Genomic DNA, 514,038 nt, shown 5'->3' with positions numbered 1-514,038 from the left:
GTGCCTGCCTCTCATCCTTATTAGGCCGCATCACCCATACTCCGCTCTCTATTGGTCTAGAGGCCTGTCCGCCACCGCTCCACCTATGCAGACAAGGGAGAAGAGGCATATGGGCGGTGCTTAATGGACGACGGTCGAGTTCCACGACTAGTTCAGCGCGTCTCCCACGTGGGGGCCAGGGAGGGGGCGGGTATCCTGGGGAGCGTGGGGGAAAAGGAGTTTACACAGGAACGCCTCCCGCCGCTCAAGGTGTAGTCTGATTGGATGAAGCAGCTGTCGCTCAACGTTAGACTTGACCAACCAGAGGCGGAGTTACAGCGATACGGCTCTGCCAGCAGAGCTGAGTTTTATTTCGAGGCTGGTGGTTGGGGGAGAAGGGGCGAATCCGGTCGCGTCAACGGCTTCGGGGGTGTGGAGAGTGGGTGGTTGGGGCGCTGGCGGCCCGTTGTGGGTCCGCCCCCCCGCGTTCAGCCCCTCCCCCAGCGCCACATCTCCGCCCCCGCGCGGGCCCCCACCCCCATGGGCCCCGCTCCCGGCCCCCATAGACCCCCCCATGGGCCCCCGCTCCCGGCCCCCATAGACCCCCCCGGGCCCCATTCCCGGCCCCCATCCCCCCATGAGCCCCCGCTCCCGCCCCCCATAGACCTCCCCGGGCCCCGCTCCCGGCCCCCATAGACCCTCCCGGCCCCCCATAGACCCCCCCGGGCCCTGCTCCCCCCGGCCCCCATAGACCCCCCCCATGGGCCCCCGCTCCCCGGCCCCCATAGACCCCCCCATGGGCCCCCCGCCTCCCGGCCCCCCATAGACCCTCCCCGGCCCCCATAGACCCCCCCGGGCCCTGCTCCCGGCCCCCCATAGACCCCCCCCCCATGGGCCCCCCCCGCTCCCGGCCCCCCCATAGACCCTCCCGGCCCCCATAGACCCCCCCCGGGCCCTGCTCCCGGCCCCCCATAGACCCCCCCCATGGGCCCCCCGCTCCCCCCGGCCCCCCATAGACCCCCCCCCCACCGGGCCCTGCTCCCGGCCCCCATAGACTCTCCATGAGCCCCCCGCTCCCGGCCCCCATAGACCCCCCCGGGCCCCGCTCCCGGCCCCCCATCCCCCCCATGAACCCCCCCGCTCCCGGCCCCCATAGACCCCCCCGCGCCCCGCTCCCGGCCCCCATCCCCCCCATGAGCCCCCGCTCCCGGCCCCCATAGACCCCCCCCATGGGCCCCCGCTCCCGGCCCCCATAGACCCCCCCCCATGGGCCCCCCGCTCCCGGCCCCCATAGACCCCCCCTGGGCCCTGCTCCCGGCCCCCATAGACTCTCCATGAGCCCCCGCTCCCGGCCCCCATAGACCCCCCCGGGCCCCGCTCCCGGCCCCCATCCCCCCCATGAACCCCCGCTCCCGGCCCCCATAGACCCCCCCCGCGCCCCGCTCCCGGCCCCCCATCCCCCCCATGAGCCCCCGCTCCCGGCCCCCGTAGACCCCCCCCATGGGCCCCCGCTCCCGGCCCCCATAGACCCCCCCCATGGGCCCCCCGCTCCCGGCCCCCATAGACCCCCCTGGCCCTGCTCCCGGCCCCCATCCCCCCCATGAGCCCCCCGCTCCCCGGCCCCCATAGACCCCCCCTGGGCCCTGCTCCCGGCCCCCATAGACCCCCCCGGGCCCCCGCTCCCGGCCCCCATCCCCCCCATGAGCCCCTGCTCCGGCCCCCATAGACCCTCCCGGGCCCCGTTCCCGGCCCCCATCAACCCCATGAGCCCCCGTTCCCGGCCCCCATAGACCCCCCATGGGCCCCCGCGCCCGGCCCCCCATCCCCCCCATGAGCCCCCGCTCCCGGCCCCCATAGACCCCCCATGGGCCCCCGCGCCCGGCCCCCATCCCCCCCATGAGCCCCCCGCTCCCGGCCCCCCATCCCCCCCATGGGCCCCCGCTCCAGCCCCCATAGACCCCCCCCTGGGCCTCCAGCGCCACACCTCCGCCTCCGCGTAGGCCCCCACCCCATGGGCCCCCGGCGCCCGGCCCCCATAGACCCCCCATGGACCCCCGCTCCCAGCCCCCATCCCCCCCCCGGGTCCTGCTCCCGGCCCCAGCGCCACACCTCCGCCCCTGCGTGGGCCCCCACCTCATGGGCCCCCGCTCCCGCCACCATCCCCCCCTTGGGCCTGCTCCCGCCCCCATCCCCCCATGGGCCCCCGCTCCCGGCCCCCATCCCCCCCCCCCCCCCCGGGCCCGGCTCCCAACCCCCATCTCCCTGGGCCCGGGGGGGATGGGGGACCGGGAGCGGGGCCCGGGGGGGGGTCTCACAGGACAGGAAAGGACCTCGAGAGGTCTCTAGTCCAGTTCCCTCCACCAAGTATTATCCAGACCATCCATGACAGGGGTTTGTCTGACCTGCTCTTAAAAATCTCCAATGATTAAGATTCGACAACCTCCCTGGGCAATTTATTCCAGTGCTTAACCACCCTGACAAGAAGTTTTTCCTACCGTCCAACCTAAACTGCCTTTGCTGCAATTCAAGCCCATTGCTTCTTGTCCGATCTTCAGAGGTTAAGACGAACAATTATTTTCCTTCCTCCTGGTAAGGATTGTGAGAAAAAAATGCAGAAAGGATCTAATAGGAAGAGAAACACGGGGGGGGAACGACCTTATCTAGAGGAGTACTTGTAGCACTTTAGAGACTAACAAATTTATTTGGGCATAAGCTTTTGTGGGCTAAAACCCACTTCATCGGATGCATGCAGTGGAAATTACAGTAGGAAGATATATATACATAGAGAACATGAGAAAATGGGTGTTGCAATACCAAATCTAACAAGACTAATCAAAAAGAACAGGAGTACTTGTGGCACCTTAGAGACTAACATTTATTAGAGCATAAGCTTTCGTGGACTACAGCCCACTTCTTCGGATGCATATATGTTCCATTCTATATGCATCCGAAGAAGTGGGCTGTAGTTCACGAAAGCTTATGCTCTAATAAATTTGTTAGTCTCTAAGGTGCCACAAGTACTCCTGTTCTTTTTGAGGATACAGACTAACACGGCTTTTACTCTGAAGACTAATCAGTTAAGGTGGGCTGTTCGCAGCAGGAGAGGAAAAAACCTTATATCTAGAGGTGCAGATCAAAGGTTTGCTTAAGTACATTTGGGAGGAGAAAGGGGATACATGAGCTCCTGTCACTGAGCAAGACAAAGGAAAGCACTTTTGCTTTATGAAAAAGGGGTCTGGTTGAAAATGTTGGAGAGAACTTTGGGTGAGAGGAAACTTCTTTAGACATGAGAAAATACAACTCAATACATCTGCCCAAAGTCACCGGACTCCTCGTTGTTTTTGCCGATACAGACTAACAGGACTACCACTCCGAAACTTGTTAGACATGAGAGTAACTTGTTAGTTAGGCGTCAAGTATCAGAATGGTAGCGGGGTTAGTCTGTATCCACAAAAACAAGAGGGGTCTGGTGGCACCTTAAAGACTAACAGATTTCTTTGGGCAGATGTATTGAGTTGTTCGTTAGGTTTAGGCTTTGGAAACTAGGTTATGATTTTATTTACATTTTACCATTTGTTTCCACTATTCTTACTCACTGTCACTGCCAACAAATATGTGTGAACAAAGGACAAAGACACTGTGTGTGTTGCTGTCACTAGAATCTCTGTTCTTTGATAATAAACTTCTCCTTGTTTTCACTCTAGATCTAGTTCAGTGCCATGGTGTTAAGCAAAGTGCTGGTGCTAAGCTAAATTTTACAAGCTGGTGGGCACGGTCCCTTTGGGAACAGCAGCCCTGGTAGTTCTGGGAGTGTCCAGTGGAGAAGGGGGCTGGACGCAGCAGAGAACGCTCCCTGACTGCCTGTCGCTATCTGTAGAGAGAGGGAGGCCTGGAAGGCAGTTCTTGTGGTGCCAGAGGCTGGTGGTTTCAGGGAGCAGCAGACACAAATGAGACTGCTTCACACTAAGGGCAGGTGGTGGTGAGGTACTTGGTACCCCTGGGGAGCATCACAAGCACCCAGACCCCATAAACACCCCCAGGCTCTTCTCCAGCTCTAGGGAACACTGATTGCACATGGGCCTCCCAGCCCCTGGCCTAGGGAGCACCCAACCTCCAGGGGCCCCTAACCCCTGCTCAAGGCTAGTGAATCCCTAGCCTTGATGTGCATTATCCCTCCCCATCCCCATTCCAGGCTTAGGGATTACTCATGGGTCCCAAGCCCCACACCAGGCTGAGGGTAGCACCCAACCCCCATAGACACTAGCCGCAGAGAGCACCAGACCTAGTTGGGCACTGACTTCCTACATTAGCCCCAAGTGTACCCCAGCCACCACACCAGCCTCTGGGATCACCCACTCCCAGCACCAAGGATCCCCCCTCCAACCAACCAACCACCCATGGATACACTGGCCCCAGGGAACACCTAGCCCTCACTTCCCACACCAGCCCCTGCAGACATCCAGCCCACACCTGCAAGGGTGGAATTTTATATCCACTTTCTCCTGTTGTAAATCACAAGCCAAGGTGCAGGAGCTCTGATAAGTTTATGGTCTACGGCTCAGCTCCTGCAACCATGTATGAGCATGCTTAATTTTACATACATGAGTAGGGTAAAGTTAACTGTGTGCACGAGTATTGGCAGGATTGGGGGCTAGTGAGTGACATGCTCTGAAGTCTGAAGCAGAATGATAAAGGTTTCTTACACATAATATTATGCTGCAAGGTGTTAATGATCACCATCAAGCTGATGGGCATTTTAGACACCTCTCCTTCTAGCTAAATGGAAGATGCAAATAAGCTCCTTTATGTAGTGATCACTGTAAACAATAGGAAGTCACCGCCCAAGGCACTGGGGCCCATTGCAAGACCTGAGCAAGGAGCCAGGAGAAGCCAATCAGGAAACACAGAGAAAGCTAGAAGACTGAAAGAAAAGCAGTGATGAGTTGCAATGAGAGGGAACTGAGACAGAGCTCTGGGACACAGGACTGGCTGGGAAAGGCAGGCTTGGAAATTGTGAGCTAGGGAACTGCCTGCGGTTGTTTGTTCCTACTGTATTCAGGAAACCACGACTTTGGGTACATGCTGTGTAACTAAACAGGCTTGCACCAAAGGACTACCTGATTTGTACCAATTTCTCACCCTAACACAAACAACCCGATAAGGCTGCAAATATTTGGCTAACTGCTCAGGTCAAGGGCAACACTATTTTAACCTCCTGTAATGTAACTGGACATCCTTATTCTCCACATATATGCCCCAAATCCTGTTTTGAACCTTACTGAACTCTTGACCTTCATTATATCTTGTGGTAAGGAGTTCCACTGGCTAATTGTGTATTATGTAAAAGAAGTGGTTATCTATTTACCTTATCTGGTCAGAGGAGAGACTGAATTGAATATCCCCCAACACAACAGTGCTGCTTAATTATAATATACCCTTCATCTTTCTTTTAAAAAAATACCCAGGAAATGAAGTGTAAAGGACTAGCATGAACGTAATGTTAAGGTCAGTCTAAGTGCTCAAAACTCAGGCAACACCAGCAATGGAGGTCGCTCCAGAAGCACCCTTTGGCTTCAATGAACCTGGAGAAGGCGGTATTTCCTAGAGTGCTTTTTTCCTTTAACTAGAAATGTTGGTATTTTATTTACCTGCCCTTCCCTAGTTCAGCCCCTGCACGTCCCAGGAGGTGCTCCGCAGCTCCGAGAGTCAGTTCCCAGGGGCTTGTGGGCAGCGTGCAATTGGTGCTTTCAAAACTCAAAGCACCAGGGAAGTGCTAAGTAATCATAGTTAGTTATTAATACTTAACTTTCTGTGTGCCTACAAAAACTTGACAATGATTAGGCTGTTGGTGTGCTGAGAGCCCTGTCCATCTTGCTGACCTGGTTCATTTCATTGTTTCTGCATGCTCCCCAGTCTGTCGGTCTCTTGTTGTCTCTTGTCCTATACTTAGATTGCAAGCTCAACCCTCTTTTAGTTCTGTGTTTGTACAGCACCTAGCACAGCAGAATCCTGCTCCTCAAGCAACAGCCACCGAAAGGACAGTTCCTGGCACTCAGCTTTCTCCAAAGCCTAGTAGTTTAATTAGAGCCAACACAGACTCCACCCCCCAGAGGGCATTGTTTGAACTTGGAGCTGATTACAGTAACTCCCCACTTAACGTCCTCTCACTTAACGTCGTCGTTTCGCTCTTACGCCCCTGCTCAATTACAGAACATGCTCCATTTAAAGTTGTGCAATGCTTCGCTATAACGTCCTTTGCCTGCTTTGTCCACTGCTGGCAGCCCCCCATCAGCTCCCCTATGCCCCCCCACACACACACAGGACCTCCCGCCCGCTGGCAGACCCCGTGGATCAGCGCCTTCCCTTCCTCCTCCTGCCCCTGGCAATCAGCTGGAGGCCGGAGGGAGGGGGAAGGAGCGAGGACTCGGTGCGCAGGATCCCCCTCCCTCCCCTGCCTCCTGAACACCGCAAGCCAGCGGATTGCTGCAGGTGTGGGGAGGAGCGAGGACACGGCGTGCAGAGTAAAGGGGGAGGAGGGGGGAAGAAGAGGCGGGTTAAGGGCGGGGGTTTGGGGGAAGGGGTGGAGAAGGGGTCCAATAGGGGCAGGGAAAGGGTGGAGTTGGGGCGGGGCCAGGGGCATGGGGGTGCGAGCACCCACCGGCGCTGGGGAAAGTTGGCGCCCATGGTAGCCTACAGCACCTTCCGCCTCCTTGTCTCTAGTGCCAGTGGGCTGTGCCTGTGTGGGGTAAGGCAGGGGCACCTCCCAACTAGAGTACTGTTCTGTATGGCAAAAAAAAATTTCCCTGGAACCTAACCCCCCCATTTACATTCATTCTTATGGGGAAATTGGATTCGCTTCACATCGTTTCACTTAAAGTTGCATTTCTCAGGAACAGAACTACAACGTTAAGTGAGGAGTTACTGTATTATTATAAAAAGAAGAACAGGAGTACTTGTGGCACCTTAGAGACTAACAAATTTATTAGAGCATAAGCTTTCGTGGACTACAGCCCACTTCTTCGGATGCATAAGTGGGCTGTAGTCCACGAAAGCTTACGCTCTAATAAATTTGTTAGTCTCTAAGGTGCCACAAGTACTCCTGTTCTTCTTTTTGCGGATACAGACTAACACGGCTGCTACTCTGAAACCTGTATTATTATAAGTATTTTATTCTTATAAGTTTCCTGATTGCTACCAGTATGCTGGGTGATGGCCAATACCAAGAGAAAACCATGTGCTCTGTCCCAAGGGGCTGCTTAGACAGACACTCCACTCCAGACATATGATATACAGGAGACATCTTGCTGCCTCTCTATGGAGCGGTATGGTTTACTGGCTTGATGGGATAGGGTGACCAGACAGCAAGTGTGAAAAATCGGGACGGGGGTGGGGGGTAATAGGAGCCTATAAAAGAAAAAGACCCAAAAATCAGGACTGTCCCTATCAAATCGGGACATCTGGTCACCCTATGATGGGAAGATGTATCCTTTATTCTGATCAGAGGGAAGGAGCTTTCATACCCTCCTCTCTGCCCCTTGGGGAAATCGTTTAATCTTTTATGCCCACAAAAGCAAAAACATTCAGTTAAATTAGGGGTTAAAGAAAGAGATCATGGAAAGTGCCCCCATGGGATGGCAGCTGACACATACTCAGAAAAGGGCCAGTCCTTCAGTAAGGGCACGCAGTGCACCAACCTCATTACTGTCAGGCAGTTGTATGCTAAACAAGAGGGCCTATTTCCTGCCTGGCCATCCTTTACACTGGTACTAACGGGGTAAACGTTTGCCAGGTGAAAATCTCCACTCGCACCCAGGGGAGATGGGGGATATCTGCTTTGCAGAGATACAAACTCCAACAGAAGCTGAAAGGCTGGAGCTGGGAGGCAGACAGACCTACAGCTTTGGTGAGCCGACGTGGGTAACCCTTGTGTCCCTCCTGATGTGTCTAATAGGAGTGAAATGGAGTTATGCCCCTCAGGGCAATTTGGTGCCTTCTGTATTATGCTAACTGATGATGCGTTGCACTGATTGAGTTTTAGATCTCAAAGGCCTTCCCAAAGTCATGATCGATTACAGACAGGGTAAGTGAACTAAAGTATACTGAGACCGCTACCTTTCATGCTGACTGTCACTGACTCGTTTCCTTGTGCTCCTCCATCAGTTGGTCAGTCTGTCTCTAGCCGTTGTCTCTTGTCTTACATTTAGATTGTTAGCTCTTGGAGGCAGGGGCTGTCTTTTTGGTCTGGTTTGTCCAGCACCTGCTGCATCTGGAGCCTGGGCCGTGACTAGGGCTTCTAGGAGCTCTGGTAATATAAATAATAATAAATGTCGCCTAGCAAGTCAGAGGCACAGTTGAGAATAGAAGCCACGAGTCCTGGCTTCCAGCGCTGTGCTCTGTCCACTAGAATTGCTCTCTGTGAGTTAGCAGCAGCCAGAGATAAGGGTGAACATAGAGATGGATATCTCCCCATTGTAGCTTCTTAAAATGTGGACCCCAGAATTGGACGCAGTATTCCAGTCTGTCTCCCCAGTGCCACAAGCCAAGGACATATCACTTCCCTGCTCCTACTACCCTGTTTATACAGGTCAGGATTTTGGCCACAGTATTGCACGGAGATCAGCAGGACTGGGGGAGGTGCCATGATTCCTTCCCCCGGAGTCACTGTCCAGGAAAGGTACTTCACTGAGTTTCCCCCACTTCACTCCCTCTTGCTGGCTCTTCCATGGGGATACTGTGAAACTCCCAACGCTGACGCAAGAGTGTGAGTACCAACCTCAGGACAGACTGTTAAAACCCAGGGCACAACCCGCAAACTGGTTGTGAGTTCTACATTTAGATTTCACCAACCAAGTGCAAACTCCTTAGGCATTAACACAGAGTCACAGACCGTCAACATGCCACCCAAGTCAGCAGACCTCTGTAATAGATGGCCCCTTACACCAAGAATCAAACAATGTTCGGGTTACTCCTAATCCCAACGGACCAGTCACTTACCCCAGGTTACCTGTGCTTTAGATCTCACCAAAGGCAATGCGTGTAGCCAATTGTATAGTAAATGATAAGATTTATTAAATGGGAAAAGGAAATTAGAGAGAGATTTACAAGGTTTAAGCAAGGAAACAGACATATGAATGAGTTATAGTCTTAGGTTTCAAAAGGTAAGAAAGGTTTCTATAATCAGCAAGCTCTAGTTATCCTTTACGGCTAACTCAGGCTAAGCAGCTGGGGATCTCTTGCTTATGCCTAGAAGTAGCTTGCCCCTCCAGAGTCCAAGCAGCGTAGTTCCTAGTTCTTTTGGTTTGGGGCTTTGTCTGCCTCCTGTCATGTGCACTGAGCTGCAAACTCAGCCACTGGGAGGAGTCCACTTGCAGGACTCATCTTCACAAGGAAGAGAGCAGAACACCAATACAAGTCTTTACTCCCTTTTTTTGATGGTTTCTCAATCCAGACGTGGGGAGTTTCCATTTGTAAGATCCAGCCAGAACCCGCCTGGTATCAATGGGTCTCCTCTTTCGGGAGGGGTGTAGACGAGCAGCTCTTCCAGGGCTGGCTCTAGGTTTTTTGCGGCCCCAAGCAAAAAAAATTTTGGCTGCCCGCCCCAGCCCTGGGCTCTCATCCTCTTCCCCCCCCCCCCCCGCCACCCCAGCCCTGGGCTCTTCCCCGCCCCCCAACACCCCCTGCTGCCCCAGCCCTGGGTTCTCTCTTCCCCCTGCTGCCTCAGCGCTGGGCTCTCCACCCCACCCCACCTGCAGCCCCTGCCGCCCCAGCCCTGGGCTCCCCCCCACTAGTGCTGACTCCACCCGCTCCCCCCTCGCCTCCAGCTGGTCCGGCGCTGGCAGGGTCGGGATAAGCAGCTGGGCTCCCGGGCCGCACCTCAGCCCAGGGTCCCTCCAGCCGGGGCTCCCGCCTCCAGGACCGGTTATCAATATTAACCAACTAATGAGCCAGACAGATTCCAGCCGTGTACCCGTCAGTGTCCAGTTAAGCCATGGGGATCTTGGCATGAGCTGGCACCTGGCCTGCCAGCGTCACAGATACTATCTCAAATTTAGCTCCAAATATGGAAAGTATCTGTCTGGTGTCTACATACACACCCCGCTGTGTACGTAGTGCAGTGTTTCTCAACCTTTTTGATACCAGGGACTGGTTTGCTGCCTTCCTAAACTGTGTCGGGGAGATCTCAGGGACCAGTGCCGGTCCACGGACCGGTCGTTGAGAAACACTGATCTAGAGCAGCTACTTTGATGACGATCAGATCAATTATGCATTTTCTTCCCCTAGTTATTCAGGAGGCTGTCAGTCAGTCTTGCTCATAAGCAGGGCCGGTGCAAGGAAGTTTAGCGCCCTAGGCGAAAATTCCACCTTGCGCCCCCCCCACCCCCACCCCGCGGCAGCTGCCCCCCCAGGGAGCCGTGTGGCAGCTCCCCACGCTCCCGGCCCGGGGAGTCGTGCGGCAGCTCCCCACCCCAGCTCACCTCTGCTCCGCCCCCTCCCCGAGCACACCGTCCCCGCTCTAATTCTCCTCCCCTCCCAGGCTTGTGGCGCCAAACAGCTGATTGGCGCTGCAAGCCTGGGAGGCGGGAGAAGTGGAGCAGCGACGGCACACTCGGGGAGGGGGCGTAGGAACGCTGTAAAAAAAAATTGGCACCGCTTTTTGGCACCCCCAAATCTTGGCGCCCTAGACAACCGCCTAGTTTGCCTTAATGGTAGCACCGGCCCTGCTCATAGGTCACAGAGCCAGGAGGCCACCAGGCCATGGTCCAACCACTTTTAATGGGGGCCACTCACTCAGATTTGGCCCAATTGCCCCTTCCCGTCATGATGGAACGGCGGTTGGGCCAAACCTGAGCGGCCGCATGTGTCAGACCTGGGAGCGCGGTGCAGACAGTGCCCAGGTCCTGCTCTGTGTGCCACCTGCCACTCCTCTCAGTGCCAAGGACCAGCCAGGAAGTGGGACAGACCTGTCACTGGAGGGTGAGGGGCTCCCCAGCAGGGAGGGTGAAGTAAGGAGCAGAGTGAGGGCTCCTGGGAGGGGATGTGGGGGGCTCCCTCAAGGCCTGAGGCTCCAGGGAGGGGGTGGGTGTAGGGGCTCATGGGCCACGGTGGTCATTCTCCTGGTGCGGGGAGCGCTTGAGAGGGGACGAGGAGGGTCAGATGGGGGGTGGCAGCACTATGCCCTGGTTCCACTGCTTCCCCAGTCTTGTTCTAACCTCTCTCTTCCAGGGCTCCCGTAGAAAACCAACGCCACGCGGAGGAGTCTAGGAACAGAAACCTCCAACAGGGGTCAGGACGTCCCATCTCCCTGCAGCTGTTGTCCCCTGGGGGAGGAAAGCTGCAGTGGCGTGTTAAGCAAAACTGGCTCCGAGGAGGCAATGCAGTGGAGGGGCAGTAATTTATGGGCATTCCTGCACTTTGCATGGGAGTCTTTCCAGCAACATGCAGCCAAGGAATCTTTGAGGAGTTTGTCGTTCACCCAGCACCCTAACCAGAGCCACGGGCTGCATTGTGGGATGGCAGGGTTGTCACTATGCTGCAAACAGATGCTGTGAATTGCACGGGGGATCCATCCAGTGTATCCGTCATCTCTGTAACTGTTCATATTGCACCCATTGGGCGCTGGAACAAAGACCAAGCGGCAAAAAGCTCTCTTGCTCTAAAGGAGACTCCCCGTTACCTGTTTGCAGTACAGTACATGGGCTCTGACGCTGAAGAAGGTCATGGACCAAGCAGGATGTAAACAGGCTGCACTGAGAGATTAGCTAGGGACAGGTGCATGGACACTGGGGGTAGGAGACAGCCAGCGAGGAGAGGATCAGCTCCCTTGCTTCTCTGGGGAGGGCAAGTTCTTGGCTCAAGGCAGCTTAAAAAAATAAAACCTTATCTGAGCATGATCACCTGTCACACCCTGAATCAGCCTTTCCCAAGGAGCCCAGAGCCCCTCTCTGGGCAGCCAGCCTGACCGGATTGACAGGCAGCTGCTCCTGGGCGGGTTAAGAGGACCCTGAAGCAAGCCTCTCGGAGAACAGAGAGCCCCTTGTCTGGAGGAGCTGCAGGGAAGGGCTGCCGAGCTGAAACGTCCCTTGCCTGCCAAGGCGGGGGACGAAAGGAAGGGTGCTCTACTGGGGAAGCAGCCTCGTGTTTCCAGCTTGTGGGACCCAGAGATTGAGACTGGGCACTGCCAAGGGCAGCCGGGCTGCTTGGACTCCAGGTGCTACAGCCCAGAGAGGGAGAGGAGCCACGTCTGTAAAGTCTCCTGGCCGGTCAGGGCTACAGGGATCCCTCCAGAGTCCTTCCCTTCGCCCGAGGCAGAGGACATTTCCGGAGGGGGGTCCCCATTGGACACGTCCGTCTCCAATCCCCCGAGGGAGTGAGCCAGTGGTGGCTTTCAGATTCTTTGCTGTCATTGATGGATTGATGTTTGGGGGCTGCCGGAGGGCAAAGGGGAATTAACAGGGGGGCTGTCCCCTCAGCTGATCGCCAGGGAGCGTCCTGGGGATGCGCCGGGCGACCCACTAGAGCCACCTCTCGGCTGGGAAAATGCAGCCCGGGGACAGAGCGGTGGCCAGCCAGGGAGTCGTCAGCAAAGACAAGAGGGCAAGGGGCGTGGAGCTCCCCACCCAGCTGCCCTTGGACCATCTCAGACGGTAAGTGCTGCTCCCTCCTGCCCGGGAGAGGAGCTGATTCCCCCCCCCACCCGCAGGGAAAAGGGGCCCACTGAGAGCCCCAAAACCAGTAACGGGCGGGGACCCTGTCTCTGTGGCTACTCCTCTATTTCCTATAGCACCCACTGCTGCAGTATCTACCCACCTGAATCTGTTCCTCCCCAGGGCACCTTCTTCTCTGTGTGCTGGGGCAAAGGGCTGGTTACCTCTGGACATCAGCCCTCAGCCCAGCCCCATGGCCCCAAGCTCAGAGACCATCCTGGGGACCCATCTCTGTCCCCGAAGGGCTGGGGCGGGGGTTACAGACTTTGAGCCGAACCATCCGCACTGGGGTTTGGTCAGGAAGTGCCAGTGGGTGCTACTTACAGGAGACTCCTCCGGTCGTGAGGGGCAGGAGCTCGGCAGCCAAGGGGACAGGCAGTGGCTTTTCCCGCTGAAGCTGCGCACGCCCCGAGATCAGCCCCACAGAGGGCAAGGGTGTTATGTAGAGGAGTGGTGGCTCCGCGCTGTTCCCGGCTCCCTTCCCACTCAGCTGTGATGCACTCCTAGGAAATCCCTGCTGCCAGCCGCTCAGCGATGGCGAATCAGCCCCTTGGGGACTCCCCAGGGGCTTGGAGGAGGAGGATGCTGGGAAGAGCAGCCCACTGCCCACAGCTATACAGCTCCAGACACCTGGAAGTGGCTGCCCTGCAGGGAGCCCAGGTTCAAATCACCCCCCCCACACACACACACACACCCCGTAGCCAATTTCTGCAGAATCACTCCCCTTCCCCACCCTGGGCCAGTTTCCCCAAGCCTCTGCGTCACCCCCACCCCAGCCATGGGGGGGGGCACCAGCTGGGCAGTGCCCGCAGCGCCAGAGGGTTAGCAGAGGACACAAGCAGCCACTTACTGCTCTTGTTTCTGGGTAGGTCACAGTCCCCTGCAATGCTGTCATGGGGCCGAGGGTCTTGGAAGCTAACTAGCTGCCATTCATTCCTCCCCCCACACCCGGGCACTCAGAAACACGCCGGCCTACTCTGGGGACAGAACTGGGGACCTGCCGCACCCCACTGCTGAACTGTACCCCTGAGCTAAAGGAGCACCTCAATTGGCTTCCCTCGAGGGCTGCATGAGAGCCCATGGCCACGCACATCAATCAAGCTGGGGAACCCCTGGCTGTTTGAACAGCTGGGACTTCCCTCCTGAGCGGCTAGTGCTAGGGGGACCCACAGCCTGAGCTGGGCCAGGGGGCCCCCTAGGGGAAGACTAAGGTACAGAGGAGATGTTATATGTGGGGTAAATCGAGCTCTTCCCCTTGGGGAGAGTCACATGAACCCTTCCACCTCTTTGTGGGGCTCGTGGGACAAGATGAACAGCAGTGGAACCTCTTTACCAAACCCCACTTACCTCTGGGAGGGGTTATACCGAGGAAAGTGCTTGTGTCCTGTGATCCCCTTGTCTGCCCAGTGGACTCAGGCTGGCTGGCACCCTAATCAGGGATAGCCACAGGTATCCAGGCCCCCATAAAGATTGGGGTCTTCCCATAATCCTTGGTCACACTGTGCACCTGTCCTAGGGGGAGCTGAGCGAAGGATTTTGAGGAGATTTTTTATGATGATTTAAGATGGCCCTTTTTACCCAAACTGACTCTTTTAACTGTGATTTTTATTTTCACCCCCCCCCCCCAATTTTCTGTTCTTTTTTGACAAAACCCCACATGAAACACTTTCAGGTTTTGGTTTTTCTTTTCTGATATTTTTTCCCTACTTCTCTCTCTCTTTTTCATTGGCAAAATGGGAAAAGGGGAGGGGGGGCAGAGGAATGGAGGGAAAAGGCAGGGGAAGGGGGGAGAAAAACTGAACATTTTCAAAACCAGACCCTCTGTTGCTTCTTTCAAAACCAGACATTTTCTATGACTGGCTTTTGGGACCGGCTCTGTTCAATATTAGATATAGGCATAGAAAGTACGCTGATTAAGTTTGCAGATGATACCAAACTGGGAGGGATTGCAACTGCTTTGGAGGATAGAGTCAGAATTCAAAATGATCTGTACAAATTGGAGAAATGGTCTGAGGTAAACAGGATAAAGTTTAATAAGGACAAATGGAAAGTGCTCCCTTTAGGAAGGAACAATCAGTTTCACACATACAGAATGGGAAGAGACTGTCTAGGAAGGAGTACGGCAGAAAGGGATCTAGGGGTTATAGTGGACCACAAGCTAAATATGAGTCAACAGTGTGATGCTGTTGCAAAAAAAGCAAACAGTATTCTGGGATGCATTAACAGGTGTGTTGTGAGCAAGACACGAGAAGTCATTCTTCTGCTCTACTCTGCGCTGGTTAGGCCTCAACTGGAGTATTGTGTCCAGTTCTGGGTGCCACATTTCAAGAAAGATGTGGAGAAATTGGAGAGGGTCCAGAGAAGAGCAACAAGAATGATTAAAGGTCTTGAGAACATGACCTATGAAGGAGGGCTGAAAGAATTGGGTTTGTTTAGTTTGGAAAAGAGAAGATTGAGAGGGGACATGATAGCAGTTTTCAGGTATCTAAAAGGGTGTCATAAGGAGGAGGGAGAAAACTTGTTCATCTTAGCCTCTAAGGATAGAACAAGAAGCAATGAGCTTAAACTGCAGCAAGGGAGGTCTAGGTTGGACATTAGGAAAAAGTTCCTAACTGTCAGGGTGGTTAAACACTGGAATAAACTGCCTAGGGAGGTTGTGGAATCTCCATCTCTGGAGATATTTAAGAGTAGGTTAGATAACTGTCTATCAGGGATGGTCTAGACAGTATTTGGTCCGGCCATGAGGGCAGGGGACTGGACTCGATGACCTCTCGAGGTCCCTTCCAGTCTTAGGCTTGGTCTACACTACCCCCCCTAATTCGAACTAAGGTACGCAACTTCAGCTACGTGAATAACGTAGCTGAAGTTCGAAGTACCTTATTTCGAATTAGTTCAAACTTACCTTGGTCCACACTCGGCAGGCAGGCTCCCCCGTCGACTCCGCGGTACTCCTCTCGGCGAGCTGGAGTACCGCAGTCGACGGCGAGCACTTCCGGGTTCGACTTATCGCGTCCAGACTAGACGCGATAAGTCGAACCCAGAAGTTCGATTTCCAGCCGTCGAACTTGCCGGTAAGTGTAGCCAAGGCCTTAGGCTTGGTCTACACTACCCCCCCTAATTCGAACTAAGGTACGCAACTTCAGCTACGTGAATAACGTAGCTGAAGTTCGAAGTACCTTATTTCGAATTAGTTCAAACTTACCTTGGTCCACACTCGGCAGGCAGGCTCCCCCGTCGACTCCGCGGTACTCCTCTCGGCGAGCTGGAGTACCGCAGTCGACGGCGAGCACTTCCGGGTTCGACTTATCGCGTCCAGACTAGACGCGATAAGTCGAACCCAGAAGTTCGATTTCCAGCCGTCGAACTTGCCGGTAAGTGTAGCCAAGGCCTCAGAATGTATGAATCTATGAAAAGTTTGGGGAAAATGTTGCATAAACAAAACCTCAGAATGCAAATTATTTCCATGTTTACATAGTCTGAGAACAATCATTGCTCTTTTCTTTTACCCACTCTGGTGTTTGGTGTGTGAAAAACAGCTTTGTTCCTTAGATTGTAAGGTCTGTGGGGCAGGGACTGTCTTTTTGTTCTGTGTCTGTACAGCTCCTCGCACAGAAGGGTCTTGGCCCCTGACCAGGGCTCCTAGACACAATAGGAATGCAACTGAATAATAATAATGAACAGTGCTCAGAATTGTGGCTGGGGAGTGTTCTCAGGTGCACATGCCGATGAGATAGCTCATCGGCTTACGGGGCTCCAGACCCAAACAGCATCCAATTGCTAACCTCTGATTCGCCTGTGCAAGTTTATGCCCATGCAACCCCACTGAACACACAACGCTGGAGTAATACAGCAGCGAGTCAGATTTAACGCCATCATCAAGGTGTGTAGCAGAGGGAGGTCAGCTCCGCTTAAGTGCAAATTATGGAGCCATTCCCCTAAACCTCCTTTCTGCAGCACACACAACCCTGCCCATGCTGCGGAGGGAGGGAGCATTCCCAGAGAGCTGAAGGAATGTTTTATGCCCTTCAGTGCTGCTGGGTAGTTCAGGGTGTTCTGACCTCCAGTCTCCTGGAATCCTGGCCAGCTGTTTCAGGCTTAAAGAGCCTCTATTTATGACCCTTCTTCCCCTGGGTGTTTTCCTTCTAGAGGGGAGGGGCTGATCTTGAGAATTCCCTTCAGTGGGGGAAGAGGCTCTTGGGCTGAGATGGTTCCGGGGGACCAATCCTGAATGCTGCTGCTCCCCTCGGACCTGCCTCCATTGTCATTTACGCTGGTTTTACACCTGGGCATCTCCAGTGATCTCAGTGCAGTTACTCCTGGAATCACACAATCGTAAGATCAGATTCTGGCCCGTTGACTACAGAAGTCGAAACAGGGAAGCAATGTGGTGTAGGGATTAGATCAAGGAGCTGGGAGCCAGGACTCCTGGGTTCTATATAGCCAGCCATGCTGCTGACGCAGGGCCCAGCTGCTCCCCCCCCCCCCCACCTCCCTGAATCTGTTTTAAAGCTGTTCAGGTGTTCAGGGTCACACCATCTAAATGATGTGGGAGCCTAAATCTCATTTGCAAAAGGCATTTAGAAGTCTAAATTCCTGGAGTCTGGGCCAAGATCTGCACCTGTTTTGGTCATTAGCGATCCCATGACACTGTTCACAAGAGCAGGCTTGAACCCCAGAATCTTGATCAGTTCACAGTTAGAGAAACCAGGGCTGGGCGAGCGGGGCAGACTCTGTTTTGCTTCCTTAAAACCCCTTTGAAGTTTCAACCAGAAACGGTGTTCGTCACTGCCTTTGCTAACCCACTGTGCTCTGTTAACAGCTGCTACCTTTTAACCCAGAGGTGACTGCATTTCAGTGATTCCAGGTTGTAAAGTTCTTTCAGCTATTTTGGGGATGAACAGCAAAATAAAAAGATGAGATTTCCTGTGTCATTTTCTCTCTCTATCTCAAGTACCTATCTGTCCCCCCATCAACAGCATCTGAGCACCTCACACTCTTTAATGTATTTCTCCTCCCAGCCCCCTGTGAGGCAGAGACGTGCTATTATCACCATTGTACGGATGAGGAACTGAGGAACAGAGAGGCTAAGTGACTTGCCCAGGGTCACACAGACAGAATCTGTTGCAGAGCAGGGATTTGAACCCAGGTTCCAGGCTAGCACCCTAATCACTGGACCATCTATCTTCCCACCAGCAAATTATCTGTGATAGTTAATTACCCTTTTGCCTCCTGGTGCAAGGCTCTGCAGAGACTCAGTGTGAGAAGCTGACGGTATAAATACTAGAGAATCCCAGCTCCCTTGGGACAGGAGATGCTCTCCATATGGAGCTTGGCCTCATCCCTCTGCTCTCTTTGGAACAGGGCAGTAGTTGGCCAGGGGGAGCGAGGTGGAATGAGGAAGTGGGGGGCAGGGCAGAGAGGGAAAAACATCACAACATGTCCAGTCTCCTAACTGTGAGTCATGTACGCTGGCAAGGAGAGGAGACAGCACATTAGGAAGCCCAGAGCTGCCCGTGCCTGGGTTTGGGGCTGGAGGACTCCGTTAGGAAGAATCTGTAATAGGAGTGTGCTGCTCTGGGCAGGTGACAATCCCCAGCCGTGCCTCTCCCCAAGCTGTCTCTAACTGTCTGAAACTCTGCACCGCAGGGACAAATTAACTCAGAACCTACGAGCTGCCTGACTGCTCCATTTATGGCTGAGACTACCGCCCTGCAATACGCCAGCTAAAAATAGCCTCTGGCAAGGGGAGAAGCTTACAGACCAGTTACATAGCTTAACTAACACACCGCTGCCTACCCTCAACTCAAGACGGAGCATCATAGCCAGGGCTGACATGCCTGGTCTTCGGCCCGGCCCCCTATCAAAAATGCATTGGGAACCGTACTCATAATTCTCTTGTTCCTGTTATAGACCATGGATCTCTGCTGCCTGAGTCTCCAAAGGGTTAAATTAGAAACAGGGCCAATGAATGGGTCAAATGGGTGGGCTGGGTGGGAGATTCTTTCGGGAACGTAAACGGGGGAGGGCGGCCCAGTGAGGTTGGTAAAAGCCAGAGTGCCCTGAATTAGTCCAGACAATCACAGCAATTTCCTCCCTGCCACAGAATCCGCCCAAGTGGTAGACGGATGGAATTTTAAATATGGCCTAAGTGTTTTCCTTGTCCCAGCCCCAGCCTTGCCTCTGTTTCTGGACTCAGGCCCTAACGCCGCCAGTGGCTCTCTTTGTGTCACCCGAGCCTGGAGGCATTTTGCTTGGCTCTAGTAGAAGGAATGAGATGGGACTATCGGGTTCCCCCTGCACACCATTAGAGCGGCTTCATTATTTATTAGAACCCAAGGAGTTTTAGCTAGGGGCTTGTTTCTCTTCTTGGGGTGAGGGTGGTTAAATTCCTGCTCGGAGCAGGGTTATTCTGGGAAGGGGGTGTGGCCTAGTGGATTGTGCATTGGCCTAGCCCTCAGGAGACCTGGGGTCTAGTAGGGTTACCATACGTCCGGATTTTCCCGGACATGTCTGGCTTTTTGGGACTCAAATCCCCGTCCGGGGGGAAATCCCAAAAAGCCGAACATGTCCGGGAAAATCCGGCGCCGCTGGGCCGGGGGAGGGTGGTGCTGGGCGGCAGGGGGGTGTGCCGGGCCGGCGGTGCTGGGCCACTGGGGGGTGCGCCGGGCCGCCGGGGACCGGCAGTGCTGGGCGGGCCAGGGGTGCTCGGCCGGGGGTGCTCGGCCGGGGGCCGGGGACCGGCAGTGCTGGGCGGGCCGGGGGTGGTCGGCCGGTGCCCCGGGGGCCGGGCCGGGGGTGCTTGGCCAGGGGCCAGGGACCGGCAGTGCTGGGCGGGCCGGGGGTGGTTGGCCGGGCCCAGGGCCAGCACCCCAGGGCCCGAGCTGACCCAGGCTGGAAACGCCGGGGGGGCCAGCCTGGGCCGCGCCTCCTCCCCCCACACCTCCCTTACCTGCTTCAGGCTTCCCGCGAATCAAATGTTCGCGGGAAGCAGGGGAGGGGGCGGAGACTTTGGGGAAGGGGCGGAGTTGGGGCGGGGGGGGGCATGGGCGGGGCTGGGGGCGGGGCCGGGGCCGGGGCCCCGTGGAGTGTCCTCCTTTTGGAGGCACAAAATATGGTAATCCTAGGTCTAGTCCCCTCTGCTGTGTGACTTAGGCAGGTTACGGCCCCTCTCTGTGCCTCTGCTTCCCCTTCTAACCTGTGTCTGTCTTCTCGCCTTTCATACGGGCACAGGGACTTGACTTTCCTTTGTGTGTCTATAGTACCACAGGGCCCCGATCTCAGCTGGAGCGTCTAGTAGTTACTGAAATCGAACTCATCTCATTCCCCTGGACACGACCTACTGTCTAGACCGGGGGTCCCCAGTGCGGTGCCTGCGGGCGTCATGGCACCCGCCGGGGCATCAATGTGCGCCTGCCTACTGGCCGCCGGACAAGCAGCCGCCGAAATGCCCCCGTGAAGCGGCAACGTCAAGAAGCGCTACCGGCGGCATTCCGGCGGCCACAGTCCTTGGCGGCTAGTCGTCCGGCGCCCTCCCCACAGGAAAGGTTGGGGACCACTGGTCTATACTCTCCAGCAATGGCCCCAGACACGGCCATCTTGCTGTTGGCACCTGCGGTGGCTTTTGACCGACGGCTTTTTCATGATCTACTTTCTATTTATGATCTAACCTCAATAGAAGCACGGAAGCAGCAGCTTGCTACCATTCTGCTCCCCAAATGAGCAGGTACTGACGTAGCACCGGCCTCCGAGGTGGGGCCGCAGCAGGAGGGCCCCACCTCTGGAACCCCTGGGCCTTAAAGCAGGAGACTAAACAATGCCACTAGCCAAGCCCGGAGCAGGCCCCTCAGCGTATGGCCCAGCTGCCACTAGAGGGGGACAACGCACCACGCAGACCGGGTGGGTGAGACGGAGGCAGCAGCACCTCCAAGCCGCTGGTCCGTATGCCCCTAAACTAGCTGCCGTCCGCTTCTGCGTGCGACAAACCAACGAGTGCAACACGGTCCCTCCAGCACGGTCTAGTGGTCACCTCTCCACCAGCCTGTGGGACACAGCAGGGCCTGCTTGCCTGCCCACTCCCCCGCCCAGACCATGCCCTGGCATAGGCCTCGTCTACGCTACAAAGTGAGGTCGACGCAAGGCAGCTTACCTCAACCTCGCTGTGCGTGGTGTCCTCACTTCCATTTGGCTCCCGCCGACATAAGTGCCCTCTTCTGCCAACTTACCGCCACCACCACCGCTCTGGGCAGCCTAGAGCCAAGGTCGATGCAGTGCAAGGGCTGACGCGGCGTTACTCATGGCGACTGTTACTGTCCTCCAGCAGCTGGCCCACAATGCCCCACATGGACTGCTCCGGTCACCCTTGTGAACGCCACTGCCCAGGGGTCATGGAGACTGGAAGGCCCCCCTCCCCCACATTAAAGCCCTGCAACATTTTGAAATTCCCTTTCCTGGTTGCCGAGCGCACCTAGCAGCTCTCCATTGTTCAGTGCAGCTGCCCGGGCTGACTACCTGCTCCAGACACGCTCCTGCCTGGAGTAGACAGGAGATATCGGCTCTCCTGGGCCTCTGAGGAGAAGAGGCTGTGCAGGCCCAGCTACGGACCAGCCGTAGAAGCGAGGACATCTACGAGCAGATTGCACAGGGGACGCAGGAGAAGGGCTATGACAGGGACCAGCAGCAGTGCCACGTGAAAGCCGAGCTGCGGCAGGCAGACCAGAAGGCCACAAATTGATCCGGTGCCGAGCCACAGACCGGCTGGTTTTTCAAAAAGCTGCATGCCATGATCAGAGGAGACCCCGACCCCACCCCCACCAGCATCATGGATACCTCCGAGGAGCCCGACTCACAGGCCGCTACCATGAATAGCGAGGAGGAGCAGGTAGACCATGAGGAAGAGGAGGAGTATGGGGGACAGGAGACCAAGGGATTCCAGCTGCTCAGCATGCCAGGACCTGTTCTTAACTTCACTGCGGTCCCACCAGTCGAGCAGGGAGGACCCAGATTCAGGGGAAGGAACCTCAGGTAAGTGTGTAGTTTAATTTTAAACAAGAATGCTCCCCCTCCCCCAAAGTAGCAGGGCACATCTTTTGCCTCATGAATGTACTCATGCTCGGAGAGGGAGAGGTACGACTGAGCGAGGTAAAGTTGCTAATTGCTTTTTATTCCCCTCTAGAGCTAGGTAGGGAGAGGCCAGGCAGAGCAGTTTGTTTATGTGCACAGGGAAGTCCCGTGCATCCTCTGGCGAGATCTCGATGAAACTGTCATGGAGGTCCTCTGCAATCCTCTGCCGAAGGTTTCTGGGGAGGGCTGCCTTATTCCTTCTGCCGCAGGAGGACACTTTCCTACGCCGCTCAGGGATAACTTCAGCAGGCACCATTGCAGCACACAGGCTAGCAGCGTACAGACTCGGGGGGCTTCGGGATGCCAGCAGCAGCTGTGCTCTCTGTGCCTTTGTCACCCTCAGGAGTGAGACATCAGCTAAAATCACCACCGGCTGTGGAAAATGGTGCCAGTATTCAGTGCCATTGCCCCGTACTACTAGAATCATGGAACCAAGCAATTCTCTTCTCATTTCCCCAGCCCCCCAAGGGCCACGCTCACCACGGCTGGTGCAGTGACTGGTGCCATGCACAAGCAATCCCAAGCAGAAGTGAGAAGGTCGTGCTTACAAGTTTCGGGGAGCGAGGGGAGTGAGTTGAGGCTAAGTGTCACTTTCCAGCGTGAGAACACTGTCGTTGCAGCCTTCAAGGGCTCCCCCTCCAAACCCACCAAACGCCTGAGCCAGGTAAGGAGCTGAAAGAAGAGGACTTGGGATGACATGTTCCAGGAAATCCTGCAAGCCAGTGCCGCCTCAGACGGTGAGCACAGAGCCTGGAGGATGAACAGTGCAGACAGCCTGGAGAAGGAAAGTGGAGAGGAGAAAGGCCCAGGCGTCCCAGCAGGAAAAGGAGAGGGAGAGGCACCAGGGTGTAACAGAGCTTCTCAGGCAGCAGACAGATGCTGCAGACTCTGGTGGACCTGCAGGTTCAACAATCCCAGGCTCACCTCCCTCTGCAGCCCACTGAGAACTCAATATCAGGACCTCCCTGTATCCCCCAACATTCCACATCACATCAGGGATGACTGCCCTGCCCCTACTACTCCACCTCGGGGGTCATTAAAGGCAACCAGAGTTTCCCATTCACAGGTCAGCATAAGCCACCCTTGGTATATGTGAAGCTGAAATGGACGAGTGTTCTTTCCCCTTCATTAGTTCTGTTCTCTTAATGTATTACATTTTAAATGTAGTTTTCAAATTGCCAGGGAGGGGGGTTGCACAGATTGTTACAGAATAAAATTCTATTATTTGGAATACAATTCATCTTTTTGATTCACAATATATGCTGGTTAGTGCTTAGCAGTTCTGAAGGTGACCAGTTACCTGTTACTGCAGAGTATCACTCAAAACTCGTAAGACCACCACAAACAAAATTAATAGGTGCATTAACAATGATATATTCCTACATATACAGCAGTCACCACACAAGTGGTGCAAGAGAGCATGGCCAGGTAGAGCACACTACTACAACACACACTACTCCGGCTCACTATCCAAATGGTCTTTCAAAGTCTCCCTCAGCCATATAGCTTTCTGTTGACCTGTAATAGCCCTTGTATCTGGCTGTTCAAATTCAGCAGATAGCCACTCCACCTCCGCCATCCGCCGTGGTGGAAACGTTCCCTCCTTTGCATCACAGATATTATGCAGGACACAGCAGACAGCTATAACCATTGGGATATGTTTCTCACTGAGGACCAATCATGTGAGTAAACAACGCCAGCTTCCCTTCGATCAACCAAAGGCACATTCACCTGTCATTTTGCACCTGCTAAGCTGGTAGTTGAAGTGTTCCTTGGTGCTGTTGAGGTGGCCGGTGTACGGCCTCATGAGCCAGAGGGATAGGGTCCCCCAGGATCACTGCTGGCATTTCAACATTGCCAATGGTAACCTGCCAGTCAGGAAAGTAAGCTTTCTGAACAGGTCTGTGTTCTTCAAGATGCGAGCGTTGTGCCCCTTCCCTGATCAGTCCACATGGATGTCAGTGAAGCGTCCCCAGTGATCCACCAGCATTTGCATGACCTTGGACAAGTAGCCCTTTCTGTTGATGTGCTCAACGGCAAAGTGGTCTCATGCCAAAATAAGGATATGCCTACTGTATTGCTCCACTGAAGTTTGGGAACCCCAGAGCAGCAAAGCTATCCACTATGTTCTGCACATTGCTGAGTCACAGTCCTGCATAGCAGGAGGCGATTAATGGCCCTGCACACTTGCATGACGACGGCCCCTGCGGTGGATTTCCTGGCTCCGTATTGATTCCCAGCTGACTGGTAGCAATCTGGTGTTGCAAGTTTCCATAGTGCTATCGCCACTCGCTTCTCCACTCTCAATGCAGCTCTCATTTTGGTATCCCTGCACCAGAGGGCTCAGGCGCGCTCTGCATACAGATCCAGGAATGTGCCTTGCGCATCTGAAAATTCTGCACCCACTGCTCATCATCCCAAACCTGCATGATGATGCGATCCCACCAGTCAGTGCTTGTTTCTCAGACCCAGAACTGGCGTGCCATCAGCTGCAGTTGCTCTATGAATGCCAACAACCACCTTAAACTGGTTCTTACTGTATCCCACAGCCATCTGTCCTGCAAGGAATCATCATGTTCCCCACTTCTCTTCTTACAACTCTGCAAATACTGCAGGACCATGTATCCTGTGCTGCAGCGTTCATGACAATAGTGTAGAGCTGTGCTGGACCCATGTGTGATATTCTATACCTTGGGGGCGCACCTTATAACCCCCATATTCCTCATTTATATATGATTGTGATCTTGCATATGAAGCAGGCCATGTGAGGTATCAGGGAAAGGTTATGATCTGCTGAAAGTCATTTTTCTATCTATCTATCTATCTATCTATCTATCTATCTATCTATCTATCTATCTATCTCAATTATTAATGCATATGAAGTTATGAGAATTGTGTAGTATGGTGGTCACTAAAGCATGCTGTAAGTTGGGGAATCAGCCAGATATTAGCCCCCCAGAGACAACAGCAAGGAAAGTAACCAACGCCCAGGCAGGGTGTCAATCAACCATCAACCGCCATTGTCCAGCAAGAGGGCTACAATTCAGTGACTCACCTGCATGAGGCCTCACCAGGGGAATTGCTCAGTCTTGCCTGGGGACTCAGCAAGGCCCACCAGACCCGCCTGGACTTGTGTTCTCCAAGCACATGGGACTGGGGGTATTAAACAGAACACAGGGGGCCCATGCTTGGCCTTTTTCCTGCCTCCACCTATGCTCCAAACAACAAGGACACTGAAGACTTGAGACTCCAACAGAGGAGACTGGCCCAGATTTCAAGGGTGAAATCTGTGTACAATGAACTGCAATATCCAGTGGGGTGAGAAAAACTGCTTAATCTAGATGTTGCCCAGTCTAATAGGGTTGAGAGTTTAGATTGCGAGCTTATATTTAATTTTATTTTGGTAACTAAGTCTGACTTTTTGCCCATCACTTAAAATCTACCTTTTATAGTCAATAAATTTAACTGTTTATCTTTACCAGTGAGTTTGCCCGAAGTGTGTGGCAAATCTGCTCAGGTTTGAAAAGGCTGGTGTATCATAGAATCATAGAACTGGAAGGGACCTCGAGAGGTCATCTAGTCCAGTCCCCCGCACTCATGGCAGGACTAATTATCTAGATCATTCCTGACAGGTGTTTGTCTAACCTGCTCTTAAAAATCTCCAGTGATGGAGATTCCACAACCTCCCTAGGCAATTTATTCCAGTGCTTAACCACACTGAGAGTTAGGAAGTTTTTCCTAATGTCCAACCTAAACCTCCCTTGCTGCAATTTAAACCCATTGCTTCTTGTCCTATCCTCAGAGGTTAAGAAAAACAATTTTTCTTCCTCCTCCTTGTAACTTGAAAACTGTTATCATGTCCCCTCTCAGTCTTCTCATTTCCAGACTAAACAAACCCAAGTTTTTTCAATCTTCCCGCATAGGTCATGTTTTCTAGACCTTTAATCATTTTTATTGCTCTACTCTGGACTCTCTCCAGTTTGTCCACATCCTTCCTGAAATGCGGTGCCCAGAACTGGATACAATACTCCAGTTGAGGGCTAATCAGCACGGAGTAGAGCGGAAGAATTACTTCTCGTGTCTTGCTTACAACACTCCTGCTAATACATCCCAGAATGTTTTCTTTTTTTGCAACAGTGTTACACCGTTGACTCATATTTAGCTTGTGGTCCACTATGACCCCCAGATCCCTTTCCGCAGGACTTCTTCCTAGGCAGTCATTTCCCATTTTGTATGTGTGCAATTGATTGTTCCTTCCTAAGTGGAGTACTTTGCATTTGTCCTTATTGAATTTCATCCTATTTACTTCAGACCATTTCTCCAGTTTGCCCAGATCATTTTGAATTTTAATCCTATCCTCCAAAGCACTTGAAACCCCTCCAGCTTGGTATCGTCCGCAAACTTTATAAGTGGATGTTGTATGCAATTATCTAAATCATTGATGAAGATATGGAACGGAACCGGACCCAGAACTGATCCCTGCAGCACCCCACTCGTTGTGCCTTTCCAGCATGACTGTGAACCACTGATAACTACTCTCTGAGAATGGTTTTCCAACCAGTTTTGCACTTATAGTAGCTCCATCTAGGTTGCATTTCTGTAGGTTATTTATGAGAAGGTCATGCGGGACAGTATCAAAAGCTTTACTAAAATGAAGATTACCACGTCTACCACTTCTCCCCTATCCACAAGGCTTGTTACCCTGTCAAAGAAAGCTATCAGGTTGGTTTGACACGATTTGTTTTTGACAAATCAATGCTGACGGTTACTTATCACCTTATTATCTTCTAGATGTTTGCAAACTGTTGTTTAATTATTTGCTCCATTATCTTTCCAGGTACAGAAGTTAAGCTGACTGGTCTGTAATTCCCTGGGTTGTCCTTATTTCCCTTTTTATAGATGGGCACTATATTTGCCCCTTTCCAGTCTTCTGGAATCTCTCCCGTCTTCCATGACTTCTGAAAGATAATCGCTAATGGCTCAGATATCTCCTCAGTCAGCTCCTTGAGTACGTCCACTTTCCACTGAGGAAGTGGTGAACCAATTAATAAATTTGCACTGCTTGTCTTAAGCAGTCCAAGGTACAGTGCTGGGAGCTGGGGGGATTTGGCTGGTGCCTTTCCCTGTGTGATTCATGAGTGGCTATGGGAGCATTCATGCAATCTAGTTGGGTGTGGGGCTCCATATGCGGTTATGCTGAGTGATAACAGGGCCTGGAGGTATTTGCTGCTGGTCACTAGCGAGGCATTGTGAGAGACAGCCTAGGCTGGAGAGAGTTCAGGGTGGCACAGCATCCCACAGTCCCAGGCTGAACCCCAGGGATCCCGTCACACCATGCTTCTGTCAGTGATGGTGGACATCAGTTGGAAGTAATAGAGGAGGAGAAGGATCTCGGAGTATTGGTTGATCACAGGATGACTATGAGCCGCCAATGTGATATGGCCATGAAAAAAGCTAATGTGGTCTTGGGATGCATCAGGCGAGGTATTTCCAGTAGAGACGGGAGGTGTTAGTACCATTATACAAGGCACTGGTGAGACCTCATCTGAAATACTGTGTGCAGTTCTGGTCCCCCATGTCTAAGAAGGATGAATTCAAACTGGAACAGGTACAGAGAAGGGCTACTAGGATGATCTGAGGAATGGAAAACCTGTCTTATGAAAGGAGACTCAAAGAGCTTGGCTTGTTTAGCCTAACCAAAAGAAGGCTGAGGGGAGATATGATTGCTCTCTATAAATATATCAGAGGAATGAATACCAGGGAGGGAGAGGAATTATTTAAGCTCAGTACCAATGTGGACACAAGAACAAATGGATATAAACTGGCCATCAGAAAGTTTAGACTTGAAATTAGATGAAGGTTTCTAACCATCAGAGGAGTGAAGTTCTGGAACAGCCTTCCAAGGGGAGCAGAGGGGGCAAAAGACATATCTGGCTTCAAGACTAAGCTTGATAAGCTTATGGAGGGGATGGTATAATGAGATTGGTCTTTGACTATTAATGGTAAATATGCCCAATGACTTGTGATGGGAGGTAGATGTGGTGGGATCTGAGTTACTACAGAGAATTCTTTCCTAGGTGTCTGGCTGGTGAGTCTTGCCCACATGCTCAGGGTTTAGGTGATCGCCATATTTGGAGTCGGGAAGGAATTTTCCTTCAGGGCAGATTGGCAGAGGCCTGTTTTTTTTTTACCTCCTCTGCAGTGTGGGGCACGGGTCACTTGCTGGAAGATTTTCTGTACCTTGAAGTCTTTAAACCATGATTTGAGGACTTCAGTGGCTCAGACACAGGTTTGATACAGGAGTGAATGGGTGGGATTCTGTGGTCTGCATTGTGCAGGAGGTCAGACTAGATGATCATAATGGTTCCTTCTGACCTTAAAGTCTATGATTCTATGACAGCGAGGAGGACCACATGGGTTTGTGGGATTTTGGAAAGAAAAGGCATTAAAATTATGGCACACAGCTGACATTATGGGATGGGAACAGTTGCAAACTGGGAAGTTGATCCCATGCTCCCAGTCACCCTGCGTGACGCGTTTCAGTCCCATCATGCATTGCCTACACTTCCCAAAAGACCCTGCGCTGGACAGTGGCAAGTGGCATAGTTGAATACCTACCCATAGCGCACTGCGCTTCCCATCAGTACAAGCGCTCCTGGGGAGTGTCGGTGGTGCGCGTACAAGGAGCGTGGTGTGCACACACTGAAGTGATGTGCTGACTGTGGCGGCTGTATGCCAACATATCTTGAGTCGACATAAGTTTGTAGCGTAGATGTGGCCATAGTTCCTACACCTTTTTCCGTCTGTGCACTCACTCATTCGCCTGTCTTTTCTCTCCCTGCCCCGCCATTCCTTCTTGTCTTGTGTATTGGGTCTGGTTTTGCCTTCCCATCCTAGTATTAGTTAGTAAGAAGCATTTATATTAGGATGGTGCCTGAAGGGTACAAGCAGAGATCAGAAACCGTCACAAATCAGGTGAAGGGTTGGAGATGGGGATATAACATATAAGCTGCTGTTCTTGTTTTCCATCCCCATTCACCTGCACTCTGCCTGCTCTTCCATCAGCCCAGGTCGTTTCAAAACCCTTCAGGGCTAGGAACGGGGCTGTTATCCCATTAGGAAGGGGGGATTGACAGCTTCCTGATGGGATGAGTGATCATTCCTAGCTCTGGGAGGGCCTGAGATACTCAGCCTGACATTCGTGTGAATTTGAGATCATTTGAGGAGATCTGTATGGCTCAGTCTGAACCTGGACCAGTCAGACTAATTGTAACTCACTCCCCTAGCTCTAGGAGCACAGAGATACAGTCAAAAGTCCTCACTATTGTTTTAAACCCTTTAAAACAATTGTAAGTGACAGGCAGACAACATTTTATTCACACTTATTTGGGATGGGCTGCATGACTCACTCATTTGGGTAGTCTCCTGTGTTCCCCATGCTGTTATTCAATATATTTGTGTCAGATATCACACACACACACACACACACACACACACACACACACACACACACACACACACACACACACACACACGTATTTGTTGATAAGCAAGAGTATAAAAAAAGAAAGAGAAAAAGGCCTCCCCTGTTCCTGTCCAGCTGTGCCATCTCTAATTAGTCCTTGCTCCCTGGCTCCTCCTCCATGTGGTTAATTGGCCCAGCTGGCCCCCTTAGCCCCTTCTTGCCTTGTGTGGGGTGGACACCCCATCACGCTGCCCTTGTGGTATAAGCAGCGCTTCATTGCTCCTGTGGTACCTCTGGGGACTGCCGGTTTTCGAAGGGCCCATCTGCAGCCCACGGAGACTGTGCCGGGGGGGTGGATTATAATGCGATAGTGCCCTGGCCAGTTGATAGCACAGTTTGGTGTTGCTTGCGTGGATGGGCCCCAGTGGTGATAAAGCCCTATAAAGACCAGTGCTCTGGGGAGTGAGGGATAGGTCCACACAGGTCATTGACTCTGGAATGGAGGCGTGCCGTGCTTGTGTGCAGGTGGGAGAGAACTGCACCCGAAACAACGCAGCTTGTGTGGGCTCCCTGCGCCACTGCTGCTTGCATTGGTACAATGTGTTCAGTTCTCTAGTGCAGACCAGACCAGTCCATTAGATCAAGGCTTCCCAAATGGCCTCAGGACCTATGTTCCCTCTAAGCTGCGTGGCCGCACAGCTGCCTATTAAGCCCCACGCAGCGGCTCAGGGGTGGAGAGATGCCTCTCCCCCAGTATGGACCTGCCCTGGACTTGTCACAGCTGGGGGAGAGGTGCCTCTCCTCTGGCCCCAACCCAGCTCTGCCGTGGCCGGGAGAGAGGCACCTTTCTGCCCCCCACCTCCAGTCCAGGTGCTGCTGCGGGGAGAGAGAGCTGCGGGGAGTCCTCTCTCCCCACTGTAGCCCCCAGGCAGCCTGCACCCCAAGCTCCTCATTCCCAGCCCCACCGCAGAGCCTGCACCACCAGCCAGACCCCTCACCCCCCTGCACCCCAACCCTCTGCCCCAGCCCTGAGCCCCTCATCCCCAGCTCCACCCCGGAGCCCCCCTCCCCCTCCGCACTCCAATCCTGGTGTTGCAGAGGAAGGCATCATCCACCACTCCCCCAAGGTGTCTGCCAATCTGACCTGGGAGAAAATTCCTTCGCGTCCCCAAATCTGGCCCTCAGTCAGACCCTGAGCATGTGAATGTGCCTCACCAAAGGCAGCTAGGAAGAGGATTTTAGGCTTGGGCAGCTATTTGTTCAAGCAGAGAGAACACTGGTGGAGATGTAACACTGCTAATCTAGGGAACTAATATCAAGTCCCCCTGTAATGTAGCAAGTTGTGCACATGCTGTTCACAATGCCCTCTAGGGGAAGCCCTTTCAGATAATACCGTCCTTCACACAAGAAATGCCTGCTGGACTACAGTATCCAGAGCCCTTGGCCGGGCTTTGGGAGGTTTGTGTTTGGAGAGTAAACATCTAAAGCGTGGTGGTGGGCAGTGTGATCTGCAAAGCTCAATGTTTCTCGAGCAGTTCTTTGCTGAGCCTTTGGCAGGACTCTCAAATCCCAGTCTTGAACACGTGCCCTGTGGGTTCTTAGGAAACAGCCTGGGTCATTGCACCTCACCAACCCACCCAGTTACCGGGGAATTCACAGACTGGCGCAAGCCAGCTTCCAGGGTTCTGCAACCTGTAGCCCAGATGGCCACATGACCTTGACCCTGACTGGCTGGTGTCCATATATAAACATTCTGCTTCTGTTAGGGTCTTGGCTGAACAACAAACTGTTGCCTGCTAATTACTACTTGGATCTGGCCCCTACTAGCTATGTTGCTGTATGTTTCCTTGGGATTGGATCTCCTGGCTATTGGACCTCTTGTGTGAACTCTGACCACTGATCTGTACTGCCCTTGACCTACCTGAGTCCTGGGCATTGCAGCCTTGCAGGAAGTGCAGTCTGGGTGGGCGCAGGAGGCCAGGGGAGCAGTGCTTTACATTACCTTTGTAGCTCCCAAGTAATGGGCTGCTCTGGGGTGTAAGTTAGAGCAACCCCAGGGGTACTCTAATATATGCTGCCAACAATGGCTCCCTATGGAGCTTTCCGCCAGCCCAGAAGAGCAGAGAGCTCTGGCCACATTTCCTCCTGCCCTGGGGTCTAGCATGCCCCTATGGCTGCAGGGAGTCAGGAGAGGGAAGAGGAGGAGCTGCATAGGGCTATCTGGATCCCCTCTGAGAGACAGAATGGAGACAAGAGGGGCCTACCCTGTCAGAGGGCAAGGTACATCTGCCCTGCTCTTATGTCACAGTAACCATGCCAGAAAGGCTTTGCGGGGCCAGACACGACCGTTCTCTTGCGTTTCAGTTCATGTTGTTCGTAGCCCTTTAGAAGAGAAGGGGGAGAAATCCCAGTATTGTCTCCATGCATATAAATCCCACACTGGCAGATGCTGCCCATGCTCCACAGAGGGAGCCTTCGAGCAAGGGATTCCTGGATTCTCTGCAACCTTGAGTTTGTCACTTTAACCAGCTTGTGCCTCAGTTTACCCCATCTAAAATGGCTATTAAACTACACTTGCCACAGGGTGGTTTTGAAAGTTAATATGATAAAAATGTATGTAAGGCTCTTGGGCAATAGGTTCTTAACAGCAGTGCAATGCCACCGCCAGCACAAGTGGCAATGCCAGAGAGGGATGGTCTGGGAATGTGTACAATCCTCGTCCCATAGCGCATCACACTCAGGGACAGAAATCAGGAGAAACAAATGATCTGGGATTGCTCCTCATTTAGTCATTGCTTAGAGATGCAAAGGCTACGGTTGTTACCACACAATCCTGGTGTAGGGTTAAATACGCCTGTTGCTTGTCTCTGCTGAGCTTCTCCAAGCTCATAGGCACCATCTGCTGGGAGAAAGCTCTCAGGTCCTGCTTGCAGAAGAGGGTTCCTTGGCACAGAGGCCTTCTGTACAAGCCCCCAAGGATACTTCCACACAGCAATTAAACAGCTGACTTCAACTCACAGGGGAGGGGAGCCTGGGGCTGCTGGGCTGTAAAATTGCTGTGTAGAGATACGGGCTGGGACTGAAGCCTGAGCTCTAGGACCCCAGGGTGGAATGTCTACACAGCAAGTTTTAGTCCTGCGTGTCAGAGTCAGCTGACCTGGCCCAGCCATGGTGGTGACGTGGGTTTTTTATTCCAGAGTAGCTGTACCCTAGGATTGCTGCATTGGCAGGAGGCTTTCCCCTCATTACTAAGTAGGGCTGCCAACACTATATTTAAAAAATAAGGAACTGTTTTCTTAGCATCCCTGCCCCGCCCCTCCCTTCCTTCTGATATTCTTCTCATCATCATCATCATTATTATATATTATACTTAATACTAAGCAGGACTAGGGTGACCAGACAGCAAGTGTGAAAATTCGGGACTGAGGTGGGGGGTAATAGGAGCCTATATAAGAAAAAGACCCCAAAATTGGGACATCTGGTCACCCTAAGCAGGACTCACCTACAAAGGTATTTCTTGCTGCTTTTTGCAGTACTCAGCAACTCCCGAGCGTGTTGTACAGAGATGAAGAAATGAGGGACGTCCCTTGTAATATAGGACTCTTGGCAGCCCTATTATTAAGGTTTCAGAGTAGCAGCCGTGTTAGTCTATTATTAAGGTGACTCGTCCATTCAGGTCCTGCTGCTGTTCCTGAAATATCTGGCAATAAGCTGAAATGGGCCATGTTTTCACAGCCAAATGGAAAATGCTCCAAACTGGCGGGGGGAGGGAGGGATGATTTTTCTGGGTGCAAAATCTTGCTGTGTTCTGTAGCTGCAGGGGCCCAATTTGGTTATGCTGCATGGAGGGGGGTGGTCTGGGGACACGAGGAACTTGCACAGGGCATTCTGTCCGCTGTGGAGATCAGTTCTGCAGAGGCCCCATATATGCCACCAAGCAACAAGGCCTGGGGAAGCATATTCTTTTCACGTATATTGGTTGTGATGCAGTTTTTAAAATTTCAATCAAAAACAGCAGAAAAAGATGACATTTTTTCAGTATTTGAAATTTTGGGTTTATGAATTTTTGTTTCAGAACTGTGGGGAAATGCCTGCCTTCTCTCAGATTCGCCCCCTTTTTCCTCTAGAAAACTTTTTTTGGGGGGGAGTGGAGAGAAAAAGACTTTTAAAAGTGAAAGAAAATAACTCACTTTTTAGAAATAATGTTTTCACTTAAACTTTTGCAGTTTAAGTGCGTGACAGTCACCCACTTCAACATTGTTCTCCCTGGGGATGGGAAAATTAGAGAGCATTTCCCGCCATTTTGTCATATTCCCCCCCCCCCACACACACACACAGTCATCTCTTTTCTAAGATGAAAAGTCCCAGTCTTTTAAATCTCCTAATATGGAAGCTGTTCCATCCCCCTAATCACTTTTGTTGCCTTTCTCAGACTTTTTCTAATTTTAATATAGCTTTTTGAGATGGGGTGACCAGAACTGCACGCAGTATTCAAGGTGCAGGCGTGCCATGAATTTATATAGCGGCATTATGATATTTTCTGTCTTAATTATCTATCCCTTTCCTAAAGAAAGAGACAGTTGAATTTTTTCCCCACAAAAATGAAACAAACTTTCAAACTGAAATTTTGTCAAGATTTTGTTATACATTTTTCAATTTACAACAAAACCTTGTTTTCAAAAATACTAATGGGGGTCGGGGAAAGACCAACTTCAGCCAGTTCTAAGGGAAAACACTGTGTTGATCCCGATCACTTAGATGGGGGGGGGGGGGTTGTTGTGTGATGGTGGGCAGGGAGGTGAAGTTACCTATGAGAAATTGCAAAAGATGAACAAATGTTGCACTTGGAGTAGGAAGATCTGAGTTTTTATCCTGCTGCAGTCAGGAAGTTCAGAGTGGCAATCAGGAAAGCTGAAGTGGCTATGAATTTGTTAGAGTATTATATAGAACATAGATACAAATAATTATCATACAAATGATCCTTTATGGACCATAACATCCTCTCATACAAAGTATAATATAATCTACAGTGAACTTGAATTGCAATGGGAAATGAGTGACATTCTCCCAAGCTCTACCTCCTTGAGAAACCAAAACAAAGATGCCTGTGCAGATTTTCATAATACGATCATCCCTCTCCTTTTTTGCTTGTTCTTCAAAATGTAACCAGTAGGTCTCCAAATTAACATGCAACTGAGATGAGTGGGGTTCACACCTTTCAGGCTGTCTGCAGACTCAGGATGACAGTACTGCACCAGTGAAACAGTGCTGTTCATGTACTAGTCAAGTACAAGACAGCGCTGCATTGGTGAAAGCAGAGGGAACAAACAGCAGAAGGCCCAGAGATGGACAATCTAAACAGCACTTTATATAATACATTTTAACTCCATCTAGCTGAAAGTAATGACACTGTAGTAAGTTCTCAATATTGGGGGCTTGTGACAATTACAGTGTAAGGGCTGTAGAAATTTGAGAAGTTGCTAGCCAGGTGATCTTACCGAGGCCAGGTCTGCGCTGCAGAGTTTTGTCAGCACAGCTAAATTGGCCAGGGCTGTGAAAAAACCCACATCGCTCTGCAGCAAAACCCCGAGTGTAGCTGCAGCTGTGCAGCCAGAAGAGTGCTTCTGTCAGCTTAGCTAATTAGAGGGACAAGCTGGGTGAGGTAATCTCTCTTAATATTGGACCAGCTTCTGTTGATGAGAGAGACACGCTTTCATAAGCTTGAAAGCTTGTCTCTCTCACCAACAAAAGTTATTACCTCACCCACCTTGTCTCTCTAATATGCTGGGACCAACATGGCTACAGCATTGCATACAGCTTAGCTAATGTCATGTGGGTAGGGGGTGTCACTCCACTGGCAGAAACACTCAGTTTATTGGCATATACTGTGTCTACACTAGGGGGCCTCAGCTGCTACACTATAGCACTGTAGCAGCAAAGCCTGTGTAGTGTAAACTAGCCAGAAATGAAAGGGTAGCCAGTGGGAAAACATTCCCTGGCATAAGGAAAAGTACACTCAGCCCCAGACTGTATTTCTTAGTTTGATTATATGAAACATACACAGAGTTCTGCATCGCAAGGGCTCTCTACAGTGCACTGGTTGCATGTTAGCTCAAGTGTTGGTGACAATCCATAAGGCCTTCAATGGTCTAGGACTGGGTGATCTGAACAGTTGCCTCCTTTTCATTGTTTGTTATATTGCTCCAACAATATCCTGATGTCCAATTTGATTTGTTGTATTAATCCCAGAGGCCAACTGCTCTAGGACCAGTGGTAGGACATCTTCAGCTGAAATCCCCTGCCCTTGGAAATCAGCTGCTTTCTACCAGGGCCTGAGTTTGAGCCCGTCCAGACTACCCGCCGAATTGGCGGGTAGTAATCGATCTATCGGGGATCGATAGATTGCGTCTCGTCTAGACGCGATATATCGATCCCCAAACGTGCTCATTGTCGATTCCGGAACTCCACCCCGGCGAGCGGCGGTAGCGGAGTCGACGGGGGAGCCCCAGCCATCGAGCCTGCGCTGTGAGGACGGGAGGTAAGTTGAAATAAGATACGTCAACTTCAGCTACGCTATTCCCATAGCTGAAGTTGCATATCTTATATCGACCCCCCCCCCCCCCAGCGTAGACCAGCCCTGAGAGAGCAGTATAGTATTTACCTGTCTGGTTACTCTTTTATTAACCCTCTGAGTTATTTTTGTACCAAGCTCTGTATACAGCATTTTATTTTAAGACCCAATTTGGTATTTGTTTTGAAACAGTGTAGTATGTTCAGGCGCCGAGGTGATAGGAACAGTTTGGAAACCCCTAAAAAAAGTATTGCATTAAAAAAGGATTAGGACACTCCATTAGAAGCACACATAAGGGGCTGGGATTCAGTGTCAGTGATAGTCATTTACTATCTAAACATACACTGTTACCATAATTGACATTGGTCTTGATTAAACTCGATACTATGTGTAGGTTAGTCACCACTTGTAAATGTACAATATAAAAAGCTTTTTTAAAGCAGCATCCTTTTGTGTTTTTAAAGTATGATGTTGAAACCCACTGTCTGTGCTCCCTGGCTCTTCCAACACACACTCCCTATACCCAGATATTTTCCTTTATCGGTGCTATTTCTTAGGTATGTATCACTATGCTCGGCATATAGACACAGCCTAATCAGAATGTCTTCTTATCCAATGTCCCAGTACAAATGGGGCCAATCCTCCTTGTGTCTGTGAATATTTCCACTGACTTCAGTGGAAGTATTCATATTAATAAATGAAGCAGGATTTGGCCTTGAGATTGTAATTTTTTTGACCTAACCCTGCTCTCCTCTGAACTCTGTCCACCTCTCCTTCTCACTAAGGTGTTTTTATAATAGCTATCATTACAATATCAGAGCATTGTCAAGGGGAGCCGGAAAACATTCCCAGGTGCAAGCCCCATGCAGGCAGGGCCCTTGTCTCCTCTTCCTTCTCAAAAACATCGAGTCCAAACTACACTACATAACATAACTCTCTCCCAAGAGGTGTTAAATTTAAGCACCGAAAACCAGGACAGTCCAGAGTTAAGGTTAAATTAGCTCAGCCTCTTTGGGTACATAGATTAGGATACAGGTTTATATTCGCCCTGGTGGGCGTACTGTTTCCCTTTGCCAGTCATGCCAGCTGCTGTCTGGGGTGATGGTCTGCTACCACAGACCCCTGGCCCTGGGAACAGTTACACAGGGAGGAGGACAGCTTTCACTTATGGTTGAAACTCCGTAAGAGTAGGAGTGTCTGGCGAGGTTGCTTGTGAGAGGCACTGGTACCACCTCTCCTTGTGGCTCATTATGAGATGGCACCCTAGATGCACTCTCAATAAAGGCTTTCAGCTTAGAGCCAATTTTTTAAGTGCTCTAAATCAACATGCATTGTCAGACTGGCCTAGGGGGAGGCCCATGGCTAGTTTGTGGTGCAGATTTGGGGTAATTCAATCCAGGATTTGAGAGAGACAGCTCCATATTTAGGATGTTAACATTTTTACCTTTTTTTTTTTTTTTAAATGGACATAGGGAAAAAATAGCCATGATCCAGACAAAACATATTACAGCCCTTCCCCTGCTCTCAACTAGTATCTGACACCAAGAACTAGTTTAGGAACCCAAAATTTCAAGCTTTATTGATGTAAATCTCTGGGTGGGTAGTAATACTCTGGGCGCTCGTTAGCAAGAAGCTATATGGGAGGATTGTACTATTGCACATCTCCTACACAGGGACTGAAAGCGGGATCTTTGGCAGGCTAAAGGACAGCAAGTGACTTCTGTGCCAGTCTAAGTTGCCAGACAGCACTGTCCCAGCTGTGAGGCGGTTGATGCCAGATTAAAAAGCCAAGAGAGGGTCCCATGCCCAAGTGCTTTTAACAGAACTATACCGGGGTAGGGTAGCTGGAGTCTCTGCAGGCAGTACTGTCCTTGGAAAAGCTGTTCTGGAACCAGTTTGCCAGCACAATGCTGACTGCCCCCAATGGGAAGCCTAGACCAACACAAAAGAGCTTCACTGGGCACAGTACTGCATGCCACAATGCCAGCAAGCCATAGTACTGTGATAGCACTTGGATGTGCTCCAGAGGGTGCTCTGGTTTTAGGAAGTCCTATTCTCTGCTGTCTCATGTATATTGTGCATGATTTGGGTACTGTGTTTAGCATAATGAGGGCGTAGGGTTAATAGCCTGGTGTACGGTTAGATGGTGGCAGACATTATGGTCTTTCTAAGGAGACCATGACTATTCTTAAAAGAGCTTTTGTTTACATCTGCACTGTACACAAAGGGATTTTGTGAAGTCACATTGTTATTGGGAATCAAGGAGAGAGTCTGGAGCACATAGGCATGCTCCAAGTCAAGAACTTCCTAGCACTACCAGTGGTGAGAGTCACAGCTCTCTAGATCACACCTATCATCATTTTTATGAGAAAGAGAGTCAAGGGACAGGCTTCCGAGTCACCACCACTGCTGAATGCTGAGATCCTGCAGCAACAGCAGTTGCCCTCTACACATGGGGCATTGTCACCTATTAGCATCCTCCTCTTGCTCTTCACGAGCATTGCCATCCATGCCCGGGAGTAGGAGGGAAAGAAGAGAACACAATCTCACCTCTTAGTGTGAAAGCAAGGGGCCTCTAAAATCATCTCTGGCAGATGGGCACAAAGCAACGGGGAGCAGCTCTGGAATTCCAGGCCAGGAGGATTTCTAGGCTCCAGCATAACAAGGGGGCTTGAGGAAAGCACAAAAGAGGGGTGTGTGTGCGTGTAACAGAGCTGGGTTTGTAAGTACAGGGCAAGGAGCAGGCAGCAAGAGGAAAGAAGGGCCAGGGGCAGAAAGAGAACTATTCCCAACCCAAGGGAGATAGAAAGTGGGCAGCAAAGGCACCCCTACAAGGGATACATAAGGGAGCCCCTGGTTGGGACTGGAGAGATAAGGCACAGGCAAGACAGAGGACCTGTATCAACAGAGACCCCCCCCCCCCCCGCCAACTCGAGGCGACGCCACAAACGCCTCTGCAACCAGAGACGCCACCTGCCGTCCCCTTATATAGTGGGGACCAGTGTTCCATCATGCCCCGCGGTGAGATGGGGCACGCCTGCGCAGTGAGCGCCACGGTTGCACTCGCTCAGGCTCTGCTGATAGCGCGCACGCGCGGGAAGAGGGAGGCGAGGAGGGTCCAGCGGGCGCGAGCGACTGTTGTGTAACGGGGGGGCACCTAGGAAGCTAGTGCGCCTGCGCTGGCAACCGCCTCTTACGAGCGCGAGGTCAGTCCCGTGCATGCGTGCGCGCACAGGACTCGCCGCTGGCGACGGGCGCACCTGTCCGTGCCACTCGACGCAAGCGCATTGGGCAGCCCATGGCGCAGACGCTCGGCGAGGTCCGCTCTGCGGCTGCGTCGCGATCACCCCCTCGCGGGCCGCAGGGCAGTTACTCCTAGAGGCGCGCGCGCGTCCCTCCCGTCGTTCAGTTGGGCGCATGCGCAGCGGTGTCACGCCAGCCATTGCCCGACTGAGGGGCGCCGGAGCTGGGCTGCGCTGATCGGACCCAGCGGCCGAGCGCTAGGCCGCGGCGGAGCAGGGAGCGACCCGCCTCCGCCACTCCCCTGAGAGGTATGGGGCCGGCACGATGCGGCCGGGTACGGGCGGGGGGTTCCACCGAGCTCCTATGTGACGCAGAAGGCGCCGCGGCCGCTGAGGAGACGCTCAAAATGGCGGCCCGGGGGCGATGGGGAAGGGGCGGAGCGAGGAGCTGGGGGGAGGGGCGGAGCGAGGAGTCTCGCGCCCACAATGCTCTGCGGCCGGGGGCAGGCGGCGGAGATCGCGGCTCTGGGTAAGGGTTAATGGGCGAGTCGGGCTTGGTGCCGGGGACTGAAGCGCTGCACGCTCTGAACCGCCCCCCCCCCCGCACATTTCGGGGGCCGGTCAGGCTGGGTATGGTACAGCGCCGAGCGCCCCGGCCGGCCAGGCGGGGTACATAATAGCGTGTGTTGGTGTAGCGCAGCCAGTGCAGGACGGGGGCTCGTTCCTGGCCCAAAGGGGTTAGTAGCTGTGCGGTGAACAGACTTATCTCGGGTTTCTTTCCACGGGTGCTTTCAGCCTGGGGGTGGGTTGCTTTTTTGGCACTTACGGTCTGACTAGAGGTTCCAAATCTTGGGTCATAAATTAGCTATGAACAGAGTGAGGGGGGAAAAAAATCAGCGATTAAAATGGTTTTAAAAAAATTAAGTTAAATATAGTTTTTTTTAAATAAACTTTAAAACTAATTTTGAAATAGATAAGCTATGTTAAGTCCTAAATATATTCAAACTTATTCAGAAAATTAAAATACAAGAAAATCATATTAAGCAGTATGTGTGGTTTGTTGAAGACCTAAATCACTTTTAGCAGCGCCAGCCTCTTCTGTAGATGCAGAGAGAATATTTTCTTCCGGTTAATTCACTCAGTTCAGTTCAATGACTAGGTCAGTCAAAATTAAGAAGCCAGTTGGGAGTTGAAAAAGGAGAAAAACTTATTTTCCTCTTCTAATCTAAGAACAAAAATTAAGAGAGGCACTAGTTCTAAAAATCTTGAAGGACATGGTGACCATAAGCAATCAGTTCAATGCACTAATAATAGTTTGTGTAATGAATCTGTTTTAAATGCAAAAATGTTTTGGTCATTTTTTGTATGTATCCAGCACATTTAAAGTAGTTTAATAAAATTTAATTTGAATTTTCATCCAGTTATAGCTTGACACAATTTGTGAGTAAAATATTAATCTAGTAAAGTTAATCTATATAATTGCTAAATAAATGTGTGGATACAGTGTATCCTGGATAGCAAAAGGAAGCACCAAATTTAGTGTAAAGGCTCTTTTAGTTGTCAATCAACATATTGTAATCGTTACTACCTAATGAGAATCAACCTTACTTTAGGAAAATAACTAAAATGTACAAATGCAAAACATGATTAAAATTGATTATTCAAATCAACCTACCCTGGCTGTGGGGTCTTAAAGGGACATATTTGTTGGGATTAGATTGTTTTTTCCTCTTGAAGAAAGCATTCCCCAAAATCCCCAATCTGTTTGTTCATATTTTCAAAAATGTCTCAGAAAGAGCTAACTAGGAACAATTCTGATTTGTTGGGGGGGGGGGGGGCAGATTTGATCTTATTAGCATTGGTCCTCAAACGGTGGGGGGGTGCAGAGGAACGTTTCGGGGGGGCAAGACAGGGCCCAGTCCAGCCCCCACAGGGGGCAGGGAGGGAGCACCACCCAGTCCCTGCCCTCTGAGGGGGCGTGGAGAGATTCCATAACTGATGGGAGCGGGGTGACAGAAAAAGTTTGGGGACCACTGCATTAGGGGGTTAGTGGATGGATACAACACTACTGGCTTCCTCTTCCCCTGTTCTTCATTTCCAAAGTATCTTGATGGGAGCCTACAGTCTGCTTGACTTATGGTTGTGTCTTTTTCAAAGAACTGTCATCTCTTGAAAGATTTTGTCAAGTTCAGAGCTCTTCTGCAAGTCAAGATCTCGGAGGTTTTTGTGGCCATCTCAAGTTTAAGGGGAACTGAAGTTTGATTAATACTGAATCTTTATCACTCTGTGCCAGCAAATTAAAACCTTCCTCTGCCAAATGCTGGAGTCTTGTTTTTTAAAATAATTAAAAGCATGAGATTTAAGATGGGAAGCATTAGTGTTGCTATTGCTTTTTCTCCAGTTCACTTAGGCCCTGATCCTGCATGTTGTTCCATGTGGGTAGACCTTTGCATGTATGCAGTGACCCATGGAATTCAGTGGGGTGCTGCAAACGTACAGAAGTCTGCCCACATGGAACAATTAGCAGGATTGGGGCCTTTCTTAACATTAGCAAAGGGGAAACAAAGGATTTGAAAAGCGAATAGGTCTATATACTAGTAGTAAAAGTTGTTTTAAGGATACACTAAAGCTTTTTTCCCACTTTCAGTACTGTTTGCTAATTGATTTATGTTGATGTGCAGCTCTGTAACAACTAGCTGTGTTGAACTCAAATAGCAGTTGGGGCACACTTTTTCAAAAGCTTTCAAACGAGTAGCCTATTACTAATTACATATCAAGTTCTAGTCATATTTCAGAAATTTTAGTTGTGCTTTCTTAAAATGCGTTCTCATCTGGGGATGGATACGTTTTGTTAAATGTCACTTTCAGCATCTCATGTCTCATAAGTATCTAATGTTAACTTCACATCTGCTGGCAGTTGGTAGTTTGGAGTGCTGAGTTTATATATTCAGTTTAATAATCAGATATATTGCTTATGTCAATATTTGACTAGATTTAACTTTGAGCAATGTATATGCTACTTGGGTGCAATCACTGAATTCAAGCTTTCTGAAATACATGTCTTGTCATTGTGTTTTGTTGCCTTTCAAACTGGGAATGAATTAGGTTAATTTTGTCACTATTCCTTCCCTGGAATACAGGAAAAATGAGGGCCTCCTGTGATGTAATCACTAATAATTAGCAGGGTGGATTTGATTTAAATCACTAGTCAAAGGCATACACTATACCTGTTGAAATTGCAAAATACTTCCTTAACAACATTAGCCTTTATTTCTGGAACCCTAAAGTCTTTGGCTAGGAGGTGCATCAGATGAGCACTGCAACCCTATGTTATTAGCTTGGGACTCTTCTAAATTTCTTCTCATCTTGGATACATTTGCAGCATTGCCTGTGACCAAGCTGCCTACTAGACATTTGAAATTTTTTTCAGAGTTTGTTGTAGCTTTTACTGCTACTTAGAAGTATTCTGCTGTGTGCGCATTTCCTGATGTATCAATTGTTTCTGTAAGGAAGACAGTACCTTCTTCTGTTGTGACCCAGGCACATACAACAGGGTCATTGTGGACACTGCTCCACCCATCAAGACTCAGGTTAACAATTTCACCCTCTAAACCTTTTGCACACTGCTCAGTTCTCTTTCATAGACTTTATCCAGCAATTTGCCTGCGACATCTGCTCTGTTGGGTGGACTGTATCCTGGTCTTAATGACTGAACCATGTTAATGAAGTGTGTGTTCTCAATCATATGGAAAGGAGAATTTGTTGCATAAACAAACAGGGCAATTACCTCTTTTTGTAATCTGCTGTTCTTACCACAAATTTATCTATGGTTGTTTCTGGATGATGGAGTTTTTTTTTTTCCTTTTTGCTACAGGTGATATACTGTAGCTATGTGACATACATGGTGTGACTGAAACACTATCATTGGCAGATGACTCTGAAACTGTAGAAAATGATGGTGATCTTGAAGGTGGATAGTCTTCAGAATCCTGTATGTTGAGGATGGATTCTCCTAAAAAAAATAAATCAATGCAGTTATTTAATTATTACCATATTGCTCATTTAGTATTACTCATTGCATTCACTGACACTCAGTACTACTTAAAAGGTGAAATTGTAAAAGGAAGATCTGCCTATTTCAGCTATTTATTTTTTATCACAACTGCATATAAAATGATAGTACTATAGAGTAACAACTATAATTTTTGCTCAAACGTGGGAACTCAAGAATAGTCAAGAAGGAAGACAAGCAGTCCTTAAGAAAGAAGTATGAAATAAAAAAGTTTACCAACCTGAAGTTCCTGCATGTTCAGACATGTTCCTTTCATCATCTTCAATGCAGCTTCCTCCTGAGAAGGAACACTCCTCATGATGTTGTTTCATTGAAGCAACCTGGCCTGGCTTTTCTTTGTTGCACTGTTTGCATTTTGCATGCATGCCTGTCTTACCCACAGGTAGAGGAACTTAATTAAAATATTCCCAAGCAGAGTCTCTTTTATGGCCTGCTGCCATTATAGGTTTTCCGTTCTAGTGAGAGAATGGTATGGTAGATCTCAAATCAATGAAGGCTACACTCAGAAAGAGCTCAAGACTTCTGGAATATGCTACTCAAACAGTTTCCCTTTTGTTTCTACTGCCTGTCCCTCCCTTCTCACATTTATCTCCAGACTTCTTCTCCTTGTCCAGATGTATTCCGCCCCCAACAATCTTCTATTCATTGAACTTCTTAAAACTTTGCACTTTTAGAGAGAGGTAAGGGATTGACTCTGTGTACACAAATTTGCAGAGGGACAATAGGGTTGAGGTCTGTTATTTCTCACCTCTCTATATTTATTTATTTATTTATTTAAAATATTTTTGCTGTTAACAAGTATGTTATCTCTGGAGAAACAAATCCACAGTTTGAGAACTGCAAAACTAAGCATCTCTGATGGTATCTTCTAGACCAGAGTGGGGCAACCTACGGCCTGCAGGCCCCTTCCCTCTGGCCCCTGAGTTCCTGCCAGGGAGCGGGGTCAGCAGAGGCTTGCGGAGGAGCCAGCCCAGGCAGTGCGATGAGCGGGGCGGAGGCTAGCCCCTGGCCCCCTGACCTCCTTGCAGTCACAGTTCCCCCAGCACCTGGGCAGCGTGGCTATAGCACTGCCAGACCTGATGCTCCATGGTGGTGTGGGCAGGGAGCAGGGGGAGTTTGGGGGTGAGGAGCATTGGGAGAGACAGGGGCAGAGCAAGCCAGGGGCCCCCTCTACCTCCAGCATGCTTGGCCCCTGTCCCCAGTAGCCCAGCCGAGACAGGGACTGAGCCCTGCTTGACTGCTAGGGAGAGCAGCCAAACGAGCAGGGGAAACATACAGGGAAAGGACTGAGCCCCCCTCTTCCCCATCCCCACAGGTGACGTGGGGCAGGGAGATTGGATAGGGGATGGGCATCCTGCTGGGGGCAGTCAGGGGTGGAGAGCAGGGAGGGTTGGATGGGGGTGGGAGTTCCAGGGGGTTGAATGGGAGTGGGGCCCAGGCCATGCCTTGCTGTTTGGGGAGGCATGGCCTCCCCCAGCCTTCCCTACCTGGCCCTCCATGCAATTTCTGTACCCGATGTGGCCCTAGGGCCAAAAAGTTTGCCCACCCCGTTCTAGACTGAGCACTGAGTCCCACTGGGTAGATAGAAAGATTAACCTAAATAATCTGTACAGAAGCCCCTGAAACCCCATAAAATTGGGTCCCTAATCCATGAACTACTGGAACTCGTTTACAAAACTTTACTTAAACATTACATGAATATATTGTCTCATACTATAGAATTAGAATTTATAATCCCTATTCCATGATGAGATATCTTTGAGCTATAATGTATCTTAATTAAAACTATCTTTAGATAGGTTTTTTCCTCAAAAAAGCATTTTATCAAAAAAATCTTTTTTTTTTTTTTTTTTTAAATCATTGATTTTTATCCACCCTGGTATACATTTAAGTTGAGCCTCTATTATGGTGTCTTTAAGAAGTTTCCATTCAGCTTACAGGGATTTCACTTTTGGCACTGTACCTTTTTAATTTCTGTTTCACTAACTTCCTCTTTTTCGTATAGTCCCCCTTTCTGAAATTAAATGCTACAGTGTTGGGCTGCTGTAGTGTTTTCCCCGCCACAGGGATGTTAAATTTAATTATGGTCACTATTACCAAGCGATCCAGCTATAATCACTTAGGACTAAATCAAGAATTGCCTCTCCTCTTGTGGATTCCAGGACTAGCTGCTCCAAGAAGCAATCATTTAAGGTGTCAAGAAACTTTATTTCTGCATCCCGTCCTGAGGTGACATGTACCCAGTTAGTTGAAATCCCCCATTATTATTGTGTTTTTTTTTTTTTATTTGTATGGCCTCTCTAATCTCCCTGAGCATTTCACAGTCACTATCACCATCCTGGTTAGGTGGTAGGTAATTAGAGCATGGAATTACTATCCATAGAGTTTCTATGGTACAGTTGGTTCATTTAAGATTTTTTCTTAATTTGATTCTATGCTTTCTTTCACGTAAAGCGCCACTCCCACACTAGCATGACCTGTTCTGTCTTTGCGATATATTTTGTATCCTGGTATTACTGTGTGTCACTGATTATCCTCAGTCCACCAAGTTTCTGTGATGTCTGTTATATCAATATTCTCATTTAATACGGGGCACTCTATTTCACCCATCTTATTTAGACTTCTAGCATTTGTATATAAGCACTTTAAACACTTGTCTCTTTTTAGCTGTCTCCCATTACATGATGTAATTAAATGGGCCTCTTTTTCATTTGACTGTTTCTCATCAGATCCTACCCTTATTTTATCATCTTCCACCCTCTCCTCCTTACTAGGACATAGGGGAGGATCTATTAATGGAGATTCTCTAAGGGATGTCTCTGTCCAAACCACATGCTCCTCTGCATCTGTCGGCTTTCCCCCACCCTTAGTTTAAAAACTGCTCTACAGCCTTTTTGATTTTAAGTGCCAACAATCTGGTTCCATTTTGGTTTAGGTGGAGCCAATCCTTCCTGTATAGGCTCCCTCTTTCCCAAAAGTTGCCCCAGTTCCTAATAAATCTAAACCCCTCCTCCCTACACCATTGTCTCACCCATGCATTGAGACCCTGCAGTTCTGCCGGTCTAACTGACCCTGCTCGTGGAACTGGAAGCATTTCAGAGAATGCTACCATGGAGGTCCTGGACTTCAGTCTCTTACCTAGCAGCCTGCATTTGGGCTCCAGGAACTCTCACCTATCCTTCCTTTTGTCACTGGTACCTACATGTACCACGACCACTAGCTCCTCCCCAGCACTACACATAAGTCTATCTAGATATCTCACGAGATCTGCAACCTTTGTACCAGGCAGGCAAGTAACCATATGGTTCTCCCAGTTATCGCAAACCCGACTATCTGTGTTTCTAATGATCGAATCCCCCATAACTATTACCTGTCTCTTCCCAATAATTGGAGTTCCTTCTCCCGGAGAGGTATCCTCAGCAAGAGAAACTGGAGCAATGGTCTGAAGTAAATAGGATGAAATTCAATAAGGACAAATGCAAAGTACTCCACTTAAGAAGGAACAATCAGTTGCACACATACAAAATGGGCAATGACTGCCTAGGAAGGAGTACTGCGAAAAGGGATCTGGGTGGTCATAGTGGATCACAAGCTAAAGATGAGTCAGCGGTGTAACACTGTTGCAAAAAAAGCAAACATCATTCTGGGATATATTAGCAGGAGTGTTGTAAGCAAGACACAAGAAGTAATTCTTCTGCTCTACTCCGCGCTGATTAGGCCTCACCTGGAGTATTGTATCCCATTCTGGGTGCCACATTTCAAGAAATGTGGAGAAATTGGAGAAAATCCAGAGAAGAGCAACAAAAATGATGGGTTTCAGAGTAGCAGCCTTGTTAGTCTGTATCCGCAAAAAGAAGAACAGGAGTACTTGTGGCACCTTAGAGACTAACAAATTTATTAGAGCATAAGCTTTCGTGGACTACAGCCCACTTCTTCGGATGCATATAGAATGGGACATATATTGAGGAGATATATATATACACACATACAGAGAGCATAAACAGGTGGGAGTTGTCTTACCAACTCTGAGAGGCCAATTAATTAAGAGAAAAAAAACTTTTGAAGTGATAATCAAGCTAGCCCAGTACAGACAGTTTGATAAGAAGTGTGAGAATACTTACAAGGGGAGATAGATTCAATGTTTGTAATGGCTCAGCCAAGTATTCTCACACTTCTTATCAAACTGTCTGTACTGGGCTAGCTTGATTATCACTTCAGAAGTTTTTTTTCTCTTAATTAATTGGCCTCTCAGAGTTGGTAAGACAACTCCCACCTGTTTATGCTCTCTGTATGTGTGTATATATATCTCCTCAATATATGTTCCATTCTATATGCATCCGAAGAAGTGGGCTGTAGTCCACGAAAGCTTATGCTCTAATAAATTTGTTAGTCTCTAAGGTGCCACAAGTCCTCCTGTTCTTCTTTTTACAAAAATGATGAAAGGTCTAGAAAACATGACCTATGAGGGAAGATTGAAAAAATTGGGTTTAGTCTGGAAAAGAGAATACTGAGAGGGGACATAATGGTTTTTGAGTACATAAAAGGTTGTTGCAAGGAGGAGGGAGAAAAGTTCTTAATTTCTGAGGATAGGACAAGAAGCAATGGGCTTAAATTGCAGCAAGGGAGGTTTAGGTTGGATGTTAGGAAAAACTTCCTAACTGTCAGGGTGGTTAAGCACTGGAATAAATTGCCCAGAGAGGTTGTGGAATCTCTCTCATTGAAGATGTTTAAGAGCAGGTTGGACAAACACCTGTCAGGGATGGTCTAGATAATACTTAGTCCTGCCCTGAGTGCAGGGGACTGGACTAGATGACCTCTCAAGGTCCCTTCCAGTTCTATGATTCTATACCATGACAACATCTGGAAGGAGGGTCCTAACTATGGGATAATTTCCCTGTGCTCCAGTTCAATGTTCTCCTTCCCTGAGACTTTCATCCCCCTCAACAGCACAGAGGCTGTCAGATTGGTGGTGGGACCGTTCTTCTGTGTTCCAGAAAGTCTCATCTATGTACCTCTCTATCTTGCTTAGCTCCTCCAGTTCAGCCACTCTGGTCTCCAAAGCCTGTACACGGTCTCTGAGGGCCAGGAGCGCCTTGCACCAAATGCACACATACACCTAATCAGACATGCTGCATTGGGTGCAATAAACTGGATAGCCCCCACTCTGTTGCTTGACTTCTGCCTACATTCTCTTTTTACTCCTGAAGCTGGTTCCTTTGTTGTTCTTTTGTTTTAATCTGGGGGTGTTTTTGGCTTTAAGTTTAAAGTTTAAGGAATGTTAAGTGTATCTAGCCCCCCCCCCACACTCCTTCTGGAGAACTCCCTCGCAAAATTACCCTGTTAGCCACTCCTGTTCCCTAGCTCCTCTGGCCCCTTAGGAGGTGGCTTTTTAAAGCCCTGGTCTTCCTGAGTAGCCTCGCCCCCTGGTTAAGGGTTGATGGGTGCTAAAGGGCTTAGGGATCAAAGCCTAGCCAAGAAGTTCTCAGCCTTGCCTAGCAGGTTGTTAGGCTCGGCACAAACACGGTCCCCCAAACAGACCACAGGGTATATTTCAGGCAACATGTACACCACAAACACAGACACTACAGACAACAAACTTACCCCAAGGGTAACCTAATCCTTCCTCCTTCACCTGGAGAACTCCCTCACAAAACTCTCCTGTTAACTGCTCCTGTTCACTAGTTCGTTCTTTTATATCCTAAAGATGAGCTCTTCGTTTCCTTTGCCTGGCTGACATCAAAACTACTGAAAGCACTTGGAAAAAAACCTGGAAAGCACCACTGTATTCTTTACCTCTCTGATATTTCCATTCATAGCTTTGTCAAACATTTGCATTTTGAGCTGAAATTTCCCAGGGAAGTAAATCAGCAGAGCCATTTTTAAATTGCAAGCATGAAGGAGAGGCACTTCCCTTTTAGAGAAATGTTTTTGTTTTGCTCAACTCAAATAGGATGCTTTTAAACTTCAAAACAGCTATGGATTTAGCTGTGGTGAGACAAGTACTTCAACTCTGTTAAAGAAGTTCGGTTTGGAAAGTTGAGAATGACTGGAAAGGAAGTTACAGGCTGTGTTTTAGAAGGATTGTCAATGAGATTTCTTCTATAAAACCTCATGCTGAAGCCCAAACTATTGTAGAAAAAATGAAACTAACAGAACAACTAGTTTCAGGAAGTTGTAGTCTGATCTAGCTTCTTTACAATATAGTAGTTGATGTACTTGTAAGTACAGACAGAACTGTGCAATTCAGGCTCCAAGCTTCAAAAGACCTCCCAAATTTTGTAACTCCTTATTCCCAAGAATGTGAGCCAAGTTGCAGCTGTTCATTTTTTGGTTAGTTTGGGCAACTTTTGACTGTACTCTATCCTTATTCGTAGGTGCCTCTGTCATCTTGAAAGAGTCACTTGTCTGTGCCTTCATCTGGAATTGAAAAAGCTTACTGTTCAGAAAGAAGAGTTCATTGTCGTGCTAATTTTTTGCTCTTGCCTTAAGTAGCTTCACCTTTGAGATGAGTGAGATGGTCTTTATTTGTACAGGTACACAATCAGTACAGCTTCTTACCTGTAATATGTGAAAAAATTGAAATTTTCTGAACACAGAATACAAATATTCACTTGTCACATCCCTTAAATGGGGTTTTGGTATAGTACCTTAATCATGGGAATAGTTACACTGGTATTCACATTGAAAACCTGTGAAACTAGTCCCAGATAAGAGCATTATAACTTCATGGGTGAATTGATCACATTGTTTTAAAAAAAAATGTACCCTACATAAATAAGGTTCTCATTTACAATTATGTTTCTTTCCAGTAGTTTTGTAATTATTTTCTTAATAGAATATATTTGGATGTAACATACATTTTCCTGTGTTTTGTAAAGGATTTTAAAATTTGCTTATACTATTTTGTGAAGTAATTTACAGTGGCTTTGAAGAGGTTTCTTTGAAGATCTAAAACTCATTGTTCAGAAGATGCTGCTGAGGAGAAGACAACAGCTGGATGTCTTTCTGTCTCATCTAAAACATAATAATCATGGGTGTTTGGCAAAATACACTTAACTACAAATTGCCCGGTGGAATAGATGAGAATTCTTACAGCAAGAGATTTGACTTTGTTGTTCACAAAACTCTACCTTCTACTGTGTGTGTGTGTGTGTATATATATATATATATATATATATATTTATTTTAAACTATGACATTAAAATACTGCTTCATGACTTTTAAAAAATGTTTTGCTTGCATTGTGGAATCCATTGCACAAAGTAGTTGAAAAGAAAATAATACAATATTTGTGTTTTAACTTTCAGCTTTGTGTTGTTCTTGGAAAGTTTCGCACCATTTGTGAATTCCCTGAACCTTGGCATTGTAAGTCCACTTCTGTTGGGCCCTCCTCCTTTACAGCTTGCTCAAATTAAGACTCAGTTGGCTCTTCAGCAGTTGACATCAGCTGCTTCAAACAATTCTACACCACCTTATACTTTGTTAAATCAGGCATTCCTGAAAATCGCCATGTTTAATCCCAGAGGAAACTTGCATCAGAGGCCAAGAGCACCTAACCCATCTGGCTCAAAACCTCCAGGAGCTTTTAGGGGAGGTGGCATACCAGGTCTTCAAAGAAAGCCTGCACCTGGAACACCTCAAGGAATTTCACAAAGATTTGGAGGACATGAAAATTTACAGCGGACAGGATCACGAAGAACTAATGTTCAGGTAACTCAACACAGAACCGATCCAAGGCAAGCAAAGGAGATGGCAAACTTACAGGAAGAGCAAAAGGAAAAGGTTCGTACTTCACGTTGGGATAACAATCCATGTCCAACTGGAAACACAAGCCGAAAGCACCCCGTGTCAACCCGGATCACAGAGCAGAATACGAATGTCCAGAGCCGTTATACAACAGAGAGTGCATCAAGTATTTTAGCAAGTTTTGGATTATCTAATGAAGATCTGGAGGAACTCAGTCGCTACCCAGATGATCAGTTAACGCCTGAAAACATGCCACTAATTTTGAGGGATATACGAATGCGCAAAATGGGTCATCAGTTACCCAATTTACATTCTCAGAGCAGAGAAAAAGAAACAGTTGGTGGAACGGGTGGTTCAACTGTTAAGAGCAAAGTGATTGATTATGGGCACACAAGCAGGTATGGATACACTGAAGATCCTCTTGAGGTGCGTGTATACAATCCTGAAGAACCAGCTGAAGAGAACAGGAAAGAATTTCAACCGCAGCAAACTATTTCAGTTCCACCATCCAATGTAACATGTAACCCGATGTTTCGAGTTGAGGAATTAATGAAACAGATGGGTTTCCATAGTGATTCATCCAATACTCAGTCATTTTTTCCAGTTGATGCTGCAGGCAAGGTGCCAGGGCTATGTATGACACCTACAGGACTCCCAATGGTGAAACCTATGAGCCAGCCTGGGATGCCGCCGCCTATGATGCCACCTATGAGCCAGCCTGGGATGCCGCCTATGATGCCACCTATGAGCCAGCCTGGGATGCCGCCTATGATGCCGCCTGTTATGCCGCCTATGCCCCAATCTGTGATGACGCCTATTGTCCAGCAGTCTTTGACCCAGCCACCTATGGCCCAACCTGTGATGCCACCTATCAGCCATCCACCCTTTTCAGCTGAACTTCTTGCAGCTGTAAGACATCATGAAAGGATTCAGCATGAATCTGGGACTAATCAGTCTAATGCACAGATTGGCTCAGGTCAGAAGAACTTCCAGACACAAGTTGAAGCTCCTATTAAGTCTCCTTTTGGAATTGTGAAAGCCTCTTGGCTTCCAGTGTTTTCACAGGCTGCTGCCCAGAAGGTAAAGAGACTTCCTACTCCATCTATGATGAATGACTACTATGCTACATCTCCAAGGATATTTCCACATATGTGTTCTCTGTGTAACATGGAATGCACTCATATGAAGGTGAGTGTTTTTCAAAGATTACTGTATAAACTTGTTGTATCCAACATATGGTTACATGTTATCTTATTCATTAGTTTTTACTATGCATTAGATAACTTGTGGAAGCTTGTGCATATTGTGCTCCAGTATGATTCCTGATCTGTGGGTTTTAAAAGATTAGAAATATTAATACTGGCAGACACCTCTATAACTTTACTGGCTAGCCTGTTGCTCTTACGACTGTATAGGCACACAAATGTTCTTTACATCAATATTAAGGCTCTTAGGTCTTTTTGCACTGGCTTTTTAATTTCTCTGCCAAATATAATATTTAACAGTTCTCTTCATTAACACCTCATAACTAGGCCACTAGAAAAACACACAGCAATTTCCATACAACAGCAGTTTTAGGATAGATTTCCATGTTGTCTCTCCCCCCGCCCCCCAATCATTTAAAAAAAAAAAAAAAAAGCAGTCTGAGTGGTGGCAAAGATATCACTCTGAATGTGAATTGGTGCAAGATGGTCTTACCAGAGACTGAAGAGTAGCTCTGAGAGGTGTTAACTGCTTTCATTTATCTAACTGGGGTCTCAATTCTGAAACCGAAAGACCATTTCAGTGTTTAAAATCTTCAAAGAGTTTGGGAGTATGGGGAAAGGAGAAGATCATTCTAGGAGGAGAAGACCTTGGGGAGTAAATGACAGGATGTTGGAAATAACTTTTTTTTTAAAAAGGGTGATTTTTTTTTATTTAAAACTATTTGCAAAAGAATTCAGCATGGTTTTCATATATTTAAATATGCCTAAACTGTGTTACCAAAAGTTTGCAAAACCTGGGAAAAGCTTCCACAGAATTTCCTGGTGCATTACTACTGCCTTGTTTTAAAGAGGACTAAATGTGGTTGAGGACAATAAAGAGAAGCTTCTGTACTTGTAGAAGTACAACTGTATTTTAAATACCCTTTTTTTAATGGGCTTCAGTGCTTCTAGTTTTAGTATGTATAGGTTTTTATTCTGTTAAATTGTTAAAACTTAAAAAAAAGAAATTGGGGTTCTGATTAAAATAGAATGTTACTTAATGCTGAATGTAGTAACAAATTTGGGTTCGTAATTAGTGATTTTCTTTTCTAAAGTAACTTATGTAGCTGATTCTCTTGGATGTGAACTACTCAGTATCTAGCTCACTTGTCCCTTTTAAATTCAAGAAAATATTTATACTGCAAGTATTGACCGGAGATGCAGTTCTTTTAACCTGAATATTCTGCAACCTTATTTAATGTATGTGTGTTGCTGCTGTGTGGACAGTTGAGAATTTTTCACAGGAATTCATTAATGTGGCTTAGAAGAAAATGTTGCAAAACAACCAGGATATTCTTGAATAGCCTTTTTTGAAAAACAAAGGTACAAAGGGTGGGAAGGAATCAGATTTTAAAAGCAAAGAACGAAGATCTTTCTTTCAACAAAAGTTCGTTAACACTCTGTACATATGTATTCCAAAAAGTTCATGAATCCAAACAGTACTTTTGGTTTCAGCTTTCTAGTTGGTTTTTTCAAGTAAAACATCTGTTTTTTTGTATTTCAGTTACAATTGAAAGATTTCAAGGTAAAGATTTCTATGCATCCATCTTATTGTCCTCTTTGAACTCATGATAAATGTTATGCTGAAAAGACAAGTATATGATTGAAAGTTTTTTTTTTTTTGTACCTGAAGGTAGAACTGGATCTTCAGATGTTTTGCTTTTAGGTTAAATTTTTTTTAATCTTTTTGTTAGCTTGGGTATGCTACAACTTTGCAGAGCAATTGATTCAGACTCTCCAAGGTGCAAACTGTGACTTTATAAAATGGCAAATAGGAAAAGCTTGAGACAGTCTAAAAGAAGAAAGGCAAGCAAGCAGTGATAACAAATAAAGATATATAATGAACTATGAACAGGATGAGAGAAATGGCAAAGTGGGGAAAACCCCCATCACCTCAGCTTCTTCTGAAGTTGGGAAATATATGTCAAAGAGGATGCAGACTAGTTTCATTTTGCTAGGAAGACAGCTGACTCTCAAGTTCAAATTATTAGTGGTGATTGTTTGCAAAGGATGCTACGTAAAGCAGCTGCCAGTATTATACAGAATTATAAACTTAAATATACATAGGAGTCTGTTTTTTCTCCCCACTGAAACTTAGTTACCTTTTGGAGTTTGGTGTGGCAGCCACTGTATCACCAGCAGTAGTAACCTTACGCATGATCTTGGACAGGAACTGAAGAATAACTTATGTAGCTGAGGTAACAGATTATGTTGAGGAAGCACAATTTGGCCAGGATCTAAGAATGTAGGAACGGCCATACTGGATTAGACCAAAGGTCCATCTAGCCCAGTATCCTGTCTTCCAACAGTGGCCAATGCCAGGTGCCCCAGAGGGAATGAACAGAACAGGTAATCATCAAGTGATCCATCCCCTGTTGCCCATTCCCAGCTTCTGGCAAACAGAGGTTAGGGACACCATCCCTGCCCATCCTAGCTAATAGCCATTGATGGCCCTGTCCTCCATGAATTTATCTAGTTTTTTTTAACCCTGTTATAGTCTTGGCCTTCACAACATCCTCTGGCAAAGAGTTCCACAGGTTGACTGTGCATTGTGTGAAAAAATACTTTCTTTTGTTTGTTTTAAACCTGCTGCCTATTAATTTCACTTGGTGATCCCTAGTTCTTGTGTTATGAGGAGGAGTAAATAACATTTCCTTATTTACTTTCTCCACACCAGTCATGATTTTATAAACTTCAGTCATATTCCCCCCCCCCCCCTTAGTCCTCTTTTCCAAGCTGAAAAGTCCCAGTCTTATTAATCTCTCCTCATATGGCAGCCGTTCCATACCCCAGTCATTTTTATTTCCCTTTTCTGAACCTTTCCCAATTCCAATATATTTTTTTTGAGTTGGGGTAACCACATCTGCACGCAGTATTCAAGATGTGAGCGTACCATGGATTTCTATAGAGGCAGTATGATATTTTCTGACTTATTATCTAGGATCCCTTTCTTGATGATGCCCAACATTCTGTTTGCTTTTTTGACGCCGCTGCACATTGAGTGTATGTTTTCAGAGAGCGATCCACTATGACTCCAAGATCTCTTTCTTGAGGGGTAACAGCTAATTTAGATCCCATCATTTTAAATGTAGAGTTGGGATTATGTTTTCCAATGTGCATTACTTTGCATTGATCAACATTGAATTTCATCTGCCATTTTGTTGCCCAGTCACCCAGTTTTGTGAGATCCTTTTGTAGCTCTTTGCAGTCTGCTTGGGACTTAACTATCTTGAGTTGTTTTGTATCATCTGCAAATTTTGCCACCTCACTGTTTACCGCTTTTTCCAGATCATTTATGAATATGTTGAATAGGACCGGTCCCAGGACAGACCCCTGGGGGACACCACAATTTACCTCTCTCCATTCTGAAAACTGACCATTTATTCCTACCCTTTGTTTCCTATCTTTTAACCAGTTACCAATCTATGAGAGGACCTTCCCTCTTATCCCATGACAGCTTACTTTGCTTAAGAGCCTTTGGTGAGGGACCTTGTCAAAGGCTTTCTGAAAATCTAAGTACACGATATCTACTGGATCCCCCTTGTTCACATGCTTGTTGACCCCCTCAAAGAATTCTAGTAGATTGGTGAGGCATGATTTCCCTTTACAAAAACAATGTTGACTCTTCCCCAACAAATTATGTTCATCTAGGTGTCTGACAATTTTGGTCTTTACTATAGTTTCAACCAGTTTGCCTGGTACTGAAGTCAGGCTTACCGGCCTGTAAGTGCCGGTGTAGTAAGATGAGGCCCTGAAACATAAACTCTTGTGTCAGAGACCCAGTCTGAGGCCTGAAGACTGAACCAAAGTACTTCCAGGCATTGCTAAGCAAAAGCTGGGATGTGAGCCAGAGGCAGGCCCCACTCACAGAAGTTGTCGAGAAGAGGGTTGCTAGAAGCAGGTGCATCCACACATGAGTGCTAATAAGAGGAACTTGTGTCAAGATGGCATCAGAACACTCTACAGAGATAACAAGGAACAGACAGGTGCATCTTAAAGACAGGGTCAAAAGGACAACATGATGGATAGATCTGTTTGAAACAACATGATCAAAGGAGGAGCCAGCACCCTAATGAGCCAAGGGTCAGTAGGGATGAGTAATCTGTCCTGTAACTCTATAAAAGTAGGCCTTGGAGTGCGTATCTTTGTCTGGCCTAGGGGGCAGTGGAAAGTCCCGCCACTGACTGAACTGTGTCCATTGCCAGGGGGCACAAATTCGTAGTATGTCTTGTAGAGTCTACAGGAAACTATTACTGTGCTTCATTTGACAATAAACCTGGCTCGGGTTCCTTCTGACCTTACTAGAGTCTGTAGTCTTTGGGGGTTCTCTCAGGGTTTGCTGTGTCACCTATCTGCGCCGAGCTGGGGCAGCACACAGCCGACTGTTATCATCGAACAAGAGCAGAGCACCACACCGGTAGCTACTGACAACAGCCGGGATAACCTCTGGAGCCCTTTTTAAAAATTGGCATCACATGAGCTATCTTCCAGTCATTTGGTACAGAAGCTGATTTAAATGATAGGTTACAAGCTACATTTAGTAGTTCTGCAATTTCACATTTGAGTTCCTTCAGAACTGTTGGGTGAATATCACCTGGTTACTTATTACTGTTTATCAGTTTGTTCCCAAACCACCTCTAATAACACCTCAATCTGGGACAGTTCCTCAGATTTATCACCTAAAAAGAATGGCTCAGGTTTGGGAATCTCCCTCACATCCTGAGCCATGGAGACAGATGCAAAAAATGTTTGTTTCTCTGCAATGGCTTTAGGGTTAACTACTGCTATTGGGGAAAGTGCCATTGGATTTCCAAAGACCAACACCTTCTGTTTGTCTCATCTGAAAGAAGCCATCTCTCAGCCTGGCTCTTCCACCACTATGTGGAGCACTGGTTCAATTATGGTTGAGGGGAAAAGTGCTAATGCTATTACCTGAACCATCCTAGGCTTTTCCCTGTGGGTGTTCCTGCAGTTACATACCCCTGCTTAACTTGTGAGGTCTGATCACAGCTGAAGGTGGTCCTGATGTTCACAGTATTCTGAAGTTTAGCATTCTGTCTCTTTGATACAATACAACATTTTAATCTGAAATTAGTTTTTTAATGCCTCTCTATTGCAATAGCTCTACAAAACTGAAAGATTATAGTATTTTGCATCTGTATGGCACAGTTATTTAAGACCTCATAGCGTTTACCAACATTAAACCTCACAACTTCCTTGTAAGGGATATGTATTATCATTCCTGCCACCATTGAAATGCAGCCATTTCTGGAGTGGAATGCAGCAGTTTAATAGTGCATAACAACCTTACCATAGTTTAGAACAGAAAGTGAAGAATAGCATAGCCATTTCAAATTGTAGAAGGAATTTGAGGAATAATGTAATTACACATAGTGGAGTTTGGCGAGGACCACTGGGGTTAAAATTACTGTTGCTACAAAAACTGGCCATCGGTTCTCTAATTACAAGTGATCAATGCCTTGGTTCTATGAAGATGGCACCAGCAGCATCACAAAGTTACCATGCTGGGGTATTGGGTATTGGTTGTTTTCTGACAACAGAGAAGAGTGCCACCAGCACAACTTGAGGTGGTATCTTTCTGTCCATGTGTGGTCTAAGTATTGACTCAACCAAACCTTGCTTTATCTTATGGGATTGGTCAGTTTCACAGCACATGATGAACCTGATAGGCTCCTTGAGGTTAGAGAAGGAATAAAGATTTGAACTTCTGAGTGGCCCAAATAAGTTGATTGCATGCCTATTGTTTTTCACCTCCAAGCCTTTGTTCCTTTTTGTGGTTCTGACCGAGGTTGCTGCGCTGAATGCTGTTTGGTGTAAAAGTCTTGCAGTCAAGTTGGAGTTCTGAATTATTTTTTTGCCAGCCAAAAATTAAAGCCAGTTTCATCATTGATGACTTGTTTTATTGTGAATCCTGTCTGTTCACTCAATACTTCCATTTTTTTTTTGTTTTACAGCCTTTTGTTTCAGGTGGAAACTATTTTTCTGTTAGAGAAAAAAATGGAATGGCAATTCTTCTGATTATCTGTCAGTGTTTTTTGGGGGTGGGGTGGGGTGGTTATTTTCTTCTTTCAAAATAAGCAAGCTTTTTTAAGAAAGGGAAAAGCCTCCTGTTGTGCAACAAATAAAATAACCAGGATTGTTCTAACTCATTTAGTGAATATATCCAGGAAATGTAACTTCCTTCATGACTTAACATCACAGTTCTAGGTAAATTGTACAGTAAAATACATTATAGCTTTAAAAGTGTCCGTATCCTCACTATTTTTAGAATGAGATTAGTTTGTAATTTGTGTTGAATGAATTTGTTACGTGTTCATTGGATATTATAATTGGGCAACAATGTTTTAGTTATTTTATTTTAGGTGTTTTAACCTTTGTTTTAAATCTATTTGGGTTGAAACTTCTTGGATTTTAAATTCAATCTGAAACATGTGAAAATAGAGAACTATGTGTATGCTTCTGCATACATTACTTAGTTCACAGGACAAAATATGATTCTATTCATCTTTATTCCTAGCTCTTCTACGTAACATTCTGCAGCAGAACTGGCATGCACAAGAGCACAGGTGTGATGCTAATGTAGATGAGGCTTGACTGACTGAAAGAGGAACACTTACCATGCTATAGAGGGATCTTGGGCCATACCTTTTTCAGAAAGAAAATCCTTGTATAGCAGGGTGGGAGAGGGATAGTCTTGGGGATTAGGCAATCAGATTGGAAATTGGAAGGAATACACTGGAAATGATGATGATATGAAATACAAGAGGGAATTGGGGAAATTAAGATTCAGAGCAAATGATTAGCATATTTGTAAGGGAGGAGAATGTCTGGAATCACTTTGTCTGCCATTCTGGTTAATGCTAGGTGGATTGCTAGCTAAAAAGAGACTTGGAAACAAAATGGCCTCTTTACACCCCTCCCTAAAAATGAGTGGTGATTTTTCTAATTTGGGGCCAGAAAGAAGATGGGTGGGTTAATTGTTTTCCCTTTCTTTCCACAGATTAATCAATTTAATCTCCAGTTTTTTTAGCTACAAGTGTTAAACCTAGGTACAGTTTATTCTAAGAATAGGAAAAATGGATGCTGATATTTGGGAGAAATAGTTTTTCTGAAAATTTATTTGTATTTTATTGCAAGTTGCAATCTTTAAGTGTTCTTTGCTATGCATACAGCTCTGCAGTCAGCTATGGCAGTGGTAGTGTCTCAGAGTCTGCAATATTTTTGTTCCTGAAGCAAAACAATCTCAAGAGGAGTCCTCTTTTAAAAGAATAAAAATAAAAGTTCTTAATATATTTTGTCAAAACAAGTGTTAATATTAATTAAGGACATTTTAATAGTAAAGTATTAGTAATACTGTGCACTTTGAATCTTCAGAATGTTTTACAAACACTAGTAATGAATCCTCACAACCCCTCTGAGACTGGTTTTAAAAAAACCTATAGGAAGTTTTATTTGGTTAACTTTGTTTTACAGACTTAAATAAAAATAAACTTTCAACACCTGAATTTTCTGTTTTTTTTTTAGTTTGTAACTCATGCTTTTGTTTTGGTATGTGGGTAGTGCTGAGCAGTGAGGTGCTGTTTTGTACCGAACTTGCTGTGGTACTTAAATGGAGAGATCTAGTTGAGGACAGGGTTAGTTGAATTTCCCTTTTTGTGGCTTTAAAAGAAAAAAGCCATTACAAATGTTTCTCTGCACTATCATGATAACTTCTGCTGGTATGTGGCAGGAGACAGGACAGTATTCTAAAATTTCACACATGATTTTTTTTTAAATATACTGTATAAACTCTGAAATGTGTTTGGAAAAATAATATACTTTTACCAGTAACTGTGTTCTTGCAACAAGGAACACTTGTGGCTTTGGTAGCATGGGACTTCAATTTAATTTATTTTAAAACTGGTTTTCATCCTGTTGCAAAACTGGTTTTACGTTAGAATTTTGCTATTTTATAAAAGTTTACATATTTAGTTGCAATATATAATATCTGTTTTTAAACCATTATTAAAATGGAATGGAAATTGGCTTTAGGGAAACTTTCATTGGGATTTGAGAACACTCAGTACTTTACAAGTTTGGGCCCGTCTGTACTGGCAAACTGACCATTGGTACCAATAATTTTCAGCAAAAGGTAGGTCAGTTTGCTAGTGTAGATTAGGCAATAATGTTTTTTGCCCCAGTCTTGCACATCTTAATTAGTCTCATTTGGTCTACTCATGTATGGTCTTAACTTTAAGCACATGCAGGTGTGAGGCCTTACATTGGTCCTTTAGGCTATAGTGTCGCAGCTATTAATTTCCAGCCAAATGTTCCCAAATATAAATAAAAAATATTTCAGTGTTTATACGTGGTAAAAAATGCTTCATCTCCACGTGAATTAACTGACATAAAATAAAAGTTTAAAATAAACTTTTTGTTTACCATATATTTTAATGCATAAGTAAGGATGAACATTTTAAAATTCTGATCTTGAGTTTTTGAAGCATTTATAATGGCATAAGTCTTAATGACTTAGCTTTTGATATCTAACATCTTAAAATTGCACATCTGTGTTTGCTGAAATTATACAGTTTCTTAGTTTGTCAGATTTTCTCAACGTAACACATTAAATTCTAAATTTTTTTAGATGATAGCTAATAGTCTTGTATATAACTGGCTGTTAAAGGTTTTTTTGAGTTATCATAGAAGATTAGGGTTGGAAGAGACCTTAGGAGGTCATCTAGTCCAACCCCCTGCTCAAAGCAGGACCAACCCCAACTAAATCATCCCAGCCAGGGCTTTGTCAAGCTTGACCTTAAAAACCTCTAAGGATGGAGTTGAAGTAATGATGACTGAAACAACTCACTCTTTTGAAGCAAATAAATTGCTGATTCGTTTAATGTAATGAATTGTTTCTATGTAACTCCTGCTAAAGACTTCATTTGTATGTGTGTGCGTTAACAAATTTAATGTGATATTAGTGGTTTTTTATTTAGTATAAAATGTAGCCATTTTAAGATGAGAGAGTTGAACTAAACATCAGATTTTTTGATGACTAAAATTTTGCCAATGATGGAAGACACAATAGAAAAATTTGCTTTATATTAATTTTGTACAAATTTTGGCATTTATACATTAATCAAACTTCTGTGAATATCTTTTTCTCCAACAGGATTGGATTCAGCATCAGAATAATCCTGCCCACATTGAGAGCTGCCGTCAGTTACGTCAACAGTAAGGGATTTCTGTTTGTGTGTACGTTTGTACAGTAGTCATATGTATCAGAGGGGTAGCCGTGTTAGTCTGGATCTGTTGCTTTTTATAGTAGTCATATGGTATAGCATATCACTGTCATATTTCTTTAACTAGCCCTGTATGTATCGATCATCCTTATTTGTTTTGGGTAATTATGATAGAGTTTAAGTTAACATTATATACTTACAGTTGTTGCTGCCCCAGGACTTGAGCTGCATAACCTATTGCAGTGTAAATAAGTTAGGAACGTATTTGGAAATCTCAGAGTAGTTCAGGTTGCAAGTTCAACTTGTTGCATTAACTATTTTATTTTTAAAACAGGTATCCTGATTGGAATCCTGAGGTCCATTCTTCGAAGAGGTAACTGCCTTTGAGAAATAAGGCAATTTTCAATTACTCCAACAATAAGAAATGAATTCAATAATGATTTACTTTTCCTTTACCTAGTTTGCTGCTTGTAAGTAATAGCTATGGTGCTCTTATGTTTTTATTGTACAATTATGTTAAATGAAGGTTTCCTATACTTGATCATAGGTTCTCTACACAACAGCAGTACTAAACTGTTGGGGTTCCTCTTTCAGAGAAAAGTACAAGGCTGAGTGAACAGTCTCTGGAAAAGCATGGAGAGCAGTACTGTCTTGCTCAAGATTAGATGCCTTTCTGGCAGATATCCTTTAGTCAAGCACAAATTACTGGGCTCAGTAGATAGTATGTCACCATTATCTATGGCCTGTGTTATATGGAAAGTCAGACTAGATGATCTAATGGTCTCTTCTGACCTTTAAGATCTATGCATACGTGAATTTTGAAACAACTTTATTTGAAAACAGACTGCAGTCTCTACTTTTCTTGTTCGCTTAATTCTATTTATATTTCAGCACAATCAGAATATTCTGTTATTCAGAATTGTGTGTGTATTTTTAGCTTCTCTTGTGTATAAATCAGGAAAGAGATGGATAATTTTCTGTTTCCTGAAGTCAGCCTGTTGCAATTTGCATGAAAGTGATCATGAAATCTTAGATATCTGTCTTTGACAGGGTTACTGGTCTAGGGGATAGGGAAGAAACAATAGATGTGATATGTTAATTTTAGTAAGGCTTTTGGCATAGTTCCACATGACATTCTTATAAGCAAATTAGGGAAATGTGGTCTAGATGAAATTACTATGTGACGGGTACCCATCTGGTTGAAAGACCATAATCAAAGAGTAATTATCAATGGTTCGCTGTCAAGCTAGGAGGATGTATCTAGTGGGGTACCACAGAGGTCAGTCCTGGGTCTGGTACTATTCAGTATTTTCATTAATGACTTGGATAGTGGAATGGAGAGTATGCTTATAAAATTTGTGGATAACACCAAGCTGGAAAGGTTCCAAGCACTTTGGAGGACAGGATTAGAATTCAAAATGACTTTGACACTTGGGAGAATTTATCTGAATTCAGCAAGGTGAAACTCAAAGACAGGTGCAAAGTACTTGACTTAAGATGGAAAAATCAAATGCACAAATACAAAATAGAAATAAGGAGCTGGGGGTTATAGTTAATCACAAATTGAATATGAGGCAACAATGTGGTGCATTTGTGAAAAAGGTAAATATTGTTCTGGGATATATTAGCAGGAGTGTTTGTATGCAACACATGGGAGATAATTGTCCAGCTCTGCTTGGCACGGGTGAGGCCTCAGCTGGAGCACTGTATCCCGTTCTGGGGTAACACTTTAGGAAAGATGTGGATAAATTGCAGAGAGGTTAGAGGAGAGCAACAAATGATAAAAGGTCCTCACCTGTGAGGGAAGGTTAAAAAAATTGGGCATTCTTGAGAAAAGAAGGCTGAGGGGGAATCTGAAAACTGTCTTCAAATATGTTGAGCTGTTATAAAGAGGACTGATCATTTGCTCTCATGTCCACTGAAGGTAGGACAGTGGTAATAAGCTTAATCTGTGGCAAGTGAGATTTAGGTTAGATATTAGGAAAACCTTTCTAATGGTAAGAGTAGTTAAACTCTAGATTAGGCTTCCAAAGGAGGTTGTAGAATCCCTATGATTGGAGGTTTTTAAGAACAGATTGGATAAACCCCCTATCAGGGATGGTCTAGGTTTACTAGGTGCAGTATCAGCCCAGAGAGCTGGACTTGAGGACCTCTTGAAGTCCCTTCCAGCCCTATATTTCTATGATTCTATCTCTCTTGGGAAGCTCCTTGTTAAAAGGCTGAAAATATGAACACACAAATTACTGGGAACAGATCTAGTGCACAGGCACCTTTTAAAATGTATTAATGATTTTGTCTGAGAATACATATGGCTGACTAAGTTTTGAAACATTGAATGAAGGGAGAATTTTATGTTAAAACTTCAAGTGCATGTTTTTGTTGTTGCTAATGATTGTTTTGGAGTGCTGACATGCTCAGTGCAGTACAGAACGAAGCGAAAGAAAAGGTTCCTACCTCTAGGAACGCGTCAAACATTAGATAGCAATCTTTGGGGTGAGGGAGCTAATAGGCTTAAAGGTGTGCAAGGTTTTATTTTTGTTGAGAGGCGTCAGTCAGACCCAGAGCTGCTGGCTGTTTTCTGATGTATTACTTGTGCATTGTTCCCAGTTCAGCAGTAGTTACTGGATCTTCCATCCACAGGGCGGTGTTATGATTCTACTTAACTACTGTGATTAGTCTATGTAATATAAAAACGTTTTTTAATGGAGATATGAGTAATAAGATTTTACAGGTTGCCTTTCTCTAATTTCAGATTCCACTAAGATGAAATTTAATATACAGCCTCATACTGCAGACAGCTCTTTTACCTTTCTCTCCCACTGCACTGTCTTCCCACTATTCCTGTCCTCACATTTTGCATTTGCTGCTTTCTCATCTGTTTCTGATAGGCTTGATATAGGAGTTACTGATAAAATTCTATTGCTTGTGTTATGCAGGAAGTCAGACTAGATTTTTATGGTCCCTTCTGGTCTTAGAACCTCTATGAATCTTCAGTCACCTTGCAGTTTTTAGTCACTCAGTCTCTCCTGGACATCCTGTTCTTCCTTGGCTTTTGTGGCCTGGCCTATCAAAATTCTCCTACCTCTGACTGCTTTCATTGTCTCCTAAGGTGATCCCTCTTCTCCCCCTGGCCCTCAGGGCTCTGTTTTTCTGTAATGTCATCCCTGTATACTTTGTACTTTGCCGTCTGCATCAGTTCACCCAAATTTAGGTAACATCTATTTGCAGCTGTCTAATATTTACTTCAATCCTGGCATGTTGTCTTTGTTTATTCCCATGTATCTGACTGTTTTGCAGGGTTATTGTCCTATATTGCCCATCACGAAACTCAATTTCAACTTAGTCAAAACATAATTAATTCTTTTTTCTGATGAACCCTCTTCTCCTCCTATTTCTGTTGTTGACAGCACCACCATCCTCCCTGTCTCTTATGCTCAAAACCTTGGGGTTATCTTTTTAGTTTCCTCTCCTTCTCCCTTCAAATGTTGTCACCTCTATCCTAGTCACCTCTCTTCAACTCAATTCCCGGTACTTAAATTCCATTAAGGAACTTGTGTTACTGGAGTTTGAAGCACACTTACTTTTATCTCCAGTTTTAGTTTTATTTTCACAAGTTGTTTCAACAGACTGTTTAAATTGAATTGATCCTTTTCAAATTAGATAAGGAACTACTTTGGGTAAGCTGGTCATCTACCTTTGTTTCACAGAAATGAAGGCGAGAGAAAAGAAAATCAGACCCCAAAGAGACGTTCCAACTCTGCTAGTCCTGGTCCTAGGCATTCAAGAGGATCAGGCTCTGGCCACATTCTTCGCCGGTCCCGATCTCGATCCCGATCCAGGAGCCCTGGCCGTTTCAGGCTAGCAAGACCAAGAAGTCGAAGTCCACGGCAGATGCGTCGTCCTAGCCCTAGACACAGGTCTAGGTCACCACAACGATCTAGAAATCCTCTGAGGTGTAGTCCACGACCCCAAAGATCTGCTAGCAATGAATGGGCATCAAGGAGGACAACTAGATCTCCAGGTAAGGAGATGGATATTACAGAAATTAAAGGGCAAGCTATCAGACTGAAACTTTGGTAGTTTTCAGAAACTTTGGAGATAGGATAGGATATCTCCTAGAACTGGAAGGGACCTTGAAAGGTCATCGAGTCCAGCCCCCTGCCTTCACTAGCAGTACCAAGTACTGATTTTGCCCCAGATCCCTAAGTGGCACCCTCAAGGATTGAGCTCACAACCCTGGATTTAGCAGGCCAATGCTCAAACCACTGAGCTATCCCTCCCCACAACTTTACTTGTCCTCGAGCCCACCTGCCAATTTGATTATATAATGGAAATAGTGAAACTCACCATTCACTAACTGCTGTCAAGTGCCTGGAACAATGCTGGAGAAAGGTGTTTTTTTTTTTCTTTCCCTTTTTCTTGATAGGTGTTAATAATAGAAGTGGTAAATTTTCAGACAATTATGTTTTGTAAGCTGATGGTGTCTCCTGAGCCATGAGAACTGAACCATGTTTTAACAATTCCATACTTCAGCTTTCTTTTTCTCCTGCAAAAGTTTGTGGTGTGTGGGTTTTTCCCCCCCCCCTCAAATCTCAGCAACACCTAAAACAGTGTGGAATGTCATCCCTGTATCATTGTAGCTTTTGGTGACATTATCAACCATTGCAGATTCTATGAAGGGTATCGGGTTCCTCACTCCTCATTTCATCTGCAAGATCTGAGGCCTGCCTTCTAGCCGTGTCAGTAGTGGGGAGAAGGGATTACATTGCTTGCTGAGAGAATGTTAATTGTACCCCTGCTTAGCTCTTGGATCAATGAGGCGAGATTGGAGCAGAGAGCAGTTTAAGAACCCTCCCTCCCCCAGCGTAATAATTGCAAAGCTGCTCTGGCAACTGCAGTATAGAAGAGAGGAAAGAGGAACAGGAGGATGCATGGCAAGGGCAATAAATAGAGCAGAGGGCTGGAGGTAGTGTAGTGCAGGGGGAGGAGGAGCAGAGAAAGCTATATTAAAATCTCTACTAATTCTTTCACACTTGAAAGTGTCTCTTAAAAGGTGGCTTGAGGAATGATGAGCAGGATGGGATTAAAAAAAAATTCTAGGATGCTAGCTGGGAAGATTTTAGAAATACAAAGTACCCATGGACACTTTTGATTCTCTTCCTCTTCTCTGCCCCTCACTCCGTTTCACCCAGTTTGAAAGTGTGTGCAGCTCTTAAAAGTTCATATTCTTTTGGGCAACTGTGCGTGTGACTTAGTTATGAAAATGGAGTTATGCTTGCCAAGGGGATATACCCTGCGGTTGGGGTGATTGAGGCCCAAAACTTCAGCCTTGTTTACACAAAAATGTTGTTGTTGTGTTAATTTTTTTTAAGTTCCAATTAAAACAGTGTTTGGGTATTGAAAAATTCCTCTGCGGTGTTTGTAATCCAAACGTTGCAGCTTTGTACTACTGCACACATTTAGGAATGGAAACTGACTGTTGTCTGCTTCCTTTGTCCGGGCTATGAATGTATTGCTGAAAGAAAACAGGCAATGTTCATGGTAACAAGTAAAGTTTTGTTTTTGCTACAGTTTTAATTATATACAATGATAAAAGGAAAACAAACTTGGTTAAAAATACTAGGTTCCTTTCTGTCTTTTCACCTTTTTTCATAATTTTCCTTTGCACTTTTGCAAATTATCAGATTTGTTTAGATAAATCTGCAGTTTCTTACAGCACCAATCCTGCTTGGGAAACTGATAAACAATGTATTATAGAAAAACTGTTTTTCTTTTCCTCAGACAAAAAGGCAGCCTTGGAGGCTGTAGTAAAAAGTTTGGGAGCCAGTTTCGTTGCAGAGTTCAATAAACAGAAATCACTTCAAGCAGCTGGACAAGGGTCCTCCGGGATAGGAAAAGCATCACCTGCACAAGGGATTTCAGGGGTAGGGAAGATGCATGGATCTATGAAAAAGCCACTAAGTGCTACAGGTCATCACAAGACTTTGAAGAAAGATTTATCATCTGTGCCTGGCTCGGCTGCTTCTAAAATGAAATCTGAAATTGCTGGTGTGCAAGAAAAGAAAGAGATGAATTTTGATGGGAAAGCTGCAAAGGAAACCAATGTTCCTCGGCCCGCTCCTTATAACAGAGTCAGTGTTTTTGTATTTTCCATTGTGGTTTTGAGAATTTGGTTAATACATCTCATCTTGAGGGAGATCATTTGGAAAAAGTTGTAACTATTCCCTTTAAACAGCTGGTTAGCTGGCTTTGTATAGTAGAAATTGTAGTCTAAATGTAGCAGTTTACTACTTGCTAGTAAGTCTGATAAGCAGTATTGCAACACGATATGTTCAAAGTTGAAAATTATTCAGGAGATGCGTATAGGTCATTCTGACCTCTGACTTTGACAGCATTCTAAGCATGAATTCACTTTTCTGGTCTTAGAAATAAGAGCAATGCAGTATTGACCAATTAATGTGCATTTCTGTGGTACTTGTTTTAATACTGTCTATTCCGTAGTCCTTATTCATTTATGTATTTATTAATAATGTGTATTACATTAGTTTTTAGAGGCCCCAACTGAGGGACCCCATTGTGCTAAGCACTTGTATATACACAATCTAAGAGCGAGACCTTGTCCAGAGCAACTTACAACCTAAATAGACAAGACAGACAAAGTAGTACTATCTCAGTTTTACAGATAAGGAGCTGAGGCACTGAGAGATTAGATTATTTGCCCTTACACATGGGAATCCTATGGTAAAGATAGGAATTGAGCCCAGATCTCCTGGGTCCCAGCTGAATAATTTAATGACATGACCTCTGTTCTCATAAATTTGTTGATAGGCACCTTAAGCCATCCATAAACAAGTGGGTGGTGTCTGCAGAATATTTTTTTATTCTTATTTACCACTGTTTAGTTTTGATGGATGCAACCAATCATGCTGCTAGAAGCAGGTGATTTTCCATCATCAAAGTGTACAGCAAAGAGAACATTATATCTTTCTAAATAGGATAAATGTAAATTAAATAGACGATATCCAAATGAAACTAAATGACATTGGTAATATTTGTGAACCTGTGAAGCACCTTATGCATCACAAGACTAAACAACTTAAAAGGATTTTAAAACTTTATAACACTTTTTAAAAACTAATAGCCCTAATATTCAAAGTAGATAATAATATTACAGTTACATTATACTGTGGTCCCACATCATATTTTACAAATAAGTTAAAAACTTTTAGACATACTTATGAAATAAGGGAGGACAGGTTTGCAGTCTATCCTAGTATTAATCAAAACTGCCAAAAGTTAACTTACCAGTCTGTTTTTAAACTTGCAATGATTTTCATTCAAAGCTTTTTTTCTTTTAATGTGTGTGGCTTAGAAAATTGTTGGTTGTTATTTACAGCTGTTGAGAGAGAAGCTTTTGAGTTGTGGCACAGTTCTCCATATATCGGATTTGCCGGATGATGGCTTTTCAGATCAAGATATTAAAAAAATTGTTCAGCCATTTGGTAAAGTTAGTGACCTCCTGGTGCTTCGCTCTAGAAATGAGGTAAGCTATATTCTAAGGTGCCCATTGATATGTGGCATCTATATGCCATACTTATAGTGTCTTAAATGCACATGGCTATGAACTTTGTGGGGAGGAAAGCCAAACAATTGAAACCTGTCAATTCTCAGTGCCAAAGTGCTTATAATCTAAGGCCACCGAGCTTGTTTCAGCCATTAAAGATGCCATAGGTCGTCTTGCAAGAACAGGCACCATTAGCTCTGTCAATGTCAAAATAAGCCTTAGTTGTTTTCTGAGCTGAGAATTGTTGAATCATCTAGATATTTGATATGTTTTAAAAGTTGCTTCCTGTAAAACTGTATTCCAGTTTTTTTCAATAAATTTCCGACTTGTGTGTATATATTCCTTCACGGTCACATGGTGTGAACAGATCTCCTGAAACAAAATATAATTTGGTTTTAGTGTTCAACTGTATGGCATATAATTCAAAACAAACTTGCAATTTATTTTAGGCCTTCCTAGAAATGAACTACAAAGAGGCAGTGATAGCAGCTGTGAAGTATGGTGAGACAGTGCCAGTGCTGGTAAATGGGAAGCGTGTGAAAATAAGCGTAGCAGAAAAACCAAAAGCACCTCCTGGCCAGGTAAGCAGGATATTGGAGAATAGGGTAATGTTTTGTTGTTGGCTTCTTAAGTTAGCTTTAGAAAATGAATGATTAAAGCTACAGGTTTCTTTGGGGAATTAAGATTGGTATGGATCTCCACCTATGGAGGAACAGTAGTCTAAAACAAATATAAATGTATCTGATTCCAGCTCTTGCATTTCTTTGCTTGCTTATGGACAGAAGATGTATATATTTGGATAAATGTAATTATTTTTTTGGAGAGCCATAGAAGATGTAGTCTATAGAAACAAGATGTAGAGAACACAGTAAAGTTTTACTTCATATTCTTTCTATAAATTACAGGTCAAAGTAAGCCTAAAGAAGGCTCCACCGAATGTAAAGAAAGCTGCATTGAGTACAAAGTAAGTGTTGACATGCATGCATGGTAAGTACCACCTTTGCTAGTAATTCTTGAAAATAGTAATGGGTGGAAATCCATTTTCTTTCTAATGTTTTCACATCTGTGAAATTGTTTTTTAAAAACTTATGAAATCCACCTGTCATCTCTGATCCTGTTTCTTTCGCATGTTAGAAAAGATGGAAACAGTACTACCACTAAGAAGACTAAATCTGTTACTACAGCTGCTTCTGCAGGTGAGTTCTAGTCACTCTTTCTCTGATAATCTCTCCCTTTCCTCCTTGGCTAGTCTGGGTTTACTTTTACTAACTCTGGTTGTGACTGAAAGCAGGCCCAGGAAGGGGGCTAGAAAACAATTGGTTTCTCCTTGAAATTTCCTCTCTTAATGCAACCAAACACTCCTTAAGAAAATAAATCCCTAACTCCTGTGCTCCAATAGGTTGATCACAAGTTGTATGCTTTTATCTGTAAAAGGTGAGTATGGTATTTATGGTCCTATAAAATCAATGGGTTTTTTTCTATTAACTTTAATAGGCTATGGATCAGCCCCATAAACACAGCTGCCTCCAAGGTCCAGACCAGTGCTGCTCAGTTATTCAGCTGTCAGGAGGCACTGCAGCAAGTGCCTTATGCTCCCTTCTAGATCCCAGTGCAGGCTCCATTTGATCGATCAGTGGTCTAACACCCTACTGAAAGATTGAAGACCATTGCTAAAATAGGGCTTTATAATTTTTTGCCACCAGGCTTTATGTTTTTAAAGCAAAACAGTCTTCTGATTTAGGATTTGTAATGACACATTTTTCTTGTTACTTCAGGAAAATTAACAAAAGCCGGACAAACCACAACAAAAGCAGTTAAACTTGCTGGTAGGTTTTAGATTTTTTTTTTTTTTAATATACATTTGAAAGTAACTAAACAGCCCTGCCGCCATGTACTGTTATTCCATTAGCTTTCACAAGCAACTGTAAACAGGATTAGGACAAGTCAGTATTTGGATGGGAAACCAGTCAGGTGTTTAAATATACATGTTGCTGTTGATTCAGTTGGTGGAACTCTCCTTGTGTCATTATTGAATCCAGTGCCTTAGGCCTTAGCTACACTTACCCGCTAGTTTGACGGCTGGAAATCGAACTTCTGGGTTCGACTTATCGTGTCTAGTCTGGACGCGATAAGTCGAACCCAGAAGTGCTCGCCGTCGACTGCGGTACTCCAGCTCGGCGAGAGGAGTACCGCGGAGTCGACGGGGGAGCCTACCTGCCGAGTGTGGACCAAGGTAAGTTCGAACTAAGGTACTTCGACTTCAGCTACGTTATTCACGTAGCCGAAGTTGCGTACCTTAGTTCGAATTAGGGTGGGTAGTGTAGACCAAGCCTTAGTGTCTGTTTCTTCAGATAAGGTGTAAAATTGAGGTTCAGATTACTTGTGGTCATTAAAAAATACACTTTTTGTAAGAACAAAACCTCAGTGTCCTAGCCTAATTTGTATTTTACTTGTCTAACTCCCTCTGCGGTTACTGTTGTTGTTCTTGCCCACTTCTTGTCTCTGTTGTTGTGTTGCTGTGCACTGTTAAATAGCTGCCTCTTTTTACTCCAGAGCTGGTTGCATTTCAGTCATGGATGAAGTGATTCCTATGAATTGTATACCATTTTGTAGTGTGTTTGGGATTCCTTTAGGATTGAAATTGGTGTAATAATATCCACTTATATTCAAGGGTGCTGGAACAGTTTTTATAGCGCTGGTGCTGAAAGCAGAAACTATGTATTTGGTGGTTGTTACTACTTCAAGCTAGGCCCAGTTCCAGCACCCCTGTTTGTATTGAGTTCTTAAGTTACAATTATTTTACTTAGGTAAACATGAAGTAACAAAGAAACCGGCGGTGCAAACAGATAGTAAAACGAAGAAAACTTCAGGTAAGGCAAATGAGAATTTTCACTCTTTCAATGAAAACATGCAGAAATTGTTTTCCTTCTAAAACGGAAGTGCTTCAGGTTCTAAGGCAGAGTCCCAGCTTTTTTCGCCCTGGAGTCGCCATTGTAATAGATGTCAAGTATCAGGGGGGTAGCCGTGTTAGTCTGTATCCACAAAAACAAAGAGGAGTCGGGTGGCAACTTAAAGACTAACAGATTTATTTGGGCATAAGCTTTTGTGGGTAAAAAAACACTTATTCAGATGCAACCTGAAACCACTTCAGATGCATCTGAAGAAGTGTTTTTTTACCCATGAAAGCTCATTGAGCTCCCAGAGCTCTTTTTGACCCTCATTTCCTCAGATTGGTCTAGGGCATTCTGCTGCCGCCCCGCCCCACCCCTCCCCCAGTTTGGGAAACACTGTTCTAAGGAGTCTCATCTTCTCATCACCAACTGTGCTTATTTGAGAAGAATAGACACCTAAAATTCTAGGTTCTGATACTGAACTGAGGCAAGAGTAGCATCCCTCACTGCCAGGAATTGGCATATTTCTGTATAAAGTGCCTATAATTAATGGAAGAGCATGCTTATCAAATTGCCTTTATAGAATCATAGAATATCAGGGTTGGAAGGGACCTCAAGAGGTCATCTAGTCCAACCCCCTGCTCAAAGCAGGACCAATTCCCAACTAAATCATCCTAGCCAGGGCTTTGTCAAGCCGGGCCTTAAAAACCTCCAAGGAAGGAGACTCCACCACCTCCCTAGGTAACGCATTCCAGTGCTTCACCACCCACCTAGTGAAATAGTGTTTCCTAATATCCAACCTGGACCTCCCCCACTGCAACTTGAGACCATTGCTCCTTGTTCTGTCATCTGCCACCACTGAGAACAGCCGAGCTCCATCCTCTTTGGAACCCCCCTTCAGGTAGTTGAAGGCTGCTATCAAATCCCCCCCTCATTCTTCTCTTCTGGAGACTAAACAATCCCAGCTCCCTCAGCCTCTCCTCATAAGTCATGTGCTCCAGACCCCTAATCATTTTTGTTGCCCTCCGCTGGACTCTTTCCAATTTTTCCACATCCTTCTTGTAGTGTGGGGCCCAAAACTGGACACAGTATTCCAGATGAGGCCTCACCAATGTCGAATAAAGGGGAACGATCACGTTCCTCGATCTGCTGGCAATGCCCCTACTTATACAGCCCAAAATGCAGTTAGCCTTCTTGGCAACAAGAGCACACTGTTGACTCATATCCAGCTTCTCGTCCACTGTGACCCCTAGGTCCTTTTCTGCAGAACTGCTACCTAGCCATTCGGTCCCTAGTCTGTAGCAGTGCATGGGATTCTTCCATCCTAAGTGCAGGACTCTGCACTTGTCCTTGTTGAACCTCAGGTTTTTTTTGGCCCAGTCCTCTAATTTGTGTAGGTCCCTCTGTATCCGATCCCTACCCTCTAGTGTATCTACCACGCCTCCTAGTTTAGTGTCATCTGCAAACTTGCTGAGAGTGCAGTCCACACCATCCTCCAGATCATTAATAAAGATATTAAACAAAACCGGCCCCAGGACCGACCCTTGGGGCACTCCGCTTGAAACCGGCTGCCAACTAGACGTGGAGCCATTGATGACTACCTGTTGAGCCCGACGATCTAGCCAGCTTTCTATCCACCTTACTGTCCATTCATCCAGCCCATACTTCTTTAACTTGGCGGCAAGAATACTGTGGGAGACCATATGAAAAGCTTTGCTAAAGTCAAGGAATAACACATCCACTGCTTTCCCCTCATCCACAGAGCCAGTTATCTCATCATAGAAGGCAATTACGTTAGTCAGGCACGACTTCCCCTTCGTGAATCCATGCTGACTGTTCCTGATCACTTTCATTTCCTCTAAGTGTTTCAGAATTGATTCCTTGAGGACCTGCTCCATGATTTTTCCAGGGACTGAGGTGAGGCTGACTGGCCTGTAGTTCCCCGGATCCTCCTTCTTCCCTTTTTTAAAGATGAGCACTACATTAGCCTTTTCCCAGTCATCTGGGACCTCCCCCGATCGCCATGAGTTTTCAAAAATAATGGCTAATAGCTCTGCAATCTCATCCGCCAACTCCTTTAGCACCCTCGGATGCAGCACATCCGGCCCCATGGACTTGTGCACGTCCAGTTTTTCTAAATAGTCCCGAAACACTTCTTTCTCCACAGAGGGCTGGTCACCTTCTCCCCATATTGTGCTGCCCAGTGCAGCAGTCTGGGAGCTGACTCTGTTCGTGAAGACAGAGGCAAAAAAATCATTGAGTACATTAGCTTTTTCCACATCCTCGGTCACTAGGTTGCCTCCCTTATTCAGTAAGGGGCCCACACTTTCCTTGACTTCCTTCTTGTTGCTAACATACCTGAAGAAACCCTTCTTGTTACTCTTAACATCTCTTGCTAACTGCAACTCCAAGTGGGATTTGGCCTTCCTGATTTCATTCCTGCATGCCTGAGCAATATTTTTATACTCCTCCCTGGTCATTTGTCCAGTCTTCCACTTCTTGTAAGCTTCTTTTTTGCGTTTAAGATCAGCAAGGATTTCACTGTTTAGCCAAGCTGGTCGCCTGCCATATTTACTATTCTTTCTACACATCGGGATGGTTTGTTCCTGCAACCTCAATAAGGATTCTTTAAAATACTGCCAGCTCTCCTGGACCCCTTTGCCCTTCATGTTATTCTCCCAGGGGATCCTGCCCATCTGTTCCCGGAGGGAGTCAAAGTCTGCTTTTCTGAAGTCCAAGGTCCGTATTCTGCTGCTCTCCTTTCTTCCTTGTGTCAGGATCCTGAACTCGACCATCTCATGGTCACTGCTTCCCAGGTTCCCATCCACTTTATCTTCCCCTACTAATTCTTCCCTGTTTGTGAGCAGCAGGTCAAGAAAAGCTCTGCCCCTAGTTGGTTCCTCCAGCACTTGCACCAGGAAATTGTCCCCTACACTTTCCAAAAACTTCCTGGATTGTCTGTGCACCGCTGTATTGCTCTCCCAGCAGATATCAGGGTGATTAAAGTCTCCCATCATCAGAAAATAGTGGTTAGTAATTACTGAAAATCTTCTGTGTGCTTGGTATTGTAAAAACAGAGAGAGACCAATTCTTTGAGTGGTGTCCCTATGGCCATGCCAATTCAGGTATGCATCCACTTCTCAAGCCCTTGATCGGAGCTTTTTCCACTAGCAGAGCCTATCCGGCCCACACATGTGCCCTGTGCCTCCTCATGATGCACATCAAGGCTATATAGGGATGTGCAGATGAACTGCCCGCAGTTCCTTCCCCATAGCCTTGGCCTGAGATCGAGTTCTAGTTTGTCCGCCTCGAGCATGCCTCGGCTATTTTGTATTCATTTATGGTTGCTGAAGATTAGTTATTGCAATTAGTTGTTAGTAATGGTTCTAGTTAGCTAGTAAGAGGATAATTTTTTTTCCTCCTTGTGGAGCCTTGTCTTCCTGGTAGGGAATGCCTGGCTGTCCAGGCTTCAGATGCTGTGTCTCTTGCCCAGAGGCTATACCTGTGAGGGATGGCCACACTAAATGTGTCTGTTGCTTGGCGGAATCTCATGTCTCCCAGACGTGCAATTTCTGCCTAGCTGCCAAGTCTAGGGCATGGAAGAACAGGGAAATTAAGCTCAGACTGTTAATGAAGGAGTGCTCACTTTGACCAGTGTCTGAGTCAGGTCAGGAGACCACCTCACCTCCCCGCCCCCACCCCTCCCGGTACATCTGTGTTCTCTACATCTTACCTGTTACTTATAGACAACAGCTTTTAGGGATCAGAAAAAATCACCATATATACTCTATCATAAGCTGGTTCGTTTATAAGCCGCCCCCGCCCCCCCCAAGACGGATAAGTAAAAATGGAAATTTTTTTATGACCCATTCATAAGCCGATCCTATAATTCAGGGGTTGGCGAACTTTGGCTCCCGGGCCATCAGGATAAGCCGCTGGTGAACCGAGACGGTTTGTTTACCTTAAGTGTCTGCAGGCACGGAGGTAAACCTAAGTAAACAAAGTGTCCTGCCCGCCAGCAGCTTACCCTGACAGGACAGCAACTGGTGGGGAAATTTTTTTGGGGGGGAGGGGAAAGGGAAGCTAGGGGTCAGGGGAGTAACCCTGTGACCACCCCCCACATGACCCCACCCCTAGCCTGGGACCCCCACATTCTCCCTATCCCATCCCTTCCTACCTTAGCTGGGGCAGGCCAGGAGAGGATGTCTCTGGCCTGGCCGCAGCCTGCTCCGGTGGGCTGGGCTGGCGGCGCGGCCGCAGCCTGCCAGCCCCAGAACTGCAGCTGCTTCGGAGGCTCGGGGGAGAGCAGTGTGGCCAGAAGCGGAGAGACTCTGGCCCCGCCTCTTCCCTTCTGGCTCTGCTTGCTGTGCTGCCTCTCCTTGCCCCCTCTGTTGGGGGGAGGGGCTGTGTCCCACCTCTTCCTCTCTATACCTGTTCATAAGCCAACCCCCTTCTCTGATGCTTCCCTTTTTTACTAAGAAAAATCCAGGTTATGAACGAGTATATACGGTACATCTGTCCTACAAATATCCATCTTGTGTCCATAAGTAAGCAAAAAGAAACCAACAAAAAAAGCAAGAGTTTAGTTAAATAGTTCTATGTCCTGTTCCAGAAACAATGAGAAAATAGTGTGGGTGGTTTTGTTTTGTTTTGTGGGAGGAGGGGTCAGATAATCACAAATACGTTTAAGTTGAGCTGGAGATGATCACTGAGGCCTAAGACATCCATTTAAGAGGAGTTGTATTATATATTTGTTTGCAAACTAGGTAATTTAAATATGCTGAAATAATGAATGCTTTGTTCTTCCTTTCCCATCACAGCAAAACCTAATGAAAAGAAGCGTATTGATCCTAAGAAGTCTGCAGAATCCAAAAAGAAGGATGCAAAACCTAAGAGAGTCACAGAACCGAAGCGGGCTGTAGAGACTAAGACGGCCACAGAATCTAAGAAGGCTGTAGAGGCTAGGAAGACCACAGAACCTAAGAAAGCTGGAGACGATGAGGCCAAAGAAATTAGTAAACCTGTAGCTGTGCAAGGTAAGTTTGTAATGATACACTATCTGAAATGTTGTATTAAGTTATGTGAAGCTACTATTGATCTGATGGCTCCTTTAAAATTGTTCTTGTAGAGAAAATTACACTGACTTCTGCTCTGGAGGTGGAATCAAATCAGTCTATGGAATCTATAGCCAACAAAGGTAAATTGCAGTCTAAACAGTTATTCACTTCTGTCAAAAACCTGTCTGTATTTGCAAACTAAATGAGAATATTTTCGTATAGAAAATCTTGAGGCCAAGAACACTGTGGACGTGAAGACAGCTGAAAGTACCAAGAAGGAAAATGCTTCAAGTAGGTTCATGGAGAAAAACATGCAAGCAAACTTATTTTGCAGCAGGGGCTCAGGAAAGACTGTAATGAGAAAATATACATCTTCGGGGTGTATAATACTTACCTCTTGTTATAGCACTTTTCATTTGTAGCATTCAATGGAGCATAAGTTATTTATTTACAAGTGGTTAGAGGAAAGGCATGAGCATTCCTATGTTTATTCCCAACTCTCCTACCAACTCATTTAATCTTGGTGCCTCAGTTTACCTATGTAAAATTAATTAAAATAGGCCCTGGTTACATTCTTATAACTGGGGTTCTAACCAGTTACTGACGTTCTTGGTTCTAAATAGGGTTTATTCACACAAAACATGGTTAATACTCGGTTACTGTGTACCTCATAGTGTTCTGCCCTTGCCAGCTGCTGATGGTAGCTCATGGTTGCTGAAGTAGTTGCAGGGAGACAGGTATTTTTGCAATATAGATGAGCCCCTTTTTACTATGCCTGCATCGCAAATTTGGTTGGTCCCTCACAACTTTGTGGTCAGGACCACTTCCCTGTATGTTAAGATGCTGCTCTGTTTGCATTTTTTCTGGGCACTGTGTTGTCTTCTGAAACACCATGCGATAGCTGCATGTACTTTTCGCAGAATGCACGGATATAAACACAGTTAGGCAGCTTCATAGGGGAGGATACAGAATCATGAGTGATTTCTTATGTGGGCACAACTCAGATGTGTTTGTAACCAGATCAGCTGATTGTCAACAACCTGGTTACAAAAATATGCTTGTTATATGGACATAGTGCCTACAACAGAGCTTCTCAAACTGGGGGTCACGACCCCTCAAGGGGTCATGAGGTTATTACTTGGGGCGTCGCGAGCTGTCAGCCTCCACCCCAAGCCCCGCTTTGCCTCCAGCATTTATAATGGTGTTATAAATTAAAAACACTTTTTAATATATTTAAGGGGGGTTGCACTTAGAGGCTTACTTTGTGAAAGGGGTCACCAGTACAAAAGTTTGAGAACCATTGGCCTACAACGTATTGTGAGCTCCTCAGATAATGGCATTTTTTCAAATGCAAATTCCCATTGCTATTAAAAACTATTTTCTGAATAAATTTGGCTTGTAATTCCAGTTGTTACATGTATGCACTACCAGTGTAATGTTCTCCATGTCCAGTAAATGAAGACATGTCCCAGTATTTTCTATCACTTTGAAAATTGCCTTCAGAAGGATTGAAACTATAAATCTTAAAATGGCACAGTTAAGCAAGTGATCATTTGCATGAGAATATTTTGACAGATTATATGGGCATTCCCTGAATATATAAATACTTGTATGATGTTTAAAGATATACTAACTTAAACATCCCTCCGCCTGCTCCCTTTTTCCCCCCAGAAGCTACTGCAGAGTCTACAAAGAGCGAAGAACCAAATGAGCCAGCTAGCAAGGTCAGGTTTCACATTCAAACCAAAATTATTTGAATCTTTAAATATTTTTCAAGTACTAATTCAATGTTGGTGAAAGATACCTGTGTAGACATTACCAGGATCTCAGGTCTTCCCGTTTATATTCATAATATATACAGGACAAGCAAAGAAACTTCTGCAGATTTCACATCTTCTTTTCCCAGAAGGGGATGGTCCCTGTGAGAGAGGCAGATGTGTAAATGAGAGTAATTTTTACAATCAGTGTTATGGTCTTGGTCCATCTCAATATGTATATAGGTTACAGAGCAATGAGTCTTCAACTCTTCATTCTGCAGTCCACTTTGAAAGAGAGAGACTTTCTTATGGGCCATTTTTCCTCCAACTCTTTCCCTGCTCCACCTTGGTTCTCAAAAGTTTAATTCTGTAGGCCAACAGGAAAGCTTCCATGTATCTGCTGGTGGTCTACAGACCAAAGCCTGCAAACTTTTATAGAGCATGTTCTCATTTTTGTGCCCTCTTTCATGCCCTTCTCCTTGCCAGGAACTCCCTCCCCACCCCCCATCCTTATTGCTCTAGACAGCCACCCTCTTCAGTCCAATCCCCTCTCTAAAACTCACTGCTTACATGATGCTCACAAATGTTAACTCATGTCAGTAATATGATGCCGTCACCTCATTATAAAGACCCTCTGACTTACCATGTTCTTTGACTAAGGTTCATTGACCAGCCATGCTAGAGCGTAAACTCCTTAGGCTGGGTCAGTGCCCTTAGCATACACTGGTAGTCTTAACAAATGATGGCAGTGCCACTCACATATCCATAGTTAAGGCTGAGTTGAGTTTTATTCTTAAAGCAGGAATTTAACCACTTTGGTTTTTATGAAGAATAGAGTATATCCTCTTGAAAATTATAGTACTTGCTCTTTGAGTACAGAATGAATTTTCTGAGAAATTACAAGTAAATCAGTTAATTAGTTTCAGTTTAAATTCATTAAATGGGTCTTTTGAGAAATTCAGCATCCTGTGTCAGGCCATTTTTATGTAACAAATTATATTAATAGTGGAAGAATATAGAGCCTTCAAATTTCCCTATACTTAACCCTGCTCTTAAAATCTTGTGCATTGGCTTATCTCAAGATTTTGTTTTAGGATTAATGGTTCTTTTTTGCTCTTCATAATGGAGAGCCTCTCCTTCTGCAGGGGTTAAAGATGGTGTCATGCTACCCACCATCTTCCCTGAGGCCGCTTGGCTTCGGTCTCATTTGGAACTAGGAGGCAGTGGCCAATTTGAAGGTCATTCTGTTAATTATAATCCTGTAGCTCACATTAATTGAGAACTTTAGGAGTTGGCAGCCATTTTGAAAGAGGGTAGTTTGTGGAAATCTCTGTAGAAGAATATTATTCATTGACTCATTCTGAAGGAGAAGTTTTGTGAAGAATAATAGTAAAAAATGACTGATAATCCTAAATATTTTTTTTTTTAAAAAACTACCCATCTCTGCTCTATAAAAAAAGGAGGCTATTTGTGGATGGTGTGCAAGGACATTTATGGGAAGGGAGAGAAGAGAAAACTGGGATGTGTGTATGCATGTGTGGAGGTCAGGAGCTGGGGGGAACTGGCTAGTACACTGGCTGCTTTGTGCTCTTCCAGAGTGACATAAAGCAGCCAGTGTGTCCTTGTGCATCTGGCCCTAAAAGTTAAATAATAATAATAATAACAATAATAAAGGCTTGGGGTCAGTGCTACGTATCTTCTTAATAGTTAGAAGTATCATCTAGTAACATTAAGAAAAAACACAAAGATGAAGTTCATAAATCATTATGGGAATGCTGTAATGATTCCAGAAACAAGAATTACAAACCCAGGAAATTCAGGAAAAATCTAGTGTGTATTCAGAAATTGATTTAATCTAATCTGGGACTGCAGACTTTCCTATGCCCTAATCATGGTTATTACATGGCATCAATATAGCGCAGAATAAAGGTGATTTGGGTGCTCTGTGTGTTTCCATACCCTAACATATTTGAAATTACTTAATCTTAATTCTGAATTTTCTGGGTTTGTAATGCTTGCTTTTGAGATAATTACAGCATCACCGTAATTTTATTCTTAAATATCTGCTATGTAGTCAGACTTAACTCCAGTTTAATGTCGTTTTTATCTGAGAATAGTACATGCACTTTTAAGATAAACCATGAGAATTAAATTCAGAAAGTCTGACTGACAGTTGGTTTAGAGTATAAGCAAGGATTAGTGAAAATCTGTACCTTCCTTTGTTTGCAGGAACTTGATGACATGTGTGTTGTTCTTATTTCAAATTTACCTGATAAAGGATATTCTGTTGAGGAAGTTTCCAACCTATCAAAGCCATTTGGAGGACTGAAAGATGTTTTAATTTTGTCTTCTCATAAAAAGGTATTGTAATTGGTAATTAGAAAAAAGTTGTCTGGTATATTACCATCACCTAAAGAAGCTCTCAAAGAAATTTGTAACAAGTTCAGATGTTGAAATAACTTAAAGGGGACACAGTAGTTCTACCTTTTTATTGTGCTTTGTGAGGCCACTTAGACTTCTTTTTTGTTTAAAAGGCATATCTGGAAATAAATCAAAAATCTGCAGATTCCATGGTTAAATTTTATACCTGCTTCCCAATGTCAGTGGATGGAAATCAGCTTTGCATTAGTATGGCACCAGAATACAAGAACATAAAAGATGAGGTAAGCAAATGAAATATGAAGCAATTTTTTTTTTCTGTTCAGGATAACTGCAGTTACTCAACATCCATTTTTATAGTACCTCCCTGCCAGTCTAGACTATTTCTCTCTACTTAATATCCATTAGGTCCCTGCTGTTTGAAGTTATTGTTATGTTGATTGTATGCCCTGCCTCCTCTCTTTCCTGGGCACATAATATAGGTTCTCTATAACCCTTTGGGTATATCCTATTTTAAAACTCAACTGTACTACTTTCCTAGTGTTTCTATTTTCATTATGAAGTATTTTAGTGAATACGGTTGTAGACAGAATTTTTGTTTGGCAAAGAGAATGTGAAGATCATAATTAAAGTAATTTGAGAGAAAGGTTGGCAATACCAAACTCATGAATTTTGAATGGTTGCCCCAATCTTAACTTTTCAGGTTCTGTTTCGATATATTATTGGTAGGAGTAGTGGGATGCTGTGCCTTCCAATTACATGCAGCCATATCAACCATCTTCTAAAGTTCAGAACCTACCTTAACGCACTGTCTCTTCTTTCTAGGAAGCTATATTTACTGCTATTATTAAAGATGCCAACTCGAAGGTAAGTTAGAGACTTTTTAAAAATTGGTCAGTAATTTAGCCATTTGCTAATTTTTACATTTTTATAATTTGGGAGTGTAGCTGCTACACTGAGTGCTATCAAAATTAATAAAATGTTGTGTAAGTGTTGCATCCATTAAATAAAAATATTAAAAATTAACATTAGAAACAGAAGACACTTCTTTTTTTATTACTACACTTTTTATTTAATTAGAAGTCTGTAGTCAATAGGAGAGCTCATAGACCAGCAAGAAGTTAGCTGAGTAAGCATACACTTTATTTAGATACACGCTATGAATAAGTGCAGGTAATAAGCGTTTAGTAGGAGTCCTGGGAGAGCCTCCTATTCATTCTCTCTCTCTCTCCACACACTTGCCCTCCCTCAACTTTAATAAAACTATAACTGCCAGCCATTGTAGCTCAGTGAGTCCAACTGAGATGGACTCTTGATAGAGACTTGTACACTATTCAGGGATTAATGGACCTCACCAAGTATTTACAGTGACACTCGTACAGCGCTTTCAAAACAGTAGGGTTTATTAGTCAACTGAAAGGCAATATAGTGTGTCCTTAGGTTAGCATAGAGAAATGAAAGTTAAAGCATAGTCCATTTTGGTCAGCCCAGAGCACCAGCCATTCTGTAGTGAACTCCATTTTCAGGCTCTGTCTCTCTGACTTCCTTCCTTAGTCAGTTCCTAGGTGAGAGAGAGTTCCAAGCTTCTTTCAGAAGCTGACTCTTAAGCCCCCACTTCGCAGCTTCTAGTCGTTGTTCTTGAATGATTCAAAGACAAAGAAATACCAGGAGACAAATAGGTTTATTTGCCCAAGAAATAAAATCCCTTTCCAGCCAAGAGTTGAGGTGATAGGCTGTAAGTGTTTTTTTTTCTAAAGGAGTGAAAAGTTCTTACTGTTTTGGGATATGGCCTTGTATACCAAAATTGAAATTCTGAAAATATGAGCAGTTAAAGGATGAAGGCAGAGTTCTTCTGGAGTACTCTTATAGAAGACATGTTGTGGTTCACTGAATATTCTAAATTGAAATTGAACTCCGAGTAAAAGGATATATATGAATATTTTTTCTCTTCAGATATGACAGGATTGTCACAGTAACTTTTCTGTATTTACCAGTTCAATACAATATTTCTGAAGTTCAGTCTTTGTGCTTTTCTTTTAGGTAAATACAGAAACTTTATATAATCAGTTTGTGCATCTTGGTAACTTACCAGATGATGGATACACAGAACTTGAAGTAGTTTGCGTGGGACTTCGATTTGGGAAAGTGGATCACTATGTTGTGTTGAAGAATAAAAAGAAGGTAAATATATATATATATATATATATATATATTTTAATCTTGGTGTGTGAGGCCCTTCATTTTCTATTTTAAAAAAAGGTATATTAAGTGACCTGATAATCTCTCATTAGCAACATATGCTGCTATTCCAGAGATTGGAGATTAAAATTTGGGACCTTGATTTTGCCCATTGTTGTTATGAACCAGTGCTTTTTGCGTCATAGAGAAAAGGAGTGGTATATGTTATTACCTACTCTGGCTGGTTCAGGAATAGTTTCAGAAGGCTTGGAAGAAAAAGGAATTATCAAGACAGACAGCCACCAAAATATGTGCCTTTGAAGATGGGAAATGAGAGGTAAAGCTGATAGAAACCCAAACCTCCCATTCCACAGGGAAATTCCAATATTTTGGAAAAACTTTTCTTCTGTTTCAGAACAAAAGATGGATTTTTTAGAATTTCCCACAGAACTAAAATTTTGAGGAAATCATTTAGACAGCCAATCATTTTGGCTTTTTTAAACAAAATGTTTTGATTTTGACATTTTTAATTTTTTGTTTTATCTTTTTGTGTATTTTAAATTAAAATGTAAAATAATATATAAATATATTTTTTTAAATTACTAAAACAGCTGCTGCTCTAATCAGTAGCATGAAACATTTTATCTTGTTTTCTTAAGTCTCGTTTGATATTTTAATTAGGGCTGTCAAGCGATTAATCGTGCAATTAAAAAAATTAATCACGATTAGTTTCACGATTAATCGCGCTGTTAAACAATAATAGAATACTAATTATTTAAATATTTGTGGATGTTTTCTGCATTTTCAAATATATTGATTTCAGTTACAACACAGAATACAAAGTGTAGAGTGCTCACTTTATATTTATTTTTTATTACAAATATTTGCACTGGTATAACTACGTCACTCAGGTGTGTGGATTTTTCACACCTTTGAGTGACGTAGTTATATCAAAGTAAGTGTGTAGCATAGACCTGGCCTGAGACCGTGATTTTTAATGTTTAGCAAAGTTATGAATTTAAGCTCCCAGGCTCATCTTTTGAAGGTGGTGTTCAGGTGTCCTTTTAGGACAAGGACTTAGAGGTCCAATATAGAGTTGATAATATGGTGAAAAGTGTTCACCCAAGGTTGATAGGGAGCTTTTGTCTTTATCATTTTTCTGTGCAAGTTCATTTGAGAGCATAGTAATTGTCTGGTTTCACCCACATAGTTGTTATTGGGGTACTTAGGGCACTGAATGAGATACGCCATATCTCGTGATAGTGCAGTGCAGGAGACTGGACTAGATGACCTGTTGGTCCCTTCCAGTCCTACTTTTCTATGATTCTATGTGTAGGACCATGGATCTTGACAGTTGGTGGGGGAGGGGGGTCGATCATCGTAGAAGCGGAGATATGTCTGTAGGTTTTACATCGGTTGTTGCAGGGTCTGGTTTTGCTTTGATTTGGTGAGTCCTGGTCTATGGGAGCTTGTTTCTGATGATGAGTTTGGCAAGGTTGAGGGGTTGTTTCAAGTCCAAAAGAGGAAGTTTGGAAAAGATTTCTTTCAGGGTGTGGCTCTCCATCGAGTATGGGTTGTAATTGTTTAATGATGCCCTTTTTATGTTCCGGTGTGGGGTGGTAGGTAACAGCTAGGGATATGCTTACAGAGGGGTTTTCCCCCCATGTTGAAGCAGGTTCTCTGGGTATTTGAGTAGCCCATTCCATGATGTGACCTACTTCTCTGGTGCAGTGTCCTTAGGTGATTTTGAGTGTGTTAAGGTGTGTATTCTGGACTTTCTTCTTGGAACATATTCGGTGGTATCTGAGTACCTGGCTGTAGTTAACAGATTTCTCGGTGTGTTTTGAGTGGTTACTGAATCTGTGAAGGTAAGTGTGGTGATTCTTAGGTTTCTTGTATATAGTTGTCTGTAGGGTTCTGTTCTTGAAGCTGATTATGGTGTCTAGGAAGTTGATGCTAATTTGAGAGTGTTCTAGAGAGAGTTTGATGGATGGGTGGTGGTTGTTAAAGTTGTGGTTGAAATCTGTAGGGGAGTTTAGGTCGTTTATCCAGAGGATGAAACTATCGATGTTTCTGAGCTATATCTTTGGTGTTGTGGTTTGTTCAGAAATTCTTCCTCAAAGTGGCCTGTGGAGAGGGTAGAAAGACAAGGTGGGTGAAGTAATATCTTTTATTGAACCAACTTCCGCTGGTGAAAGAGACAAGCTTTCAAGCTACACGGAGTTCTTCCTCAGGTCTGGGAAAGGTACTAAGTGTCATAGCTAAACACAGTTCTCTAAGTACCTTTCCCAGACCTGAGGAAGAACTCCGTGTAGCTTGAAAGCTTGTGTCTCTGATCAGCAGAAGTTGGTTCAATAAAAGGTATTACCTCACCCACCATGTCTCTCTAATATCCTGGGCCTAACATGGCTACAATAACACTACATACATGAAGAGGTTGGTATGTTGGGGAGCCATCCTAGTACCTGTGGCTGTTCCCATGGTTTGGACAAAGCAGTTTGTTGTTAAACGTAAAATTGTTACAGGTGAGAATTAAATGGATGAGTTTGGGGTGGGTATCTGAGGGGTGTCCATTGTCTTGTAAATATCTGAGGCAGGGAGCAATGCTGTCCTTTTACATAGAACATAAGAATGGCCATACTGGGTATCCTGTCTTCCGACAGTGGCCAACGCCAGGTGCCCCAGAGGGAATGAGATGGTATTAATCAAGGTCTTAATAAAAACACTGGATTCATGGCTTATTACAACAATCTGTAACCCACCGACCCCTCTTTTTTGTCTCATGATTGCAGAGGTGTTAATGGACCATTTCACCTTGAATGGTCTCTTAAAATATGTGGCGACTACTTGTTTTAAACAGTTTATTCCACCTTGTATTTAGTTGTGATATTCTGAGTAGCTTTCCCAGCTCTAAAGAAGAGCTCTGTGCAGCTCAAAAGCTTCTCTTTCACCGACAGAAGTTGCTCCAGTGAATATTACCTCACCTACCTTGTCTTTTTTTTAAGGTAATGAAAAGGTCCTAGAAATATCAGTACAGCTGAGGAAATAAGCCAGATGCAATAGCAACGTCACTTTAGTAAACCTATGTTGGTGCGCTCAACTAAGGAAAGCAAACCTAACCAGTATTGTTACTTAGAAAAGTGTTGGCTTTATTTTTTAATTATGCGTTCAAAATAGAATAAATAAATCCATGTGCTCATTTTTTACATTTTTTTTAAAGGCAATTCTTCAGCTAGATAGTCCTGACTCAGCTAAATCAATGTGCTGCTTCCTAAAACAGTACCCATATAACATGGGTGAAAATACACTGACTTGTATGCTATCACCAAGGACAGAACTTGCAGAGGTAAGACCATTGTCTTTTTGGTTAGCCCACAAAAGCAAAAAAAGTTGTCTATCTAGCCTTTTGCTAAACGAAAGTAAACACCAGTCTTGTTGGTGCACATTACCTTGGAGTCCTGAACCTCAGGTGCACTGAGAGTCAAAGCCAAAGTTTGAGTGCCTACGGCTACTAGAGAAATGTTCCAACAATCTACTAATGTGCACCCTAGAATAGCATATTGAGATTACAGTACTACTGCTTAATTTGCTTTTATTTTCTTGGAATATCTTTTACAATCAACTTTGTGTTTTATGGAATCTCTTCCCCCTATTAAAAGTATCTTCTATCAAAGGGTTAAGAGGAAAATAATAGAAAAATGGTTAGAAGCACCTTTTCCCTTTGGTTTTGAAAATACTTAATTTTAAGGTTCGCTGATCTTTTTCAGCCTCCTCCTCCCCTAAAAAATCCCCAACCAACTGTTGTTTGAGCATCAGTTTGTGGGCCAGCAGCCACTTAAGTTACTTTCTTTTATAAAAACTAACTTTGGAGCATTGAACAGCCCCCAAATTTATCTTTTACAAGAGAAATTACTGAATATGGCTGAAAGCACCGCAAATTACAGCTGATGTGAAAGAGAGAAGGGTCAGTTTAGAACTTAATCTTCCCCCCACTCTCCAGCTGCACATTTCCCGCTGCCTCTCTCCACCGTGTCCCCATAAGATAATTTTATTTTGGTCTTCACATTAACCTCTCTCCATTTCTCCTACCCTCCTTCCCACCCCCATTTAACAGGGATGTAGGAATTTTTTGTTTAGTCATGCAGTCCCAATTGTTCACTGTTGGGAGTTCAGACACAACTGTGACAACATCATTGGCTAACTGGTCACTCAGAGTGAGGCTTTGACTAATCCATGTGAACAGCCAGATTCTAAGTATTTGAAAACAAAATTGAGCTTCTTGGTAGTCTTCGGGTAGATAAGGATTCTTTTTTGAGTTGTAATCTACTTGGATCCTACCGTTGGTGTGCATGCACCTCATGCACGTACAATCCGATTCTTTTGGCTAGTAATGTCTGTTGGGGCCATGCCTGTGCCCTAGATGTCCTTGCATCTCCTGCACCTGAGGGTATAAAAGGCAGAGCAGGCCCAGTTCCTCCTTACTGCATCAGACAGCGAGACTGAACCTCTGCAGTGTCTGTCTGCTTCTCTGTGCACTGTGCTGCTATTAGTGTGTGTTACTTGTATTGCTAGTAAACTAATTAAATGTTAGTCGTCTTGCTTGTAGGCAAGAAACAAAACTTGTTCAATCAATTATTTAGTTCTTAGACTGGTCCCTTCACCATTCCCTTATATGTGGGCTTGCACAATATGGCAGAAGCGAAATCCCTTGGATTCAAAACCTGCCCCTCGTGTGATGCTTGAGTGCTGCTTTGCGACAGACATTTCAATTGCCTCTTTTGTGTAGGAGAGGGATATATTCCTTAGCAATGTCCAATATGTCACTCCTCCTCTAATTGGACTCGGAAAGATAGAAAGGCATGCCTAAAATTGTTCCTCATGGAGCGCCCTATGCAAGCCTCTCGTACCCCAAAAGGAAGGACACGGCTAAACCTTGGTCCTCTGGTCAGTCCCTCCCAGTGAACAGCTTGGTGAGACAAGATTCCATCCAGAGCTCCTGTGCTACATCAACCAACAGGCCTTGGTCATCCGCCTCCATTCTGGCATTGATGATCTTGAACCACAGGCAAGAGAGGTATCGGAAGTACTGACTCCATCTCCCTCTCAAGTAGAGTGGACATTAGAGCACGCTAGTATGCCTGAAAGAACAGCCCAACCTTTGGAGGAGGCCTACTCCTTTTCTTCCTCTCTTTTGGTGCACAGTAGGGACTGATCTCTCCCTCCCTTTCATGTAAATCACAAAACATGGTTCTTTCAAAAGTTTGCATCTGAACATTGACTTAATACAGCTTTGAAACTTTACTATGCAGAAGAAAAATGCTGCTTTCCCTTTATTTTTTAGTACTTTACATTTAACACAGTACTGTACTGTATTTGCTTTTTTTGGGGTCTCTGCTGCTGCCTGATTGCCTATTTCCAGTTCCAAAGGAGGTGAGCAGTTGACTGATCCGTACATAACTCTGGTGCTCATAACTCTGAGGTTCTACTTTCTAAAGAATGAGGGGCAGCAGCTAGCTGGTAGCCTGCACTTCCCTATAAGCAGCACTAGATGCATATGCAATGGCATGCTCCATGACTGTACCTGTGGTACAGAGACGATCACCTTGGCTCTAGGCATTGGGGATAACCAGGGAAGTTCAAATCCCAATCAAAGACCTTTCCTCAAAGGGCAGTGACCAGTTCAGAGACCAGTGAGGCCCTCTGTTCATTGAAGGACTCCAGGCTGTCCTGTTCCCTGGGTCCTGTATTTCCCAGCCCCAAGAATGAAGGAAGCAAGCAAGACCTAAGCTCCTTCAGTCAGTGTTCCTCTCCTTAGTACGACTACAACCTTGAGAGGACTTTAGAACCACCAAGGAAGGAGCAGAGGTTCCAGTGCAGACAATCCTTCACCCCTTCCATTGAGCATCTTCCTCCCAGCAGCAAATTTGATGCCACCACTGAGCCTAGCAGAACCTTCTAGGATTTTTTTTTTCTCCTCATTTTGACATCCAAGCCTATGGCCTTGTGCCTTTCAGGCATTAAGAACTCACTAATAGGTTACTTCAGCAGACAGCTCTCGAACAACTGAATGGTTGACCATGGATCCACTGTTTAGAGCATCTTTCGCAAATGAGGATACCCATCAATAGACCGGTTTGCCATAGACCTGTACAAGGAAGGCCAAGTGTTCTGCTCCAGAAGGAGCTCTAGTCTGGGCTCCATGTCAGATATTCAGGTCTGGTGAACCTCTCACTGCAGCCTCTGGTCACTTTGCCTGCTCTGCGTGACAGTCTTTCAGAACAATAGTCGGTTTCTACAACTGGATCCAGCATTGTTACATCAGACACCGGGGATGCTGGCTGGCTTGCATTCATTGAAAGAAGATTTTCAGCTGAAGTTCAGAAAAATCTGTCTAAAACAGGAAGTTTCAGCTAGACTGATATAAAACTAAGTGGAAGAAGTGATGGACTCAGGGAGAAGTCCATCTCCTTACCCCATCCTATATCTGTGGTTTCTCAACATTGGTACTGACAGCACTGCCAGTAGAACTGTACCCAACTTTTTCACCATCAGGTGAGTTAGATGTACCAGTGAAACAGTTGTCTTCTCCACCAAGAGAGTTCAACCAGACAAAGAGGATCGAGAATCTCCTTGTACCTGTTTTGTCTGCCGAAGCGCACTCCTTGGAAATGATGATACCCAGTGCCATCACAACCTACTTCCAACCTCTCATGATGATCTTACTGGGATGTGGGTGTACGGCTCCCAGAGTCTATGATATCAGTGATAGGGAATCTTACCACACTTCCTTTCAAGAGGCTAATTGGAACCTCCTGAGCCTATGGAAGAAGAAGAGGAAAATGCGCCAAATCTGCTGGTGCCACCCGAACTGACAGGTGTATCATCTTGCCCAATGAGGCAGTTGCTCCAGCCTCTGTCTCCTCTGGACAACCACAAACAATTCAAAGAGCTGCTTCAGAGAGTGGGAGAACAGCTTCAGATTGCCTTATAGGAGGTCCAGGACCCACAACACACGCTCTTGGTCGTCCTCTAGCCTATGGGATCCAGTCAAGTAGCAGTCCCATTGAATGAGGCCATACTGGAACCAGCAAGAACTGGTACAGCATACACCAGCTGCCCGTGTTCCTACCTCCAAGAGGGCAGATAAGCAGTGCTTTTTCATGGCTAAGGGAGCTAAGTTCTTATTCTCCCACCCTGTCCTGAACCCCCGCATCATCCAAGTAGCCACAGTAAAGTCCAGACAACAGCACCCAAGGGCCACTCCTTCAGATGCATTGTAAGATGCAAATGTGCTTTCTGTAACCATTGCCCATGTCTTGCTTAGCACCAGATAACGTGGCTTTGTTACAATACACGTTTAATGAAATTAGAGCTCAGTGCAAACAAAGAGCAGCTTCCAGCACTCTGTGCTTTCAGAGCAGCATTTTTTTCCTCCTCTGTGCTTTGGAGGATACAAGGGAAAAACTAGTGTCCATATAGCAGTCAGTCTCCAACAACATGGCAACATCTGCATACAAGCAGTAGGGGAGATAGGGCTCAGGCGTTTTTACCACTGTTATGAAAACCTGCAGGTGGTCTTGACAGTAGTGACAACGCCTGTGTGTTCGACACAGTGGTAAAAATGTCTTGAGCCATGCCTATGTAAGTGGGTGATGCTGATGGTATTTCACCATTTGGTGGCTGTTGTGTGAATACTAACGTGTCTAATGTAAACACACCTATATGTGTACAGCCCATACATCTGAAGATGGCTTATAGGTGTGGACATAGAATAATACTGTTACTACACCTTCTAGCCTCATGAAAGCAGCGTATATCAACATTGTTAGCAGCAACCATGCCTAAATGAACATTCATGTTAAAACCCATTTGATATAAAAAAAAATTCCTTACCTATGATACTAGTAACACCTAAAGTTATTTTAAAATTGAAAGTCTTAACATTTTAACTTTTTACTCTTGTTTACATCTTGTGTTTGTCATCTTAAAACTGAAAATCAGTTTACTTTCATGTTCTCGTGTACTAGCCCAATGCCACATTGCTTGCAATGCAGGGGAGCATCATCTATTTCTATTACATTTCTATTGATATTTTTAAAACCTATGGAAATACTTCTATTAGGTGTTGTAAAAAAGATGCTTTTACAACACCTACGTTGTTTGGTTCTAAATTAGAGCTGATCTTGTCCTTTAAACATGCTTTTATCTAGCACTGTTCTAATCTATGTGAATAGGGCCTTACAATTTTCACGCCACAATCCAAAATCTGTACTTTGTAGGTGTACTTTCCAGTGCTTCCGAGTTCTGTTATGCGTAGCTGGGTAGGAGAGGAAAGTGCCTGTAGTGGGTCACCTGAGTACGGAGAGGATGAGTCCTCCTTTGTTCCTTGCTGCTTCCAATCCCAGCAACCTCTCAGTGTGCATCACCCTTCTTTGAGTTTTACAGTGGTGAAACATCCTGTTATCCACTTTCTGTAGAGCCCAAGAGTGCCAGCTCTATTTCCCCAGATGCATTCTTTTCTCTAAAAAGCCTCCCATTACCTTTTTAATTTATTCTGAAAAACCAACAAACAGTTAAGCTATATTTTTCTTATTTCCAAGCATGATCCAGTTACAAAGTGTACAAACTGACTTTCTTTACTCTATTACTAAAATCTGGTGTTGGATGGATGGGAGAGAAGTGATAATACTGAAATCATATGATCTGAAAATGGGTTCCAGAACAGTTTTTGTCATTAGAGTATACCTGCAATTCTTTCTAAAGGTGATATTCTTTAATTTAGTATAATATAGTTCTAAACACTATATTTCTACTTTGAACCAAAGCCTAGCACTGCCACTTTCAAAGTCCCTGTTACTACTTAAAAGGTTGTTAGAACTTTACTCCCCATCATAGCAGCTGGAGAGCTTGGATTGTTAGTGGTTTGTTTTTCAGAGGACATAGTCCCTAAATTTTAAGAAGTGAGTTTAATTATTTTAAAAACAAAATGGATTGATTATCCTCTAAGAAACAGGTGTCACATCAGCACATTTTGGAGGGCGGAGTCAAACCTTTAGCTTAGTACAGCTGTGACATTTGTTGTATTTAGAACATACATTAGAATATCTTATTTATAGGTAATTTATGTCCTCTGCATATCTGTCTCTTGACAGACAAACCATGGTTGTATCAGAGCACTACATCTTACATTGGTGGGGATACTAAGGACCAGAAAGAGGGTGCTGCTTAGAACAGGGGAAATATGTTTAACACACTTCCTCCTCCCTATTTCCCCCCCGCCACGTAACAAAAACTAAATGCTAGGTCCTTTCAAAGTCATCACAGCTATAAAGAGCCACAAGACGTCAGGCTAAACCACATCTTATGAAATGTGTTCTGAAATGAGAAGACCTTTTAGAATGACTTGCATTATTCACTGTCATTTGATCTTTCAGGTGTAGTTATAAATGGGCTATGTGGTGCTTTTAACTGGGTGTATTGGGCATATATACTTTTTTGTGCTGTTATTTCTGAATTGCATAGATGTTCAACACTCGGTGATTTTATGTTATAGGCTGAAGTTACAAAAAAAGAGCTGAAAAACCAAGAACCAAGTAAAGGAAGGTATGCTTTTCAAATATTTAAGTTAATTTCTGTATGCACTGTTCAAAAAGTGGCCCTCCATGATTGATGAATTAAGTAGTCTACTACACATTTCTCTCAAAAGCAAGCTATGTATAAAGGGGAAAAAACTGCAATTGGATTGTTTAGAGATGTGCTAGTAGTTACCTACTGCCACTTCCTTTTTTTTTTTAGTTCTCTCTCTGTCCTGTGTATCAAAGACATTTACTTTCTTAAATTGCAGAGGTTTTTTTCTTTTGTTTTTTTGTTGTTGTTTTTTTAAATGTGTGTTTGCTTGAGAGTCTGGGGTCTGAATGAGCATGGAGAAATGGTGAAATCCTGGCCCTATTAAAGTCAATAGTTTTGTCATTAATTTCAACTGGTCCAGGATTTCACCCATGTGCTTAAGTTATGGTGGAAGACTCTATTGCTGAAAAAGTTCTCATTGTAGTTGGCCAGTAGATGATGTCTATATTTCATCTTTCAGTGCTGTCATTTATCAAGGCCCAAGATCTATTGCTTCGGTTTCCAAATGCTAAAACAAATTAGAGGAGGTGGTGGTTCCGTTTTCTAAATTTACTTAATACTTCTGTCTAATTGATATAGGCCACTAACTAGATAATGGAAAACTAGTTTAGATATTTAACTTTAACATCAGAATCCAGAAAAGGGAAATTATTATTTTGTAATACTCCGTGGAAATTTTTTTAAATGCACCTTGAATGCCTGAATGATTGTAAAATATCTAATTATGGAGTAACTAACTATTCATTGGTTCTAGAATATAAAACATGTTTTGCAAATACTTTTTATCTCAAATGACAGTAGATCATACAAAGTACTTCCTGTAGGTGGGAAAAGGATAATTTTTGTCGTTAACATGTTTTCTGTGACTCAGATCCACTTGTGTGTGTGTGTGTGTGTGTGTGTGAGAGAGAGATTTAATCTATAGTGCTCTTTAATAATAGTTCTAAACTTACCATTTAATGTAATGTTACTATAATGTTGTGCACTATTATTCTATAGTATAGTAACATTTTATAAGATTTTATATGTAATGTCACACAGCTGCTAATGGTGTAGTATTTTCAAAGCATGGTTTCTTCCTTCTCTGTGCTCCTGATGATTCTCTCAGGTCTACGTGCTGGTTTTGAAAATAATATCAAGCTGTGAATGTAAAACAAAAGTGTATTAAGACATTCCTAAACTTATGAGTGGTGTTCAGAGCACATTGGAAGTTGGAAGCTTAGGGGAACTACTTTTGAACTGGTGGTTCTGAGTCACACCAATATAGATGTTCAGGTAACCTTACTGATTCCAGATTGATGGATTCTAGGTAGCAGCTGACCTACCAATAAGGCACAATACAAATTAATCTTATCCTTATGAGTCCCAGATACTGCACAAAGTAGTACTGTGGCTGGTGAACAAATGAACAAAATAAAGTTTTTGCTTACCAACTTCACCCTGTACAGATTCCCTTTCAGCCTGTGAGGCAGTTGTCTCCATGTCGGAATGATCCTTACATTCAGCTTTGTAAGCCTTTCTCACCAGGCCTGTTATCCTTTTGAGATATAATCACCATATAAGAAGCAAAAAAGTAAGTCCCATAATATGGGAAGAGTGCTATTTTATTGTCACGCTTCCCCTCCTCCCCCCTGGAATTTTTCTGTGGAGAGGAATGGGATAGGCTAACTTGGGGAGAGAAGGGGGATCAGTATTCCTGATTCCTATGGATGGTGGAGATAATCTTAAAGAAATCTTGGAATGTTTCTTGACATTTGATCATTATCCAGCATGAAGAAATGGCCTAAAGCCATTCACCAGGCCTTCTGGCTTGGGTGGTAAACCACTGGCATGGATAGCCCGACTGTTTCTAATAATGAAGGTGGCGGTTTCTTTCAGCAAATGTAGTCAAGACTTTTCCTGTTCCAGATTAAGATTACAGAAGAATTGAAGACCAACCTGCAGTCTTTCTTAATCTGAGTTTAAAATGGAGAATTAAGGATTTGCCTCTATTATCTTGCATCCTTTATGGCACATGCCTGCTCTCTTTTGGGTTGCTCTGGAGCTGACCCTTTATTTTACCTCCATTGTTAACTCTGATGGGTAGCTCTGAGTGAGGGTGGGTGTTTACACAAACGACTGAAGATGCAAGACTGGAGCATCAGATGTTTGTGGGTTTTACCCGTTTTATGCAAAGGGAAATATCCTTCTGGTAGTGCAATATGCCACTTCCTTTCCAAAGCATAGCAGGGCTTTCAAGTCCTTGCACCCATTATTTTCAAACATCTTGATATTTTTGCCTCACTCTCTCATCATTGAACTTGCATAGTTTTGCTTCCTTGCCCAGAATGTATCAGCCTGGACCATGAAAGTCCAGTTTGAATCGATCAGATTAATGTTTTTTGGAGACCGCCAAGGTACTTTTCTCTCCGAGAGAGAGACGTCACACAGTCCTGAAGTTCCACAGACTGATCTCAGTTGATTTATGTAGGTGATGTGTGCGTGTGCACTCACAGCATTCACTGTAAGCAGTTGAAGATGCAAGTAATATATAGTTTTGCATTATTTGCTGGTATTTAATAAACTTGCTGTTTTTCCCATTCCTGGTAGAAGCCTATGGACAGATTCTCCCCCTTTGCAGATGCTGAGCTCTGTGCAGTTTGGCAGGGGAGATGGAGTTTATCTTTGATCAAAATCTCCATGCTTCTTAAATAGAGCTAGTCTTTCAGGCGTGTCTCTTTTGGCTATGCACTCCATCAAGTTCTCCAGATGAGTTTTTTACTACATACAAAACACTAGGCAAATGTCGCGGGGAGCTATTGTATGCCCAAATAGAAGGGAGATATATTTGAAATAGATCTCACTTTTGGAACATAAAGGAGTCTTTGGTATTCAGAGACCTGTCTTTCTAAGGTGGTTAAATACCAAAGTGTCTTCGTTGTCATGACTGATCAGTGTTTTAATATTTGTGCCACGAGAAACAGATTAGTTTTGTTTGGTCAAAAACTAATTGAAACACTTTCACCCCAACCACCAGTGTTTGGACACGACTGACTTGAAATGACTAAACTCCAAGCAAATTTTTGGAAGGAGAAAATTTTATTTGAGTGGGCAAGTGAGAAAATGTTTCTATCACTTTTATGAGATCTCCAATTACCATGAAGTAAACAATGAGGCATGGGAGGAAACTCCCAAAATTCCATGCAAGAGCTGTTCAGAAACACACAGGACCCAGTACTCCAAGAGAGATTTTTTTTCTGCTGTACGTTGGAATGCTGTGAGCCTGCCACCTTTTAGGGGGAGGACTGCAGTAGATCCTCTCTCACAGATGGAAGCTGCTCGACTACATTTTCCTGCAAGTTTTCGTCTGATTCTCTGATGTATAATAGGTTACAACTGTGTTTAATCTATAGTGATACTTGACCTTCTGAAATAGAACTAGCCCCACTCTTCCTATTTCTCTCCAATATATGTGGCAGACAAAGATGATGGTGTTAGGTGCGAAGTAAGCTTTCAAGGCACATTGAGGTGTGCATCTTGTTGTGCTTAGGTGATGGAGATTTATTCTTTATTGATTTTTGGCTGCTTTAATTGTTTTGACTTAATATGTAGTCTTTAACACATGTATATCTTACCACATCAAAGTTGGGCCTTCGGTGATTGATTCCGTTTGCGTCAGCTTTGAACTTTCTTGATGTCAGCATGCCAGAAGTATTAACAAAATGGCAGCCCTTCACGTACCCTTCATGAAGTTTCATATAGTTGTGCATATATTTTTTTATATACTTTGGATCTGAGAGACCATAGTAAAGATCCACATCTTGGTGCATATCCACTTATTAACCAGTTTTCTGTTTATCCCCTCTGGACTGATCATCTACATATGTTTTATCACCTAACTAGAACATCAGAACTGATTGATGTATTGGCATCTTTCCATCTAGTTTTATGTAATCTCAGGATGGCCACTTTCAGGAGTCACGAAGAAGGAGATTTAGACATCTCCAGCTTCAAAGTTTCCCAAGAATGTCTATGGGCAGTGCTTTCTTCAGAGAAAAATTAATGTACTTGCCTGTAACTGAAGTTCTCTGAAAAGTGCTATCCTGTACCTTTGTCATCCTGGGCTTTATTATCTTGGGAGCTGACAGTAAGCTTAAACAGCAAAGTATAGCATTGCAGAAAGGAGGCCCTGTCTGCGCGTGGCCTTTCCCACAATTATAATCGATCATTTCATTTGAAATGGAAACTGCTTATTAAACTCGTGACATTTATTAGGAGATCAGTAGGGTAGTTACTGTAGAGGATATTATCTTCGAACAGTGCTCTTGGAGAGCTGAGAAATTTACCATAGTTTTTAGACTATTTTTATATAGAAAAACTGATAGTTACATTTTGTGTGTGTACACAGTCTGTCCCACATCAGGGAATCTAAATTTAAGCTTGCTTGTCAGCTCTGAGGTCACAGGACACATCTATAGTGTATAGTACCTTCAGAGAAATCTAACTACAAGTAAGTAATGTAATTTGAATTATAAGAGGTCTTCAGTACTGAAGTGGATTAGACAAAAATTGTAAACTAATCAGTTATTTGCCTCAATATTCTAACCATTTTAACGCTGATAGGCTAGATTTCCCAATGCTAAGCCACTAATGCATCAGGAAATCCCAACCATTGGCGTCAAGAGGTTACTGATAACTGTGGAATTCTCAACATAGTTTGATTTCTTTTGTTTTTTTTAAATACATTTAGCTCTGACTTGAAAAAAAAACCAGAGGGATCAGGAGTGGTGCAAACAGCAGCTGCTAATCCTCCAGTAGAGACTAGTGTGGCAAAGGAAGAAATCATTTCCAACTCTGTCAAAGCCAAGACTTCAACAGTGCAGATAGAAGCCTCTGAGTTGGAGCCTGAAAGAACGGTATGTGATTCTGCTACAAAACCATCGGAAGTTGAAACATCCAAGGGGGAATCTGAAGTTGCAGTTACTGGCTCAGAAACCAAACCAGCTGATGATGAATTATCCAAAGTTAAATCAGAAGAGATCCTGCTGCCTCCTTTCAACCTTCAGAAGGAAGAGGTAGTTAAAGATAACTGTGAAACAGAATTGTTGGAATCTGCTATCACAACTGTAACAGAAAGAGAAACTAATGTGAAACCTGAAGAATTTCCTGTTCCTGCCAGTGGATCATCGGAAGAGTTATCCAGTGTGGGCAAGCTAGAAGATGTGCAGCCAGACTCTGCTGTGAAACCAGCAACAGTGGAAACAGCTGAGGCTGTTTCTGAAGCAGTGCCACCTGATTCTGCTGCAGTTTTGGTGGAAATGCTGTCAGCTGAAGACCTACAACCAAGCAACAAATTGGATACTCCTGTAAAAAATGCTGTTACTGATACAGTGGAAACTAAACTTGAAATACCTGTGACCAGTGCTGTGGGGTCTATAGAGAAGAAACCAGAAAAGTCAGTGGCCAAAGTTGGAACAGCCTTGGAGAAGAAACTGGAAAAGTCAATGGTTAAGATTGGGACAGCCACGGAGAAGAAACTGGAAAAGCCTGTAGCCAGCATTGGGATGGGCATAGAGAAGAAACCCGAAAAGCCTGTGGACAACGTTGGGACAGATGTCGAGAAGAAACCTGAAAAGCCTGTGGACAATGTTGGGACAGATGTCGAGAAGAAACCCGAAAAGCCTGTGGACAGTGTTGGGACAGACATAGAGAACACTGAAAAAAATGTGCTGAATGAAAAGAATGAGCGAACTTTAATCAAGGCACATCAAAATAAAGGACCAGGACAAATTAAAATAGATGAAACCAGCAAAGCAAGTACGTCAGCTGCAGCATTTGTATCCATCAAGGAACCTACCTCTGTTGGTAAAACAATCTTAAAGGCTGTGGTGTCTATCCCTGATATATCAAAGTCAAGAGTTATGATGCGGAGAAATGAGACTTCTCTAACTAAAACAGAGGAGCAGAAAGCTTCCTCAAAACCTGAGACCAGAAGCAGATCTGCTACTGAGAAGAAACTTTCATCAAAAGAAGTGGGTCAACCAAGAGCTACTGGCAGCAGATCAAGTCTGCCAGATAGCATCACCAAATCTAAACTGGACATAAGTCCTGTTGTTGTAAAGGGAGGCAGTGGGAGGAGTTCATCTCAGCAAGACAAGGACTCAAGAGTGGAATCTAGGGGTAGTTCAAAGCAGTCTCAAGAGAGAGAGAGTAGATCATCCAGCATGAAGAAAGACGACAACAGCAATAAGGTGAGAAGGGCAGGAAGGCTGGTTCAATGTGACTGACCAGTAACTAACTCTGATGCTTCTCCCAGATGTTGAATATGAGACAGTAAGATTATGTTCCCCTTCCCCTTTCTATAAACTATTGAACTGATTTGGGCCAACAGACAAGTTGGAGTAGCAGGATGGCAAGCAACCAGTTGTGTACAACTCAAGTATGTAACTGGTTTGAAAATGTTACTTGGATAAAATTGCAGGAAGGTAACTTCTGTAAGCAGGTCTGTACTGAGTGTCATAACTTTATGTTCTTGGTATAGTTCTGAATGGGAAAGAAGTTTTCTCTCCTTTTGTGAGCTGATGCTTCCTTTGTCAAGTCCTAGATTATCCCGCACAGGCACTGGTTGCTGAAAGGTGAACAGATAACTAGACAAGACATTACCGGTGACTTGGTACTAGAGACTATAGGCCTGGACTTATAATTGGTGGTTGGCTTAGTTCTGTACATGCCAAGCATGCAATCAAATGCCTCTATCTGGACTATTTAAAAAGAACTTCATTAAGAGAAGAAGTTGTTTTTGACAAGATGGTTGACTGGCTAACTTGTTTCATTTTAATTTTTGTCTAATTTTGCAGGTTCCTGCTGGTCGAATTAGTAAGAATTCTAAAACTGTCTCTAGTGGCAATGTAAAATCAAAAGAGGTAAGGAACCAAACATAGTTGAAACTTACAGTAGCAATTTTCTTTAAGAGAACAAAATGAGTTTAGCGTTATCTCTTGAGAGCTCTTGCTTAGTGGATTTTTCAGAATACTGTTCGTTAGAACTTTTTATTAGTTGTCTGTAAAATATGTTCATTTTGGGGAAAAGAGAGCCTGAGTTTCCTGTTTCAGGAATATAAAAAGCTTAACTTTTTTTGAAGGGGTAATTTTTAGGTCCTAAATCTTGCCTGCTTCAAAAAGGAGCCTGTCTGACTATTAGATCTCAAATTTGCCTATCTTAGATCTCTTCCTTACAAGTGCAGTGATGAGGCATGGGATAAGAATGACAGAGACAATCTTCCCAGGTCCTCTCTCAAATAACTGGTGTAATGGAAGGGATTAAAACCAACCATAATAACAGTGCCTCTCCCATAAACAAATAATTTGTGTGCTTTATGCTAGAGAGAAACGATACTTGCATTCCTGATATACCGTTGGTTGAAATAAGGGGTTGGTCAGGATTAGGTTTTTATAGTTTTTACATATAGCTGAGTTGAAGTCTAAATTTATGACTCTCCCTCTGTTTCATATTGTTTGGGGGGGTTTTGGCAGGAAGGGGGTAGGGGTGGGAGAGAAAAGTCAGTTTTTCAATATGTGCTTCCTTTGCTTACCGTAAAGCAGATGTTGACTGACACTATTTCCAGAGCGGTGCTAAAATCACTGAGATTGGTATAGATGCTGCAAATAGAAAAAGGCACAGTAAATATGGAAAGTCAGTTACTAATCAGGGATTGATGATGTGTAGCTTTATTTTTCACCATTCTGTAGCTACTTGACACACAGTATTTCTCCACTAGCAGGGGAAAAAAAGAAGACAAAAGCCTTGTTTTAGTTAGAGATGTGTAGCCAACCACTCTCTCCTTCCCCTCCAATCTTGGCTATATATTCCATCTGCCTTACATGATCATCTTCTTGTCCTCTTTTGCTTTCTGATCGGTAGAGAGACACTGTTTTTAGTGCTTACTGCCTGCAAAATTTGAGAAGACGACCTACGATAATTTCATTTTTGAGTTCCAAAGAAGTCATTTAAAAAAAAACGTGACTGTATTCTTTTTCCTTTCTTAAAATGGCATGTGACATTGCAGGTCTATCAGTTCTTTGTACTGGCAATTTGATTTTTGCCAGGACTACCAAAAAATAAGGAATAAGGGTACAGTCACTTTTTATATAGCTATGATATTCGATAGGAAAGAGTCAAATTGCTTTGGGCCTAAACTGTTACAGGAACAAGTTTTTAACTCTCCATTACTTTTTTTTCCATGAGTTTCTTGTGCATATGTTCCTGTTGATATGTAGCCATTCACATAATTAATGTTTTGTGCTACATATGCAAAATAAAATGTCTTTGATTTCAGTGGGATTTGTCCATTTTAGTGTATGATACATAGGTTAGCTATTGGACTTTAAAATTTCACTGTCAACTTCAAACTTGCAGATACTTTCACAACCACTAAATTCACTTGAAACATTGCAGTTTCATGTTCTGTCTTAAAATGTGGATGGCAGACATTATAGTATTGGTGCACTTTGCCTACTAAATTTATAGTTTTACATTTCGCAGGAAGAAGAGCTTTTCCCATTTAACTTGGATGAGTTTGTTACTGTGGATGAGGTTGTAGAAGAGACAGACTCTCCTCTTCAAACCAGACGAAATCCACCCCGGGGGAAAAGAAAAGACTCTGCTAAAAATAACGCTTCATCTGAGCCTGTTGCTAAGAGGAAGAAAGGTAAAAGCTCCATAGCACATGTTGCTGAGAGCGAATTATCCTTTGTCACTTTGGATGAGATTGGAGAAGAGGAGGAGATGACTGCACAACTGGTAGGAGACTCCAATTTAGAAGCAATAACAGACCCACAGGGTCTTGTTACTGTGGATGAAGTAAATGAAGAGGAGGAGCTGATTTCAGAAGCAGTAAAAGACCCACAATCACTTGTTACTTTAGATGAGATATCTGAACAGGAAGACTTTTCTTCACATGATGTACCTAAAGATGTCTCCAGTTCAGTTTATGAGGAGCAAGATCTTCTGAAAGCAGAACCCTTGGTAACTGTGGATGAAATAGGAGAAGTTGAAGAGCTCCCTCTAAATGAGCCTTCAGATTTGAATATTGAGGAGACCTTAAAACCTAAGGAAGAGGATGATAAAAGGGCCATTGAGGATCCTGGAGACTTTATCTCTTCTCAGCTGCCTGAAGATCCTAGTACTTTAGTGACGGTAGATGAAATACAGGAAGACAGTGATGATCAGCCTCTAGTAACTTTAGATGAAGTTACTGAAGATGACGAAGACTTTTTGGCAGATTTCAACCGTTTAAAAGAGGAACTAAACTTTGTTACTGTAGACGAAGTTGGGGAGGAGGATGAAGAGGAAGAAGAAAATACTTTTATAGGCACAAACCTGGAAGAGGAGGATATTGTTGCAATTGCAGGACCAGAGGAAATGGAAATTCTGGCAGATATAGGGCCAGAAGAGGAGGCTATTATTGCAAACTCAAAGTCAGAAGACAAGGAGACTCTTGAAGCTGACACAAAGGAGACCCTTGTAGCAGATACACAGGAGGCAGACAAGGAGGCACTTTCAGCAAATACAGAGGAGACTGAAAAAGCTGAAATTTGGAACAAGACAAGTGAAAAAGAGATCAAAGGAGAAACTGAGAGTCAGCAGCAGTCTGCAGGTAGGAACTGATAGTTTTATAGATGCATTCTAAACGATGTAATTAAACAATCAACATAAAGACATGTAAAACTACGCTAAGTAGCCAGTATCTGACAGGGCAGATAACTGGATATTGTATCAATGAAGAGAAGAAACAAACTACCTAAATAAAAGCCTAGACGTTAAATATTATCTTTAATTACAGAGCTAAGCCCGAGCAAAGTGCATGAGTCAAATGAAATGGGGAGACAAACTAAGAAAAAGCAGCAGCCTCCAGGTAGGAAGTAGAGCCAGAAATGGACAGAAGCATTTGTGATCTACAGCTGCAGACAAATTAAGGTCAAATATCTTAGAATAAGTATAAAAGGGTGAGAGTTTAGCGGGAGAGCTTTATAAAATTTGAATAAAGTTGCAAGGAAAATGAACGACTCTCTCCAATGCTAATGCCTAGTGTCGATCCAGTACTGCCGAGTTTCCCCTCACATCAGTGCTGATGCGTTTCAGTTCTGATATGCAGCATCTCCTGTTTTAGTTACTTTCCCCACTCCTGACCTGAAGTTAGGATATAAATATGGGTGTCCAGAAGTGAAGGATTTATGGATTAAACCGTTATCCTACTTAGTTCCTGTGCAATTGATTGTCCTCTGGACATATACGACTAATGGAGAAGGAGGAAAGATAAACAATGCAGATGGGGGGGGGGGGAAATTGCAGAGGCCACAAATTTCATAATTACAACAGGGAACTTTTAAAACTTTAGCTTATTTTAATCAGTAGGCATCACTTTAGTGCCAGTTTGGTCAATCCAAAAGGAATAATTGTATTTTTTCACATTCTGTAGATAATTGTAACAGTCCCATAAGTCTGTACGTGTCACAGGTCTATTAGCACGTTTTCTAAACTGTGTTTTTAGACTCTGATTTCTATATGAATCTAAATTAAACTTATCTCAGACTTTCATTTGTATGAAAACATACTGTGTAATATCAGCAAAATGTGGTGAAAAATTTCCTTTCATCATTCTCTGGGAGAACCACATTTACAAAGTTACTTGCACATATAAAAGGCTTTTTTAAAAATTGCCAAATGCTTAAATTTTTCATTTGAAATTTTAATGGTATTGATAAATCTGAAGAAATGCTTTTTGATACATGGTAAATGAGTTAATATAATTCTTTGTTCTGTATTTATGTAGTGAAAACCCCAGGCAAAAGAGGCAGACCTAGGAAAAGACCAGTTGTTCCACCACCTGAGACACCTGTTGAAACAGAGCAAGAAAAGTGTGACAAGAACACTGAGGAGGCAGCAGATAAAACAGAATTAGTGGAAGGCTCAACACCGGACTCCAAGAAGGAGAAAATAGGAAAGGGAAGCTTGACTACCCCAGAATCGCATGGTTTGAGTGAAGACAGTCAGACTGCAACTGTTAAAGCGCCAGATACAGAATCGGTATTACCTGATCTAAACGCAAGTCTGCTGCCTGATGCAGATATAAAGCAGGAAGGCTGCAGTGAGACACCTTCACAATCTTCTGAAAAAACTGTGAAAGGTAAGAGCTGATGTAGAGATTTGTCATCTTGTTTGTTCATAATTTTTCATTGGAGTCTCATCCATTTTCACCCTAAAGGGAAGTTGTAGCTGTTTTTGTAACAGAACAGAACATGTTGGAAACTGCTTTGTTTTTTTTTTAAATTTTGCCCTTTCAGGTTTTTTGGCTTGGCTTAGGTGTATACTACATTGCACAACATGCTAGAATTCCCATAGCTAGAATTCAGGAACATTGATGTGTACTGTTCTCAGCTTCTTCCCCTCTATAGGCCCCACACGCCCCCAGGATTCCAGGACAATTTGCCTGCCCCTAGTCTCTGGCCTAAAGGTCAAGTTGAACAGATTAACTGTAGAGACAGATTCTTAGGAGCACATGCTAGGATGGAAAGTTTCAAGCAATGAGGAGTTGGGGAAAGTCAGTACATATTAGTGCTTCCTCTAGTCTACCCAGCCTTTAGAAAGTCCTTGATTCTGTTCTCACTCATGACGGTGCTTCTGCAGATTCACAGTATGAGAGAGTGTGCCATGCCACATTACTTATGGAACCCATTTTAAAATGGTTAACTGTTGGGGAAGTTTGAGTGGTAGCCGTGTTAGAAACAAGATTACAAAAGCCTCCAATTGTTACTCAAATTCAAGCTGCAAAGTCATGCAGCTTTATGTTGGGGTGCATTAATGTTTGGGGGCTCAGATACCCACAAAGATTTTTTTCTGTTTTCTACACTAGTAAGCACAATGATGCTTCAATTCTAACTGAGGCCTTTGGGCAAAATCATAATATAAATGTTTACTGCTAATAATGACAATGCAATCAACCATTTTCTAGGTCAGGGGAACCTATCAATCTGCATGTCTCCAGAAGCAAATGTTTTGGTATTACCTTAGACCAGTGGTTCCCAAACTGGGGTTCGCAAAAATGTTACAGGGGGTTCTCAGAAAAAAATTCCCTAATGGCAGACAGAGCTGTCCCTAGGGACCCCGGGCAGCATGGGGCTGGCAGCCCGGAGCCCCTGGACTTCCGAGAGCTAAGCAGATCAAAGCAAGCCTATCTATCACACTGAGGAGATTTAAACTTCAAGACTCCTTATAAGAAATGGAAAGGGAGGTGGATTTTTTTTGCTGTTTTTAAAATTAAATAGGCAGCTAGTGTTGTTTTTAAAATATTATGAAGAACAAGTTTAAGCTTTGTTGTAACATGTGTTGTTTGCCTGGACTGATCAAGACCTGAATGCTTGTGTAGGAGGAACTCTTTGAGTTGGCTTCTTAAATACCTTCCTGCTGGTTCACAGTTGATACTCCTTGATGAAACATAGGAGCCTTGTCTTATAACAGGCTTATTCAAAGTGATACAAGCTACGAAATTTATTAGAGCATAAGCTTTCGTGGACTACAGCCCACTTCTTCGGATGCATATAGAATGGAACATATAATGAGGAGATATATATACACACATACAGAGAGCATAAACAGGTGGGAGTTGTCTTACCAACTCTGAGAGGCCAATTAATTAAGAGAAAAAAAAACTTTTGAAGTGATAATCAAGCTAGCTGAGTACAGACAGTGTGATAAGAAGTGTGAGAGTACTTACAAGGGGAGATAGTCAATGTATAGATTGATATAGATAGAGTCAACGTTTTCATAATGTAATCAAAATACTGGAATGATAAATAATAATAAATAGTGTGTAATAAGCATGTCATAAAAACAAATTGTGTATTTCCAAGATCATTGCTTTTATAATTTATACCCAGGAAATATTCATTTTCAGGAGCGGGTTCGTGAGACTTGACATTTTAGTGAAAGGGATTCACAGGTTGTTAAAGTTTGGGAGCCACTGCCTTAGACCAAGTTAACCAGGAAACTCTTTCCACAGACCCTTAATTTTTTTTAATGGAATCAGTGTTCTCCAGTCCAAACGAAACTAGTTGACATCTGTGCAGTATTTAAAATTCAGTATTGAACAGCATATCCGTCAATTACACCTGTATAACGTAAGTTTGTGTTTCAGTAAACTGAAATGCACTGAGAATGTTACAACAATCTGCATGTCCTCCTAACATTTTAATTTCTATGTGGCTACAGAAGTCAGTCTTAAGTACCTACATCGGGAACTGAAATTTGGTAATAGAGTGCACTTCAGTCTAGCGGACAGAGGTATAATCGGATCCAGTGGCTGGAAATCAAGCTAGACAAATTCAGACTAGAAATAAAGTGCAAATTTTTAACAGAGTAATTAACCATTAGAGCAACTTATCCAGGTATCTCACTGGAGATTTTTAAATCCAGTCGTTTTTTCCCTAAATGATGCAATCTAGTTCAGTCACAGATAGATATTGGACTTAAAGCAGGAATTAATTCAGGGAAGTTCTATGGCATGTGTTATAAGGGAGGTCAGACTTGATCACAGTGGTCCCTTCTGGCCTTGGAATCTCTGAATTCTGAGCTGATGTCTCTACAAGGGAGAAACTGAGAGCAGTTGTAGTGCTTCTTTTGTCTGTAATGAGCTTCATGCTGGAAACAAGGCACTTGCAATGACATAGTAAATACAAATGTTGAATTTCAAGTTCATCTGGTGATACGATCCCTATGTCTGTTTAAAAAAAACCTCTAGCTTGGCAAGCCAAACCGTTTAAGAAGCAGTAACGGTCATAGACCTGGTGTTTGCTTCCCATACTAATGAAAAATATTTAAGCTATGTACCGAATACCTTTTAAATTAGTGTAAGTCCTTGCTACAAACTCTATTTTATGGCTTTAACAGATGAATTTGGATCAGGAGATACAGAACCAGAGTCTAAACGAAGAAAAGTGGATTCCTCAGCAGATAAATCCAAGACACCAAGCACTCCAAAAGGTAAAATCTAAAATCTTGGTTTAAAGTTCTAAATCCCAATTAAACTTGATTTTAGTAACTAATATCTTAATTATAGGAACTGTGAGCACTGCTTATGCATGTTTATAAATAAAATATATGCATACATACACTGAATAATCCAATGTTTCTGATGGATGAAATACCTTTTTACACCTGTGAGAGAAAATTATTTCAGATTGTATAAGGTTTATTTCTAGTGCTGTGAATGATTTGCTAAGATGTTCTGTTCTGTAAGGGTATGTCTACACTGCAGTTAGACACCCATGGCTGACACGTGCCAGCTGACTTGGGCTAAGGGGCTGTTTAATTGTAGTGTAGACGTTTGGGCTTGGGCTAGAGCCTGAGCTCGGGGACACCGGAGGGGCTACCCTGGAATTGAACAGCTGTGGGATTTTAATTGCAGTGTAGACATCTCCTAAGATTTAAGGCTTTTTGAGTGTTGGGAGTTGAGATGTCCATGTGAACTGATCTTTGTGGTGCCATAATTTTTAATTTTGTTTGCAGTGTTATTGTAGCCATGTTGGTTTACTGGATTTGGGAAGCATGTACATGCACAGGGTAAAGGAATTTATTAGGAAATTTGTATTCTGACATGATGCTTGTATAAAATTGTCCTTGATCTAGAGCATGCTTGCATAATTCACTTAATGAAATATATTATGTTTAGGGAGAACAGTACAAATAAAATGATGCAAAGACTAACAAGGCACTTAATAATTACAAATTATACCTTACATCTTATGTTCCTAAAGTTGATGCTTCAGGGGGTCAGGAAAGGTTATCCCCTCAAAACCACAATGTATTCTGGGTTTTCTTTGGTCTCTTTCCTCTGATTCATCAGACATGGGACACTGGATGGATAGGACGCTGGTCTGAGGTGGCACCGAGCATTCTGTCTTCCACATGCTTAGCTGATTGAGTCATACTATATGTGCTCAGGGTCTACATATGTGGGGTCAGGAAGGAATTTTTCCCCTGGGTCAGGTTGGCAGTGACCATGCAGATTTTCACCTTCCTTTGCAGCATGGAGTGAAGGTCACTTGCTAGGACTATCTGGATATATCTTGCATAATGGCTCCCCATTTCAGGGGCCTTGGGAACTAGTGCACCTCGGTCCCTCCTATTCTGTTCCTGTGGCACATAATGGTTTAGTCTTCTGTGGGCTGTAATACCCAAATAACTAATTTTGGTTGTTGGGGTTAGTGTGGCGGGTGAAGAGTTGGTGATCCCTTCCGGCCTTACCAAAAGACCACCACCACACACACGCGCGCGCGTGCGTATTTTGGCTAAATTTACCTGGTAGATTTTAATTGAGAGTTGTAGATGAATTGTTAAACTTTTCTCTCCCCCCCCCCCCCCTTTTTTTTTTTTTTTTTTTTTAAGGTTTAGATTTTCTTGTTCCAAAGGCTGGCTACTTCTGTCAGATCTGCTCTCTCTTCTATGCAGGTGAAATGTCTATGAAAAATCATTGCAAGACACTGCGTCATCAGCAGAATATGGAGGTAACAATTTTTGCTTCTTTCCCTTTAAACCGAAGTAATAAAGTACCTGAGATTTTTTTTAAATCTATTTTGTTCTGTCGACAGCTAATTATCTCAGTAGTGGTTTTGCTAAACCGATAGGGTCTAGATGAAAAGAATGGTTTGTAAACCAATTGCAGATAGATGCAAATTATATTGTTTTTTTCAATACCTCATAGCTATGTTCTGTAGATCAAATAAAAATTATAACTTCAAGAGTGTACTACATTTTAAATTAAAGAAATGAAATTATTAACCCCTTAATGACCTTGATCATTGAGTTAAATGCTGGGCAATCCTATCTGTGATATCTTCCCCTTCCTAGCCTTGCCAAAAGTTAGTCATCAAGGCTCCAGACTGTGATTAAAATGGCTGCACATGTAACTTAAGATACTAATTTGACCATCAGAAAATTTAATTTAGGAGTCATTTACACCGTCTCCCCAGTGATGCAGGTGTGTGCTTTGAGAGAGTAAGAGGAGCATTGATAAGTGCATTTGACCAGCAGATCTGAAGATAAGTCTCTAGGCAAAATTAACTGGCAAACTCTGGTGGAGATTGGGTCTAGTCAATATCAGGAGTTGGCCAGATTCTGGATGTTCAATACATGTAAATGTGCATTGTATTTAGAACATGATGCATATCCTGCCAGGGAGAATAAAGTGTTAACTTCGGTGTCTTGTCATTGGCTACAAAGTAAGACGTTTTAAAATCTTTTTCCCCACAGAAATTCATGGCCAAGCAAAAGGATGGGGAAGATGAGGAGGAAGATGAGGGGGAAGAACTTAGTTCGAGGTGATCTCAGGAGGAGAGAAGAATTCTTTAAAACAATTTAATTTAGGGTCCAGTAAATTTTGTGTCTTTTGTTATGATTTAATTTGTAATTTTGTTTCAGAAGCAAATTCTGATGTTGTATAAATTTGAGTTCAAGGTAGACAAAGACAGAGAAGAAAATGTATGGTGGTTTTGATTTCTATATCAAATCATCTGGCTTGGGAGAGAGCTCTTAAGTGTTGAAATAAATGTTCTTACTGTATAGTTAACACCATGTGATTGTGTTTGGTGTAATTTCATGTTTGGCAATTTTACTACATCACTGTAGAGGATTTATGGAACCTCTTCCAGAGATCCACATTTAGTGTTTCTTTGCAGATCTTAGCTATTGAAATTTCAGTCTTCACATGTTTCATGTAGAGCTGGGTGAATTGTCTTCCGAGAACAGTAAATTGATTGAAAAATATATTATTCGAGGCATCAATTATTTACCAGTTCGGGTCAAACTTGAATAGTTTCAGTTGAAAAAACTGCAAACAGAAATTGTGGAAATGTCAAAATGGTTCATTTTGAGTTGACATTTCTGAAACAAAATATCTGTTTCACCCAAACATTTTTTCAGTGTTTTTGTTTGAGGAAGAAAAAACAGAGAAATTCAGTTTTGATTAGAAATTATCTGATTATTTTTTTCTTCAGATTTTTCAGTTTGGCCATGGAATGGAAAAATCTGTTTGCTAACTGTAGTTTCATGTGTTCTAAAGACCTGATCCCCCACCTTTTGAAATCAGTGCAGTTTTGTTCTTACGTCAGTGGGAGCAGGATCTGGGCCTAGATTTGCTCTGTATAATGTTTATCACTAAGCTTAATGCTGAGTTATTCTGAGCAAATAAGTGTTGCTGTCTTCTTCGGTGAGATAATGGAAGGCCTTTGGGTAAAGAAAGCAGAACGGTCAGCGATCTATCTGGAAGTTTTTGGATGTCTTATACGTACCTCAGGCATTCTTGCTACCTTCCCCTCCTTCCCCTCCCATCCATTTTCCACAACATATCTGAATCTAAGAGCAATCGACTCTGCTTTGAGTGTTTACCTTTCACCTAGATCGCTGTCTGAAATTTTCCTATCAGACCCACTTTAACAACCTTAAATGTTGGATGGATAGCGTTGTGCATAACCCTTGTCCTGCAGATGTAATGAATGAGAGCTCCCACCAGTCAAAGCAAAGATTCGCCGGACGTTAAGTCACATCATATCATCGGTACAGATATTTTTAGTGTAATTGAGTCTGCTCAAGAAAGATCCAAGACTGGGTTGTTAGCATGATAGAACTCTCGTAGTAGCAAAGTCCAGTCCATCGGGCATTTGCAAGTGCATATTCCTTTGGGAAAGTGGGGGAGTAGTTCCATGCATTCCTGTGAAACTCAGGCCACATCTCCCTCAAAAGCGTGGATCCAGGGAGACAACACATCTGATTTTTCACTCTGTAAATTACTGCATTCTACTGAAGGATACAGGCTGTGTTAAAAGAGGGAGGGAGGGCCAAATTCTGCCCTAATTCTGTGTGATGAAATCAATGGGTGGGGAGGAGGCATGTGTGTAACAGAGGGCAGAATTTGGCCCAGAGTTTTAAAAAATGAAGAGCTTGTTTTCAAGAGTTCAGAAAAGTGATGTTAAAATGGATATGACAAATGGTATATTATAGAAGATTTGGGTGTTGGAAAGCATTTATAAAACTTCTGAATGGCAAATGTTTTTCCAACAGAGTTAGATCCTGTTGTCAGTTACACAACATGCTCCAGGGTAAACCGTGACAAATTTTGAACCCAGTTTTCAAAAACTGTTTATTCCAGTTACAAGAATAAAGTATACCATACGGTTTTCAATTTAAAATTGTTCGTTATGCAGCTGTAACTTTTAAGCAGGTTTTTTTTAAAAAAAAAGTCTTGTAGACTTCTAAAAAAGGACACACACTTCCGGCACCCATCACTCCTTAACTGCAGGAGCAGGGATCACTGTACAGGGAGCTGTTCCCCCATCCGCCCAGCCCCCGTGCATCCAGATCCCCTCGTACCCAGATTCTGCCGCCGTACCCATAACCCCCGCTGACGAGCCCCACTCCCCCAGCACTTGGACTACCCCAACGAGTCACCTGGATCCCACCCTACCAAGCCCCAACCAACTGCACATGGATCCCCACGTCACTGAGCCCCCCACATCCAGATCTCCCTTCTGAGCTCCCCCCCCCGAGCCCCAGCCACCTTCACCTGGACCCCCCTGCAGAGTCCCATTACCATTGCACCCAGAACCCTCCACAAGCCCCTGTGCATCCAGATCCTGCACCTGGATCCCCCACTGAGCTGGCCACTCCCAGATTGCCCCACCCAGAACCTCTCAACCCACACCTGGATCCCCCCACACTAAGCCCCTCCAAACTTGGATACCGCCTTGCTGAGCCTGCCTGCCCTCACCTGGTGCACCTGGCACAGAGGGGCAGGGCCCCGGGGTGTTTCTGGGACAGGCCCCGTCCTTGCACTGTGGTGGGGTTGGGCGCAGCCTCACCGCTGAGTCCGTGTCCTGGCGGGGGAGCTGCACGGTGATTGCCCACATCTGTGCAGCCAGTGGTCTGTGCTCCCCAATGCCATGCTGGAGCCTCACGTTTATTTGACAAAATTTGCACAATTTTAAATTGTGTGCAGGATTTTTAATTTTTTGGCGCAGAATGCCCTCAGGAGCAGTCCTGAGCCAAGAGGAGGATATTGGCTTATAAATTTGAGTGGAAAAGACATCCTGGCACAATACACTAGATGCATCCAAAGGGATGATCCACTTGTATAAATTCATCCAGACCGTTCAAGCCTCCAAGAGTTAAAAGATCTTCCATTTAAATCCTTCTGTATCGTCCCTATATGCAAGTGTAAAATAAAATACTCTTCTAAAATCACTTACTTACATGACCCCTTTACCAGAGTAGCCTGCACCTCACAATCTTTAACATATTCTCCTGCCACCACCTGAGGCAGTGGCATTACCCCCATATTTCAGAAGCTTAGAGAGACTGATTTGCCCAAGGTCACATGGAAAGCCTTTGGTGGATCAAGGAATTGAACCTGGATCTCCCAAGTTCCGAACCAGTGAGATATTCTTCCTCTCGTATATATGCTTAATCTCCATCACACTCATTGCTCAAACTGCATCACAACCTGGAATGAAATACAGTTCAGATGAGCTGATCGTTGATCGGTGTAATTTTAGAGCAAGATGACGGTAGGAGCTCTTTTTAAAAAAAAAATCATAATTCTAGCCCTGAAATAGACTAGTAGTAGTAGGCTGTTGGCTGGGCAGGGCATGCCGCTGGAGGGCATCAGCAGTTACCTCTTCCGCCACCGAACTCAGCCCCGGCTTTCTCTGCAGCCCTACTGGAGGTGGGGCATTGGCTGTCACCCACGTCTGTCACCTTTTTAGTCTGGGCTATTAGAGACCCTTGCGCCGTATAGTTACATGTCCCTTGTTTCCTAGGTTCATATGGGGCCTCTCATTGGATCCCTACACCAAATTCCTGTGAAGTTCCTCATCTTAATGTTGCTGTAATCTCAGCCCGGAGGATAAGAGAGCTAGTTTCTGAGGCTTGATGGACACTTAAATTGATGCCGGCTTAATTATGTCAGTCGGGGTGTGAAAAAACCACACACCCCTAGCAAAATAGCTGTGCCAACAAAACCACCAGCACCAATGCGGCTGTGCCAACAGGAGAGTGCTTCTATTGGCAGAGTTAATGTTATTCAGGGAGGTGGTGCTCCTGCACCAGCAAACAAACTTTATATTGGTGTGCGCCGTCTCTACACTAGTGGGCTGTGCCAGCATCGGCTCTGTAGTGTAGACGTGGCCTTAGTTACTCCTCCTAAGACTCCACCGTCGAATCGTGGAAGTCAACGAATGGTTACGCAGGTGGTGTTGGAGACAAGGCTTTGGATTCTTCGACCATGGGATGGTGTTCCAAGAAGAAGGAGTGCTAGGCAGAGACGGGCTCCACCTAACGAAGAGAGGGAAGAGCATCTTCGCCAGCAGGCTGGCTAACCTAGTGAGGAGGGCTTTAAACTAGGTTCACCGGGGGAAGGAGACCAAAGCCCTGAGGTAAGTGGGGAAATGGGATCCTGGGAGGAAGCACAAGCAGGAGAGCGCAAGAGGGGAGGACTCCTGTCTCAGGCTGAGAAAGAGGGACGATCATTGAGTTATCTTAAGTGCCTATACACAAATGCAAGAAGCCTGGGAAACAAGCAGGGAGAACTGGAAGTCCTGGCACAGTCAGGGAACTATGATGTGATTGGAATAACAGAGACTTGGTGGGATAACTCACATGACTGGAGTACTGTCATGGATGGATATAAACTGTTCAGGAAGGACAGGCAGGGCAGAAAAGGTGGGGGAGTTGCGTTGTATGTAAGAGAGGAGTATGACTGCTCAGAGCTCCGGTATGATACTGCAGAAAAACCTGAGAGTCTCTGGATAAAGTTGAGAAGTGGGAGCAACAAGGGTGATGTCGTGGTTGGAGTCTGCTATAGACCACCAGACCAGGGGGATGAGGTGGACGAGGCTTTCTTCTGGCAACTAGCAGAAGTTGCTAGATCGCAGGCCCTGGTTCTCATGGGAGACTTTAATCACCCTGATATCTGCTGGGAGAGCAATACAGCGGTGCATAGGCAATCCAGGAAATTTTTGGAAAGCGTAGGGGACAATTTCCTGGTGCAAGTGCTGGAGGAACCAACTAGGGGCAAAGCTTTTCTTGACCTGCTGCTCACAAACAGGGAAGAACTAGTAGGGGAAGCAAAAGTGGATGGGAACCTGGGAGGCAGTGACCATGAGATGGTCGAGTTCAGGATCCTGACACAAGGAAGAAAGGAGAGCAGCAGAATATGGACCCTGGACTTCAGAAAAGCAGACTTTGACTCCCTCAGGGAACAGATGGGCAGGATCCCCTGGGAGAATAACATGAAGGGCAAAGGGGTCCAGGAGAGCTGGCTGTATTTTAAAGAATCCTTATTGAGGTTGCAGGAACAAACCATCCCGATGTGTAGAAAGAATAGTAAATATGGCAGGCGACCAGCTTGGCTAAACAGTGAAATCCTTGCTGATCTTAAACGCAAAAAAGAGGCTTATAAGAAGTGGAAGATTGGACAAATGACCAGGGAGGAGTATAAAAATATTGCTCAGGCGTGCAGGAGTGAAATCAGGAAGGCCAAATCACACTTGGAGTTGCAGTTAGCAAGAGATGTTAAGAGTAACAAGAAGGGTTTCTTCAGGTATGTTAGCAACAAGAAGAAAATCAAGGAAAGTGTGGGCCCCTTACTGAATGAGGGAGGCAACCTAGTGACCGAGGATGTGGAAAAAGCTAATGTACTCAATGATTTTTTTGCCTCTGTCTTCACGCACAAGGTCAGCTCCCAGATTGCTGCACTGGGCAGTACAGCATGGGGAGAAGGTGACCAGCCCTCTGTGGAGAAAGAAGTGGTTCGGGACTATTTAGAAAAACTGGACGTGCACAAGTCCATGGGGCCGGATGCGCTGCATCCGAGGGTGCTAAAGGAGTTGGCGGGTGAGATTGCAGAGCCATTAGCCATTATATTTGAAAACTCATGGCGATCGGGGGAGGTCCCAGATGACTGGAAAAAGGCTAATGTAGTGCCCATCTTTAAAAAAGGGAAGAAGGAGGATCCGGGGAACTACAGGCCAGTCAGCCTCACCTCAGTCCCTGGAAAAATTATGGAGCAGGTCCTCAAGGAATCAATTATGAAACATTTAGAGGAAAGGAAAGTGATCAGGAACAGTCAGCATGGATTCACGAAGGGGAAGTCGTGCCTGACTAACCTAATTGCCTTCTATGATGAGATAACTGGCTCTGTGGATGAGGGGAAAGCAGTGGATGTGTTATTTCTTGACTTTAGCAAAGCTTTTGATACTGTCTCCCACAGTATTCTTGCCACCAAGTTAAAGAAGTATGGGCTGGATGAATGGACTGTAAGGTGGATAGAAAGCTGGCTAGATCGTCGGGCTCAACGGGTAGTGATCAATGGCTCCATGTCTAGTTGGCAGCCGGTTTCCAGTGGAGTGCCCCAAGGGTCGGTCCTGGGGCCGGTTTTGTTTAATATCCTTATTAATGATCTGGAGGATGGTGTGGACTGCACTCTCAGCAAGTTTGCAGATGACACTAAACTAGGAGGCGTGGTAGATACACTAGAGGGTAGGGATCGGATACAGAGGGACCTAGACAAATTAGAGGATTGGGCAGAAAAAAACCTGATGAGGTTCAACAAGGACAAGTGCAGAGTCCTGCACTTAGGACGGAAGAATCCCATGCACTGCTACAGACTAGGGACCGAATGGCTAGGTAGCAGTTCTGCTGAAAAGGACCTAGGGGTCACAGTGGACGAGAAGCTGGATATGAGTCAACAGTGTGCTCTTGTTGCCAAGAAGGCTAACGGCATTTTGGGCTGTATAAGTAGGGGCATTGCCAGCAGATCGAGGAACGTGATCGTTCCCCTTTATTCGACATTGGTGAGGCCTCATCTGGAATACTGTGTCCAGTTTTGGGCCCCACACTACAAGAAGGATGTGGAAAAATTGGAAAGAGTCCAGCGGAGGGCAACAAAAATGATTAGGGGTCTGGAGCACATGACTTATGAGGAGAGGCTGAGGGAACTGGGATTGTTTAGTCTCCAGAAGAGAAGAATGAGGGGGGATTTGATAGCAGCCTTCAACTACCTGAAGGGGGGTTCCAAAGAGGATGGAGCTCGGCTGTTCTCAGTGGTGGCAGATGACAGAACAAGGAGCAATGGTCTCAAGTTGCGGTGGGCGAGGTCCAGGTTGGATATCAGGAAAAACTATTTCACTAGGAGGGTGGTGAAACACTGGAATGCGTTACCTAGGGAGGTGGTGGAGTCTCCTTCCTTGGAGGTTTTTAAGGCCCGGCTTGACAAAGCCCTGGCTGGGATGATTTAATTGGGAATTGGTCCTGCTTTGAGCAGGGGGTTGGACTAGATGACCTCTTGAGGTCCCTTCCAACTCTGATATTCTATGATTCTATGATTCTATGATTCCTCCTTACTTGCAGTTCTTCCCCGGCACGTTTGATTCGCATCTTCGTTCTGAGTTTGTCCCTAAAGCGAATGCTAAAATTAACGAGCCTGTTGTTTTTAGCAGAGTTTTCTTCTAATCCTGTCCCTCCTCAGGGCAAGATCTGAACTCCTCTCACATCTAAGGAACGCAAGAAACCTGTAGGAAACTTTCACACTTCTTCATTGTCCTGTTTGGAACATAACGGCACCATAAACCGGGGTGGCCAACCTGAGCCTGAGAAGGAGCCAGAATTTACCAATGTACACTGCCAAAGAGCCACAGTAACACGTCAGCAACCCCTGTCAGCTCCCCACCTCCACTCCCAGCGCTTCCCACCCACCAGCAGCCCCACCGATCAGCACCTCCCCCTCCCTCCCTGCACCTCCCGATCAGCTGTTTCGTGGCGTGCAGGAGGCTCTGGGGGGGGAGGGGGAGGAGCAAGGGCATGGCGGCTCAGGGGAGGGGGCGGGAAGGGGTGGAGTGGGGGCAGGGCCTGTGGCAGAGCCAGGGGGTGAGCAATGGTTCCCGGCACAGTGGAAAGTTGGCGCCTGTAGCTCCAGTCCCGGAGTCGGTGCCTAGACAAGGAGCCGCATATTAACCTCTGAAGAGCTGCATGTGGCTCCGGAGCCACAGGTTGGGAGAGTGGAGTTGTGCCTTGGCTCACAGGGTTGCAGTGCCACTCACTCACTTTTGGCCTAGCTGGGCTTCCATTGTCATGACGGCTGGGCCAAACCTGAGTGGCGCAGGGACCCTAGAGGTTGCAGTGACTGGAGCAGGGGAGGCGAGCCCAGCCAGCCCTGTGGGACAGGAGCTGCCATGAGACCCTTTGAAACATTCTGGGGACCCAATTTATGGGTTGAGAAACCCTGATCTAAACCATCCTTGAGAAGTGTTTGTCTTACCTGTTCTTAAAAATCTCCAATGATGGAGATTCCACAACCTCCCTAGGCAATTTATTCCAGTGCTTAACCACCCTGACAGTTAGGAAGTTTTTCCTAATGTCCAACCTAAACCTCCCTTGCTGCAGTTTAAACCCATTATTTCATGTCCTGTCCTCGGAGCTTACGGAGAACAATGTATCACCCTCCTCTTTATAACATCCTTTCATGTGCTTGAAGACTGTTGTCATGATTAAACAAACCCAATTTTTTCAATCTTCCCTCATAGGTCATGTTTTCTAGACCTTTAATCATTTTTGTTGCTCTTCTCTGGACTTTCTCCAATTTGTCCACATCTTTCCCAAAGTGTGGTGCCCAGAATTGGACACAATACTTCAGTTGAGAGCCTATCAGTGCGGAGTAGAGCGGCAGAATTACTTCTCATGTCCTGCTTACAACATTCCTGCTAATACATCCCAGAATTATATTTGCTTTTTTTGCAACCGTGTTAGTGTTGAATCATATTTAGTTTGTGAGCCACTCTGATCCCCAGATCCCTTTCCGCAGTACTCCTTCCTAGGCAGTCATTTCCCAGTTTGTATGTGTGCAACTGATTGTTCCTTCCTAAGTGGAGTACTTTGCATTTGTCCTTATTGAATTTCATTCCATTTACTTCAGACCATTTCTCCAGTTTGCTGAGATCATTTTGAATTATAATCCTGTTCTCCCAAGTGCCTGCAACCCTTCCTAGCTTCCACAGACTTTATAAGCGTACTTTCTGTGCCATTATCCAAATCATTTGTGAAGATATTGAATAGAACCGGACCTAGAGGAGATCCCTGCAGGACCGCACTTGATATGCCCTGCCAGCTCAACTGGGAACCACTGATAACTACTCTGAGTACGGTTTTCCAGCCAATTGTGCTAGTTGTCACATGAGACAGTAAAAAGCCTGACTAAAGTCGAGCTATATGACATCATCATCTTCCCTTCTAACCGCAAGGCTTGTTACCCGGTCAAAGGGTTTGACATGATTTGTTCCTGACCAATTCATGTTGATGGTTACTTATCACCTTTTTTTTTTTTCTAGGCACTTGTTTATTTGCTCCACTATCTTTCTGGATACTGAAGTTAAGCTGGTTGGTCTATAATTCCCCAGTTGTCCTTATTCCCCTTTTTATAGACAGGTGCTATATTTGCCCTTTTCCAGTCCTTGGGCATCTCTCCTGTCCTCCAAGGTAATCGCTAATGGCTCAGAGATCTCTTCAGCCAGTTCCTTAAGTATTCTAGGATGTATTTCATCAGGCCCTGCCATCTTACTTATCTAAGTACACATCTACCCCAACATAACGCGGCCCGATATAACACGAATTCTGATACAACGCGGTAAAGCAGCGCTCCGGGGGGGCGAGGCTGCGCACTCCGATGGATCAAAGCAAGTTCGATATAACGCGGTTTCACCTATAATGCAGTAAGATTTTTTGGCTCCCAAGGACAGCGTTGTATCGAGGTAGAAGTGTATTTCTTAACTTGTTTTCGTATTTTAGCTTCAGTTTCTACCCCATTTGTACTGATGTTCACTATGTGAGTCGTCCAATCACTGCAAACTTTTTTTTCGTGAAAACAAATTTAAAAAGGCATGTAACGCTTCGGCTATTGCTGGATTTTCTGTTACTGTCTTTCCTTCCTCATGGAGTAATAGGCTTACCCTGTTCTTGATCTTCCTGTTGTTTCTTGTGTGTTTGCAAAATGTTTTCTTGTTACCCTTTATGTCCCTAGCTAGTGTAATCTTGTTTTTTTGCCTTGGTCTTTTACCTGCTTGTGTGGTTTTTTTTAATATTCATCCTTCAGTAATTTGACCTAGTTTCCTCTTTTTTGAGTTTCAGGTCATTGAAGATCTCCTGGTTAGCCAGGGTGGTCTCTTGCCATACTCCTATCTTCCCTACACATAGGGATAGTTTGCTCTTGTGCCCTTAATGATTCTTTAAATAATTGCCCACTCTTCTGAACTCTTTTTTCCTTAAACTTGTTTCCCATGGGATCTTACCTACCAATTCTCTGAGTTTGTTGGTTTGCATTCTTGAAGGTCATTGTGTTTATTCTGCTCTCTTCCCTCCTACCATTCCGTAGAATCATTAACTCATATAATGTTATGATCACTTTCACCCAAGCTGCCTTCCACCTTCAAATTCTCAACAGTTCCTCCCTATTTGTCAGAATCAAATCTAGAACGCCTTTCCCCTAGTCGCTTTCTCCATCGCCTGTAATAAACAGTTGTCTCCAATTGATTCCCAGAACTTTCCCTGCTGTGTTGTTTTCCCAGCAGATGTCTGGGTAGTTGAAGTCCCCCATCACTACCCGTTCTCCCTTCAGCTCACACCCACCATGCCTCCATCCTCTCATCCAAACCTCCTTTAAAATATGTTTCTGACATAACGTCTATTCGTCAAAGAATGGCAAAAGATCTCAACAACAACAAAAAGCATCCCTTTCCCCTCCCCCAACCGTGTCAATTTAGATTGTAAACACTTCAGCACAAGGAGTGTTTGAACAGCCCCCAGCAGTCTTGATCCTCATTGGGCCCTATGGGTGGTATCATAATACAAATATTCAACAATAAGTGAGTTACGTGCTGGAGTGTGGTTCAGACCAGTGAGTCACCACTTGCCCTGCAACCCTGGGTGCCTTACCGTGGTTTTCTGCTGTAGCTCCCAGCCTGGGATGCTCCCCGCCAGCCTACAAAGCATGCAGGTCCCACTCTGAAGTGTCTGTGTGCTAGCAGCTCTGAACTCAGCAGCTCGTCTACTGCCCCACTCTGGCTTTCACCAGCCTGGGTTACAACCAGCAAGGTGACGCCAACACACTCCCTGTCCCGATTTCCCCAGAACCATGTGCCCTACCATGTCCAACCCTCTCCTGGACAGTTCAGAGAACTTACTAAGGTTCATTTGTTCCTCTAGAGCAGTGGTCCCCAAGCTTTTCGTGGCCAGTAGCACATTCGTGTTTTCAGAAGAGTGTGGCGGGCGCCAACAATTTTTCAAGGCTTATTTTATATTTGTACATTAAATTATATGAAAAACCTATTTAATATTACATAATATATGAATCCATAAGCTAAAAAAGGTAATTTTACATGTAAAATGTATTAATTAAATTATTCGGCAATTACTCTTTCACCTTCCCATGTGAATTTGCTCTTTTTTTTAATCTACCTGTAAGAAAAATTAAGGAGTTTTTACTAAATAAATATCAAACAGTTTTCATCTTATTTATTTAAAAAAAGTAAATTCGCTAAATTAGCGGTTACCACTCAAGAAAGATCTTGGAGTCATTGTGGATAGTTCTCTGAAAACATCGAGAGAGAGAATCTACCACTTCCCTGGGCAGTTTGTTCCAATGGTTACTCACTCGTAATGTTATAAACGAGTGCCTTATTTTTAATCTGAATAATAAAATGCGGTCTCTGCACCCAGCATCCTACCAATAGAGACAGAGGAGACTGGGAATCCCAGAGGTGGGGATAGCTGAGGACCTCACCCTGCAGTCTGATCTGAATGGGCAAACCCCGTGCTGAGAGTCCCACTGCAGTCTGTGTGGATGTGCCTCCTCTAGGATCCATGCCTGAGGTATTACATTCTTTGCTGTGGGCGTCACAGAAGAAGAGGGCTCTTTAAAAGGGCTGGTGTCTTGGCTGTTCTCTGTTGCTCTTTATAGCAATACAAATTAAAGTAGCTTTACGGTGGCACTTACCAGCCACAATGTGCTAGGCGCTGTACAGACACCTAGAGACAGTCCCTTTCCCAGAGTCCCCAATCTAAACAGACAAAGGGTGGGAGGGGAAAGGATGGGGCCAGGGTCATATAGGTCAGTGGCAAAGCTGGGACTAGCTTCCGGGTGTCCGGGCTCACAGCCCAGTGCCCCAGCTCCAGCACAATGCTGCTTCCTGCAGTGTGGTGGTCTTAGTTCACTTGCACCTTAACGAAAGCTGCTGATCATAGTGAGAACGTGGCTGGCTGGAGAGAAGTATTTCTTGTGCCGAAAAGGACTGCGGTGTGAAAACGTGGTTGCTAGGATGGTCCAACTTGGTTGCTGATGGCTCAGCGAATGAATCTGGAGGTTGCACGCCCAGACAGAAGCGAGCCGACTTTCCAAGGTGCTGCGCCGTCTGCAACGCCCGTGGACGTGAATACAAGCTGCGGAGCTCCGAGACTCAGGCCATTGTTCGTTAGGTGTCTAGCAGGGTTTGGTGCCTAACATCAGGCCACCAGATCTGGAAGGGTTGGCCTGTATTCCCAAGCTCTGGCCATCTGTTACCTTGACCGCTTAAACCTTCTGCCCCTTTCAACCTGTCCCGGTGCCTGTCTAGATAGGTAAATAGGGTGTGTTTGGAAGTGTGTTCTCTAGTGTAGACACAGTCTAACACAGCAGTCCCCAAACTTTTCATGGTCATGTCCATCCCTTTCTGCCTCTCCTCCCCCCCACCAAGTAGTGGGACCACAACTTGGGGTTGGGGACACAGGGGGCCGAAGCTGGGGGCGGGGCTGGGAATAGAGCCGTGGCCAGGAGCCAAGGCTGGGGGCGGAGCCAGGAATTGGGGTTAGGGGTAGGGTCGAAGTGGGGCTGGGTGGTGCTCCCTCCCCTCCCCACGTGGGGGCTGGCCGGGGCCCCACTGCACCCCCCCTGAATGTTCCTCTGTGCCCCCCTAGAGAGGTGAGCCCCACAGTTTGGGGACCTCTGGCATGTTAGCTGCTTGTGCTTGACCCTAGCTTCACACTTGGTGGGGACATTTTTAAGTGTGTGGTCTAGACATGTCCTTCCATTGCAAACTGGGGGGAGGGATGTGCCTCCTTTGATGTTTGGAAAGCACCCAGCGTATGGTGGGTTATGCTAGAAGCGGAGAGCTCAATAAACGTGCGCACAGATCTGCTTGGTGAGTTCCAGGGCCGCATGGTAAATGTCCAATGCTCTAAATTATTGCGAAAGTTCTGGAGCGGCCTGTTATCGTCTCAAGAGCGGAGGCTGTTTCTTTAATTCTGCCCTGTCTCGGAGGCAGGTTGGACATTGGGGATCCCGTTTAAACACTAAAGAAGGGGCTCTCACTGCCAGCACTTGTGGAACATTATCTAAATCAGCCACTGGGTCGGCTGAAGTGTCAGCAAAGCCGGTGTCTGTGGTGTTGCACCCCGGGAGCTGACTCTGGCCCTCGGCGCTTTACTGAATTCAGAAAGTTAAGAGAAGTTGATGGTTGACCCCAGATGAAATCTGCCCAGCAAGTAAAAATAATTCTCCCCTTAAATAGCACAAGGAACTCACCCACAGCACCACTTTGTGCCAGACGCTCCCACCTGCTGGGATTTTTCAGGGTGGATGTCCCCGTGTGAAGGCAGGACTTGGAGAAGTTGATGCCCCGAAGGGGGCAGCCTGCCAGTTGTCACTAGGATGCTGGGGCAGCAGGCTGGGGGGAGAGAGAGATGTGATCTGGGCCCAGGAGCAGGAAACTCCTGGAAACTAATCCCGTTGCTTCAGCCGCTGCGGTGCAGGCAAATCACTTCTCATCTCTGTGCCTCGGTTTCCCTGTCTCTAGTGTGGCGGGGCTTGGAGGAGAGGGGAGGCGCAGGGGGCGGGACCTCGTGGCAAGGGGGTGCTAAGGCCAAACGCAGCCCCGCCTGCTGGGAAGAGGCTGGCACCGCTTCTGAGCCTCAGGCAGTCCCAGAGCGGTGCCGCGGGGAATCCAGGACCAATGCTGTCCTGGAGTCATTCAGCCCAGGACTGGGACTGGGACTTGAAATGTGTATTTCAGGACAGGAGGTCACCCTAGACTGGCTGCCTTTCTGGAAGATCCCCGCTGACCAAACTCAAGTTACTGGGCTCAAGACAGGGGTACCAGGGGGAAATGTAATGTTCTGGGCTATACCAGAGCTCAGCCTAGAAGATCTAATGGTGTTGGGCAACAAAAATGATCAGGGGTCTGGAGCACATGACTTATGAGGAGAGGCTGAGGGAACTGAGATTGTTTAGTCTCCAGAAGAGAAGAATGAGGGGGGATTTGATTGCTGCCTTCAACTACCTGAAGGGGGGTTCCAAAGAGGATGGAGCTCGGCTGTTCTCAGTGGTGGCAGATGACAGAACAAGGAGCAATGGTCTCAAGTTGCAGTGGGGGAGGTTCAGGTTGGATATTAGGAAACACTATTTCACTAGGAGGGTGGTGAAGCACTGGAATGGGTTCCCTAGGGAGGTGGTGAAATCTCCTTCCTTGGAGGTTTTTAAGGCCCAGCTTGACAAAGCCCTGGCTGGGATGATTTAGTTGGGGATTGGTCCTGCTTTGAGCAGGGGGTTGGACTAGATACCTCCTGAGGTCCCTTCCAACCCTGATCTTCTATGATTCCCTTTTGGCCTTAAAATCTATTCTCTCACTGACCCAGGAAGTGGAATGGAAAGGCAGAGAGAAGCCTTGCTTAGACTGACTGCTGGGTCGGGAACTGAGCGTCACTTTCCCCCCAGGCTGGGTGCTAGGGGACTGGTGCTGCCCTCTGGCTCCGGTTGTAGCTGTGTAGTTCAGGGCTTATGCATGTGCTGGGTATCAGGGGTATTTTGTTTTTATGCACCCATCACTCAGTGCCAAATGCTAAAGCACGTGCATGGGTGGTGGGTATCATAGGCCGGGGGAGGCTGTGCCTCCCCAAACAGCCTAGTGTGGCCCCACCCACGCTCCGCCCCAGGCCCCCTCCTGCCCACTTCCAGTTCCCTTCCTGCTCTGCCGTGGCGGCGAGGCTGGGGCAGACAAGCTGGGGCTGAGGCATGTTGCACCGCCCGCTCGGCACTGGGGGGCTGGAGTTGGGGGCACTGGGACCGTGCCGCCCAGCGCTGGGGTGAGGGGCGCTCTGGCCACAACACCCACCTGGTGCACTGGGGTTGGGGCGCTGGGATCAAGCCCTTCGCCTGGCACTCCAGGGCAGGGGGTACGCGGCGGGACTGGTGGCCGCGAGGGGATGTGTGCTGGGCTCTGGTGGGGGTGGATGGGGAGGGGCGGGGCCTCAGGCAGAAGGGGAGGTGCCAGGGGCTAGCCTCTCTCAATGGCTCGTTCACCCGCTGCCCATGAGTAAGTGTCACATGGGGGTATGGTATCCAGGGGAGACAGTCCCAGGGAAGGGGAGGCAGGGCTAGCTAGCAGACAGAGCCCTGGCTTGGGACCCAGGGCGCTTGGGTTCAATCCTTGGCTTTGCCATTGAACTCCTGGACTAGTCATTTGGTCTCTCTGTGCCTCAGTTTCCCATCTGTACAGCGGAGATTATAGCCCAGCCCTACCTGGCAGGAGTGTTGGGAGAATAAATCCATTCAAGACTGATGCAGTCAGATACTGTGGCATCAGAGGCCATACAGGCACCTAAGCTAGGGGAGAAACCTCTCCATCAGTAACGCATTGCCAAAGCTTGTCTAGAGGGGTCTGATCGGGATGGGCCCGGTCCTGCCAGGGTCTGAGCATCCTCCACTCTGAAGACAGGAGGGGGCGCAGGATCGGGCCCACTGGCAGAAAATTCGTGCTGTGGGGGAGCAGAGGGAAAGAGTTTCCAGGCTAAGGAAGGTTTCTCCAAAAACACCCTGCTACTGTGCCGTTGAATGTGGAGACAGAGCCTCCCTGAACCAGCTGGGTGATCTTGTGGAGAAAGCAGAACGGTCGGAGGCAGGGGAGCTGGCTTCTGTTCCTGGCTCTGCTACCGTGGTCACCTTGGGCACATCCCTTCACTGCTCTGTGCCTCGGTTTCCCTAACTGCAAAGTGGAGTCTGCCTCGTGTGCGGTGTCAGACTCTCCTGGACATTACAAAGCTTTGGGGGTCCTCAGCCAGCCGGCGCCAGAGGAATTCAGAGCGGAGTTAGGGAATTGCTGTGAGTCAGGGAGCGGGCTGGGACCGTGTGCCATCAGATCACCAGCAGATTGTACCGTTCAAAACACGTGTCCCCAAATGTCCGACAACGGATCTGTTGGGAATATTCCTATTAGTGATTAGCTGTATTGCAATACCTTCCAGACACCCCAAGTATTGCAATAACTTCCAGACACCCCAAGTATTGCAATAACTTCCAGAGACCCCAGGCGCTAAATGCAGTATAAACACTAGGGCTGCAACCCTCCAGGATTGTCCTGGAGTCTCCAGGAATTAAAGATTAACCTTTAATTCAGTGGTTCTCAACCAGGGGTATCCGTACCCCTGGGGATACGCAGAGCTCTTCCAGGGGGGACATCAACTCATCTAGATAGTTGCCTAGTTTTACACCAGGCTACATGAAAGTAGTACACTAGCAAAGTCAGGACAAACTAAAATTTCATACAGACAAGGACTTGTTTATACAGCTCTATCTACGATACACTGACATGTGAGTACAAGATTTATATTCCAATTGGTTTATTTTATAATTTATGGTAAAAATGAGAAAGTCGGCAATTTTTCAGAACTCGTGTGGCTGTGACACTTGTATTTTGATGTCTGGTTTTGTGAGCAAGTCGTTTTTAAGTGAGGTGAAACTTGGGGGCACGCAAGACAAATCAGACTCCAGAAAGGGGTACCGTCGTCTGGAAAGGTTGAGACCCACTGCTTTAATTAAAGATTATACCATAGACTGAAACCTCCAGGAATGTGTCCAACCAAAATTGGGAACCCCAATAAGCACCCCAAGGCAGACACAGTCCCTGCCCCAAAGAGTTTATTGAACTAACAACAGTTACTGATTAGCATCTCCTTTGTCCAAGAGGGTCCTTTTTTGTACACTCTGAATTCAAATGGGTCTCTTCCCCTTTAAGAGCTGCTTCGCTGTCTGTCTGACAAGTATAAATGTGCCAGGCACTCAGATGGCTGAGGGAGCAGAAGGGAGACAGGGCTGGCTGCAGGGACATAAAGCATCCCGGAGGGAAGCAGGCAAGCCCATCCCCGGCTGAAGGAATGCTCAGGGTTTTCATTCTCCATGCTGAAAATGTCCAGACGCCGGATACAGACATCAGCGACTCTTACTGCTCTGTGGTGTTTGAAGGTAAGAGCCCTGGGTTAGCAGGAGGGAGAAAGGCACCATGAAAGGGAGGAAGGGATTGAGTGGGCAAAGCAGGGGAGGCACATTCTGCAGCCTGCAGCTGGCATTGCCAGTTGGGGAATAACACAGAGCCTCTCCCCTCCCGCTTCCCTTGGGAGAAAAGCATTTCAAACCGAAGGGGAAAGTTTTATCGTTGGACAGAAGAATAATGTCGCCTCTTCTGTCCGGTCATTCTCTGTCCCCGCCCACCCATGGCTCCCCAGGCCCTCGGTAAGCACAGATGAATGAAGGCACCCGAACCCCTCTGGTGCCATTGTCCCCATTTTACAGACGGGAAATCGAGGCACAGAAAAGCAGTCCGAATTGCCCAAGGAGGCTCATTCTGGGGCAGAGAGGGGAGCAGAACCGTGGGGCCAGGTCCTGTTGTTACACTGGAGTAAATCCATGGAGGTTAGCAGAGGCGTGGGTGTGTCTGAGCGCAGAGCCTGGAGGCAGGTTTCTGGACATGGAAGATTGAAGGTTGCATCCTGTGAAGGATACATATTGGAGTTGATTGATGGATGGAGGTTCTCCCGGGCACCTGTGGCTTACATGGGGGTTCACTCTGTTCTCTAGCTGTAGAATATTGGGTCTCTAAGCTTCAAGGGCCCAATCCTGTGAGGTGCTGAGTGCTTCTGCTGGCTTCAGTGAGAACTGAGCACCTCTTGGGATCATGCCCTAACAGGGAGTGAAAATCCTGGGCTTTGAGCTAACGGTCTATCCTGGGGATTTTTTCCAGGCTGCAGAGACACACGCCTGTGGTTTCCAGATCAAGTTACTGCAGCTCTTTTTTTAACCCTTGAGTGCACTGAGGGGGCCTACATGTCTAAAATCATTCTGGGTCTTCCCACGGTGCGTTCAAACTGCCCTACGCCCCAGCCCATTTATCCCCCTGTGTTTCTGATTCGTCTTGCCAGGCCTCTGAACCGAGGCTATGACGATGCAAGAAAACAGCGGCTGGTAAAGCCTCCAGATCATTTCACGCTATTTATAACCCCCTCTTTGCAGCTGCACTGCCCACCTCGGCCCAGTGAAAAGTCTCTGCTCTTGTGAATTGATCCACTTGATTCTGAGAGGGGGAAACTGACCTTGCACACCGATCCTGCAGCCAGATAGGGTCCACCAGGGTCTTAAGTGGGGTCAGGGCCCCAGCACGGGGGTGAATTTCACTCCTAGTGAGTTGGACTCACTACAGCAAAGCACACATGGGAGACTTCCTGGCAGGATTGCAGAGGGAGCGAGCAATTAGATAGAAGGCATAGCCGAGTGGTTAAAGCACGGGAGATGGGGACCTGGGTTTTATCTTTCAGCTCTGCAAGTGACGCACTTTGTGACCACAGGCAGGTCATTCCACTGTCTCCGTGCCTCGGTTTCCCTTCTGTGACTTGGGAGAGATTCCCCCCCACCCCCTACGGGGTTGGGAGGCCATGCTAACGTTTGCAAAGTGCATGGAGCCCCTTGGAGGGAGGGTGCTGTGGGTGTGGAGAGCTGGGCTCTGAAGGCAGCACCCCCGGAGTTTCTGACAGCTGCAGGAGGTTGCTGGAGGTGGCTATGGGTCTGATCTCCCCCGCGCTGCTGGGGAGGGACAGGACTTGCTCTTCCCCTGCACTCGGGAAGCTCCGTCTGTTTCATTTGCCTGGCAAAGCCTGTGCTGGACTTCGTCCTGCTGGGTTTGTTTCTCTCGCTGAGCACTGAATGACACAGGCCTGTTGTGCAGCCCAGCCTTGAACTGCGGCCCAGCTGTGGCGTTTGGAGCGCTCTGCCTGCACAGAGAAATGTGCCTCAGTCAGGACATTTATTTCAGTTCTCCTGGGACAGGAGGGGCCCGGGTGGCTCGCGGGTGTCGGGGACACACTTTCCCTGCTTTCCTGCTCGCTTCAGGACTCAGCAATGGTTAGTGGGGCTCCAGGGATGAGCTCCCAGCTTGCAAAACCCTCCGGAAGCCCTTTCTGTGTCCTGCAGCCACTCCAGCCTGGGAGGGGAGCCCCTGAGAGCTTACAGCTGAGCAGGGAAGGGACAGCCCAGGCCAGTGGTGGTTGGGAGCGCTTGAAGGTGCTGCAGGTGTCTTCGGCAGAGGTTGGTGTCCTGAACCGACGCCTGCTCCACCCTGCAGAGCTCTCTGGCTTTGCCAGAGGGGTGCAAAAGGGGCCTGGGTGTAGGATGTATGGCCGTGGAGAGCCCAGCGGGATTTCAGAGGCGGTGTCGTTCTACACTGGAGCAAACCCAAAAGCTTTTGAACGTTTTCGTGGCAACTGGACTGTGTCGAAACGGCTCCATTTCACAAAAAAGCGGGGGGGGGGGGGGGGTTGATTCAGGACGCGGTGGCTTAGTGGTTAGAGCACTGGTTGCACGTGGGGTGCACGTCTCTGCTTTGCGTGAGTCACGGCAGAGTTTTTCCTCGCCCATTCAGACACCCGCGCAATGTTCCGACCGGCTCTGTTTGCCTCCTGAACTCTGACACGAGAAACCGACTGCTGCAGGAAAATGGACTTTCATACTTGTGATCTTGGTGGAAACCGCAGGGGATTTCCTGGCTATATGGCCCCCTGCACAGCTGACTCTTGGGTAGGGAATATCACTTGGCATTCAAGTACTACAAACGCTGATTTACCTTTTACCAAAGGATCTTGCAACACTAGTAATGAGGAGAATGAATAATTTTGCTTTTCTCCAGTATCTGATGCCTGGGGGGACCAAACCTGGGGCATTTAGGTGTAGATGTTACAAGCCGCTATAGTTTGAGCTGACGGACCAGATCTGTTAATTGCAGACACTGGAAACTCAGAACCGCTATATGTGGTGTATCCACTAGAGGGGGACAAGTATCAGAGGGGTAGCTGTGTTAGTCTGAATCGGTAAAAAGCAACAGAGGGTCCTGTGGCACCTTTGAGACTAACAGAAGTATTGGGAGCATAAGCTTTCGTGGGTCAGAACCGCATCTGAAGAAGTGAGGTTCTTACCCACGAAAGCTTATGCTCCCAATACTTCTGTTAGTCTTAAAGGTGCCACAGGACCCTCTGTTGCTTTTTTTAGAAGCGGACAGAGAACCACAATATGTTAGTGTGGGTTACATGGCTCTCGTGTAAATACTAATGATCAGGGCCCTACCGATTTCACTGCCCAGCCGTGAAAAACGTGTCATGGACCGTGAAATAAGCCCTTCCCCGGGAAATCTGATCTCCCCAGGCTGCTGGGAGCCAGTAGACAGCTGGCTGGGAGTCCCAGCTGGGCTGGCGAGGGACAGGACTTGTCCTTCCCCTACACGGCCGCTCTCGGAAGAGGGAGGAGCTGAGACCCACCTCTGGGTCCCTTTTGGGTTGGGACCCCGACGGTTACAACACTGAAATTTCAGATGTTTAAGCTGAAAAAGTGAAATTGACCAATTAAAAAACCCTCCGGCTGTAAAATTAAACAAAATGGGCCATGAATTTGGTAGGGCCCTACTAATGATTTAACCCTCACTAATAAAGCCTGTGGAGCGGATCGGTATGATCAGATGGGGAAACCGAGGCGCAGAGAGGGGGAAACGATTTGCCCAACATCACACAGCCAGGGAATGGCAGTAGCCAAAATCCTGACTCCCATTCCCCTCCTGAGCCACTAGACAATGCCTCCTGCCACACACGGGGGTGTCCAGCCAGCCTGCAGCACATTCCGAATGGAAAATGTGCATGTTGTAGAAACACCGTTTCTCAGTTATCACCTGCTGGAAAATTACACAACACTGCAGTTCAAAGGGTTTCTCATCACCTTCCTCTGCTTTGGGTGACCAGAGGAGGATGAGCGGGGAAGGGAACTTGTGGGGGGAGGTGTAAGGCCAGGATTTTGGCCGCCCCAAGCAACCCAAAAAAAAAAAGCCACGATCGCGATGGCGATGGCAATTCGGCGGGAGGGCCTTCGCTCTGAGCAGGAGTGAGGGCCCCTCCGCCGAATTGCCGCCGAATAGCTGGATGTACCGCCCCTCTCCGGAGCGGCTGCCCCAAGCACCTGCTTGACAAGCTGGTGCCTGGAGCCGGCCCTGCTGTGGACCCCGCTGGAAACAGCCGCCCTCTTTGATCTTTCCCCATTAACAGCTACAGTCTGCGATCCGTCAGCGAGCCGGTTGTTAATCCATCCAACGTGTTTCCTGTTAACTCCATATCATGCAAATATTTCAATCAGGGCGAGGGGGCTTGAAGTTGGAGCTAGACAAACCGAGACTGACAATAAGGGTGCACATCGTTAGCCATGCGGGTAATTAACCACTGGGACGACTTACCAAGGGCCACGGGGGATTCTCCGTCACGGGCCATATTTAAATCAAGATGGGATGTTTTGCTATAAGATCATCTCTAGCTCAAGCAGGAATTAATTCAGGGGAGTCCTGTGGCCCGTGCTGTGCAGGGGGGTCAGACTAGATGATCACAGTGTCCCCTTTTGGCCCTGGAATCAATGAAGCTATGGTACTAAGTCAAATGTCTTGGAGAAACCCATGTATACTCTATTGGCGCAGTTGCTATCATCCAGACCTGTAATGTTATAAAAAAATCCAACAGGTTTGTTCAGCAAGACCCACCTTCCTTGATACCGTACCGTGCTGACTGGCATTAATTACATTTCTAGCCTCTAATTCTTTGTTGACAGAGTCCTGAATTAGCCATTCTATTATTTTACCTGGGATCAACGTCAGGCTAACCGGTCTATAGTTCCCTTTATTGGACCTACACTGACTGTCCTCCAATCCTTTGGAATTTCCCCAGTTTCCCAAGATTTGTTAACAATGAACGTTTGGGGCTCAGAGAGCTCCTTGCATGTAAATCATTGGGGCAGTATTAATAATCGCTCTTTCCAGAAAATCGTTGCTATTTCAGCTCATGACAAAATGGATTTAAAAGGAGTTCGTGCCGGGCTCTGGGTGCCATTCTAAATCATGACAAAACTTCTGTCGTTCGTGTCCTGATCTGTTCGGCTTCACCCCTTTGCAAACAAGCAAAACCTAGAAAGAAAAAACTAACCCACAAACAGACTGCGCAGTCTTCAAATAATGGCCAGTGAATGAAGATTTCTGTACTACAGAAAAGCCAAAAAAAGTGTTGATGAGAAATCTACCCAGATCTACCCAGAAGATTATAAATAAATACCTTGCAATAGTTCAAACCCTCATGTTCCATGATAGCAAAAGCCTCGCAGGATCCCCTGAGGTATATAGCTTATTTGGAAAAATATTGCTCATTTTATGGTTATATTTAGTACATACGTAGACTTCCTCTTGATCTAATTTGTCTGTGGTTAAGTGACAGGTGAGTAGATGGCATTCTCCAGTGCTGGGTTCAGTACCCCATTGTGTGTTCTATCAAAGCTGTGCTCTGTGTTGTGTGATAGAATTAAAAGGAAACCTTCAAGACACTTTTAATCATTTAAAGAATAATTTCATTACCTGCTGTTGTTTCTAATTTCTTTTGCTTTGCTTCTCTGTTTCTTTCCCTTATTAAAAGTGACTTGCAAAGAAAATGAAAATAGGTTTGTGCCTCCCAGCCCTTGTTCCTTTTCTCTCTGTTTTACTGATCTAGATGGAAGGAGATCTGGAAGGGTAGCGTTGCAGCTTTTTTTATTTTTTACCTTAGTAGTATTGGGAAACTCCCATCCGGTCTTCCTTGGTTTTGCTGGATGATCCTTGGGAGGTCTCGGAGATGTGAACTGTGAGCGCGCTCAGTGCGTGTGGGGAAAAGTGTTTGTTAACAAAAACCTAATTTTTCACAAATGTTTACTGAGCATTTGAGTTTGTTAAATAAAAACAAACAAACAAAACCCTAATTGTTTCCAACAGCTGAACTAAAAATCATTCCTTTTCTCAGGACCCTCTGGTCAAGAGAGGTAATGTGCTTCTGGGACATATAAACAGGGGAATCTCGAGTTGGAGCAGAGAGGTTATTTTACCTCTGTATTTGGCACTGGTGAAACTGCTGCTGGAATCCTGTGTCCAGTTCTGGTTCCACAATTCAGGAAGGATGTTGATAAATTGCAGAGGGTTCAGAGAAGAGCAACAAGAATGATTAAAGGATTAGAAAAGCTGCCTGATAGCAACAGACTCAAGGAGCTCCATCTATTTAGCTTAACAAAGAGAAGGTAAATGGGAGACTTGATCACAGGCTGTAAATATTAATATGGGGAACAAATATTTAATAATGGGCTTTCAATGTAGAAGACAAATGTATAACACAGTCCAATGGCTGGAAGTTTAAGGTAGACAAATTCCGGCTGGGGGGTGTACATTTTTAACAGTGACAGTAATTAATCATTGGAACTATTTACCAAGGGTTGTGGTGGATTCTCCATCACTAACAATTTTTAAACCAAGACTTGATGTTGTTCTAAACTCTGCTGTAGGAATGATTTGGGGGCAGGTCTCTGGCCTGGGCTATACAGGAGAGCAGACTGGATGGTCACAGGGGTCCTTTCTGGCTTTGGAATCTATGAGGACTTGATCCAAGGCCCATTGAACTTAACATAGACTCCTACGGAGGGCAAACGGCTTCGGATGAGACCCTCATTGACCCCAGGGTGGAGAAACATCAAAACATTTTTAAAGTAAAAAAATCAGATTTTTTAAATTTAAATAGGATATTTTATTTAAATTAAATACAGGCTTCTTATTTTTTTTTAAATAAACCTATTTAAAATTAAATTCGAAACTGACAACTTATGTTAAGCCTAAACTTATTGTATGCCATTAAAATCATGTAAATGAAATACAAAAATAATATTAAGTAGTACATATTTGCTGCCAAGTTTGAAAGAAAGTCATATTGCTGAACCAGGGGAATTCACTGGCTAAGGACCTGGAAGCAGAGGTTGTTGAAGGGGCTGAACTACTTTTGACAGCAGTAGCCTCTTCTGCAGGCAAAGAGAGACTATTTTTTTCATTTCAGTTTATTCAGTTGGCTCAGTTCAATGACTAGTTCGTTCACAGTTAAGAAACCAAGGGGGAGTTGAAAAAGCAGAAAAACTTGTTTTCCACCCCCAATCCATGAATGCAAACTAGGTGTGAGAGGAGAGATCTACTAGTTCGAAAGCCTTGAAGGACATGCAGTGCTCAGCGTTGTGGTGCCTGAAAGAAAATCACTGCAACCCACAACCCCTGAGTTAGGAGCCCAGGCACCTTAGACAATCCACACAAGCCACCCTGAGCTAGCCAATGGGAGAAGCAGACAGGAGGGGGGAGGGGTCTGTCCTAGGCCCCACCCTCTCTTGGAGCTAGGCACCTCCCGGTAGCCTGGATATAGATTCCCCACCTCTGCTTAGTGGGCTACCTGTGGCCTTTCTTGATGGGATGAGCTAGGCACCGGCCTCGCCCCACACAAAACAGCCAGGGGAGGTGGTGCCCAGAGCACTCCCCTGGGTTGGAGGAGACCTAGGTTTAATTGTTCCCTCAAGCAGGATTTGAACAGGGATCCCCCACCTCTTCGGAGCATGTTCTAACCACTGAGCTGTGGGATATTCTCACTTACAGGGCCCTGGTTTGTTCTACTGTGGAGAAATAGTCAGTGGCATGGGCGCCAACTCCGTGGGTGCTCCAGGGCTGGAGCACCAATGGGGAAAAATTGGTGGGTGCTTTGCACCCACTGGCAGCTCCCTGTCCCACCCGCCCGCCCCACCTCCCCCATCCTAGCTCGCCTCCGCCTCCTCCCCTAAGCGCGCTGTCGGAGAATAACAGCGTTCTCACTCTTTGTTTGGGTACAGCAAGTCAGATACTTTATTTTCTCTAACAATTGCGAAGAGGGAGAGAGCTAAACAGGTCTCTCCGCAGGTAAACAATTACAGGAAACCTTTATACCTTTCATTACAGACAATAACAAGCAACAGCTGCATTTTGTTTATACATAGGCCATCTTGATATCTTATTTCTTTTACTTGTTTTGACTTTAGTTTACATACAATATTTTTTACACAGTATTTACACAAGGTCACAACAACTTCTCACACAGTTTTTTCCCACTTGCCTTACACAATCCTCGCTTCTACAAATCTCGCGTTATTAGGGTTACAGTTAGCCTGACTTTTGCTAACGAACTGTTACGCATTGCATCCCCTTCCTGTTAGTTCTTTTTTTGCTTCCACAACCCCCCCTTTTGTGCTACTAGTACAACAAACATTCTCAAATTTTTATTTGCATTAAGTTTTGGAATTTAGATTTTACATTGGATGCTTTAACCTTAGGGGTTTTGACTGGATGTAATGACAATGCATGATGAGCATGGACATGAAAGATATTACTAGTATTACGTTTTTTACAACAACAATAACATACTTTTACATTAGCTAACAACAACACAAGCAATAACATTTTTATAGCGATAATATGATGGGGTTGTTGTACAGTTTTAGTTATAAAATACAATACATTATACTTAGTACATAAGGTGGACACTTTATAAGCTGTATGAAAGGCATACTTTTTAACTTGATATATATTTTGAAGCATGTGAATTTGCCCTTGTACTTTAGACATTTTTTTGAACCTCTGGTAACAGTGAAAGCAAATTTTGAAATTGATTTGGTACTAAACTAGTTTAATTAAAGGGTATTTGGAACCTAAGGGCTACTTGCAAAACTTTATTTGCAGGCCAGTAGATAATATGATTGCTGCAGTGGTAGTGAGATTAAAATGTATGTTGTGCAATGTGGTGGCATTAATATACACACAGCTATTATTAGCTTGAAAAAGTAAGTGTTCTGTCAGGGTAGTTTTCTGTTTCCCACCCTTTCAGGAAACGTAGTTATGAACAGTGACAACTTTTTCTGGCTTCAGTTTACAAATACACTGAAGCTGTGGGGGTTTTAATGCCCAAAATGTTTATTGACTTTTTAACCCCATTTAAATGTCAGGTGTAATTTCAAGAGCACTGACTAAAAATTGATTGGGCATATTAGGTAGTTTAATTTTCCAGATGTTTTGGTGAATTACCCAATCCCACATGCATCCTCCCCATGGACCCGGCAGGATTTGGTATGTGGGAGCCCACAACCCCCAGCCGGTCCATATGCTTGGAAGGAGCACTGAGAACGTTCGCACTTTCACCCAGAAAGTCTCCAAGTATGTCTCCATGGCCACAGATCAGATGGTACTCCTGATGTGTCTGTAAGGGCAGTGGGCCAAGTCTGATGCTTAAGATCATTCCGAATGGCCATTAGCTGGTCATTCAGGAAATTCTGAATTTCTGAACACGCTAGATCCCACTGCAATGCCTTCCCAGCCTCAGTGATATTCAATACCATCTCTGTCAGCAATTTCTGGGTCATAGAACTAAGGGTGGAGATAACATGTAACTTACCAACTCCAGCCTGTACCTGGGTTAGTTGTGCCCCAGAAACAAGGCCAATGGCCTCTTCTAGTTGCCCCAATTTTGTATTATGTTTTTGGTTTTTAAAAAATATTTTAAACTGGTGCTGCACTATTGGTCCCATCCCATAGGGATCCGGTTAAGTTTTTCTTTTTTTTAGAAGAAATAACCCAAGCCCTTTGTTGTGCTAATTTAATGGCAGCCCCCCCTTGAACAATTTGGGTATGTAGAGGTGATTTGGAAACTGGATAAGGGTAATGAAAATTTAACAGTTTCTAATGTAGTGTTAATTACAGTTTATTGATATTTTAATACATTTTTTTGGTGTAGTACTATACCACACCAAAGATGGTTGAACATCTTTATGTACTTTCGGGAGGCATTAATATTAATGGTATAAGAGGGGATGTATTGCAATAAGGCACAAGTTACATTATTAGTCACTGGAATAATTTCTATGTAGGTAAAATTTCCAGTGGCAGAACAAACTCTTTGGGTATTTGTTTGATTATTTACTAATTGGGTGACCAAATAACCAAAAGGGCCTTTTTTATTTAACACATTACAAATTTCAGGAACAGCCATTCTATTTACTTTACTATAGAACCCGTTAATTGCAATTATTAATTTTTGGGGTTTGCTGGTAGTGATATTATGTATTTTTATTTTTACTGATTTATTTGTTTTTTATTTAATTGTTTGCTTATATACATTATTCTGAACTTTAAAGAATAATTTTTCTGAACAGAATTTTAGTAAATTACTAAGATGTGAAGGCCTTGGCCAATGGGTTTCATTGGAATATACAGTATTGTTTGTGTCTGGGTAAGTTACAGTGGTGGTGGCAGGGGTTAATTTTTGTGGTGGCAAGGCGTTTTTGATATTTATTATCTGAAAGCCAATTAGGGAGGGCAGTGCATCCTGAAGGTACCTGTTCATAAGCACAAAGCCCTGCCCCTGGAAGAAATTTAAACCACCACTTGATCCCGCATTTTCAAGCACGATTTCCACAATTTCCTCTTTTTGCCAATTAACAATGCTTTGTTTTTTTTACCAGGGCCAGTTTTTAATGTTTTTTGTAGTTAGGAATTTTTGGACTTTGGTGGTTTCAGCAGAGCGAGTGTTTTTTTTTTTTTTTTTTTAAAGCAGTTGTGATTTAACATAGTACAGGGGAAAGGTTACTAGCACTTTACCCTGTACTGGTGTGATTTTTTTAGAAAAATTTAAAGGCATTGTAAATTTGTTAGTGGACAAGGGAGAGGTTACTAGCACTTCACCTTGTCCTCCTTTCCTGTTGTCCAGAAGGCACAGCAGAGCTAGCAGGAGAAATAGGCTGATTATTAGCTGGAGAATTATCTCCAGGTGGAGGGGTTTTCTTGCAGTGAGAAGCATGGGTCCAGGCAGGTCGTTCTTGGCACTTTACCGCAGTGTTGGTGGTTAACAGGACTTGGAAAGAGCCCTTCCAGCGTGGAGCCAGGGCAGTTTTTTGCTGATGGACCTTTATGTAGACCCAGTTTTCTGGTTTCAGCGAGTGGCAGGGTTGCTCAGGATTCTTGGGTAGTGCTTTTTTTACCTGTGTATAAAAAGACTTAACACATTTTATTAGTGCCTGGCAATACTTAAGCATTGTGTTATTTATTAAATGAATGTCCATCTGAGCTAGGGTCAGGGGGGGTGCAGTTGGTAATTGCATCGGTTGGCGCCTATGGTCAGTGGGCTGGAGCACAAGAATGTCTCTAGCCCGGTGCTTAGGGCACCCACCTGATAGGTGGGCTGCTCCGGCACCAGTCCCTCTTTCACTATTTATCCCCACCGGAACAGCTTCAGCAGGAGAGACCGAAGGACCCCACAGCAGAACAGCCCAGAGCTCAGAGAGAGGGAGTGGAACCCGGGGCTGAGTGCTCTAACCGTGGCTAAAAGTGAGACAGTCGGGCTCTACCAACACCCCTTCCTCCTCCAGCAGCTGCAGCTTGGATGGGACCCAAGCTCGTAGCTGGCCTCTACCCTGCATGAGAGGCAGGCGTTCGCTTGCCCATCTCACCCCGGTTCATGAATCGCTCTGGGGCTTAGGCGAGAGATGGGAGTCCCGATGCCGAGAGGGAGCAGCAGTGCACGTGCCCAGAGGCAGAAACCTAGGTGCTGAGGGAAGTTTTATCTTGAAAACTTAACTGCTGAGTGAGTTGAGGTGCCTATGGGGCTTGGCGGGAGCTTTGTGGATCACAATGCAGCCAAAACTGGGACTTAGGTGCCTAAATCTGGGGGCTAGGTGCCTAAATACCCTAGTGAATCTCACCTGTAGTGATCAGAAATAATCATTTCATTTTACTAACTACAGCTAATACGTCCTGGGTTTCATTAATCGGTTCGTTTTCCACAGGAGCAGCATTTTGATAAACTTTTTAAAAACCAGCCTATTTAAGGTTATTTCATTTCATAAAACAAAATTAAAACGTTACTTTTGCGCATTTGGCTTTGACCTCGAGTTTTCAGCCCCAGAGAGACGGACGCGAATCCCAAGTAAAATAATTCATCATCTAGTCAATAAGAAATGTATCAGTCTCCCTTTTCTAAAATAAAAAGCGCATGTAAAAATGAAGAATCTGAATCAATGTAAGTTAAGCTGTATAACTGCTTAAATAAATGGGTATGGATGTAATGTATCCTCCTGCTTAGCGAAAAGAAGCCGTGTGTTTAGTAATAAAGACTCTATTGAGTTGCCATGTTTTAAGGGTTACTGCCACAGTTCAGGGCAACTGCATCTGTATTTCCCCTTCATGGTCCAGCCAGTACACCCACTCTAGGCTTCCGGTCTCCCAGCTGTCACCTCTGCTGGCCAGAGACCCACGTCTCTTTCCCTCCTGACTGGGGTTTTTCCGGGCTGCACAATTCCCTGCCTACGCTATGAATTCCCCAGCGACACAGACAGCCTCAGCAGGCCTGCTTTGCCTTGCTTCCTCCGAGGCTATAAACAGTGTAATTACCCACAGTTAAGTTACCACCCTGCACTTCCTAAGCAAGCACATTGATTCTTAAGGGAAAAGCATTACAGACAAAACAATCAGAGAACCAACACTCATGCTAATAAGTGTGCCAGAGATCACCCCAAATCCCACAAGGCTTCTGGTAGGTGAACAAGCCTTCAGACCCCACACAGGGGTGTGTCTGTGGTCACAAGTTCATAACACAGCTGGGAGCTCAGAACAAACACACCCAGGAATAAGTCTGTCCTTCACTGGGACTTTGATCCTGGGAATAAGTAATTAGTGGACAGTGGGTTTCTCCTTAGGGTGCAGTTTCAAAAGTATGGGTCTGGAGGTGCGTATTTGCATTCCCCTTCTCCCAAGTGTTTCCTAGGAAACCCACTCGACTAAGAGTTCCTTCTTGTCTTGACTCTTGTTCAAAAGAGTCATTTCAGTCTCCCCACACTTCCCAGGGGTTACATGAGTCACGTCTTCCCCTCACAGATGTTACATACAATCCCCCAGTAATACGTAACCATTTGCATTTTAATCCAATGAACTTCTAAGATACTTAAACTCAATTCAGTAAGGCTTTTCCAGGATATTGCAGGAAATTGCTGTATCTTGTCACTGTTATTAACCAATGAGAATCAACCTTTCTTGAGGAAAATAGCTAAAACGTACAAATGCAAAACACAATTAAACCTGAAGATTTAAATGTAGCTTTCCTGCTTGGTTGAATCATAGAAGATTAGGGTTGGAAGAGACCTCAGGAGGTCATCTAGTCCAACCCCCTGCTCAAAGCAGGACCAATCCCAACTAAATCATCCCAGCCAGGGCTTTGTCAAGCCGGGCCTTAAAAACCTCTAAGGAAGGAGATTTCACCACCGCCCTAGGGAACCCATTCCAGTGTTTCACCACCCTCCTAGTGAAATAAATCAAGGTTGAATCAAGTTTCACTTCTTTGCTATGTCCGACGACCGACACTGTTCATTCTCAAATTGTCCATGGCGGCTTCTGGGAAAAGCTGTGTAGATAAATCCTGAATTTCTAATGTAAAAAGACAAAGAGAAATTGAAAAATTCAAAAGCCAATTTGAAAGCCTCCTTCATTCGTTATAAAGATGCCAAAAAATGCTACAAAACAGTCTATTTCCTTTGGCAGGTGGCTTTTGGGTTAGTCCAGGATCTTTCTCCGTAGTGTGCGCTGCACTCCCAGTCCTAGCTAATATGATGTGACCAACCACACTTAACATTTCTCCTCTGCACTTTTCCTTGCCAGGGCCTCCCACACGGGGTCCTTTGCAGAGCGCCCCAAAAGTGTTTTTACTTTGGGCACAAACTACGCTAGGTCTTGTGCAGTCACGTATGGAGGGGCGGCCCCGCCCCCAGTTGGATCTGCAGGGTCAGACCTTTGCATTTGCCTCGATCTGACCGTGGGATTCAGGCCAAGAGCTTTGCAGGGTTCAGTGATGCAGAGAACGTATTACCAGGGAGTTACACATTGACCAGAGCTGCCGTTCCTGTCTAAGCAGTTTGTGGCTTCTAAGCAGGACATAGCCAGCTATACCATCCGTTCCCCAGGGGTCAGTGGCTCTGTGCAAAGCACCACCCATGGACGATTACTGGGAGTGCCCTAACTGGGACCCTGACGGCTACTTCCATTGGACTGATTGACTGTTCTGCTGCTGACTTCAGTGGGACCAAGATTTAGCCCTCTGGGCCAGGTTCTGCTTTCGTTTACACTGGCACACTGAAGTCAGTGGAGTGACTCCAGATTTACTGTGGTGTAAAGAGCAGAACTTCTCTCTCTGGCTGGTGCCGTACCATAGTTAGCTATAAAACGGGGCTGGCCACAGCTCTGGCTGCCAGCAGGTCACAGCCACGAGGCCGTGGTTCACAAGCCTGGCTGACGGCCCCTGGGTTACAGCTCTCGTTTGTGGCAAGTGACCCAGCCCCTGGTTTCTGGCTCTGCACAATGGCAGGGTCAGGCATCCATGAGCCTGACCTGGATTCTTGGTTACACCTGTCCCTGAAATGCTGTCCCGCATGAGGCGGCACCTGTGATGTCTCGCCCCCATGGTGCTCTAGAGTTAGCCACGTGGGGTGCACGGAGCCAGTCCTGTTCCTGCTTCGTGCCGCCCAGCTGGGCCAAGGCTGGTCCAGGAAACAACAGCACAGTCTGGGCATTGGGCACAATGCCTGAAATTCACAGCAGCGCGGAGAGCACATCCGAGGCCCTGCACAGCCATGAGCCCTGGGCCGAGCCTGAGTCTGAGACTCTTACCACCCTTGTACCGGGCTGACACTCCGCTGACTTGGAGGGGGTGACCTGGGTGCCGGTGAGATCAGAATCAGGCCCTGGAACCCAAACCCAGGACTGACGTGGGCCTTAAAGTCGGGTTCTCTCCTGAAACGTGACGATGTAAAATCGATCCCCTCCGCACGCAGGAAATAGCTCTGCTGTGCGTAGCAAGGTCACAGCGGCTGGTTTTAGCGGCTGCAGGAAATCACGGATGCTTTTGAGTCCTGTTTACCCTACACCGCCAGCACGAGGGAGGCTGTAGGGCTAACCCCAGGGACTGAAACAGGGACCTCCCCATGGAAAGCAGGAGTCTCTATACCAGTCGGAGCTAGGCAGCCGGGCTCTGCGGCAGGAACACATAACACGGGCGGGCAGCAAGCTCACACCAGCCAACCCTGGGACAGAAAGCTGGGGCCAGCCCATCTCCAAGGGAGGGAGCCGGGGTCTGTCCCCATTAGCCTTGCCGGGCCAGCCCAGCTACTGGGGAAGGTCTCGTTCTTCTTGTGCACCAGCGACACAATTCTGTGCTACGTTCCACTCAGTTCCAGCTGTGCCACCCCGCCGAAGGCAGGAGACACGGGCAAGTGTCACTGAGGACCTGCTTCACCTTTTGTTCCTGGTGGGGGGGAACGGAAGGCTCCCCTCTTGGCTCTCAGATCCCCAGGGGACCTGGTGGGGCCGTCAGCCAGAAAAACCTTCTTTTGACTTGTAAACTGAGCAAATTGGCTTGGCGTGTGCTGGAGAGGACAGTTGTGGCCCCAACCGGTGCCATTTTTAGAGAGTTAGAGCCATGTATTGTGGGCCCTTCCCTAGGCCCCTCTGCATTGGGGAGAATTTCACCCACCCCCTGTAAAATCCTCCCCTGATTGCTACATGCATCACTGGCCGGAGGGAGCCAGGCCTATTAGATTGTGATCTATGGGAGTTGAGCATTCAGAGCCACACGAGAGAGGAAGCATGGCCTTATGGCTAAGGCTTAGGACTCATGAGTTTAATTCTGAGTTTGTAGAGTCTCTGTAACATTGACCATGGTATGACATCGCTTCCTGCCTCAGTTTCCCCATATGCAAATGGAAGGTAATAATTCTTTATTTGACCAGTGGTAGCTCAGGGCTCCATTGCGCTAGGTGCTGTACAAACACAGAACAAAACGACCGCCCGTTTCCTGGAGGAGCTTACAATCCAAGTATTAATACATCCCTACCCCACAGGAGGGTAAAATAATTAACATTTGAGAGGTGTCTCCAGGCAGCTTAGTCCACAGAGATCACTTGCACTGCATGACCTGGAGGGAATTTTGCTCCAGGTGTTTTGCTTATAAGAAGCACACGGGATCTTTTTCGGGGGAAAAGGCAATATGCCGCATTTATTGACGATACAACAATTAGCATATGCATTCAATCACTCCACACACACACACACTGACCTGCCAGTCGATCTTATAATTACCAGTCCAGAGTCCGGATCAATCGAGTGGCCAGCTAGGTTGATCACGAGTAGGGAGGAGCTGGGTTCCGTCGGTCGCGACAAGATGCTCCGGGAAAGTCTTGGCAGGGCGAACCCAAAGTTTCATGGCAAGGCACCCTGTTTATATCGTGATTTTCCTTCGCTGGGACCAATGAATTTTGCACCGTGGTGCTGTAATCAATTGTTGTTTGACGAGTGCTTGTTTTCTTAAATTGTTCTTTGTATTCTTTACATTCCTTAGGGAGTTATTTCATGCTGGTTTTGATCACCGCTATTTTGTCCCCATCGATAGGTGTCTGTCTCATTTTTAGAGTCGTTAATCTGCCCTCCTCTGACATGTCAATAGGGGTGTGTTGCAGCCTCCTGGCACCCTTGCGTCTGTCTCCGGCTCCTCCCTAGACCATCTGGTTCAGCGATGGCCTCACCCTTCTCTTAACCCCCACATTCCTCATTCACACCAACACAGAATTGATTTACACCGAACATTTTAAACAGGCACATCACATTGCAATGCAGAAGCAAACAATCCTGGCATTCCTTTACTTCTTTTAAAATGCTAAACCTACAACAAATTGGTGACCCGTAGAGGGTCTGTTCCTGCCTTGAAATGGGTCCAGACAGATTCTGGCGGATGGCCCATTAGGCCGTTCCTTTTTACCATTCAAAGAAAGGTCTCAGAGTGACATTCAGTGACAGACCTGCGGGTGGCTATATTACAACAGAAAAACTTCAAAAACAGACTCCAAAGAGAGACTGGTGAGCTAGAATTGATATGCAAACTAGACACAATCAACTCCGGTTTGAATAAGGACTGGGAATGGCTGAGCCATTACAAACATTGACTCTATCTCCCCTTGTAAGTACTCTCACACTTATTATCAAACTGTCTGTACTGGGCTAGCTTGATTATCACTTCAAAAGTTTTTTTTCTCTTAATTAATTGGCCTCTCCGAGTTGGTAAGACAACTCCCACCTGTTTATGCTCTCTGTATGTGTGTATATATATCTCCTCAATATATGTTCCATTCTATATGCATCCGAAGAAGTGGGCTGTAGTCCACGAAAGCTTATGCTCTAATAAATTTGTTAGTCTCTAAGGTGCCACAAGTACTCCTGTTCTTCTTCATTCAAAGAAAGTAGCTGGCAGAATATAATCAAATCATACACCAATGCATTTAGTACCTACTATATTGTTATTCTTTATTCTTCATTTTAAATGATATAAAATACAAACATAAAATCCGGCTACTACACAGGAATAATTGTTTTATCCCGCCAGGAATACACACCCCTCGCTCGCCCAGCAGGGGGAGTCCTGGAGCTGTGTTTTAGCAATTCAAGCCTGGCTCAACTATAGGCTTTTCACTGTGCGCATGAATGTTCACCAGCCCTTGTTAGCAATAATTTAGGGAACTCTACGCCAGGCTAGTGCATTTCAACGTAGCTGCCTCCATGGCCGGCTTGGCAGCTGCTCCCAATTCCTCCCCCTTGCCCGCCTCTCTTCCAGGAGCTGAACACAGCCCTTTAAAGAAGATCAAGAAACCAGTAGGTGGGAATGGGGGAGCCAGGTAGCCCTTAGAAACATTCTCCTCCCAAATACCTGGCTAGTCGCTTAGCAGATTCTTCTGCGCTGCGTCCCATTAACTCCTCACGGCCACCCAGGGTGAGGCAAAGCACTCTACAGCCCTTGCTGGGTTAAGAGGCTCCCGTGGGAAATCAGGAGACATTTTATTTCCTAGCATCTCTCATTCATGTGCAAAGACTGCCTGGAGCCATGGAGCGAACCTCCGTGTGTATATGGAGGCTCTGGGGCCTGGTCTGTGTGACCTACCGGTCAATGTCACCTACGTATCCCGCCTGACCCACCGCGGGGAGTATGGTAAAGTCCCAGCAGCAGGTCTTCAGCACAGGCTGTAGCAGCCCGGGAGTTTAGCTCTGAAGATCTTCACTTCCATCCTTGACATTGGCACACCTGGCCCTGGCTACCTGAATGCTACGCTTCCTTCCTTCCATCAGATCAGTTCCGCCAAGTGGCTGGCTCAGGGCCTGGGGAAGGCGGCCTGTGAGGTTTTATTGTTCGCAAAGGGCTCTTTGGTGCGGGGATGGAGGAGAGAAGGGCCGAGGATTATTACTTACTACTTACTGGGGCTTAGACATCAAAGTGATTGATGGGGGCCTTAAAAATACCGGCAGTAGACGACTTATGTCAGCATTTGGCTTTCCACTGCCTCCTTAGACTCCACCTGCACCCCATTGTGCATCGTTTACTGTCCTTTAAAGCTCTGTGCTCTGTTGTCAAAAGGAAAATCAAACAAAGAGTAGTCTGGAGACCTGACCGGCTTGTCCACCTTGTTAGCTACAAAGCCTGAATCAGTGAGGCAATCTGCCTGTTGGATTGTGGCTAGCAAGGGGTCAGATCCGGCAGGATTTCCATGCATAGAACCCCAGACTGGCTTCAGATGGAATAGCAGAATCAGGCTCACAGATTGCAATTATTGCTAGCCCCAGGCAGCTAAAGACCGTTGCACTGACTGAAGATAGTTGCTGGTTGGATGTAGCTAGACGGGGGTGCAATTAACTAGGCACTGGCCGGCCGGACCGGTCGCTAGCCAGGGTGACAGTTCAGTAGCCGCGGGCCCTGGGAGCAGGGCTCAGCAACACCTGCTGCCCGCCACAGACCAGGCCGGAGGCTACTTCACCGCCACCCCGGCTAGCGACCGGTCCGGCCGGCCTGCGGCTACACCACCGCCACCCCGGCTAGCGACCGGTCCGGCCGGCCCGCGGCTACACCACCGCCACCCCGGCTAGCGACCGGTCCGGCCGGCCTGCGGCTACACCACCGCCACCCCGGCTAGCGACCGGTCCGGCCGGCCCGCGGCTACACCACCGCCACCCCGGCTAGCGACCGGTCCGGCCGGCCCGCGGCTACACCACCGCCACCCCGGCTAGCGACCGGTCCGGCCGGCCCGCGGCTACATCACCGCCACCCCGGCTAGCGACCGGTCCGGCCACCCTGCGGCTACACCACCGCCACCCCGGCTAGCGACCGGTCCGGCCGGCCTGCGGCTACTTCACCGCCACCCCGGCTAGCGACCGGTCCGGCCGGCCCGCGGCTACACCACCGCCACCGCCACCCCGGCTAGCGACCGGTCCGGCCGGCCCGCGGCTACACCACCGCCACCCCGGCTAGCGACCGGTCCGGCCGGCCTGCGGCTACTTCACCGCCACCCCGGCTAGCGACCGGTCCGGCCGGCCCGCGGCTACACCACCGCCACCCCGGCTAGCGACCGGTCCGGCCGGCCCGCGGCTACACCACCGCCACCCCGGCTAGCGACCGGTCCGGCCGGCCCGCGGCTACACCACCGCCACCCCGGCTAGCGACCGGTCCGGCCGGCCCGCGGCTACACCACCGCCACCCCGGCTAGCGACCGGTCCGGCCGGCCTGCGGCTACATCACCGCCACCCCGGCTAGCGACCGGTCCGGCCGGCCTGCGGCTACTTCACCGCCACCGCGGCTAGCGACCGGTCCGGCCACCCTGCGGCTACATCACCGCCACCCCGGCTAGCGACCGGTCCGGCCACCCTGCGGCTACTTCACCGCCACCCCGGCTAGCGACCGGTCCGGCCGGCCTGCGGCTACATCACCGCCAATCCGGCTAGCGACCGGTCCGGCCGGCCCGCGGCTACACCACCGCCACCCCGGCTAGCGACCGGTCCGGCCGGCCTGCGGCTACTTCACCGCCACCCCGGCTAGCGACCGGTCCGGCCGGCCCGCGGCTACACCACCGCCACCCCGGCTAGCGACCGGTCCGGCCGGCCCGCGGCTACACCACCGCCACCCCGGCTAGCGACCGGTCCGGCCGGCCTGCGGCTACTTCACCGCCACCCCGGCTAGCGACCGGTCCGGCCACCCTGCGGCTACATCACCGCCACCCCGGCTAGCGACCGGTCCGGCCACCCTGCGGCTACATCACCGCCACCCCGGCTAGCGACCGGTCCGGCCACCCTGCGGCTACATCACCGCCACCGCGGCTAGCGACCGGTCCGGCCACCCCGCGGCTACATCACCGCCACCCCGGCTAGCGACCGGTCCGGCCACCCCGCGGCTACACCACCGCCACCCCGGCTAGCGACCGGTCCGGCCGGCCTGCGGCTACTTCACCGCCACCCCGGCTAGCGACCGGTCCGGCCGGCCCGCGGCTACACCACCGCCACCCCGGCTAGCGACCGGTCCGGCCGGCCCGCGGCTACACCACCGCCACCCCGGCTAGCGACCGGTCCGGCCGGCCTGCGGCTACTTCACCGCCACCGCGGCTAGCGACCGGTCCGGCCACCCTGCGGCTACATCACCGCCACCCCGGCTAGCGACCGGTCCGGCCGGCCCGCGGCTACATCACCGCCAATCCGGCTAGCGACCGGTCCGGCCGGCCCGCGGCTACACCACCGCCAATCCGGCTAGCGACCGGTCCGGCCGGCCCGCGGCTACACCACCGCCACCCCGGCTAGCGACCGGTCCGGCCGGCCTGCGGCTACTTCACCGCCACCCCGGCTAGCGACCGGTCCGGCCACCCTGCGGCTACATCACCGCCACCCCGGCTAGCGACCGGTCCGGCCACCCTGCGGCTACACCACCGCCACCCCGGCTAGCGACCGGTCCGGCCACCCTGCGGCTACTTCACCGCCACCCCGGCTAGCGACCGGTCCGGCCACCCTGCGGCTACATCACCGCCACCCCGGCTAGCGACCGGTCCGGCCACCCTGCGGCTACATCACCGCCACCCCGGCTAGCGACCGGTCCGGCCACCCTGCGGCTACTTCACCGCCACCCCGGCTAGCGACCGGTCCGGCCGGCCCGCGGCTACATCACCGCCAATCCGGCTAGCGACCGGTCCGGCCGGCCCGCGGCTACACCACCGCCACCCCGGCTAGCGACCGGTCCGGCCGGCCCGCGGCTACACCACCGCCACCCCGGCTAGCGACCGGTCCGGCCGGCCTGCGGCTACTTCACCGCCACCCCGGCTAGCGACCGGTCCGGCCACCCTGCGGCTACATCACCGCCACCCCGGCTAGCGACCGGTCCGGCCACCCCGCGGCTACATCACCGCCACCCCGGCTAGCGACCGGTCCGGCCACCCCGCGGCTACATCACCGCCACCGCGGCTAGCGACCGGTCCGGCCACCCCGCGGCTACATCACCGCCACCCCGGCTAGCGACCGGTCCGGCCACCCCGCGGCTACATCACCGCCACCCCGGCTAGCGACCGGTCCGGCCACCCTGCGGCTACATCACCGCCACCCCGGCTAGCGACCGGTCCGGCCACCCTGCGGCTACATCACCGCCACCCCGGCTAGCGACCGGTCCGGCCACCCTGCGGCTACTTCACCGCCACCCCGGCTAGCGACCGGTCCGGCCACCCCGCGGCTACATCACCGCCAATCCGGCTAGCGACCGGTCCGGCCACCCCGCGGCTACATCACCGCCAATCCGGCTAGTGACCGGTCCCCCGGCCCGGTCTGTGGCGGGCAGCAGGTGTTGCCGAGCCCCGCTCCCAGGCCCGCCCACGGCTCTCAGCAGCGCCCCCTGCTGGCCCGAGCGGCCGGTTGCGCGCCGCGCCGCGGGGCTGATGCTGATGGTGCCGGGACCGGCTGCCCGCAGCATCCCGGCCGGCCGCGCCGAGGCGCTCCAGGGGGCCGGCGCCGCAGCTGCTCCTCCCGCCCCCACTCGCCGCCCGCCCGGCCGCGGCGCTCGGTCTCGCTGCCCTGCGCCCCCGGCCGGCCGGCGGAGCCATGCTGCGCTGCCTGCTGCTCGGAGCCTCCAGCCTCCCCAACCTGGAGAAGCGGGACAGGCAGAGCGACCCCGTGGCCAGCCTGACTTTCCGAGGTGAGGGGGCGCCGGGTCCCCCCGGCTACACGGGGCGCGGGGGGGGGACAGGAGGACCGGACCCCCATGGCCACTTACGGGGGGGTGTTTTATTGGGGGGCAGCCAAGGAAAACTCTCCCCCCTCCGCGGTTGGTCTCCCTGGGTGCAGGTCCCATAACTTCCCAGCCGTGGGGTGGGTGCTGCTGCCCCTCTGTCTCTTGGGGGCAGAGATCCCCCCCGAGGCACTGGCAGGGAGACGGGGCTGGTTCCCGGGGACACCGGTGTGAATCCGGGGGCCCTGGCTGCAGATGACAGATGGTCTCTGGCTAGGGGATTGCTGGTCCTCCTCCCCGATGTAGATGCTCTGTCCCGGGATTGAATCCAGACGGAGAGACGCCGGATGGAGACACATGCCCTGGGGTTTCCTATCGTTCGTTGCCTTGGCACCTCGGCTCCCCTTTTTCTGTTGTGAAGTCGGTTTATCTTAAATTTGTCAGCCCGGCTGCTCCTGTCTTGTGTGTGTCTAGCCCCCGCTGTGCTCCAATACCAGGACAGTGAGCAGCGGACAAAACCCTGCATGATTAGTGGCATGCCCCCAGCCCCCGGGGGGGATCGGAGCGCCATAGTGCAGGGCGCTGAATCAACAAGTAATAATAAGACCCAGCTCTTAGCATCAGGAGAGCTCAACGTGCTTTACAAAGGAGGTCAGTATTCTGACCCCCATTTTACAGATGGGAAAACGGAGGGACAGGCAGGTAAAGTGACTTGCCCAAGGTCACCCAGCAGGCTGGTAGAAGAGCCAGGAATAGAACTCAGGTCTCCTCACCCCCTACATCTCCATCCACTTCGTCGTGCTGCCAGAGCGGTGGCTTGTGGTTTTATTCTGGATGGGGGGTTACAATTCCTGAAGCCGATCTCCCTGAACTGTTGCTAGCAGGTGGGTGAGGGATGCTTTATAGAAAAGCCTTCTTCCTACATGAATCGAGGGTGTTACTAACTTGGGGCAGTTTTTGCTTGTCGGTGGGGTGTGGAGGGAAAGGTTTTCCCTGTATCGGTGGGGGAGGATGAACAGTTTCCCAGGTGACGTTGTTCAATGGGCACGTTACTAAAAGCTCAGTGCACAGATTAGGTGATGCCATCTTCATCAACCCAGGTGAAGCATTGCCACAAATACAGCCCCCCATAATAAACATCAAAGGGAAGGTAATGGGCCAGGTCCACAGGTGCTGTAGATCAGCCTAGCTTCATTGAAATCAACAGAACTCTGGTGACTTAGACCAGTTGAGGATCTGGCCCAAGAACTTCCTAATTAGACAGCTGCGGCTGTGGCACTGATCGTGCTTGACAGGTTACTTTCTGTATTCTTGTACATGGTGCTCGGTACTACAGCTAAGGTCATGGTAGAAATGGAGAGACAGAGATAGGAACCCTGATTGGTAATAAAAGGCACCAATGGATTTTTGCACGCCACCCAGTTAAATATTGCCTGGCTGCGTATATGTAGGTATGTCTTTGTTCCCATTGTTGTCCGTGGTCTCCAGTGCTCTAATATCTGAGTACCTCATTAAAGTGTAGATGCGTCTTATTTTTGAAATATATTTAAAGGGGCAACATTTAATTTTGTTTTCAAAGATCAAAACCCATTGGGTGTGGGGAGCTAACAAGGCCCCAGTGCTGTTACTGGATCCGCAGAGGCAGATCTCATTGCAGGATCGGGATTCAAATCTGGTTTAAAACAGGCAGAATTTTAGGAACCAACTTTCCATTATTTATCCTGTCTTACTTTTTCACCTGTCTCTGGACTTGGCAGTTGAAAGAATGTAGTCAGTTTCACATTTGTTTCTAGTCAGTTTCCCTTTGGGACTCTCATGCGCCTACCTCTAAAATGTCTCTCCAATTAGTCCCAAACTTACCTACCTTCTATGCAGATTTGGTGCCACTTTGCTTTTCATGGTGGCAATAACTTCCGTCAGCAATAAAGAAGCATGAAACTGAGACTCAGGCCGAGATTCTGATTCAGGAAAGCATATAAGCAGTGAGCTTGAAGTCTATGAGGCTTAAGCACATGTATAAAGTTAAGCACCCGCTTAAATGCTCTGCTAAACAGGGAGGTTTTCCTGAATTGGGGCCAGTTATTTATGCTCAAGGAAAGATCCCACAACAATTTCGCTTTCCTGAATGAGTAACTTCTTTGTGTCTCTCCCTTTGGGGCTCAGGCAGGCCCTGGCGAGGCTGGGATGTCTGCTTGGGCATTGGCCCAAGGCGGCAATATATTGGCCCCAATCCTGGGCTCACATATGCAGGCAGAGCAACTGCAGGTGTGAGGTCTTGGGCCCCGGGCTGGCAAGGGACTCACACATTTTGATTTTTATGCCTGGTGAGTAGTTCCACTGAAATCAGTGGGATGCCTTGAGGTGCATAAAAGTTAAGCATGTGGCTTGCAGGGCCAGGGTCTTGGTTTGCAAACATCAGAGGGGGGAACGTGTAGATTCAATCCCTCCCCAAGCCACGTTTCCCCTGAATGGCTCTGAAAAGAAAAACAAACAACCCATGAAAGTATTTTTGTAAAATCCTTTAAAATAACCACCACCACCACCTACATTTAGGCCCATCCCTAAGCCTGGCTCCCCGGTTCACAAGCCTGGATCGCAGCGCTGGGATTTACATGTGTTCGGATTCTGTGAATCTGCTTGGAATTACAGTGCCCATATATAGTAATAGTGAACGCTGCGTGTGACGGACAGAGGGGAAGAAAATCCATCAGGGAAACCTTTCGGGAGGCCTTTGGCATTTGAGTCATTGCTATTGTTTTTGTGCCTCACGCTAAAGGCTTTTCCTTTTCCTTTTCCCCTTTGCACAAACTGACTAGCACCCAGAAACGCCGTTACTAGGGCTAAAAGCTGCAGGCGCCCGGCGGTTGATGGAGTCTCGGTGGTAATCATGCTTTTCAAATTCAAACTGGAAACAAGGCTGGGGGTAATCAACCACGGAACGTACCTAGCGCCGTGGTGGATTCTGCACGGGACTGGAAGGCCCTCCTGGGTCATAATATCCAATCCCCTGCTCTCAGAGGCCGCCCCGTCATATCATCCCATTCATAAACTTCTCACGCCCCATCTCCAGACTAGTTCGGTGGTTTGCCCCCGTGGGGAGCTGTCCCGGAACCTGCCTCCTCTGCGGGTCAGAAACCTTCTAATTTCCAGCCGAAGTTGACTCCTGGCCACTTGTTCTTGTTCCCACATGGTCCTCTAGCTTCAGCAGCTCTTCCTCCCTGAAGTATTTGCAGAGAGCAATCCGATTCCTTCTCAGCCTGCATTTTCAGGGGCGGCAGGCAGGGGAGGCTCTATGTTTTTTGCCGCCCCAAGCACGGCAGTCAGGCAGCCTTCGGTGGCATGCCTGCGGGCAGTCCACGGTTATGCAGATTTGGCGGCGTTTCTGCGGGTGATCTGCCGGTCCCGTGGCTTCACATACCCGCCGCCGAATTGCCACCGAAGCCGCAGGACCGGCGACCTCCCGCAGGCATGCCGCCAAAGGCCACCTGACTGCTGCCCTCACGGCGACCGGCAGGGCGCCCCCCACAGCTTGCTGCGCTGGTGCCTGGAGCCGTCCCTTGGCGGCAGGTTTGTATAATTTTTGGTGGTGCCCAGAACAGGTCCAAATCCTGCCTCCCACACCACACCTGCCTAAGGCTCTGCGGGAGGGGTGCGGGCTCTGGGCTGGGGGGGGGATTGGGGTGAATGGGGTGAGGGGTTGGGCTCTAGGAGGGAGTTTGGGTGCAAAGTGCAGGATCTGGGCTAGGGCAGGGGGTTGGGGTGCGGGAGCAGGTGCAGGGGTTGGGCTCTGGGAGGGAGTTTGGGTGCGGGCTCTGGGCTGGGGCAGGGGGTTGGGGTGCAGGAGGGGGTGAGGGGTTAGGCTCTGGGACGCAGTTTGGGTCAGGGGCCGCAGGGACGTGCCAGCCGCTTCCGGGAGTGGTGCAGAGCGAGGCCGGGCAGGAAGCCTACCCCTGAATCTGTAGATCTCAAAGTACTTTACGAATGTGGGCAAACATTTTGCAGAAGGGGAAACGGAGGCACAGAGCAGTTAAATGACTTGCCCAAAGCAAAGCAGCACGTCAGTGGCAGGGGTAAGGATAGGACTCAGGAGTCCTGACTTACCAGCCCCAGGCTTGATCTGCTATGTCATAGCTGCCCCTTATGTCCTGCCCTGGGCTGAGTTATTCCTGATCCAGCCGGGTGGTGGGGGCTTGGCATTAACTAGCCACGTACCCCTCCAAGAAGATTGATTGGACGTTGGAGGTGTGAGTGAAGTAGCTGCATCTGCGCCGTCTCCGGGAAAGCAGCGTCTGTGCGGCAACCCAGTTGCTTTAAAGGAAAACGTGTTTGTGCTGCGGATTCAGGCTGAGGTCTCCCTGGGATCCTGACCGTCTGTGGTCACTGAAGAACCCCCATGGCAAGTTTTGCGAGTGTCCTGACCAGAAACGAACCGAAATCTGGTTCGTTCCATATTATTTTTACACACGTTCCTCCTCAGCAGAACAAAATACTCCTCTTCATTTCTCATCCTAAACTGTTGCACAGTGTCCCTGTGTGCTGGTAAACAGCTGAGGTGTCCCACCCCAGAGGTGGCTGCATTTCAGTCCCTGTGGCTGGGATCACTGAGCCTACTGTCAGCCTTTTACAAATAGTAAATAATACCGAAGAGCATGCTGTAATTGACAGTCACATTCAGATGCGCATGTGACGTCTGCATTGCTGCCTGGTTTGGTGTTGGGCATGATGACCCTCAACATCACTGATCTTCCGCAACCAGTTCCAGCTTCTTGGTCTTGTCAATAAAAGCCTGCGGAACTCCGCTCAGACCTATCCCTCTGCCTCCCCCGCGGTGTACAGAGCTTTTGGGCAGAGTGCTGGCCCCAAGAGGTATGGACCTGTATCTTCAGTCCCTGGGATGTTACTTTCAGATTAAATGAAACAACCATCAAAGACCGAGCCAATCTAAAAATCTCCAAGCCGGGGAGAGCACCTAGTGACTTGCTTTGGAATATGCTGAAGCAGGAGAAGAGATGGGTCTGCAGATCACAGAAAAAGGCCTCTTCGTTCGGTTCTGTAGCTCCAGACCTCCCAGCTTGTCTCCCTGAAGTCAGGGGTGGGGGATACTGCAGACTTATGCCCGTGTGCTTGACATGAGACACTGGCTCAGTATAGAATCGTAGATTCTAGTACAGCTGCCTTTAGCAAGGTAATGCACCTTGGTGTGGAAGGATGGTGTTGAGGTTAAGGCATAGGACTGGGGGGCAGTGGGGATCTTTCCTAGGTTCACCTATAGACTTACTCATTTTGGTTTGAGCAAGTCATGTCCTCTCACTGTGCCTCAGTTTCCCCACCTGTGAAATGGGGCAATAACTCTTCCTTTCCTCTCAGAGGTGCACTGAGGATAAACCAGTGAAGCGCTTTGAGATCCTCGGGTGATGGTGCCATTGGAGGAGGCAGGGCGGTGCTACCATTAAGGCGAACTAGGCGGTTGCCTAGGGTGCCAAGATTTGGGGGCGCCAAAAAGCGGTCTAGGGGTTCTGGTGGGACCCCAGAGGCAAGAGTGACGGCTGAGCCCAGCCGGAGAACCGGCTGGCTGCAGAGGGCAGAATCTGGCCCTCCGCTTTCCCTGGGAAGGTTGAAAAACCCAGGGCTTCTGAGCTGAGCCGTGGGTGGGCAAGAAGGGATTACTGAAGAAAATCTCCAGACTCTTAGGCACAAACCTATTTACCTTCCAAAGCCGGGGCCGGCTCTGGAGAGGGGAAGGGCTCACCGTCTTTCCGTGTCCGGACAGGGAGGCTCCAAAGGGCCCCCTTTTCTCCTCCCCCCACCCCGAGTCCTAAGGTGACAGGTGGGATGGTGAGTGCTGCTGGAGGGGGAATTGACGCCGAGAGATAGCAGCTGGGTGTGCAAGGAGCGGGGCCTGATTGCGTAAATACCCCAGGGACTAGCTTTCCCCTGAACGTTCCTGGTCCAGTTACTTGATGCCAGGGATTGCTTAGCCATCAGTCTGCAGTCAGCACCCAGCGACATTACCCAGCGGCCCTTGTGTTTCTGTCCTGCCTGGCCGGGGAGGGTAACACATGTTTTTGAATGGAACGTAGTTCAGTTGGCTTCCTGAGAGGAAGCCCTGGCCGTGGAGGTTGTGTGCCGGCAAGATGGAGGCTCTTGGCTTGGTGTTAGGGTGACCAGATGTCCCGATTTTATAGGGACAGTCCCAATTTTTGGGTCTTTTTCTTATATAGACTCCTATTACCCCCACCCCCGTCCCGATTTTTCACACTTGCTGTCTGGTCACCTTACTCGGTGTGTACGACGGCAGAAGCTCAGCGGCTGAGCTGGGCTCTCGGAAGAGGAGCGCGGTTTGCTCGGTAGCTGCAATGAACATTTTTTTCCCGGGGGGGGGGCGGGGGGGCTGGATTCCCAGCTCTGCCACGGACTCCTCGGGGGACCTTGGGCGGTCGCTCAAAGGGCAGCGCTTTGATTAAGAATCACGCTCCTGTTTCTAGGCTGCTCCTCTCCTGAGGCATGTCAGGACTGGAAAACAGCCAGCTCTTCCCCTGGGGGAAATCAAGTGACCCCCTAACCCCCCCCAGCCTTCCACATAGCAGTAACCCTAATCCTGCCCCTTGGCCTACCAAGAACCCTACCGCTGCCCCGGGGAAGGGGCTGTGTAGGGGTGTGCTCATCGCCTCTGCAGCAATCACAGGGTGTGCACGCAGCATGAGCCAGTTGAAATTACTGTGATCGCAGTATAGATGGACCCTGAGTGGTGTAAGAGTATCTACGCTGCCTTAGGTGTGCAAGGGAGAGAAGAGCATGTCAGTACCTTAGTTTCACTTTCTGGTTCTTATCCCAGGGCTTAGTGCTGCAATGTTTGTGTAACCTTTGGGTGGGCTAGAGTTCACTTCATTTCCTGTCTCCAGTGCCTTAAAGAAACCCCCAATTCCTTAGAAAGTAGCTGGAGACCCACAGTTCGGGCTGTCGGGGTTTTCAGCAAGGACTGCACAGGGTCAGGCTCCCCACATCCGAGTCCCAAAAGGAACGAAAGAAATGAATTTAATTAAATAACTTTATAAAATCTTATGATAAAGAAACAAATCATAATCTATTTTTTACAGCAGGACATGGCTATGTTATAATCCATAGACATTATCTCCACAGTTCTACAGAAACACAAATAAAGGGAACAAATGCAAATCTGAACAGTTCAGGCCCCACAGAAATACAGGGAGAAGAAACTGAAAGTCCCCAAAAGCTTCGGTTTCATCTCAGTTAGAGTCTCTGATCACCAAACCTGGACAATCTGTTGAGTCTAAAACGACCTCTTCCTTCCCCTGGCTTGTCGGGACCTTCAGCTGGATCCAGGCAGACTCTCTCGCTGCTGACATCCCTGCTAGCCAGCCAGCGAACTGATTAACCCACCACTCAGTTACGTGTCTAGAATGAAAGAAAACCCTGTGAGAAGAAAACACAAAACGGAGACTAGCAAAATAGAAACGACTCTTTCCCCATTACTGCATTTAAAGAAAAGTGGTTTTATGGGGGTGACATTTTTCCAGGGGAGAAACGTCAATCTTGCTGAAATTTTTCAGTTTGCTGATTGGGAGAATTGAAACTACAATTTTTCATTTTGAGAGGTCAATTGGAAATGACATTTTTTTGTTTTGAAATGGCGCATTGTTTGGGTTGGAAAACGTTGCCATTTTGGGGTTTGACGCTCTCAGTGTAACACTTGTTGGGATTTTTGTGGGCCGCAAAACGGTTATGTTTTGACTTTCTGTTCTAGCAGGCAACAGAACCGAATTTCCAAAGGTCAAACGTGCTATTTCCCACCCATCTCTATACTAATTATTACTTACTCCAGTGACACTCTGACTGCAACTGGGTCTTTAATGTGTCACCTGCAGCTCTTTGCAGCACGCGATATTAAAACATTGTGTGATTTAATTAGTAACCTATCAGGATGCTTTCATTGTGTTATTAGCCAATGATAGTTGATAAATACTTGATTAGTGATTTCGCTGTGAAAATTATATATATAAAACACACACACACACACAAAATATTTCCTGGCATACTGTTTAAATATGAATCTATAGTACTATAGTAAATGAAACAGTGAATTCACGCTACTGTGGCTCGTTTGGGTAACGCTGATCGCTAATTTGGCTCCTGACCACTGAGGTCTGAGCATCACTGACTTAATATAGTATTGATTACAGCTCATTAATCATAATACTTGTATCTGCTGCTGTTCATCCATAGATCTCAAAGCACTTTACAAAGGAGGGCAGAATCATTATCCCCATTTTACAGCTGGGGAAACTGAGGCACTGAAAGGTGAAGTGACTTGCCTGAGGTCCCCCGCATAGCAGTGGCAGAGCCAGGAATTGAATCCAGGTCTCCTCAGTTCCAGTCCTTTGCCTGAATCACTAGGCCACACTGCCACTCCCTTGTAATTTTATACAGTGGATTCTGCTTATTGGCAACCTCTTGGTTCCCAGCAAGAAGTTTCCATGTTCCAGCAGTTGCTGTTATGCAGAAGGCAGGCTTGAGGGGCTGCAGTCAGGGCAGGAAGCACTGGGATGTGCCAAGCCTGGGCCCTGGTGCCAGGGCAGGATGCAGCCTGGAGAGCTCAGGGAGAGGTGCCAGGCAGAACATGGGCTCCTAGTGTCTCCGTTCCTCGGGGAAAGCCCCAGCGTCCGGATTGCAGCCCTCACCCTGCGTGCAGCGCCAAGGCTCTGGCAGGGGCTCCCTGGGAACCTTCAAGGGAGACAGCAGACTACCGCCTGCTTATAGTGCAAGGGACGCTTGTCTGTGCCCACTGGGAGAAACTCACAGCAAAGTACCAGCTGCTGGCAAGAGAAGTGTCCTGGAGCTCTGCCAGCCCCGCTCTTCCCCGTACAGGCTGACGGTTTGCACCCCCCCGTCTGTCGGCTCCTTAAGTGAGTACTTGGGCAGAGCAGAGATAGTTAGCCCCCAGATTCCTGCTTTAGCCCCATGGCACAGGTCCCACCAACCTGTCTGTGCACCCCACTGCGTTACACCCGAGTGCCCAGTTCCTTGACCTCCGGACACCCGCAGCGCACACAGATTTTCATCAGTTTCACCTAAGTTCAACACTCTTGAGCATGCGGGACTTAAACTTCCATTTGGTTTTACTATAGACACGACTATTTGGCAGAGCGTAAGCTAAAGATTCAGACAGAAGCCGGTATAAGGCCTGGAAGCAGATGGTAACGGAGAAAAGAAAAACCTCCCCACGCAAGCTAGAGCCTCCGCGTACTAACTAGTTCCTTGCCTGTCTAATAAGGGATTTCTCACCCAACCATCATGCAGCGCTTGTCCAGTGGCGAGAGTGGGGCAGGCATGCTGGCCGAACGGCTCCTTTGTAATGGAGGCCACCTCGAGCCCCCTTTTCTCCTTGTATGTAACGATGCTGCCTTTGGTAGGACACAGCTGAGAGGATCAATTCAGGACGAATTGCTTAGAGCAGGGCAGTCACAGCCCAAGGCTAGGGGTCCTTTATTATCAAGGCACCAAACCAGCCAAACAGAGAGGACTTTGGTTTACCCCACTGGCTAACCAGAAGTCACACAAGCAATTCCCTTAGACCAGAGGTGGGCAAACTATGGCCTGTGGGACCATCCTGCCTGGCCCTTGAGCTCCCGGCTGGGGAGGCTGGCCCCTGGACCCTCCCCTGCTGTCCCTCCTCCCCCCCAGCCTGAGCTCACTGCGCCGCCCATGCTCTGGGCGCCACTCCTGCTGGGCAGCGCGGGGCTGCGAGCTCCTGCTGCTCTGAGCGGCATGTTAAAGGGGTGTGGAGCAGGGGGGTTGGATAGGTGTGGGAGTCCCAGGGGACCGATCAGGGGGCTGGGGTGTAGATAGGGGTCAGGGCAGTCCAGGGACAGGGAGCAGGGAGAGTTGGATGGGGGTGGGGCCTTGGGGGGCAGTTAGGGGTGGGGTGTCCCGGGAGGGTGTGGTCAGGGGACAAGGAGCAGGGGGGGTTGGATGGGTCATGAGTTCTGGGAGGGGCGGTCAGGGGCGGGGGCAGGGGTGTTGGATAGGCGTGGGAGTCCCAGGGGGCCTGTCAGGGGGCTGGGGTGTGGATAGGGTTAGGGGGAGTTCGATAGGAAGTTGAGTCCCAGGGGGCAGTTAGGGGTTGGGGGTCCCAGGAGGGAGCAGTCAGGGGACAAGGAGCAGGGGGGGTTGGATGGGTCAGGGGTTTTGAGGGGGGCAGCCAGGGGGAAGGAAGTGGGAGGGGGAGGATAGGGGGTGGGGGCCAGGCTGTTTGGGGAGGCACAGACTTCCCTACCTGGCCCTCCATACAGTTTCGCAACCCCGATGTGGTCCTCAGGCCAAAAAGTTTGCCCACCCCTGGCTTAGACACTCCAGTTTCCCAGTATCGCTGCCAGCACTGCTCCTTATGGGGATGACTGGTTATGAAAACCGATACCCCAGTAAAAGAAAAAAAGTTCTCCTGATCCCAAAGGACCAAGCCCCAGGCCCAGGTCAAATGATAACTTAGATCTTACCCAAAATACATGCTTATAGCCAATTCTTATCAACTAAACTAAAATTTATTAAAAAAGAAAAGAGAGAGAGTTGGTTGAAAGATCAATATACAGACAGACTTGAGTTCAATTTCTTGAGGTCAGATACATAGCAGAGATGGAGAGTTTGTAGTTGCCAAAAGTTTTTTTTAGAAATAGTCCATAGGTTATAGTCCAATGTCCGTATCCAGTCAGTGACTGGGGAGCTCAATTCTTATGGCGTAGGGTTTCCCCTTCTTGACACCCAAAGCAGATCTGAGATGAAGCAGGATCGTGTCCCAGGGTTTTTATACATTTCCAGCAGCTGTTTGGCCTGAGAAAACAATTGGCTTAACTCTCCTTCTCCCAAACATCCTGGCAATTAGCACAGGGTAATTTAGCCATTAAACAGTTCAGATACAGGTTACCACAACCTTCAAAGAGACAGTATCATAGCCAATGAGGTTAATCCAAGTTGCGATTATTGCTAATTGAAAACTTTTCCTTCAAGTATCTTCCTAATTGTTAATACACCGCTACCTTGATATAACGCGACCCGCTATAACACGAATTCGGATATAACGGGGTAAAGCAGTGCTCTGGAGGGGCAGGGCTGTGCACTCCAGCGGATCAAAGCAAGTTTGATATAACGCGGTTTCACCTATAACGCGTAAGATTTTTGGCTCCCGAGGACAGCGTTATATCGAGGTAGAGGTGCACTCCTTTTTTGATCTTTGAATCAAAGCCATAGTAATAGACAAGACTTGTTTGCTTACATCACAAGACCTGAGCAAACAGCTCCCCTTCTATCTCTAACACTACAGGCTGCATTTCAAAGCTCTGTTCATTTACTTAGCTTCCTAACAAGTCTTTAAAGTTCGGCCATGGGTCAGGTCAGTCTGTGAGATAATTGACTCTTTCTGGCCCTGTGTCACCTTTCAATGAAATATTACATTACACCGGAGTAGGCAACCTATGGCACACGTGCCAAATGCGGCACACGAGCTGATTTTCAGAGGCACTCACACTGCCTGGGTCCTGGCCACCGCTCCGGGGGGCTCTGCATTTTAATTTAATTTTAAATGAAGCTTCTTAAACATTTAAAAAACCTTATTTACTTTACACACAACAATAGTTTAGTTCTATATTATAGACTTATAGAAGGACCTTCTAAAAACATTCAAATGTATTCCTGGCATGTGAAACCTTAAATTAGAGTGAATAAATGAAGACTCGGCACACCACTTCTGAAAGGTTGCCGACCTCTGTATTACACTCATAACGTCACACCCAGACCTTTTGTCTCTCTTCATCGCAAGGGTGTTTCGTTAACTTCAGATCACCCTGATGGTCCCCCCGGCTCAAGGTGTTTTTCTTTGGCTCTTTTATGCTTTGTAATGGCCCAAGCACGCACCTTGTCTAGACGCTCTACTCTTGGCTGGGAGCTGGGAACCGTTCTCACATGTTATGGAGTTAGCTCTGAGAACCAGCCACTCCCTGGTGTCCTGTTTCATCTCCAGCAGCTTTGGTCACAATATTAGACATGTTATGTGACTTTTAAAATATTTCCCCACCAACATCCTGCAACCAGTGAGTTTTTAGCTTTTGGCAGAGACCGCGCATGGCCCCTTCGGTGAAATAGGGTGAAGATGGTGATCACAAGAGAAACATGCCCACCAAGGGATGTCTAAGCAAGTCCCTGGGTGCAGACTGGTAATTGTCAACTCTCTGGGGCTGACAGCCAGAGGCCTTCCATGTGGGGCTGGAGCATGTAACATAGCTTCACGGGGCTCTCCTGATTATCCACATTTTTGATGATCCAATCTGGCCCCGGTCCCAATTAGATTGGAGAAACGGGGTCCCAGTGTAGAAGTTTGACAAAGCATAAGATTCAAATACAAGAATTGGAAACGTGTGGTTACAGATAAAAGAAAAACCCACAGTGCAATCTTCAGTTCACCCCAATGGTCCCCCTGTTCAGGGGCTTTTTCTTGAGCTCTTTTATGCTTTGAAAAGGGTCAAGTGTGTAACCTTGTGTAGACCATCAACCCTTGGCTGGGCTAGGTTGAAATTGTCAATTATTCTCACTCTTGCTGGGGTTACCTCTGAGAACCCGCCACCCCTGGTGACCTGCTTCACTCCCAGCAGCTTTGGACACAATATTCGACATGTTACAGGGCTCTTACAATATTCCGGTACATGCATCCTGCAATAACCACGACAACCAGCGAGTTCTTGGCTTTCGGCAGAGACCATGCAGGGCCCCTTTGGTGAAATATCATGCAGGGGGAAACATGCGTGCCTACGGAAGTCCCTGGGTACAGACTCATAACTGTGCACCCCCCCTTTGATATCAACATGGTCCATTTGGGTCACACTCTGCCCAAGTGTGTGAGCACGTGGGTGCCCCAGCCCATTATCTGTGTGGGTGTCTGTGGCATTCCCCAGGGTACAATCTGGACTGCTGTGTTCCCTTAACTCTCCAACCTGGGGTGCTTTTGACACTGTTTTGCTGTGAGATCAACCACTCCTGGCCAGTTCACACACAGCCACGATCCTGCAAAATCACTCCCAACTTGATTACATGAATACTCAGGCCAGATATTCATGAATTACACCCAGGGCGACACCAGCAAACTCCTAGTCCCGGGCTTGTCCTTGTCTTGTATTGCCCAGATCTCTTCTTCCGTGCAACACCAAGCTCATAGAAAGTCTGTCATTTGTCAATAACACACACAGACCTTGTTATGTCAAGTGGAGGTTCCCAAACACCCCAGTCCAAACACGCTGGTTTAGATAAAACAGTAGAACAAGTTTATTAACGATAGAAAAAAAGATTTTTAAGTGGCTACAAGTAATGAAGCATAAAAGTCAGAATTGGTTACCAAAAAATAAAATGTAACTAAATATCTAACTTTGCAATCTCAATGAATTCAAAGCAAAGGTTTGCCTCACCACCTGCTTTTCCAGTCTGACTGGCTGAAATCCTTTTCAATCAGGACCCCTCCCCCAGTCCAGGGTTGCTTCAGGCATTGTTGCTGCTGTGAGCAGAGAGAAAGGGAAGAAGAGGCGATTTGGGGGCCATGGCTTCCTACCTTTATAGTCCACTCTCTTGCACAAGAGGCATCTCCTGCTATGGCCCACGTGCCATAAAGACTGTATCTCTTCTAAAATGTAAATTTTTGTTCACTCCCCTCTTCCTGCCAGTGAATAGCCACTCCACTATGTGATGGTCCTGATGATCTTGTTGATACCTGGCTGGGTCATTAATTGCTGAGAAACTGGTTTGTGCCTGCTTTTCTAAACGTGGGACATGCCTTCAACAATGTTATACAGTCGAATCTCATAACTTCACATTAGCAATGTTGCCATACATATTTTACTAGGCTAATAATGATCAGCAAATTATGAGTTTTCAAATGATACTTCACAAGGGATATCTTGTACAAAACTTATCATAGTCTTGTAAAAAACGTGCATGTAATGGTGCAGACCAGGGATTGGCAACCTTTCAGAAGTGGTGTGCCGAGTCTTCATTTATTTATTTATTCACTCTAATTTAAGGTTTTGCGTGCCAGTAATACATTTTAATGTTTTTAGAAGGTCTCTTTCTCTAAGTCTATAATATATAATATAATATATAACTAAACTATTGTACGTAAAGTAAATAAGGGTTTTAAAATGTTTAAGAAGCTTCATTTAAAATTAAATTAAAATGCATAGTCCCCCGGACCGGTGGCCGGGACCCGGGCAGTGTGAGTGCCACTGAAAATCAGCTCGCGTGCCACCTTTGGCACATGTGCCATAGGTTGCCTACCCCTGGTGCAGACTGTCAGAGTGGCTGGTCCCTGACCACATGCAAGTTTGCTGCAGCATTGGGACATACTGAGCCTGGGCCCCTGGTGCTAGGGCAGGACGCAGTCTGGAGAGCACAGGGAGAGGTATGGTGCAGCCCCAGCGTTTCCTTCCCCGGTTGCAGCCCTGCAAACCTGCCTGCAGCTGGGGTCTTTCTTCCCCAAAAGATGGTGATCACAAGAGAAACATGCCCATCTAGTAAGCAGCATGCCTGTTGCCAATATCCAAATCCCATGAACATTCACATCAGTGGGACGGGATCAGCTCCCGGCAAAATATCGTTATTCCGCCAAAGTTGTTAATCTCGGGATTGCTATTAAGTGGACTCTGCTGTACTCTGCTCTGTGGGACAGAGACTGTGTTCGTGTTTGGAGCTCTAGCACTACTGACATACGAATCAGAACTAGTAATGGGCCCGATCTACTGTTTCCAATGCAGTTGGTGGGACAAAACCAGAGTGGGGCTGGTGCGGGGCCTGGGCTGATCACTCTGGCTCAGATACTCAGAAGTATTTACGCTCCTTAAATACCATTGAGGATCCGGGCCTTTCTGTCGCTGATCCTTTCTGTTCTGTGTTGCCATGTACTGCTAAACAGCTGCCATGTTCCTCCCCGGTCCCGGAGACATCACCATTACATATTGGAGCCCTGGACTACCTCCCGGGGCTACGGTGTAGCTTTAGATCCCTTCTCCTCCCTGGGGTCACCTTCCTCCTCCCTCAGCTTTCCACCATCCTCCAGCTGAGCCCATTCTGGCCATCTCTCCAGGAATCCTCCTGGCTTTGCATTGCCCCCCTGCCCTGCGTCTTGCCTTAACCCAGGGCCCAACCCTGCAGCCCTCCTTGTGGGATCCGGGATGTTAGACGGGAAGCTCTCTGGGGCTGGGGATGCAGTTTCCTTTTCCTAAAGCTCTTCATGGGATAATCAAACTCGGAGCAATATGTTTTGTTGTTTTTTAAAGCAGCAGGAATTTTTGCTCAGGGGGAGATGGGGAGGGCGAGCGTCCGAGGACTTTTCTAACCCTCTTGCTTAACTCCCTTTTTAGGTGTGAAGAAGAGAACCAAAGTGATCAAGAACAACGTGAACCCTGTGTGGAATGAGGCAAGTGGCGCCCCCTTCTGGACCTGCTCCCCTTTCTTGCCAGGAGTACGGTGACCAGATGTTAAGGGGAAAATATCGGACCGCTGCAGGGGGGGCGTTTTTTTTTCTTTTACACTCACCCGGCTGGGAATTCGGCAGAGAGCCCTTCAGTCACGGAAGGTCTTCGGCGGTATTTCAGCGGCGGGTAATAAACCTTGCCGCCAAAGACAGAAGCACCCGACGCCGAAATACCGCCGAAGAGCGTCCGCGACTGAAGGACTCTCCGCCGAATTGCCGCCGAAGACCAGGAAACAAAATATCGGGACAAATGGCGTCCCGACCGTACTCTGGTCAGGACGCGGGACCAACTCCTCAAAATCGGGACGGTCCCGATAAATCGGGGCGTCTGGTCACCTTAGCCAGGAGCCACGTTTGCGGGAACCAGAGTTCATTCCATTCCTTGAGTCACAGAGCTTGGTCCGAATTCTACCCCGTGCGGGAAAAGAGCAGAGCTCTGTATCTCTCTTTTCTAGCACCCAAGTTCATCCCTGGTGTAGCTACACTGCCGTGAGTGCAGTTACACTGGGGGCTAATTTAGCCCTTTGTTGTTCACTGCTGGGTCCAGCTCCCTGGGATCTTGGTGGGTGCAGGTTTCCCATCTTGATTCTGTCTTCACTAAAGCCCACCGGAAGCTTCATCTGCAGGCCCTCTGTGATCAGAGTCCTGGGGCGGAGACTGCAGGGGGTGAGGGTGGTCTAAATGCTGGTGCATGTATGTCCCTTGATCTGGTGTAATGCCTATACTGCATCAGCAGCGTCTGAACTCAGGGCCTTCAGCATCAAAGCACAGACCTCTACTATGAGAGCGAAAGGAGTAACTCTGTTAGCTGGCAGCAGTAGTAGTCTGTCCTCTAGTAGCCAACCACCGCGAGGCAAGTGCACGCCGGCTGTGCACAAATGATCCGTGCTCCTAGCAGGAATTGGCTTTAATTGAAAGCCGCGCTGCCGCGGGTCCTTTAAGGGCAATCTGGAGTGATCAAAGTGTGACGTATCAGCCACGTGTGGCCTTTGGAGACTTAAAGCACTGCCCTCCACCAACCTCTCCCTGTAGCTACCGTTGTGAGGACGAAGCTGGTTGACCCTAGCACCTTTATTTCTGGTGGAACCAAGCAAATGGCCATTTCTGGTCATGCGCTGCATCGGGGAGATGTGTTGTACTCTGCGCGTGGGCAGACATTATGGCTGGGCAGTTTTTCCCTAGATTAGTGACACGTACATGTAATAAAGGCACAGTGCCAATGGCTATACATGGAGGGAGTGATGTCCAGGGGCTGGAGATCAGGAGTCCTGGGTTTTGCCCTGCCTCTACGGCTAAGTAGCTGGGTACCCTTGGCCAAGTCCCCAGTCCTGTGGGTCTCCCTCCCTTTTCAAAAACCCTGGTGCTGAAGGGGTTTGTGGGGCATGAGCTCTCCACCTGTGGGAATTGTATTTTGCCATGACCCTCAGCAGACAGCACACCAACCCATTGAGGTCAACAGGATGATTCACAGCAAGGAGTCCGGTGGCATGAAGAAGTGGGTTTTTTACCCACAAAAGCTTATGCCCAAATAAATCTGTTCGTCTTTAAGGTGCCACCGGACTCCTTGCTGTTTTTGTGGATACAGACTAACCCGGCTACCCCCGATAGGATGAGTCACGTGCTTCAAGTTAATCACGTGCATATGTGTTTACGGGCTCTGAGAGATCTACAATGGCCATGGGATCATTACAAGCCATGGCAAAGTGGGTGTGCCTTGGGCCAGTGCGGTGCTGGAATGCATTCAGTGTTGCCCTGTTGAAAAATGAAACCCATCGGAATGCTACGCAGGATTTCATTTTATATGTCTCTAGATCTCTCTAGATATACATGTATGGCTGGAAAAGACCTTCAAGGTCATCTAGTCCAGCCCCCTGTGCTGAGGCAGGACCATGTAAACCTAGATCAGGGTTTCTCAAACGGGTTGCCGCTTGTGTAGGGAAAGCCCCTGGCGGGCCGGGCCGGTTTGTTTACCTGCCCCGTCCGCAGGTCCGGCCGATCGCGGCTCCCACTGGCCATGGATCGCTGCTCCGAGCCAATGGGGGCTGCTGGAAGTGGCGGCCAGTAAGTCCCTTGGCCCATACCGCTTCCCCCAGCCCCCATTGGCTCGGAGCAGCGAACCGCGGCCAGTGGGAGCCACGATCGGCCGGACCTGCGGATGGGGCAGGTAAACAAACCGGCCCGGCCCTCCAGGGGCTTTCCCTACACAAGCGGCGGACCCTGTTTGAGAAACCCTGATCTAGGATTGTCCAACCTGTTCTTATAAACCTCCAATGCTGACGATTCCACAATCTGCCTAGGTATCTTAATTCCCCTTAGAGTTAGAAAGTTTTTTTTCCGAATATCTAACCTACATCTCCCTTTGCTGTAGATTAAGCCCACAACTTCTTGTCCTACTTTCAGTGGACATGGAGAACAATAGATCACTGTCATCTTGATAACAACCTTTAACATATTTGAAGACTGTTATCATGTCCCTCCTCATTCTTCTCTTGTTTAGACTAAACCTGAAATCCAGAACTCAGTTAACCAGGGGAATTTTCCCGAGATCTGCCGGGTCCAGACTTCCTGGCTTTTCCGTCAATTTCATGATGAACCAGCTATGAAGCTGTGACTTGCTGTGCGGAAGTGGTGGGCTCTCTTGGGATGTCCTGTGGAAATGAGTGCTTTTTAAAGTGCTATTTCATCACTGTATGTACTTTACCTGGTCCTCCTCACTGTAGTATCTGAGCACCTTCATTACATTCCCAACAGTCCTGCAAGATTTGCAGATGGGAAACTGAGGCACAGGGTAGCTCAAGTGACTTTCCCAAGGTCGCATAGAAAGTCTGTTGCTGAGCCGAGAACTGAACCCAGGTGTCCTAAGTCACAATATAATGCCTCATCCACTGTCCTTCCTAACCAGTGCTTTTAAACAAATGTACCAGGACAGCATGAGCCCTGCCTAATCAGACTCCTGGGTGGGAAGGAAGAAATCTACAAAGCTTCTTTTAAAAAAAAAATTGGTTAGGATCTCATTAGTGTACATCTGAACTTAAAATTATGAAGAGGTCTTAGGCCATTCCAGTGATTTCCACCAGCCAAGATCAAGTCTGAATTCATGACTACCGTCAGTCAAAAGATTCTTGATAGAACCGTTTTCTATTGAAAAATACATTTTTGTTGAAATAGAAACGTTTGACGGGAATGTGTTGATTCCTACACGATTTTTCAACAGGAAAAAGTCAAAATGTGATTTGACAATGTTTTGATTTTGTTCAGACTTCTATATTATATGAAAATATTCATTTTAATATAATTCAGTATGTTATCTTTAAACTCATATATTAGATATAATATTTAATCTTTTAGTAGAATATAGAAGTCGAAATGAAATGGTTTGATACTATTGAAACGAAATGGTCCCAAATCAATTTTTTTATTAGATTTTTTTCATTTTGTGGGAATTTTCAAAATTTCATCTTTTCTGGTTTGATTTTTGTTTTTAATTTATTTTGGAATTTCCCATGGAATGAAAATTTGGGTTCCTGACAAACTTTGTGTTGCAAGACTGATGATTAAAATCGTGGCAAATGCGGTGATCTGAACACTCCATTTCTGCGAATGTTTTTGAGGTAACAGTTTTCTGCGGAAATGCAGTCAAATCAAAATCAGCACATATAGTGGGAATGTCTCAATTTTGATAAACGTTTTGACTGGAGACAGTCGAAGGTCAAAAAGTTTTGATACAGTAAAAACACTTCATTTTGACTTTCCCATTTTGTTTCACTTAGTTTTGTGTCTCTTATATTAAACTATTAATTTTAATAATAATTATATAGAGTGTGTTTAATATTACATTTTGTTTCAATATTATTGAAGCGAAACAATGTTTTTGAATAGAAACTTTTTAGAATTTTGATTTTTTTGTCCTGATTTGGAGTGAAAATAAATTTTGAAAGGTCAGAGTTTCCTGTGGGATGGAAATTCCATTTTTCGGCTGGTTCTAGCTATGGGTCAGTAGCTGTCTCTGCTAATGCTATAACAAGGCAATGATCTTTTATTGTTTCTCTTCTCGCTCTAGGGGTTTGACTGGGATCTGAAAGGAATTCCCTTAGACCAGAATGCCGAGCTCACTGTTGTTGTCAAAGACCATGAGACTGTTGGAAGAAACAGGTAAGACGTGCTCCCAAATCTCCTCTGTTGTTTCTTGTCCATTTAAGCTACTGACTTGTTTATAAGGGAGGCTGTCGGGCAGCTCATAACCCAAAACACGGGGTTTTATTTTGGGTGGAGGGCAAACCAAGTTTCCCAGTTCTCATCTTCAGAATCTTCTGCCTCTGCCCTGCACCAGGGGTTGCTCTTTACTCCTGGGCTGCGTGTATAAAATCCCTGTCCCAGATCAGGAAGGCTGAGTTATACATCTCCATGGCGTAGCCGTAAACGATGCGGGCAGGGGAGAATCACAACCATAGATTGACCTCCTGCTCCCCCAAGCCCCTGCTCTGTACTCAAATCCCTTCTTAAGATTCTTCCATGAAGCCCATGGGTCGTGAGTCAATATTCACAAGGGTTCTTAGCCCAGTGGCTCTCAGCCAGGGGTACGTGTGTGCCCCTGGGGGCAGGCAGAGGTCTTCCAGGGGGTGCATCACCTCCTCTAGAGATTTGCCTAGTTTTACAACAGGCTACAGAAAAAGCACCAGAGAAGTCAGTACAAACTACAATTTCAGACAGACAATGACTTGTTTATAGTGCTCTATAGACTATACACTGACATGTAAGTACAAGATTTATATTCCAATTGATTTATTTTATAACTAGATGGTAAAAATGAGAAAGTCAGCAATTGTTCAGTACTAGTGTGGCTAGGACACTGTGGTATTTTTATGTCTGATTTGGTAAGCTTGGACACTGTGGTAAGTTTGGTAAACTGATTTGGTAGTTTTTAAGTGAGGTGAAACTTGGGGTATGCAAGACAAATCAGACTCCAGAAAGGGGTACAGTCATCTGGAAAGGTTGAGAGCCACTGGCGTAGAGTACAGTTGGGAAATTCTGGTTGTACAGTACTGCCAATTTCTTTCTCTCTGTAGTGGTCTGTTCTTTTGCTGATGTAGCTAATAATTTTAGGTCAGCTTCTGCCTTCAGATGAATGTCTGTGTAATATGCTGCTTAAAGATATGCTATGGCCCCCTCTGGTGGCTGGGCCACAGAGTAGATAACAGCCTACTACTGCTGCCAGCTAGTGAAGTTCCTCCTTTAGCTGAAGCGGTAGAGGTCTGTGCTGCGGTGTTGAAGATCAGGGGTTTGACCCTGTGGTGGGGCAGTAGTGCATAGTGTGGCTAGTGGCTAGAGCACAAGACAGGGACTCAGGGGAGCAGAGTTCTGTTCTTGGCTCTGCTCTCCTGGGACCTTGGGGAAGTCGCTTCACCTCTCTGCTTCAGTTTCCTCATCTGTCAAATGGGAATAATGATAGTGATCTCTGCATAAAGTGTTTTGAGATCTGCTGATGAAAACGCTAGATAAGGTATGATTATTACAGACACACACGGAGCTCCTCTGACTTGAGTAGGGGCTGGGCACGTGTGATTAACTCCAAGGGCAAAATTTGGCTCTTTTGGTCGTTTCTGCTTTAACTCCAAAAGCTGCGTTTGCTCCGGGAGCTGGGTGAGCAGTGCAGAGGGGCCCTGGGCTAGGAGAGCCGCATGCTGGATTTTCTTCCTTTCTCGCTCTTAAAGCCAAGGACCTGGGAGGGGGCTGAGTTTCAGCCTGTCTGTCTATAAGCAGGTAACCGGATTTCTAAGCAGAGGTCTCGCTGGAGCGACTGGGGGTTCGGTTTGCCTCCTAGTGCGAGCTGCTGGCCTGTCCTGGTGAATGTTAACAAACGGCGCGTGTGACTTACCCCACCTACACGCGGCGTGTGGGTGAACTTCAGCGGCGCTGCTGAGAGGAATGTGCTGCGTTTCTGATGCCATTGAGTTGAAAGCATGGGGGGGATGGCGGGTTTTCTCGAGTGCCGAGAATGTGAAGAACCCTTTGTGCCTCTCCAGCACATTCCCTAGAAGGGCTGTGGGCTGGCTGGCTGTGAGTAGGGCTAATGCCTGGCCCAGGGAGAGGCTAAGGTATGTAATACTCAGGTGCTGTCCTGTAGCGTAAGTGGCAGAGGATGAGGGTTCTAAGCCCACCTCCCTCTGTGGAACCTTGTATCCCCTGGGTGACCCTGTAAGCGTCGCGAGGTGTAAAGATTAAGTCCTTTTTAGTGACTTGGCTAAGCTGGGTTTGTTTCCCTTCCTGTGTCTGGCCAGGCTCACGCTGCGCTGGAGCTGGGAAGGGAGTTGGTTGTAATATAAACATTCCCGGAAGCTTCCTTCCCAAACAGCATTTGCACTGGGCGCCTGTGTGCGTCCGGGCTCTCGGGGGAACCTTTATTTATTTTTTAGTTTAATCACTTCTGAGACGGAACCGTCGCTCTCTGCCTCCTAGATCGGCGTGTGTGGAGGCTCCGCCTTGCGTCCGGCAAGCAGGGGGTTAACTCTACACCACTCCCCTGGCACAGATGGGGAGGCAGTGAGATGGGGCTAGAGGCTACAGGCTAATCAGCTTCCCAGCACGGCTTCACTGCTAGGACCAGGGCCGGCTTGACCTGGAGAGAATGCTCCATGGCCAGTCGTTACAGGACTGAAGCAGCAGCCCAGACTACAGTTTTCCTGTTGCTTGTAACGTCTGGCAATTAGGGTTATAGCACGCTTGCAGAGTGTGATGTGGCTTCCTCTGTTGGACTTATCCACATAGGCTGTTCTCTATGTGTTGCTAGAGGATGGCTGACACCGGAACAGCGATCGTCTGTGTCCACACAGGCATCACCCCAGTAGAACTGTATGGGGAGAGGATGTATGTTGCTCAGGGAACTAGTAGAATTTTGAGGGTTTTGTCAGCAAGGCTCAAAACTGAGCATGGACGTACATAAGGCTGTACCGACCCACGGTGTAGATCAGCCCTGAGTCACTGATTCGAGCTTCGTGGCTGGGTGTGCACCTGTCTCTGAAAATACCGTCCACTGGAGATAAGAGTGGGCCCATCTGACTCACCTTCCCCCATCCATGCAATGATTTGAAAACATGCTTCTGAGTTTCTTTGGGGGTTTAAAAAAACCCCAGCCAGACACTGCTTCAGAATGCAGCCAGTGAGCAGATAGTCCTGCTTTCTCGGGGCTACGCTGTGCTCTGCACACATAATACACTGGCAAAGTAGGTTAATAACCTACTGCAGCTACCGGCTGATAATTACTTCCTTAGCTCAAGTACTAAAGATCAGTGTGGTAGGGCTGCAGGGCCCGGTTCAAGCCCAGCAGATCATCCATGCAGAGATTGTTACCTGTGCCCTGGTCGAAGTTTTGCGGGCAGAGTGTAGCCATTCTCCAGGGTTGGTGAGCTTTAGGTTAACTCTTGTCTTTTTTAGGACGCAGCATCTAGCTATCTGGAAGTCCCATTGTAATGGGATTAAGAGTAGTAGAGGGTTGTTTAAGAAAAAGCATGTCTACATTGCTCTCTTTATACTTACAGAGCTGGGAAGGGAGACGAAACCACCGATCTCTGACTATGAGGGGGCTAGGATGAGAACTAATAGGCAGATTGTTCAACGTCTGGCATAGACAGCTGGGGCTGGCCACTGTCAGAGACAGGACGCTGGGCTAGTTGGACCTTGGGTCTGAGCCAGTTTGGCTGTTCTGATGTTCCTATAAATGGAATATCTAAGAATAGAAAAAATGATTAAACTAAAAAGAATCCCAAGCTCTTCAAACTGCTGGGCAAGCACAGAACAACGTCAAAGGAAAGAGTGGGCTTAAAATTCATACGCTGGGGTGAGTGGGGACACAGATTTCCTTGTTTGTGTTACAAGTAAACACCTTCTCTCCTAAAACCAAAGGTACCTTAACTGTCCTATTTTGTGTGTCATCATTTACGCTACACTGGCTTTTTGCGTTTTGCTCCGTTTGGAGACTAATGGACTGTTTCTCTACACTTCTGAATGTGTAAACAAAATAGAATCCATTCCAAACGCTAGACGCCTCTGACAAACTGCTTATTTTATGGGATGTGTACTGGACAGACGCCAGCAATTTGCACGGTCCCCACAGCAATATCAACACAGAAACATTTAATAAACCACAGTAACAAAGGCCTCGATTTAATAAAGCCACTTGAGGATGTGTTTAAAGTTCAGCATATGAGAAGTCTCTGCAGGATTGTGGTCAAAATTTCCAGCAGAGTCCCCCTGCTCCCCAATCACTCGCTCTGCTCTCAACTTTATAGGGGTCAAAGAGCAAAGAAGGGTCACACAATGTGATCTGAATGTTAGCAACTTCAGGATGGAATGGAGTGTGATCCAAGAGGCTGTAAAGGAAAACACCTTGCCAGAGCCCCCTCTCTCATACCAATACAGCTCAGGGGGCTTTACTGGCAGTATCTTATTGAGGGGAAAAGGCAGGTAGGTCCCTGATAATTTAAGGCTTTCTAGGTGAAAACTAACATCTATCTGGTCAATTTCACACTAGTGGGTATGTCAGTTTCACCTGGCGGTTCCCTCACTGTAGCAGGGATGCTGCAGTTTGGGTTGCAGAAGCTGCAGGGGAATGTTATTTTCTTTAGAAAAAATAAACTGTTTTCAGGAACACTTAGACGCGGGGGAGGGAGGAGAAATAGTTCTGCTGAGGAGTGAAAGGCTGTTATTATAAAACTGACGCTGACCTGCCTCTGTGTTCCAGGCGGGAGAGGGCACAAATCTGGGGAAGGAAAGCAGGTCAGGCACACGACTCAGCTTTTCAGAGAAAACTTTGTCTACGATAGGCATTCAAACCTTTTGCTTTAAGAGTTTCTTGCAGACAGAGACCCCCTCAGCACCCATCTATCAGCCAGCCCTCTCCTGAAACAGCAGCATACTTGCTGTAGGCTCCAGCCCCTGCAATAACTCTCTCACCCTTCCCGGACCTCTTCTTAAAGGGGCAGCTCCCACTTCTCTCATTATCTAGTTAGGCTTGGCAGAATTGCATTCTTATTTTTTTAAATAATTTGCTGGATAATATCAATAAAAAGAAGAACAGGAGGACTTGTGGCACCTTAGAGACTAACAAATTTATTAGAGCATAAGCTTTCGTGGACTACAGCCCACTTCTTCGGATGCATATAGAATGGAACATATATTGAGGAGATATATATACACACATACACAGAGCATAAACAGGTGGGAGTTGTCTTACCAACTCTGAGAGGCCAATTAATTAAGAGAAAAAAAACTTTTGAAGTGATAATCAAGCTAGCCCAGTACAGACAGTTTGATAATAAGTGTGAGAGTACTTACAAGGGGAGATAGAGTCAATGTTTGTAATGGCTCATAATATCAATGTTTATTTTTAAGAATTTTTTTTCCATTTTTTATCTATTTAAATTTTCACAAGTGTGGGCGTCGGACAATATTTAATGAGTGTAGATGCTGATATTCAAAAAGTTGAAGCTTTGTCACTGTTAAAAAACAAATTGTCAATATCACATGTCAAAATATATAAAGTAAAGTTCCTTAAATCAAACTCTAAGTTCTCAAGCAGCATTTTTCTTACTTTGCTGATCTGTGCACTTGGATTAGTATCGATGGGAATACTTTTTCATCCGTGTGTGTGTGTGTGTGTGCGGTGAAATGGATGCTGACTGGCATTTACTGATATAAATTACATGTAGCTTGAAAAGATTAATTTATCATTAAAAACATATATGCAATATGCATTCAAAATGATTAAATATAAATAATATGAATCAATTTCTAAAACATAGACTCATAGAATATCAGGGTTGGAAGGGACCTCAGGAGGTATCTAGTCCAACCCCCTGCTCAAAGCAGGACCAATCCCCCACTAAATCAACTTAAATCAAGCTATTCCAAGGACCTTGCAAATGCAAGAGGGTGTTGCAGGGTTTTTAGAGAGAGATGAGGGTATAATTGATTTCTGGTGATGATGTTCACATTATGAAGGACTCTGCTCCACTCACAGATCCCAGAGGATGCAGAGTTGATTGTAAACTCAGCCCCTTTGATCAGTGAATGACATAAACCTGCGTCCTGCAGGGCTCTCTTTGTAGAGCAGAGCCAGGCTTTAACCCAGGGGTTCTCAAACATCAGTGCACCGCGACCCCTTTCTGACAACAACAATTAGAATCCGACCCCAGGAGGGGGGACTGAAGCCTGAGCCTGCCCAAGCCCCGCCGCCCCGGGTTGGGACGGGGGGCAAAGCTGAAGTCTGAGCCCCATGGTCCCGGTGGGGAGGCCAGAGCTGCAGCCATAGGTACCCACTGGCAGCTCCCCGCCCCAGCTCACCTCCGCCTCTGCTCTGCCTCCTCCCCTAAGTGCGCTGCTTCTCCCCCTAGCTCCCAGCGCTTGCCGCCGTGAAACAGCTGTTTTGCGGCAGCAAGCGCTGGGAGGGAGGAGGGGGAGGGGGAATGCAGCGCATTCGGGGAAGAGGCGGGGCCGGGATTTGGGGAAGGGGTCCAATGGGGCAGGGAGGGGGCAGAGTTGGGGCGGGGACTTCGGAGAAGGGGCTGGGATGGGGGCGGGGCAGGGGCGGGGCAGAGTTGGGGCGGGGACTTTGGAGAAGGGGCCAAAGGCTTCAGCCCCAGGCAGGGGGCCTGTAACCTATGTCCCGGGTGGTGGGGCTCGGGCTTCAGCCCCAGGTCCCAGCAAGTCTAAGCCAGCCCTGGCGACCCCATTAAAATGGGGTCATGACCCGCTTTGGGGCTCCCGACCCACAGTTTGAGAACCGCTGCTTTAATCCAGCTCAAAGGAAACAGCCCTCAAGCAGGGGGCGGGGAAGGCCGTGCTCTGAGACAGGAAATGCCTTGACATGGCCAGCAGGGCCCAGCTGAATGTCGGGCAGCAGTCTGGCTGCAGGGCACCATAACACAGCACTTCGTCGTCCCTGTGGGCTGGAATCTCGCTAGGGAGGTTAATTCTGGGCCCTGTGGAGGGTGGTTTGAAACGGCTGGAATAGCAGCATTGTTCTTGACTAGGAACTGCTGGGCTTGAGCCGGCCACTTTTCTCAGCCCCCCGCCAGCCCTCTGCTCAAATGATTAGAGCTCTAGCTCAACCACAAGATATGGGCTGGATGCAGGAATTGAAGTGAAATTCTCTGGCCTGTGCCATACAGGAGTGTCACGGTTACAGGGCTAGCTGCATTTCTGTCCCTCTCTGGGAGCAACCCCGCAGGTGTCAAGCCTTGGGCCTCTACCTTTCCTGGGGTGTAATTCTGAAACTCTCCCCTAACTAGAGTGGGCTACAGCCCCTGTGTGTCCGCCATGCTTACGCAGCAGGTGTGGCTGGACTTGGGCACCTGCGGCTCCTTCCTGCGGGAGGCTGTGAGCAGCGGTGACTGCAGAGAGCGGGCAGCCTTCTGACGTGAAAAGCATTGTTTATTCCGCAGCAGGAATAAAGCGTAAAATAAATAAATCTCAAACTGATTTAGTTGGATATTGGTCCTGCTTTGAGCAGGGGGTGGGACTAGATACCTCCTGAGGTCCCTTCCAACCCTGATATTCTATGATTCTATGGTTAGAGAGAAAAAGGATTTTAAAGCAACCATCAGTCTACACACATGGCTAAAGACTTCCCATCCCCCTTGGGAACCTAGGCAGGTGTTGTTTCTTCAGGCACCCCCAGTAGGGTGCTGTGTCTGTCTGGCTCCCCCCAACCTCAGATCCCACCTTCTCTTGAGAGAGGGGCACTTTTTTTTAAACCCACCGCCGGTCTTTTGGTCTGCGGGTTCCCAGGCCTTTTCCTGTCCTCGTGTTGTCTCGTAACAACCCTCAAGAGTTTGCTGAGAGGTGGCTCATTTGAGCCTTTCTTTTCTCTCCTTGCTTGTTTTTTCCTGACAGCCCCTGTTCAAACTAAACCAGCGTATCCATACACTAAGCCAGGGGGTCTCAAACTTTATTTCACCATGACCCCCCTCCTGCCAATAAAGTTACTACACGAGCTCTTGGGGGGGGGTGCGGGATTGGAGCCTGAGCCCCACTACCTGGGGGAGGAGGGGGAGAGGGGGCTGCAGCCCGAGCCCCATTGCCCCAGGTGAGGGTAGAGCTCGGGCTTCAGCCCTGGGTCCCAGCAAGTCTAATGCTGGCCCTGGCGACCCCATTAAAATGGGATCCCGACCCACTTTGGGGACTTGACCCACAGTTTGAGAACCGCTGCACTAAGCACAATAACCAGAGCCACATACCACGTTAATACATTATTACAGAGCAGTTCTGTAACACAGAGGTCAGACATCATAATGGTCCCTTCTGGCCTTGAAATCTATGTATCAATATTCCTTGACTTTCTCTAATGCCTAAGGCCAGAGGATCTGAGTGCAGTTCCCAAACTCCCACAAGGAAGGGGCAGCCTGATCTTTATTCTGCTGAGGAGGGAAACTGAGGCACAGAGTGAGGAAGTGACTTGCCTGAGATCATAAAGTCATCCGCTGCTGAGCCAGAAGCAAAACCCAGTTCTCTGGGCTCCCTGAGAGGGATGTCGCAGGAAGTCTGCCCCAGAGCTGGTGTCCTGCACAAGCAGCCCCCCTCCCAAGGGGTAAGAGCCAGCTGACGTGGATTCAGACATGTTCTTATGCAGCCATTCTCAACTGGGGGTCTGTGGTTCCCTGGAGGTCCATGAGCCGGCTTCAGGGGATCCACCAAGCAGGGCTGGCGTTAGACTGGCCGGGGCCCCGGGCAGAAAGCTGAAGCCCTCAGCGCCCATGGGGCAGGATCCTTCAGCCCCTGGTGCCCTGTAGGGCAGGAGCCCCGAGCTCTGGCGCCGGGGTGCTGGGACTAGGAGATCTGGGGGGGGGGCAGGAGCACCCGCTGGCTTCAAGTGGTTTCCATCATATCCAGGGTTTAGTTTGGTTCAATGGCTTTCAGCACCCCTACTATACACATTGTTCCAACACCCCTGCTTGGCGCCCCGGGGGGCAGAAGCTCTGAGCCCCCACCCACAGCAGGAGACTGAGCAACTGAGCTGGGCCATGGAGTATTGGGGAGGGGGCTCGGAAAGACAGAGGTTGAGACCCCCTGGTCTAATGTACCTTCTGGAATCCTGGCAGGATACAACAAAGAGCGTGTAGTGCCCGGAATAAAGGCAGCTTGGTTTAGCGGAGCGAGCACAGGACTGGGACCCAGGAATGCCTCGTTTCTACTCTCAGCTCTAACTCGACGATCTAGGCCAAGCCACTTAGCTAACCCATGCCTCAGCTTCCCCATCTGTTGTAACACTTGCCAGCCTCAGGGCGGTAATTGTGAGGATTGCTGCATGCTTGTGAAGCTGCTAAATATTGTTAGCTTTAGGTTTTTCCAGAGACCCTTGGCCTGCAGGTCCGTGACTGAGATTGTCGGCTGCTTGGCAGGAGAACGATATAGCAAAGATCAGCAGACTGGGGGGAAGTAAGTCGAGGAAACATAGGACGGAGTTGCTGTGATATTCCGGGGCGGAATCCCGACCAGTGAGGGGCTGTATCAACCCGGGGTGCCTCACGAGGCTTTGCTGTTGTACCTTTCAGTTTGGGTTGCTCAGAATCGGCCTGCCAGCATGCAGGTCACGCTACGGCCACCGCCCTGCTCCAGCAGCTTGTCAGCAGCACACCAGGCACATTCTACACTGCACAACCCCCGCCCGCTGCAGCGAGTCTCAAAGCCCCGGGCTACAGACTTGGGCTCGGGCTACGGCACTGAAAATAGCCCTGTAGACGTTCCCAGTTGGGCTGGAACTTCACCATCCTCGGCAGGTTTCAGAGCCCGAGCAGCGGCATGAGTGGGACCCGCTGGTGTTAGCTAGGGTTACCATATTTTGTGCCTCCAAATGGGGGACACTCCACGGCCCCCGGCCCCGCCCCCAGCCCCGCCCACACCCCCGCCCAACCCCGCCCCCTCCCCAAAGTCTCCGCCCCCTCCCCTGCTTCCCGCGAATATTTGATTCGCGGGAAGCCTGAAGCAGGTAAGGGGTGTGTGGGGGGAGGAGGCGCGGCCCAGGCTGGCCCCCCGGCGTTTCCAGCCTGGGTCGGCTCGGGCCCTGGGGTGCCGGCCCCCGCCGACCACCCCCGGCCCGCCCAGCATTGCCGGCCCCCGGCGGCCCGGCGCACCCCCCGGCTCCCGGCCCCGCGGGCCCGGCTCCTCGGCTCCTGGCCCCGCGGGCCCGGCTCCCCGCCGGCCCGGCTGACCGGCTCCCCGTGGGCCCGGCTCCCCGGCTCCCCGCGGGCCCGGCTCCCCGCCGGCCCGGCTGACCGGCTCCCCGTGGGCCCGGCTCCCCGCCGGCCCGGCTGACCGGCTCCCTGCGGGCCCGGCTCCCCGCCGGCCCGGCTGACCGGCTCCCCGCGGGCCCGGCTCCCCGCCGGCCCGGCTGACCGTCTGACCGGCTCCCCGCGGGCCCAGCTGACCGGATCCCCGGCCCCGCGGGCCCGGCTCTCGGCCCGGCACCGCGCCCCCGGCTCCCCGTCCGGCCCCGCGCCCGGCCCGGCACTGTGACCCTGGCCCGGCACTGCGCCCCTGGTTCCCGGCCCGGCACCATGCCCCCGGCCCCGCACCGCCGGCCCCGGCCGAGCACCACCGAGCCCTCCCAATTTTCCCGGACATACCCGGCTTTTGGGGATTTCCCCCCGGACGGGGATTTGAGCCCCCAAAAGCCGGACATGTCCGGGAAAATCCGGACGTATGGTAACCCTATGTTAGCCCCTTGCACAAGCCCCGTGAGCTCAGGTGTGTAGAGCAGGGCTCTGAGACTTGTTGCTGTGGGTGGTTTTTTTGCAGTGTAGACACATCCTCAGAGGTCCCAGTCAGGACCAAGGCCCTGTTGTATTGGGAGCTGGGCAGGTATCGCTGCCCCAAAGAGCTTGGGCCTAGATCCTCAAAGGTATTTGGGCTCCTAATTTCCATTGATTAAAAAACTACCTTTTGAGGATCTGGGCCTCACGTCCTCGATAGCGAGAAGATGCAGCAGGAGGAGGAGGAGGTCATGTGACAGGGAGGGGATTGCAGTGGTGCGCACATAAATTCAGTGTATCCGATTCTCTCGTAAAGTGGGTGTTTCTCTGATGATTTGCCAAAAGCCGTGAGCGTGGACACTGGAAAACGCCAAGAAAACTCTCTGGCTTGGAGAGTACCATCTAAGCGATTTAGCTGGCCGCAGCCGAGAGATTTGATATTTTCAAAATGGGTCATTGGCCCTGGAACGTTTGCATTTGGAAGGCGAAATCTGTTCCATGCCAACTGTTAGGGATAAGTACTGTGTGCGTTAAGGGCAGCCTGAGCGCTCCTTTTTAATGTAATATTTGCCTGGGGTTGTGAAGGTGTAAAGTCCTGGGTGCGTGCTTCCTAGCAGGGTCTCCAGGGCGTTGGAACTGGTGCTCGCTGGGTGGTTTGTTTTCTTTTTACTTTGTCCTGCACCTAAAAATAAATGTTTCTCTTTGTGGATTTTGTCCTCTGTTTGCCAAAGAAAGGGGGCCTGGGATCTGCTGCTTCTCATTTGCTTCCTACAGCAGGAGCTGGATTCAGGGTAAATCCGAATTAACTCCATCCAGGGCGGTGGAGTTGCTCCGGATTTACAGTGCTGTAACCTCCATCAGAAGGTGACTGTGTCTTCTGTCCCTTAACAGTTGGTTTTATACATACCCCACTTCCCTTGTTTTCGACTGAACGGAGTCTGCGCTATTGCTTCAGCATGTTTACAGCTCAGGACGGCTGTTGGGAACTACCTGCTTCCGGGTCTGGAATGTGTATCTGTGAATCAGGTAGACAAAGCAGCTGGCTGTCTCAGAAGTGGGTAGGTCATGCAAATTCCTTCACTGGGGTATTTGTTTTGACCAGACCCTCCTTTCCTCGGTGGACACACCACATGCTGAGACAAATATATCCCTGGCCATGAATGTAAGTGATCATTGGGAAAGTGAACAGTTCGAGCGTTCCAAGGTAATAACAGGTTTCAGAGTAGCAGCCGTGTCATTATGCAAGGCACTGCATTTAGCCGTATGGAATGGAAATCCATCAACCCCAAGGTAATAAGGAATCCACGCATTCAGCTGCTTTTTACGATACCCTGAGAGTTGAATGACGACAGTGCCATAGATTGTCCTGTGAGATTGGGACGTAGGGTTGATTTTTGGCCTCTGGTTGATGGTGGGAGCGTTGTGGTGGGGGCCTAGGACGATGCACAAAGGCATGTTATTTACTGAAGTCTAACTTGGGCTGTCGCAGCCTGAATCTGCACTGCCCTGGTGGCAGTATTTTAAATTCTCCCTGTTGCTGAGTAAATCCCTCCAAGAAACGTTTGAAATCAACTTCTCTTCGGAAAATAGCAGGGAGATAACACTGTCCAGGTCTACTAGCAGTTGTCCCACCAAGAGTCTTATGGTGCTTTAGAAACATAATGAACAACCCTCCTGGGAGGGAAGTCAGCATCATATTCCCCACTTCACCAATGGGGAAACTGAGGCCCAGAGAGACAGTGATTCCCCAGGTTGCCCAGGAAGTCAGAGCCAGGAATAGAACTTGGATTTCTTGATCTTCAGCATTGTACTTTAACTACTGCTCTGTTCTCCCTCCCTATTTTTACATATTCAAAGATTGACAGATTCCAAGCCCAGAAGGGACCATTGTGATCACCTAGTCTGACCTCCTGTATAACACCGGCCAGAGACCTGCCCCACAATAATCCCTAGAGCCGAACTTTTAGACAAACATCCCATCTTGATTTAAAAATGGTCATTGATGGAGAATCCACCACGCCCCTTGGTAAATTGTTCCAGTTGTCGATCACTTTCCTCGTTGAAAATGCACGCCTTATTTCCAGTCGGAATTTGTCTAGCTTCAACTTCCAGCCATTGGATCGTGTCAGACCTTTCTCTGCTAGACTGAAGAACCCATTGTTAAATATCTGCTCCCCGGGTAGTTATTTATAGACCGTGATCAAATCACCCCTTCACCGTCTCTTTGTGAAGCTAAATAGATTGACTCAAGTAGTGCAGTCTCTATAAGGGATGTTTTCTAATCCTTTAATCATTCTCATGGCTCTTCTCTGAACCCTCTCCAATTTGTCAACATCCTTCTTGAATTGGGGGCACCAGAACTGGACCCACCAGTTGCAAACAGAAATTGTCAGCCTTGTGCTACATCTTGGGAAAAGGAGCGTACACAAACCAAACCGAAAGATGGCAAGAAACCCTCTCAGCTGACAGTAATTCAAGCTGATAATCATACAGTGATGTCTGACGAGAGAATTGCATTTTGGGGTTGCTGTAGAAGCAACCCTCAAGTACGGCTCTTGTGGTTCATGAGGTCATCAGCAGAGCTAGGCAATTAGCTCATTTTTTTTGGGATCACTGGCAGTTCTGAAAAATTGAAAAAACATTTTGGTTCGACCTGAACTGAATCAGAAAAATTCCAGCAAATTGAAAAAGGCCGTGTTGGGTTGGTTAAAACACGTCGTTCGACCCGTAACATTTTGTTTCCTGGCATTTTGAAGGGATTGAATTCACACAGCTGGAAGGGGAGAAGAAGCTAAGTTCTTATAACTTCTAGCCCCGGGGTTCAGGTGCTCCCTCAAGATGTGGGAGATCTAAGTTTGAATCCCCCCCCGGAGGAGGGATTGAACCTACGTCTCCACACTTCTGGTGAGTGCCCAAACCACCAGGTGACGCAGGGGGGGGGGGCATTCTCACTCTGTCCTATTGAAGCGGTTCTACTTTGTATAAATGAATATTCATTGGAACAGGGACTTGGACTTGGGGTTTCCTAGGCACCAGGCATCCTCTCACTCTCTGGCCCAATGACTATTCAAACATTTTATACAAAGTGGATTCGTTTTCTAAGGCAAATGAGCTATACAAGTGCAGGGTGGTTTTCTTTCGGTCAGATCTAAGTGCTGTATCTGCAGGGGGTTCTGTTGAAGGCTCTCTGAGTGTCAAGGGAAAGCGTCACCACTAGTCTGTGACCATGAGAGGCAGGGGCTGAAATTTACCGAGAAGCATGTATTAACGGCATATATTAGAGAAAAGCACAAATGACAGTGGACACGTCATTACGCTAGATTTTCCCCCAGTCGGTTCCTGTAGCCTGTCTGAGTCATCTTATAGCAGCAATGCAGGGAGCCGTGCTGGGGAAGAAAGTTGCTGGTGTTCGGAAATAGATCCTAGCTTGGAGCTTCCATCTGGCTGTTAAATGGCCAGGGGAAAATATTGCAAAGATTAATAAAAATAGATCTTGTTTAAGCTGAGAAGGCCATACCCAGTGAAAGGTGCTGGGGCAATGGAAGGAGGTTGAATGTAACTTACACACGTTGGAATTTGGCCATGATGCCAAGGTTAAAGTGCTATAGGATAGTTAGGAGTACTTGTGGCACCTTAGAGACTAACAAATTTATTAGAGCATAAGCTTTCGTGGACGAAAGCTTATGCTCTAATAAATTTGTTAGTCTCTAAGGTGCCACAAGTACTCCTGTTCTTCTTTTTGCGGATACAGACTAACACGGCTGTTACTCTGAAACATAGGATAGTTAGCAACTGCAAGGGGTCTGAACGTTTGCACACCTCTACCGATAGAACGCTGTCCTCGGGAGCCAAAAAATCTTACCACGTTATAGGTGAAAACGCGTTATATCGACTTGTTTTGATCCGCCGGAGTGCGCAGCCCCGCCCCCCTGGAGCGCTGCTTTACCGCGTTATATCCGAATTTGTGTTATATCGGGTCGCGTTATATCGGGGTAGAGGTGTATTTACATCTTTTTGGAAAGACAGCACTCCCTGCAGCACAGCACCCCCTAGGGCCGACCTGACTGTCTTCAGTACAGCCACGGGGGTTGAGGTCAGTATTGATGCCCAGGGAAGAGCGGGCCTGCTGAATCACTAACACCACTGCTTGCAGCCGCTGGGTTTTCCTTAGCAACATGCCATCCAGGTATCCGTGAAATGTTAGTTGCTTAGGCCTGGCATTTGTAACCAAGCAGCACCACCACGGTTGGTGCCGAGAGGAAGCTGCAGTCCCTGCTCCAGGGGCTTTCTGCCCTGCGGTTCTTGTTTCCCTTAGTGGTGAGGAACCTGTGTCAAAGTGCAGAGTTTGTCACGTAACAGCGGGCGTATCGGGTGTGGGGGTCATCCCTTCCCACCCCTTAGAAATAAAGGGCCAGATCCCCAACGGGGGTGAATAAGCCATCGCTCCAGTGGAGTCAGTGGGCCAGATCTCCAGCTGGTGTGGAGAATTGTCATCCCTCTACTGCAGTCAATGGGACAGATTCCCAGTTGGTGTAAATCCACATTGCTCCATTGTGACCCAAGCCAAGGATCTGGCCCCAACTGTTTAAACACACAGAGAGAAAACACGGTTCCCATCGTGTCCCTAGCGGCCACCCTGCCTCCAGGGGCAGCGGGATTTGTGCAGCAAATGGAGCCGTGGAAAAACAACGGCTCCGTGGTGGGATTTGGCAGGCTATTTGTGTTCAAGCAAACTTAAAAATAGGGGGAAATAATCAACCTCAGGCTGGCTGCTTGAGTGAGCTCCAGGCGCCTTCCCCCTCCCCGCCAGGATGCTAACCCCTTCGAAGAGCGGCTATGTTATAATTTATGTTACAGGCTTGTCTGGGCGCCTCCCTTCCCGGCTTCCCCTCATTGTCTCCCCACGGTGACTGATACCTTTTTTCCAGGAATTCTCATCTCGCTGCTTTAGTTTCGAGGGCAGCATATTTCTTCCCACAGCACGAGTGCGAAGGGAAAGCGGAGAGCTCGGTTAGCCCATCTGGCAGGGCTTTGGGTCAGAGCAGCCGAAGGGGTTACCCAAAGAGAGAGGCGTAAGGGAGGATTTAAATCCAGGAGGGGAGCAAATTCAAGGGGATGCGGATAGATTAAAACCCGGGGGGCGGGATTCCCAACTGGTGTTGCAGGCTAGGTCCAGGTCTGGCTGTTTGTACCTACATAATATTTCTTAGCTTCTCTCTGTCCACACTGCCTGGGCTCCAGTTTAGCCTTCATCATCTCCTGATCTTTGGCAACTGTAATCTGCTCCTCTCTGGCCTCGCCACCAGCCATGGTGCCCCCTCGAGCCCATTCAGAGCCTTCCTGGCTCGTTCCTCCGACCCCATAAACCCTCGTCTTTGCGCCCCCGCCCCGGCTCCCTTGCCTCTGCCTCGAACCCAAGCCCCTTGCCTTTGCCTTCACTTAGCCCACCCTCTCTGTCTGCCCAATTAGCTTCTCGACCCATCGGCTCTGCCGTCTCGCCGCCAGCAATAGCGCCTCCATCGCTCCTTTGTCCACTTCTCCCTTGAGTACCCCTGGCTCTGTTACGCTGCCCCCCCCCCCGTGCATGGGGTAAACTCCCCCTTCAATATTCATGATGTCGCCACCTTGCCCTCGTCCAGATCTCTCCTGTGCTGTGATGCCCTCAGATCACTCATCCATCTGGCACAGGGTAGCCAGAGGGTGACCTGGGACTTCTGCCCTTCTGCTCAATTCTGTTGCCTCATGTCCGCACTTCACCCCTGCTTTGGTCATCAGTCTGGTCCACTCGTTTCCTGCTGTCAGTTCTGTGGGTTGCTGCGGTCTGTCTGGGGGAGGGGCTATTGTTTTTGTGCCTGGTACGATATGGGACCCTGCTCCTTGACGGGGTTTCTGGACATAACCATGATATAAAGAAATACACGTGTTAGCTTGCATGGCTCCATCAATAATGCCAATATACAAAAGTAAAAGTATTCCTAACCCCACGCCTTCAAAAAGCACAAATCAGACCCCAAAGAATCAAAAGCCTGAAAAATAAAAGTCAGATTCTTTTTAGTTGCCTTTTCGTTTTTGAGACGTTAGCAACCACCTGGGCTAGAAACTTGCATTTTTCCCTAATGGAAGCTGAGATCCTCGCATGATCCCATGACTCCAGGAGCTGGGATTTGAGAAAAACACCAACGACCGCGAGATTTGCAATCGGATCGCAAGCAGCACCAGTCTAATACTAAGAATTAGTACAAGATTCACACACTCAATCATTTTCATGGAACTTAAGCCCCCAAGGAACCTGGAAGGGCTGAGTTCAGAGTGTCCAAGTGCAGTGAGGTGGATGTGCTATCAATACTTAGGGCCTGTCTCTATGGCGAGTTAGTACTAGGTGAATTGGGGTGGGAATCTACTGTGCACCAGCCCGCCGGGCTGTAATTTGCCGTACAGACCCGGTTACTGCATGTTAAAGCTCCACTGTGCTCTGTGACGAATTCCCGTTTGAAACAGACAGACCGATACCTGCGCTTTGACCCTAAGCACTAGGGAATCTAGATGTTTAAATCTAAAGCAGTGGTTCTCAACCTGTTTATCATTGCGGGTCACATATGGGGCCCACAATGTGTTACCTGGGCCGCAGGTTGAGAACCACAGCCTCCCCCCAAGCTCCCCCAGCGACCCCTATGCTCAGCGCCCCTAGGATTAGCGTCTCGGGTACAGAACAGACCCCACAGTGTTTTCTGTGGGCCGAGCAAACAGAAATGACGGTAGCACATCTTGTTCGACCTACCCGGTGTGTCAGCTAGGAGACGTCTTGGTGGGAGGCCCATCTCTGGTGTCCTCTTCGGCCCGCTGTGGTCTCTGAGGATGGCACCCACACCGTTCCTCTGGCGTATTCAGTGCAGCACCAAGACAGGAGCTCTGATAGCTCTTTACGTTATTGAGGAAGGTGCTGGTCTTCCTCCACCCCCCCTCTGGCAGCTCGGTCCATGCCGACGATCTAACCACAGGGAGGCGAACATCAGCCTGAGTCTAGCTCCCCTGAGCTGTTGAGGAAACAAGCCAAACCCTACAAGTCATCGTCTTTGCCTGTCCTCCCCCAGCGCATGTGGGTGAAATATACTGAGAGGGTTGTGTTGTTAGCATAGCGTTGAGAGACAGGTATCTAGTGGTCTGAATGCAGGGCTGGGAGCCTGGAGCAAGGAATAGCCATTCATGTTCCACGTTCCCTCACTGTGCCTCAGTTTCCCCATCTATACAATGATCTATCTCACAGGGCTGTTGAGGGGATCTATCTAGCTTAGGTGATGATACAGCCCCTATCACCAATGAACCTTGCAGTCATTAATGTATTTATCCTCACACACCCCTGTGAGGCAGAGCAGTGCTGTCATCCCTATTGACCAGATGGGGAAACTGAGGCACAGAGAGGCTAAATGAGTCCCCCAAGGTGACATAAGTCAGCCATAGGGGAGCAAGGAATTGAACCCAGGTTTTCTGAGCCCTAAACTAGCACCCTAACCATTGGGCCATCTGTCCAGGGGAGGGGAATGAGATAATGCCTCTGACTCTCTTTTGCCCAGAAGTGTTCTAGGCTTACACTGTACCGTACTTTGCACCTATAGACCGCTGCGCCTTTCTGCCCTGCAGAGCTCCTAGGCTTTGGAGGAACAGCGGTGTTTAGGAGGACCACGAGGAGCTCAGCTTTCACCATGGAGAGCTCGTGGTTATCCGGAAGTTTGGGTGTCCCTGAGATCTCTGTATAATATAGATACTGGCTTTGCTGTCTCAGGGGCCGGTCTCCCAGAAGCAGGTGAGAAAGAGGTGATCTTCAGGGCTGTGTCTACAAGGAGTTTCCAAACTGGTCAATCTGGGATATTTCATGTGTATTTTATACCTAATCTTGTTGGCTTCCGTGGGGCGCTATCCAGTTCACTCCAAGCCTGGGACCCCCAGTCTTAACCCCATGCATTCAGTGTCTCTCTTCCTCCTCCATTAACTTTTTGTTCCTCTGATTCTTTTATAGGTTTTTGGGGGAAGCCCGAGTGCCCCTGCAGGACGTCCTGGGCTCTCCCACCCTGACTGCCAGCTTTAACGCCCCCCTGCTGGACACCAAGAGGCAGAGTACTGGGGTAAGTCCCTCTCCAAGTCTGGGGTCTTGGGGGCGGTGACATTTCCTTGTGGGAGCACAGTCGGGCGTGGCCGGAGGGAAGTGATACGATACACACGCTCTCCCCACCCATTGGTAGCTCCAGTGCCTTGGAAAGTCCGTGATGTTGCTGAGCAAGGGAGATCGTGGGGTCGGTCCCGGTGGGGGTGGGAGTTCAGATCCCAATGAAGCATGTGGGCAGCAGAACTGGTGGAGGAGGCAGCCCTTGGGACAAAATGCCTGTCTCAGTAAAACCGGATCAGAGGCTGGGACGGTTCCACCTGCTCCCCTGTTGCCCAGGCAGCCTTGAACGGAAGTCTGAACAGAATGAGACTGCAAGCCTTGGGGTTACGCTAAAGTGGGGGGTTGGGACTCTGGGAGGTGCTGATTGGAGGCACAGGAGAAGCTGGAAGAAACCCTGCGCTAGATGAGGCCGCCTGGCTGTGCATGGACACTCCCAGAACTCCATAGCCAAGGCAGAATTACGGGGCGCCTTCCCCTGACGCTTTCAGTTCTTCTATGGGCAGAGCTATGGAGGGGGCATGCAAAACTCCCCCTGATTTCAGGCACTGGGCCCAAATGCCTAGCAGGACCCCATGGTCAGGATTCTGGGTTTCCTCCCTGACCTGCGATGTGATCCCTGAAGCCCCAGAGTGCAGGTGAACCGCAGACCCCGGATTAGCCAAATCTCCTTGTTCGCTGAACTCCAAAGGGATGGCCTGGTAAATAGGAGGTTCGCAGAGGACTCTGGGGGACCTGGAACTGCAGAGAACCAGTCAAGCTGGCTTCAGTCCTGCAGGGTTTAGCAGCTGGGCAGGAATGGGAGGGTTGCTCTCCCAAGGTAAATCCAGAGGAGAGCCATTGGTGTTGGTGGATTGACACCGGTGTCGCTGAGATAAGCATCTAGCTTCTGATTTACCAAACTCCTGACAAGCCAATCCCCGGCCACCTCGTGCCATCACTGATGCCCATGAGAAACGAATCATAGAATATCAGGGTTGGAAGGGACCTCAGGAGGTGTCTAGTCCAACCCCCTGCTCATGAGTGTAAGACTCTTGTAACCCTTTTGCCAGGTGAACTCGGCAGCAACAAGAGCTGGGTTAACTGTCTAGGCGTTCCTCTTGGCACAATAAAACAGGGCCAGCTCGAGCCCCCACCTGCTAATCTGGGAAAATGTTACATCACCCCCGGGCGCCTCTAAGAGGCAACACTTCCCCTCCTGCAAGCACCGAGTCTGTGTATAACAAAGGAAAACTTTTATTAAAAGGGAACCCAGCATTAGTCTGGGAAACACCACAACCACATTCAAAACCGTGTGATCGTAAGCAAAACACCCCTCCTGGAGCATGCTGGGCGGTGGCCTTCGCCTCAGTTCCTCACCTTACGGTGTGAAAGTCCCACAAAGAAATGTTCCTTTAACAAGCCACTCCGCTCCCTCCACTGCATCCTGCTCACAGTTGCAGCCGTTCACTCTGCATCGTTCATAGAATCATAGAAGATCAGGGTTGGAAGGGACCTCAGGAGGTCGCAAAGTTTCCTCCTCAGGCGATCCTGCCACTCCTCGGACAATGGTGAATCTCCCAAGTCAAACGTTGCAGGGTCTATTGTCGGAACCTCAACTTCACACTGGGGTCTCACGCTGGTGTCAGGTCTGCTATCTTCTGCCCTTGTTTCACAGCAACATCACGGCTTGTTTCATTAGCAATCACTATAACCACCTTTTCCTGGGTTTCAGTGGGGAGGGTTATGACTCCACTGGGGACCTGCACTTCTTCAGCCGGCTGCTCTACCATGGCTAATGTCCTTTTTCTGCCTTTTAGGAAGGTACTCATAATAAGCACGTCTCTCTCCGGCCTGGTGTACACTACATTACGTCGACCTAACTCTATAAGCGTCGACACTAAAATGTCGCTCCCACCGCTGCAACTCGCCCACTGCACCGAATGTATAACTCCACCTGCACGAGAGGCGTAGTGCTTAGGTTGATGTCGTTAGGCCGATGCGGTGTCTGTGTAGACACTGCGTTACTACCATCACCTGTTAGCTGTCAGCCCCACACGGGGCTCACAGGGGGACCCCCACTCCTAGGGGCTGACAGCTCCAGCTGAATACCTAGGCAGAGTTCATGAAAATGGGGTCTGGTTCTGAGAGTCTCTTCCGCACTAGATGTTAGGGGAGAGCTCATTCAGACCCCGCTTACGCACTGGTGTGAAACGACAAGGTGCAGGCTGGGACAAGCTGGGCTCAGGTCTGGCCCGAGCCAGTTCACTGGGACATTCCTGGGTCTGTTTTAAGCCTTTCCACGTGGTTCTGTTCCTGTTTAGATGAGCCCTTTTCTAAAAAAAGCGTTTCCGTTCCCCTCCCAGGGAAGCGTGTTCTGTACGTCGGGAAGGCTGGGCAGGACGAGATGGACTCTTTTTATAGACCTATCCCCAATGCAGCTGCCAAGGGCTGTGACAGCACTGGGACCCGGCCATGCAAGTGCCTTCCCATAAGCTAGACTCTCCCAGGAGGCCGTGCTGGCTCACCCATCCGACAACCAGCAAAGCTTCATCCTCTTTTGTCACGCCTTTCACCTCCTCTTCCTCACCTTTGGTCTAGCCACTGCCCAGCTAGTAAATCCTACTGCTGTTACCGACAGGGCTGGGAATGGAACTTGGATTCAGTTCCTGATGGGGTTGGGTCAGGTCGGACCCCACCGTGTGGGTCAGATTCCAATCCCGTTTTCTGGTTTCAATACAGATTAGAAGAGATGTCAGTGCGAGGCTGCGGGGTCCTTCCCTGGTGTGGGGGAACTCAGGACAATTTCTCTTAGGAGTCCCACATTGTTGATCCTGAGCCCTACCCCTGATCCAGCCAGGAACCCAAACTTGGGGGCAGGGATAGCTCAGTGGTTTGAGCATTGGCCTGCTAAACCCAGGGTTGTGAGTTCAATCCTTAAGGGGGCCACTTAGGGATCTGGGGGAAAATTAGTACTTGGTCCTGCTAGTGAAGGCAGGGGGCTGGACTCAATGACCTTTCAGGGTCCCTTCCAGTTCTATGAGATGGGTATATCTCTATTTATTTAGGTCCAGTCCAGATCCGACCATCACCTCTACAGACTATTTTTACCAGGAACCTTGTAGCACAAGGCCAGAAGGTCACCTTGTTTTATTTCAGCTCTGTTAAGTGACAATCCCACTAGTTCTCCAGTCCTCCACTGAATCTCCAAGGGACAGAGGAGGTGAATTTCAACCTAGGTTCCCTGGAAGCTGCGTGGCTGCGCCGCAGCCTATTTAGCACCACGCAGGTGCTCAGGGAACCCACCTGGGGACCTGACACGGCCAGGGGAGGGGCACCCCTCCCCTGGCCCGAACCTAGCCCAGCCCCCAACCTGCCACGGCTGAGGTGCCCCTCCCCCAGCCCCAACTCTGCTGCAGCTTAGACCTGCGGTGGCCGGGGCGCCCGGACCTGCTGTGGCGGCCTGTCCTGGATCCATGCATGGCCAGGGCGGCGTGGCCCAGCCTGGACCCAGGTACAGCCGAGGTGGCCCTCCCCCAGCCCGGACCCAGCCTTGGACCGGACCTGCTGGGGCTGGGGGAGGGGTGCCTATCCTGCAGCCACGGAGCTGCTGTGGGGAGTCCTCTCTCCCTGCCGTAGTCCCGGAGCACCCTCCTGCACCCCAAACTCCTCATCCGCAGTCCCACCCCGGAGCCCGCACCCCCAGCCAGAGCCCTCACCCCCTGCACCCCAACCCTCGGCCCCAGCCCTGAGCCCCCCTCCCACACTCCGAACCCCTCGGCCCCACCCCCACCACATGAATTTTGTTATATGCACCAATATGGAGGTGTTGTGCCACACACCACCTCCATGTTGTGCACATAACAAAATTCATTCCTCACATGGGTGGGAAAAATGCGAGGGAACACTGGTTTCAACCCTTCTTTAGCCATCGTAAGGAAGCCCATTTTCCTCCTCCCCTCCTAGTCATCCGTTCACACGGAAGCTATTGCATTAGCATCAAACAGAGAAGTACATCGTGCACCTCCCCCCCGGGATTTGTGAAAATCTCTCTCCTAGGGCACTTTGATGGCAAGAATTTAACTTCTTCTTACAGCAGTTCCCGCGCAGTCTGATTGTTCCTCTTTTGCTCGGCTACTGGCTTCCTTCCATTCCCAACCGGTGCTTGTCTCACCTCCTGTTTGGGGAACTCGGTTCACAGATGACCCGTAAATAGTGAAGTGTTCCTATAAACAGCAGTTCTCAGTCTAGAAGCGTTCTCCTCTCCCCTCCGTAGCCCCAGAAGTCCTGGCAGCAGATACCCCAGGATGACAAATTGCATCTGGCCTCCCTAGTTTTGGAAGGATGTTGGTTTGGGTGCTCTAATTCTACCCCAGCTGGAGGAGAGTCCTGGCCGGGGGGACACTCGAGTCAGTCCATTTCTCTTCCTAAATGCATTGTGCATTGGTCAGACGATCAGCGAATGCTTTGAATGAGCTTCCTTCCTTCCTGCTAGCTGCTGCTCAGTTCTTCAGACATGGAGCCCAGCAGCACCGTTGCCTGTGGAGCTGCCAACGTGCCCAGTGGGAGACCTGCTAAAACAGGGCTAGCGAGTTCTGCAGTGCTTAGGCCACAATGGGAGTGGCCAGGGTAGAGGTAGAACAATAATGCCTATGTGTTCATCACTGGATCTCAAAGCGCTTCACAGTCTTTAACATATTGAGCCCCACAACGTCCCTGCATTATTATCCCCATTTTACAGATGGAAAACTGAGACTCAGGTCACACAGGAAGAGCAGGAGTCTTCCATGGGCTAAGCCCCACACTGCAAGAAGGATGTGGTCAAATTGGAGAGAGTCCAGCGGAGGGCAACAAAAATGATTGGGGGGCTGGAGCACAGGACTTACGAGGAGAGGCTGAGGGAACTGGGATTGTTTAGTTTGCAGAAGAGAAGAGTGAGGGGGAATTTGATAGCTGCTTTCAACTACCTGAAGGGGGGTTCCAAAGAGGATGGAGCTCGGCTGTTCTCAGTGGTGGTGGATGACAGAACAAGGAGAAATGGTCTCAAGTTGCAGTGGGGGAGGTTTAGATTGGATATTAGGAAAAACCTTTTCACTAGGAGGGTGGTGAAGCACTGGAATGGGTTACCTAGGGAGGTGGTGGAATCTCCTTCCTTAGAGGTTTTTAAGGTCAGGCTTGACAAAGTCCTGGCTGGGATGATTTAGTTGGGGTTGGTCCTGCTTTGAGCAGGGGGTTGGACTAGATGACCTCCTGAGGTCTCTTCCAACCCTGATCTTCTATGATTCAATGCCCTAATCACTGGACCATCCTTCCCCTGAACAGGGAGGTCTTTAATAAAAAGATCTGAGGGGAGAGAAGACAGGGCTCTTGCAGTGTGATTAGTTTTCGATTGTGTAGGGCTTTAAGTGGAGTCGGTGCCAATTAGCTAGCAGTCCTGTTTCCTGAAAGGCATGTCTTAGCCACAGTGCGTCATGGGCCCCGTGTCTTTAGGAAATGTAACATCTGCGGGCAAGGTTTGGAAGACCAGAAGGGGCCACTGTGACCATCTCATCTGACCTCCTGTGGGACACAGGCCAGAGAACCTCAACCAGCCAATCCTGGATGACGCTCATCATTTGTGGTTGATCTAGAGCATGTGTTTGAGACAGAGACAGCGACAGCCAATCTTGCTGTAAAGACCCCAGTGATGGAGAAGCTAGAGATACAGAAGCGCTAACAGGGCATTGAGAGGAAGGATGGTCTGGGGTTAAGCCATGGGTGGGGGACTCAGGAGATGTGGATTCAATGCCTGGCTCTGTCCCAAACTCCTTGTGACAGACAGTCACTTAATTTCTCTGTGGCTGAGTGTCCTATTTCTCACCCTCTGTCCGATCTATTCAGGTGGCAGGACTGTCAGCCCTTCTGGTTTTGTGCAGTGGTCAGGCAGGAAGTATTCTGCTCTTTGTGGGATTGAGAGCAGGAAGCTGGATTGCAGTGGTGCTGGTTCTGTTTTCCTCTGTGGTAGTGTGTGACCTGAATGAGTCAGTGGGATGCTGAGCTGATGACGGTGGGCTGGGACTGAAGGAAGCCTTCATGGAAAGACACTGATGCTTAAAATAATTGTGGGGGGAGGGAGACTAGAAGCTAATGCTGGCTGCCTCTCTGATCCCGGTTTAGTTTTATGGCCGGTGGCATGAGCTTGCCAGCAGCAATACAATCACTCCCAATGTGGTGTATCTTTTCCAAATGGCTCCCAGGGCTCATTGCAACCAGCAACCCAGGTGACTCTTTTGTAGCACGTGGGTTATTGTGAATGTTTATGGGTTCCTCCTTACGGAATTTGTCTGTTAGTCTACTGGGGTCCATCTACACCTCTAACTTCTCAAAGGGGCAGCTGTGGGCTAGCAAGTTGAGAAGAGGAATTGTAGGAAATTGAAAAGGGAAGCCAAGGGACACAAGGAGACCTCCATGGGGCCAGCAGAGTTAAGGACAATAAGAAGGTGTTTAAAAAAATATTGGGAACAAAAAGAATCCTGACAATGGTATTGGTCCATTCCTGATGGAAATGAGTTATCAATAATAATGCTGAGAAGGCAGAAGTATTCAATAAATATTTCTTTTCTGTGTTTGGGAAAAAAACAGATGATATAGTCTAATCCTGTGGGGATGATAACACTCCTTATATTCCACTGTATCTCTGGAGTATGTTAAACAGAAACGATTGAAGTTAGGCATCTTTAAATGAGCGGGTCCAGATAACTTGGATCCAAGAGTGTTAAAAGAGCTGGCTGAAGAGCTTGCTGGACCCAGGGCCGGCTCTAAATTTTTTGCTGCCCCAAGCAGCAAAAAAAGCGCTGCCCCGCCAAGCCCCCCCCGCCGAGCGCCACGCCGCCGGAACCCCCCCCCGAGCGCCGCGGCCCCCGCCGCCCCCCTGCCGAGCGCCGCGCTGCTGGAGCCCCCCCCCGCTGAGCGCCGTGCCACCGGAACCCCCCCAAGCTCCGCCCCCCTGCCGAGTGCTGCGCCGCTGGGAACCCCCCCCCCGAGCGCCGCGCCCCACGCCGCCCCCCCTCCGAGCGCTGCGCCCCGCGCTGCCCCCTGCCACGCACTGCGCCGCCGGAGCGCCCCCCCACCCTCGCGGAATGCCGCGCCGCACTGCCCCCCGCCACCCCAAGATTGGCCGCCCCTTACCAGGTGCCGCCCCAAGCATGTGCTTGGTTGCCTGGTGCCTGGAGCCGGCCCTGGCTGGACCATTAATGTTGATTTTCAATAAATGTTGGAGCTCTGGTGAAATTCCAGAAGACTGGAGGAAAGATAATTTTGTGCCATTTTTTTGAAAGGGTAAATGGGAGGACTGGGTAATTAGAGGCCTGTCCGCCTGACATCGATCCCGGACAAGATAATGGAGTGGCTGATGTTGGTTGCGATTAATAAAGAACTAAAGGAGGGTGATATAATTAATGCCAATCAACATGGGTTTATGGAAAATGGATCCGGTCAAACTCACTTGATACCCTTTTTGGATGAGATGACAAGTTTTGGTTGATAAAAGTAATAGTGTGGACATAATAGACTTAGACTTCGGTAAGGCATTTGACTTGGTACCGCAGGACATTTCGATTAAAGTACTAGAATGAGATCAAATGAACATGGCACACATGAAATGGATTAAGAACTGGCTAATTGATAGGTCCAAAATGTAACGGCAAATGAGCGGGCGTGTTTCCAGTGAGGTCGTCATCGCGTGGGACCGTTTCTACTGGGGGCGGTTGTTGGCCTTATGCTATAAAATGTTTACGTTAAATGGTTCTATGATTAAACGTTTAGAATATTGTTATCAATGACTTGGAAGAAAACATAACGTCATCACTGATCAAGTATCAGAGGGGTAGCCGTGTTAGTCTGAATCTGTAAAAAGCAACAGAGGGTCCTGTGGCACCTTTAAGACTAACAGAAGTATTGGGAGCATAAGCTTTCGTGGGTAAGAACCTCACTTCTGCTCCCAATACTTCTGTTAGTCTTAAAGGTGCCACAGGACCCTCTGTTGCTCATCACTGATCAAGTTTGCAGATGACACAAAAAATGGGGGAGTGGTAAATAATGAAGAGGACCGGTCACTAGTTCATGGGATCTGGATCACTTGGTAAACTGGGCGCAAGCAAACAATATGGGTTTTAATGTAAATGTCTACATCTGGGAACAAAGGATGTAGGCCTCACTTACAGGACTGGGGGCTCTATCCTGGGAAGCAGGAACTCTGAAAAAGATTTGGGTTGTGGTGGATACTCAGCTGAACAAGAGCGCCCAGTGTGATGTCTTTTGTGCTTGTACAGCGCCTAGCACAAGGGGACAAATAATAAAAAATCATTAGAGCTGTGGCTGGACAACAGCCCTGAAAATCAGGCCTAAGTGTCTCAGGTTGGGCAACTAAAAACGAAGGCACCCAAAATGAGAGGCAACATTGCAAACCCAAGTAATAAAAAATCATGACATTATCTTAGATCTCATGAGATTTTTCAACACTGGGTTAGCTGCCGTTGTTCTCAAGCTATTCCACACCAGGGCCCCCTTTCACCTAGAAATTCTCCTCCCATCTAGCCTATACCCCCATCACTTACCCGGGGCAGAAGAGAGCGAGGAGAGCCGGCTGGTTAATGGATTTCCTGTCCCACGACATTTTTCGAGATACTGAAAACATTTCCCGCCCGAATTGGTGTGAAAAGTTGAAATCCCGAAAACCTTGGCAAACTAAAAATAAAAAATTAAATGAGAACAACAATAATAAAAAAAATCGGTTTGAATCAATCACAATGTTTTATTTCAATATTGGCCATTTCCTTTTTTTTTTTTTGGCCATAACTAGCTTAAATGTCAAAGCAAAAAGACTTTTTAAACCCAAACCCGCCGTTTTTCATTTTCAAAATCTTGAAACATTTTGACACATTCCCAGTATTTTCCACAATGTTTCTGAGTAGGAAGAAACTCATCGGAACGGCCCGTTCCCACAAGCCGTTTTGGATTTGCTGGAGCTGCGTCTTCTGCTGAAAAGAGCTTTTTGTCACCGATTTCCTAAGCAGCTGTAGTTGTGAGTCCTGACAGCTCTTTGTGACCCCTAAGAGGGGGAAGGGTCCCGAATCCCAGCTTGAAAACCCTTGGGCTGCCACCCCTGGGGCTATAGAATAGGGTGTAGGAGACGCCCCAGCGGCTGACGCACAATCTGGCTCCGAGCGTTAGCTTTGGTGTCACTGGTTTTCAAGACTGGCAAAAGGGCACTGGCGGGGGGGCCCTCGGGAAGTTCTGCAATCAACCCGTCATTCACCTGAACTGATCTCAGTGGGAGATAAAATACTGCGCAGTGGGAGGAGGACAGCAGAGGCTGGACGGGCAGGGTTGGTGAACAATTCCAGGGCTGCCCAGAGGATTCAGGGCACTTTGGCGGCGGGTCCCAGGACGGAAGGACCCCCCGCTGCCGAATTGCCGGCGAAGACAGGGAGCAGAAGAAGCTCCGGGGGCCCGGGCCCTGCGAGAGTTTTCTGGGGCCCCCAGAGCCAGTGAAGGACCCCGCTCCACGGGCCCCGAAAAACTCTCATGGGGGCCCTTGCGGGGCCCGGGTCAAATTGCCCCACTTGTCCCCCCCTCTGGGCGGCCCTGGACAATTCAGTAGACGGATTAAACATCCGGGCATGGAATGGGTGCGGTGTGCGTGCACCTGTTTGTGATTCCTGTCCCCTTTCCACATCGCCACTGTGTAATTGCTCTAGAAAAAATCATCACTGGATCTCTGATGTGGGCCCTTTTAGATGATGCCCTGAACCTGTCGACCTATGGCTAAGCCTTTGGGTGGGCAAGGTCAGCATTGCTTGGGCATGCAAAAGCGCTCACTCCTCCAATCTCTACCCATCTGCCAGGCAGGACCGGCTCCAGGCACCAGCGAAGGAAGCAGGTGCCTGGAGCAGCCAATAGAAAGGGGCGGCACTCGTCCAGTATCGGGGCGGCATGTCCGGGTCTCTGGCGGTGGGTCCTTCGCTCCCCTTCTTCTTCGGCGGCAGCTCAATCGGGTTTTCCTTTTTTTGCCGCTTGGGGCAGGTATTCGGCGGCAATTTGGCGGACGGTCCCTCACTCTGCCTGGGAGCGAAGGACCTCCCGCCGAATTGCCGCCGCAGATCGCGATCGCGGCTTTTTTTTGTTTTGTTTTGGCTGCTTGGGGCGGCCCAAACCCTGGAGCCGGCCCTGAGAGGATAGCCCTTGTGGTTGCAGAGAAAAGACTGAAAGCAGGCCCTGCTAAAGGTTCAAAGACCCACAGGCAAATACAAAGATGATTTTTTATGAAAATCTCATGGTTTTTAAACCAGTCTCATGCTTTTTGGGACCTGACCTGAACATTTGGGGTTGGCACTTCTGAATGGTGCTGTATAATAACTTTCACAGCCGGTGTAAGTGGGTGAAAAAATGGGTAAAGGTGGTAAAGCAGTTCAGTTGTGCCAATTCGGCATGTTGTGGGTGCACAGAACAATTGTCACTTGCCTGCTGAGATGGCAGGAGGAGCAGCAGCGGGAAAACCAGCGTCGGGGAGAGAAGGTAGTTTGTAAATTCCTAGAGTTTAAGGCCAGAAGGGACCATTAGATCATGTGCTTTGACGTCCTGTCTGGCACAGGCCAGAGAGTGTCACCCAGTGACCCCTGCATTGAGCCCAGTCACTTGTGTTGGGCTAAAGCATAAAATCAATCCCTTTCCTTACTTTGCACCATCCTGTTTTTCCATCTACTCTTTCTCCCCAGCATGGCACTTCCAGCATCACTGCACTTTCCAGTCCTGGAGCTCGTTAAATCTTTTCAAATGTTAAAATTTCAACCACATTTCAAAAGTTGAAAACATTGAGGGAAAAAACGGGTGGAATTTTTGGTGACATTTTCCCCCTATAGCCGGCCAACATTTTTCAAATTAAAATAAAAATCACATTTGTCTCTTCTTTTTGAGCAGCTCTGCCACGCTGGGCCATCGGCCCAGAATGAAGCAGAAAGACGAGTGCCATCTATTGAATGACGGATACCTTTGCCCTGGGGCTCCCGGTTCTTTTCCATGGAAGTCCCTAGCCTTGCTCACCTTGTTATATCTGATAAGATCCCAGTTGAAGAAAATGTGTCAACAGCCGAGGATTTACAGTAGAAAGTTCCTGTTTCCCGGGTGCAGTTTGTTAGTGCGTTTGCAGATGGACAGTAGAGAGGATGTGACTCTCTTTTTGGCTGATAAGGTTTCATCTTGGGGGCGAATTGTTACTGGCATAAAATCCTCCATCTAGCATACACCAGATTTTAGGGTGTTGCAATCTGCTATTCGTACAGATGGGGCAACCACCTTCCCCCCTCCCCCCGATGGATTCCATTTCCAGGAGAAGCAGGGATGCAGCTGTCTGGGTATCTATTTGATCTGCCTTGAAGGCACGGACAGTGCATTGCGATTTGCACGTAAAACAGGGATTCAGGCTTGTTTTAATTGTGAAAAACAGAACGACTCCTCCCCACACTTGCCCCACTGGCTCTCCAAGTGCAGATTCAATGTTCTGTCAGGTTGCAAGTCAATCTAGGCATTGGTTTGAGTTGCTGAGGTATGTGCTTAGATTGTTAGCTCTTTGGGGCTTTTTGTTCTGTGTTTGTACAGCGCCTTGCATAGTGGGGTCCTGGGCCATGAATGGGGCTTCTAGGTGCTGTGGTAATAATACCTGTAGATTTCTGTAAAGGGATTCACTTGCTCCCGCATGACATTTTGATTAAAAAAAATAGAACGATGTAAAGTTAAGTTGGCACACATTAAATGGATTAAAAGCTGGCCAACCATAAGCTGGGGATTTATGGGTTGGAAGCAACAGAGGAGAAGAAAGACATGGGTATACTGTCAGTATCAGAGGGGTAGCCATGTTAGTCTGGATCTGTAAAAATCAACAGAGGGTCCTGTGGCACCTTTATGACTAACCGATGTATTGGAACATAAGCTTTTGTGGGTGCATCTGACGAAGGGGGTATTTACCCACGAAAGCTTATGCTCCAATACATCTGTTAGTCTTAAAGGTGCCAGAGGACTCTCTGTTGCTTTTTATGGATATATTGGTTGACCACAGGGTGACTATGAGCTGCCAATGTGATGCAGCTGTGAGAAAGACGAATGCCGTCCTAGGATGCATCAGGCGAGGTATTTCCAGTAGAGACAGGGAAGTGTTAGTACCATTATACACAGCACCGGTGAGACCTCATCTGGAATCCTGTGTGCAGTTCTGGCCTCCCACATGTAAGAAAGATGAATTCAAACTAGAACAGGTGCAGAGAAGGGGCTACTAGGATGATCTGAGGAATGAAAAACCTACCTTATGAGAGGAGACGCAGAGAGCTTGGCTTGTTTAGTCTAACCGAATGAAGGCTGAGGGGAGATATGATTTCTCTGTAGAAATACATCAGAGGGATAAATACCAGGGAAGGAGAGAGGTTATTTAAGTTAAGGGCCAATGTGGACATAAGAACCAATGGCTATAAACTGGCCCTCAACAAGTGTAGGCTTGAAATTAGGCGAAAGTTTCTAACCATCAGAGGAGTGAAGTTCGGGAACAGCCTCCCAAGGGGAGCAGTGGGGGCAAAATACCTAACTGGCTTCAAGACCGAGCTAGATAAGCTGATGGAGGGGATGGTTGAGGAGACTGACTACATGGGCATGAGGCTCATCTGTGACTGCAGATCTGCAAATATCCCCAGGGGCTGGTGTTGGGACACTCGATGGGCAGGGCTCTGAGTTACTACAGAGGATTCTTTCCCAGGGGTCTGGCTGCTGGATCTCACCAAAATACTCAGGGTCCACCTGACTGCCATATTTCGGGTCGGGAAGGAATTTTCCCCCAGGTCAGATTGTCACAGACTTTTCGCCTCTCTCTGCAGCATGGGGCACGGGTCACTTGCAGGTTTAAACTTGTGTAAATGGTGGACTCTTAACCTGAAGTCTGTAAATCATGATCTGGGACTTCAGTAACTCAGCCCAGGGGCGGTGAGCTTTCCCAAAAGTGTGGGGGAGGGGGGCAGAGGCCCCGCCCCTCCATGGCCCCGCCCCTCCGTGGCCCCGCCCACCTCTCCTCATTCCCCTGGCCAGGCTGGCAGCTGGAGCCTGGCCGGGGAGCTGAGGCAGCTCTGGACAGCCACGGATCCTCTGCCTGCCTGGGGTGGGGGAGCCCGAGAGCAGCCCCCAGCCTGTGTCCCTGCCCCCCGGGGCCCCTGCCAAGGGCAGGTGAAGGATCCGTGGCTCCCCAGAGCTGCCGCCCCGGGCTCCAGCTGCCGGCCTGGCCAGGGGGTGAAGTCTTGGGGGAAAGAGGAGAGGCGGGGCCCGTGGCGAAAAGTGAGAGGGCCATGGCCCCCTGTTCCCCTCCCATTCCGGCGTCCCTGACTCAGCTGGAGGTCAGGGGCCTGTTACAGGAGTGAGTGGGTGAGGTTCTGTGGCCTGCCCTGTGCAGGAGGTCAGACTAGATGATCATGATGGTCCCCTCTGGCCTTAAAGTCTGAGTCTAACTGATCGGTCTCAAAATGTAACTGTAAATGGGGAATGTTCATGAAGCGGGTGCGTTTCCAGGGGGGTCCAGCAGGGATCAGTGCCTAGGCCTGTGTTATTTGACATTTTTACCAGTGACCTGGAAGAACACATAGAATCATCCCGGGTAAGGTTTGCAGAGGACACAAAAATTGGGGGAGTGGGAAATAATGAAGAAGACAGGTCACCGACACAGCGTGATCTGGATTGCTTGATAAGCTGGGTACAAGCCAACAATACGTGTTTGAATATCGCGGAAGATAAATGTCTACATCTGGGAACAAAGGATGTAGGCCTCACTTAGAGGACGGGGGGACTCTATCCTGGGAAGCCGTGACTCTGAAAAAGATTTGGGGTCCTGGTGGATAATCAGCTGAACGTGAGCTCCCAGTGTGACGCTGTGGCCAGAAGGGCTAATGAGATCTTTAGATGCATAAACGGGATTCTCCAGGAGGAGCGGAGAAGTTATTTTACCTCTGTATTTATCATTGGTGTGGCTGCTTCTGGAGCAGGGTTCAAGAAGGTTGTTGATAAATTGCAGAGGGTTCAGAGAAGAGCCACGAGAATGATTAAAGGATTAGAAAAACTGCCTGATAGCGACAGACTCAAGGAGCTCCATCTATTTGGCTTAACAAAGAGAAGGTGAAGGGGTGACTTGATTACAGACTATAAGTACCTACCTGGGGAACAGATATTTAATCATGGGCTCTTCAGTAAGGTATAAAATGATCCGATGGCTAGAAGTTGAAGCTAGACAAATTCAGACAGGAAATGAGGTGTAACTTTTTAACAGTGAGAGTAATTAATGAGTGGAACAGTTCCCCCAGGGTTATGGTGGGCTCTCCAGCGCAGACAATTTTGAACTCACGAGTGGGTGTGTTTCTGCGCGAGGAGTTATTTTGGGACAGTCGTAGGGTCTGTGTGATGCAGGAGGTCAGCCCGGATGATCACAGTGGTCCCTTCTGGCCTTGGAATCTATGAAAAAAATCTGTGAATGAATAAATAACAGTGGATCCTTTCTGACAGCTAACCTTGCCCGTGACGTGTGTTCAGATCCAGGGATAGGGCCTTTGCCTTTCTCATCGAAGGAGGCCTGAGCACTTTAAGAAGCCTTCTCAAAAACTCTTGGAGGTTGGCAGCCTTATCCCCATTTTACAGATGAGGAGACTACAGTACAGAGACGCGGAGCTGCCCAATGTACCATAGCAGTCACTAGAAGCACTGGGAATAGAACCCATGTTTCTGGTCCCTCAACACTATGCACCACTAGCTCCCAGTCCTTGTCCACCTGTGTCCCTCCAGCCCTGCTTCCTTTTCCATTGTCGAGGAAGTTTCTCCAGTCTTTGGCTTTAGAGACACTAAACAGTCTAGAGCTGCCCTCTAGTGGCCGATTATTTAATCACAAGCCCATTTTCAAATTCTCTAAAAAGCAGCCGGCATCAGTGCTCTGTTATTGCTTGACGGGCTGGGGGAAGCGGGATGGGGTGGGGATGTACCATTTAGTGAGGACGGAACGGGGAATTTTCTGTGCAGTAAAAACGATCATTTTTCAGGAGAACAGAAGGCAGAAACCCTTTCAAGTACAGAGCTGTTGCTTTCACTCGCCGCACCATAATGAGTTCAGAAAAGAAGGCCAGTAGGAGCATTTTAAGCCTTTCACTTTTGAGTCCTCTCCTTGGCTAGTGTACTGGCTTGGGATGCCAGAGACGTGGCTTCGGTTCATGGCCTAGTGGGTGAGGTTGAGCAAGTCACTTCCCCTCTCCAGCTTGGAAAAGAGGAGACTACGGGGGGATATGATAGAGGTCTATAAAATCATGAGTGATGTGGAGAAAGTGAATAAGGAAAAGTATTTACTTGTTCCCATAATATAAGAACTAGGGGTCACCAAATGAAATTAATGGGCATCAGGTTTAAAACAAATAAAAGGAAGTTCTTCTTCACACAGCGCACAGTCAGCCTGTGGAACTCCTTGCCTGAGGAGGTTGTGAAGGCCAGGACTATAACAGGGTTTAAAAGAGAACTGGATAAATTCATGGAGGTTAAGTCCATTAATGGCTATTAGCCAGGATGGGTAAGGAATGGTGTCCCTAGCCTCTGTTTGTCAGAGGGTGGCGATGGATGGCAGGAGAGAGATCACTTGATCATTACCTGTTGGGTTCACTCCCTCTGGGGCACCTGGCATTGGCCACTGTCAGTAGACAGGACACTGGGCTCGATGGACCTTTGGTCTGACCCAGTATGGCCATTCTTATGCTCTTATGTTCGCTCCGTGCCTCGGTTTCCCCTCTGTGAAATGGGGATGATTAAACTGACCCCCTGTGTAACGTTCTTCGAGAACGACTGATGACGAGTGCTAGATAAAGGTATTATTTGCAGGCTCAGCATCCTAGTACGTTAATTTGCGCAGCAAGTGCATCCTATTGGGATGTACCTGGGCCACTGGACAGCCTAGCAGGTGTGCCCTTGAGATGATGGACAGCAGGGTAGGTGCGTTGCACGCGCAATACCTGGTAAGACAGTGATGTATTTAACTCTGCAATTTTTTTCAGGCTGGAATGATCCATGGCGAACGTGAGGAGGGGACAATGCACTTCAGATCACTGACACTTGTTCTGTAATGACCTACTCAGTCCTGTTGGCATATGAGCCTTTTATAATGATCCTTCTTTGTTCTCCAGGCCTTCCTCAACCTGCAGGTTTCCTACATTCCTCCACCTGGGGCCGCTCCACTGTTCCCGCCGCCTACCCCTCCGGAGCCAACACCGTCCACAGCTGAGCTCGACACCGTCACCGGTAAAGAGACACTGTTGCATGTGCATTTCTCGCATTTCTTGGCTGCATTCTGCTAAATGTGTTGTTTGTGCTATGTGGCCTGCACGGTGAACCCATTATCCTGGACTTTAACGCTAGCATTACCCTGCAGTCTGCTGCGGGCATAAGAATGGCCAGACCAGGTCAGACCAAAGGTCCATCTAGCCCAGTATCCTGTCTTCTGACAGTGGCCAGTGCCAGGTGCCTCAAAGAGAATGAACAGAATAGGTAGTGATCCATCCCCTGTCACCCATTCCCAGCTTCTGGCAAACAGAGGCTAGGGACACCATCCCTGCCCATCCTAGCGAATAGCCAGTCATGGACCTATTCTCCATGAACTTATCTAGCTCTTTTTTGAACTCTGTTATAGTCTTGGCCTTCACAATATCCTCTGGCAAGAAGTTCCACAGGTTGACTGCGGTGTGTGAAAAAATACTTCCTTTTGTTTGTTTTAAACCTGCTGCCTATTAATTTCATTTGGTGGCCCCTCGTTCTTGTGTTATGACACTTCCTTATTTACTTTCTCCACACCAGTCATGATTTTATAGACCTCAGTCATATCCCCCCTTAGTCGTCTCTTTTCCAAGCTGAAAAGTCCCAGTCTTATTAATCTCTCCTCATACGGCAGCCGTTCCATACCCCTAATCATTTTTGTTGCCTTTTCCAATTCCAATATATCTTTTTTGATATGGGGCGACCACATCTGCACGCACTATTCAAGAAGTGGGCGTACCAGGGATTTATATAGGGGCGATATGATATTTTCTGTCTTATCTATCCCTTGCCTAATGATTCCCAATATTCTGTTTGCTTGTTTGACGCCGCTGCACATTGAGTGGATGTTTCCAGAGAACTCTCCACCATGACTCCAAGATCTCTCTCTTGAGTGGAAACAGCTAATTCAGACCCCATCATGTTATAGGTAGAGTTGGGATGATGTTTCCCAATCCGCGTTACTTTGCACAGTGCTAGGGAGCTGAGCCCTGGCGGTGAACACGATGTGATCAACCATCCTTTGGATTCCCAGAAGTTTTTAGCAGAGAGATGGGCCTGGATCTGAACCTCATTAGACTCTGCAAAAGTTGTACAGAATCATAGACAGGTTGGCCTAGAAGGGACCTGAAGAAGTCAGTAAACCCAGACTATCCCTGACAGGGGTTTGTCCAACCTGTTCTTCAAACCTCCAGTGATGGGGATTCTACCGCCTCCCTCGGACGCCTGTTCCAGAGCTTTATCTACCCTTAGCGTTAGAAAGCTTTTCCTAATATCTAACCTAAATCCCGCTTGATGCAGATGAAGCCCATGACTTCTTGTCCTACCTTCAGTGCATGTGGAGAACAATTGATCACTGTCCTTTTTATACCAGCCTCTAACATATATGAAAATGGTTTTCAGATCCTCCAGATCTTCTTTTCTCAAGACTGAGCATGGCCAGTCTTTTTAACTTTTCATCGTCGGTCAGGTTTTTGAAACCTTTTCTCATTTTTGTTGCTCTCTTCTGGTCGCTCTCTAATTTATCCTCAACTTTCCTCAAGTGTGGCCCCCAGAACTGGACACAGGGCTCCAGCTGAGGCCTCACCAGTGTCAAGTAGAGCGGGACAGTGATCTCCTGTGTTTTACATAGGACACTCCTGTTAATACCCCCCGGATATTAGCCCCAGGCGCACCAGCTGAAAGCGGCACCAGATCCTGCCAGAACAACCCTTGCAAAGCCTGCAGACATATCTCCACTGTTACACTGATCAACACCCCCCACAACACACCTTTCGAGATCCATGGGTCCTACAGATGCCCATCACAACACGTGCTGTATGTCATCCAGTGCACTAAATGCCCAATAACCACTATGTGGGTGAAAGCAGACAATCACTGCGCTCTCGAATGAACTCACCCAGGGAAATGATCAAAGACAAAAACACCCCATCACCCGTGGGCGAACACTTTTCACCAAGCGATCACTCCGTATCTGACCTCTCAGTCCTCATCCGCAAAGGAAACCTGCCCGGAACTTTCCAAAGACGAGCCTGGGAGCTTAAATTCATTACTCTGCTAGACACTCAAAATCACGGACTGACCAGAGACACTGGATTTATGGCTCATTACAACATCCTGTAACCCACTAACAACCCCTCCCGCCCCGCTGCTGCCCCCCTCCTCTCCTCCCTATGACTGGAGGGGTGTTAAAAGGCCACTTCACCTCCAACGGTCCCTTGAAATGTGCTAACTAATTATGCCAAAGCGTCTGTTTCACCTTGCGTTTAGCTGTGACACTCTGAGGCTGGGCCTGCACTAGCCAGCTTCCAGCAGCACAGGTGTACCGATGCACCGATGCACTTCTGGGCCCCTGCGTTCTAAGGAATGACAACGAAGAGCCACATTGTACACTCACTGCAGCCGGGCTGGCCATGCTGGGACCAGCGTCTCATCCTGCAGCTCCTTGTGACGGAGAGGGGCCGGGCCAAACCTGAGTGGTGCTGTGACCCTGTGGGCCAGCGTGCAGCGCCACTCGCTGAAATGTGGGCCAGCTGCTTCTCCGTCAGGGCAGTGGGCTGGCTGGGCCGCCCCGAATGGGGCTACAACTCCATGCGCCAGGTCCCAATGCCACCAGCTCAAGCAAGCAAACTTCTTTCCGTTCGCATGCAAATCTGCGTTGATTAATGGGCGTTGATCCAGCCCTGCCGGCACCCCTCTGGCCACTTCTTGTCGGTGTTTTCCCCAGGGCACTGGGTAATTGAGGGCCTTCTTGCCCCAGTCCTGCAAAATCAACAGAGAACGTTCTCAGTCCAGGGACAGTGAGTTCCCCACCCGTCATCATGGTGGTGATGAACCGCCTATCCAGTATCATTCCCCCTCGCAGGCTGGCTGGGGAGTTGAATTTCGCATGGCAGCAGCTTCATCCAAAATGCGGCTTCTAGCCTCTGGGGCTTTGCCTGTTTTGTGTGTTTGTGCGTGTGTGTGTGTGTGGGGGTGACCCACAGCAGGGGTATGTGTGTTTCCGTCACTTTCAAGAGGTTGATGAGTGTGCCACTGCCCCCAGCTAATGGGACATAGCTGGTGCCACACAGGTGTGATGGAAGCGCCCTAAAAGTGCAGGGGGGCCACTGGCATCTCTTCTCCCCGAGGCCCCGCCCCACCTCTTCCCCTGAGGCCCCGCCCCCCACTTGCTCCTCTCTGCCCCCTCCCCCCGGTAAAAAGTGATGGGGCTCTAGCCCTCCCCGTTCCGGCACCCCGGCCGCCATGCTTACAACCAACCCTGCTTGTGCTGGGAGAGGGGGTTTGAACCTGGGACCGGCTGCGCTAAACGCGTCAGCCTCTAGCGTGGAACTTCCTCCATTAGCTTGAAGCAGCGGCCGACTAGAGCTGGGTGAATAAGAGATGTCTTAATTCGCTGGCCTTTAGGTTGGGACCAAAGCGGAAAACTGTTTACATTTTGAGCGAATCAAATGGTGGAAAAAATTTCATTTGGGGTCAAATGAACCATTTTGTGTTGACAAAATTGAACGGCTTTGTTTCGATTTTGACCATTTTAAAAACCATTTTTGGGTTTGTTAAAAATCAAGGAAATGGTGAAATCAAAAGTCACTTCAAATCACCACCAAAAAAAAATCAACTTTGTTTTTTTTCAGATTCCTCCCCATCCCCCACCCAGACCGAACAATTCAGCAAAATTGACGCGAATGGGCAAAATGTTTTGTCACCAAATCTGCATTTTCCCCCCCCCCAAAAAGCAGCTTTGGCTAAAAAGTTTCACCCATCTCTACAGCAGGCTGCCAAGCCCTTTAAGAAGGATGTGGAAAAATTTGAAAGAGTCCAGCGGAGGGCAACGGAAATCATTAGGGGGCTGGAGCACATGACTTATGAGGAGAGGCTGAGGGAACTGGGCTTGTTTAGTTTGCAGAAGACAAGAATGAGGGGAGATTTGATAGCTGCTTTCAACTACCTGAAGGGGGGTTCCAAAGAGGATGGATCTAGACTGTTCTCAGTGGTGGCAGATGACAGAACAAGGAGTAATGGTCTCAAGTTGCAGTGGGGGATATCTAGGTTGGATATCAGGAAACACTATTTCACTAGGAGGGTGGTGAAGCACTGGAATGGGTTCCCTAGGGAGGTGGTGGAATCTCTTTCCTTTGTAAGGTTTGTAAGGTCAGGCTTGACAAAGCCCTGGCTGGGATGATTTAGTTGGGGTTGGTCCTGCTTTGAGCAGGGGGTTGGACTAGATGACCTCCTGAGGTCCCTTCCAACCCTGATATTCTGTGATTCTACGATTCTAAGAGATTAGCCCCAAGTGGAGGACAGAAATCGGTGCGCTTCTCTAGTGTGGGTCACGCGTATCATAACCAACAGATGATGCTGTGCTGGGTGTCAGCTCTTGCAGAGATCTGAGTGTGTGCTTTGTGCACCCTGAGCTTGGGAGCTAAAGGTGTAACTGCTCTGAGAAATTGGCTTTCCAGGCTCTTGTTTTAAGATGGATCCTAGGGAATGCTTCCCCCTCACCTCTCGCCCCCGGTCTAGTAAGTAAGAGAAACATCCCTGCTAGCATAGGCGCCGGCTCGGTGGGTGCTCCGGGACTGGAGAACCCACAGAAAAAAACAGTGGGTGCTCAGCACCCATCAGCTGTTTGGCAGCGGGCGGGAGGCGCTGGGGAAAGTGGGCGGAGTGGGGACAGGAAGAGGCGGAGCAAGAGCGGGACCTCGGGAGAGGGGGCAGGGGTGGGTGGGAAGAGGCGGAGCGAGGGTGAGGCCTTGGGGGAAGGGGTGAGTAGGGGCAGGACCTCAGGGCGGATGGGGGTGGAGCAAACACCCGGAAAAATGAAAGTCAGCACCTGTGCCTGCTAGGGGTGCACGTGCTCCCAGATACCAGGCTTAGGGAAGAGTACCAGAAGTTGTGGAGTATTTCCACCCTATGCCCCTAGGACAGCACGCCTCGAATGGGGCTGCCAGCGGATGTTTTTGCGGCCCTGACATCCTCCAAAGCATGGACGGAGATGGGGGGCGGGGAGGGGGGGGGAAAGCAGCAGCCCCTCCCTCCTGTTACTCCTGAATAGCTGTGCCCAAGGGCAGTGAGATGCGCACCACCTTGGTGTTTGCGCCGGTGTCGCCAGCAGGGGTCAGCACCCCGCACTGTGCAGCCTCCTTGGGGGCTCCGGGCAGCGCCTCTGGGGACATGTGGGGCCGGTGTGTGCGGTGCTGGAGGCGCTGAGGTGTTCGGTTCCCAAGGCGCTCCCCTGGGTAGCTCTACCGCCCGGCCAGGGGACGGGGAGCCTGGGACTCCACAGGCGGCCGGTGAATTCCCAACCCACCTTCCCCGAGCCACGGGAGACAGGGACAGAGAGACGGGTTTGTCAGAGCGGCCACCAGCAAGAATTGGTGGCCACCAAAATGTGTTGTGACAACCCCTGCCGTAGGACGTGGTGATGGCTGCTCGGGGAGCTGTGCGCATCCTGTCGAGCTGGGACTGATTCCGGGGCCTAGCCCGGCACAGGGGGGTCGTGTGGTGTGAACCCAACCTGAGGTCTGGATATTGGGGACAAATCTGGGCTGCTTGACCTTTGCTGCTTGGGCCCTTCTCCTGTGCAAAGCTAACGCTGATGAACTGTCCCGGCCTGTTTCTGTGGGTTCATCTCTGAACTCTTGGCTCAGTTCCAATTCTCCATGTCCTCCCTGACCGAGCTGTACCCCCATGCCTTCCAGATACAGCCGGGGAGGAAGACACCGAAGACCAGATAGTGACAGGGGATGAGACGGAGCCTTCCACAGGGCCCTCTGGGTCGGAGCAGCCCACGCTCCCCTGGAAGCCTCCTTCACACCACATCCATGGGATTAAGAGGAGGAAAAGCGCCCCGAAAAAGCTGCTGTCCAACAAACCGCAGGACTTCCAGGTGAGCAGCATCAATGGGTGTGTGACGTTCGCCTCTCCGAGCTGTTCCTCCTTTACCATCCCATTGACTGCAACATCTTAGGAGTGAAACCTTCTCTGGTGCGGGAGCAGATTGGGTTCTTCATGGCTCCGCAGTGCACCCGGGAATCCTGTGGGAGCTGGGAGCTGGAGCCGAGCGCTGCAGCTCAGGGTCGCATCTTCTCCGTTAATGACTAGTTGTGACGGAGCGCTTGGAGATGTGTCCCAGGAGCTCCCGTCTGCCACTGTGGGTGCAACCCCAGTGCGCTGGGCTGGTGTAGCTGAAAGCTGAGCGTTCCCCAGCATCTGATGGGCCGTTGCCCTTTTCTTCTCCTCCACCTGCCTTTAGATCAGGGTGCGAGTCATAGAGGGCAGGCAGCTTCCCGGTGTCAACATCAAATCGGTGGTGAAAGTGACGGTTGCCGGACAGACGAAAAGAACTAGGATCCGCAAAGGGAATGGCCCGTTCTTCGACGAGGTGAGTCCGGCTGTTGTTCGGTCTAACCTCCTTCTAGGCTTCCTTGATCCTGTAGGGCCCCCTGAAAGGGATCGTGTGATGGAGCAGCTGTGAATGTTCTCCTAGCACGTTAGTCACTTGCCGTTTGCGTGGCAGACAGGCGCACAGAAACACGCCCACGCGCTCCTCCAGGGACGGCCAGTGCCCGGAGAGAGCCAGGAAACGAGTCTCACCTTCTTATTACAGTAACATGTAGAGGCACCAGCCGAGATCAGGGCCCCCCTGTGCTCGGCACTGGGCACCCACACAGTGTGATGGTCCCTGCCTGTGATCGCTCCGAGCTGAGCCTGGGTCAGCCTGAGGATTATCCCTGAGACAGAGCGGGCTGAGTCATCAGAAGCCATTACCTGCAGGCCTTGGGCTCGGGCCCATGCCATTCAACCAGGGTTCAGCCAATCTACAGGCGAGAACCCACCCAGGGATGCAGTCTCTCACTATCTGGCCAGGGGGATTTTCATTGCTGGTAGTTTGAACAGACTGTCCCTGTCCCTGCTCCAGCCTGGGCCTGTTCCCACACTAGCCAGCCCCGGCTGCAGCTCGCATCGTCTCCTGCCTCAGCTGGCTGCGACGCTGCTGCAAAGAGCTTAGGGTCTAAATATAAAAGAAAGACAAAGCCTAGGAGGGGAAAGAGGGGCTCGGAGACGTGCACAGCAGGAGAATAGCAGAGCTGGGGGCAGCACCTAGGTCCCTCAGGTCCTGATCCAGTGCCCTACCCGCTAGGTCGCGCTGCCTCTTCCCCCCTGCCAAGAAGTCACTTTTAGGTCTGCACTTATGGCAGCCTGGAGAGTACAGGCAACGCCTGCCCGGCGAGCGCGGGTGTAAATAGCAGTGTGGGGGGTGAGGCACAGCTTAGACCAGTAGAGTACAGCGCCCTACACACCTGAGTGCCCGGGTATAGACACAGCTCACTACACCCCCAAGCGGTGCCGTTCTTGTTAGCAGTGCTACTGCCGGAGCCTTTCTCCGCTGCCTGTCTCACTGCTGGAGCCTATCCCCGCTGCCTGTCCCACTGCTGGAGCCTTTCCCCACTGCCTGTCCCCTACCCAAACCTTTTCCCCGCTGCCTGTCCCACTGCTGGAGCCTTTCCCCACTGCCTGTCCCCTACCCAAACCTTTTCCCCGCTGCCTGTCCCCTGCCCGAGCCTTTCCCCGCTGCCTGTCCCCTGCCCGAGCCTTCCCCCGCTGCCTGTCCCCCTGCCGGAGCCTTTCCCCGCTGCCTGTCCCCCCCCCGAGCCTTTCCCTGCTGCCTGTCCCCGGCCCGAGCCTTTCCCGCTGCACGCGGTAGCGTGGACACAGCCTGCCTTTCACTGTGGTGTGTAGCTACAGGTACCCGCCGTAAGTGTGGACCTATCTTTAGTGCTCATCCCCATCTGCACGTGAGAACGCTGAGGCCCACTTTCACCCAGCTCCGCTGCCTCGTTTGCTTCATCATTAGTTCTGTTAGTCTGAGTAACGGCAGCCTTTCCTGCTTGACGCGACAGCAGCATACATGGAAACCGGCTCAGCGGCCCGCTCTCGCTGCTGAGGGGGTGGGTCGAGAGGCTGGACCAAAGCCCTAAGAATCAGGCCGTCAGCATTTGCTTCCTGGCTCTGCTACAGACATCCTGGGGCGGCTCCTCAGCCGGTGACCATGATTCTAGGCTCATTGACCTCTGCACTGCTGTGTGACCTTGGGCAAGTCATTGCCCCTCTTTGGGCCTCAGTTTACCTGCCTACACCAGAGATTGTTTGCTGCCCTGCTTAATTAGTTGATGTTTGCAAAGTGCTCTGAGATCCTCGGATGAGAAGTGGAAAAATATTGAATTCCAGCAGCTAGTGTAAAGCATCTTTAAGGATTGCACTGCGATTGAATCAACTTACGTCAAGGCCAACCTCTGCCAGGCCACTGTTTTTTGCTGGCCCCTTGTGCGTATTTTGGATGCGTTTCAGATCTTTGTCTCATCTGTATTTTTTAACAGATCTTTTTCTTCAATGTCTTTGAATCTCCGGCTGAGCTGTTTGATGAGCCCATATTCATCACGGTAAGTTCTCGAGACAAAACTGCCAAACTCCTCTTCCATGCTCCATGGTAGCCCTATGGTTCCTTGGAATAATGCTGGGCTGGACCTCCAAACTTTGACCCAGGTAAGGACCATGTGCGGCCACTCGCTTGGGAGTCGTATCTAGCTGGTACAATGCTAAGCAATTTGCAGCCCCCCTTATCACTGGTATGATTGGATAGGCTGCAGGGGCTGGCTGGCAGCTCTGATCTGAATGGAGCATTGCATGCTGGGATCCATGTCTAGTTGGCAGCCGGTTTCCAGTGGAGTGCCCCAAGGGTAGGTCCTGGGGCCGGTTTTGTTTAATATCTTTATTAATGATCTGGAGGATGGTGTGGACTGCACTCTCAGCAAGTTTGCAGATGACACTAAACTAGGAGGCATGGTAGATACACTAGAGGGTAGGGATCGGATACAGAGGGACCTAGACAAATTAGAAGATTGGGCCGAAAAAAACCTGATGAGGTTCAACAAGGACAAGTGCAGAGTCCTGCACTTAGGACGGAAGAATCCCATGCACTGCTACAGACTAGGCACCGAATGGCTAGGTAGCAGTTCTGCTGAAAAGGACCTAGGGGTCACAGTGGACGAGAAGCTGGATATGAGTCAACAGTGTGCTCTTGTTGCCAAGAAGGCTAACGGCATTTTGGGCTGTATAAGTAGGGGCATTGCCAGCAGATCGAGGGACGTGATCGTTCCCCTTTATTCGACATTGGTGAGGCCTCATCTGGAATACTGTGTCCAGTTTTGGTCCCCACACTACAAGAAGGATGTGGAAAAATTGGAAAGAGTCCAGCGGAGGGCAACAAAAATGATTAGGGGTCTGGAGCACATGACTTATGAGGAGAGGCTGAGGGAACTGGGATTGTTTAGTCTCCAGAAGAGAAGAATGAGGGGGGATTTGATAGCAGCCTTCAACTACCTGAAGGGGGGTTCCAAAGAGGATGGAGCTCGGCTGTTCTCAGTGGTGGCAGACGACAGAACAAGGAGCAATGGTCTCAAGTTGCAGTGGGGGAGGTCCAGGTTGGATATCAGGAAAAACTATTTCACTAGGAGGGTGGTGAAACACTGGAATGCGTTACCTATGGAGGTGGTGGAGTCTCCTTCCTTGGAGGTTTTTAAGGCCCGGCTTGACAAAGCCCTGGCTGGGATGATTTAGCTGGGAATTGGTCCTGCTTTGAGCAGGGGGTTGGACTAGATGACCTCTTGAGGTCCCTTCCAACTCTGATATTCTATGATTCTATGATTCTATGATCTGTTGTCTTTCAGGGTGGCATCTCTGTACTGGAGATGAAGGCTCTGCTGGGATATGTTTAGCCTCACCCTGATGTGAGGGATGCAAAGCCACTAAAGCCAGAGTTGTCTCATAGGAAACAATCCACTCGTCCCAGCTCTGCACTCACTTGCTGGGGTGCCCATGTATATACAGACAGCACGGGCATGGGCAGGGATCAGACCTGGGGCCTTTGGCATCGAAAGTACCAGACCCTGCCATCAAGCTGTCTGGAGTTGCTCATGACTGTGAGTGCCAACCTCAGGGCGGACTGGCACAAACCAGGGCACAAATCCCGAACTGGATGTGTGTTCTGCAGTTAGATTTCACCAACCAAGTACCAAGCTCTCAAGCACCATAGCAGCGTAACCACGGAGTCACAGACAGTCCCTTTGGGCACACCAGCCAAGCAAACCTGCTTTTGTGGTAGATGGTTCCTTGCATCAAATACCCCAACACTATTCAGGTTACTCCCAGTCCCAAAGGGCCAGTTACTTACCTCAGGTCAATTGCACCTTCGAACCTACACCATAGACCAGGCTTGTAGCCAGTCCTATAATAAACCAACTAAAGTTTTATTAACTAAGAAAAGAAATGAGAGTTATTTACAAGGTTAAAACAGGTGAACATACATACAAATGAGTTACAGTCTTAGCTTCTATTGCCTTTTAGAAGCTGTTATAATAAGCAAGTTCTGTATGTTCTTTAGGGCTAACCTGGGCTAACCAACTGGGGATTTCTTGCTTATGCTCAAAAGTCTTTTCCCCTCACAGTTCAGCAGCATAGTGATAAAGTTCCTTCTGGTCAGGCGTTTTTATTCCCTTCTCCCAGAGTTCAAAGTGATGGGACGAGGGCTTGTGCACATCTCTTCCTCATGGGTGTGGGGACAGCAATCAGCAAAGTCTTTTGTCTCCTGATGTTCCACAATGGCTTGTCTGGTGTCCATGGGCCTTCTTTTGTTGGGCAGGAGATGACGCCTCTGGTGGTAAACCAGTATTTCACCCTTGGTAATGCCTCTCTACTGAGTGGGTTTTTCCCCAGTGTCATAACTAAGGCTATGATTCTGTGATGGAGGTCATGGATGACTTTCCAGGACCTTCGTGATTTCTTCTTGGCCAGGGCTGCCGGAAGCTCGGCGTGGCGGCCAGCCCTGGGGCCGCCCGAGCAGCAGTCCCTGGCCCACCGGAGCAGCAGTTGGGGTTGGGTCAGCCCCCCTGGGCTGGAGCAGCTGCAAGCCCCGGCAGCGCTCTGTTTGTCCCCCCCTCCCTCCCCAGTAAAAGTCAGGGACAGGTCGCGGCTTCCGTGAATTTTTGTTTATTGCCCGCGACCTGTCCCTGCATTTTACTAAAAATAACCGTGACAAAATCTTAGCCTTAGTCGTAGCAAATACGTTTATAGTTACAGAGCAAATACTTAAATATGACCTTATAAAACAGGATGCAGCTGGTAATAGGGAGATTAATTCAGGCAGGAATTTACAAGCCTTTCATAAAGTCCAAACACTAAACACATCTCTAGAAATCTAATACCTATTTAACAACCCTGACACACAGGTGAGTCAGACTGGTTCCCAGCCATGTTTTCAGAGGCCTAGGGACCTTGGCATAAGCTGGTACTTGGCCTGGCAACATCACTCCTGACCCGAAACACACTGAACTCAATGGTACGCGCTCCTTCACTTCAAGGGCTCCGTATCAGGCCCCGAGTGAGGTTAAACACAAACTGCTAGAGCCTGTCAAAGAAGGGGGTGGGAATGATCCTGATATTTTTGCAAAACGTATTTCCCTGATTTCTTGTTAAATTTGAAAGGAGAAAAGAATTGCGATGAAATGTGACAAGTTTTGGCCTGCTTTCCAAACCACTGAGCTGAGTGCGCTGAGAATGCTAATGATTTAGCATGGATGGTTGTGAGGTTTTTTTTAAATGCTGGATTTACATTTTCGCATCTTTCCTCTCTCCCCTCCCCCCTCCAGGTTGTTGATTCCCGGTCTCTCCGGACAGACTCTGTGATTGGGGAATTTCGGGTAACGATTTGTGATTTCATCTCTCTCTCTCTCTCTCTCTCTCTCTCTCTCTCTCTCTCTCTCTCGATATTTGTAATCATTTTGGCCTCTTCTCTGTGCAGCCAATGGCTAAGCATTTGATTTTGTTTTTCATTTTATTTTATAGCTGGATGTCGGGACAGTTTATGCAGAACCAAGTGAGTTAAACAATTACAGAGATTTTTGGACCATTAGAGATTTGAAATTAAGAAATCAAATGTGGACAAGATAGGGACATTTCTTTGCAACAACTTTCTATGGGCCAAATGCAGGGGTCTGCATGTGCGCACACATGTATATTTATATGTAAGCACACAAACACATACAGTTATATATACACGTCACAGGGTGACGCTGTCCCTTTAAGAGGGAAGAGACCCATGCACCTGTGACTTGTCCGCTGACCCCAGTTGGGTTTAAAAGAGGGCACCTGGGCCCTAGATGTAGGAGACACTGTGAATCAGGGCTGCCTGACAGTCAGGAAAAGGGGGAGGTGAGAGATGCCAGAGACCAGGAGACTGTGGAAGGTCCCTGAAGGAAGTTGTAGGTGGTTCCTGGGGGAAGGCTGAAGGCAGGAGAGCAACAAGTCAAGTGGGGTTTGCTGGCTGACCTCCCTGAGCTGGAGAGGACAGAAGGCAGGAGGGTCAGCAGAGGGAGTTTCCTGCTGAAGCTGAGGGTCAGAGAGAGTCAGGGGAGCTGTGGGGTTTATCCCACTGATGTCTCCACACTGGAGAGCTGGACCCAGGGGAGCAGTGAGAGGGCCATGGAGAGTGAGGGATGCTCTGCTGGTGAGGATGGTCTAGCAGAGAGGCAGCGGCGGTGGGGGTTCCTGCTGGAAAGAGTGTGGCTGTATTACAGCTAGAAGGACTGGGGTGGCTGTCCCTGCAGAGAGAGAAAGAAGGACTGACAGAGTGCCTAGATATGGCGAAAGACATTAGAATGTCACATTGCAGCTTGCTTTATCTATGTAGGAAATGCAATGAGAAGCCAGCCTTTCTCACATCCATTTAATCCTTTCCATCCCTGTCCATTGGAAACCAGAAGGAGTGAGAAACAAACAAAACGTCCAACCCAACTTTTTCCAGATGCAAAAGTTCAGATGTGTTGGAGGAAGGTTCAAGTCTTGTTCTTAGTTTAGGTGAACTCAATGTCCTCAATTCCTGCAATTTTATCGCGTCTCATGCTGTTTGGTGGTTTTCTTAAGCTCCAGCTCCTGGAGTCATGTGATTACGTGAGCATCTCATCTTTCACTAGAAAAATAAGTCAGTTTCTTGCCCTCACAGTTGCAAAGAAAAGCTTGATGACACACACCCTATGGGCTCAAAAACCAGCAGGCAAATAAAAAGAACTCAACATTTATTATTTTTAAAACTCTCATGACTTTAGAGCCAATTTCATGACATTTTTAGAGCTGGCTCGTGATTTTTAAATGCTTCAGGTTGACAGTACTGTGAAATGCTTTCCCCCATCCCTTATTCTGATGCTACAAAATCTTTCCATCCTATGAGGCAGACAGGAATAAACCAGAAACCCGGTTTCTCTCTTTAGAGCACGCCTTGCTCAGGAAATGGCTGCTCCTTTCTGACTCAGAAGACTTTTCTGCTGGGGCCAAAGGTTACGTGAAAGTCAGCCTGTTTGTGCTGGGACCTGGCGACGAAGCTCCCGTAAGTACCATTTTGCTGCCACTGGAGAAGGAGAGCTACTTGAGGGGCCCCCTGTCTTGTCTTGCTGCCTGAAGAAGATATGAAGGGTTGGCTTGAATGAGATTGTGCTAGAATGATAACGGGAAGAAATCTGAGGGGATGTGTTGACAATGATTGTGTCATAAGAACTCCAACAGATCATTGGTCCACTTAAACCAATCACCTGCCTGTGGCAGTGACCTATACATGATGCTTCAGAGGAAGGAGAACCCTCTCCTGCATGGTGCCTATAAAGGAAAATGTTGGTTTTGGGCCTGTTCTTGCTTCTTTAGCATGTATAATACTCAAGGAGCTGACTGAGGTCATATCTGAGCCATTAGCGACTATCTTTGAAAAGTCATGGAAGGGGGCAAGATGACTGGAAAAGGGCAAATATAGTGCCAGTCTATAAAAACGGGAATAAGGACAACCTGGGGAATTACAGACCAGTCAGCTTAACTTCAGTACCCGGAAAGATAATGGAGCAAATAATGAAGCAATCAGTTTGCAAACACTTAGAAGATAATAAGGTGATAAGTGACAGTCAGCATGGATTTGTCTAGAACAAATTGTGTCAGACCAAACTAAAAGCTTTCTTTGACAGGGTAACATTCCTTGTGGATGGGGGAAAGTGGTAGACGTGGTATATTTTGACTTTAGTACGACTTTTGATACTGTCCCACATGACCTTCTCATAAACAAACTAGGGAAATACAACCTAGATGGAGCTATTATAAGATGGGTGCATAACTGGTTGGAAAACTGTTCCCAGAAAGTAGTTATCAGTGGTTCACAATGAAGCTGGAAGGGCATATGGAGTGGGGTCCCGCAGGGATCAGTTCTGGGTCCAGTTCTGTTCAATATCTTCATCAATGATTTAGATAATGGCATAGAGAGTACACTTACAAAGTTTGCAGACGATACCAAGGTGGGAAGGGTTGCGAGTGCTTTGGAGGATAGGATTAAAATTCAAAATGATCTGGACGAACTGGAGAAATGGTCTGAAGTAAATAGGATGAAATTCAATAAGGACAATTGCAAAGTACTCCACTTAGGAAGGAACAATCAGTTGCACACACACAAAATGAGAAATGACTGCCTAAGAAGGAAAGGAGTCTGGGGGATCACAAGCTAAATATGAGTCAACAGTGTAACACATCATTCTGGATGAAGGAATGTTGTAAGCAAGACATGAGAAGTAATTATTCCGCTCTACTCCACGCTGATTAGGTCTCAACTGGCGTATTGTGTACAGTTCTGGGCGCCACACATCAGGGAAGATGTGGACAAATTGGAGAAAGTCCAGAGAAGAGCAACAAAAATGATGAAAGGTCTAGAAAACATGACCTATGAGGGAAGATTGAAAAAATTTGATTTGTTTAGTGTGGAGGAGAAGACTGAAGTGGGACATAACAGTTTTTAAGTACCTAAAAGGTTGTTACAAGGAGAAGGGAGAAAAATTGTTTTCTTTAACCTCTGAGGGTAGGACAAGAAGCAATGGGGTTAAATTGCAGCAAAGGTGGTTTAGGTTGGACATTAGGAAAAATTAGGAAAAACTTCCTAATGTCATGGTAGTTAAGCACTGGAATAAATTGCCTAGGGAGGTTGTGGAATCTCCATCATTGGAGATGTTTAAGAGCAGACAAACACCTGTCAGGGATGGCCTAGATAATACTCAGTCCTGCCTTGAGTGCAGAGGACTGGACTGGAAGACCTCTCGAGGACCCTTCCAGTCCTACGATTTTATGATTCTATAAAGAGAGTCTGAAAGTGTTTCTTTCTGCTTGTTTTGTACCTTAGATGTATTAGGAATTTCAAATTAAGACATCCCTGCTTTTTTGGGAAAACGTCTTGGCTGACTCAAATGTAGATTGGGAAATTTCTCAGTCCTTAATTGAAGATAGGGGCTGGGGTGGTGGTGGTAATACAGACAGAGAGCTTTTCTCCTTAGTGGCTGACCTAATAGGGGATTAACAAAGCGAACAATCAAAGCCCAGGAGTTATAAACAGTGTGAATGAAAATGTCACTCCCTCCCAATTAACAAAGATTCACTTCCTTGGCTTTTCTGATGCCATAAATTCACGAGTTAACAATGAGGGTAATGAACTATTGCAACAATTTACCAAGGGTCATGGTGGCTTTCCCATCACTTGCACTTTTTAAATCAAGATTGGATATTTCTCTGTAATTCAAGCAGAAATTATTTTGGGGGCAGTCCTATGGCCTATGTTGCACAGGATGTCAGACTAGATGATCACAGTGGTCCCTCCTGTCCTTGGAATCTACGTAGCTAGTTCTCCAGCTGTCCATAGAGTCTTCCAGGGTAGAGAGAACCTGAATCTCAAATCGGGGAAAAATATTCAGGTCACCTTTATATATTACGAAGGAACAAAATCCCATTTTACCCCTTGCAGGTCACCTATAATAGTCCTGTCCATTGCTGTTACATCTCGGCAAGGAAGAGTTCTCCTAAAACACTCAGAATTAGCCTGCTTCTACTTGTTAGCAAATGGACCAAACTTCCCATTATTCTTTGTATATACAACCCCATGATCCTTTGTGCATGAACCAAAGTGTTTTGTATCTACCATACTAATTTCTGTAGCTATGATTCTAGGGACTATATACTTCGGCTGAATTTAGTGTGTGACCAAATGGTGGAATGTGTGTAATATTTGTACCCGAAGCCTCTAGACCCACAGAGAATGTGTCCAGATGTCCAGGAAGGGACCATTTGTCATTGATGAGGGATATTTGTTATTGCAAATACCGTCAGTGATCGATGAGATAATTTGAGCCAGAGAGAGATGCTTTTAGCTTATTAGGAATTACTTATTGCTACAGGTGTTTTCTATAATAAGGACTTAATCACAGATTTCTCTGGCATATTGATTAGATAAGCTGAGATACCATGAAAGGGATTCTACATGTAGATCAGTTAGGAATTGTCTTTGAGAAAGGAAGTGTCTTTGTCCCAAGCACAATATAAAAGGGGGACAATTTCTGGGAGTGAATCAAGCTGCAGTCACTTTTCCACTCTTCAGATCGGTTTGGTCACATGACCTTCCTGTCTGTATTCTGTATTGCGCTGTATTAATCTTTGATTACAATCTATGATTAATAAGTACTGATTGAACCTGATTATTTGACCTCTCATTACCAGCAGAACCAAACTCAAAACCCAACACACGGAAGTCAGAGGTAAAACACTCAAGGACCTCATGAGAGTAGAGTTAGGCCAGTGCTGAACACTTTAAAGGTCCCACCCTCTAGGTCAGATCCTGCAGTCTCTGTGTGTCTGTGGCTTTACAGCAGAGATGGGCCTGATCCATGGAGTTTGGATCTGAATCCAAACTTTCAAGGCTGGTTTGGGTCTGAGGGTTCCAGGCGGGGCCCGTTGCTGGTTTATGGTAAAGTAGGTCTCACCTTGGGGGTAAGATGCATTAGTTTCTGCTTAGTGGACGCTGTTTCTCTGCTTTGCAGAAAGCTTCAGCCCCATTTCTCTCCTTTTGTAACAGTTTGTTTGTCTCACAGCTGGAGAAGAAAGAAGTCGCTGAAGAGAAGGAAGATATTGAGGGGAATCTTCTGCGCCCAACTGGGGTCACGCTGAGGGGGGCTCACTTCTGTCTGAAAATTTACAGAGCTGAAGACTTGCCCCAGAGTATGTATTTCCGCTGCGGGGTCTAATTGCAGCTGACCCATGCTTGTCGCCTTGGAAATGACCCAGCAGCAGTAACATGTTGCAGCCCAAGGGTGAAGGGATATAGTCCATCTGTGTTCTGGATTTCCGTTCCGTGCATCTCACTCTGACACCGGACTCTTTAACGCCTTAGACCAGCTCTCCCGTGCATGAGACTCAGCAGAGCGCCACGGGTAGACAACGGGCCAAACCCCCAGCTGGTGTAGATTGGTGCAGCACCACTAGAGTCAATGGAGTTATGCTGCTTTACACCAGCGGAGGATCTGTCCTTTGACGTTCTACCCTGGTGTCACTCAGCGGTATTCGCCCTGCAGGGCAGATGGACTTTTACGGCTCCAGGGCTGTAAAAGTAATTAGTACAGGGACAGGATTGTTACTGGGACAAGGCTTGGGGGCTGGTTAAAGAGGCTGGTTTAAGAGGCTTCCACCTCTTCTTCCACCAGGGACTGGAACTCATTGCCTTTCAGTGGATGTAAAATCCCATAGTGGTCTCAGCCCCACAGTGGTCACATCTGTCACTACCACATAACTGGTACTCACTGGAGGGCTGATCAGTAAAGACTGGGCCACGGAGATGGAAAAGTTCAGACTCAGGTTCTAAGCAGAGAGTTCAGGCTCCTCCGTGTGCTCTGAAGCCGAGGGCCCGGCAGCCCGGGGCCATTCTGGGCTGGCCGCTTGCATCACAGTCAGCGGACTCCTTACGCGCTCCAGCCTCCCGAGCGCGGATTGTTGAGGGTTCTCTTCTGTTCCAGTGGACGATGCCATCATCGACAACGTCAAGCAGATCTTCGGCTTTGAGAGCAACAAGAAGAACCTGGTCGATCCATTTGTGGAAGTCAGCTTTGCCGGCAGAACGGTGAGGGGTGGAAACTGATGGGCCGTCCTCCGGCTGAGCAGGAAATCTGCCTCTGTCTCCTGGACTCCTGTTCCCTTAGCAACCCCATCAATGGGCCGCCAGCCTCATTGCATGGGACAGTGTTTGGATGTGAGCCAGCTGTCACCGAGGGGTCAATTGGAGCATGGAAATGTGGGAGTCGGGTGGCCACGTTTGAAATAGGCGTCGTTTTCTCGAGGACGAAAGTGAAGGAGGTCAGGAGAGGCGGGGATGGGTTGTCTAGGGCGTGTCTGGTGCCTTTGTTTGTTGCTTGGGAGAAAAGCAAAGAGGAATGAGGCCCGGGCAGAGTTTAATTGCAGGGTGAGGCCTGCAGCAGTTTGACCTGTTGGACTGACACAGCCCTCCAGTGGGCATGCAGTGGCGTTGCTCACATCTGTATCTTACTCCCAAAAGCTAGAGATGGGGAAGATCTGTTGCTCGTACTCTGCTCATTTCCGTGGTGCCTGAACATCTACGGGGTTAGGTCAACTCCTCCATCCACCCTGGTCAGTGCTGACCTGACCCCTAGAACACCTTTCTCCAGTTGGGCTCCATGTTCTAATCATCCTCACTCTTAGGAAGTGGTTCCTGATGCCCAATCCAAGTTTCCCTTCTGGCAGTTTCATCTCATCAGCCCTAGTGATGCCCCCCTTTGATCGGTCTTTTCTGCCCTTGTGCTGAAATACCACGATGAAGGGTGCACTAAGAATACCTAGAGAGATGGACAGATTTTCATACACATCTGTGCTTGGGCCTATGGCCACTACCCCTTTGTCAGTGTAACAAAATTACAATGGACATTTTTTTTTAATTAAAATCTCTGATCCCTCTCAATGCACAAATAAATAAAACCCCATAACTAAGGAGCCAATCCAGGCTGCCTTTGCTCACAGGACTATTTGCAGAGTAGGACACACACAGGATGGCAAAGCTAGGTTGTGAGTAGCAACAGATTAGCCATGGGACGCACCTCTCTGGAGAAAGCACAGATGGTGTCTTCTGTTCTTTGCTGCGTATGAGTAATTTCTGCTCTAGTCTCTTAGTGGTGCTGTTGTATTAAAAATGACAATGCAAGTATTTAGATCCTTGTGTGTTTGGGGGGAGGGGTGGGGAAATAACCGAGAAATAATTTCCTAGCTCAGGGCTTGGCTACAGTTTGGGAACCGGCTTAAATTGATGGATGATCATTATTTCTTAAATGTTCTCAGTTCCCAAGCTGTGATCCATGGACCATCGCTGGTTCACGAGGATCTCTCTGGTCCCATGGATCTGACACCTCCTCCCTTCATTTCCATCTGATAAATTTAGGGTGACCAGATGTCCCGATTTTATAGGGACAGTCCCGATTTTTGGGTCTTTTTCTTATATAGGCTCGTAGAGAAGGGTAAGCCAACCCTGCCCTGACGCTGCCTTTTATTGTTCCCTTCTCTCGCCAGATCAGCTCTAAGATCCTGGAGAAGAACGCCAACCCCCAGTGGAACCAGCGCATCACCGTGCCAGCCATGGTGAGCAACGGCAGGTCTCTGCCTCTTGGGTCGCTTTGCTCCGAGCATTGTCCCCTGAGCCGTTTGCACTGACCATTCCCCTTTTGTGCCTATTTCTCTAGTTTCCTTCCATGTGTGAGAAAATGAGGATCCGGGTCATGGATTGGTGAGTTTGAAGTTGGGATAGAAGGAGACAGGGCCCAAGAGGAGATGGGCTTATCTACCCAGTGCGGAGCGTGTTCTAAGGACCGATTTAGGCAGCCCCGGTCTCAATTGTCCTGTGCTAGTGCAACCCAGATCCGAAATGCAGCGAGCATCCCAAGCCAGACGCATTCCCAGAAACAACACGTCTATCACGCAAGGGCCAAGCCAGTTCTCCCAGGCCCGCGAAGGCTGGGGTGGGTCAGGTTATAACTGGCCGTAAGGAGCACTCCCCAGAGCTGTAACTTCCTTTACCTGCAACCAAGTGGCTCTAAACATATAGGACATTATTTCTCACCTTACTCACCATCCAAGAAAATACGGTTTGGTAGTAGCAGACTAAGGGTGTGTCTACACTGCAATTAAACACCCATAGCTGGCCCATGTCAGCTGATGTGGGCTTGTGAGGCCTGGGCTGCGGGACTACCAAATTGCACGGTGGATGTTCAGGCTCAGACCCTATGTGGCTAGAGCAGTGGACCGGGAGTCGGGATTTCTAGCTTCTATTGTGCAGTCTGTCACTGTCTCCCTTTGTGATAGTGGGCAAGTCACTTCGCTTCGCTCCGTGCCTCAGTTTCCCATCTGTAACACCAAGTTAATGGGACAGATCTACAGCTGGTAAAAATCAGCACAGCTTCATTGACTTCTTCTGGCCAGCTGACTCCAATGGAGCAATGTGGATTCACACCAGAAGGGGATCTGGCCCTCTGACTCCAATGGAGCAATGTGGATTCACACCAGAAGGGGATCTGGCCCACTGATGCCAATGGAGCACTGTGGATTCACACCAGATGGGGATCTGGCCCTCTGACTCCAATGGAGCAATGTGGATTTACACCAGATGGGGATCTGGCCCTCTGACTCCAATGGAGCAATGTGGATTCACACCAGAAGGGGATCTGGCCCACTGATGCCAATGGAGCACTGTGGATTCACACCAGATGGGGATCTGGCCCTCTGACTCCAATGGAGCAATGTGGATTTACACCAGATGGGGATCTGGCCCTCTGACTCCAATGGAGCAATGTGGATTTACACCAGATGGGGATCTGGCCCTCTGATTCCAATGGAGCACTGTGGATTCACACCAGATGGGGATCTGGCCCTCTGATTCCAATGGAGCACTGTGGATTCACACCAGATGGGGATCTGGCCCTCTGACTCCAATGGAGCACTGTGGATTTACACCAGATGGGGATCTGGCCCTCTGACTCCAATGGAGCACTGTGGATTTACACCAGATCGGGATCTGGCCCTCTGACTCCAATGGAGCACTGTGGATTTACACCAGATGGGGATCTGGCCCTCTGACTCCAATGGAGCAATGTGGATTCACACCAGATGGGGATCTGGTCCAAGAATATTGACCTGTCTTAATAGGGGTGACTTGGAGAGTTAACATTCGTAAAGAACGTGGTGCTCTCCCAAAGGAAGGCTCTTTATGGGCAAAGCATGATCAACCAAACACTTGCTACAGTTAAACCAAACCCCTTATTTCAGGGACCGTGTCACTCACAACGATGTCATCGGCACAACCCACCTGCGCATGTCTCAAATCTCCGCCCCGGGAGGAGAGTTGGAAGGTAAGGAGAGGCCCGTGCCTGGAGTTTGCACTGGGCGCTATAGGGAATGCATGCTCGTGGCTTGGAGGCTGGTCTTGGCTTTGGTGAAGGAGAATTACTGACCGGGATCCTCTCTATGAAACCCTGGGGGCTGGTGGGGGCTGGTGCCTTCCCCTCCGACGGGCGAGCGTGGGGGAATCTCAAGTGACGCTGACTGAGGTTGGGTTGCGACAGAAGTGGGTGACTCTTTAAGGCATGTTGTGAATGTCGTCTGCGCTAAAGCTCTGGGTGGGTTTTGGCTGCAGCCCAGCTCCGCCCCAGCAGGGGCACTCGAAATCAGTGGGATGAGCGCCGGGCATGCAAGGGGACCCTGCCTGTGGACAGGAGGGGAGCGTACGCTCTCTTGTGCTGTCAGACGGCTCTGCCGGCTGCTGAAGAAACAGCCGGGGCTGAGGTGGGGCTGGCTCTTGCACAGTGTGGGGTACAAAAACAGGGAGGCATCTTGTGCTCTCCCTGTCCCATGGGCACCCATGGAAGGGGCAGTCATCACTTGGCACTAGGGCATCCAGGGCTAAACCCTATCTCTATTGATGCCAGTGGCAAAGCTCCGAATGGGGGGCACAATTTGACCCCAAATCCTCACTGCGGGCCCCCAGCGTGTCTTCCAGTTATTGGCTATGGCCCGGTCCAGCAAAGCACTTAAGCAGGTGTGTAACTTGAAGAAGGTGGATTATCCCCCTGGCTTCACTGGGCCTTCTCCAGTCCAAGGGGTAAGCACTTGCTTACATGTTTTGCTGGATCGGGACCTATATCCACGGGGTATCTTTGGATTCACTTAGCCAAACTCTCCCCTTGCTTCTTCACTGGTGCAAGCGCCGCTAACCTCCCGCTGGGGCCTGGGTTGCTTGGGCATTGGGAATGTCCTTGTGAAGCGCCGGTGGTGGCCCGTTGGGCATTTGAACTTCTGCACGTGTGTCCCCTTTGAAGTGCAAGCTCCGTGGGGCAGGGGTGCAGAATTGCTCTGTCTGCGCGTGCCCTGGCATCTCAGTAAAGAAGCATTAGGGAGGGTGGAGCTCATTTTGCCTTAGTTTGAACCCACCTTCACATTGTAATCTAGGAGCCGGGAAGATTCCCCCCCTGCCTGTTCTCAGTGCACAGAGGGTGAGGAAAGACTGTGTGGTTTCAGGGATCTGGGACTCTGCTAAGTCCTGACTAAGTGTCTTCCCTTGAGGGTATGTCTACACTGCCCTGTAAACCCAGATCGGTTGGGCCCGGGCTTGTGGATTCTGTGTTTCCAGCCATGTGCTGGAGCATCCACACTGCATTGTAAACCGACATAAGAACATAAGAATGGCCACAGTGGGGTCCATCTAGCCCAGTATCCTGTCTTCCAACAGTGGCCAATGCCAGGTGTAAACCTGGGTTTACAGTTGCTGGTCCCAGGTCTCTCAGCCGTGCTAAAGCATCCACACTGCACTACGCAGACCTTCTGACCCGGGTCTGTGGCTTGAGCAGTGTCCACACTGCAAAATGACAGGCTTAGATCCGAGTCGCAGTGGGATTTGGGTTCTGACACCCCCCGCCCCAGCAGAGTCCTAGGACCCAGGTCCAAAAGGGGGACTGGAGGTCAAACCAGAATCAGAGGCTGGACTTAGATGTACCCTCAGTGGCTGGCTCACATAAGAGGTTTATGAGCCTGTTATTTGCTGTAGCAGTGAGGCTTGGTCTTGCTAGCTCCAGTGGTAGCAGCTCGTGCTGAGGGTCTTGGGTTCAAGTCCTGAAGACCTCCCAAGTGGGGGCTGGGGGGGCGGGTCTAGCCACCAGCTATCAGCTGCTAGACCTCAATCACACCGTCCGTGTCATGGTATTCGTGTCAGGCGGGAGGAAGTGCAGGGACTCACGGTTCACTTTGTTGTGTCGTGGTGGTTTCTGAATAACCCAGGTCTTTGCAACTGTAGTAGGGACTGTAGCCTGAACCTGCCCTAACCCCGTCGGTTACTGAATGACTCCTGCCGCTAACTCCCTTTGCTGCTCTGTTCCGACTGTCCTCACCGCTATGCTCCAGTGGGTTTGTATCGGCTGCGCTCCAGACAGAACCCTTGTGAAACGGGCGCCAGGTGCTGACACAATTGCAGCTTGCATGGTTTGGCATATCCACACTGTAGCATTTCTCCTGGACCAATCACGTGTCAATGGTCTTGGCCTGCCCATACTTATTGCATAGCCCAGCCATGTTCCCACTGGTGCACTCTGGGAAATTTGGGGCAGCTGCACCCTCCTGTCACCACTGAGTGGCAGAGGATTGTGGGTATTTTCTCACGTGGTGCAATGCATTTTGGGATCTTGCTCATAGACCAGGGAGGTAGAGGCACCAGCTAACCATATTACTCGTGCACTGTTAAATGACCCCCCGCTCAACAACATACACAGCAGAACTTCCAGGTGAGATTCCAGCCGCAGCTCTGCTTACAAGCCGGGTTGAAACATGGTGCCCTCACCGTGCTTAGGAAATAAATGCCTGGGCCTAAAACACATGGTGTCAACCTGGTGACAAACTCGGTCAAGGTCTGTAATGCAGTTGGGGCCTTAGGGCGCAGCTAACCTGTTCTTACAACACAAACTGCCCTGCCAACGCATGCAGAGTGTGGAGTTCAGACTGCAATGCCATGCGCCCACTGACACGGGCTTCGTCTATTCATCCTCCCTTTCCTGGGAGAGACCTAACATATGGGCCAGCCTGGGCAGCTGCAGATCCCTAGAGAGAGAGCGAGGGAGCGGGCGACAGGGAAGAGGGGTCCGTTGGAGGCGTTTGGAAGCATTTCCCTTAGGCCAGACCCAGCCCTGTGCTCTTAGGGGCGGTTACACTGCAAAGCGCATTGGGAGCTGAGACTGGCAGCCATGAAGGGTTTTAGTCCCAAGCAATGGCTCAGCGGGGCCATGTAGGTATGTGGATACAAAGGTACCCTCTTACAGTTAACTTCTCTGCCGGCCACAGGAGCAGGTCACGTGGGTGTTGTGGGAGGCCACACAGGGACCTACACTCACACCTACCGGGTACCCAGGAGATCCCCACTCGACAGCCCATTGCAACCTCACTCTTCGAAGGACGAACCACTGGGATACACCCTTTCCTTCCCCTGCCCCATGCGCCGAGATGCCCCTTGTTCCCTATCTGTCCTGTCCCCCAGATACAAGATGTGCAGTGTCCCATGTGGTAGAGAAATCCTGGGGCTTGGCTGTGATGCATACAAAGGCGACTGGACACAAACACACCTTGTGGGTCTCTCTGGCCTACAGTCACCACACAGGGTCCCCTATGTCCTAGCCTGGATTCAGCAGCCATCAAGGGACTGATTCCCCTCTTCCACATCCCCCTAATGACCAACACTCCCAACCCGGCCAGTTTCCAAGCCCTCTGTGTGAGGCCCCATATGTCTCGCCTTGCGCAGGGCCCCACAGAACCAAAGGCCAGCTCTGGGGAGACAGCTTTTATAGAGGAGCAGAATGGAAGCCCCTAGTTGTTCCTTGGTGCTTTGGGATGCCCGTTGCAGCCCCGGGGACCTTTGGGTGAAGGGGTTGGGTGTTGCCATTGTCAGAGACAGGCCTGAGCCACAGCTAGATTGGGTGCAATGCATTGTGGGACACAGAGCAGGGAGGTAGATTTGGACCTCCGCTGCGCTCCTGGGAGGCGGTTTGGCCGGCTGACTTGATTAAGGAGGCCAGGCCTGGGCTCTGTAGGAAAGGCTCCCAATCCACTCCCAGGGCCACATGTGATATGGTGCAGCATGAGTAGCTTCCAGGCAGAGTGACCTAGGAGACTATAGCTGTTCAGTTCCCCTCTTGGTCTCTCTCTAGAGTCTGGCACAAAAAGCCCCATTGCAGCAGCAGCTTGCATTTCCCATAATGCATTGGTCTCATGTCACGCGCCTTCCACCCCTTCTCTCTTGTTCCCACTCTAACCTTCTCTCCATTTCTTTGTGCCTCAGATGAGTTTCCTGTTCTCACGAAGCCCCTGAAAGCTACAGCCAGTACGTCCCTCTAGCCTGTTGGTTGCAATTATGGTTCGGTAATTTGGCCGTTTTAGCCGTGTTTAGACACACTGGGACCCTGGACAGAACCAGGATCAGCAAAAGCCTCCGTGTCTGAAACGTGGCTTGTCAAAGGGAGCGAGCCACCGAGATATGACCCCAGACCTCCTCCAGCCTCATATGTGCCCCCCTTGGATCATCTGTGGGGTGGGATGGGCCATGGTATGGAGTCTCCACTGTCCTTGGGCCTCTGGTGGGGTTGGTATGCCAAGCACGAGGCACTGCTCTCTGTTAGTGATGAGCTTTCTGTTGAACACCGACGGTATTTCGTGTGGTAAGCAGGACCGAGGACGTGTTGTGCTGCTCACTGGGCCAAGACCTGGTGCATTGGGCCTGGCTGGTTTCAAAGTACAAGATTTATTCCTGCTCTCCTCGTGCTGCTGATGCCACCCTCTCAAGCAATGGACTGAGGGTCACCTGATGGATCATTAGGTGTCCTAAGGAAGAGGGCGCTGAACCAGATCCTCATCTGGTGTAAACCGGCACACGCTCCACGGCAGTGAGTGGGATAGATCCCCAGTTCACGGTGGGCAGTGGAGTGATGCTGATTGACACCTGCTGGGAATCCAGCCCACTCCTTTAGTACCCCAAATATGGGACTATAGGAAGAGGAGAGCCTTCCTCTTCCCAGGATAAATTCCCTTCTCTAAATTCCAAACACCCCGAAAGAGGGAATGGGGCTAAAATCTGGATCCTGATCTGAATTTTGTGGCTTGGGCCCCTCTCTGGTGTGGACATGGCCTAGCACGGCCATGGCTCCCCAGTGTATATCGGAAGTAGCTCCTGTGAATTCAGTGCGATTACTGCCGATTGGATGGACCGGAGTCCCTGAGATCAGGCTCTCACTGGCAGGGTCTCCCTCTGTTGAATTGTATAGTTGTGTCCACTGCTGTGTGTGGGATGGAGGAAGTGCCGGGTGGCCCATCCGCCGGCGCTTTGTGACTGGCTTTATTGGGAATGGGACTGGCCTTAGCGCCGCAGGAAAAGGGCTCTCAGTTCTGCCAGTGTAACGCTGGAGTAGTTGTACAGAGTAAACAGATCTGTCATCTAACCAGGGCCTGATTCTGACCTCACTCATGCTGGTGTCACCCCATTGACGTCGATGGCCCCAATCCCAGGCTATGTCTGTGCTTGGTGCAGCCAGGGAGGCTGGGGAATGCAAAGTTGGCTTTAAACCACCAATCAGGAGCAATTAGATCCTTGGGGTAAGTTAGATCAGCCCCAGGGCTATCTTAAGGCATGGCTGCCTCTGGCTGTGCTGTGGCATTGACACCCCAGCCACGCCTCCTTTACCTCAGTGACAAGCCCTAGAGTGGGTGGCAATGGAGAGGTTCTAGCCCCTCGCGGGATCCATGAGCCGGTTAAATTGCCAGTGTGTGTGTTGTGCAATGTGGGCGTGGCATAAAGCAGTCACATTTGGGGCGTGGCATGGTCTCATGGAGTTACCTTCGTGTGTGTGAAATTGGAACCAGACCTGCAGTGGGCCCATTTATAGCGCGTGCAGTGGAGGAGGGAACTGCTACCTAGCTGTTTCACTATAAGATAACACTGTTGTGAAAAAAGCAAACATCATTCTGGGATGTATTAGCAGGAGTGTTGTAAGCAAGACACAAGAATTAATTCTTTCGCTCTACTCTGAACTGATTAGCCCTCAACTGGAGTATTGTGTCCAGTTCTGGGCACCACATTTCAGGAAAGATGTGGAGAAAGTCTAGAGAAGAGCAATAAAAATGATTAGAGGTCTAGAAAACATGACCTATGAGGGAAGATTGAACAAATTGGGTTTGTTTAGTCCGGAGAAAAGAAGACTGAGAGGGGACATGATAATTTTCAAGTACATAAAAGGTTGTTAGGAGGAGGAGGGAGAAAAATTGTTCTTGTTAACCTCTGAGGATAGGACAAGAAGCAATGGGCTTAAATTGCAGCAAGGGAGGTTTAGGTTGGACATTAGGAAAAGCTTCCTAACTGTCAGAGTGGTTAAGCCCTGGAATAAATTGCCTAGGGAGGTTGTGGAATCTCCATCATTGGAGATGTTTAAGAGCAGGTTAGACAAACACCTGTCAGGGATGATCTAGATAATACTTAGCCCTGCTTTGAGGGCAGGGGACTGGACTAGATGACCTCTCGAGGTCCCTTCCAGTCCTATGATTCTAGGATAATAACAGAGTCTAGTCCAGAAGAGATCCGTGTTCCTGCCCTTAGCACCCATTGGACCCATAACCCTGTAGTTAGAGGGATATGCTATAGTTTGCTCAGTGCCCGTTCTCTTTTTATGCATTAATGAGAAGTGTTGTTGTAGTGGCTCAGTAACTGATTGCTCCCTGTGGTCTCCTAGTGGACGACGGGCTGGGATTCCTGCCAACGTTTGGGCCCTGTTACGTAAACCTTTACGGCAGCCCGAGGGAATTTACCGGGTTTCCAGATCCCTACGAGGAACTCAACATGGGAAAGGTGAAGTTGTGGTTGTTCAGTTTTCAAAAATTCTTCTTGGCAAAGTGAAACCCTCTCATTATCCTGAACTTTCATGAATCGTTGTGACGGGTTGGATCAGAGAAACCCCCTTTGGGACTGCCTCCTGATGTGCCGAGACTACCTCTAAGCCTGTTTTCCCTGGCAGCTTGGGACTTCAGTGCCCTGCCTGGGTTTGAGCCAGACACGCTAGCCTGCTACAAACACAGACCCAGGTCTGAACGACGTCCCCCAAAAGCTGCAGGCTTAACTGAAAAGAGCTTAAGAAGTTCTCCGGTGTCCAGCATTCAGGCACCCAGCTCCCAATGGGGTCCAAACCCCAAATAATCCATTTTACCCCGTATAAAGCGTATACAGGATAAACTCATAAATTGTTCGCCATCTATAACGCTGATAGAGAGATATGCACAGCTATTTGCCCCCCCCGCAGGTATTAAGACATACTCTGGGTTAATTAATAAGTAAAAAGTGATTTTATTAAATACAAAAAGTAGAATTTAAGTGGTTCCAAATAATAACAGACAGAACAAAGTGAATCACCAAGCAAAATAAAATAAAACACGCAAGTCTAAGCCTAGTACAGTAAGAAAACTGAATACAGATAAAATCTCGCCCTCAGACGTTTCAATAAGCTTCTATCACATACTGGACGCCTTCCTAGTCTGGGCCCAATCCTTTCCCCTGGTACAGTCCTTGTTCCAGCTCAGGTGGTAGCTAGGGGATTTCTCATGACAACAGCCCCTTTGTTCTGTTCCACCCACTTATATATCTTTTGCACAAGGCAGGAATCCTTTGTCCCTCTCTGGGTTCCCACCCCTCCTTCTAAATGGAAAAGCACTAGCTTAAAGATGGATTCCAGTTCAGGTAACATGATTAGATGGCACTGTAAGACTTCATTATGCACTTGCTAGCACACATGTATACAGGAAGACTTACAAGTAAACAGAGCCATCTACAGTCAATTGTCCTGGTTGATGGGAGCCATCAAAATTCCAAACCACCATTAATGGCCCACACTTTGCATAATTACAATAGGCCCTCAGAGTTCTATTTCATATTTCTAGTTTCAGATACAAGAATGATACATTCATACAAATCGGATGATCACACTCAGTAGATTATAAGCTTTGTAATGATACAAGAGACCTTTCGCATGAAGCACATTCCAGTTACATTATAGTCACTCTCATTAGCATATTTTCATAACATCATATAGAGTGCAACGCCACAATCGGTACGAGGATTGGAGCCAGGTGCTATTTTTCAGAAGAATAGTTTGCCAAAAAACACAGCTTTGGTCGACATAAAACTATTCACAAACTGGATGCAAATTGGTTCAGCCAGTCACAAAGCAGGCGGCGGGGGCGGTGGAGGAGGTGGTGTTACCTCCTTGCCCTGTTCCCCCGAATAGCCTTTAGCCGAGTGCTTAGGACACTTACCCCAGATGTGGGAAACCCACGTTCGATTCCCCACTCTAGAACAGACCCCCAGTGGATGTTTTTGTTTCACCAAAAATTCCCCAAATTTTCAGTCGGTTTGACCCAGATGGAAACTCTTTTGATTTTTCACAACTGCCACTGAATTGAAAAAGCTGCTCTTCTCCCAGATCTCCCAGGATCCATTGCACCTACGGGAAATTATTACCCCTCTTGGCAAATACATCGTCAAAAAAATAACATCGTTTGCTTTACATCTATAAGGGGCTGCGTAAATACATTGCCCGATCCTGCTCCTCTTGAACCGAACAAAATCAACGGCAGAGCTCCCATAGGACTGGTCTACACTGGGTGGGTGGGTGGGGGATCGATCTAAGATACGCAACTTCAGCTACGAGAATAACATAGCTCAAGTCGACGTATCTTAGATCGACTTAGAATCACTTACTTCACGCCCTCATGGCGCGATATCGACGACCGCGGCTCCCCCGTCGACTCCACTTCTGCCTCTTGCTGTGGTGGAGTTCCGGAGTCGACGGGAGAGCGATCGGGGATCGATTTATCGTGTCTACACTAGACGCGATAAATCAATCCCCGATAGATCGATCACTACCCGCCGATCTAGCGGGTAGTGTAGACGTACCCATAGACTCCAGTGGGAGCATATCTGAGATGCAGCTGTCTTGGTAACAGCACTTTCTTCTTATCTAACTCTAAGGGAGAGGGAGTGGCCTTTCGGGGCAGGTTGCTGATGGAGCTGGAGACAAAACTGGTGGAACATATTGAGCAGAAGTTGGAGGACATCCCGCCTGACGATATTCTACGGCTAGAGGTATGTGGCATCCTTGCTGAATCACTACTGAGGACCCAGGCATCATGCTGGTTATAAATCACAGGGTTGGTAATTGGCGGAGCTGGGGACTGAATCTGCAACCTCCAGAACTAAAGCCCGTTGCTCCACAGTTGGAGCCAAAAGGCTCTCCCTATTAGCCAACGGCTGTCGCAGACTCATCTCCTCGCTGACTCGGGTGTTGAGGGTATACGGCGTGGTCGTCTATTGCCTCTGGACCATCCTTTCCTGGAGAGAGGTCGCCCTCTGGGGCCCTGTGCTGGGGCCGTCCAGTCTCTTCAGGGACCCTTTGAGAACTCTCAGTTCAAACGGTCTCCAGAAGGGATCCCACTTAGTCCTCAGGTGCCTACCGGCTCTCTGGGCCCCAGCCCTAGGTCAGCGTCCCTCCCCGCAGTACAGCCACACCAGAGTGAAACGCAAACTGGTGCAGCTTGTAGCCTGGTCTCTGCCCAGCTCCTTGGGCAGGGTCTCTCCCAGGTCTCCCTGTCAGGAGAGCTTTCCACTGCTTGTGCTTTTCCCTTGCCAACTCAGCCCTGCAGAACTTTCTTGCTCCCTGCAATGTGTCTCTGGAGCTATCTGCCACCTGTCTCCCCCTTCATGTGGGCAAGAGAGGGGCAGCTCTCTTGCATGCTGGTCTTCAGCTGCTCCTCCCTGCCCCTTCCACGCCATCCTGGGAAGCGGCGCATGCGGGAGTGGACGAGGGTTTGGCTGGGAGAGGCCCCAGGTCAGAAGCTGCGGCTCCTCCCACGGGGCCGGCTCTGTGTGTTGCAGAAGCACCTGCGGCGGCGCAAGTACTGCCTCTTCGCCGCCTTCTACTCGGCCAGCATGCTTCAGGACGTCGACGCCGCCATCCAGTTCGAAGTCAGCATCGGCAACTACGGCAACAAGTTTGATAACACGTGCCTGCCGCTGGCCTCCGCCACGCAGTACAGCGGGGCTGTGTTTGACGGTGAGGCGCGGGCGGGTGCGCGGGCACGGGGAAGGGGGTGCGGCGTGGCAAGGAGATCGCTCCTCAAACCAGGTCGAGCCCACGGGGCCCATATGACTACAGCTGCCCAGAGGCAATGCCCCTTATACGATGGGCAGAGGAAACCACCTGCATCCTGGCAGGTTTCCTGGCCTTCCTGCTCCCTCAAGTCATTGCGCTGCTGTATCCTGGCAACCATGGTGCCCTGGCTCAGATGTAGGCCAGAGCCCTGACCCATTACAGGCCCAGCTCACCCTCTGACACCCACCCACCCACCCACCCACCCACCCACCCACCCACACCCACACACACACTCTCTCTCTCTCTCTCTCTTTGAGCCAGGATGCGAATGGAAGAGATACAGTGTGTTCCACTATTTAGGGCTGTCAACTTTCTATTTGCACAAAACCTAACACCCTGGCCACGCCCCCTGCCCCTCTCCAAGGCACCGGGGCTGAGGGATTTGGAGTGTGGGAGGGGGCTTGGCTGGGGCAGGGGCTTGGGGTGGGGGTAGCGAGGGCTCTGGCTGGCGGTGCAGATTCTGGGGTGGGGCTGGGGATGAAGGGTTCGGAGTGCGGGAGGGGGCTCGGCTAGGGCAGGGGTGTGGGGGGTGAGGGCTGTGGCTGGCAGTGCAGACTCTGGGATGGGGCTGGGGATGAGGGGTTCAGAGTCCAGGAGGTGGATCAGGGCTGGGGCAGGGGGTTGGGGCACGGGGTGTGTGTGAGGGCGCCATCTGTGGATGCAGACTCTGGGGTGGGGCTGGGGATAAGAGTCTTGGGGTATAGGAGGGTGCTCCAGGCTGGGATCGAGGGGTTTGGAGGGTGGAAGGCAGATCAGGGCTGGGGCAGGGGGTTGGGGCACAGGAGGGGGACAGGGGTGCAGGCTCCAGGTGGCACTTACCTCAAGCAGCTCCCAGAAGCAGCAACATGTCCCCTCTCTGGCTCCTACACGGAGGCATGGCCAGGTGGCTCTGCACGCTGCCCTGTCCGCAGGCGCCGCCCCCACAGCTCCTATTGGCTGAGTTTCCCGGCCAATGGCAGCTTCAGAGCTGGTGCTTGGGGTGGGCGCAGCATGCGGAGCCTCCTGGTGCTTCTATGTATAGGAGCCAGAGAGAGGGGTGACATGCCGCTGTTTCCGGGAGCCTGCTTAGCTCCACTGTGGCAACCTTAGCTCCACTGTGCCACTGACCGGACTTTTAATGGTCCGATCAGCACTGCCGCCAGGGTCCCTTTTCGACTGGGATGAAAACCGGACATCTGGCCACCCTACCACTATTGGCTGTTCCTTTTTTGGTGGGATTCCTTCAAGAGCCCGCACCCCTGAGTAAAATGTACCTCCCCCTTCCATCTCCTCGAGCGGAGCAGAACACCTTGAGCGCTCAGGGCCATCCAAGATGCCCTGGCCATTTTTGCAATGTTTAGGGTGGCTGGCCCGGCCACGTTCCATGTCGGGCAATTGCATTCTGCCTGCCTAAAATTTCCTCCTGTTGTTGTTTTAGTTGGAGGTGGTATTCTTCTTCACTCCCCAGCTGAAACTGTTGAGTGGTGTTGCAGGGGACTCAGGGGCCCTCAGTTGCACCCCAGCAGTGGCTGCCCTGCTGTGGTGGGTGGAGTGATTTTGGTGCATGTAGGATAGGGGAAGGGTTCGGGTATCAATGGTGTGACAGATGTGGAAGCTATTACTAAGATTGCAATGAACTGATAGTGTGTGTGTGTATTGCTGCCCGCCTCTGCAGGAAATCAGAACTGTTCAAGTATGAGTCATAGGCCCAATAACAACACATAACGGCGACTCCTCTTTAGCTCCAGGGGCCTGCGCTTTTGGACCAGAACCTTTTTCTGTCCCCAGGAGGTCCCAGCTGGCCCCAGCATAGTGGCATCTACATAGCTGTGGGTTTGTTACAACAGTTCGAGTTGCACTAGACATCTCGTTTCATACCAAGGCTGACTGGATTATAATTAATCTCATTGCGTCACACACCGAGGGAACCAGGACTAAAACCTTTGCCCTTCAGGTCAAAGAGCACAATGCACCAGGCCTTTGCCCCTTTCTCGGTCTATGGGCCAGTCGGTCGCAGGTGACGTCCCCCACACAGAGCCAGATACGAGTGTGTTCTGTCCCACAGGTTGCCAGTATTACTACCTCCCCTGGGGCAATGTGAAGCCCGTGGTGGTGCTGTCGTCCTACTGGGAGGATATCAGCCACAGAACGGACATGCAGAACCTTCTCCAACGCACTGCAGACAGGCTGGTGAGTAAAGCGCTGCCTTTGCATCTCCATGGGAGAGCCCAGGGCTGTCCGGTCTGCTGGCGTTTGTGCTGAGCCTTATCAGTATGACCTCATGTACACCAAGGAGGAATCCGTATTGAGCTCATTAGTGACTCTGGGGGCATGATATTGCAAGGGGCGGCATCGTTCAGAGAGAGAAAACCAAACTCCTCAAGCTTGGGGTCACTAAAGCTGTTGGGAAATGAATAGGGGAGTTAATGCCAGTGTCTAGGAGGCCAAATAATTATCAGCATTACATTCAGCCTCTCTAAGTCCCCATTTAGCCAATACTATCCTTCACGTCCTGGCTTTAAACAGTTGTTAAAACAGCCTCAGTGTTCCTCCCCGGAGGAGGCTGCACTCAGACAGGTGGTAAGTGGTGATCTCCAGGAATACAGGGTGTGATGGTGGGTGTGGGGAATTAAGAATGGCAGAAGGCATAGGAGGATTGACGGTGAGCCACCCAGAAAGTAGAAGAAAAGGCTCTTTTTTCTTTCCCCCTTAGTCCTGGGGACTCCTGATTTGCAATTTGAACCACACTGTTCTAGACAGACGTTACTGTCCTCCTCATCTCGCTTAGTACAGGAGTGATAGTGCTTTCTGTGATTCATGGGGGGGAGTGGCTGCTATGGCTGGGGAGGCGTTGGGTGTCTCATGGGGAGGTCAGAGGTGCCTCAGAGGCAAAGATCTCGGATCTGGATTAGGTCCGGTTTGGGTTTGAGGCTTAGCTGCAGCTAGGTTTGGGATGGGACAGAAGGGAAACCGGCATGATTTTAGCCTTTGGGGGACATGTGAATCTATTCGGGGGAAAAGCCGTTCTGGTTCTGGATTCCTGACCAGAACCCAACTCTAGAGAATGGGGTTATGAATCCAAACCAGCTCCCTTCTCCTTCTGCTGTGGGAGAGACGTCTGAATCCAGCGCCATCGCTAGGAGGAACAGAGAGAAATGTGAACTCCTGATATTCGAATGCCCTCGCCCATCGGTGAGCATGTGAGCCATGTGCTAGCTGGAAAAACCCTTCAGTCTCCCCCACGCACTGCCTTTCACTTGCTGATCTCCATGTGCCTTCCCTGGAGAGCCGTGGCTAAGTCTTATTCCCCCCACGGAGTCACTCCGAAGCTCAGGCTGGCATTGAATGCGGCCGGCCACCGATTGAGCAGTGGGTCACGCAGGCAGCAGATAACACCCTCCACCCCAGCCTCTGCAGTGGCTGTCCTTGGGCCAGACCACTGCTGCCGAGATCAGTGCTGGCACCTGGGCAGGGAGACGAGACAGCTGCTGGCAGGATGTTCTCCCTGAGGCATCCTCCCTGGGGTCTGTGGAGGCTGGTGTGTTGCAAGGCCCACCTGTCCTGCTTGGTGTTTCGGGAGGTTGGGGGTTCTGAGGCCCAGGGGGTGGAAGTCTGAGTTACGTGAGCTGTCCTGAGGAGGTCAGGGAGGGCGGCTGCGGTTCTTGTGGGAAAGTCTGCTACCTGGAATATTTGCCACTGGAAATAGAGCTGAACTGAAGCTGTGGCTTTCTCGTTCTGGGAGTGCCCTGAGCAGTGGAGAGGGGCCGGCGAAATTACAGCAGAGGAAACTGAGGCTCAGAGCAGGGAAGTGGTTTCCCCAAGGTCACAGAGTGAGCTGGTGACAGAGCTGGGCATAGAAGTCAAACCTCCTGACTCCAGTCCCCCTCCACCTTTAACCACTAGGCAATGCTCCGTCTCATTAACAAGTCCTTAGATTTTAACTATCTTAGAGCTTCCGACAGATGTGGATTTAATGTCACATCAGGGGACTCTGCCCTGAGCAGGGAGAGAGTGACTCAGGGAGGGGCTCTCGCTTGCAAACATCTGGCTTCGATAAATGGCCACATACGATGGCAAACAGGAAAGACACACTGAGGGGACACAGGAGGGAACATGTCTAAAAATAAGTGAGGTGACTGTACATTCTGCAAAGGACTAAACGAAAAGGACTGTTTGGAACCACGGGAATCTGCTCGACTCGCTCCCAGGCTGGCGTGCTTCGCACTTCGTACTTTCCCGTAATTCGACCTTGCTTGGAAGGGAGCTGCGCTGCCAAAGCAGAAATGTTTGCGCTATTCAAAAATATGATGTTCCGTGCACCAGCTGCAGCCTGCGCACACGCTGCGCTCAGCAACCGCAAATACCGCACCGTAGCCACAGACTGCGCTCAGCAACTGCCAACATCACACCACACGCACACGCTGCAACTCAGCACCTGCCGCACTGCACACGCTGCGCTCAGCAACCGCAAATACCGCACCGTAGCCACAGACTGCGCTCAGCAACTGCAAACATCACACCACACGCACACGCTGCAACTCAGCACCTGCCGCACTGCACACGCTGCGCTCAGCAACTGCAAATACCACACCGCATCTGCTACTGCACTCAGCAACTGCAAACATCACACGCACACGCTGCAACTCAGCACCTGCCGCACTGCACACGCTGCGCTCAGCAACTGCAAATACCACACCGCATCTGCTACTGCACTCAGCAACTGCAAACATCACACGCACACGCTGCAACTCAGCACCTGCCGCACTGCACATGCACACGCTACGCTCAGCGACTGCAAATATAACACGGACGCGCTGCAACTCAGCACCTGCCGCACTGCACACGCTGCGCTCAGCAACTGCAAATACCGCACCACGCGCACACGCTGCAACTCAGCACCTGCTGCACTGCACGTACACACGCTGCGCTCAGCAACTGCAAATATTGCACTGTATGTGCACATGCTGCGCTCAGCAACTGCAAATATTGCACTGCACGTGCACACGCTGCGCTCAGCGACTGCAAATATTGCACTGCACGTGCACACGCTGCGCTCAGCGACTGCAAATATTGCACTGCACGTGCACACGCTGCGCTCAGCAACTGCAAATATCACACGCACGCGCTGCAACTCAGCACCTGCCACACTGCACATGCTGCGCTCAGCAACTGCAAATACCGCACCGCATCTGCTACTGCACTCAGCAACTGCAAACATCACACGCACGCGCTGCAACTCAGCACCTGCCGCACTGCACATGCACACGCTACGCTCAGCGACTGCAAATATAACACGGACGCGCTGCAACTCAGCACCTGCCGCACTGCACACGCTGCGCTCAGCAACTGCAAATACCGCACCACGCGCACACGCTGCAACTCAGCACCTGCTGCACTGCACGTACACACGCTGCGCTCAGCAACTGCAAATATTGCACTGCATGTGCACATGCTGCGCTCAGCAACTGCAAATATTGCACTGCACGTGCACACGCTGCGCTCAGCGACTGCAAATATTGCACTGCACGTGCACACGCTGCGCTCAGCAACTGCAAATATCACACGCACGCGCTGCAACTCAGCACCTGCCACACTGCACATGCTGCGCTCAGCAACTGCAAATACCGCATCGCATCTGCTACTGCACTCAGCAACTGCAAACATCACACGCACGCGCTGCAACTCAGCACCGGCCGCACTGCACATGCACACGCTGCGCTCAGCAACTGCAAATACTGCACTGCACATGCACACGCTGCACTCAGCAACTGCAAATATCACATGCACGCGCTGCAACTCAGCACCTGCCACACTGCACACGCTGCGCTCAGCAACTGCAAATACCGCACCACACGCACACGCTGCAACTCAGCACCTGCTGCACTGCACGTGCACACGCTGCACTCAGCAACTGCAAATATTGCACTGCACGTGCACACGCTGCGCTCAGGAACTGCAAATATCACACGCACACGCTGCAACTCAGCACCTGCCGCACTGCACACGCTGCGCTCAGCAACTGCAAATATCACACCACACGCACACGCTGCAACTCGGCACCTGCCGCACTGCACGCTCAGCAATAGCAACTGCTTCACCGCAGGCACACATGCTGCGCTCAGCAGCTGCAAGTACCGCACCACACGCACATCCACTGCACTCAACAACTCACACTCAGTTGCACAAGCTACACACACACGTACACGCACACTGCACTCAGCAAGCAGTGATGCTCTGGGCATACACAACACCCATGCATACGCTGTATCGCAGGGTCACAGCATGGTGCCCCAGTGCTCCACGAACTCGTTGCACAACCTGGGGCATGCGGCGCTATGTACAGGCTGTCCACGGGCTCCCGGTGTGACCTCGAGGAAGTCACATAGTCTCTCTGGGCCTGGGATCTCCCCCTCTGAAATGGCGCAATGGAACACTCAACTCTTTGGGCTGGAGCCTCACTTTCAATATATACAGTGCTTAAAACAACAGAGCCCTGATCTCAGTAGCGGTATCGAGGTGATCGATGGGCCAGCCCAATGATCTCCCGTTTATCACATCCTGCCTATAACAACATGCTTTTACATAACATGTCCAACTGCTTCCTAGGTTGGCCACAACATGTAACATAGAGAGTGCTTTTACAGCATAGATTCCTAGATTCGAAGGCTAGAAGGGACCATTGTGATCCTCTAGTCTGATCTCCTGCCTAGCCCAGGCCAGAGAACGGCCCCGAAATAATTCCCAGGGCAGATCTTTTAGAACATCCAATCTTGATTTAAAAATTGTCAGTGATGGAGAATCCACCATAACCCCTGGTACATTGTTCCAATGGTTAATTACACTCCCCGTTAAAAACGGCAAAGAGTCCTGTGGCACCTTATAGACTAACAGACATATTGGAGCATGAGCTTTCGTGGGTGAATACCCACTTCATCGGCTGCATGTAGTGGAAATTTCCAGAATAAATGGACACAAATCAGATATTAGGAATGGCAATTTACAAAAACCTGTAGGAGAACACTTCAATCTCCCTGGCCACACAATAGCAGATTTAAAGGTAGCCATCTTACAGCAAAAAAACTTCAGGACCAGACTTCAAAGAGAAACTGCTGAGCTTCAGTTCATCTGCAAATTTGACACCATCAGCTCAGGATTAAACAAAGACTGTGAATGGCTATCCAACTACAAAAGCAGTTTCTCCTCCCTTGGTGTTCACACCTCAACTGCTAGAAGAGGGCCTCATCCTCCCTGATTGAACTAACCTCGTTATCTCTAGCCTGATTCTTGCTTGCATATTTATACCTGCCTCTGGAAATTTCCACTACATGCATCCGACAAAGTGGGTATTCACCCACGAAAGCTCATGCTCCAATAAGTCTGTTAGTCTATAAGGTGTCACAGGACTCTTTGCCGCTTTTACAGACCCAGACTAAAACGGGTGCCCCTCTGATACTTGACCCATTAAAAACGTATGCCTTATTTCCAGTCTGAAACCTTCCCTCCACTCCCATCTGGGTTGACAGCAGGGTTTGAACCCAGAACTTTCTTGTGCTAAAAGTTCTGTTTGTAGAGCATCCTTTCATGATTGGAGTGGCATAATAAGACCCCTGTGTGTGTGAAATTTAAAATAACCAAGCCTGCCGCTCAGGAAATGCTCCATTAATGAAGTAGGATGAAAACTTGAGGGGCCTTCTTTAAAAATCTGTTTGTTTTTAGGGAGCCGTCCCCCAAATTGAAAAAAGACAAAGCCATTTGTAGGGCACCAATGTTTCTCTCTTGCTCTCTTCTCTCCCCCAGCTGGGGTCTCCAGCGGGAATGGAACCCTGGTGCTTCAACACTAAGAGCACAGGCTAAAAGAGTAGCTCCGTTAACTGGTAGTGGTAGTAGGCTCTAATCCTGTTTGGACCAGCAACTAGATGGGAAAGTGGCACACGGATTCACGAGCACATACAGGAGGCTGTGAAAATTGGGGCCTCCCATTGGCTGCAGGAGGGGAGGCCCTGGGGATATGTTGGGCCCTCAAATGCCATTGCACTTTTGCGCAGCGCTGGTCTGTAGGGTGCGGGTTAGGGGAAGGCTGGGAGGTGCCATAATCAGTGCGTGAGTTCTCTGCTCTGTGTGTTGTGTAGGAAGCAGGCTTGGAGCTGGTCCACCTCGCGCTCAAGGCCAAGTGCTCATCAAATGACTTGGATTCATTGGTTTCCCAGTTGATTGATGACATCATCGCGGACTGCAGGTATTTCTGCCAAATTAAACTGTGAGCCTTTTCATGCGCTTATTACAAGAACATTTATTTATGTTGGAAGGGGCCTTGTGCTGAAAAATCCTGGTCATTTGCTAATGTTTACTTCAAAGGTTGTTGAGCCAAGGCACGGAGTTGAAAAGGTGACATTTAAAGCAGATCATAAATTTCCACTCTTTATGCAAGGGCTGCAGCCCGGCATACCTGAATAAGCCTCATTGTGTTGCAGCTTGAGCCATTGCAATAGATATGCTTCCAACTGGAATCTAGGGCTAGAAAAGAGCCGCCTAGAATTTACATTCGCAGATACTGTTGTGGTAGGAATGAACTTTTATGAAGCAGTGACTTCTCCTCTGGACGTATTGTGTAGGTGAGAGAGATTCTTGACTCACAGGACCATGGGAATTGCCAGACTGCATCCGACAAGTGTCTCTCTAGCCCAGTATCCTTCCTTCGACAGGGGCCAACGCTAGGTGCTTCAGAGGAAGGTGTAAGGACCCTGTCACTAGGCAGATATGGCAGAATCTGCCCCCATGAAGGTCTTGTCTTGATCTCTAATAATAGGAGATGGGTTCAAGCCCTGAAAAAAGTTTATCTCCCTTTCAATACTCTTTTTTTAAGCATTATGTATTATAATCTTGGATATTCTTATTATCCATATAAACATTCAATCCCTCTTTGACTCTTCCTAAATTCTCAAAAACATCCTGTAGCAAGGCGTTCCACAGGTTAATTTGCAGCTGGAATGAAAAAGTAATCTATATTTTCATAAAGTTCTGCCAGGGGAGGATACACTTGGTTTCCATCCCCTTAACTCTGCCCTGTTTCAGGTGACACCAAACCGAACACACTGTTATGCTATCAATACAGGTAGGGCAAGATTTTCACAACTAAGGGCCCAAAGTTTGGCTCCTTACTCTGTATTTAGGTGCCTAAATAAGTGCTAAGCACCCAACAGCCCCCATTGACTCTAGTGGGGGCTGCTGGTGCTTCATATATTTGAAAATGAGGCCACTTCATGTGGATTGAGGAGTCTCACTGTTGGTTCCTACTTTTGAAAATCTTGGTTTTTCTATACTTTTTCAAGGACAAAGTCCAAATATTGCCAGAGGAAGTTCTGTTAATAGAATCACCTTGTCCCAGAGGTGCTGGTTCTTCCCCTGGCAGTGGTCACAAAAAAGAGGTTTTTGTTTAAGTGAGTAAAGGGAATGAATAGATTTCCCCAGTCCCTTGTTGCCCATCTGCATAGCTCACACAGCCCGGGGAGAATATTAACAGCACATCACTGCTCGGTCAGTTTCTGGTTCTCTGGCACTTGCAGGGTGTTTCATTACTGATGTTCCAGCCAAGCAAAAAACTGGCGTTCTATCCCCAGATCTGCCACTGACTTGCTGTGGGACCTTGGGCAAGACACTCTGTGCATCTCTTTCACCTTTTCTCTGTCTTGTCTCTTCAGACCATAAGCTCTTCAGATCAGGAACTGTCTCTGTGTTTGTACAGCACCTAGCACAATGGGGCCGGGACCTCAGTCAGGCTTGGGAGTGCCACTGAAATACAAATAAGAATGGAAAGATCTCCATTCACATTCTGTTTTTAAAACAGAGCCTGAAACTGGGGCCTAACTGGCCCTTAATCTCCCCATCAAAGGGAGGGAATCCAACATTATGCGTGCATTTGAAAAACCCTAACCTTTCCCATTGAAGCATCTGATTTATATCATAATCAGGGAAGGCAAAGAGTCCATATGTTTTCCCTTAACAATGTGTCCTAGGTCCTGTGACCCGAACCTATTTTGCAGGTAGGCACCGGTAACAGAAAGGTCTGTTGGAAGAGCATTGTTGAAATATGAATGTCTGGCACAGACTTTTGTTGAATTTTATTTTCCAGTATGATTTGACTCTCTGTCTAAGTAGGTTTTTCCATGGCCCATGTCACCATGATATCTTGGGGCAGGGCTGCCCAGAGGTGGGGGGGCAAATGGGGCAATTTGCCCCAGGTCCCACAAGGGCCCCCACGAGAATATAGTATTCTATAGTATTGCAACTTTTTTTTATGGAAGGGCCCCTGAAATTGCTTTGCCCCAGGCCCCCTGAATCCCCTGGGCGGCCCTGTCTTGGGGCTGTGGGGTCTGAAACTGGAGTTCCCAGGCTTTATCACCATATCTCAATTCCCCTCCCCTCCTGTCCCCAACTGCATATCGCCCCAACTCCAGCAATTGCTCACAGCGGGATCTCTAATATGTTTTTAGTTGTTGAGTAGGGTGCGATGATAAGCCTTTGCCAAAGGGAATTGTTAAAACCTTGTGGCCTTTTCTGAAGAAGGTGGCAGCTATTAGACAACCGTTGCTGCTTTTCATAAAGCTTTCCCGGTTCAAAATACCCAGGGGTACAGAAATAGTCAGGCTTCATCTTGAGAAGTGTTGGAGAAAGACGCCAATTGACAGCTCTGGAAAGTGATGCCTCCCAGTGACTGAACAGCTACAGCCCTGCCCCGCTCGCATATCTCAATCCTCAACTCGGAGGCACCATTTCTAGGGAGAAAAAGGGAGTTTGCCTCTGTGTGTATCCCCAGCCTTCGCTGAGACAAACGTGTTCAGTTGCAGATGCTAGTTCACTGGGAAATGGACCAAGACCCATGAACTCATTCCACACAGGGCTCACCCCCATGATGATATTGACTCATTCTCCCAACCTATGTTGGATTTGAACCAGTAACCGAATGGCAAAAGACCCCATGGAGCCTATTGCCTGGCCTTTGAGCCACCTGGTCCTCGTTGCTGTTTGCTAAGACGCACGTAGGTCACTAGCAAAGGTGTTTGGAAGCCTACGGCGTTCACTCACATCCTGTGGGGTTTGTTTGAGGGCCAGTAGCTTGTTCTTTCAGGGGCAGGCGATGGAATGGAATAACACGCCCCACGTGTGGCATGCAGATGAGCCAAGTCTACTGCTCGGGAAATGCTCCATAAACCAACGACGATGGCAGCCTTAAGGATGCTCTTTTAAAAACCTATTTATTTGATTTTAAGCCTCACCAGGGAGATGTTCACCCCTGCTCTCCCCCCAGCTCCTTGGAAAAGGTCAGAGCTATTGTAAGGGCTGTAAATATTCCATTGCTCCTGTGTGTGCCATACGTGACCTGAGGATAATCCCAGGATTTAGGTTTTCCAGAGATGCTGCTCCCTCCAAAACAAATTCAATTAAATGAGGAAAAAAATGTCACTGAGGGAGTCTGCCAAGCCAGTGGTTCGCTCTGGCTCTGTTTCCTCCTCTGGGCTAAGCTCCTGTGGTAAATTGCTTCTGCATAGCAGAGAGAAATTGGCCTAAATAAATCAGCGAGCAGCCCTAGCACATGTTCTGAAAAGAAAGCAGAATTTGCTAAACTAATTAGGATAATATCCAAACTGATGGGCTTGCCGATACCAACCACGTGTGCCTTCTGGGGAGTCTTGTGCGTTGTAGCCGTGTCTGCCAGCAGGCCTAACCCAAGAGGGACTGCTTGGGCTCTAAAATTGGACCACTGAAGTTGCTTGTTTCGTTAGAAATCTGACTGAGCCAGTCATTGGAGAGTGGAACACTCGTTGGGAGCCTTTTCAATGTAAGGCCAGAAAGACCCATTACGATCATCGAGTTTGACCTTCTGCGCAGCACAGGCTGGGGAATCTTGCCCAATAATTTTGGCTTCAAGCCCATAGCTTCTGTTTGAGCTAGAGCATATATTTTAAAGAGACATCTAGTTTTGACTTAAAGACTCCAAGTGGTAGAGAATCCATCACGTCCCGAGGTAAGTTGTGATGGTTAATTACCTTCACGGTTCACAATGAGCACCTTATTTCTAGTCCGAATGTGTCTAGCTTCACCTTCCAGCCATTGGATCTCATTCTGCCTTTTGCAGCTAGAATATAGAGCCATCTGCTATCAGAAATCCTTCTACATGTAAGTACTTGGAGACTGTGATCAAGTCACCTGTTGACCTTCTCTGGGATAATAGTCTGTCACAGTGAGGCATGTTTTCAAGACTTCTATAGCAGTGTTTTCCTTTCCCAGAGGGTTGGTATTGACTCTACCCATTCTTGGGGTAACAGGAAAGGTACCATTGTCTGGAATGGAGTGGTGTTCTTGCTACTTCATTTTAAACTCCTGGGGGTCCCAGTACACTGGAGGGAGACGCTTTAGACATGTAGATATTTATCCTTGTAAATACATGTTGTTATTTATATTGCGGTAGTGCCTACGAATCCCGATCATGGATCAGGCCCCTTGTTCTAGGTGCTGTACAAACACAGAACAAGAAGAGGTTTCTTGTCCCAAGAAACTTACAATCCCAGTATAAATACATTATAGATTCCAAGGCCAGAAGGAATTAATGTGATCATAGTGTCTGACATCCAGTAAAACAGAGTCTAGGACTTCCCTGAATTGGTAACAGAATCGCTGTATGATAAAAAAGTAAAGACCCGTATCTATGCCATGCTAAGAGTCCTCGCCCATTCTGATAACAGAGGTATCTCAAACAACCACCACACGGACGTTACACCTAATCTGCATGCACCAGTTTCAGCGGTTGTAAGGAGTCAGTGTGAAGAAGGGGACTGCTCAGAGTGGGGATTACTTAGTCCAGCTGCCACAATTCTTCAAAGGTTGATTCGCCACCCGTACAACCCAACACAAAGTTGCCAGCGCAACCCACCCATAACCCCCTATTCACAAATCAATACAACCAGCACACACAACAACAACACACACTCACGGCTCTTACTGCAATGCTCACGCCTCAATGGCTCTTCCAGAACCTTCCCCTGCCACCTCCCTAACTGCCAGCCTGTGCCCCCATCCAGACAGTGCTCCGCTCCTCCAAAATCTTCCCCGGTACCCCCCTAACTGCCAGCCTGTGCCCCCCTACAGACAGTGCCCTGTTCCTCCAAAACCTTCCCTGATACCCCCCTAACTGCCAGCCTGTGCCCCCATCCAGACAGTGCCCCGCTCCTCCAAAACCTTCCCCAGTACCCCCTTAACTGCCGGCCTGTGCCCCCATCCAGACAGTGCCCCGCTCCTCCAAAACCTTCCCTGGTACCCCCCTAACTGCCAGCCTGTGCCCCCCTACAGACAGTGCCCTGTTCCTCCAAAACCTTCTCTGGTACCCCCCTAACTGCCAGCCTGTGCCCCCATACAGACAGTGCCCCGCTCCTCCCGAACCTTCCCTCACAAACTTCTTGTCTCACTGCCACCCTGTGCCCCATACAGACAGCACGCCTGTCCTGAACCTTCCCCCTGTACCTCCCTCTCTAACTGCCTCCCTGTGCCCCATACAGACAGCACGCCTGTCCTGAACCTTCCCCCTGTACCTCCCTCTCTAACTGCCTCCCTGTGCCCCATACAGACAGCACGCCTGTCCTGAACCTTCCCCCTGTACCTCCCTCTCTAACTGCCTCCCTGTGCCCCATACAGACAGCACGCCTGTCCTGAACCTTCCCCCTGTACCTCCCTCTCTAACTGCCACCCTGTGCCCCATACAGACAGCACCCCACTGCTCCAGAATCTTCCCTCCTCCTCCGTGGCTAACTGACAATTTGTGCCCCATTCGGACAGCACCCCGCTCCTTCCCCAGTACCCCCTTAACTGCCGGCCTGTGCCCCCATCCAGACAGTGCCCCGCTCCTCCAAAACCTTCCCTGGTACCCCCCTAACTGCCAGCCTGTGCCCCCCTACAGACAGTGCCCTGTTCCTCCAAAACCTTCTCTGGTACCCCCCTAACTGCCAGCCTGTGCCCCATACAGACAGTGCCCCTCTCCTCCCGAACCTTCCCCGGTACCCCCTTAACTGCCAGCCTGTGCCCCCCTACAGACAGTGCCCCGCTCCTCCAAAACCTTCCCCGGTACCCCCTTAACTGCCAGCCTGTGCCCCCCTACAGACAGTGCCCCGCTCCCCCAAAACCTTCCCTGGTACCCCCCTAACTGCCAGCCTGTGCCCCCATACAGACAGTGCCCCGCTCCTCCCGAACCTTCCCCGGTACCTCTCTTACTGCCAGCCTGTGCCCCCCTACAGACAGTGCCCCGCTCCTCCAAAACCTTTCCCGGTACCCCCCTAACTACCAGCCTGTGCCTCTATACAGAGAGTGCCCCGCTCCTCCCAAACCTTCCCTCACAAACTTCTTGTCTCACTGCCACCCTGTGCCCCATACTGACAGCACGCCTGTCCTGAACCTTCCCCCTGTACCTCCCTCTCTAACTGCCTCCCTGTGCCCCATACAGACAGCACGCCTGTCCTGAACCTTCCCCCTGTACCTCCCTCTCTAACTGCCTCCCTGTGCCCCATACAAACAGCATGCCTGTCCTGAACTTTCCCCCTGTACCTCCCTCTCTAACTGCCATCCTGTGCCCCATACAGACAGCACCCCATTGCTCCAGAATCTTCCCTCCTCCTCCGTGGCTAACTGACAATTTGTGCCCCATTCGGACAGCACCCCACTCCTCCAGTACCTTCTCCCTCCTTCCTGACTGGTCGCCCCTTTGTTCCCCATACAGACAGCGTCCCACTGTTTCAGAAACTTCCCCAACCACCTCCCTGTCTAAATGCCAGCCTGTGCCCCATACAGACAGTGCCCCTCTCCTCCAAAACCTTCTCCCTTCCGCCCTGACTGACTGCCAGCCTGTGCCCATAAAGACAGCGCTCCATTCCTCCGGTACCTTCCCCCACCAACTCCTTGTCTCACTTCCTCCCTGCGCCCCATATAACCATCACCCCACTCACTGCCCTCTCCCCCCACACATGTGTTTGAGTCAATTACTGTTACCAGCACTCCCAAATGTATTTAATAGGGTGTTTCTGGCCTCTGCGTGCAGGTGCTCTGTGCCCATTCCCCTGCCCTCAATCTGCCCCCTGGCCTCCTGCAGCTCATAGTTCTTCATTGCCCTCTCCTAGATCTGAGGGGCTGCAGTGGGTCCCCTCCCTTTTCCAGGCCTGCAGGGGCAGGTCCCCTTCCCTCCCGCCCCCTAGGCCAGGTGCTGCAATGGGAGGAGGAGCAGCAAGGGGTATCCTATTGCTCACAGAGGGGAGGGGAAAGGAGGGTCTCTGAGCTGCTGGGGTCTCTGCTCCCCCCTCCTCTCCTGTGAGAGCAGTGTGGAAGATGGAGGGAGAGCTCTCCCCCCGAGAGGAGCGGGGAGAGCTCTGCCTGCTTCCGCAGCAGTTCGGATTGGCTTCTCTTCCCTAGGAGGCAGGGCAATGGGAAAGGCAGCCAATCAGAGGGGGAGCTGGTGGGTAAGATTCCCTAATGAGAAGTAAGTCCAGGGGGAAAAAAAGTTCAGGCCTGAATCGGCGGGTAGAAATCGACCCCTCGGGGATCGATTTATTGCGTCCCATTGGGACGCGACAATCGATCCCCGAATCGACGCTCTTAGTCCACCAGCGGAGGTGGGAGTAAGCGCCGTCGACGGGAAGCCGCAGAGGTCGATTTTGCCGCCGTCCTCACAGCGGGGTAAGTCAGCTGCGATACGTCGAATTCAGCTACGCTATTTGCGTAGCTGAATTTGCGTATCTTAAATCGACCCCCCCCTGTAGTGTAGATGTAGCCTTAGACTCTAACAGATTTATTTGGGCATAAGCTTTCGTGGGCTATAACCCACTTCATTAGATGCATGGAGTGGAAAATACAGTAGGCAGGTATAGATACACAGCACATAAAAAGATGGGAGTTGCCTTACCAAGTATGGGGGGTCAGTGCTAACGAGGCCAATTCAATTAGGGTGGATGTGGCCCATTCCCAACAGTTGAGAAGAAGGTGTGAGTATCAACAGAGGGAAAATTATTTTTTGTAGTGACCCAGCCACTCCCAGTCTTTTCCGGCCTAATTTGATGGCGTCAAATGGGAGTGGCTGCACACTGTTACTGAAAAATTGGTGACTGTCTCAGTTTTACCATTTGATTATAAAATAAAATGATCGGAATATAAATCTTATACTTACATTTCAGCATATAGAGCAGTATAAAACAAGTCGTGATCGTTCCCCTTTATTCGACATTGGTGAGGCCTCATCTGGAATACTGTGTCCAGTTTTGGGCCCCACACTACAAGAAGGATGTGGAGAAATTGGAAAGAGTCCAGCGGAGGGCAACAAAAATGATTAGGGGTCTGGAGCACATGACTTATGAGGAGAGGCTGAGGGAACTGGGATTGTTTAGTCTCCAGAAGAGGAGAATGAGGGGGGATTTGATAGCAGCCTTCAACTACCTGAAGGGGGGTTCCAAAGAGGATGGAGCTCGGCTGTTCTCAGTGGTGGCAGATGATAGAACAAGGAGCAATGGTCTCAAGTTGCAGTGGGGGAGGTCCAGGTTGGATATCAGGAAAAACTATTTCACTAGGAGGGTGGTGAAACACTGGAATGCGTTACCTAGGGAGGTGGTGGAATCTCCTTCCTTGGAGGTTTTTAAGGCCCGGCTTGACAAAGCCCTGGCTGGGATGATTTAGCTGGGAATTGGTCCTGCTTTGAGCAGGGGGTTGGACTAGATGACCTCTTGAGGTCCCTTCCAACTCTGATATTCTATGATTCTATGATTCTAAGTCATTTTATGAAATTTTAGTGATTGCTAATGGTTCTACCATCAGCATCCACCATGGTTGGTAAGAGGTATGGAGCATTCCTGTGAGGAGCCCAGTGCCTCTGGATTAGCTGTATGTCTGTCCCTAGGGAGGTTACTTTACCTCTGTATTTGGCTCTACTGTGACCTCTGCTGTTTTCCACAATTCGAGAAGGATGTTGATAAATTGGAGAGGGTTCAGAGAAGAGCCACGAAAATGATTAAAGGATTAGAAAACCTGCCTTATAGCGACAGACACAAGGAGTTATAGAGAAGTTTAAGGGGGTGACTTGATCACAGCCTATAAGTATTTACATAGAGACCAGACATTTGATAATAGGCTGTTCAGTTGGCAGAGAAAGGTGTAACATGATCCAATGGCTGGAAGTTGAAGGTAGACAAATTGAGATGGGAAAGAAGGTGTACATTTTTAACAGTGAGGGAAATTAGCCATTGGAACAATTTCTCAAGGGCAATTCATACAACGATCACCCAGGACTAGGTAGAGGGTGAAGGCTCTTAACAAAATATATGGCAGACTTCAACTGCTCACTCTTAAGTGGTTACGCCTGCCCCACTTGTTTATCTTGGGCAGATGATTGAATCCTATGCAGTTTGCGGTGCTGGAGTCTTTCAGATGAGATCTTAAATACCATGGCTGCAGAATCATGGAGTCCACACGGCCCCGGCTGAGATGACTGGGGCAGTTCACACCTCTCATAGGTGTTGTTTCAGACAGTGTGGACTCAGGCAGGAAGCCCTGCATTGGCTGACTCTTGGCTTACCTCTGTGAGGTTATCTCTGCAACCATCTGGGCAAGAACTGGAATTATATTTTTACAATGAAAGTGGAAATTCCGGACCAAGGGATGAATTCATTGGGGCCCTTACTTTAGATAGGGTTACAGTTCTGATGACCCTATTGTCACGGTTCCAGGCTTAACTATCCCTCTGCCATCTTTATGGCCTCTTCCACAGCACACACTTAGATCTCAAGCCTCGAGCTGTCATCTTTTTCGGGGTGGGAACTCGTTCCTTTCCCTCCAGACCAGGGATTTAGGCTCAATGTCTCCTTCCATTTGCTGTGATCACCTTAGTAAGTCTGAGCTTAGCTCAGCGATTGCCGTCCTGTGGTCTTCTAGCAGCGATGGCAGGATTGACCAATGACCAGCCAGCCTTCATAAAGCAGAGTATTTATTCAGAACCAAAAGCATTACAGAGAAAGCAGATCTTGAAAACTGCAAACCGCTTATATGTATGCCTACCTCCCCAGATGTCACCCATGGTGCACAAGGTGACCTGGTAGGTCTCAAAGCCCTTCAGACCCTTCTAGCAACTTTGTTACTGTTGGTTACCGTCTCGTGTAAGTTCTTAGACCCAGTGTGAGTGATACTTCCCCTATAGCTGTCCGCCCACTTTATGTATTTCTCTGTTCCTTGTCTGCTGGGCCTCTTGAATGTTGTCAAAACCAGTCTATGCCTTTCCACCTCAGGGGGTACTTCCACAAACCTGCTTATCTGTCTAGGGGGCAGTGATTTTCAACCTGTGGTCCGTGGACCCCTGAGTGTCTGCAGACTATGTCTAAGATTTCCAAAGAGGTCCACATCTCCATTCAAATTTTCTGGAAATGAAAAAAGGTTGAAAACCACTGGACTAGGGATTTGCAGAAATTACCTTAGTGACAGTTAGTTTCTGATGGTTCATTCATGTTTAGTGACTTCCCCGCAGTCACTGCATTGCTTGTCATGTTTCAAGAAAGAAGGTAACCCCTTCACGCCCAGCAAGGTGAGAGGGGAAACTGAATCACGCATAGCCTTCTGTAAAAATAAATCAGACATTTCCCCAGTCTTCATATCCAGCATAGTTTGTCCGTAGGAATAGAGCCCATGACTTTCAATGTCAGAATCATAGGCCTCTACCATTTGAGCTTGAAAAAACGAACTTGTAATTTGTACTGGTAGGAGGCATTTAGCCTATATGTGGCACAGCCACTAGAGGGAGACATTATCACCCCCTGCAAGTTGCACAAATTATTGGAATTATTTTAAACAACATTCTTGCTGCAAGATTTGCTAAACCTGAGAAGACTGTGAGAGAGGCAATAGACTATCAGTCAGTCTGTCTGTCTGCCTTCTCGTTTTATAGATGGGGAAGGAAAAGTACAGCGAGGTTCATAGAATCATACAATCATAGAATATCAGGGTTGGAAGGGACCTCAGGAGGTCATCTAGTCCAACCCCCTGCTCAAAGCAGGACCAATCCCCAACTAAATCATCCCAGCCAGGGCTTTGCCAAGCCTGTCCTTAAAAACCTCTAAGGAAGGAGATTCCACCACCTCCCTAGATAACTCATTCCAGTGCTTCCCCACCCTCCTAGTGGAAAAGTTTTTCCTAATATCCAACCTAAACCTCCCCCACTGCAACTTGAGACCATTACTCCTTGTTCTGCCATCTGGTACCACTGAGAACAGTCTAGATCCATCCTCTTTGGAACCCCCTTTCAGGTAGTTGAAAGCAGCTATCAAATCCCCCCTCATTCTTCTCTTCTGCAGACTAAACAATCCCAGTTCCCTCAGCCTCTCCTCAGAAGTCATGTGCTCCAGCCCCCTAATCATTTTTGTTGCCCTCCACTGGACTCTTTCCAATTTTTCCACATCCTTCTTGTAGCGTGGGGCCCAAAACTGGACACAGTACTCCAGATGAAGCCTCACCAATGTCGAATAGAGGGGAATGATCACGTCCCTCGATCTGCTGGCAATGCCCCTACTTATACAGCCCAAAATGCCGTTAGCCTTCTTGGCAACAAGGGCACACTGTCGACTCATATCAGCTTGTTGTCCACTGTAACCCCTAGGTCCTTTTCTGCAGAACTGCTTCCTAGCCATTCAGTCCCTAGTCTGTAGCAGTGCATGGGATTCTTCCGTCCTAAGTGCAGGACTCTGCACTTGTCCTTGTTGAACCTCATCAGATTTCTTTTGGCCCAATCCTCTAATTTGTCTAGGTCCCTCTGTATCCTGTCCCTACCCTCCAGCGTATCTACCACTCCTCCCAGTTTAGTGTCATCTGCAAACTTGCTGAGGGTGCAGTCCACACCATCCTCCAGATCTTTAATGAAGATATTGAACAAAACCGGCCCCAGAACAAGTGGCGCTTGTTCACTCACCAAATATCTCTTTGGTGGCTTGTTATTTTTGCATAAACTTGCTCGTAAAAAGAAAGTCCCCAGCAAAGCCATTGCTTCGCAAAGCACAGCTAACGTTGGCCTGTTTCTCTGTGCTCCTTTCTCCCACACCCCCATCTGCAGCCAGCCGCTAGTCGACGTCAGCGACAAGACAGCCAGCACCCATCTGGATCAGAACATGTACAAATTCCGCAGCACCAACCTGCACCAGATTGTCCAGGCAGCTCTGAACCTGAAGCACGAGGATTCTGACCTCCAGACAGTGCTGGACCAGGCTGAGGACTGGCTCTTGAGGCTAAAAGCCATGGCAGAGGAGGTAAAAGGGGGGGTGAATTGCTTTTTCCCTGATAGATCTTTATCTTTCCCACCCAGCCCATCTTGGTGCTATTCCAGGCTCGTTTGAGGTAAGCCATCCTAGCTGGGAGCAACTCCTTAGGATTTGTCTACTTGGGAATGTTAGGGGGTGTCGACACTTAAAACATTCCAGCCTTGCTGCTCCACCAGGGCAGAGTTTCAGAATAGACACTGCCCACCTCCCCGAGAGACGGTAGCTAGGTTGATGGAAGAATTCTTCCATCCGCCTAGTGCCTACAAAGGGACTTAGGCAGCGATGAGTTGCCAAAATCTTAACAACCGGTTCCCTACCGGGTCTTTGGCGGCACTTCGGCGGCGGGTCCTTCAGTGCCGCCGAAGACCCGGAGCGAGTGAAGGACCCGCTGCCGAAGTGACGCCGAAGACTCGGAGCGCCGCCTGGTGAGTACAAGCCCCACGTGGTTTTTTACGTGTTTTTTTTTCAGTCATCCCTGCCGGGACCCTGTCGAAACTGTTCGAATCGGGCCCCGCACTTCCTAAAGCCGGCCCTGCACATCGGGGTTGCAAAATTGTATCGGGGGCCGGGTGGGGAAGGCTGTGCCTCCCAAAACAGCCTGTCCCTCCCCCCATCCGACCTCCACCCATGTCCTGCCCCTGACTGCCCCCCTCAGAACCCACAAGCAACCCATCAACCCCCCCCGCTCCTTGTCCCCTGACCACCCCCTCCTGAGACCCCCCACCCTAACTGCCCCCAGGACCCCTCCCACCCCCTACCCAACTCACCCTGCTCCCTGTCCCTTGACTCCCCTGACCCCATCCACCACCACCCCAACAGACCCCTGGAACTCATGCCTACCCGAACCCCCCCATTCCCCATCCCCTGACCACCCCCCAGAACCTCCGCCCCCTCCAACCACTCCCTGCCCAGCCCCTGCTTTATCCAACCCCTCCTCCCAGCCCCGGTCCAGCCCCCTTACCATGCTGCTCAGGGCAGCGTGTAAGGATGCCGTGCAGCCCGCTGGAGCTCGCAGCCCCCCCCCCCTTACCTTGCCACTCAAAGCGGCAGGAGCTGCAGAGCTGGCCAGAGTGCTGGCCCTAGTGGCTCGGGCACGCTGCGGCTCTGCAAGGAGGGGGGGAAATGGGGGAGGGGCCAGGGGAGCCTCCCCAGCTGGGAGCTCAGGCGGGCCGGAGACAGGACGGTCCCACGGGCCGGATGTGGCCCGCGGACCGGAGTTGTATGCCCACCCACCCGCCTAGGGTGACCAGACAGCAAGGGTGAAAAATCAGGACAGGGGTTGGGGGGTAATAGGCACCTATATAAGACAAAACACCAAATATCAGGACTGTCCCTATAAAATCGGGACATCTGGTCACCCTACACCCGCCCCTTTAACAGCCGGTTCTACACCGGCTTCTAAATTTAACAATCGGTTCTTGCGAATCGGTGGGAACCGGCTCCAGCTCACCACTGGACTTAGGTTTTTTTAACACCCCCGAGCAACTGTAGTTATGCCGACCTAATTTTCTAGCGTAGCTCAGGCCTTGATCTAAATGACCGGTTGAAGTGGATTAGTTAAAACCTTGTGTGGATGCTCTTGTTGAGAATTAACGTGGCCTTAACTCGGTTTAGTTATATTCACTTTGGAAGCAAATTAAGTTAAATCGAATTAAGGCGAACAACCGCATAGGAGTTTAATGTGATTTAAGTAATCCACTTTACATTGACATCTTTAGTTAATTCGGATTAATTTTCCAGAGTGTCCCCATAGCAAATTTACCAGTAGAACTTTCCAAAACTGATGCATGCTAGGAATTGTGCTCTTTGAGACGCAGCCGATTACCGACCCACCAGGGGAACAGACGATGGTCTGGAAATTAATAATCCCCACCAAGCCTTCAGCTCTAGGCTGCCTGCTTCATTAGGAATGAGAAGGTTTAGGACTTCCTTGGGATCTGTGGCTGCTCAACTCTTGCCAGGAGCTTCCAGGTACATTAAACTCTCCTCTAGTTGAAGCAAATGGTGATATTGGCACAGATTATCAAAGCCTGTTAGGTGCCTAGGGGAGTTAGGCACTTAAATTCCTTTGAGGATCTGGGCCATTATTCTGTGCCGCAAAACCTGCCTAAGCGCTCATTCCGGACCAGTGAAAAGCAGTCACCTGTTAGCAGCTGGTCCTTAACTAAAAGCAGATCAAAACTGCATTGGGCACCTGTGCCCGTTCACGTGGTTGCTCCAGGACAGGGGTAACACTTCACCCATCCATACAGACTCCCGCTGGGATCTGAGGACCAAACCGGGTCCTTTCCATTCCACACCTCATCATCTCAAGTAGCAAGGGCGCTCCAGGTAACCCCTGTGCAGTCCCACTTCCTTCAGAGGGTTTGCAGAGCTGTCACTACACTGTTTACTGGTATAACTGTGACAGTGAGGGGGGTGATTTTCACCTAGGTGGTTATGCCAGAAAAGCCTGCCTGGTGAGTAGATACAGTTATGCCAGTATGAGGTGCTTTAGGCCTGTATAACTTATTTCACTTCACTGAATTGGAATACGCTATACTGATGTAACGGCACGGCATGCTGGTATAACTGCATCCATGCTAGCCTTGCAGTTCTGCTTTAATCATGCCATTAAATAATTAAAGGGACAAACCTTTAAGTGCGGAGAAGGCCTGGGGGGAACCTAGTAAGCAATACTGTTGCTGATGCACAAGCCAGAGGAGATGTTTAGCGCACCCTCCCATAGCGGGGCTAGCTCTGGAGAGCTAAGGCCGTGTCTATACACGGAAGGTGTCCTAGAATAAGGTAGGGAGTGAATTTAAAGTGCGATAGCTATTCCAGAGTAAGGGCTGGTGCACACTGAAAACATACATTGGGAGAGCTATGCCGACCTCACCCCTGACGTCAACAGCGCTAGGTTGATGGAAGAATTCCGCCTCTCGGGAATATAGTGCCCGGAGAACGCTGTAGTGCGCCTCTACAGCGCAGCTCTACAGCAGCGCCGCTTAGCCTTCGAGTGCCCGCGTGGGGAGCTGTTCTGGTCGATTTCGCCGTGTGGCTAAGCCCAGACACGAGTCAGAAGTGGTAAGAACTTGTCTGAGCCAGTCAAGTCAGCAGATCTGAGTCTGAGGCTCATGGCGGGGCAGGTCTGGTGAATAAGAAGATGCTAGTTGTACATGGGGCCTACCCTTTACGCCACCACTCTCTGATCTCCAGAACAGTTTTGTTGGGAGTTTCATTAAAGGCAGTGGCTGGCTGGGCTTCTAACCTCAGAAGAAATACACCATACAGACAATGTCACCCCGGTCAGGTTTGCTTTTAAGCCAGCTGGCTTTCCAGAGGGTGACGGTCCCCACTGTGCAGAACACCAGTGCAAAGGCCTGTGCATCCCACCTAAGCTCTTGATATACAGACGGACCCTCTACACAGGGGTGAATTTTATCCATTAGCTTCGGTAGCAATCGGTTTGCCCCTCTTTGCCACACTCTGTTCTAGAGGGGGGTGCGGGTGAGTGAGGGGCATCCAGATCTTTATCCAAATGTCCCTAAAATTCAGGGGTGCTGGGGAATCTGGAGGTTCAGCCCACTATCCAAGGTAGGGCCCAGCCCCCCTGTTTGAATCCCGACTCCCTGAAATCTGGGCAGTGTTTGGATCTGGGCTGGTGATCGGTCTTAGCTTTATACCTTAAATGGCAGGATTGAGAACATCCAGGGTCTAGCCTGTTAATTTGGGGTGCACCCTCTGGTTTCCAAGCCATCAAAGCTTTCTAAGGCCTGATTTTCAAACCCAGGGGAATTTGCCAGCCCAACTGCCAACTCCGACATCAAAGGCAGGAGTTTGGAAGCCTCCTTAAAACGCCCGTGTTTGAAAACTGGGCCTGGTGGTTCCGGGTTATGGGACGCCCCTTAAAACGAAGCCATGACATTTGGTAGCAAGGTGCCAGAGTTGGAGTTTTATTAATTCCCTCTACATTCAACCTATGCCGCACTTATCCCTATAGGGCGTGAGACCCCCCCACAGCCGTGGCCGTGGCAGTTTTACCATTGATTTCAGTGGGAGAGTGATTTGGGTTTAAATGCCCAGGGCCAGAACCCCAACTGCTGGAAATCACCACTGACTTCAGCGGAGCTATGTTGATTTGTACCAGATGGGGTGCTGCTGGTCCCCAGAGTCCACACCCAGCCAGCAGCACGGTGTAAAACCTGGGCTGGATTCTCCGGAGAGGTGGGATCCATCTCTTCTTTGGTTGTTCCAAGATCCTGGTCAGGCAGTTGTGGGGGGTGTGATGTTGCAGCCCGGTGACTGTTTCTGTGATCCTTAAAGCCACCCGCAGCGAAAGCACGGCAGAGAAGGAGCTGGCCTCCGTGTCTGGCGATTGGAGCCACAGGAAGGGTTTTGTGGTGTTCCTCCTTTAATGGGGTCTAAAGTCCCTCGCTCCCCTTTGGGGACAGGCTCTTTTCACCCCCCACCAGACCTTTAGCACTGGGGTCAGCGCAGGAGGTCCCGGGCGCCCTTGCCAGCCGCTGTGGTTGTGGAGAGAGAGACTCTCTCTCAGGGGAGAGGGAGGCACATTTCAGAGCGTGGGCCAGAGCCGCAGTGGTTTCTGGTTTGCGACTCTGCCAGCCCCAGCTTTGAAACAGAACATTTGGTCCTGAAGTCAGAGGGCTGGCAGGGCAGGCTCAGTCTGCGTCCAGACTAGTGAAGGGAGTCGGCTGCCCTTGCTTGCCTGCCTCCGGCTGGGATGGGAGGGAGAAATGCGACTTTCCAAACAAGTCCTCACAGGTTTCCTTAGACATCAGTGGCCCGATCCTGTGCCCTGACACTGGGGGAGCGTTTGCTGAAGCAAATAGGACCCTCGGTGCTGAGGATAATAGTCTAGGCTGTTCTGCTGCTGTTTCCTTCACTGGATTTCTCTTTGCTTCCTGAGTCACAGTCTCTGTCTCTCTGCATTCATCCTTCATCTCCACTCCATCCCCCCTCACGTCTCCTGAGGCGGAACCTGATAACTTCAGCGTCTGAGCTACAATTTCAAATGCACGGTGTTTGGGTGGGCTTGAAATTTCCCCCCCGAGCCTTGAGCTTTACCCTCTCTAGCATCGTCCTGCGGGCTGGGGCTCGCCGGGGAATGGGCAGGCGGCAGAAGGGGAATAGCGGGGTACCATGATTTCTGCGCTCCTGAGTTAGGACTGGCACGGGACAGGCGCTCTTTCTGTCTTGATTTGAATTGTCGAGCTGACGAAAGGTGCCAAAATGACAGCCCCGCGGCACGACCTCTAGTGATGCACAGAAACTACCCGGCTCTGACACCGTCGGTGCCAGTATAACTCCTCCCCCATGGCATCAGCGGGGTTTGGGCCGGCAGCACCAAAGCACAGAGCGCTACCACCTGAGCTAAAGGAGTCAGTCCATCAGCGGGCGGCAGCAGTAGGCTCTTATCCTCTTTCTGGAGCAGCCACTAGAGAAGGATGTGACACACATCGCGCAGGCTTGCTACGCAAACCCAGTTAGTGGGGGCGTTCAGTGATCATGTCCCAGTCAGTCCTTTCCTTCTCTGCTGTGTCTGACAGCAAGGGGGCCGGGCACAGTGGCGGTTCTTGGGAGAAGGCCACCAAATAATCACGAGAAACGAACAGCTTGTGATCAATTCTGATCTTGTGCTGGGCCCGCACCTTTGACTGACAGGCAGAAGGCTCCATAACTGAGATACCCAGTCCCTGCCTGGGAGCTACACTTAGCGCACGTGCTGAATGTTTGCTGAGGCGCTGAATCCTAGTGTGATGACCCTTCCCACCATGTGTCTTCATCAGCGTGTGAATCCAGGACCTTCGCACTGAAAGCCCACACCTCTCCCGCTTGAGCTGAAGGAGTGACACCCATAGATGCTGGGTTTTCATTTCCCCCAGGAGTGCTCCACCCCTGCTGTGCCCCCAGGCCCTTCCACTCCACCCCCCCAAGGCCCCGCCCACCTGCCGCCCCCTGCTCTCTGCCCTCCCCCAAGTGCCTCCCCCAGCTGCCAAACAGCTGGTCGGTGGCAGCTACCCAAACAGCAGTGGGTATTTTTTTTTCTGTGGGTAGTGCGCAGGTGCCCACATCACTTGGCAGCAGACAGTGTCCTTGTTGGCGCCACCAGCAGAGACCAACTAAACCATGGAGACTAAACTGCTGAGATGAAGCCCACCACAGCATCCCCTTGCCTTGCCAGGCTGTCTTTGCTCTGTGCGCAGCCAGCGGCCTTCAGCCTCCAGAGATGTCCTCCTCGGCACTGGCCCCCAGGCCAGGAGGGGGAAGCTGCAAGGGGTATGGATGGTGTCTCTGGGACTCTGGGGCAGAGTTTCTCTGGGCGGCATCCACTGGCTCCTTGGACTCCTCCTCGGGGCAGTGGGCACTATCTGGGGTCCTCTGCTCGGTGTCCCCTTCTGGATCCCTTGTTTGGATCCTGGGACCTGCACCCCCATCCCTGTGTTCAATTCTGGGGTCTGTGTCCTCCTCTTGTTGGTATTGTGAGCTCCACCTACTACCCCCACATTTAAACAGGCTGACACCACACCTGATGCTTTTGTGGGTGAGGGCTTTTGGAGACTAGGGGGCATCCTCCCTCCTTCCTGCTGAGGTCAAATAGCCTGACCCCTTTCATGGGCAGTGAAATTCACACACAGGAAAACACCCCCAAAAATCCAGCAGCTGATTCTGAGGATCTGCAACTACTGAAGGCAGGAGTGGGTCTAGCCGCCTAACAGTGGGGCAGGGTGGTCGAGTGGGTAGGGCCCTGGGTTCAGACATGGGTTCGGTTCCTGACTCTGACCTGCTGTGTGATCTAGGACAAGTCCAATCCCTGTTTGGTGCCTCAGTTTCCCCTCCCACCCTTTTTCCATATGGTCTATTTTGACGGTAAGCTCTTTGGGGCAAGGATTGTCTTACTCTGTGTTTACATAATGCCTAGCATAATGGGGCCCTGTTCTCCACTGGGGCACGTAAGCGTTACTGTAATCCATTAATAATGATGGGTCTTTCCCGTCTCTGCTTTCTGCGACCCTGCCAGCTGCCTGCTCTGTGGTGAGGCCTGCTGAGATTCCACCGCTCCCTCTCCGCGTCTCACTTTTCAGCCTGGATTTTTGTTGACTCATGGTCTTGATTTGGGGAGGCTGGATAGATGCGATTTGTCTGCCACCATGTTTTCCAGCCCCAGAACAGCCTGCCAGACATAGTGATCTGGATGCTTCGAGGAGACAAGCGTGTGGCTTACGCCCGGGTGCCAGCCCATGAAGTGCTTTTCTCCAGGACCGGCGCCAACTGCTGTGGCAAGAACTGTGGGAAACTTCAGACGATATTTTTGAAAGTAGGTTGGGTTCTTCTTTTTGAATGTCTATTTGTTTTTCATAACATTTTTTTCTCCTCTTAAAAAATAACCAACAAAACCCAGCAGGGAAATCTGTAAACAGGGAAAAAATAAACCCAGCAGTGTCTGTAAAAATAGCAGATGTTTCGGGTTTGGATTCCGCTCCTATTTGGGATTGCAAGGTGAGGGGGAGGGGAGAGTACTCTGGTGTATGTCTTTACTCCCCAACTGTGCAGAGGACCCCCCCCCCCCTGCTTGTGGTGTTTACCCACAGTGGGCGAAGTTTGGTGCCCAGTAGTCACCTGGGAGCCAAGAGATCTGGGTCAAATCTTGGCTTGCTGGCTGTGCTTGGGTAAGTTGTGTCCCCCCTCTGTGACTCAGTTTCCCCATCTGTAAACGGGGAGCATAGTACCTGACCTCTGATGTCGGAACAAAATATACTAAAAATTATTAGCTTTCTGGAGGAGGTGGATTCCACACCCCTCCCAAAGGCACCTAGAGGTGTTAGTGTCAACTGCAGTGCTACACCTGCTTCATGGGCATAAAATCATAGAATATCAGGATTGGAAGGGACCTCAGGAGGTCATCTAGTCCAACCCCCTGCTCAAAGCAGGACCAATCCCCAACTAAATCATCCCAGCCAGGGCTTTGTCAAGCCGGGCCTTAAAAACCTCTAAGGATGGAGATTCCACCACCTCCCTAGGTAACCCATTCCAGTGCTTCACCACCCTCCTAGTGAAATAGTGTTTCCTAATATCCAACCAAACCTTCCCCACTGCAACTTGAGACCATTGCTTCATGTTCTGTCACTGCCACCACTGAGAACAGTCTAGATCCATCCTCTTTGGAACCCCCCTTCAGGTAGTTGAAGGCTGCTATCAAATCCCCCCTCATTCTTCTCTTCTGAAGACTAAATAACCCCAGTTCCCCCAGCCTCTCCTCGTAAGTCATGTGCCCCAGCTCCCTAATAATTTTCGTTGCCCTCCGCTGGACTCTCTCCAATTTGTCCACCCCTTCTGTAGTGGGGGCCCCAAAACTGGATGCAATACTCCAGATGTGGCCTCACCAGTGCCAAATAGAGGGGAATAATCACGTCCCTCGATCTGCTGGCAATGCTCCTATTAATACAGCCCAATATACCGTTAGCCTTCTTGGCAACAAGGGCACACTGCTGACTCATATCCAGCTTCTCGTCCACTGTAACCCCCAGGTCCTTTTCTGCAGAACTGCTGCTTAGCCAGTCAGTCCCCAGCCTGTAGCAGTGCCTGGGATTCTTCCACCCTAAGTGCAGGACTCTGCACTTGTCCTTGTTGAACCTCATCAGATTTCTTTTGGCCCAATCCTCCAATTTGTCTAGGTCCCTCTGTATCCTATCCCTACCCTCCAGCGTATCTGCCGCTCCCCCCAGCTTAGTGCCATCTGCGAACTTGCTGAGGGTGCAATCCAGCCCATCATCCAGATCATTGATAAAGCTGTTGAACAAAACTGGCCCCACGACTGACTCCTGGGGCACTCCGCTTGATACCGGCTGCCAACTAGACATTGAGCCGTTGATCACTACCCATTGAGCCCGACGATCTAGCCAGCTTTCCATCCACCTTATAGTCCATTCATCCAGCCCATACTTCTTTAACTTGCTGGTAAGAATCCGCTGTTCACTGGGGAGCTGCTCCTGCTCACACTCGCAAGGGGAAAATGTCTCTTGGTGCAGTGCTCCTCCACCGTAGCCACAGGGCTAGCTGCCACAGCAACAGCGTAAGCATTCCCGGGGCTGGCTGTCCTTAGCAGCAGAACCTGCTTTCAACTCCCAGCAGGTACTGGGAGCTGTCGTGGAGAACCCACTCCAGAATGTCCGTTGGCACTGATCTGTGTGCCCAACACCAACGTTTTCACTGCCTCCCTCTTTCATAAGAACATAAGAATGGCTGTACTGGGTCAGACCAAAGGTCCATCCAGCCCAGTATCCACCGACAGTGGCCAGTGCCAGGTGCCCCAGAGGGAGTGAACCTAACAGGCAATGATCAAGTGATCTCTCTCCTGCCATCCATCTCCATCCTCTGACAAACAGAGGCTAGGGACATCATTCCTTACCCATCCTGGCTAATAGCCATTGATGGACTTAACCTCCATGAATGTATCCCTTCAAAGGCTTTTCCCTGTGGGCAGAGTCAGCCATAGAACTTTGTGAGCGTGGTGTTACTTTGGGTGGGACTGCGACACAAACTGGACACGGTGAGCTGGACCTGGTTTGATGTCACTCGCTGGTTTGAAGCAGAGTCAACAGTGGATTCTTTTAGATCCTGATTTGAGGATGTCAGTGACTCAGCCAGAGGTTAGGGGTCTAGTACCGGAGTGTGCGGGCGGGATTTTGTGGCCTGTGACATGCAGGAGGTCAATCTAGATGATCCCCATGGGTCTGGCTTTGAAGTCTATGAGTAACACAGGAGGTGATCAAACAGTTAGTCCAAAGCACAGTCATTCTCCAGCTCGCCATCTCTCTTCCTCATCACCGTGGAGTCGCTCACTACTGCTGGGATTCAGGGACATACAATTCTTCCCCTCTTACAGTCGAGCTGAGGCAGAGTGACATTAAGTAACTTTCCCTCGGCCTCAGCTAGTCAGTTTCCCGAGACTTGCAGCCACAGGTCTTTTATTGCAGTGTAGACGTACCCAGAGTCCCTTCCTCACAATTTCTGTCCTCGGTTACTTCTGTTCAAGGCTAACCTCCTGGTTCAGCATGGGTTAGGTTCCTCTGTAGCTGCTGGCTCACAAAGGGGATAAGAGCCTACTAGTGCTACCAGTTAGCCATTCTTGTAGCTCCCATGCTAGAAGCCTGTGCTTTTTAGCACAGAAGTGTCTGGGTCCGATCTCCACTAAGGGCCACCGTTTTGGGATTGTTTCACCACCCCCTTGCAGTCAGCGGGATTACCCAGCTGTAAACGAGGACAGAATTTGGCTGAGGGGGTTTCAAATTCCCAACCCGCAGCTACCCAAACGAACTGAAGTTATGATCCCCTTGCCAAAGAAAGCTTCTTGTGTCTCGAATGAAATGTCTTCTCTCCCGTCCTCCCCATTTGGGAGCTGCAGCTCTAAAAAACAGCTGGCAGGAAAGGAAGAAGCAAAATATTTTGTTTTTTTCTCAACTTCAGCTACGGATGGAAAACTAGCATCACTGAAAAAAAAAAAAAAAGCAAGTGAGAGCGAAGAAACCAAACGAGACATTTCACTGTTTATTTTTTCTATTTTTGTTCCAATATGTTGGCCGCTTTCGGTGTCTTAGTCTTGAAGGTCGTCTCACCAGTAGATAAACAGCACCAACAGCTCTGCAGAGAGTCGTATCCTGTCCCCTGCTCTTTGCTGGGTGAAAATAGGTCAGCAGCCCACAAGACTGCTGTCTCATGGTTTAATTGCAAGCCAGGACACCTGGGTTCTATCCCTAGCTTGCTGCGGGACCTGGGGCAAGTCACTTAACTGTGCTCTGCCTCAGTTTCCCCTGCCTACCTCGCTCACAGGGGTGTTGTGAGGAATGGTATGGAACAGCTAGATCTGGTCTGGAGCTTTTCGGAATAGTTTTTTTGTTGGAAGTATCTCGATTCACCAAAACTTTTCACAGGAAAGGGTCAGTCAAAACGAGAAAGAGAGAAAGCTAGTGAGCCCTTTCCACTTCAGCGTAGCCAGTTGTCTGGTGCATAGGATGCTCACGTGGGAGACCTGGGTTCAAGTCCTTGCTTTGCCTGAGTCACAGTGGGGGCCTTACTATTGACTATTCTGCAGAGGGTTTGTCTCTCTGGCTTTTCACCAAATTATTCAAAAGGTCTTGGTTTCACCCCGATGCAAAACAGGCAAGATTTTGAAACCTTGAACATTTTCATGGGACAGGAAAACCGTTTCCCACCTGGCAATCGTAACAACTCCTCCCTCCCAAAGAACCAATCTTCATCGGGGTCGAGCCCTGGAGCACAGGCCTCCACCGCTTGTGCTGATGGAGTAACTCCACTACCTGGCTGCAGTAGTAGGCTGTTACCCTCTAGCGGCAGGGCACACAACATGGTTGGCAGTTGGGAAGCCGTTTGATGTTGTCAGATGCGATACAAGTGCTGAGCTTTGTTGTACATCTCCCTGGCTACATAAAAAGCACAGAGTAGATCCATTTACCCCTGAGAGGTACCAGCCCATGCACTTAAGTACACAGTTTAGAAGCTTTTTAAAGAGAAGGGACCAGATTCTGCTCTCATACTCAGGTGTCACTCTGGAGGTGTCTGGCTCCCGTGGGGCCACTCTGGATTTACACCAGCATCACTGGACAGAATTTGGCCTCAGCACACGTCCACATGCTGTATCTTTAGCGAAGGCAGCGTTAGCTGGTCCAGACTGCTGGGCACATGGCGGGAGCTTGCAATCTTTGATGGCCTCCCAGCATGGCAATGTGCTTCTGGCCAACACCCCCTTGTGGCCGTCAGTCCGCTTTGCATGCTGGGGATGTTGCACAGGGGTTCCAGGCCCATGGGCAGTGGCTCAGGGCCTTCTCAGGCAGCTGTCCCCGTGTGTCAGACTCACGCTTTGGCTGTAGCATCCTGTGTCTGCTGCTTCCCATTCCTGTGGGCTCGGAGCCGGTATGGAACCGGGGCTGCTCCACAGCCCTGTCTGCTGGTAGGCTGGCGTTTGGCACAGACCCGCTCCAGGGCACTGGTGGTGCTTTGGGACCCCTCACATGTGCTCACCATGGAACGGTGGGCACTGGTGGAAAATCAGGGCCTTCCAGCTCACCTTACCCACCCCCCAATCCAACGTGACCCTCCATAGGGGAGCTGCAACCACAGAGAGTTCTTAGTGGGCAGACTCCCTAGACCCTCGGGGCTCCGTCCCCAGAGCAACCAGCACTGGCTAGAGGGTGCAGCAGGAAAGTCAGGGCCTGCCAGAAAGGACTTCATGGCCTCTTGACATCATCCTGTCGCTCAGCATTTAGAATCATACAATCATAGAAGATCAGGGTTGGAAGGGTCCACAGGAGGTCATCTAGTCCAACCCCCCGCTCAGAGCAGGACCAATCCCAACTAAATCATCCCAGCCAGGGCTTTGTCAAGGAAAACCTCTAAGGAAGGAGATTCCACCACCTCCCTAGGGAACCCATTCCAGTGCTTCACCACCCTCCTAGTGAAAAAGTTTTTCCTAATCTCCAACCTAAACCTCCCCCACTGCAACTTGAGACCTTTGCTCCTTGTTCTGTCATCTGGTACCACTGAGAACAGTCTAGATCCATCCTCTTTGGAACCTCCTTTCAGGTAGTTGAAGGCTGCTATCAAATCCCCCCCTCACTCTTCTCTTCTGCAGACTAAACAATCCCAGTTCCCTCAGCCTCTCCTCTTAAGTCATGTGCTCCAGACCTCTGATCATTTTTGCTGCATTGTCATTGGCTCTTGGACTCCCCCCTTCTTCCTGCCCCTTGCCTGCCGTGGTCACCCTTCAGCTGCCCAGCCTCACTTTCCCCCACCCCTTTCTCTGCCTCAGTTTCCCTTTACCTGCCCCCTTTACCTGCAGACTGTAAGCTCTTTGGGCCATGGGTAGGCAGTTCCCCTCCCCTCCGGGCATGCAGCCCCCTGCCCAGTGTGGGCACCACCCCAGCTAAAGGATGGAGGGAGCTTAGCATCCTAGGCACCAAAATCTGGAGCACCAGCACCAGCCTGTTTTTCAGTAGTAGGCTGCCACTGCTGTGTGGAGAGTAGGGACCGGGCATGGCAGAGACCGGGATGTGGGGCAGTCGTGCCCAATGGCTGGAGCAGGAGACAGGCCCAGTGGTAGGAGCAGAAATAGGAGCCCAGGGTCAGAGCCGAAGTCAGGAATCAGAGCCGAAGGGCAGGACTGGGTTACCTGGAGTAACGCAGGTTCAGCAGCGGGCAAGTACTTGGAGCACCCACTGAACTGCTGCTGGGCTTAAGACCTGGTCTGCTGACAGGTGGAGCCAATCAGGCAACTGACTATAAGCCAGCTGCTCTCATTAGGTTGCCCGGAGATTGGCTTTGCCACAAGCCCTGATCCCTAACAGGGCACAGCTGTCAGGGGCAGCGTGGGGCTCTGTTGTCCGAGAGCGGGTTCTAGGCAGTGCAGCCACTATAGATCACACCACACACTCCTTTCCATGCCTGCGTGGCCGTGTCATTGGCTGCCCAGGAGTGAGTAGGGCTCTGCTTCCACCTTCTCTCATCCTTATTGGACGGGCGTTAGCCCTTACCCTTAATGGGCAACCGCTGCCCTGCGGCTATTAATTGGGTTCCCTTTCTTTGGCAGTACCCACAGGAAGAGGCCATGGGCCCCAGGATCCCGGCCCAGGTGCGGGTTCAGCTCTGGTTTGGGCTGGCTGTAGACGAGAAGGAGTTTAACAAGTACGCGGAAGGGAAGCTCTCCGTCTTTGCAGAAACCGTGAGTGGACACAAGTGTTCGTTTTTCCCACCCTGTGCGGAATGAATTTTGTCACGTGCACCAAGATGGAGGGGATGTGTCACACGTCCCCTCCATATTGGTGTACATAACAGAATTCATGTGGCGGGGTGGGGCTGAGGGGTTCGGCATGTGGGAGGGGGCAGAGGGTTGGGGTATGGGGGGATGTGGGCTCTGGGGTGGGGCTGGGGATGAGGGGTTTCGGGTGCAGGCTGCCCCAGGGCTACAGCGGGGAGAGAGGACTCCATCTCTCTCTCTCTCTCTGCAGCAGCACCTGGGCTGGGGGGTGGGGAGAGGCACCTCTCCCCGCTGTGGTGGGCCAGGGCACCTCTCCCCTGGCTAGGGCAGGTCCAGGCTGGGCCTGGTTTCAGGCTGGGGGAGGGGCGCCTGTCCACTGGCCATGGCAGGTCTGCCAGGGCTAGGTTCCCTGAGCGCCTGCCCGGCACTTAATAGGCTGCTGCGCAGTCCTGCGGCCGCGCAGTTTACAGGGAACTTAGGTTGACATGAGTTCTGGATCCTTGAGTCCTCCCCCTTCTTCCCTTTAGGGGCGCTAATGTGGCAGGTAAGCGTCCTGCCCCGGAAGGAAGTGACTTCAGGGCTCTGCGGCTAGTTGGTGCAGAGGAGGACAGCCACAGTTCAGCTGTAAACACAGTCATTCCAAGCAGACCCTGAGCCAGGGGACTGGAGAAGGGGGTTGGGTCCTTCACCTCTGGGTCACTCATTCAAATCTCGCTCATGCCAACAGCCACTGACGATCATGGCCATGCTCTTTGGTGGCCTGCACGGAGTCGGCTTCTCAGGTCACTCCTTCGAGGATATCCCTCAAAGTGCCTGTGTGATGGAATGCTCTTCCCTGTGTAATGAATTTACTCCCAAGTAGCTGGTCTCTGGGGGTCTCTTTCCAATCAACCCAACTGTTATCCTGAAAGTCTCTCTCATTTTGATGTCTTAAGTATGAGAACCAGGTGAAGCTGGCGCTGGTTGGGAACTGGGGGACGACTGGCCTGACCTACCCCAAATACAGCGACGTGACCGGCAAAATCAAACTGCCTAAGGACAGTTTCCGTCCCTCTGTTGGCTGGACGTGGGCCGGGGACTGGTTCATCAGCCCGGAGAAGACGTGAGTAGATCGCTTGATGTTCTCTTACTGTGTCCAGTTCTGGTGCCCAGAACTCAAGAAGGATGTTGGTCAACTGATGAGGGTTCAGAGAAGAGCCATGAGAATGATTAAAGAAAACCTGCCTTATAGCGGTAGATTCAAGGAGCTCTGCTTAGCCTAACAAAGAGCAAATAAGGGGTGATTTGATCACTGTTTATAAGTACTCGCAGGGGAACAAATATTTGATAATGGGATTTTCAGTCTAGCAGACAAAGGTTTAACAAGGTCCAATGTCTGCAAGCTGAGACTAGGCAAATTCAGAAGCAAGGTGCATATTTTTAACAGTGAGGGTAATTAACCATTGGAACAGTTTCCCAATTTACCAGTTCTCCATCACTGACAATTTTTAAATCAAGATGGGATGTTTAGCTAAAAGCTGGACTCTGGGAATTATCGTGGGGAAGTTCTCTGGCCTGTGATGCACAGAAGGTCAGACTAGATGATCACAGTGGACTCTTCTGGTCTTCGAATCTATGAATCTGTCCCTCAGCCAGGGGCACGGGAGCCCCCTGTTTAAATAGCATTTGTCAATTACAAGATGTTTCATCCAATGGCCCATAAACACCTAAGGACATGTAGTGATCTGATAGCAAACCGTCCGGCAGCCTAGAGGGATGTGGGTCCGGGGCCCAGCTCTTCCCCTGACAGCTGTTAAGAATTCAGTGCACTTCCTAAAGTATTAAACTAAAATGATTTGTATTGCAGTAGCATCTATCAGCCCCCGGTGTGGACCAGGCCCCCTGTCGCGCTAGGTGCTGTACAAACACAGACAAAAAAGATGGTCCCTGCCGAAAAGAGCTTCCAAGCTAACAAGCTGCTGGCCCCCAGTGCAGAGCCCAAGTAAAAGAGCTTTGGGTGTGGGACCTACCTGGGGGATTGGAGGGGCTGGACCTGGAAGCAGGTTGCGGGGAATTTCTGCCGCCCAAGAGCGCAAGAGTGGCCCGTGCTGGCTTGGTGGCCAGTGGATCCACTCACTGCACGTACCCACAGGCCTGGGCCTGGTACCCACCGGTCTGTCCACTCCTCTGGTCTGCAGCTGGATAGGGTTCAAAGGGATAAGCCGTGGCCTTTGATCCTGACCCACCTCGCCCATGTCTTGAGGTCAGACTGGATGATCACAGTGGTCCCTTCTGGCCTCGGAATCTGTGAATCTATGAACTCCACTTGTCCCATACTTCCATGGACAGCGGCATTAGAGAGCTCAGCTGTCTACTGCACAGGGCTGGGAGATCCCTTTGCCCCACCTTCCCACTGCCTGGGGGCTCCAGGCAATGGGGCCACGATCCATGGTATTTCAGGCCTCCCATAGCTCTTGAACTGCCAGGAGACAGTGGCCCTGTATAAGCGGGTGTTACTTCACCCACCATGGAAATGCAGCCACCTCTGGGGTGGGACATGGCAGCTGTTGAATGGTGCACCGCAACACAGGTTCACCCAAGAAGCGAATCCAGCTGGAATAGTGTGTCCAGCTCAAACAGCAATGGGGACCCTGCCGTTCAGGCTCATGTCTGCTTTGGAAGTACCTATAACTAGAGTAGTCAACAATCCAGCTGTATTTTCTAGGCATCTGCTCAGCGGCCTTGGTGAGCATTTTCCGTTCGGTGGATAACGGGTTGGGATCTAGGAGGCAGCAGCTGGCTGAAAGGACGAGAGTTTGTGGCGGTGATGCGGGGGAGCTCTCAGTCACTTTTCTTTCCCTCTCATCCTCCCTGGATGCAGGTTACTTTACGACACGGACGCCGGTCACATGAGCTTTGTAGAGGAAGTGTTTGAGAATCAAGTCCGGCTTCCTGGAGGCCAGTGGATCCACATGGCTGACGCCTACATGGATGTGGTGAGAACTTCCCTCGCTGGAGACTGAGGGAACCCCCCTGATTGTCCTGGGATTCTGTTCCTGGCTCTGCCACTGGCCAGCTGGGTGACCTTGGGCAAGCCACGTCCCCACTCTGTGCCTCAGTTTCCCCATCTGCCATATGAGGCTAATGATACTGGCTTGCTTTGTAGAGTGTTTTGAGATCTATTGGTGAAAAGAGCTAGGTTATTTATTAATAGTGTCAGTCAAACCACACCCACATTAACCGAGTGAAAATGTAGCCTCTGGCTTAGATTTTGGAATCACCTACAAATGAGTCAGTTTTCACATCTCAGGCTTCAGGAATGTATTTGCGCAGAGGGACCCGAAAAAAAAGTTAAGAGTCACTGAAACCATTTCACAGAGGGGTCGTCGGGAAATGACTGCAGCACTGATCAGCAGATCCCCTTATGCATTCTCAGGGAATCCATTCTGCACCGTCCGGCCAAGGGCTGTCCGTCTGGGAAGGGCTCCCTGTCTCATTGGTCCATATCTAGCAGAGCAAGCGAGTCGCTGCTGGGAGTCTCAGCACAACCCAAACAATGGAGCTATTGCAGCATTTCCATCTGTGGGTACTATTTACAAAGCATCAGGACGGAGCCTGGCGCTGGTGCTACATGGCCCAGAGGGCTCACAGGCTAGAAGCAGAACTGATACGTGTCAGGCTTTGTCGCCAGCCGTCTTGGAAGTCAGCGTGGGCTGTGGGCGCGCTCGTAGGCCGAGTATTGCTCAGTAAACGCTCCCCATGTCTTCCAGAACGGGGAGAAAGTGCTTCCTAAGGAGGAGATCGAGTGTCCCCCAGGATGGAAATGGGAAGACGTGGAATGGGACACGGATCTCAACCGAGCGGTTGATGAGAGAGGTATGCCAGAGCCTTATGTATATTTCAGCTTCCCCCCATCTCCCATCCCCCTTTACTCTGCCCACCGTGGCCACAGCCTCTCCAGGGAGGAGCCCTGCACCCAGCTTCCCCATCCCAGCCTACCTGTCCCCCTTTGTCCACGAGAGCGACAAAACCATTCTACATGGGTCTAGAGACTTCCATTCACATCAGTGGGAGCTGATGGATCCCGGGATGCGTCTGTGCTGGGAGTTCTCTTCCCCCATCAGTCTAGCACGAGGACTGTTCCGCTGATGGTAGCAGGGATGGAAGCGCTCGTGCCGGCAGGGCAAAGGCGTTTTTACCCCTCTGTTCGTGCTGGACCAGCGATGGGAAAGGGGCCAGTGTAGAAGAGGCCAGCAGATCCCTAGCACAGCCATAGACGGGATTCCTCACCAGAAAGATACCGACAAGCGGGAGAGAGAGCAACAAAAGTCACTGCTCCACTCCCCCTGCCACTGCTTTGACAGAGCCAAGCTAAAAGGGGGACCTGCCCATGGCCGCTGAGTCTTGGAAGGGTGTGAATGCCAAGGAGGAAAGGAATGTGCAGGGACACAAGGGGTTACTAGGAGGAGGGTGAGATGCAACTGGGCTGGATCTCCGCTTCCTGATGGTGCGAAGCAGTGAGCTGGGTAGTGTGCTCCCAGAGGAAGGGGTAGGCACCCCATCACAGAATTACTGATTGAAGGGACCCTCAGATTGCTTAACCGGGCTGCCGCGAGTGGGTCTTGAGGCAGCACTGGGACACCCCACTGGAGTTCAAGGCCAGCACGTTAACCACTCAGCCCTCCCAGATGGACAAAGGGGGACTGCAAACCAGCCGGGACAAATGACTAGAAATGCTGGGAACCATCTGGACGCCCCAGAGGGATTTGTTCTAAGGTCACACCCTAGAGTTGAATGTCCACAGAGCTGCCCCCTGCATGCATCAGCAGTAGGCAGGGCCGCCGGGGGGGGGGGGGCAAGTGGGGCAATTTGCCCCAGGCCCTGCGCCCCACAGCGGCCCCATGAGCCCTGGCCGAGAATCCCTTTCCTCACCCGGCGGCGGTCCGGGTCTTCGGCAGCTTTTCGGCAGTGGGGGGCCCTTCAGTCGCTCCGGGTCTTCGGCGGTATTTTGGTGGCGGGTCCTTCAGTGCTGCCGAAGACGCGGAGCGACTGAAGGGCCCCTCGCCACCGAAATGCTGCCGAAGACCCGGACCGCCGCCAGGTGAGTACAAGCGCCACAGCTCCCCCGCTTTGCTCCAGGCCTCCTGAATCCTCTGGGCGGCCTGGCAGTAGGGCATGCACACCCAGGGCCATCTGGTCCAAAGCACGGAGCCTCTAGCACTTGAGCTAAAGCAGGGCCGGCTCCAGGCACCAGCTCGGCAAGCAGGTGTTTGGGGCGGCCAAGGGGAAGGGCGGCACGTCGGGCTCTTCGGCGGCAATTCGGCGGCAGGTACCTCTCGGAGCGAAGGACCTGCTGCCAAATTACCGCTGAAGAAGAAAGCGGCGCCGTGGAGCTGCCACCAATCGCGATCGCAGCTTTTTTTTTTTTTTCCCGCCGCTTGGGGCAGCAAAACCCCTGGAGCTGGCCCTGAGCTAAAGGGGTAACTCTGGCATCCGGCAGCAGTAGTAGGCTGCTATTCTCTGTGTGGCCAGCCACTCGAGGGGGAAGCGACACACGCTTTAAAAGCATGTTGCGGGCAGGTTCTGGAAAGCGAGCTTTGTTATTTAGGAAAACCCTGACTGAAATTGATTTTGAAAGTGTCTGAGATGACGTAGGGGTTAGATGCAAAGGCGTTCACCCGGGTATCTCCTTTACTCTGAGGCTGGGAGTACGGCATCGCTATCCCGCCAGACCGCAAGCCCAAGGCCTGGGTGCCGGCAGAGAAGATGTACCACACTAGCCGGCGCCGGCGGTGGGTGCGGCTCCGCAGGAGGGACCTTAAGCAGATGGAGGCTCTGAAAAAGGTATGGCGATCCCAGAGGAGAATAATACCTAGGGCCAGATCCCCAAATAGGGTCCATTGGTGTTGCTCTGTTCCCAGCTCTGCCACTGGGCTGCTGGGTGACCTTGGTCAAGTCACTTTGTCTCCGGTTCACAGTTTGTAAAATGGGGGTGATGCTACTAACCTCCTTTCCAAAGCACTTTGAGATCTGATGGAAAGCCCTCTTTGAGAGCTACATAGTATGACTTCTGGAGTGGGGTATGACTCTACCTGTGTAGGGGGAGAGAATTTGGCCCTTGGATGGTATGCTTTTCTGGGCAGGGATCTTGGCTTCCCCTCAGCCTCAGAAGCACCTGGGACACTGACACAACAGGAATAATTGTGAGGTTATTGCTGTTTTATTATTAAGTCAATGGGGCAGGTCCCCAGCTGGTGTCAGTCGGCCGTAGCTCCATTGGAGTCAATGGGGCAGGTCCCCAGCTGGTGTCAGTCGGCCGTAGCTCCATTGGAGTCAATGGGGCAGGTCCCCAGCTGGTGTCAGTCGGCCGTAGCTCCATTGGAGTCAATGGGGCAGGTCCCCAGCTGGTGTCAGTCGGCCGTAGCTCCATTGGAGTCAATGGGGCAGGTCCCCAGCTGGTGTCAGTCGGCCGTAGCTCCATTGGAGTCAATGGGGCAGGTCCCCAGCTGGTGTCAGTCGGCCGTAGCTCCATTGGAGTCAATGGGGCAGGTCCCCAGCTGGTGTCCCTCGGTGTTGCTCAGTTGAAGACGATGGAGCTCCTCCAATTCACTCCAGCTGAGGAGCCGGCCCATGTCTCCGAGCAGCTGACAAAGACCAGTTATTCCAGTCCCCGTTGAGGTGGGTCAGGGTCGTTGTCCCCCGCTGCACAGATTGCAGAAGAGAGGTCCAGTGTCAGATTTGCATGAATAGCTGCCATGTTGGCGTGCCTCTGTTTTCGGATGAGCAGCTTGAGACGCTCCCGCCTGCTGCTCCCCGGGATGTCCACTGGAATGGAATTGTGTTTTAAACAGAATTAAAAACCAGAACGCTCCTCAGCAAGGATTCCTGCAGGCGTTTCTGCTGCGAATGGCGCAGGGAGCCCGTAGCAGGCCAGGAGTGGCTGAGAGGCGTGGCTCAGGTCCCAGTGGGGAAGGGGAGAAGCCAAGGGTTGACTGGGGCATGGAAGGTGACCTTGTCTCTGAGTCCCGAGCCCCATTGGGCGAGGGCGTGTCGGCAGGGCAGTGAGTGTAGTTGATGTGGAGAAGCAGAGGACCCCGTTTCCAGTGCTGGCCCTTTTCACCAGCACCCAATTCCTTCTCACACGCAGTACCCCCACACCTCACGTACATGCCCGCCCAAGCTTTCCTGGCTATGGTGAAATATGCGCTGCAGGCCGTTCGGCCAGGGTGAGATCCACCCCCGTGCAGAGAGGCTAGCACAAGGACTTAGATGCCACTGGAGCCCCGAGGGGCGATAACCCATTTAGCCCGTACATTCACGGCTGGAGATCAGACCCTGTGGGCATGGGGGATCCAGGCTTTGTGCCGGCAGCTCTGTCCAGGGCTGGGTTTCCGCCTCCCTGCCTAATTTCTGAAATACTCCCGGCATCCCGCTGTCTCGCTGCTCCCCACTAGGTGTCGCCGTTGGCCCAGGAATGCAGTTGAAACAGCTGCAGCCTGGAGGCTTGTGACAGTCAAACTCCCCCAAGATTTTCTCTTTTCCTCTTTCACTAGAAAATGCAGGGAGACCTGACCGCCAAACCACTGCACAGCGGGTGATCAGGCCCCCATGGCTTTCCAGAGGCTCCAATAGGATAGCGACATGGCACGGCAGCCTCTGAAATCATACCAGGGCACCTAAGCTCTGCCAGCCAGCCCCGCAGGGGAAGGGCCTGCCCCTTTAGTATTATTTGATGAAGAGAACTTGGTGCCGGTGAAAGGTCCCAGCTCTGTCACACGCCTCCTGGGGGACCTCGGGCAAGTCACTTAGGCTCTCTCCACCCCCCGTTCTCCCTCTGGCGAAGTGGGATAGGAATCCTGCCTTTGTCTGTTTAGATTGTAAACTCATTGGGGCAGGGACTGTCTATGACCATGTGTTTGTCCAGCTCCCAGCACAATGGGGCCTGATCTCAGCCGGCTCCTACCACCGTACAAATACACGAGTGATGATGTTACAGCAGATGCTGATGTCTTCTCCTTATCCAGAGGACAAGCAGAAGCCAAGCAGAGCATCCCTCCCCGCCCCGGGCCTTAGCTGTAATCCGAAGAGAGGGGGACTTGTCTCCAGGGTCCAGTCGATCCTCCAAGGATCTCAGATTTGCTGGGCAAGGGACTGAGTTGCCTGACTCATTTTACAGGCCTGTCACATGGGAAGGACTTTCTGATCCCCAGCCATATGTGAAACAGTGACCTAGAGCTGAGAACCTCCAGCTCCCATTACCAGTTCTGCCCCGCTTTCCATCTCAGTGTAAATCCAGTGCAGAAGGTCTAGGGAGAAAGTATCTCCTGTGTTTACCAGCGAGGAAACCTGTCAGGAGCCCCCTGCTCACTGGTGAATAACCAAAGAGGGGCAGGGAAGGAAACATACTGTCAAGCTCTGAAGTATCACAGTCAGGCAGAGAAACATGGGGGATGCGGGCAGCGAGGAGAGAAACTGACCTGATGCTTTTTTCCTTCACAATGGGAAAGTCTGTAGACACAGTGCCTTGGCCTGCAGCTGCAGCAGCTCCCCCAGGCTCCCCAGCTTGGAGGGGAGACCCCCAAGGAAAACAGGGTGCTGCGGGGGACTCGGTAGGTGGTGCCCTTCCCCTCGAGTCGTAGCTGAGCTCGTGGTCTGCGTCAGATGAGTTGTAAAGCAAAGTGCTTGGCCGGTCTGTGGTCAGAATCAGGATGTTAGCTAACTTTGGCAGCCTGGCTACATTAGAATGGGGGTCAATTACTTTGTGCCTAGCTCAGTTCCCCTCAGTGTCAAGTGTAGATGATCTTCTTTATCTCTTCCCCACTGCTCCCAGGAGTGGTGTTAAACACTTCCTGGTCATATTTATTATTTGTAGTGGGGCCAGGTCTAAAGATCCCAGTCCAGGGTTGGGGACCCATTGCGCTAGGGGCTGTACACACATACAATGAATAGACGTTCTTTGCCATCCAGAGCTTACAGGCTAAGACCCAGCTCCTCAGAGGTATTTAGGCACTTAATTGCCATTTAAATCAATGGGAGTTAGGCTCCTAAATACCTCTGAAGATCTGGGCCTAAGTAAACAGTGGCCTTGTTTCACCCCAGAGGTGGCTGCACATCAGTAGTGGGTAAATTATCCCTATTTGGGGTGCAAAGGAGATGGTTGTGAATGACAGGCTGTACTCTGGATGGCTCTGCAGTGCCGTCAGCTTAATTTGGGGGTCTCAGCACAGTTCCTGATCAATGCCAAAGAACCACCAGCAACTGGACCAAGGGGGCACCCGTTGGAACTACCAGTGATGAATGGGTCTGGGGGGATGGGGCAGCTCAGTGGCAGGATGAGGGAAGCTTGCCCTGTGGCTGCTTGTCCTGGGCCTGCTCTGTGAGTACTTGACACCACTCTCCAGAGGTCAGTCCAGCTCCTGGCATTAGCGTGAACCAGGAGGGGGCTGGGGAGCAGATCTGTCCCCCTGCAGACAGCCCTTCCTTGCAGCGCTGTGATTCCCCTGCTCTCTGTCCCCACGCAGCACAAGCAGGAGGAGTTGGAAGGTGAGGGCTGGGAATACGCCTCTCTCTTTGGCTGGAAGTTCCACCTGAACTACCGCAAGACGGACACCTTCCGCCGCCGTCGCTGGAGGCGCCGCATGGAGCCGCTGGAGCGCACCGGAGCGGCCGCTGTCTTTGCCTTGGAGGGCGCTTTGGTAGGTACCCGGGCAGGCTTTATTGCCAAGTCCTGGGGTTTCGGAAGATTGTGGGTGGAAATGGGCTTGAGCCAGGAAATTCAGATCCAATTTGAGGGAGGGACCTAGGGAGGTCTAGGTTGGACATTAGGAAAAAGTTCCTAACTGTCAGGGTGGTTAAACACTGGAATAAATTGCCTAGGGAGGTTGTGGAATCTCCATCTCTGGAGATATTTAAGAGTAGGTTAGATAAATGTCTATCAGGGATGGTCTAGAAAGTATTGGTCCTGCCATGCGGGCAGGGGACTGGACTCGATGACCTCTCGAGGTCCCTTCCAGTCCTAGAATCTATGAATCTATGAAATTATTTGATAGATTGTGAGGCCAGATGGGCCCATTAGGGTCATCCGGTCTGACCTCCCGCAAACCACGGGCCAGAGAGTTTCACTCAGTGATTCCTACAGCAAGCCAACAATGCTTTCAGAAGAACATCCGCCTCCACGCGATGGGGAACCCTGGCCCTTGGCAGCGGTTCCAGTGGTTAATCACCTTTCCAGTAAGACTAGTTCCACTTCCCAGCCACTGGGTCTTGGTCTGCCTTTGGCTGCTCGATTAAAGGCAGCTGCAGGGTGTGGGGTTGGCTCTGTCTCTACCAACCCAACTCCAGTTGGCTCAACCAAGGTGCCACTCTCCTTTTGGTTCCTCGTAGTGTCGGGGGAACATGTGCTTCCCGGGTCAGGTCTGTGCTGCTGCAAAATGCCCATTGAACACACAGGTGGGTCAGACTCATCCTTGTCTCTCCGTGGAGTTACACCAGGGCTGGATTTAGCCCGGTGAGTCTGGCTTCCAGGCTCAGCAGACTAGCTCAGCGCACCTGTACGGGATAGGGAGAAAGGGAGCGAACGGGGGCTCTGCAGCTGGAACAAAGGCAGCACAGCGCTGATCACCATGGCTTGGGAGAGGCTGTCCCAGCAGAGCTGCTGCCTAAGGACTATAAGGTCGCAGTTCAAGTCCCAGCTGCACGGGCAGTGAATCTGGCCAGCGGCCGGGGCAGGGATCCCACTCAACTCGTTGTTGAATCTACAGTAGAATCTCGCCAGGGTCAACAAGGAAACCCAGACTCATAAACTGTGGCTCCAACCTGCCTTGGTACTTAGATCTCAGGGTGCATCTCAGCCCTTTCTTATTGACACAGAGATCAGCCTGGATGCTTGGCTCCAAATCTGAACTTCCCCAGGGCTGGGCAGGGGTGGTGGTGTGGGCCCAGTCGCTAATGCAACACAGGCCCATACAGAAGGAGAAATTCAATAAACCGCTGAAATATTGGACCCATCCCCCTAGACTCAGAGACACGTCCCCATCAAAGGAGCCGGCACAGTTTGCACAGTCCATTTCGAATGGCTGTGAGTCCCACCTCGGGGCTCAGGCTTGCAAACAGCCTTGTTATCTGCTCTCTGGGCCCTTCCATTATTTGTTTAACTAATATGCTGGCTTGCTTCATACCTTGGATTTCATAATCGGTTGGCTTTTCCAATAGCTAAATGGGAAACAACCATTGCAGCACAAAGCCCCTATTATAGGGTCCCCCCCCTTTGGATTTTTCTTCTTCATGCTACATTTTGTCCTTCCTTTTGTCTGATAGTTGAACTCGGTGGTAAGTTTTAAACAACTTACTACATGGAATTCAATCCTGTCAGGTTTTTTATATTCCCATCGACCCTGCGAGCTCTCGAGGTTTTCCAGAGAGTAATCTGAACTGTTGCATGCCCTGAAGAGCCGCACGCTCTGAACGCAGGCTCAGGGGCCAGGACTCCTGGGTTCTATTGCTAGTGTCGCTGCTCACTCTCTCTGAGTTTGGGCCTCTCACTTAATTCCTCTGAGACTTGGTTTCTCCACTTATAGAATGGGATAATGATATTTCACCAGAGAGTTGGGAGGGTTAGTTAGTTATCTAATGTTGGAAAAGTGCTGTAAAGTGTTGCATTATTATTCCAGATAACAATAAGGTGCAAAACATTCATGCTGGTGCACTAATTTCATGGCTTTTAGCCTGTAACTGACTGGGTCCACTAGGGGGCGCCATGATCGCTGGCACTTGAACAGGTCCAATTCCATCCCGTAGAGCAGTGGTTTTCAAACTTTTTACCTGGGGACCCCGTTGAAGAAAATTGTTGATGCCTGTGACCCAAAGGAGCTGGGGATGAGGGGTTTGGGGTCTGGGAGGGGCTCAGGGCTGGGGCAGAGGGTTGGGGTGTGGGGGTGAGGGATTTGGGGTGGGGCCAGGGGTGAGGGGTTTGGGGTGTGGGAGAGGCTCAGGGCTGGGGCAGAGGGTTGGGGTGCGGGGGTGAGGGGTTTGGGGTATGGGAGGGGCTCAGGGCTGGGGCAGAGGGTTGGGGTGCGGGGGTGAGGGGTTTGGGGTGCGGGAGGGGGTCAGGGCTCTGGGCTGGGGTTGCAGGCTCTGGGGTGGGGCCAGGGATGAGGGGTTTGGGGTGGGCTCAGGGCTGGGTCAGGGGGTTGGGGTGTGGGAGGGGGTCAGGGCTGGGGCTGGGGATGAGGGGTTTGGGGTGTGGGAGGGGCTCAGGGCTGGGGCAGAGGGTTGCGGTGCAGGGGTGAGGGGTTTGGGATGTGGGAGGGGCTCAGAGCTGGGGCAGAGGGTTGGGGTGCGGGAGGGGGTCAGGGTTGGGGCAGAGGGTTGCGGTGCGGGGGTGAGGGGTTGGGGTGTGGGAGGGGCTCAGGGCTGGGGATGAGGGGTTAGGGGTGCAGGAAGGGGTTCCAGGTTTGGGGCGGCTCAGGGCTGGGGCAGGGGATTGGGGTGCGGACTTATCTCCACTGGCTACCGGTCAGCAGCACAGCCTGGGTGCACTGCGGACTGCGCTGTGCCCTGGAAGTGGCCAGCAGCAGGTCTGGCTCCTAGGTGGAGGCGCACAAGTGGCTCCGCTCAACTCTTGCCTGCAGGCACACCCCCCCCCAGTTCCCATTGGCCGGTTGCCCCAGTTCCCATTGGCCCAGAAGTGGGTCGTGACCCATGGTTTGAAAAACACTGCTGTAGAGGGCAGTTGTGTCACACAAGCACAGGGGCAGTAAAGCATGATGGTCTGCCATTAACTTGCTTTGTGACCTTGGCCAGGTCCTTTTCCCTCTCTGTGCCTCAGTGTCCCCTCCAGTGCAATGGGGATACCGATATGGACATTCCTTTGTTATTGTTTTCAGGAGGGTTTCCTTAGAGATTGACCCAAGCTGCAGAATTTGGATCCAGTTTAGGTTTGGTGGGCAGCGGAAGAGTGCCACATTTTCGGTCTCACTTTGAAGACCGGAGTAGGGCTGGTTGGGAAACAGGTTCCCTGTCCGAGAGATTGTTTGTGATTTCCAAAGTTTTCCCATCCAGAACTGGGCGTCTAACATGGGGGGGGGGGGGTCTCGATTTGTTAGCGCCCCCATGTGGCCACACTAGTCTTGCTCTGTCCCCCACTATTCAGCCACACCCGACTCTGCATTTGTCACGTCCTTGTCAAGAAGTGACCCCTCCTGGCCAGGTTCTTGGTAGTCTGTCCCCGTTAGGATAACAGGGAAGCCGCAGATCCGTGGCGTCAGGAGGGTATAGCCATTTTCCCTCTCTTGGTATTGACACCCCCTCATCAATTATTGGGAGTGGACTACATCCACCCTGACTGAATTGGCCTTGTCAACACTGGTTCTCCACTTGTAAGGTAACTTCCATCTCTTCATGTGTTAGTATGTTTATGCCTGCATCTGTTATTTTCACTCCATGCATCTGAAGAAGTGGTTTTTTTACCCACCAATGCTTTATGCCCAAATAAATCTGTTAGTCTTTAAGGTGCCAGCGGACTCCTCGTTGTTTTTGTGGATACAGAATAACACGGCTACCCCCTGATACTTTTCTCCTAAGTCACACACTGAGTTAATGGCAGATTGGGGGCTAGAATCCAGTTCTCCTGCCTCCCTAAGGGACCCTCCACATAGGGTCTACATGAGCTGGGAGCATCACCTTCTTGTAGACTGTACTCTCCGTGCCTTCACTATTGTGGATGTGTGCATCACAGCCCTTTTCTGGATAGAATCGGAGCTGCTCAACTTTGTGTCATAGGCTCTATACTGCTTGCAGTTTGATGGAGATTCTCCTTTAGCAGCATTGGCAGGATCCTGAACTTTTGAGGCAGGAGTTCTAGCCCCATTGTTGCAGTGAAAAATTTGGGGTACAACAAAGAGACAGCTATTTCCCTGGATAGCTGTGGATTAAAGTTAAAGCAAGAAAACAGAACAAGTTTCAGTGCATTTTATTATTGATGGATTTTACATCCCAGTTTTTGATGTGCTGGGTGCTTGCTAAACATCTGGGCAGGGGCAGCCCTTGCCGTGTGTGTGTGTGTGTGTGTGTGTGTGTGCGCTCACTGCCATTGTAACTGCCTTGGAGTGTGTGTGTGTGTGTGTGTATGTGTGTGCACTGCCATTGTAACTGTGCCTTGGAGTGTGTGTGTGTGTGTGTGTGCACTGCCATTGTAACTGTGCCTTGGAGAGTGTGTGTGAGTGTGTGTGTGCGTGTGTGCACTGCCATTGTAACTGTGAGTGAAGCCATTGTAATTGTGCGTTGGTGAGTGAGTGTGTATATGTGTGCACTGCCATTGTAACTGTGAGTGAAGCCATTGTAATTGTGCATTGGTGGGTGAGTGTGTATATGTGTGCACTGCCATTGTAACTGTGAGTGAAGCCATTGTAATTGTGCGTTGGGGTGCGTGTGGGTGCAGCTGTTGTAACTGCATTGGGGGGTGCGTGCCAATGTCAGTGTGCCGTTGGAGTGTGTGTATGCACACCATTGTAACTGAGTTTGGGGGCGGGGGGTTCACACGCCATTGTAACTACACCCTTCTGCTCCCCAATCAACCTTCTCCTGTTTCCCCTTTCCTCAGTGGGAGGCGGGGCTTAGACATCTAGCCCTGTTGCTTTCGGTCTCATTTGAACCCCCTGCAGTCCTCCCTGCCCGAGGTCTGAAGTTTTACAAGTGCTTTCCCAGCCGCACTCAGATCCTGATTTCAGATCCATTAGCCAGTAAATAAAATGGGTCTGCCTAAATGCCGGCTACTGCCCTGTACTGTGTCATAGACGCAACCCCCATGCCACCGCTGCTCAGCTCGGGGCCAGCTGGAGGCATGTAAGGTCTGAGTCTCAAAGCCGGTGAGCTCCCTCAGCTCCCCCTGACCGCAGCTGGAATGGTAGGTGATGGGAACGTCTTCAAATCAGGCCTCAAAGTTGGGCTTCCGGAGACCAAGGCGCCCCAAGTTAGAACAGAGACCCACACCCCGTGATTCCTGCATCAAGCCCCTGCCTTCTGGCTGAGCGACAGCACATCTCTTAGAAAGACATCCAGTCTTGACTTGGACTCCAAGTGATGGACAACCATCACGTCTCTACGTAAGCCGTTCCAGGGTTGCCTCCTAGATTCCGTCATGATGTAGAGGCCACCCCATACCTCCAGAGTTCCTGTTTGCAGTGGGGAAGACGACACCTTCTCTTCGAGCACCAGCTCCTAGTGTGGCTGGGTTGTGTGTATTTGTGCTGGGACACCCCTGAGGGTGAGAAGAGTGGGCACGGTCCCGCTGTCGGATCTGAGCTATTCTGCGCATGCCGTGAAGAGCCTAGCAGGTGAATTACACCCCAGCTATGGGTCTGGCTCCGAGACAGGCCTAATAGCTCAAAGCAAACTCTCAAAGTCCTTGGGCTCAGCTCTCTGAATTCCCATCCGCAGTAGGTCATTCCGGTTTGCCTTTATGCCCTCATAGTTTGGGGTTAGTGGTTACTTGGGTTTTTTTGCAGATTGCTTTATAAATGATCTTGCTATATTTTATGGTTTTGCAGATTCATGCCTTTTCCAGCACTCCTCACTGACTGGGTCTCATTCCTGCATGACTTATATGTTTTCCAGGATGCTCTGTGCCACAATAATACCGTATATTTATATAGTGTCTTCCATCCAGAAAGCTCAGAGCCCCTGGGTGCTTTTGGGTTCATTCCCCTGTTACTCGAATGCAGCTATCTCTGGGGAGGAATGCGGATGATGTCATGCCAGGAGGAGGCAATGTCATCACCATGAAGCGGGGTTGCGGTATTTGCCTCCTACAGCAAAAAGCCAAATGTAGGCAGCCCTACTCTAGGAGAATCAACTTTTGGACCAAAATCAACCAGACAGAATTCCTGCTGTAGCTTTTCTGTGCCAAACTGAGGAAACACGTCTGCACATGTTTGAAGGGGAAAGACCACAAGTAGAGAGAGGGATTTAGCGTGATACAGCAGAGAATAAATAAGAGTAATGGGGTAAAATGAAAGGAAGAAAAGGAAAGCGTGGGTGGAGTATTAGGAAGACTCTGAAGGCGGCGAGGAGATGGAGGCTGTGGAACACTCTCCCGAAGAGACATTTTGGAAGCTTCATTTCTTAAACCACTCTGGACAGACCATTAGTAAATGCACCATGGAAACCATCCACCGTGGGCCAGGCTAGATGACTTTGTAGATCTTTTCCAGCTCTGATTTCTGTGGTTTCTTCACCTGGTCAGAGGGGTCGCTGTTGTAAAACGAAAGGCAAAAATACAGTAGGAGGAGGAAGCCAGGACTGGGAACTGAACTCGGCTCCCCTACGGGGCACGGCAGAGCTTTAGGAAGATCCAAAACCCATTGGAGCCAATAGGCTCGAGCTGCTGGGCCAGCAGTGGAGATGCATCTGCTACCTTCGGTTTTACCCTGGCTGCCTGCCAGCCATGGGACTGGGCAGGCACTTGACTATGGCGGCCTCCCGAAGCCCTTCTGCCTGTTCCATCAAATTCCCGCTCCCTGCTGCATCCTTTGCGCCGGGCTTCCGTGCCCTTCTGTGGTTGTGGTGTAGCTTCCCCGAGATGGTCAAATTACGGAGCGTCGTGTTGTTGAAGGGAAACCAAAGCCCAGTGAGCACTGAAGTGCAAAGGGGAACGAAACAAGCCAGCCCCCGGCACAGATTTACGGAACTATTTACAAGGGTTGTTTTCCAACAGGAAGATCATACCAAACATGACCAGAAGGAATTTGTCTTTGATACAAGAATGTGTGTTTGATACTTTGGGGTTTCTGGGCCACAGTCTTCCCTGCTCTAGCTGATTTGCTTGCAGTGCAGTCTTGCTGTGCGTCACATTGGCCCGTTACCACCCTGTCTGCCGTGGTGAGCTGGATAATCATCTGCATCGTCATTGAAACCACATTAAACACCAGGGCTGGGACCTCAAAGGGGACTAAGGGAGTTTGGTTCCCAATTGGTGCTGGAATTCGACCGGAGCTGGCAGCTGTCTCCCTTAAACTCCTGTGGGAAATTCCAACCCAATGGTGGGTGCCGAATTCCTCAGCCTCATGGCATCACACTGGCCATACTCAGCATGTTGGAGGATTGGGAGCAGCCCGGTCCTTGGTCCTGGAGATGTTCACCTCCAGGTCACTGGTTCTAATCCTTGCCCAATTTGTGGTGACCAAAAGCCACAAGTAGCTACTGGGTGACCTCACTCCATTTCCTAGCAGCCACTCTTCTGCCTCCAAAGCCCCTCTGCTGAAGCTGGTAATAACTGGCTGACTTAGCCGAAAGCACATGCTTTGAATGGGCCTCCGAGATGCATGAACTGCCTCCTCATGGCAGGGCATATGGTAGAGCCACACTGGCCGGGGGCAGTGAGGAAAACGCACCAGCGAGAGGTCTCCAGGGCTGGGAAGCCTGCTTTCAGAAAGGCCGTTCATTGTACTGTGTGCAAAAGAGCTCAAGGAACAACTGTACAAGCTGCCTTCCCTACACGTTTGCCAGCCAACGCATGTTTCACGGCTGCTTTGACAAACCAGCCATGCCGTTTCCAGCAGTTCCATCTCTGGGAGAAAAGAAAAAACGAATTCCCCTTCGATCCAGACACTAATGGTGTGAACAGGCAATGGCGCTCTTAGTGGACCAGCTTCTTAGCACGGAGCCAGGCAGGATGTCTCCAGGGAAGAACCCCTGTGCGTGATGGCAGAGGGTCAGTCAGCCAGGCCGGTTAGCTCCTTTCTACTGCTCCAGTCTGCTTCTAGAGATCTGTGTCCATAGGTTATCCGGCCTACTAGAAATTATGCTGAGCTCTCAGTTCATATAGGGCCTGGGAGTTAATGGGACCTGTGCATTTGAGCTCACTGGGAATGGGACTGACCCTGTACATTGCTCTCAGCTGTGGGCAGTGATCTTCATCCTGCCATTCCGATCAGACAAGCGTGCCACTGAATCAGGGGACAGTGAGCAAAGGCAGGAAGGGGGACCCGGCTGGTTTCATCCTGGGGAGTTTCTAGCTTATTCTTTTGTTGGGTGGGGCAGGTTGTTTTTTGGGGGGGGAGGGGAGTTGTCCCCATAGTCTGCCAATCCCATGAGTTCCAGGCAGATCTCAGGGTGGAAGAGGGGGCATTAGCAGGAGGAAAGTGGCATCTGCAGAACAGAAATTGGCAGACTGACATAAACCAAAAGAGACCAGTCTCAGGATTTTAATCCTCCTAGGCTTCTCCCCACGCAGCCCCCTGGGCCTGCACCATCCACTTGTCTGGGGTGTGGCTCACTTACTGACGAAGCCACGTTAGTACACTAGACAGACGGATGATGGGCACGGCGTGCATGCGCAGTAAGACAGAGCCCACGCCGCTCTGCTCTCTCCAGGTCACTGTGCAGCTTGTGTTCTGCCTCCTGCCCCAGCCTTGGTGCCGGGTTAATTTACCCTGCAGAACGACCCCTTGGTGAAAGGCAAGAAGCTGCCACGCAGGGCACGGAATAGCACCCGGGGTCTTTGCCCCAGATAGCCTAATCCAGACCCACACCGGGCGACGACCTGCAGGAAGTGCCTCTGCTTGTAAATGGCAACTGCTCCGCCTTTGGGATGGAAGCAGCTCCGCGGGCTACCTGGTAGCGGTGCCCTGGCCGCTGCTGGCCGACGGGCCACGGCTCGAGAGCTTGAGGCCTGTGAGAGGCCAAGCAGCCCTTGCTGAGCCCAGGAGTAGCCACGGCAACTCCATCTCCCTCCGCCTCATGCTGAGGAGGGAAACATGCCTCATTACGCTAGAAGGCGGGGAGAGCCAGATTGTATCCTCACTAATGTGCTTTCCTTGGATCCTCAATCTCTCTGTGTAACACACCCCCACACCCACACCCCCGTTTCTATGCACAGCCTCCTATTTTACACCTACACACCCATCCAAACCACTTCCGATGGCCGTTAAAGAGAGACACAGGCCGCTCCACCTCTGCGTCCCCTCAGACTAGTGCTCCGGCCATACACAGGGCGCTGTTGGCCAGAGCCGGGCCGCGTGCTCCCGCTGTGAGGACTATTTCACCGCGTGATGCTGGCTTCTGGCTGCCCTGGCACTCACCTGCTGGAAGTTAGGCTGACAGACGGAGGGCTCCCGTTGGGCCTGTCACACAGCGAGGCTGCCTCCAACGCTGCCTCCCACTCACGCAAAGCACTGATCCATCTTCCCGCCGATGGACTCGCCCCTCTGCTTTCCACTCCACAAGGGGCTCTTTTCTGGGTGGCCTGGGCTGTTTTCCCAGAAGTTCTCAGGAGCTCTCCCTACGGCCACCCGTGTCTTGGGACGAGGTCCCCTCACTCACCTCAGGAACAGGACGTTCCACCAAGGCCTTAGAAAAATACATTCGCACAGCGCAGGTGGAGCCAGGAGAACACTTCCCCTGAGTGGTCGAGGCCCTCAACTGGCCATCTTGGCTGACTCACCAGTGCGTTATACGAGTAACGATACATGCCGTTGGCGTGGGCTTGTTGTTGTCTGCAGGGATGATGGACAGTCAGGGGGACAAGGGACCTGTTTGCCTCTTTACCCATTTTTCTAGGCATCCTCCACTCCTAACCCTTAAAGCAAATTCAGAGAGGATGACACACTTTACCGGGCAACTGATGGCTGCCGATACAGTATCATTTCCCACTAACCGCCCTGAACCTGCTCCCATTGCAAGCTCCAGCAAGGGTCTGAGAAGTCAGAGATGGAAAAGGCCAACTGGCTCATTCCAATCCTTCCCTCCCCAGCCAATGCAGGATTGTTCCCTACAGGGCATTCTCTGGAACCACTCTCCAATCGAGTTATACAGGTCTGAAGCAATGGGGCTTCAGGGTTGACAGGAGTGTGACCTGCAATAAGGCTGGAGGGTCAGGCCCTTGAATTTAGTGATGGAAAAGGCCTGGTGGGTCCTACCCAATGCTTTCCCGCCCTGGGCCTGTATAGCATTGTTCCATACAGAACTACAGTATATATTCTCCAGTGCTTCTGTGATGATGATGTCATATCATATGATAACACTCTTTCCATTCCACTAGTATCTCTTGGAAGGTGTTAAACACCAGCTACTAATGTTAGAGATTTTAAAATCAGCAGATCTGGTTAATCTGCACCCAAGAGTTTTAAAAGAGCTGGCTGTGGTGCTCACTAGACTGTTAATGCTGATTTTCAGTAAGTCTTGGAGCACTAGGGAAATTCCAGAAGACCGGAAGAAAATTAATGTTGTGCCAATATTTGAAGAGAGTAAACAGAGTGACCCGGGTAATTATAGGCCTGTCAGTCTGACCTCAATCTCAGGCCAGATAATGGAGTGGCTGATACAGGACATGATTAATAATGAATGAAAGGAGGGTAATATAATTAATGGGTTTATGGAAAATAGATCCTGTCAGACGACCTTGAGATCTGTTTTTGATGAGATTACAAGTTTGGTTTGTCACGGTTCAGAGCAGCAGCACCTGTATTCCCCCCCTCTGTCGTCCATTTTCAGGCTTCTGGTTCCCCAGCCATCACCTTTCCTGGGTGTAGACATGTGTCTCTCTGCCTCCTAACTGGGGTTTTTCCAGGCTGCACAGTTCCCTGCCTACACTACGAATTCCCCAGCAACACAAACTGCCTCAGCTGCTCGGCTTTGCCTTCCTTCCTCAGAGGCTAATAATAGCCTAGTTACCCTCAATTAAGTTACCTCTCTTTCTAAGCAAACACATTCATTCTTAAAGGTGTCTTTCCATTGGATCAGGCCCAGGGCCATGTCCCTCCTCTGACCCACACCAAACCCTCCTCCCTGTGTTGGGGTACAGGGGACCTCTTTTGCCATTTGCACAGAGCTTGCCCTTCCTGCGTGGGCTCCCCGGTCCCCCCTGCCCTCGGCAGGCCTTGCTTGGCTCAGTGCCTGCTACGTCCCTGGAACAGCAGGGCTGGGGGCAGATTCTGTTCCCCGCTGTGGCCGCGGAACAACGCTGTGTGGATTGGGAACTTTTGCATTGTAGCTTTCGAACGGCAGGACACGTGCCGGGCCGTCCTGCATGTTTGGGGAAAAGGTCATCAAAATAGTGGAACTATTCAGCTCCCGGCAAATTCTTTAGACACAGGCTGGGGCTCTGGGTTTTTCTCCACGCTAAGGAAACCTGGCTGGGGAGGGAGTTGAGAGACATGGGGGTGGGGGGTAAAAGGGAAAGAAAAGGAGGTCAGCTTTTAAAAACTCGGCATGACCTAATTATTGTAAATACATTGCCCCGCAAACCGCAGCGCTTCCTCGGCAGACAATGCCCTGGTAATTACAATTCCTGCCCTGGGAAAGCAGAAAGGGTTCTGCAGACCACCTAAGTTCTTTGATGCATTTTTGGGCCCGGGCGGCCCATGGCTCTGGAAAATCCATCTCAGCCCTATTTTCAAATATCTCCCTCCCGTCTTTCCCAAACATTGGCTAATTGGAAATATTTAAAGATCCCATTGACGCTAGCCAGGAAGTTATCTTTATGCACCTTTTCCTGCAACTAAATATTTCAAGTCACATAGGGCAATTAGGAGGTGATAAAGGGCCGGTGCGCCCACGCAAAAACAAGAAGAGGAAAAAGCGTTGGCCCAGGTTAGGCGAGGATCCTTTCAAGCGGCGAATGGAGTATTTCACTGCGTTTGACACCATCTGTATCACCATTAACAAAATTTATACTCCATTAATTTTACTCACAAGGGGACTTAGTGAAACAGTTTAAGTACCTGTGCTGTGAGATCTTTCAAATAGAACAATGCGACTGAAGGGCTGCTGACGCACATTGCTTTTTTTCTGGATTGTACAATAACATTGTGATGTACCGGGCTCTGGTGGATGGGGTCAGAGCTGCTTATCTGTGTGTCATAGGCCTTAAATGGCCATCTGCGATTTTCTGTTTGCTCAAGGGTTGGGGTTGGTGCACCAGAAGTAAGAGAAATTGGGTTCTACCCCTGCTTTAGCTGTCGACTTCAAAGTGATTGTGGTGTGCAGGACAGTGACATGCAGGAAGTCAGAGAGGCAGCATTGTCCAGGGGCTAAGGTGTTGGATTGGATCTCAATAGACCTGGGATCTGTTCCTGGCTCTGACACTGACTTGGTCTGGGACCTTGAGCAAGTCATTTTTCCTTCCTACCTCTGGTTTATTTAGGTTGTAAGCTCTTGGGGCAATAAATAAATAAATACATAAATAAATTAATGGAGATATCCTATCTCCTAGAACTGGAAGGGACCTTGAAAGGTTATCAAGTCCAGCCCCCTGACTTCACTAGCAGGACCAAGTACTGATTTTGCCCCAGATCCCTAAGTGGCCCCCCTCAAGGATTGGGTTTAGCAGGCCAATGCTCAAATCACTGAGCTATCCCTCCCCTCAATGAAGAAGCAGGGCAGGGGTTTGGCCTTGGGGGAAAGGGTGGAGTGGGAGTGGGGCCCGGCCAATTAGAAACTCGGTGCCTATGTCCTGGGCCCAGCACCTCTCTAGGGACGGCCCTGTGTCCAACAGAGGGTTATTCAAAAGCTGGGCTCTGCGGGACTCATGTTACATCTATTTCTCCTTCAGGGAGGCGTGACAGACGACAAGAGCGACGATGGCAAATCGGTTTCGACCTTGAGCTTCGGCGTCAACAGACCCACCATCTCCTGCATATTTGATTGTAAGTCATCTAGGATGTATGGGTGACATTCACAAGGCCCAGGCACCACCTGAGATCCAGTGAAGCCCAGAGGGTGCCCGGGCTTTGTGCTTGTCTCTCTGCACAGGGGTAAATTTCACCCTAAATATCCCAGTTTACCTCACGTCCGTTCCCCAGTACCTGAAGGTTCAGCTCATTTCCATCCTGAGCAGAGCAACGCAGCAGTCTTGATTGGGCCTTGACGTAGGTGCGTCCAACATGCCGGTGTATCATATGTGTTCATTTAAACGAGATCCTCTTTCCATGATGTGCAATCTTGAGGCGCGGATGGGACTTTTGGTTTTTGTGGTGTTTTTTGCCACTGACGAAAGCCTTGTAATATCTGCTCCCTGGGGACTCACCTGCTATCAGGATGAGGCGAGGCACCAGAGGAAGCAGACCAAAAAGAAGAGGTTGGGATTGAATGTAGATTTGTTTATATAAGGGTTAATAAGACCAGGATCCACATTTTTAAAAGGTGCCCAGGGCCAGGTCTACATTACAAAGTTATGTTGGCACAGCTACGTCAGTCAGGGGTGTTAAAAAAACCACTCACACTCTGGTGACAGAGATGCCAGGGAACCTCAACCCCCCCCACTGTAGATGCAATTATGTCAACAGAAGAGTGTTTCTGTCAGCTCAGATAATGTCTTTCAGTGTAGTGGGAGTATTCTGCTGGCAGAAAAACTCCTTCTGTCAGCATACATTGCCACACAGGGGTCCTGTGCCTGGAAGGATGTTTTTGTTTGGTGAAAAAGCTGGGAACAGCAAAGGGAATGGGGATGGGGGTGAGACTTAAGTCATTGCATCCACAGCTAGGTGGATGCACCGACTCGCAGGATGTGTGCGATGTGCAACCCGCTCGGGGCCTTAGGGGAGAGGATTTCTCTATGGAACACCACTTTCTGCTCCCTGCAGGTACACAGCTCAGCTCCTAAGGCAGAGTATTGGAGACAAGATTTGCCCCAATGAGCGTCAGTGTGTGGTCCATCGGGACAGTGCAGGGACCTGGTGCATTTCCCATGCGATTGTAGTGGGACCAAAAATATGGTTTTCACAACTAGACTAGCCCATGCACCAGATAATATACAATAGGCAGGCCAGATTCTCCTCCGGTGTAAATCTGGAGTAACTCCACTGCTGTGAATGGCACTACTCTTGATTGGCTTCCTTAGGCCCGAGACCTGACACTCAGGGTCCAAGAAAACATTCAAGTCCCTTGTGTAATTATCATAGATTTTTCCAGCACTTCAGCAGTGCAGAACTGAATGCTTTTTTCTCCCCCTGTTTCTCAATAAAGATGGAAGCAGATACCACCTGCGTTGCTACATATACCAAGCTCGGGATCTGATCGCCATGGACAAGGACAGTTTTTCGGGTAAGCACAGATGCTCATATGGGCACACAATTTAATTCCAAGTTAGCATGGTAGCTTAGACCAGGGATCCATAAGGCAGACTTCAGTGCTCTATGGATAATTGTTGGTACAGATTGAAATAAAAGGGGGTTTGTGCTGCTGTGCAACAGAAGACAGATGCAGGAGGTTTTCCCAAGGAAACAGGAGTGAGTAGCCTGATTCCCATCAGAGAAGGAGTCAGACTTTCAAGAACTCTTCTGTGAGAAAGCAGCCAGAAACCACAGTCGACCCGGGTCACTCCTGAGTCATGTGGCGTTTGCTTTGCTAATGGTCCCCGCTCACAGATGCAGGCTGATGTCGAAAGCCTGTGGCACAGCTGGAGAGCAGAGAGCTCGGTGGCTTTAAAAAGAAACGAAGACAGGGATGTTTAAAGCAGTGCGCTACCTTGATTCTGCCAGTCCCTGTGTGTAGGCCTGCACCAGTGTGACTAGGAGTCTACATGTGAACGCAAATAAGACTGAGAGCTGGTGATAGCCCCCTCTGCACTGACCAGTAATAAGTGTCAGGCTCCCCTGATGTGCATGGAGGAAATGAAAGGATACAGGGCAGATAATGAGCATTTCTGCGCAGACATGGGTTTATGCTTGATCCTCCCCAGTCTAAATGAGGCTCTGATTTGGGTGCTCCTCTCTTAGGCGTCCCACATCCTGTGATCTAGTATGGTTCTGTAATGTGAGGACATAAACACAAAGAGCCACGGAAGCAGCAACACGAGAACTCCCTAATCAGGAAGTTCCTATGTTTAAGCTCCCCGCTGCAACACATCCTGACCCTCTCCGGTAACTGTACAAGACCAGGAACTCTGTAACCACTTCACACCTCCCGGGCTTTATAATAAACGATTGAAACTGAAATGATAAACCCAAGTATATGCACACAAGAGTCCAAAATAAACGTCAGATTCCTTAAAACTATTTACACTACCATATCCCCTTATCAATGGCATTTACATGGTCCAGAGCAGAATTCTAAAGATCAACTCTTTGCAGGGGTCTGATCAGTCTTCCAGACCATTTACTCACTTGTATTAAGATTGTGCTTAGAGTTCCCTGTGGACGGGGCTCACTTCCTGACAGCGTTGTTCCCAGATCCCTTCTTTGTTGTGTTGGGCAATATTGAAGAGGAATCTGAAGTCCTTTTGGAGTCTCCACTAGGTAGGAACTGGGAGCATCTGCCAAGTTCTAAACAGCTCCAAATGTCTGAGAGCTTTTCAGCCAAACTTTGTGTCCTGCTCTCAGTTCAAGTAGCGCTTTTGTTCTGTGTGGAACACTGAAGTTTTGTGAATGACACATTTTTATTTCCGTCCCCAGTTTTCAAAATTCCTTCAGATCAGGCCACTTAGGGCTAAGCTGTATTGGTGCCACAGGTGAAGATGCCCTTACTCATCTTCCCATTAGAAGTTCTGCTGGAGATAGTCCAGACGCAAGTGGTGTTGGCCGATATACCAGGAGTGCTTTATACAGGTTCACTGATTTTTGCAGACATCCTTTTAAAGTCTGCCCTGCTCTCTCCACCTCCCCATTGCTCTGGGGGTAATATGGGCTACTAGTGTGATGTTCAAAATCCAAGTTCTCTGCAAATGCTAGGAATGTTTCAGAGGTAAACTGAAGCCCGTAATCAGATATAAGGACTTCAGAAACTCCATGTCTTGCAAACATTGACTTTAGTTTCTGGGTGACCTGTGCCAATGAGGTCTGTTTAAGTAAAGCCAAGTCAATATGTCTGGAGAAGTAATCAACTACAATAAAATAGGTGTGTCCTTTACAGAAAAACAACTCTCTGGCTAGTCGCTGCCAAGGTCTGTCAGTAGTTCTGTGGAGAGTATCGGTCCTGGTGATCGTTTCCCCGACTTGTTACCTATCTTGCCCTTGCAGCCCTCTACTAAGGTCTGAATTTGCCTACTCAGACTGGGCCACCACATAGATTCTTGGGCTCTTGCCCTGCACTTGTTTATACCTTGTTGTCCCTCATGGATTTGGAGAGCATCTCTTTCTGAAATACCGTGGGGATAAGAATGCACCATCCCCGCAGAAGCCGGCCATTGGTCATGTGATGGTAGCAGGTCTGTTCGCAGTTGACTCCTTCAACCCCACTCTCTTTGGCAGAGGGGAGTCAGTTTCTGGCAGATCTCGTCCTTTAGTTGTTCATCTCTGATTTGCTGAAGTCAGCTGGCAGATGCTGGAATTGCTGCCAGAAAAAGGTCAGTTTAGTCATCTTTCTTCAAAGCCTTTTCCTCTTCCATTGGTGGCTGCTCCTCTGGGGCTCTCGGTAGAATGTCTGCCTCCCTGAACGCTCTCCCTGATCTGTGTTCAGTGGTGAATGAAAATCGAATCGGCCATAGTCAAAATCTTTGAATCCTAGGTGGAAGGTCATCCAGTGATTTCGAATCCAATAATGCAACTAAGCATTTGTGGTCTGTTTCTATATTAAAATTCAAGCCAAACAGACCCGCACTGAGCCGTTCACAGGCCCGAGTGACTCCTAGAGTTCCTTTTCCACCGCTGCTCGGTTTCTGTGACACTTCTTGGTATGAATGCAACCGGTCTCTGATCTCCTCCTGGCTGTGTGAGCACTGCTCCTAAACCATACGAAGATGCGCCCACCGCTACTGTTGTTGGATACTTGACCAAATATTGTGCCAAAACAGGTGGAGTTGTCAATAGTTCTTTTATTTTATGAAATGCATTTTGTTTTGTGCTCCCCCAGATCTACATATTGTGACCATTCAGGAGATCCCTTAAGGGTTTTGTTAAATGAGCTACGCTTGGTAAGAGGTTCCCATAATGATTTGTGATGCCTGGGAATCTCTTTACGGCAGAAACATCTTTGGGTTTGGGTTAGGTGAGTAACGCCTTCCCTGAATTTGGCTGTAGGGGAGTTGTCAGTCCTTGTATTATATATATTATGTGTTGAAGAACTTTCCATCCTTTCTCCAGTTTCTCAAGAAATTGGCCTCAACCATCCAGTATAGTCTTCCTCGCCCCACGTAGATTCTTATTTGGTCTTTGCAGATCTTCTTCATCACGGGATCAGTTATAAACTTTTTTTGGAATTTCAGTGACTGCTGCCCAAGTATCAGTTTTGAATTTAAGGTTTCAACCAAGGTGTTGCCTGTTCTATTGAGGATATAGTCTCAGCAGTAGGGAGTCATCATCTGATAACAGCAGTTCCCTCTTAAATTGTTCCCACTACTCTTGATAACCTGCATTTTGTCCCATTTTGTGGCCTCTCTCACATTCCATCTGTCTTGCTGGCTATTGTTGCCAGCTATGGCTTAGTGTCTTGCCACACTGTCCACAGCTTTTCCAAGCTTCCCTCCTACTAAGGCTCTTTGGTCTCCCACTCTCTACTTGTGCACTGTTCTTAGGGTATGTCTACACTACCCCCCGGATCAATCCAGTGGGGGTTGATTTATTGCGTCTAGTCTAGACACGATAAATCGACCCCCGAGCACTCTCCCATCGACTCCTGTACTCCAACGTCGCGAGAGGCGCAGGGGGAGTTGACGGGGGAGTGGCAGCAGTCGACTCACTGCGGTGAAGACACCACAGTAAGTCGATCTAAGTACGTCGACTTCAGCTACGTGAATAACTTGCGTAACTTAGATCGATTCCCCCCCCGCCCGCCCCCCCACCAGTGTAGACCAGGGCTTAGGTTGTAAATTTGGTCTGACTGCACCTTTCACATTTGGGTCTTTTCTCTTTCCTGTGTCAATATGGTCTGATGCAATCCCTTCTCCCATGCCCCCCAGGCTGCTAGCTTGTGAGTCACACTGCTGTTCCTTATGGTTTCTTGCAGTCTCACTTTTTCTATAGTTTTTGCTACTGTGAGATCTGGGTCTAACTGAAACTGTGCAGATAAACGGGTGTCTCTTATACCAACAACTATCCTGTCTTTTAGTAGTTCTCCTTTTCACATTCCATATTTGCAATGTTCAGCAAGACTATGAACTGCAGGAATAAAAATCTCAGCTGTTTCCCCTTCCTCCTGGCACCTCCTATAAATTTGGCCCTTTCGGATGTAATATTCTCTCTGCCTAAGAAATGGGCATCAAAAGCCTTTCACTTTCGAGTATGCTTTCTTTTCTTCACCAGTGAGAAGTAAGACACGTAGGACAGCAGTAGAAGCATCACCTGTGGCAAATTTGAGGGCATTTACCTGGTATCCTTGTGCTTTCTCTGTTAAACCAGAAGCCACCTGGAATCGCTCAGATCTACGGATCCAGCAGGGATCAAAACATCCAGCAAAATCAAACGTCTCTAGTGGCACCATTTGCGCTATAGGCTCCATTGCTGCGTTGAGACAGGGCTCTGCCTCCTTCCTGCTGCAGCTTTTGCAGGCCTCCTCCCTGGCTTTCCACTTTCCCCACTGAGGGCTTGTCTTCACTACCCGCCCGGATCGGTGGGTAGAAATCAATCTCTCTGGGATCAATTTATCGTGTCTCGTCGGGACGCAATAATCGATCCCCAAATCGATGCACGTACTCCACCAGCCCAGGTAGGAGTAAGCACCGTCGACAGGGGAGCCGCAGCAGTCGATTTGCCGCCGTCCTCACAGCGGGGTAAGTCGGATCAGATACGTCGAATTCAGCTACGCTATTCCCGTAGCTGAATTTGCATATCTGAAATCGATCCCCTCCCCCCCCCCCCGTAGTGTAGACATAGCCTCACTCACCACTCTGGGGGCCTCTTTTCTTTCCTTTAGAATCATAGAATAGCAGGGTTGGAAGGGACCTCAGGAGGTCATCTAGTCCAACCCCCTGCTCAAAGCAAGACCAATCCCCAACTAAATCAAGCCTGACCATAAAAACCTCTAAGGAAGGAGATTCCACCACCTCCCTAGGTAACCCATTCCAGTGCTTCACTATCTTCCTAGTGAAAAGGTTTTTCCTAATATCCAACCTAAACCTTCCCCACTGCAACTTGAGACCATTACTCCTTGTTCTGTCATCTGGTACCACTGAGAACAGTCTAGATCCATCCTCTTTGGAACCCCCTTTCAGGTAGTTGAAAGCAGCTATCAAATCCCCCCTCATTCTTCTCTTCTGCAGACTAAATAATCCCAGTTCCCTCAGCCTCTCCTCATAAGTCATGTGCTCCAGCCCCCTAATCATTTTTGTTGCCCTCTGCTGGACTCTTTCCAATTTTTCCACATCCTTGTAGTGTGGGGCCCAAAACTGGACACGGTACGCCAGATGAGGCCTCACCAATGTTGAATAAAGGGGAATGATCACATCCCTTACTCTGCTGGCAATGCCCCTACTTATACAGCACAAAATGCCATTAGCCTTCTTGGCAACAAGGGCACACTGTTGACTCATATCCAGCTTCTCGTCCACTGTAACCCCTAGGACCTTTTCTGCAGAACTGCTGCCTAGCCACTCGGTCCCTAGTCTGTAGCAGTGCATAGGAATCTTCCATCCTAAGTGCAGGACTCTGCACTTGTCCTTGTTGAACCTCATCAGATTTCTTTTGGCCCAATCTTCTAATTTGTCTAAGTCTGTCTGTATCCTATCCCTACCCTCCAGTGTATCTACCACTCCTCCCTCTGCAAACTTGCTGAGGGTGCAGTCCACATCATCCTCCAGATCATTAATGAAGATATTGAACAAAACCGGCCCCAGGACCGACCCTTGGGGCACTCCGCTTGATACCGGCTGCCAGCTAGACATGGAGCCATTGATCACTACCCGTTGAGCCCGATGATCTAGCCAGCTTTCTATCCACCTTATAGTCCATTAAACTGCAACCAGGAATTCTATCACCACATCATAGGTTCTGCCTACCTTGAAGAGTACAAGCTAATGGTTAGAGCGGAGGGTATGAGAGTCACAATTCCTATGTTCCAGTCCTAGTTGTAGGTGGGGGGAGTGTTGTCTAATGGTTGGAAGTAGGCTAGAAGCTGGGAAGAAGGATAATGGAAGTCGAATCGTGGAAGTCAACGAATGGTTACGCAGGTGGTGTTGGAGAGAAGGCTTTGAATTCTTTGATCATGGGATGGTGTTCCAAGGAGGAGGCGTGCTAGGCAGAGACGGGCTCCACCTAACGAAGAGAGGGAAGAGCATCTTCGCAAGCAGGCTGGCTAACCTAGTGAGGAGGGCTTTAAAGTAGGTTCACCGGGGGAAGGAGACCAAAGCCCTGAGGTAAGTGGGGAAATGGGATCCTGGGAGGAAGCACAAGCAGGAGAGTGCAAGAGGGGAGGACTCCTGTCTCATGCTGAGAAAGAGGGATGATCGATGAGTTATCTTAAGTGCCTATACACAAATGCAAGAAGCCTGGGAAACAAGCAGGGAGAACGGGAAGTCCTGGCACAGTCAGGGAACTATAATGCGATTGGAATAACAGAGACTTGGTGGGATAACTCACATGACTGGAGCACTGTCTTGGATGGATATAAACTGTTCAGGAAGGACAGGCAGGGCAGAAAAGGTGGGGGAGTTGCATTGTATGTAAGAGAGGAGTATGACTGCTCAGAGCTCCGGTATGAAACTGCAGAAAAACCTGAGAGTCTCTGGATTAAGTTGAGAAGTGTGAGCAACAAGGGTGATGTCGTGGTTGGAGTCTGCTATAGACCACCAGACCAGGGGGATGAGGTGGACGAGACTTTCTTCTGGCAACTAGCAGAAGTTACTAGATCACAGGCCCTGGTTCTCATGGGAGACTTTAATCACCCTGATATCTGCTGGGAGAGCAATACAGCGGTGCACAGACAATCCAGAAAGTTTTTGAAAAGTGTAGGGGACAATTTCCTGGTGCAAGTGCTGGAGGAACCAACTGGGGCAGAGCTTTTCTTGACCTGCTGTTCACAAACAGGGAAGAATTAGTAGGGGAAGCAAAAGTGGATGGGAACCTGGGAGGCAGTGACCATGAGATGGTCGAGTTCAGGATCCTGACACAAGGAAGAAAGGAGAGCAGCAGAATACGGACCCTGGACTTCAGAAAAGCAGACTTTGACTCCCTCAGGGAACAGATGGGCAGGATCCCTTGGGAGAATAACATGAAGGGGAAAGGAGTCCAGGAGAGCTGGCTGTATTTTAAAGAATCCTTATTGAGATTGCAGGAACAAACCATCCCGATGTGTAGAAAGAATAGTAAATATGGCAGGCGACCAGCTTGGCTAAACAGTGAAATCCTTGCTGATCTTAAACCCAAAAAAGAAGCTTACAAGAAGTGGAAGATTGGACAAATGACCAGGGAGGAGTATAAAAATATTGCTCAGGCATTCAGGAGTGAAATCAGGAAGGCCAAATCACACTTGGAGTTGCAGTTAGCAAGAGATGTTAAGTGTAATAAGAAGGGTTTCTTCAGGTATGTTGGCAACAAGAAAAAAGTCAAGGAAAGTGTGGGCCCCTTACTGAATGAGGGAGGCAACCTAGTGACAGAGGATGTGGAAAAAGCTAATGTACTCAATGCTTTTTTTGCCTCTGTCTTCACGAACAAGGTCAGCTCCCAGACTGCTGCACTGGGCAGCACAGCATGGGGAGGAGGTGACCAGCCCTCTGTGGAGAAAGAAGTGGTTCAGGACTATTTAGAAAAACTGGATGAGCACAAGTCCATGGGGCCGGATGCGCTGCATCCGAGGGTGCTAAAGGAGTTGGCTGATGTGATTGCAGAGCCATTAGCCATTATCTTTGAAAACTCATGGCGATCAGGGGAGGTCCCAGATGACTGGAAAAAGGCTAATGTAGTGCCCATCTTTAAAAAAGGGAAGAAGGAGGATCCGGGGAACTACAGGCCAGTCAGCCTCACCTCAGTCCCTGGAAAAATCATGGAGCAGGTCCTCAAGGAATCAATTCTGAAGCACTTAGAGGAGAGGAAAGTGATCAGAAACAGTTAGCATGGATTCACCAAGGGCAAGTCATGCCTGACTAACCTAATTGCCTTCTATGATGAGATAACTGGCTCTGTGGATGAGTGGATGTGTTATTCCTTGACTTCAGCAAAGCTTTTGATACGGTCTCCCACAGTATTCTTGCCAGCAAGTTAAAGAAGTATGGGCTGGATGAATGGAGAGTTTAATAAACATAGAAGTTTCTTGGTCAGGGAGTTCTCTAGCTGCTGCTTAAAGCATGGCTCTCTGTGTTTATATCCTCACACGACATGGAGTCAAAAGTGAGTGAATCCCTCTCTCTAAACAGTCAGCATGGATTGGAACAGTCAGCATGGATTCACCAAGGGCAAGTCATGCCTGACTAACCTAATTGCCTTCTATGATGAGATAACTGGCTCTGTGGATACGGGAAAAGCAGTGGACATGTTATTCCTTGACTTTAGCAAAGCTTTTGATATTGTCTCCCACAGTATTATTGAGCACAAGTTAAAGAAGTATAGGCTGGATGAATGGACTATAAGGTGGATAGAAGACAGATGACACTAAATTGGGAGGAGTGATAGATACGCTGGAGGGTAGGGATCGGATACAGAGGGACCTAGACAAACTAGAGGATTGGGCTAAAAGAAATCTGATGAGGTTCAACAAGGACAAGTTCAGAGTCCTGCACTTAGGATGGAAGAATCCCATGCACTGCTACAGACTAGGGACCGAATGGCTAGGCAGCAGTTCTGCAGAAAAGGACCTGGGGATTACAGTGGACGAGAAGCTGGATATGAGTCAACAGTGTGCCTTTGTTGCCAAGAAGGCTAACGGCATTTTGGGTTGTATAAGTAGGAGCATCGAGGGACGTGATCATTCCCCTCTATTCGACATTGGTGAGGCCTCATCTGGCGTACTGTGTCTGGCGTACGTTTTGGGCCCCACACTACAAGAAGGATGTGGAAAAATTGGAAAGAGTCCAGCAGAGGGCAACAAAAATGATTAGGGGTCTGGAGCACATGACTTATGAGGAGAGGCTGAGGGAACTGGGATTGTTTAGTCTGCAGAAGAGAAGAATGAGGGGGGATTTGAAAGCTGCTTTCAACTACCTGAAAGGGGGGTTAAAAGAGGATGGATCTAGACCAGTGGTTCCCAAACTTTAACAACCCGTGAACCCCTTTCACTAAAATGTCAAGTCTCGTGAACCCCCTCCTAAAAATGAATATTTCCAGGGATTTTCTCCTTTACTTGAGTATAAATTTATAAAAGCAATGATCTTGGAAATATAAAATTTGTTTTTATGACATGCTTATTACACTCTATTATTTATTACTTATCATTCCAGTATTTTTATTATATTATGAAAACAGCAACACTTCCAAGATATCACTTTGGTAGCTTGTATCACTTTGAATAAGCCTGTTAGAAGACAAGGCTCCTATGTTTCATCAAGGAGTATCAGATGTGAACCAGCAGGAAGAGTATTTAAGAAGCCAACTCAAGAGTTCCTCCTGCAGAAGCATTCAGGTCTTGAGCATCCAGGCAAACAGCGCATGTTACAACAAAGCTTAAACTTGTTCTTCATAATAATTTTAACAACAAGACTAGCTGCCTATTTCATTTTAAAAACAGCAAAAAATATCCACCTCCCTTTCCATTTCTTATAAGGAGTCTTGAAGTTTAAATCTCCTCAGTGTGATAGATAGGCTTGCTTTGATCTGCTTAGCTCTTGGAAGTCCAGGGGCTCTGGGCTGCTGGCCCCATGCTGCCCGGGGTCCCTAGGGACAGCTCTAATTCCACCATTAGGGAATTTTTACCCGAGAACCCCCTGTAACATTTCAGTTTGGGAACCACTGATCTAGACTGTTCTCAGTGGTACTAGATGACAGAACAAGGAGTAATGGTCTCAAGTTGCAGTGGGGGAGGTCTAGGTTGGATATTAGGAAACACTATTTCACTAGGAGGGTGGTGAAGCACTGGAATGGGTTCTCTAGGGAGGTGGTGGAATCTCCTTCCTTGGAGTTTTTTAAGGCCCGGCTTGACAAAGCCCTGGCTGGGATGATTTAGTTGGGGTTGGTCCTGCTTTGAGCAGGGGGTTGGACTAGATGACCTCCTGAGGTCCCTTCCAACCCTGATATTCTGTGATTCTGTGATTCTATTCTATGATTCTATGAAGTAGGGACTGGAAGTCAGGATGCCTGGGTTCTCTCCCCAGATCTGCTATTAATCTGCTGTGTGACCTTGGGCAAGTCACTTCCCTCCTTTGTTATTTAGCTCATCCATCTGTAAAATGGGAATAATGATCCTGACCCACCCCTGGGGTCTGGTGAGGCACAATTAGATGGTGGAACTCACTGCTACTGGATGGCATGTAGCAAGACTCCATGAGAGACTGGACATTTATATGGATAACAAGACCATCCAGAGTATAACAGTTGATGCCAGTTTTTTTTTGAAATCCTGCTGCTTCAGGGTTTAAGCTGATCTCTGTCTATTAGGGATCAAGATGAGGCCTTCATGGGGGACAGATGATCTTACATCTGCTACAGTGAGTTTAATCACACCTTCCTCTGCAGCATCTGCTGCTGGCCTCTGTAAGAGATGGGATACTGGAGCAGATGGACCTCAGGGCTGATCCAGTCTCGTGATTCCCATGTGATGCTTGCCACATATTTTGGGACTCTCAGCTGGGATGTCCTATATGCAGTAATAATCAAATATTGAAGAAGAGCAGCACCTCAGCCTTTACAGGGGTGGAAAGTCAGACTGGGTGAGTTACAGGGGAAATCTTCAGGGTCCTTCTCTGTCTGAGCCCATGTGGCTGAGAGCCACAGCTGTGACAAAACAGCAGGACATTTGACTGAAGGAGCCCATTGCCTGCACCTTCCTTAAACTGATCGATAACGGTTAACACTGGGGGCAGTTAGGTGGCTGTCATTCAGCTTCAGAGTGAACACAGCACTGAGATTAATGGAGAGACTGTGCACGGATCCCTTCATTGTGCTGCCCCGGACACTCACCTTCTCCCGTTTTCAGTGTCTTTCTGCAGAGGACGGAGAGAGCCTGGCATGTGCAGTGATGGCATGTGCATTCCTCCAGCTTGCTCAGGGCTTGGAGCTAGCTTCAGAAGCTGAATGTGGAATGCCCACTGGGGGCTTATTTGTCTGGGAGGGCCGGCAGAGATGCAGTGATATGGAGGTTGGAGCCTTTCGGTCTTTCATGTGGATCTGGCCAATGTCTGGGGCGAGCCCAAGTCTCTCCCACTGGATGGTCTGAGAGGAGTTTCATGGGTCTCGGAGCTCTTTTGAACAGACCACAAACTCCCATCTCAGATGATCCCGGCAGAAGCAGAGAACTTGGTTCTTTGGACTTTTCCCCAGAGGTCTGAGTCCAGTGGTGCCACTTGCTTACTGCGTAACCTCCGGTAAGTCACTTACCCTCTCTGTGGCTCAGCACACGCCGTCTGTAAGACAGGAGAAATGGTACTGACCTCTCACAGGGTATAATGAGACGGTGGAACTCACTGCCACCAGCTGTCACCGAGGCCAAGAACAGTGAGAGGAGAGGAGAGGTAAAGCCAGGCAGAGGACGAGTTAGGAGAACAGCTGAGCTGGACGCACGCAGCCCCTGGTTATCGCCACACCAAAAGCAACAGTGGAGTGGCACAGAGAGAGCAAGTTTCCCATATGTAAGCATCTCTCGGCGTCATCCTGCCAAGGAGGCTGTCATGATGCCTGCATCTGGAGTAGCTGCTGAGTGAACCAGCCAGCTGTCTGGCAGCAGGAACCTCTCCGGGGTGCCCCAGGGACCGGACGCTGTTCTCAGAGATGCTGGCCAGTGCAAATCCAGAGCAATTCAATTAGCGTCAGTGGAGTTACCACCAAGGTAACAGAGATCACAGCCCGGCCCTTTGTATCAGCCTCTCAGCAGCGAGTCGCACTCAGCAATTTGCCAATTTCTCATTTTATTTACCCCGGTGGGACAGAGTGCTGAGAGCCAGTAGCTGACCCAGCACGCTGACCACTTCAGCAATAGTTCGGGCCACAAGGAAAGACTTCATTGCCTAAGGAGACTGGGGGTTGATGAGCTAAGGAGCTGGGGAGGCTAGTTAAAAGCACAGGAAGGATGTGCAAGGAAGTGCTAGCAGAGGCGAAGAGCTCTCCTACTCCCCGGAGGGAGGGCTGAGGGTCGAAGGACACTGTAGTTAGACACGCTGCACAAGGATTGTGCTGAGGATTTGGTGGTGGTAACATCAATAAAACAAAACGCCCAGAGGTGTTGACAAGCAAGATGCGCCCAAGGCTCTAAGGGACCCCAGAGTGGGAGAGAGTCTGCCCTGTGACACCTGCATTAATTGGACTGGCTGGATTTACAGTGGTGGAAACAGGAGCAGAATTTTGACCCTGTGCCTAGAGCAGGGCTCTGATTCCCCTTGCCCGCAACCCACCGTGGGTCGGAAATGACTCCGGCTCTATTCGGCGCAGGATGCTAACAGAGCACATCTAATCCTGTCAGAGACCCTAGAGCACATGCAGGCAGCCTGCCCCTCATGGGGGGCGTTCGTTCAAAAGGGGTTTAACACAGTGTTCTCAGTGCAAACAAGAAGCTGCTGACACCAACCCGAGACCTGCTGATGATCTCTCCAGAGAGGTGCCATGCCCTTTCTGTTAATGTATCATGGGAGAGCTGTGCTAGGCCTAGGGTTGCCAGTGCTGGTTGGACATATTCCTGGAGATTTCATCACATGACACAATCTTTAATTAAAGATTAATCTTTGATTCCTGGAGACTCCAGGCCAATCTGGAGGGTTGGCAACCCACGCTAGGCCCCATCTTTCATAACAGGCAGGGATATTGGCACCTTGGCTTTCTCCTCCTCCGTCCATCTTCCTTTTTCTTTCTTTCTTTCTTTTTGTTTGTTTAATAGAGTTGAGGGAGATTTGAAAGGGAATTCCTTCTGGAAGTCTGGCCTGGTAACGTTAATGTTAACAAAACACCAGCGACTGTACAAAATAAACTCAGATTGAAGTGGGATGAAGGAAGAACATCACTTTTTCCATTCCCCGCTTAACCCCTGAATCCCTCCTCTGCTCCCTTCCCTCCAATCATCCTCTTCCTTCCCACAAAGAAACAGGGAGTTTAAGGTCCAGGGCTTGTGAACCAAGGAAACTTTCTGAAGGGGGAGGCCCGGCTCGCGTCGTGTTTATTGTGAATGAAAGAATTGAGTGAAAAGCCAGTTGGAAAAGAAAATACCTGACACTGGCACATCTATAAAATCTTTAGTATTTATTTTCACTACCAAATACTAAATCAGAGTAGTCTGTCCACCCTGGAAACTTCGGCAAGGGGGTGGGGGAATCGAAAGGCATGGGGTGTTTTTCTTAAAGGAGCTGGGACTCAAACCAAATTTTTATGGGATTAAGAGCACCTGTATCCTGTCTTTTTAATTGTATTAAAACGTGCCTACTGTGAAAGATTTCATCCCAACTAGAAGCCAGACGAGTGGTGGTTTATATCCCGAGAAATATGGAGCATTTTATGTGATAATAAACACTTGTCTGTATTCTCAGCGGAGCTGGTAGCACTGACTATCATTAAGGTTGCCCAACACTTCCCATTACAAGGCCCTTTTTTCAGTTGCTTATAAATTTGCCAAATCTTAACTGTTTTGGCTGAAATTTTCCATGCTGGACGTCTGCCTCAGGCTGATTTTTTTTGGTAAGTTTCTGCAAAAAATGTTTTTTTCCCCCAGAACAAGGTTAGGGAAAGAGAGGCGTGTTACAGTTTGTTTGTTTTTAATGACCGTTTCATTGAGATGCTCCCATGTTTTGGGGCAAGGACTTGAGATTTGCCAGGGGGTCGTCATGGTGTCAGGGATGTGCCGTCAGCCATCTCTGTGATCATACACCCAAATATGGCTGAGTTATAAGTCTCCGTTTGCACATGCTCAGTAGAGACTTGTTAGAGTTTGGCAGCTGAATTCTCTGAAGATTCCATCTGACTGAGCATGGTCCAGCGCAGGGCTGCAGCATCGCTGTGATGTTGGGCATGGGAGCTCAGAGTAGAGAGACTGTCCTGTGTTCTCAATATCCTTCTCCCTCCCAATGCACAGGCAGCTTTAATCCTGGCATGTCTTAACTTTTGCGTGCTTGACTTTGCAACTACAATTTGTTAGTCTCTAAGGTGCCACAAGTACTCCTGTTCTTTTTGCAACTACAGTGATCTAAGATTTTTTTGTAATGTAGTTTAGGGTGACAGCCTCCTCTGAGCTGTGCTTATCACTCAGAGATGTTACAGAGGCAAAGGCAGTTAGATTTGAGATACCACTGCTTACCCCTATATTGAGAGTAGGCAATAACTTGCAGTATTTCACAGACACTGTGCAGTAACCGATAGTAAATATTGACTTTTTAATGGTGACCACTGAATCACTGGCTTTGGACCCTGTCAGCCTCATGGCAATTAGCAGCACCGAACTGGAGTCTGATGGTTTTGAGGTTAAGATACTGGGCTGGTATTCAGAAGACTTGTGCTCAATTTTTTTGATTTGCTGTTAATTTCTCTGTGTGATATTAATTTCTCTGTGCTGCAGCTATCCTGTACAGTAGTGGTAAAAATCCTTTCTTTGTCTTGCCTATTTAGCTTGTAAGTTCTTCAGGGCAGGGACTGTCTCTTCCTACGTGTTTGTACAACAGTAGAGTTAGAAATAGAATCCAGGAGTCTTGACACCCAGTCCCCAGTGCTCACTATTAGACAAGAGACACTCACTGCCTTTGTATTAAGACACAAAACGGGGTTCTCTAGCAGCTTTAGAAGCCAGAAGGCTGCGGTCGTCCCCCACTGAGCCACCAACATATTCCTTCTATTCCTTTGGCAGCTTTCTGACTCATTGGACTCTGGTAGGGGGAAGGGTGGAGATCTTCGGTGTTATTTCACCCTTTATTTTGAAACAGGGGGGAGAGGTGGGAAAGAGTGAACAATCAAATAGTGTCTGAGTCCACCCAAATCCTTTCTCCTCTCTGCCTCCACAATGAGTTTGTTGTTTAAAATAAAACTCAGACCGGCTTTGAGAGGGGTGATTTCGTGTCTCCGGATTGGCTGGGGAGAGAGGGAGTCCCTTCCTTTGGAAAAACGCAGCCAAAGACAACATGAGCAACAAAATGTTACAATGCGGACTTAAGATCTCGCTTGCTTTAACAAAGCATAGTTCATTAAGGGCGTTTTACACCGTTACAAAAATAAACCCTGCCGCACACACAAGGGTCCAAACAAAAGGGCTTTATAAAGACAATTCCCCCCCTGTGTCCCTCCTCCCCCCCCCCCCGGCTTTTTTAAACCCAGGCCCAAACACATGGTTTTTTGTTTATTGTAATGGATTCTGCTGCCTTCCTCGTCCTGGAAAAAAGTGCAGAAGTGGAAGAGGTTCTGCCCATGCTGTAGTGTAGCCCGTGGCATCCCAAACAGCTCAGCTCATTAAACACAGCTGCATCAGTTGGGAATTCAACAAAGGGGGGGAAATACCCAAGGAACGCGTGGGAGAGAGTGCGGAACACACGGCACTGCTTAATCCGCCCCCCGCTTTCTGGTGGGTGAGTGGGTGAAGCCGTGGGCTTAGAAAGCTGTCGCTCTCTGGGTTGGATTCACTGGGGTGCTTACTCAGTCCTTTTGAGGTAGATACATTGATTTGCAAGCAAGTTAGATCATGAGCTTTTGGGGGCAGGGGCTGTCTTCTTTGTTGTCTGCGTGGTCAAGCACAATAGGGCCCTGGCCCCTGGCTGGGATCTCTTGGTGCTACCAGATAATGAATAATAACGTTTGCTCAAAGTTCTTACAGGTGAGACCTTCAAAGGCACTCGTCCTGCTCTGCTTTCCATGGAGGTTGAGAATCCCTTGGGCAAAATACTCTTCCCTGTTGTATGCCCATGGCACGGTGGATGATTGGGAGGCGTTTCCCCAGAGCTGGCTGCATTTCAGGGGAAAGTTTGGAATATGGACTTAGTGAAGCTGCTTGGGAGGGATGGTGCTATAGTGGTGTCAAACAACATGTTTCAGGTGTTAATTGCCTTGCTTGCTGTCTGGCCCGCTAGGCACTTCTTACCTCCTTCTCCCAGTCCAGCAGGCTAAGGGTGCAGGTCACAGTGGGACTTGTCTTCACACCTGATCTCAACAATGCACTGCACTAGGCAAAGGGGTGAGGCCGTCTGTCGCCTGCATGCTCAGCCATGGTACCTTCTGTCCCTTTTTGGGGCCCTTTCCAAGAAGCAAGTCAGTCTAGACGCTTAGCCCGGGGTTCTCAAACTTTTTTTTGCTGGGCTTCCTTTTGAAAATATTTCAGGCTGTGACAACCCCCACACCACCATTCTTGGTACCAGACATAGCGTTTGCAGCATCAGTGCAGACCCTTCCAGAGCTAAGTAACCGTGCCATGCCAGCCTTACTTCTGCGCTGCTGCTGGCGGTGACGCTGCCTTCAGACGTGGGCGGCCAGAGAGTGGCTGCTGCTGGCCAGCCACCCAGCTCTGAAGGCAGAACTGCCACCATCTTAGCCTATGCCAATTTACCCAATCTCAGTGGGACAGGGGTTCCCCTCCATACCCACGTGGGAGCTAGTCACTGTTCTGCTTCCCCATAGGGCTGCTGCAGTCTGACTCACCACTTAGTTAAAGGGTTATAAGCCTTGGTGTACTGGATGAGAAACATAGACCTACCTCTATCTTCATAGCCAGCATTAATGGCTTGTCAATTTTAAGGCCAGAAGGGAACCTTAGGGTCATCTGAGCTTCCACATAACACAGGCATCGTTTTTACTTCCGCCAACCCAGGGCCTCGGGCACAAACCGCACGTCTCTGTTGGCAGACCAGCTGCTAATCACCTTCTCACCCCGATGGGAGCTGAAGCCGCACTTCCTAGCATAGGCAGCCACTGTTAGAGCCTTTAAGCCGTTGGAGCTAGATAATAGCATCCCCTAGCACTTTTCGTCCATAGATCTCAAAACGCCTTACTAAAGAAGGTGACCATCATTACAGATGAGGAAACTGAGGCATGGAGTGGTGACTTGCCCAGCTTCATGTGAGCAGCAGAGCTGGGTAGAGCCCAGGTCTCCTCATGCCCAGTTAGGTGCCCTACCTGCTGGGCTGTGGTGTGCTGCCTCAGGTTAGTTCTCAGTGCCTGTAAAGTACTTTCAGACCCTTGTATGAGAGGTGCTAATGCTACAATATATACAATAGATCTTTGGCCAGCAGCATTTTGACCATTGTGGAGCCAGGAGAGATGGGAGCAGCTAGGGCTTTCTAGAAGACTGTAATACTCAGTGGCTCATCACTCATTTTGCTGCACCTTGAACCTCGTATTGTCCTTTCCTCCTGTTCCCGTTTCCAGTATGGACAGACATAGCCCTGTCTCTACACTCCTGTGATTTCCCTAACTCCCCACCTCCCTTCGCTGCAGATCCATACGCCATCGTCTCCTTCCTCCACCAAAGCCAGAAGACGGTGGTGGTGAAGAACACCTTGAATCCCCTCTGGGACCAGACTCTCATCTTCTACGAGATTGAGATCTTTGGGGATCCCCAGAATGTTGCTGACATCCCCCCCAACATCGTTGTGGAGATTTACGACCACGACACCTATGTAAGCGTTGTCATGCATCGTGCACACCTATCCACAGGGCTGGATTAAGGCGTAGGCAAACTAGATGTGTGCCTTGGGCCCAGATTTTGGGGGGGGAGCCCTGATTTGGCCTGACCACCCCCGTCATAATGGAGGGGGGGCCGGGCCATGCCTGAGTGGTGCTGTGACCAGTATGCACTGGGTCACAACGCCACTCTCTCAAATTTGGCCTGGCTGTCCCTCCGTCATGATGGAGCCTGGGGCCATATGGGGAAGTAGGGCCCAGATGTGTGTATTTGACTAGGCCTGAGTGATGGGTTATTCTGTCTCTCTACAGCCACATGTGTGTCAGCCAGAGAGACTCATGCTCTCTGTAACGGTTCATTCAAAGCCTAAATGTCATGCACGTTCCCATGGTCATGGACTTTCTAGCTTGGGAGTCCCTGCAGACAGTTTAACAGTGTGGCCAACTCTTGTGATTTTATTGCACATTGCTGATAGTGGGTGATATTTTACTCCAAGTGCCAGCTCCTGGAGTCAGGTGCTTCTGGGTGAATTTCACCTTTGGTTTAAAAAATGTACATTTCTAGCCATGATAGTTACAGAGAGAAGCTTAAAAACATGCCCTCGAAAGGCTCCAAAGCCAGAAGGCATATTTAAAAGCCCCCAAATTTATGATTTTTAAAAATCTCATGATTGTTCCCCCCCCGACTCCTGATGTTGGAATGAAAGGGGCTAGCCGTAGAAAGTGAGACAGATGGGGGGTAGCCATCTAAGCCAAGAAGTTGTACTATAAGCGAGGCCTCCGCAACTGCCATGACAGCCAATGTGTTGCTTTCAGGGTGCGGACGAGTTTATGGGCCGCTGCATTTGCAAACCCAGCTTGGAGCGCTCCCCGAGACTGTCCTGGCACCCTGTCGCTAGGGGGAACAGAAAGGCAGGAGAGCTGCTCGCCGCTTTCGAACTGATTCAGAGAGAGAAGGTGAGGCATGGAAAGGACTGCCCCGGCTGGGTCCGAATTCCCCTGGAATTATGAGACCAGATCTCATTGGACTCTATGGGTGCTCAGCAGGGTCAAGCTTCTAGCGTGCAGGTGCTGGGAACCAATTTGGGCCAGTCTGCTGGCTAAAATAGCTCTCCAATTGCCTGCAACCAGCTTTAACAGCTGCAGGCTATTCCAAGGACGTGGGTCATCTCAGCGGTTCCTTTCCACAGTCTTGGCTGCCACGTTTAGGCGGGGCTGCTGCTGTCTAGCCCAGCAGCCACCTGAAGGGAGGCACTTCCTGCCGTTTGAGGCCTGCGGTTCCTTCATTCGGCGTTTGCGAAACCAGAGCATTGGCTGCCCCTACCTCAGTCTCTCAGACGCCTGAAGAACCCAGCTCCGCGTATGGAGGCGTTGCTCACGGCTCTAGAGTTAGGGCTGAGCTGGGATTCGGCTCCGTTGTGCTGCGTGGAGAACGCGGTGGACCCTCCCCACAGTTGCGGGGCTTATCCTGGGAGCCCGGAATGAGCTTCCGGAGGTTTCTATGTCTAGATGGGAAGAACGAGCAGGCTGAGCAGCAAGCGACCGAGTCGAGTGTCTGCCCTTTAACAAGCGGATGGGAAAGCGACCGGTCTTTGGCCCCAAACCAGTTGGGAGAGACTCTTCTTTGGCCCTGTACGTGCTTATCTTACCCCCCACCACGCACAGGCCGCCCCCTCACCGTCTTCACCTCCATGTGCTGTTCCACTCACCCAGGTTTGGCTGCTCCCCAGGATTGTCCCGGTGCCAGGGAGAGTGGGTGGGATGGAAGGCGAGGGAAGTGGCTGCTTCCCCAGGAAATGTTAAGGTCGCTCATTGAGTTCCCTCCTCCCTGCTGCTTCTCTCTCCCTCCCCGCTCCAGGATCTAAGCGGGGCATGCGGGAATCAGAACCGGGGTCTGCACTTGTGATGTCCTCATTACCAGCGGTGGGCTAAGGGACGTAGCTTGGGGCTGTGGGTGGGTACAGGGCATCCTCCACATAGGGTAGGCTCATGCGTGGCAGACAGTGGAAGAAGCCAGGAGGAGCTGTGCGGTAGGGAAAAACACCTTGGGGAACGAGACAGGCTGCCCAGTGCGTGGGCACCCCGAGCCAGCTGGCCAGTGAGAGCTATTGACCTTGGCAAGCGCCAAGGTAACATTTCTGGCCGGAAAGAACAGCCTGGGTGAGTGGCTGCCAGGAGAGGAAGGGGGGGATGGTTGTGTGGGGCCGATGGAGGATACTGAATCTGACACTCTCATTGGCCTTGCCGTGTGTTAACGTCTCCAGAGATAAGGCAGGTATCTGTGACGGCGCAGCCCATGCCAGACCACATAGGTGCATACGAGCCTATAAAGGCTTGATCTTAACAGATCTTTTGTCGCTCAGCCAGTAGAGACTCGTGCACTCTGATCTAGCCGTCCCAGGTTCAGTCCCCACAGACAATGACCCGCCCAGGGACGTGGCCTTACCATAGGTCCCCAGAGGCCTGGGAAGTCAGTTGGCTTTGCTGGGAGCCGGGCCTGGCTGTGAGGGTGTGAACGTTCTCGCAGATAACAGAGCAGGGGCTCTCTGGTGACTTGATGCAGGGATCATCCACTGACTGTTTGTGTTTTGCTCTCCACAGCCGGCTGTTCACCATCTCCCTGGCTTCGAGGTAACGCTCAAATCACAGTGACAACTCTGAGGGCCTGACACATCCCCTCAACAGCCAGATCCCCAAGCCCCAGCTCCTGCAAACTCCCATTAACGTCTGGGAGCTTTGCCCGAGTCACTGATTTCACCAACATTTCACTGCTGATGTTCCCTCTACCGTGGAGCTCAGCCCCCGGGGCTTGGAGCCCTGTGGCCCATCCCCAGAGCGGTAGTGTATGTCTCTGAGAGACGCCAGAGAGAGGTCGCCGCTCTCTGTCTGCCGGCTGCCTGCCTCTGTAGCCCGGACCCCACAGGTTCTAGCAATGGCTGGGTTTAACCCTTTCATCTCAACATGCCATGTTAACGGCGCCACGGCACTGCCCCCAGATCAAAGGGTTGTGGCGTCCCCATCAGCACAGCTGCCTTTCACTCCCTCCTTGGCCTGGCAGGCTCCATCTACCCTGCCTGCCCCCACTGGCATCTTCACCCACCCACCACCTTCTGTGCCCTTATACACTCCTGCTACACCTGCCCCTTCTCCCTCCATCCTCCTACCTGATCTCTTCCCCACTGCAGCCTCTCCTTTCTGCTCCACACACAGCCTTTCCTGACCTCCCCGCTCCCTTCCCACTCTCAGTGCCAGGGTACGCTTGACCTGGCTTCTCTCTTCCCCTCCATGGCAGCTGTGCTGGAGTGGAGGCCCCTGTGATGCTACCTGTGGGATGGAGAGGAAGGGGAAGCAAGTGGGGTCCCCCATCCCGGAGGGACAGTGCTGGCTGGGGTGTGGAAGCAGCTGGTTGGCAGGGAACAAGTTGGCAAGAGGGGGCTTGGGTTCGAGGAGGCCTGGTGAAGCTACATACAATGTTTTCATAGTCTGAGCATGGACAGCCAGGTTGCACCCCAAAAACAGATGCAGGATTAATGTGTCTCATGCCCCCGATGCTACACGGGAGAGCTGGCCAGAAAATGAAAAAATGCTTTTGGAAAAATTTGAAATTTCAAAGTTGGTTCCATTTCATGAGGTTCGAAAGAGAGCAATTTGTCATTTTTTTGACTTTCTTGGTAAATTTTCAAAATTTTAAATCTTCATTTATCTCCTTCCTATCCTTTTCCTTCTTGCCACTAAATGCAATTAAATACACGATGTCCAGGATTTTATTTTCCCCCTAAACTGTTAGTTCCACCCCCCCAAACTTCTCATTTTGCTACTCTAAAATTGTTAAAAACTTCTCCACTTTTTGTAAAGTTACAGAGCAGCAAAAGGAAAAAATTAAACTAATGCTGCCACCTGTAAAGCTTCAAAACTTCTCTAACTTTGGAAAGGTGGAGGAGTAGCAGAATGACAGCATTTCCTTTTTCCTTTGGCTATTTTGTAACTTTTCTAAAGTTGAGGAAGTTTTGAAAAAGTTACAGAGTGGAAAAAGAAAAGAGAAACAAATAAATATAAAAGCAAAAAATTAGGGCTGTCAAGTGATTAAAAAAACGAATTGCGATTAATTCCGTGATTAAAAAAATTAATCATGATTAATTGCATGATCATGCTGTAAAACAATAATAGAATACCATGTATTTAAATATTTTTGGATGTTTTCTACATTTTCAAATATACTGATTTCAATTTCAATTACAACACAGAATACAAAGTGTACAGTGCTCACTTTGTATTTATTTTTATTACTGTAAAAAAGAAACAAAAGAAATAGTATTTTTCAATTCACCTAATACAAGTGCTGTCGTGCAATCTCTTTATCATGAAAGTTGAACTTACAAATGTAGAATTATGTACAAAAAAATAACTGCACTCAAAAATAAAACAACATAAAACTTTAATCCACTCAGTCCTACTTCTTGTTCAGCAATCGCTCAGACAAGCCAGTTTTTTCACATTTGCAGGAGATAATGCTGCCCACTTCCTGTTTACAATCTCACCTGAAAGTGAGAACAGGTGTTCTCCTGGCACTCTTGTAGCCGGCGTCGCAAGATATTTCTGTGCCAGATGCGCTAAGGATTCATATGTCCCTTCATGCTTCAACCACCGTTCCAGGGGACATGCGTCCATGCTGATGATGGGTTCTGCTCAATAACAATCCAAAGCAGTGCAGACCGACACATGTTGGTTTTCATTATCTGAGTCAGATGCCACCAGCAGAAGGTTGATTTTCTTTTTTGATGGCTCAGGTTCTGTAGTTTCCGCATCAGAGTGTTGCTCTTTTAAGACTTCTGAAAGCATGCTCCACACCTCGTCCCTCTCAGATTTTGGATGGCACTTCAAATTCTTAAACCTTGGGTCAAGTGCTGTAGCTATTTTTAGAAATCTCACATTAGTACCTTCTTTGCATGTTGTCAAATCTGCAGTGAAAGTGTTCTTAAAATGAACCACATGTGCTGGGTCATCATCTGAGTCTGCTATGACAGAGCAGGGGACATACAATTCTCCCCCAAGACATTCAGTCACAAATTTAAGTAACACACGTTTTTTAATGAACATCATCATCATGGAAGCATGTCCTCCAGACTGGTGGCTGAAGCATGAAGGGGCATACGAATGTTTAGCATATCTGGCATGTAAGTACCTTGCAATGCTGGCTACAAAAGTGCCATGCGAACGCCTGTTCTCACTTTCAGGTTACATTGTAAATAAGAAGCGGGCAACATTATCTCCCGCAAATGTAAACAAACTTGCTTGTCTGAGCGATTGGCTGAACAAGAAGTAGGACTGAGTGGACTTCTAGGCTCTAAAGTTTTACATTGTTTTGTTTTTGAGTGCAGTTATGTAACAAAAAAATTCTACATTTGTAAATTACACTTTCACAATAGAGATTGCACTACAGTGCTTGTATGAGATGAATTGAAAAATACTGTGGCACCTTAGAGACTAACAAATTTATTAGAGCATAAGCTTTCGTGGACTACAGCCCACTTCTTCGGATGCATATAGCATCCGAAGAAGTGGGCTGTAGTCCACGAAAGCTTATGCTCTAATAAATTTGTTAGTCTCTAAGGTGCCACAAGTACTCCTGTTCTTTTTGCGGATACAGACTAACACGGCTGCTACTCTGAAACTTGAAAAATACTATTTCTTTTCTTTATCATTTTTACAGTGCAAATATTTGTAATAAAAATAATATAAAGTGAGCACTGCACACTTTATATTCTGCGTTGTAAAAGAAATCAATATATTTGAAAATGTAGAAAAACATCCAAAAATATGAAATAAATTTCAGTTGGTATTCTATTGTTTAACAGTGTGATTAATTGCGATTAATTTTTTTGAGTTAATTGTGTGAATTAACTGTGATTGACAGCCCTACAGAAACCCCTCAAACCCTAGATATTCATTTTATAGCGCTCAGAGGTGAAAAGAAATAAGGGGAAAAGTGGGAGAAAGGGACAAATAGAAAAGTTACATTTTTGAAATGCGGAGATTTTCATTTTTGAGGAGAAAATGAACTAGTTCAGGGAAATGAAAACTTTTCACAAAAGTTTTGAGTTGTGAAAAAAGGCAAGTTTTCACTGGACAAAGATTCAAATGACATTGGTTTTGATCAGCTCTATTATGAGCAGATGAAATATCAGCGAATGATAGCAGTGCTCTACATGTATGGGGTCACCTCTCTCTTCAGCTCTGAGACCCGTCCATGGCCTCCTTCCCCCTCTAGGAATCCCACAGCTGCATTGGCCCTGTGCAACAGGGCAGCTTGCTAAGCGCTGGGGCCTGGGGACTCCCTACCTAAAGGAAGAGAGGGACTGAGCTAGGGGCGAGAGAGCCACCCTGCCCCTGTTAGCCTCCCTTTGTGTACTCTATAGGAACTCCACAGTCTCTCTTCTGGCTCAGAGCACCCCCACCTCGGGCTGGTTTAATAACAGAAATGGTTCACGCAATCCTCAGCGTGCAAATCAAAGTCCCTAACACGAAGGGTCACGGTCAGTGCTGGTGCTTCTGCCACACACACAGCCCTAGCTCTGTCTGGATCCGCTCCACCCAAAGCAGCCAGTCCCAGCCTTTTCTGGCTGGAGCGCTACCCTTGACTTCCTCTCCCGGGCAGCCAGAGCCCGTGCTGTCCTGCTGCTCTTTATAAGGAAGCCCCGATCCGACCCAGGTGTGGCTCCTTTGTAATCAGGGTTGGCTGGCCCAGGCCCTCCAGCCCTTAAAATCAAGCCACCCTGTTACACATGCATTCCGCTAGGCAGCTTGCTGTATGAGCGACTGACTCTCAGATGCATCGTTGCCTGTATTGCCCTGAGCCATAGCATCAGCATTACTTTCATAAAGGGGCTTATTTCCAAACGACGGAAGGATGTTTCCTGCGGTGCAGAGCGTGCATAATGATATTTTAATGTCCTTTCTCTCTTCCTCCTCCAGAGCGAGCTGTCCGCCAGTCTGGATGAGGTGAGCTTACCGCGTCTGCAAAGCTGTTTGTCTCTTCCCAGTATATGTAGTCATGATTTTATAGCAATTCTGCCCAGCGCGGGCAAGTGATCGTTTTGATGGGTGAGCCCAATGGAGATATCCCATCTCCTAGAACTGGAAGGGACCTTGAAAGGTCATCAAGTCCAGCCCCCTGCCTTCACTAGCAGGACCAAGTACTGATTTTGCCCCAGATCCCCAAGTGGCCCCCTCAAGGATTGAACTCACAACCCTGGGTTTAGCAGGCCAATGCTCAAACCACTGAGCTATTCCTCCCCACCCCTAATGAATAGCATTAGCTTCTTACTTCTCTTAGGCACCAGTGGAAGGATAGGGACGTGGATTTCGTGCCTGATCTGGGAGTTTCTAACAGCAAGGCAAGGAGGGTGAAATTCACTCCGTTGCAGAGGACTGGCATGACGTCTCTGCACCCTTAAGGATTAAGTGGGTCCTAAGTGATGCCTGGGCTTTGTGCTGGGCACCTGCCCTGGGGTGAATTCGGTCCTTAGTGAGGTGCTGATGGGTGTGAGGGGTTTGGGAAGTTGCAAGATGGTGGTAGCCGGAGAGCAGTTCAAGCTGTGACGTTTAGATCGACAATCCCCAAGATGTGGAGTGTTTGGGTCCGTTGGGCTGCCTTAGACTCGCTGCAGTGATCAAAGGCCAGACACACGGTTTGGTCCCAAATCGGAACTGTCCCGAAACGTGAGCGTCCCTGGGTCTGGTGATTTGGTTCTGGCCCGTTATAGAGCTAGGGAGCTAACTGCAGAGTTCAGGCCTGGGCCAGGACTTTCCCCAAAGTGTGGGTGATCTTTAGATCGGTTTGGGCCCATCGCTAGTGGCAAGAGGAGTTAGAGTTAGATGTGCCTCAATTCACAGACCTGGTCCTGTCGCTTAGTCAATCAAGGTTCCTGCTCTTGGATCCCTAGGTCCTGGGTTCGCTTTCTGTAGCTGACCCTCCTGGTTACCCCACACTAGGGTGGGTTGTATTTTCATGCATAGTCAGTTACAATGCAAGCATGTGCAATTCTGCTGGGCTGAACAGCTGCACCTGCTTGCACCAGGGATGAAACAGCACAGTCCACATCATTACTTTTGGTTCCCTTTTTCAACAGCCTCAGCTGACAGGCCAAAGAGCCGAGTGGGGCGTGGAGATTCCCTTTTCCCCCTTTCCTCCCGTCCCCCAAGGGTAGGTTGGGGCACTGTTTGGAAACAGAACTTCCATCTTGTGGAAAGTTTTAAGTTTTCATCCCAAATCCAGGACAAAACCCCCAAACAGCTGGAATAGAAATTCCACAAGGTTCTGTTTTGGAAGCACTGGTGGGCAGCTGGTCACCTGGGGAGCTGGCCACCGAGGGAGCCAGCCAACCAGGGAAACTGGTAGCCCAGGGAGCTGGAGACCTGGCTGCTCAGGGAGCCCAGGAACCAGGCAGCCTGCCCACTGGGCAGGTAGTCTGGGAGCTGGGAAGTTGGCCACCTTGGGAGCCTGGCAGCTGATCAGGAGGGCTGCAGGAGAAGTGAGAAGCCCAAGGAACCGGGTAGCTGGCAGGCCAGGCTTCCATCGAAAATTTCAACAGTCGACCCATTGTTGCAAAATGTTTCACTTCTGTCTAATCAGCATTTTCCAATGGAAGAGTTTTGACCAGCTTCATTTTCAATCCAGCTGTTTTCCCAAGCGCCAAATACCCCTGGGCTCGGTGCTTCCTCTCTGGAGGAGAGGGACGTACCTTCGTGCTTTGCAGGTGCTGAACTGAACTCTGCCAGGGAAATGTAACCATCTCTTTGCTTTTTCTCCCCCTTCCTCCCCCATGGCCATTTCTGGGATTGGCGCGCCACAGCTGGGCACACCTGCCTTCTTCTACGAAGGGCTCCTGCAATGGGTACCATTCAGTCTCCAACCCTTGACCCTCCCATTCCTCTCTGCACGTGGCTGGGGACTAAGCAAAGTCCCAACAGAGCTTCCCAGTGTGGAAACCAGCTCCTTCCCCACTGGAGAGACTGTCTGGCCTGCCCAGACCAGCCAGCCGAGCCGCCGTGTGAAACCCCCAATGGCAGCACTCATGTCTGTGCTGAATTCTCCACGGCCCTTCCTCTGGGGAGTTTTCTCGCCCACGTGGCCGGTGTCAATGGCCACCCAGTGGCTATGGGAGAGCCAGGCCCATGGTGTTAATGATGGAGCTGAACCACAACGCTGGAGCCAAACGGGTGCAACCTGGCACTGTGCCATTGGAGTTGTGGGTCAGATCACCAGCAACGGCAAATCAGAGTTACTCCAGCAAAGTCAATGGGCCAGATTCCCACCCGGTGTAAATTGGTGTAGCTCCACTGGAGTCACTGGGGCCAGATCCCTACCGGGTGTAAATTGGTGTAGCTCCATTGGTGTCAATGGGCCAGACGCCCCGGCGGTGTAACTTGATTACAGCCCCACTGGAGTTGGTGGGCCAGACGCCCTGGTGGTGTAACTTGGTTATAGCCCCACTGGAACTGGTGGGCCAGACGCCCCGGCGGTGTAACTTGATTATAGCCCCACTGGAACTGGTGGGCCAGATGCCCCGGCGGTGTAACTTGGTTACAGCTGCAGTGAAATAACCTGGGCCAATTGTGTGCCACGGGAGAGTTGACGGGAAGGAAGTAAATTGCCTTGTCTCTGTCGGGCCCGATCTGCATCTGCTTCCCAAGACGTCTCCTCCCGCATAGGGTTTTGCTGCATGTTCCAATGGAAACGTCAAGTCCCTGCAATCTCCTGCATTAAAACAGCGCCAGCCTGTCAGCAAACCCTGCCTCGATGCTTTTCACACCTGTTTCTTCCGATGGATGGAACAGGGGAAGCTCTGTTTGGTGACTGCTTGTGCCCTGCCCACGGCTCTGTAACCCCTTTCACCGCATCCCCACCCATGACCTGCTCACTCATCTTTTCTCTCCACCTGCTCCTGACAGAGGTTAAAGGTCAAAGGGCTTGTAGCTTCAGCAGATGGAGCACCCCTGCAAACAGTGCTGGACGGGAAAACTGTTCTCACCAGATGGGATTGTTGGATTTTTAGGGATTTGGCTAGCACCAGTCACCTACTGACATTTCAGGCACAGCTCTGCCACACTCCGGCGCTACCACTTTGCCAGTGGGCTTAGCCAGTTATTCTTTAATTCATGGTTTTGTTTCCTCTCCCCTCATTTTGCTGTCAGATTTTGAGTCCAAAATCTGAAAACTCAATAAACTCACCCAGTTTGCCTGGTTCCAGGTAACTGGCTTGCTTTCGGGCTCCTCAGCTCTACTTTCGGATAAGCAGGCAACCCTTTCCTCTTAGTTTTACTCTTCTAGGGTCTTTCGATTATTTTTCCTTCTGTTGTGAGGCTGGCCCTGGCACAATCTTCCACTTATGGCTTCTTCTCTCCTCTCAGGTTCAGGGCGGGAGAGTCTGTATTGGATGCGAGGCATCCGGACTCCTGGGTTCCATTCCCAGCTCTGTCATTCAGCCTGGACAAGTCGCTAATGATCAGAATTTCAGAGGAGCTGTAGTTCCTGTTGAGTTAAATGGGAGCTGCACATGCTCAGTTCCTCTGACAGTCAAGCCACTAACTATTCGGTTGCTAAGGTTTACCCGTACAACTGGAATCTCATTCCAGAGCTGTCTCAAAGTGGGGGACGACTAATACATAATGGGGGAAGGGTCTGACTCAGCAGAGCATTTCTAGATATGCTTAGCTCCAAGCAGGTGCTTTAGGCCATCCCGGTTCAGCAAAGCATGCGAGTATATCTTTAAATCCAATTGAAATCGATGCAACCTAAGCACCTGCTTAAAATTAAGCATGTGCTTAGCTAAACAGGGATGGACTTAAGCATGTGCTTAACGTTAAGCATGTACTTAGGTGAATTGGGGTGCATGTTACCGTGCTGCCCCTTAGTGACTGTTCCAACGAGGATAAGAGCCCTACTACTAGTGACAGCTAACGAAGATTCTCTGGAAATGGTGGAGGCCAGACTGCCAGGTACTGAAGTTCCTGGGTTCTATCCCCACTGATGACTATGGGTACATTACACCTTCTGCATGTGTAGAATGCTCATGGTGAAACCTTGGGACCCTAAAGTCGGGCACCTAAATAAGTGCCTTGATTTCCAGAGGAGCTGAGCACCCACCGGCTCCCATTCAAAAGTTGAGGGTGCTCCGTACTTCTCAGGACCAGACCTTGATCTTTGCCCGTGAAATGATTGCGTGTCTCCGGGTTGTAAGCCTGGGCTACTGTGTGTGTGCAGTGTGACTGGGCAAGCCCAAGACACTCAGGGACGGGGTGGGTGGGGAGATATTTAGTATCTGCCCTGTGTTGAAAGCCAGATGCTCCCACCATCCTGCCTGCCCCAGAACGGAATGAGCAAAGTCTTCCGCGAACCAGCTGCTTTGATTTGGCAGCCACCAGCAGTTGCGAATGAAAATCATAGCTCAGTGTACAATCTATCCAATATGCCAACAAGAAAAATGTCTATGTAGTGCTTTTAAATGTATAAATATAAATCTGACCCAATCCTATACTTGAAATATATATATCCGCTTAATTTAATGCAATAACACTGAAGCCTGGAAAGAATGACGGCCTTCTAAATTAGTTCCAACTGCCCTCGGTTGAGGGGCGCGTTTTTAGAGATTTTGCTTTCATTCCCATTTTTGGTGACTCTGAACTCAGAGACCAAGGTCAGGAGGAAGCAGAACTCCACCCATGAAGGTAAAGGTGGACAGCTGGTCTGCAGAGAGCAGCCTTGAAACTAGAGCTCTCCTCCCCGGACCTCTCTGCGAGAGGAACTTTAACCTCTCACCTGTCCCCTTGATATATTGTCATCATGAAGCAGCATCTCTCTGTGTGTCTTTTACACTAACTGTTTTACCTGTGTATTGCCTTGTGACCTTCAGCGTGTCAGCCACCAGGTGATACTGCCAATTGCTCTATTTGATATGGCTGCTCCGCCAATCCCCCTTCTGGATGAGAACCGTTGACCCACCACCCACTCAATCCACCACCCACTGCAGCTCCAGTGGATCCCTGAGTCTTCATTTCTTCTCCTAGACTATTGGGCAGCATTGCTGGCATAGAATGACTGCCGTTGTCTCCTGCAGAAGTGACTGCATTTCAGTGATGGGCAAGCGATCCCTTTAAAGACCTAGGGAATGAAACCAACATGTAACAGAAAGTTATTGTTTGCTCCAGACGCTGGGGCAGGCGGAAAGAAGTGGTTTGCACGTGCCATTTCTCCCCATCAGCCCTTCTCTCTGACTAGGAGCTAGCGGACTCTGAAATCTGTGGTGGGCGCCGGGGGGAAGGGCAGCGATAGGAGGCGCATGATCTGTGGCGGCTGTAACAACCTGAGCTGACGTTCTCCTTCAATATCCCCTTGCAGTCTGCAGACTCGGACCTGCCCTACCCTCCGCCCCAGCGGGAGCCCAACATTTACATGGTCCCGCAAGGGATCAAACCGGTGCTCCAGCGCACCGCCATCGAGGTGAGCGGTTCGTAGATCGAATCTGAACGGCACAACTGTGCATCACAGACCCTTACGATGGGGGGGCTGCTGCTGAAGAGTGATTCTCCCTGGAGAGGGGGCCTAGTCTTAAAGCCTTCCTCCCCCTCTGAGTACGGCCTCAACTGACCCACGGGCTTCCCTTTGATCATGTAGTCCTGTCACATGACTGCCCCCTGACCCTATTTCCCAACAGGACCTCCTGCTTCAGCTTAGCCATGTGATCCTTTTGGGAGAACGAGGAGTCCCAGAATGCCTGGCCTCAAAAGAGGCTTAAACCCTTACAACAGGGCAAACTGGCCCTTGGCCACAGCTACCCTTAAAGGGGACCGTTCGCCGTGTGGTCAGGGCAGCCCTTCAGAATTACACTCTCCTCTCCCCAGCTGGAGAGAGAGGAGAATCAGATCCTTGGGGGTGGGGGGTTTCCTGGCGCATCTATATCAGTGCAAAAAATGCAGTGTAGACAAGGTTCTTATCTGTCATCTGCTGTCACCGCCTCCCCTCATCCCGGAGTCCTTCCTCATCTCCTCTCGTCTCTTCACCCTGCAGATCTTGGCCTGGGGGCTGAGGAACCTGAAGAGCTATCAGTTGGCCAGCATCACCTCCCCCAGCCTCCAGGTGGAGTGCGGAGGCCAGATGGTTCAGTCCTGCGTCATCAAGAACGTCAGGAAGAACCCCAACTTCGACGTCTGCGTGCTCTTCATGGAAGTGGTGAGGGCTCCCCCACCCCGCACGCCCACCACCCGGCTCGCAGAGCCACAGCTGCCCCCGCTGCCCGGCAGCACTCTGCTGGGTTAACCGGCGTGTCGGCTTTCCAGGCGTCCCGCCTTTTAGCTCTGGACGTTGGAGCCGTTCCCAGTGGGAATGAGGCCACCCTCTTCCCGGGGCAGACTGCAGCACGCTCAGCCAAGATGGGGGCGGATCTGTATTCCCGTCCTTGATTGCTTAGGCTCACGCTTGCTCCTAGAAGTGGGAGATTGGGGGTTTGCTGTCGTTTACCAGCAAGAGGATCTAATGACCTACCACCCCAGTCTGTGATTCTGAATTGCAGCGCCGCAGTAAACTCCTATTCCACCCCAAAGTTCATCAGCCTGTAAGCAGCTGGAATAGCTTTGCTGAATGTCAGGCAAGGAACCGTGGATCCTAACCATGCTCCATGGGACCCTTTGCTCCAGGAAGTGCCCGTTGATCGCAGCGCACATGGGTTAAAGTGCAGTGACGTGAGGCTGTGAGTTCTGATAAGAATCAGACCTTCAGAGGTATTCCGGTGCCTCCTCCCAACTGAAATCCAGGGGAGTCTGATGCCGGAATACCCCAAGCCCCTAGTGAGGAGCTCTGACATGACTCTCAGGGCCTGCTCTGCGGGGGCTTAGCCAATTGGGTTGAAGGGCAGCAGGACTAGGTCCCTACGTGGTGGGCTGAGGGCTCTCTGTGTCTTTCAGGAGGTGCTCAGACCCCTGCTGAATTGGGCTTTTTCTGGGAGACTGAGAGTCTTGCTAGCCTGTTTTCCCAGTGTGACCCGCCTGCCTCTGTCTGCCGAGAGAAACGATGGGTGACGCTTTGCCCTGACGTACACCCCCCTTTGGTGGTGTTGCACCGGGAATAATTAAAGGCAACATTTGCCCCAGCGGCTCAGAGGGCTGTGAACAGCCTCCGCCCAGCTCAACACTGTTAACTCGGGTGTCTAACCAGGACAGCCTGAACCACCACATTGTTGGTTATCTGCTGCGCCCATTAGCAGAAACACCCAGCCCTTCTGGGACTGTGGGCGGGGCTTGGGTTTGTGGGAGGAGCTTGAGGAGCCCGGCTTTAGCTCCAGTCTGTCTGCCAGACACAGGGAAGCTGCCCTTTGCCCCTCTCCCCGGCCACGCAGTGCTTAGTATGCTTCCCTCGCTGCAGCGCCTACCCAAGGAAGCTCTGTACTGCCCTCCTGTCATCATCAAAGTCATCGACAACAGGCAGTTTGGCCGAAAGCCCGTGGTGGGCCAGTGCACCATCCGGTCCCTTGAGGAGTTCTACTGCGACCCGTACAGAGAGGAAACCGACACCCCCGAGGAACAGCCAGGTACGGGAGGGGAGAGGCTCGCTCCCTTGTCCTTCTCCCTTCCCTGCTTCAGCCACTGGGGGAAGCGGGAGACACTGTGGTTGAGTGGACAGCGCACAGGACGCTGAGCCTGGAACTCTGTGCCCCTGTTCTCCCGTGACAGCACGACGGGCTTTGGACAGTGCAGGCCTGACTCACCTTGGTAGTCAGAGCAGGTGGGTCTCATCAGGAACAGCGTAGGAGGAGACTCAGTCTGTCTGAGGCCAGATAGAGCCAGAGGGAAGGGCAGTGAAAAATCCTGATCAGTCCACTGAGGAGATGCCTCTCTGTGCCTCGGTTCCTCATCTGCAACAGCGGGATGATAGCACTTCCCTTCCTCGCAGGGCATTGTGAGGATAAATACATTAAACACTGAGAGGCGCTCAGGTGATGGAGGCCAGATAAGTATCCTTGATAGATCCATTGTGCGTGGTTGGCAAGCCACAGATTTACATTTTCCATCAGTATGTTGGGAGCAATAATACTTAGGAACAGGGCAATTGGCAGATTGGATCAGACTCCAAGGTCCATCTGTTCCAGTATCCTGTCTACGACAGTGGCCAGTCCCAGCTATTTCAGAGGAAGATGTGAGAAACCCCTTAGTGGACAGTTACAGAATAACCTGCCCCTAGGGGAAATTTATTCCTGACCCCTATTAGTTAGAGGTTGATTTATGCTCTGGAGCATCAGGGTTTATCTCTCTATTATTTGCACTAATGTAGCTGTGGATGCGCTCATTATTCCTGTAAAAATGCTGAATCCCGTTTTTGAATCCTGCTGAGCTCTTGGCCTCAGTGATACCTAGTGGCAATGAGTTCCACAGGTTCTCAAGTCTCATTGTTTGGTGAATCATTTTGGGATTGTCCTCAAAGGGAGCCAATTAGTGCCGTTTGGGCTGTTGGTTTTGTGAGATGCTTTTAGTGGTACTCCCATTGATGCTTGCGCAGTAGCAAAGCACAGCATACTGTGGGTCCTACATAAACAGTGGCAATGTGTGTATAAATGTATATCAATATAACAGGACTATAACAGGGTTTAAAAGAGAACTAGGTAAATTCGTGGAGGTTAAGTTCCTTAATGTCTCTTAGCTAGGATGGGTAAGGAATGGTGTCCCTAGCCTCTGTTTGCCAGAGGGTGGAGATGGATGGCAGGAGAGAGATCACTTGATCATTGCCTGTTAGGTTCACTCCCTCTGGGGCACCTGGCATTGGCCAGTCACTTTCGGTAGAAGGGCTGGATGGACCTTTGGTCTGACCCAGTCTGGCCATTCTAAAAAAATTCTGAAATTGCTCAGGGACAGGGTGGTAGATTAAAACATTAAAGAATCAGATGGACACAATCTCAGTGGATAATAAAGTTAGAATGTCGATTCTCAAGCTGCTGGGCTCTGTGTTCTGTGAAGCATCAATTTCCTAGTTAGTTCCACCCTTCTTCTCTTTGCAGATGAGGTGAGCCTCACCCCCAGAGACGACGTCCTCATTGATATTGACGACAAGGAGCCTCTGATTCCTGTCCAGGTAGGGAAGGAGTGATAACGGTAGAAAGAAAATAGGCTTCTCCATCTCTTTGGCAGCGGAATACAGCTGGGGTTGCTTGGGTTTGGGGCAGGGGGCAGGGCTTTGCGATGTATTGTGAACTGTCCCGACTCTGCAACAGGGCACATTGCACCTGATAAACGACCTTTCCTTTCACAGCTTCCAACATCTCTGAGTAGGGACAGGTGTTTGGTCCCCCACAGCAGGACAAAGGATCCCAGCCTCCTCCTCCTTTCCTCCATTTGAACACAAGACAGGGGTGGTGGGGTCGATCAGGCCTCCTAAGCTGGAGGCATCAGTGCCCTGGCACCTCCCTGCTTAAGGAAAACCCACTCAGGCTGGGCTACCAGTGAAACTTAGTCATTTGCAGGTCTACAGGGGCCAGGAGGAGACACTGACCCATAGGGAGCCAGCAGGCCAGTTAAGAAGGCTTCCAGCTTCTTCTGAGGGGCAGTGCTGAGTGGAGCTAGGGCAGAAGCGAAGTTTCCCGACACTAGCCCAGAACGCCAGGGCCAGGTCAGGATCCAGGCTTAAACACTGCAGCTGAGCACTCACGTGTATCTGTTCGCTCAAAGGGGCAGCCGATTCTTGAGCTTGGTTATCCTTCCCTTTGCCTCTCACACAGGTCCCCTTGCTTAGCAGTTGGTGGTTGCTCTAGAATAAAGATCTACAGCAGCCTATTATCATGTGTATTCCAATAGCCCCTAGAGGGTGGCTCCTAAGACCCCGGCTCCTAAGACCTGCGTGCTGTACATACACCTAGCAAGTGACACACCCTGCCCCGAAGAGTTTACATTCTGAGTAGATGAGACAGATGCTTGTCACTTTACAGATGGGGGATCCGAGAAACGGAGTGGCCCAAGGTCACATAGGGAGGCCAGGGTAGAGCTGGGAGCTGGACCCAGGTCTCCTGAGTCCTATGCCAGTGCACAGAGCCTCTCTCTTTTCCTGGCTAGTCCGTCTGGGCGCCTTTAGGGCCCAGCCTAGAATTTTGTGGTGGTCCTTCGCTCAGACTCCTTCTTTCTGCTGTGCCTGCACCCACGCTCTGGCCCCCAGACTCTGACTGCTCCCGCCGGTGGAAAACAGCAGAGTGGTCATTGCACCTAAAAGAAACGGGTGGTGGATTTCCGTCCAGTGGGAACAAAGGACAACTCCAGCCTTTTTCAGTTTTCATTGGCTTTGGAGCTGGTAGCAGAGATGCAGTGTTTATAGCAGCAGCGGCTGCTGATTGCCAGATCTGCGGGGACCAACCCTCTGTCTCTGGCTGTTATCTGAAAGGGCAGAGTTTTCAGAAAACCCAGTTCTGTGCGGGTAGTGACAGGCTGTGGCATTTTCTGGGATTACAGAGATCGGGGGATTTGACTCGCTCTAGTGGAGGTGCCGAAGGAAGAACATGTTGCTGTTTCCCCTTCCCGAGCTGCCAGTCTGGCGCTGCTCGCTGGCATTCCATCCATGCACATGCGGTCGAGAAGACTGTGGTCTCCAGAGGGCACCATTTATGAGCTCAGCTCCCGAACGTGAGGCTTCCCAGCTCCGTAACCATTTGGCCTTCTTAGCTGCTGTCGAACATGTGCAAACGGTTAAGCCTGTGTGTTTGAGGCACAGGGTTGCATGTGAACTCGATTGCTAAGAAACCCTAAGATGAGGGGTTCCAGGAAGGTCAGTGGAGCATTTTAATCGGCTCCTGCTTTCCCCCCTCTGGTGTGCTAAGCGCCCGCTTTGCCAATCCCGCAGATTCCTCACTGCCTACTTTAAAGAGCCCCTGATGCTGCACAGAATCCTGGGAATGGAAAGCCCTTGTTCCTTGGAAACAATACTGCTTTTTTACAGTATCTCTCTTCTGTTTCTCATCATCCCTTGTGTTCCGTTGCTGTGGAAAGCAGGGTCTCCCATTTCTTCTGTTCCTGCCACTTGTTCCTCACCTCGGCTTGGTATCAGTCACCTCCTCCTGTAATGCCCCTGGGGACTCTGCAATCCAGTAGGTCTCCTCCCCCTAACTTATAGGATCCTCCCTGGAAATGGGTCCACACTGGCACCCCAGGATCAGACAGTCTCCTGGAACTTTGGGGAAGTTCTGATTCAGATCCTGGTTTGAAGATGAACTTAACGCTTCGGTTCCATCTCAATCCTAATTCACCACCCTCTCTATGTGTGCATTATGCTGCTTCCCCTGCCGCTAATGTGGCATCTTAGTGCGACCTACCCACCAGTGCGTGTCATGTGTGCTCGATCCACAGCATCTCTGCACACCAGGGCCTTTGACTAGGTGGCTTGAAAGTTTGGGTCAAAGTGCAGCAGTAAAAGTTGTTGGCATAAAACTAGACTCCTTGCCTACGGCTCATCCCTGCTAATCCACACCCCTGGCAAGGAAGCCCATTGCAAAGGGCTGAAATTTGCAAAGCTGGAGAATAAGGGTAACATTTTGAAATGCGGCTGCCCTAAGGTTAGGCTCCTAAATCCATGGTTAGAGACCTAAATAAAAGTGGTTTGGCGTCTCAAAAGTACTGGGCACTCACAACCACTGAGTGTGGCAGGGGCTGAGAACCTGTGAAAATCAAGCTAAATATGGAGCTAGCAGGTGAACTTGACACCCAGATTTGAAAACGTTGGTCTAAGTGAACACTCATAATCAAAGGGGGCGGGGACGACCCAAAGGATCATGCGATAAAAATGTACTCGGTTCTCTGTTTGCCATTTGTGGATTCATTTGAATTATTTATGATAATGTTTCTCAATGTACCAGGGAAGGCACTGGAACATGTCTTGGAAAAGACTGAAAGTTTAGTAATAGGATACTGTGATGCTCTGCTGTTCAGGAAACCCAGAGCCGTAAGCCACTGTGTCAGCAAGGGTGAGCTTTGCTGGGGGCTAGACTGTGTGTCCGCTCCCTGCCACCCCAATCTGGGCTTCACCAGCAAACTCCTCGAGACTCTGCCCATCTTCACCTAGCCTGGCAAGTAACAGTCAGGGAGCCCCAGTTCCCGAGTTCCCCAGAGACGTGTCTCTATTGCGTCCAGTCCCTCTCACTGGACGCTGATGGAAATAATTCAGTTTTGCTGTCTCCAAAGAGCCAGTACCCACACCTGCCTGTTGGCTGAGCTGTGGACTCACTCTTTATGTCAATATAACAGTACGGCATGGGTTACAGTAAAACTAAGACAAACGCCATATTAAAAAAGAACAGTGTTTTAAGTGACACTAGGCAAGAGAAAAAGAAATGGGTATGGTTACAAACAAACAAAAACAGCATGTTTTCTAGTGCCCAAAACTTGATCCTAGCAAGCTGTGGCTTTGCCAAACCAGCTTGCTCACTCCCATCAAGCTAACCGCATCTCCAGCCTTTCTTGGTAAGAGATCCAACATTCCCAGAATAAGAGGGGGCTGTCCCCTAGGGTCTAGATAACTAGAATGTCTTTTGGCTCCCCTGGAGTCCATTGTCTTGGCCTCGAGAACCAGGAAGAGGTCATGGGGTGCAGACTCTGTCCCCCTGTATGCTCACTAAGCTGTTTTCGCTGCCTCCTGTTACCTCGATTGCGTTGTTTACCTTATATGTAAATGTATTGCCATTGTTCATGGCTTACAAAGCTTGACCCAGACAGGTAAATACACATTCCTTTGTATAAGGCAGGCTTCTTTATCAAGTCTGCCCCCCGAACATATTGTAGGAACATATTTCCAGCACATAACATAACTCTTTACACACCATCCAGCCGTACATCACATACATATATTCATGACCAGCGTGCCACCAGTTTTTATATCAGAGGGGTAGCCGTGTTAGTCTGATCTGTAAAAAGCTACAAAGAGTCCTGTGGCACCTTATAGACTAACAGACGTATTGGAGCGCAAACTTTCGATGGAACCGAAGCATGAAGTTCATCTTCAAACCAGGATCTGAATCAGAACTTCCCTAAGGTGCCAGGAGACTGTTTGATCTTGGGTAGGGTTACCATATTTAAGGTTTTAAAAAAGAGGACACTCCATGGGGCCCCAGCCCCGCCCCGCCCCAAATCTGCCCCTTCCCCAAAGTCTCCGCCCCAACTCCGCCCCCTCTCCTGAGCGCCCCACATTCCCCCTCCTCCCTCCCAGCCACGCGAAACAGCTGCCCGAGCGCTACCGGCTTCACAGTTTGCCAGGCAGCCCCCAGACCTCCAGACCCGCTGCGCCCCCGGCCTGGCACTTCCCCAGCGCAGCCAGAGCCCGGGAGGGGAAGCGCCCGGCCGGGGGCGCAGGGTCTGGAGGTCTGGGGGCTGCCCGGCAAACTGTGAAGCCGGTAGCGCTCGGGCAGCTCGGCTCTTCAGCTACACAGACCCGAGGTGTCTGGGGGGAGCAGCAGAAGCCGCCGCTGCAGCGGAGAATCCGCCTGCAGCTCGCAGCCTGCCGGAGCCGCTCAGGAAAGCAGGGTACAGGGGCAGGGATGCCGGCATTTTCCCGGACATGTTCGGCTTTTTGGCAATTCCCCTGGACGGGGATTTGAGGACCAAAAAGCCGGACATGTCCGGGAAAATCCTTGCATCTGAAGAAGTGAGGTTCTTACCCACGAAAGCTTATGCTCCCAATACTTCTGTTAGTCTCTAAGGTGCCACAGGACCCTCTGTTGCTTTTTACAGATTCAGACTAACACGGCTACCCCTCTGATACTATAAATTAGTTGATTCAACATTTATTCTTTGGGGTTCAGACCCCCTGCTCTCTCTCTGCGGAGTCCAGACCCTGATGGTCACGGAGATCTCGCTGAGCATCGGAACAATAAAACCACTCTCCTGCTGTAGAGTTCAAAGCGCTTTAGGCCAAAGGAGAGGCAGCGTGGGGTAGTGAATACGGGACAAGCGTGGTACTCAGGAGGTCTGGATTCTGTTCCAGCTCTGCTAGTGACCCTGGGTAAGGCCTTTCTACACCTCATCTGTAAAATGCAGGATCTCCTCATGAAAAGCGCTATAGAAGAGCTCGGTGTTGTTATTATTAGACATAGTCAAAAATGTTCATGAAACTGTCATCCTGTTTTTTGTCTAGCTCGAACAGATGCTGTTCTCCCCACTTCACAGAGGGGGGAAACCAAGGTGGCTGGTTATGAGGTGTGTGTTAGCAAAGGGTGGACTGGTACTAAAGATGTCGTTGAGAAGAACCCCACAGAACATTTGTTGTTGTTGGCGGCGCGACACCTGGAGATTGGGCTGGGGTGTTTTTGCATTTTCTTTCAAGCATGTCCTTCAAAATTCAGGTCGAAGCCCGGTAAATAATCTGATTAGGGAGTGCCTGTTGTTTGCTTGACTAGCATTTCAGAAGGTCGTTTCCAGGATTTTGTGAGCACAGTATTTGCTCTGGGCGAGGGATGGGGGGTCCAGTGTTGGTTGGCTTTGTAAGGGATGGCGGGGGGGAGGTGGCGACCTTTGTTTAGGCATGAGATGGTGCCTGGAGGGACGGGGGATGTGGGGAGGGAGCCGATACTGGTGGAAACTCTGGTTTCAGTTCTGCAGCATTTCTGGCGGTCTCCTAGGCAACAGTGAGGCAAGTTCTGCTCTCAGTCACATGGTTTAATTTTGGAGCACCTCCATCCGAGTCTCTCTGGATTTACCCCAGGATAGCTAAGAATTCAGCCCTGCTTCATCAGTCATGGGAGACATGAGGTGTCTCAGGCTCCTGCACATGGGGAAGGTGCTGTTCACATGGGCACCTGGGGCCAGAGTCATTCTTGCTGTCACTCCAGTTACTTCACTGGACAGATTTAACCCCTGACTGTATACTGCACCCAGCAAGGTTGGCTATCCCAGGATGGGACTTGGGCCAGCGGTGGCGTGATCTGGAGAAATTGTTCTCTGTGTGCTTCCAATGACCTGTGAGTTAAAGCAGATGAAGATCTTCACTAGAGCTGGCCAGAGAACTGGGAATTTTCCTGGACAAGTTCTCTTGGGGAAAATCCCCTTTTGCAATAGTCCCATTGGGACATTCTGGTTTTCCTGCCGGGAAATTTGGAAATGGGGGAAATTAGGTTTTCCCATTATTGCTTCCCAACTGATAAATGTTGGGGAACAGTCAGAAAAGGGGGGCTAATGGAGGGCAAACACTTTTACTTTTAATGTAACACAGTTAAATGGCGAAAATGTTGCTTTTAAAAGTGAAAGTGTTACTGGTTTTCAACTGGCCAAAATTGGAAAACGGACCGAAAGGAGGGAAGCCCACCATTTTGAAAGCAAAAAAAAATGTAAAAATTACAAAAAAAAAAAAAAAAGAGAGAAAAGAATAAAATAAAGTCCCCTCCCCCACCTCCCTCCCCGAAATTGTTTGCTTTGAAAAACTTCCAGGAAAATGAAAATTTTTGTCAAAAATGAATATTTTGTTTCTGATTAAACCCTCTTTTCCACCAATCCCCCCTTCCCCCTCCCCCCGTTTTCCTTGGAAAATTTGGGACCAGCTCTAGTCTGTGCTGCTGGCCGCGTGTTTGGATTTCGCGGGAGGCCAGCCCAAACTGAACAGCCGCCTAATGAGATGGATCACAGCTGGTGGGGTAGACATCCAAACACAGCAACGGCTAAACTGGCTGCACGCACGCTGCCCCGTGCACCAGGAAACAAGGTCCCTGATCCTCAGTGGGATTCTCTATGTTGTACCGTAGTTGCCCTGAGGTTTCTCTTTACTGCCAGCAGTGGGGAAATAAAGCCCTTCCCCAAACTGTGGGCAGCTTTGCTATCAGCCATGCAGCTAGGAACTGCAGACCGCTGCCACTCTGGGTGCGAGGTGAGAGCCTGCAGTCCTGTGATTATTGCTGGTGGGAAGGGTTTGGAGTGGTGTTCAGGGGCCCGGTGGAGGTGGGGTCTGTGACTGTGTTTGAAGCAATGGTCTCTTTTCGACTCTGGTAGCCCCTGCATCAGGGGCTGTGACACACAGTCCTTTGGCACATAGATCCCTTTGCATGGTTTCCCAGTTCATCCCATTTGTAATGGGCTTTGCTTGCAAGCCGCCAGAAATGAATGATGCCTCAAAGTGAGGAAAGGTCCTTGTAATAGGGTGGCTAGCCCCTTTAAGGGCCTGGGAGCAGCCAGGCAACCCTGCTCTTAGCAGCCTGGGACTCATCAGACCCAACGGGGCAGCGTAGGTGACTGCGCGTGGTGATTACCAGCTAGGGGTTACAGATGAGGGACCCAGCCCCATTAGGGAGCCTGGGACCCAGAGAGGAATAGGAGAAGGGTCTCCTATAGCTACAGGCCAGGCTGCAGGCAGTGGGTGGATGGCTCTGTGGACCATCCGCAGGCTGAGGGGAGACGCCGACCACGAAACTGCCAGAGGCCCATAAGCCATACGGGGAGCAGGACAATTGCTTTCTGTTGTCAGTGCACATGGACAATAAACTGAGCCCTGAGGCAAGGACTGAGAGTGAGCTGATCGGGGGTGGCTGGTTATTGCCCCAGGCAGGTGAGTGAGTCCGCCAGCCTGCAATCCCCCAGAGGTAACAGGGCATCATTTACATGGAGCCTAAAGACACCGAAGGTCCCAGCCCTGCAAGGTGCTGGACGCCCATCGACTTCAGCGGGAGCTGAGCTTCTCGGGCTGGGCCCAGATTTGGCATCTGCAAAGCAGCAAGATTCCAATAGTGATAGGTGACCATCCAAGATGCTGTGGTTCTGTTCAAGGAAGCATGCCCCCGCATGGGGATCATCGCCGCCAGAGTTTGGGGGAACATGCCAGGCTGCAAAGGGGGGGAGGGTAGGTGGTGATGGGATTTTGCGAGACAGCTATCAAACATGATTGCTTCTAGGTCCTACCTAGTGTGAGGGCCAACCCTTATTAGCAGGACATATCTGGAAATGGAGAGGCGAGTAGCTGCATGGAGCGGTTGTTACTAATTACCATATAGAGCAGATCGGGCCAGAGAGCGCGCAAGAACAGGCCTCAGAGGGAGATGCCCAGTATTCCCTGAATCTGCCTCAGCAGCACTGCTAAAGCCAGGGAAGCCCAGAAGTGAGAGAGAATGGCAGAGGGTGAGGAAGGAGTAAACAACACTCTTCCAAACCATAAGGCAGAGTGCCGAGTTCGAGCTTGGGGGAGAGGTTCAAATAGTTCCTTGCATTAGGAATATAGGAACTGCCAGACTGGATCAGTCATTGGTCTGTCTAGTTCAATATCCTGTCTCCAATAGTAGCTGGTAGGAACTGCTTCAGTGGAAGAGGCAAGAGACCCAACAATTAATGGAATAACCTGCCCACAGAAAAAGGTTTCTTCCTGACCACCCATTAATTAGAGGTTGGGCTATGCCCTGAAGCAGGAGGGTTTCTATCCCTTCCAAAGCACTTGTTAATTATTTTTTTTAACATCTGCTATTGTACCTGGATATTTCTGTTATCCGTACAAATGTCCAGTCCTGCTAATCTCTTGGCTTCAGTGGTACGTTGTGGCAGAGAGTTCCCCAGGCTCATAATGAGATAAAGCATTTCCTTTGATCCATTTTTAAAGTTGCTGCCTTTCATTTTCCCTGGCCATCCTCTCAGTCTGGTGTTCTGAGACTGGGCAAACAGACGCACCCGGGCGATCCAAGCCACTTCACTAATTGCCCTCTTTCTCCTGTTAATGGAAATTCCTAAACTTTATTTTGCCGGCGGTTTATTATTCCAATGGCTGCCTTTGTGTGGGGAAAAAAATATTTCCTCTTATAAATGCTCTTTATTAGAGCAGCACGCTGAGAATCTTGCGGGCATGGAGACAAGGCTGCAGCTGCACTGGGAGTTTCTGCCCGGCACGCTAAGCAAGGCCTCTGTGCCAGTTCCTGTTGGCCCAGTTGCTCAAGTGCGCTGTTCTGCAGACCTTCCATTGCGAGGCACAGAGCTACAGGCAAGCCTCTTTCAGATCTAGATGGGTCACAGACCCTGGCCTCGGGGTAGGAGTGGAAAGCGTTAAGGAGTTGTGGCCCGGGCAAGTTGCTATTCTCATTGCTGCCTGCAAAATGCGCCTGTCTCTCAGGCTGGTTCTAGAGCTCTCCATGGGGGGCCGCCTTCTCAGACTAGTGACTAAATGCTGCCGTTCGGCCCTCGCTGCACCAGAAGGTAGCAGCTGTAATCCCAGCGGTGGTCAGGAAGCATGGCGGAGGGAGAGGAACTCTGCTCCCGTTCCCCACTGATGAAGGCCTCCTAGAGGAGGAATCTCGCCTCATGGTAATTCTTCCTGGAGTCTTTAGTGTGGCGGGGGCTGGGCTCTCATCCTGGCCACCAGCGTAAAGACCCCTGCCCACCCCCAGTGCCTCCGGCAGCACTTCATGAGTGAGCATGGATAGAGGCAAGAGTATCGGCGCCGCCGTCACTCACAGGTTGCTGCCCCGATAGAAACGCTCTCAGGGCCTGGGCGTGGATCAGTGTTGCAGCCTTCTGGGTCATTGTCTGGGGGCAGTCTCTGAAATGTCCGGGGGTATCGGCCATTTTTTCCCCTTCATTTGTCTTGGGTTGGTAAGAATCTCCCCATGAGGGCAGAATGTCCCTTGAGGCATGGGTGGCTGCTGTCCATAAAGCCTGATTCTCCTGTCTGACCACAGACAACACGCCTGTTGCCCATGTTATTCATATTTAAAGGAGCCCCCACCAAATTCATGGCTCCATTGTGGCAGGCTCTGCAGAGACGCACTGCGAGAGTCATCCCCTGTGCGGAAGAGCTGACAATATCAACAGGGGAGGCAGACAAATAGGAAGAGAGAGGATTACAGTCCCCATTTTACAGATGCGGAATTGAGGCATGGAGGGATAAAGGCCCAGATCCTCAAAGGTTTCAGGCACTGAACTCCCATTGAGTTCAATGGAGGAGCCTAAATACCTTTGAGGGTCTGGCCCTAAGGGTACGTCTACGCTACCCGCCGGATCGGCGGGTAGCGATCGATCTATCGGGGATCGATTTATCGCGTGTAGTGCAGACGCAATAAATTGATCCCCGATCGCTCTCCTGTCGACTGCTGAATTCCAGCTCGGGGAGAGGCGGAAGCAAAGTCTATGGGGGAGCGATGGCCGTCGATCCCGCGCTGCGAGGACGCGAAGTAAGTGATTCTAAGTCGATCTAAGATACGTCGACTTCAGCTACGCTATTCTCGAGCTGAAGTTGTGTATTTTAGATCGATCCCTCCCCCTCCCCCCCCAGTGTAGACTAGGCCTGAGTGACTTGTTCCAGGTCACACAGGGAGTCTATGAAGAGTTGGACCTTGAATCCAGATCTCCTGAGTTTCTGTCCACAAGACCAGCCTCCTCCTATCGGAGTTGGTGCCCCTTATGCCGACAGTGAACTCTGACCCCTTGATTTTACGCTCATTATATTCTAGGGTGTGCCGAGCTGGATGAAATTGTTCAGAATTAATTTTTTTTTTTGGTCTGAAAAATGGCCTTTTTTTCAAAAATGTCAGGAAGATTTTCATACCTCTGTTATTTCTTCTGATTTTTTTTTCAATGGGAAAAACAAAAAACAGTGTTGATTGTTAATTTCTGCTTCCCCTTTCTCACGCTATTCCCTCCCCATTCTTCTTTTTTGCTTTCTCCACTCTTCCCCCCCACCCATCTTGCTACTGAAAAATGGAGGGGAAGGGGGAGAAAAAAAGGGAGCAAAGGGCACCCCTAAACACTCAGAATCTTTTTGGTTATTTTGTTTGGAAAACTGAAAAATGTCAATGCTGGGGTTTTAATTTGCATTGAAAAATCTGCATTTTTTTTTAAATTGAAAAAATGATTTTGTTCCCTGAAGCATATTTGCTATTTGTTGTGCAGCTCTATATGCATGCTCACATGTCTGCAATACGCTGGAGAGAGACAGAAACTGCAGTTAGACGTGCATGCGTATATAAATAGACATATACTTGGGATGGACATAGACAATAGGGATTTGATAGCTGCTTTCAACTACCTGAAGGGGGGTTCCAAAGAGGATGGATCTAGACTGTTCTCAGTGGTAGCAGTTGACAGAACAAGGAGTAATGATCTCAAGTTGCAGTGGGGGAGGTCTAGGTTGGATATTAGGAAACACTATTTCACTGGGAGGGTGGTGAAGCACTGGAATGGGTTACCTAGGGAGGTGGTGGAATCCCCTTCCTTAGAGGTTTTTAAGGCCCGGCTTGACAAAGCCCTGGCTGGGATGATTTAGTTGGGGATTGGTCCTGCTTTGAGCAGGGGGTTGGACTAGATGACCTCCTGAGGTCCCTTCCAACCCTGGTATTCTATGATACCTACGAGCCCTGGTTTATTTTTAAAAGGTCACCACCAGCGTTGGGGGTGCAGTTAACGACAACTACAAACCCCCACAACGTTAGGCACCAATCAGCGATTCAGGTTTCTAAGGCGATGTCTACACTGCAGCCACTGGCTGTGTTTGCCGCTCGAGCTGACATGCCTGAGCTAGCTTGAATCGACCTAGCTCGGGTACGGGAGTGATACAGCAGCAGTGTGAGCTAGCACTGCTGGTAATTACCCAGGGTTCTGGACAGGCGCATCCGACCCATGTGGCTGCAACATCACTGCTCTGGGAACCCCGCTGGCCCAGGTACGTCTGCTCGAGCTGTGTGTAGATATACCCTCAAAGGTCCCATTCTGCTCACTGACGTCAATGGGAGTTTTGCCGTTGACTTCAGCAGCAGCAGGCTCCATACCCGAATGCTCCCATTTACGCCTGCCACTGAGCCATAGAAGCGATAAATAGTAATAATTGCACCCTCTAAGCGGGGGTTGCATCAGAGGCCTCTTCAGAAGCGTGTTTGATTTCCCCATCGCCACGTGCCTTGTGCAGCTGTTTCCGCCAGTGTCATAGAATCACAGAATACCAGGGTTGGAAGGGACCTCAGGAGGTCATCTAGTCCAACCCCCTGAATGTCAAGTGAATGGAAAATGCTGCGGAAGATGTGAAGTAAATGACAGCTGGAGGTTTGGAGCAATGCAGAATGAGGCCCTTGGCACGCACCAAGAGTGTGTGTGTATCTATTTAATTTGAGTCTACGCAGCCGCTATCTCTGCTGATCTGTCTGTCAGCGCTGGGCTGCGTTTATTTTTTCCAGCTGATCTCTACCAAATCTCCAGAGCGTTAGGGCTGAAACAGCTGCTGGGAGACGGACACGCCGCATCAGACTACAGACCGTTTCTTCTCTAAGCCGACCCTGAAGCCTGCTCCTAATTAGGCTAATTTGGAGCGGGGCTGGAAGGCTCCGCTATTGTGTATACAGAATGCCCTGGCATCGCGCAACTGTTTAAATGGCAAAAATTAATCCTGTTTAGATGTGGTGGATCGTCATGGGCAAATAATTATTCTGTTTGCCGCACCCTGTCACCACTGGCGCCACAAGATCCACCCCTCCTCATCCCCCTCACCCCCCAGCATGCTATTCCAGCCAGGAACGGAGAGAACAAACATTAATTTTATTTAGGGCCAGAGAGCGGCAGGGGGTTGGGGGAGAGAAAAGAGGGATCGATAGTTAACTGCTTCAAACCTCGGCATTCGTCCAGCATTGCGGGGGGCTGCTACCGCATATGCAAACATAGCAAGGGGTCCGAACCCCAGCTCTGAACCCCTACAACGTTGGAGGAGTTTGAGGTCCAGGTTTGAATGCAGCAGTTCACATGTGAATCCTGGATCAAAACCCAGAGAAAGTTTGGTTCTGAATCCGTCCTCTGTGCCTCACTTTCTCCATTGGCTCAATCAGAATAATACTTAACCACTCCTGCAGAGGCCATGAGCTCTTCAGATACAAGGGGTTAAGGTTATTACTGCACTAATCATGGGAAGGGATCCCCCGCAAAATGTAGAAGGTGTCTCCTCCGGTATCATCAAATCCCAAAGCTTAGTTGAGATTTGTCTGGTTTCTGGCTTCGTTGCCGAAGCTTCCCGCAAGCTCTGAATACGACCTTCGTCTCCATTGCCTTCCATGGGAAGTGAGGATTCTCACTGCAGCACCTTGCAGAACTGGGTGATTCCTTGCCAGGATTTGGCCAGGAAATGCTGAAACCACAAAGGAAAACAGTCATTTCCATCCCAGCTGAGAGTAGGGGGTCTATTAGTACATTTCATACAGGAACTTGATCTAGCAAGACTTCCAGAGCAGACAGGCTCTGAAAAGCTCCTGAGCTTTGAGCTGCTGGTCTGAACCTGTTGTCGTTCACCATTACATGCGCTAATCAGAGACAGCCTCAATCTCCCAGCCCTAAAACCCTCCAGACTTTGGAGTGTTCCTGATCTAGTATCTATGTGTCTTAGGGTATAATCCTGCCACACATTGCCACAGCATTCAAGCTGTTTCCATGTAAAATCAATAGAAATAACCAAGTCCCCCTTCCTGGAGTCTCAAGCTCTTCTCCCTGAGTAGTTCTCCAGCCTTAACTCGTCTCTAGGTTCCCTGGGCCAGATTTTCGCCATTGGATTCTAATTTTTCACGTGCAATTGATCACATGTGTACTGCAAGGGCCAGGTCCAGTTTAGCATGTGCTTAACGTGACCATTAAAGGGAATGTGCTTTGTTTACATTAGACTTTTAGAAGGAGGTAGTCAAATTGTGTTAACCTTTAAATCCTTCTCTAGACAGCTGTGTGGCCGGGTTGCATCGCTGATGGCCTGGGCTATACAGGAGGTCAGATTAGATCTGATTATGGTCCTTTCTGGCCTTGAATCTATGAGAATTTGGCACAAAGTGTCCAAAACATACCAATCAAAAGTTGTTTTTCTTTCATCTTTTTTTTTTTTAACCCGACAACTTCCCTGTCTATGAGGCTGTGGGAATGATGGACTGTACAGAGCACATACCCATATTCCATGGATACTGTCTGTATAGGCATTATAGTTTATATAGGGCTTTGGCCTGTCCGATGAGGGAGCTGGATTCTTGTCCTGGCTCTGCCAGTAACCATGGTCAAATCACTTCACCTTTCAATGCTATAGGTTTCTCCACTTGTAAAATAGCGGTGATGATATTTGCCATCCTCTGTAAAGCACTTTGACATCCACAGAGTTCGATATGAGCTCAATATCCACAGAGCACCAACACCTTTGCTTTGCTTTTGCTTTGGGAGTTGTAAAAGTAAATCTTTCGTGCTTTTCGAACATTTTCCATTCCTGTGTCTTTACCTCTTTGTTTATTGCTCCTGAATGTCTGTTTTAATCAAGAGCAAAACAACTGGCAGGACAATTACTGTTATTATTTTAGTACTGACTGTTTGCGCAAGGTTCACAAATTAAGACGATTCTGGCCCCAAAGATCTGTCAGTCTCTCGAAGACATACGTAGAGACTATGGTGCGTCTCAAAGAACCCTGAGCAGAGAGTAGCTTAAAGTTTAAATTCTTATGTATATGTAAAAAGAAATTAAACCATTTATTTATTCAATTTTATACATCCAGCAAAGGAAAAAGGTACTTGCCAGTGCTCTAGGCATGTCTTACAAGAATCAAAAACATGCTCCGTTGAACTACACCTTGCAAAAGACATCAACATTCCAGCATATCAATATTGTTGAGACATTTTTCACCCCACCCCTACAAAAAGGCAAACCTAGGCTGAAAATTGATAGCATTTGAGAAACTACTCACTATATCCATGAAACTCAAAGGCTTATCTCCATGCCTAACAAAGTAGTCGCTGTTACCCAGAGGAAATAACTATGTTCATGAAAAGATGGAAAGTTGAGGTATGCATAGACACCAAAATTGAGGAATGGGAGAACATATGGAGCGATTGTCTGTTCACCTCAATAAACAGGTTAATAAAAGAAAATTACATTAAAATTCTTTATCAAAGGCACCCAACTCCCCTTAAAGTTAAAGAAATGTATGGTACAGGGACGGGCAAAATGATGTGGTGAAATAGGAGCATATATGGTGGGCCTGCCCCCAAATTAAGACATTTCGGAGAGTTGTTGGAGACTCCAGACAGGAGAATAATGATGTCAGCGGTCAGATAACCCCTTAGTGTTTTTGTTAAATTGTCCTAAAAACTCTGCATCTTATAAAAACCCTAAAGAATTGATCACTCATCTCCTGGTTGCTGCTAGAACTGCCATAGCAAGATGGTAGAAGAGGAGTGACTCCCCTAAATTTATTGACTGGTATCAAAAAGTGTGGGAAATTCTGGCACTAGAAAGATTAACTCATCAAGTCCGAGTTTTACAAAGGAGAAAGAAAAAAGCTAACTCCTGTACTGAGAAATCTGGTGGAACTTTTTGGAGTTTGCTGGAGGAATTGCTGTCACCAAATCGGATAGTTTGAGAACATTCTTTGAATACTATGGGAGAGAGAACCCCCTTCAAGAATAGTGAAACTCAGAATTAAGATATTAAAACAAAGAAAATAGGAGGAAAAAGGAGAAAAGCGTAATATTGTGTAGAGTTTTGATAGGACAACTCATGAACAGGTTACGCAGCTAAATGTAAGAAAAACAGAAAGTTGGACCTAAACATGAGATAATGAAAGGTCTCATCAGTTCAGCTTTAGGGAGTCCCATAGGCCAATTTATCATTTGTATTTGTGTATGTACTAGGTTCATTTCTATTTACGGTAAGTTATAAAACAAGGGTTTCTGTTGTAAAAGACTGGATCTGGTAATAAATCAAATCAAGTGAAAAAATACACTTCACTGAAATCGCCTCGAATCCAGGAGACCAGCCATACTCTCAGAAAATAATAACAACAATCTCCTGTCGGCCAACCAACCTTCCAATTGTCACCCCAAAAAGCCCATGAAAATTGACCCTGCTATGCAAAAGTCCTGTGGAATTTAATGTGTGTGAAACAAATAAAGGACTATGGAAGCAATTCTAGTCCTATAGAATTTAATAGAAAATGACAACTTCTCTGTAGTTGGTCCCAAACTGCTTTGGGCATTTTTCTGTCTTGTCTTTGGCAAATGGAATCTTTACCCGGCCATGTATGGACTCCCCATCTGCCTCACGCTTGCACACACGTGTGGAGGGGAGTGGACGCCAGCATTGCTCTGTACTGATTGTCCGATTGTGTTTGAAGCGAGGGAAAGGGTTATTTTTCAACTCGTCTTGAGTGCATTGTGTATTCCTCAGCATGTCTCTAAGCCGTTTGCTCCCCTTCTTGCCAAGTCTGGTTTTGGTTCCTTGCACATCAGATTAATGTAATTCGGGAACAGGATCGCATTGTTGTCTTTGTTTTAAAAAATGGCCTCTGATGCTGCCGAGCTGAGGTGCACCCTTCTCTCTAGCAGGGTTGGGACAATCAGTTTGTTTAAAAAAAAACTTGTGCAGAATGTGCCCATTGTTACCGTGTACATAATGCATTAGAAATGTCGTGGTTAATAACGTAGAGCAAGAAATGCACTGCCTGAGACCCACAAGAAGGGTACTCTACTCCACCCAGGCTCTTCTGTAGGGTTCCTGAAAGCCACCTTGGCACCCAGTTACACTAAACCCTTCTGTCGGATGCCCGTGGGCCCGAACTTTGACGAGGACTCAACACCCATATTTGTCAGCCGGGTTTTCCAGAAGAGCCCAGCGCCCATTTAGACACCTGGTAGAGCAGCCAGATTTCCAGCCCCCGGCAGCTCTCGTTCTCCATGGGCTCTTTTAAAAGTCACCTAGGTCCCTCAATGGGAGCTGAAATCTGCCCCTCTGGTGTGGGCACCGAGCCCGTTTGGAAATCTGAGCCCCATGGCGCTTTTCAGCTGAGACACGCTCTGACCACCAGCCCAGCCAGGTGGGAAGGAGAATCTTGGCTCTTCTGGTGGAGCTGATGGATAACAGATCACAAGGCTCTCAGTCTGAGTTTAATCTGCCATAAACCTTCAGGGTACTTGTGGGGGATGGGCTGAAGTCAAAGCCCAAATCTGAGTCCCTGCTCACAGCATCGGTGATTTTCCAGCCGAGAACTGGGGGATGGGCTCCCTCTTTGTGCCCGACCCCTGAACAGCTCCAGATGCTCTGGAAGCCTGGATTTGGATCCAAACTTTGTGGCTTGAGCCCAGATAGTGGGATTCCACTCTAGAGTCTGGCTCTAGAATCAGCCTCCCCCCATGTGTCACAATTATTACAATCTGCCCCCCTTTATAGCACCCTGGATGCTTCACTCCAGGGACGGTGAGGGGCCATCGGCAACGATACATAACTGGGTTGAAATTTGTCAAGTTCAGCTTGATGTTCACGTCAATACATCGTCTCTCGATGCGCCTCTCCCATTGCTTGTCCCACCGTTTCTCACCCCCAAAAGAAATGTGCAATTCAGACATTTCCTTCTTTTGAGATGTTGGTCCAGTTTCAGGCTGCTGCATTAGCTGTGGTGAAGAGACAATCTAAACAACCAGCCAGACAGCTGTTTGTTGGCCAAGGACAAACAGCTCCGTTCAGCGCTTGTTTAGAACAGATCTGGCTTGTGAGTTTCCTAACCGCCTGTGCAAAAACACATTGGGCCAAATTCATTCCTGCTGACACCATTGGCCTCGGCAGTGAATGTAGCTCATTGCATTTCAGGTTCTGTGCATACATCCTGGAACTAGGGGTGCTGGGGGGCTGCCGCACCTCCTGACTTGAAGTGGTTTCCATCATATACAGGATTTACAATTTGGTTCAATGGCTCTCAGCACCCCCACTATAAAAATTCTTCCAGCCCCCCTGGTTCTGTATGTTGACAGGGTGAGCTGCCATCTTGCTTTATGTGTGAGAAAGTATTTATAACATTTTCCAGCCTCATTCATGGCCTCTACATAGAATGAGTCTCAGTGCAGTTTCCAATGGACAGTCACACAAAACCCCACTACCACTGGCTCCCAATCTCAGCAGAGAAGCCAAGGCTACTGGGCCTTGGAGTCCAAACTCTCGTCCCTCACACTCAGGCCTCATCTGTGCTAGAAATTTAGGTGACGTTAGAACACAAGCTCAAGGGGTCGTGTTAACTAACATGATGTTAACCACGAGTCAGCTCTCACATAGACAGGAACTGAGCCCTGTGTCAGCTGGTCAGGAGAACAGACCAGGTCTCTGGAACCCTGGTGGTGACCGGAGACCTGACCAGTCCCCCTCCACGCTGACAGCAAAGTTGTGTTTGACATGGTGTTCATCACGCTCCTCTGGGCCATGCTCTGATTTTCTTAGTGAAGACAAGGAAGGCACATTGGTAAGGCAACCCTGGGGACACTTGGCCTGCAATTGTCTATGCTGTCCCTGATCCATGGACGGAAACTTTCAGTCTCCAGGGCTGTCAATCTGTCTCTTTTCCCCAACACTAAATTCACTGAACACTGCCCAACCTCAACCCCCACAAACCCTTCCGTTTTTCTCAGATTTGGATTTTCCTGAACATCTTAGCTTATCCTAAAAAAAGCTATGGAAATGATTACAGATCATGGTCCATATCCTCCCCTCACGCTGGCAGAGTCCAGTCTTGGGAGAATGTGGCTCTGTTATTCTGAAGGCTTTTGCATTGTTTTGATTCCTTAATTTTGTTCTAAAATTTGCTTTTGTCATTGTACGTTGAACTGTGTTTCCCTAACCCCGTTGCTAACCAGTCATTTTAATTTGTAGCTTGCAGAGGGCATGACCAGCTCCGCTCTAATTAACATGCCAGCTTCTCGGGCCGATCTCCATGTATGTATTGCTTCATTTCTAACTTACTTAAGTGGGTTGCCTGGTTTTCATAAAGACTATCATTTTTTTTAAATCTCCAAAAATTGGACCAGGGCTTTTGGTAAAAGGTTCCTCTGATCTGCTAGAAAAGTGATGGTTTGTTGGTATGTTTGTCTTTGGTCAATCATTTGCCTTAAAGTCAAAGAAAATGAGGTGGGGTTAGGGAGGAAGACCAGAAAGTATCCTCCCTCCTATTCCGATTGTAAGTGCCCGGCTATGCATGTTTTGGAGGGTTAGCCTTGTGAAGAAGAAAGGATATGGGTTTGAGTCCAAGATGTGGGATTAGGTGACCATTATCCAGATCCTGCATGGCAGTTTGTGATGCTCTAGATCTTATTTACCCAGTTCATTTGTCAAAGTGGTATGTTTTCTCATCATCTGCGGGAAGAGCTTATAAACTTATTCAGGCTGAAACCCGTCCCTGTTCAGAGGATTAGCAGGAGACCTAGGCATCATTTAAGCCCTCAACATTGGTCTTAAGTGGGATATAAGCTGTGTAGAGACAAGTGGTGCTGGTCCTCTGCACTGGAGTGATTTTCAGCCTAAGTACTTTGAAGGCAGCAGCCTATAGGTTTTCAGGGCAATCTTGGTCCCCCGAGTCTAGAGGAGTGCTCTGAAGGCTAGAGCTGTATGGTGGGAGGACCCACGGTTGGTGTAAAATCATTCCGCCTCTCGCCCATTTATAACAAAGTGGAGTATCTTGTTCTCACCTTGAGTTTTTTGCAAAATTAAAAGTTTGGGTAGTTTTTGTTGCCAGACAGGGTGATAAAATTGTGTCCCTTGCTCTGTGTCGATAGCCACAAGGTGTAGCTTTGTAGATCTGCAGTGGGTTCTATGTCAGGACAAAATTCCACCTGCTTAGACCATGGTTGAATTTGACCCATAAACTATAGGACAATTTCTGCTTCTATTGAAGTCAACAGGAGCTGCCCATGTACCCCTGAATTCAGAATTTAGCTGCATTGCTTTCCATTTCCCTAATTGGAATAGATCCAATTAATTCCTCCCCACCAACACTGCCCTCACCTGATTCGATATTTGTTCACGTATACAACAAAGAAAGGCCAAACCCAATCCCAGAGCCAAAGCCTTTGAAGAACGTAAGAACATAAGAACGGCCGTACCGGGTTAGACCAAAGGTCCATCTAGCCCAGTATCCTGTCTACCAGCAGTGGCCAATGCCAGGTGCCCCAGAGGGAGTGGACCAACAGGCAATTGAGAGAAATCAAGTGATCTCTCTCCTGCCATCCATCTCCATCCTCTGACAAACAGAGGCTAGGGACACCATTCCTTACCCATCCTGGCTAATAGCCATTAATGGACTTAACCACCATGAATTTATCCAGTTCTCTTTTAAACGCTGTCATAGTCCTAGCCTTCAAACCTCCTCTGGTAAGGAGTTCCACAAGTTGACAGTGCGCTGTGTGAAGAAGAACTTCCTTGTATTTGTTTTCAACCTGCTGCCTATTAATTTCATTTGGTGACCCCTAGTTCTTGTATTATGGGAATAAGTAAATAACTTTTCCTTATCCACTTTCTCCACATCACTCATGATTTTATAGACCTCTATCATATCCCCCCTTAGTCTCCTCTTTTCCAAGCTGAAGAGTCCTAGCCTCTTTAATCTCTCCTCACATGGGACTCGTTCCAAACCCCTAATCATTTTAGTTGTCCTTCTCTGAACCTTTTCTAGTGCCAATATATCATTTTTTAGATGAGGAGACCACATCTGTATGCAATATTTGAGATGTGGGCGTACCATCGATTTATATAAGGGCAATAATATATTCTCAGTCTTATTCTCTATCCCCTTTTTAATGATCCCTAACATCCTGTTTGCTTTTTTGACCACCTCTGCACACTGCGCGGACATCTTCAGAGAACTATCCACGATGACTCCAAGATCTTTTTCCTGACTTGTTGTAGCTAAATTAGCCCCCATCATATTTTATGTATAGTTGGGGTTATTTTTTCCAATGTGCATTACTTTACATTTATCCACATTAAATTTCATTTGCCATTTTGTTGCCCAATCACTTAGTTTTGTGAGATCTTTTTGAAGTTCATCACAGTCTGCTTTGGTCTTAACTATCTTGAGCAGTTTAGTATCATCTGCAAACTTTGCCACCTCACTGTTTACCCCTTTCTCCAGATCATTTATAAATAATTTGAATAAGATTGGTCTGAGGACTGACCCTTGGGGAACACCACTAGTTATCCCCTCTCCATTCTGAGAATTTACCATTAATTCCTACCCTTTGTTCCCGGTCTTTTAAACAGTTCTCAATCCATGAAAGGACCTTCCCTTTTATCCCATAACAACTTACTTTACTTAAGAGCCTTTGGTGAGGGACCTTGTCAAAGGCTTTCTGGAAATCTAAGTACACTATGTCCACTGGATCCCCCTTGTCCACATGTTTGTTGACCCCTTCAAAGAACTCTAATAGAATCTGAGTCTGTATCTAAACTTTGTGTTTCTCTGGGATTAAGCACAATGAATCCCCTTGGATTTGATAAGGCTAAAAGAGACCAAGATGGGCTTCTGCAGGCTGTACTGAACAGATAGTTGATGGCGTATGTTACATTTGTTTCACTGTAGGTTCTTGTAGCTGCTGTGGCTTTTTGCAAGGAAAATCCCCGCAGTGGCATCTCTACAGATATGGTACAATGTGCCATGTACATTGTGTTCACAGCTCCTTTACAGAGACCCATCTGTCCTGTTGAATGAACACAGTTACCTTTAAAACCCAAGATATTTTTTATGCCCAGAAAATGTGTCTTTCCCCCAAAGTGGTTTCCCTTCTCCATGCAGAAAGGAGAATGGGTGGCTTTGCTGGGATTTAGAATATGGAAACAAAGGTCCATAAATAGCCTTTTCCCTCCCCCGTTCGTCAGCATCTTTAATTTAGGTGAATATGTTTTCGTTTTAGTTCAAGTAAAATTTTGAAAAGAAAAAAAAAGCTGCAAGTCATTAATTTAAAATAAAAGCCACAGAATATTAGGCTGCAATAAACCGATTCCAGTGCCCTGTGCTGGAACCCTACAAGAATGTGATTAAATATAATAAACCTCACGATCTAAAGACCTGCTGACGCCTCTCGGGGAAACCCTTGGAACCCATTCTGTTTTCAAAGCCGCACCGCTGACGCCCCATGCATTTGACCCTCCTTGTCTCCTTGTTCTTTATTGCGAAGGATCTTTGCATGAAAACAGGACCTTTTGTTGCTTAGGAATGGGGCGTAGAGGCTGCAGCTGCAAAAATTTAGGTTAAATATTTGGAAAAACTTTTATGGCCAAAAATTCCACATGTGCAATGCCTCTGAAGTCCACAGGCTCCCACCGGATCTCACTGGGATTGGATTGGGCCATGTGGCCGGGGAAGACAGTGAGACAAGATGAGACAGGAGGCTGTGGATATGCCACCAGTGGCAATCCAAGGTTTAAGACTAGTGTACCCACCTCTTAGGACATGTCCACATGGGGTTTTTACCTCGAGTTAACAGATTCATAGATCCCAAGTCCAGTCTGATCATCTAGTTGGACCTCCTGTATAGCACAGGCCAGAGACCTGCCGCAAAATAATTCCTGGAGCAGAGCTTTTGGGAAGAAAAAATTGTCAATGATGGAGAATCCACCATGGTACCACCCTTGGTACATTGTTCTTCTGTTCTCCCTGCAGCGGCGCCTTTCCGATACGGATGCCCAAGCTAGCATGTGGCTATGGAACATTTAAAATGCAGTGATGGGGCTAGACCAAGTAATCTACCAATCAGAACACTTGACAGCTGTGTCCCTATCTCCTGCCTACCCTAATACACTGCAGCCAATAGAACTGTTGCATGCAGATTAGTTGTAGAGGAAAAGTGATGTCTCAGTGAGTCCATTTAAGAGTTCCACGAGCTGTGGACTTGGTCCTATCCATAGGCTGTATAAAGCATAACAGTTACGTACAACAATCATTAGTAATTTAGCTTAATTACAATTTAATTTCTTCAAGTGTGTGCACACATAAGATTCCAGTGAATTTTAACTACACGGAAAGTTTGAAGAATCTGTGTTACTCAGTTATTAAGATAATTTGGGACAAAGGGGAGATGCAAAATGTGTTAAAGGACCCCTTTTAAAATTGTATTTGCTAAACTAGTTAACAGCTTTATTTGTAATGTCTCAGAACATTAATTATGTTTTCAAAGATAAGTGCTGGATGTTTGGGGGCTGGATATTCTGTATTTGTCATACATAAAGCAGGGATTCAGCCTTCGGGTAGTGCACAGCTCAATTCAACCTTCACTATGGAGTTGCAACTAGCACCTCCATAATGATAATCCCCATCCCTCAGGAAACTCCAATATTTCAACATTTGCCTGGTGAAATTCTCAGATTTATTTGTTGTTGGCAGCTATATGTAATTTTTACCATTGAATACTCTGACATCTGTAAGTGTTCATTGCAGATATTCACGTACTTATTATTATGTTCAATTATTATTAGTATTGCAACAGTGCCCAGAAACACCCCAACCTTGACTGAGACATCGTTGTCCAAGGGACTGTACACACCTTGTTGGTAGACACAGTTTCTGCCCCAAAGATCTTAAACTCTTGCAACTTGTGCTGTTTGGCTAGTTATTGTGCTACTGCTTCTGTTCCCTGAATGGATCATTTATGCAACTAACTAGCAGAGAAAGTAGCAAATTTTACAACCCAGTTGCTTTTGACCACTGTTCATCTCAATGCTTGCTCTTTATGAGTCCTCACACCAGCTGTGCTGGGAGCCTGTGCCCCACTTAACCCCTCAGAAAAGGACTTGAGTGATAGAGAGTCCGTGTGCTCATCTGTGCTGCACAGTGGTGAATTTCCCCCACGAAGGGAGATACAAACAGAAGTGATGGGCTGGGTGCAGGAATCACTGGGTGATCGTCTCTGGGCTGTGCTATGCAGGAGGTCAGACCAGATGATCATAGTGGTTCCTTTTGGCCATACACTCTATGAATTGTCATCTAGTGTAAAATGTCTCCAGTTTCCATTTGTGCCTTAAATTCTCCCCCATGCACCTTGCAGGATTGGATCCAGAGAGAAGAGCATTTGTTTGTTTTCTTGAATGGGCCTGGTTCTCCATTCTCCATTTTGGCACCGGTATAGCTCTATTGACGTCAGTGGAGTTATCCCAGTTTGCACTGGTGTAGGTGAGTTAAAAATGAGGCCCAATGGACCTTCAAGGAAACACATAGGAACATAAGAGCGGCTAGACTGGGTCAGACCAAAGGTCCAGGTAGCCCAGTGTCCTGTCTACCAACAGTGGCCAATGCCAGGTGCAACAGAGGGAACGAACAGAACAGGGAATCATCAAGTGATCCATCCTCTGTCGCTCATTCCCAGCTTCTGGCAAACAGAGGCTAGGGACACCATCCCTGCCCAGCCTGGCTAATAGCCATTGACGGACCTATCCTCCATGAATTTATCTAGTTCTTTTTTTAGCCCAGTTGTAGTCTTGGCCTTCACAACATCCTCTGGCAAAGAATTCCACAGGTTGACTGTGTGCTGTGTGAAAAAAAACTTCCTTTTGTTTGTTTTAAACCTGCTGCCTATTAATTTCATTGAGTGACCCCTAGTTCTTGTGTTATGAGAAGGAGTAAATAGCACTTCCTTATTTATTTTCTCCACACCAGACATGATTTTATAGATCTCAGTCATATCCCCCCTTAATGGTCTTTTTTCCAAGCTGAAAAGTCCCAGTCTTATTAATCTCTCCTCATATGGAAGCCGTTCCATACCCCTAATCCTTTTTGTTGCCCTTCTATGAACGTTTTCCAATTCCAATATATCTTTTTTGAGATGGAGCGACCAGATCTGCACGTAATACTCAAGATGTAGGCATAACACGGATTTATATAGAGGTGAGCTGTAAAGAACATGTATCCAGAGCGGGTCAGATTGAGAGGAAGGGTGGTCTTGTGGATGAGGCACTGGATTGGGATTCAGGAGATCTGAGTTCGGATCCTGCCTCTTTCACACACTGCCTGTTTGATCTCAGGGAACATCTATACCGCAGCTGTGCAGCGTGATTCCCATGAGATGTATATATGCTAGTGCCTAAAAATAGCAGTGTGACTGTAGTGGCTCAGGCTAGGCAACCAAATATGTGCCTAGAGTCTCCGATGGGCTCGTGCTGCTGTGTCCACCCTGCTAATTTCAGGCGCTATCATGTGTACGTCTATGCGAACCGGGAGTCACACCCATCGTCTCTCTGTGCCTTGCGTCCCGCCCTGTGGAATGTGCCTGACAGTGCTTCCTTTCTGCCCACCTTGGCCTGTTTAGATTATTAGGTGTTTGGGGTCCGATCTGTCTCTCACTGTGCGCCTACCGCAATGCGATGCTGAACTTGCTTGGGGCCTCTCAGCGCTACTGTAATGTAAAATAATCACGATAATTTGGAGCAGGAGGAGCGATCCCACGCTATTTCTCCAAATCGTTACAAGGCTTTTTATTTTGTTGGCTAGCTGTGTCCTTAGTTGTAACAAATACAAATAACTCATCCCATGACAAGCTAGCGAGGAGAACATGGGCCAAAAAAAAAAAGAAGAGTTGAAATCTGTAAACTATTTGGAATAATTGGTTATTTGCTGTGTTTGCTACTTCCAAATCAGAGCACATATTTTACGGCTTATCCTGTTACTATTAGCTGGACGAGCTGTCGGGATCAAATATCTGCAGCTGAAACTGATAGCTGATATCCCGCTCTGAAACAAAGGCCAGCCCTCCCTCTCAGCATTCCTGTGGTCGCTCCCTCGAGCATCGTGCACATCCCAGTCCATTGTGCCACTTTGGCAGAGGACGCGGAGCGGTGCTAGAGAATAATGGAATCTGGAGGGAAACGCTGTGGAGGCTCCAATGCTCTGGGTCGGTTTGTAGAGCAGGCGACTGCAGTCCAGTTCCTTAGGGGACGTATTATGACGTGTAAGCGGTCAGTGCGAGCCTGGGTGCTTTATGCTTCTGGGCAGGCTCACAAACTCCATCAAAGCTGCGTGGTCCAACGGAGCAGGCACAGCTCGGTTTCTGGCTCTATCACTTTCGTGGTGTGTCCTCAGAGAAGCCCCTTTCCCGCTCTCGCCTTCGGTTTCCCCTCCCACTTTTCTGGTTGTAAGCACACATGTGCAGCCCAAAGCAACCCTAATGTGGGGGGGGGGACAGAACAGGACAATATTGACCCCCGTGCACATTGTAAACACGGGGCCCCTGGCCTAGCTGACTTCTGGAGAGAAGCTGTTAAAACAAACAAAAGGAAGTTTAATAGGCAGCAGGTTGAAAATAAACAAAAGGAAGTATTTCTTCCACATAACACACGGTCAACCTGTGGAACTCTTTGCCAGAGGATATTGTGAGGGCCAAAACTATAACAGCGTTCAAAAAAGGAACTAGGTACGTTCCTGGAGGATAGATCCATCAATGGATATTAGCCAGGATGGTCAGGGATGGTGTCCCTAGCCTCTGTTTGCCAGAAGCTGGGAATGGGTGACAGGGGCTGGATCACTTGATGATTTCCTGTTCTGGTCATTCCCTCTGGGGCATCTGGCACTGGCCACTGTCGGAAGAAGGATACTGGGCTAGATGGATCTTTGGTCTGACCCAGTCTAGCCCCTCTTATGGCTGTTCTTATGTTCTTTCCCTCATCTATTTCCAAATGTTTGCCTTATTTAGATCCGAACAAATATCCATTTTGTCCCAATTTGGGCAAGAAAGCAAAAAATTCAAGATGGAGAACTAATGACACAGTGGGGAAGAAGAAATGCTGCCTGAAATTCCCGGAGATGATCATTTCACAGCTCTAGCCTTAAATAATTTGGGGGCTGGTCAAAGGAGACTCCTGTGACGGGTTGCACCCCTTCAAGATGCCACTTGGTGTGCTGAGATACCACTGAGCCTGCCTGTTCTGCCAGCCTAGGCCCCCTTTGCCCTGTCTTGCTGAGCCAGGCTCTTAAGCCTCCTCTAGCACACATGCAGGCAGGGCCACACCCCACTGCAGAATGGCGCAGACACTGAGATCAGCTCTGGGAAGTCTCAGCTTAAGGGACTTGCCCCAGCACTCAGGTGCCCACCTCCCTTGGGGTGCAGACCCAAAGGGATATTGTATTGCACTGTATAGAAAAATCTGCACAGTGCAAACTCATAAATTCGCCCCCTCCCTCAATGTGGAGGAAGATATGCACAACTTCTTGCCCCACCCCCCAGTTAGAGATTACAGAAACTAGGTGTAATAATAAACTAAACAAATGTTATTAACTATAAAAGGCAGGTTTTAAGTGACTAAAGGGGTAGCAAACAGAACAAAGCAGATTGCTGAGCAAATAAAACAAAACACGCAAACTAAGCATGATTCACTAAAGAAACAGGTTACAAAAGGTTTCAGAGTAACAGCCGTGTTAGTCTGTATCCGCAAAAAGAAGAACAGGAGTACTTGTGGCACCTTAGAGACTAACAAATTTATTAGAGCATAAGCTTTCGTGGACTACAGCCCACTTCTTCGGATGCATATAGAATGGAACATATATTGAGGAGATATATATACACACATACAGAGAGCATAAACAGGTGGGAGTTGTCTTACCAACTCTGAGAGGCCAATTAATTAAGAGAAAAAAAACTTTTGAAGTGATAATCAAGCTAGCCGAGTACAGAAAAACTTCAAAAACAGACTCCAAAGAGAGACTGGTGAGCTAGAATTGATATGCAAACTAGACACAATCAACTCCGGTTTGAATAAGGACTGGGAATGGCTGAGCCATTACAGACATTGACTATCTCCCCTTGTAAGTACTCTCACACTTATTATCAAACTGTCTGTACTCGGCTAGCTTGATTATCACTTCAAAAGTTTTTTTTCTCTTAATTAATTGGCCTCTCAGAGTTGGTAAGACAACTCCCACCTGTTTATGCTCTCTGTATGTGTGTATATATATCTCCTCAATATATGTTCCATTCTATATGCATCCGAAGAAGTGGGCTGTAGTCCACGAAAGCTTATGCTCTAATAAATTTGTTAGTCTCTAAGGTGCCACAAGTACTCCTGTTCTTCTTTTTGAGGTTACAAAAGGTAATTTCTCACCCTCAATGTTGAATTAGGCCGGATGCAGAGTTTCTGTAGCTCAGAGTTCCAGTTATTTCTTCTTATAGACTGAACCCCTGTCTCAGTTTGGACTCACCCCCGCCTTTCCCTTCAGGTTAGTCTCTTTTGTCCCTCCAGGTTCTTTCAGCAGTCCTTCTTCTTGGGTAGGCCATGGAGGAGAGTCTGGAATGCCTTCCCTCCGAGCCTTAAATAGAATTTACATATGGTTTGTTTCCCAAACTTTGACCTCCCCCTCCTGTAAGTGGAAAATTACTAGAAGTCCAAGATAGTGTTTTGTACCAGGTGGCAGGACCACCTGACCTAGTAGTGTCACAGCTAGTCCCAAGAGGACTCTCAGGAAGGAGAGAGATGAGTATCTTCACAGTCGTGATGTTTCTTCCTAATGGGCCATCAGCCCTGTCTGGCTTTTTCATTGTTGTATCTGAAGGGCTAGTTGGGGGTGACACCCAAAGTAGCACATTTGAAATACAGATACATGGTCAATATTCCTAACTTCAGATACAGAAATGATTCAGGCATACAAATGGGATAATCACATTCGGTAAACCATAACCGTTCCAATGGTACCTTACATGAGCCGTGGGGCATAAAGTACATTTCAGTAATGTCATATCCATATCACATCACAACTCCGACCCTCCCGCCACACTTTTTTCACTGCCTGAAGACGGATGAACAGGATTTTCCTCCTCGTTAATTCTGCACCCTCCCGTCCATGCTGCTGGTGTGTGCTTCTACATGTACAGCACTCGCATTGCTTCATTTTCCTAAAGGATCCACCAAGGTGATATGAGAGCGGGTGGAATGACCCTGTAACAGAGGGCTGGCCCTTTAAGGACAAGCCCAGGTCCATCGTAGGCCTATAATGACTGCAGCCTAGAATGGAGGTTGGGACAGCAAGGAATTCTGGGATAAGGGGGCAGGGCTATAAAAAGGAATACTTCCCTTCCATAGACACCTGGAGGGAGCAGATGCCAGCTACCCTGTTACAAGCCCCAATACACTTGTGTTGTGTGCGGTGCATGATCGGCCAGAAGGGAAACCGATGGGAACAGGTGACAGGCAGCTGCCCGTCTTCTGGCTGCCTCTTCGCTGCTCCGATGAGAATCGTCTGGGATCAGGGGTCTGGTCCATGGGCCAGATTCATCGCTGGTGTAACTCTATTGACATCATGCCTTGTCTCAGCAATGGCTGTAACCTCCTGCCCTGACATTTTTCTCTGCACAGGGGTAACCTGCTGCGTGATGCTGGAGGGTGAGGGCTGTGTGTGACGCTGCTTTTAACAGTTAATGGGAGCTTTTTGGGTGGGTGGATGGGGATTTCACACAGAGCAGTTAAAGAATTGCCTGCGTGGATGATTCAATTAAAAGCAAGCCACAACTTCACCTGGCCCTGCTGAGCCCTAACACAACTGATTTTTGTCTCTTTAACGACACTGTGTATTTATTAGCACCGTAATTAAGTGTACTCATACAGGGAGGAGTGGGGTCTAATGGTTAGAGCAGGGAACTGCATATCAAGGCTTCTGGGTTGTATTGCCAGCACTGCTACTGACTCCCTGTATGGTTCTGGGCAAGTCCCTTAGCTTGTCTATCACAAAGCCATCTAACCAGCTCTAATAATGATACTGATCTATCTCAGAGGAGGTTGGGAGGTTCAGCTCATTCACATCTGTAGAATGAAACTCACCCCTATGTGAGGGCCTGCACAGAGACTATGTGCTCTTTTAAGTCCCTTTTAAGTCTTATTTTGAGGGCTTAAATAGGATTTATGGGCACATATGCCTTGGGCTGGCCCTTTCCACAGGGCTGAATTTGAGCCCTGATCCAGGAAGGCATTTAATTATAGACTTAAATCCCATAGACTTCAATACTGTGATTAAAATTAAGCACATGCTTAAGCGCTTTGCTGAATCAAGGCCTTAGACTCAAAAAGGCGTAGAGATTCTCTGGTGCAAAGTGCCATGTGTTTGTAAAACACTGTTATTTATTAGACATTCTTCGAATGTGAATTAATTTCTCTTAAACATAACCCATCATTTTGCCTTATCACAGTACTCCATTCTGATACGTCCCTTGGTAAAATAAAACGGATTGTTAGATTGTAAAGTGAGAAGGGACTGCTGTGAAAATCGAATCTGACCTCCTGCATACCACAGGCCAGGGGATTTCCCGGTATTAATTCCTATTTGAACTAGAGCAGATCTTTTGATTTAAAAGTTGCCAGGGATGGAGAATCCACCACCACCTTCGGTAAATTGTTCCAGTGGTTAATTACACTCACTGTGAAAAATGTCCAGTCTGAATTTGTCCAGCTTCAACTTCCAGCCATCGGATCGTGTTAGACCTTTGCCTGCTAGATTGAAGAGCCCATTATTAAATATCTGTTCCCCAGGTAGGTATTTATAGACTGGGATCAAGTCACCCCATGACCTTCTCTTTGTTAAACTAAATAGATTGAGCTAACTAGATTAATGCGTTGCTCTTCTTTAGTGCTTCTTATGCAGGGATCTCAGCACTTTCTAGACATTAACCAATTTCCCCGAGCACCGCTGTGAGGTAGGTAAAGATTATCCCCATTTTACAGATCGGGGGGCCAAAATGGAGGCACAGAGCGGTGAATTCCCCCGACAGCCATGGGAGACGTGACTGCTCCGCATGTCTGAAAAATTAGGCCACTTAGGGCTTGGTCTGATGCTTGCTGGTGTCAGTGGCAAAGCTCCCATCAGAATCAGGGCCTTACTGCGGTGTCTGTCTATGGATCACGGTGCCTGGCTTGAGGTACCCAGCTGTGAAAAGTCTCAGCCCAAGTGACTTGCCCATGGCCATGTACCCAAGGACAGAGGTCCAGCACAGGGTAAATGTCCCACTTATGTCTGCTGTCGGGTTAAGCGCGACTCCAGTGGCTCCTTGGCCCGGTGCTGGCTCTCTGCCCAGGAGATGGATTCCACCCCCACCGAGTCAGTAGCCAAGCTGGAAATAGAAACCCAGACTCCCAGTTCTGCCCTCTGATCAGTACACAGCCCGGCTTCCCAGATAAGACACTTAAAGTGCTTTTGGCTGTTGCCTGATGATTAAATCAAATCCCCCTATCCAGTCACTTGCGTATTGGGTCCTTTGCTTTAACTGGCTTTTCCATTTGCAGGCAAAACGATTAATGTCCTTCGCTATTAACATTCCAGCTGCTCCCTCTGGCCTTTTCTTCTTCTTCTTCTTCTTCTTTTTGTAACATCAGTAGAAATCAGCAAAAATATCTAACCCAATGCTTTGTCTTGGGGCTGCAGAAGATACCATGGGTAAGTCGTCAGATTAGTTTAAGTGCTTTCTTTGTAACTTGGTACCTGTGGAATGTCAGAATAAAGCCGTGGTGGTTAGGACGTAGATTTTTAAACAATAAAACAAGGGGCGTGATGAAAGGCAAGATTTGAAAAAATGAAGGCAGCCGAGGCCTCAAAGCTAATTTATGTAATATTGCTATTAAAAACAATGTCTATTCAAGACAGCAATTTCAAGCCTGCAACTGTTGGCTTAAAATCGAAATCCAATAAACCTCTACTCTGATTCCTCCATTAGGTCAGTGTGATGGAATTTTGTGGACTTCTAAAATAAGACATCATTAGTTTTCAGGAATGTTTCATGAATCACAGTCAAAGCCCCTTCATCTTCGCTTGCATAAATTTCAAAATTGTGCACTTATAATAAAATAATATATATTTTCAGAACCCGACAGCCGGCTTTCTCCTTGGAATAATATCCGCAGTCCTGAAAGCCCATTATCTCTCCCAGTTTACATAACAGATGAGGTGAAATCTCCTTACCGGCCTTGAGTCTCCTGCCATTCACTTTTAAAAGTCTTAAGCTTATGGGATTGGTGATTTCTGTTTCTTGTATAGATCTGCATAGTTGTTACGTTCTTCTAGAGAGCGGTGGAATTTCTTGGGATCAGGGTTTGTTTTAAGGGATATAGTTAGTACTATGGTAATGTATAGGAGACCAAGGCATGGACGTTGGCCCCCTTGCGTTATGCGCTTTACAAATAGAACAAAAGGGCAATTCCGGCCCCAGAAAGTTTGCAACCTAAGCTTAGAGTTGGGGGGTAGGTTTTATTTATCAGATATCCCAGCACATATCCTCAGCATTCTGAGACACGTGGCCCTGTTAGTCTGGGGGCTGTTATTATAACCCGTCCTTCCTTTCACATGGAGATCCCCAGCGGAGGGCCACCAAGGTCGGCAAAAAGCTGCCACCTGGAAACAAATTCTGATGGCTTCGTCTCCAGAACATCTTTGACCCACTCCTGGGGTGAGATTCACCTCTGTGCAGAGAGGTCTAGGCACCACTTTGAATCCTGAATGCTTAAGTGTTGTCTGACAACCTCTGTCTTGGCTACCACACTGGGGATTGTACTAGCAACCAGGGACCTTCAGAGCTAAAAGAAAGACTCTATACAGCTTGGGCTAAAGAGCCAGATCTTCATAGAATCTCAGGGTTGGAAGGGACCTTAGGAGGCATCTAGTCCAACCCCCTGCTCAAAGCAGGACCAATCCCCAGATTTTTACCCCACTTCCCTAAATGGCCCCCTCAAGGATTGAACTCAGAATCCTGGGTTTAGCAGGCCAACGCTCAAACCACTGAGCTATCCCTGCTCCTGTAACAGTTTGTAACATGTCAAGTCCACACTACAGTTTTGCTGGTTGGGTCTGTGTAAAAACCACACCCTCTCACCAACATAACTACGGTGGCAAAGCGTAGACGGGCAGCGGTGCTGACAGAAGAGTTTTTTTGGAATAGCTAAAGTCATTTGGGGAGGTGGTGTTTCTATGCCGACAGGAAAACTCCCTCTGTTGGCGCACGCTGCATCCTCACTGGGGGCTTTGCTGGTGTAGCTATCCTGGTCGAGCTGCATCAGAAGAGCCTGTGTAGTGTAGACAAGGCCACAGGCTCGCTGTTCTGTGGCTCAGCCCACAGGGGGATGTGTAACACCCATTGGGTATATGAGCTTGGTGCTGGTTCTCTGCATGGGGTGAATATTAACCATAGCAATTATGTTAAATGGTGCGGTTTTCGCCGGGTGGTTTCCCAAGGGAGATACTTTATTTTTCCCCCTCCTCCAGGAGGAAGAGTTCATCGACTGGTGGAGCAAGTTCTACGCTTCGACCGGGGAGAGAGAGAAATGCGGCGGCTACTTAGAGAAGGGCTTTGACACACTGAAGGTAACCTCATCTCCTTGTGGCTGAGGCCTTGTAGCAGCTGGCTGACACTGATTGTCTATGGAGTGAGATTTATTTTAAAAGGGGAGCTCCAGTCGAGGGGTGTTTTTTCCAGATCTGATTCTGAAATCAGTGGGAGTTTTGCTGTTGATTTCAATGGGAGCTGGGTTGGGTCCTTGGGACATCAGTGGCATGACTCCCATGTGTAAAGTTAAGCACAGGAGTGGAGCTGGTTGTGGAGCCCTCCCCAAAAAAACCAAAACTTTTTTTGGACAAAATTAGAGTACTGAACATTTTGGCCGGGGTGCCTCATGGAAGCTGTAGTTTCAGTGTCTCATGCTCCCATTCGCCTCTATAGACCCGGCTCCCTGGTCAGACTACATCTCCCATAATACACAGTCTCCCCTCTTGGAAAAGGGTGGCAGTGCATCATGGGAGTCCTTGGTCATGGGAGATGTAGTCTGGCTGGGGAGCCCAGACCGTAGAAGAGAAGGGGAACATGAGACAATTGAACTGCAAGTCTCATGAGGCACCGAGGCACCCTTCCTTAACTGAAGTATTTCTTTTTAGGGGTGTTCCCTTTTTTTTTTGGTGAAAAATTCAGATTTCCTCCAGAAAACAAACATTGTTCAGAAAAATTTTGTTTGGTAGAAAACCCAATTTTCTGTTGAAAAACAGTTTCAACAGCTGGAAATTTTTTGACCAGCTGTATGCCCAAGTAACTGTTCACAGCATCGAGGCTTATGGGCTGGGTGTGGCAGGGAGCTACCAGTCTACAAGAATGTGGGGTGGCCACTCATTCAGTCTCCAAATATTGGTCATTCTTGTACCACCGGGAATGGCATGGGCTTGCCCCTGCTGGCGTGATCTCACATGCCCAGCATCTGCAAGGTCACACCAGTGGGGGCGCAGTGGCATGCTTTCAAACTAACATACCCCATCTGATACTGGACAAAACCATGTCTGGTTTTGTTTCAGCACTGGCCTGGGCACTAACCACCCAAAAAGAGGACTGTCTGGTTTATAACCGAACAAATGACCTGCCTAGGAGAGCGTGTACCTCAAGGAGAAGAATTGTTAAGGCTGGTACAAGAGGGATGAATTAAGTCCTCAATCCCACAGTGACGAGTGTAGCATAACAACCCCCGTTGAATGTAAAACAGGGAAATCATCGCCTGGCTGCCAGGAATGGTGCGATCCCTTGGGCCGTGGAAGACCTTCCATGGGGAAGCAGCGGGAGCCCTGTTGCTTGATAGGTCTACGCTGGAATTCATAACCCACAGCTGGCCTGTGCCGGCTGACTTAAGCTCACGGGGCTCGGGCTAAGGGGCTGTTTCATTGTTGTGTAAACATTCCGGCTCAGGCTGGATCCCCGGCTCTAGGCCCAAGCTAGGGGGGAGGGTCCCAGAGCCCGGGCTGCAGCCCAAGTCCAAATGTCTTCACCTCAATTGGACAGCCCCACGAGCCTGAGTCAGATGACCTGGGCCAGCCGTGGGTCTCTAATTGCAGTGAGGGCAAACCCTGAGTCATTTAAAACCTCAAAGTGCTTGGAGAGTGACAATCCCACGTTGGCCTCAAGGGACAGTCTAGGTTAGTGGTTTTCAACCTGTGATCTGCGGACCCCTAGGGGTCCGCAGACAATGTCTAAGGGGTCTGTGAAAGGTTGTTGTTACCATAGTGATCTGAAAGGCCTTCTCCACCCCTGATCTCTAGGGCTCTGGGAGTAAGGAGATACAGAGGCATCCCTGGTATTGTGCAGATGGTGTGCACCCTGTGCTTTATGGGTGAAATTCATCCTTTTACTCAGAGGGGTTTTCCTCCTTAGGTCTACGAGACGGAGCTGGAGAATATGGAGGAATTTGAGAGGCTCTCCGACTTCTGCCACACCTTCAAGCTCTACCGCGGCAGAACGCAGGACGCTAACGAAGATCCCTCGGTGGTGGGGGAATTCAAGGTCCGATGGACGCTCTTTATACCCAGAGTCACTTTACCTAGCAGTAGTCAATTGGAAACTAGCAGCTAATCCTTCTAGCGCCTGCCCATGAATATTTCTTTGTTATAAACCATGGAAGGATCTGTTGGAACCCAGGCCTGACAGAAGTTGGGAACGTTGCAGAGGGCAGAGCAGACAAGAGTTGGTGCTTAACACGCTGGATGGGATGGGTGTGTCTACACTGCAAACACAGGGTGTGATTTCAGCTCGTGTAGACCTACCCCAGGTAGCTCTACTTTAGCTAGTGTAGGTCGCAGAGCAGTGAGGCCGTGGCAGCTCGTTTAGCAAGGGCTAACCCCGTGAATAATTACCCAGAGTTCCAGGGCGGGTTGTTCAGTGGCTTCTCTGCACATGTGTCTGAGCTCGCTAGCTGGGCTCCGATTGCTCAAGTTGCAATGACACCCTGCGATTACAATAGAGAGGGGCTCGGCAGAATTGGATTTGTATTTTCTTAAAATTTCGGCAGCTAATATCAATGCTTATTTTGGGTTTTTTCCCCCTATTTTTATTTACTGAAATGTTCACAGTGGCGTGAAATTATGGGTTGGAAGCATTTATTTTTATTTTCATCAATTTAAAGTTTCACAGTTGCAGGAAAGTATGGTGGGCCAGACGATGAGGGTGTCAGATAATTATTTAATGACAAGAGATGAAAAAAGTTAAAGCTTTATAATTGTTAAAACACAATCTATCAACATTGTATGTCATAGACTCATAGGGCTAGACAGGACCGCAAGGGTCATCTAGTCGAACCCTCTGCCAAGATGCAGGATTTCTTGTGTCTAAACCGTCCAAGACAGATGGCATTGTTGTATGCAGTGTAGTTGTAGCTGTGTCGGTCCCAGCATATTAGAGAGACAAGGCGGGTGAGGTGTAATATCTTTTATTGGACCAACTTCTGGTGGTGAGAGACAAGCTTTGGAGCCACACAGAACTTTTCTTCAGGTCTGGGAAAAGTGCTCCTAGCCTCACAGCTAAAGGCAAGGTGGAACAGGTTGTTTAGCATAAGTAGTGAGCACATATTGTAAGGGACAATTCAAAGTAGAATGGCCCATTAGCACCTCTGCAGTCATAGGACAAAAAGAGCGGGGTTAGTGGGTTACAGGTTGTTGTAATAAGCCAGAAATCCAGTGTTTCTGTTCAGTCCTTGGGTTTTTGTGTCCAGCAAAGTAATGAATTGTTGGCGTTGATCACTGTAGCAGGGGAGATATGGCGGCAGGTTTTGTATCTTGTTCTAGCAAGGTTTGGTGCTGCTTTGAGTTGGTCTGTGGGGAGTTTGCTTCTGCTGATGAGCTTGCAGAGGTTGGGGGGTTATTTGAAGGCCAGAAGAGGGGGTTCAGGAAAGATTTCTTTTAGGATGGGGTCCCCATCAAGTATGGGTTGTAGTTGTTTGATGATACCCTGTCTGGGTTCCAGTGTGGGGTGGTACCTGACAGCCAACTCAGAGTGGCACCAGACCCTGCTAGAACAACAGATGTAAAACCTGAAGACATATCTTCACTGCTACAACGATCAAAGGAGGACTAGTCCCCAGGCAGATTTTTACCCTGGTTCCCTAAATGGCCCCCCTCAAGGATTGAACTCACAACCCTGGGTTTAGCAGGCCATTGCTCAAACCACTGAGCTATCCCTCCCCCACCCCTTAAATCAACTCTCATTAGTTCTCAAGGAGCATTTTTCTTACTTGGCCTGTCACTAAGTTTAGCTTATTATCGATGGAAATATTTTTTGTTGGTTTCTGTGTGTACAGTGAAATCAATGTTCACCGGCATTTACTGATAAAAATCGAACCCTTCCACGTCTAAGTGTAGACAAATCCCAAGTCACCTCTAGAGCCCGTGTAATGGATAAGATGTTAGTCCTGATGCAATGGCCTGTTATTATTTATTTGTATTGCAGTAGCACCTAGAAGCCCTGGTCTGCTCCACCCCATTGTGCTAGGAGCTGTACAAACATAGAACAAACAAACAATCCCTGCCCCAAAGTGCTTACAATCTAAGTAAGAAGTTGTTGCACTTAACACCATTGTAGTGTTTCTGGCAGAGTGCAGCTGCTGTGTTTCACTCAGAGGGGGCAGCATTTCAGTGGCGGGCAAGCGATTCTCCACAGTGCGTGTGGGAGAGAGAATGTGCATTGTATGCTGTCACCAGAGCACTTTGGGATCCTGCCGAATGAAAGGTCTTGTAGAAACAGAATGTATTGGTGCTTATTAGGATGAATTATTTCCTATTAGCACCCCCGTGGAGAACTGGCCATAAAAGTGTACTAACAAACGCAGTCAGAGCAACGTCTGACTGCCTTATCCCCTGGCGAGGGCTACATTCTGCACTTCAGAACCGGTACAGGCTTAGACATAATCCATGTGGAAAATCACATCTGGAGTCAGCATTGCCTGGGGCCGACTGGGTCAAAACAATGGAGTATCTTTCTTCCGTGGGGCGGGGAGAGCATGTGTGTGAGAGGACTGCCAGGCTGTCTACGCAAGTGCTCGGAGCCAGTCCCTTCAGGGCACTCGCTCCACCGGTCTCTCTTTGAATGGATCTGTAGCGCATGATGCTTTGTGCGTGTAAAGCACCTTTTCCTCTGAGGATCTCGGCTCCTTAAAAACATTAAGAGCTCAATTCTCATTTGCACGAATGGTCCTTTGCACCATTCTGGCAGCGTAAGGGGACAAATGATGGTAGTGTAAAAGAGAATCAAGGCCTAAGTAATTCTGCCCCAGGTGACCCTTGCATAGTAATTAACAGCATATAGGATATGTTTACACTGCAATTAGACACCTGCGACTGGCTCTGGGCTGAGGGGCTGTTTAATTGTGGTGTAGACGTTCAGGCCCGGGCTGGCATTTGGGCTCTAGGACCCTGCTAAGGGGGAGGACCCCCCTTGCGAGCCCGAGTCAGCTGGCACGGGCCAGGCGCGGGTGTCTAACTGCAGCGTAGACTTACCCATAGGCATCACTTTACCAATCTACTACTGACTCGCGGCCCCCTCTGGGTTGAAACACAGCGACTGTTTAACAGCTTTAGGACAGGAAGTGAAGGATTGCTCCTCTATTCCGTATGGCGCTCTGTCCCCCTCTGGTGGTGTGTGGGACACAGAGAGAGGTTACGCAGCGGAAGGGTACGCTGAAAGATTCTGAGGTTCCATCCTTCCTGCTGATGATTTGCCTGGGGATGTGGTATTACACAAGCAGCATTGCACTGATTTGCCCTGAGTTCAGTCACACAGTTGCCAGCTATTAGCATTTGTAGTGTAACACGCCCGCATGTGCACACGTGTGACTGCTCAATGTTTTTTCAGGGCTCGTTCAAAATGTACCCCCTCCCGGATGACCCAAGAGTGCCGGTCCCACCACGCCAGTTCCATCAGCTCCCAGCCAAAGGGCCCCAGGAGTGTCTCATCAGGATTTACATCATCCGTGCCTTCGACTTGCAACCCAAGGACTCCAATGGAAAGGTATCCTTCAGGGGAGCATCTGGGAGACGTGGCAATGGGGCTGAGGGCAGAAATGCTGGGGTGGAATTCCCTGGCCTGTGTCAGGAGCGGCAGAAGTGCCCTAAAAGTGTGTGTGGGGGGGCCACAGGTGCCTGAACTGTGGCCCTGCTCTTGCACCACCCTTCTCTCCAAGGCCCCATCCTCGCACTACCCCTTCCCCCTGAGACCCCGCCCTTGTTCCGCTCCTTGCCCCCGAGCCCCCGCCCTCACACTGCCCCTTCTCCCAAGACCCCACTCCCGTGCTGCCTCTTCCCCCCAAGACCCCGACCCGCTCGCTTCTCTCTGCCCCATCCCCTCGTCGCTCACACTTCTGGCCTTGGCATCCAGGAAAAAACGAACACCAACTTGTTTCTTCAAAGTGTCATTTCCATGGTTCTGAAGCCCCAGGGCCTAAGCTCTCCTATATTCTTGTTGGGCTTTTCAGTAGAGCAGATGGCAATATCCAAATTCATTTCTGCCCAAAATTTCAGAGGAAGCAAAAATTTCCTTCAAAAAAAAATTTTGGGGGGAGAAATCTTCAGAAACAATTTTTTTGACCATTTAAAATGAAAAGAAAATTGTTTTTGGTTGAAATGAAAAATTTCCTTTTTGTTTCCATTTTTAAAAAACAACAAAAACCATTTTCTGAAACTCACTTTTCACCCTGGAAACGATTAAAAAATGGAGAGGAGGAGAGGGAGGAAAACCCAAAAATGAAAATCAATTTTTTTTTTTCAGTTTTCAAAAACTGACACGAAATGAAAACTTTCCATATAGGAGCTTTCCTTCAAAGAATTTCAGTGAAAGCATTTTCTGTCAAAAAAAAAAAAAATTTAAGGTTAAACCATTTCCCCTTCCCAGTATGCTTTGATTCTTCCTGCTTAATGCAGCCAGGAGAAAAGTGGCCACTTCTTACTCAGTGCCCGTGCTCCTTGTGTGTTTTTGAGTTATGTCTGACTTAGCCAACCAAGGGCTGCCCCATCCCTCCCTTCTGAAAAAACCTGTGGGACAGTGAAAACCCCATGAAGATCTCAGCATGGGTTCTTCCCCGCCACCCTGGAGTCCCTGGCCATTATCCCCCAGGCCGTTTGCTGAACTGAGACGAAATAAGGGGATGTGTCCCTCTAAGTGTGGGGGTCATGCATAGGTGTAACCCCCACACCTCCTGGGTGTGGTGCTCTGTCCCATCTAGTGGCACTAAGATCACTTAGCAATTAATGAGTCTGCTACAGCCCTACCTGAGGGGCACATGGCTTTGAATTCATGCAGTAGTGGTTTATGCATTTAGCTCCAGAGGTCCCAGGTTCAATCCTGCCCACCTGACCGAGGTCTGTTGGTATTACATAGGTACTGACTTTTATTTTTCCACAGGGGCGCTCCACCCCTGCTCCGCCTCGAGGCCCCACCTCACTCCACCCCCTTCCCAGAGGCCCCATCCTTGCTCCATCTCTTCCTGCCCCTGCTCCAACCCTCCCCTGAGGACCCCGCCTCTCACTGCTCTCCGCCCTACCCCAAGTGCCTCCCCCAGCCGCCAAACAGCTGATTGGCAGCCCTGCCGATCAGCTGTGGCTGGTGGGTGCTGATCACCCACTATTTTTTTTTCCCATGGGTGCTTGAGCCCCAGAGCACCCCTGGAGTCGGTGCCTATGGGGTCATGAGATCTTCAAGGCAACTCTGTTAATTCCCTTCCATGCTGCGCCCTTGGTTGCTCATCCCCACTGCCTGTCCATGCGCATACAAAGCCTGGAACAGGAATCGCAGCTGGATCAGTCAGCACTAGCACCTATGGGAATTTGTTATGAATCTGTCCCCCTTGCTGACGTGGGGTGTTACTCAAGGGCCTGTTCATGGAATAAGGGGTTGATCCACATGACTAAGGGTGGCAGAATCTGGTCATTATTATTGTGGTTGAAGATGAGTCTGTAGCAGTCCCACCTCCTGTGTTCTTTTTTTCCTCCTGTCTTTGTAGTGTGACCCCTACGTGAAGATTTCGGTGGGAAAGAAATCCATAAATGACCAGGACAATTACATCCCGTGCACGCTGGAGCCCGTCTTCGGAAAGTACGTTTCTCTTTCGCTTCAATTCCAGGTGGGGACGGTGGGACTTGCCTCCCAAGGCAGGATCACAAGCAAAGCGGAAAGAGCAGGAAAGGGAGAGGAAGGCAGAGACTGGTGTCAGAGAGCACGAATGGTCTTGTGGCTGAGGCAGTGCTTTGGGACTTGCAAGGTTTTAGTTCAGTTCCGGACTCTGTGTGATCCTGGGCGAATCATTTACTCTCTGTTCTTTATCTGTGAAATAGGGGTAATAATACTGAGTCAGACCAGTGGTCCATCGAGCCCAGCATCCTGGCTTCCGACCACGGCTGGTACCAGGTGCTTCCAAGGGAATGAACAGAACAGAGTAGTTACGGAGTGATCCATCCCCTGTCATCTAGTCCCAGCGTCTGGCAGTCAGAAGTTTAGGGAGCATAGTTCTGCATCCCTGACCATCTTGGCCAATAGCCATTGATAAACCCATCCTCCGTGAACTTATCTCATTCATTTTTTAACCCAGTTAGACGTTTGGCCTTTAAAACATCCCCTGGCAACTGGTTCCACAGGTTGGCTGTGCGCTGTGTGAAGAAGGACTGCCTTATGTTTGTTTTAAACCCGCTGCCTGTTAATTTCATCCGGTCACCCCTGGTTTGTGTGTTATGTGAAGGGGTAAATAGCACTTCCTTGTTCACTTTCTCCACATCAGTCATGATGTTGTAGACCTCCGTCACTTCTCTGCATTGTCTCGTTAGGGCTATAAGGTCTTCAGCTCATGGGCCATCCCTTTACTATGTGTTTGTGTGGCCCATAACACAATGCTGATCTGCTCTCAGTGAGGGCACTAGATGTTACCATGATACATGTAATAATAATGAGCTTGGCTGTCCCGAGCAAGCCCAGGGGAGGGTCTCTTTTACCAGGCTTGGCTTCCAGCCAAAGACCAGTCTAGACAGAGTTCTGCACCTACCACCGCGTCGCTAAGACGAGACGGAAAACCCAGGTCCCGGCTGCTCATGGCTATTAAAGCTCCCATTTCACAAGAGTAACCCTGGGATCCTGGCTGTTTTCCAGCTAGGCCAATTACGATTTGCTGACCTGAATTCCTCCTGCCGCTTTAATTGGAGACACAATCACTCACTTCCCATCCTCAAAGCTGCTGTACAGTGGTGGGGGTGCTGTTAAAAGGGCATCAGTTCCACCTTGGAGGCAGCCAAGTTTCAGCAGCAGGTGAAGTGACTCCCAGACCTAATAGCCAGATCCTGGTCATCGGTGTAAACCAGGACTGACTCCACATGGAAGTCAGTGACGATCAGCGAGGTCAGGCCAGTGAGTGAGTGAGATGAGAACAAGGCCCACCGTAATGCGTGTGCATGTGTGTATAGAACGTCAAGGGAGAGTGAGGACCATCTCCATTGACTTCAGCGCGCTCTACCAGTTTACATCAGCTGAGGATCTGGCCCCAGTGACTCCAGTGGAGCTACACCGATTTACACCCGCTGGGGATCTGAGCCAGAGAGTTTAGAAAATTCTTTGGGATGCTTCTGGAGGAAAGACCCTCCAGTTCAAAGTAAGGTATTATAAGAACATAAGAAAGGCCAGATTGGGTCAAACCAAAGGTCTATCTAGCCCAGTCTTCTGTCTTCCAACAGTGGCCAATGCCAGGTGCCCCAGATGGAACGAACAGAACAGGGAATCATCAAGTGATCCATCCCCTGTCGCTCATTCCCAGCTTCTGGCAAACCGAGGTTAGGGACACCATCCCTGCCCATCCTGGATAATAGCCATTGATGGACTTATCCTCCATGAATTTATCTAGTTCTTTTTTGAACCCTGTTATAGCCTTGGCCTTTACAACATCCTCTGGCAAAGAGTTCCAAGGGTTGACTGTGCGTTGTGTGAAGAAATACTTCCTTTTGTTTGTTTTAAACCTGCTGCCTATTAATTTCATTTGGTGACCCCTGGTTCTCATGTTATGAGAAGGAGTAAATAACACTTCCTTATTTACTTTCTCCACACCAGTCATGATTTTACAAACCTCTATCATATCCCCGTCGTCTTTTTTCCAAGCTGAAAAGTCCCAGTCTTATTAATCTCTCCTCATACGGAAGCCGTTCCCTACCCCTAATCATTTGTGTTGCCCTTTTCTGAACCTTTTCCAATTCCAATATATCTTTTTTTGAGATGGGGCGACCACATCTGCACGCAGTGTTCACGATGTGGGCGTACCGTGGATTTATATAGAGGCAATATGATATTTTCTGTCCCTTTCTTAATGATGCCCAGCATTCTGTTCGCTTATTATTCTGGGGCCGCCATTCACTAGTGATCCCCAGCTCTCATCTAGTTGCTTTCCATCCATTGATTGCAAAGCGAGTCAGGACCATTCCCATTTTGTGGATTGGGAAAGTGAGGCACAGGCTTGCTCAAGGTCACACAGAAAGCATCTGACCTGGGCACAGAACCTGGGTCTCCATGGCCCAGTCCAGTAGCTCACAGCTCTGCATCAATTGATCAGGCGTGGCGGGACACTGGAGAGACAGGCAGGCCGAAAAGCCCAGCATCTGCGTTGTTCTGTTATGTGATGGAGGGTGGAAGACATGAGGTGTGTTTCCACGGGCTCGTCTGTCCTAAGAGGTGATCAGCAACAGACCCCGGGGAAAGCCAAGACCCCCAGCTCTTCTCTCTGTCATGGGTGGTTGTGCCTCATGGTTGGAGCAGGAGTCGCTAGTCAGGAATTGGAGCCCAGAGTCAGAGCCGGAGTCAGAGCCAGGGTCACAGGTGAGGAATCGGAGCTGAGGGTCAGGAACGGGTTACCTGTATTAAGGCTGGGAACAAGCAGACACAGGGGCTATCACAGCCTGGGGTGAGTGCTTTGAGCAGCCACTGAACTGCTGCCGCTGGGCTTAAGAGCTGGTTTGCTGCCTCCTCCCACCAGTCAGGAGGTGGAGCCAACCAAGCAGCTGACTCCAGGCCAGGACCTGATCCCTGACACGCTCTTGCTTTTCCCCTTTCCACAGGATGTTTGAGCTGACCTGCACTCTGCCTTTGGAGAAGGACCTGAAGGTTACTCTCTATGACTACGACCTCTTGTCGAAGGATGAGAAGATTGGCGAGACCGTCATAGACCTGGAGAACCGGTTCCTGTCGAAATTCGGGGCCCGGTGCGGCCTGCCCCAGACCTACTGCATGTAGGTACTTCCGATAGCCCAGGTGGCACTGAGCTGCCCTGTCGGGGAGATGTGACTGGGTCAAGGAGGGAAGATACCCAGCACCATCCTGGGCACCTGCATCTGTTGTGGTATCAGCCCACTGACACGCCAGGGAGAGGCGTTGCCAAGGGAGCTCTGGGTGATGTGTCAGAATGTCACCGTCACGCCATGTGATATCTCCTGGGCCCTGCATGGCTGGTGCCAGAACCCCCAGGGCTTCCCACGAGCAAGTGGGAGTCAGCCTGCCAAAACCAGGGTCGTCCTGCAGATATTGGGGTGAGGGCAGGTTTTAGGGGAGGTTTCAGGGGAGGCTGGATAATGCGCTCAGGGGGTGGCAGTCATGGAGGGGAGGCAATATCCTAGTTACATGGGAGGGGGTCCTGCTATGGGAAAGGTGGAGACCCCCTGGGCGAGGTGGCCTAATAGGATAGGGAATAAAGGACTGGGATGAATTTTGGCTGGACGCTCAAGCCAGACTGCCCCTGTCTGTGTAGCCGTGCTGCTGGAAGGGGGCATCAGGGGCCCGGTACAGTTCCCGGATTCTCTGCCCTGCCTCCCAGGAGTGGTACAGGGGACAGCAGCTGAGGGAGAGTCGGCCCCGGGAGAGAGGAGCCGGCTCCGTAGTTTCTCTCTGTGTAGCAGCTTGACCTGGGTGTCTCAAAGGGAGGGGCCCTCAGGCCAGGCCCGCTGCAGCTTTGCCCAGCTGCACCAATGTGGGAAAACGTGGACGAAGTCCCAGCCTCGTGCGGTAGGCGTGTGAGACGGGCAAGACTTTCAGGTCACTTCCTGCTAGCGTGCAATCGGTGCCTACAGTTTGAAATGTCTCAGCTAAAGGGGCTCCCCTCATCTCCCCTGGGAGACGGCCACATTCAGCCTGAGGTTTCCTCTGCCTGTTCTGGGGGAGATTCATCCTCAGGGAGGGAGCCAGCTCAAGAAACGCGCCGCGTACCGCCATTACCTCACTGTGCCTCGGTCTGTCCCCTAGAACCGCTCCTCTCCCGCCGGGGTGCTTCCACCCTCAGCTCCTTGCTGACCCTTAGAGCTCAGTTTGGGTTTCTTTAAAAAATATCCCGGCCTTATTCACCCCCCGCTGTAGTTCTGCCCGGCAGTTGCCCCTGGAACAGTCGCGGCCTTTGGAGGCGGGGTGTATTTTACAACACTTTGTTTTTACTAATGTCTTGCTTCAGTTCTGGACCCAACCAGTGGCGAGACCAGCTCCGACCTTCCCAACTGCTCCATCTCTTCTCCCTGCAATGCAACTGCAAAGCTCCCATCTACAAGCCAGACCGGGTCATATTCAGGGAGCAGGAGTACGTCCTCTCTGAGTTCGGTAAAGGAGTCTCCTCACATCCATAAACCATTTCCCTGCCCCCCACCCCCATTATTGCACTGGAGACTGGCGGCTTGTGAAACAGGGTAGCGAAACGGATGGTGAAGATGAACAGTCGAGTTGATTTACAGTGAGAACTCAGATCATGTTGCTTTGAGCAGGGGGTTGGACTAGATACCTCCTGAGGTCCCTTCCAACCCTGAGATTCTGTGATTTTGTGATTCTATGAAAACCCACATGGCCAGCCCAAAGGAGCTGCCAGCATTATAGAATCTGTATTGCTCCTAGAAGCTCCTAGATCTGCAGCCCAGATCGAGGCCCCGTTATGCTAGGCATTGTACATACACATAGGGCCAGTCCCTGCCCCAAAGAGCTCACAGGCTAAACAGATTAGACAGCCCAAGAGTGGGAGAAAGGAAGAATGGTCCTGTTCCTTTTATAGAGGTGGACCAGAGAGATGAAGTGATTTTCCCAAGGTGCTGTGGGGACTCTGTGATATACTCAAGGATTGAACCCAGAACTCCAGTTCAATGCCTTAACCACAAGGCCACGCTTCCATCAGCTCAATACCTTCTGGAACTGGAGCAAACCCTGGCCAAACCCATACGGACACCACTCTCGTCAGGAGGAATTATACAAATGCAGGCTCCAGCACTGAGCAGAAGGAAATCTGCCACAGCGTGCAGGTAGCAGTCTGCTGGACTTGCTGGGTATGTCGCTAGAGGGCGACAAATATCGCATACACCGGGCCAGCGTAACACACCCTTACCTTTATCCTAATACAGCTTGAAAGGCGGTAGCATTATAGCTACAAACATGTGTGTGAGCTAAAGCCAGGTGGAAATCTCTGATTTCGAGGACAATCTGCTGTGGTATACACATGAATGGTATTTCTGTGCACGGTTGAAATCTGCCAGGATTCAGCATTTTGCCAGGAGGGTGGAATTCCACCTCTTTGGACTCAAAACAATGTATTTCTGTCCAGCCAAAGAGGCGATAACACACCATGCAAATATGTAGGGGCGCCGAAAGGTGTCAGTTTCCTCATGAGCTCTGACAAGCACAGAGGGTTGTGTGATCACCCAGCTGCACTTTGCTTGCAGAGGGGCTGGTATTTAAAAGTGGCACAGCGACCTGGGGTACGTAGCAGAGATACAAACCACTCTCAAATGTTGTAGGGCTTTGCTGCACAGACCCCTCTTGGAAGGAGCCAAGAAGCAGCCACTTCTTCACAGCCTCCCGTTCTGTGTCAGGTTTTCACCGAGGGCTGGAGAGGTGTTAAGTTGAGTGGGGCTAGTCTCTCCCCCGCCCAGCCTGCCTTTCACCTTGCTTTCTTTTAATGGCAATCACTTCAAAACCAGAACAAAGCTTGGGGGTTTGACCTCAGCGAGATCTGGAAACCAGCTGTGTGTGCAGAACAGTGTCAGATGTGAACCTGGCGGGGCATAAAGTGAAGCCATTAAATACGAGAGCAGGGGTTTTACAAGCACTGTGCCCAGACCATTATTTCATAACCCCCACATTGTTGGTTTCAGAGAGAGGTTTTTATTTCTGAGCCTCACACACAGACACACCCAAGCCAGGTTTCCAGGGCTTGGGGAAAATCCCGTGTGTATGAAGTTTAACCCCTTCAAGGCACTGCCAAGAGAGAAGCTGGGATCTATCACCTGAAAGCAGCAGAGCTGTAATAATATTGATATAGCGCATTTCATTTCAAAGGCCCTCGGGGTGCTTTGAACTGACTCTCAGCTCTGCTGAAATGCAGCCACCTCTGGAGTGGAGGACTCCCAACAAATCAATGCATAGATCTGTGGAAAGAGCAAGTTTTGACTCAGGACAATTGGAGATACACTCCCTCCTCTTCCATAAAACAGTGTGGGAACTTTCATGTCTGCGCAGAGCAGACCAGGACCTTAGTTGTTGTTCGATCTTGTCCAATAAGAGCAGACAATGCACCTTGTCCCAAGGTACGGAGAAGGGAGCTGTGACTGAAACGTGATTCGGAAGGTAGGACGCTTCTGGCATTCATTGAATGCGTGTCCGTGTGTGTGCACACGGGTGCGGATTGGCCAGAGTGTCAGCAGAGGTCAGCACAATGGAGGAACGTTCTGTGCTGGCCTCTTGTGAAAATCTGATCAGAAATATCACAGGGGGAGCTGCTGGGCACTGAATGCTGCTGAAAATCCAGCTGCGAATGGGTGTTTTTATGTAATCACTAAGGGCCCGATTCACCTCTCCAGTGGTTAGGATGTTAACCTGGGACTTGGGAGACCTGGGTTTGATTCCTTGATCTGCCACAGACTCCCTGTGTGACGTCGGGCCAGTCACTTAGCCTCTCTATGCCTCAGTTTCCCTATCTGTACAATGGGGACAGGAGCCCTGCCCTCTCTCATGGATGTGTGGGAGGATAAATACAGTAAAGTGTGGGAAATGCCATGAGACCTACTGATGAAAAGCGCTATGGAAGAGCTGAGGTTAGTGGAGTTGCTCCTTATTCATAGCGATGCCAGGAGAGAAGACCCTGGCCTGGGTACAAGCTGTGATTTCATTGGTTTCAGCAGTGCCTCTCCGCGGCCCTAGGCACGTTAGAAAGATGGGTTAAACTGACCCGTTTTGAACAATGTCAATCAAACCTTAAGAAAAACATATCCAGACCTCTGAGCAAACTCCCCCGAATGGTCCCATTCCCCTTCCCATCTCCAGCCACTCTACCCGAAACCAGCACTGGCAATGCGGCTTTTTGTCAGATGCGGGCCTTGGTGGGACAAAGAGGGCTGTGGCTTTCAGAGCTGACCATCCCTCACCAAGCATGCCCCCATCTGTCCCCTTCTCCAGCCAGCTCCTTCCTGGTCCAAGCAGCAGGCCGCTAGCTCACGTGCCCCAGATTGTCACAGCACCCATGGGACGGGCTTCTGGACTCACACTGACCCAGGGTAGTCCGTGGAGTGACCCAGGGATAAGCCGCAGTGTGAGATCAGAATCGGGCCCCAGGTCGGTGATGGATCCATGGAGGGTGTTCGGTAACCTCGCTTGCTGTCTGATCTCTCTGTGGCAGAGGATGGCAAGCCCCTCAACCCACACCTGGGAGCGCCGGAGGAGCGGCTCGCCCTGTACGCGCTGCGGAAGCAGGGCCTGGTGCCCGAGCACGTGGAGACAAGGCCTCTCTACAGCCCGCTGCAGCCTGAGATTGAGCAGGTAGGAACCACAGTGACCAAGGCTGAAACAGAGCTTCTCTACGGGTCCCACATCAGCCTGCTCAGAAGGGGCCCCTGGCAAAGGGTCTGCCATGCATCACTGGTTCATACTGGGCTGCCAAGGACCAGGCATCTGGTGATCCTGGCAGTGCCTTTCTGCACCATGAGCAGCTGCATCTTGTGCATGCATCCACCACGGGGTGCTAGGCTTCCCCTGCGTATCATACATAGACCAATCAGGGCCTGATCCCGCAAAGCCTCCCTCCTGCAGAGGAGTCCCATTGGAGGGGTGCCCTTGCTGTCAGTGAGGGATTGCAGGAGGTGGCCCTTGGTGTGAGCGGGTGATGCCCGAATAGATCCATCACACAGGTTTCGACCAAACTCTTCCGACCGGGGCTAGTTTATAACCCACTAAGTAACGATGGGCACGTCCATAGCCTTGAACAGCCAGTGATGCCTAGAACACCCTGGGAGCAGCATATTGGCTGTCCTTTGCAGATGGGAAAACAGAGGCGGGGATGGGTTTAAAGACTTTCTCATGGCCACAGAGGCACTGTCAGGTTTAGGACACAGCATTTCCTGGCCACGCTGTCTCTCCAGCCACTTTATTCCCTCTGGTGAAGCACGCTGACTACAATAGCACCTGAATCTTATTTACTGATGTGCCAACAGCGGGCTCTGCTGAGTTAGAGCAGCGTTTAGAGAGGCCAGCCGAGATCAGGGCCCTGTCCTGCTAAGTGTTGTACAAACACATACTGATAGACACTGTCTACCCCAACAAGCTCACAATCTAAATAGAGAAGGATTACAGGCCAAAGACAGGTGCAGGGACTTGACCGAGGTCATGCAGCAGGTTAGTAGATGAAGCAGGATTAGAACCCAGGGCTCAGTCCTCTAGGCTGCACGACATTGTTGTAGACACAGCAGCAGAAGACATGGTCCTTGGCCTGCGGAATTTATAATCAGACTAAACACTGTTCTGTTAACTCCTTTCTAAACATTGTATTGCCCGGGTGGGCGCTTCGTGCTTTGGCTAGAACAAGCAGAGTTGTTTTTTCTGGTCTCTCCTGGTGAGCAGAACCAGAAATCCTGGGAAGAAGCCTGAGCTAAGATGGTTGGATAAGTCTTGAAGGATCCTTGGGCAGTTTGCCCATTGCCTCATCCCCACAGAATTAATGTGGATCAAATACTGAGAAGCGCTGGCTCCATGGAAGTGAAGCAGGTTGCAAGTACTCAGCACCTCTCAGGATTTGTACTGAGGATCCATAGAAGGATTCACTCTGGCTCTTCTCATCAGTTGTGAAGAAAAAGGGTCCTGAGAGTCCACGGGGCAGCTCCACGGGAGTTCCCCAAAGGAAGGCCCTAACCCACTGTTTTAAAGCTAGGAGATAGAATGTGTGCACCTGTTTCCAGTAAGTTATACGCTGGGCTTTTAAAGGCCCAGTCTACACTAGAAGCATCTCCTGCTGACATAGCACCGGGGTGGACAGCGCTTAGGTCGCTGTAACTTGCGTTGTTTAGGGGGTGTCTCTTTCACACCCCTGAGCTATGCAAGTTAGATCTACTGAAGCGGTAGTGGAGGCCTGCCCAAAGTTTGCTATTGTTTCCTGTTGCGAGAAGAGTTTTCTTGCCAAAAAAAAAAAAAAAAAAAAGCCATTTGTGATGGGCTGATTTTCAAAGTCAATACGTTTTATGCCCTTGACACTGCACAGAAAGTATATCTTTATCACCACCCACTGGTATTTAACAGTTAAAGTGACAATTTTAAAAAAAGAAAAGAAAAACAAACCTCTAAGCAGATCTCAGTAGGATCTCTGCAGCACGGGAATATAAAGCAACCAGAAAATGGAGTCAGATGTCCCTAGATTCTTCCTTGCACCCATTCCCAACAACATCAAAAAGTAACAGGCCAGATCCCCAGCCAGTGTCAATCAGTGTAGCACCATTGAGTCAATGAAGCTACTACACCCTTTGACACCAGCAGAGCATCTGGCCCCATGTAGGTAGATTCAGTCATAGAGTTTAAGGCCAGAACACACCATTAGATCAACTACTTTGACCTCCTCTGTATCCCAGGCTCATACATTTCACCCCGATACCCGTGTATTGAACGCAGTAACTTGTGTTTGGCTAACAAGTATCGTCCAGAAAGAGATCCAGTCTTGATTTGAAGACATCGAGAGATGGAGGGAGAATCCATCACTTTCCTTGGTAGTTTGTTCCAATGGTTAACCACCCTCACTTCAAAATGGGGGTCTTCTTTCTAATCAGAATTCAATGGCTGGAAGCTAAGCTAGACGCCTCTTGCTCAGCCTCTCTCCATTAAATTAAAGAGCCGTTTCCTACCCCATATGTGCTCCCCGGGAGGGTACTTTGCTTCAGCTCCCAGATCGGTTTGCTGAAATTTGTTGGCTCCTTGCCACTGTCAAAAATAAATCTCCTGCCTTTGAGCTCTGTCATTGTTTCGAGTCGCTATTTCCATGAACACATCGAACAAGGCGAGTGATGTTAACCCAGTTCCTAGACCTCACAGCAGTTTGTTTCATTACAGGGAAAGCTTCAGATGTGGGTAGACTTGTTTCCGAAGTCTCTGGGTCTGCCTGGACCTCCATTCAATATCACGCCGCGCCGAGCAAAAAGGTGACTTGATTCTTGATTCTTGTTGGTGCGTGAGCTCTCTGTCTGGGATGCTGATGGAACAGACCACGTGATCTGGTCACTTACACAAAGAAATAGTGGCTCCTTGCACCTTCTGCCTAGGGAATAGTTACGCTGCGCACAGGCGCCAACTTTTGTTGGCGCCGGTGGGTGCTCATGCCCCCCGGCCCCGCCCCGACTCCGCCCCCTCCCTGCCCCATTGGATCCCTCCCCAAATCCCCGCCCTGGCCCCGCCTCTTTCCCAAGCACACCGCTTTCCTCCTTCTCCCCCCTCCCTCCCAGGCTTGCCACGCGAAACAGCTGTTTCGCGGCACAAGCCCTGGGAGGGAAGGGGGAGAAGCAGGACTTGGCGGCGCGCTCAGGGGAGGAGGTGGAGGCGGAGGTGAGCTGAGGCGGAGGTGTGGGTCGTGGAGCTGCCGGTGGGTGCAGAGCACCCCCCAATTTTCCCCTGGAGCACCCATGGAGTCAGCGCCTATGGTTACGCACATTCAGAGGAGATATGAGTGCTTGGAGCCAATTGCACACAGCCATATGCTTCTAAAGCATCCTTTAGCCCAAACTCTCTTGGGTGACTTTACACCCATGGACATTTCACACATGAGTGAAAGTTACAGGATCAGACCTTTTGCACCTGAGCTATTCTGCAAACAAGCTGCCTTTAAATATAGCCTTGGCTTCCTTCCATTTTAGACCATGGTTTTTATTCCATTCTGATGTCTCGGTGTGTGTGGGGGGATATTTCAGGTTCTTCTTGCGCTGCATTATCTGGAACACCAAAGACGTGATCCTAGATGACCTCAGCATCACTGGAGAGAAGATGAGCGACATCTACGTGAAAGGGTAGGCAATCCTGCTACCTCAGGCTATGTTAGTGATGTGTCAATGTGTTACAGATCAGCAAGGAAACAGTTAACTATTGCGACATTCATATCGTCTTCATTGGGCATCTGAGTTAACCCCTCACTGAGATGAATGGGGCAAGTTCACACCTCTGCGAGCTGTTGTTCCAAGCTCTTTGCAAACACCAGTGCATTAGCTACAGTCAATTCACATGTTTGTGGTTTTCTTTGCAACCGTAACAGCTGAGATTCTGAAGGACAAGATAGCAACTCGAGAGAGGTGCTGGTATGTTGTATTGCTGGATACCAGCCCAACTGAAGCCTCATCCGTGGCACGGATTATGCATGTATTGTATACAGAGTTAGTCTTGTTTACATAGCTGCCTTTTTGAAATTCCTTTTCCTGGACAAAAATGTGGCAGCCGGCAGTAACTCCTCTGGCACGTTTTCCCTTCTCTGTCTGACTCCATTTATGTTTTATCTTGTGTAAAATAGTGCGATCGCAGCCAAGGGAGTTACTTATTTTCTACGTTCTTGGTTTTATGAACAGGAAGAGGGAGGATTTTGAAACAGACTGTAAATCCCTTTTTTACAATCCCAATTTTCCTCCTGTAAATCCAGAATGCACCCTGCTTACCTGGTATTCGCATCAAGTTCATTGTTGTCAATTCCAGCCAAGAGGTTCCATACGTAGCTCAGGATTAGCAGAGTGGGGCGGGGTGGCACTGGGGAAGTGGGAATATCTAATGTTTGATCAACCCCCCACACACCTGTTTTTTTATCATTCCCAACAAACATACAGATCACCCATTGCTGTAAATGAGCTAAATGCTTTGCCCAATCATCGTTTGCCGTGTCTTCCCAAGATGGGGTAATCAACATTCCTGCATGACACTGGTTCCTGTGCGGCCAATCACACATGAGACACAAGTGACTTGGCACTATGCCCTATTGTACAAAGGCACCTCTGTCACAAGCCGGACTAGTGACTATGTGTAGCTCCTAGTTGGCCTCCTAACTGGAGCTCAGAGGCTACTGTGATGGGCTGGGTCCTTATAAGTGGGCAGATGAGATAGATCACAATCAGGACCCTAATACCTCAAATAAACAACAGTGCCTTTTGTTAGCAAGAAGCTACGCTGCTATTTATTATCTTTATTAAAGAAGCACCTAGAACCCCAACCGAGACCAGGGCCCCATCGTGCCAGGCATGATGGTCCTGTGTTATCACTAGTACAGATATGTCTACAAATACATTAAGGGCTGTTACAAAGAGGACGGTGATCAATTGTTCTCCATGTCCACTGAAGGTAGGATAAGAAGTCATGGGCTTCATCTGCAGCAAGGGAGATTTAGGTTGGATATTAGGAAAAAACGTTTTAATTCTAAAGTTAGTTCAGCTCTGGAACAGGCTTCCAAGGGAGGTTGTGGAATCCATATCACTGGAGGTTCTGAAGAACAGATTAGACAAACAGCTGTCGGGGATGATCTAAGGCTAGGTCTACATTACGGGGGGAGTCGACCTAAGATACGCAACTTCAGCTACGCTATTCGCGTAGCTGAAGTTGCGTATTTTAGGTCGACTTACCTGGCTGTGAGGACGGCGGCGAGTCGACCGCTGCCGCTCCCCTGCCGACTCCGCTTCCGCCTCTCGCTGCGGTGGAGTTCCGGAGTCGACGGCAGAGCGATCAGGGCTCGATTTTATCATGTCTACACTAGACGTGATAAATCGATCCCCGATAGATCAATCGCTACCCGCTGATCCAGCAGGTAGTGAAGATGTGCCCTAAGCTTTCTTGGTCCTGCCTCAGCTCAGGGGGCTGGACTTGACGACCTCCTGAGGTCCCTTCCAGCCCTACATGTCTATGATTCTATGACAAAGAGATTTTTTTTTTACTTCTAATTTTGTATTAAATTTTGCACTAAATAAATGTATAATTTTGTATTCAAATTTCCTACAGAAAGTTCTTTCGAAATGACTGACCCAAACTGTCAAAGCTAAAGTTAGGCTCCCTTATGTAGGTAGGTCCCAGGTCATTTAGGACTTAGTAGGTAAAAAACAACATCTTAAAATCAGTTGGAAACCAATAGGCAACCAATGGGCAATATACCAATCATCGTTCCTTCAGTCATCTTTATATTTGCACCCGTCAGTTTTGAGTGAGTTGCTCAAACATCCTGTTTTCATTTCATTACTCAGTGCCTTTGTATTTTGCAGCTGGATGATTGGCCACGAGGAGAACAAACAGAAGACCGATGTGCATTACCGGTCTATGGGAGGCGAAGGGAATTTCAACTGGAGATTCGTCTTCCCCTTTGACTATCTTCCCGCTGAGCAAGTCTGTCACATTGCTAAAAAGGTGAGCCTCTTACATCCGCCTAGTTATAGTCCCTGGGGGACTGACTATACTTCTTGTTAGAGACAAGGTGGATGGACCAACTTTTGTTGCTGAAAGAGAAAAGCTCAAAAATGTGGTCCAGTAAAAGATATTACCTCACACACCTTGTCTCGCTCATATCCTGGAACAAACACGGCTACAACAGTACCGCAAACAACATGTGCTTGTTCTACCCAGCAAACAACACACTGAAGTTACACAATGATATGCCTGCCATTGATCTGTTTTTACATGGGAAAGATGGGGGTGAAGGGAGGATTTGGTAGGTTTTATACATCCAGGAAACATTCATCTTCCTGTGAAAATTACTTAAAGGCATTGTTAAGAGTGACTCTTCTTCCCATCACGACAGAGTCAAATAGGAGGATACTCAGAGAAGAGCAACTGTGATGGCCATTATCTTTGCCAACGCTGGGATTGAACAAGGGACCTCTAAGAGCAGGAGTCTCTGCAGTTTGAACTGAAGTGCAAGCTTCTCAAGTTGCGAGCTGTAACAGACTCTCAGCTTCTCTGGACCAGGCACACGTTGACTGGGGTGACTGGGGTCCGGTTTTTGACTGGAGTACCCGGTTGAAAAGGGATCCTACCAGCTCTGGGCAGCACTGTTGACCGGGCCATTGATTGTCCAGTTGGTGGTGCCATGCAGCAGGGCTAAGGCAGGCTCCCTGCTAGCCTCCGCGCGGCTGCTGGGAAGCAGCCGGCATGTCCCGCCTCCGGCTCCTATGCATAGGGGCAGCCAGGGGGCTTTGCATACTGCCCCAAGCGCCGCCCCCGCAGCTCCCATTGGCTGGAAACCTTTGGGGCAAGGCTGTTGGGTTTTGTGTGAGTAGAAAGTTGACCAGTAATTAGAGGGTAATTAACATGGAAAAATTACCAAGGGCCGTGGTGGAGTCTCCATGACTGGCATTTTTAAAATCAAGATGGGATGTTTTTCTAAGAGTCCTGCTCTGGTTCAAACAGTAACTAATTCAAGGAAGCCCTATGGCCTGTGCTGTGCAGGAGGTCAGGTGATCACAGTGGTCCCTGCTGGCCTTCGAATCGATGAATCAGTGGGTTACACAACAGCAGTGGTTAAGGGGTAGAGCAGTGGTTCTCAAACTTCATTGTACCGTGACCCCCTTCTGACAACAAAAATGACTACATGACCCCAGGAGGGGGGGACAGAAGCCTGAGCTTGCTCGAGCCCAACTGCCCTGGGTGGGGGGGCCAAAGCCTGAGCCCCACCGCTCCAGGCAGGGGGTCCAAAGCTGAAACCCAAGGGCTTCAGCCCCAGGCAGGGGGCCTGTAACCTGAGCCAGTTACACGGCTTGGGGTCACGACCCACAGTTTGAGAACCGTTGGGTTAGATGGACTGACTGGAGAAGGGGTTCTGGACATAGGAGGCAGCAAATTGCTAGTAAAAGACAGCCACCAGGGGGATCTAACAGACCTTCAGCGGGCACTCGACTTACCTCATGTGTGTCCAGCTGTAGCAGTGAACCCAGACAGGAGGAAATTGTCACCACATATCCTGAATTGGGGCCAAATATACAATGACAGTCCTCAGCGCTGCGCTGCTGATCAAGCTACAAATAGTCAATTATCTTCATAACGTGGCTAGGCAAAAACGAAGGGAGGGAAGAACCTACAGATATTGGAAGGGGATAGGTGTCAGGGAAGCCTAGGGGCAGTTGTGGGTGTGTGGATGGGTAGAGCTAGACATGCTGGGATTAAATTAAGGAAAATGTAGGCAGAATATCCAGGAATACTTTGGGGGGGCGGGGTGAGATCTAGTCTACTTTGCCCCAAATCCCCTACCCCAGTTCTCCCCAGAAGGTTTTTTTTTAAAGTGGGTCCCATCTCTCTCGTCAGGATTTGGCTTGCTTTGGGGTATCATCATGTAACCCGCACACCTCCTGGGTGTGGTGTTCTGTCCCATGTAGTGGTGCCGAGACCACTTAGTGAGAGATTAATGAGTCTGCTACAGCCTTAGCTAAGGGCCATATGGCTTTTAGCTCATGTGGTGGAGGCTCATGCACTAAACTCCAGAGGTCCCAGGTTCGATCCCCCCTACCGATGACAGGGATTATAAGTGGGGGCTCATCCGGGATTTCTACTGGGAAGTCTCTGAAGCTCAGGACGTGTTTCCTCAGCTAGGGGAAGAAATGTAACGCCACACACCACCTGGTTGTGGTGTCTGTCCCATCTAGTGGTGCCGAGACCACTTAGAGAGAGATATTCATGAGTCTGTTCTACAGCCATATGGCTTTTAGCTCGTGGTGGAGGCTCGTGCATTTAGCTCTTGAGGTCCCAGGTTCGATCCCACCTGCCGACAACCGGGGTCTGTCGGTGTTACAGTTACAAACTCCAATACTGAATTAATCCCCCCACAGGAGTTCTTGTCTCCATCACGCTGCCCTGCCAATAAGAACTTGGTCTCCTTGTGCATTCAACCATTGGTCTCTCTGCCTAAGAAAGCTTATTGGGGTGTGGTCATTTGCCTGGCTGTGAGCTAGATTAGGAGCCGCTCTCCCAATTTCTTTCACAGCAAGAGAACTTTCTGGAGTTAGATGGATTGGAGCCAGTGCTTTGGTGTGAAAGACTCCTTAGTTCCATTACCAATCCCCTGAGCTAGCCACCCTCTCCCTCCCCCCCGTGAAAGTGCCCAGTTTCAATGCGAATCGCTGGATAGTTAAGCTGATCGACAGAATCACAGCTCTACCCATTTCACGCTTCATGTTAAACAAATCAAAAGTACAGTGTGTAGCACATTCAATTATCCCCTTTGAAAAAGCAAAGCCCCCCCGCTAAACCCTTTAAGAAAATACATCCCACTGTGCTGATATTGATTCTCCTCCGGCCGCATGTCTGCCAACACTGTATCAGAAAATAAACAGCTTGTAAAATAGCTCTGTAAAGGCAAAAATAACGAATGAAAAGCCATGCTTTGTGTTTGCAGGACACATTCCACTCCTGCAATTTTTGATCTCGCCATGTGCTGTTTGAACTCCGGGTTCATTACGGCTGCTGTAAAAACCCATGCACTGATCTTTAAATACCGCCATGGAAAGCGGAATTTAAATCAAAACGGTCGGACAGCAAATTCTAAGCAGCTAAAAGCCACCTGCGCCCAGGCCTCCTGGAGGTGGCGTTTGAGCTGAGAGCACTGCAGAGAAGAATGCCGGCCTTGGCTTTTCGCTCCTTTGTTTGTCCCGGGGCTACACGCTCTGTTAGAACCCTGAGCTCCCCATTGAGAGATGGACCTCGGAATGCAAAATTCAGATCCGGATTGCAAATATTCACCTTAAAATTCAGGGAAAATCAAATGAAGAGGTTTGCTTAAGGCTTGTAATAGCGTAATGAATCATCAAAGGTAGAGATGCATAAAGCTCCATTGAATCATCTTCCTCCTTCCTCTGCCAATGCAAAATCGGTTCCTACAGACTTCCTTCAGGGCTTGGGCTAGTTTTGTTTTAAACAATGAGCTTTCTGCTACTTCCCTTGGGAGATAACTCTGCAGACTAATGGATCTCACCCATAGAAAATGTCCTAATACTCACCCTGAGTGTTCTTCCTCGACTTCCCCTTCATATTGTGTGATTCTTCTATAGCAGTAGGCTCCGAAGAACTAGACGAGGGCTGGGTGCTATATAAACATGTAAGGAGACACCACCCCTACTTCAGTCTTATTTAAGAGAAGACACAGGAAGAGGGTATAACAAATGAGAGTGGGTAGTTGGGGTGGGAGCGGGTGGGTAACAGTGCTAAGAATCAGTGGTTATATAGGATAGCCGGGGGCATGCCTTAACGGTTCTGAGACATTTAAATGTAGGATGTGTGTAAATTAATACGCCCCCAGCTTATCAAAGTGCATCAGCACATGTTTAAGTCCCCGTTGAAGTCCTCTGCTTGAATGCTTTGCTGATTCAGGGCCCAGATATAGCAGCAAATTTGACCGGTTTTCTACGTAGCCGTTATCAGTCGCCAGTTTCCTGTAGGCATCACGGTAGCAGTGGGTCTTAAGATGGATCTGAAGTGAAGCGGGGAGCGGCGCTGTGGACTAGTGGAAGAAGTGGGCTTACATCCAAAGGCTTGTTTTTCCCCATGACTCCTAGCTACACCCGTGTTCAGCTGAGAATGAATTCCTCTCCCTCCCCCGTGTGTAAACCCTCCCAGCCCTCACCCTACCTCCCTTCCTTGGAAGTTGGTTCCGCCAAGTAATTCCTGTCGATTCACGGCAATTTGTTGATGCCTTCCAAGTAGTGACTGCCCAGGAGTGTTGTGGGCCAGAACCTTTTCTGGGGTAACTTGGCCATTGCATTCCATGGAGCTAAGCAGATGTATGCCAGCCTGGGGTCGGGGGAAGAGCCAGAGACTCTGTGAAGTCCATTAGGGACTTTGCTGTTGCTATTGATTCTATTTGGAAGGTGCTCTGCTACCGGAGCGGCGCTATCAAATCCTAAGACAAATCAGTAGGCAGACAGATCTGGCTCAGTATGCTCCTCACACATCCCCCGGAGTTTATCCCTTGGGTTATGCGGACAGTTACTCGTTTCTTTCCTCCTTACGAAAAATAACCAGAATGACAAGGACTGCAGCTACCACGCCAGAGCTTTCTCACGGTATATGGTGTTTTTCACCTTGAAAGATACCAAAGCTCCTTGAAGAACTTAGGTTCTGATCATACAAGGTGCCGAGCACCTTCTGGGGGATGCCGGGGAACCTCGGCTAACTCTGGATTCACACCTGGAGGGCCTGCAGGGTCAGTGGCACATTCTTTAAAGCCCTTTCTTTTGAAAATGTTTCCATAAGGTCGTGTAAATCATAGAATCACAGAAGATCAGGGTTGGAAGGGACCTCAGGAGGTCATCTAGTCCAACCCCCTGCTCAAAGCAGGACCAATCCCCAACTAAATCATCCCAGCCAGGGCTTTGTCAAATCATCCCAGCCAGGGCCTTAAACACCTCTAAGGATGGAGGTTCCACCACCTCCCTAGGTAACCCATTCCAGTGCTTCACCACCCTCCTAGTGAAATAGTGTTTCCTAATATCCAACCTAGACCTCCCCCACTGCAACTTGAGACCATTGCTCCTTGTTCTGTCACCTGCCACCACTGAGAACAGCCGAGCTCCATCCTCTTTGGAACCCCCCTTCAGATAGCTGAAGGCTGCTATCAAATCCCCCCTCATTCTTCTCTTCTGCAGACTAAACAAGCCCAGTTTCCTCAGCCTCTCCTCGTAAGTCATGTGCCCCAGCCAGGGCCGGCGCCAGCATTTCTGCCGCCCCAAGCAAAAAAAAAAAAAAAAGCCACGTGATCGGTGGCGGCAATTGGGAAAAAAAAAAAGCCGCGATCGGCGGCGGCAGTTCAGCGGCAGGTCCTTCGCTCCTAGAGGGAGTGAGGGACCTGCCGCCACTGAATTGCCGCAGGTGCCGCCCCTCTCCCTTGGCCGCCCCAAGTACCTGCTTGTTAAGCTGGTGCCTGGAGCCGGCCCTGGCCCCAGCCCCCTGATCATTTTCGTTGCCCTCGCTGGACTCTCTCCAATTTGTCCACATCCTTTCTGTAGTGGGGCCCCCAAAACTGGTCACGATAGTCCAGACGTGGCCTCACCAATGCCGAATAGAGGGGAATAATCACTTCCCTCGATCTGCTGGCAATGCCCTTACTAATGCAGCCCAATATGCCGTTAGCCTTCTTGGCAACAAGGGCACACTGCTGACTCATATCCAGCTTCTCGTCCACTGTAACCCCCAGGTCCTTTTCTGCAGAACTGCCGCTTAGCCAGTCAGTCCCCAGCCTGTAGCGGTGCATGGGATTCTTCCACCCTAAGTGCAGGATTCTGCACTTGTCCTTGTTGAACCTCATCAGATTTCTTTTGGCCCAATCCTCTAATTTGTCTAGGTCACTCTAGATCCTAACACTACCCTCCAGTGTGTCTCCCTCTCCCCCGAGCTTAGTGTCATCTGCGAACTTGCTGAGGGTGCAATCCATCCCATAGAACCACTTTCATAGAATATCAGGGTTGGAAGGGACCTCAGGAGGTCATCTAGTCCAACCCCCTGCTCAAAGCAGGACAAATCCCCAGACAGATATTTGCCCTGATTGCTAAATGGCCCCCTCAAGGATTGAACTCACAACCCTGGGTTTAGGAGGCCAATGCTTAAACCACTGAGCTATCCGTTCCCCCCATCATCCAGATCATTAATAAAGATGTTGAATAAAACTGGCTCCAGGACTGACCCTTGGGGCATGCCGTTTGATACCAGCTGCCAACTAGACATCGAGCCATTGATCACTACCCATTGAGCCCGACCTTAGGCGGCTCTGGGGTGGCAGCGGTGCGCAGCGTGGCTAAGGCAGGCTCCCTGCCTGCCCTGGCCCCGCGCTGCTCACAGAAGTGGGGTGGGGTGGGGCAGGCAGTTCCGCCAGGCGCTGTCCTCGCCTGTGGGTACCACCCCCAAAGTTCCCTGTTTCTGGCCAGTGGAGCCCTCTGCCTCCCCCTTTCCCCAGGAGCCGCAGGGACGTGGTGCCAGCTGCTTCTGGGAGTGCTGCGGGGCCAGGGCAGGGAGGGAGCCTGCCTTAGCCCCACTGCGCCACAGGGCTGGCAATCCCACAGGCCGGATTGAAAGCCCTGACGGGCTGGATCCGGCCTGTGGGCCATAGTTTACCCTCCCCTGGTCTGGAGAATAAAAATCCCAAGTCTATTATTATTATTCATAATATATTTAACATTTCGAGAGTGACGACAACTACAGACTCCCATTAGCTCTTGGCTCCATTGTGCTAGGCACTGCACAATCATAGTAATAACAGTATATTACGCATAGGGTTAAGGTGCCAGCCTCCTGATCATATTCTATGATTCTGTGATTCTATGAAAGCACTTCGAGGGTAGAATTTTAATGGAGACTGTTACTACCAATCCCAAGAATTAAAAATTATGTCAGTTCCCCCCTAAAATCATGAGATTGGCTTAAAAATCAAGATAATTTAAAAATAAGAAATGTTGGGTTCTTTTCATCTGCCTTCTAGTTTTTGAGCCTGAAGAGGTCACGTTTCCAAGCTTTTGTTTGTTCCCAAGAAAGGCTAGAAACTGAATTTTTGTGAAAAGTGAAAACTGAGATTCTCTTGCAGTCACCTGACTCCAAGTGCTGGGGCTTGAAAAAAAACACCAAGGATTGTGAAACGCTGGATAAAATTGTAAGAGTTGGCAAAAGTAGTCAGAGCTCAAAGAGGAAACATAGTCAAATGAAACAGTAATACTGGATGATTTCAGCTGCCTACTTATTATAAATCGATGAAATGTCCTAATGGGACAAGGTTCAGAGAAGCCGTTCCTTGACACCTTGAAGGATTGCTCCTTGGAACAGTTAGTTCTTGTTGTCACAAGAGGAGGGGCTCAGCTGCCACAAGAAAAAGTGGAAAGCCAACCACCAATGAGATGCTCCAGGCCTCTTGCCCAGCCACAGGGTCCCCCTCTGGAGCAGCCATGAGGAACAAATGCAGGCGGTGGGGCCAAAGAAGAAGCCCTTTCCTCCAGGCACAGGCTGAAACAAGCCAGACTTTCTTCAAAGCTACAGATTGGAAACCAGCAGTCCAGGGTCACATGGCCTCAGAGAAAATGCTCTTGACTTTGTATTTCGTAGAACATAAACAGCCCAGAAGAACGGCAGCCCTGTCAACACTTTGCTAGCGAGAGGAACAATTTCTTATGCCTCCCTCCTGTATAAGTCACAATCATAAAACATTTACACACCGCCCCCACTCCAAACCATTGCAAAACAAAACCGACGGCAATTCACCCTCTTTTCCCTCCCGGGCTTGCAAAATTGTTGCAAAGGGTAATTTTACAGTGCACCTTTGCAGCAAGGTTTAATCATCGAGGCAAATTTCTCGCTGCTTCGAAATAGCCCATAAACGTAGCTATGCATCGAATTCCTCCCCTTCCCCCGCCACCTGATCCTTTTTCACAGCCTAGTTTCCAGATTTGCTCCGCAGTGTCCCCTGGTTCACATGGCTCTTAGGAGGAGCGTTCTCCTGCTGGCCAAACCACACTGACGGGATTTTTCCACAAGAAAGGCCAAGCTGTACCGATTGTGCAAACTCTGTGTGCTGGATCTGAATCCGCCAAGTGCCTCGTCCTGCGTGAGTCATCCTCAGTCAGGCAGAGAGCCTCACAGAAGGCAGGGTTGATCATGTGAGTAAAAGCTGCAGTATTGGACGGTGAATGTGCTTATCGCCGACCAAAAGTTGAGGGCCAGATTCTGATACCCTGACTGAGCAGTAACCGAGTACACGAGCAATCCCATTGGGCCAGATTCTGCTGCCCAGACTCCGTAGCACCACGTGTTGTTGTTGGCATTAGTGTAGCAATGAGAGGCTGAGATCAGGGCCCCATTACAGTCCCTGCCCGGAGGAGCTACAGTCTGAATCGACAAAGGGTTTTGGGGGGAAAGCAGAGATAGAGAGGGGACCTTGCTAGGTCACACACAGCTCAGAAGTAGAGGCCAGGTCTACCACCACCCAAGTCAGCGCCCTGCCGCTTTCCATACGGTTGAATTCGATGGGTCTATGCGTGGAATAATGACCTGCTCAGGCCTGGTCTACACTGGCGAGCTTACAGCAGTACAGCGGTACCAAAGATGGCTGTAAGATGGCTCCCGTAGCCGCTCTGTGCCGACGGGAGAGAGCTCTCCCGCCCCCGTAATAAAACCAGCTCAGCGAGCAGTGGCAGCTGTGTCAGCAGGAGACACTCTCCCAGCACCATAGCGCTGTCCACACCGGCGCTTCCACCGGTGTCACTTATGTCGCTCAGGAATATGGTTTTTTTCACACCCCTGAGTGACGTAAGTTACACTGACAGAAGTGGGTAGTGTACACAAGTCCTACGTATGAATTAGGCCATTAGAATCAGACCCACTGAAATCAAAATGGGAGCATGAGCAAGCGTGGCGGGACATGGCTCAGAGAAGGGGCCCCAGCGTTCGGCTTGTTGTGAATTCTTCGTGTCACCCCATGAATAGCGAATAGATTCTATATTTTGTCCCTGTTCCCAACCTCATTTTTTCAGTGGCAAGAAATATGGAATCTGCTGGTGAAAGTCAATTAAATGCCACTTGCTTTTCACTGTGCAGACACTGTGAAATTGAACATACAGCGATATCTTCGGCTTCTATGTTATGCTCACCCTTAGACCTGGGGACCAGTTATCCTCGTTGTCGGTCCCTCAGACTCTAAGTCTCTGCCCTTCTTGGCAGGAGCTCCGCCTCCTTCCTTCTCGTGAGCAAAAGGAGGCCACTCCCACCTCCAGCATTTAAAGGGGTAGGTCAGCATTTTGAAACTCAGGTCCCTTAAAGTTAGGCCCTTCCCGTAACTGGGAGTTGCAGGTGCTCAGATCTTCCCAAAATGAGGTTGCATAGTGTAGGTACCTAAAATAGGGATTTGGGTGCCTCACTTTAAGACACCCACGTTTTAACCATATCTCTTTTGTAAGTTGGCTCTCCATATTCATAACACTTCCCAGAGGACCCTCTTCTGTGGTTTCCCCTTTGGGTAGCTAACAGTCCCTCTGCAGGGTAGGACATAATCAAAACATAGGAAAGGGAAGACTCAGGCACCGGCCCTTTTTAGCAGTTTTAATTTAGAATAAGTTATTAGCTGGGAAAATGACTCCCCTCCCCCGCCCCCTTGAAAAAACACACATTTAACCAGTTTCTCGGAGGAAGAGGTGAAGAAAATGGAAGTTTCCATTTATTATTTTATAATTTTTCCGGATTCTAAAATATTTAAGATGCATAAATAAACCCCCCCCCGTTTCAAACCCGTCCATGTGATTTTACAAAGTGAGCAGACGCTTGGAGATAAAATTGAAATACAATCTTCCAGGGGGATCTCTTAAAGGAAGCCAGTTTCAATGGGGTTTAAATACTCTCCTCCCCCCGCCATCGCCCCTGGTCAATTATTTATGTTTTTATGGAGTCTGACACATTCTTTTTCCTTATATTGCTTGATATAATGAATGCGAGGTTTGTAGCTCCAGTGATGAATTTATGGCGGGACAAATGTGTCATGAATAATTCCCACGTTGACTGGTTTTAATTAAATCAAGTTGAGACGGGATGGCGTGATGCCTTGCCAACGGGATGCACCCTGGCTCTTAATGAGAACATTCAACAGAGATAGTGGTCCTGACCCTGCGCCCCCTCTGTGAACAATACTCCATTGACTAGATCCAGGAATTATGAAGCTTTCACTGCGTCTCCATCTCGCTCTACCGATGCACCTCACTCCTAACCTGCAGGCACTTCCGAATAGCCTCGTACCAGGCCCTTTTTGAGAGGACACTGACCAATTGTACCAAATTAAGTGGCAGTTTTTTTTGACCTGGGCCAATATCCATGATACTAGGATGATGCCACCTCAAGCTCGGTCTCACTTGGAGCCTACACGGGGCGTGAACCCAAGTTTCCAGAGGGAAGATTTGCAAACAGCAAAGCTGGCTGATGGTGAATGGAGGGAGAGCACCATAGCTAACGGAAAGTGCAGGGAACATTTAGATAGTCACAATGCAATTTCTTACATCAGCATATGGCCAGAGCACCAGGACTACATCCCAGCTCTTCAAAAAGTGCCATGGGATCTTTAATGACTAGGTGTTCAAGGCCTAAGGCTCTTGCGGTGGGACCATTGCTGGAATATTAGCGCAACTGTCACGGGGTCACTCACCAAACTGGCGCCTCCTGCTGGGTGTTTTGGGAACTAGCTCAGTCCCAGTGGATGCATCCTCTGGTGGTGGTGGCTCTCCCATCCTCGCCTCCACCTGCAGACCCCTTACGGCTCCTTCCTCTCGGCATCTGCTTCGTGGCACAGCCCACTGGCCAAGACACCATCCAGTTTCTCTCCCTGCCAGAGGACTCCTCCAACATGAGTCCAGCCACTCCTTGCAGCAGCTTGGCAGTCCACAGCCGGGCTGCTCCTTCAGCGGCTGGGGGGAGGGAGACAGGCCCGCCCACTAGTCCGGGCCCCGGGACCCTGCAACTAGAAGCTTCCTGCTGCCCCTTCCTTCCAGCTCACTGTCTCTATTCCCTGGGCCACTTCCCCTCAGCCTCCGTTCCTTCTGCTCCTGCCTCTGGCTCCGGCTCCTTTGCCCTCTTCCCAGGGCCTCCAGCCTGTAAGTCTTGGCAGCCCATCAGGAGCTCTCCCTAGCTTCCCCTGGTCCCTGCTAGCACCTCTAGCTTCCCCCAGTCCCTGCTCGCACCTGCCCTTCCCCAGGTGCTGGTCTCTCTGTAGCCCCCTAGGAAGCCAGTCTTCTCCCTAGGGCTCCCTACAGTAGACTCCCTCGCTCTGGTCTGCAGCTTCCTTTTATATGGGCCGGCTGGACCCTGATTGGCTATTTCCCCTGCAGCCACTCCTTTGACTGCCTGCCTCTCAGCCTTCATAGGCTGGTTTTAACCCTTTTAGGGCCAGTGCAGGGCAGGTGCCCTGTTACAGGGACCAAGACTCATCTGGTGGGACCATTACTGGAATACTGTGTCCAGTTCTCTGGTTCACACTTCAAAAGATGATGAAAAATTGGAAGGGTTCAGAAAAAACTCACAAGAATGATTTGAGATCTGAAAATCATGCCTTCCAGTGAGAGGCTGAAGAAACTTAATCTATTTAGTTTATGAAAGAGAAGGTTAAAAGGTAACTTGATCAAAGGCTGTACAGATGTGTATGTGGAAGAGATTTCTGACAGTAGGTGGCTCTTTAATCTAGCAGAATGAGATCCAATGGCTGGACGTGGAAGGGAAACAAATTCAGACTAGAAATAAGGCATACATTTTAAACATGGATGGTCATTTGGAATTTGGGATGTGGTGGGGTTCTCCATCACTTGCAGCCATTCAGTCAAGACTCAGTATCTTTCAATAAGATCTCCCATAGCCCAAACAGAAATTGTGGTCTTGATGCAGGAATTGCAGGGTGAGGTTCTCTGGCCTCTGTTATGCAGGAGGTCCGACTGGATGATTATGATTGTTTCTTGTGGCCTTAAAATGTATGAATCCAAAAGAGAGATCCTTCAGCAGCATGGTACCTGTTACCACCCTTCGGGGTCCTTGGCATTGGGTGGTCTAGGCAGCGGGAGACAACTACACCACCACTGAATGTCTCCCATCCAATTGACTAAGGCCAGTGCTTATAACACGTGAGAACTAATGAGATTAGTCTGTGGTAGCATGGCTGCATGCTCTGAGGGAGCTAAGGACACACAATGTATGAAATGATGATTGCCACTGTATTGCTCTTTCTGCTCAACGTCTTTTCTGGTTTGTTTCCTTTCCCCTGTGACCGTAGGAGCACTTCTGGAGCTTGGACAAGACGGACAATAAGGTCCCACCCCAGCTTATCCTCCAGATCTGGGACAATGACAAATTCTCTTTTGATGACTACTTGGGTAAGTTGGGACATGTCTTTAGTTCAAAGAACTGATTTCTCGAGTTGCTGTCAATTCTGAAAAATATATAAAAAAAAATTCAAGTTGACCTGAAAAGTAATTTTTAGAACATTTTTGGCAAATAGAAAAGTAAACAAAAATCCTTTTGAGTAGAACAAAATGTTTTGTTTGACTCGACACTAAACATTCCGCGTCAATTTAGTATGTTTTTTTTTAACTTTAAAAAAACCAAATGAAATTTCTGTACAAGTCATTTTGAAGTGAAAAATTGAAACATTTTTTTCAGAAGTTTTTTTGTTTTCAATATGAACCACTCTGTGAAGCCATCAGACATTTGAGAAATGTTTTGGTGTCTCAGAATCTGCGTTTTTCGCTGATAAAAAGTTTCAGGCAATGAATGTCACACCCCTCTAATGCCCAGTACTGAAACAGAGAGAGCAAGCAAGATGTGGACATAGAGATCAAATCACTATAGAATCCTCTGGATTACAGGAAAGTCTAGTGGGTCAGTGACAGCATAGTTCAGATCCCTGTATCACAGCAGGACTGATGCTAGACCGATGCTAGATCTTCGGACTCCACCTTCAGTGCGCTAGGTCCTCCGCTGGTATAAATTATTGGTGGTTCCAATGATTTCTGTAGAGCTGCTGTGATTTACATGAGCTGCGTTTCTATCCCAGTGCCTCCATTAATGCCGATTTCACAAACCTTGGTACCTGCCCCATCATCTTCAATATCCTTCAGAGTTTAAACATTTTTTCCTAGGATTCCACCTTGATGCAGCTTTCTATAAGCCCAGAGAGTCTTGTTCTGTCTTCAATAATGAGTGAGAATTGGCTTCAAACCTCTTTCTAACACCCTTTTTATATCCTCTATTTGTAGTCACTTTTCATGTTTCCTCTCCGCCTTTTCTCCTCCAGAACAAACATGGCCGGCTTTTCAGCCCATGCCAAGGTAGATAGACTGAATTCCATGCAGTTTGCTACACATGGGTCTTTCAGACAAGACTTTAAAACACCAAGGTCCGGTCTGTTCTGCATGGACATTAAAGATCCTGGGGCATTTTGTGTAAGAATGCAGGAGCTTGGCTTCCTCAGACAAAATTCCCCCCTTTCTGTTTTGCGCAGTTTGCTGAGCGTTCTACCCCAGAAGTGGCTGCACTGGATGTAGATAGTTTGTGAAGTGCTTGAGGCTGTTTCAGGTGCCACAGAAATGTCAGGAGTTCCATCTTCTGATCTCTTCAGAGCATTTTAATTTCTAAACCTTTCTGAGCTCTCTTCTCCAAACTCTCTCTGATTTCACTGCTCTGCATTGAAATGTGCTGCCCCAAACCTAGCCTCCCTCTTCAGCTCCGGCCTGCTTCGTGTTGCACTGAGTTTTCTGGCCATTCTTTTGATTTCTGAATACAACGTGTGCGGGTGACGATCAGTGTGGCCCGCTCTCCCGAATGTATGGAGTGAGGTGATTTTGGCCCCCTGCTGCAGAATCTCTGTCCCATCAGTTCTCCCGCAACATCAGTTCACTCCCCCCAGCTCCCACATCAGTTCTTCACATCACGATGCCTCCCCCATCACTTCTCCTTCCCCCCCAGCAGTCCAGAACCCCCTTGCCCCCAGAGGGAGGCAGCCCATCTCAGAGGGGGTTTTCCTGCAGGCAGGTCTGAAATTCAGGAGAGGGTCTTGGTGTCCGTGTATTTATCAGTCTGGCTGGAGGTCCATGTTTCTGTCTCCCTGCGTGTGTGCCGGAGTGGGCAGGTGGGTTTATCTGCATGTCCACATGGCCCATTGTTGTCCAGGGTACAAACAGGTGGTTGCCTCTGCACCGCAGAATTGTTGAGTGGCTGTTTATTGGTGCCTGACTCAGGGTTGGAGGAGGGATGTTTTCTAGTTTGCCTAAAGTGGGGGGGACACACAATGCACCCTGTAGGTCTGATGCAGCCCCCAGCTTTCTGTGCTGAAGCCACTGTTGTTAACACAGAGGGGCAGCCGGGGGGACTCCGCATCTAACGTGCAGTGCTCCCCCTGGAACAAGGCAGTATCCAGGGTCTGTCTTTACTAACGAGTTAACGCGGGGTCTTGGGTGTTCCCCTCGCCCCTTCCCATCCACACCCCCAACCCGCTGACCCTGGTGAAGTGCTGCTTTTCACTCAGCCAGCTGGCCCAGCTGGGCACATGGGTCACAGCCTGTGTTTCACTTTGCAGTGTGGACCCAGGCTACATCACGCCAGTGCTGATAGTCCTTCAGCGCCTTCCCACCATTCCCCCTGCGTGCCCACAAACACAGCCCAGGGTTCTCACAGTTCACTGGGAAAGACTTAGAGTGGTTGAGGTCACTGCAGCACAAAGCACTATGGGATACGCCTCTGAAGTCCTAGTGGACCCCATGAGGGAGCGCAGCACCAGTGAGGACATGGTCATTCGGGGAGGGCTTTGCAATGGGGCTGCACATGCAATCTACTCCACTGAATGCAAATTCAGTGGTCCCCATGCAAGCGGCCTGGTGCCAATGCGACCCTCTCTCTGGGCACCTGTCAAGGAAAGCACCGATAAGTCCCAGCTCCCACTCTGCCCTGCATTGTCTGCACAGGGTTAATGCAGGAGCGGCCGGAGGCGCTGCCTGGGGAATAGGCCATTCTCCTGCTAGGTTTTCTCCTCTGAGGGATCAGGCTCCCTCAATTTCTACTGATGAAATCCCCAGGTGCCTTCCTTCACAGGGAGCTCAGTGCTCAGCTGACCCAAGCCCTGGAGGTGGCGGGGGACGGATCCCGAGGTGGTGTCAATGGGGGAAGTGCCACTGACACCAGCTGAGCAGTGTCCATTTGCCCCTGCTCTGGACTGGGCCCCACACACCCGTTTCTGTCCCCCAAAGGGAACTGCATGGCACCTCAGCACCAGCCCTTCCCATCCCTGACCTGCAGGGACCTCACGACGGTGACCAGGTGTCCGGTTTTCGACCGGAACGCCCAGTTGAAAAGGGACTCTGGAGGCTCCGATCAGCACCGCCGACCGGGCCGTTAAAAGTCTGGTCGGCCGTGCTGCGGAGCTAAGGCAGGCTAGTCCCTACCTGTCCTGGCTACATGCTGCGCCCCAGAAGTGGCCAGCAGGTCCGGCTCTTATGCATGGGGGACGTGACGCCCCACATGCTGTCCCCGCCCAGAGCACCGGCTCCACACTCCCATTGGCCAGGAACGGCGGCCCCCCCAACGAGGAGCTGGACAGTCTGGCTGCTTCCAGGGCGCAGCGCAGAGTCAGGACAGGCAGGCAGCCTGCCTTAGCCCTGCTGCGCCTCTGACCGGGAGCCGTCTGAGGTAAGCCCATGTCCCAACCCCGCACCCCAACCCCCTGTCCCAGCTCTGAGTCCCCCAAACCCAGAGCCCCCTCCTGCACCCCAAACCCCTCATCTCCAGCCCCACCCCCAGCCAGAGCCCTCACCCCCTCCCGCATCCTGCCCCAGCCCAGTGAAAGTGAGTGAGGGTGGGGGACAGCGAGACACCAAGGGAGGGGGAATGTAGTGAGTGGGGGGCAGGGCCTCAGGGAAGGGGCAGGGCAGGGGGGCATGGCCTCAGGGAAGGGGCAGGGCTAGGGTGTTCGGTTTTGTGCGATTAGAAAGTTGGCAACCCTAGACCTCACCCTTACAGGGGAGAGGGGGAGTCCAGTGCGGCCAGGGCTGGAAGCCAGGTTGGCGAAGCCAGAACCTCCAATCCCCACATGCATTTCAGATCCCTTTCTGATTGGCTGCCTTTCCCATTGCCCCACCTCCCAGGCAGAGCAGCCAATCAGAACTGCTGCTGGAAGCAGGCAGAGCTCTCTCCCCTGCTCGTAGGAGCCCACGCTGCTTTCACAGGAGGGGAGGGGAGCAGAGACCCCAGCAGCTCAGGGCGGCTCTGCCACTTGTCCCCCTGACCCCTGTGAGCAGTGGGGACTGGATGGTACAACCCCTGACCCTCTCCCTCCCTCTCCCCCTGCAACACCTGGCCTGGGAGGGGGAGGGAAGGGGCTCTGCAGCCCCCAGGGCTTGGAATGCGGGAGGGCGAAAAACTGGGAGCTGCAGGAGAAGCCGGGCTCCAGCTGGGGAGCAGAACTGGTTGCTGAGCTTGGGACGGACAGTGTGGGGGTGAAAGCTCCTGCAAGTGGGGCCCAAAATCCCATGCTGGGGGCGGGGGCTGTTAAAAATCGTATTCTCGATGTGTTGTCGCTCTGAATACTGCAAATGGCTGTTGAAGGGGGCATGCAGAGTTGCCGTGTGCTTGGGGGTTGGGGGTGAGGTGGGCTTGCCTGGCAGGGGAGGTGCGTGCTGGGTTTTTTGCATTTCAAAGGTGGTAACCCTCGGCCAGAGATGGGGATCGAGAGCAGTGAGGAGAGAGATTATATCTTTGAGGGCCATCAGTATGCACGACACCACCCCAGGGACATAGAGGATCTCAGGAACCTCTTGCTAGGGGCTTAGTCTAACCCAGCCACGGTTCGGGGGACACATAGTACAGTGGCTTAAGGTCCAGCTTTGCACATCCCCCCGAGGCGAATGACCCAGCCCTTCTGTGAGAGCCTCTCTGCAGACTGCAGCAGGCGGCACAGCAGTGGGTCACGGGGGAGAGTCACCAGTGACTGATCGGAACGGCAGCCAAGGACATGCCAAGGGACGACTGGAAATCTCATTTACTCTTCCTGTTTGCAGGGTAGTTGTAGCCGTTTCGGGGGCACAGGGTACTAGAGAGACAAGGTGAGTGTGTGATATCTTTTATTGGCCCCACTTTTAGTGAGAGGGAGAGAAGTGGGGCCAATAAAAGCTGTCACCTCCTCCACCTTGTCTCTAATTTACTCTGCCTGGGCATCTATGCTGTGTTCGTCACCATTGGCTCTGAGCACTCAGAAAGCGAGTGCCAAGTGACGCTTGGCCCCACTTTCAAACATGGCTACCTGAATCAAGCACCCGGATACCACTGGGTGTGTTGTGAACGAGACACGAGAAGTCATTCTTCCGCTCTACTCTACGCTGGTTAGGCCTCAACTGGAGTATTGTGTCCGGTTCTGGGCACCGCATTTTAAAAAAGATGTGGAGAAATTGGAGAGGGTCCAGAGAAGAGCAACAAGAATGATTAAAGGTCTAGAGAACATGACCTATGAAGGAAGGCTGAAAGAATTGGGTTTGTTTAGTTTGGAAAAGAGAAGACTGAGAGGGGACATGATAGCAGTTTTCAGGTATTTAAAAGGGTGTCATAAGGAGGAGGGAGAGAACTTGTTCACCTTAGCCTCTAAGGATAGAACAAGAAGCAATGGGCTTAAACTGCAGCAAGGGAGGTTTAGGTTGGACGTTAGGAAAAAGTTCCTAACTGTCAGGGTGGTTAAACACTGGAATAAATTGCCTAGGGAGGTTGTGGAATCTCCGTCTCTGGAGATATTTAAGAGTAGGTTAGATAAATGTCTATCAGGGATGGTCTAGACAGTATTTGGTCCTGCCATGATGGCAGGGGACTGGACTCGATGACCTCTTGAGGTCCCTTCCAGTCCTAGAGTCTATGAATCTATGAATAAATGCTGGCTGAGGCAAAGGAGGTGCCTGGATCAACATTTATCTGTCTAAATCCCTCTTTGAATCAGCATGTAGGTGTCTGAGACGCATTTTGCTGTCTAACTTTAGATGCCACACTTCTCTCCCAGGCTAGTATGGCGTTGGGCAATCAGACCTAGGTGATGTTCCTCTTGCAGTTCTTAATGGTTGGGTCAGGGGACCTCTAGCCTGTCCCGGACCCCAATCTCCCCCCAGATCCTGTGAAATGTGATCTATGCGTTAGCAAGATCCAGGGGTGAGATTTCCTAAGTGACTTAGAAGGAGACAAATCCCCTACTCCTAAGTCACTTAGGTGCATTTGAAGCTCCCAGCCCCCACCAGGCTAGCTGGGACCATAGAACAGTAAGATTTAGAAGATGGCTAGTTCAGGCAACATAGGGAGAAAACAAGATCTTCACAACTAGTGAATTTTTGACAAAACAGTTTGGGGCGGGAAGTGAGGAGGCAAATTGTATCCAATTGAAATTGCAGAGGTGGAAGGGGTGGGGCAGGCAGAATGTAAATGCCCAACGGGGTTGCAAGCAGGACATCTGGGCTAACACACCGCCCCCTGAAAATACTGCTGTGGGATCTTTATTGTCCACAAATGGTCAGGACCAACACGTTACCTCTCTTCTGTGCCTCCAGCAGTACATCGGCCCCACCACCACACGAGAGCAGTTAATTCTGGGATTTCCTTGGGTGGTTCCTTACCTGGACGCTGTACTAACCTCCCTGTAGAAAACCTCTGCTTAACTTGAGAGACTGGACAATGTGAAAGCCGCATTGCAAGCTGCTGCACGTTGGCAAAGCGAGAACCAAAACTGGGAGGCCCTTTTGTCAGGCTTCTAACAGAGCGCTGTAAGCAATGAATTATACATCACGGAATAGATGCACATATAAATGAGGTAGCTGATTATGTCTGTTGAGTGATAGTAACTGGTACATCTCATCCGTAGAACTCAAAGCACTTTACAAAGGGAGATATCATTCTTCCCATAGTCCCTAGTTCTTTGTGCTCCTGCTGGAAGCCTTCCAATCTCTCTGAGCTCAGGCAAGCCAGCGCGGCTTGCAGCATGCCCTGAAGGTCCACGAGAGGATTATTTCAGACCAAGAGGGAGTGACTTCCAAAGCTCAGGGTATGTGAATGCTGCAGCATAAGCCCGGGCTCAAGTCTTACGCCCCCTGCGTCTACACTGCACTGGTGCTCACCCAGGGCTTGGACCCAGGGTCCCAGGGCCCTGCATGGCTGGAAGTCCAAGTGCGAGTTAAGTCGGGACCCAGGGTCCAAGGCCTATTGCAGTGTAGATGCAGCCCTGCTTGACTCGGGTCCCAGGAGAGAGCCAGAAGTATCCCACAATTCCACGGGACAACTTCCTATCCCAACAGTCTGCAATCCACGCTATTGAAAACGGAAGTTACCCCCGCTTTGCAAACGGCAGCAGCTCAGGCCAGCGTTAACCCATTCTCTTCTGATCACCGATCTCCCAGCGCACTATCAGAGAGCTGCCTGGGTTTGCAACGGCGAGGGAAGCCATCAAGCCTTTTGCAAAGCGAGCTGCTTCCTGGTAACGTGCAGGGCGGGCAGGAAAGTTTTCCCACAGTGCACCATGGCACTAGGGCTACAGCAGTCACATTTCGGCTGGGGAGGTGCTAGGGACTCTGGGATATGGTGATTTTGATTTAGGCCTGAGCACTGCAGTGTGGACGCCAGAGCGCTAGGTTCGAGCACGGATTAGAAAGGTCTTAACATAGTGTTAAAATACAATGTGGATGTTCAGGCCCGGGAATCCACTCAAGCCCCACTGCCCCTGGGATTACATTGCAGTGTAGCCAGACCCTGAGACTGTTGCTGGCTGCCCCTTGCTCTTATACAGACTGGATGCTGCCAGCTGCCTCCCTCTCTCACAGGGCCGGCTCTGGGCACCAGCAAAACAAGCTGGTGCTTGGGGCGGCACATTTTTAGGGGCGGCATTCTGGCGTGGGCCATGCCGCCCCTAAAAATGTGCCCCGGCCGCCCTAACTCACCTCCGCTGCTGCCGCTCGCGCGCCGCTGCTCACCCTCCCTCCCAGGCTCTCAAACCCGGGAGGGAGGAGGAGATCCCGAGCGGCCGCGGCGTGCGAAACAGCTGATTCGCGCGCCGCTGCTCCCCCTCCCTCCCAGGTTTGAGAGCCTGGGAGGGAGGGGGAGACCCCGAGTGGCCGGCGCACGCGCTGGTTCTCCCTCTCCCTCCCTCCCTCCTAGGCTTGAGAGCCTGGGAGGGAGGGGGAGACCCCGAGTGGCCGGCGCACGCGCTGCTTCTCCCTCTCCCTCCCTCCCTCCTAGGCTTGAGAGCCTGGGGGGAGGAGGCAGGGCTGGGGATTTGGGGAAGGGGCGGAGTTGAGGCGGGGCCAAGGGTGGGGTAAGAAAAAAAGCGGGGGGGCGGCCAAAATTGTTTTTGCTTGGGGCGGCAAAAATCCTAGAGCCGGCCCTGCTCTCTCATACAAGCCAGATGCCCCCTGACTGCCACAGTGGCACTAGGGCACAGGGACAGCCAAGGTCTTAAATAAGTTGGTCCTTAGTCACTCCGCACGCTGGGCGCTAAGTTCTTTAGAAAAGCTGCCGGATGGTATCACAATGGGAGCTGAGCTCATTGGAAAATCCAGTCCTGATTTCGGTGCCCGTTATGCCACGTGTTAACGTTTTTGGCTGGGGCCATGGGGTCAGGGAACCCCCAGCCTGTCCCGAACCCCAATCTCCCTCCAGATCCTGGGGAATGTGATTCATGCTCAACCTGTAAATGCTAGCGTTGCTCCTTGCAGGTTCTGTTCAGATGGACCTCAACCGGATGCCAGCACCCGCCAAGACGGCTGAGAAATGCTCCTTAAACCTCCTGGATGAGACCTTGTCCTCTGACCGATTTGTGTCGCTCTTTGAGCAGAAAGCTGTCAAGGGCTGGTGGCCCTGTGTTGTGGAGGCAGAAGAGAAGAAGACCATAGCAGTAAGTCCCTTTGGCTCACTTGGCATCATCTGTGCTTTTATCTCCGTTGTACAGGTGGGGAACTGAGGCTCAGAGAGACTAAGTGACTTGCCCAAGGTCACAAAGGAAATCTGTGGCAAAGCAGGGAATTGCCCTATGGTCTAGACTAGTGCCCTAAACCCTGGTCCATCCTTCCTCTCCTAAGGGTTTTCCAGCTTTTGTCACAGCACTGGACAAATCATTCAGAACAAATCATTTGTTGTCGTGAACGTTGCCCTGTTTTGTATTCTCCAATTTCTCATGATCATTCATCTGTGCACCCTAAGAGCCTCAGTCGTCGACCAGGGCCCCATTGCGCTAGGCACGGTAGAAACGGAGCAAAATGATGGTCCCTGAATGAGAGGTTGATAGCTGGAAAACTGAATTGTTCTGACTGGTCGTTGAGGTCACGTGGTCTGTTCCCGGCCTGGAATAGCACGTAGAACCCAGTGAACGCGCTTGATTACATATTGAAAAGTCACTTTTTGCAAATATTCTCCATTAGTGGCTCAATATTCGTGGTTTCCTCAGACACTGCAGCCTGGCCACTCATTTGCTAGCCCTTTCACGGAAGAATAGACGGAAGGGATATGTATGTTCTTGGCTTAAGAAAATATGGGTGAATCTAACTCAGCCTCCTCCCACAGAGTTCTAATTTGAAACAGAGGAACACAACAATTGCCAGACTGGATCAGACCCACGGTCCATTTAGTCCAGCGACCTGTGGCCAGGACCCGAATCCAGCAGTAGCAGATGTGCGATAATCACCCTGATCCCTAAGAGTTAGCCATTGGCTGAAGCCCTGAAGCAATTTTCCTTTCCCAAGTCAGTGGTTCGCTCCACAAAGCCAGTTACTCTATTTCCTGTCTCTTTTCCCATGCAGGGTAAGTTGGAAATGACCTTGGAGATTGTGACCGAGCAGGAGCAGGAAGAAAGGCCGGCAGGGACGGGCCGCGATGAGCCAAACATGAACCCGAAGCTGGAAGACCCCAAGTAAGAGCTGGTTGATTCTAAACCAACCATAGGGACCCGGGACACGTTAGAAGCAAGTTGGAAAGACAGGCCCCATGGGCCAAGAGGTCACAATCTACAGAGGCCCAATCCAGCAAACACTTACAGTGGGGCATTAGAGCTCACTGCCATCGGTGTGTGTGTGCACTCAGATGGCACGTACTGCCCGCCTTACCCTGTAGTATCCAAGGTGGGCTCAGATGTCACGTACTGCCCGCCTGTACCCCGTGGTATCCAAGGTGGGCTCAGATGACATGTACTTCCTGCCTTTACTCCGTGGTATCCAAGGTGGGCTCAGATGGCACGTATTGCCCAGATGTACTCATGGTATCCCTGGGGGCTCAGATGGGATGTAGTGCCAGGATGTACCCATAGTATCCAAGGGGGTTCAGATGGGATGTAGTGCCAGGATGTACCCCGTGGTATCTAAGGGGGCTTAGATGGCACGTATTGCCCAGATGTACTCATGGTATCCAAGAGGGTTCAGATGGTACCATGGGTATATCTGGTCAGTACATATCTAGCGGGAGCTCAGCTGGCATGTTCTGCCTGGACGCACCCAGGATGTCGGTGGGGGGGGGGTTCAGCGGGCGTGTTCTGCGGGGCGTCTGGGGGTCCGACTGGGCGCAATCCCCCTTGGAGACACCTGTCGCGCTCAGCAGTCGCTAAAGGCTGAGGGGACCATCCCGTGCAGCCATCTCAGAGCTAACCCTGACGGTCCTGGTTGCAGGCGCCCGGAAACCTCCTTCCTGTGGTTCACCTCCCCCTACAAAACCATGAAGTACATCCTGTGGCGGCGCTTCAAGTGGGTCTTTCTCATCGCCGTCGTGGTCTTCATCCTGCTGCTCTTCATCGGGATTTTCATCTACGCCTTCCCGGTACGATGTCAGCAGGGGCTGGAGAAACACTGCCAGGCCCCCCAGACAGCTATTAGAACCAGCCCCCATGCCGTGGCTACGCTGGCATTTTACTTACCCATTTCCCACCACTGCCCTGCCGTCGGCACAACTCCCCCCATAGCCCTAGCGTGGGCATGCCCTTGTTATTTGAGCCACACCTCGTCATTTCAGAGCAGGGGTCCATGTCCTGGTAGCTATGCTGCGGGCACCTGGCCTGCTATACCCATATCTCCATTGCTAGCGCCAATGAGGCTGCCCCAGGGATAGGGATGGTGGGGGATTTCCAGGGTCTGTCTGTCTGGATTCTGCTGTGTGTCAAGTCAGATGCCTTTTTCTGTGCCTCGGTTTCCCCAATGTGTAGAATGGGGGTGGCGATTATACTAATCCCAGCCTCGCGGGGTAGGCGGTGAGGTTTCATTGATTTCCAACGTGCTTTGAGATCCTCACGTGGAAGGCCATCCAGGGATGGAAAGCGCTGTTGCTGCCTTGAAGAGAAAGGCAGCTCCCCCCCGCCCGCATTGAGCAGTAGTGAAAGTATGTTCAAGTGTAATTGGTTAAAGATGCAGGGTAGTTTACAGGGATCCAGGCAGCCCAATCTCTCATTATCAGGGCTTGGAAGGAGTGTTCTGCTGACATAATGTATGGAACGGAGGGGAAAGGATCCCACCTCATTAATCAGCACAGTGGCTTTTTCTGCCTTGCGTTCAGTTCCGTTTGCAAAACAAAATAAATAAATAACCAAACCTCCAGCCTTCCAGCTTGGCCTGGGGATGGGTTTCAAATCCTCCTGTTTTTAAAACACTGAAATAATTCATGCTGTGTTTTGGATCCCATTCCTCCCCTCCCCAGACTGATAGAAAAATGACCTACCTCTTTCTTTCCAGCACTTAACAAATTCTGTGCTGTGTATATCTATAAACCCCACCCCCCCACACACTCTTTTGGGGGAATTTATAACTTTATCCAAGAGAGAGGCTGCATTTGCAGATTGCTTCGTGTGCAGCCATAAAGCAAAGTGCTCAATGTCTCCTAAGCACTGTAATCTCCTTCAAACCATTTGAGATCACGCACAATAGATTGTTCTGGAGGACAAAGATATGATGGGATTACAGCTCTGGAGTTCCTGGCTCTCAACTCTAGACACGTCTCTTTACCTCCGGTTCCCCATCTTTACTAAAGGACAATAATACTTGCCTCGTCTGAGAAACGATCAGTTACTTGCTAAATATTATTTAAAAAGACATAATCATACAAGTGCGAAGCACCATGCCCTGCTAGACAGAATCAGAAATAGTCGGTTGTGTTTCATATGCCCTATACTGCAAGCAATTAATGAAGATTTTCCTTAGCTCAAGTAGCAGGGCCTGTTCTTTCTGAGCAGGAAGATCTCCCTTCTAGCCCTACTGTCTCCTTTAAGTTTCCAGTGGTTTAGGATTTGTTATGATATTATGGTACTAAAACTAAGTGGAGAGAAACAAAAATCCTTTAGCTCTAAATATTGATTTACATTCATTATTGCTTGTGTTTTTCTCTGACTGTTCATAGCAAATTGTTGTTGTATTTCATTTCACTTTGGACAGGCTTAGTCATCTTTCTTGAAAGCTAGACTGTTTCATGGAATGTTTCTGGTTTCATTTATTTGAAATGGCTTCCCCCAGATTTTTGGGTCACCGGGTTGTCTATCCCACTCAGAGATTTACTTCCTTTCCTGCTCTCTTAAATATCAACCTTTGGCATTAAAGCTAGAACAGTGGGGATGGCTTGTGTATTGGGGCTACCCCTAGGGTGATCAGATAGCAAGTGTGAAAAATCGGGACACTTTCTTTCAGAGGCGGGACATAGTTGCATATATAAGACAAAGCCCCTAATGCTGGGAAGGTCCTGATAACGTTGGGCCGTCTGGTCACTCTAGATACAGATCTTTGGCAAGAGTCACTGGTACATTAAAGGACAATCCATTATATTATTATTTGGATTACAGTAGCCCATAGAGGCTGCAGCCAACAACGGGGCCCAGTGTGCTAGGTGTGGCATATACAGACAGTAAGAGACACTCCCTGAATCATATGCTCTCAGGTTGGGAGTCATGAGCAGGTGTCCGTGGGTTATGACTGCCTTTCCTTCCTATATTGGTAACGGAAGGATGGGGGAGGGTGTTCCAGGGTAAATGGGAGGGGAAACTTGGGAAAGTCGCATTATGGAAAAGAGCCACTGATCTATACAGACAACGGGTGGGAGAAGAAGATACACGCTGAAAACGGAGACAGGGAGAGCTAAAGGCCCCAGAGCAGCAGAGAGTTTAAGGATTTTCATAGAATCATAGAAATGTCGGCCTGGAAGGGACCTTGGGAGGTCATCTAGTCCAGTTCCCTGGCGATGAGGCAGGATCAAATAAACCTAGACCATCCCTGATAGCTGTTTGTCCAACCTGTTCTTAAAAATCTCCAATGATGGGAATTCCACAACCTTGCTTAGAGGTAGAAAGTTTTCCCTAATATCTAATCTAAATCTCCCTTGTGGCAGATTAAGCCCATTACTTCTTGTCATGGACATGGAGAACAATTGATCACAGTTTTCTTTATAACTCCTTTGACATATTTGAAGACTATCAGGTCCCCCCTCAGTCTTCTTTTCTCAAGACTAAACTTGCCCATTTTTTTTAGCCTTTCCTCATAGATCAAGTTTTTGAAAACTTTAATCATTTCTGTTGCTCTTCTCTGGACTCTCTCCAGTTTGTCCACATCTTTCCTACACTGTGGCACTGTAAGGTAGTGTCCTCACAACCCCCAGTGCCCCCGTGTGTCAGGGGGTGATTCTGCAAGGGGCCCCTGTCTCTGGTGCCTCCTGCAGGCTGTCTGCCTCTCACCAGGTCTTCCATGGCTCAGCCGTCCAGCCAAGTCCCCAAAAGTTCAGTCCCCTTCCGGATTAACAAAAAGGTCCAATTTGAATGTTAACTAAATATCCCTACACAAAAGAGCTTTTGACCTGCTTATGGGTTATTCCTTGTCCTGTCCTTTGGGGTCAGTCTTCAGCCACACCCTAGGCTAAATATTCCTTCCGTTGGGCTCGTACGCCCCTTCCTCGGGGCTGTTAGGGGAACTCAGGCCTACCCTCTACTATGGGTTCCAGCTCCAGTTAGGGCTGCTTCTTCTGGTATGCTGCTGTTTCCCTGGCCTGCTTCCTAACTCCAAGCCCCCTTGTGCAGCTTCCCCACAGCTTGGGTTTAACACAACCTCCCTTTGGTTCGCAGGCTTCTGGCTTCTCCCTAGAGCATCCTAGCTTCTCTTTCCTCTGCTGAACCAACCGCTCTTCTGCCCCTCTTGGGCTGATCCTCTCCCTGTGGGTTTCTCTGCACAGGGAGGGACAATTGTGTAAGACTCAGGAGGTGATGATATAGTCTTCTTCACTGATGCTGCAGTCTCACGGTCTAGGCTGGGAATCCCTGACAACTCCCTCTAGGAGTACTGGGATGCTGAAAAACTGATATCCCCATTCTGTGCAAGGAGTTTGTTGCTATGGTGGAGCTGGGATTGTGGTCTATGTCGTCCACAGTAGTGAACAGACCACCACAAATCTTTAGAAGACAGACAACATTTCTCATCCTCGTAGTGTTGGCATGCGCTGTTTGCCATGCTGGGACAGATGGCCAACACTCTGTCTTAGGCGATGGACAATCCACGTTTAAAGACGGTAGCCGCTAACTCATTTTTTGGTGCCTGTACGTGAAAAGTCAAACCAATGTCGATTAGTAAAGATCTTTCTCAAGCTGTGTCGTGGTACTTCACGGCGATGGATATTGCTGTTCTACAGCAACAGGTGTGCCAACGTAAGTGTAGTTGGATGGATGGAAATTTGTTCTGAGTTTTGATGTTTGGACCATCCAATGTCATGGAGATCAGTGCCAATAGTGACTCAGGTGCAGATCTTGTTTGGCATCATGGGTCAAACGATCCAGTAAACTGTGTTTCATTTGAAACATGTTCCTTCAAATAATTTTTGCTGTTGTCAGAGTCTTCCTCACATGCTTTTCAGAGGGCGTGTCTGATATCCTTGTTGAAGGCAAGGAGCACAGCATGTCCTTTGTGTGCTTGGACACCTGGAATATGTGAGAGGATACAGGATTTTAGGTCAGTGCTGTGAATGCTCCCAGCCAGCCACCCACAGCTGTTCTAGTCTAGCGCTATAGTGCCATGGGAGGTCTGGTAGTTTAGAGACTGGAGTCACAGCTTCATTCAGTCTTGTCTCTTCAGTGCATGCTGTCAGTTCAGCAAAGGCAATCCCGTGCAACATCTTCTCTGTGCTGCTTTGCTCACTTTTCTTCTCCCTGACTTTGTTGTAGAGACACACCAAACATCTTGATGGATACTTTGCCTCCTGGACCCCTAAGCCCCATGCACTTAGTTTTGCAAGCAAGCGGTGTTCTTGCAGCTGAGATGCACACTTGTGGACTCGATTATCCATACTGAGGGTAGAAGTGTCTTCTGGGGGCATGTTCGTTTCTCAAATAAAGCACGCTTCTTTTGCTGGAGGTCCTTTGTGCTGGTCACTGAAACGTGTGTATTTCCTCGGCAGTTCGTCAGGGTGATTCCCCAGCTTTCTTGGTTCTTTTTTTCCCCCTCAGCCCTCCTACCGTGTGCTCATCACTAAACTTGGTTATTTAGTGTCACAGGATGTTATCCAAGGAGGAATTGTCTTTCCATCGATGGGCCTATGAGTACAGAGCTAGAGAGCCCTCCTTGCTTTGTACTATTCAGAACAGTGTTGTCAAAGGTCCCAGATCTTGAGGTGTGTGGAACCTACTTTCATCTCCTTACCTGGGGTGCATCTCCACCAGAGACTCTGTGGGACTTGACAGTGCCGGAGCTAAGGCTTACTGTGAATAGAACATAAGAATATAAGAACATAAGAGTGGCCATACAGCGTCAGACCAAAGGTCCATCTAGCCCAGTATCCTGTCTTCCGACACTGGCCAATGCCAGGTGCCCCAGAGGGAATGAACAGAACAGGTAATCATCAAGTGATCCATCCCCTGTCGCCCATTTCCAGCTTCTGGCAAACAGAGGCTAGGGACACCATCTCTGCCCAGCCTGGATAATAGCTATTGATGGACCTATCCTCCATGAGTTTATCTAGTTCCTTTTTGAACCCTGTTATAGTTTTGGCCTTCACAACATCCTTTGGCAAGGAGTTCCACAGACTGACTGCCCGTTGTGTGAAAAAATACTTCCTTTTGTTTGTTTTAAACCTGCTACATATTTATTTCATTTGGTTACCCCTAGTTCTTGTGTTATGGGAAGGAATATTTACTTTCTCCACACCAGTCATGATTTTATAGACCACTATCATATCCCCCCTTAGTCACCTCTTTTCCAAGCTGGAAAATCCCAGTCTTATTAATCTCTCCTCATAGGAAGCTGTTCCATACCCCTAATCATTTTTGTTGCCCTTTTCTGAATCTTTTCAAATTCCAATATATCTTTTTTGAGATGGGGTGACCACATCTGCATGCAGTATTCAAGATGTGGGCGTACCATGGATTTATATGGAGGCAACATAGTATTTTCTGTCTTATTATCCATCCCTCTCTTAATGATTTCCAACATTCTGTTTGCTTTTTTGACTGCCGCTGCACATTGAGTGAATGTTTTCAGAGAACTATCCACAATGACTCCAAGGTCTCTTTCTTGAGTGGTAACAGCTAATTTAGACCCCATCATTTTATATGTATAGTTGGGGTTATGTTTTCCAATGTGCATTACTTTGCATTTATCAACATTGAATTTCATCTGCCATTTTGTTGCCCAGTCACCCAGTTTTGTGAGATCCTTTTGTAGCTCTTTGCAGTCTGCCCGGGACTTAGCTATCTTGAGTAGTTTTGTATCATCTGCAAATTTTGCCACCTCACTGTTTACCCCTTTTTCCAGATCATAGAATCATAGAAGATTAGGGTTGGAAGAGACCTCAGGAGGTCATCTAGTCCAACCCCCTGCTCAAAGCAGGGCCAACCCCAACGAAATCATCCCAGCCAGGGCTTTGTCAAATCATCCCAGCCAGGGCCTTAAAAACCTCTAAGGATGAAGATTCCACCACCTCCCTAGGTAACCCATTCCAGTGCTTCACCACCCGTCTAGTGAAATAGTGTTTCCTAATATCCAACCTAGACCTCCCCCACTGCAACTTGAAACCATTGCTTCTTGTTCTGTCGTCTGCCATCACTGAGAACAGCCAAGCTCCATCCTCTTTGGAACCCCCCTTCAGGTAGTTGAAGGCTGCTATCAGATTCCCTCTCACTCTTCTCTTCTTCAGACTAAACAAGCCCAGTTCCCGCAGCCTCTCCTCGTAAGTCATGTGCCCCAGCCCCCTAATCATTTTCGTTGCCCTCCGCTGGAGTCTCTCCAATTTGTTCACATCCCTTCTGTAGTGGGGGGCCAAAACTGGATGTAGTACTCCAGGTGTGGCCTCACCAGTGTCGAATAGAGGGGAATAATCACTTCCCTCGATCTGCTGGCAATGCTTCTACTAATGCAGCCCAATATGCCTTTGGCCTTCTTGGCAACAAGGGCACACTGCTGACTCATATCCAGCTTCTCGTCCACTGTAATCCCCAGGTTCTTTTCTGCAGTACTGCCGCTTAGCCAGTCGGTCCCCAGCCTGTAGCGGGGCATGGGATTCTTTGTTCCTAAGTGCAGGACTCTGCACAGATCATTTATGAATATGTTGAATGTCCCTCCAGATCCCTGGGGGACACCACTATTTACCTCTCTCCATTCTGAAAACTGACTATTTATTCCTAGCCTTTGTTTCCTATCTTTTAACCAGTTACCAATCCATGAGAGGACCTTCCCTCTTCTCCCATGACAGCTTGAAGAGCCTTGAATTTCAGGCAGAAAGGAACCCGTCAAGAAACAGAAACAAACCAGCTGACTCATGACTTGGCTCCCATGGCCAATGTAATAAAGCCAGCTTCTCGCAGCCATTGTCATCAGACATTCCAAGAGCAAATGGCCAATCCATAGGTCTAAGCCATGGGTTTTCTACAGTAGTAATTTGCCCTGACATAGTTCCTGCCATCTGTGGCTCTCACAGTTTGATTCTGCACCCCCATTTAAGTCAAGGGGAGATTTACTGTTGATTTAATTGGGTGCATCCTCAGCTCATTGTAGAAATGTCAATGAATTTAGCTCCACAACTGAACTGTGAGCTTGGAGAGGTATTTTACCCATTGTACAGAGGAGAGAATTGAGAAGGCCCCAGATGAGCAGAGCACCTAAGGACTTAGGGGTGGATTTAAGCACATGTTTAGCCGATTCAGGGGCTAAGTGACTTTTCCAAAGTCACAAACCAAGTCTGTGATAGATCTGAGAATAGAACAAAGATCTCCTGAGGCCTAACCTCAAGACTTACTCACAAGAATGTCCTTCTTCCCACCGAGGCTTTCTGCAAACAGCAGAAACAATATTTTTTGGCAATATTTTAAAAAAGAAAACCCTATTTGCACTTCCATTCCATGCTGTTTTGTGAATCCATTGCTTTTTTTCATTATTTTTTTGCCATATATCACATTTTCCCACGGAAATGTACCAAAATCCCAGTTTTGTGGGCTTTGCTACAGAAACGTTGAACTTTAGCAGATGATTGGAAATTGACATTTTTCAATTGACGATGAAACCATTTCCACTCGAAAAACATCCTGGTTTTGAGCAGAAAACTGCAAGGTTTGGCGGGTTGTCTCTAAAATTTGTCAGGTTTTGCAAAATATTGAAAAGCTGATAGTCTGAGGTTCCTGAATATAGTGGAGTCTAGTCCACATAGCCGCATTACTTGACAGCCTGAACTAACTTTACTTATACAGTGGTTGCCACTTATAATCTTTCCCATTACCTCTGCACGTAAGGACTCTGATGGTGATGTTCCCTGGAAATTTCCTGTCCTTCTATATACCCTCTACCTAGTCTGCCATCGGGGGCAGCTTTAATCAGCAGGCAAAAGCATAATAAAATCCAGTGGCTGGAAGCTGAAGTTAGAAAAATTCCAAAGGGATTTAAGATGCTATTTTTAACAGCAAGTGTAATTAACTACTGGAAAAACTTACCAAGAGCTGTGGTAAATTCATCATCTCTTGAACTCTCTAAATTGAGATTGGATGTCTTTCTAAAAGATATGCTCTGGTTCCACCACCAGTTGTCAGGCTCAATACCACTCACTTGGGGCCTGATCCAGTGTGCACTGAAGTCAATGGAAAGACCCCCTTTGACCTAAATGGGCTTTCCATTTGAGCTTGACTTAATAAGGAAGGATATTGCCTTCCACTATGCGCGTCCCTGGATGAAATTCTCTAGCCTTTGTTAGGCAGAAGGTCAGATTAGAGGCTCATAACAGTCCCTTCTGGCCTTCTGAATCTATGAAATGTAGGGAATACCCCGGTAAAGTTATCTACCGGACAAAGTGCTTATTGTAAAGATTTTAGCGGCCACCAAAATACAAACATGTAACGCTTCTTCCAACTGGATTCTGCTCTGTTTTTCACACAGCTGTTTACTCCTCTTTCAAGCTCTGTTTGGGCTATGCAAGCACAGCCATTGCCATTCATTCTAATTACAGCTTGCTTTCTGCGCTGATTGATAATCCTAGTTGGCTTTCAGCACTTCGTTAATAGAAATTCATAGCTGGACAGGAAACCTGCTCCCCTCCAGAATGGAACCAGTCAAATCATAAAAATAATACTATTCTGGAGGGATCGACTCGGAAAGACAAATGGCGTGTAATTAATTAGAAAGTTCTATTCCACTGGAGGCTTTTCTAATGACTTTTGGTAAGCAGCCCCAGTTTTGCTCTCCTGATTTATGGCATTATTAGCGATGCTCAATCGGCAAACAGCCTCCTAATCCGCTAGGCGTTGTAATTTATCATGATGCCTTTGGTCAAACTTTGCTTGTGCTTTTCAAAAGAGCTTGGCGGTAACGTGCTTTTAGGTTTTGTTTTTTAAAAACAACAGAGTGACTCCTTGCAGAGCAGGAGTGTTAGAAGCAAGACACGAGAAGTAATTCTTCTGCTCTACACCATGCCAATAAGGCCTCACCTGGAGTATTGTGTCCAGTTCTGGGTGCCATATTTTAGGAAAGATGTGGACAATTCGGAGAAAGTCCACAGGAGAACAAGAAAAATGATGAAAGGTCTAGAATACATGACCTATGAGGGAAGATGGAAAAAATTGAGTTTGTTTAGTCTGGAGAAGAGAAGACTGAGGTGGACATGATAACAGTTTTCAAGTACATTAAAGGTTGTTACAAGGAGGAGTGATTTAGTTGGTGTTGGTCCTGCTTTGAGTAGGGGATTGGACTACACTAGATGACCTCCTGCGGTCTCTTCTAACCCTAATCTTCTATGCTTCTATGATTCTAGGAGGGAGAAAAATTGTTCTCCTTAACTTCTGAATGCAAGAACAAGAAGCAATGGGCTTAAATTGCAGCAAGGGAGGTTTAGGTTGGACATTAGAAAAAACATCCTAACTGTCAGGGTGGTTAAGCACCGGACAAAATTGCCTAGGGAGGTTGTGGAATCTCCATCATGGGAGATTTTTAAGAGCAGGTTAGACAAACACCTGTCAGGGATGGTCTAGATAGTACTTAGTCCTGCCTTGAGTGCAGGGGACTGGACTAGATGACCTCTCGAGGTCCCTTCCTGTCCTATGATTTTAAGATAGAACATCCTGTACTAATTACATTCAGTGTATTTGGAAGAAATTTCCAATTTGGCTGAGGGGCATGTGTGTGTGTGAATCAAAGCTAGTTTAAATATAGCTCTTTCCAAATGATATAAACATGCCTATTAACATATTTCTAGTAGGTCTTGATAATTTAACCGGCATGTTACTATCATCTCCTTTTTAAAGGGGGGCATTCTGCCTACAGTAGAGTGTGACATGCCCTGGCTTTATTATGTATAGTGCCTTCTGTGCAATCGGTATCCCAAGACACGTTGCAGTATACAGAATTGCAAGGGTTCGCAGAAGGTGGTTGAAATCACAGAAAACAGGGATGGGACGATGTCGTATGGCGGTGTGCATTGTGAGGAATGCCACGTTGCACCACGAGGCCAATAACAGAGGGGAAATGCACTAAGAGGAACACACAAGGAAGTGAGAGGGGGAAGCTTTCAGCGGAGGTCAGAGCAATACAGGGAGTCGGTTCTAGAGGGCAAGATCTGCAGAGAAGAAGGTTCTCGCATCCATTGCAATGAGACTGGACAAGAGCACAGGGAGGGAGCAGGTGCTAAGGGGCCAGTGGGAACAGGAAGAGAAAGAGCGATTGGAGCAAGTCAGTGGAGGGTTTAAAAACTCAGTTGCAGCAAGGAGGCTGGTGGTGGGGCTGTTTGAGGACGGGGCTGATGGGAGGAGACAGGCAGCAGCACCGTGCGCACACTTGCCTGGGAAGAGGTGCGACTTTGGATATCTTAAAAATAAGATAGAAGGAGAAAACAGAATTGGAGAGTTATTACGATGGTTTAGTGACTAATGAGTATAGACACCTCTGCTCTCTACTGGATGGAATCAGAACCACTTGTCTATGTATCATAGGCCCTGTACTGCTGCTAACCAGAGGCGAGTCCCTTTTAGCTCACATGTAATAGCCCTGTCTTTTAGCAAACTGAGGATGTGAGTTCTATACCGGTTTCTGCCATGAAGCCGGACTGTGCAGCAATGTAAAGGAAGAACATTTTAACATATATGTGCCATTATATTGTATCTGCTTTATGTCCATTCTTTCCCCCCCGTCATTTCCTTCCCTTCCTTAGAACTACGCTGCTATGAAACTGGTCAAACCTTTCAGCTGAACCGGCACTGGCGAGTGCCAGAGAGTCTAGTACATCCTGGGATACTGCACGGCACCGTTTGACATCAGTGACCACTCCTCGTCGGCCTGTGTTGCAGTACAGAGAAGGAAAAGAAACACATGCTCTCGGATGCTAGACTGTTGCCAAAAAGCAGCTATACGTTTGCGACCCTGAAGTATGCACCATAACGTTTCAGAAGCAGCGTGTAACCGATACCAGTTTGGAATAGTTGTTATTTTACCTTTTTTTATATGCTGCATTCTGTAAAGCTTGAATATCAATGCACCACTGAGAAAGGGCCTTGTTTGGTAGGGCGTGGTTAGGCTGCGAGGCTTTGCGGAGACAGTGTGGGTGACTGATCATGCAGTCCTTAGCGAAGGAAATGTGGGCTAGTGGTCCGCATCATGGCCTACAAGCCAAGTGCTCTTGCGTTCCAGTCACACCTTTCTCGGGGGCCTTGCATACGTCTCTCTGCCTTAGTTTTGCCCTCTGTGCAATGTAGATGAGTTAGCTGGTCTATAAAGCATATCGAAGATGAAAAGCACTGTGTAGCCTAGGGCGAGTTACAATACACCTATTGCTCCTGCTGAAGTCAGTGGGGGTGATCTTTGCCTACATAGGGACTGCAGGCGCAGACTGTGACGAGGAATAGAATTAGAATCTAGAGCAACCAAATGCAAGGCAGGATTTGATTGTAATTACTGGAGCAAACCTCCCTTGCCCTTCAGCGGGGGTTCTGCTTGCAGAAAGGCTACAAGGATTGCTTTCTATAGCGCACTTCATTTTCATACGCGTCCCCTAAACAGATACCTTCCTCATCACGGTGTGCAGACACGTTAAAGAGAAACAGAGTGAATTCACACTGAAGCCAGACAGTGCAATGTTAGTTTCCCCTTCCCTCCCCTCCCCCGAAGAAACACGTCACTCCAAATGCAATGTTAAATTAAATGATGGCAACACTAATGAAATATACAACCTTACAATCAGTTTAATGCCCCTCAACTTCTAAATCAGGATTTGGGGATAAAAGGCAATAATTTAAAACGTACTTACTATTTAACCTGTGGAACTCACTGCCACATGATATTATTGAGGGAAATAGCCTAATGCGTTTTTTTCTTTTCTCTCTCTCTCTTTTTTAAAGGATTGGAAGCCAAATTCTATGGTTCCTAATCAGTCCAAATTCCCATTGAAATAAGTGGCCATTGTGCCCGAGTAAGGATTGCAATATTTGGACTTGCATATTTCTCTGTATGAGAGCAGCATTTGCATTTCCTTTTGTTGCCCATCCTCATACTTCAGGGCAAAATATGATCACTAGCTGGGATCAGGAACTAATTTCTCCCCTGGTATAGCTAGGTGGATTAAAAGGGTTTTATATCTTTTTCTAAAGCGTCTAGCCTTGGCCACTCTTGGAGGCAGTATCCTAGACTAGATGGACCTGGTCTATTTAGGTTGTTGTTCTGTGTCCATTACCCTGGTAAGTGAGCACTTTCCAAAATAAGGAGTGAAAGGCAAAGACCAATGTCTCTTTCTGATAGGGTGACCAGACGGCAAGTGTGACAAATCGGGATGGGGGGGGGGGTAATAGGAGCCTATATAAGAAAAAGTTCCCAAAATCAGGACTGTCCCTATAAAATCGGGACATCTGGTCACTCTACTTTCTGATAAGGTTATTCCACTATTCCTATTGTCTGTGGGCTCAATCCTCACCCCACTGAAATAAATGGAAGCTTTCCCATTGACTCCACTGGGATGAGAGTTTGGTCCAGTCGGTCGGTTTCACTCAGTACCTGAACCCTCTATGTGTTATGCAAAGTGTGCAATGAAAGGTGACCCTGTGGTCCCCATCCAGCACGGTGCTTAAGCACGTGTTTAAATGGAAGCCCCGAAGAAGCACATGATTAAGTGCTTTGCTGGATCGAGAGGAGAAGAAACAAGCCCTAAATCCCTGATCCATTGTCATTAATCATTGTGATAGCACCAGAGCAGGCCAGTCCCTTTGCAATCACAAGGGACAGCAGCCCCTGCCCTGAAGAACACACACAGCTCTGAAAAGTAATCACCAAGCTGGCTCAGATCAAGGATCCATCTATCCCAATATCGCGTCTCCAACAGTGGCCAGCCCCAACTGCTTAGAAAAAGGTGCAAGAAACTCTGTCAAAGTCAACAAGGAGTCCAGTGGCACCTTCAAGACGAACAGACCACTGGACTCCTTGTTGTTTTTGTGGATACAGACTAACACGGCTACCCCTGATACTTGACATCTGTCAAAGTCAGTGATGGGATAGCCTGCTGATGGGGGAGTTTCTTCCAAACCATAAGAACGGCCAGACTGAGTCAGACTAAAGGTCCATCTAGCCCAGAATCCCGTCTTCCGACAGTGGCCAATTCCAGGTGCAGTTATATGGTTGCCATTCCGGTCCCCAAACAGCCCCCAGCCCCACTGACAGGCCTTTCAGGTCAGAAACTGCATCCATGTTTGTTTGTAGTCATCAGACGGCTGCGTTTTAGTCAAAGTTGGGTTAAACTAGAGTCCAGCCTTTCCCCATTAAGAAGATTGGGCTAAGAAAGAGAAGTGTATTGACAAACCCCTGTGTTATTTGCACCAGTATTTCATGTCCTTTTCACATCTGTGTTGGCTCCGTATGTTTTGCAAATGCACCTGTGCCTATGTGGGCGTCTCATTTATTCCTTCCTCCATACCCAGCCCGTGTCAACGTATTATGTTCTGTACCTTCTGCTGGCTGCCGGAGCTTCCGACTCTGCACTGATTGCAAAGAGGCACCATCAAAGCTGCAGTTGGGAATCAGGCAGAAAATCCCACCTCCCTTTTCTTCTTGCCTCGGCTTGCAGAGTCCATGAAATTCCTTATCCCAGCACATTGCTATCTAACCTCCAACCCTCTCAGAAAGAAAACCTCAGTGCCAGCAACCCAGCAAGGATAAACCGCCCTGCCATAACAAACCAATGTGTGCAGCCAGATGCTTATTAGCAACCCTAAACCAACAACCACTCTGTGCACCCAGCGCTGACAAGCAACCCTGCCATAGCAAACCCACATTTACAGCTCAGCTCTCACAAGCCGTCTTGCATTAAGAAACCACTGTGTTTTCCCCAGCACTTACGAGCAACCCTACCATAACAAACCAGGGTGGCTGTTCAGTGGCGGCGAAAGAACATTAATCAAGGGTACTGATTTCAGAGTCCCGGGCATCTAAATATACCATTACATGGAACAAAAACACTTGGATGGTATTGCTTTAATTTCATCCCCATATAAAGAACAGGAGTACTTGTGGCACCTTAGAGACTAACAAATGTATCCCCATATAATACTCTCCACTTTCCCTAGTTCAAACCATAGGGCCAGATTTTTCTCTCAGAAGAGTTTGCTGCTCCCACAGACTTAACTGGGCAAAACGGGGCCCTAAATCGTGAAAGAAGAAAGATCAAATGATCGTTAATTTCATGTCGCAGCACAAGGAAGCATGTGCACCTGTCTGTCCACCTATTGCACTTTGTATTTTTGCTGCATCCCGTCCCATCACCAAAACAGATGAGACTTTAAGAGTCATGCTGAGCGTCTCCTGGGTCACGCTGCTGTTCAATGCGGGTCGAAAGGGAGGGAGCCGGAATGTGTATGTATCACCTGTTATGCCTTAGAAGCGATATTGCAGATTTCACTGTGGTTACAAATGAAACGCTATGAAACCTTCTGGTTCCCGGTGTGTTTTATTGTCCGAAGTGCACAGCCTGAGTGGGGTTATTGGTCCTTCCCCCACCCTGCCCCCGACACGCACCCAAAATGCAGCTGATATTTGATGCCCCTTCTGTGCCCTCGTTGCTCACTTCGGGGAGGCTACGTGCAGGGCTGCTGACGCGTGTGAACTGCACAGAGACAGCGTGTGGAGAGGGAGAGGAGACCGAGACGGGGTTGGAGGCGGGAGTGGCGATTGTCTAGTACAACCCCTCTGAACGCACAGTTGCCAGCAGTGGCGGCGTGGCTGGGGAGGAGGCCGGGAGAGCAGATCTAGGACAACGTGACGTTGGAGAAGCTTGGCCTAGTTGATGCTCTGCAAAACCTGGCAGAGCCCAGGCTGGGGTGAGGAGTCAGGAGCTTTGTCACCAGGGGTAGAAGCCATTCAGGGCGGCCCCCGGAAATGGTTCACGTGGTACACACAACTACCGCTCGCTCTCTATGGGGCCCGGCGTCACTCGGGTTTGGCCCGGAAGCTCCGTGTCATGACAGAGGCCGCTGAGCCAAACTTCGGTGAGAAGCGACTGTTTGTTTGCGGGCCCAGGGCAAATGGCTCCTTTTACCTCCTTGGGCAGCCCGGCCCCTGCCAAAGGCGCGCCCCGTGCAGAACATGGGTACAGCTGCGGGCGCCAAGGGAGTGGGGACGCCTGTGCCCACGGATCTCCCACCATGCAAGGAGTGGGGGCTGCATGCCTTCTTGCTTCCCCCCCATCAGTGGAGGACCGGCCTTTGGGAGGGGCGGGGGAGCTGGAGGGACGCTTCGAATGAACCCAGTCCCGTGAGACACTGAATGGTGGGTCTGCCTCAGTTCCTCCTACCAGCGGTGTGTGCTAGATCTCACACACCTGCATGGGAACTTGGCCCTACTGACTTGCCTTACCGCTGAGTCTGATTTTTTCCCAGCATGCCTTCCTGGGGCCAGCCCTTTAAATGTGGCAGAGACAAGCAGCGGCAGCCCTAGTGTAGCTGTCCTGTGACGGCGGGGGGCTGCCTCTCTCATTCCCTTCCAGCGGCTGAGTAATCTCCGCTCTCTTTCCCGAGGCGATGACATATTCTGCCAGGAGGCTCAGAGAGCCAGCGCGAAACGTGTGTAGGGCCCAGCTCTGTAACACGCCGTCCACGTGTTCATGGATAGCGGCAGTGCGGGCTAATGGATAGACAGTCCCTGGGTTCAATTCCCAGCTCGGTGCTGAACGGCTGCATGGCTGTGGGCGGGTCACGCCCCCTCTCGCCGTGCCTCGGTTTCCCCTCCCAAACCTTGTCCCTCTCATCTAGTTCCGTGGCAAGTTCTTTGGGGCAGGCGCTGTTGCTTGCTTTGTGTCTGTACAGCGCCCGGCACAATGGGGCCTGGCGCTCAGTTGGCGCCTCTAGCTGCGGCTGTGATACAGGTAAGAATAGGAGGACTTGTGGCACCTTAGAGACTAACAAATTTATTAGAGCATAAGCTTTCGTGGACTATAGCCCACTTCTTCGAAGTGGGCTATAGTCCACGAAAGCTTATGCTCTAATAAATTTGTTAGTCTCTAAGGTGCCACAAGTCCTCCTGTTCTTCTTTTTGCGGATACAGACTAACACGGCTGCTACTCTGAAACCTTTCATTAGGTAAGAATAGTAACCCTTCATGGCACGAGCACAAAATCAAGGGGCTGCCATGGGGCTCCACTCCAGGGGCTGCTCTACAGATCCAGTCGCAGGATCGGGGCCTTCACACATGAAATTGTATAACGGCTTGCCTGCCCTGGCCAGGGCGGGAGATGTTATCCCCGCCATGTAATCGATGGGGAAACTGAGGCACAGAGCGGGCAAAGGGATGGCCTGAGTCTCACATGCTGCCGTTTGGAGTTCCAGGGCTGCGTGTGTGTCTGTCAAAGTTAATTACCAAATGTTCCTCTGCTTAAACCCTTTTGTGATGCTTGTTTTTATATTATTTCCTTGGTCTTTCACTCTCTGTCGTGGCTAATTGAAGGCTGGAGTTATGAAGTGCCTGGGTTCCCCTTCGGGGACGCCCTAACAGCCTGCCTTTGTGTTTGACACCCGGGTCAGCGCAGCCCTGCGAGCCGGAGGGCCTGGGAGATTAGATGCTGGCAGGCTGCCAGACCGCAAACGGGCTGAACTTTGTTAACCTCCGGCAGGCTCCTCTGTCTCCAATCGGGAGTTAAAAATCAAATCCAAGCGGGGCCTTTGGGTGGGGCAGTATTCATTGCCGGCACTCAGGTGCTCAGGAGAGCGGGTTAACCCAGGCCGGTCGTTGCAATGAGATTTCAGCAGGGTGGTGCGTTAGAGGAGGGGATCTGCGTGCTGCAATGGCTGTGCATAAAACACAGCTGGGACCCTGCCCCACCAGGGCTGCGTTTGTTGGTTTAACTCCAGCTAATGGGCCCTGCAGTCAGCTCTACTCTCATTACCTGCTGACAGACCGGAAACACACTGTGTAAGCTCCTGGGAGGAGCCAGGCAAGGTGGGCCCTGCCGGCTGCATCGGGCCTAGCGCCGAACCCACTGCGTTCGCACCTGCTGCTGCGTCTCTGCCCTCAGCAGGACACTTCTTCTTTGTACTACCCGGATCGGGGTCTCCAGGACGGTAGTGAGAGAGAGAGTCCCTGCCCAATGAGGTTACACGACTAAGGGTAGCAAAGGCACAGAGGGGGAAGGCGACTGGCCCCACGTCACACAGCAGAACCAGGATTCGAACTCAGTACGTGTACCCTTCCAGTGGCATGTCGAGTGCAAGCACTGCACACCCAGCTAGCACAGGGATCACTAGCAGTGGAGACGCTGAGGTCCGGCTTAGGCTCGGAGGGTGCTGGGCCCCCCTCGCCTGACCCCTAAGATATATCCCCTGCGTATCTCTCTACACATCCTACCCATGTCCACGCTGGTATTTTTAGCAGCATAGTGTCCCGCTGTCTCCCCCCGCCGGAGCCTTTCACTGCCACACGTGGTTACACGCCACAGGGACAAGCGTGGACACAGCCTGCTTTCACGGCCGTGCGCAGGGGCGGCTCCAGGCTCCAGCGCAGCAAGCACGTGCCTGGGGCGGCAAGCTGAGGGGGACAGCCTGCCGGTTACCGCGAGGGCGGCAGTCAGGCTGCCTTCGGCGGCATGCCTGCGGGAGGTCTGCCGGTCCCACGGTTTCAGCAGCGGGTACGCCAAAGGCACAGGACCGGCGGACCTCCCACAGGCATGCCGCCGAATCCGCGTTACCAGCGGACCTCCCGCAGGCATGCCGCCGAATCCGCGTTACCACGGGACCTCCCGCAGGCATGCCGCCGAATCCGCGTTACCAGCGGACCTCCCGCAGGCAAGCCGCCGAATCCGCGTTACCAGCGGACCTCCCGCAGGCATGCCGCCGAATCCGCGTTACCAGCGGACCTCCCGCAGGCATGCCGCCGAATCCGCGTTACCAGCGGACCTCCCGCAGGCATGCCGCCGAATCCGCGTTACCAGCGGACCTCCCGCAGGCATGCCGCCGAATCCGCGTTACCAGCGGACCTCCCGCAGGCATGCCGCCGAATCCGCGTTACCACGGGACCTCCCGCAGGCATGCCGCCGAATCCGCGTTACCAGCGGACCTCCCGCAGGCATGCCGCCGAATCCGCGTTACCAGCGGACCTCCCGCAGGCATGCCGCCGAATCCGCGTTACCAGCGGACCTCCCGCAGGCATGCCGCCGAATCCGCGTTACCAGCGGACCTCCCGCAGGCATGCCGCCGAAAGCCGCCTGCCTGCCGTGCTTGGGGCGGCAAAATACATAGAGCCGTCCCTGGCTGTGCATCCCTACCCGGGTAGCGCCTGGACTCTGCACGCTGCCTTTAGTGCAGCCATTGGAGTGGCCCACGTTAGCCGGGGGTTGGGTATGTAATGCTAGGGCCAGACCAACCTCAGGCTTGGGGGAAAGTTTGATCCGGCTCCGAATGACGCAGTCAGCCCCTGTCTGTGTAAAAGGCCCCAGTCGAAACACTCCTCGACTGGGAAGGTTGGATCCGAGCCCTGTAACGTCCTGCGTGGTAGAGCAAGAGCAGGATTGGCAGCGGATGAATCGAAAGGGGATTCTCTGTTGAGGCAGCTGGACACAGCCAGTCCCTGGCTCTCTGGCTCCCAAGATGACTAACAGCCTGTGCTGGCTTGTGTCACCGTGGGGTCTCCCCAAATGCTGGCCAGACGACGTAGTCATGGCAGGGGGGTGCTGGGTAAACTCCAGATTCCAGCCTAGCACCTCCCTCTTATCTGTCTATCAGGCCAAACCAAAATTGCACCTGAGGTCTGGGGGAATTGAGCTTCTGCTTCAAGCATCATGTGTGATGGTCTTTGGGCTCTGATCTGCATCAAGCTCTCATGCAGACAGCCAAGCAATGGGGCGTGAAACCAGCATCTCGGTCTTTGCCATGAATCAGCTCCCAGTACAAACCCAAGCCATTTGTGCCGTCTGCTTTTCCCATTTACATCCTACAGCCTCCTCGAATAGCCAGGGCTTAAACCTTCAGAGGCCAGGCACCGTAAAACATGTTCTTACCATCAAGTGCAGGAAGTGTTTGCTTTGACTCCACTTTGGGGTCTGGAGGGAGAGTCCTGCCTGGCGCTGTCCCCAGATGGGCCTGGAGCCTGGCATTCTCACGCAAGCATAGAGGTGGGTCCCGCTGTCCGTTTGTAGGGAAACCGCCCAGTCAGTGGGAACTAGTCAATGTCTGAGCAGCACTTTGAAGAGGAAATGTGCTATGCAAGTGTCATTGTACTTTGCATGTACGGTGTGTATCACGTCGCCCTCTACTGGCTGGTCCCTATAGAGGATAACAGCCTCCTGTGGGTTGGAGCTGCTCTTTAAACTCGGTTGGCAAGATCTGTGTTTTGGTGCAAACCCTGCTGGTGCTCTGTGGTGTCTGCATGCTACTTTCTGATTGCAGTGTAGCTTAGGGGATAGCGCACTGGACAAGGACTCAGGAGTGGGCAGATTCTCTTCTCAGGCATCATGTGACTCCAAACACCACTGGCACGGCCACTGGTGCGTTATTATTTATTCGTGTACCAGTGGCACCTAGAGGTCCCAGTCAGGGATCAGAGCTGCATTGTGCTTAGTTGCTGTACACGCCATATAACAAAAAGGAGGTTTCAATCCCCAGGAGGCTATAAATACCTACCTGGGGAACAAATATTTGCTGGTGGTCTCTTCAATCTACCAGAGAAAGGTCTAGCATGAGCCAATGGCTGGAAGTTGACACTAGACAAATTTTTAATAGAGTAAATGTTTTAACCATTGGAACAACCTACCAAGGGCTGTGGTGGATTCTCTATCAGTGACAAGTTTTAAATCAAGATTGGATGTGTTTCTAAAAGATCTGCCCAAGGAATTATTGTAGGAAAAGTTCTCTGGGCTGTTATGCAGGAGGTCAGACTAGATGATCACAATGCTCCCATCTGGTCTTGGAATCTATGAACCTGTGTAGCTGCACCACTGCAAATCACAGCTTACCTTCTCTGTGCTAGGGTTTGCAATGGTGCAGCTACACTGGTGGCTGGAATCGGGGCCAGTCCCCAGTGTGGACAAGGCCTCGTTGCACCCACGACAACCCCACTGCCATCAATGAGAAGAGAAGATAACTTGAGACTTTGAGCTCCTGACGATGCCTCCATAGGGCACCACCCTGCTTTGGATGCCTGGGGCAAGCTAAATGTCTGAGTAGCTCATCTCCACCTCTCATCTCTACTCTGGACCCTCTTCCCTGGTCACGTTAAGTCTCCACAGACGTTAAGTCTTCACGGCCCCACTGGCTGTCCCTCTGTGGCAACGGGAGTATATTTCTAGCCTGGGATGCTGTAAGTGGAATACTTTCTTTCCCCCCTCTCTCCTTAAGTCTCTTCCCCACTTATACTTTTTCGTTTGTGGCTTGACATCACTTTGGTTCCAGACCTCATAAAACGAATGCCATCCCAGGAGGAGTCATGAATTACAGGTTTACCAGTTAGGAAAGCCCCAGTGCTCGCAAGGCCTTCTCTCTTTCTCTCTTTTCGGTCTCCTTTTCAGAACATGTGTGAAATAAATTCATCCGCTTTGCTCACGACCAACAATCGGGCCTTATGGGGGTTTCCTCTGGAAATAGCATAATGCATGAAGAAAAAGAGTGAAGCCAGGGCACTTAAACTGGAGCGAGCTCTCCAGTCCTGATCCATCTGGAGTCAATGGGAACCTTTCCATCCAGTTCCTTGGCATTTGGATCCAGCATTCTGTTTTTAAGGAAGGAGAGAGACTATGGAAAACCCCTGCTCAGATTTATGGATATTTTCACAGGGATCTTGGTTCTATTTAGCTGTGGTACCCCCGGTGCCCTCATTGCTGTAGTATTGCTGAAGTCACAGCATTCCTGTGAGGAAGGGCAATGCTATTACACCTAGTTATATTGGGGAAAGTAAGGGACAGAGGTTTGTTTAAAGTCATACATAGCATCTGTGGTAGAGGAGGGAGTTGAACCTAGATCTCCCAAGCGTGCACTTTAATTGCCAAAAAGCAAATATGGACAAGACACAGAGATTGAATCTGTGGTTATAAGTAGTTGTCGTTACTTTCTGGTTTTCCCCGCCCTAGATTGCCCTTTAAATTGATTCGTGATATGCTCAATCTGCCCCTCCAGAGGCTGGCTAGTGCCTGTCAGATGCAATAAGACACTTGTACGGTCCTCTAGGTAATGCTTCTGCTTTGAGACAACTGCTTTTAACTTAGAGTGAAACCTATGTAGTTAGTTACAGGAAACAGATGCTCTTAACAAACTCTCCTAGCTCTGTTTCATAGGCAGTACTTCATCACGCTCTCATTCTGACCATTAAGCCTGACCAAACACCTTCACGAGCAGCGCTGCTTGTTGGGATTGTCATTCCGGCTGTTTATTTGGTGGTGATAACGAATGCAGTCCTGGAAGTCCAAAGCAATGCTTTACTGCCACATCTATTTCACCAGAAATACAAGGACAGGAGCCGATTTCTCCTTGCTCTGATTTGTTGACACCAACTTCAATGCGTGCTGCGAATTCAACAATTTATAAGAAAGACACGCCCATTTTTAAAATCGTTTCACTGAAATACTTCAAACACAATAAAAGGTTTCTGCAAAATCTTCAAGGTAATGAGATCCATATTACCGCGCAAATATTATCGGAAGCAACTGGTTTTTGTCTGGTGCTTCAAAGAACACGTTTTTTCTGTTAATACCACAATAAAGGGTGTGGCTGTGGTGCCAAATAGTAACACCTACAGGTCCCCACTGAGACTGTGATCCCATTGGTCTTGGCCCTGTGCAGACACAGTCACTACACTAAGAGCTTGCATTCTAAATAGACGAGAGGGGATATATCTTCCTCTGTGAAACAAGACACGGCGTAAGTGACTTGCCCAAAGTCACACAGGAATCTGTGTCAGAGCCATGATTTGTACAGGCCATGCGTCTCAGTCCAATGAATTAACCAAACTTCCCGTGTTGGTCAGCGGCCCACTGTTCCAGAGCTGCCCATTGGGGAGTTTCTTGTTCATCTGGTGTTGGCCAATGTTGGAGAGAGGAGAATGGAGCCCTGGGCTGTGTGGTTTGGTAGTTCCCGGATAAACTGTGCATTGAATTAGCTGTTTGGTCCCACGTTTTGGGGAAGATTGGGGCCCCTGGCCAGGGCTGTGCTGATGAGAGTCTGGATTCGGTGTAGTGGTGGGGTCAGGGTCTGGGTTGGAAGTCAGCCCAGGGCCAGGGTTGAATATGTTGCTCTTAAGCTCTCCTTGTAGTGTTTTGACCCCAAACCAGCCAGTCCTGCTGGGGCTAGACCTGGCGAGACGCCCCTTTCCCAGTTTGGATGCAGTTTGCTATTGAACCAGAACAAATAGGCGGGTTGGGATCAGGGGGGGAAACATCCGAACCCAATGAAAGGGATGGGCTGGGGATTCGATGTGAGTGGTAAATATGGGGTCACATTTTTGAAGCACTTAAACCCCATTTTCAAAAGTGACTTGAGCAGTTAGAGTCCTAAGCCACGTAAGTGCTTTTGAAGATTTTAGCCGCGATCTGAAGTCCTTGCGCCAACATAACTGGTCAAGAGGGAAGGCATGTTCTTGTGGCTACAGCATCAGCTGGGGTGGCAGGTGGCAGGGTTCTGCCTTCAGCTCTGACACTGCTTCATTGTGACCTGGGGCAAATCACTTCACTTCTCTGTGCCTCAGTTTTCCCGTCTGTATAATGGGGTAACAATACTCCTGTTGTCACCAAGGTGCCGGGTGAGGCTTAATGCATGTTTATTAAGCGCCTGAGGATCCTTGGATGGAAGGAGGAGAGCAGAACAAAACGTAAAGCTTTATCCAGCCCGTGTAACAAAATCGTCACTTCTCTGTCAACGTTAGCACAGGACTGTTTTTTCTAGCCTTCAGTTGGTTGGTTTTTACTCTCCCTGGGATGCTGACGAGCAGACAGGGCCGGCTCCAGGGTTTTTGCCGCCCCAAGTGGCGGAAAAAAAAAAAAAAGCCACGATCGCGATCGGCAGCTCCACCGCGCCGCTTTCTTCTTCGGCAGCAATTCAGCGGCAGGTTCTTCCCTCGGAGAGGGACCGAGGGACCCGCCGCCGAATTGCCGCCAAAGAGCCCGACGTGCCGCCCCTTCCCTTTGGCCGCCCCAAGCACCCGCAGGGCCGGCTCCAGGCACCAGCCGAGCAAGCTGGTGCGTGGGGCGGCAGCTTGTAGGAGGCGGCATTCTGCCCAATCCTCGGGCGGCACGGCCGCTTTTGTTGTTGTTGTTCCGCTCCGGCCGCCCTGTAGGGGGCAGCGGCGTGGAGGACGGGAGCGCCCTGCAGCAAGCCCGGCAGGGCAGCCCACGTCCTTCCCTCCCAGCCGACCGGAGCGGTGCGGCGCCCTCCCGGCAGGGGGCACGGCGGGAGGGGCCGGATGGCAGCGCCCCGCTGAAGCCCTTGCCACCCCCGTTTTCTCTCTCTCTCCGCTCCCTGCCCCCGCTAGCCAGGGCACATCTGCAGCGCAGGGAGTCCCCCTGCACCCTGGCTCCGGCCGCGCCGCAGGTTTTTTTTTGCTTGGGGCAGCCAGAAAGCCAGAGCCGGCCCTGAGCACCTGCTTGCTGGGCTGGTGCCTGGAGCCGGCCCTGCTAGCAGATCCAGAGGAGAGTCGTTTTGCAAAACATGGACAGTTACATTTATTTCCAAGCCTGCAACAGCATTGGAAAAAAATAACCCCAAGTTTAACTCTGTGCTATCTTCTTTTTGGCAAATCATTTCTTGGCCCACGAGACAAATCTTGAGTAGAAAAGGAGCAGGTTATCTGCTGGTTCATGTGGACAATGAACTGCACAAAGAGGGAGCGCACTTGCTGTGTATCATGAAGAAGCAGCGGGGCCTACTAGCTAGCATACGTGATTGAGACTCTGCCAGCAGATCGAGGAACGTGATCGTTCCCCTTTATTCGACATTGGTGAGGCCTCATCTGGAATACTGTGTCCAGTTTTGGGCCCCACACTACAAGAAGGATGTGGAAAAATTGGAAAGAGTCCAACGGAGGGCAACAAAAATGATTAGGGGGCTGGAGCACATGACTTATGAGGAGAGGCTGAGGGAGCTGGGATTGTTTAGTCTCCAGAAGAGAAGAATGAGGGGGGATTTGATAGCAGCCTTCAACTACCTGAAGGGGGGTTCCAAAGAGGACGGAGCTCGGCTGTTCTCAGTGGTGGCAGATGACAGAACAAGGAGCAATGGTCTCAAGTTGCAGTGGGGGAGGTTTAGGTTGGATATTAGGAAACACTATTTCACTAGGAGGGTGGTGAAACACTGGAATGCGTTACCTAGGGAGGTGGTAGAGTCTCCTTCCTTGGAGGTTTTTAAGGCCTGGCTTGACAAAGCCCTGGCTGGGATGATTTAGTTGGGAATTGGTCCTGCTTTGAGCAGGGGGTTGGACTAGATGACCTCTTGAGGTCCCTTCCAACCCTGATATTCTATGATTCTATGATTCTATGAGACATGGGTTGTATTCCCACCTCTGCCACTGGCCTGCTGGGTGACCTGAGGCAAATCCTGTTTGTTCTTGTGCCTCAGTTTCCTCCATCTGAGAAATGATAGTGGCCTCCTTTGAGGTTTACAGGTGTGATCTGCTATGTAAGAGCTTGGTGGTAGTATTAGAAGATGCTTGCTGTCGCTGAGGATTGTCTGAGGCAGGGGAATTGTCCTCACTCGCCGCAGCTTTATTCCAGCTCAGGTTGGCAGTGACTGAACGTTGTTACCATCTGATGACTGCCCCCCTGTATCTGAAATGAGCCCATTGGCCCATCTTTTGATCCTGGTGGCAGTGGTGCAACTCCGCTGGTGTAAGGGGGGGGGGGGTTGTCCAGGCCAAGTGAGAAGTCTAAACAGGGGTCTGAGGCTGGTGTCTACTGGACAGGGGTCCACGTCGCAAAAAAATACCTGCTACCACCTGCCCCATTGTTGGCATGTCAGCAAATAAATGTGCCATGGAGAGTGAGCTCTCTATACACCTAACATGGCCTAATGGATGGAGCACTGGTCTAGGATGCAGGAGACCTGGATTCTATTTCCAGCTCTGCCACTGGTCTGCTGAGTGACCTTGGGCAAGTCACTTCTGGCCCTGTGCCTCAGTTTCCCCCATCTGAAAACTGGCCAGGATAATAGGGCCTTCATTTGTAAAGTGCTTTGAGTACTGGATAAGAGCTAGGTGTTCTTGTAAGTGACCACCCCAGGTCAGGTTTGGGGCACTGTGTGGGGGAAGATTTCATTGCCACTGATGTGTGTCATGGGGCTTAATTTCTGGGAGTCGGACAATTCCAGTCTCCCAGGTGCCTTTCACAAGCAAGAAATTCAGTTCTCAGGATGCAGAGAGGTAAATAGTGGCATCCCCCAGGGGTCTGCATTGGGACCGGTGCTGTTCGACATATTCACAACTGATCTGGAAAAAGGGATCTCACTAAACTAGGTAACGGGGCAACAAAATGGCAGATGAAATTCAATGTTGATCAATGCAAAGTAATGAACATTGGAAAACATAATCCCAACTATACATACAAAATGATGGGGTCTAAATTAGCTGTTTCCACTCAAGAGAGAGATCTTGGAGTCATTGTGGATCGCTCTCTGAAAACATCCACTCAATGTGCAGCGGCGTCAAAAAAGCAAACAGAATGTTGGGAATCGTTAGGAAAGGGACAGATAATCAAACTGTAAATATCATAATGCCACTGTATAAATCCATGGTACGCCCACCCCTGGAATATTGTGTGCAGTTCTGATCAACCCATCTCAAAAAAAATTATTAGAAATGGAAAAGGTTCAGAGAAGGGCAACAAAATGATTAGGGGTGTGGAACAGCTTCTATGTCAAGAGAGCTTAAATAGACCGGGACTGTTCAGCTTGGAAAAGAGATGACTAAGAGGGGATATGATAGAGGTTTATAAAATCATGACTGGTATGGAGAAAGTGAATAGGGAAGTGTTATTTACTCCTTCTCCTAACACAAGAACCAGGGGTCAGCCAATGACATTAATAAGCAGCAGATTTCAAACAAACAAAAGGAAGTCCTTCTTCACCCAACACACAGTCAACCTGTGGAACTCCTTGCCAGGGGATGCTGTGAAGGCCAAAAGTATAATTGGGTTCAAAAAAGGATTAGATCGTTCCTGGAGGACAGGTCCATCAATGGCTATTAGCCAAAATGGTCATGGATGCAGCCCCATGCTCTGGGTGTCCTAAGCCTCTGACTGGCAGAAGCTGGGACTGGATGACATGGGATGGATCACTCAATAATTTCCCTGTTTTGTTCATTCCCTCTGGGGCACCTGGCATTGGCCACTGTCAGAAGACAGGAGACTGGGCTAGATGGACCCTTGGTCTGACCCAGTGTGGCCGTTCTTATGTTCTTATGAATTCATGATCTATAATAAGAAAATGCCCCAAAGGTCCTGATTCCTCTTTCACTTACACCTGGGAACGCCATTAACCTCAGCGGAGTTACTCCCCAATTCCCACCACCACGAATGAGCTCAGAATCAGGCCCAAAGGTTATTGCTGGTGCTGGTTATGATGGGACCATACCTGCACATTTCTTGTGCATCCTGAACTCCCATTGCAAGCAGTGCAATGAAGCAATGGAAGATCGAGGCATTGCTTTTCACCTGTTATAAGTAGAGATGACCCCCTAGAGTAAACCGACAGCAAATGTGAAAAATCGGGACAGGGGGTGGGTTGTAATAGGAGCCTGTATAAGAAAAAGACCCCAAAATCAGGACTGTCCCTCTAAAATCGCGACATCTGGTCATGCTATGACCCCCAAACCCAATCCTTGCATCTGAACACCTCACATTGCTAATTGAGGATCATTATTCATTTTTTCAATTGCCTTCCTCTAGGGATGGAAGTCGATATCACTGGGTGACATTCACCCCTGTGCAAAGGGCCCACTCACCACTGAGTTCCTGTTTTGAGGACCCAAGCAGACACCCCATGCGAGGCCGAGCATGGGAAGGCCCATTGGAAGGAAGTCCGGTTCTAATATGGCATCGTCCCAGTGGAAAACACAGGGCTGCTACATTCAGCAAGGTCTGTGTGCGATTAAAATGCAGGAGACCAGCTGAAGAACTGGAGACGATTGAATACTACTTTTTGGTAACAGGTTGTTAAAAGCCAACAGTTTATGTTATTTTTATATGCAGTTGGCTGTGCAATGAATGTTCCAAAAAAAAATTATAATGGCCAAAGGGTCTCAGGATGGAAAAACATCAGATCGTCTATCAAATGAGCTTTCCTGTCTTACATCTCAGACGCAGAAAGTGCTTAACAGTTAACTCCGGCTGCTTGTCACCTTGAGATGATGTAGAATCCAGAGGGCATAATTTAAATGTAAACTGTGTACAGTATGGAATGTGCTTTTTCACTTAGCGTTGTTTAGAGTGCAGTAGCTAACCAGCATGGGAATCCTTAATACAGTCACGAGGGCTAATAAATAATATTAATTAGTAGAGCATCTTTCATCCAGGGATCACAAAAGGGGGTAATGATCATTGTTAGTGGACTAGCAGTCTCGATAAAGAGATCGAGCTATGCAACAAACTTCCAGAGGAGAGCAGGTGAATCTAGAGTGTGATTGTCTTTTTGAAAAGGCCTTTTCATCAGAGCAAGCATGACACTCAGAGTATTGTTACTCCCATCTCCCCAAACAGCCCCCCCATGTTTTCCCCAAAGCCTCTAAATAAGTGATATCCCAGAATCTTTACCGCAGAAAGGGAGACATGCCAGAAAGTCCCTTCTATTGCTATTGATTAGATGTGGAAGGTGCTTGCCCAGACTGAGAGAGAGAAAGACAGATATTAAGGGTATTCAAAAGTAGAATTTGCCACGAACATTGTGCAAGAAATGAAAATGTTCATTTCTTGCAAAATTTTGCACAGAATTTTTATTGGGGTTCAACTAAATGAAATTACAAGAATTCCACTTTGTTTGGGTTTGAAATTGAACAAAAAAGGCGGGGGGTTCGGGTTTTGGATTTCTTCACCCTCTTCTCTCCCTTTTCTTTAGTTGTTGAAAACCCGACTCCGAACTTTTTTTTTTTTAAACTGAAACACGTCAGACAAAATGAAAAGTTTCCACAAAAGATTTTATTGTGATCAAAAAGTCTTTTTGGGAGGGGGTCAAAAATATGTTTCAACGGAAAATTTTAGCTCCTATGTGTCTCAGTTTCCCCAGTTATACAATGGGGATAATAGTAGTTTCCTACTTCACAGGGGAGTGTGAGGAGACATACATTGAAGATTGTGAGGCTCTCAGAAACTATGTTAACGGGGGCCATATAGGTACGTTAGATAGATGATATGTTTGTAAAGTGTGTTTTTTGTCCATTACGGTGGCTAGTCCATACAGGATAACAGCCTACTGCTACTTCCAGCTAACAGAGCTGCTCCTTTAGCATTTGTGGCAGAGATCTATACTGCTGGCCCAAAGGTGCCAGGTTTAAGCCCTGTGACCCATGAGGATGGTTACATTTGTATCTAGTGTTGTGGTTCATTCCAGTCTCTCAGGGAGCAGATTCTCTGCAGGGGGACTTCAATAGAGCTATTCTGATTTACCCTAGCTGAGGATCTGGCCCTGGGAGGGAGGTCTGGTGACATCGGACTGTCTTAGGAAATCTCTGGTATTGCCTGGGACACATTCAGTGAGAACGGACTTTTCTGGGTTTGTTCTGATATGGCTGTGAACTGGGTGGTCCCTATTGGGTAATGAGGGGCCAGGGCCTTCCCACGGCACTCATAAATGGAGGTTATCCTCACAGCCCCCCTGGAGGTAGGGACCTGCTAGCTCCATTTCACACACAGGACAGACAAAGAGGTTTGCCTAGGATGACAGAGGCTGAGTTAGGAAGGGAACCCACATCTCCAAAGTCCTCAGCCTATGCCCACCCCCCTAGACCATGCTTCCTAAACCGGGGAAGGAGTCTAGTATTGTGATTCAATGGTCCCAGTGATTACCAGGGCTCCCAAACGTTTCCCCACTAAAAGCCACGGTGGCTACTTGACAGAACTTGGAGATGGCCATACCTGTGTCTGAATGGGACAATCTGTATGGTTCACAGGGTCTCACCCATTGACTTCTGGCTGGGGTAGCTGGGATTGGGACGAGCCACATGGATGAAGCCAGTTCTGCATGCTGGGAGATGTAGCCTCCCTAGGCTGCATCTCCTCACTAAACAGGAGATAGGCTGCAGTTCTGGAGCCCCTGCTATCCCTCAACCTTTCCGTCCTGCGGCGAAGAAGCAAACTGGCCACTAAATGTCCTTGTTGCTTCCTGAGACGGGGTTGGGGAAATGCATTGGTGGTGGAACCTTTTAGCAGTTGAGCTCGTTGTCAGGGCAGGGGAGTCTTTGCACCCACCGACCTGGTTGCCGGCTGGCCCAGTCCTGATGCATCAGGCAAACGCCCCCAAGGTTGGTGCTGGAACTTGATTTCAAAGGACGATCAGTTGGTATCAGCAGCAAGGGCCTGCTGCGAGCCGTGGAGAGAGGAGGGTTGTCGCTGAAGGAGTTAAACACTTTGCAGGAAAGGCCTTTTCCTACCCCCTCCGCCCCTTTACCAGATTATTCCAGTCCAGTAAATCATCCAGACCTTGACGGGAAGAAAGCTGCCAACTTGGACAAAAGACTAATTGCCACGAGAGAAGGTTAGCTGCTCCAGTTGGGGATTTGGGGTAATGGAAGTCAGGTCTGGGTTTCTATAAATGTTATGCCAAGTTAATGCATGAATGAGGATCAGGGCTGCCCGCCTTTATTAGCTCATTGATTCTGTTGATCCCGTGCCAACACCGCCTGCCGTTCGAGCCCTGACAGGAGAGGCTGGGGGGAAGGACCCTGGCGTATTTTACAGTAACAGTAAAACTCCCTAATGAAGAAAAGAAAATGTGTAATCATTACTTTCATCAACATAAAAACCACACAGACCTCGGTCTGATGACTCGTGCAGGAGAAGCCTGCTGCTCTGAGGGTCTTTTGTTCCTCGGCTACTGTGTTAAGAACAAAAAAATTGGCTGCAGCGCTGGAGGGAGATAAAAGACGCAAATGCCACCCAAGATAGAACTTTCTAACCAGGCTGCCACAGCTACAACATCAAGGCTTCACTGGTGTTTTCGTCAGGGTCAGGAGAAAGCAGGGATGGTGTCTCTCTTTCCTGTTGTTAAACAGTTTAAACTCTGCACTGGGGGACTCTCTTCAAGGAAATAATCCTCAGGGAATCTGAGAGCCAAAATTTAGAGCTTGGAACAACACGGAGGGAGCAAAGGGGTGTAAGGATAGAGGTGGAAAAGATCTGTTAGGACCTCCAGTCCTGCCCCACTCATCTGTTAAGTTCACGGCCTACACACAGAGAACTCGGATAAAAACAGAAAATACTCTGGTTGGAAGATGGTAATGGTAACATGACTTTATTTCTTAGAATTCAGAACATTACCACACTAGAACCCCAAAACAGAGAGAGATAAAGCAGGCTGCTCACCCCACCTTAATCTAGGCAGAACGATTCTCATCACGTGTCTCCCGACAGAGCCACCTGCATGCAAGTAGAACCAGGAAACACCCTACACTTAAAGCAATAGCTTGTAATTTTAACACAGTTTCAATACATCACATCACTCAATGCAGGACTGATGCAGTATATTTTTTAGTGCTCCCTCCAACCTTGGTTTGAAATGGCCCGAGCAGTGTGTTTCCTGCTTCTCATCAGTTGCCTTGTAATCTAATAAGAACTGATCCATTTTTGTGCATTACGTACAAAGAAATCAGATTTTTTTAAAGGAGCTAATTTGAATGATTCCCCTGCCGTGTTAGTAACCCAAACACCACAACATTGTGGTTGGCATGTGAGGAGCAGGAAATGTGACTGGCCACAAACAGAATGTACACGTGAGCAGGCCACTCTCAGCTGATGAACCTCATGGTATTGTGTGGTGACATTCAAATCCCAGCTTCTGGAGTCAGGTGATCACACAAGACTCAAGGCTTTCATTTAAACTAAAAGAGGAGTATGTTTCTAGCCTTCATGGATGTGGAGAAGGGCTTCAAAGACTCCAAAACAGGACAGCAAATAGAAAAGGACCTAATGTTTGTTTGTTTTCAACCTCATTATTGTTGGGGTCCTGAATCATAATTTTTGAATGGCTGGGGCTGGGGTGGAAATATCGCAGTGAACTAAGCTGTATTAATGTTGAGAAATTCCTACACAGCAACAGATGCGCACCTACTTGGTCTGGTGAAGAGCTAGATATCTACAAGATGAGACCAGGCTTTGGCAATACTTTGAAAGTCCTTGTGGCTATGGTGGAAAAACATTGTCAAGGAGGAAGGTTCTGCACCATTTTCTAGACGTGATCAGACTCCAGATTCTCCTAGTCTTCCCTAAGGTTTGTTACACAGCCAGATCCTCTTGACTGCAGATGCTTTGTGCCCAGCTCTCATGCGTTTTATGATCTGATTTATCTGAGAGGAGAGCAGCTGTCTTGGAGGTTCATAGTTAGAGAAGTGGTAGCAGTCTCTGGGGATGCAGGTATTTCTGCAATACACATATGAAGTATGCATAATGTTCTCCCCTAGTGTCTGGTTTACACAGAAGATAACCTACGACTGCTGCCAGACAATGGAGTTACTCCTTTAGCTTTGTGCTTCAGTGCTGAAAGTCCCTGGCAGAGCTAGGTGGGAAATACTTTTCCCATCCTGCAGGGCTGCCCAGAGGATTCAGGGGACCTGGGGCAAAGCAATTTTGGGGGCCCCTTCCATAAAAAAAAGTTGCAATACTATAGTAACATGTATTTGGAAATGTAAAAAATAACCAGTGAAATATATTCAAAAAATATTGAAAATACACGCAATACATTATTTAAAAACATTAAATACTTTAATGGTATGTATACATTTGCAATTACATAATGGGCTGTTGCTGGGTGATGGTTGGTGCCAAGGGGCTGTCACTGCCTGTGGATGGCGCTGCTGTTGCCCAGGGCTGGGTGGGGAGCTGAGCTCTGAGTCAGGGGGTGCCCGGCTCAGAGGGGATGGGCTCGGAGCTGGGGGTCAGGGCTGTGGGGGGGTGGGGTCGGGGGGGGTGTCCGGCTCAGAGGGGATGGGCTCGGAGCTGGGGGTCAGGGCTGTGGGGAGATGGGGTCAGGGGATGCCCGGCTCAGAGGGGCTAGGCTCGGAGCTGGGGGTCAGGGCTGTGGGGGGATGGGGTCAGGGGGGTGTCTGGCTCAGAGGGGCTGGGCTCGGAGCTGGGGGTCAGGGCTGTGGGCGGGGGGAAGGTCAGGGGGGTGTCTGGCTCAGAGGGGCAGGGCTCAGAGCTGGGGGTCAGGGCTATGGGGGGGTGGGGTTGGGGGGGTGTCCGGCTCAGAGGGGCAGGGCTCGGAGCTGGGGGTCAGGGCTGTGGGGGGGGGGTCAGGGGGGTGTCTGGCTCAGAGGGGTTTACCATGCCGCTTACCCCCGCCTCCCCTCTCTCCTGGAGCCTCAGCGCGCCGCGTCCAGGAGCAGCCCTGGACAGCGCTGCAGCGGCCTGGCTCCAGCGGGGTCTGAGCTCCTCCCGCTCAGAGCCGCGTGGTAAGGGGGCGGGGCCGCGAGCTGTGAGTTAATTAACTTAGGTTTGAACAGAGACTGGGCCTGGTTGGGTCATTACAGTAATTGAATCTATTTCCCCATGTTAAGTATCCTCACACCTTCTATGGGCCATCTCGATTATCACTTCAAAAGTTTTTTTTCTCCTGCTGATGCTAGCTCATCTCAATTGATTGGCCTCTTACAGTTGGTCTGGCTACTCCCACCTTTTCATGTTCTCTGTATGTATAAATATCTTCTGGCTGTGTGTTCTAGTCTATGCATCCGAAGAAGTGGGCTGTAGCCCACGAAAGCTTATGCTCTAATAAATGTGTTAGTCTCTAAGGTGCCACAAGGACTCCTGTTCTTTTTGCGCATACAGACTAACACGGCTGCTACTCTGAAACCGGCAAAATAGCTAGGGGGTCTGTGGCACAGTCAGGATTTAAACCCAGATTTTCAGAGTCCTAGTCCAGGCGGCTAAACATCAGCCCACACTGGCTGCCTGTCGTGTCATTCCTCAGCCTTCAAGTTTGAAAAACACAGAGAGAGAGACACACACACATATACAGGGCACATCTCCCCCTCTGTTCAGCTGAGCAAATGGCTCTGCCGAGGTCACCCTGTGTCACTGCAGATGTGGTGGCCTCGGGTTTTAGTTTTTCTCTGTCTCTTGTTATAGAGTAAAAAAACCCCCAAAAACTGACCCTGAGACTTTGGAAAACCCGTTCATGGTTTCCATCCAGCGCGCTAACTTAGAAGAAGAAGAACAATCGGATCGATGGCCTGGGGCGTTTACTTTGGCCACGGGAATGACGGGGATGTTCCAAGCTTCAGCTGAACTGATTCGACATGTCAGGGAATGTTCCATTTCTCTGCTCCAGAGGCTTTGCTGGGAGCTCCGTAATGAACAGCGGATAGAGAGAGAGAGAGAGAGAACACCCCCCCTTCCACCTTCTCACAGTTCCCTTCCTTCCTCCCTCCCATTGCAAACCAAATGTGGGAACAGCGAGTCAGATTTTCCTTAAATAAACCAGCCCGGCCACATGTAACACTATGCTACAAGCTAATTACATGTTAAAGGCTACCAGGTCAATATTGCCTTGTTAACCTTGTCAGGCTGATGAGCGAAGGAAAGCTCCTGTTGGCCCCTGGGGCTGGAGGGGGAAGGGGCGGAGGGTTCATCCGTGGAGTTAGAGGATCTAACATGACAGCAGGCGTTGGACTCTCACTTTGTGCTTTATCCCCAGGACCACCAATGTTCGGATTGAAATTAATCTATTTCCACTCCTGGCTTCTCAGCCACCTGCCCAGACCTCGCCATTCTCTTCCGCAGGCCTCAGCTTGGAGCTGCCAGGCCTGAAGGGGTCTGTGATGTTTCTCCGTCCCAGAGCTGGTATCAGAGCCTATCCCCAGGTCATGGAACCTGGCCCAGGACTCACTGCATGAGGTTCTCTGTGTTCTGCAGGAGGTAGGACTGGATGATCATGACAGGCCTTTCTGGCCTTAGTATCTAGGATCTTGGTAACAGTGAGATGGAAGAAGCGGTGGAAAGAAGGACATGGGCTAGATGATTATCACACGCTACAGCACCAGGATTGCTCCAATTCATTTAGCTGAGGAAAAGGGCCCTTTTATGTGAGGAAACTTTATGCTTTCTCCAATTGTAACCGATCCTCCAATAAGCCACGATTCTGACCAATATGTTCATTCTTTGTAATAGTTCCAGGGACATTTTGTGCTCACCAGTGTTACCCGTCTAGGGCCTGTGACACACAGTTGAGCTGTTCTGATTCCAACCAGAAGAGGGCAGCAGTAACACACGTACAGGAGATACTTCACTGCAATCGAGGCCCCGTGTACTCCCCGGAAGCTTGGACCTAAATTCTTCAAGAAGAGCGCAGGAGTCAATAATGCTCAGGTGGCCGTTCAGTTCTGCAGCAGCTTCAGATAAATTCCCCCAAAGCTGGGTTTTAGTCAGTATGACAATGGACAATGCACTCAGCACAGCATCCCCACATTGTCAGTTTTTGTCTATGCTGTGTGCAACCGGGCTTCCTTGCGGGGCGCTCTATCATGGACGCTATACTCCAGCTTTGCCTTTTAGCTGAGATCCAGAGCAAATTCAATTGTCCTTTGGCAGCAGCACATGTAGACCTAAAGGCAGCCTGTGATTGTGTCAACAGAACTGCCCCAAGGCAGGTCCTACAAGGCTTTGGTGTTCCCAACATCTTCCTGCGGTTGATTCAAGATTTATATAAAGGCTTAGAGGCATGGGTGTAATGGAGGATCTTGAGCTATTATACAAAAGTTGCGGTGAAGCAGGGCTGTGCCCTGACTCCCAGCCCTGTTTTGCCACGCAGTGGATTGGCTCCTGGAACACAGCTCCACAAAGACCGGTATAATTGTCGCTTCAACCTCTTTTATCAACCTGGATGATGTGGATGACATTGACTTCTTTAGCCCGGACGCAAATGACCTTAACGATGCATGAGAGAGCGTCCAGCGTGTGGGAGTAGGCCTTAGGCTAAGGGTTTCTTGGACAAAACAAAAATCCAGAGGGTCAGCCCCAAAGTCGGGATACAAGGGGTCTGTGCTGCTCGACAAACCATAGAAGTAGTGGATTATTTCATCTATCTAGGCAGTAAATTGTCATCACATGGGTGCAGCCAGTCAAACATCCTAGGGAGAATCGGTTTAGTGGCCTCAGCCACAAAGGACCTGCCCAGGGTCTGGAGCCAAAAGAAGGGGAAATTGTATACACAAACAGGGAGCTCTCAAACCTGTGTACTTCTGATCCTCTTGTACGGATCTGAAACATGGATGCTACTTAAACAAGACATCAGGAGGCTGGAGGCATTTCACCTGTGTTGCTGGTGGCAACTACTGGGTGTAAGGTGGTTTGATTTGATCAGTCATAGGGATATATTATTGAGAACTAGCCTCAAGAGGATTGAAGACGTCATCAGTCACCACCGGCTGGCCCTTGTTGGTCAGATAGCCCAATTCGGAGATAAAGTCCCCACACATCGACCCCTGGAGATCGGACCTGACGTCAGGAGAGGACACTGCACGACCACAGTCATCTGGGATTCAGCTGGCTGCACCAGGTCAGTAAGGATCCCGTGGAGCTTTTAGACGCCGGGAATTAAGCCATGCAATGTGGCCGTGGCCATTTGGCACCGTGGACCCCTGCTACCTAAGTGTCTTGTTGTTGTAGAATATCATTTTTAACTGAAGCGGTTCGACTGCCTTGTAAATGTTGTATTGGGAGAAGGGCTGGGGAGTGACGGATGTTTTGGGCTCTAGAGTGGTATGGGAGACAGTTTGAGCTAGCCGGGGAGGCATAACCTGCTAAATCTATTACGGTGTTGATCTCTGAATAATCATCATTAGGGTTTTCTTTTGTGTTAATGCCCCATTGAGATGAATGGGGCAGTTTGCAGCCCTCAGAGATTTTGTTCTAGGCTATTTGCAAACTCAGGCAGGCTTCACTGCTTCTGCTTACAATTGGTTCACATTTTCAATGACACTTGCACAATCCTGAGGGCTAGCCACATTAAAAGACGGAGTCATTAACGTTTGTAAAGCGCTTGAAAGTCCTTGGGCGTGCATGTTATAAAGAGTCAAATATTACTCCAGTCACCAGGTGGGAACCAGGTGTTATATTTTTTAGAGTGACCGTAAACTCTAAGTCTGAATGACTTTTATTTTAACTTAAAGTGAACAGTGTGTGAGAACACAAGAGCACTGTGTGTATGTGTGCCTGTGTGTGTCTAACATAAAAATGACCATACTGGGTTAGACCAAGGTCTATCTAGCCCAGTATCCTGTCTTCTGACAGTGGCCAATGCCAGATGCTTCAGAGGGAATGAACAGAACAGGGAACTTATCGAGTGATCCATCCCGTCCATCAGTCCCAGCTTCTGACACTCAGCTAGGGACAGCCAGAGCATGGCGTTATATCCCTGATCATCTTGGCTTGATGTACCTATCCTCCATGAACGTATCTAAATCTTTTATGAACCCAGTTATACTTTTGGCCTTCACTGCATCCCTTGGCAAGGAGTTCCACAGGTTAAAGGTTTTCCGAAAGTCCAAGTACACTATATCCATTGGATCACCCTTGTCCACATGTTTGTTGACTCCCTCAAAGAATTCTAATAGATTGGTGGGACGTGTTCCTTTTACAAAAGCTGTGTTGACTCTTCCCCAACAAATCATGTTTATCAATGTATCTGATAATTCTGTTCTTTAATATAGTTTCAACCAATTTGCTTTGTACTGAAGTTAGTACTGGCCTGTAATTGCCAGTATCACAACTAGAGACTTCCTTAAAAATTGGTGTCACATTAGCTACCCTCCAGTCATCTGGTACAGAAGCTGATTTAAAGGATGAATAACATATCACAGTTAGTAGTTTTCCAATTTCATATTTGAGTTCCTTGAGAACTCTCGGGTGAATACCATCTGGTCCTGGGGACTTATTACTGTTTAGTTTATCAATTTGTTCCAAAACTTCCTCTATTCACACCTCAGTTTTGGACATTTCTTCAGATTTGTCACCTAAAAAGAATGGCTCAGGTTTGGGAATCTCCCTCACATCCTCTGCAGTGAAGACTGATGTAAATATTTCATTTAGTTTCTCCACAATGGCCTTGTCTCCTTTAGCACCTTGATTGTCCACCGGCCCCACTGATAGTTCAACAGACTTCCTGCTTCTAATGTACTTGATTTTTTTTTTTTTTTTGCTGTTAGTTTTTGAGCCTTTTGCTAGTTGCTCTTCAAATTCTTTTTTGGCCTCCCTCATTATACTTTCACACTCGACTTGCCGGAGTTTATGCTCCTGTCTATTTTCTGCAGTAGGATCTGACTTCCAATTTGTAAAGGATGCCTTTTTGCCTCTCCCACCTCTTCTAGACTTTGTGGTTTAGCCCGGGTGGCTCTTTTTTGGTCCTCTTACAATGCTGCAGCTGCAGTGACTCCAAGAACAAAATGCCCGATAGCTCTGCACACAGAGCGGCATTGAAGTCACAGTACATGGGAAACAAAGACAACACAACTTCATGGCAATGTACGTAGCCTCACTTTCACGCACTGCGCCCTTCTTCCCAAGAGGCAAAAGTAGCTCATGCGTCAATCCCTCTTATGCAACATCCCCTTGTATGTCTTGACATTCAGGGTACAGCTACAGAAGGGCCCTGAATCAAATATCTCAACACCTGATCCCAGTGCTATGTACTTCTGAGACAGCACAAGGTCCTAAACAAAACCATGCGCCACATACCGGCGGTGGGTTCTCAAATAATGATTTACAAGACATCCGTGGGTTACAATCAAATGTGATATTGTTGCCAGGCTCTGAGCCTTGGCTCGTAACCTTTTATTGGCTCGACCTTAAGCGTATTGTTCTCCCTTATTGCAGAGCCCTGTTTTCTAACAGCAAGCCATCAGGAATGAGTTAAGCCAGGGCCAGTCCCTCTGGGTCACCTCCCTCGCTTCCTTTCCTTTACCCGACAGCCCCAGTGCAGCAACGACCTTTAACTTCTCCCTGTCGGGACCTGGGGTACCTCTCGAAGGTAGCCTTGGGGAGCCTGAGGCATGACAATGGATGTTGTGGCTACTAGCTGTATGCTGACCCTCACCGTCATCACGGTGCTCCTGGAACTGGCTGGATTGGCATCCCCGGAGAATGAGGAGCTTTGCTTTAGCCGTGCGAGAGACACCGGCAGGAATGAGGAGGCAGTGGGGTCCCTTGGGTAGAGCAGCGGCTGGAGATTCAGGCTGGAGAGAAAGGATCGTCCAGTGGGTAAGGCACTAGGCCTGTTGTGCTATAGACTTTCAGTGTGATCTTGGGCACGTTTCTTGGGGCCACTGGGAGTTCGGTGCCTCCATAGCTTAAAAAAACCTGGACCCGAGCCTCTGTGTCTTAGTTTCCCATCCGTACAGTGGGGAAAATAGCAGGTCTGTAAGGGTCTGCAGATACGATGGTGAGGGTAGCAGATCAGTACTGTAGCTAGATGCACTCCTGGGGTTCTCTGCTCTGCGACCCTGGGCAAGTCACTTCCCTTCTTCGGGTCTCTCTTTCCCTTCTCAGTCTTCTCTGTTACATTGGTAAGAGTACACGGGCGGGTCTGTTTCTTACTGGGTGTTTGTACAGCGCCTACTGCGGTGGCTGGGGCCTCGAGGTGTGATTGTGTTACAAACGACAGAGGCAGGGGGCAAGTTTTTCCCCGCAGGGCCTGGCCAGTGGATGGCAATCTGGACCTGCAAAAGGCCCCGTGTGGTTCCATGTCAGGTGCCCATTCAGTCTTCCGTCGCGGCTGAGAACACAAGCAGTGCTAGCCAGGTGGATTTTCGGATGCACAATCTGGGGAGCCTATTTCACACAGGCCAGCCGGTGGACGGCGATGGCTTTTGCTCAAGGCTTTGTAGCCTCTTGCCAGGCCCCAAGGCGTCTGCTCTCCGAGTTTCGCTTGAATTGGCTCGAAGTGAAAAGAGAGAAATGCCCCATCCCGACCCCTTAAATAAAAAAGAGGTTGATGATGGGTTGGTGATGAGATGAGCGAGTATTCACAGATCCAGGGCTCCGGAAGAGCTTCGAGCGCGGCGAGCGACCCGGTTTGCACTTCGGCTGCACTTAGCCCAGCCACCAATCGCGCAAGGGTGAGAACAGTTACCGGACTATCTCTGTAGTGTCTTCTGTCAGTTGACAAACCCAACAGCAGCTCTGCCTGTCTAAGGTACTTGCCTGGCTCCTACTCGGCGCACCTCACAAGCGCTAATATATTTACCCTCCCAAGATTGCTGGGAGATGGGGAAATAGGGCGCACAGAGACTAATTAGTAGATTATTTTATAAAGCCAGAAGGGACCGCTATGATCATCTAACCTGACCTGCACAACAGAGGCTATGGGACTTCCCTGAATTAATTCCTGTTTGAACGAGGACAGATCTTTTAGAAAATCACCAAGTCTTGATTTAAAAATTGCCCATGATGGAGAATCCACCACGACTCTTGGTAAGTTGTTCCAGTGGTTAATTACCCCAACTTGCCCAGCCTTCCTCTACCTTACTGGTTAGAAATTTACAGCCAGGCTTGCTCAATAGGGTGCCTTCAAGTTGTATGCTCAGTAACTCACCGTTTTTCTCTGGAACTGAGAGTCAGGGAGGAAGGGCCCCTGACTCTCTGTATGTCCTTCGGTGAGTCTCTTAGGGCAAAAGTTTCAAACCTGAGTGCCCAAAGTTAGGTGCCCGCATCCATCCTCTGGCACCCAAATTGGTAGCCTGATGTAAAGCGGTGCTGACTTCCCCGCCATTGGTTAGTCAATGCTTGACACCTCTGAAAAAAACAGGCCACTTAATTAGATGCCTAATTTAGGCCTCTAAGTTTGAAAAATATGGTCTTAGCCACCCTGCCTCAGTTTCCCCTGGTGTGAAATTGGAGTAATAAAACCTCCCTACCATCCAAGCATGGTGTTTGACTCAACATAGGCCTTGTCTACCCTGAGAGTTGCGCCCTCTTAACTAAAGGAGTGAACTGAAACCAGACGAGTTAAACCAGCGCCATGCCCTGGGTGGGGGCTCTGATTTCAGTTGAAGAGAGCAGCTTTGTCTCGCTGCGCCTCACTTCACCATCTGTAAAATGGGGATAACAGCACTGCCTTACTTCGCAGGAGGGGGTGTGCGAGGATAACGATGGTAAAAATTGTGAGGTGGTTGGATCCTATTGCAATGGGGACCACTAACCTTTGGTGAATCACTTACCTTGGCTGTGCCTCAGTTTCCCTGATCGGTGCAAAGAGCTAGCAATACTTCCCCATCTTTGGAAAGTGCTTTTCACTCTTTGCCTGAGCGGTGCAGCTTTCATTACAGTGGCACTAGCTGTGTCTATTTTTAAGCCTTCCGAAGACATGTCTGCAAGCATTGGAGGCTGGGCTGGGCGGGGAAACCAGGAAGAGCGAGTTGCCATGCAGACTTCAATTTTATATTTATATATAAAAATCTAACGACAATTGGTTCCAGAAAAGGGGTGACCGGCCCCACTTGCCACCTGTACCTAAAACAGCCGGCCCTGCACCAGCTCAGAACACATCCAGATGCGCCAGATTACCCCACACTGAGGCTGGAGCTGTTCAACCTTCTCTATTTATTATGTTTCCCAGAAGGACCCTGGGATTCGACAGAACCAGGAAGGATCTGAGAAAAAACACCCTTTTTCTCCTGAGATTTCTAGCCCCCACGTATGCTAATCGGAGGCGGCCAGAGAAGCATCTGAACATTCGGGTGCTTCTTGGAAGGTGATCTCAGATCCTTTGAAGGTCCATCTGTCTCTAGGCTGAATCCCATCGCAGACAGGTTGTTTTAGAGAAGCCCTATAGCTTGTTACTTTTGTGGCCCCTTTTTGACCTGAGCAGCTAGGCAAAGTTTGGGGCCCTGCGGCCGTTCCAGTTGGGAGTAGAAATTGGTGGTAGTCTGGAATTCCTTTGATGCAGTTCTGTTTATTAACAAAGAATGCACCAAAGTCCCGTGTCTCTGAATGCAGAAGGAATCAAATCGCAGGGCACGGCTTCTTTTGCTCATAGCACCAACCGCACTCTTCAGCCTGCACCCCTCACTCAAAAACCTCTCCCCAGAGTCAGCCACATGCCTTTAGCTGCTGCTTTGGGCTGCCTCTCACTCCATCTGTTCTTGTTGGACCTCAGGCCTGGTCTACACTACATGGTTAGGTCAACATAGAATCATAGAATATCAGGGTTGGAAGGGACCTCAGGAGGTCCTCTAGTCCAACCCCCTGCTCAAAACAGGACCAATTCCCAACTAAATCATCCCAGCCAGGGCTTTGTCAAGCCGGGCCTTAAAAACCTCTAAGGAAGGAGATTCCACCACCTCCCTAGGTAACCCATTCCAGTGCTTCACCACTATCATAGGTTCTTCTGTTCTCCTTCCAAATTTGTTGTCCCGGAAATGAGAATGACAGTCCAGCAGCCATTCAGATTCTGTGATTGTCTGAAAGCTGCCAGAGGCATGGGGAAAATGGCACAGAGCAGAACCCTCATCTGCTGAAAAAAACCAAAGAGGCTTCCTCAGAATGGAATGGTCAGAGACATTGGGGCAGACCGTCTAATCAAGGCTTCTGAATGCACATGTAACGGTAATGGGATCTGTGAATGTGCACCTGGGACGCACTGCCCCCCTGAATTACTGACCCAACCATGTAATGACAAGCAATAACTGTATCTGGAGTAATGGCAAGGGTCCTGAAGCCAGCTAGTAATACTGTGTGCCCATAGCTGAGTTGCAGCTAGAGAATGCATCCACGGCACAGTCCAGGAAAAAGTCTTCTCAAAACTTCCAAAAACATGTCACTCCTACATGGACATCAACTGACAGTTCCCCCAGGGAGGATGAACCTCAAGGACTCCTCTAAAACTACTTTACGGATTCATAAAACTCATTCGAGGTCACCAACCGTTCCCTCCCGCTGCTAATTTAAATCATAGAACCCAGAGTTTGGTCAGTAGCTCATTGCATGACTGCTTCGTGTATGGCCAGGACTTAGGGAGATCCTGGGAAGGAAACGCTAAGTAGCAGAGCTAGAGAGAACCACAGGGTCTATCTGTGCCCAGCAGCCTTGTTAAAAATTACCTTTATATTCAGTACAAAGAGGGCCTGTCTCGTCTCTACTGTGAGCAGCCCTATCTATCCACTGAGGTCCTTATATGGCCTCCATCATCACAGTAATCTACCCTTTGGTATGGTTGGAAATGTACAGGGAATATACCCATTCTGAACCCCATTTATCCTGCTTTCAATGGGACTTAGGCAACTGTATACATTTGAGTGTCTGGGTAGGGCCACTGGTAGGGGAGGGGAGGGGAGCAGTTTGCCCCAGACCCCCTGTTTGAGAGGGACCCCAAACCTATGGAATTTGAGTAAGTCGCGTTGGGACTGGCACATGGAATTGCAGTGCCACTGGGGGGCTTGGCCCAGCTGCTCTTTTGTCCCCAGGGTAACTTTTTGGGAAGGGTGGTGGGCCTCCATTTGAGATTTTGCCCCCAAAACCTCTGTGCAACCCTGGATCTGGGTCTAAGTGATGCACCCAAGGTCACAGATGGAGTCTGTGGAAGAGCTGGTAAGGGACCCCTGCTGTTCTGGCCCATGTCTGACGCACAAGCCCATTCTTTTTCACTCACTGCTGAAAAGTTGCAAGGGAGCCAATGAGAGGCGAGGCTGCTCAGCAGGAACTCCTGGTTTTAGAAGCCTGAAGGAATTAGCAACGTACAGGGCATAGAGAGGTTCTGGACTGGCTTGCAACAGAGTCCGCTCTAGAAAACACGGATTGGCTGTGTTAAATCTCGTAGTAAAGATGTGAGCCCAGCATAGGGACTAAGATGGAGGGGCAATTCCACCAGGGGTTAACAACAGCCACTCCAGGAGGAACTCAGGGATGGGTTAGTAGCTCACGCTCAAGGTTACTTAGCAGCAAGTCCCTGCGCTCCTTGAACAGAAGTGGGCTTCCTTCTGGGTTACAGTGCAGCGGGCCCCGTGACCAGTTCGTTACGAGCTCTGTTCAGCACTTCCCATAGCTGTTATCTGGAAGACACCAGAATGATCGGCACTGACGGTAGGTTAGAAATGGTTAAACATTGACTGCTCCCTGCCGGGAGCTGACACTCCGTGAGCTCCCTCCCGGCACCCCCAACGTCCGCTGGCTTTGGACGCCATGGAGTGCAGCTCCTGCTGACACCCATTTTAGGGCAGTCCCGGCGATTTGCTCTGCTTCCTATTCTGAGCAGATTTCCCTGGGCTTGATAATCGCAGGCCTCGCCTAGATACCGCTTTGTGCTGCCCAGTGGGTAGGGCACAGACCTGGTACTCAGGAGGGCTGGGTTCTGGAGTCACTTAGGCTAACACGTTCATAAGTGTGGGGTTTTGGGGGGCGAGTGCAGAATCAGAGGCTAGTTTTGAAAAGTTTGGCCCTAAACCAATTTGTGCCTCAGTTTCTCTATCTGTAAAATGGGGGGTAGTGATACCATTCAATGGAAAGTGCTTTGTCTCCATGCCATTGTAAACCCAGATCTGTGGGACCCAGCCTTGTGCATTTGGTGTTTCTAAGTCTGTGCTTGAGCGTCCACCCTGCATTGTAAACGTGGGCTGACAGTTGCTGGAGGTGGCTCTCCCAGCCGTGCTAACACATCCACACTGCACTGTGCAGACCTTCTGACTTGGGTCTGTGGCTTGAGCTGCATCTACACTGCAAAATGACAGGGCTTGGACCCAAGTCACAACAGGACCAAGGCTCTGATCCAGCCCCTGAACACGGTCCTGAGTGCTTTCTGACCTGAGCCAGACTGATTTGTGTGTGGATGGAAAGGGGGCTTCAGATCAGACTTGAGTCAGATCACAGGCTTAGCGTGCCGTGTAGACATATCCTAGAAGTCCCAACCAAAAACAGGGCCCCACTGTGCTTGGTGCTGTACAAACATAGTAAGAGACAGTCCCTGCCTGGAACAGCTTGCAGTGTAAATAGACCAAGGGCAGCAGGAAAGGAACAAACATACAAGCAGAAGACGGAAACTGAGGCACAAGGAGATTCAGTGAATCGCCCAAGGCCCCACAGGGGACTTGTGACAGGGCAGGGAATTGAACCCAGATCTTCTGAGTACTCCAGTCTTTCATCACAAGACCAGTACTAGTCAAATCAACAGCAACTGGGGCTAATCAGCACTTCACTGGATTGGGCCGTTTATACACTGGCCTCTTACCTTCTGGTTTCAGACGTCCAAGGAAATGAGCAGGAACAATAATCGTGTTCATATATATCGTTAACGGAGGGGGAGAGTCTGTCTCAGCCTGTGGGATGGTGCCCCTGCTCCAAGACACCCCACCTCCTTCTCTGTTTGTTCCTTCCTGGCGCATGTTTATTAGCAACGTTATTTACAGTTGTTGGCAAAGAGCGCTGCTTGTCGATTTGTGGTGAGGACTTCAGCTGAAAACGAACGGCAAAGCCTGGCTTTAATTTAAAGCCAGGCTAGGAGGCAGTTGTGTCTCTGGGTACAGTAGGCAGTCACTGGTGAGGCCTTGAGTTTCAAACCAACCCCAACCTTTGAGAGGTCTGCTTGCAATTTTCCTTCTTTCCGAAAGAATGCACTTTCAAGGTAATTGAGATTGCATATAAAAGGCCAGACCCAGCCCAGACAGGCTGCACCAGCCAGGAGAACTGGTATCCACCTTTCCCTTTAATTGCATATGGTAATATAGGGGATGGAGGGGTATTTTTTCCTCTGAAGGGTCATAGCTTGTGAAAAAAAAAATCACAGCTGGATACCCTGGGAATTTGGCCCATTTTCTGGCCTAGATGCCAGTCCCTGCTGCTCCATAAATACCTATTACAAAGTAAATTATTGGGTAAATTTGCTCACAAGGCAGCTTGAGATAATTCCCACCTTCGCTCTGTTTCCCATGCCCCGCGTCTGACCTTTGGGAAAGAAGGAGGGGGGAAAAAAGCCTGCCTCCCATCTAACAAAATGAGGAGAATGAAATATTAAATAATTATCCAGCCTTCGCCCTTCCCAGGGCATGATTTCCCCTCAGTTTTCAGGTTGGGATTTGAGCACCCACATGTGCAATTTAATAGGGCTTTTTATAAATTCAGATATGTTCTGAGTCTACTGTATTTCCAAATAGCTAATGGAAGGGAATGGCAAATTTGCTACTCTGCACGAGTCTCTCACACACACACGCACGCACGCACACATCCCTCAGTTTCAGATTCCTTACACAGAAATAACTCCCATTTTAAGGTCAATAGGAGTTTTTCCTCCTGTGAGAAGACTCAGTCCTGGCTCTACTGATGTTACGAGTCCTGTGAGACTGATTCTGTAGCTGATCTTTATCTAAATACAAAATTCTGATGGCCCCAGTTGAGACTGCAGCCTCACTGTGCTAGACTTTACATGCAGGTGGGAAGACGTAGTCTCCGCCCTGATGATCTAAATAGATAAAAGGTGGGAGGGGAAACCGAGTCACAGAGCTGTGAAGTGACTTGCCTAGGGTCACGCAGCAGGAGAGTGGTAGAGTCTGGAATGGGACAGAGGTCTCCTGATTGACAGTTTAATGCGCTACTCTCTGTATCCTGCTGTTGCCCTTTAAAAGTGTTAGTTGTCCCTGAGAGTAAAAGATAAAAATCTGACGATTTTCCGTAACTTGGTTCCTGATGACAAAGGGACTAAGGCGCTGAAAGTCCCATTTTCAGAGGTGACTTCAGCAGTTAAAAGCGTAAGTCCTGTTGACGCGCTATTCGCGTAGCTGAAGTCGAAGTATCTTAGTTCAATTTACCTGCCCGTCCTCACGGCGGCAAGTCGACCACCACGGCTCTCCCGTCGACTCCACTTACTCCTCCTGCCGAGGTGGAGTATGGGCGTCGATTCGGGGATCAATTTATCAAGTCTAGACGAGACACGATAAATCGATCCCCGATAGATCGATTACTACCCGCCAATCCGGCGGGTAGTGTAGACGTGGCCTTAGTCTCATAGCAGCTTTTGAAAACGTTACCTAACCCCCTAGTATGCAGCGTTGTTGTGGCTGTGTTGATCCCAGGATTATAGAGAGACAAGGTGCATGCCGTTATATTGTCTATTGGGCCAACTTCTGGTGATGAGAGAGACAAGCTTTCGACCCACTCAGAGCTCTTGTTCAGCTCTGGGAAAGGTACTGCGAGTGTCACAGCTAAATACAACATGGAACAGATTGTTTAGCAGCAGTAGTTAGCACATATTCTGAGACTATTCAAGGTGAAGTGGCCCGTTAACACCCCTGTAGTCATGGGACAAAAAAGGGGGTTAGTGGGTTACAGGTTGCTGTAATAAGCCATAAATCCAGTGTCTTTATTAAGCCCATGATTTTGAGTGTCTAGCAAAGTTATGAATTTAAGCTCCCAGGCTCATCTTTTGAAAGTGTTGTGCAGGTTTCCTCTGAGGATGAGGAACTGACAGGTCAGATACAGAGTGATCGCTTGGTGAAAAGTGTCCAGGCACAGGTGATGGGGTGTTTTTGTCTCTGATTATTTTTCTGTGCAAGTTCATTCAAGAGCGCAGTGATAGTCTCATTTCACCCATGTAGTTGCTATTGGGGCATGTCGTGCACTGGACCAGGTACCCCACCTGTTATGATAGTCATGTGTAAGACAGTCCCATGATCTTGAAAGGTGTGTTGTGGGGGGCGTTGATCACTGTAGCAGGGGAGATATGGCTGCAGGCTTTGCATCTCTTATTCTAGGGTCTGGTACTGCTTTGAGTTGGTGGGTCTTGTTCTGTGGGGAGCTTGCTTCTGCTGATGAGACTTGGAGAGATGGAGGGGGTTCTTTGAAGGCCAGAAGAGGGGGCTCAAGAAAGATTTTTTTCAGGGTGGGGTCCCCATCGAGTATGAGTTGTAGTTATTTGATGATACCCTGTATGGGTTCCAGTGTGGTAGGTGACAACTAGACTTGTGCAGTCAGAGTGGGGGGGTTATTTCTGTACTGAAGCAGGTTCTCTCTTTGGACCATTCTGTGATGTGATCTACTTCTGTGGTGGAGCATCCATGTTTGGTGAAGGCAGTTTTGAGTATGTTAAGGTCTGTATCCCTAACTTTCTCCTCGGAGCATATTCAGTGATATCTGAGTGCCTGGCTGTAGAAAACAGGTTTCCTGGTGTGTTTGGGGTGGTTGCTGGATCTATGAAGGTAGCTGTGGTGAACCGTGTGTTTCTTGTATTTGGTTGTCTGTAGGGTTCCGTTGTTGAAGCTGATCGTTGTATCCAGGAAGTTGGTGCTGGTGCGGAAGTGTTCTAACAAGGGTTTGAGGTGGGTGGTGGTGGTTGAAGTTGTAATGGAAATCTATGAGGGTGTTTAACTCATCTGTTCAGAGAATGAAAATATCATTGCTCTATCTCAGGTATATCATTGATGTTGTGGTGCATTTGTCCAGAAATTCTGCTTCAAAGTGGCCTCTGAGGAAATTGGCATATTGGGGAGCCATCCTAATACCCATGGTTGTTCCCATGGTTTGGACAAAATGTTTGTTGAATGTGAAATTATTATGGGTGAGGATGAAATGGATGAGTTTGGTGATGTGTATGGGGTTGATATCTGAGGGTTGTCCATTATCTTGTAAATATTTGAGGCAGGCAGCTATGCTGTCATTGTGAGGGATGTTGATGTATAGTCTTTTTGTCCTTTGACTACAGGGGTGTTAACAGGCCACTTCACCTTGAACGGTCCCTTAGAATATGTGCTATCTACTTATGCTAAACTATCTTCTACCTTGTATTTAGCTGTGACACTTGGAGTACCTTTCCCAGACGTGAAGAAGAGCTCTGTGTAGCTTGAAAGCTTGTGTCTCACCAACGGAAGTTGGGTCAATATCTACCTAACCCTCTTATATATTATCTATTTCGATTAATGTCTTTACAAATCTGTGATTCACACCACTGTACAGCAGTTTCATATGTCACCAGATTGTGATATTGTTATAACCAGATTATTTTTTTGTACTGTATTAGACCTGCAATTACTTCTTCTCCCACTTGTGTGATATTTTGGCTTCAAAATACTCTCCATATCTATTCTGCAATGGATTTGGCCTAATGAGGCAGGTTTCTTGACAATATTGCAATACTTATTTGACCAATATCCAACTTCATTTTGTCTTGGCTTTCTCCAATGAAGGTTTCCCCCACCCCACCCTCCTGCCCTATTGTATATTATTTCCATGCCCTTGCCTGACCCCCGTTAATTTAAGTGTAAAAAACATTTGTCTAAAGACAAGAGTTCCTCTGGCTTTTTTCACCGTTTTCTCCAAACCTCCATTCCTGGGCTAATAATTTTTTACGAGTTAAGTGATTTCTAGTGACTAATTTGCAAGCTCCAGTCATTATTTCCATGTTGGGGTTTTATTGGCAGGGAGGGTAAACAAATAACACTTGTTACCGTGTGTTCCATAGCCCCCATGAAGTGTATTTTACTCTTTACTTCTGAGCCTGGCTCCCATTTGTCTTATGTCCTGTGGCACAGTGGAAAGAGCACTTAGGCTAAGCTGCTCTTGGGAATCATAGAATATCAGGGTTGGAAGAGACCTCAGGAGGTATCTAGTCCAACCCCCTGCTCAAAGCAGGACCAATTCCCAGCTAAATCATCCCAGCCAGGGCTTTGTCAAGCCGGGCCTTAAAAACTTCTAAGGATGGAGATTCCACCACCTCCCTAGGTAACCCATTCCAGTGCTTCACCACCCTCCTAGTGAAATAGTGTTTCCTAATATCCAACCTAGACCTCCCCCACTGCAACTTGAGACCATTGCTCCTTGTTCTGTCATCTGCCACCACTGAGAACAGCCGAGCTCCATCCTCTTTGGAACCCCCTTCAGGTAGTTGAAAGCAGCTATCAAATCCCCCTTCACTCTTCTCTTCTGGAGACTAAATAAGCCCAGTTCCTTCAGCCTCTCCTTATAAGTCATGTGCCCCAGCCCCCTAATCATTTTCGTTGCCCTCCACTGGACTCTCCAATTGTCCACATCCTTTCTGTAGTGGGGGGCCCAAAACTGGATGCAATACTCCGGGTGTGGCCTCCCCAGTGCTGAATAGAGGGGAATAATCACTTCCCTCGATCTGCTGGCAATGCTCCTACTAATGCAGCCCAATATGCCATTAGCTGTCTTGGCAACAAGGGCACACTGCTGACTCATATCCAGCTTCTCGGTCACTGTAATCCCCAGGTCCTTTTCTGCAAAACTGCCACTTAGCCAGTTGGATCCCAGCCTGTAGCGGTGCATGGGATTCTTCCGTCCTAAGTGCAGGACTCTGCACTTGTCCTCGCTGAATCTCATCAGATTTCTTTTGGTCCAATCCTTCCATTTGTCTAGGTCACTCTGGACTAGGGTGACCAGACAGCAAGTGTGAAAAATCGGGATGGGGGTGGGGGTAATAGGAGCCTATATAAGTAAAAGACCCCAAAATTGGGACTGTCCCTATAAAATCGGGACATCTGGTCACCCTACTCTGGACCCTATCCCTACCCTCCAGTGTATCTACCTCTCCCCCCAGTTTAGTGTCGTGCGCGAACTTGCTGAGGGTGCAATCTATCCCCAAATCCAGATCATTAATGAAGATGTTGAACAAAACCGGCCCCAAGACTGACCCCTGGTGCACTCCGCTTGATACCGGCTGCCAACTAGACATTGAGCCGTTGATCACTACCTGTTGAGCCCGACAATCTAGCCAGCTTTTTAATCCACCTTATAGTCCAGTCATCCAATCCATACTACTTTAACTTGCTGGCAAGAATACTATGGGAGACCATATCAAAAACTTTGCTAAAGTCAAGGTATATCACATCCACCTCTTTCCCCATATCCACAGAGCCAGTTATCTCGTCATAGAAGGCAATCTGGTTGGTCAGGCATGACTTGCCCTTGGTGAATCCATGTTGACTGTTCCTGATCACTTTCCTCTCCTCCAAGTGCTTCAAAATGGATTCCTTAAGGACCTGCTCCATGATTTTTCCAGGGACTGAGGTGATGCTGACTGGTCTGTAGTTCCCCGGATTCTCCTTCTTCCCTTTTTAAAAGATGGGCACTACATTTGCCTTTTTCCAATCGTCCAGGAGCTTCCCCGATCACCATGAGTTTTCAAAGATAATGGCCAATGGCTCTGCAATCACATTAGCCAACTCCCTCAGCACCCTCGGATGCATTGCATCCAGCCCCATGGACTGGTGCACATCCAGCTTTTCTAAATAGTCCTTAACCTGTTCTTTCACCACTGAGGGCTGCTCACCTCCTCCCATACTGTGCTGCCCAGTGCAGCAGTTTGGGAGCTGATCTTGTCTGTGAAGACCGAGACCAAAAAAAGCATTGAGTACTTCAGCTTTTTCCACATCATCTGTCACTAGGTTGCCTCCCTCATTCAGTAAGGGACCCACACTTTCCCTGACCTTCTTCTTGTTCTACATACCTGTAGAAACCCTTCTTGTTACCCTTCACATCCCTTGCTAGCTGCAACTCCAGTTGTGTTTTGTGCTTCCTGATTCCACCCCTGCATACTCGAGCAATATTTTTATACTCCTCCCTAGTCATCTGTCCAAGTTTCCACTTCTTGTAAGCTTCCTTTTTGTGTTTAAGCTCACCGAAGATTTCTCTGTTAAGACAAGCTGGTCGCCTGCCATATTTGCTATTCTTTCTGCACATCGAGATAGTTTGTTCCTGTGCCCCCAATAAAATACAGCCAGCTCTCCTGGACTCCTTTCCCCCTCATATTAGCCTCCCAGGGGATCCTGCCCATCAGTTCCCTGAGGGAGTCAAAGTCTGCTTTTCTGAAGTCCAGGGTCCCTATTCGGCTGCTCTCCTTTCTTTCTCTTGTCAGGATCTCAACCATCTCATGGTCACTGCTGCCCAGGTTGCCACCACTCCTACTTCCCTCCATGCATGTCCGTTTTTCAGTGTGGGCAGAGGTTACTTCACAAGAAAACATTTTGGGTTTATTTCTAAATGATGTTTTTAGTTTGGAGCGGGGGTGAAAGTAAGTTAAAGGACTTACCGGTACGCTGGAGTCCCGAGCAGGAGCGTGACCTCAACCGGAAGAGGCGTGACCTCAACCGGAAGAGGCGTGACCTCAACCGGAAGAGCTCTAGGCCCTTTAAATCGGGCTGACGGAGCCCTGCTGCTGCTACCCCGAGGCTCTGGCAGCAGGGCTTGGGTGGCGCTTTAACGGGCCTGGGGCTCCCTGCAGTGGCTGGAGCCCCTGGACCTTTAAATCTCTACGGGAGCCCTGCCGCTGCTACCCCGGGGCTCCGGCAGCTGGGCTCCGGCAGCGATTTAAAGGGCCCAGGGCTCCGGCCGCTTCGGGGAGTCCCAGGCCCTTTAAATCGCCAGCCTGGGGAAGCCAGTCCAGTCCGGCACGGCGTACCAGCTCTTGCCGGTATGCTGTACCGTACCGGCTTACTTTCACCTCTGGTTTGGAGTGAAGAAACTAAGTTCCAGTGAAAGGTACCCACTCAACAGTCCGAGAGCCGGGGTTCTCAAACTTTTTTTGCTGGGCCCCCCTTTGAAAATATTTCAGGATTTGACAACCCCCTGACCACCACTCTTGGTACCGGACATAGCGTTGGCGGCATCAGTGCAGATCTCTACAGAGCTAAGTAACCAAGCCATGCCACCCTTACTTCTGCACTGCTGCTGGTGGTGGTGCTGCCTTCAGAGCTGGGTGGCTGGCCAGCAGCTGCTGCTCTCCGGCCACCCAGGTCTGAAGGTAAGGAAAAAGAATGAGCAAGGATCCAAAAAGAGGTCATGTCTGGGAAAACCTGGACGTATGTAACCCTATTTTTTGTGATCTTGCGCCCCCCCCCCCCCATGATAGCCTTTGAACCCCTTTTGAGTCGGGACCCCAAATTTGAGAAACGTAGAGTGTTATTTGTTGCATATCCACATGACAATATGGATACTGCTGCCCCTTCTTCTGATGCCAATGGCCTGTGCTGACCCCGCTGTCAGCCCTGGGCCGTGCAGTAGCAGATCAAGTGCCCTGGGCCTTGCCGGTTGCAGGAGAAATCAGTGCTGCAGAAGCTGGGTATATTCTAATTGTAACTTGTTTTATTTACACCTATAAAACCTGGAACAGAGGTGGGCAAACAGCATGCAAGACAATCCCTTCTTCCAGGAATCTCAGCCCAGCACTGAAGCCCAGTTCCCGTAAGCAACTCGGCCTCAGAATTGACTCTAATCAGAGCCCATGGCAGCGATCGAGTTCTCCTCCTGCTCCCACCGCTCTCTTGTCAAAAGCTGCCTCTACATAAAAACCTTCCATAACCCGCAACTAACAGCAATCCAGCATGTCTTCCCTAAAACCAAACCTTGCTCGCACACTAAGAAAAGCACTTGGAAGATTATGTGTAACACCACCACCTGCTGACCACTGCCAGAACAATACTGGAGTGTACGTCTACACTGCATTCTAAGCCCAAGCTCTGATTCAGGTGGAGACTCTGGACCAAGCCCTCTCATTTTGCAGTGTGGCTGCAGCTCAAGCCGCAGAGCTGAGTCAGAAGTTCTGCATAGTGCAATATGGACGCGTTAGACCCACGACCAGCAGCTACAAGCCCAAGTTTACAATGCAGTGTGGATGTGCCCTTGGAAGCTCCAGTGATGGGAACTCTAGACAACCATTAGATAGAGCAGCTGTTGAAATGGCCACCGCATTACCATGCCTCTCTGGTGGGATGAGTGGGCAGCTCATTCTCCCGGCCCCTCCTCTGCTGAGCGTTCCGACAAGCAGACCAGTGGCGATGGGGATCTTTGTAGTGTGGACACCCGTCTATGCAGAACTGGACAGAGCCCACCAGCTCCTGCAAACAGAGCACTACAGACGTCGGGTTAGGATGCCGTCTACCTGATATGTGTTTGAACCCAGAAGTGGATCGCATGAATAGGCCTGTCCCACCCTGGAACCATTCTCTGTAACTATAACTGCCCTGTGCCCTGTTTCCAACCTGAGCAGGTGAACAGCTGAGCTCCCTGCTTGTGTGGGGAAAATACTGCGGGTGACATTGCCCCGGTTAGCTAGCATTGGCTTTCCAAGGGCAGGGAAGGAAGGATGGCCTACTGTAGTGGATAATGCACCAGACTGGGACTCAGGAGACCTGGGTTCAGTGTCTGGATTGACCGCAGACCTTCTGGTCCTAGACTAGCCCACGTCCCTGAGGTTATTCCGAAGTAGCTGCTGCTCATAAAGGGTTCACATGCTTCAGTGTGAAGGCTTATGTGAGTGCAATGGGCAGGATCGAACCTGGGACCTCTGGAGCTCAATGCACGAGCCTCCACTGCATGAGCTAAAAGCCACGTGGCTGTTAGCTAAGGCTGTAACACACTCATCAGTCTCTAGCTGGGGTAGGTGTCATTAGAGGGGGGGCAGAGCGCCACACCGAGCAGGCATGGGTTACATGAGTGCCCTCCAGCCTCGACTACTCTGGCTAGCCCACCATGAGCAGGGCATACATGCCATCCCAGCACCATGGACAAAGCAAGCCCAATTTACCTCTTCTTGATGGAAGTTGAGAGAGTTGACTTCAGGGCTGCATTTTAGCCCAGTATTTGAGGACGCCTCCTCCAGGTTAGAGGCTGTCAAGGTGCCCAATGGCCCCTGAATGATATGGCTGAGGTTAGTGTGTCATTGGCCTTAGGGACCCACTAGACCAGCTGGATTTAGCAAGTATATTCCTTCTGTGTCACCCAGCCAGGCGAGGTGAAGCACAAGAGCCTGTAGAGACTAGAATCAAACCCTGCTGTCGCTTAACCTGTTTCCATATTGGATGCGGTCATTGCTGTAATGCTAACACTTCGTTGCCATGTGGCTCACCTCCTCCGTGCCTTCCCTGTGTCAGAGTCTGCATGGCAGAGAGCTCCCCAACTCCGCTTTTTCAGTGGCATCATCCTGGGTTTAAACAACGTAAACCTTGCCACTGTAATCCCTCCTGGAGTCACTTTTCCAGAGCGACTGACTGACGCATCCAAGAATCTCCCTTCTAACCGCAGTCCTTTTCAGATTTCAGCTGCAGAGGATTGCTGTACTTTTTGGAGGGCTGGGGGTTTAGGGTATAAAACTGTATTTAGAATCTGGCAGGACTAAAGCAAACGTTCTTGAGCTGTTCAGTTAATAGTCCGTGCTCAATGCTGGATGCCTCGGCAGTGGCAGGCAGAGAGAAATGAAATGTATCATTGCTGAGATATATTCTCTCTCTCTCTCTCACACACACACACACACACACACACACACACACACACACACACACACACACACACACACACACACTGACTCTTCATAAAAAAAACTGAGGAGTCCTTGTGGCACCTTACGACTAACAAATTTATTTGGGCATAAGCTTTCGTGGGCTAGAACTCGCTTCATCAGATGCAGAAGTAAAAAATACAGGAGCAGGTATAAATACATGAAAGGATGGGGGTTGCTTTACCAAGTGTGAGGTCAGTCTAACGAGATAAATCAATTAACTGCAGGATACCAAGGGAGGAAAAATAACTTGTGAAGTGGTAAGAGAGTGACTCTTCCTCTTACTGAAAAGGTACTAACGCAGGGAGCTTGCAGAGATTCTCAGTCCCAGCTTCAGTTTCTTCATGCCAGGTGGGCTGAACAAAGCAGCTGGAAAACCGGCTTAACGTGGTGAATCCCCAGATGATGTAGGATGGGTGTAGTGGATCTAACCCCCTTCCCGCCTCCAGTTTGGCTGAGGAAAATTGAGGAGCGGTGGGGGAAGTATAGCCAGATCTCCAGCTACCAGGACTGGCTTTGGGAAATACCCAGCCAGCTCGAGTTAGAACAACCCGTGGCCGTTCTGAGTTGTGTCTCAAGACTGTCCTGGTGTCCAGCAGGCCCAGGATTGGGACATAAACTAGCTGTGAGCTTTAAGTACCCAAGCTTGACAATGTTGGCCTACCTATGAGTCGCCTCGCAGGTAGACTATCCAGAAACATTGAACGCCGCAAGGAAACAGAGGAATTCATAGATTCAGGGCTTCCCAAGTCAGAAGGAATCACTGTGATCATGTAGTCTGACCTCCCACATAACACAGGCCATAGAACTTCCCCGGAATAATCCCTAGAGCCGAGCTTTTAGAAAACACCCCGTCTTGACTTCAAAACGGTCTGTGCTGGGGAACCCGTTGTTGATACTGCTTCAAAGAACAAAGGTTCATGTGATGAAATTAAGCGAAAGGAGAGTTTGGCCTGAACAGCAGTAACAGAACTGGGAGGGAACTGAAATTGTACCTCCCACAGCACATTTTGCATTTCTGAATATTTTTCTTCATTCCAAATTGGAACAAAACGTCAGAAAAGGCAAAATTTCAGGAATTAAAAAAATAATAATAATTTTTGGAAGAACCAAAATGATTTTTTTTTTAAAGTTTCTGGCTGGCTGCCTAGCTGGGGACCCATGTGCCCACCAGGCGGAGAGCGGCTGCCTGGAGAGCCAGCCAGCTAGTGAAATGGCCACGAGCAGCCCTGCAAACCTGCGATTTGCTAGGGAGCAGGAGATCTGGGGGCCAGGTGAGAGGGTAGGAAGCCAGGCCATCCCACCGGCCTGCCTGATTTCATCAAAAGTCTCAGCAAAATCAACATGTTCCCATGGAATGTTTGGAGCCCGTGGAATCAGCATTTTCCAGTGGAAACACTGATCACTGGAAAAATGTTGGCCAGCTCTAATCAGCAATAAAATTCCAGTGGCCAGATCCGTACCTTTTCCTGAGGCAATGGTGGAAACCCCGTCAGCTGAGTTATTTAAAACTGGACTGGACAAAGCCCTGGAGGATTATATAATAGGCTCTGATCTTGGATTGGCCAGGAAGGGGATGGAGGTATGGATGGGAAGATGTCTTTATTCTCTAATCTCTATAGGATGACTTCTGCTATCGCATACCCGTATGCATCCCCACTGGTCAGTGAGAGCAGGACCCTGTGTGGGAAGTTATCATTAGATGAGTCTATCATACCCACTCACATATGCTGAGCCTACACCTGCAGGAAAGTGTTGTTGGTAATGAGGTCAGAATAACTGAGGAGGGACAGGTTAGTGTAGCCTGGAATTCTTATTGGGCCTTTTGCCATTCAGACCTGCTCTCTGTGTAATCTGTCTCCTGACTGAAATGCGTCCGATGATTGCTCTCCCGTTTCATGCCATGGAATTGTCAGCTAGCAGGACAGGGGGCAAGGCGGGGACAGCTGTAGGGCTAAAGGACTGGCCTAAGCCTCAGCAGATCTGGGGTCAAGCCTTGACTCTGTCACACTCCCCATGTGTCCGTGGGCAAGTCGCTTCACCTCTTGGTGCCTTAGCTCCTCATCTGTAAAATGGGGGTCTTATTCCTTCCTCCCTTCTGACGCCCTCCCCAGCGTCTGTCTGGTCTACTTAGACAGGGTGCAGAGAACTCTATGAGCGGGGAGGGCTGAATTGCAGTAAGAGTTTTGGAGAAGCTCATTATATTTAGTTTTCCCAAGAAAAGGTCAAGAGGAGACGTGATCAGAGTCCATAAGTACCTGCATGGGGAGAAGATTCTGCCAGTAGAGCGTTCTGTAATCTTGCAAAAAGCGGCATTGCCTGGAAACTGAAGCGAGACCAATTCAGACTAGAGCTAAGTACGCTTACCAGTTGGCATAGCTCCATTGCGGTTGCGGCTCTACCCCCAGTCGCCTGAATCTTGTCTTCTGCTCTCTCCACAGGCTCATCCTGGAACTATGCACAGAAATGGTCTCATTGATGCTGTACACAGTGGTAATACAAGCCCCCCACTCCTGCTTGATATTCCCCCGCTCAGACATCCACCTATCCTTAAACTGTTGCAACTTTGTGTGCTGCTCAAGGGGCAGAGGTAAGGTCATGCGGGCAACCTTGACATTCTGCTGAGGTTGTTTTGGTTGGAACACTAATAAAAATACTCTGCATTTACACGGCAAATAGCTTTATAAACCAGAGCTGGGCTGGAGAAGCAAAATTTGGATTCAGATTTCAAAAAACTCCAACAGGTTCCGAAGCCTGTCAAGATCTGTGGTTTTGATTTAGGTCCCTCTCCATTATAAATATGAATCTAACTTCACAACATACTTGTGGGATAAGGAAGTATTATTACCCCACTTCTATCGATGGGGAAACCGAGGCACAGAAAGGGAGCCAGTTGCCAAATTCACAGAGTAAGTGATAGAGCTGAAACCAGAACACAAGAATCCAGTTTCCCATTTTTGTCCGCTAGCCACTGAACCCACACTTGCTGTTTCCTGTTCCTTCAGCAAATCATTTGTGAAGGAGCTTGGACTCGTTCGGCATTCATGTCATATCCATAGAAGATGGTGATTATTATTCACAGCAAATAAATAAAATTGGCCTTCACTGAGCGGGGATGCGAACCCTCCAATCTCGTTATCAGTGGAACAGGCTTCCACAAAGTTTGACAAATGATAATTGTAAGATGAGATCAGGTTCCAGTTTCAATTGGCCTTTTTATTATTATTATTTTTTTTTTTGCCAAGGGTACATAATATTTATAGTAACTCTATCCTAGCGTCTTCTGCTGCTAACATGTGGAATTTTTGAGTGACACACTAAGCAAACCCAAGAGTCTACACCAGTGCTTTAAATTGCTATGTTGGCCCGGTAAGCTAAAACATATATCCATAGGCCATAGCAGTATCAACCTGTGACTCAGTCACCAATGGAAACCCACTCACCTCAAACGGCAGCCTGGAAACAGCCCCTCGGAGGCTGGTCATGATTTTAAATTTATCTTTAAATGTTTTTTAAAACCCCAGTAGCTTAGCTTGATTTTAATATATTTTTTAATGCCCCTGGCAAGTAGCCATGACTTAAATCAGTCTCGATTTTTAGTTAAATAAAACTACTGTGCATATACTGTGGGCTGCTGTGAAGCCATGTTAAGATTATACCTTTTCATTATTAAAAAATAAAAGCAAAGCCACAAAATTGCTCTTGTTAGGGCTTTATGGTTTATAGAATATAAAAGTCTCCACTCATATTTGTCCGAGTGAGTGAAAGTAATAATGCTTCGCGGTTACGTAGCACTTCCCAGGGCTAGATATTAACGCACCATAGAAGAAGCATTAGTCCCACGGTCCTTATTGTTTTCTCCCCCGTGGGGAAACTGAGGCGCAACAACTTGTCCCGGGCTGCACAAGTCCGCGGCAGAGCCAAAACTCTAATCCTAGGAGCACATCCTTAGCTGGCATCAGTTGGCATAGCTCCATTGCGGTTGAGGCTCTGCCCCCAGTCTCCTGAATCTGTCTTCTGCTCTCTCCACAGGCTCATACTGTCTCCGTTGAGTTAGTGGCTAGCTGAGTTAAACGACCCTTTCGCCCTGTCCTTGCTTTCTTAGTCCGAGATGCTGCAGCTTGTGGTGGTGTGATTTCAGGGTATAGGGTGCTAGCTGTGTTTTATTTTCATTGACGTTCCTGGGCTCAACAGACGGGCCCTTGACATTTCGCAGCATGGTCTTTATTGTTAAGGCCATTTTCGATAGACAGTCCTGGTGACTGAACCCAGTTTATCCACAGGAGAGGTATAGGGCAAGCTTACCGAGCAGAGGGTACTCAGGGTACGTGCTGAGCAGACACGCTTACCAAAGCCAGAGGACTAGGCAGGCCACCAAAGGATATAGAGACGCTTCTCTTCCCTGTAGAGAATTCGGATTATCACGTGATGAGAAAGAGGCCCCTCACTGTTGGGAGAAGCTCCCCATAAAGCGACCTCATTGTCCTCCTTCAAACCTCTCCTTTGCCGTGATGCCTGCAAAAAACTTGACCAGGATGCGGCTGGCCGTGTGCTGTGACCCCTGCCCATCATGCTGACCAGCACGGTCTCACTGCTTCCTTGTGCTCCCCTGTCTGTCTCTCTCCCTCCATTGGTCGTCTCCTGTCGGATACTTGGATTGCAAGTTCTTTGGGGCAGAAGCTGTCACTCAGCAAGCCCAAGACTTCAGTTACTGTAGTACAATGCAATAGAGTATGCCCACCTCTTAAGACAGCAACTGCCAGGACAATGACATGGGCCACAATTTGATACGGAATCATAGAATCATAGAATATCAGGGTTGGAAGGGACCTCAGGAGGTATCTAGTCCAACCCCTGCTCAAAGCAGGACCAACCCCAACTAAATCATCCCAGCCAGGGCTTTGTCAAGCCGGGCCTTAAAAACCTCTAAGGAAGGAGATTCCACCACTTCTCTAGGGAACCCAGTCCGGTGCTTCACCACCCTCCTAGTGAAATAGTGTTTCCTAGTATCCAACCTAGACCTCCCCCACTGCAACTTGCGACCATTGCTCCTTGTTCTGTCATCTGCCACCACTGAGAACAGCCAAGCTCCATCCTCTTTGGAACCCCCCTTCAGGTAGCTGAAGGCTGCTATCAAATCCCCCCTCACTCTTCTCTTCTGCAGACTAAATAACCCCAGTTCCCTCAGCCTCTCCTCATAAGTCATGTGTTCCAGCCCCCTGATCATTTTTGTTGCCCTCTGCTGGACTCTTTCCAATTTTCCGCATCCTTTCTGTAGTGGGGGGCCCAAAACTGGACACAATACTCCAGGTGTAGCTTCACCAGTGCCGAATAGAGGGGAATAATCACTTCCCTCAATCTGCTGGCAATGCTCCTACTAATGCAGCCCAATATGCTGTTGGCCTTCTTGGCAACAAGGGCACATTCCTGACTCATATCCAGCTTCTCGTCCACTGTAATCCCCAGGTCCTTTTCTGTAGACCTGCTGCTTAGCCAGTCAGTCCCCAGCCTCTAGCAGTGCATGGGATTCTTCTGTCCTAAGTGCAGGACTCTGCACTTGTCCTTGTTGAACCTCATCAGATTTCTTTTGGCCCAATCCTCCAATTTCTCTAGGTCACTCTGTACCCTATCCTTACCCTCCAGCATATCTACCTCTCCCCCCCAGCTTAGTGTCATCCGCAAATTTGCTGAGGGTGCAATCCATCCCATCAGTCAGATCATTAATGAAGATGTTGACCAAAACCAGCCCCAGGACCGACCCCAGGGGCACTCCACTTGATATCGGCTGCTAACTAGACATCGAGCTGTTGATCACTACCTTTTGAGCCTGACGATCTAGCCAGCTTTCTATCCACCTTTTATAGTCCATTCATCCAATCCACACATTTTTAACTTGCTGATATTATCAGTTTGAGACTGTTTTAGACCAAATGAGGTGCGAGGCAGAAGGAAAATGGCCTGATCACTCTTTCTTCTCCAGTTAACACAGAACTTTTATAGCAACCAGGACTCCCAACCCCAAATGTTTAAAATGCATATGAGTGGCTTAAAAATCATGAATAATAAATGCTGGGTTCTTTTCATTTATCTTGTGGGTTCTGAGCCTTTAGGGGCCACTCAGGTCACATTTTCAAGCTTTTCTCTGCAACTACAAGGCTAGATTTGTCTTATTTTTAAATGAATGCTGAGATTCTCACATAATCACATGAATCCCAGAGCTGGGGCTTTGAGAAAAACACCAAATATGGGGAAACTTGCAATAAAAATTGCAAGAATTAGCAGCACTGAGAAATACAGAAGTTAGATGGTGAAGCTCAACACATTCAGTGCAGGATTATTCCTTATGGTACCTTCTCCAGCACTCTGTCCTCTTTCAAGCAACAGGGTTTCCCTTACTTCCTTCGGGGGGGTATACTGCAAGGACCTCACTTGTGGGAGGTACCACAGTAAGTGGACAGCACAGAAATAAGATAGCTTTTGCATATCCTATCGTGTGTGTCCTTTGAGTGTAGGAATCAACCTTTCTAGCAGTGTCCTCCAGCCATGTGTCAGTTACACACATAGAACCGAGGGCCTCATCCATCATCAAACCCTGGATAGTTGATGTTCTGTTACCCACCCACCTTATATTGAAGATCATTCAACACGTCTCTGTTCCGGGCTTCTCGTTCCCCAGACAAAGCTTAACTACAGGCATCTGCCCCACAAACTGGTTTGAGTCTCCCACATAATGCCCAACCCACTTCTTCCAGGGCTGTCAAGGCTGCTTCCCCACTCTGAACTTTAGGGTACAGATGTGGGGGCCTGCATGAAAACTTCTAAGCTTAACTACCAGCTTAGATCTGGTCCGCTGCCACCACTCCCAATGTGCTAATTCCCTTCCCTGGGTAGCCTTGAGAGACTCTTCACCAATTCCCTGGTGAATACAGATCCAAACCCCTTGGATCTTAAAACAAGGAGAAATTAACCACCTCCCCTCCTTTCTCCCACCAACTGCTGGTGGATCAAGATCCAACCCCCTTGGATCTAAAAACAAGGAAAAATTAATCAGGTTCTTAAAAAGAAGGCTTTTAATTAAAGAAAAAGGTAAAAATCATCTCTGTAAAATCAGGATGGAAAATAACTTTACAGGGTACTCAAACTTAAAGAACCCAGAGGACCCCCCTCTAGCCTTAGGTTCAAAGTTACAGCAAACAGAGGTAAACACCCTAGTAAAAGGTACATTTACAAGTTGAGAAAACAAAGATAAAACTAACACGCCTTGCCTGGCTGTTTACTTACAACTTGAAATATGAGAGACTTGTTCAGAAAGATTTGGAGAACCTGGATTGATGTCTGGTCCCTCTTAGTCCCAAGAGCGAACAACCCCCAAAACAAAGAGCACAAACAAAAGCCTCCCCCCCCCCTCAAGATTTGAAAGTATCTTGTCCCCTTATTGGTCCTTTGGGTCAGGTGTCAGCCAGGTTACCTGAGCTTCTTAACCCTTTACAGGGAAAAGGATTTTGGAGTCTCTGGCCAGGAGGGATTTTATAGTATTGTACACAGGAGGGCTGTTACCCTTCCCTTTATAGTTATGACAAGGGCACACAGCGCTCCCCCTGCCTGTGGTACAAAAAGAAACCTTCCACAGTGAACTCAACTTTATCCCACTTGTCTGCGAGCCAGGATTTAGGCAACGGTATAAATTATGCTCCCAAGTCAGCTTGTGCCAGCCCTTAATTTGTGGTAACTATCCCATAAATGCCCTATTGTTCACTGACGTGACACTTTTGCTTTCATTTCTATATTTATAACTTTGTTCATATCCCCACTACATTTGTTCTTTGCATGAAGAACTCAGAGTTTTCTTTTTTCCCAACTGGGGAAGGAAAAAATCTGCTTGAAGACAAGAGCCGCTTCTGGCTTGATATCAAACAGGGCGCTCCCCATTGGGGGACATTTTAATTCCATTGCATGTAAACCTCAGATACAAGCTCCAGCCAATATGGCCCAATGGGACCTTCTAGCAGTCCTGCCTGGCTGTTGTCAACATACATGGGAGACTGTAGTCTCTAAGCATGGAAATGGACCCTTGGGGTCTCACCCCAGCTCTGTCACAGAGTCACCAGGTGGACTTGGGTGAGCCCCACTTAGTCTCTGTGCCTTGTTTTTCCCGTTTGTAAGATGGGTGTAATTATTACGTGCGCACAGGTGGCGTGGAGTGGTGGGCTCAGCAGGTCATCCATCAGCAAGTCCACTCCCCCACACAAACCTCTGGGTTTTTTTTCCGGAGGTTTCAGAGTGTGCTGGTTACAAGAGAAACAAAGATGATCATACACAGGGCTAGGGGGACTCCTGTACACACACACAGCCCTGAGCTAGGGATGAGGTGTAGGTTGCACCATCCCAGGAGAGGCCCCGGGAGTTATTGTGACTCCACAATACAATTCCAGCCCGGTTCCCCACTCGCTCCGGGGTTGGCGGGGATAGTCATTTACAGCTGCTCTACAAGTAGGCCAGGGTGGAGTCAAGGCACAGCCTACACCCCACCCCATGTGCTCCTGGAGAGTTCTTACACCCCTGGGCAGCAGTGACATCCAACTCGCACTCCGGCCTGTCATCGAGAAGCTGCCAGCCTCCTTCCCCTACTTCGGCCGTTCTGTCTCCTTTCGTTTTGAGCGACTTGTGGCCCCTTTGCTGCTCCCCAGCCTCCTGTAGCGCATACAGGCCACAAGGTTGCACTGCAAGGCCCTGATGTTGCATTGCAACGTTCTCACCTGGGCCAGTTCGCTATTGGGCCAGTTCGCTCCCAGGCTGCGCCAGCCCGAGCGGAGTCCATGGGCTCGCCCGGGTGGAAAGGAGGAGAATCTGGGCCGTCGTCTCCGATCAGCTCTGAGGTGCATTCGTCTGGTTTAAGTGAGGTCAGGCGCTGTAATCAGAAGTTCGTGGTGGCCTCACGCGGCTGACTACGCCTCGTGCTTTTGGCCTGAGATGTAAGGCTTCAGAGGGATGTTGCATGTCATGGGACTATTTCCAGAATCATAGGACTTTTGGATACCTAGCTGCCGTAGCTGCCTTCTAACGTCAGTTCTTTCTCCAGTACCCCTGAGACACTCCAAAGGCCACGGCTGCTCCCAGCCTATGGGGACGAGGTCCATGAGTAACTGGGGAGAGAGGGGTGGGTGATCAGCTGAGAGGTGGAAAGGTGCCAGGCTTCAAAGTCCCACCCCCTTCTTCTCAGCATTTGTGGGCCTCCAATCTGAACAAACCTTGTTTGGGGGACGTTTGAACTCCAAACCTAGCTTCAGGCCAGAATTTAGCAAATGGCCTCATTCCTTTGGGGGCCTGTGCTCAAGGCATTGGCTTAGCAGAATTGGCCAGGGTCTGTAAGGCGAGCTTGCTCCTAGTGGCACGGATGAGGGGTTTGGTACTGAAGGTCCCTGAGTCAATTCTGGCAGGGCGTCTATCTGTATGTGTGCAGCTGCTGCTCGTTATGGGCCAGACTGTGAATCTCTTCACAAGTCTGAGTTCAATTGGACAACTCATGCAAATAACGGCTCGCCAATGCGAGCAAAGGGTTTACAAGCTGGCTGCCCTGTGTTTGGTACATTTTTTATTTCTGGTCTCGGCAGCCGCTGGCGTCTTGCTGAGAATGAGGAATTAAGGACTTGATTTGCCTCTTGCTTTGCGTCGATGCAACGCCAGGGGTGGAGTGCAGATGCTCTCGCTGTGCATTGCGGTGAGAGGACAAGAGGGCCTACAGTACATGCACGTATACCCCCTCTCCCTGAGTGGCCACGGAGTTCAGATGCTATGCCCGGAGTGTTAGAGAGATTTACCGAAAAGGCAAGCCGTGGGAATTGAATGATTTCAGCCGCTTGCCCAGGTTTTAATCCAAGATTTTCCTTTCCACATAAACAGCTGCTCTAACCTTTCATTCTTCCAGAACAAAAAGAAAACCCGCCCAGAAGTTCTGCAGCTTGTGTGTGACAATATAAACCAGACGCCTTTGATTAAGCGAGTGCATGTCAAAGCCACGAAGGGATGAAAGCAGGGTTTTTAAACTGGTCCCGATGTGAGCTGGCCGGCTCTGCCTCTCCATGCGACCCTCACCTCGGATCTCACACTTGCCTGTGCTCACTGAACGATATAAAGGGGTAAGATGGCAGTGAGCAGCCGGCATGTTTAATATAAGACAGGACACCAGGCTTTGGTTGCAATTTGTGCTCGTGCCAGCAGAGGCAGACAAAGAATCTTAGAATCATAGGACTGGAAAGGACCTTGAGAAGTCATCTAGTCCAGTTCCCTGCACTCATGGCAGGACTAAGCATTATCTAGACCATCCCTGACAGGGGTTTGTCCAACCTGCTCTTAAAAATCTCCAATGGTGGAGATTCCACAACCTTCCTAGGCAATTTAGTCCAGTGCTTAACCACTCTTGACAGTTAGGAAGTATTTCCTAAAGTCCAACTTAAACTACCCTTGCTGCAGTTTAAGCCCATTGCTTCTTGTCCTATCCTCAGAGGTTAAGAAGAACAATTTTTCACCCTTGTCCTTGTAACATTTATTTACTTGAAAACTGTTATCATATCCCCTCTCGGTCTTCTCTTCTCCAGACTAAACAAACCCAGTTTTTTCAATCTTCTCTCCTAGGTCATGTTTTCTAGACTTTTCATCATTTTTCTTGCTCTTCTCCGGACTTTCTCCAGTTTGTCCACATCTTTCCTGAAATGTGGTGCCCAGGACTGGACACAATACTCCAGTTGAGGCCTCATTAGCACAGAACAAAGCGGAAGAATTACTTCTCGTGTCTTGCTTACAACACTCCTGCTAATACATCCCAGAATGATGCTTGCTGTTTTTGCAACAGTTTTACACTGTTGACTCATATTTAGCTTGTGATCCACTATGACCCTCAGATCCCTTTCCGCAGTACTCCTTCCTAGGCAGTCATTTCCCATTTGGTATGTTTGCAACCGATTGTTCCTTCCTAAGTGGAGTACTTTGCATTTGTCCTTATTAAATTTCATACTACTTATTTCAGACCATTTCTCCAGTTTGTCCAGATCATTTTGAATTTTAATCCTATCTTCCAAAGCATTTACAACCTCTTCCAGCTTGGTATCGGCCGCAAACTTTAGAAGTGTACTCTCTATGCCATTATCTAAATCCTTGATGAAGATATTGAACAGAACCTGACCCAGGACCGATACCTGTGGGACCCCACTCGATATTCCCTTCCAGCTTGACTGTGAACCACAGATAACTGCTCTATGGGAAAGCAGCAAAGAGTCCTGTGGCACCTTATAGACTAATAGACGTATTGGAGCATGAGCTTTTGTGGGTGAATGCCCACGTCGTCGGATGCTCTATGGGAATGATTTTCCAACCAGCTATGCACTCACCTTATAGTAGCGCCATCTAGGTTGTATTTGCTTATGAGAAGGTCACGCGAGACAGTAACAAAAGCCTTATTAAAGTCAAGATATACCACATTTATCGCTTCCCCCCGCCATCCACAAGGCTTGTTACCCTGTCAGAGAAAACTATTATGTTGGTTTGACATGATTTGTTCTTGACAAATCCATGCGGACTGTTACTTATCACTTTATTATCTTCTAGGTGTTTGCAAATTGATTGCTTAATTATTTGCTCCATTATCTTTCCGGGTACAGAAGTTAAGCTGACTGGTCTGTAATTCCCTGAGTTGTTCTTATTTCCCTTTTTAAAGATTGGCCTTTTCCAGTCCTCTGGAATCTCTCCCATCTTCCATAACTTTTTGAAGATAGCAACAGAGAGTCCTGTGGCACCTTTAAGACTAACAGATGTATTGGAGCATAAGCTTTTGTGGGTGAATACCCACTTCGTCAGACACATGTCTGTGGGTATTCACCCACGAAAGCTTATGCTCCAATACATCTGTTAGTCTTAAAGGTGCCAAAGGACTCTGTTGCTTTTTACAGATCCAGACTAACACGGCTACCCCTCTAATTTTTGAAGATAATCACTAATGGCTCAGATATCTCCCCAGTCAGCTCTCTGACTATTCTAGGAGGTATTTCTTCAGGCCCTGGTGACCTTGAAGACATCTAACTTGTCTAAGGCATTTTTAACATGTTCTATCCCTATTTTAGCCTCTGATCCTACCTCATTTTCACTAAAAAGAACAGGAGTACTTCTGGCACCTTAGAGACTAACAAATTTATTAGAGCATAAGCTTTCATGGACTACAGCCCACTTCTTCGGATGCATATAGCAGTGGGCTGTAGTCCACGAAAGCTTATGCTCTAATAAATTTGTTAGTCTCTAAGGTGCCACAAGTACTCCTGTTCTTTTTGCGGATACAGACTAACACGGCTGCTACTCTGAAATCTCTCATTTTCACTGACATTCACTATGTTAGACGTCCAATCGCTATGTACCCTTTTGGTCAAAACTGAACCAAAAAATCATTTAGCACTTCCTCCATTTCCACAGTTTCTGTTATTGTTGTTCCCCCCTCTTTGAGTAACGGGTCTACCCTGTCCTTGGTCTTCCTCTTGCTTTTAATGTATTTGTAGAATGTTTGCTTGTTACCCTTTACCTCTCTAGCTAGTTAAGTCTTGTTTTGTGCCTTGGCCTTTCAAATTTTATCTCTACAAGTATCTTCTGCAGAGGCCGTCAGACGCTAATGATGTCATCAGTCTGCTTTTGCTTGGAATTGTCTTTCTCTTTTGTTGATTGGCTGCAGACTCCAGCTACCCCATGCTCCCTCCATGCACCTTTCCTTCCTTCCTTTCTTCCTTCCTTCCCGCATCTCTTCCTCCCCTCATCCACCCCGTCTTGCACTCCTGTGGTCTGTTTGTTGCATTCACCGCTCCTGTTATATTTAGATTGCAAGCTCTTTGGGGGAGGGACCAGTAGGAGCAGAGCTGAGGGCCTCAGTCCCATTGCTAGCGGAGAAACGTTCATCTCCTAAAGCTGCCAAGACGGCAGGTGGAAATACCTGTGAATTTGCCATGAACGGTACAAGTTGCTAATTAGAGTTGCGGCTTGTTACTCCCTAGATCAGCCCTGCAAGGAGGAGCCCCCAGCTTATGCATAGTTATGAAGCAAGACGGTCGCCATGCAGGGTCCTCTGCCATCAGGCTCCCGTCTGTCTCAGAGTCTAAGGGGCTGATGAGGATGCAGATTCCATCCCGGCGAGAACAGGTTCCTCTCCAGGGAATCTCTCTTGCGGAGAGACCTGGAGGCTGAGCGGCCATCTCTTCTCTAGAGGCGGTCCCTGCATGTCAAGGCTGTGGCTGACAAGTCTAGGCTGGCTTGGGGGAGAGCGGGCAGAAGAGGGCCTGGCTGTGGATGCCTGAGAGGACTTCAGCCTCCAGTACTGTCAACTGACATGAGTGAGAAACTTCAGTTTAATTTCAGATGATTTCCCCGGGAAAGGACTGCTCATCCGTCAGCTGTATTTAAAATTAGTCTGGAGAAGGCCCTGGAAAATGTCTCTTTGGAAACAGTCCTGCACCAGTCCGGAGGGTAGACTAGCGGACCCAAAAGGCCCTTCCCTGTCTTTGTTTAAGCAAGGTGGGCCCTGTCGAGCGCAGCAAAACCCAGCAAGGATCAAAACGCCATCAGGTTGCGTGGCGGGGCTAATGCAGGGATCTGCCCTAGAAGTTTCACAGCCGATGGCAGAGGGCCAGCCTGCACTTTTCCCTCGCTCCCTTCAAACAAAGAGTGTGTGTGTGTGTGTGTGGGGGTGTCTATCAGACTGGCAGGATTGCTTGGAGGTTAGTCAGAGTCCCTTGACGTCAGTCTGCAGAGGTGCTAATGCCCCCCCCCCTGCAACCCTCACAACCGGGAGACTCTCATTACCAGACGCAGCGTGTGCAACATGCTTTTACAAGGCTGGGCGGCTGATTTATGGAGTGTGCCGGCCTATGACCTGGAGCACCACAGCGAGGGATTGCTGTTAACTCAGACCAGTGGAAAACACGGCGGTTCCCGGGAGTTGGAGCAACTGGAACTTTATCCCAATGGGCGGGGGTGGGGGAGTGTAAACCCTGGAGTCAAGGTCAAAAGGTCACATATTATTAGGGTGACCAGATGTCCCGATTTTATAGGGACAGTCCCACTAGTTGGGGCTTTTTCTTATATAGGTGCCCATTACCACTCCACCCCCTGTCCTGATTTTTCACACTTGCTGTCTGGTAACCCTACGTATTATATGTGTGTGTGTGTAAGTGTAGAACAATAGACAGCTGTGTGGGACCATACAGGGATGGACAGACGGACAGATGGGTGAGATCCTGTGGGGATAAACAGATAGATGGGCAAACAGATGGATGGAAAAGTATGGGGCTAGCTAGACAGATGGCCCCTCCTGCCCTTCTCTTTTCATAGGCCTTGGCTACACTTACCGGCAAGTTCGACGGCTGGAAATCGAACTTCTGGGTTCGACTTATCGCGTCTAGTCTGGACGCGATAAGTCGAACCCGGAAGTGCTCGCCGTCGACTGCGGTACTCCAGCTCGCCGAGAGGAGTACCGCGGAGTCGACGGGGGAGCCTGCCTGCCGAGTGTGGACCAAGGTAAGTTTGAACTAATTCGAAATAAGGTACTTCGAACTTCAGCTACGTTATTCACGTAGCTGAAGTTGCGTACCTTAGTTCGAATTAGGGGGGGTAGTGTAGACCAAGCCATAGAGAGCTTCGAACAAATGTGAGACAATACTTTGCTCAACCTCTTGCAATCTGAGCTGGATTCTAGCCGGAAACCTAATGCTGAAATGAAAAACTCTACAGCTCTGTCACCCCTCTAGCATGCCCTCCCCACCATAGAACGAGCTGATTCAATCACAGAACCACAAAAAGAACCACAAGATAGAAAAGGCTAATTAGCTGTCACCTAACGAGTACACTAGGTCAGATCGCTTCAGATCCAGACCCAAATGGAGCCCCGCAGGCCCATTTCTAATTAGGCCCCATCCACCCCATGTGTAGGGATTGTTCTCTGCAAGACATGGGCTCATGTTTTGTTGATCTATATAGCCCCTTGATGTTGATGACACTGATCTGTAGAGGTCAGAGAGCCCATTGCCCTCCCAAGCCAAAGGCAATAGCTATGGAAAATAACGTACGGTCACATTGTCATCAGGACTTTGAACGTAAAAAAAGAGTCGGAAACTTTGTTGCCAAAAGATGAGCTTCTACTAACAGTACAAGCCCCGTTGCTTGACAACGTTGATCTTTTTACTGTAGTTAAGGAAAGGCACTGAAATCCTTCTTGGGGCGGTCTCGGGGGAGGATAAAATCTGCTAGCGATGAGGTCATGTGAAGAACACTTGGAGGCCATATGCTCAGCAGAGGATCTGCCTCTGTTCCCAATCCTGCATCTAGCTAATCGATATCTGTTTACTGTACTCGAGTTGTCACGTCCTTCTTTCTCTCTGAGCAGTCTGCATATACCTCCTATCTCTTACCCCCGTAGAGTTTTCCCGGTCGCGCTACGGGCAGCCAGTCCTCATCTCTTCCCCCCAGCGCTCCCCAGCCTCCAATATCAGCCACCCGAGGGGGTTCTTTTCCCGTTGCCAGGATGACACAGCCCAAACGCGACACAAGCAGGGATGAGGTTACCGCGTCCCCACTGGAGGCAGCAACACGTGGAGAGCAAAGCAGGTGAGTGTTGTTTTCACAGAGACCCTTAATTACGTGATGTGGCGAGTCTCTGAGACAAAATCTAGTCTGTGGTGTGAAATGGAGCACCCGCAGGCTCCTACAGCTGATGTACTAACCACCCCCCCCAAAATGTACATCTAAATAAGCCGAGTAGCTGATGAAGTTCAGCAGAATCTTTTCGGGTAACAGTAAGGTTAATTGCTCCCGGAGGAAGACTGGTTTGCTTACTTACTATTAGTTTCATACTAGAAAAACATTTACTGGAATTTTTAGTGCCTCTGCTCAGATGTTCATGTGGTCAGTCCCCAGTCTTACCACGTCGGTGTTGCCACGGTAAAAAGGAAAATAAGGTTTCCAGGGCTTCCTTTGGTCAATAAAAAAAAGCCATAAATGAAATATATGAAGCAAAACTGATAAGTGGGGAGGAACGACTGCGCTGCTCAGTGACCTGGCTTTTTTTCTCTTGTTTCCTTTCCTTTACGGGCAAGAGAGTTTAACTCTCCTCTTCATGGCTGATAAAGTTTGTGGTGTGATATATAAGCTCTGAAGATTTAGACACAGTTGGGCCCTAATCGGATCTCCGGGCTGGTCTACACTAGGGGGGGGATCGATCTAAGATTCGCAACTTCAGCTACGCTATTCGCGTAGCTGAAGTCGAAGTATCTTAGTTCAACTTACCTGGCCGTCCTCACGGCGGCAAGTCGACCGCCGCGGCTCCCCCATCAACTCCGCTTACTCCTCCTGCCGAGGTGGAGTACGGATGTCGATTCGGGGATCGATTTATCGTGTCTAGACAAGACGCGATAAATCGATTCTTGATAGATCGATTACTACCCGCCGATCCGGCGGGTAGTGTAGACCTGGCCTCCGTATGCTGCTCTAAATCAGGAGTAACAGCTCTGAAGCCAATGGCATTTCATGTGTGAGAGAGATCAGGATGGCTGGTGGTTCGGGATTTCGATTGAGCTGTACCTTGCTGACCACAATGGGGCCTTGCCCTGCTGACACCGCTAGGTCCTGTTGTGATACAAATAAATAATAAAGGGAACTTGCAAAGCACCTTCAAAAGACGAGCCTGGGAGCTTAGATTCATCACTCTGCTAGGTGCTAAAAATCATGGACTCGGAGATGCTGCCGGTTTTATGTCTCATTACAACAATTTGTAACCCACCAACTCTCTTTTGTCCTATGACTGCAGAGGTGGTTAGCACCCACTTCATTTTGAATCGTTCCTTGCAATATGTGTTAACTTCTTATGCTTAACCATCCTTTCCACCTTGTATTTAGCTGTGACACTCCGAGAACCCTCCCCAGACCGGAAGAAGAGCTCTGCGTAGTTTGAAAGCTTCTCTTTCACCACGAGAAGTTGGTCCAATAAAAGATATGCCCTCCCCCCCTTTGTCTCTCTCATATCCTAGGACTAGCAGGGCTATAACAACACAGCAAACAAATAAATAACAATACATACAGTGATAGATCTAGTTGTTTTAGACTGGCATCCATCACTCAAATACCGGAAACGGATAGACTTTGTTAATGCCAGATAAATCCAAATTAGAAATGAGGCACAGATTTTTTTACAGTGCGGGTGATTAACCATTGGAACAAAACCCCAAGGGAAGTGGTGGCTTTTCCACCTCTCTGTGGCTTCAGATCTAGATAGGATGCCTCCTGGGAAGATGTGCTTTAGCCAAATGTAAGTTCTTGGGCCCAGTACAGGGGTAGCTGAGTGAGGTTCTGTGGTTTGTGTTGTACAAGCGGTCAGAAGGGATGATCCGCTAGTCCCTTCGGGCCTTAAAATCTATGAGTCTCTGAAGGGAGATGGGCCCAAACCACAGAACCAACTGCCTCAGATCCAAATGACTCCTAAGTTTGAATGAAGAACCAAACATTGTAGCATGGTGTCACATGGGGGCGGTAAGCGGGTGTCTGCACTAGACTGTGATGGACTTGTTATCACCGTTAAAAAATGTTGCAGCATTACAGCAAATGAAAACCTGTTTGGCTGGTGACCTACGTCCCTCACCAGATAGTAGACAATAGAGTTTGTATCTTGTGGGTAACGTGGGTGTATATGGAACCAGAGAAGGCAGCTAAGGAATTTGGTTTGGCTTTGCTTCAGCCTATTGGTAAGATGCGGGGCCTGAATCCAGGTTTGGAGTCTAAACAGCTACTCAGTTTGGCTGCCTTGGGACCTGGAATTTTGGCGCAGGACTACCTTGCTAGTTGGCCATGCCATCCCCTTCTTTTCTTCCAGTACCAGAGTGTAGTATCAATGCCTACAAAGAGAGAGAAAGACAGAGAGGTTTCTATTGTTGCAGTTGTCTTACTGGAAAAAGCAAAATTCCTTAGCTGCAAATGGAAATAGATGTGTCCTAATAGGGTTGGAAAAAAGGAGACCTCGACTTACTCTTTTCTTTGCCACCAACTTTCTCCGTGACCTTGGGCACGTCACTGGACCTCCCTATGAAAAGGGGAATCACAACCGAGGGCGGGCAGCACCGAACTTAGGAGCTCAGCGTTTCATTTTAGCTTCTGCCACACACGTCCTGCCCAATCTTGTTGTTCCCTGTTTGTAGAAGGGGGGTAATAGCACTTCCCGGCTCGCAGAAAGGGCTGTTGAAGGTAAATTCGTTAAGTGTTAAGATCGGAGCCAGATAGGCTCAAAGCAGAAAGACACTCAGCCCGCCCCCCGCTCCTTTGTAGGGTGCTATGCAATCTGTGCTTGGAAAGAGCTAGCTAAAGGCCTAGTATTCCTAAACTGAAACTTTGACAAATCAGCCCCAACCTTCACTCCCCTGGAAACGCCTTGGTCCCCAGGTATTTCTACCTTGAATGAACTGTAGTCTCAGTGATCGTCTGCTCATTTCTAAGGACATAGACATTGCTGCCTGGGGGACTTTTAGAGCCATTCATGAACCATTTGATACAACGCTTTGCCCTGCGGGCCAGAAGAGCCGTGGCAGTCCCTCTGTGTGTTTGCTTTTAATATCGCTACCACCACTGCAGGGTTTCTTGGAGCAAAGGCAGGGAAACGTATGGTCTGTTGCATCCCTCTGCCTGCTGTTGACTGATGAAGCTGTCAGGTTACATCGCAGAGCCCAACTCCTGCTCTTCTGCTTTGGCATGGAGGGCTGGCCTGGCGAAGAACGGCCTCTCAACTTCCATGGGGGAAAAAAAAAAAGAATCCCATTATTTATTCAGGGACTAGCACTCCCATGGCCTTCTAATTATTAGCAGCTCGGTTTAGCCCTTGGGGTTTTAAACTCCCTCTTGATTCCACACAAGGTTCTTCGAGTATTTTTATTACCCCTGCACATTTAATTACATGTGCGATCCTTCCCTTTCCAAACCCACTCGTAAACTCATTACAGGACTTGCCCTCACAGAGCTGTTTCCAATTAAGAAGAGAGCGTTGGTTTTGGGTTGGGTTTTTTTTTTTTTTTTTTGCCACACATCCATGTCTGGTTCATTCCAGCCTTTATTCCATCCCCCCCGCACTCTCCGTCTCCTTCCATGCTAAATTTCAGCACATTTTATGGCATGCTCGGGGGTGGCCATCTTTTTTTTTTTCTTCTTTCTTTCCATAGTTAAAGGAAATCAAAGGAACATCAAAGCCTCGGCATGACACTTCACCAACATCCACAGAACATTTTTGTTTGCATTCCCTGCAGCAAATTGCGCTTTCCAGCAAAAAGAAAATGGAGACGTGGGGGCGAGGGGGGCAGGGAAGGAAAGGTAGAGGCGCAGCGGTGTCTGAAAAAATATTCCCTGTAAATGTGGAGCTGTGTGGCTGGAATGCAAGGCCCATTTCCCCAGGAAGTACGCCGAAATGGCTGGAGACTGGGGAGCAAGGAGCATCAGAAGCGGGCGTGAGATTTGGGTCTTGTATTCATTGCTGTTATTTTTTCACGGGATTTGGTGGTTGGATTGACAGCTCTAGAGAAAACAAAGTCCTCCGGGCAGCCACGGAACAGGTACCGCGCAGGAAGAGGAAGCGCAAACTTCTCTTCTGCGGCACCATCAGCGAACCTCAAACTTGACCTTGGCCATCACACCCAAAAGTTCAGTCTCCATGACCCATTCAACCCTCCGCTGAGGCTCAAAGGGGTCCAATACGTTCCAGTTACAATGACATTTGTCCAGCTGGCGGGTAGCAGCTGGGCTACGAAAGTTTTCCGTTGTCTCTTTCAGGCAACGTAGAATCAGCCCAGGTTGGGAAGTCAGGAGAGCATGAGTTCAAATCCCCGCTCTGATACTAACTCACTGTGTGAACCTTGGCCCAAGTCTACTTTCTCCTCTGTAAAATGGAGCCAGAGCATGAGGGTTAGCCTCTACCTTCTGGAGGAGTTGCAGAGCGTGGTTAGTTCATACGTGGCTGGTGCTATAAAAATACTGAGGATTATTATTCTGCCCATTTCGTTCTTGTTTGCTTTCTTTTGTCATTTTCAGTCCACTACTAGATAAAAGCCTTCCACATTAAGCACCACTTTCTTCAGTCTTGCTCCGTTCCCACCCAAGCACCTCCCACCACTTTTACCAGTTCCTCTCTCCTAGCTCGCAGCCACCCTCTCTTTCGTTGGCAACCCCTGAGGGGACATAATTCCCTAACCTTTCTGGACCCGCTTGTCGATGAACTTCCACATCCTTTTCTTGGCCAGCTGCCATCTTGGTTTGTTGCTGAATTTACATGTTGGTTCTGCCGTCCATTAGATTAACTGTATTTCTTGGATTTAATGATGCATTTAAAAAAATCACATATGACTAGTAACCAGTAGTTGGTGGGGTTCACTGCAGCCCCTTGGGAATGTCTTGCCTTCTTAGTACCCAGGAAGAGGATGGCTGGGCAAGCTGTTGACCCAGAAAGGGCAGACAGTCTCCCCAAACACCTTTGCTTCTAGTTCACCCTATGTCTGCCGTACTTAAGTTGGTGGATGGGGTACTGGAGAAAATTGTTCCTGAGTTTACAAGTCATTTATCAGCTGTTCCAGGACCGGATTAGGGTTTTTCCAGCCAGAGGCATGCTAGAGGCGATACCTAGGTGAGGCAGGCCCCAACAAAATTTTGCTGACTCAGCCAGAATTCTTCCTTGGGGCGCCAAAGACACATGCACAGGAGAAGCATATGCTAGGTGAGCGGTTTGGCATGCCTCCCTTGGCACCAAGTCCCTGCCCTCTTTCAGATGACTATGTCAGGGCACTAGCAGAGCCTGTGCCCCCAGGGAACTGTGCATGGGGTGCAGGTGCCAAGAAAGGCTCCTGCATCCTTTCCCTCCCTTCCAGACGGACGCGGGGCCAGCTTAGCCTTTAAGGCACATTTCTTTGGGGGCCATTACGAAGGCAGCTGCCGAGATGGGCCCACCTCTCACAACTGGAATGCAGGTTTGCAGCAACAATGTCGTTTTCTCACCATACAGAGAGAGAAAGAGAGACACGTCATCTCTGTGTGCAGAGTCCGCTCGGGAACTCGGTTCTCTGGGGCAGGGCCAGTCTTTTTGTTCTGTGTTTGTACAGCACCTAGCACAATGGGGTCCTGGTCCATGACTGGGGCTCTTAGGCACCTAGATAATAAATAATACTAACAACTCCTTTCCCACCCTTTGGGCATGTCTGGCTGGTTATAATAATGATCAATACTTAGCCCTGATGTTGCACTTTCTAGCAGCAGTTTTCAACAAGCGTTGTAAAGGAAAATATGGTATCCCCCTTTTACAGCATGGGAAACTGAGGCACAGAACCTCAGGGGCAGATTTTTAAAGGGATATAGGTGCCAAATTCTCCTTGATTTCAGTGGGAGCTAGGTGACTCAATACCTTTCATAAACTGGTCCTAAGTGAATTGTCCAAGTCCACGAAAGGAGTCTTTGGAAGAGCCGTGGCTAGAACCCAGTCACATGACTCCTAATCTGGGGTCCTGCCCACAGGGGTTCTGATTTGGGAACATCCCTCTCTCTCTTCTCTCATCTTCTGTGTAACACGTGATGTGGTTTGCTTTGAGAATGATGGTTTCCCAGCCCTTCTTGGTCAGGGATAGCCGCTCCCATCATACGGTGTAATCTTAATGTTTATGTAGCTCCATGAATGAATACAGCTGGCAGACTATGACACGAAGTCTCTCTATCTAGGTTCCTCCTCCGGTGCGTTGGTAGGTGTATTTCAGTGCTTTTACTATGTTATCTGCCCTTGCAGATGGATGTGGAGCCTGGCCTTGCCGGCTGATCCGTGGCTGACACTGATGCCCATGCCTGGCATCTTCCCAAGCAACGGGTCTGTGACGGAGGATCATGTTGAGGGCCCAGATGATATCTCCGCCCCAGACCTGCCCCCTGGCATGTGGTAGGAGACGTTCTCTGCAGAATGCTGAATGACTTTGTCCAACTCCAGCAGGGAGCTAGTTCCAAATGGTACCGGAGCAGAAAGTAGATTCCTGGGGAAAATAGTTTGAACTGCATTTTCCCCAGCACACTGTGAACCTGCTGCTCTTTGCATTTGACTTCATTAAAACTAATAAGAACAATCAAAGCTAAAATTCTATAGAAAATGTCACAGTCCATCTCCCCAACAGTTTTGAGATTGCAAGGTAGCTCACCACTGCACTGAGCAATGCTCCCTCCTCAGATCTAACACACATCAGAGAATAAAAATGCTAGCTTCTAGCGCCTCTATGATCCAAACCACTTTGCAATTACATTTGCAGATTATTTAGGTAGGGATCACCCAGCGCTGAAATGCAGCCACTTCTGGGGTGAGATGCAGCAGATATTTAACAGCTCAGAGCAAATTAAAAGCGCAAGGGGATTTAGGCAGTAGAATGGAATGACTGAAGCCAACCTGTGCAATAGACAGAACCTATGTAATACATAGGGAAGGTTATAATATATTTACCCAGACGGACTATTTGGCTGTGAGGTGGGCTGCTATGTCATTGATTTTTGTCTCCCATTATTCATGGAGGAGAACTGTATGTATGTTGTTCTTGGCTCTGCCACTGAGCTGCTGTGTCACCCTGGGCAAGTCACTTCCTCATTGGGCCTCGCCTATACCCATGAGTATGAATGGCTGGTGCCACCATTCTGACTTGATCATGTTACACATAGATAAAGGCAAGGTGCTGGGAAACAGCGAATCAGCCCCTCATCTCTTTAGACTGTAAACTCCTTGGGGTGGAGACTGTCTCTCACTGTGGGCCTGTACAGTGCCCAGCAAAACAGTTTGGTTGGGGTCCTAGGCGCTACCATATTACAAATACCTAATAATCCGATTGGATAGACAGGTAGGTACAGGGTCATTTTCGTCTGAGTCTCAGGCTCTGGCTGGCGTGGCAGCTAATGGAAATGCCATGCTGCCCTACAGCACCTTCTATCAAGGATTTCAGACTGCTTTCCAAATACAGTGCCTGCCCATGGGTGGGACCCCCACCCCCATGGCCACTCAGGGCCAGAGGCCAGCCCCCTGCAGGCACAGTGCTCTGGCCGGGCCGAAGCAGCTTTCCAATCTCCCAAGAATTTTTGAAATTTCAGAACTGTTTCCCGTCCCCAATAGGGACAGAAAGTCAAACTGTTGAAAAATCCCCACCTGGCTCTAGCTTCAGCCCACAGCTCGCTCTCCCAGCACCTCTGCCTTTCCCGGGGGCAAGTACTGCCAGGCTGGGACTGCCTTGTGCCTAGCCCCGAGACAGCTTGACGCACGCCGCTCTAACCCGTCAGTCTTGGACAACAGAACTGTAACTGTCACGAGAAAGCACGTTTGCAGTGCTGCTTGCTTCTGGCTGGGTGTGACTGGCCCATCCCAGTCTCCAGCCCCGCAGAGATGCCGAGAGTGCCCCAAAGTGAACAGAGCTAAAGTTAACGAAACAGTTTTGAATCACTGACAGGAGCTTGTGGGGCAGGTTTGGGGGATTCTTATTTATCCAAACCAGGTGACACTCCCCACGTTCGGAAGCTGCCCTCCAAGTCCTGTCTAGCTTGGAGCTGTGGTGACACAATCCGTGTATTTTATTGTGTGTGTCTGTAGGGGGGGATGAATCAGGTTTTTCTTGACTCAGAAGACCAGGTAACACTGGGCCCTTTCACCTCCCTGAGAGAGGCAGAGAGGTGGCAGCAAAGACACCTCTTCTCGAACCAGCGGGAAAGCAACAGAGAAGACTCAGGACTGCAGCAGAGGGAGCCCTTCCATTGCAGATGAGAGGAAATCAGAGCCACGAGGTGATAAAACTGTGTGCGCTCCTGCTGGTGCCTTCCCTCCCGGCTGGGTTAACTAGGACACGTGGAGCTACGCCAATTTATACCCGCTGAGGATCTGGCCTGTTATTGTTCACCCGTAGTATGAGAATGCCACGGGGAGGCAGGTTTAGCACAGAAGTATGAGGGAACGGGCACCAACCACTGACCGAGCCAGAACTATAATCCCGAGTGAGATTTAGTAAAATAACCCCCCGCCCCTTATATTTCAGCGGCTGCTGCCAGTTTGCCCTTTCAGAGAGCTTCCAGGGGAACTGAAGGCCGCTTTGCTGGTTCCCAAGCTTGGAAAGGGGACTTAGCACATTCTGAAAGTCTCAGAGGTTGGGGGGGGGGGGAGGGCGGAGACTCACCCCCCATTTCATCCCCAAAACAAAAACAAACGGAACCAAAATGAATCGGTCCCAGATTTTACCAATAGTAGAATCATCTCGGGGGTTTAAATGTGCGGCGTGTGGGTCTGAAACGCTACAAAAACCCACTTTTCACTCGTCACCGAAGCTATTACATATGTTGTTTTCTCCCTGATCAATGGGTGGCCCCGTGGCTTAGTTTACTGCACACCATTCAAACCTTGCTTCAAGGCAGGGGCGCCAGAACAGGGGAGGCCAGGGCCCTTGGCCCTTTTTACCAGCTGTAAGGGGGAACAACCTGGGGGAAGGAGGGGAGAGGAATGAGTGGGGGACAGGGTCTTGGGAGGGAAGAGGTGGTGCAGGAGAGGGGCCTCGGGGGACAGGGCAGTGTGAGTGGTGGGGTCTTGGGAGAAGGGGCAGTGTGGGGGCGGGGGCTCAGGGAGAAGGGGCAATGTGAGGGCAGGGGGCTTGGAGAAGGGTGGTGTGGGGGGGCGGAGTCTCAGGGCACAGTATGGGGCGGGACCATGGTTTGGGCACCTGTGGCCCCCCCCCCCCACACTTTTAGGGCACTTCCGCTGCTCCTGCTTCGAAGGCAAAGTTATTAATTTCCTCCTGGCTTTCTCTGTGGCACTCATCAGTACAGTATTGGGGTGCTTTACACACCCTAATTAGTGTATTGTCCCAACACCCCGAGGGGGGAAAGGGTGCTATGATGCCCATTTTACAGACACATAAGTGAGGCACAGAGCGATTAAGGTAAAAGAAGTTCATTAATTTTTGGTGCCCAATTTGAGATCCCTAGAAGCTAAGTTTCCCAGTACTTAGCATCGTAAAGCAATGTGTTCCAAGCCCCCTTTGACTTCAGCTGCCGCTGTGAGTGCTCAGCACGTCTGCGAATCAAACCCCAGGGTCTCGAGTTAGGTGCTCAAAAACTGACGAACTCACAATTAGCAACCACTTGTGTTGGTGTAAGTAACATGCCCACTAACACACAGAAACTCAGTGGCAGGGGTAGAATCCAGGTCTCCAGAGCTGCATTTAACTGCCTTCCCCATGAGCTCATCCTCTCTCTCCCTGCAAGCTCCTGCCTTCTTCACTATCCACCTTCTGCAACAAATGAAGCAGGGGTCCTACAGAGTATGTCTGCACAGCAAAACAAAAAACGAGCCGTGGCAGAGACTCTCGGAGCCTGGGTCAACTGACTCGGGTTTGCAGGGCTCAAAATAGCTAGTGAGAGGGGAGGGTCTCAGAGCCCGGCTCCGGTCCAAGCCGGAATGTCTACACTGGTACTTTGAGCCCTGCAAACCCAAGTCTGTTGACCCAGGCTCTGAAACTCCCCGTTGCAGGGTTGTTGGTTTTTTTTTTTTTTGCTGTGACGCACACCCACACACAACAGCCTCCTTTACTGTGGTCATCCCATGCACTGAATGAGGCAGGGGCGCTGTAGCAAACACCGTCTGTGATCATGTAGTTAAAGACAATATCCCAATGCGCACACGCAAGGAGGCTGAATTAAGGTTTCGCAGGCCGTTAACTTGTGAGCACTTGAGTTTACAACCCCAGTGTTCTTTTTAAGGTGGGAGTTGTTGCCAATAATTTCTGAGGTTTTTAAAAAAGCAAACTGAAGAAATTCCATCACGCAGCATCAGTCACACCCCCTGGGCTCATCAGCAGGGGTGGAATCTTTAAAGCCACCATAGACCCCTGCCAGTTAAGCTAACGGGCTAACCGGTAGCACTATAGGTGGTTATCCTCTGTATGGACCCTCCATGAGAGGAGGATGAAATGCACATTAGTCTGGGGGTTTTGTCCAGGCTCTGACAGCTCATGGACACAGACCCTTTTGCCAAATTAGCAGGGACCTTTGGAGTTTTTCGCCCTCCCTTGCAGCCTGGGTTGTGGTTTGCCTGCTGGGACCATCTGGCATGTCTCTCCTAATCAATTCCATTGCAGATGTCTGTGGCACTGGTGGTACCTTGGTCTCTCCTGTTCTCTGCCTGTGGCATAATTTTATTTCCTAGGGACTAAAATGTCTTGGTCTTACTAAAGTATTTGGTCTTAATGCGGGGATATCTGGGTGCACGTTAGTGGCCCGTGCGCTACAAGAGGTCAGGCTAGATGATTTGACGATCCATTCCGGCCTTTTGTGAAACTACGAAACCAGCATCAAGCCAGACTGTGTCCAGTCTCACTCCTTTGAAGGTAAATTTCATTTACCCTATTTCTATGCCCAGGAAACTAACACCTGTTAAAAAAGAGGTGCAGTAAAATAACAACCAAAAGAAGCAATCAATAAATGGGCAGTATCTAGGGGTGGAGAGTGACATGCCAGTGGACTGGAAGTCAGGATTCTTCTGTTGTGCTCTCAGCCCCTGATTTACTGTGTCATCTTGGAGCAAGACACTTAGGCCAACATTGAGAAATTTGGATGCTTAAAGCGAGACATCTCAGGCTATATGTACACACACAATAAAAACATAAGAACGGCCATACTGGGTCAGACCAATGGTCCAAGCCAGCCCAGTCTCCTGTCTTCCGACAGCAGCTAGTTCCAGATGTTTCAGAGGGAATGAACAGAACAGGGCAGTTATTGAGTGATCCATCCCTGTCATCCAGTCCCAGATTCTGGCACTCAGAGTCTTAGGGATACCAGGAGCATGGCGTTGTGTCCCTGACCATCGGGGCTGATAGCCAGGGATGGACTTGTCCTCCATGAATTTATCTAGTTCTTTTTTGAACCCGGTGATACTTTTGACCTTCACAACATCCCCTGGCAATGCGTTCCACACGTTGGCTGTGCGTTGCATAAAGACGTACTTCCTTATGTTTGTTTAAAACCTGCTGCCTATTAATTTCATTGGGTGACCCCTAGTTCTTGTGTTATGTGAAGGGGTAAATAACACTTGCTTATTCACATTCTCCAAACCATTCGTGAGTTTATAGACCTCTATCAGACCCCACCCCACATCCTTAGTCGTCGCTTTTCCAAACTGAACAGTGCCAGTCTTTTTACTCACTCCTCATACGGAAGCTGTTCCATACCCCTCATCATTTTTGTTGCCCTTCTCTGAACCGTTTCCATTTCTAATATATCTTTTTTGAGATGGGGCAACCAGAACTGCACCCAGTATTCAAAGGATGGGCGCACCCTGGATTCATATAGTGGCATTATGATATTTTCTGTCTCATCGTCTATCCTTTTCCTAGTGGTTCCTAACATTCTGTCAATAACCTGCCTTGGTATTTCAGAACTGTTGATCACCCACAACTCTCCTCCAAGAGCTACTCAAAGCCTCTGAAAATCAGGCCAAGTAATTTAGATACCTAACGTTGGGCTCTTACATTTCAAAATGTTGGCCTCAATCTCCCAGTGCCTGAGGTGTCTCATGGTGGTGGGATGACTTGCAAGGGAGCTCTGAGGCTTAAATAATATTTGTAAACTCCATTGAGGTCCCCACGTAAATGATGCTGGAAAAATACCAGCCCTCTCCTCACATGAATATGGACCACAACCCTCGTCGGTAGAAACTCAGCAGCTCATGCCCAAGAGAAGCAGAGGCTAGCTGGCCAATATGCATCTGTCCTATTGCACAGAGAGCACTGAGTCTCACACAGATGGTTTAAATATTCTAATAGATGTGGTAATCCTTTTGGTTTCCAAATAATGTTCTGGTCAAGTCGATTTATGGTAACGCTATCTTAAGCAATGAAGGCAATAAAAGGAGTATGAAATGTGAAGAATTTTTTTCTTTTAACCCCACCCCTCAACCCCAATTTTTATAAAAGCCTTTTCTTTGTGCTGTGTTTGAAACCCTCAAGAACGCCAGCCTCACAAAGGCAGAGAGCAACTGTGCCATGCAGCTGTTACGCTATGGGCTTGTCTACACGGAGACACACAGGACAAGTAATCCTAATTCATTAGCGGTGTGAATTCAAAGTGAATTAGCTACATTACATTTAGCCCCCATGTGGACACTCTCATTCAGAATTAATGTGGCCTTTAATAAAATTAACAAAATTAAGTATCAGAGGGTAGCCGTGTTAGTCTGTATCCACAAAAACAACGAGGAGTCTGGTGGCACCTTAAAGACTAACAGATTTATTTGGGCATAAGCTTTTGTGGGTAAAAAATTCACTTGCATCTGAAGAACTCGTTGTTTTTAACTAAATTAAGACCACTTTAATTCTGGAATGCAAGCATCCACACAAGGGTTTAATGCACTATAACTAATCTACTTTAAAGGGTACGTCTTCACTACCCGCCGGATCGGATCGGCGGGTAGTAATCGATCTATCGGTGATCGATTTATCGCGTCTCGTCTAGATGCGATAAATCGATCCCTGAATGTGTTCCCTGTCGACTCCGGGACTCCACCAGAGCGAGAGGTGGAAATGGAGTCGACAGGGGAGCCACGGCCATCGATCCCGTGCCGTGAGGACCTGAGGTAAATCGATCTAAGATACGTCAACTTCAGCTACACTATTCTCATAGCTGAAGTTGCATATCTTAGCTCGATCCCCCCCAAGTATAGACCAGCCCTAAGTCACACCTTTAGTTAATTCAGATTAATTTTCCTGAGTGCCTCCCTGTTTACAAAGCCTATGATGCACTGCTACAATGTGATAAAGTCACCAATATGTCCTGCCCCCTCATTTAGGCCATGTTTACACTAGCACTTATGTCAGCAAAGCTTTTGTCGCTCCGGGGTGTGAAAAAAACAGCCCCCGAGCGACGTAAGTTTTGCTTGCACAAGTGCTCGTGTGCACAGCACTATGTCAGCTGTCCCGCCAACATTAGGGTTACCATACGTCCGGATTTTCCCGGACATGTCTGGCTTTTTGGTCCTCAAATCCCCGTCCGGGGGGAATTGCCAAAAAGCTGAACATGTCCGGGAAAATAATAGTCCCCTGCTTACCTTAGAGCGGCTCCGGCAGGCTGCGAGCTGCAGGCGGATTCCCCGCTGCGGCGAAGGCTTCTGCTGCTCCCCCCAGACACCTCAGGTCTGTGTAGCTGAAGAGCCGAGCTGCCCGAGCGCTACCGGCTTCACGGTTTGCCGGGCAGCCCCCAGACCTCCAGACCCTGCGCCCCCGGCCGGGCGCGTCCCGTCCCGGGCTCCGGCTGCGCTGGGGAAGCGCCAGGCCGGGGGCGCAGCGGGTCTGGAGGTCTGGGGGCTGCCCCGCAAACCGTGAAGCCGGTAGCGCTCGGGCAGCTGTTTCGCGTGGCTGGGAGGGAGGAGGGGGAATGCGGGGCGCTCAGGTGAGGGAGCGGAGTTGGGGTGGGGACTTGGAGAAGGGGCGGGGCCAGCGCCCTGTGGAGTGTCCTCTTTTTTAAAACCTTAAATATGGTAACCCTAGCCAACATAGCTACCGCTGCTCGTTGAACTGGTTTCATGATGTCGACGGAAGAGCCCTCTCCCCTCGGCATAACGCGGCTACATGAGCCATCTTACAGCGGCGCCGCCCGTATCGGTACATTTCTGCTGCTGTCAGCTTGTAACTGTAGACATGGCCCTAGTGACACCCTCCGTGTCTAGGTGCTCTTGCCATCATGGTGGTATCTGGGCAGACCTGACTCTACTCACCACCAGGGGTCTGTGGCCAGGACAGTATGAGATCATGTATCAAAGACTATCATAACGCCTATGCGCGAGGGATCTGAACTAAAGTTGACTGGACAGCTTTAATTCTAGCATTTCCTAGTGTTTGAATGCTTGACTTTACAACTAGAGGGCGGTCAAAATTTTCTGAAAGAAAAGGTTTTGGGTTAAAAAAAAAGGCCTTTTATTCTTTTAAATATGCGATATTCTGCAAAAAAAAAAATCAGTGTCATTATGCAAACCTTTTTGTGAAATTTCTTGACACATTATTCATTGATTTTTTTTTTAAAAATTGAAACTGCAGTTGAAAAAATCAGTGTTTTCAATATGAAAAGTGGCTCCTTTCATTTCCCTGCAAAATGAAAACAACGTAGAAATATTGGCAAAAAAAATCAATCAACTCTATTGGCAATCGTAACGTGCTTGGACCCTGGGTTTGATTGGTAAGCACGCCATGTGAATGCACGAAGTTACGTCTGCTGCCTTTAGCGTTGCTTTCCAGGAGCAATAACACTACCTCACTCCTAAATAGCACTTTTCATCAGTTGCTCTCAAAGCAGTTTCCAAAGGAAGTTTGTATCATTATCCCCATTTTATGGGATGGGAAACTGAGGCACAGTGCAGGGAAATGACATGCAGGCGGTCACCCAGCCCATGAGGGGCGGCACTGGGGCTAGAACCCAACTCTACCACAGCTCAGTCCAATGCTCCACGCACTAGACCACCTTTTCGATACGGTTGACAAATAATGCCAATGTTTATTTTGAATCATTTTGTCAGTGTAAGTTTTCACAGTTGTGGGGAGTGACGGGGGAAGGTCAGCCATCAGTAGCTGTTGAGAGGCCAAAAGTGGCCGCTGTATAGCCGTTAAAACACAATTGGGCGGCATCCCACCTACGCCGCCTTCCCTCAGACTCTGAGCTCTGTCTGCCTTGCTTTCCCTCGCTGTGAATTTCAGTGCTTGTCGATGGAATTCTTTTCCGTGTCGGTTTGCGTGGGTACGGTGAAATCGATGCTTGCTGACTTTTGCCGATAAAAATCGAATCCTTCCAATCCTACAGATCGACCTGTGAAAGTCTGGGCTGGGGTAACCAAAGTCTGCGGGGGAAGAACTGCCCCCCGCCCATGCCCATTAGGAAAAGCCACCCAGGGCCCCACCCCCTCTGTCCCACAAGGAGCACCGGCTCCTGCTTTCAAAGCCAAGGTGTCCCTGGGGTCAGACGTGGGTCCCTTCTGCCTCTGTCCTGAACCCATGTCTGGGAAGGCTTATGGGGTGACGGAGGAGCGAATCCCTCCCCGTTAATGGGGGCCTGGGGGAGCAGAGTCTAGCCCGAGCACGCTTTGTGCCAGTCCTGCAGGGGGAAAGTCGTGCAGACCAAGCAGCTGGTGCATGGGCTTGGCACAGGAGGGGTGGCTCAGCTCTCTGGTCTGCAGTTACCTCCACACCGCGTCCCTGGCACAGTCCAACCAGGAAAGGTTCATTACAGTGGGGAGAGGGAGATGACATGTCGCACCCCCCTCCTCCCCGACTCAAGCAAAGGATGCTAATGGCAGCACCGCCTTATGCTCCCCTCCCTCGGCACTAGCAGCTCCCTCTGTGGCCATTTCTGGCCAGTGGAGTCTGTCCTTTGCTGGGCTGGCAATGGGATCCCAGTGGGCGGAGGACCAGGCGCCAGGGACCACGTTGGCTTCTCTAATCCTGCCCCTGCGTAGCTGTAGACTCGTGTTGATTGTTCCAGGACCATGTGAAACACAGAACACAGGGAGGTCCAGGGAGCTGGGTAAAACCTTTGGCTGAGCATTGTCAGCAAGTTGCTGACAGCCATGCGAACACATCCACACTGAAGTACACAGACCTTCTGACTCAGGTCTGCAGCTTGAGTTGCGTCCACACTGCAAAATGACAGGGGTTGGACTAGCATCACAGCCGGATTCAGGGGCTGACTCACTCCGACTAGCAGGGTCCTAGGACCCGGGTCCTGATTGCTTGCTGGCCCGAGTCAGACTGATTTGTATGTGGATGGAAGGCGGTCTTGGGCTCACACCTGAGTCACAGCCTGGACTTAGTGTGTAGTGTAGACACACCCGAATAATGCACTTGACTTTACTGGTGGAAGGATACCAAAAATAGTCCCAGGACCCTTGTTTGATAAAACATTTTTAAAGATAGTTTTGCAGCAAAGCATGTGCTGTGTATAGACTACGCATACGTCTCTCCATCCCAAACTCACACTTGTACCTTTGGTCATGAGCCACCTTTAAATCTGGGCTCTGCCGCACCACAGCACTGAATGGTCTCACTTGAGCTAAAGCGGCAAGTCCATTAAAGAGTAGCAGTAGTAGGCTATCATTCTGTATCCGGCCCCTCCTCACATATCTACAAGCAACCGTAATGGATGTGGCCAGTGATTGTGAGAAAAAGGTGCTGAGAGAATCGGCATCACCTTGACGTGGTGTTTATTGGTAGCCATGGGGCTAAGCATCTTACAAGCCAATAGTCCGAGATGGTTCCTGACCCGAGGAACCGAAGCAGACAAAGGGATGGAGGGGAAGGTCCCACAGCAGGTCAGGAATAGAATGACCGACTCTTCAATGCAGGAGCTTGCCCACTACACCGCTCTGCCTTCATGGCAGTTGGATTGGAAAGCGGTGCAGCGCTTGGTGTGGGGTTTTCATTTCGTTGTTCCTCATGGACCTCTGACTGGCTCTCTAACAATACCTACCCGGAAACACTGGGCTTCTCCAACAGAGTGGATTTTTTCGCTCGGTTCCAGTCTATCATTTCAAGTGTCTGGAAGCGCAAGCAGCTGCTGAGAATGAAATAAAACAATCCCACAGTGCGAGGCTGGAATCAGGGGAACTGGCCAACACAGAGCCTGGAAAAACTGGCCTGCAGAAGCAGTAAAACAGCAGGCGTTCCAAAGGGCTGCTTCCAAGAGACAGGCTCTTCACTGGAGGGCCAGGTTACAATCTCAGCTGGAGAGAGATTCAAGGCTGGATGCTGGACGATTGTGAGTTTGTAGGTGGGCCACAAGGCGCTCCTCCCTAGCTAAGCGGCTGGATTATCTCCCCCCACACACTCCTCCTCATCGCCATCTGTTTGGCTCGGAGTCCTTCAGTCCGAGATACCTGCTCTCGGAGTCGCAGGGGAGAGGAATGGTTTGCAGCTATGCATGTCTCCCATGACTGGCCCTGCCTGGTGGGCTGTCAACCCTGACCTGGACGGTGAGAGGGGAAATCCGTCCCCAACTTCCATTTAATCCTCCGCAGAGACTGCCAGCTGGAGTCCGCCGCGACGTCCACTGTCCACGAAGAGCTGGGTTGAAGCTACCAGCTCAGGTTGTGCAGGTCATCGAAGAATCAGCCCCAGGGAATTCTGTCTAGCATTGAACGATGCCAGGTGGGAATCAACTGCAAAGCAGCTAATGGCTTTGCATGATGAGCCCCCTCCATCTCCAACCCCCAGGGTCCTTCCCCACATCCTCAAGGGGGTTCGATGACTTTCTGAAAGAGAGCGGGTGTCCCGCTGGGCTGGGGTCTAGACGGTGGAGCTGTACCTTTTTCTGGCGACGGAACAGAAATTAGAAGCATCACACTGGAGTGGGAGAATCAGTTCAATAAAGGCTTTTCTATTTCCCTCCCTGAGCCCTGCTCCCCAGGTCAGCCCGGCAGCATCACCCATCTCTTGATCTCCCCTGTCTCCCTGCACCCCACGCCTCTGCTCAGACCCACTCGCTGTACAGGAAGTCCGATACCAGTTCCCACAGCGCACACGATCTGCTCTGTGGCTCAGCCTTGTTATTCAGCATGACGGGAATCCCCAACCTTTTTTCCTCCCCGTGGCTGGTAAACCAACAAGGCTAGAACATTTCACTTGGCTACAATTAAACAAGTGCTGGCGGCCCCGTGCGCCTCGATAGAGAACTTAAAAAAAAAAAAGTTTAGCTTCAGCAGGAAATCTAATAACAAGCAGTAGCTGATATTTCAAGACCATCTTCATTGGATTTCATTCCCGTCTTGTCCCAGTGCCATATGTGGAGCGGCGCGAGCCATCGCTCATTCCTACGGAAGAAATTCATTTCGTTTGTGGATTGGGGATTCGGAGAAGAACCCAATCGTCCTGCTGCGGGGAATATATTGTATATACTTCTGAGCAGTGCCTGACCTCTGGCTTCCTCTCTTCACAGCGTGGAAAGGAAAAATGTTAAAAAAGAAGCAGCAACTTTACACTCTAACGGGGCAATGTTATTCATTTTCTTTTGTTTTTACACGGCAGAACCGAAAACAGAGTTTTTATCCATGCAAAACATTGACTGAAAGCTTAAGATTTCTCTCTCTACACATCCTTGCCTGACCTTGGCTCGGCGGAAGAAATCAGGGAGTTGGGTTTTTAAAATTATTTATGTCTACATCTGTCAGGGAAATGAGACAATTTGATAAAAAATATATTCCTGGTTTTACCTGCCTGCCAGAGGCATCCAGCTCGCCAAATAACATCTTTCTTTTTTACCCCCCAGCATTTCAGCATGTAGAGTAGCACCTCATCTCTTCTCCCCTCCACAAGTAAAAAAAAAATGGCCCAGATAGACATGGGAGTAAAAAACTGGGACCTTTGACCAAAGGCAGAGGGACTTGGACTGTCATGTGGAGGTCAGCAGGGTTATCTCATTACAGATGGCTGTACAAGTAGTATTTCCTATGGCGGTGCTGTCAAGACGACACATTGTGGCTTCTGATTTACGCCTTGGGGGGGGGGTAGCTTTCATAACACAGCCTTGCCAAAGAGAAGTTGAGTGAGAAAAGTTGCAGTGTGTGCACAATGAAAACCCTGGCTGGATTTCAAGTAATCCCCCTTCATGCGCTGTCCTCTTGGGTGCTTCTGTATTTTGTATGGGCCTCTTCAGGTCAGAGCTGCAGGGCACAGAATGTGGGGCATGAATGAACTCCAAGAAGGGGAACATTCTCGGCAAAGAAACATGTTCTTCTGGAGCTATCCCCTCTGGAATAGTCTCCCAGGAGAAATGTCTGGAAACCCAACCAGGGCCATCTTTCCATCGACCTTGTCTTCACTAAATATAATCACGCCTACACTGGGGTTGCCAGCTGTACAGACACCCCCCCAACTTACGCAATCGTTCCGTTCTGGAAAGCCTGGTGTAACTCAAATTTTTCATAAGTCGGAAACGTATACCCCTTGCATCTGAAGAAGTGAGGTTCTTACCCACGAAAGCTTATGCTCCAATACTTCTGTTAGTCTTAAAGGTGCCACAGGACCCTCTGTTGCTTTTTACAGATTCAGACTAACACGGCTACCCCTCTGATACTTGTATACCCCTACGTTACACAAAATGTTCTGCAACTCGAAAATCCTATTTCTGGCTTATGGAACTTTTTCCGTAAGTGCGAATTTGCCTAAGTCGGGTCCTGCGTAACCCGGGGAGGATCTGTACTATGCTCTTAGCCCCTGGGAGGTGACAAAGAACATGCTGTGCTAACGTGGGTCGTCTGTTTCCCTCGTCTAGGGCGGCTCAGTCTGAGGCCTACCAAAGTTCAAGACCCAGGCTGGCACCTTTCGTATAACTAGCGCTTACCTGAGTTATCAGAAGGCTTGAATGGGAAACCTTCACAGCCAAAAACATGAGCCGCTCTTCCTCAGGCCAAAGGTGTAACTCCTCCAGCTGGTAGCATTAATAGACTCTTATCTTCTTAGGTGGACCAGCCACTAGAGGTGGACAGACACACACAGGGCCTGTTTTCCAGAGGGCTGAGCACATGATAAAGTCAGTGGGAGCTGGGTGTGCTCAGTACTTAAGAAAATCGGAGCCCGATGCTGTGACAACATGAACTACATACACTGCTCCTTCTCTGATCCCTCCATCACCGAGTTCTTTCCTCTCTGATTGCGACCACCTCTTCCACTTCAGCATCACCCACTTACCTGCCATTTCCTGCTGCTCCTTTCAGCCCAGCAATGTAAATGACCTCTCTGCCACTCTTAGCCCTCTTCTGCCTGCCCTCTCCTCAGCTGATTCAGTCACTGATCCCTGCCTGTCTCTCCAACAACAAAGTCCATCTCTCCAGCCTTGCTTCACCCCGATTTCTCCACTCCTACCTCCACACTACTGAGCACCACTGGAGAAAGTCCCCTGACCACAGAGATTTCTTCCACTATCAGTTCACCCTCTGTGCTCCTTCACCTCTGCCATCTTCATGGCTGAACAACACGGATGCTCCGGTCTCATCAACTGACTCCCAGTCCCAGCTGTCTATTCACCTCCTGGTCTCACACCTAAAACCTTCCCTCCTCCTCCCCCTCCTCCAAGCCCTTCCCACCCAGCACAAGATATCGCCAACTTATTCCAAAGAGAAGTTTGCTCGGATCCCATCTGATCACCTCTCCCACAGATTTCTCTTTGCTTTCTCCTACTCCACCCCATACATGTGGCACATCCCGCTTCCCCTCTTGGCCATCACCTTCTCCGCCTTCAGAGTCACACTCGGAACTTGCTTCTGAAACATTACATCAATCAGCCAACCAACTACAGCTCAGTGGCAGGGCAGCTGGGGATATTTTATATTTATTTTCAAATAAACACCCCAGAGCCCCATTGATTGTTTTAATCCCCTCTTTGGATTAAAGCTCTTTTTGGGTAGGATGGGGCTGGCTGAAAAATTGAGAACAAAACATTTTCCAGTCAGAAAAACGGGGTTTCATTGAAATTGACATTTTCTGCAGGGAAAGATCAATTTTGGCAAAATTTTCCATCGGGAAAATTGAAACAAAAATGCTTTGTTTCGGTTTCTGAAGCCTGAAACATAATGTTTTGTTTTCAGTTGACCCTGATTGCTGGGTTTGTCTGAATGGCTGCAGTACCTCATGGGACTTGTAGTTCTGGGTCCCACATGCCCTCAGTCTCCACTATGGGTGCAGATCCCCAGGTAGACTACGTGTCCCATGATGCACCATGGTGGAACAGTTGTGCTATTTCAACTTTTTGTCTTGATTCGGATTGAAATAGTTGAATTTTCCATGGAACGGTAATTCCATGTTTCAGTCAGCTCTAGGGCAGGGACTGTGCCAGGCTGTTTCTGGCCACAGCACCTTATGCATTGTGGGTATGATCACAAGTAAAGATACTTATAGTCTGCCTGGATTAATATACCATGTTCCCCCTCTAAAGTATCTGAGCACCAACGAGACATTTAAAGGGAGCACTGGAGAATCGACTGTTAAGAGCAGTCCTGCATTGGCCAAGCGGCTGGACTGGATTCCAGATGGGAATTTTAAACATCTCCATAATTCTGGGATCTTTGGATCCAGGATTTTGGTTTGGCCTGTGATCAAAATAGGGGCCGCATGTGAAATTCAGATGCCGATGCTGAACTTCACTGCACAGCCTGGGCTTTAGTACAATGTTATCTTTGTAAAAGGCCCCGATTGAGATCACGGCTCCGTTGCGCTGGGCACTGCCCAGCTCCATAGTAAGCAGCAGCCTGTGCCCCAGACAGCTAACCGTCAAAATAGACAAGACAGAAACAAAGAGATAAGAGTTGGGTACAGTCACATAGTTGGTCAGGAATGAAACCGTGGTCACCCACCATAGTGCCCTGGTCACCAGACACAGCACGTCCACTCTGTTACGACGCCCAGATGAGCGAGAGTATGGCCAGCAACAACTGAAACAGATTCTCATGGATGGTTCAAGCTCCGGTGTTAACTAGCAGAGCTTTTATCCAGTGTGTGACTTTTCCCGCCCCGACTAGCATGAGTGGCATTGAGCGCCTCTTCAATGGGAGTTTGCCGACGTCTCAAGGTGAGTAGATGTGCTCGCGAGAACTGAGAAGAGCCCAATGACTGTGCCTGTTTGGCTCATCCCATGCAGAGATTGGTTCTAGATGGTGCAGCCTCAGGCCTAAAATACCAGTGAGTGGCTGTTCTCTTGTGGCTTAATTGCTTCTTTCTATCCACGTAGGGGAATCTGTTTTCAGGAAGCGATAATACCACTCTTCTGCGCTACAGACGCTTCAGCCCAGATTCTCAAAGGTATTTAGGCACCTAACCGCCATTGACATCAATGGGAATTAGGCATCTACATGCCTCTGAGGATCTGGACCTGAGTGCTGGTGGCAAGGGAATGACATCCTATATCAGATTGAAAAGGGTGTAATCAATGCATCAAACCATTGAAAGATGGATCATAGAATCATAGACTATTGGGGTTGGAAGGGACCTCAGGGAGTCATCTAGTCCAATCCCCTGCTCAAAGCAGGACTAATCCCCAGACAGATTTTTGCCCCAGATCCCTAAATGCCCCCCTGAGGGATTGAACTCAGAAGCCTGGGTTTAGCAGGCCAATGCTCAAACCAATGAGCTATCCCTCCCCCATAGTCCATGGGCACCATGGGTGTTAAAGTCTATGAGGTACTCAGGAACGACTATAAGAGGGGACATATAAGTATCCTAGACAGTATGAAAACGGGATGGGGGGGGGTGGTCGTTCCAACTCTAGTCATGATGAGGCAACTCCTGGAGTTTTTAATCAAGCAAATGTATCAATGAAGCCCTTACTGTTTATCCAGTCAAAATTCCAAGAGGCAGTTGTGCAATTCTTGCACGTGTCACTGAGCGTCTCCATTGACGTCAACTGGATGAGTTCCGAACATTCTCATCCGTGGGTGAAATTCACCCCAGAGTAAAGTCTGTGCACCTCTTAAAGGGGACATAAGCCCCCAGGCTTCGTGGTGGGGCCTCACGTAGGCGTGTATTTCACTGCAGCATAACAGCATTGCACAATCAGGCTCCAAACGTGGGTTGTGCGTAAGGACTTCAGGCGTGTGAGCCCACGGGAAGGTTTGCCTGGACAAGGACTGATTGCGGCTGCTAGATTTGAGCCAGTGACAGTCGTGTGGGTTTGATTTGTTGGGTACTTGTTAAACCCTGTTAAAAGTGTTTTCAGTACTCATCAGTCAGTGATTTAATGATAAGCAGCGATCCCCAAATTGCGTCAAGCTCCGATTTATTAAGGAAATTTTCATGTTGAATGAATAGCATGTGAGTATTGGAAACATATTTTGTTGAGGTTTAACAGCTCTGCAATGGCTAGATTAGTTTGTAAACCTCAACCAATGTGTTTTTAATAACGGTCAGGGTATTAAAATACCAGAAACACTGACCTAACGAAGCTGAGATACGGTAGATAAGCCGTTGTGACCTTTCATGTCATGTCTGAGCAAGGAGAGTGTGCAGCTCAGGCATTGGTAATGGGTTGTAATGCCTTTTGCTCCGGGATCCATTGCAAGCGAGTGTAGCTCAGAAGGGGCTGAGTGGCGTTTCTATAGGGGTCTGATTATCTTTGTGCTGTACAGACACAGAATGAAAACGTGGTCCCTGCCCCGGAATGCTCACCGTGGGGTTTTAAGGGCTGGACTACATGCCAAGTTGCGCTAGTTTCTATTCTGTCTTGGTTCTTAAGCTGTGCTCGCCACCAGGGCTTCTGAGCACCTCCCAGTCGTGAGTAACGTCCGCCGTGTGTTGGTTCACTCAGCCGCTCCCCAGAGGGAGCAGTGTGCAGTGGAGTGTTTTGGTTTGGGATTTTTCAAAATCTCCCTCTCTTTCTCTACATTCACACACGTTACTAGGTGCTTACGTTAGAGAAGGCAAGGTCAAAGAAACGCCCCTTGCACTTAGCGTGGAATAGACTTAAATTGGCAGGGACCTTGGACATTTTTCGCTTTTCTCTGCAGCATGGGGTGTGGAGGGCCTGCTGGGATCATCTGGGCACGTCTCGTCGAATCAATTCCCCGCCATTGTAAGTGCCTTGGGCATCGGTGGCACCTCGGTCTCTCCTGCTCCCTGCCCGTGACACAGAATGGTTTACCCCAAGATACTGGGCTCAATACAGGGGTCCTGGGTGAAATGTGAGTTGCTTGTGACGTACAGGAGGTCAGACGAGGGGGATGTCTACACAAATGGGAGCGTGTAGGGCACAGACACTCTGGTATAACTATCAGTGGAGATGGTGAGGCCTGGTCTAGGTGGGTGGAGTAGCGTAGAGTGTCCAACAGGGAATATACCCTACACGTCAAGGCATTGCGTCCCACATCTACACTGCTTGTTTTGGCAGTGTCGTGTCCCGCTGCCTCCCCGCTACCAGAGCCTTTCCCCGCCCCAGTAAAAAGCTCTGCCACTGGTAGCCGCACACCACAGAGACAAGTGTGGACACAGCCTGCCTTTCTCTATGGCATGTAGCAATATGTGTAGTGCCTGTACTCTATATGCCACTGTCAGAGTAGACATAGATGGTCAAATGGTCCCGTCTGACCTTAAATTCTGTGCCATGACCTAGAGAGGTGTGAGTTTAAACCAGCTGTAGTTAAACTGGTGGACAGTGGTGTGTGGACACTCCTATTCTGGTTTAAACCAGGTTATTTCAGTTTAGTTGAAGCCAGTTAGGAACTGGTTTGAGCTAAACTACAATAAGCCACCCTGAAACTGAAAATAAGAGCATTCAGTTATGGCTTGCCCAATTTTAGCTAAATTGGTTCAAAAACAAAGGTAAGTTTTTCCGGTGTAAATGAAGCTGAAGTGAGTTTGGTGCCCCCATTGTGAAACGAGTCACGGGTCTCAGTCCGGCTCTAGTGAGCAGGTATCCCCATCCCAAGAAGCACTGTCGTGTTTGGTATGAAGTAGCCCCTTCTCTATCTGTCTCAGCAGAGAGACCAAGGCCTGAAAGGGCTTCTCATCTCTGGAAATGGTCCCTTTGGTTAATGGTTGAGATCAGTTGCTGAGGAAACTTTTCCTGCTGCTACCCGGTGGTACCAGCTTGTTCCTGGAACAGAGGAATTCAGTCTGCAGGACTGTATTAAGCTGGCACCTTTCGCCATGGCCCAATATTTAGTCACACGGCAAGCATTTCCTCCTCTACCATGATAGCTATGTATGCTAGGCCTGCTCGGTATAGAACTCTGTCCCCCTCTAGTGGTGGCTGGGCCAGTTAGAGGTCGATGAGCCTGCTACAACCTTAGCTAACAGCAGCGAGACTTTTAGTTTAGGCAATAGAAGCTCATGTATTAAGCTCCAGTGGTCCCAGATTTGATCTTTGCTGCAGACAACCCACCTAGGGGTGTCAGTGTTACGCCTACAAAAAACTTGATAATGGTTAGACAACTGGTGCACTGAGACCCTGCCTACAGTGCTGTCCAATATCATCTGTTTGGTCTTTTGTGCTCCCTGGTACGTCTATTATTGCCTCTGGTCTTCTGCTTTGATTGGAAGTTCTTTGAAGGAACCATCTTTCTCGTGTTTTGTATAGGGCCTAGTGCAATGGGGCTGGTCCATGACTGGGGCTCGAAGGTGCCACAGCAACACAAATAATAAATAAAAATAACAGGAAGGATGCATTGCCAGCTCCTATCAGTTTTGCAGGACAGCTGAGGTTTGGTCTCTGGGAACTTAGAGCTGTATTTATGAAATGCACTGGTGAGTGCATGTAACATACAGGTCCCCCTCTCTGCCTGATATGAGCCTGTTACAGCCCTGGCTAGGAAGTTAGCAGCCATCACAGAAGTGGGAACTAGTCTAGGATTCAAACTGCTGTGGGGCTCGAGAGGAGTTTCCTTTGGCCAGAGGAAGCATGCAAACCATGGTCAGCGTGAGTCCTTTTCTCTGAGCTTTGCCTGTAGAGATGTCCCCTAGTGCTCCAGTGAGACCTCCTGTTCCATGAGGCACTCAGGTTATAACGGTCACTTGCTGCTCTGCAGTTGTCCATGCATCACTTGTGTACTGCTTCTGCCTGTGCCCTTTAAACTGTGGCCGACATTATCAGAAGTAGCTAGTGATTTCAGGTGCAACAATCTTGAAACACCTCGAAGAGGCCTGATGTTCAGACCGTATTGAATGCCCGTCCTCTGAAAATCCAGGGCCCATTGGGAAATCACAATCACATGCCACTTCTGAGACCTTAGACCCAAGAGCTCAGTTGTGACTGGTCTAGTTTGCACAGTTATGGCACTTTTATTTATTGACCTAAGAGAGAAAAGCTACAGACTGGACAAATTCATCCCTGGTGTCGCTCCACTGAACTCCAGGGAGTGATGCTAGCAATGAATTGGGCTCCTTAAAACGTGGTTCTGTCCTGAAAAGAGACTGCAAAAACAGCATTGCCGGGCTCCGTGCCTACCGGGTCTTGGTAGTTTCAATAGCGAGGGCCTGATTGTCCTTCCCATTGCATTACTTCCATGGAAATGAGAATCAGGCCACTAAATGTGCTCAGCTTACATTCATAAAAGTGGTTTCGGTACCTGGCAAAACTGCAAGCTCAGTTTGCTCTCCGAGAATTAAACTGGGTTCTTTCCTGCTTGCACATCGTCCCCAGGGCTAAAAGCTGTGCAGGATACCGTGTGCCTCAGGACACGTGCAGTCTCACCACCTCCAGTGGGCTTGCACAGGTGGACTGGATTGGAGCTTGGTAAAGAATTCTGCTGATGATGCACAAGATGGAGCAGACCCCAGCTCCCTTTCCTAGGGCTGTGTGGGCTCCTGCTGGATTAAGGAGGTGCAAAACATATCATAGCTGCTCATATCGCAGATCTGACTCTGAGGCACACACGAGGGAGGTATGATGAATAAGAAGTTAGACTTAAATGGTGCATAGACCTGGTGGCTGCCCTCGGCACAGGGGTGAATTCCACCCTGAGAGAACAGGGGTAAATAGTTGAGCTGCTAAAAAAAAGGGCCTTTTTTCCCTATGGAAAAATTTCAGCAAAATTGAAATATTTCAATTTGGATAGCCTACCACAGTGCATCATGGGAGTTGTAATTTGGCAGTCTCATACTCTCCTTCTTTATAGGTCAGGCTCCGTAGCTGGACTACACCTTCCATGATGCACCATGGTGTCCGCTCATGGTGAGGGGAGGAGGTTGCATCATGGGAGTCCCTAGTCATGATTCCTCATGGGAAATGTAGTCTAGCTGGGGAGTGAGGCTCATAGAGGTGAATGGGGACACGAGGAAACTGAACTATGACCCCCATGAGGCACTATGGTGAGATAGCTGAATCAGAATATTTCAGGAGGTTGATTTTTGGATGAAAAAAAATCAACTTTTTCCATGGAAAGCAGGCCCTTTTTGCAAAAACATTCATTTGACTGCAAACAGTTTGGATGGAACATTTTTGACAAGACCGCCCTAGTCCGTACCCTCAAGACAGAACATGAGCTACTGGAGAGCCAAGGAAAAATCCTTCCATGATGCATTAAACAGGCCAAGAGCGAGGTGCTCTGAATAATTGCCAACGTGCACATGCTTGCACTTTCTGTTTTATTGCTGAATAGTAGGCTGAGTGTTGGAAAGCATCAAAGGGAACGGAGCATGAGACCACCACCTCCTCCTTCTCCAGCGCAGGGTTCAGCAACACATGGCCATCTTTGATGTGCTGTGCGTGGCGTTCATTTCTGCAGCCGCCTGAGAGACAGAAAGCAGTTCACCTCCTTTGGATCCCACCAGTGAAAATTCTGAGGCTGGACCGATTCCTTCCCTTCATTTACACTTGGATCAGCACCTCCAGCAAAGCCAGAGGAGGGATTTCCTGACACCAGCTTAGCCCTCGGCCAATTCGCTACTGCGTTCCTTCCACTTTAATGCATTCATTCTCTTTCAGAGACACAGGCCCTGAGAGCATCTCATCCTTTGTCACCATTTGAGGTAGGGGAGGAGAACTTTGGAAATGAACCTGTTCACTGGTTCTCCAGGGCAACACATCTTCACAGCCAGCTGCAGCCTGTAATCTTTCTGATGATTTCATGGGATGCAGATGTAGTTTCCTCCTTCATTACAGCCCGTTTTCCATTTCCAACCAGGCATCTAAGGACTGGCCCGTTGCCACAACATATGTACATACATCCTCCCACCACCCGCCACACACATTTAATTAAGGGTGTTGCAAAAGCTGCTAAAAGTCTGGAAATTCAAAGCTGAAGGCCAACGCTTCGTGTTCCTGCTGTTTTTAAAAACAAACAGTAGAATGAGAGTGGACTTTTTTGAAAGATTAATTTCCCTTTAAAAAAACAATGGAAGATATTCAATCGAAGGGGATAAAATCTGTATTTTACCAAGACTTAAATATCTGGATTAAGTTCACATCTTTTCCAGTTTGATAACTGCCCGCAAGCAGCTTGTGAGTTTTCTCAGATTTGTTCGTGATACAAAATTGATTCACTGAATACATCAGGTGAAAAATTCTCAGCCTGTCTGTTGTAGTCAGCAAAGCCCAGAGCCGTAAAGGTATTTAGTTGCAATGATTTCAATGGGAGTTAGGTACCTGAATGCACTGTGGGTTTTCAATGATCAAAATTCCACATGTGAGTCAGGTTGGTTAACACGCTTAGGGTGAGATTTTCAGTTTCCCAAGTACCAGGGGGTAGCTGTGTTAGTCTGTATCCACAAAAACAACAAGGATATTGGGAATGGGGCACATCCACCCGGATTGAATTGGCCTCGTTAGCACTGGACCCCTCACTTGGTAAAGCAACTCCCATCTTTTCATGTGCTGTATATTTATACCTGCCTACTGTATTTTTCACTCTGTGCATCAGATGAAATGGGTTATAGCCCACAAAAGCTTATGCCCCAATAAATCTGTTAGTCTTTAAGTTTACCAAGCTCTCTCTCCCCTCCCCCCGCTCCCACCTGTGTGTTTTCCCATCTCTAGAGATTGTGTCAAAGAACTGTGTTGAAAATTTGAGCCATAATATCAACCTATAGGGGGGTATCAGTGCTATAGTAGAACGTCTTTTTCTAAGGGGATCTAAAATGATCAGGTTCTGGATTATTTTTAGTCTTCTCTGGAAATCCATGTCATAGCCGGACGCTTTGTTCCCACCTCTCGCGTGCTTCAGACTGGCCCTGGAGATCTATACAGCTGTCACGATGATTCACAGAGTGAAATTTGTTCGTTAATGTATTAGATGGGACTCAAACGGTAGGATGAAAGTAGTCAGGAATTGCTCTGCAGTCTCCCGATCTCATGTAAGTTGCCCCTTTGATATCCTTCCCCAATCCCAGGCTGGATAATTACACTCTGCCTCCCTAAATTCCCTCTAAAGTGCAAAATACAGTATGCCGCTTCATAGAATATCAGGGTTGGAAGGGACCTCAGGAGGTATCTAGTCCAACCCCCTGCTCAAAGCAGGACCCATCCCCAGACAAATTTTTGCCCCAGATCCCTAAATGGCCCCCTCAAGGATTGAGCTCACAACCCTGGGTTTAGCAGGCCAGTGCTCAAACCACTGAGCTATCCCTTCCTGTCCTAATCTGTTGATTCTCCACGGCCTTGCCTCCTGCATGATGATTTACACCCCTGCAAACGTGGCCAGTAAAATGCTCCCGGATCGTGGTTCACACCCCTCTTACATTAGTTTCACACAGCTGTGACTGACATAACACATTCCACCTCAAGCATTCTCCACCTCATGTCACGTCTCAGCGGAAGACTCGTCTTTGCTCCAGAGGCAGTGACGACTCAGAAGGTGTTGCCAAGGCAGCAGAGATGACTGAACGTTGGCGTCTATTTACCATGCAATGTCTGTACAGCACAGCGTCGTGTCATTTCTCTAGCACGCACAGCTCGCTGTCCTGCATTTTGCAAAGTAGCTTGCAGGAGAGACCCTTCTCAAAGCAGTTAGCCTGCGTTGGGTCATCAGCACACGGCACCCCGTGGCTTCAACTTTAAGACGACGCTAGGACTGAAAGGGACTTCCAGTTTCTCCCCATCCAGCAGCTGTTTAGATTCACCCGGCTGTCTGTTCCGCACACCTGCATGGCCCAGCTGTGCACTCGGCTAAACACACTCCATCAACAGCCAAGTAGCCGGCACCTGGAAGACATAAAGTATTTACAATTCAGAACAAGAACAAAACTGCTTCAATAAAAATACTTGTAGGTGATCTGTAGTCTTTCAAGCGACTGATGTAGAAAACATTTTTCTTCTGCTCGCTGGGCTGGAGGGCGATGGAAAGCAAACCTCTTAGACAGCCTGCATGCATGCGCCTGAGGCTTCTCTTGTTACAAGAGGTGGGGTTAAGTGCCATCTGCTGTGCTGAACATCAGGGAGAGAGCAGAATAATCTTGACAGAGGAATTCCTTAGTGTGTCCGAGGGAGTAGAGAGATGCACTGGGTAAAGCGCAACAAAAGGGAACTGACCTTGAAGAATGTTTTAACGGTGCCTGTCCTCCTCCTCAACTGCATGAGAGTCTTTCCAAGTATCAGGGGGTAGCCGTGTTAGTCTGTATCTACAAAAACAACAAGGAGTCGGTGGCACCTTAAAGAGTCTTTAAGGTGCCACCAGACTCCTTGTAGTCTTTCCAAGGAAGCTCTTGAAGCAGCTCCGTGGCTTGAGTTATTTGCATAAGGAGAGCACCCCAGCCCCACTATGCGAGGTGCTGTACAGACATGGCGTGGGAGACAGTCCCTGCCCTCATAGGGTTTGCTATCTGAAGGGGGGGACGACTTTCAGACGCACTCAAGTGCGGGAGGTGCCTCGCCTCCATTGACTGTCGACTGGCACTGAACCCTTCACTTGCGGGGAGGGGCTTTTGAAAATCCCATCTTACAAAGACAAGGTGATGAGCACAAACCACATTGTACCGAAGGGGAACTGAGCCCTAGGGAGACAAGGGGAGCTGCCACTTGTCACTCAGGGAGCTTGTAGCAGAGATGGGAATTGAACCAAGAACCTGCGCGCCAGCTTTCCTCTCCGCTTGAAACTAAACTAGACAAAGCACGACAGCATATACCGTAGGGACAGGCCTGTACTGAGTAGAGGGAGGGACAAGGTGTGTCTTATCCCCTTCTAATTTCCATGGGCCAAATCCTGAGCACCTTACGTAATTTGTACTCAGTTTTTAATCCTTCCTTATTCTGGCAAACACCCACTAAAGCCAGTAGGAGCTTTGAAAGACGGGAGTAAATGGAATTTGCACACGGACCCATGATTCTATAAAAAATGTGTCCCAGCAGGGCGACCGGGGTATGCAGTTGTAGCCATGACAGCCCCGGGCACAGCTGTGGTCTTCCCGCACTTTAAGACAGAAATGCTACAAGTTACACAGGAGGGCAGACTGGACGATCCCAACGGTCAATCTGTGAAATCTATGAAAGTGACATCATTGTGGCGACGTACCTGCCACGGTTGGTCAAGGAACAATATTCCCAACAAGAGACCAGAGCAAGTTCACGTGATCAGAAATTCAGTTGAGTTGGCTCAACGCTCTCCCAGTGCACCAGGCGCTGGAATGCAGTGCACAACTCTAGTCACCCCTGTTCAAGACAGATGAATTCAAACTGGAACAGGGGCAGAGAAGAGCTGCTAGGATGATCAGGGAATGGAAAACCGATCTTACGAGAAGAGACTCAGAGAGCTTTGGTTGTTTAGTCTGGCAAAATGAAGGCTGAGAGCAGCTATGCTTGCTCACTATAAATACATCGGGGGGATAAACACCCAGGGGAGAGATGAACTATTGATGCCAAAGGACAATGTTGGCACAAGACCAAATAGAGATAAACTGGCCATGAGTAAATTGAGGCTGAAAATGAGAAGACAGTTTCTAACCATCAGAGGAGGGAGGGTCTGGAACAGCCTCCCAGTAGGAGGAGTGGGTGCAAACAGCTGAACTGATTTTAAGATCAAGTTTATGAATGGGATTGCTTGAGATAGCAGGGGACTGGACTCAATGACCTAGGAGCTCCCTTCCAGTCCGACATTCTCCACTCAATTCCCCACCTCTGTCTCCCCAGTAGCCATTTTTATAGCCTTGAGCACCTCTGCAAGGGGAGGGGCAGGTGAGCCGGAGTTAACTCCTTGTTCTCAAGTAGTTTCTCGGCACCCTGTCACAGGGGCTTATGGGGGACCCAGGGAGTAGCGGGAGCAGAGAAAACCCCAAACAAAATTCACACTGCTGGAGAAATGTGTAGTGCACCAGGACAACATTCCCCAGTTCCCATCAGCTTGGCTCATAATGTTTTGATTTCTACAAAATGAAAGGCAGGGGAAGAAGAAAATCATCCTTCCTACCATTGGAACTCACTGATGCAGGAGTTCAGAGCATGAAATGCGGTAAGCTGGGTTCTAAACAGCGATGGATGACTTTAGGGAGGGTAACTAGACTTATGTAGGAGAAGGTGAGGTAACCAGATGTTACACATTGGAGCAAGGGTTCTCAAGCTGTGATCTGCTTGCTAGTTATCCATTCCATGTGCTGGCTGCTCCTCCCAGGATCCAGCTGGTAAAGGACCCATGGCTAATAACTGAACGCAACACTTCCCTAATGTTACTTTTTCACCTGAAGCAGCCACTGTAATGGCTGTCAGGTTGTTGCACATTTGTGAATGAATGGGGAGGTATCGTGAGACAATCTCTGAATTAAAATGTGGCCTCCACTGTGAAAAAAGACCCCGATCTCTACGCTCCCACTCCTGTATTTCTGTGGCAAGTTGTGTTTGTATTATTACAAAGTGGGAGCTGCACAGAGGTTCAGAAGGGTAGCAGCAGTCCCTGCTCAGATGGACTAGAGGGAAAGGACATGCTTGGTGGCCAAAGATGTGAAATGAGCCCAATTTATCATATGGGTATTGTGAGCCCATTTTTTTGTACTCACAAATATACATCTCCACTGAATCCCTTTAGCTACTAAAATGGAGCCAACAAAGAGGTGGCATGGGGCCAGCCCACATTATGAAAAGTGACATGGGATGATCAATGGTGAGGAGTAGCTAGGACCTCACTTCTGCATCTCATCTGAAAGACAGCATCTTTAGCCCTCTGGTACCAAGCTCAGGCCCCGATTCAATACTGACTCTCAGGGAAAAATGCCACCTACTAACTAAGCCATATCACTTTCAGTAATATGTGGAATGGATTTGGAAGTCACCCATTCAACCAACACCCTAGCTCAGCTTGTGAGAACAGACTAGGTCACTGCTAACTAGGTGCAGTGGCATGAGATAATGCTGGTTCTGTCAGATGGCTCAGTGAAGAAAACACTTGAGACAATCCATGTTGCATCCTAGAATTTAAAAGCCTAATTTTTTTCCAGTCATAGATCATAGAATTATAGGACTGGAAGGGACCTCAAGAGGTCGTGTAGTCCAGTCCCCTGCATTCAAGGCAGAACTAAGTATTATCTAGACCATCCCTCACAGGTGTTTGTCTAACCTGCTCTTAAAAACATCCAGTGATGGAGATTCTACAACCTCCCTAGGCAATTTATTCTAGTGCAAAACCACCCTGACAGGAAGTTTTTCCTAATGTCCAACCTAAACTGCCCGTGCTGCAATTTAAACCCATTGCTTCTTGTCCTATCCTATGAGAACAATTTTTCTCCTTCCTCCTGTAACAACCTTCTATGTCAGGGGTCGGCAGCCTTTCAGAAGTGGTGTGCCGAGTCTTCATTTATTCACTCTAATTTAAGGTTTCGCGTGCCAGTCATACATTTTAACATTTTTTAGAAGGTCTCTTTCTATAAGTCTATAATATAACTAAACTATTGTTTATAACTATATTTAACTATAATATTAAATATTAAACTATTGTTTATAACTATATTTGTTTATAACTAAACTATTGTTGTATGTAAAGTAAATAAGGTTTTTAAAATGGTTAAGAAGCTTCGTTTAAAATTAAATTAAAATGCAGAGCCCCCCGGACTGGTGGCCAGGACCTGGGCAGTGTGAGTGCCACTGAAAATCAGCTGGTGTGCTGCCTTTGGCACATGTGCCATAAGTTGCCTACCCCTGTTCTATTTACTTGAAAACTGTTATGTCCCTCTTCAGTCTTCTCTTCTCCAGACTAAACAAACTCAGTTTTTTCAATCTTCCATCACAGGTTATGTTTTCTAGACCTTTAATACTTTTTGTTCCTCTTTTCTGGACTTTCTCCAATTTGTCCACATCTTTCCTGAAATGTGGTGCCCAGAACTGGACACAATACTCCAGCTGAGGCCTAATCAGTGAGGAGTAGAGCGGCAGAATTACTTCTCGTGTCTTGCTTGCAACACTCCTGCTAATGCATCCCAGAATCATGTTTGCTTATTTTTATTTTTGCAACAGCGTTACACTGTTGACTCATATTTAGCTTGTAATCCACTATGACCCCCAAATCCCTTTCCGCAGTACTCCTTCCTAGGCAGTCATTTCCCATTTTGTATGTGTGCAACTGATTGTTCCTTCCTAAGTGGAGTACTTTGCATTTGTCCTTATTGAATTTCATCCTATTTACTTCAGACCATTTCTCCAGTTTGCCAAGATCATTTTGAATTTTAATTTTAGGTCAGTGTGTGGAAACAATTAGTTAAGCTACTCATGACAGCGAGATGGTCCAGATGTATTTCTCACTGCAGGTGTAGTACTTATGGATGTCTTAATTGGCAGCCACAAATGGCAAAGGTGGTCTTATCGTTAAGACACTGGCCTGAAACTCAGGAGGGGTAAATTTAATTTCTACCTCTACCTTAAACTTTGTCTGTGACCTTTGTGAAGTCACTTAATCTTTCTGGAAGGTAGGAACCCCATCTGCCCAATAAGGATCGTAAACTTTTCTCTGTTTGGTCAGATTTGAAACAATTCAGGGCAGGACCTGTCTCTTGCGATGTGTATGTGCAGAACTTAGCACAACTGGAAATTACTTTCTGTGCCAAAAGTTTGAGTGAAAAAAAAATTCACTAAAGTCAAATTTTTTCTTCAACATTTTTTGAGGTTTTGTCAAAAATCCCAAACCTGACAACAAAAAATGTTTTGACTTTCAGCTACCAAACCTTTATCCCAAAGCTTTTTGACAAAAATGGACCTTTTTCCACAAAAATGTTCATTTTGTCCAAAATGTCATTTTCTATTAAAAATATTTAATCAGAAAAATTCCTACTAGCTTCTCTACTCCTAATCCTGCATGGGCCCTCTGGGCTCTAATACAGAAATAATAATAATAATACCCTATCTAGATAGCGATCTAATCTATACAGGCTCTTTGTTAGTTTTAAACATCCCATTTCAAATGCTATCTTGCATCTCTAACATTTTTCAGTCCGTTAGATGGATAAGCTATTTCTGATTGTTCAGTGTAGTAAACCTGAGAACTTTCCACTACTTGATATAGTAAAAATATATGGAAGAGGGCAATGAGAACAGATTAAGCGTCATGCTTGTGGAAAATCATTTAGATAATTCTAGATCAGCTGGCACATGGAAAAGTCATTTAAGCAAAAGAGCCCCTAAAAATACAGATGATATTATATGGTAGGAACTAGGATGAGGAGTGACTTTTACAAAAACACCTTTCAATCCCCGAGCATTTAGCAACCTACATAGAGGAATTGCTGTGCCCTTCACAGAAGTGCCGCCAACTCTGGGGTGGTACATGACAGCTGTTTAACAATGCACAGCAACACTGTGCAACAGCTTAGGACAAGAAGTGAGGATGGATACCGTGTCGAGTTGGTTTATGTGACACACAGGAAAATTGCTGACTGACTCTGGACATTTACTAGGTAACAGTCCTGTCTCAAAATCGGCAATCAGCTGATAACGTTGTTCTGATGAAGTAATCCTTCTGATTTGGAAGTTGTCCATTTAGCCCCAGAAGATGTACTGGATGACCTCTCGACTCCCCTGTCTTTCACAAAGGACCTAAACTCTGTGCCAGAGGGACCACCTGTTCTAATATTTGGGCCTATCAATGTCCCCTAATTGTGAGCTCAGCTACAAAAAGTGAGTCAAAGTTCATGACGTGTCACAATAACCTAGAGTAATAAATGTTGATGGGAATTTTCAAAAAGAAAAAAAACCCTGAATTAGTACAAACAAAAAGGCCAACTCACATCATTCAAGGACTGCATTAAAATTATGCCTGGTAAACAAAACCAGCATAAGACCAAAATTAATAAACCAAAATTGGTGGGTCACAAAGTCAGCCTATTGGTAAAATAATGAGGATGGGCTATTCTGTCCAGCATTCCCTTTTGGGGTTCTTAAAAAAAAAAAAAAAAAAAGGGACTTGAGGCGGGGGAGGGATATGGACGAACAGATGAAGGGTACCGTGATGGTGGCTGACAACAAAAACAAAGGAGGGGAAGGAGCGAGCTTCACCATTCTGGCTGCCACCCCCACCATCTCCTAGGACCCTGAACCTTCTTCATCCTGATCCTGAAAGATGTCCTGACCAGGTTGGGCCAAAGAGAGGGAGGCAGGTAACATCACCACCTCCACTACCTCTAGCTGGGCACCACCTGGGATGTGAGACTTTGCTCCCTCCCTCCCCAAATGGGAAATGTGCCCTTTTCTTCCCCTACTTTATTTCTTCTCTTTCCCATCTTTCTCCTTGAGTCTGGCTTAGCTGACCAGGACGGCATATTTTGCAACACTGCTGTGAACCTGTGGCCAAAAAGGCAGCCGAATGCAATGCCCTGAACACCCCAATGCTGGTACAAGTTTGCCAGGTCTCGGCGTGGCTGATCAAACCATGTGCCGGCCCGGTGTTTTCCCAGCAGGGAAAGTCAACACCAGAGACAGAAGGGAAATTGTATTTTCTATCTTTGCTGTTCTTTTCTCTCCCCTTTTACATAATAAATAATAATACAAAAAAAATAATATATGGAGATATACCTATCTCCTAGAACTGGAAGGGACCCTGAAAGGTCATTGAGTCCAGCCTGCTGCCTTCACTAGCAGGACCAAGTACTGATTTTGCCCCAGATCCCTAAGTGCCTCCCTCAAGGACTGAACTCACAACTCTGGGTTTAGCAGGCCAATGCGCAAACCACTGAGCTATCCCTCCCCCCCTGTTTGTCTTGTTTTGTCTTCTTGGAAATGGGATCCGGTTTCAACAACAACAACAAACAACAACACCAACAGTTCCATCCCATCTCAACTAACTTCTCTTTTCTCCAACAAGAACACTTCTCACCATCTTTAATACCATACAAGAGATGGTCAAACAAGGAATTTTTCCTTCCAAAGAGTCTTCCCAGCGAAAGGGAAAGGGAACAAGGGATGGTGATAAAATGAAAGCCTCGTTTAATAGCTTACATTTCAAATGCTTTAACTGCTTTTCCTTCTCTTCCTGTATCTTTACTAAAAGGTTGAAAGTATTTTTATTGGAGTGTTGGCCATGGTACTAAGCAGGCTGAGGTCTCTGGCTACCAAACCCTGAACCTTGTTTAAAACTGTTTAATGTTGGACAGGGACTGAGTTATTTGGCCCATATATTCCATCTAAATTAATACAACACACTTTTAGGGCTGAGTTTGTTGCGCCAAGCTCATTCATAGAATCATAGAACTGTAGGACTGGAAGGGACCTCGAGAGCACTCAGGGCAGGACTAAGTATTATCTAGACCATCCCTGACAGGGTGTTTGTCTAACCTGCCTCATGTTGGATGTTCAGTCCCAAGGATGGGGGTACCTGGTCGACACAAGCCCAATCACTACCGGCCTGGTCCTACACTCAGATCCATGTAGGCAGATCCCAAACCTATTCCGGAGCCAATGGCAGGGTGAATGCCAAGCCCAAACATCTGCAAATTCTGCAGCTGTGCAGGTCTGAAGTTCTGGTTCTGCAGAACTACTAACTGATATGTAGTGTACCATTTAAATCAGCCTCTGTATCAGAAGACTGAAGGATAGCTAATGTGATGGCAATTTTTAAAAAGGGCCCCAGAGCTGATCCCAGCAATTACAAGCTGGTAAGCCTGACTTCAGTACAGGGCAACCTGACTGAAACTATAGTAACAAACAAAATTGTCAGACATATAAATGAACATAATTTCTTGGGGAAAAATCGACATGGTTTTTGTAAAGGGAAATCACGCCTCACCAATCTACTAGAATTCCTTGAAGGGTCAACAAACATGTGGAGAAGGGTAATTCAGGCGATATAGTGTACTTGGACTTTCAGAAAGCCTTTGACAAGGTCCCTGACCAAAGGCTCTTAAGCAAAGGAAGCAGTCATGGGATAAGAGGGAAGGTTCTTTCATGGATCAGTAACTGGTTAAAAAGTAGGAAACAAAGGGTAGGAATAAATGGTCAGTTTTCAGAATGGAGAGAGGTAAATAGTGGTGTCCCCCAGGGGTCTGTACTTGGACCGGTCCCATTCAACATATTCATAAATGATCTGGAAAAAGGGATAAACAGTGAGGTAGCAAAATTTGCAGATGATACAAAATTACTCAAGATAGTTAAGACTAAATCAGACAGGGAGGAGTTACAAAAGGATCTCCCCAAACTGGGTGACTGGGCTACAAAATGGCAGATGAAATTCAGTGTTGATGAATGCAAAGTAAATCACATTGGAAAACATAATCCCAACTTGTAGTGGGGCGGCTGCCCCACTCCATGAGAAAAAGAGCTGGAACAGGCCAGAGAGGCTGCACAGACCAGCAGCCAATCAGCAAAGGCCTGTGGAGAGCCAATCAGGGCAAAGAAAGAGGCAGCCAGTCAGGGCCGGGCTGGGCCCTATATAAAGGCTGCCTAGCAAGGGAGTGGGGAGTCTCTCCCTGACTAGCAAGGGAGGAGTGGCTCCTGAGGTAAGGAGGTAGCACCTTGGACAGAGCAGTGCGGGGCAGGCTTCGGGGAGCAAAGGAGAGCTCCGGCCCAGTTACCTGCCAGGCTGTGGCCCCTGCTAAAAAGGGTCGAGAAGGTGCCCGGGGCCAAAGGGGAAGTGGCCCAGGGAAGATAGGCGGACAAGAGGGGAGAGAAGGAGGGCAGAGAGAGGCTGCCGCTAGAGGGTCCTTGGGTCGGGACCCAGAGTAGCGGGTGGGCCTGGGTCCACTCCCTTGCACTGCACCTGGCCACAGAGGAGTGGGGTTGTGGTTGGCCACTGGGGTAAGTGCAAGCTGAAGGACTGTTACCCCCCCCCCGGATGGGGGTGAGAATGGAGTAGTGGGCGCTGCCGGAGGGCAGTGTCCTGAAGCGGACACCGCTGAGTGGGGAGCAAGGCTGTTCACAAATCAGCAGAGCAGACAATGGGTGAGACACCATGCGCAGAGGGTGCTCCACAGCTGACAAGAGCTAATTCCTGGAGCAACCAGCAGGAGGCGCCAGCAGCGGTGAGTTTAGACCCCATTACACAACTATACATATAAAATGATGGGGTCTAAACTAGCTGTTACCACTCAAGAAAGATCTTGGAGTCGTGGATAGTTCTCTAAAAACATCCATTCAATGCAAATGCGCAGCGGCAGTGGGGAAAAAAATAAAGCTAATAGGATGTTAGGAACCATTAGGAAAGGGATAGATAACGTGACAGAAAATAACATATTGCCTTTATATAAATCCATGGTATCCCCACCTCTTGAATACTGTGTGCAGATGTGGTCACCCCATCTCAGAAAAGATATATTGGAAAAGATACAGAGAAGGGCAACAGAAAAAGATTAGGGGTATGGGACAGCTTCCGTATGATCAGAGTTTAATAAGACTGGGACTTTTCAGTTTAGAAAAGAGATGACTAAGAGGGGATATGATAGAGGTCTATAAAATCATGACTGGTGTGGAGAAAGTGAATAAGGAAGTGTTATTTACTCCTTCACATAACACAAGAACTAGGAGTCACCCAATGAAATTAATAGGCAGCAGGTTTAAAACAAACAAAAGGAAGCATTTCTTCACACAAAACACAGTCAACCTGTGGAACTCTTTGCCAGAGGATGTTGTGACAACCAAAACTAAAACAGGGTTCAAAAAAGAACTAGATAAGTTCATGGAGGATAGGTCCATCAATGGCTATTAGCCAGGATGGGCAGGGATGCAACACCATGCTCTGAGTGTCCCTCCTCTGTTTGCCAGAACCTGGGAATGGGCGACAGGGGATGGATCATTTGATGATGACCTGTTCTGCTCATTCCCTCTGAAGCACCTGGCATTGGCCACTACTGGAAGACAGGATGGGCCATTGGTCTGACCCAGTATGGCCGTTCTTATGTTCTCATGGTCCAGCCCTGTTGTCAGAGAGACACATTCCAGCTCAGCTTTTCATAAGCAACAAGTGAGTTTAGGGGGGACTCAGTTTTCGAGTGTCCAACTTGAGACACCTTGAAAGGGTCCAACTTTCAGAGGGTAGATGCTTAGCAATTTCTGAAAACCAGGCCCCTTTAATTTACTGTTATCATTAGTGATGTGTCTGTATTGCGATCATGCCTAGGGACCCTGTTATAGACGAGGGCCACCCTGTGCGAGGTGCTGTTCGAACATATAACAAGAGAGAATCTCTGCCCCAAGGAGTTTACAGTTGGACTGAGAGACACCAGGCAGATGCAGAAGGAAGTAAGGAGACTGTACTGATCAGCTTAAGCAGCGCTGGCCACAGCTCACCAGCTGTTTATGTGTTGTCAAGGTGTTTGCAGGCCTCAAGGAGAGTTTTAAGGCGGAACGAGGAGGAGGACAATGAGGTGCAGAAGCCTCTTGGTTGACTCTTTCCCTTTATGCTGACGGCAAAACCAAGCAGCTCTAATTCTGACTTGTTCCACCACTCTGATATTGGGCCTATTTCACCGCGGCGCGACTCCAGGCTTGCACCAGTGTAACATGATCAAAATCATCAGATTTATACCATCCGAAAACTGAGTAAGGCGGAAGTAACTCAGACCCAATGCTGTGTTCATTTTAATGTCCCTTCCTTTATGTTGATGATTCAGAGAAAAAAAGAACGAAAGCGAAGGAAGTTTACTACATGGCTACCTAGCATAAGACCTGATAAATCTGCCAGACAATTTATTTGATCTTTGAACTCAGTGGGCCCTTGGAGACTGGCTCTGAGGCCTGCGAAAACAATCAGAGAGAATATAAAAACCTAATGAGGCCTGGATTTGATCCCCCTCTCCAGGTGAAATTTACAGCAGTTGGCAGAAAACCACAGAAGTTTCAAAGTGATTGTGTGTGTGTGTGTGTGTGCGCGTGTACACATACAGATAGTGTACAGGGGCACATAGAGTCACTCATTCTGTTCACTGAGTGCGATTCTCTGTGGTCATAGTGTTTAATTCTAACATTAGCCCATATGTCTGT

General features: G+C 48.8%; 2 protein-coding genes and 1 long non-coding RNA gene across 62 annotated transcripts; 2 read left to right on the top strand and 1 right to left on the bottom strand.

Moving 5' to 3' along the window:
* The first annotated feature begins 38,928 nt into the window (after nucleotides 1-38,928).
* Nucleotides 38,929-109,633, top strand: ZNF638 (zinc finger protein 638). Of its 48 annotated transcripts, XM_065597322.1 has the most exons (32): nucleotides 39,263-39,390; nucleotides 49,528-49,686; nucleotides 50,461-52,087; nucleotides 53,648-53,668; nucleotides 61,316-61,377; nucleotides 61,720-61,758; nucleotides 65,093-65,406; nucleotides 67,167-67,516; nucleotides 68,782-68,928; nucleotides 69,399-69,530; nucleotides 69,855-69,913; nucleotides 70,084-70,145; nucleotides 70,725-70,775; nucleotides 71,757-71,819; nucleotides 76,661-76,876; nucleotides 76,969-77,037; nucleotides 77,120-77,188; nucleotides 78,569-78,621; nucleotides 80,884-81,015; nucleotides 81,189-81,317; nucleotides 81,859-81,900; nucleotides 83,074-83,214; nucleotides 86,432-86,557; nucleotides 92,765-92,814; nucleotides 97,568-99,068; nucleotides 99,675-99,740; nucleotides 101,359-102,472; nucleotides 102,659-102,730; nucleotides 103,649-104,002; nucleotides 106,762-106,854; nucleotides 108,259-108,377; nucleotides 109,123-109,633. In XM_065597322.1, exons 3-32 carry the CDS (start codon nucleotides 50,663-50,665, stop codon nucleotides 109,192-109,194), a joined length of 7,143 nt encoding a protein of 2,380 aa, XP_065453394.1. In that variant the 5' UTR covers nucleotides 39,263-39,390; nucleotides 49,528-49,686; nucleotides 50,461-50,662; the 3' UTR covers nucleotides 109,195-109,633. The 48 variants fall into 48 exon arrangements, with proteins under 48 accessions (XP_065453414.1, XP_065453413.1, XP_065453415.1 ...); XM_042855647.2 differs by lacking the exon at nucleotides 49,528-49,686 and having other exon boundaries at nucleotides 39,240-39,390; XM_042855654.2 differs by lacking the exon at nucleotides 49,528-49,686 and having other exon boundaries at nucleotides 39,247-39,390; nucleotides 97,568-97,733.
* A 16,281-nt stretch (nucleotides 109,634-125,914) lies between these two features.
* On the top strand, nucleotides 125,915-417,243 carry DYSF (dysferlin). Of its 13 annotated transcripts, none has more exons than XM_065597354.1 (58): nucleotides 125,915-126,178; nucleotides 163,590-163,645; nucleotides 167,763-167,854; nucleotides 186,461-186,566; nucleotides 202,798-202,912; nucleotides 208,621-208,808; nucleotides 209,175-209,303; nucleotides 211,300-211,362; nucleotides 214,627-214,677; nucleotides 214,823-214,853; nucleotides 216,244-216,359; nucleotides 219,913-220,039; nucleotides 220,831-220,934; nucleotides 222,389-222,457; nucleotides 222,559-222,602; nucleotides 224,138-224,220; nucleotides 228,186-228,227; nucleotides 230,623-230,738; nucleotides 232,911-233,024; nucleotides 233,814-233,991; nucleotides 236,135-236,259; nucleotides 242,199-242,305; nucleotides 254,183-254,375; nucleotides 261,550-261,705; nucleotides 267,991-268,122; nucleotides 269,094-269,260; nucleotides 270,005-270,139; nucleotides 271,019-271,133; nucleotides 271,908-272,013; nucleotides 273,839-273,981; nucleotides 277,659-277,832; nucleotides 290,684-290,777; nucleotides 292,096-292,173; nucleotides 309,471-309,652; nucleotides 310,473-310,613; nucleotides 312,258-312,287; nucleotides 316,629-316,655; nucleotides 318,509-318,550; nucleotides 322,054-322,155; nucleotides 322,723-322,884; nucleotides 324,073-324,238; nucleotides 325,700-325,773; nucleotides 344,260-344,322; nucleotides 358,598-358,696; nucleotides 360,519-360,647; nucleotides 363,987-364,142; nucleotides 366,130-366,221; nucleotides 369,212-369,382; nucleotides 370,591-370,733; nucleotides 373,789-373,928; nucleotides 376,479-376,567; nucleotides 377,330-377,425; nucleotides 379,643-379,784; nucleotides 392,137-392,236; nucleotides 400,586-400,764; nucleotides 401,666-401,775; nucleotides 402,524-402,671; nucleotides 413,487-417,243. In XM_065597354.1, exons 1-58 carry the CDS (start codon nucleotides 125,983-125,985, stop codon nucleotides 413,523-413,525), a joined length of 6,567 nt encoding a protein of 2,188 aa, XP_065453426.1. In that variant the 5' UTR covers nucleotides 125,915-125,982; the 3' UTR covers nucleotides 413,526-417,243. The 13 variants fall into 13 exon arrangements, with proteins under 13 accessions (XP_065453426.1, XP_065453428.1, XP_065453429.1 ...); XM_024106358.3 differs by lacking the exon at nucleotides 125,915-126,178 and adding an exon at nucleotides 147,935-148,146; XM_065597356.1 differs by lacking the exon at nucleotides 318,509-318,550.
* Nucleotides 136,906-142,348, bottom strand: LOC135983834 (uncharacterized). The gene is made up of 2 exons (XR_010601664.1): nucleotides 142,225-142,348; nucleotides 136,906-137,107 (listed from the first exon to the last, which is right to left on the bottom strand). It is a non-coding gene; the product is annotated as an uncharacterized LOC135983834 (long non-coding RNA).
* Nucleotides 417,244-514,038: the final 96,795 nt, after the last annotated feature.

The sequence above is a fragment of the Chrysemys picta genome, chromosome 5 (genome assembly GCF_011386835.1).
Source record: "Chrysemys picta bellii isolate R12L10 chromosome 5, ASM1138683v2, whole genome shotgun sequence".
Taxonomy (NCBI): domain Eukaryota; kingdom Metazoa; phylum Chordata; order Testudines; family Emydidae; genus Chrysemys; species Chrysemys picta.
The sequence above is the reverse complement of the archived record's forward strand: the minus strand, read 5'-3'. Positions and strand labels throughout refer to the sequence as shown.

Excerpts from the sequence above, each read along its gene's own strand:
- ZNF638 (XM_065597308.1), top strand. The coding sequence starts at position 39,393 with ATGGGGCCGGCACGATGCGGCCGGGTACGGGCGGGGGGTTCCACCGAG. Across the intron at positions 86,558-92,764 it reads CAAGGACAGAACTTGCAGAG|GCTGAAGTTACAAAAAAAGA; the intron begins GTAAGACCATTG and ends TTTATGTTATAG. Across the intron at positions 108,378-109,122 it reads GTCATCAGCAGAATATGGAG|AAATTCATGGCCAAGCAAAA; the intron begins GTAACAATTTTT and ends TTTTCCCCACAG.
- DYSF (XM_065597354.1), top strand. The coding sequence starts at position 125,983 with ATGTGCCAGGCACTCAGATGGCTGAGGGAGCAGAAGGGAGACAGGGCT. Across the intron at positions 126,179-163,589 it reads CTGCTCTGTGGTGTTTGAAG|GTGTGAAGAAGAGAACCAAA; the intron begins GTAAGAGCCCTG and ends CTCCCTTTTTAG. Across the intron at positions 273,982-277,658 it reads AGATGGAGGCTCTGAAAAAG|CACAAGCAGGAGGAGTTGGA; the intron begins GTATGGCGATCC and ends GTCCCCACGCAG.